Consider the following 576,716-nt stretch of genomic DNA (forward strand, 5'->3'; position numbering starts at 1 on the left):
ATAAGTGGCAATGCCTCGCAAAATAAAGCAGATCACTTCAATTTTTTCAAGATAAATTGCTGAAACAAGCTGAATTGCATTAACACAACCTCAACATAATAAAATAACATTTTAATGCTCAATATGGGATGAATCTACTTGTAAGATGTTTTCAGTGTAAAAAAAAAAAAAGACAGAAATCATAGCTTCTCAACAATCTTAAATTGTCATTGCACACTGCTTCGGCAACCTGAACAAAATCACTATCAGCTGGCTGTTGAGCAACCTGAGATATTCCTCGGAAAATAAACACACCTGCAGGTACCTGAAGTTGAGGCAGGTAGCCCAGCTTGATTAAACATTAAAGACTTAACCTGATAATTTGGAAAGCTGAGATTAATATTTTCTAAAGTGGACAAGGTGAGAAAGAAACCGATACCAAATCATGAAGTGTTGTGAGTTACACTGCAGCAACAGAAGCCTTCTCACTGACCTATTTCCTAACATAGCAATGCATCAACGGTGCCTCTGGGTGCACTGATCAAAATAAAGCCAGGTGGCGGAGCTATATGAAGTCTATATGAAACATGCAGTAGAAAAAATATGAATACATCAGTTGAAGCTATCACTCAAGCACAAGACTGTTACTGGCAATACATATCACAGCATATATAATTATCCACATGTTGCAGAGTAACACGGCTTTGACAATCTAACGGTCTTCTTGTCAGCTTTACAAGGCTAGGCAATTCTGGTGTTTTTTCTTAGTATTGCTTGCTTTGATCACTAGCGATGGGTCTTTTCACATTTTCACATTTATGGGCTGAATCCACTGAATCAGAAGCACTGCTATCATCCTGCCCCACCAATCCAGCAGGCCGGCCGACATGATAGCTTTAGGCACTTAACGTACATGAGGCTGGAAAGTCACACTGTTCGTTCAAACAAGACAAAGTAAAGGAGGTTTTATATGTTATAACTTAAGGTTTAGGCATTTCCACTTTCAACAGAAGCTCCTATACTCCATCCCATCAGCCCAACTCATCTGACAAGTTTTCATTGCCGGGACCTGCACCTCTCGGAGTATAATACCTGATCCAGGACCAATGAACAGGTCTCCTTTACCCACTCATTTATCATGATCTGACAGGCAGAAATCAATCCTCGACTGTCTCTCTGATTAATATCAACCCCCGACCCCACATCCTGTCCCTCTTCTCTCTCCTCCTGTCGCACATGAGGAAGGTCAGAAGTCCAGAGTGTCGTGCTGGTAGTGCAGCCGCGGGCTGTTGGCGCTGTAGAACTGACTGAACCAGCGCCGGTGCTTCTGGATGGCCGAATCCTCCTTCACAAGTAGAGGCTTGGAGATGTACTTCTTATTGTTCCAGATCATCACGTCCCGTTCAAACTGGACACAGACACCGGGGGGGGAAAGTTAGATACAGTTTAAGTTAAGCTAAGTAGTTTCCACACTAAGTATGTGCCATTCACATACAGTATTGCTTATTTTCATAGTCATTTGTCTTACCCTTAACCCTAAGGCAATGACAAAACACTGAGTGAATATGAATGAATATTTTAACAAACACAAATGCTTTTTTTTACTTGAGGTGTTGTGGGTTTAGGGCTGGGCGATAATTCAATATTATCGTTTATGGTCTTCCAGTGGAATCATATCGTGATGATATGAAGATATTTTAATATCGTGACACATATTTCTGCCGTCTAAATTGATGATGACAAGCAAATTTTACTTAACAACTCTCACAAAATGAGGTATGGTAGGAATATTATTTTCTGTTTTGTTTGACATCACACCTAACATTACTATTCGGTTCAATGAGATGAACATTAATTTGGTTATTTAACGTGATTTTGCATACATGAACCATATCGTGATATATATTGATATCGAGAAAAATCCTTATGATTAGCATGATATTGATTTCAACCATATCGCCCAGCACTATGTGGGTTTGTTTTATAATTAATTAATGTAATTAATAATTTATTTACATGCATTAACCCGCCCCCATACATTAAAAAACGGCTCCCAGAAGATATACTGCTGCCTCGACTAATGTAATACACTGAACAATATGTGTGTTGCAGTTTTTCTTAACATGACTTCATCATGGTTGCAGACAATGATTATATAATATGTTGTTGACTGTGCTATGATTGTCTTGTGATTGTCCTATTTGTCTTGTCTGCACATTGCACAAATGAAGTTCCTCATGGAAAATTAAGTGATTTGAATTTAATTGAATTGAATCATGCGGTTAATTATCAAGTTTAATGGGGACTATTTCCACTTTTTCCCATTACTGCGCACTGTTTCTTCTTCTGGTGGCAATGAAGAGGCAAAATGAAACTTAAGGTAGAGTGGAAGGCAAATACACACAATGATTTCTTCACATTCAATTCTGGCAGAATGTAACGACTTTTGATACGATTGCAACTAAAATGACTGTGGTGCCATAAAGTCATGTTTGGAAAAAATACAATAAATGTGTTGTTCAACATGATGTAAAATAAAAAATAGGAAAACAGAAAATAGGAAATGGAAGAGAAGGAAGAAGGATGGTTTTATATATTTATTTGTCTGCATACTTTTTATATAGTCTTATGTAAATTCTGCTTTTATTGAGTTTATTCAACTGTAAGCAAGAATATAATCAACTCAGCTCAACTCAACTCAACTCAACTCAAGTACATTGTTAGTCAATGCAGCAGTATGTCTCGGTTAGCTGTTTTTGAAATGTATTTTTGAAAGCAATGGGAGCCTATGACTCCCAGGAGGAAGGGCAAACCTGCAGTAGAACAGACAGCAGCTTCTGACTGGCAAATACATCAGTGTGTTTAGACTTTTTATGAACATTAATGGTGACAGGAAAAAACTAAAATTACACCGGTGTTATCTTCAAAGTCAAACATTCGCTTCAGCATGACACAGCAGGCCATTATGTATTAAGATATAAACTAGATACTAAACAAATTTCATTTTCTGTTTTTCATTTGTTCAGTTGTTTTTCATTTTTAATTTCACGCAGCTATGATGATAAGGCAGGTAGAGTTAAGCTTAATCGCTCAAAGCAGCATGTGGTTCTATCATGTCAGGACAAGTAATTCATGTTGTTGAAATTAACTGAACAGTTCTACACTTAAAATACTGTCATCTTTATCACAGAAATTGGGTTGTTTTCAAGACTTTTCAACACTTGCTGCCCTAACTGTGTCAGTTTACCTTTGGGGCTTAATATACTGTGAACATCAACATTCAGGGTAGTTTTGAGATATTTAACATAAATAAGAATAGACCAAAATAAAAGCCTATTCAATTTACATTTTCACCCACTTAAAAGCATACTTGTTAAGTGTTAAGTGTTAAATGTTAAGTAGAGCTGCTTAGTAGAGCTAGATTATATGAATGCCCCCCTGCCACCTGAGCCACAGCCCTGTTTCCCATTTCTGCCTCAGCTGTTACTTGTTTTGAAGTAAAAACAAACAAACAAACAACAACAACAAAAACCTTTCTATCTTCTCTCCTCAGCTCTCATTTCCCTACATGAGGGTCATATGTATGTTTTATTACATCTATTGCCCCGAATGCTGTGGCTCTGAATCATACACTCCTTTGTATAAGCATCAGCTAAATTCCTAAAATATACAAATAACTCCTTTTTCAATTAAATATATTATGAAAGTTAAATAATTCCATGGTTACTTTACAGTAAGCAGAGAGGGTAAGGGGTACTGTACCTGAATACACTCTGCTTTGAGGATGAATTTGGGCACCAGTGGTGGGATGTTGGACTGGTAGAAGATGGTATGGGAGACACACTGCAGCAGAGGCTCCACTGGGGTCACACATTGCGTGATCACACCCCGACCCAGGAAGCTGTGGTCAAACAGCAGAAACACCACTCCTGGGCCAACCTAAGATCAACACAAAAGACATTTATGGTAAACATAAACCACATATTCTTGGATGTAGTACAGAATGGATACAGAACTTTGAATGCAAATATTTAGAGCAAAGTGCATAATCTACAGTCCATAGTATGTCTTTCACTTTCTCCTTGCACTACATACAAATACTGTTGTTAATGTACCATTTGTACTGTGAAACACTCTGCACCAATGTCACCAGTGGCGTGCACAGACTGTCACAAGGCCAGGTGCTGCCAAGCTATAAATATGGCTCTTCAGACAAAACGTGATAAATTGATTGATTGATTGATTGAATTTATTATGGATAAAAAAAAATAGGCAGTAGAAGCAACAAAAGCCTGTTCTTCTGCTTCTTCCAATATGACTTGAACGCGGCAGAAGACCAGCAGCAAGCAAAGTAAATGGAATTGGAAGTGTGGAAGTATGGAAGTGTGTGAGCAACACTAAAGTATGGACGTGTGTGAGCAATGCTAACCAAGACTATTATTACTGAAATGTTGTAATAATTGTTCAATAAGAGCTATTTAAACAGATGTGCAACTACAGTGCGAGTTAGTTGTGTTGAAACAATGTGTTTTAATTGCTTTCTGGGTTCGGCTGTTGGAGTTTAAGGGGGGAAATAACCACAAATCAAAAGAGCACTTGAAAGTGATTCTGATCATCCAGTTCAAACTGGAGGAAGCTTTCAATATGCATAGAGTTCAATAGAGTAGTTAACACCATTTGCTACATTTACTGGATCTGCTAGCAAAATGAAGAACATGAACCGGTGGTGATTTTCTATGGGACTGGTGGTATCTGTCCTCAAAACCTCAGGATGTTTTGCAAAATGGGAATATTTAGTTGACTGTTGACTGTTATAAAACCTCTAACAAGCAATTTATTTCTCGGCTCTCCCAGGATCAGTGGGTATGGTGGAGGACTCTCTGATGTCCTCCAAAATATTTAAAATGTAGCTCATTACATTAAATATAATCAAAATATATGCTGATCCTGTTCTATGTGTGGTTATCTTCCTGTCAGGACTCTTTTGGGCTGAGCCATGACCAAGCGTCATTGTAGGTGATTTCAACTTTCATACAGATGTATTCTAAAGTGGTTTTGACAATGAATTATTTAATATTAAAATACTGCTTTTAATTCAGTACATCAGGTGCCTGGTTCAACCTACAACCCTCAATTCAATTCTGACCAATGGTTGGAATTTGCTGTTGCTATGGAGATCAATTTTGACTCTGATCATCATTGTATTATTTTTTACACTCTCTTAAAGGTGACCATTGATTATCATAAGTATATTGTGTGTTATTTAATAATCTGCTTCAAAATTGTCCTCCCTTTTCCATTGCAATTCTCATAAACCAATTGTTTTTTATTTAGTTCCATTGGCTGCCTTGTGAAACCTGCCACTGTTGGTGTTATTGCTTCTTTTATTGCTGACTGTGAGAAGTTTTTTCATTGTCTGTTGAGAAAATAGATGGTATCAGATCTGCCGTTTCTCTTCCTGATACACTCTGCCCCAGTCTAGATTTGTTAAGCCGCTGTTTTGCCAGTTTCAGTGCAGGACCTTATGAATACTGCATGACATATGAGACCGTCCTCTAGTCCCCTATTGTTTCCTCTGAATTCTCCAAAGAGATCATGGGGCTTTAGGCCTTTGCTTACTCTCTGTTGTGAACAACTCTCTCCATTGGTTGCAGTCTTGAATATACAAATTAGACTCTCCTGAAAAAAACAAAACAAAAAAAGAAAACTCTGCCTTGACCCCAGTCCTTAACTTATTTGATTAATTATTTATTATAACAGATAGAATGATGTTGGTATATCCAGCGCTGCCCAGAACTGGTTCTCATCTTACATTTACATTTTACACTTTATAAGCATTTTAGGCTTATCATTTTCGACACACTGGCTGCTGTTAAAGGGATTGAACCTGTGACCTTTTCAGCTGGTCACTCTAACCACTAGCTCCTATTTTATCTTCCAGTCTCGATTATGTTTCTTCTGCTTCAGCTGTATTTCTCAGTTAAACTGTGGTCATGGTATCAGATGACTGAAAAACGGGAAGTCCCAAAACCTCCTTCAAGTGAATTTGAAAAAAAAAAAAAAAAAAAAAAAAAAAAGGTCTTTGTTATTGGCCCTGAACATATCTCTAGGAATTCAGCTGTCTCTTGGTCTGTTAACTCTCTACATCAAACCTGTATCTAAGAATGTAATGTTAGGCCTATCTCTGATCCACATTTAAACCTACAGCAATATATCAAAAAAGCTGTTTCAGATATGTTTTTACCAACTTAGGAGATTTTTTTTTTTTAAATTAGATTGGTTTGTTGTTTAATGACTTTGGCGTCCGGCAAGCTTTTACATATTTGTTTTTATTTTGTTCTTTTTTTTTCTTATGTATTGCTAAAGTATTGTTAAACACTGTTTTAAAGTTAGAGTTATATAAATAAAGCTTATAATGATATTACTTTTATTATTATTCATTCAACATGCTTCTGTGGGCACCTAACTGTTGATGTGAGATGTCAGATGCTGTGCTGGTTTGTCCACAGCTCCATACCATGATGCAACCTACTAAACGGAGGAGTTGTGGGTCATTTCTCAACATGCCAAAGAGTTTGTTCAGCACCACCATAGTGGCTGAGGCAGCTATTTTGAAAGACTTTGAAAGAAAAAAACAAAAGGTAACAAAGCTGTGTGACAAGCCATTCCTATGGGAGGGTGATGTATTTCTGTTGACTGCAGAGTGGCTGTAACCGACACCTGGCTTGTCACTCGGTAGCCTTGGTCGTCATCTGCTAGGCTTTTATGACTTGACTCAGTTTTATTAAAGGGCCTCATATTTTGTTGTTCTCTGAAAAATCTTTTGGCATTTATTAAATCTGTTGAGGCATGTTTAGTGTATCTACAACACTGTCTATGTCTGTATCCCTACTCTCTCAGACAAGGTACCAGTATACACCTAAAAGGGTACAAATGCTTGTCGCTGGGGTTGTACCCTATTAGGGTACTAATACTGTAGCCTTAGGCCTGGTCCATATTTGTACCCTGGACAGTTATCACCCCAAGGGACAAAAATGTGCTTTGATGCTTTGGTACAAAAATGTACGGTTTGAAAAGTTACAGATATAAAACTCAAAGAAAATGTACACAAATATGTACCTTTTGCAGACAAAAATGTCTGTGTACCTTTTAAACACAACACAGATGTATAATTAGTACCTTAAGGACCACTAGTGCACCTTTGAGGCTACATTTGTGACAACTGTACCTTTGGGTACAGAAATGGACTTGTACTGTACCCTTATTTCTGACAGTATATGTTAAGGGTTAGATGATAAGTCTGACTTTCTCAAGTGCCTTCTCTTGATTGGATGCTGAAGAGAAAGACAGGAATTAAGAGAGAGACAAATATCATCTTAACATAGGCAGAGATTTTAAACTTCCCAGAAGGGAAAGGAAGGGTCAAATCAGTTAAGGTGACCAGTCAATACAAAGGAGTGGACAGTGTATGTACATTAAACCAATCTTTATCCCCAGGCATTTGTATGCTACGTCTATGCCGAACACTATGCAAAAGCAATGTCTGTTGGTAATTGTGCACATTATGGCCTTGGCCTCCCTCTTCTGGTAGCCCCGATTTTGGTGTTTGCTGTCTTATCACTGTGCTACTCAACAGCCAGTGTGTATCCATCAACGTCCATGTGTCCCGTCAAAGTGTTGAACAGCAAGACACCTGCTTATTGAAGTCACTGCTTATCAAGTCACTTTCGATAAGAGCATCATCAGCTAATCCCTAAAATGTAAGATAATGCCACCAGCTTGAGAGAGAGAGAGAGAGAGAGAGAGACAGACAGACAGACAGACACAGACTGTCTGACTGACTGTGTTTTTGCTATCTTGTGAACTGTTAATGATACACAGGCACATTTTTAGTGCAATTTTGGGGCAAATTTTACTCGCAAAATATTTTCTCACTGACAGCAATGCACCCAAGCTTTTTGGAGAGCAAGGTTTGCTGGCAAGGTTTCAACATCAACCAATCAGAGACAAGAAAATAGGTCAGGTGACCGGTCCTCAGCCCAAAATATTTTCAAAATGGTCCAACTGCTACTAAATAGTAGTAATAACACACCTAGGAAACACTAGCAGTGTTTTTTTTTATAACACTTAGTCTAGCAAGCTACCTAGCTGTTGGATGCCAGTAGAATAGACATTTTTTTCTGTGAAAAAAAACAGACTCATACATAAGCCTAATACATGTTTTGAAATTGCAGTGGATAACCTTGATAAAATGATTAAATTATTGCATTTTCAGTAGAAAAGATGCAGCCTTTCACTCCTGTCAAATTTGTCAGTTACCATTGCCCATTGCCCTCTTTGCCTATTGCCCAGTCTCTCATACTCATTGCCCATTGCTGGCAAATTTTACCCCAAATCTTAACGTAGCTGAAAGATCGGTCTTTGAGCTGTACCTGTCTGGCCACGACATCAACATCCAGCAGAGGCCAGTGGCGTCCAAATACAGTGAGAGCATGCTTCACCAACATCTGGGAACAGTGCTTGTTGGGCTCCGACTCTGGCTCCCATTGAACCTTGAATACACACACACACACACACACACACACACACACACATACACATGCACATGCACACACACACACTTTTACTTTGGGTTGGCATTCATTTCCCCTCAGTCATATTATCTGCAAATATAATGAGTCTTTCCATTGTTATGCAGACGACACCCAGCCACAGAATACCTCCAATTAAAATCCAATGACCCCAATTGTCTTGACAGTCTGCAAGAGATAATTAAGTGCTAGATCTCCAAGAATTTCCTACAATTAAATGACAACAAATCTGAAATTGTGTTTGATCTTCCTGACTCTTTGAATATCATCCACAGTGAACTGGGGAAGTTATCTACAAAGAGGAAACCTGTAGCTAAAAACCTAGCGGTGTTCTTTGATTTCAATTTTGATGAGCATGTTAAAAGGGATGTGCAATCATGCCTCCTGCAGCTGAGAATTTTTGTGAAAATTTAGCCCCTCCTATCCTCAGCTGACTTAGAGAAGGTAAATCATTCAGGTCATTTATGTTGTTTTGATTGGGCTATTGCAATTTCCTTTACACATGCCTCATTCAAAAGTCCATCTCATGCCTGCAGCTTATCCAAAGTGGTTCCACAAGGATTCGGTGTAGAGATCATATCACCCCAATTTATCCAGAAATTTGCTCCAAAATAATCAGTTCATCTACTCTATAGGGGGCAACTGTGGTGTACACAGTGCACACACACAGATGTCACCATGACAACATAATGTCCCACATACCATGTACCACAGTGGCAGACATAAAGCTCTACTTCAGTAGAGTATCTGTATTTAGCTACTTTCTACCTCTGGACTTCACACTTTCTATCATGAGAGCTCCTTACCTTCCAGTCATGTCGCACAAACTCCCATGTTTTGCTGTTGGTGTAGCGCAGATCCACTCCGCTGACGATGCCCGGTGTGTGCAGGTGAGCCAGGTGGGCGATATCTGCTGCATTCTCAGGAATCTCCTGTAGGGAGGAGAAGTCACCATGACAACCGCTGGTGACGGCGCTCTAAGCTTGGCTACAAAATTCTCCAGTTCTCCTTGGGGAGCTTGATGCTGAATTATATTACAGAGCACAATGAATGAAACATTACAGGGGTTACTTTTTCATATATAAAAAATATTTCTTTATTGATTGTAATTACTTGCAAACTGATTAAGACAAAGTTTTTCATAATGTATTCAAATAAAAATTATTGTAGGTTATAGATTTTATAAGCTTATCTATTTAAACTGTTATAGTAAAGTTAATGTAGTTATTTATTCATGAGAAATATTTAATCGAGCCACTACTTATAGTGGCATGCTTCTATGTGTTGGGTGTGGTGTAGGTCGTCCTTTTTTGGGGACAAAGTTGTCCAGCATCACGACTGGCTGTCAATCGACCAATCTAGATCGGGATTGGCCAGCATCGCGAATGGTGGTCAAATTCTCGAGCTCACGTGAACGTCCAACACATAGCTGACACATCCAAAGAAGAAACCCTTGAGAAAATGTGCGACAAAATGAATGCACTGAAGCTACAACTGCCATATTTCGGTCCGCTTACCATCTTTCCATCAAAGACTGACCCTTCTCTGACCATTTTGACATTCTTGAACTGCAAAAGCTAAGCGGTGTGGATGCGACTTGGCCTCCATTCTAGATACAGTGCCACTTGATCATGTTGCAGGTGAGATGCGCAAAACTATTTTCAGCCATACAAAGGGAATATCTCCATATAATTACAAGTCCTCAACTCTGAGTGCCAAAACGACGCTGATTGTTTACTTGAAATGTGAGACTAACAAAGGCATCGACCCGCAGTATGTATTTTTAGACCTGATCGAGCTCCCAGACTAAAAGGCAGAGACAACTGTAAATAGTCTCTAGAGTATAGAGTGTTTGAATGGGCATGGTTTTGATAACCATTACCTACAAAAATACCTGATTGTATCTAAGTGTAATGCTTGGTAGAAAGTCGATTGTTGCAAGTGTCAGAAGTTGGTGGGATTAATTTCTTTCACTCATTCATGGGCAAATTATACAGTTTATACAGCCGATCTCCACAGGACAAGAGACAACTAGCTGAGTGAGCACAAGAGCTGCATCAGCAAGTAACCAAAATAGGATGCGTTCTTGATATACGGTGTGTGGCGAGCTCATTTCGCACAGTGGCAGCAGTATGGGGCAATTATGAAGCACTCTGTTCTCATTTTGCAAAGGCCACGGTAGATGACACACAAACGACAGCAGAGAGGAAACAATATGAAGGTATGCTCAAAAGGTTGTCCTCAAAACAGCTCATAATTGACTTGGGCCTTATATACAGTATGATGAACTGAATGAGCTGACCCTTCTTTGTGAGTGTCTACAGAAGCGCACAGCGTCTACTGTTTATGTGGACAAGTTGATCAAACACAGCATCCGTTGCATTGAAGGTCTGAAAGAGAAACCCGACGTCAAAACACTTGCTGAAATCGCTGCATCAAAGAGCATGCTCAGGTCCGTTTCTCTGATAGACAATGCTAAAATTCAACAGCAAAAAAATCAACAGCAATTTTTAACCAGCCTGATTATGGAATGGCGTATTCCATATTATATATTTAGAGGCCTCAGCTCAGTTCAGCAAGCCCAGTCTCAGTCTGACTACAAAGACTGACTGGAGCATACAAGAGTTCTGGAGGCAGACAGCTGACCAGAGCCTCTCTCTACCCACTGGATATGAGATATGAGGAAAAGGGCATTGGGATTCTATGTGACAAGCAGCTTCAAAATGGATGGATAGATGGATAGAGGTTCAGCCTTCTGTGTGCCTCCGTGGTCAGTGCCTTCAAGGACTTCATTGACTGTAGCAGGAAAAAAGTTCCACCTGGACTTAAACTCCTTAACAGCTGTACTGTACTCTGCTCATCCCATGCAGCTCGGCTGAATACAGGTGCATGAATCTAATTATAACTCCACTCTGATCACCTATTCATGTATCTGCTCTGATGTTTATCAAACAACATGAACCTCCTCTAAGGCCCTGGAGTCCTGAGCCCACCGTTAAGACTTGGACCCAGACCCACTTTGGCAGTTTTAATAAACCTGGCAGTTTTTTTTTATTGTCACTAATGCTTTTAAAGTATTGCTATCGTTAATTAGACAGTTTTGGTAAGCTGTGCATTAATGTAAATTGTCCAAATAATTCATTTTTACTGTGAAAGACAGCAACATACAGTATTATTTGTTGTAGCCTATTGTAGCCAAGGTGTATATTATAATAGTGTTATAATACAGTCTTTTTTTTTCTTGCACTACAACACTGATAGTAAATATTACTTTTATCAGTGATAACATAATAGAAAAACATTCAATAACAATTCAATTTAAATTAGTTCAAATCAGATTAATTAAACTGCTCCACTGCTTTGATTCTAATATACAAGTACGATGAACCAGGTGAGTCCAGAACCTGCAGGCTCTTCTCTCTGTAACCTGTTCTGTTTTGTAGTTGAACTTCAATAAGCAGCCCCAGACTTCACTGCCGTAAAGAAAAATCTATTTCATAGTCGATTTAAATATTGTTGTATTTCTTTTCAACATCACCTCTTATCTGTTTTGGGTTTTGTGTGTGTGTGTGCATGTGCGGCAGCCAAATTGGTACTATGGGTATTTTTTACGGTCTATACACACACAAACTGACTGCAGCTGTGGCTGTGAACCCACTCCGCCTGCCCCGCAGAGGTGTCCTCTTTTTGGGGTCATGCTGGTGGCCAACCTATGCACAGGTGGCCGCTGAAACCAATGTGGCGAGCTTGAAACTAGCATTAAGCTTGTTTTCTCTTGTTTGCTGCATCACTTGGGGGGCGCTAGTGGTCACTTTCCCTCCCTGCAGACGGCAGCCATAGTGGCTACAGGGACAAACAGTCAGGGAAAGGGGAAACGTTGGTATGTATTTCTTTATACAAAACAACTGCATGGATGATTTATGAAAACACAATCACAGACAGAATAAACCACCTAACAAATTAATCTTTTCCCTCACACACAGATGCACACACAAAATCCCATGCACACACACACATGCACCTACCTCTATGTGGGCGTTGATAAAATGTTCAGTTCTTCCCCGATAGACCCACACGCTCTTTGTAATCTCCTCCTGTTCTGGGATGGTCCACTGAGGATCTTCTCCATCACAGTGAAACCAAACCAGAATCTGGCCGTTGACCTCACAGCTCGGCCAGCAGCGAACCTTAGCAAACTCTGGCACTGAAGGACAAATGGAATCTGAATCAGTCATTTTAGTCTGCAAACACAGTAAAGGTGCAGGAATTTGTCTTGGTGACATTGATGCAAAGACAGCTAACAGAATTACACAGTGCATTCTGAGAGGGAAGGGATTAATCAAGGAATTAGCCATCTCCTGACCTTATAAAATGTCAACATTTACAAGGGTGTAACAATTACTATTTTTTACAAATTGAGTTTTGTTTCTAAAACTGATTTATGAGTCATCGTAATACCTGTATAAACTGTATGAATTGAGGTGTGCATGCCACATACTTGTATGCAGAATGAAGTGATCATTCCTCTGAAATCACATTCAGTTCATACCTTTTTCTGCATAGGGGATCCTCACACACTTGCCATCCTCACCCCGAAACTGCCATCCATGAAATGGGCACTCTATGCAGCCCCCCACCACCCGTCCTCCGACAGCCAGGTTGGCACCCAGGTGAGGGCAGTAGGCATCCACCACATACGCCTTCCCATCCTGGCCCCGAAACACTGCCACCTGCTCACCTGGGGGAATTAATTACAGTTGGGACAGGCATTTAAGACACGCTCTTAGGCGAGGCCTTCACTTTTGTATGACATGGGAAAAGTAATACTCAATGTAGGAAATTAAAATAAGATTTGAGAATAAAAGTATAACAAAAGTATAAACAAAAACAGCTCAACGTATTTCATTGAATTATCTAATCCACATACTCCAATCAACATCAGTGAACCTATACAACTTTATTGATTCAGTCATGATATGGCTTCATTTCTCTTCACCTCCACTGGGTATCTTCAATGACAAATCTAATTTTCTTTATGGTGGAACCCGCTACCAGAGCTCTTATTTTGAGCAAATCAGTACATCTTGAAGTCGAACTTTGACAAATAGTCTCCACTTGCTAATTTGCATCAGTAGTCACTGTAGTGTGGTAATTCATGCTTTCAAAACCAACTCGCCCGAAATAACCTCTATATGTTTAGTCCACTAGTCCTAAATTATTTGTAAAAAATACTATCATGACCTGTATCTATAAATTCAACTTGCACCTGGATATGGATATTAGGACACTTACTGTAAATCATGCAACTTAAACTATTCTTTTGCATTTTGCTGCCATCATCCCACAACCTGACTGTCCCATGCTAGTGCCAACTATTGGGTTGTAATCCATAGTTCAAAAACATGCCTTGGATGTTTGGTTACACTTGGTATGGGCTCAACAGGTTCCAGGTATAGATTACACATACATCTTGTAAACCACCCCCTCGCTGTATGGTGCATGTTCAGACTGAGTCTGTATGGATGAAGGGAGTAGAAGGTGTGCCCGGGCAGAGGCGGGTACCTACTCTGTATCTACTGTATTTGGCTCGACCTTCGGGTGACCTACAGTACAGTGCTCAGATTACTCCCAGATTAGTGCAGACTGGGTGACCAAGAGCAACCGATCAGCCAGTTCTAGCAGAGTCAAGTCAAGACACTTCTGATTAAATCCTGAGAAATCCAAAATAAGATGAAGAAAATTCTCACTAAGCAACTCCCAAAGACGGACTGCAACATTGTTTCTTTTAAAACAGCTCTCTTTATTTTTAACAATAACGTTTGTTTAAACCTGCAAAATATTTTATGAGAAACAATGTTGCAGTCTGCCTTTGGGTGTTGCTGTCCTCACTGAGAGAGAATTTTCTTTATGTTACTGAGACTTTTTGACAAGCACCCATACACCCCTATCCCAAGAAAAAAACATCTACTGGGTGAAGGCATACTAAGCAGAATTGAATATATGATATGAATCTAGGACTGGACAGAAAAGTTATGAGCGAGGCACTGCGGTTGTTCACAGTAGGACGCAGAACTAAAGGAACAGAGCAGAACAAGCCCAATTTTGATTTGGGTCAACAGAATCTGGGACAGTAAAATGTCGGAGACTGGCGGGAGAATTGGCACTGAAAACTGGGGAGGGAGTGTGGGAGGAAGGAGAGCAGGGGGAAAATATTGACAAAAATGGGATTTTGTTTTCTTTGGGGAAGATAATCATCTGAACTTAATCATTCATTTTCCAAGATACAGTGGACCCAATCTGTCAGGATGTCATCATGTCAAACAAAAACTTGAGTTACCTACAATTTTTTCAAATATATTTTCATTTTATGCACTGAATCATTTTGTAAGAGCAGGTGTCCCTTTTTTAAAATGGTGAGTATCTTGGTTAGATGTTAAACTGTTCATAGGGTGTTTTTTTGTTGTTGTTTGTTTTTGGCAGATGTGAGAGAAACATCAAAGCTCCATGCTCTTTGGACCCTTTTGAACTCAAGCTCAACACACTCAAAGAAACACTGTGAAGAGATCAAACAGTCCCGTTATATTTGAACATGAGAATGACAAATTTAAACCCTCAAACACCTGACCGTTGTGTATCAAGTGCCATGATGAAAATGTTCTGAGATAAATGACATCGACATGAGACAATGACAAATCTAAGCTTTCAAACACAGCTATTTGTGTTTAGTGAAAAAAGCATTGATCAAACACCCTTATGACATATCAACCTGAGATTATGACATATTAAACAATTTTAAGCTTTCAATGAAAAGATTGTTATGTAAATTACAATGAGAGAGAGGTGATGCAGGATGGTTTAGTTGTCAGGTTATCATAAACACGTTGAAGAGTCTGTCTCAATCATCTTAGATCAGCACTGCTGCCACAAGAAACTTTATAATATAGAAGAGAAATGTTTCAATGTTTTAAAGTGACATGCTGTTACATTATACAGGCTTAAGCCTTTGATCTTCCACTAATGCCTGGTAAAGGTTGGACGATGTAGATTTTAAGATTTGCCCCCTGTTATGGCTGGCACCAAAGCTACAACATACTAAAGGACGCAACACAAATTTAGGATAAAAAAAGAAAAGAATTTATTTCCAAAAATGAAGAAAATGCAAAAACAGCAGAATGCAACAAAAGCACTGCTGCGGTAGGGAGAGAGAGACTGTGGAAATAGGTTGGCTCTTAGGCCCAATAACCTCGTCAGCCTGGAGCTGAACCTATAGGCAAAAAAGTAACCAAAAAAAAAAGTAACAAAAAAGTAATATGTATGAAGCTGAGCCACCTAATGCTTGCATAGCATGGACGTCATAACGACCTACAGATATTAGTAACAAAACGCAATCTAAGTGAAGAACTGCTGGGCAGAGGAAGTTCACACATCATGTTTCTCTGCATACATAATTCACCCTTCACATTATTTTTCATATCTGTTTCATTATTTTGTTACAACTGATTTCAAAGAAATCATAATCAGGTCTCCTTACAGTGTCAACACTGTGTAAGTCCTTAACCTTTTTTTCCATTACAATTTCATGGTGCCGAAGTCATTGTAACCCAAACTTCCCTGTCTTTCTGGGAACATCTTTTGTTCTGCGATAAAACTCACAGATAGGAACACACTGTTAATGATAGGGGGCTTGACAAAATAGCAATGTACGACAACAGCTAATTTGCAGGTCCATGCATTTTCCCAAAATAACTACTGGCTAAAAACTGATACACCTGTAGCCTACTGTGTACCTACTGAAGTGTGCTGTACACTTCAGCTGCCTGCCATGTCACAACTTCAGTCAGCAAAGTAGCTGTCACGCTGAGCGATGTGTTTCAGGTTGCACATAGGTGTATTAAATTCAAGGGTAATATTTTTTAATTTTGAAAACATTTTTTTTAGTTCCAACAAATTTATGTGAGGATTTCAATTGGGCACTTCAAGCACAATATATCTGGGCTTTAAGTTATTTTCACATAGGCTATGGTAGTAGAAATCACAAAATAAAGCTTGCTTTTGGTTTCATAAACCATCGTCACTGCAATTATCGAATACCACAATAAAGGTTTGTGACCATGACATCTGCCTCCAAGACGCCTTCCAAACAAACATGTATTGTTTAAGGATTATGTGACATGGAACAATGAGGGTTCTGCATTTGCAGATAAAACGTTTCCAAGCACCCAAACCTGCAAACTGTTCTCATGGCCCTCCAAGAAAGACAGGAAGACATCATGTTGAAAGTATTACCACAAATGCCAAGCACGATTGCAACATGATCTTGTCCCTCCTGTCGTGGCAACTTGGCCACATCACACAACTAACTCTGACGGGACAACAAAGACCAGGCAGACTGACAAACATCAGCTGGAAGGCCAGCAGTGGCAAAACCTGGTGGCTAAATGATTAAAATCTGAGGCACTGAAAACTTCTCTTTGTTTAATTAACTTTGACATGGACGTTAAAAGAATATTCAGAGGTGAATTATCTTTAGTACCTGTTATAATACAGGTACTGACATAATAGTTCTTTCAGATTCAGGATGATTTAGAAAAAAATAACTGAGTTAGGTGCAAATTAATGTAATGCCTCCTGAAAATAGTTTGGAGCACTTGTTTAATTTAGGTAAAAAAACATTTCTTCAGTGCACCTGAGAATAGCAATGGCTATTCTTGATTATGTCAGACGTTGTTGTAATTTACTAGGCTATGTGAGCTTTGGGTCATTTGGGTAGCTGATTTGTGTGACATTTTACATTTACATGTTTACATTTTAGGCGCTTAGTTTACACTCTTATTTATCCAGAGCAATTTACAATGAATGACCAGGGGTTTACTGTCTTGCTCAAGGACACTGACATGACACAAGGATGTTGATGGACACACACTGGCTGTTGCTACAATCAAACATGTGATCAGTCCCTCTAACCGCTAGTGGACCTAAACTGAAGAAGATGCAAAAGAGTGTAGACAGTAGCGGGTCTGGCAGGGGGGCAGGAGGGGTGAACGCCCCAGGGCCTAAGCTCACCAGGGGCCCAATAAAGGGGCACCCTAATTAGGTTCTTGTTAGGTTCTTGTTAGGGCTGAACGATGCATCGTATTTTTATCGTTATCGCGATATGAATTTCCGCGATAAACACATTGCAAAGGGCTGCGATAACTGGAGACTTTTATGCAGGCTATAGTCGCCCGCAAGTCTACAGTGACGCGAGTTGTGTGTGCCCGGTAACACAGGACATGCAGAGAGGCAGAGAGCGATAGAGCTTGCACCGGCCAGCAAACAGTAGCCTACAAAAACAAGCAAATAGTAAACATGTTGTCCCCCACCAGTGATGTAGTTCCACCCTTGGGTCAGTCAGTGATTGCTGAGTGTACTTGAAATATGAGTGAAATTGTATAAGAATTTTCGTATGGGACACTGAAAGGACAGATTGACCATATATTTCTGTTGCCTACTCTCCTCAGAATTAGGCTTACAAGTTATATCTTGAAATGTAGTAACTGTAATTGTCCTGTTTTTACTCAACAGTACAAAATATAAGAACTACAATACGCAATAAATACAATCCGTACATTACACAATGTACACTACAATACAATTTATAATACAATATACAATGTAACATACAAATATTCAAGAATTATTCAAGAGACAAGCCCTGCAGAAAGCCCATGCCATCCTTCTTGGTGTTGACCACCCACTACACTCAGAGTTCCAGACTCTCCCCTCAGGTTCCCGTCTCAAGGTACCGAGGATTAAAACAAACAGACACAAGCACTCATTTTTTCCAACAGCTATTAGCTTGTTAAATAGATAGGCACTTGCACTTTGCTGTAGTAATACGTTACTGTAATGCACTTTACTTTACCCTAGACTACAACCCACTGCGATGTGTTTGATTATGTCTTTTTTTAACTGTATTGTTCTTTGTGTTGTCTATTGCTGTGTTGCTTTTGGCCTGCGAAACAATTATCATTACCATATCAGGTAATGGTAATATGATATAAGTAGTCAACACTGACAGCACAGTGGTAGTGCAGTGATGAGTGCAATAACAGTACAACAGTCCAACAACTTTACAATAACTATAGTGTCTTGTGGTTAGAGGTTTGCCCAAAAATTCTCCACTGACTCTCACTTCAACACATCAACCCAGTCTGATGTCTAAAAAAGTAGGCCTTCTTGTGTGTGTCTTGTGGTTAGAGGTTTGCCCAAAAATTCTCCATTGACTCTCACTTCAACACAACAACCCAGTCTGATGTCTCCAAGTCCAAGTCCAAGTGTCCTTGGCTTGCCGTAATCGCCACGTTTAATACAACTCCACACCAACGTACAACCTCCATTACGTTACTTCTTTGTGTTTAGTCTAGTTTGTTAGCAGTAGCATTTTCCATTAGCTGCAGCTCGTAGCATCAGAATAGTAAATGTTGGATAGGCTATGTTCACAACGAAAGCAATCCCCCAAACATCTGTTAACTTGAATTCTCACAATAGCTAACTACTCCATAGTACAATGCTGTTATTAGGGATAATACAGCAACTAATGCTTGAGCCACAGTTATCTGCAGCAGTGTTTTGTTTACATATATGAAAACGTTATTTAAAACATGGCAAAACGGATGTTTTATGATTTCATAGAGTATTTGAATCGGTATGAGCAAAGGTTACTTCTTTGGCATGGATAGCTGTATCCATACCTTGGATACAGCTGAGAGATTGACTACTTGCACCTTCAAAAGATTCAGGGCTAGTACACAGTTTATAATTCACTGTGAGGAACAGTGACCTCATTATACAGGTGTAAAGCATTATGAGACATGTTCTAGTTAACCAACACTAGACTAGGCTATTGTTTGCTGGCTTTACTGCAAAAAGTTGTAGGCTATGTCTACTACATGCTATCATTATTTTTGGCTATAACGTTAACCTAATTCAGCCTATTTATGTAGGCAATTTATTAAGGATGGATGGGTGGGGGCCTAAAAAGACTTGCGTCAGTGTCCCTGACCCGCCCCTGGGAGTAGATATGCTTTTCCACCCTAGCAACGTAAAATACAGATAAGATCCTACATACTGTCACTGAGCTAACTTCTAGCAAGGGAAATAAAACAAAGGAAATTAAACTTACTCCTGAACACCCTCGAGGTCTTCTGGTGGTCCCCGGACCCCACTTTGGAAACCACTGATCTGCATCACATTTCTAGCTTTGGGGTTTTAAATATGATACTACACTGACGCTTGCAGCAGGTCAGGTAAACACTGGCAGGTGCACTGTCAGCATCTTTACTACCTGTCCCAGGCACTGCTGAGCCGAGCCAATATGACAGTTTATACCCACTTTCAGGGAATAAAGTCCCCCCCTCCCGTTTCTTTTGGGCTGACATAAATCTTTAGGCGTATAATATATTATTTATATTTATACAGATATATTTATAGTAGGCTGTACATCTTAGTAAGCACTAATTAATTCGCTATTGGTAAACTAAGTAAGGAGGTAGGAGGATAGGGGCCTTTGGAAGAGAAAGCATTTATTAATATTTTAGGCCTATCGGTGCTAAATTGCCTTAATATTATGGTCATAGACTCCCCAGCTTTATTTACCACCATATCACTGGATATGATAATAATCAATTCAGTTCAGGGCTGACAGCCAAAAATAAATGTAGGCTAAATAGTGTAAAGCCAGCGTCATACGCTATAATAAGATGGCACATGCGCTTTGGTCATTCATACCTAGAACAGAAACATTTTTGACATCCCCCCGCTCCAGCATGTATGAATCCAGCACTCGGTACCAGCCGTTTGGATAGACGGGAGGCAGCTCGCCAGTTTTTCTCCTGCGACGGACCTCGTTCGCAGCCTGGGCCCGGGAGCGACCATCCTCGGCGATGTATCCCACATCATCGGGGGCTCTGAGCAGCTCCAGCGGACAGAACAGTAACCTGTACAGCCAGCCCATGGCGAGGAGAGAAACCCCGGCGATAATGCAAACCACAGCCCGCGCTGGAGCACCAATCAGTCCCGTTTTCCTCCATATCGGGTATCCATTACCTATCGAGTCCAGCGGGTCCCCCCCGTGTATGATGAGCATTGCACCAATACCTAACCCAATAATGGCAGCCACCTTCCCAGTGGACATGCTATGACTATCCATCCTCTCTCCGGTGTTTCCCCCGGGGATTGTCCGGTGCAGCAGTGCGGCTCTGTCTTGTCACTCTCTCCGCTTTCGTCGCACTGTCCAGAGTGACAGCGCGCGCCACTGACTTGGTCCCTTGCACAAAATTTACGGGTTGGTTTACCGAACGCATCTGTCAATTTTGTCATATTTGTCATCGGGGAGTGGCACGCACTGACACGGGCGTCTTGGAAACAAGATGCGCAACTTGGTTGAAGCCACACCCATGGTGCAGACAGGTGAAAGGTATGGGGCAGACCGAGTGGTAAATGAATTAGAGTGCCTGGTGATTATCATGAGGCAAATAACCACCAATATTGGGAAATGATTAGGCTAATCAGTTATATTTTCTGAAAAGTAATTATTTATTTTCCTATAACAAGACCCTATCTTCATATAATTTTAATACGTTTGATAATATTTACTTTCATAGCTACTATGAATTTAGGTCATCAAGATTTATGTCAGCCTACAAAGCTGGGTAAACTTTATTCCACAAATAAAAAGGTTGGAAAGGTTGTTTTTATTTCACTGCCCAACCAACATTTCCATGACGGCCCATTTGTGTTGTAGAAGGCCTGATAAATGGGCCCCAAAATCTGTCCACAGGTTAAATGGAGGACCCATTTGTGTTTTTACCCCTATACAGGCTGCCACCCCCAGGCTCCATAAGTGGGTTCTGACTGTGTGAAGAAAGGGGCCCAAGTGGGTAATCTGCACTGGGGCCACACAACCCCCTTTAACTTTAGCCCACATGGCTAGTATTTGGGTTTGTCCACAGGTTCCACAGGTTCCACAGGTTCCACAGGTTCCACAGGTTCCACAGGTTCCACAGGTTCCACCTGTGTGGGTTTTGACTGGGCCCAACAGAAAAACCTGAACTAATCCCACATGGCTTCCAAAACTACAAAATAAAAACGAAGAAATACATCAATACTTCATTTAGATAATGTATTACTCGTAATCATCATCATTTCTTTTCATTGCTAGGTATGATACCCAAATCTATGTCCCATAACTTCTTCCAATTAAATGAAAACAGTTTAGTCCTCCTCCATCAGACTGCCTCCGGGTTATTTGATAATCTGCTATGTAAAGCCTGCTGCTAGAAATCTGGCTGTAATATTTGATTCTGACTTCTGTTTCAGTGTTAAGAGGATGGTTCAGTCCTGCTTCCACCAATTGAAAAATATTTCCCAAATTTGCCTTTTTCATCTTTTGCAGAGCTTAAGAAGGATACCCACACCCTTATTTCTTCTCATCTAGATTACTGGAATTCCCTCTACTGCCTGCAAATAGTGCAAAATCCAGCCGCTAGACTTTTACCCAAATCCAAGAGTAGATATCATATTACACCCTTTTTAGCCTGCCTCCCTATGGTTTTCAGTTTGTTTTAGAATAGTTTAGGCTTTCCACTTTCATTTTTATTGTTTTATCTTGTATTCTGTTATACTTTCTTGCACCTGTGTTGTGTATTTTGCTCTCATTTTCTTGTTTAAATGTTTCTCTTGATTTTATTTTTTCTAATGGCGTACAGCACTTTATAACATTTGTTTCAAAAAGTGCTCAAGATTTTCATCATTATTATTACTGCCGCTGTTTCATTCATTCATTAATTTCAAACATTAAAATATTCTTTCCATTCATGTAGTATATCTTGAATGGCATCAGAGAGAGTTATGTTGATTTAAGCTAGGTACACATCAACTTGGGCAATGGGGAAGAGAAACAGCTGCAGTGGCCTCTATCCCTCTCTCCATCTTCTGCCCTGGTGAGTCAATAGCAAACAGATATAACATCAGACAGAACCCACTGTTTGAATAACACAAACTACACTCCATTTTATATTAACATGTCAAAAACATTGACACAACAAGAATGCGAAAGATGATGTCATAAAGCCGCCATCTATGAACCGTAAGATTGAATATGATGTGCATACGAAGTTCAGAGCACGATATCTTTATGCCCTGAGTTTTGACCAGTTGATTTCAAAAATATGAAAGCTTTCAGTCCCATCAGCGGGGTAAATCAGTGCAAAGTGTATGTGATGAATGAGAGCTTAATTCACACAGACTGCTGCAGCGTTAGTTATGACACTCCAGAGCAAGAGGAAGAGAAAGATCAGTGCAGCTGCATTGGCTTCCATTCCTCTCTCCGTCTTTTGCCCTGATCTTTTGCCCAGGTTATTCACGGATGAAAAGGCCTATGTTAGCCAAAGGCTTGGCTAACATAGGCCTTTTCATCCGTGAATAACCCATTAAACTATGGTACTCTCGAATCCATTAACTTTACTAATTAGGATTGTATTACAAGGCATGTTACATCTTGAGTGACATTTCTTCTATGTATTATTGTGTTTGTGGTAAAATAGTTAAATTACTTTTATTAGAAAGACAGACACTCCAAACAATAGCATATTACTATTTGCAAAACAATCAGTAGCCTATGTGTCCATCCTTGTTTGCACATGCTGCTACATCTGCCACTAGGGATGGGTCATGATTTTCGAATTTTCGAATAGTCATTAAATTATAAAAAATCGAATAGTTTATGTGACTATCGTCTTGTCTTAAAGTTCCCAGTGAATATCGAATAGTATTTTTGCTTGAAATGCCCATTCCTATCTGCCACTCCACATTGTCCTTCCCTGTTGTAGTCAGGACATATCCTTAAACAAAGATGAGAAGGCAAAAACTATTTGAGTTTTCACCATTTATTTTTAAAATAACAGATCAAATCTCACGTTATACAAACACACGTTCAACAGTTAGTGCCACGTGCTTAAATAACATTTGTTTTGGAGCATCTGAACCCAAGTAGAGACAGAGTTCAAAAGGTTTCTGTAGCCGTGCAATGAGGTGCAGCGCCTAAATGCTAACTGTTGACTAACTAACCAGATGCTAGGCTAGTGTCAATAAATACGTTTTGTGCTTGTTTTATAAACTCAACCTCGCCACATGGGGAGATGTGGAGCACATACAGAAAGTATCAGAAATTTTGATTCATATTTTTCCCTTAGAACATTCATACAAAGCAATGATTTTTGTTTTAAATATATTTAATGCTGCTACCAAAATAATTTGGTACTGTTTTACATTACTGTTGCAAAGACAACTCGGCACTTGCTCTTTAGGTAGTCAAGTTGTTTGTGAACTGTCCAATAAGCAATTTGGCCAGGTCATTAAAATTAGTATTCACTAACTGGAGTCGAAATTGCAGTAAACCGACTCCAGGACTCCAGAGGAAGACACACTGTGATCTGACCTCATTTGGATCTAAGTCACACATAAAGCCACTGACAACTTTTCAGTTTCAGTTTTTATTTTTATTTTTTACTCAGGATGCATCACTGTCTTGCAGTGCCACCAACAGATGGGAGGCTGGGGAGGGTGCTGGTCCAGAATCGCACAAAGCGTAGCCTCATCTTCTGCCCAGTGTAGCTCTCATTCATCTTGGCATTGATCTCCAGGAACTGCTGTCTAGTGGTGGTGAATGTAGGCCAGGTCACAGGCACCTTCAGTTTTCCTTTGTTGGGGTCTCTGTGAAAATAGGAAGAGAAATGACACTTGTATGAGAGCGTCCATTACAGTATAGTTTTGTAGTGGCATGAAACAAAGCAGGGCACTGATCTGAGTTAACCTTTCACAAGAAGTTGACAGTGACTATGGACAGCAACAATCCGACTATTGGCCTTATTCTAAATAAGACAATATTCTGATTAAGTTGATTAAACAGTTGTTGTTCTTCTTCTTTGCGGCATAGTAGCTGCTTTATCTTCCATCAGTTGCAAACTTGTTCAGACAAACGCACATAACCCTGTCCTTTCATTCAGTCAGCAACCCTTTTGATATCATGATTTGCATTTCTCTCAAAATCCTCAGCCTCACCCCACAAATTTTGGGACTTCTTTTTTCTGGTGTCAGTCATCTTTTTCCCCTGTAAACAAGTTTGCAACCGCTGGAAGGCAGAGCAAGCGTCAACAAGCAGTTGGATTGCTGCTTGTGTCGCAAAAAGCTGTGAATAGTTCGATTAAGGTGTATACATGTTTAAAATGCCCTTCAATAATGCAACTAAAATGGGAATACTCCACATGTCACATTATGCTTACTCTGACTGTGACCTCACTTGGGTTAAGGTAATCAGAAAATGCTGTTTACATATTGTCTTAATCGTGTTAATATCAGATTATTGCTGTCTATGTAAATGTAGTGAATTCTGTGATAAACTTTACCCAAATTATTTGAAAACAATCACATCAGAGTGTTAAAACTCTGATTTGTGTCCACTGTGTTTTACCCAGTCCTAGCGAAGTTAGTCCAGTAGGCGATCATATAGCCGGACAGGTCTCGTTGACTGTCCCCATAAGCCTTTGGTGTGGTGAAGGGCTTGCCGAACACATACTGCAGGTCATCAGCATGGTCAGCTCCCACCCAGTGGGGATAGGGTCTGCCTGGTCCGGCCATCAAGCTGGGCTCAGACAGCAGGTAGGAGTAGGTACGGCCAGACCTGGTAAACAAAATCACAGAGTTTGATACTACAGTCGTAGCCATTGAAAAACATTACGTGTATTTATCCTATATCTATCCTGCATTAGCATTTCAGATGACTGTTATACAGTAAAAGCAAATTAGTAGATCTCAAAACAAAACTCCAAGTTACCAGACTATGGCTTTAACTTCCAAAGGCAAAAAAGAGAGCCAATCTTTATTTTTCCAAACAATTTGTCTTGGGTATGGAGCAAAATGCAGCAGTAATGCAGCAAGCATGCATTCATGGGACTCTGACAATGACTTTGACAACATCTCTATGTGATATCTGTGCCCTCTGGGAGTGTGCAGTGAACAGTATCCCCCATTGCTACAGATGAAACCAAGTTTGTCTGTACACCTCACCTCCCCTAACCTGTGATGTCACAAAGCTTTATTCTGAATCAATAAGAAAACGTAGAAATGATGACTATTACAGAAAGAGCATTTCCTGGAGGTGGTGTGCATATGTGGTTTCAGAACTATTAGAACTTGAATTTAAAAATGATGTAATGTGGTATTTTTATTGATTGATTTTATTGATTTATTGGTAGGGAAATTCTCTTTTCAGTCGCCCACCTCCAGTTATGTCAGAGTGCTGGGTCAGCTACAGGATAGTGCCTTTGGAGCTGGCAGGGTTTTAGTGTCTCTGCAGAGCAGATATGTCATGCGGTTGTTCCGGCTTTACCAACCAAGTGATGTTTAAAAAAAGAAAAAAAAAAATATGTTTGAGGTTGGCTGGTCCGCGGTTTCCTGCCCATTTGGTTTTGGAGTATAGGCCTACTGGGCGGTTTTTCAGTGGCTCTTGCGCTGGAAACTTTAGCTTGACCTGATAACCCTGTCCTGTTCCTCAAGACTGTCCCTGCTGATTCATTTGCTGTCTTTTGGACAGCATCCATTACGAAAAGGATGAAAGATAATGGCTATGGTAGTCAGTGAGTCGTACTACTTATCTCCTGAAATGAACGTTTTTTCTTCAACAGGCTCAGGGTGAGTCAGTCTGTAAGGTGGACTTGGAACTCTTAAAAATGGAAAGACCAGTGGAATTGATAATATGGTAATAATGGTTGAGAAACTCCAGGTTGCTATAGTTAAACTGTTCAACCCAGTTTTAAGAAGTGGAAATGTCCCTGTGAGCTGGAACAGAGATATTATCACACCCTCTGTTTGTAATTTATTTCCATTTTTAAATGTGGGTGTGATCTGGAACAGAGGTATTATCACACCCATATTTAAAAAAAATATGGGTATCACACCCATATTTAAAAATGGCATTGGTGGCAATGGCATATGATTTACAACAAAACCTGACACTGCTGGAGAACTACTGTAAAAACTGGGCAATATCCATCAACCTGGATAAAACAAAGATTATGGTGTTCAAAAAAAAAAAAAAAATCCAGATCACAAGCAGCCAAATAGCACTTTACTTTGACACAGTGCCTGAAACACACAAGTGTCTTTGTAGTTTGAGTACTTTGTAGAGATCAGCAGCTTTCTTTAATTAGTTGACTTTTTCTCTGAATGCCATGTACTATGAATATCTTTGGATTGGACCATGGATTTTTGTATGTTGATGATTTAACATCTAAAATCCAAGTTCTTAAGATTTAAGATTAATTGCAAATGAGAGTCTCCTAAAATACATGGCTAATGTCTCAGACCAGTCCTTTTGTGTATCAATATAATGAATGGTAGTTCACCAGTGTGTGTGTGTTTGTTTGTGTGTATGTAGCCTATATTTTATTGGAAGGACTGAGCAAATCCCGATGTTGGGACCTGTCACGCTGAATTTGCACTCATGATTGAGTGGAGTGTGAGATTAAGCATGAAGACTAGTAAGGATTTTGCCACATACAAGTTTATCAAAAACACCACAGTGCTGTTGTGTCTTTATATCCAGAATCAAATGTTTTTTGTTTATCACAGAAATAGATAAGTTGTCAAACTCATGCTTTGCGTCTTGACCCATTTCTTTCATGTCACCAAGTTAAGAAGCTACTGAAAATTGTTTTTAGGCAAGAGAAACAGGGAGTTGGCCTCACTTGGCATTAGCAGCGTGGAGGTGGATGGCAGCCTGTATAGGAGCCAGGAAGATGTAGTCGGTTCCAATGTCCACAGCGGTGGTCTTGATGGCCTGCTGGCTGGGCGTTGATCCCCAGTTGGTGGAGTATTCGGCAAAAGCAAGATCCAAACCAGCTTGCCCCTTCTCTTTGGTATAAGCACCTAGGAGCCTCTTTACATCCTCTCTGCAGTGAGAGTTAATAAGGGAGAGAGCTCTGTTTTAAAATTAGATTAGACTAGATTAGATTCAACTTTATTGTCATTGCACAGAGTACAAGTACTAAGACAGCGAAATGCAGTTTAGCATCTAACCAGAAGTGCAAAAGAAGCGGTAAAAGTGCAGTGCAATGTGCATATGTACAATATATAAATAGAATAAGCTGTAAGGGTAGTATGAATGTCACTTTCATTACAGTTAGTGAAATGACTCTGCAGCGCTAGTGTGTTGTGCACTTAAATACCTCTTCTAGTGCTGTTAGTAAAACTGCCAGGTCTATTGTGTGTGTACTTCACAGCCAATTAAACCTAGGCATTGGTTTAATAGTTTGCTTTGTGGGAATACTGGAAGGGCCAATAAAACAAAATTGCTTTCTCTCTGATGGCCTCCCAGCCTTACACAGGGGTCTCCTCCTTTCCAGAAAGGGAAGGAATGTCCGCTGACGTGAAGAGGTGTCCGTCCATGTTATTGACCCCCGCAAGGTAATCAATTTCAGCAGCGTTGTGGAATAAGTTGCCAGGGTGATCAGGAAGGAAGTCTCCATCAACAACAGGAGACAAAATCAGGTAGGTCACACCAGGTTCTGAAAAAGATGGACACACTGTTAACTGGCATCTTATAGTGTGTTGTATATGGATTGCAATTATTTTTTATTTTTTGTTTATCTTACTGGATTTGTATATGTTTGTTGATTGATTGATTGACTGATTGATTGATTGATTGATTGATTGATTGATTGATTGATTGATTGATTGATTGCTTGATTGATTGTTTCATTCATTCATTCATTCATTCATCCATTTAAAAAGGACATCTTCAATATACCTGTCTCTGTATCAATTCAATTCAATTCAATTCAAGGTGCTTTATTGGCATGACAGTTCACAAACAAACAATATTGCCAAAGCATGTATCTCGAAAGCTCATTTCCATTGTGGTCCTTCAAATGTTATTGTTGTATTGTCTGCAAAGCACTTTGTAGCTCTGTTTTGAAAATTATTATAATATTTTACTGAATATTTTACTTAAATTTGTGTCGTTCGTTTATCTCTTTTTGATGAATTGTAGGAATATGACCAAAACATCTTACAACGGACTACCAAGGAATCACTTTAGTTAACAATTGCTCAATCTTTAGATGTGACACATAAAATACTGTTTTCAGATTTTGATGACACTGACCATTTCCTTTGTATAGCCTCCTTTGTGAATGATTGCCTGACAAAGGCCTTGTCAGCTGAAACATTCAAATAAATTAGTTTGATCTTATGTGCAATGTGCATCGTTCCGTTAACAGAAAATACTCCTCACTGTCTGGGGAGCCTTGGGGGACGCGGGGAGCAGCCATAGTGAGATTCACAGCGTTAGTCGATTTCAAACAGGCCACCATCGAGCCGTCAGTGGGGCAGCCGACCTTCTCAGCAACCTGAGGAGACAGTCGGTAATAAAGTGGTGCTTTTTAAGTAGGCTATGTACCAGAACTGTATTTAAAGGGATACTCCACTGAAATTTACTTTTAGGTTATTCTGTAAAAATAGCCATTTTCCTAAAATTCCCCAGGATTTTTTTCCAGGTTAATTTGTTTTCAATATGGTCTAATGACGTTGTCAAACTGCATTGCTTAAGATTCTTGAAAGAAAAAGGTATATTCTCACACCAATATTAAACATCTATAATTATGAAAAAAATAGGTTGATGTTTAATACACAAACATAAACAATCTGGCATGGAAATCCTACAATGTCATACTATAGGACTGAATTTAACTCATTGAAAAAAAGGGAAAGTAGTGTCAAAACCCTAAGTGTTTGCATTATATTTAGTGTAAACTTCACCAATCTCCAACAAAACCTGTCAGATTTAGTCACATATGATTTAAGATTACTTACCATTTGGCTTTAGAGGTGCTACAAGTTCACATTTTCTCACTTTTGAGATTATGCTAGTCACCCACTATCACTCAACATAGTGTAGGCCAAAATACTCGCATGGAGTGCCAGACCCAACAATCCAAAGGGGACACATGGATGATTTTGGTGTCGATGTTCTTATCACTTAACAACCAAGTTAAGTTTTCCATCTCTGTGATATCTGACAATGACACACAGCATACTTACCTCCTCTGCCACTTTACGTGGATTGTTGCTGAATGCCCAGGGGCAGAAGGCGACTCCACTCTGAGAGATGGCTCGCTTGACCAATCCTTTGTTGTGGGGAGAGAGAGTCTGTGTAGGAATGCACACATAAAATATTACAGTTGAGATTATAGTTTAGAATTTATTTGTGCATGTAAAATATAAAACAGAGAGAGGAAAAAATACAGATTGTCCAGTGGAGATTAAAAAACGGGGGTTTAAAAGAACATTTCACCATTGCACCTATCTCATATTTTTAGATTTAGATTTTCATTTTTCATATCCATATCACTTTTTATAACAGAAGTAGTTTTCAACGTTTCAAGTACTCAAATCAATAAAATTATCTTGGTAATCCATGGTTCTTTACACAACCTAATCTCTGTTCAGAAGAAGCAATGCCTCTACTGCTCCTCCTCTGGAGCTGTAGAGCCATAAAACATCTATGCACAACTGACTTTAAAATTTTTGACATCTGATTGAAATATTGTCAAGATATTGTCAAGAAGATATTGTCAAGAATAATAATAATAATAATAATAATACATATCAGCACTGTGAACAATGAAAGGATCATCACATGCAGCTTTCCAAGTGCCATGGTCAGTGATATAACTGGACTTTTCTCCCAGGTACTGTCTAACCACCCAGGAATCAAACAAGTTATTTTACATGTGGGAGCCGTTGACTCCAGCAAAGGGGAATCAGAACTGCTAAAACAAGATTTCTCTAAACTTTTTAACAGACTTGATGAGCTAGAAATGCAATCATTTATCAGTGGGCCTCTTCCAACTATCGACAGAAAGATAAATAAATTCAGCCACCTACTTGCACTGAATACGTGGCTCTCTAATGCCTGTGAGTCTCAAGGGATAAATTTCATTGATAACTTCTCTCTTCAAAGGAAAGGGCCCCCACCTAAAGGGACGTGGACTTAGACGGCTGACAGACAATTTTCTGTCAGACTGTCTGAGGCACCAACCAACTTCCTGCCCTACTCTCCACCAGCGAAAGGCTCCCCCGCAGAAAGAGTGCCAGCTCCAGGGTGACAACAGTGACACTGCTCTACCTGCCCTCTATGTGGAGCCCCCTTCCACACTCCCCCCACCTCTGCCCTGGACTCCCCCACCTCTATCCCCACTCCCCATGACTCTCCAGCATCCACTCCCTCCCCTGTCTCTCCTCTTAGGTTCACAAGCCAGATGGAGGACTTGGTGAAGTCTGGGATCAGAATGATCCCACTCACCCCTAGCTTGGCCAGGTCACGGGTTCTGCCATCACCTATACTCTGCCCACCAACGCCCCCCCCCCCCCCGGTGCACCTGCATCTTGATGCTACTGTACTGGGTAACTATCGACCTATATCAAACTTACCGTTTTTAGGTAAAGTTATTGAAAAAGTTGTTCACCAACAACTTAGTAACTTTTTAACGCTGAACAATTGCTTCGATAACTTTCAATCAGGATTTCGGCCCCATCACAGCACTGAGACTGCACTCATAAAGGTACTAAATGACATTCGCCTGAACAATGACTCTGTTTTAGTACTGTTGGATCTTAGTGCTGCCTTTGACACTGTGGACCATACAATTCTATTACAAAGATTAGAAAACTGGGTGGGACTCTCTGGAACTGTCCTTAAGTGGTTCAAGTCATATCTTCATGACAGAAAGTACTTTGTCTCCATTGGAAACTGTGTGTCCGAGCAGATGGCCATGACCTGCGGGGTTCCACAGGGGTCCATTTTGGGACCTCTCCTGTTCAATCTCTATATGCTTCCTTTAGGCCAAATCCTACAAAATAATAAAGTAGCCTACCATAATTATGCAGATGACACGCAAATCTACATATCACTTACACCAGGTGACTATGGACCTGCTGAAACTCTGTGTCACTGCATCTAACAAATCAATGACTGGATGCGGCAAAATTTTCTCCAACTAAACAGAGATAAGACCGAGATAATTGTCTTTGGAGCACAGAAAGAAAGACAGAATGTCTGCTCTCACCTCGACTCCCTGCCTCTCATAACTAAGAGTCAAGCCAGAAATCTTGGCGTTATCCTGGACTCAGATTTAAATTTCAATAGCCACATCAAATCGGTAACTTCGTTAGCTTACTACCATCTAAAAAATACTGCAAGAGTCAGAGGAATAATGTCCAAACAAGACCTAGTAAGGCTTACCCACGTCTTTATTTCCAGTAGATTGGATTACTGCAATGGTCTGTTCACAGGGCTTTCAAAAAAAGCTCTTCGGCAACTCCAACTTATTTAGAACGCCGCTGCCAGGGTCCTGATAAAAACTAAGAAATACGACCACATTACACCAGTTCTAAAATCCTTACACTGGCTACCAGTCACTCAGAGAATTGATTTCAAAATCTTGCTGCTTGTCTACAATTCACTCTGTGGCTCTGGGCCCAAATACATCTCTGACATGCTTGTGCCATATGAACCTTCTAGGACCCTTAGGTCATCTGGGGCTGGCCTACTGGCTGTCCAAAGAGTTAGAACAAAACACAGTGAAGCAGCGTTTTGTTATCAAGCAACACAGACCTGGAATAACCTCCCAGATTAGACAAGCCCCAACTCTGACCACTTTTAAGTCAAAGCTAAAAACGTTCTTATTTTACACTGCCTACTCTACCCTGTAATGGCTAAAAACTTATCTTTTCAGCTTAGCTTTTAAATAACCTTAATATTAACTGTTTCTGTTCAGGATCCCGACACGGGCAAGTACGAATTTTCATTCGTCTTGTCCGGGTAATGCTTACTTGCGCATGAGTGAACACTATATGTGGGGGGGACAGAGCTTTACCCTGTATGATTCTCATCCATCTCTGGATGGTGAGGTTTTTGACCAAGAGGAGAATCTATGATTCTCGTCTGCCTTAGGCAGTGAGATCTGACGTAAATATCAGAAGAGTAGAATCAGGAAGGACAGGGGAAAAGAAAATTACAGAAAAACATACAGGTTCACTCACAATGTGCATCCTAAAGTGGGAGTATTTGTTGTGTTCTTTTATCTTTCTATTTCACTTGATTTGAACTGCACTAGTTTACTTTTTAAGTCTTTTATCTTTTGTATCTCTTGTCTGTATTTTTGCACTTTTTAATTGTAAATCTTTTACCTTTACTGTATTATTATCACTCTGTAAAGCACTTTGAATTGCCCCAGTGTATGAAATGTGCTATACAAATAAAGCTGCCTTGCCTTGTCTTGCCTACATTTTATTTGTATAGCGCTTTTCAAGATTCTCAAAGACACTATACATTAAATTGTATTTGCATTATGCAAATATAAAAACTATATAAAACAAACAAAAACAAGGGATAGGTCAGTGAAGCAAGGCACAAAAATGACATGGCACAAACAGTAGCAGTTGGACAGTGGCAGTAGTGGTCAATAGGGAAGAAGCAAAGTCAATGAAACAAAAGGGGAACAGATAGAAACATGAGGAGGAAGAAAGAAAGTCAGACATTAAAGCAATTTTGAATTTTGGGTTTTGAGGGATAAAATATGTATGAATGGCTGTGTATTCGTCTTGATGTACGCACTGTATTAACTATCAGTCAGACTAAGAAGAAGAAAACCTCTGACCTGGAAGCTGACACTAGCTCCACCAGCAGACTCTCCAAAGATGGTGATGTTTTCAGGGTCTCCTCCAAAAGAACGAATGTTCCTGTGCACCCAGGCAATGGCAGCATGCTGGTCCCACAGACCATAGTTACCTGTCATGAATCGTGATATTAGCAACATTTTATTCTGCTGTAGTAATCACAAATGAGACGGCTTGCCCATCACAATTTCACAAGCTCCATCCAAATTATATTATTTACACTTTGTAATGACATTTTTAAATTGTTGTTTACATTCTAGCAAGCCAACGCCATTGCTAGAAAGATTAGAAATAAACATAATTCTGCACAGTCAGACTTTGTTGTTATTGAACTTTTATTTATTACATCGCATCGTGGTTGTATCGTATCGTGAACCCCATATCATGCATTGAATCGTATCGTGAGATAAGCATATCATCCCATCCCTAATATATACTGCATTATATACTGCATTTGAAGACATTCAGGTAATCTAGCATAAGGTAATACGGTAACACTTTATAATAACCATCATTAATAAATGGTAAATTGATTGTTAATTAAACTTTAGTTAATAGTTATTTTACTGTTAACAAACAATGAAATGATCATTAATAATGTTTACTAATTATTAGTAATGCTATAATTTGTTATTTTATCATTCGTTTGTGTAATATTAAATAATTTGTTTATAAATTATATATTGTATCATAGCTTTTTACCCTTTTTACTGTCTCTTATCAGCTATGATACAATATATAATTTATAAACAAATGATTTTACAAATTAATGATAAAATAACATAAATTATAGCATTACTAATAATTAGTAAACATTATTAATGATCATTTCATTGTTTGTTAACAGTAAAATAACTATTAATTAAAGTTTAATTAACTATCAATTTACCATTTATTAATGATGGTTATTATAAAGTGTTACTGGTAATACTACAGTTAATCTGTAAAACAATTGCCACATGCACAGGATTGCCTCCTTCCCTTCCATTACATATTGACAACCGTTGCTTGGACCTACCAGGTATCCTGGAGTCCCCAGTGCTGAGGAAGCCCAGGGTTCCCACACGATATCCCACTGACGCCACAATCACATCTCCCCTGTCTGCAATCTCCTGTCCGCTGTATAGATAGTTGTCCAGGAAGTTGGCTCCCATCGAGCCTCCAACCAAGAAGCCTCCGCCGTAAAACCAAATCATCACTGGAAGATTTGATGACACTTTATGGAGAAAAAGAAAAGTATTGTTTTTCACTTCACCAAATTTATGAAAGGTTCTATCATACAAACACTATATAATTATTATTATTTTTTTTTTGTATTGTTGGAAGCACAGGGAAGCTACCGTATCGGCCTTGAGGAACCCAGATGTTGAGGTAGAGACAGTCCTCATTACCAAAGGATGAAGTCTGCAGCAGGCTCACCTGGAGACACCTCTTGGCAAACTTTGTAGCTTTCAGAACGCCTGTGGGGGGAATGAGAATTTTGTTCCACCGTTTGAAAGCCTACCTTACAACATGAATTTGAAATCCAAACATTTCCATTATGGCTGTAAATGATGTTGCCGCCTACCATAAACTGATGGAAAGCCGGTGGAACCAAGATGAGAATTAATGTGAGTCTTTCGGTGTGTTTTATGTCACATGATCTGTTTGATCTGCAGTAATTTACAGTTATTCTTTAAGTATTAATCATTTTGTTTGTTTATGATTATTCTATTGTTTCCATTATTTATGTAAGCTTTTGCAACATAAGAATTACTTGTCATGTCAATAAAGCTGATTGAAATTGAAACTGATAACACAAAATAAAAAAATAAAAAAATATGTATGTAACTTAAGCCCTTGATTCACAAAATGATAATGCTTATGCTTTGGAACAATTGCATGACAGACTTCAGTTAACGATTTTTGGCTGAATGGATATACAGTATGTAATTGTGGAAATGAGCTCTTCAGAAACTGAGATATACAGCACAATTATGATGAGAACTGCAATCTTCTAATAATTAAATGGACAAACACAATCAAAGCCACATCTTAAGTCCTCTATCATGCATCTTTATCCTGCATTAGTACAGCCAAGGCCACTGCAACCTCAACCTATACTTTTTCCAATGTTGTAAAGTAGATCTAAGTAGATTTATTATATATTATATTATATATTCCTTATCTTATTTAGTACAAGAACCGGCTGCAAGTCCTTTTGTTTCACCTTCTGATGGCTCTCCTCTCATTAATGGAGCAATAGTGCAGCAATATTGTACTGTATATGCAGCTGAAGTGAGATTTCTCAGAAGGTTACGTCTTTGGCTGCTATTCAGTATTATTGTGTACAAATGACAGATTCAAATGTCAGATTGAGTTTGAACCCACCCGTCCAGCCAGGGTGACGTTTGGGTTTCTCAAATATTCCCGGCTTGGCGGCGAAGGGAATTCCTTTGAAGACGTCCATGGAGCGGAAAAGCCCAAGGCGAATGTTTTTTCCCTGAACACTGCCACCTTCTGTCCTCACCACACCCAGCTGGAGACAGTCAGAAGGGAGGAGTTTTGCTCTCAAATGGGATATCATTTTGTAACAGTGATATGTACTCATACAAAATAATCAATGGCACAGAATTAAACAAATTATTATATTTTTAAAGGATAGTACTTTATAGACTGAATGAAATGAAACCATCTGTAGGTAGATGTAAAAGGTGATATTATTTTTCATTATTATTTATTTATTTTATTTATGTTTTATAAGGGTTCAGGTTAGAGTTTATGATCCTTACCTATTTCTTTCTTTCTTTCTAATGTCATGTTATGAGTTGATAATGTCATTTTACTTGACAAATTATGTATTTTTTTTCCTGATATAGTGTTTCAAGTGTAGATATTCACTATCAAGAAGGTAACACCAACCTTTTGAGAAACTGTATGTCTTAGTGAATTACTGAGAATTGTTTCTTTGTGCTCAAATTAAACCATATGTTTGTATATTCAGCCATATGTTAAATTTCCAGCTGATAATTTGCAAACCCATAAGGTTGTGAGGGATAACGTATACTAGTCTATTGCAAACGCTCTCTGTTAGACGTATTGAATACTGTGAATTAATTTCACAGCACAACACAGTAATACCTGTACCAACATGCATGTGTATGGGTAGGTGCACTTACTCTACTCCAAAGATTGAGTGAGATGCACCCCTTGATGTCTTGACTGTTTCCAAAGTATGTTTTTGAGAAAAAGGGCCTCAAAGTTTAAAGTCAATTAATTAAGGGTTAAAAAGTAGTCTGATATTATATCAGTCCATTGCGCGATATTTAATAACTCTCTCTCTCTCTCTCTCTCTCACACACACACACCATAGTAAGGGGAGAGAGGGACGGGGAGAAGTGTTGCCAGGTTCGTATGATCAATGAAACTAGTCCAAAATAACAAACCAATAACAAAACTCCACAATACAACCCTGACAAACTTTATAAACAGCGTTTTAAGTCCTACAGCATTTAGAACATTTCCAAGTATTTCAAACTAAACTCATCTAAGCAGAGGTCTACAACAGAAAGAGCTTCTCTCCGCAGACGCTAATGGGTGGAGCCTAGTGTTTATACATTCTCCATGAGCTGCTACGTTCACATGTACACCAATAATTGTCCAGACTTACAGACACTGCTGAGGCTGTTCCCAGGAACAGGGCAGCAGCTAACAAAATCCTCAGCGCCTCCATGGCTGTCCAGAAACAAGTGAACCTGTAAAGTTGGCCGATTGGCTGAGGCACAAAAACTGAGGCAAAACCCAGTTCTGCAGTCCAGGTGTATTTATTTACACGTGAATACCGACAATCCCGTGCAGCAATATGTACAGTGCAGGCCTGGCGAACAAAAAATAACTAAATAAGAAAATAAGAAACAAACAAAACAAAAATAAGAAAAAATAACTAAATGCAAAAACTGTGTAAACAAAGAATAAGCTCAGCTCTGCACCAGGCAATGCCCATTTAAATCATGGACCCTCGCAGCTCTCCACACTGGCTTGGCTCTGTTTGACGTCTGACCATCAACTGCACTCCCCAGGAACTCCAGCCTCCTCCTTATATCAGCTGGGTCCTACTAAGAGACATTGATTAGTGATTGATAATCAATTCTCCTACAGGAGATTAACACCTGGTCCACAAATGTCCAAACATTTTACAATTGAATTACAAAACACACTAAAACACATTTATAAGCCAGTACTTAGTCAAAAGGCAATTTAAATAGCATTTACTCATTAACAAAGAAAACACCCCTCCAACTCTAGCACACTTGGCGCCTTCCCCCGGGAACTTTAAAAGCCAATGGTACCCTCCAGTACGGCTTTGGCAGTTCCGGGTCTAAACAGAGGAGCGCAAGTACATCAGAGGAGAAACAGGTGACAAACAATTGGTTTTCCTGGCAAAACATTTTTAACAATAAATAGAAATGTTCCATACCAATACTAGCCCTTGTGTCTTATTTAAAAATACATTCTGTGTGCTTTGTTACACCATGACAAGTAATGATGACGATGTAAAATCATGCTGAAATCATGCTACGCTAACACTTCCACCTAGACACCTCCAAGCCGGCTTGATTTAATTATTAATGGAAGTGGCTATGCCGTGTGTGTGCGTGCGAGTGTGCATCTTACTTTATAGGGCACGGGCTAACCCCGTGACAGAACCCTTTTCCACGTGTCTTATATGCACAAGACCCCTCCCACAAGAGGGTGAATATAGCTGCTCTGTCATATTACACATGTTTGGTCCAAACAAAATATTGTAGATCATTTTTATGTGTTGAGTGCCACACTCATTTCAGGCAACTTTCTAATTACTTAAGCCAAGCATGCTGTATATATTTCAAAACAAAGGGCATCAATTTAAGGTACAGTATATTCTCACACTGATTTGGGTTTAAATTTGTATTTTTTCAGATTCTTGTCAATTTGTCATAAAAGTTGTTGGCACCTCTGCATGCTTGCTGAGAAGTTGCTGCCCCACAGAAAAACAAAGCAGGAAAACAGACCTGCATTTTCAGCTCTGCAAAACTTATCAGACATGCCCTCCCCTTCAAAATACTACATCAGCATGCCAAGATAAACAGTGTGTGCCAGAAATAGGCCAGGTTCCTTGCAGAAAATGATTGCAAACAAAGTCATAACTACTTAGTTTTGCCAATATCAAGGCATAGCAAAGAGTATAGAGGTTATACTGCATGGTGAGCATATTGCCATATTGAGTACTTCCAGCAGTGACCAATAACAGAAGTCTGTGGTCATACTGGGCAGCTACTAGGTGCCAATGTGTGTAATCATATCGATTTGAAGCAAATAATTGCTCAAAAACAGCATGTGTGCTCAGCAAAACCTTTCCCTCGATACCTAAAAATAAAAAAAAGCTATGCTGAACTATCTTCTGGAGCAGGAACAGTGTGTGCAGTCATACCATGCAATCGTACCTTTGCATGGTAAAAACATTTTGAATGGAGGGGATACAGAGACAAGCAATGAGGGATGTCAAAGATGAAAAATGTATAGTCCCCAAACTGAAATACTCCTATTCTTACTCCTATTATCCTAAGTAAATTTATTCAAGCAACCAATGACATTTTAAACTCATCTTCAAAATGTTTATAATCTGTTGCCTGTCCCTATTCTAAATGATCACAGATTTAATGTTCAGAAGCATCCAGCTTCCCTTTTTATTCTTCTGATTTCCATGGGATTCTTCCATCTTTCTACCATTTAAAGTATTGAAAGTTTGATGGCGCATTTAACTTGTCATGGTCTTTTTTAATTCAATAAAAGATTAAGAAAAAACATTTAAACACGGAAGTTACAAATGTATAGCTATCACCTGACGATCGCACAGTGTGTGCACTGAACAAAAAAGCAAACTTTCAAAGAAGTAAACATTTTACAGTGCAATAATAAGTTCTTTGAAGAGAGAGGTATTTCACATCAGCTATTAGGTTGTCTTTGTATCCATATAAAGACACTGAAAGCCAATTGAGCCATTCCAAGCCTCCCACCACACACAAACATATATAACAGTATGTTTCCCTTCACTTGCTGCATCAGACTGCTTTACACCTTCCTGTCAATATTGTGGATGAAACCAAGCTGGTTCATGAGCCTTGACTCATGAGAACAGGTGGAGTGATTCTCAAACAGATGAGCAAATAACATGTGGTTTGAGATAAGATAAAACCCCATAAATAACTGGCATTATGTTTTTTTGGGGGGTTTTTTTTACTTAAAGGAGGTTTCCACTGTTATTGACATCAGGACCCTTTGTCGCCATAACATTCAATGCGGTTGATACTTATTACACTTCAATATATCTAGCTATTTCTGCTTTTGAATTCCAATATCCACTGCCAAGTCCATTTGTGCAGAAAATATGCCCAACCAACCTTAGTGATACCATCACTGTAGATTATTACTTTCAAAAAAACGCGCAACAAAACAGGCCTATATCAACACCCACATTTTTCAGTGTCTGTAATGTGTAATATGTTTATTTTGCGTTATTGATTGTTTATTTTCACAGGTGCCATACATACATAAAATTTAGCACTCCATATTATTATTATTATTAGTAGTAGTAGTAGTAGCCTAGTAGTAGTAGTGTGTTCCATTTTCATATAGATATAATTTACTGATATAGTGAGTATTGTGAGTCATACAATATAAAAAAAAAAGGAGGAAATATCATTATGTAGTATTCATCAATTTATTTTTCCAGTGAACCAATTCTGACAAATGTCTTTGATGCACAGTTTAGGTCTACAGTGTTTATGCACAAGGCACAAGCTCTTTATTTTCAGATGATAGTGGGGAGGCTGGGCAGGATGCTGGACCAGAAATGGACATAGCGCATCCTCATCTTCTGTCCCACATAGCTCTTGTCCATCTTGGAGTTGATCTCCAGGAACTGGTGTCCAGTACTGGTGAATTTAGGCCAGGTAGCAGGCACTTTCAGCTCTCCTTTGTTGGGGTCTCTGTGGAAATAGACACAGAAAAGAGCAATTGAATTAAAGCATTTATTGTTTGGGTCTTGAATAAAGAAAAGTAAGCTCTTTCAAACCTGCCACTGTGTTCAGATCTGAATATCTATTACCGAAACTGCAGTGACCACAATAATGATCATCTTACAGTTTCATAGCATATATTGATTCACATTGCACAGGGACAACTGGACTGCACATTCAGTGCATAGGGACATACTAGAAAAAAAATGTCAATCTATCAATGTTAAGACAAATTCCTGTATTTGTTGTACTTGAGATAAAAGTGAGTCTGATTCAGATCTTGATTCAGATTTAAAAGGTTCAGTTAAAGGTCCCATATTCTACACTTTCCAGTTTTATTTTATGTATTGAGGTCCATTAAAAGCTGTTTGTGTGGTGTCATGTACCAAAAATACTTTCAATCCATTTTTACATGTTCATTTTCCAGCATCTCTCTGAGCCTTACCAAGTTTCTGTTGCTGTGCCTTTAAGGCTCATTAATATTAACAACCCTCTGTTCTGATTGGCTAACTGTTTCAAGAGTGAAACGTGAGCTATCACAGAGCCGGCAGCTGCAGACAGCGAAAGGCAGGGAAAACTCTCTGGTAATAAACAATGACGATCGCTCAACCGCTTTGAAAAAAACACTTTGTTAGTCTATTATTTCTTACAAAAATGATAATGAGTGAACCTTTGTGATGTCACAAAGTTATGGAAGTCCAAACGGCTCGTTTAGAGGCTTGGTTTTCTAATATGGATTGTGTGGATTTAGTTGGCTACTGTGCGTTTTGATACTTTCACAATGTTTAGATAGCACATCCAACTCCTTTATAATCAAAGAGGCAAGGGAAATCCAGTTTTACACAATATGGGACCTTTAAAGTTTGCTGTGTCTGCAGCATTATACCCAGTTCTGGCGAAGTTGGTCCAATAGGCAATCATGTAGCTGGAGACGTCGCGGTGCCTTGGCCAGTATGCCAGAGGAGTGGTGAAAGGCTTTCCAAACACGTACTGCAGGTCATCAGCGTGGTCAGCTCCCATCCAGCTGGGGTAGGGCCTGGCCAGGCCTCCCATACGGTTCGGCTCAGAGAAGAGATAGGAGTAGGTACTGCCAGATCTTTGGCAGGACAGGGAGAGAACAGAGATGTGGTCGTGACCTCATCAAAGACTGGACCTCACTGAAAAAGACTTTTGCATCTGTTTATTAAACTTTTAGCTCCTTTACACCTCATCTTAAGGTCACTTCTATGCTATAGATACACAGATACAGTCTCTGAACATATGTGAGGATAGAGTTATTAATCTTTACCATTTTACAGTCTATTGACAGTGAAATCACTAGCCTGATATTCAGACTGAATGGCCATTTCATTACCACTCCATGATTCAGTCTGACATTGCCTCCTTGTTAGCCGTTTTCTGTGGGTGGTCTTGATTTTCCCCGAACCAATCACTAGTGACTGATTTATCCGGCCGCTCTGACGTTATTTTCAGTGACACTGATTCTGGACGTATTTACCACTACTTTACCAAGAATGTCTGTCGTTTTTGACAAAAATATCTTGTCTTTGCAAAGACAATATATTGGTTAAGGAATGATATCAACAAATATTATTCTGCCCAAACGGCAATGAAAAACCGGTGCGGTTCAAACTTTAGTCCCGCCCACAAAGATTGGCCCGATCGAGAAACCGCCTTTGAATAGAGCAACACCAGAGTCTGAATCGCTCAACCAAATCTGAAGAGTGGGCAAGTCATGTTTCAGGAGTCTGGAACCAGGCTATGAAACCACCAAATGTATAAAAGTTGGAATGACTATCATAACAGGCGAAACAATTAAAACAAAATAGATGTTTAGTTTTGGTTAGAGATGATCAAAAACTACATTTTAGAAGGAGATCTATGATCAAGAGATGAGCATGTGCCCTGATGGCATGTTTTTCCACTTAATCCTGCTTCTCTGTTTATCTATAAGGTGATTTGTCGGCCATTTTATGAAACATTTAGGTAAAAACTGAGAATCCACACATGCATACATCTAGATTGTTATTATATCAGTAGTATCAGTAATGTTGTTCTCACGTGACATTGGCATGAAGGTAGAGGGCAGCCTGTGTAGGAACCAGAAAGATGTAGTCTGTTCCAATCTCCACAATGGTTTTCTTAATGGTCTCCTGGCTGGGATTTGTGCCCCAGGTTGAGGTGTATGTGGAGAAACCGTTGTCCAAACCAGCCTTGCCCTTCTCCTTGGTATACGAACCCAGGAGCCTTTTCACATCGTTACTGTAATAAGGAACAGGTGGCTTGAAAATGTTTGTCGCACCACAGTTCTCTCAAATGTATGTTGTTCTGGGAAAATCCTTTGCATAATTGTCAGTTATGGTTTGCACTGTGAGCTAATGGCATTACTCACACAGGGGTGTCAGTCAGGGGTGCGTTGATAGAGGGGACGTCCAAACCTGTGAAGAGGTGTCCATCCATGTCGTTAACACCAGCGATGTAGTCAATGTCAGCGGCATTGTGGAACAGGTTGCTAGGCTCATCAGGAAGGAAGTCCCCGTCAATCACAGGAGACAGGGCCAGGTTGTATACAAGGGGCTCTGATAGGGGCAGATACAGTCACACACTTTTATTTTATTTGTAGCCTAACTTTCTGCAATATACAGTACATGCTGTATATGTGCATAGCATTACAATTTTGAGTAGCTGGGTCCATTTGAGGACTATTTAATGCTGTTTTTTGTTTCGTTTTTTTGTTTGGTTCTTTCATTACTTTTACATGTACAAATAACTAAACTCCAAATTTGGAAGACATAGATGCATTCATCAAGCTGCGTGAATCCACTGCTATTCTGTAGCTCATGGTCAGCATAGTACGGTTACCAAATGCCAATTATCATCCAATCCTATAACATGAACCAATAATACAGTCACACCCTGTCACATTGTAGGCATAAAGCTCATCTCTAAAAAACACATCTAACTTCCTTGAAGTAAAAAACAAGACTAAGAGTCTAGCAGCCCTGCAACATTGAATTTCGTGCAAGTGTCCCTGCTGGGAATGAAACACTGCTATCCCGATTGGGAGTCTGCAATCTAACTCCCTGCCGGACACTTGCACCCACGTGACCAAAAGTGGTGAGCAGAGCAAGCAACCCAACTGACCGACCGACATTGCAATCCTTACAACCCCTGCTGTGGCAGGGCGAAAGATTTCTGCTACCAATCTATTATGGTATACAATCTCTTGTTTCTCCCATGTCTTTTCCTAGCACTTCTTGCTCACATGATCATTCTAAGGTCAAAGCAATATTGTCAGGGTAATGTGTCTCTGATCCTTGCACTCCTTACTATTGATTGAAGTTAAAGTTTATTCTACTGTTGTTGAGTTGCTCTAGTAGAGAATGTCTAATAAATGCCCAAAATATAAATGTTTACAAGGCTACAGGTGGATTACTTACTATCGGCTGAGCTGGACACACTGAGGGGACCGGCCATGGTAAGCAGCACAGGATCAGTCATCTTCAAACAGGCAGCCATATTGTCATCTATGGGGCAGTTGACCTTCAGGGCAACCTGCAGGGAGAAGGCAAGGGTCATGGATCATGGCTAATTGTTTCCCTGCCCTCAAGTTAGAAGTAGGCCTTTAAATTGCAGCTCCTTTTATCAAAAAAGGAGTGTTAAAAGAATTACAAAATCACACAGACTAGTTACACAAATCAGGGGATTCGTTATATACCTCCTCTGCGAACCGACGGGGGTTCTTGTTGATGCCCCAGGGACAGAGGGCGACCCCGCTCTGGGAGATGGCTTTCTTGAACAGTCCTTTGTTGTGGGGAGTGAGAGTCTTGTTTCGGAACAGAACAAGAAGCAAAGTCAATAAAACAAAAGGGGAACAGATAACAACATGAGGCAGGAGGAAGAGAGAAAGTCAGACATTAAAAGCAATTTTGAACAGGTGAGTTGTGAGGGATAAAATTAGTATGAATTGAGTTAGTAGTGTGCAGGCTTTACTCTTTTCTGCTGTGACTTATCCAGCCATGTACGTCATCTTGATGTATGCACTGTATTAACTATCAGTCAAACTAAGATCAAGACTTAATAATGAAAATCTCTGACCTGGAAGCTGACACTAGCTCCACCAGCAGACTCTCCAAAGATGGTGATGTTTTCAGGGTCTCCTCCAAAAGAACGGATGTTCCTGTGCACCCAGGCAATGGCAGCCTGCTGGTCCCACAGACCATAGTTTCCTGTCAAGCAACAAGTAGCTGAACTCAAAAAAGCTGTCACATCTAGAAAATAAACTGACTGAATTCAGATGGCCATCACCCTCCAGTTGCTGTTGTAAAGACATAAATAAATTGGCACCTACCAGGTAAGCTAGCATCTCCAGTGCTGAGGAAGCCCAGGGTTCCCACTCGGTATCCCAGAGTCACCACAATAACATTTCCCCTGTCTGCAATCTCCTGTCCGCTGTACAGATAGTTGTCCAGGAAGTTGGCTCCCATCGAGCCTCCAGCCAGGAAGCCGCCTCCATAGATCCAGACCATGACTGGAAGATTAGTGGACACTAGGTAACAAAGAGAATGATAGCAAATTGAAGTAGCTTTAGAGTATATGAACAAAAGAACACAAAGAACACATAAAACAACATATAGTAAAGACATCACATAACTCAAGTGGGAATGAGCCTAGAATACTGTTTTCCACCATCGAGCAACTGCTGAATCCTGCCCCGGGCATTTTAAGCCAAGTCTCTGGTGTAAAATGTGAGGACGTTTTTTTAAAAAACAAAATCATAATTGTCAGGGCTAATATTGCTTCAGCTGCTGGTAATTTCAATAGTCAAAATTGCTACTGAAGAAATCATATTTGGACTGTGGGGTCCTAACAGGCCCATATCAAACCTTAATTTTTTAAGTAAGTTACTTGAAGTAGTTTCTAACCAAATTAACAACTTTTTAAATGTAAACAACATTCTGTTTAAGTCAAGTTTCAGAACCAACCACAGCACAGAAACTGCTGTCACCAAAATAGTCAATGATTTGAGACATTGACCACAATATTCTCATAGATCGTCTCGAGGTTGGTCTCTCTGAATGTGAAACTGGTTCCAAACGTACATTACAGGGAGGAATTTTGTCATCTGGAGATCATGTATCAGAGAAACATGATGTAACTTCTGGTGTTGCACAAGGAAGCTGTCTTGGTCCCCTGCCTTTTTCACTATACATGCTTCCATTAGGTGATATCATCAGAGAACATAATGTTGAATTCCGATGATATGATGATGATGTAGAGCCAAATCATGCAGATGCCTTAAGCTCCCTCACTACTTGTCTATTTGCCATTAATGATTGGATGAGAACAAATATCTTAAAACTAAATGAAGATAAGACAGAAATCGTTTTGGTTGGCCCCAAAGCCAAAAGGGAGGAACTCTCCACAAGACTTGGAACCCAAATCCCTGGATCAAATCAGAAGTAACAAGCCTAGGTATTATTTTAGATTCCAATTTAAGTTTCAATTCCCATATAAACAAGGTGACCAGAACAGCATTTTTTCATGTTAGAGTTATTGCCAAAGTATGGCCCTCCCTAACCCAGAAAGATGCCAAAAAGCTAACTCATGTGTTTATTCCAAGTAGATTGGACCGCTGTAATGCCCTTTTTACCAACATCCCTAAAAAGTCTATTGAGAGACTTCAACTTATCCAGAATTCTACAGCTGCCGCTGTTCCCACCTGGATGCTGAATTACGACTGCTGCCCTCGTTTCACTGAATTTTTAGCGCTGACCTCAGCCCCCTCTCATCGCCACATGCCGCCTCTCCTTTTTGTCTCTCTCTGTTTTCTCCTGTCATTATTGTTGCCCATGACTCAATGTTTCAATGTTTTGCCTGTCCCGGGGGGGATCCCTATTTGCCTCAGCCCGCCCAAGGTTTTTTTCCAAGTTTTCCTACTAAGTTTTTTCTTGGGAGTTTTTCCTTGTGTGCATTAGGGTCTAAGGCTGGGGGTGCCAGGTAGGTTAGGTTGTAGAATAGGTAGATTGTTTGTCTTGCTAAGCTCTTGCCTACCTTGTGTTTTTCGCTATGCTTGTCCTATATAATTTTGTTCACCATTGATTGTGTTTAGTTAGATCTAGCTAGACACATTCTCTGTAAAGTCCTCTGAGACATGCTTGTGATAAAGGGCTATATAAATAAACTTGACTTGACTTGACTTGACTTTTAACAGCATAACACTCCGGTTTTAGCTACATTGCACTGGCTCCCAGTATCCTTTAGAATCGATTTTAAAGTCCTTTTACTTTTATACAAAGCTACAGAACAGAATCCCTGCTGTTCTATATTCCTTCAAGAACCCTCAGGTCTTCTATTGCTGGTTTGTTAGAAGTACAAAACCCCACTCAAAAGAAGATTGGGCATGCTACCTTTTTTAACTATGCTCCTAAATTGTGGAACTCAATACCAAAGAATATAAGAGAGGCAGGCCCTGTCAGCATTTTCAAGTGACTGCTAAAAACGTTATCTTTTCAGCTTAGCTTTTAATTAGCCTTCATTTTAACCATTTAATTTGATTGTGTTGTTTTAATGCAATTCATTTAGTCAGTTTTCCTTTATTTGCATATTCTTATCTTTCTATTTTACTTGATTTTATTATTTTAATGTAATGCATTTTGCTTGTTCTTTTACATATTTTTTTTATTTGTTTGCCTTCTATTGATCTAAAGCACATTGAGTTGCATGTTGTGTATAAAAGCTGCTATACAAATAAAGGTTATTATTATTATTAAATAAAAGACATTGAAACCATCAAATACCTCAGATAAACAACAGATCAAGGCCAAAATAGAGTCACCGCTACCATACTTAAGTATTAAAAGCATATGAGTAAGTCCAAATCCAAGTTAAGTGCTACAATATACAGTGCCAAGTGTCAAGGAGAACCAGTTCACATTACATTAAAAGATTTAGTCTGTGTACGGCCACTGGGACGAAAGAGTCTCAGGCACACCGTGTTTTCATTTTGAGCACCCTGAAACAGCAGCCTGAAGGAAGGAGCTCAAACTCCTTGTGGAGTGGATGATCAGGGCAGTCCAGGGTTGGCATGGTGATGAGCAAACACCTGCTGCTGGCTGCTTATCTCAGTCTTTACCTGAACGGCCATGAGGAACCCAGATGTTAAGGTACAGACAGTCCTCACTGCCACGGGTGGAAGTCATGATGAGGTTCACCTGAAGGCATCTCTTCCTGTATTCATTGGCCTTCAGAATGCCTGAAGAGAGACACACAGACTGTCAGAAGTGTGTGATAAGCACTAATACGACTAGCAATGCAATAGGACTGTCAAAATCACGTGAGCTATGGAATTTATATGACACATTACATCATACAATTTAGACCTTTAGCTGACACTAGGGCCCATTCATATCTAGAACGACAACTATAAAGATAACTATAAACTATAACAATACATTGTTGATCAGGCGTTCACACTAGAACAGTATCTGTGATCAGTTCCTCAGCAAACAAAGCCCTTTTTTCTTAGGACTTTAATTTGATTGGTTGAAAATGTTTTGTCATTGTCTCGCTCTGAGATCGAACCAAAAATATAGTTATAGTTATCGTTTTGGATGTTTTTAGTAGTTATCGTTATAGTGGGAATACAGACATTCTATTTATGTAGAACGATTTTAATCTTATTATTTATAGTTATTGTTCTAGATGTGAAAGGGCCTTAAATCTGTTGCTCTGGTCAGTGAGAAGTTGAATGAGTCTACCCACCATCCCAGCCGGGGTGACGCTTTGGTTTCTCAAACCTTCCAGGAATGTCAGCAAAGGGAATTCCCCTGAAGATGTCCATGTGGTGGCGATACCCAAGGCGAATGTTCTTCCCCTCCACCATGCCTCCCTCCGTTTTCACCACTCCCAGCTACAATCGAAAGCATTGTGACTTATTGATCAGAATCAGAATTAGATGTACTTTATTTGCCAAGCACATAAAAAGTACAGTTGGTGTGGTATACCAACAAATTTGCATGGAACTAATTTTCAATTACATAGGACCTGTGCCTCTAAAATTTGGCAGACATTTAATTTATTTAATAGGTTCAATTAATCACTAATGTTTTCCAACATTTTACACATATGGAAAAATTGATAGATTATGCACAGTGTCGTAACTCATTGGAGGGGCTCTACAATGAATATATGTTTAAAACTCCTGTTTAGACTGAAGAGATTAGTAAAACTTTTTCACTCTTTGCTAACATGATGCAAAATGTTTGGGTTTTTTTGTGCATTGCACCATATTACCTTGAGTTTATTTTTAGTGAAAGAAACCAATAAAGGTCAAAGTAGGTGCTAATCGACTGCTAGTAAACATATTAAATACTATTTCTGATATATTTCAGAAGATATCTATAATCACTAAGTTATGCTTGGCATCTTTTGGGGAAAAAACAGAATATGAGATTTTGAATCAATCATATAGCACAGCAATTCAAAGGATAGACAACTTTCAAAACATCAAGAAAAGGTTAGAAAAATGTTGTAGCTACATACTCCAACAGACGTTGGAGTAAGACATTTTGTTCCAAAATGAGATATCCACCACTTGAAAAAAGTGACACTTATTTTTACAAAATGATTGATGACTCAAAATAAGAACAAATTATGTAGCAACTAACTTGTAGTGAGCCCTTTGTTGAAAAAAAGTAGCTCTTTTACATACTGAATCCTCTATATTGAACTTGAACAGATGATGGTTGTTTTCCAGATTGCATGCATAGCTTTTCAGAAATTAACTCTTCGTATGACTCTGTAAAAATGACACACTTACAGACGTCGCAGAGACAGTCTCCAGAAACAGGGCAACAGCAACCAAAATTCCCAGTTTCTCCATCATGGTCAAATGTGGAAGCTAGGTTGAATTACTACCAGGCTTTTATACAGGAGACCCCTCCCATATACTGCAGCATCTGACCAGCGCAATCTCTGGGCCTGCTGTTCTCATCATTACGTAATACATAATATTTAACCACCTTGTTTTCCCACTTAACCTTCATCCTAACAACATAAGATACAAAAAGACACAAAAAAGTTACAAAAAAAGAAGTTAGAATTAAGTTATTTTATTCAGTGTTCCAATGAAACAAAACCTTTATACAGTGGGTCAATTTTATCCAAGGCTGTTGCTTGCCAGCTAATGTTGTACTCACTGGCATTTTCTTTTCATAACTGCTGCTACCTCATATCACTGTTGTCATGTGAAGAATGTCTAACTCCAATTTTGGTGATTTTTGTGTTCTTACTTCAGTTGGAGGATTACATGTGCCTCTGGTTTGAGAAAATATTCATGAATCCCTTTCAAAACCCATTGGATAAACTCAAAACATACTGTACATGGTGGCCAGCTAAGGTCAAGGCCATTTTTCTTGGTTCCTGAAAAGTTGTGATTTTTGAGATACATTTCAGTCATCCAGGTAGTAAGATGTCCAAAAAATAAATTAAAAAAACAATAAATGAATAAATAATAAATAAATAAATAAATAAATAAATAAATGATAAATGAAGAGTTGAAGACATTACACATCTTCAACATCTTCATCCTCTGACTCTGAGCTGCTAAGTGGGTTGATTCAACCCTATGTCAGTGTAGTGTTAGTGTCGGTCTTATCAGAGCTGAGACTGGGAATAGAAAGTGGTGTTCCTGGGATGCCAGAAGTCATTGTCAAATTTTCCGGAGGTGTACTGGGCCAAATTCCACCAAACATCTGTGATGGGAGGGGCCCACCTGATAAACCAATGACCCAACCCCCTTTTCCTCTCACATACCTTCTGTGAAGGCAGTCGCACTACTCACCACTGAACCTGTCAACAACTTCACTTATTTTACCTTGTAAAGAATTATATTTTTAATTGCTCATAAATATAATATATAAAAGGTGAAATATAAAAGGTAAAATGGTGAAATATGAAATAATTTCACCTTCGTCAAAAATATGACAACTGGCAAATAATCGTCCTAAAAACTATGGAAATGTGAATAACCTTATCTGGCAACTCACTAATTAAGACAACATGAGATAGGGTTGAAATAATATATTTATATTATTTTTACCGTGTGACTAAATGGAACAATTATGATAAATGACTGTTGTCACTAAATGGAACAAGTGTGACAAATGACTCAGCAGATCATGATAATAACGAGGTAAACAGGTCTTTTTTTTTTTGCATTGGTTTATTGTCTCAGTGATGGAATGCAGTGAATTATTTTAGTCTTAAACTCTGATATGATGATGAGGATGGTTTTGATGAAAGGGGTTAGATGGTAACAGCTGTCTCCTCTGTAGCCGGAACTGAGGCAAGGCTGGGTAAAACACTGGTCCAAAAATGCACATATCGCAGCCTCATCTTCTGTTTCACATAGTTTTTGTCCATCTTGGCGTTGATCTCCAGGAACTGGTGTCCAGTACTGGTGAATTTAGGCCAGGTAGTGGGCACTTTCAGCCCTCCTTTGTTGGGGTCTCTGTGGAGATAGACACAGAGAAACACCATCACGAGAAAAGTGGGAGTGATGACAGTAATCATGAATCAGTCTCTGAGAGTATCATAAAATTAATTATGCTGAAATTCAAATGAATTCTAGCTTCCATAAATTCAAATCAAACTCAAATTCTGCTTCCTATGGAAATATTTAATTTGAAAATCATTCTGTGCAAATGCCTCTTAGCCATATCTGCCTTGGGAGCATCCATGTAACAAAAACTGGAATGAACAAAATATAATAACAGGACACAATGTCCATTTACCCTGTCTTGGCAAAGTTGGTCCAGTAGGCAATCATGTAGCCGGAGACATCGCGGTGACTTGGCCAGTATGCCAGAGGAGTGGTGAAAGGCTTCCCAAACACGTACTGCAGGTCATCGGCGTGGTCAGCTCCCATCCAGCTGGGGTAGGGCCTACCGAGGCCGGCCATACGGTTCGGCTCAGAGAAGAGGTAGGAATAGGTGCGGCCAGACCTACAGAGAAGAAGGAGAGGTTAAAAGGGTTATGATGAATAGTCTTGTTGCTAAGCCTGCATCTAATGTGCTTACCGCATCCCTTTATGAAGCCATGCACATAAGCCTGATTAATAGAATCAATAAAAAAAAATGTTATTCTCACTTGGCATTCGCAGCATGGAGGTAGAGAGCAGCCTGGGTAGGAACCAGGAAGATGTAGTCAGTTCCAATTTCCACTATAGTTCTCTTGATTTTCTCCTTGCTAGGTTTCGATCCTCCCCAGCTGGACGAATACTGGTTGAAAGCGCTGTCCAGAGCAGCCTGGCCCTTGCCTTTGGTGTAAGCACCCAGGAGCGCCTTCAGATCATCCCTGAAACGTGACATAGAACTTAAAAGGACTTTGAAAAGGCTAATTGTGTGCCCAGAGATACTGTAGTAAATCATGTACCCCTGCTTTTCTAGGATCCCATCCAACCAGCACCTTTCCTCCCATTTTCCCTGCTCTGTGTCCATACTCTGTGCAACAGCTATTTAAATAAAGGAAGCAACACTGTGGGTATGAGGGTTAGGGTTAGGTTTAAGGTTAGGGTTAGACTGCCCACTCTCTGTGTATACAGGAATAAACGGTTCTAATGAAAGTTTCTGCAAACATCTTTACATCATGATGCCCCACACATATGCTTTGTATGCACACCTAGGATAGAGGCCTCACTTATCCTTCTATTATCCTATTAATACACTGACACTCACACAGGGGTGTCAACCAAGGGCCTGTTGATGGAGGGGACGTCCAAACCGGTGAAGAGGTGTCCATCCATGTCGTTAATACCAGCGATGTAGTCAATGTCAGCGGCATTGTGGAACAGGTTGCCAGGCTCATCAGGAAGGAAGTCCCCGTCGATCACAGGAGACAGGGCCAGGTTGTGCACTATGGGGTCTGGGGGAAGTTGACACAGGGATTCACAGGTATTTCACAGTATGTTGCACAAATATAGAAAAGCCACAATAAAATAAAATATGGTGAGCAGTGTTACCCAAAAAGCCTAAGTGTATTAAAACAAAGAATAGAGTGAACGTCTTGTCCGTTTCAAATTCAAAGAGACAGATGCACTCTTAAGGCAAATCAGAGTTATTGCGACCAAAAGGTTGACATTTCCGCTATAGCTTATGCCATCCTGAGAGCCTCCCTGAGTGAAAACTTCTTTTTTGTATTTCCCTGTGCAATGTCAATATGATATATATATAGAAGGAAAAGAAAAGGGTCCAAGGCAGGCTGAAAGCAAAATGACAAGGACTGAAGAAAGTGGAGAGTTGAATCTTATTAAGTTTAAAGACATAGCAAGCAAGCCCCGTAACCCACTTGAACCGACAGATGCTTTTCGGGAAGAGCTTGGGAACAATTTACACGGCAATGTGCCAGCCAACGGCAATATATTGATTTATTGCAGGACTGAAGCCATAGCAAACTAAAGCCATAAAAATCCAGTACTTGGCGTGTAGTTGAGTGCTACATTTCGGGTTGCAGTCAAGGCTTACAGGGAGTAATTTATGGGGTGGACAGTGATATGGATGTAGTTATGGACAGTGATATTTCTGAGTCCTGCCTGTTAAACACCTTGACAGGGGCAAGGATTGATGCTGTCAGTGGGGTTAAGACCTTGCAAGGGGAATAAAAAAGACTAGCACAGCTGTACTGATCACATTTAGAGAGGATGCACTGAGACATGGTTAGTCTGGGGTATTTAACTCACCAAGTCAAGGCTTATGCGCATCCTCCACTGCACTGTTGCCAGAGATTTGGGCATGTAGCAGCTGCATGTAGAGGATCAAGGAAATGTGTAAAGTGTGGAGGGGACCATGAGCTTCCAGATTGTAGGGGCAGAGCCCAAATGCTGTAATTGTCGGGGCAATTATATTTCAAAGCTGTGAGTACTAAGTTGGAGCTGAGCGGAAAATGTCTCCTATGCTGAAGCAGTCTGAAGAGTTTTAGAAAGTAAGTGTCAGCTGTAGTAAGTGCTGGAGAAGTCCTGTTACCACCTGTACAACTGATCCCAGCAAATGTATTCATAGTTGATCAGACAGCATTTCTGGCTTTCTTGGTTAAGGTATTTTGGGCAGGTAAAAATTAAAAGACATCCTCAAATATTAAACAGAGAGGCAGAAAGATTTCTGGGGTGAAAGTCCAGCCAGCCATCCAACATTAGTCATGTGCGTTCTGAAGGGAGAGAAATAATTCAAGAGGGACTTGGAAGTGAGAGTCAGGATGAAGAATTTATGGATTAATGTTCCATATCTTGCAGTCAATTTAACTGCTAATGGCCAGGAATTAAAAAGATTTGTGGACACATTCAGAGATAAGCCTGAGATCAAATGTATTCAAAAGACATGGGTTGAACTTCGATCTTGTTATACCAGTGTAATTAGTCCAGCTTTACAACATTATGGTGAATGACATCTTTGAGGTAAGACCTGGTATATAAAATGAAACAGGGCGCTTGCATGGGCTGAAAAATGTGGGTTTAGAAGATCTGTGGATCAGCAGGAGGTGTGTGAAATTTGGAAACAAAACAAAAACAGCAAATCATGGTTTGAACTTGTAAGTGAAGCCACCTGAGATGGTGTTCAAGCTTTTGGGGGGTACATTTTGATGAAAGAGACAACCTGAAAGAGACACAGATAAGGTGGTGGAAAAGTGTAACAAGGTGACTACTGTTTTGAAATGTCTAGCAGGGAGTTCATGGGGAACTGGAAAAGGAACTCTGTTAATGATGTTGACTGGTACTAAAAAGCGCAAGCACATCACCCCTGTCCTAGCCTCTCTTCATTGGCTCCCTGTGCATTTTAGAATTCAATTTAAGACCTTGCTGATTGCTTTCAAAGCTCTTAAAGGTCAGGGCCCATCTTATATCACAGACCTTATTCATTGGCACTCAGCTCATAGGTCTCTTAGATCTGACAACAAATTTCTCTTGTATGTCCCACGGTCACGACTAAAACTAAAAGGTGACAGAGCCTTTGCAATTACTGCTCCACGATTGTGGAACCAGTTGCTGTTAGATATTAGATGTGCTCCCTCCATCTCTGTTTTTAAATCTAGGCTGAAGACACATTTTTATTCTCTGGCCTTTTCAGCCCACTAATCTTTTAATCTGTTGTCATGTCTATAACTCTGTATTTTGTCCCTTGTTGTTGCTTATTGTTGTGGTTGGTATGTTTTTCCTTGTGTTTTATTTTTACTTTGTATTTTAATGTTCTTTTGTACAGCACTTTAGTACGGTACGGTTCACCCTGCAAAGCACATGACTGAGGAATCATGGGACTGGGGATGGGAGAAGAGGAAGATTGAGGAGGGATTATTAAGTGCTTTGGAGATTTTGGGGCAACCAGACAACTGCCATCCTGTGGCTTTCATCAGCCAGAAGCTGTTCCCCAGGCAGGTCTGCTGTTCCACAGTAGAAAAGGAGTGCGGTGTCGAGTTCACCAGACCACAACAGACCACAAGGCACTTAAGTGGCTAGAGCGGATGAAGAACGCCAATGGGAAGATCACTGGTGCAAGTGGGGAACTTAACTGAAGAACTTCTTCACAATAGATTCATTAGAAGGTCTTTTTAGATGATAGAGATCACCGCTCAATCCCCTGATGTGATATTTGTTGACATGAGTACTCACTCTCAGGAGATCCCTTCACGTTGAGGTCACCAGCCAAGGTGAGGACAGCAGGGTCCGTCATTTTAAGACAGGCAGTCATTTTGTCATCAATAGGGCAGTTGACCTTCTGAGCAACCTGGAGAAAGAAGATGGAGGTACAAATTAGCACGAGACCGCACATTTTTTCCACACATAAGTTAAAAGGTCATTCGAATCCATACCCGCTCTGCAAACTTGCGGGGATTCTTGTTGACGCCCCAGGGGCAGAGGGCGACCCCACTCTGCGAGATGGCTCTCTTGAACAGTCCTTTGTTGTGGGGAGTGAGAGTCTAGTTTGGGAACATACACACACACACACACACACACACACATGAATACAAATTACCAACCACATATAGAATATTACTCTATTGCTTTAATAACCATATCTGGCCTTTCCAGAGATCCCTCACCTGGAAGCTGACACTAGCTCCACCAGCGGACTCTCCAAAGATGGTGATGTTGTCAGGGTCTCCTCCAAAAGAACGGATGTTCCTGTGCACCCAGGCAATGGCAGCATGCTGGTCCCACAGACCATAGTTTCCTGTCAACCAACAAATAGCATTTTAAGCCAATGCGTTTTTTCAAACATACACAACACTTGTCTGTGATGAGGAATATTAGTTTAGACAAAAAAGCAATAAAACAACTAGACTTACGAAAGTGATTTACAGATAATATTTCAAAATTAACTAATTGACTAATAAACTTATATTAGACTGCCATCACATATACAACCAGCAGTGCCCAAGCTAACACCTACCAGGTAAGCTAGCATCTCCAGTGCTGAGGAAGCCCAGGGTTCCCACTCGGTATCCCAGAGTCACCACAATAACATCTCCTCTGTCTGCAATCTCCTGTCCGCTGTACAGATAGTTGTCCAGGAAGTTGGCTCCCATCGAGCCTCCAGTCAGGAAGCCTCCTCCATAGATCCAGACCATGACCGGGAGATCAGTGGACACTAGGTAACAAAAGAAAGATGCAACATATGAAAAATACAGCTTCAGGGAACACTAGAAGAGTATAGAGTACACAGTATGGTATTTCACCACTGACTGTGAAGCCAAATGGATAGATCAGGATTGGTGCGGGTGTAGGATTACCTTGTCGGCCATGAGGAACCCAGATGTTAAGGTAAAGACAGTCCTCACTACCACGAGTGTCAGTCTGAATTAGGTTCACCTGAAGGCATCTCTTCCTGTATTCAGTGGCCTTCAGGACGCCTAAAGACAGACACACAGACAATTACTTAGCTGAGATATGTAATGAGATAAGTGATGACAAATCCTTAAGTCTCAGAGCTTTTCCGGATCTTGCACATTGTAGACAAATTAATGGCAAACACCTCATGAAAAAGGAGTTTAACTTTAAAGTAACTAAAGCACAACTACAAAGGAAGCTACACAGGCGAGTCATATTCAGTTGAATGCCAAATATGTGTCAGCTTTAGTCAAGTCAAATCAAGCTTACCTCTATAGCCTTTCATCACAAAGCATGTCTCAAAGGACTTTACAGAGAATGAGCCTACCTAGATCTAACTAATCAACAATCAGTCACAGAACAAAATTATGCAAAAGTAAAACAGTAAAAAAAGGTAAACTTTAAAACTGGTCTGACAATCAGCATTTTTTATGTGAGTTTCAAAGCAACATGAGGCCACTACCAGAGTTCCAAAGATGCAAAATAGTCAGTGCCTGAATTGCAGGTGCATCAGTCAAAAACACTGCAAAATTATTTAATGTGGAGGAGAACAGTCATGAGAAATCATGACAACGTATGACAAAATTTAGACAAACTGCCAAGAGGAACAGTGGTCACAAGTCGCAGTTCACCAACAGGGGTAGACAGATACTTAACAGCACAAAATTACTGCAGATGATAATCGATACATCTGTGACAGTTTCAACAGAAAGCTTCATAAAGCTGGTATTTACGGCAGGACTCAGTATCTTGGGCAATGTGGAATGCAAACCAATGTTGGAGAGGAGCAGGCTGACAAATCAAAAAGAAGAGGATTAAGCAGCTATGCTCTTCATCAGGTATTTATGGCAGGGCCCCCATTTGGAAACGGTTTGTATCCAAAGCCAACGCACAAAGACACATAATCTGGTGTAAGAAAAACAGTAATATGGTCTGATGAGTCGTCTTTCACCCTTTTTCGTACATCCAGACAGTTTTATGTTTAAAGAAATCCAAGTTGTCTTCAACCCACAATGTTGCTAACTGTTAAACATGATGGTGGATCTGTAATGGTATGGGCAGCCATCTACTGAGAGTCGTTAGGTCTACTCTGTTGGTCATATACCCACCAAGGAATATGAGGCCATTTTATAGGACCAATTTCACCCATTTGGTGCAAACACTGTTCCCTCATGATGTTCCCATATTCCAGGATGGTAATGCCGCCATGCCCACTGATAACGAATTTAAGAGTGGTTTCATGAAGACCAGGATGAAGTCAAACACTTCCCCCGGCCTCTCTAATCACCATATCTAAACATCACTGAACCTTTACGCAGAGTCCAGTATCCCACTACACACACAGTTGAGGACAGGAGAGTGTGACAGCACTCCAAGCAGGACTGAAGCTGAAGGGTGGCCATACTGCTTATTAGGTAGTTGATATTCATATATGGTTAAGGTGTTATTTTTCCCTCCCCCTTTGAATATATGCATATAGATGTAGTCTACCCACCATCCCAGCCGGGGTGACGCTTTGGTTTCTCAAACCTTCCGGGAATGTCAGCAAAGGGAATTCCCCTGAAGACGTCCATGTGGCGGCGAAAGCCAAGGCGAATGTTCTCCCCCTGCACCATGCCTCCCTCCGTGTACACCACCCCCAGCTACAATCGGAGTCAATGAAATACAATATAGCTCAGTTTTCCAATCACAGAATAGGTTAGGCGTCTTTTTAATCTGAAAAAAAATACAAATTTAACTTCTCAGAGATATTTTGAATTTGTGCCTGAATGAACTGATTTACTTCACTAAAATTCAGCTGACCCAGTCCATCAAGTGCTTATCATTTAAGATCTCTTCCAAACATAATTGCAAATTCAGTCTGCATTTCATCCATTTTATGTCTTAATTTAGAGCCAGTCACCTGAAATATGCATAACCTTTATTCATGAAATATTGAAATTCAAACTTGGCTAGATTCAGTTATTCATGAAATATTGAAATTCAGAGTTGGCTTGATTCATTATGTCCATTTTAAAGCATGCCTGAGAAGTGATTTCAGTTTTCCAGCTTTTCAGTTGTGTATACATGGTATCTTAAAGCAGAAAGCCAACCTCTGCTTAAGTTTACACAGCTGTCCAACTGGACTCAAAATCGCACACTACTGTGGCCAATCAAAATATTCATCCTTGTTTGATATAACCCTTTTTGAGAGCTGGACTGCAAATATGAATGTCTTAATCAGAACCCACATAGATAAACAGCTATAGTAAACAAAAGTGGAAAATAAGCTACTTTAAGCATGTATGCAAATTTTGAACAATCCATCTCATGTTATATTAATAATCTGCCCAATGGCCCACAAAATCAGCTTTGGATAAGAAAAACTAATTTGAAAATGTAGGTTTCTAGGAATAACACTCAAAAACAGTGATTTAGGTTATTAGTCTACTATGTATATATAAACATACACTGTATATGTTTAGTGTAAGTTTAGTATATAAATTCATTAAAGTGTACTGTAGACTTACAGATGTCGCTGAGGCTGTCCCCAGGAACAGGGCAACAGCAATCAAAATCCCTAGCGTCTTCATCATGGCCATCCAAAAACTCCTTCCCAGAACCTGGCTGTCTTTCCATAGTCTTATATACAAGTTACCCCACCCATATGTTCAGCTGGTGGTCAGAGACCATGCATATGGATGTTACTATCATTACGTCACGACCCTCCCATAGCCTACATATGGAAATTACTATCAATCTATGTGCTACAGACCATGTTGTGTAACGTTCAGGCTGTCACCTTATCTTCCAATACTACAGAGACTGTTGAGTGAGTAATATATACAAACTACTGGGACGAATTTCTGTATATTTACTGTACTTAGTGATAAAAGTGGTTCTGATTTTCCCACATCCCCATAGAGAAGAACAGCAGACATTGACCTGGAAGAGCATCCTTTGGGCCGAAAGGAAGATCAGCATAAGGGAATAAATAGGGATTCTGTCCTTCAGTATGAAAATATATATGTATTTGTGAACCCCTTGACTCTCTTACTCTACAAAATAATTTAAATTGATTTAAATGTTTTTACACTTTCTTCTCTAATTTTACCATGGAAGTCAAAGGAGAAACTGGACAGGACAAACCTAGTTAAAAAGGTGCAACCTATGTATTTTTACATACTCAAATGGCAGTGATTCGACTCCAATGCCATCCCGGAGTGAACCCTACATTTACATATACATACATACAGTATATGTACATATCACATGTACATTCAACTCTAGACTCACGTTTGCTGAATTAGAGACCATCCTACACACTAAAATCCTACTGAAATGTATTTAAGAGAAATATGGTTGTTTTCATGATGCTATCTTAGCCATGACTCTCTTAGAAAAAAGGAGATTCTTTATCTCCATGGGGCGACCTGGTTAAATATATATTAGAACATTATATTGTTTCATTCTGCGAAACATCTTTTGCTCAGACAGCTTTTTCTGTGAAAGGAGCAAAGTCCTGGAACTCCCTACTGATCACTTGAAATCTGCTGCAAACTTCACCACTTTTAAGAGTTACCAAATCCTGGTTAATTCACCAACAAACTTGTACTCATGTCTAGTTTTCTGCAGTTATGTTACTACTAAATGTGCATTTTATAGTATCTTGTACTGAGTTTACCTTTTTTTTTTCTTTCTCCTTCCTCCTTTCTTTCCTTTTTTTTTTTACCTTGTGCTCTATTGTATCTTGCTGTACTCGGTTTACCTTCTTTTTACCTTACTGTTTTAATCTCTTATTCTCACAAAAGCCCTTCTAGGGACGGGTGTTGCAAATTAGCATCCGCTATAAACACTATGACACTTGCATCGGATAGCCGTTCTTAGTTTGTCTATGTATATTGCATCTGTCCCTATCAAATAAACCATAAATAAATAATAAATATGTGACCTATAAAGATGATTTCCAAGATTTTTTGCTATGACCATGTTGTGCTGAAATGGTTTGTGGGTCTCAAAGATTCTGAATGTCAACAAATAACAGTAAACGGCTTCTTTAGGTTGCCAGTGCATAACCAAACAGAGATGAGATATTTCTTATTCCACTGAGTAGAGAAACTACCATTTTTTTTTTATTTACACCGGTAAAAGTCAAAACATAGCACATTTTACAGAAAAGAGTCGCTAACTTCAAAATATTATACTCTTGATACATTTCACTAAAGTACTTAAATGTCCATTTTCAAATGTAATCCAACATTTCTGTCTCCATCTCATTTTCACTCCCCTCCGACGGGTGAAATTCATCCTCCTCATCCTCCTCTTCATCCTCCTCATTGTTGTCCCCCTCTTCCACCGGTTCAGCGACTTTCGCTCGGGGTCTTATACTCAGGCCAGCTCGTCTGCGCTTCACAGGGAATTCTGGCAAACCTGGGGAACACACGTAACATTAATTGGCAAAATAATAAACCTACAAGTTCACACAATTTACAGAGCGGAGTTGTTGGTCCTTACAAAACTACCTTCACTTCTCACAGAGCACACTTTTGGTCATGTTTTGTCTAGGGTAAGAGGAAAGGGCTTTATCAGTGTGACTGACTGGCCTGGTTGAGTAGTTAATGTGACCGCACACCTGGGGATCACAAAGAGGACACAGTATTCATGAAATACACATGTAGAGAAAGCCTGAGGAGGAAAAGCTTGTGGAGTCAATTCCCTTTCATGTGGGAAGAAAATAGTTTTGTTTTTGTTAATGTTTTTTTGTCATGTTTAAAAAAAAAAAGTTTGCTAAAAAAAAGAAGGTTTCGCAGTTTGTGTAATCTCTAGTTAAAGAATAAACGCTCTATCTATCATGTACAATTTCACTCTGCCAATTGATTCAATGGACCGTGACCCTGGATGAGGGCAGGAGGCTGGCGGACGCTTCCTTACTTGGCCTCTGGGCCCGGATGACCTTCTTGATCATGGCCGATATGATGTCCCTCAGGTCGTCGGTGGTGCCGAGCAGACACCAGCCGTCCCTCTCGTCACATTCCTTCTCTTTCCCGTCGTTCCGCTGAATCACTTCCCGTATACTGGAGACAGACACACAGGCGCATTAACACCCAAACCACAGTAAGAGTGATAGATGGCTGTTTTCATCAGAGTCCGAATTATAACAAAATCAGAGGAAACAGGCCATGATACCTGGCTCTTGTTTATTTACCTATCACTTCTCTGTTGTATATAGATATTGAAGGGACAATATTTTTAATATTACTGGTTGCTTGTGATGTTAGAAATCTAGGAATTAAAGATTACAAAACTGCTGCACTCAATGTAAATTGCTCTGGGTTACAGTTTTATCTACATGCCAAAAATGTAAAATGTAATCTACAATGTAATGATTTGAGTATCATTAAATGAGGGGATACCAATACCATTATCATTACTGCATATTCAACACTTTAGATAGAGAGATTAGTAAACATATTGGCGGTCTCTGCTGGAAAGGACTAATGCTTGTTCAGCACTGTATCGTACCTTTCCACGTCCAAATCACACAGCTGGTAAAACATCTGTCTGTGAGGAGGCAGCATGCCCTCTTTGAAGATGTAGGACGACTCCTGGAGAGGGGAAAGAAAGGTTACTGTCAAATGCTAATCCAGTATAGGGTTCCTACACATTCTGGCTGACAACATTTCCATAACCATTCCATATAATGCAGTTTGATCAATCTCTTGACCTTCCATTTAATGACTTTCTCAGTACACTTCATGAAGATGGGACATCAAAGTAGATAGTAAAGTCTGCACACTATCTAATGTTCCCACTGTGTATTTATTAACACCTACACAAGCTCTTTTCTCCCTGATGACGGGACATTTCTTCTCTCCAACAGCACTTTAACCTTTAAGCTGAAGTTCAGTTCAACTATTTGATTCATATCCTCTTTCAGTCTCACCTTTCTGCATCCAAAGTTACCCACAAGTGAAATGGTTTTTTTTTAGCATAACATATGTTATTTGTTGGACTCTTTTATCACAAGTGCCTTATAGCAGTGATTCTCAACCCTTTTTCATATCAAGGACCCCAAATTTGGTGAGATTTTGTCTCTCGGGCCGAAATTTGAGAATATTTTTATTGTTAGATAGGATTTTTTCCAGAATTCAGTCTGTATTGTAGCTATCTGTATTGTAGGTAGAGACAGTGAAATTATGATCAAAATAGTCAATCTTCTACATTCTCTAATTGTGTTAACGTCTTGTAAATGAAATAATGGTGAAGTTTAACAATTCATAAATTTTCTGTGGACCCCCTGGAACCTCCTCAAGGACCCCTGGTGGTCCACGGTCCCCACGTTGAGAACCGCTGCCTTATAGTACCATGAGTATCAGCAGTGTTAGTGCCATTGAGCTACGGGGGATTGAAGCCCCTGACTCTGACAGTGTTGGTGCCATGCTCCAACACCTATACAGGACCACAGGTAAGTTATTATTCCTTCAAAGTTCGCTATATCCATCAGCAGCGAGGCGTGACATTAAACATCATTTCAACCAATCTAGAGTACCTTTTAGACATGTATCACTTTAATGGACTAGAAGAGTTACTGACCTTTAGTTGGTACTTGACTGGGATCGGCTGCCGACTGGTGCTGGGACCTTCCTGAGCTGGAAGCTCCATCACACTAGCTGGCTGCGGAGCTGGAAAACAAAACATACAGCAGTGTTTTCCACAGTTTGTCAGTTCACTTCAGCGGCAGCGGGGGGGTGGAGGGAGGTAGTTATTGATGATTTGTTATTGAAGTTTTATTCAGCGAGCCCAGTAACTCATATTTTTTCCAGGCACTAAAGTCTCTCAGTGTGGTATAAGCTGAGGCATTGAAACATTAGCTGGCTATTACACTTCCATCTGATTATTGAGACTATGCTTCATGCTGTCTCTCCATTCAGTTTGTGTTGTGCACATAGGCGCTATGAATTATGGTTATTGTAGTTCACATGCTTCGGAGGCATGGCAGCATTAAATCTTAGTTTAATGCTTGGTTGATGGTTGGTTTGTCCCAACTACATTGATCATCCAATCAAGTTTGTCGGACAGAATCCGCCCGAAATAACTGCCGGTGGATAGGCTTGCATCCAGACCTCTATGAATCGGCATGCAAATTCAAAAACTGCTTAACACTGCAATTCATAGAGGCTGGACACCAGCCAAATCCAATGAGGTTTACTAAAGGGCATTGGCCTGCCCTGTTCACTGACGGCCATTTTTATCTACAAGGCCATTACAACAGCGAGACTTGACAGTTTCATGCATGTATTATTCATGCATCATGGCACCCAAAATGGTGCCATGATGGTTGGTTTGTCCCAATTACACTGATCATCCAATCAAGTTTGTCGGACAGAATCCCTCCGAAATAACTGCCGGTGGATAGGCTTGCATCCAGACCTCTATGAATCGGCATGCAAATTCAAAAACTGCTTAACACTGCAATTCATGGGGGCTGGACACCAGCCAAATCCAGTGAGGTTTACTACAGGGCATTGGCCTGCCCTGTTCGGCCATTTTTATCTACAAGGTCATTCTGCGATTGCCTCGTTTCATTTGTGCACTTGTACCTCAGAAGACCTTGGGTGGAAATGACTGTTTACAACCACAGGAAAAGTTTTTGTTATCTATCTCTATTCAGTTCTGTAAGGTCAGAACTGATTTAGGCAAAAGTTATTTAATGTATTCTGCTATATTTTCATGGAACTCACTGCAAAATGATTTAAAGCTATAGGAGATGGTTTCTCTTGGTGAGCTTAACCTGATAATGAAAGATAGAGTCAGTAAAGAACTGTAAAGGCTTTATTTAGTCCTGATTTAAATAGGTTTGGCCCTTGAGTGAGATGATTTGCTATTGGCCTCCTGCCTTTGTGAGGAAATTTACAGCAAAAATTGCATTTGCTCTTATCTTTTTATGTGCTTTTGTTTACACTTTGCTTTATACACTGGCGCATGCTTGTCTGCAACTTCTATGTTTGTCTTGACGCCGGTCTCTTGGCCTGGTGTCCCTTTTAATATCAACTGGACTACATTGATAAATAAATTAATACATTTAAATGAATTGTAGGTTCTCACCTGCTTTGTTGAATGTGATAGGCAGGGTGTAGTCAAGGGAGCTCCTCTTGGCTTTCACTGGCATGTCACTTACTGAATACCCTACAGGGAGCAAAAAGAGGGACAAGGAGTATCAGGCAAAGAAGGGGAATTCCACTAACATTTACATTTTGATTGTTCTTCCACAAACGTAGATCTTTCATGAAATCTAACAATGTTTCCATTGTTTTGAACTTGAGTTCACATCATCAAGGAAAATTTAATTCTACTGTATCACTGAATTGCACTGCCTAAGAAGATTTTATGGAAAAATGCAGATGTTTACAGGGCAGACGGACTAGATGAAATTTACTTACAACCATTTTCATGCAATTCAATTCAATGATGTCACAGTACTGCATTTTACATAATCTTGAGAACTCACAAATCAAAATGCATAACAAATCTGAATAAAATTAAGTGATAAATACATTTTAGATGTACCAATTAGATGTACCCAATTCCTTATTAATAACGCCTCCCCCACCCCACCCCACCCCACCCCCCGTCTCTCACCATGCTTGGTGCTGCAGCGGATCCTGAAGTCCAGCATCTGGTATTTCTTGGAGTCGGGGGACTTTCGGGGGTCATAGCCCAGCCTCACCCACAGACTTCTCCAGGGTCCTGTCACCTACAAAAAAAACCTCAGCTATTTAAATTTGGGCAAAAAAAATGAGTGGATTGTAACCTGCCACTTCATTTAATTTCTTCTGTAATTTCCAATGGATTCCATTATTCCATTACAACAGACAGCAAACTATTCATAACACTTTACAAATATATATCTGAAATAGGGAGGGAATATTGAATATAGCTACACAGAGTGATACATAGTCTACTGTATATCATATGTCTGTCCCTTTGCACAGTATGTGAGGTCTTTCTGTTGTGGGCAATTATACATTTTGGAGCAGGGTCTGTTTTGTTTATGTGTAGTGTATGTGAGTTTAGGTCTGATCAATAAATTGCCCATAGGCATGAGTGTGTTTGTGTCTAGTATGGTATATGACATGTACATGATACTATGTAAAGCCCTTTGAAACATGCTTGAGATAATGGGATATATACATAAACAAGACTAGACTAGACTAGACATTCCCGCCCCCTTTTTCCTCAAACATCTAAGCCAGGTTTCTATTGTAAGCACTCACCCTAGTTCAAATAACACAAGGGCTTGTATATTTACTATAAATGGCAAATAAAGTGATTAATTTTATGCCCATTTTATGTCTAAAACATGCTTTTGTTCAGCTATTGCAGATAAATACCTCACTGACGCTAGTGCAAGTATTCCTAGCACTCATTTTTCATTAAAAGCTTCATTATTTATAAGTTTAAATCAGGGAAAATGTGATGGAGGAGAGCAGTCATTTATTTCTTTGACCTGACACCTCGTCTGTCCCCTCAGCTCACCATGTAGTAGGCAAAGACAGGCAGCAGCAGCTTCAGCTTCTCAGGATGAACGTCGATGTTAGCCTTGACCGCGTTCCGGGACCAGATGGGTCGGCTCTCAAACATCTAGCCCCAAAAAAAGTTTGGTTTGAGATAAGATAAGAGCCCAGGAAAGAACGATCAGTCATTTGTCCATTACATTATATAACATTATTTTCCAACTTCAAGCAGGCTGCAACTCTCTCTCTCTAACAACTGTTTATTATGATGTTTTGGGCAAGATTGGTGATCGAAAATGAATTAAAGTGGAGACAGGTGGGACAGCCGTACATGGCAGTCACTACATGACAAAAATGCCCCAAAAAATGGCCAAAACACAGCCTTCACTGATGGAGGCATATCAGAATCAAAAGCACCGCCTTGTAGATAGGCAGTTCAAATATTATCTTTAGTTTCTCAAAAAAAAAACACAACTCAAGCAACATTGTTTTTTACTGCATTTTCTTATTCTATTAGTCTATAACAAAAGAAGAAAATGGTTTTAAGATAAATTTGAGTGGATTTGGCATAGTTACTTCAGTTTCACTTGGGTCACCAGGAAAACAATCTCATGATAGAGGCTGACGGTTTTATTTTTACCTGAGTTTAGACTGATTATTGAAAATTAACCCAAAATAAAATTGTCTCGAACTGAATGTGAATAATAATAATAATCATAATAATAATAATAACTTTATTTGTATAGCACCTTTTAACAAGACTGTTTACAAAGTGCTTCACAGAATAGAAAGGCATAAAAACAAAGAAATAAAAGTAGTAAAACAATAAAAACAATAGTAAAAAGGACAACAAAGGATAAAATTTAAATACACAGAAGTAAAAGAAAAAAAAAACACTAAATACATGTAAACCAATTTACCACCACCTAATTAAAAGCAATGGTAAAAAGATGTGTTTTAAGATTGTTCTTTAAAGTGCTGAGTGTGTCAGTGGCTTATCTGGGAGGGAGTTCCACAGTGTAGGTCCAAGGTAGCTAAATGCTGACTCACCACTCTTAAGCCTAATTTTAGGGATGGTCAGCATACTGCTATTGGATGATCTAAGTGATCTACATGGTACATATCTCACTATCATATCGCTAAGGTAGGGTGGGGCGAGACCATGAAGACATTTGAAAACTAATTAGATGATCTTTAAAATCAATTCTGGAAGATACAGGTAGCCAATGAACGGGTGTAATGTGGTCTCTCAGTCTAGTGCATGCTATTATTCTGGCAGCGGCATTCTGAACTCTTTGAAGAGTAGTAATTGAGTTCTTGGGTAATCCAGATAGGAGGGAATTACAGTAGTCTAGCCTGGTTGTCACAAAAGCATGCACAGGTTTTTCAGTCATCAGTGGAAAGTAGGGCTGGGCAATATGGTTGAAATCAATATCATGATAATCATAAGGATTTTTCTCTATGTTAATATATATCACGATATGGTTCATGTATGCAAAATCATGTTAAATAATCAAATTAATGTTCATCTCATTGAACCGAATGGTAATGTTAAGTGTGGTGTCAAACAAAACAGAAATATTCAAATAATATTCCTAAGTAAAATTTGCTTGTCATCATCAATTTAGACAGCAGAAATGTGTGTCACGATATTAAAATATCTTCATATCATCACAATATGATTCCACTGAAAGACAATAAACGATAATATTGAATTATTGTCCAGCCCTAGTGGAAAGCATGTCACGGACCTTAGAAATATTACGTAAATGAAGACCGTTTTGCACATGTTACTTTTGCACACATATACTTCTACAAGTATAATCTGTGATTAGATTGTACTCCTACATGTGTGTGCAGTCAGTAAGTCAGACTGGCCAGTGCCTGCACACTCAAACTGCCTCTTAAAAAGGAAACAGTCTCATGAATAGCAAAATTCAAATGTTTTTGTGGTGATCTAGTGAGCAAATACCAGCGAGGGCAAAAATGAGTGACTCATGGCACTGGCTTGATTTTATGGGGATGCAGATTATTAAACTGCGGTTTAATAAACCATGGTAGGTAAATAGACTGGAATTTTTTTACCTCGGTGGCTTGGGGGAAATAAATATCTGATATGGTGGTTCAAAGTGGAATAAATTTCAGCAACATGCTCAGGCAAAAATTGCAGTTGCCCTCAGGTGATCAGGCCCTAAGAAATCTGTTTATTTCCCAAATTCCAGGCCCTACACTAAGCTGCCATCCTCCATGCAGAATTTATTATAGCATTCAATAGGAAAAAATAAGCATCACACTCAACCAGGACTCCTTTTCTTCGACTTACTAGGGTGTGTGTGAACTGCAAAATACAAGTAGTCTGCACAACCAGACAAGAAACGTCTGAAAAACTAAAAGAATTCTTCAAAAAGTCTCTTCTTTTTATTGAGAACAGCACAGAGGAGGGAAAAGAATGGCACAAACACGTCGGCCTAAGCCTTCATCTGTGTTCATTGCAACTTTGTGTGCCTGGAGGCTGGAGAGGCTTATAGGCAGCCCGTCTGTATTTCTGGACAGACTTGATTGACACTGCATGATATTGTTCCTTGGTATAAGCTCACTCTAAGCTGAAGTAACCCCAATTTTACCACCCAAAATGGATCCTTTCCAAGTGGCAGATTAAGACAGTGAACATTCATCTGCTGTGGGCATGTGACCCTGGTGAGCAGAGGATATGTTGTTCGAGTCTGACTGACAGCAAGTTCTGCATAAAAAGTGCTTTCCAGTGGCCAGACACCATGAGCTACACAGACACACTTACCTTCCTCAGGTGTTCCTCAGCCTGTCTGTCACACTCCTTGATGCAGACTCTTTCCCAGTTGACCTTGGCAGCCTCCAGGCACTCGGAGGGCACCGTGGGGTCCAGGAAGCTGATGAAGATGGTGTTGTGGGGCCGGCGGGCACGATTCAAACCAATAAAATTCTCCTTGGTAATGGGTACTTGGCTATGAACACACACACAGAAAAAAGGCAAATGTTACAAAGATCTTTCTTGATTTCTACATCTGTATCACAGTGACATTTAAAAGATATCTCAGTAAAAAGAAGCTTGCGTAATCCATTTACAAATACACATGATCAGACATAACTATCCCTTGTGCCGTTTTGGTTAGGCACCTACGTAGAAACCTGAATATTAAATATTAGAGGGGAGTGCGATGAATGAGTGCGGGTATGTGAGTGAGTTGTCAAATGGACACCTTCACCTTCCTAGAAGATATTCTATTAAATTAGGCCCATGACACCACCAGAAAGCCAATCAATAAATTCTGGGATCCCAGAACCACACACCTCTATACTACTTTTCAGCACTGATCGGCCCTATACTCACCTATAATACCCTGCCATTGCACTTGCACTTTAAATCTCAATCATAAGAAGGTAAACTGATGACACTTATGAACATTCCTGCAAGAATACAGGAATTATCTCAGTTAGACCAGTTACTGTGTGGGATAAATACGCTGATGAGTAATTATGACTACTGTTGAAAAGTAACAACTATTCTCAGAAAAAGAGCCCACAGAGCAATTTTACATTGATTAGCCATTTAAAAGACATCTAAAAAATTAGGCTACATAGGGTTTAAAATAGAGCTGCAACGATTAATCGATTAGTTGTCAACTATTAAATTAATTGCCAACTATTTTGATAATCGATGAATCGGTTTGAGTAATTTTTTAAGAAAAATAAGTCAAAATTCTCTGATTCCAGCTTCTTAAATGTGAATATTTTCTGGTTTCTTTACTCCTCTGTGACAGTAAACTGAATATCTTTGGGTTGTGGACAAAACAAGACATTAGAGGACGTCATCTTGGGCTTTGGGAAACACTGATCGACGTTTTTCGTAAATTTCTGACATTTTATAGACCAAACAACTAATCGTTTAATCGAGAAAATAATCAGCAGATTAATCGACAATGAAAATAATCGTTAGTTGCAGCCCTAGTTTAAAAGTGAAAGTTTAGTAGACATCTGCGTCTTAGACTACTTCTTCTGGGGTAAATGACAAAAATAAAGTATTTTCTTGTACTTCTCTGGTGCATACTTTTGATATTCACAGCTGTTTATGTATTGTTTAAATATGTAATAATGGATTTACCACTTGGTCTAAAACTGGGCTGTACATTGACAAAAGGATTCTGGGCTATTTAACCACAGACACAAGGTTGAAATGACGTCTAGTGCTCAGTGACAGATGGAACATCCGAGACCGACAGCTTGCTGATAAATGAAATTCTGCATAGATCCAAGTGTGCAGATGTTCCGTCTCCGTTTCTGAGGATTTTGTCAGACTCCGGCACCGGAGCCGAGCCTTCAGCCTTCAGGGTGAGCGGTGGCTGTTCTACATTCTGACACCTAACAACTATTCAACAAGGAATTAGCAGAAAGCTCTCAGGTTGACTAAGCGAGCGACGCTTTCCCGGCTTTTCCCCACAGAGCCTTTACTAACTTGTGATGGATGTCCGGGCGGTAGAAATAATCCACGGGACTGTCGAGGCGGGAGAAGATGGGCGGGGGGAGGAAGAAAGGCATGGGCTGCTCAAAGTACTCCTGATTCTCCGACTTGCGGAGGATGATTTTGTCGTATAAGGATGTGTGTTTTCCATCTTCTGAATGCACGGCGAGGCACTGAAAGTCCGCCATCCCTAGAATAAATAAACACAACCTGTGAGATTCGTTTATCAAAACCTCCTTTGACTTTGAGCCACCAGAGGATTTCATATATGTGACGCCCCAAGGATGTGTCGCTACCTTGGAATTTGTATGTTGTTCCTATGACGCCAAGTATCTCCATGTGGACCTGAACGTCCTCGGGGTCCTTTTTTCGCACCCGCCGCCGCACTCTGAGCAGGAGGTTGCTGGACGGGAAGCGGTTGCCGCACAGAGAGTGGCAGAACGGGTCCTGGGGTCGGAAACGCAGCTCCAGCCGCCTGTTGGGGTGAGCGTAGGTCTGCGGGACACACAGGAAATACACAGGCATTAGACAAAGGCAGTTTAACTGTAGCCAGAGGTGAGGACTCAAGTCACATGACTTGGACTTGAGTCAGACCCGAGTCACAATTTTGATTGCTTGAGACTTGAAATCTTCCTCTGGTGACTTGGGACTTGATTTTTTTTTTTGCCTCAGCCCGCCCAAGGTTTCTTCCAAGTTTCCCTACTAAGGTTTTTCTTGGGAGTTTTTCCTTGTGTGCATTTAGGGTCTAAGGCTGGGGTGCCGGGTAGGTTAGGCTATGTAGAATAGGTATTGGATTGTTTGTCTTGCTAAATCTGCTCTTGCCTACCTGTGTTTTTTCTTTTGCTATGTTTGTCTTACATAACTTTGTTCACCATTGATTGTGTTTAGTTAGACCTAGCTAGACACACTCTCTGTAAAGTCCTCTGAGACATGCTTGTGACAAAGGGCTATATAAATGAACTTGACTTGACTTGATTTTGACTTGTACTTTGGTGACTTGAAAATGTTTCTAAAATCTTGACAAAAGATCTTGTGTTTGTGTAAATGACTTAGATTGAAAGTGATGAGATTTGTTCCAGCAGACGACTGAATTTAAATTCTGAAATTGTATGGAATGATTGAATTTATTGAAGCTGAAGCTGATTATAGAAATGAAACTCATGATGCTCTTACCAAGTTCTATCCTATTGCATCGAAACGTTCTGTTTTCTTTAAGATATTAAATTGATACTGGACTCTTGATTTGTTCTGTGTTCTACATTTAGACTTGGGGCTTGACTTGAGACTTGTGCCTCAAGACTTGAGACTTGACTTGGGACTCCAGCAAAGTTGGCTTGGTCACACCTCAGACTGTAACTGTAATGACAGTTTTGCCTGTGATATGTGAGACAGCAGACTATACACTAAACGACCTATAGGGTGGTGGGTGGCATCCTACTTTTGGAAAAACATATTGTCTGTTGTTACTATTGTTTTCTATATTCCTGCATTACTCTTCCTTAGTGTTTCAATTTACAGGCTGTGACATTTTTTTCTTATCTATCTATCAATCAATCTATCTATCCATTGTGGATGTTATGAGACAGAATCTCTTAGAATTACTAGCCTTTTCATGTTATATGGCTTGAAAATTACATGACTTTTTCCTCTTCCTCCCTCGTATTGGGGGTAGCAAACTTATTCAGTGTCTGCTTCATAAAGTTTCATAAAGTTAAATGTAGTAGTTTTTAAAGCATTTTTAGGGTCAAACAGAAGGAAATATAAATCCGATATTTTGACTGTGTCTGCGTGATTGTTGCTGATTTCGGAAAGAAAACATCGACCACAGAAACCAGATTGATTATAAAATTTGTAAAGATTTCTAAGACATCTCAAAGTGATTTTTCGACTTGAAATCGAATAACTAATTGCTTTCAAGCCCGTTTTAAAGGTCATTGAGTTTAGATAATACATTTTGAGACATTTCAAGACATTTTCTAACACCTGCATCATGTTATTGCACTCTGGCCCAGTTGCTGTCTGTTTGACTCACCTTGGACAATCCCTGTTCACCCCCAACAGTTTCCAGCATCTTGTCCACACTGGAGACAACCGCTGGATATTCAACACACACCAGTTTATTATCCAGGAGCTCCACGGAGGAAGAGCTGCCGGGCACACCGCCGTCATCTGAAGGGCTGCTGATGGTCAGCTCTTTCAGGGTGAAATTTAGCTTAATCTCCCTGGCATCTGACATTTTTGCTTTACAAATCCTCATACATATATATTTACGTAAACATATTGCAATTTTCAGGCAAGTTCAACACGCCCCGACCCTCCTTAGCTCTTCGGCGGCCAGATTACAGCAGCATGTGTGTGTGCCCAAGTGCAAAATAACGCCGGGTGGAAACGCTCGTTTGTACTTTTCGTTCCGCGTGATTTTATTCACCCAATAGGTTTTCGATACCGACTTGCGTGAACCTAACCACTCAAACAAATAAATTACATATCACCACATATCACCATATACATGAAAATATGAATTAAAAATAATTCATATTAATAATTTAAGTTCAATACTTTATTGCCGTCTCAACATGGTTGATTGGGATTTGCTTTGGTAAGCTCACTTAAAACAGACAGAGAGGGACAAAGAATGATTAAAATGAACCACAAGACGTAAAACACTTAAACACACAGAAAACAAGGTAAGACACAAGATAGAAGCAAATAAAATACCATAAAATGAAATAAAATACCACAAATGAAATACCATAAACTAAGACATATGAACCCTAAGGATAAAAACAGTATTAAAAACACACTCAACAAATATTGCACATTCACTTAGATCTGACAAATAGTATGTACTAATGTTATGAACTCAATGGGTTTACTGTAGTCTATGGTCTCGCCTTGTTGCTGTGTTACTCTGCAGTGCAGCGTCGGGCCACACGATGGCAGTGGAAAGCCAAACAAGATTCAAAGAATAAAGTTTTTTTGGGTTTTTTTTTTGCCCGTTTAAGGAATAGTCTGCAGCCTCCATGATTCCAGATGGCTTGTCAACTCTATGGTAGCCTAAATGTTTGGGGTTGCTCCCATATCAAAGTTAAATTACACAATAAAGTCTCATATACTCCAAACTCGAGCTTCCTCCCTATTTTTGAAGATGATAATATATATTTAAATGCTCCTTATTGCTCCCAAAGGCCCGCAGCAAGCATCTTCGTATTGGCAGAGGGAGTGAATCCACTGTTGTTGAATTATATGAGCTCAGTGAAGAGGATTTGTGTGCTGCTGTCCCTCCCAGACACTGTAAACAGACCGTTGTCCCCTTAGAGAAGAGAGGATATTCAGAAGAAATAGGTGTGCAAGTGTGTGTGTGTGTTTACCCAGATAAGTGCTATTAGGCAATTAAAGTCTGATATGGGGGTTTGTGTTTACTTTTATTCTAGTTTGTCCTCTTTACATATGCCTTTAAGGCAGTGCAAGACTTAACACTGGCTGTTAAAAGTTATATAACTCCTTGTCCACTTTTTCAGTCACTTTCCTTGGATGTTTGGGTGTTTTTTTGTTTTTGTTTTTGTTTTTTGGGTGTCAAACTTGACAAGTATAGGTCACATATGTAAACCACCCCCCATACACACACAAGCACACACACATATGTAGCCATTACAAGAAAAAGCTATAGGCCTATAAAATAACTTTACCAGTAATGATCACTTGAGATCATTACCATATGATATATTACCATATGCTTTACAAAAAAAGAAAAAAGGAGAGCCAGATAACATTTTTTAGTACTTCCGGTAAGGAGTTATGAAGTTCTGTGCTTTGTGGGAGGGAGATAGGGAAGAGGATAGAGGTTATGCATTGACTGACAATCTGTTGTGTGCTGTGGTGAAGTGAGGATGTCAAAGATCTCTCCCTCTCTCTCTCTTTGTCTTTCTTTTTCTCTCTCTGTCACTCTCTCTCTCTCTAGCCCTGGTCGCTCGGATTAGGCCGGTGCTTGGTGCTATCTGGGTCGAGGGCCTGTCCACTCCTCCCTGCCGCTGTGGTGGCGTGTTCCAACCGTTACAATGTGGGGCGGCCATGATAAGGCTATCACACTCCCTCCACCGCCTGGCGCACTCCGGAAAGCCTGCTGGCCCCAGATTTCACCCCCTTTTTTTCTCTCGCACTGTCTCTCAAGCCGCCTCACGCCCCGTGCTACACATCCCCTCTCCTGTCATCCCCTCTTTGACTCTCTCGTCTCTCGGTCTCTGCAGCCACCAAACCCCCCCACCCGGGTCCTGCAGCTGATTATGTGTCAGTTGGGAAGACATGTCCATATTTGGATGACAGGCAGCCAATGGGAGGGCAGGATGCCGCCTCTGTCATCCTGAACCACAACACTGTTACTGCTGTGTCACTGGCAATCAAGCTGGTATCACCGACATGACAGTCACGGATGTGATCATAGAACCGTTTCCTGTGTCCAGTCACAAAGAGGAAAGCTGCTGACAGTTTAGTTTTGTTTGTTTTTTTATTTGGACTATCCTGTCTGCTTCAGCAACATACAGTAGATTAGTGATGGATCATTGGCATGTTATTCAAAATGCCTCTGCAAAAACACAATTGCTTTCTTGTGTTTAGAATTATTTACTTTTCATTGATACTTGACGTGTCTATGCTTATTTTTAAATATATAACTTGTACTTTCTGGATCACTCCCGACAACATCGCTCAAAAATGTTTCAAAGTTTTCTGTCTGTATGTTTAGTGATGCTCCTCGCACCTCATAAATTTGTCAAAGAAAACCTTTAATCCTTTATAAATTCTCTGTTTCATCCTGGACTTTGTTGTTCCCCACTTTATTTCTCACCGATGAGTAATCGACTCCCTAAATTCAAATTATTATTCTCCCATTGTGTTGTATGGTTACTTTGCATAGTTTTGGACCTAACAAACTGATTTTGGTCTTGGTCTTTTTTCATTTTTGGCCTGATTTGATTAAAAACAGACATTGAGAACTGTTTCACAGCATACATAGAAATGTATAACATGCAGTACTGTGAAATACAATCTGGGGAGAAGAAAGTTTGCATCACATGTTGGGCAACAAGCAAGACATTTGAATGTAAAATACGTGGATTAGCTGACGTAATCAGATTAAAAAGTAGAAATAAAAAATAGGAATACAGACTGTGAATCTGAGTCTTACAACAGCACAGGTTATTTTTTGGGTCTAAAAGGAGTGTGTGGGTCCAAAATAGAGCCTGTTGGACATACAGGGTGTCACAAATACTGAGTCACAGGTATCTAATAACAGTAAGTAATAACACAGTTTCCCATGTCATTTCCTTGATCTTACTGGGAGACAGTCCCTCCTAGGGGATCCCCCCGCCAAATCTTCCGTGAATCTCCCATCAGCGCCTCAGGCCAGCACGCTCATTCACCCCTCAACCCTAGAGCACTTCCAGAGTACAGGCCAAGAGCAATTTGCATAGAACTAATTTGCAAGACAAATTCGGCTCTGTGCCCCGTCTCTCTTTGCCTGGTGTGTGTGTGTGTATGTGGGTGTGTGGGTCTGTGAGAGAGAGAGAAAGAGAGAGAGAGTGGTGCATTTGGATTGGTGTGTGTTGATTTTGAGAGACTGTGCAGATGTTTGAGTCTTGATTTTCTAATGTGTTGTGTGGTCTTGGCTGGATGGAACAGATTTGACTGATTTTTCTTGTTTTCTGTTGCTGTGGTTGTCGGGGTTGAGACTGTTTACGGTATCTGATCCTGACTGAGCCGTAACTTCACTGGTCAGGCAGCGGCTTGCAGGACGGCCCTCAGATTTCTGTCACACTGTAAACAAAACTGTTAAATATATTCAAATATGTCCCTGTTGTTGACACATGACACTGTTTTTCATATTAAATATCAGTCCTCATATGAAAACTGTGTTTGTTTCCTTTAATGGAGGCAACGCTCATGACTGTAGCCGAGCCTAACCGTGTCCTCAGTAACAGCTGAACAGTTACAGGGAAGAAAATCAGGTGAATTTGCAATTTTTAGGATACCACAACACCCCAGGCAAAATAGATATGCAAATGAAGGAGGAGTGGATAACCACATAAACATAACATTTCCAGCGCAGTCCTCAGCAGCCAGAACTGCTATTTTCAGTCACCTATCAGCTGCATGGATATCAAATTCTCCTACTACAAACAAGCTTCTCAAACTCAAACACCTGTACACTGATGAAACAATGTTTCAGGTGTGTGCGTGTAGACCTGGTTTCCTAATTTCCCCAGTTTTCCCCCGGGCGAGCCAAAGCACCACCCCTCCTTTTCAGGACCCATGTCCTGTTTGTTTAGTCCCGCCCAAGATGATCCTCTCTCCACCATTGGTTACCTGTGCAGGATTTTGATTTGCCCTGTCTCCTCACACCAGGATGCAGCAGGCCTAACTGTTCCAGAGGATCACAACGGACCCTGTTGCCCAGGTAATATCAACACAATTTGCATAGAGACCTCAGATTTGTTTACCAACTGAACGAGACAGTAAGCCTCATGCCTCTTCTATTCCCTATACAGACACTGATTTCTGCAGTAATGACTCCTCTGTGCACAAAATAAGTGAATGTACTTTTCACAGTTGTGCAGAAATCATGCTCCAATCCTTTCCTTTGTGTTTTCATATTCAGGAGCCGAAAGAACCCGACCAATCAGGATCCACTATACTGAGGAAAGGTCTTGCTGTTGTCACTGTGACGTTACACCAGGAGACGGTCAAGCTCGCCTTACAAAATCATGTCTGCAACACTGACGACTAGACACAGCACACGTCAGATTTAACTAGGCCAAGTGATGATCTGATTTGCCTGGAGCAGCTTAATGTCCTAACAGGTTTGGTGTTTGAGGAAGGTGGTGAGTCTTCGTGAGAGCCGCCATGTGTTTGTTGAAGTAAATCCAACAGAATGGCTGGGTGTGGTGATGGCAGTTTGACTAAGTAATCAATACTCTTTTCCCAACCTCTTATTGCTTATAGTTAATCCCAGTATCCCATCGGAGACAATACGCTTTAGCAGCCAAGCAGCTAAACGGGATGTATCCAAGGGGCGTGTGGTCAAAATTCATCACAGTCTGCCTGACACTTGGAGGAGGGCTTAGGCAGTTTGTGCAATTCTGATTTTACTGAGATTATAGAGTTGATTTTGCTATTACAGTAGGCCTAATGGTAACGTAACTATATTAAAGGGACTAAAATATCTAGTTTGTCAGTTGCCATTTATATAATTTGTAAAATAACCCTCTCTCTGAACATCTCCCTCTTACTTTCCTTGACAAACCATTCACCTGGTTTAGAGATGAGTTTCAGCATCGAATAGCTCTTTGGCCCGGTATTTGCATGGCGTTCCAGGTATATATTTGAATGCAGGATTACCCCAGTACACACTATCTCTGGTCCCACAAGAGATTTTCACCTGGGGCTACAGAGTCAGTTAGTTATTCCACATCCTGCTCTGACGGGAAACTGACACAGAAAAACACACAGAAAGAACCGAACGGAGAGAAAAGCATGTTTACAGTGTTCGTCATCTCATCTCACTAAACAAACAGCAAGTATATCACCTTGTAGTTTAAAGACCGAGAGCTACACTGTGTCACTGAAGTCACTGAAGCACTCTAAAACCAATGGGATCAGCAGAATAACCACAAAGATTTTGTTTCTGTTTTCAACCTTTATTTAATAAGCATTTATCAACTCACACATACTCCAGCCAAGTTATTTTACATTGCTCAACCATATCATATTTTAAATAAATTATACGAAACAAAAGACGCATTTTCTTGCGTGTAATATCAAACCCCCCTGTTGTTATATAGAACACATTTTGAATCCGCATGATGACAACACATCTCCCACTCATCCACATGTAAACACATCTCATGAGATGAAACATTAACTTAATATACAGGTTGAAGTAACTACATCTGAATCAACTATCAAGAGCAAATGTTAATTGCTTCTTTATACATATTAGCTTTTCGCTGGAGTTAAATTGCCTTCTCTCAAAATTTGATGTCACAGTTTGCTGTACCTTTGTACTTTATCTATAATGGCCATCCAAAAGACATCAATACCAGCTAATCGCTTTAGCAAAGTGCCGCTCTCCTCATCATCATCACCACACCATCCTCCTTTGAGATTGTTTTCTTGTAGGTGTCCTTTCTTCCTCACTTCAAGCCATGCTGGCTCTCGTGGTGCCGGCGGAGATCCACCTTGCGTTGGAAGCCCTTGGCACAAATCTCACAGCCAAAGGGTTTGAAACCTGTATGTTTCCTGCTGTGGGTAATGAGGTTGGAGCTTTGGCTGAAGGCTTTACCACACACTTGGCACTTGTGGGGCTTTTCACCTACGAAATAAAACACACAGAAAAACACCCCAATGAAGAATCCCCGTGTTCAGTGTATGGTTACATCAAATCTAGTATCAGTTTCAAATGATTTCTCTGCTTCTGTAAAATCTTCCAACACGTCACCTGTACCAGAAATGGTGCAGAGCGCCTGTACCATAAAGATAAAGTTTGTATTGATGTCCAGGGGCAAAGAATCAAGCCATTGTTCAGATTTGTCAAACATTCATTGCAACAAATGCCGACTGCATAGAGTTCCTTTCACAGAGGACTCCGCAAAGCAGGAAAACCAGATATGCAAATCCACAGGACATTTGTTTAAGTTTCTTTTTCTGATTTATCAGCAGTTATATTACTCTTGGAAGCAATTCCTGTTCGGTGCACCTGGAAAGCCGACGAGTACAGAAGCTGAACAGAAGTAAACAGTTTTAGGTGTCTTGTATTCTTTGTGTTAGTTGGTTACTGATAGAGCTGTGGCCGCCGCTGCACACTGATAATATGGCAGTCCGCTCTCAAATCATAATACACCGGATTTGTGTAAGGACACTGTATGTACTGTGACTTACCAGTGTGAATGTATGTGTGTTTCTTCATGTCAGATTTCTGGTGGAACCTCTTGCCGCAGTACTGGCAGGGGTACGGCCTCGTGTCCGAGTGGATGAGCAGGTGGGTGGAGAGAGTGGAAGAGCGCTTGAACGTTTTCCCACACATCTTGCACTCGAAACTTTTTTCCTGGTCAAAGACAAGTGCACCACCAGCATCACTCACACATTCAGCTTAACATTAAGGTGTCAGAGAAGCTGGTTGTATTCGTCGTTATTCGCTGACGTACCTGGGAGTGGACGTTCATGTGTTGTTCCAGACTGACGGCGTGGCCGAAGGTTTTCCGACAGATGCTGCAGCCGAAGGGTCTTGTTCCGCTGTGGGACCGCCTGACGTGCACCTCCAGCCCGTGAGGCGTGGAGAACACCTGCAACACAGTCAGAGCCAAGTCAATCAATGGAGTTTTTTTTGAAGATGTTTTTTTGGGGCTTTTTTGCCTTTAATATTACAGTTTACAGTAGAGATAGACAGGAGGATAGACAAGATTAAGAGAGAGAGAGAGAGAGAGAGAGAGCAGGATAACATGCGACAAAGGTCCCGGGACGGATCCAAACCCAGGACATCACGGTTACATGGCACAAGCCCTAGACCACTGAGCCACCAGGACCCCCCCAAAATATTGTTTTGATTATGCAACAGCTGACGAATCACATAACCTGTTGTCGCTGTCCCATGACAACCTTGTAAAGTGCCAACTTCAGTCGGGAACTAAGAAAACCAGCCTTGTTTTCAGCTTGACCACCATGTAGTTTTGAGTTTATCCAATGGTGTTTTGAAAGGGTTTCGTAAAAACCAAGGGGTTGAAGAATTCCCTCGAACTATAGAGGAGCATGTAACCCTTCAACAATAAAAAATGAAATTAACAAAGCTGTGTGTTAGATGCTTTTACTGAAAGCACTTTAAAGTAACATGAATGCCTATTTATCATCGGTGGCATGAGAATGGGAACTGGGAAAGTCCTATCAGAATCAGAATCCAATTAATCGCTGGATAATTTTATATATTACTAGGAATTTGGCTTGATGAGTTGGATATATATGAGAGAGAGGTAGAGAGAGAGAGAAAGGAGAATAAACAGACGTGTGCAGATAAATAAAGGTGGATGGTAGGAGAAGAGACACACAACACACAAATACACACAAGGCCACAAAACCCAGGCTGAATTCACACAGATATTCTACCATGAGGTGGGAAGTGTGGAGGAAGAACGGTGTACAGGTGTGCAGAGAAAGGCGTGTAGCCGTACCTTGTCACAGGTGATGCAGTGGTAGGTGTTGGATGTGGGGGAATAGTGCGTGCTGCAGTCCAGGGGCTGCTGGGGCTGCGGGCCATGGCTGATGTGAGCGCCATACAGGCTGCTGGTGTGCTGCAGGACAGTCGGGCTGAAACTCATCTGACGGAGCTCGTAGGAGGAAGGCACCGGATCCCATGCGTACGTGGGCTTGTAGTAAGGAGGGAACTCTGCCATGTGAGGTTCTGTCGACACACACAAACACACATAAGATACGCATTTTTAGATGTTTTACCTGTGGAAAAAGATGAAGAGGTAGGTAGGTTACATACAGTGAAGCATACTGTATGTATCGGCTGCTCACCAGATAGGTAGAACGGCTGTGTCGGGGCCACGGGGGGGTGGGTGGGCTCCAGGTGAACGGGTAAGGGGCATTCGAGGTCCTCCTCCTCCTTGTCAAAGGAAAAGCGGTCTGGGTGGGACGGCTGGCCCACTGACTGAGGGCTTTCTGGAGAGTCGACGCTCTGACCCTCTGATGGGACTTCTGCAAAGTCACAACAACAAACACAAGTTTGATTGAGTCATGCAAATGGCTTCTCTCTGTGTTGTTAGAATGCAAAGAAATGTATTTTTTCTTTTTTAAATGACCTGCCAGTTCCCCTTGGAAGACATTTTGTTTTCTAAATAAGAATTGCCTCAGCAGAAATAAACCTTGAAAGACTGGACTGAGACAGCTGTATTTGTTTTTGAGTTAATTCCTTTTGAATTAATGGCACATGCAATTTACCCTAAAGCCTAAATATAAATATCATATTTATATTTCTACATCTATCTACATGCATACATTTCTACATCAATCTATACATATTTAAAATATATGTAGATTATTAAACATTACAGGCTGTTATTATTATATAATGCACTAAAAGTGATGTATTTGGATACCAACTAATTTATTTGGTCTAACCATGGATGACTTTTACTTAAATTTTGAGGTTATATAGTCTTTTTTTGTCTTACCTGTATGTGTCGGGGCCTTTGGTTCGTCATCATATGATCGATGCACATTGTAAGATGTGCACCGTTTGTTTTTCACCAAAAAAGACCGTGGCATATTAAGGCTATCAGAAAAAAAAGGAAATTTTAGTTAGGCAGGTAACTATGGTAACGCTCAAAAGTTATTACGAATTATGTCAACAAGTCGCTGGTTTAGTTAGTTTTAGTAAGAAGACAAGAAGACAGGACTTAATTGAAACTCCCTAGCTACTGGGGGAAAAAAACTCATACTCAAAGTTCATAACTCTTTTACTAACTAATCTACTTGAAGCATTTATATTCCTTCAGTCTTTACTCGCAGGTAACTCTGTTATTATTTAATTTATAGCACGCTCCAATCCACATATTCTAGAAACTCATAGGTCGAACTGTGTATGCCTCGCTCAAAATTAAAATTCACACGGTTTAAATATTTCAGCAGTTTAAATAGCCTGCTATAATTTCTCCAACACTCAATTTGACACAAGTTTCACCCTCGCTGAGTTAGGACTTTATCATAGGAAACGACAGCCAACATCACCATACAAGCTACTCACCGTTAATTTGACAAATTGCAGTCCTTATTAAACGGGTAATAATTTCCCCAAGTCTGCTGTTAGGAGGAAAATGTGTCCTAAAATCCTTTCCCAAAAGTCAGAAAACCAAACCACTGTAAACCATCACACTTGTTGCTCTTTCTTTTTCTCCCCTCCCAGATTTTCAATCAGATAATTTCTCGTTGGAATCTGACTGTGGTTGCAACCAATGAGAAGGCCAACTAGCAGGTGGAAATTTGCGTAGAAAAACACAGGGCCTTTGCTGGCCCTGGAACAGTTACAAAGAGTCTAATCCTCTGAAAAAAAAAAAGTGTAATGTTAAAGGATACATTTGAGTTAATTAACGCTTTAAAGTAGAATAGCGCATAATTAGCCTATGTGTCATGCTAGGCAAAAGAAAGGACAATTTATTTTTACTCTTAGCAATAGCTGCGCTTTCAATAAGCCGTGGAAAATATGATTTAAAACTAATAAAAAATAAAAACTATGAAAATTTAAAGGAGCATCAACTCAAATCCAAAAAGTTACAAGTTACAATGTTTGATTTACAGGATTTACAGTTGCCCAAGTAAGGCTGTGTGAAAGATTGTGTTGTGTGCAAGATTTAAATAAGCAAAAGAAAATAAAAACTGCAGCACCTCCATAGATACACACACCGAACCAGTCTGCGAGATTAACCATGTTGACTCACTGTGTTTAAAGCGGGTCATTAATATTCATTAGTTCCCGACAGATTTCTTGACAGGATGGTTTACTGCCTTGCTAGTTCCTACTGGAGATGAAACATACAGGTCCGCTGCAGAGAGTCGCGCTATGTGACTGACTGAATTGACTAAATGGCTAAATTAATAGACTAACTTTAAAGTTTAGCGTAAAACAATCCTTTATATGCAAGATGAAGTTTCTCAACCTGTCAAATCCTGTCAAAGGAAATCCAGGCGAAGGACTGCAGTCGGGTCACATGAGAGAAGAGATACATGTGCGACATCTTGTGGCCGCTTGTAGAAACTGCAGGGGCGACGAGTCTCCTGACCAGAGGAGGGCAGACTACCAGAGAGAGGATGAACTCTGTCAAACCAAATGAGCGGAAACATTTGCTGGATATGATATGCTCCATTGACAGTGAATGGGAGACTGACTTTGTGGGCCCTGATAGTGACCTGCACGGGTTTTCTGTGCCACAGCAATGAGCAGATTAGGTTCTTGATATCAAGGTCCACTTTCCAAATGAATGAATAAATGAATGAATGAATGAATGAATGAATCAATCAATCAATCAATCAATCAATGAACGAATGAATAAGTAGACAGACAGATAGATAGATAGATAGATAGATAGATAGATAGATAGATAGATAGATAGATAGATAGATAGATAGATAGATAGATAGAAAGAAAGAAAGAAAGAATAGGTGGAAGGTGGATTCTCTGCTTACCTCCCTACTCCAAAATAACTATAGATGGGACTAGACTAGACTAGAATAGAATAGAATAGAATAGAAGGTGGATTCTCTGCTTACCTCCCTACTCCAAAATAACTATAGACTAGACTAGACTAGACTAGATTAGAATAGAATAGAATAGAATAGAATAGAACAGGTGGAAGGTGGATTGTCTGCTTACCTCCCTATTCCAAAATAACTATAGACTGTACTAGACTAGACTAGAATAGACTAGACTAGACTAGACTAGAATAGAATAGAATAGAATATTGCTCCCAGGGCATACACACAGAAACTAAAAGCAATGGAATTATCAAGTGTGACAGAAAGAAGCAAGTTACCATAGAGTTGTTATGTGAGTAGCCGTTTGTAAGGTAAATAGTCTCTGCAGTTCTGGAGGAGATGTATCTATATGTTATGGATGAAACTATAAGGGGAAGTGATGTGAAAGACTTTAAGGGTTATGGGGGAGAGACAAGGTAGATTATCTTGTGTTGTCTTGTTGGAGTTCCATGGAAAAGCTGCCTGAAATAGATACTTTGATTCATGAGCTACAATGTGAGAGCGTACGATCCACCTCTTCTGAGATGGTAGACATGTCAGATGTGTGGACATGTTTCTGCTGTTTGTCATGGGAAGCAGACATGTGCAAAGTGAGGAGGAGAACTTAGAGTACTAAGTTTTCAAATAATGTCAAGTAATGCAAATATTATTATATTAATAATAATAGTAATAGTAATATGCAGCCTAATGACAGGTAACAACATGAAAGAAATGTTCACATACTGAAATTATTACTGTATCTTTTTTTGTACTTCCATTCATATAGACTCATGCAGACTAACTGCATTGAGAAACAACTTATTTGAAACAAAGAAACAAATTACGGCCTGGAAACACACTTTTAAACCCAGACCTACATCTATTTCACTTCTCAGTTGAGCGTCGACTCTCACTGATAGAACAGTGCAAGTCGTGGATCGAAGTGGAAATTCCAGTTAATTAATACAAACATCATTTTGTAGCTAAGAAAAAAATAATGTTTCTAAGAAAGCACTCCATGTATTTTGTGACATAATCACAAAATACATGGAGTGCTTTCTTAGAAACATTATTTTTTTCTTAGCTTTGGGAAAATGGGAAATTGAAATGAAAACTTACTAAATCAAGAAACTACTTTGGTGGGGGTTCAATTTGATAATGCAATGTTGTTCAATTTCATGTTGCATTTCAGTTTATTCCTGTAATTCTTTGGATTGGATTATTTATTATTCTCAGTGAGAGGTCAGAAATGCAATTATATTGCATTTCTCCCTTGAAAGTGTATGTACATGCCAAACAAAACTCACCAGAAATGACTTTTTAAAGGGAGATTTTCAAAAATGTCTCAAAAATTGGAGCATCATGGCCCAGGACCCCTGTAGCATTTCGGGGGAAATGTCATTTTAAATATTAGTTTCATGGTATTTCTGCTTTATTAGACCGTTCACAGTGTAAGATGGGAGAGAGGGACAAGCAACAAAGATTTCAAACCCGAGACGTTGGCGCCTGAGCCAACTGAGCCACCAAGACAGACCAGGAGTTCCCCTTTTTTGAAAATTTAGCCCCAGCCCCTGTCAGAGTCACTGCCACCAGGGAAGAGTCATCTTCAGGAGCCAGACAGCGGCTCGGCTAGTGTGGCAGGCATAAGCCTCCAGCCTCCTCTCCACTGAGTCTGTCACAAGGCCTGGATATGTAGTTCTGAGGACGCATATCCAGGCCTTTAGAGACCCTGAAGACCGGCTGCCTGCCTCGCTCTGCACCGGCCCGTCCGCACCTTTTCAGCGGCCTCATTAGGGGCAAACTACACACACACACACACACACACACACAAACACATGGTTGCCACTGTGGTGAGATAGTTTCACTTGTTGCTGATGCAAATCAAATTGCTTCAATAATTTTCTTGAAACAAGTCTCATTTTCTCGATTGATGTATCCATTCTGCCTTGTTTCAAGATATTGACCCGTTCGTAGAAAATACCCAAAACAATAAAAAAACATGATAAAAAAAATGTAATAAAAAAAAAAAAAGAAAATACCCGAAACAAGTGCAATTGCACTAAGACATATTAAGTAGAAATTAAATGGAGAAAAATAGAGTGTCCAAAAACTTCAGCAGTAAAATAAGTTGCAGCAGAACTTAACTGAGACAGACAGACAATGTGAAATTATGAAAATTATTCTGATAAGGTGGTTTCACTGCTTGGGCTTAGTAATGATATGCTGACTTGCTCTTGTTAGCTCAAGAAATCTACACAACAAAGCTCAGGTGTCCCACATACTGTATTTTTGGCCCTATTCAACTTTTCCTTTCCATTTTCTGACTATATGCGGTGCTGCAATGACCCATTTTCCCCCACAGGGAGTGCTAAACTTTCATATTATGCTACAAGAGGTCACATTCTTAACTCCATGTTCAGCTTGGTCACGTTAGCACTAAAAGGGCTAAAGAACCACAAGACAATTAGCAGGCCTACTGTTCATTTGCCACATTTAACTGCAGTTATCAACATGTCATATCAGGCAATAACCCTCTAAACAACTATAAAAAGGATTACATGAATGAATTGCGACATCTTGTGGTGGGTTGCAGATCTTGCAGGAGCAACGAGTCACAAGATGTAAATGTTGGAGAAATTGTCTGGAGCTGCTCTGCTGAAAATGACTTGGAGACCGACTGTGTGGACAGTGGAAGGACTCTGGGTGATTCCCTTTGCTTTATGGTCACATTTCTGGTTCAGTACTATTAAAATTACCAAGAAATAAGGCTTGATAAGGTGTACCAGTTCAAACAAACAAAACAAACCAAAACATATCTTGAAATAAGCTGTTCATTGTAGTAGATTAGTATCATTGGAATTGTGTGAGAATTGTGTGACTTCTTTAAGTAATGTATTTTTCCCCAAAATGCCAAAGAGAAGAGAAGAGAAGAGAAGAGAAGAGAAGAGAAGAGAAAAGAAGAGAATAAAGCTATTGGTCAAAAAGTATAAGGTCATACAAGACTGAACAAATAGATGATTATAGTTTTAGCACTTGAGTTGGAGATGAAGATGTGTAATAAGAGTTGACCACCTTCTTCTAGAAGACAACAAGTTATTATTTTGTCAAGGCCACGTGGTCAAGGTTATCTATGAGATTTGGGCATTTGCACATTCCAAGCTCACACTTCTGTGAGAAACACACAAGATGTTACTTTAGAGTTTCACTAGCAAGGACCACACCATCAACAAGATGCGTTTAAATGATTTATTGAAGAAAGAGATTGATGAGCGTAGTTTCTGCTTGCTGAATGCGTTGTGGGGAGGCTTCGTAGGGAATCCGCTGCAGCGCCCGGGCAACGATGGACCCCCTCAGGACCCTACGAGGGGGAGGAAGGAGAGGAAGAACAGGAGGAAAGAATAGGGTGGGGGGGGGAGGGGTGTAGAATACGAGAGCGAAAGGGGAAGAGAGGGTTATGTTGGTATTTAAAGGATGCTGGAAGAGGCGCGGTTGTCGGTTACGGTGTGGTCCTGCTCCTGAAACTCGCTAGATAAGCTTCAATTAATCTTATAATGGTGAAGCAGATTTTAGGTACTTAAGGTGTAAATATGGGTCAAAGGTTACACACCATAGGGTTCAACCCCCTAAGGGCATGTAATCCCATCACAGTCAAGAACATTATAGCATGTTAAAACATCTAAAGGAAATCTTTAAAATGAAATTCTTCAACCATTCTATTTGGGTAAAGGCTTTTAAAATGTGTGTATGTAGGACAGCTTGTAGGTGTAGAGTGGTGCAGGTGGTGAAGGGTGCTGGTGATGGAGGGTGGTTCCTGTTCAGAAGACACTTGTGGTTTTCCTTGGTGCACGAACCGATGCACTGGATCCGTCTTTCACAGGATATTACGAGAAACATTGGTCATTATGGTTTATGCTCACAGGATGTTCTGCAGATGTTTTGCAGAACCTCATGTTTGAACATGATGTTTGAACTGAGCTGGGTAAAAAAGCCTCAGCTCCCTCTACACGCACTACAGAATGATTTAAAACTGACTGATATGTTTTCCTTTGGTGAATTTTGTATTATGAAGGTTCTAGAAAGTTACTATATTGGACAATGTTTCTGCACTGTTTAAATTATGCACTTGATTGATTCTATTAATCTTGATTGTATTTATTTGTGCTACATCACCTTTCTTGTTGTTCTCGTTAGCTTTTATGTACATTTTGTCCTGCATGCTGCCCTCTAGGACAGGTCTCTATTGCAAAATAGATTTTTAATTTCAACGAGATTTACCTGGTTAAATAAAGGTTAAATAAATACAAATAAAAAAGCTAAACAAACTTGTGTTAATGAAGTGCTTCAAGAGGCTGGTCACAGCCGTCATCATGCCCTCCACCTAGCCTTGACCCCTTTTGGAAAAAAAGATGATGTATGGAACAATGGTGTTTATCAACTACAGCTCTAGCCTGGTATCTAGCCCCTATGAATCGCAGTTTTCAGCACTCTTCGAATTTGCATGGCTTTGAGTTTGGCAGAAGACTGGGGGGGGGGGGGGGGGGGGGGGGAGTTGGGGCAACTGAAGGTACTAATATTAAATGCATTTCCTGCAGGAGAGGTCACAAGCACAACAATTTACTTTCCTGATTTATACTCTAGTTGTCCATACACTTCCTTCCTTTTGGGGGAGTCATCTTTCCTTCCTTAGGCAGAGGTTTCGGGGAGGGAGACAGGGCATGAGAGAGGTCTTACAAGAGAGCACAGCAGGCAAGTTGTCTTCTGGTCTCACAGCTCTCCAGTCAGCTCTGAAACACAGCTTATATATATATATACACCCTCAACACTAAATACTCATGCATTTCAGCTGTGCCACTACAATCTTCACCACCCTTCTTGGTGCATTCAGGTACACTGCAAACAGTTTGTGCAGAGAATCCACTCTATTGAAATTTCACACGTTTCACCAAATAGGCTGTTTCATGCAGCCCAGACTCCCTTTCTGTCCAGAATGCCAGGATTACATGAGTACATTCTACCCCCTTTGGTCTTATGAAACACTTTCAAAACCCTTTGGATAAACTCAGAAATACATGGTGGTCAAGCAAGTTTTCTTAGTTCCTGAAAAGTTGACATTTTGGAGATTCTGAGATTTTCACTAGACAGCGACAATATGTTACAACATGACCCACCCAACCCTAACCATGGATTGTTTGCTCCCTTGCCTTCTAGTTTACTGTACTGCAGTATTCATTTTGTCTCCATCTTTGTGCTCCACTTTATTAAACAGTCTCATTCTTAAATCATGGTAATGTGGGCAATACAAAACAAAATTAATCTCATTTTCAATCAGTTGTTCAATGTTGTTCAATTCAGGTTGTTTGTGATACAGGACATTCACTATCAAAACCACACGTCATCAATCACCAAGCATGCCAGTCATATCCCAACCTCATCCCAAACTGGACTCTGCCTTGTGTTTGATACCTCAAGTAGACTAGTCATAATGTAATTAGAGATATCTTAAATTAGCATTTTGACTAGTCATAATGTAAAAAAAGATATCTTAAATTAGCATTTTCACTAGTAATAATGTAATTAGAGATATCTTGAAGTAGCATTTTGGTTGGTCATAATGTAATGAGAGATATCCTAAATGCTAATTTACAATATCGCTCATTACATTATGACTAGCCAAAATGCTACTTTAAAATATTTCAGATATCTGTAATGAGAACTACTGGAATGACCACTGCTAGGCCTATACTGCTGCAGCAGCTGTAGTAGTAGCAGCAGCAGCAGCAGTGTTGTTACTTGCTACTACTGACTAATACCACGCGGCTTAAAAGTGGTGGGTACCGCTGCTGCTGCTGCTGCTGCTGCAGCGGTACCCACCGCATTCCCTGGAGCCCCTGGTAAAGCTCTTACTGTGGACTTTGACAAGGGCCTACAACTCTATAAGATTAGATAAGATAAGATAAGATAGCATTAAACGAAGCGCCACCTCTAACCGCCAGACCATTTCTTTAGAGCAGCTGGCAGGTGCAGCGGGACATGAACCGCACCTCGATCGCGACCATCAGACCATCTTTTGCAGGCTTCTGGCTGGCAGGCTAGCTTCAGCAGGAGGCGAACCGCGTCTGTTCGTACCAACCACCACCTCTTCAACGGACCGCCATCGCTAACCGCCAGACCGCACCTTTGGAGCGGCTGGCAGGTTGGCTCCAGCGGGATGCGAGCGGCCTCTTCGTACCAACCACCAGCTCTTCAACGAACCGCGCTTGCTAGCCGCCACGCCACCCGATCCATCCTAGTTAATTTTGATAGTTTGGACTGGGTAGTTTGGACTTTTTTCTAGTTAATTTTGATAGTTTGGACTGGGTGGCGAGTTTGCATCTCTTTGTACCAACCACCAGCTCTTCAACGAACCGCCATCGCTAACCGCCAGACCACTTCTTTAGAGTGACTGGCAGGTTGGCTTCAGCAGGGTGCGAACCGCTCCTCGATCGCGACCGTCAGACCACCTTTTGTAGGCTGCTGGCTGGCAGGCTAGCTTCAGCGGGAGGCGAACTGCGTCTGTTTGTACCAACCACCACCTCTTCAACGAACCGCCATCGCTAACCGCCAGACCGCACCTTTGGAGCGGCTGGCAGGTTGGCTTCAGCGGGACGCAAACGGCGCCTCTTCGTACCAACCACCAGCTCTTCAATGAACCGCGTTCACTAGCCGCCACGCCACCTGGTCCAAACTATCAAAATTAGCTACTGGTCTGAAATTAGGGCCGTGTAAAAAGGTTCGCAAAGAGAGCCTCTTGCCGTGGTCCAAGCATCAGCTTTACCAGCGCCCAGGGGAGGATACCTTACCGAGGTAAGGTATGAAGCTCAAGACCTCGAGCGTGGCCTTTTATCCCCTGGGCTGCTGCGACCAAACACCAGAATTCTGATTGTGATGTCATCAGTGCAGCTGAGACAGGCTCTGATTGGTAGAGCACAGTCCAGCTCCAATGATGTCATAATCGGTCAGAATGGAAGCATGCCGAAGCGAAGCCGTGTTGTGATTGGTTCTTATTGAATGCCCAAAATGAGTTTGGATTATTGTGTGATTGCTGAGTCAGCAATCACAGGTATAATCTTCTCGCTCTTTATTATTTTTCTTCCGTACGTTTTTTGGCACCTATCTACTCCTTCATACTTTAAGCTAGAAACTCTATTCAAACTTCTAAATGTTCAGCTTGTTTAGGACATGCGGGCTTGTATTCAACTTTTTGATATCTATTCTACTTTTTAAGATATTCTACTTTTTTCCACTTTTGTTTTATAATGGAAGTCAATGGACGGACTGTTCAAAGTCAGCACTTTTTGAACTCTAACTACTCGTTCATACTTTCAGCTAGAAACTTCATTCAAACATTAAACTGTTCAGCTTGTTGAGGACATTATTACATGTAACATAAACTTTTTTATATCTTTTATACTTTTTGAACTATTCAACTTTTTAGTACCTGTTTTTACAATGCAAGTCTATGGGAGGACAGTTCAAACCATGCCCTCTTTGAACTCTAACTACTCTTTCATACTTTAAGCTAGACACTCAATTCAAACTTTACACGGGTCACCACTTTTAGTACTTTATTACTCTTCTTCAGCTTTTTGATACCTTTTGTACTTTTTGAGAAATCGCAGTTTAAGTTTTATACTTTTTTCAACCTTTATAATGGGATCCTATGGAGCCAGCCTAGAGTGCGTGATGTCATAACACACTCTAGCAGACTGTACAAGCTGTACTTTTTACTAAATTCACACATTTTAAAACTGTGACAGTTCGCACAACTTTAACACTACATACACATATTATACATCAAACCCTTCAGCTACTTGTGCTCTCACTCACAATGTCAATATATAAGCGATACGATGTATAGTTTTTGAGATATTAACGTTTGTTCAACACTAGTGTTTCACTCTATTTCACAGTAGTTTCTGCTGCACTGCTGCTCTCTTACACATGCAGCTCTTCTGCTTAATTCACTCTTCTCCATTAAAACATGTCTTTTACATATTTTCATACCTATTTACTTCTTAGTATTATTACATTTTAGTACATTTTTAACATTAGTACTTGTCACTTTCTTACTTTGTTTTTTTTCTACTGAATATATACCTACTCTTCATACTCCTTGTACCCTTCACCTCTACCCTCTACCCTTCACAAAATAGCCTTCCTACTTCATACCTCTCATACTCCTTCCAACTTTTACACATAAGCCTTCCTACATATTTTCTTACTTTTGTACTTGTTTCTATTATGAAATTTTAGTACGTTTTTAACATTATTACTTATCATTTTGACACTGAATACAGCTCCTTCACAGAAGTGTTTTAAACTGCCACATTTCTCACAGTTTACATACACATATCATACTTTGCTTCAGCCGTTTCAGTTTGAACAGACGATCCACAGTCATGTTCAAAAACACGCACACACACACACACAGCTGCTGGTGCGTCTATAGTACCAGTATGTGTACCAGTATGTGTGTAAGTACCAGTACTTGTATAGTCTGCCACACACACTACACACCAGTACACATCCACCTGCACGCACACACACAGACACACACACAGACACACACAGACACACAGACAGTTACTGGTACCAGTATGTGCGAGTGCCAGTGCGTGTAGTCTGCCACATGCATTACACATCAGTACACATACACCCGCATACACACACACACACAAACACACAACACACACACACACACACACAGCCACTGGTACATATATAGGACCAGTATCAGCACCAGTATGTAGATGCAGTCAGTTGATGTTACCTATCCCTGTTTTACCAAGAGAGTGAGACAGCAGCTGAAGAACAGGGAGAGAGTGAAGCAGATGAGACAGAGACAACAAGTGGAGACAGACATAAATATGTGACATAAATACAGCCATAGGATACGAAAGAGGGAAAGAGGAGAGTGATAGACCAGTCACAGACAGCCAACAGAAAGGGTGAGCTGTACCCACACTAAACTGCACCAGTGTTTTTTACTGACAAGCCACAGTTTGCACTCTCAGCAATCACACGCATTTCCTCCAGAAAATGCACCCTTCTAGTTACCCAATACTGTTATTCTGTTAGCTTTGAATTGCTGCTTGAAAAACTTGAATTACGTGCACTTACTACTACTGTTAATTTAAGCACCAATTTTATTTTATTGTTCATTTTTTAAAGTTTTATTTCTTTGCTACAGCTTTGACAGAGAGGACCTTAGCATTTCCTCACTGATATACTGTCATTAACACTGCCTCACCTCACCCCCTTACCGCTCCACAATCAAGCCACTATATATATTTGTCTGTGTCTCTGTCTGACTTAGACTAACTGTCCCAGGGCTTTGAAAAATGTCAAATTTGATTTACCCTGGGTTGGAATGATGTGACTGAAGTGAAAGATTCTGCCTCAAAACCTGAACTCTGCTGTTGGCTCTGTCATTGTGTCAAGTGTCTTCAAACACAACTGAAGAAAAAGAAGAATAGTGAGTGTGGGAGTGTTCTGCTTGTTTCCTGACCGCACTCGGCTCTCGTTCATTTCACAGGCGAGCAGGAAATCATCTCACACCTGTCAAAGAGACCTTGATAGCTAGACTACTTTCTTGATGGCCGGGTCGGCACTCCACAAGATGACCTTGTCCGAGCTTGTGCGTGTGAGCCGGCGCATGCAGTTACCCCAGAATAACCCATTCAGGGGCTTATATACGTTTAGGCAGCAGCCCATAGATGTCTTCTGTGTCGATGAACGCTTCACTGACGGCGCGACTTTCCTGATTCACTGTGCCGAGATCATAACGGAACAGGACACTGACACAGCCATCCACTGCCTGCGTGCCGTGTTGAGCTTTGGGTCTGCAAAGCCTGAACGTCTTCACACGGTCGTTGCCAAGGAGGGGAGGTTTGCAATAAATCTCCGTGTGCTCGGGTATGATGGAAACAACTTTACGACCAAAGACGGGACCCCGCTCCCAGCAGACGTCACTCAGTGGCAGGCCAGTCTTGATCGACACCGCATTCACCGACGCCAGGGTAAGACCGCAGCGTTCACAGCTATGCCTGGCCCCGCACAGCCTGCCCACAGCACCGGGAAAGTGCTGGATGCGCTGATGGCTGCAATTTACGCCGTTGCTTCCAAGGCGGTCTCCGCACCTTCTGCGCAGACTGCCGGCAAGCGGCTGAAAAAGTGGAGAGATACCAGAGGCGGGATCTCTGACATCCCAGATGACCTGATGCCATCGTCCGCATTCATTGATGCGTTGATTGCCTTGATAATCAGGGATCGCTACTCCCGGTTCCTGTTGGTTTTTGTCTACATCACGTGTCTTGCCGATCATAAGGATGACTGGGCGGAGACCGTTGCCACCCTGGGAAAGTTTGTTGAGGGAGCTGGGATAGCCACCTTCACACAGATCCGGGACTACCTTATAATACCGAAGGTGCTCGGCATTGCCCTTATGGTATTTACCGGCGACCTAGAGACCTACCGTGATGCTGTTGAGGTTGCAGAGAGTCTGGGACCTCTGGCGCCCTTCGTCGGCTTCCTGAATCTGTCTGAGAAACGTTACTTTCAGACCGGCAAGTTCCCAATGCTCAGCCAGTTCTTGAAGGGCTTCTTGTCGATAACTGACCCCGTTGCTGCGGCCCGGTCCATGTCAGCCTCTTACAGTAACACGCCCCTTTATCTCCTAGGGGTGAAACACGGTAGGTTTGCCGTAAGATAGGATAATAAACACATTTGCACCACACAACGTTGCACACACGACTGTTAACCACTTGTTCACATTACAGACAAAATAGCCGTGGGCCTCACGGTATTACTTGGTTGGAGCCCACTTTACAACCTAGAGATTTTTAGGGTTAGCCTACTTTACATTCCTGTTTGGTTAGAGCCTTATAGAGAACCTGCCATTGACATTTATTGCACTTTGATTCCCATTTGGTTGGTGCCTAAAGGGCGACCTGCCTCGGATAATATGTTGTATTTAGATTACTGTTTAGTACAAAAGGGCCACATGTGAAAAATGTATTTGAGTTATGAGTTTAAAGTCAGAATTCTATGTAAGCTAACGCTAATAAATTAGCTAACTGTATGTGTCTCTCTCACTCTCTTTCAGGACAGAGATCAAATCAGTAAGTACACCCTTTTTTAAATTAATCTGCATTTTTAGGGCCAATATATTTAATATAGGCTCTAGATATGTTGTTTTATCATAAGGTTTGTATTAGATACCATTACATGACCAATGGATGAACTACTGAATTTTTATTATTTTCAATCATTTACCAGTGGTAAATGATTGAAAATAATCAAAAACATTACCACGACACCAAACCCCTTAATTTTATCCATGAAATGTCCTTAAGTTATCTATTACAAGCATGAATTATCCATTAAAAATAACATAGCTTTAAAAAAGTAATGTTAGTAGGCTATCATGGATTTTTAAGGGATATATGGGTCGATTCATGGATACACTAGTAAGTAAGGGATTTGTTATGCCTTTTGTGCACAGTTTACAGGGTTATTAATTAGTTATTATAGAAAGTTCCTGTTTCCCTGAATTTTTATTTTATTTTTATTTTATTATATTAGAAAGTCCAAAAGTCCAAAAAGGGGGTGCTTAAGGGGGGTGATGGGGTGTCTTCCATTAATAACTCCCTTAATTAATTTTAAGGTGATTTTGCATGAATTAAGGGGTGAATTAATGTAACTTAAATGTAAGGTTATTTTAAGGGATTAGTGGTTCCTACAGCTGTCGATTATAGAACTATTAGATTTTTCTCATGCCAACTCTCAGAAGAGAACAGTGTATACAACAACCACAATCTTAACCACAATCTTAATAGATTCCTTGATGGACGTCCATCAAGGAATCTATTAAGATTTAAAGATTTGCTTTCTACCTTTTCTTTAAAGATATAGTACACCCTCTGTTTTGAAGTTAAAAGGGAATGCATGCCTGATAAAGTCCATTTTCTCACCTCATCATGTTAGCCTGTTAGCTTATATAAATGCCTGCTGTTCACCATTTCAGCAGGTTTATTTGTCAGTTTTTGTAACTTCAGTGTTTTCCTTTTAGGGTTTGGAGAATGATGCGCAGGTTGTGTTATAATAAAGTTCTTTGGTTTTGGTGATTTAGGCTCTGTACGGAGGGCTCGAGCCCCCAGTGTGCCACAGGAATTAGGCTATTATTGGCCTGTACAGTGATCAGTTGTTATTAATTAATTTAAAGACAAATGAAAGCCCTATTAGAGTCCTGTTGTTATTTGTGAACCTTTTAATTACAGCTTGCAGTATTCACATAATATAACCTCTACAGTAGGTGGCAGTATGAGCCTGCCTGTAATAAGTTTGCTAAAGTTAAAGCTTTTTTTTAAAAAAATCTGGTCCGGACCATACTTACCACACCACTGGTTGCTAACTTTTATTTTCTTTTTGTATTGAATAACTGTAAATGTATAAAATCAAAAGGCAGTCATGCACAATATAAACAGTTAAACATCAACAATGCATGCTGATCACCATATACAATAAATTTTATAAATAATACATTTTTCATTAGAGCAAGGGATTTACTGTAGCCTATAGTTTGCAGGTTAAATGTATAATATTTCTGCTTTACTGAAGCATAATATGACTAAATATGAGCAGAGGTTGCTAAATGGTAGTGAGTGAAACAAAGTGAACAGCCACGGTGCACTGCTGAGATTTCTGCATTCAAAACCACAGGAGCGGGCAGAGGCTGATGGTTTTGAAAAAAATCTGTCAATTTGTTTCTGATTTGCATATTGGCAAAAATCTAACTTGAGACTTTATTACTAACCAGTAGGGTGTTCTGGTCAATTCGGCAGTTAAATAGTCCTGCCTGTGCAGCTTTTAGATTATCACATAGGCTAACGTAGGCTAATAAAAACATAGCACAGCTGAAGTAAATGTCAAAGGTAACTGGTACAGGGCATTTTAAGGTTGGCACAACCTAACAATAACATAGCGAGTATAGATTTGGCAACTCATTTAATGTTCTCTATTGGTAGTATGTGTGTTGTGTAGGCTAAACAGTGGTGGAAAGAGTAGCCTACTAGAATGTACTCAAGTAGAAGTACTGTTACTTTGCTGATATTTTACTTAAGTAGAAGTAAAAGTAGCCTGGTGTAAACATCTACTTAAGTTGTTTTCTAAAAAGTTACTTTTTAGAAAACAAAACGTTAGATGTTATCTTTTCCATGTGACGAGAGGACAGAGTTCAAACTAGATTACAAAATAAAGTGCACAAAGTAAAGCCAGGTTACTCTTCTCTTCTTTGCTGACTGACCGTTCACTGTGAATCGCTCCACAATTTGCCAATTTATGATGGTTCAGTTTCTGTTGCTTACGGAGAGCCACTAAATCTGTAGCCTATCTGTAAGGGATGTGATTTAAAATGCAGTACAATACTTCTGTAAAAATATACTTAAGTTGCACTTAAAAGCTACTCAATTACAGTAGCATAAGTTAATGTAGGCTAATTAGTTACTTCCAGCCTTGTGTTTAGATAACGTTGTGTAACGTAAACGCTGCAAACCTATCTGAAACCTAACTGTTGTGTGGGGAAAGAGACCAAGTGTTGAAGAATTTAGTATAAACTGATTAATAATCAATAATTTAGGGAGAGGTCTTTCCAAAAAGGTTTATTATACGCGCACAGAGAGAAGGAATATACAAGCTGGTGGCAAGTTCTTTGTTCTCTGAACAGTGAAGCAAAAAGAGTGATATAAGTATGGATTTCAGCACAAAGACGAGTGCATAGGGAAGAGTTGAAACAAAGTGTAGCAATTGGGGTACTATGTGTGAGTTTTACATGTCCTTGACTGTCTGATAAAGACAGGAACAGAACACAAAGATCTGGTAAACAAGTTGCATGAAGCAGTCAGTACAGATACACAAGAAAGAATGATACACTTAATGTATGTAAATGATTAAAGCTTAGTTCAGAGGAGGGAGAGCAGTTTGGGCTCAGGGGTGATAATATAGTTTTTTTATTATAATTTTTGTTCATTGTTCAATTATAGTTTTGTTTTATTTCTTATAGCCTACATTTATTATTTTTTCCACCCTTTTTATGTTTCCCTCCTTAACAACAACGTTTGGTAATGCCTTACAGTGTTGACAACTTTATGTATAAATGATTGTGCATAATTTTCGCACTTTTGCAATAAAAACAACAACGACAAGAAAAACGCGGTCGAGCACTTGCAGGGTATAATATTCAGATTCAGATTCAGAAATAGCTTTATTGGCATGAATCAGGCAGTATTGAGTGTTGCCAAAACATATTACAATAGTAGTACAGGATGAAATAAGATACAGTACAGATGAATATGGTACAATAAAGGATATAGGCAAATTCAGTAATTGCAGGATTATATGCAAATGCATCCTCGACAATCAAGTCACTGTATTATCACCCCTGAGACTACAACACAATGAAACATATCTGGCAGCAACTAACTGTTTTCTCCTCTTCCCCAAGAAACCACAGGGAGTTTGAATGAATTTAGGAGCAAATTTATTGTATACTTTTCATATTTTGGACATTCATCTCAACACCACAGGCGTGTATCTTCTCTGAGTGAAGCGGAAGTGCATTTGAATAGTCCTTTAGTTGAAATCTAATGTCTCTGTTTAGGTAATAAGGTTTGTTTTTGCAGCCTTTGCCACTAGATGGCTGCATGACCCTTCCTGATTTCTCAACAAGGGTTTTATCAAGTGGACCTTTTTTTTTTTTTTATTGAAAGACATACAGTGCAAATACAAATAGACATACAACACAAATACACAACATTAATTACAACAACAATACACAAGAACAAGAGAATTCAATCTAACAGCAGTGAAGTGTGGGGGTATTACTTTTTGTTCTCTTTGCTTTGTGGTTGTTACATTTTTCAATTGTATTAAAATATGCTTTCAGTTCAGTTTTAAAGATATTAAAAATAAGGTTTGCTTGCTGACCATTTTGTTTTATGAATCAGGTATCTTCCCAATAAAATAAGGAGATTGATTATAAGAGATTTAATGTTGTCCTTATGAAAATAAAATGTATGTCCTTTTTTTGTGAGATTGACATTCAGAGTTCAGAATTCAGAATTGTCTATAAGAAGTCCTCAAGTCCACTTTTTCTCAAGTGTGTGTCGCAGGATATTGGCACAAAATGTTTGTCGCGTGATGATGACGGCTGAGTGTGGCGGAAGCGTGTAGTTTAATACATCCGTCCATGGCGCTCAACAGCGGTTCAGTTAACGTTAGTTGTCCTGGAAACTTGCTATGTAGGGAGACTTTGAAGCACTTTATTGAGGGAAGATCGGTTTATATTCCCGTCTTTATGGGCTCGGGGAAACTCGGCATTTGAAGTGTTAGCGAGATAGCTAACAAGCTAGCTAGCCGCGCACGAGAAAGAGAAAGTTGTGAATGAATATCTTTGAATCAAACGGAGTCTGAAAACCGGTTGAAATCAGAGCCGACATGACCCAGCAAGGTGCTGCACTTCAGACCTACAACAATGAACTTGTCAAGTGTAAGTGATCTGTTTACTGTCGATAATCGCCGGCTAATGTGTTTTGACATTGAAAAGTGTTGTAGCTGGTGAGTTGTACGTTAGGTGGCATGTCAACTCGGTGTGAAGTGAATTGTCAGTTCAGCGACAACATCGTTTGGCGCGCAGTTAACAGTGAAATCTGCTTTTCTGTGTGTATGTGCTTTATTATTCCAGCCTTTGACCTCTCAGGCACGATGACACTGCACAATCTGATTAACCTGCAGAGATTATGCAGACAGTTAACTGTTCCCTACTTGGAGAGCAGTCCCTGTTCAGACAGCACTAGTATTAGAGCTGCGACAGGGAGGCTGGTGGTTGTCACCTTGGAGGACCTACATCAGTTTTGTCCTCTCTGAAATAACTGCCTTGACAAATAAACAACCAAAATGACCTGTTTTTTTGTAAGAAATCTACAGGGTTTTCCCCCCAATCCTCTTAGATTAAGAGCAGAGTTTACTCCAAATAGACTATAAGGGATTTGGAAGTGGAATACAGGTTTTACACAGACTTTATGCTACCTAGATTGTGGCATAGGTTTTGTAGTTCTGTGTGGCCAGCATCATGCTGTTGACGAACCCGGATGAAGCTCTCATCCTGAGGTGGGTAGGGTTTTCTCCTCAGGTTTTCTCCTTTTACCCCTTGTCTGTAAATTCTCTATTCATTATTCTTCTCTCATACTCCTCTTGGCATAGCATTACTAATCCCTTCCTACTTCATGTCAAGAGCAGTGAGTACATTGTTGACATCCTTCCCTCTTCGGGAAATAAGATAAATAAGATAAAACTTTATTGCTCCAACAATCCTCAACACATAAAAAATCTGACATCTGACATAAAAAGACATCTGACATAAAAAGAACATCTGTTGTCATGCACACACATACATATACCTGTACACACATCCTATGATCACAGTCCTTGTGTGTGTGGGTGGTTGCATAGTCCATGTGAGAATGAGTGGGTGTATGATCACAGATGGTAAGGGTCTCAGGTGTTACTGTTGCTGTACAGGGGGTTTAAGTTCAGGAAGACTTTCCACTGCAGATGTCTGGCCCGCAGCTTGAGGAACCACTATTGGTCATGATGATTAATTTGCTAACTGTGGTGTCTGTTGAAATTTCCTCATGTCACTGGCAATAGATTCTCAGTTTTAGGGGTAAACTAAAAAGCCTACCATGTTCCTTTTGGCCCGGTCCATGCAGTATTTAGTGCACATAAGCTCAGACTGTTCAGCATCAGACTGTCATCCAAGCACCCAGGCTCTGGGAAAATATGGTGGGATCCCTAGACAGCTCGTAACTCATTGGGTCTTGATCCATAGTGAAATCTATAATTGACTGTGGTGCAGCTAAGCCATTAGCCATCTACTCCTACCAATGATGCTTGGTAAACTAGTAACAGCCAGTGAAAAATGATTAAAAAAAGCATGATCAAGTAGAGAAAGAGAGAGAGAAACAATGCGCAAAGAAAGAAACCCTAGGCTCTCCCATTACTGAGCATATAGTGCTCTAGATGCTCAAATACTTTTTATATAGACAGTTTGGCTGCTGTAAGCTTAGCTGTAAATCAGTTTAATCAATGTAACTGTTCGGCTGCTATCGGCCCAAATCAGTTTTTATCAGTGAAACAACAGAAGTAACAATATAAGACTACCCTCTGAACCACCAGTGTAATTAATGTGCCCCCTCTCTCAGGCATGGAGGACATGTGCTCCAAGCAAGAGGAGCTGAACCGTCAGATTCAGCAGGAGGAAGAGGAGAAAGTTCGTCTGCAGCACGACATCCGCGTCCTCACAGAGAAACTGAGCCGCGTGAACGAGAGCCTCGCCAAGAGACTCGCCGCCCGCGCCACTCTAGACCGCACAATCGCTGAGACAGAGGCTGCCTACATGAAGGTTTGCATCTTGACTGTCTTGGGTGCTATTTATGCTTTTTATATTCACTAATAATTAAAAAAAAAAATTAAAAGAACAATCTAATTACTAGTTCGGACCATCTTATTCCACTGGTTGTACGCACCAAAATGTTTGTATAAACTGGAAGTTTATAATGTTTATTACTTCTGAGACAACTCTTCAAACATTTTAGTGTTTGTGTGTTTGTCATGTGTCTGGATGTAGTGGAGGGTAAATCCAACAAAACACATTTTAACCCCCTTTTATATAATTTACATTTATATACATTAGTACAGTGGTTCTCTACCTTTTTGGCCCGTGACCCCTTAAAATGAACCAGTGCCATCACAGGCTGCATATGCAGAGTGGTGAACAGTTCAACCAAAGAATGATTTTCCCTTTTCAGGTCTTTTAATTTGATTAATTATCAGAGGAGGCCTGGAGGCTGAAAACTATTTTATAAGAAAAAAATAGAGAAACATCTGAAAAAACTAGACATGATAATAAATTTGTATAGTAGAAATGTTTTCTCCCTATCCAATAAATCAACTCCCGACCCCCGGGTTGAACCACTGCATTTGTGTCAGACTGGAGTTTATGAAAATTTCTAATTATTTTCTGTGTGTATCGGTGGTTGTCCTCCATGTGGTCGTAATCTACAAATTTTATAGTTAATACACCTTTTATATACCGTCATTTTCCATCAGTGGTTTGTACCCTAGAAGATGATGCACCATGTTGTCTGACTGCAGAAAGTCCATCTCACACACAGGCACATCCCACTTGTTGACATTGAACTCCCACTGACCGCCTAATCACTGCAAACAAACACCCCAAAGCTTCGCTTATTAAAAACAACAAAGTAGCCAGCAGTGCCGAGACCCTTTTTAAAATTACTCTACGCCATATTGTCAGGTAGAGGCGGGAGTGTATGTCTTCTAGGGCTGGGACGACATGCTTATCTCACAATAACGATTCCATACGTAATATGGGCTTCACGATTCAATAAAAGTTCATAAAAAGTTTGATAAAAAGTTCAATGACAACAAAGTGACTGCAGAATTATGACTATTTTATGAGACACAAATCTTTCTAGCGATGGCATTGGCTTGCTAGAATGTAAACAATTTAAAAACGTCACATTACAAAGTGCAAATAATATTAATTTGGATGGACAGCTTGTGAAGTTGTGATGGACAAACCGTCTCATTTGTGATCACTCCAGCAGAATAAAATGTAGCTAATATCGTGAAGCATTTTTCTGCCCCACAATACGTATTGTCATATTTTTGTATTGCGATATATTGAATTCCGATATATCGTCCCATTCCTTATGTCTTCTGGCTAATGCTTTTATTTCATCTGATTTTTATGGATCGCACTGTTGGTGCGGTGTGTATGTATTTCCCTTCAGGGGTTAGCAAAGTGTCTGATCTGTCTGTCTTTCTCCTCTCCCATAGATTCTGGAGAGTTCACAAACCCTTTTGAGCGTCCTAAAGAAGGAGGCAGGGAACCTCAGTAAAGCCACAGAGCCCAGAGGGAAGGACCATTAATGGCAAAATGCTGCTGAACTCTCCGTTTGACCAACAACCACAACAGCGTTGGCTCTCTGCACTCGTAACGCAATTTATCTTTCACTCTGGGCTATTTGATATATTTGATTGTTTTGTGTTTGATATACATTTTATTGTTTTGTGTTTTACTGTTTTGTAGTTCTGATTTTATAATCTTCTAATAAAGGTTGCTTTGGCTGGAGGTTGCTTTGGCTCTTGTTTTGTTTGAATGACAAAATAGGCAGAATGACAAATGAAATGAAAATGAAATTAGTATGTACACTACAATATCATTTACTAGGTTGCAGCAATGCGTATTTCTGCTGGTTTAAGACATGGTCTCCTGGACCAAGCCATTTTAATGCAGTCTTCTTTGATATGTAAATTGTGAGGAAATGTAGGACAATACAGGTTTAGGTGGAAGCAGCAGAGGCAAATTCTCTGTATAAACAAAGGCTTCTGTCTAGGAGATTGGAGATTTCCAAAGCCTTTAATTCACCATTTTCAAGTGAGGATGAATTTTTCTATTGCTCATTCAGTAACTGGTTTGAGACTCCTTTGGTATCAAATCTCATAGAAAACGGTAAGAGACGTCGATGTCAGCCAAAGTGTACTTGGATGGAAATTAACACATGCATAGTATTCACGCATATTCAAGTCTTCTATTTATTGAGCTTTCATTTGTACAAGTGTGACATCACTTTTTTGCCCAAATCATTGACAATAACTTTACAGTAAGCACATCTTTTTTTTTTTTTGCGATGTAGATTTACAGACGAGGAAGAAAAAGAGTACAAGGTGGAGCTTCTACCACAGTTGCTACAGTATGACAGAACACAAACTGCTTACTTTTCAACAGGAATAGACAGATAGGAAAGTACTGCGGTCCAAGGCAGAGAGCGGGCGGCCTGTGTGACCTCCCTGTGTACACTTCAGAAGTCACGTGTGCGTCTCTACGTCCGAACAACGGCCATCATTAAAGTTCTTGCTGGTGTCATGTTATACGATCACTGGAACATCCCGACATTAAACTCTTGCCTCTTTGGTCCTTTGCTTCACTGAAAGACCGAGACCATCAAAAAAAAAAAAAAAAAAAGCAAAAGATTTCCACCAAGAGCTAATGACTTCCTCGGGGATTTGGTCGTACAAGGCAGCAGTTATCACAGATGGGTGTGGCTGGCACGAGCTCTGCGGGATCGATCCGTCGGCTCGCCATGAGCCTGTGATCAATAGCCACGTATCCACAGCAGGTCCAAGTGGGGCTTGTTTGGGGCCAAATTCAACTTAAAATTTAAATTATATCCTAGGTCAGTGATTCTCAACCTTTTTTATATCAAGGACCACTAATTTTGTGCACTTTAGGGCCATGGACCCGCATTTGATGAGATTTTTTCTCTCGGACCCAAATCTGAGCATATTTTTATTGTTAGATATGGTTTTGTCCACAATTCACTGTCTGTATTGTCGATAGAGATAACAGTGAAATAGTCATTCTTCTGCATTCTCTAATTGTGTTAACTAATGAAATAATACTTGAAATAATGCTTAAGTTTAACATTTCATCAATTTGCTGGGGACCCCCTGGAACCCCCTCAAGGACCCCTGGTGGTCCCTGGACCCCACGTTGAGAACCACTGTCCTAGGTGACAAATCATCTCAATTGGCAAAAAACAGAGGTGTGACCACGTCAACTTTGCTCGAGTCCAAAGTCAGTCTCACGTCTTGAGCCACAAGTCTCAAGTCAAGGCCCAAGTCTAAATCTAGATTTCCATGTCATTAATGCCAAGTCAGGTCTCTAACTCTACCAATTTAATATCTTAAAACAAAATATCTAGGACTTTTCAATACAATATAGTTTTAATAGGATAAAAACTTGTTAAGAACATCATGAGTTTGATTTCTATAATCAGTTTCAACTTCAATAAATTCAATCATTCCATACAAATTCAGAAAACAGAATTTAAATTCAGTCGTCTGGTGGAACAAATCTCACAACTTTCAAGTCATTTACACAAACACAAGAGACTCAAGACTTTAGAAACATTTTAAAATCATTAAAGTACAAGTCAAAGTCAAGTTGCAAGTCTAAAGTATTCTCTTCATGCATCAAGTGAAGTCTCCAGTCCAAGTGTCCGAGTCCAAGTCATGTGACTCAAGTCCACACCTCTGGCAAAAAGATTCACAGAAATATTTTGGGGGTAATTTCAGGACAAAGATGATGGTAAAGCAACAACTTGGACCTGTGTTAAAAACTACAGTGGGCTTCTGTTGTGGTCATGGCAACAAGGCCAACAATCGTAAGATTTTCAATGCAAGGCTGTGGCAAAAAACGTAGAAAATGGACATGGCATTCATCGGCAGTGCATTCATCATGTACAGTTGAAGAATTATATTCCAAAATGATATTCACTCATTTTAAATAAAAAAACCCAAAAAACAATACCTTAATTTCATCATTCAGTATTTCTCCAGTCTGAGTATGCAGTCTATAAAAGTGTTATTTTAACTAAGGACTTAAGTTACCTCTTTTCCTACCTTATTGTGTACAAGCAATCGTATAATAAAGGGAGTCACGCTTTTATGATACCGGATGTATTATTTTGCAACAAAACTCTTCAACATGACTTCTTGTTCTTTCAAGTGCACATCTCCTCAATCACATATTCTATTCCTTCTCTTGAGGTGCAAAACAAAGTTAAAACAATGACAGTGCAAGTGAAAATAAACAGAAATTTGACATTGAGACTCCAGACGAAACCAATATTTCTAATTCCGTCTGATATAGACAGAATCTCCTAACAGCACAATCCTATCTCCACGACGCAACCTAAACCAATTTCATTTGATTGGAGAAAATAAAAATAAAATGATAGATGTTAAGTAATAAATAATTCTCATGAAAATATCACGGTGGGATATTGAAACTGTACATCAATACTGGCCAAAGAGTATATCTGGGAGTGGTAAGAATGAACGTGAGCAGTGGCCATAGTAGCAACACTTTAATTAATTGGCATTATGAGTAAAAAAAAATCTTTTGGAAACTTGGTGCAGTCTTGTATATAAAAACGTCTTTAAAAAAAAATGTTTTTGATTACATAATCTTAAATCTTTCAAACACACACAATTTTGCATTCACTCACACAAACATGCCATATTATGAATGATCATAATCAATGTTGCCTTCATTACTTCAATGGACCGGTTTTCTCTGTGGAATGTGAAAGTACATGAGGTCCGACTGGAAAAAGGTCAGGGGCCGTTACGTCTGAGAGCGCCCGGGCCGGTTCCTTCCATACCAGCAATTTACCCATACAAAAAAGTTTTTTACATGAGCTGGTCTCAGACATGCAAACTTCAACTTCAAGCAGGAATGAGCACGATAACCTTTCGTAAGAAGCCAGAGAAAGGTGTCAGGAGGCCTAATAGCTTTTGTGAAATAGCCAAATAATGTGATACGGATACCTTGATTGTTAACAAGGGGAATAACAAGGATTATACAGAAACATTCCACAGTATGCATTGGATATTTTGCATGTATGCATTATTTTGTTATCAGTAATATTGACATACAGACATTATTGGCCAAGGTCACTTTTCAAGCATTTAATCAGAAATCGTCCTTTGCTAATGATTTACATAAATCCTTCCCAAGTCCTTTGTTTTTTCTCCTCCCATCACAAGGGAACTGTGTTGAAGTTTGCTTGCCATTAGACTCTGAATTTTTCTATCTTCTAACAAAGTCCAGCAGCTTGAATACAGCATAGTTTGCCAGAAAAACATACAAAAACTAAAAGGCATACAGAAGCATTACAGTAAAAGAGAACCAACTGAGTTGTCGGCTGAAATCAGAACATGCAGGTACAAAAACAAGACAAAGAACTACAATTGTGGCACCCTTTCACCATCGAGTCTTTTTTGTGTACGAGTCTGCCATCTACTTTAGCGGACGGGTCCTCCGGGGCCTACACTTGGAGAACGTCCGAATGACATGTTTCCATGCTAACACTGAACTCTGTCACCATGGCGTTACCTACAGATGGGCACTGGTGGCTTCCTGTTCTTTAAGGAATTTGGTCACTCACTTTCACGAGTCGGTCTCCGCCGCTCAGCGTCTCCCGAACCTGAAGCGGGCGCGGAGATGCGGACTTGAAGAGGGAGGAGACACACAGAAAGACATCGAGAGAGAGAGACGAGACTGTCTGAAGCCAGAGAACTTCCTCTGGGGATCCTTAAGCCTGGAGAGGTTCACGATGCGGGTGTGGATTTGACAATCAATTTGATTCTGTCAGATGTCTTATTAAGACTTGTTAAGACTATGAGCAAGTCAGTGAATGGGATGAGGAAGTAGGGAGACTGACAGATCAACTGCCCAGGATAGTGCGGGGAAAGACAGTCCTGCTGCTTTTTGGATTGGTAATCGTTGGATTTGTAACCGCTGATTGATGTCTGGAGTGTCAGGAGCAGGGTGGCAAATTAACACCAGCCACCAGCCAAATGCTGGGATATTTTTAACTGCAGCTGATAGGTGCCATGCAGCGATACTGTGGCAGGTAATCAGCCATCATTCAGAGATGTCCTTTCTATTTAAAAAAAAATGCATCAGACTGGTAAAACAGTGAGAATGGCTGGTGAATTTTGGAATCCATCCGCTAATGTGACTGGTAGATTAAGTAATCGTGTTTCCTGCCAGATCAGGAAGGTGTGCTTAGAGCCGGTCGCAGCGTCGAGTCGGAGTACTGTAGGCCCAGTTCTGTCAGATCTCACTGGGCTCTGACGGCAGTCTGGTCCCGTAGGTGCGGTACTGGCTGGGTCTACTGTACAGTGGTTTGGTCCGGACAGATCAGAAGTAAAGAGCAGGCTCGCTGCTGAAGTCAGAGAGGGAGGAGCTGTCTGCTGGTGTGAGCTGGGAGAGAGAGACGAAGTTTAAATACTGAGGCAAAAGGAAGAAACACATTTCCTCACTTAATGCAAATAAAATATATTATACAGTATGTTCCATTGTGTTGTACCAGTTCTGCTTCTACTGTGTCATTCATTCATTTTCACAGTCACAATTTATTTTGACAGTCCAGTGTTGATTCATATGTTCAACTTCATTCAAGTGACTATGATGTGTCACTAAAAAGCTGACTGAGTTTCAGGTGATTCTCATAATAGTGTGAAAAGTACACTATTGATAATCAATGTCTGGGTTAGAGTTAATCTTAGAAATAAATTCAGGTTAGGGTTGGGTTTAGGTTTAAAAATGAGGTTAGTGTTTGGGTTATCCAGTCTGTAGAGAAGCAGCAAATAGGTAAATGACACTATGTTGAACATCTAGTTTTTGTCACCTGACAGCCGAGTATCAACATTGGACTGTCCAAATGAAGTGTTACCATTTTCACTACCCGCTTAATCCTTTTTCAGGGTCACTGGAATGCACTGGGGGGAAGGCAGGGAAACACCCTGGACAGGTTGCTAGTCCAACACAGGGCAAGCACAGATAGACAATCACTCAATCCCACATCCATACTTATGGGCAATTTGGAGTCTCCAATCCACCTGACTTGCATGTCTTTGAAATGTGGGAGGAAACAAGAGGAAACCCACACAAACACAGGGAGAAACATGCAAACAGCACACAGAAAGGACTGGGAATCGAAACCAGGACCTTCTAGTTGTGAGGAGACAGTGCAAAACACCCTGTGAAACTGTGTACATTGTGAATATATGAACAAATGTCATCAAACCAAATTCCTGTACATATATTGTATTTGATAACTTAAAGCTGCAGGAGGTAACTTTTAGGGAATAACATTTATTTCTATGTATCTCTATCTAAGGATCTCTTTCCCCCTGAGCTTAAAGTAGCTACAGCAGCTTTAAGTGATTCTTATTTTAGAGTTAGAGTTTTCTCTCACCATGACTTCCTCTGACATCTGTGTTTGTTGGGAATTGGCGTCGCTCTGGTAAACTGGGTCATCGAGTTTGTGTTCCTGCCAGGCATTAAAATCCACCGAGTGCTTGGGAATGTAATTGGATAGGTCTAAAGAAAAAAAAAAAAGAAAAAAAATAACATGTCACATACATGCTAATGGGACATAACATTCATTTTTCCTCACAAGAATGTGTAAGAGCATGCATATCTGGTAATGAATATTAGATAGAAGCTTTATTGTCTAAAAAAGCTGTGTGGCTTCATCTCTTCCCGGTTGGTGCACATATTATGAGTGAAAAACTGCATAGTGCACTGGACCTTTCAGTCCCACATACATTTTCTTAATTGTAGTTCACAATTTGACCAGTAGGTGTCTCCCCAGATTACCAATAGGTCAGACTGAACCTATTTACATACCTTTTCTGCCCTGCCTGGTTTGACTGATAGACATCAGGGTGAGATGCTGGACTGGGTCACAGCATGAGAGGATGAAGCCTGCTCTCCTGGAGCTCCATTCATGGAAGTTTTACTAACAATGTCTTGATCTCATGTGGATTTTCATTTTCAGGTGCTGGGCACTAAATACAATTGTTTATCTAACCCCGTTACCACGAGAAAAGAGTTTATTTTGCCTGTTCAATTAATTTCCCTCCATCTCTTTGATCTTGTTTTCTCTCCTTCAAATCCATCCTGTCTCTCTTCCTCTCATTTTGACCATTTTCTGCACAACTTTGTGTACTTCAGACCTTATACATGACACTTTTCAGTCTCTGGAATCATTCACAGATTTATGTAATGTATCTCAGCCTGTTGAGTAATTCTTTAGTATAAATTTCTTGTGGTAGGATGGACCAATCTACTGTCAGACACTTGCTATATTTCCCACTACATCCTGTTGCGAACATCTATAAAATGTTTTAAGTGTATATATAGGGGGTGGCCAAAATAATCCAAACACCACACAGTTTAACTTCAAAGTAACCAAATCACAATCAATTACAAAGGCAGCTACACATGCGAGTCATGTTAGCTGTAAGTGTCAGCTTTAAAAAAAAAAAAAAAAAGGGCTGAAAATGGCCGCTTCTATAAGTGTGTTTTCAAAGCAACATGTGGCAATTAACAGAGTTCCAAAGAAGCCAAACAGTCAGTGCCCAAATTGCATGCGCATGAGTCACACAAACTGCGAACTTCATGTGGCAAGGGGAACTCTAAAATCGCGAAAATCATGGCAACATATGCCAAGCTGCTCTGGCAAAGAGGAACAGTGCACCGACGCAGACTGACACGTAACAGCGAGTTGCCAAACATCCACAAAATGACGGCCTGCAATATTACCACAGAATTGAGTCAACACTTCAGTGACACAGTCTCAACATAAATGGTACGTTCTGAGCTTCACAAAGCTGGTAATTTTTGGCTGGGGTGTCAACTGGAAAGCGCTTGTGTCCATGGCCAACGCTCTAAGATGCAAAACCTGCTGAAAGGAGTGCAAAACCTGGAACCCGAGCAGTTGAAAATAAATAATATGGTCTGATGAGTCGTCCTCTACACTTTTCTAAATCCGGACAGGTTTAAGTTTGAAGAAAGCCAAAGAATGCCTTCAAGCCACACTGTCTCTTGGGCCAACTTTTAAACATGGTGGTGGATCTGTAATGGTATGGGCAAACATTTACTCTGTTGGTCAAATACCCACCAAGGAATATGAGGCCATTTTATAGGACGGGGTGCACCCTATGATGATTATCATTACAAACGCATATTGCGCAGCCAAGCTTTGTTCAAACCCACAGAACTTTATTTTAAATTCTAGTCAAGATCCCAAGGTTTCCAAAGATACCAAATATGTCATGCTGAATTACAGGGAAATGTGTATAAAATGATGCACAAGACATCTAGATTTTTCTATTGAAAAAATCTACAGTCCAGCCATAAAAAAAAATGGCATCTTAGGTTTGAATATTTCACTCAGTATAAGCAGCTATAGCTTCAATGAAGTGTTAGAATGAGCAGATACAGAATATATAACATTGTTGTACAGTGTGGAAATGTATTTTTTTTATAACTTTGAAGCTACTTAAGGGGAAATTTAAAAAGGGAAACTCAGGGTTCAAGGGGTTAAGGATTCAAATGATTAAGATTCTGAGCCTGCCACCCCTCCATCATCACTCGTTTGTTTGTGTTCATCTCACCAGTGCTGTTGGTGGTGTGAGTGGGGGAACTGGTGAAACTGGGTCGAGGGATGTGGATCCGCCCCACCATACTGGGCTGTTCGTCCGCCACCTTCCCGTCTCGCTTCCCGCTCTCCTCCTCGTCCTCCTCCCCGCTGTCCCACACGCTGCTCTCTGACGGATACTCGTACGTGCTCTGGAGGCTCGACTCATTAAACGAGATCTTGAGCTGAAAAAGAGAGGGATTGTTTTGAGGAAAATTAGCAGCCTGATCAGTTATCTATATTGCTTTAATGTGTTATTAAACCGCTTTGCTTTGGCGGCATTCGTTCATTTGTTTTGCTACCATTCCAGTAAATCTTTCAAGTGAACTGGAAAAAAATGACACAGACCGAGAGAGAAAGAGAAAATGAACAAAACAATTACAACCAGAGGGTAAATGACATAACCTGTTCCCTTCATGTAAAATGCATGGTGAAGCCAACTCGCTTAGGATTTCCCCTGGCTCCGTATTTTATTTTAATGTGTTTGGTCTGCATCCACTCGACTGGCACCAGGGTGGGAAAAATAACGCCAGCCACCAGCCAAATGCTGGTAAATCTTGGCTGCAGTCGATAAGTTTGGCAGATAGCCATCCACAATTTGGAGCGTTTATTTGATTCTAAAAATCGAGCTGGCTGGTAAAACAGAAAAGTTGCTGAATTTTGAGATGCTGCAGTCCCTGTGGCCAGAAGAGAAAAAAAGTTTTTTCCTATCTTCACGAAATTAACTATCAAGCAACGGCCACAGTTCACACCTCAAAAACCCACCAGCCATTTTCACTATTTTACAAGCCAAGTTAATTTTGTTTACTAAAGAAAATAACCTCCAACTGATGAATGTTTGCTTGCCAAAGTCGCTGAGAAAGTATCCAAACTCATCAGCCACAGACAAAATTTACAAACAGGTTTTATGAATTTTATAACCATGGCAAACATTAACACTGACTATTGCTTCCTTATTGCTCTGAAAACAGAATGCAGTCTATACCTTATCTATACCCTTTGCTCACACTGCTGTTACACCACTTTAGCCCGGCACTAACCCCCTGCCTCATAACTTCATCTCAGCTTTTAACTGGGATTCTTTGTTGAAAGCCAACTGCAGTTTACTCAGCCTGTGACTGCTTGTTCTTTGTATGTAGCTTTGCAAAAAAAAGAGGGGTGCAGGTGGCGTCCTCGCAGGAGAGCTTCTGGCAATGTGATTGATCGTCTCAGAGCTTGCTGTCCATTTGGCAACGCTTCAGTGGTCCGCGAACATGGATCCATGGGGTGAGACAAGCCCTGCCACTTTGTTGCACCATGTAATCCAGCATGACTGGCAACTCTGCAACCAGAGACCTCTGTGATTTTGACCGTGAGTGAGCACATTAACCTGACAACTGAAGAGATTCGCTCTAAAAGGAGACATCCACCGTTTGAAAAAAACATGACACCTACTGTGACACAGTGATTTCCACAATAAAGTTCATGGGATATCATTTAAGTTTTTAGCTATCTCAGGTTCCTTGCGGACAAAATAGTGACATTTGAGAGACTCTAATCACCTGCATGGTTGAAACTGAGCAATCAAAGTCAGGTAATGATTTTTTCCCAAAACTGATACATAGCATTTTGTTGAAGGGCCAATAAATCATGTTGGAGTCCAAGCAATGCCTCTGACAAAACTTAAAAAAAGCCCTAACTCCATGGCTATTCACAATACAAGTAATGAAATACAAAAAACACCAGTGTTTTGACCATATGGAGTTCCAACAACACAACATGAAAGTCAATATCAGTCAAGAAGTTTTACATTTTCTTGTGAGTTTCAGTGCAGGTGACAAGCGGTACACACACACACACACATGAACTACGACACACACATGTCTCTGTCTTCCCAGAGGCGGCCAGTCAGCTGACGGCGGGATCGGGGCTCTTATGTACCTGGCTCCATCTCCACTCTGTAGGCTCTGCACTAAATCTGCCCTAATCTCCATCACAAGGCCACAAGCCAGCCACTGCAGCTCCGTCTCAACACTCAGGGTTTGCACTTAATTCCCGTTTCTAAATTCCACACTTGTTCCAGACCTTAATGACTGGAAATGAAGATCTTCCTCTGTGATTAACGGGATGTAGACTGATAGTGGCAGGGCAACAAAGACATAACCCTTTATAGCTGAACATTATCTTTCAAAACATCACGATATGCGAAACGACAGTGAGTCTACAATGTCTAAAATGTGTGGTCATGTGTTTCAGGACAGAGCCACGGGTTCTGCATACTTTTCCACACTTGTTGTCAAATTCCTTAACTTTTAAAGACCTGGGAACTTATCTAAACTATTTTCCTCACTTTTCCAGACTCCCCAGGAACCTTTGTACAGGACCTGAGTCCCAAACGCACTCCCATCACCTTTCCAACCCTAAGATCTACATCCAGATATCCAAGCGATTTTTGGGACTAGTATCAATTTTAACCACCAAAGTTCTGAGCACCAGAGTGTGTTGAAAGGTTTCAAAAGGCTTCAAGGCTATCATTTTCAGTCGGAAGTCGCAGCGGCTCATTTGTGAGTAAAAATAAAGTCTTAGCTTTTCATTCTGTGTCAAGATTATTGTGAAATTCAAACGCTAAATATAGTTTTGAAGATCATACATGTATGGTGACAAGCCAGCCCAGAGGGAAGAGGAACTAACGTTTTAGAGGAAATAAACTGAACCTGGTCTGATTCAGTCCTAGAGGAGCATATGGTACACAAATTATTCTATCACACATTAAAATGTACTTTAATTTAACCAAGTAAGGTATTGGGGAAAGGTAGTGTTTTGAACTGGTGTCAAATTTGAATCATCCGAACTGGTTTTTCAATGCCCAGCCCCTCCCATCCCAGACGGCCGCCACAGCCTCTACCCTATATCCTTTCCCGCCCCACCCCCCATATAGTCTGACTGGCCAAAGCCTCGGAGGCTGCTCAGGACAAGGGTCTATAGGCCACCACCACCAGAGGAATAGACATTAACACACAGACACAGCATTGTGTCAGCTCAGTCACACATTTCCCTTCTTAAGCCAGCTGGAACAGGCCAGCGTTCGAGGCTGTTCTCATGTGGTGTGACAGATCAGGTTAGAAAGTGGACAGTATTTCAGGAGGAAAATCAAAAACCTGTATGCCACTACTTCACTTGTCTCTATTCAATCTTTATAAGCGTCTAGATGCCATTTAATAGTCGCTAATATCTGATTTGTGTTGATAACGGTCAATAAAAGAATTACACCTAATCAGGTAATTACAGGTCATTTAGAGGGCTGCTTCATTTTGTTGTCACTTTGGGTGCCATTTTTATGTCATTAGCATTCAAAACGTGCATGTGTAGAGAAGGAGGAGGAGGTTCACAGACTGATTCATTAGCTTAAGCACAAAATTCACAAAGATGCTTCATAAACGTAGCATTTAAACCAATTACTCAATCACTTCATGTTAAGTAGTTCAGTCTTTGTTTTTAGTTTAATCAAATTATTCATGTCCAGTTACATCAAATATCTTAAGTTTCTACTATAAGTGTCTCAATAATCTTAAATGGTACTTTATGCAACACAAAAGGACAATATTATAAGATAAAGCTGGTAGAAAAGGGATTTTGTACAGCTCAGTCAAGGGTAAGGAGACGATTAAGGAAAGGTTTAGGGATCAAGTTTAAGGTTCTTTTACACAACCTGGCAGCAGCTTTTTCCTTTGAGAAGAGAATAGCATTACACCTTGATATTCACTCGAATTCACTTGAAAATGTTCAAAGATGATCCCAAGTAACACCCACGGCTTTCCAACATCAGTGACCAAATTGAGCAAGCGACGATGATGCTATTTCAAGACAAATCTAGATTTTTCTTTAGATTCTTAGATTTTCAACAAAACATCTGCATCTCACTCACTTCCCTTTTTTCCCCTTACATCCAACTAAGTTTCTACATAAGCATCCAGTCAAGTTTAATAGCACAATAGCATAATACATCAAATCCTCTGTATTGATAGATGCCGTATCACTGTTTCCCAGACACCAAAAAGGCTTTCAGTTTCAGGCGTCGTCTATTTTTAGCACCGAAACCTCCTCTTTTTGGTTCCTGTGCTAAACTTTATACCCACAAAGCATTTCCCCGCTAAGTCGGCATCCTGTCTTAGAGGAAGCCACTCGGTGTGCCAAATGAGAGTTTATCAATAAATCAGACTAGCCGCTGGGCTCGCTTCCTCTTTTGGCTGTCTTTCGCTTTCCTTTTGTCTGGCTGAGGCCTCCAGCATGAGACTCCGGGCCGAAGTCATCCCCCTCGCCCTTCTCCCTCTGCTTTTACACTTTAGGCATTCAGCTGACGTGCTTATCCGACTTACAGTGAATGAATAGGTAAGGGCGCAGCGTCTTGCTCAAGGACAGAAGTATTGATGGATGTGTTTGCTGCTGGGGTGATGGGACTGTGATCTTTACACTGCAGGACGCTCTGTATCCACTAGTCCCGCCTGCTGCTGGTATTTAGGCTTATACTCCGGGGTTTCCCCCTCTCTCACCCCTCATCTCCCCTCGCTGGCTGGTGGCTGGTAGCTGTGATAAAAGCCTGCATTACTGAGGCAGAAGTGATTCCTCTCCTGTCCTCAGGCTGTGGGACGGCCCGACAGGCGGCTGGGGATTTTCTCCTTCACAACAGGGCGCTCAGACAGCACACTGTGACACACAAGTGACAAATAATTGTTTCTTTTTTTTTTTACTGAATATGTATCGCAGTACGTGTGTGTATGGGTGAGCAGGAAGGGAGGGGTGCTAATGCTCCATGTCACCACAGTTTGAAATAAAATGATGTGAGATGTGAAATATTTTCTCTGGCACGCAACTTGATTTGTATCAGACAGTACAGCCGGAGAATATCCTGTTTACAAGGCCATCTCCAAAACCTTTAGGAAAACATTGCAATGCCTTGCAGTTTGAAAACAGAAGTAATCAATACTGCTTTGTCAGTATATTTTCTCATTTATTTTGTTGACTGTGCAGCCCTACTACAGTACAAAAATATTCATGTTAGCAGGTCATTTGATGTTGTATTCAGTCTTAAAAGGCGACTTAAAATTTTCCTTTTCTAAAGCCTTTGAGCCACTTCTGTTGCTGTTGTTTTTTTTCAATGCATGAATGTATATATGTGTATTTCTACAACTTGTACTGTTTCAAATTTGGCTTTATGTGAAGCACATTGAGTTTCCCTGTGTAGGAAATGTGCTATATAAATAAACTTCTACTCAGAATATTACTATGTTAAAGCAGGTGTACAGGTGTGCACATGGGTTTATGTAGTTTCACTTCTTTATAGATATCTATAGCAGAATACCCGTTGATTCAGTTAAATGTCACATGTGCAAAAGAAAATCGTTGCAACAAGTTGAGATATTCTGAAAGCAAGTGAAATCATCTAGCCTCACTGTCAGATTTTACACTTGCTTTGAAAAAAAAAAAAGGTTTTGAGGCTGAATACCAAATGAAATGACTTGTTGAGATGGATCTGCAGTGCTGGAGTCAGCACCAGCTGAAGACAGGGGTGACAAGGGGCTGAGTAAATATTATTTCTGCTCAAATTTATTCTACGAGTGTCTTTCACCAAGTTTCATCAGTTCTCCTTTTTTTGGAAGGATTATGTGGAGATAAGCAGAATGAGAAATGGAGAAGACAGAGAAAAGAAATGAGAAGAGAGAGAGCGAGAGAGAGAGCGAGAGCGAGAGAGAGAGAGAGAGAGAGAGATTATGTCTTCATGAATGTGCCTCGGCCAATAGGAAAGAGATGGGAGCTGTGCCAGGAATTTTTTCCAGGCCACCCAGTATGGTGTGTCCTCGTTTGGTGAGAAGTGGTTCCTATTGAACAGACACACACACACACACACACACACACAACACACAATACACAACACACACACAGAGGGCGGTTTTCCTGGCAGTGTTGATCGGGTTGAACTTGAAAGTTGGTGTGTTACAGTGGAACTACAATACAATAACGCAAGGCTTTTAACAACTGTGGGTGCAGCATGTGAGCGTGCGAGTAGGTGTGTCTGGGTGTGCATCTCTTCAAATGCGTTTCTATATTTACTCCAATAGTGGCAGGTGGCATGGGGAGCGGTGTGTGCACATACATAGGTGTGGGTGTGCACCTACACATATATGAGTGTGTGTGTGTTTCAGAAGAGCCTATGACCCCTCTGGTGAAATAGAGGCAAAAAAACAAATTCCTGCTAAATTTCTGTGAGTAATTTACTGTATCTTCAAGTACTCTTAATCAAAAAAAAGTTCTCTCTCACTGAGGTGCGTGGTGGCTTGGAGGAGGCTCACCAGGTGCCTGATTAGAGCTAATCTCCGGCCAGGTAGATAATATTAGAACACACTGAACTTACCAAGGAGTTTAACTATAGCTGCATTAGCACCTGGGGAGAAGGGATAATAAAGCATGCCGGCTTCAGGTTTACCCTGATGTGCCTCTCCATTGTGCCATTAAACTAGCATAACTGGGTAAACTGGAGTACCTGTGTAGAAACCTCACTTAAGAGGAAAAAGGGGTGAGTGTCGGTATTTAACTTGGATCTAGGAGACTCTTTCCATCGCATTAAAAACCCTCGTTCCATTTTATAGATATTTACAATGTAAGAATTTAGCGGACACTCCTCTCCAGAAAGACTTGGCACAGTTGCACCAGTATAATAGGTTTAAATTCCTGTATCACCAGTATCAACATTACAAGCAAACATCATCAATAAAACACACAACCTAAATAAGAGTGAGGTTCTTCCAACAGAAATGGAGTCAAGCTTTTATTAGCATTAGCTTATGTTGCTATAGCAATAATACCTGAGAGGGCATTCTTTACAGCGACTATGGATATTGTGATAATGTCAGTGGTCCTCAGCTGCAGATGCATCAACAAATAACAACAATAAGGCACACCTAACTAGCGACTGCCTGAAAACGTCACACAAAGCTTAACACATAAGAGTTTGGTCTGGGGATTCAATCCTGCAACGTCCAGTTACAAACCCAGCTAGCAAACCTCCAGGCCATCCATGACCCAAACAATTTAGCAAAATGTCAAAGGACACATGAGCTCAAAAACCGAGGCAAACCAACCCCCGAGCTCAAACCGAGGCATATCATACCTGCTGGAAACCCCTGCTGCTCTCATCTAGTTGTAGTCAACTTCTAAAAAAAAAGTTCTCACCATTAACACACGAGGTCGAATCGTCTCTTTGATCTAAGAGAGAGCTCCTCTGAGAAGTGGAAATGTTTGAAGTGCTAACACTATTAACGATCAAGTGTTACCACACTGAGTAACTGTGAGGAAAACAAACACAGTCACACATGTAGGTGGTTGGCTTTTGCTTGCAGTTACGGTCGGCTGTGTGGGTAAGCAATGCAAAATGTGAAATCTGTATTTACACTACGTGCCTCAAGACTGTGTGAGTCACTGCTCTAGTAGTATGCCCTTTGTGGCTGTGTGTACATGTGCGCGTGTGTGTGCGTGTGTGTGTAAAAGAATAAAGTCTCTCCACGCTATCAGGGTGGGATTATATGAGTGATATGAAACTGATGAGAGAAGGAGGGAGGGGGAGAGAGAGCGAAGAGATACATTAAGGAAACAATGCACTTTTTCCCCTCATCTATCTCTTACAAATAGCCAAACAATGAGTAATACCCTGTTACACCTTCAACCCCATCCTAATTAACACATTACAACAGGCTAATTAAAATCTATACCTCAGAGTAAGTTGATTTCTATACAAATTTAAAAAATAAGCTTTCAAGAAAAGCAAAACAACAAATAAGCTAAGAATAAGAGACAAGGGAACGATTAAAAGTAGAGATTTTTGGGGACTTTTTGGGGATTTTTTGGGGACATCAGAGGGCCTGTGAGAAACAAGACATGTTGGGTCCCCACCCACAGAAACACTGGCTTAGGCAATTACTGAAACTACACACTAGAAGCTTCATTCATACATCTCCACTAGACGTTTCGATCTTACATGGATCTTTGGCTCTACTCTCTTTATCTATCTGTTGCTGAAATATCCCAGCACCTATTCGATGTGTGTGTATAGACCGTAAAAAATAATGGACACATATACGTACAGTGTAACTACCACTTATCCATCAATTACAGAAAGTATATCAACACTGACATAAGAATGTGTGTGTGTGTGTATGTCCCTCTTCCTTATCCTGGAATCCTAATGACAGGATAGAATGGCCGTGGCTTGTGTTGCCCTGGCGACAGGCGCCATGGATATGTGACAGAGAGAAACGGGAGAGTGGAGGTGGAGTGACAGAGAGAGCGAGAGAGAGAGAGACAGACAGAGAGAGGGAGAGAGACAGAGAGAGAGAGAGAGAGAGAGAGAGAGAGAGAGAGAGAGAGAAAGAAAGAGAGAGAGAGAGAGAGAGAGAGAGAGAGAGACAGACAGACAGAGGGAGAGACAGACAGACAGAGGGAGAGAAACAGACATGGCGGAAAGACAGTAAACAGGGAAACAAATTATTAAGGAGATCAATGATTCACAGGAGAACAAACTGTACACACGCACAGTGCAACCCACAACACTATAATAAACAAAAAATACATTTACATAGGCTCCATCTCTCAGGCCTAGATGACTTGTTGAGTGCAAATACATTCATGAACCACGCAGGTTTTGACTGCACGCCTGTTTCCATACACTGGTTCCATGAAGAGTATTTGAATATCGTTTGCATTGCGTACGAAAGCGTAAAAAAAACAACAACAAAGCCCCCATTTCTCACCCTGTCAACTGTAATCAGACAAGAGAGCTGGGTGTTTCAGTCTGGATGGGTTTTCAAAATTTAACTGATTTAGAAAAAGACCCTTCAGACAATGTTTATCTATCAAAGCAGTTGGTAGAAAAGAAGAATTTATCAGCGTTTGGCTGGTGACTACTAGTGTTAATTTTCCGAGAGAAAGACACTGCTGGTATTAACAGTCAGTGGCTCCTACCTGCTCTCTCCACTCGCCCACTCTGTTCTTTTTATAAACTTTTGAAAACCCCCTCCCTCCCTCTCTCTCTCTCTCTCTCTCTCTCAACATTCCCTCCATCATCCTCTGCTCTTAGATAGACTCGTATCTCTTCATCTGCTTGTCTTTCTTTCTTGCACTTTAAAAGACACAAGCACACACACACACACACACACACACACACACACACACACACACTGAATTAAACATGACTATGATAGTGGGGCTTTGCTGGCTGAATTCTAATTACATTGACTTTGCAGGGTTGCACATGTGCCTTGGGCTGTGTGGGAAACCTACATGTGTGTATTTGTGCGCATGTGTATGTGGAAATTTGGCATGCTGTGTGTGTGTGTGTGTGTGTGTGTGTGTGTGTCTACGTCCACTAGTCTGTTTTGCACAGACCCCTGCAGCCACAGAGAGCCACTTGGTGGAAATAAGAAAGAAAGCAAGTTGCTGAAGCTTTGGCCCTTATCAACAACTTATTTTACACTGCCACTAACACCAATAAACGCAGAACAAGCCCTTTTCTTGCATGACAACTTGTGACCATGTGCCAAAGTCATGGTGAATGTTCAAAGTTGATGGTGAGATTGTGACGCAAGTACACCTTCAAAACGGAAAGCTTGTGCATACAATCAAGACCAAGTTAAAGTTTAAGACTTTATTGTCTCTAATGGGAAACTTTGTTTGCACTGAGTCATATAACATTATTCACAATCACAATAAACATGACATGGGAAAACAGAAGACACAATAAAGTCCAACAGTGGAATGAGCTGTAATTGAGCAGCAGACTGAATGACATGCACCTTAGGTATGTAAATTACGACTTCACTCGTGAATGCCAATTAAAATACAGTAACTGACTAGCCCAAAAAAGTAGACAGCAGTCATAAACAGATGTAATTGGCAGCTTTTATTATTGTATATGCCAAAGGTTTTGCCATAGGAGGAAAGCAAGGAAAGCCGGCTGAGGACAGGACCAAAGAAGGACAAAAGAAGTGAGATATATGAGGAAGAGAAGGTTTGGTCAGAGTCGGGGGAGTTGGTTAAGATCCGTTCCTCTAAAGCCATATCGCTGCTGTCGTGTGAAAACCTTGCGGTGACGGTCGTGTTGAGCAAGTCGTGTTTTCACTTCTCTGGAGGGATTACATGCTTCTCCACAGGGCCGAGAAAACTCTACGACCTCTTGGCCTTGCAAAACCCTTTGGAAACCAATTAGGTAAACAGAAAAAATGCATCGTCAGCAAGCTACAGACAAGGTTGTTTTTACTTAGTTCCTGAAAAGTCGACATCTGGGAGACATGAGGATTCATCGGACTATATGTGTCTATGCTATCCAAACCAGAAGCGTTTCTCCTGTCGCTCCCTCTCAGCCTTCCTACTGTCTCAATAAAGGAAAAAAAAAAATACTAAGAGCAGTGGACGGCCCGCTATTCTTTTAAAAAGAAAACAGAGAGAAGGGGGGATGGGGGTGTGGTAGGTTGCAGGAAGTGTAAGGGAGGAGAGATGGGGAATGGCTGCTGGGTGGTAAATAATTAAACACAATGGACTTTCACACCTGTAGCCCAGGCGCACAATGTAAACGTAGGAGTGTGCCCTTTCCTTGGCCTTCCTGCATTAGAGAAAGCTCTTAACCGTTCACGTATCGGTATTTTTAACCTGCCCTATGCGTGGCGTGACATTTTAGGCCTGCCGCAAATATAAAAAAAAAGAAACAGGGGTACTCAAAACATCGCTGGAGCAAATGTCCTTCACTTCCATACACAGAGCTACAGGAATGTGCACACTGCTGTAGAACATGATTCTGGCTGTGACTAGAATGAGGAGAGAAGTCATACCAAGCCAGATTTATTTATAAAGTACTTCACACACCACAAACTTCCTTTACAGAGCACCAGGGGCCATAAATACAGATAAAACCAAAGACAAAACAAACACATCACTGCAGCAGATTCACATATCCTACCTGCTAGTTCTATTTATAAGACGATCTCAGTTAACAGACAGCAGAAACGTGTGTGTAGGCACGTGCACACACACAACAAACAGCCGACGTGAACCTGCTGACACAACCCGCAGTAAGCCTCGCTCATCCTCATCAGCACATGTGACGAGGCACTAAGCATTACAAAGACCCTTACCATTTTACAGTCTGTTGACAACAGTCATATCCAAGTATGTTATAGCTGACATAGCTATATAATATAAGATAATATAAACACATGAACAGATAGGAAGTGCCTTGAATGCAAAAAGTTTATCAATGCAGAAATATGTGTGTATGTATGCACATGCACACACAACAGTCAATGTGAACCTGCTGACATAACCCTCAGTAAGCCTTTCTCATCCTCATCAGCACCTGTGACGAGGCACTCAGCTAATCAATAACTATAACCTGGTCTGGAGGAACATACAGTAAACACAGACCACAGATGCACAAGGACCTTCTGAGTGCTACCAGTCTCTCTCCATATGTCTTACGAAGCATCACAAAGACTCCAACCATTTTACAGTCTGATGACAAAAAGTGATATCTAAGCATGTTATAGTTGACATGGCTGAAGGTAAAATAAACAAATAAGCAGATAGGAAGAACCTTGAATGCAAAAAGTAAGTTTATTAATGCTTCATATTAGTGCACAAATTACCAAAATTGCATAAGTGAGCAAGGGACGAACACAAAAAAGGCTTATGCTGACATCATGACATAACATCATGGGCGATAACTGGGAGACAAGTGTGTAGCGTACTACTGTAGCATCCCATCTCTCCCCCCCCCCCTCTCTCTCTCTCTCACACACCCACACACACTCCATGCTGAGAGACAAATGATAGGTCAACTGATTCTCTGCAAGCAAGGGTATGCATTAGGGAAGTGAGTGACTAGTTGATTAATTGCTGGGTGATGTGCTAGGCAACAATAGAAATGTCAGTCTAATAAACAAAATACAGAGTTGCAAGAAAGCAGCGAAGGAACAGTAAGTTTTGATGGCCCTAACAAATAAAAAGTGCATTTTTTTAGTTTATTTTTTTAGTAGACTACTTGACTGTAATACAGTTCTGTACCTATTTAGGGTTAATGGGAACTAAGCAGATTGACGTATCAACCCCCACTCCATTAGAATTACAGTCATACATCTGACTTGTTATCACTTTGAGTATGGAAGACATGATTCCCGTCACTAAACCCAATCATTAGCCAAACAGAACAGTCATAATTACACAACAGTTTGCTGTAGCAATTAAGAAATTAGTCAGCTGAGTGGGATCTAGGCTCCCTTACGCGAATACACAGAAACAACAAACAAGGGAAAAAAAAAAGGCAGGGAGCGCCACAAAAGCTGTTTCTCCCTCTCGTTCTCTTTCTGTCTCTGGATGTTCTGCTCACAAAACACATGGGTCCGTCTCCCTTTTCCCATAATAACCGGTCACAGAGAGGAGAGAGACTTCAAAAACAAACCACTCCACCCCCTCCCATGTCTCACTGCCAGCTGCATCTCCACTCAACAAAGAGCGGAGTCGTCGTCTACCACAGGAGAAAATATGCCAATTCCGCCTGCTCCAAATCAAGAAGAGCCCAATCCAATCAAAAGTACAAATGGAAACTGAGTCGAGCCTAGCCTATATATTTCACTGGAAAATGCCCGACTAGATTTTATGCAAATGCGAGAGTGATGCGGTAGAAGAAGCTGCACTTGACCTACATAGCACTTCTACAATTCCTTCCCCAATAGAGAGGAGGAGATCACAGGGAGAAGCGGGAAGCAGGGGGACAGGCCTTATTAACCACCACAACACAGGAATAAAGTAGTGCGCTGCGGGAAGAAGAAGAAGAAGGAGGAGAAGAAGAAAAAGGAGGGGTGCTTGTGGAATGATAAAGAGGAGAGTACAGGAGACAGTGAACTGGAAATGGTCCAACATTCAACACAGTCTCCTACGCACATACAAGGTTGAAGTCTACAACTTTCACACAGCTCAAAATAAGAGTTTGCTGCAACAGAATGGAGGGGGAGAGAGAGAAATATTTTTGGAAATGTAACATGCAAAAAAAAAAGAAACATCTAGGCTAGGAGTAGGAGGGTGATGATGATCCACTACGGCCAAGTTCTCAAGTTCTGCTCTCCCGATGTGCGTAAGAAAACCGTGCATCCGGAACATTCTTCTCCAGCCTAGTTCCTCGTAAAAAAAAAAAATGGTTTGGGGTGGAAAAAGAGCGCTCACAAACCACCCAAACCAAAACGCTGAGCGGAGGCCATTCTGGGCTCCTGCTCTCACACAGAAGCGGCACTGAACAAAATTCCACACAAATTATACAGGCCAGGCCAAGCCTTGATGCCTTTGTAATTGCTTGCACAGCCCTGCCCAGAAAAAAAAAAACCTTGGCCCATGTCAAGCCTTGATGATGACCAAGAAGAGAGGCACACACACACACACACACACACACACACACAGACAAAAGGAGAAGGTATTTGGTTAAGGCCAAACATAGCGCAGATGATGAAGTACAGACAATGAGGACAAAAACAATGAATGTTTTTTTGGTTTTTTTTTTAAACGGCCTTGTCCTTGTTCATGTCTCACGGCCACTCTCATTTGTGTTCTGTGGGCACAAGTACACACACACACACACACACACACACACAGGCTGGGATATATTCACACCAATCACCAGCCTAATACAGGTACATTTGGACTGTGGCTGGTTTGTCTTTGACACTTAACCACCCAACCGTCACATGTGGGTCCTATGCGACTGAAAATCTAGGTGGCTGGAGAGTTCTGTTACTTCCTAGTCACTGTTGCCAGAAGATAAAATCATTAGCGAGTTTCCTGCCCTGGAAGTGAGAGACAGTAGCATTATGCCTGTAGAGCAGAGGATTATGGCGGGCCGGGCCAGAGAAGCAGGACTGCAGGCCAAAGTCTGGGAGGCTGAGACACTGGCCTAGATTGAAGGGCTGCCAACAGGCGCAACATGCACAGCATCAGAACAGGTGCGGTCCTGTACGGCTCAACGGGGAGAGCATGGCGTTTAAAACTAGCCATGGGAAAGAGTACAGCAGAGAGAGAGAGAGAGAGAGAGAGACAGAGAGAGAGAGGAAAGATCTGGAGGGAGAGAGAAGGATGACATGCAACAAAGGTCCCAGAACAGATTCAAAACCAGGATGTTGCGGTTACATGGTACGTGCCTTCTGAGCCACCAGGAAATGTATCATGTTAGGTAAAATTCACAGTCAAGTCTGTCACAGGCTGAAATCGATGGTTGTCTCTTGATTAACAACTTGCAACAGAAAGGTGCAACTGATACCAGAGCAATACAGACAACACCATGCTGAGAATAATGCTAGACATGTGGGACGATTCATGGCATCCTGCAGTAGCTCTGAGAAGGCTCCTCAAGATTAATATGAAAGATCTTCTGATTTTTAATTAATCCTTTACGACAGATTTTGGAACAAGATCTTAACCAAACACTGGCTATAAGGTCATAAGACAACTGCGATGCCCAAACACACACCTTGCCAGCCTATACTTATGATTTAGGACTAGGAATATCTTTGACCTAAAACAGAAACGAGAACTGATCTCCTCTTCATCTGCCACAGGACAAGTGTCTGGGACGGCCCGGCCAAATCCTGAGAACTGAATACAGGCTTGATGAGATTGTTCAGTCAATAGGCTTGGAGGGCCACCTAACCCAATAAAGCGCTCTGCGAGAAATAACATGCTTTTGTGGGACCGCGATCCACACGAAAGCGCTGCATGTCGTCCAAGCGGTTGTGTAAACACAGGCTTTAATCCACTTAGGCATCGTGGCCTAAGAGCAGGTCAAGTGATGGGACCTGCAGATTTAAAGCAGCAGGCCCACTCACACCAACACACATTAAAATAACAGAGGACATCGGATTAGTTAAAAGTACAGTTTAGCCATAGATGTGTGCACTGTTAACGCACAGACATGAAAAAATATTGCTGTCTGACTCTAACTTCTCAGCATCACACTTGTCTGTGCCTAATTTCCCTGGGGTAATTCGGCACATGTTATGCGTTAGAGTCTAGGGACGCAGTGATATTGCTTACATCTGTCGTCTGGGTGCTGTGGCTCTGACGTGGCTATGTTCACTGAACGATGACAACAGAGGAATTCAATTTGTCCTACGGCTGGACTCATTATGAGTTGCTGTTTTGTGTGTCAAGTATGAATGTAAAATGTCATCAGGGTTCCCACACACACACTTGGGATATCAAATTCAAGCACTTTTCAATGTCTTGTTTGGTCTCAAAGGACTCAAAAGTGGCATGTTTTGGGGAAAGACATGACAATCAAAATTAGACACCATAGAGGCCTCTTTTTTTCCACTTATGATCTTTTCAAGTGAAGAAATCCTGAAATCATTCATTTTAAACCTGCGGCTATATCAACACAAATCTCCATCACAGGGTTTTCCTCAAAAAGAGAGGTTGACAGACATATTGATGAGTCTGAGTGCTATATTCTAATTTTTAAAAACCTTTAAAAGCTTAAATTTATTTTTCTCAGTTCACACACACTCTTAAGGATATTCAATGCCCGTGGGAACCCTGTGTCATAACCTCTACAGTCAGGTTAGTCATCGCGTCTCACCTTCTTGCCCGTGGAGCCCGTCTTGGAGAGGCAGGACTTTCCGAGGGACAGGTACCCACCGATGACCTCGATCTCCTCCACAGCAGGGTAGCGTTTCTTCAGCAGAGAGCCCAGCTGGGCGTACGGGGCCTGCGGGGGCGTCGAGCCGGGCTGGGCCTCGCTGGAGGTGTCCTGCGGGGGCTCAGGTGAGTCGGGCTTCACTGTGGTGCGTTTAGGCACCACAGTGAAGGTGTTCCCCTTCCTCCTCTGGACCACAGGGCTTGGAACTGGGACAGAGTGGGGGGGCTCCACCTCAATGTCGTCTATGTTGGTTACTGGCAGCTGTTCCGCAGCAGGTTGCTCTGGAGTGGGAGACGGGGATGGGGAAGATGGGACAGGAGAGGTTGAGGGGACGGGAGACGGGGCAGGAGAAGTCGAGGGGACGGGAGACGGGGCGCGCGGAGAGGAGGGGGCTGGGGTCAGAACAGGAGAGGGGGGTGAAGGTGTGGGGGCGGGAGGAGGCGTGGGAGCCGTGGTAACAGGAGGAGACGGGTCAGGCTTGGACGGCCTCGCTGCCCTCTCCGCCTCCTCCTTCAGAAGTTTCTCCCTGTTCCTCTTTGAGGAGGTTGGGGCGTGCGTACGGGTGGGGGAGGTTGGCACTCCTGGCGTGGGCACCTCTGCCGCTCTGTGGGAGGGGGGAGACTTGACAGGGGCGGAGGGGGCTGGGCTGGCCGGCGTAGACGGGGCGGCGAGATGGCGTTTGGGGATGACAGTGAAGGAGTTGCGGGACTGCAGGCGCAGGTTAGCGAGGGCCCGGGCCTGGGCGTCCCCATCTGGAATCAGAGAGAGGTCTGGCTTGGGGGAGGGGCGGATCTCAAACTCAGACGAGGAGTGCGACGCCTTGAATGAGACGGGGCTTGTGGGGGACTCGGCACGGGCACGGCGGGTCTCTGGAGAGCATGGCACCTTGGGTTTGGGGGGCACCTCAGTGCTGTCCCAGTCTCTCTCTCTGGTGGGCTTGGGCTGCCCCCTGTCCGCCTCGTCACTGGGATCGACAGCTACGCCACGGCCCCCGCTCCCCTCGAAACGCTGGCGGTAGGAAGACACTGACTGGGGAGGCCCGGCGGAGCGGTGGGGGCCGTCTGTCTCAGAGACAGTGGGCTGTGGCTTTGGTTTGGAAGACGGGGGACTCTGGAAGACGGGTGATGACGGCTGGGTGCTGGGCGCCAGGTCGCAGACCAGTGAGCCTGGCTGAGGGTGCAACGTGTGCTTTGGCACCAGATCTGGCTGTGGCTTGGGCCGGAGTCTTGGCCTGCTGCTGGAGCTGCACTCCAGGTCCAGGAGGTTCTCGGTGCTGTGGGACTTCTTCTGCAGCTTCCCGTAGTTGCTGTCAAACTTCTGCAGCATCCGACTCACCCTGCCTGGACCCTCACCTGTCTCATAGGACCGGCCGTCATGGTCTTGGCGACCCAGAGTGCTCAAGTTCTCCTCGCTCTTACTTAATGTGGTGTCATAAATTACCACTTCCTTGGCTCTTATCTCGGTCACTGCGCTCCCTCTCCGGTCCAAGAGGTCGTTAAGAGAGCTATAAGTACTGACACCATTTTGCTGCGATCTAGACCCGGCTTTTATCCCGCTGGCTTCCGGGAAATAGTCCGGATCCGACTCTATGATAATAATATTCTCCGCGCGGATAGTCCGTATCCCGGGGACGCTGCCGTACAGCTCCAGGATGTGCTGGACCGGACGAGCGGCGTTTTCTCGGTCCTGCCGCCTCTTCCGTTCCTTCTCCAGTTTGATGAACGGGTTTTCCTGCAGCGGGCCTAAACTGTCGTGCAGCACCAGGCTCTCCGGCCCGTCGCCCTCCGTCCTCTCCGCCGCGTCGTGAGGGTCGGCGGCGGCCGTCCAGGGCTCTTTGTTCGCCCGCACCGGCGACAGATCCGGGGAGGCGAGGCTGCCGCGCGTGCCTGCGAAGTGCTGGTTGGCCGTGGTGATGGTGTAGTTCCGACTGGACCCGCCGCCCGTCCCGTTGTCCCTTTTGAGGCCGCTGCCGTTCCCCGTTACCTCGCCGTTAACCCGCTGTGCGCCCGCGCCGGGGCAAGCCTCCGCGGCACCTGCTGCCGCTCCAGACCCGCCGCCCTTCGCTTTCCTCCTCTCGAGGATCTCTCTCTTCCAGGCCGGCATCCTCGGGCTCTCCTGCCCAGCCTCCTGGCGGAGGACACGGACCTCTCCGCCAGACATCGCGGGGGGAGAGAGGCTGTCTCCGGGGGGCTTGGGAGGTGGTCTTCCCGCGGACTGGGTCGGCTAGGAAAGCTATATCCGGCTCTAACTGTACCTGCAGCGCCGATTATTGCACACACACACACATCCCCGCCGTCTTTTTTTCCTCTCTCTCTCTCTCTCTCTGCTTTCTTGCTATCTTCCTCCCTCTCTCCTTGCAGCCTTAACCCCGCCCCGCCCTCAGCAGCACCACCCGCACCTGTAAACCTTCAGCGTCATCCTCCAGCCTTAAGACGAAGCGGCCCAAGAAGCTTCCTCATTCGGCCGTATGGGTTAAAAACACGCCCCCTCTTCCATGGCAGGGCGCCGCCCGTCGTCACAAGCCACGCCCATTTCTATTGTTGACTAGGCCAAGAGGATCTGTCAATCAAACATGCTGCGTTTATGTTCATCCCCCCTTTTGACCATATTTAACCCTTTCAGTGAAAGTATCTTGTCTTCTGTGATTCATTGTGCCATAAGCCTGATTGATTTTTCAAACGATTTACACGTACACGTAGTTTTCATTTTATTATTTGTTAATATTATAATTATTTAATTTCAGGCTTACAAGAAGACTACAAGCTCTTCATCTGCACCCATTGAAAAATCTATATTATTATTATATATATTATTGCGACTTATAGTGTGTCTGCGGTACTCAATAGTGACCTTTTCTTACTTAATGTTGTTTGTTTTTTTGTGTTTTAATCTCCTATGGCATCACATAATATTCCAATAGGACTTCAAAGATGATAGGTTTACAAGAAGACAACAAATTCTTCATCTGATCCAATGAATAATCACTACATTATCTTAATCCTATAGGGATTTATAGTGTGTCAGCTTTACTCATTAGTTACCTTTTGGTACTTAATGGTATTGTTTTTAATCTCCCATAATATTCCAATGAAATCTTATAGTTTAGTTGTGATACGTTTCCTTCTAAAATGTGTTATAGTGTTACTATATATATATATAAAAATATCTCCAGTGCCGAAGGGAGTCTATATTCATTCATCATAAAGGCCGATGATGCCACCTGTCGATAATCCGGTTGAAGTAAACACATTAAGAAGTAAATGAATCGGCATTAAGAGGGCTATTCTTGGGTACTAAGAGATTACTGTACCTCATCAAACATTTATCAGCACGCCGTCACTGAGAACAGGGAGGCCCAAAGAGCACAGGACAGGAAAAAGAAGCTAAATTGAGACTCTGTCCCAGTTAGACAAGTCCTGTAATAAAACAGAACCAAGAGAGAAAGAGACAGACCAAGTTGAGTAAAGTCCAACACTAATAAAACAAGGAGGAAGGCAGTTTGTCTCCAGAATGGTTTTGACCATCCTGATCGCTCCTCTATTTTTTTTTATTGTTTATATTGATAGAGGAAAACACACGCAAATGCATCCAACCAATCTGATTTAGCTATGGTTATTACTTTTTAATATATATTACTCTCTGGTCAAATCTGCCTTTTTCCTTCTCTAAAAAAATCAGCTTCAAAGCTGGAAATTAAATTACGGTTTACCACGCCCATATGTAATGTAAACAGCGCCTCCCTGTGGCGAAATGTTCTCATCACCACAGAAGCCTATATTTCATCTGGCATTGATTTTACACTTTAGGCCACAGACAAATGACCCAGTAACTGACTGAACATCCCTAACTATGTCTAAAACCAGACTGAAGTTTTCATAAGTGCACATGGGATAAATGTCGATGGTTTATTTACACACATATATACAAATGACAGTATGGGTACCAATGAAAGAAGATAAGAAAATAAGAACATAAATAAGGTTCGGTGCATTTCCTTCCAGAATCAAATATATTACACACGGTTTCACATTAGGAATTACCTTTAAAATGAGGCCTTAAATACATGCGGTACATACATATGGTAGGATCATGACAGATCAAATACATTACATACTGTACAAATAAACAGCAGTGCTCAGGGGAGACTTGTGCACACACTTGACTGCTCAAGGAAAACACATTCAGTTGAGTCCTTCTGTGTTAGGATGAGATTATAAGATGACAAACAGCATCAGGAGCGACATCTTGTTGTCCAGACGACCCCGACTGCAATTTTTGGGCAATTATTTGAGCAATGCTCCCAGCAACAGGCGAGAAAGTGAGACACAAGATCATGAATCTAAACAAATTCTCCTGGCAACAATGTGTGCCTATGTGAACAAAGCAACAATGCCGAGGCAGGGCAGGGCTGAGGCAACTCCTTGGGCACTGTTGCCCATCAAGAATTGCCCAAAAAGTTGACTTGTGCATTACCGCCTCAAGGCTTTACCAGTTCATGAATTTCCATTCAGTGTGTGCATGTCTGCGGGTGTGTGGTGTGCACATGCACACTTAAAGCATAACACCAGTATAATTTTGCCCATGGCTCACTGTCCACATTGGGTCACACCATTAGTGAAGCACTGCTAAGTTCCACATACACACTTACATTTAAACCTCCCATATCACCTGTGACTCAGGCCTAGACATCTGTATTCCTAAAAGCAACAAAACAAATTGTAGTTGGACTGTTTGCAAGAGAGGCATAATCCATCCTGACAAAAAAGGGCTGAAAAGAAATGAGGCAAAACTATTTTTCCAAGGTTGCCCACTGTCTCAAGTTTCATTCAGCCACCAGAATTAAGTGCACTGCTGAACATGAAACATATTTATATTAACATTATAAAGCAACGCACATAGATTGTCTGTTTCTTTTTTGCAACGATGGATTGCGACTCATGTAAGCAGTAAGCCTCTTTAAATTGATTGACCTTAGAAATACAAATGTAGGAAACTGGAGACCGGGGTGACTGAAATGCGCTGAATGTGTGTGTGAAAAAGTCTCCAGTGTTACTTCACTAGTGTTGGCAATGAGCCAAAAGCAAAATTATACCAGTGTTATGCTCTAAATCTCTAATGGCTGATGAAGAGTGCTTTCTGCTTCTATGTTGTTGGTGATGTGAATGGACTATCATTAGCCGCCTGTCCTCAGTTGACACGACACGCTCGTATCATCAGCAGCTGCAGCAGGATGAAAAGAGGTGAGACGATGAGGCCGAACCAGAGCTCTCTGGCCTGCTCCTGCTCCGCCAGCTTCTGGCACAGCAGCACCTCACACACCAGCTTCAGGCTGAGCACCGTCAACACCCACAGAAGCCGCAGCACTGCCAGCCGCTTCTCGTTCTCCTGGTACAGCCGGATGGACACGATGGCTGTGAAGTAGGTGCTGAGGCCGTCCGCAGCAAACAGCGGGACGAACACCAGCCACCAGCTCAGCGTGGGGGTGAACATGTCGGCCCGCAGCGCGACCAGCATACTGAAGACCAGCAGAGCCGCCAGGTGGAGGAACAGCTCGAAGGTGGCGAAGCCCAGCCATTGGACCAGCTCCCTCAGGGAGAACAGCATGGCCGAGGAGGGCGGAGAGGGAGAGGCTGCGGGCGGGGTCTTCAACCAGGGACGGACTGACTGAGGCCGAGTCACGCACTCGCCCTGGTTAGGAGGGGTGGAGCTCCAGGTTCAGGGGTGGGGAGGGCGGAGGTGAGGAGTCGCTGACGATGCCTGGGCAGGAATGCGCTGACGGCAGCGGCGAAGTGCTATACAGAGACGGCCGGGGTTGCCCTTGGTAACATCTTTGAATTCACCATGTGAGGGCTGGAAGCAGAGGAGGCGAAAAGTAGAGAGCGCAGCCAGTCTGACCCTCTGCTTTTTGGACGAGAGAAGAAACACAACATTCAAAACAGGATAGAAATCAAGTCAACACTGATATGAAACACAAAGGCACCTAAGACACAACGTTACACTCACACACCGTCTGTAACTTAGAGAAGATAGGGCCTACATCTCACTGAATTAGGAATACTAGTGAGGTCAGTTATTCTAGTTTTCACAATCAATTCATTTCACTGTCACAGTTTCATCAATCAGCCTGATCAGCCTCAGTTTGATCGCAAGTGATCTGGTTGTTTCAATTCATGATTAATAGTGTGATACAGATCTACTCGACCTACATCATATGCCGATGATATCGAGCTACAATATGCAAGTTAACGCTAGCCGAACCTCGTAGCCATCATTGTAAGCTAACGTTAGACAGTGAGCGATGATACAGTAACAATCAGCCTCACAAGTAACGGATACAACACAGATACACATGATTTTGTATTTTACTGTGACATTAAATATCTTTACCTTATCAACAGTCGGACGCTTGCTGCTCCATGTTACTTACCTGGTTGCGAAAGTGTCAGCACAACGCTAGCAAGTCGCAAGTTAGCTCTGTTGCTTTATTTTTTTTTTCTCGCTGTCTGAAAAGTGTCGCGAGAAGAGCGCTCAGTCGTTCTACGGTAGCCGAAAGAACCAGTTTCCTGTAGTGCAAACCTTTATTTACAGTCTATTAAAGGATAGGGACGAACATTACAAGTTCCTGTCAATCAAGTACACTGAAAGAAGTAGTAGTTCATAAAGTCTACCTTGTAAAAATTTGCTATGTACACATATTTTTGCCTTGTCATTGTGTTTCAATGTGCGTTTTTTTAATGTCACACATCCTTTTACAGCCTATGGTCACATCACATTGAGACGTAGTTTATGTTGGGAATGACTATGTTATTTTTTTTTAGGTGTGCAACGTCTTACGGATTGAATATCATCTGGACATTTTGCAAAAAAGGACATACTATTTTATTTCAAACCATCAACAGGACAATAATGCTTTCTTTGGTGTTAAAGTAGCCTATTATTTTATTTGGAAGATATTCAAGTCGACGGGAAGTAGGCCTTCGTTTAATTTGTTTATTATAATAATAAACAATACCTGGACCTTTTTTCCCAAATGTAAAAACAAAAAAGCAGTGCTCACTGTTAATATAGGCTACTCGATAAATTTCCTTCAGTTAGCCTAAATATCCCTCTCTAGGCTAGCCTATGTAGTGAGGTTTATGTGCTCTTGATATTATATGTGTTTTGTTCTCTTGTATTCTTTGCAATAAAAAAGTAGGAATCACGCAAGGCAAAAAAAAAAAGTTATAGCTTATATAGGCTATTTCAGGAAGATGTAAGGAGATGTCAGGACATGGAGACAGTGGAACAAGTATTAATCCATTATGCTTAATATGAGAGGGAAAGACTGAAAGTGTGCTTGTGGTAATTTAAAAAAAAAAAAAAAGATCAGCATTCAAATCCTGCGAGCCTGATGTGACAGCTGTATAGTAAATGATCAATTTTATGAAGCAAAACACAGACACATCAGTAGTAAACAATATGCTCATAACAGCAGATAACAAACAAAAGAACACGAAAGAAAAGCCAGGGGTGGAGAATCATACAAACACTTTGGAAAAAAAAGAGAGAAAAGAGGTTTCCTTCAGCTTCAGGGGGTTGACAGATGGTTGTCTCTCCAGGTCAGCAGGTGGCGGCAATGCATCCTGAACGCTGGCTGCCAAACGCCGATATAAACCAAAGAAGAAGAAGGAGGAGGACCAGCGTTCACACTGACTGACGTGAAGAAGCCGCGGACACACATCTCCAAGGGTAGGCACACCGTCTTTATTGATTCATGTGTGTTGGCGGGTAGTAATAACGCAAATGTATGAAATTACTTGCTCGGGCGTTTGTCATAGTTGCATCTTGTACAGGGAACAATTCAACACTATTTCCGCCAAAGTGACAGATGAAATGTTTTAACTGCAACTCGTTAGCTTGCTGCAGGAACAGCACGCGAGTTGACTGGCAGGACAAAATGCCAAAACTGTACATGTGCATTAAAAAAAAAGGTTTTTTAAAGCGGTTATGACCTTATGACTGTGTTATGGCTTCACCAAATCAATGACGCTCACTTCCTGGTCACGCTACCATTTTTAAAGTTTGGTATTTCCTCTAGCCTTTTTCAGTTCATATACAAGAGGCATGCCTGTCTTGCAGAAAAAGTGAGAAAAAAAAGTGAGATCAGACTATGCGAGACTATGTGTGAGTTTGAAGAAAGTCTGGCTATCACAGCATTGCAGATAATGTGTATTCGTAATGCAGGAACATTATTATGTTATTCAGCTGTGTGAAACTAGAAGAATGACTCAGTGTTGTTGCAGGTGAATGGAAAAAGTTCAGATGAAGTAGTAAAAAAAAGAAAAAGTCAAAGAGTGTTCTGCACCCTTCCAAAGTTCAACAATCTAGCCAAAATAATGCATTTATTATCACAAATGCATAGTGACAAACTTAAAGCTGCTGGTGCATCAACCAAAAAAAAAAAAAAGGAGCAGTAATTTCAGCTCATTTTTTTAATTGAATTGAATAACTGTGTAAAAACCTGCAGCCTGTTAACTGCAGTGAGGCAGCAGAGCCAAGCAGTTGTTAGTAGAAGCAGCTTCACGCATGCCTGGTCAGTTTGAACGGTGATTAAGTTTGGTGAAGCAGAAGTAGGCTATGTGAGAAAAGTGTTTTTGCTGTGTTTGTATGCCAAAGACATGTTAGTGCCTGATTTGTTCCCTCTCTCACTTTCTGTGTTCTCTCTCTCTCTCTCGCTCTCTCTCTCTCTCTCTCAGGGAAAAAGATGCAGACGCCAGCCGACTCGCTCCTCCACAGTGGATATTTCCACCCAACGCTCCGACACTGGCAGAGCTGCGCCACGGACCTAAGACCTGACAACCTCATCTACCCAATCTTCATCACGTAAACATTTCTCTGTTCTACTGCTAAAAAGAAAATGAAGTGATCAGAGTTGGAATTAGGGCCGGGTATCGCCACTGATTTCCCGAATCGATTCGATTCCGATTCACAAGGTCCCGATTCAATTCGATTTCCGATTTGATTCGATTCAATATCGATTCGGTTAGGGATATTTCAGGTACAATACCAATTTTGCTTGGATATGAAAGAGATCTAAGAGAGAGAACTAATGCTGTAAATTGTACAAGGAACCCTCTAACCTGGTGCTTTATTAAAATATTAATGTTTACATTTATAATTGACCCCATAGCAGTTATATTAATGTACTTTTTATTTAACATGACCAACACACTACAGCAGTCAACACAATACAGTGCAAGTTGTGCAACTCTGCAGACTCTACAGTCAGTGAGAGTGACCAGATAAGTGCTTTCTTTAGTGCAGTGTAGCTTCAAGCTTCAAGCATCCACGGGAAAAGGCATATATTAAAAGATCGATCTCAGGATTTTATGAATCGATATCGGATCATTCAAATGAAGATCGATTTAAATCGGAAAATTGATTTTTTTAAAACCCAGCCCTAGTTGGAATCACTAAAATCACCAAGTAAATGTAAAAAAAAAGTGTATGGGAATTTGTTTTGTTGTCATTGGTGTTTCACACTACATACTGATACACATGGTACAAGATACGGCTGGGAGATATGGTTGAAATCAATACCATGATAACTATGAGTTGTTGTTTTTTTTTCATATATGTCACGATACGGCTCACATTTGCAAAATCACACGTAAAAATAATCAAATTAGTAATGTTCATCCCATTGAACCAAATGGTAGTTAGGTGTGATGTCAAACAAAATTTTCGAATCATATTCCTACCATATCTAATTTTGTCAGAGTTTTTAAATAAAATTTGCTTCTCGTCATCAATTCAGACAGCAGAATTGTGTGTCACGAATCACCAAAAATCACCATATCATGACAATATGATTCCACCGAAAGACGATAAACGATAATATTGAATTATCGCCCAGTCCTAAGTACAGGGACAACCAGGACTTCACTTTGTGGCTGCAGCTGTCAGGGGGGAAATCAAGCGAATGACCGACACTGCAGTGGTCCAGTGTGACATGAGGAAGATACACTGAATAGTATGAGATGCACAAAACTCAGGGGAAAATATAAGGATTATGTGACAGAAGTCGAAGGGTTCATATGTGTGATAAATCTGCATTGTTTGTTGTAGTTTGTTGTAGTATACAATGTACTGCATATGTATGATGTATATGATGTAGTATATAGTGATGTATGTATATGATGGTATATAAAGCCCTTTCAGACATGATAAAGGGCTATCTAAATAAACATAACTCGACTAGTCACAGGGTCAACAGTTGATCTTGGTTCATATTTGTGATAAATCTGCATTGTTTGTCATTCTTCCCTACAGAGACAGTGCAGATGCAGTGGAGCCCATCGGCAGCCTGCCGGGACAGGCCAGGTAAGAGTCACAACTACCACTGATACCACCATGCTGCTCATTTTAGATGCCTGATGGTTAGAGAGACCGTCCCGTAAACAGAAAAGTCACAGGTTTGATTTTCACAAGAACAAACGCATCTGTTCCTGACTGTTGTAGTGTCTTTGAGCGAGATACTGAACCCCCACCTGCTGCTAAGGTGCCTCCTGACTGAGTGTGTTTACATGCACACTAATAATCCGGTAACTGGGAATAGTCAGGTTTAGGGCAGTGATTTGATTGATGCATTCACATGCGCTCTAGTAATGTGATAACAGGGAAAAGCCCGGTTTACGTGAATCAGTCATAGTTGGATTTCTCTCCTTAAGGAAGTGATGTAAAACTCAAACTTCCCGCTGGTTGTTTTGGATTTTGAACATGGTGCCGCACGCATCTTATTTTCATGCAGTCAGGTTTCTGTGTCTCATTACGTTGCACTACTTATAGTTTAAAAAAACAAACACTTTAACAAACGCTCTCCTGCTGTTACTTCCGGGGTTGTTCTCTATCTGGTTACATTTGAGCAGATGTGCAGATGTAAAAAATCTTCAGTAGATAACAGATGGTTCCCACTCAAAAAGAAGTGGGTTAAACCATCTGTTTTCTACTCTAAACAAAGCAAGGGTGAGCGCGGTGATTCCTTCTACAGATGTAAAAGAACGAAATAAATCAGACTAAGGCTATACATGCTCTGAATAATTCAAAAGATTGGGCAAAAACCTAGCTGTGTTAATTGGGTTTCTAATGATGTGATAACAGCCTTTATATGATTAAGGAAATTGCACTATGCTGTTTACATGACTACCTGAATAATCAGGGAATTGCTTATGATCGGTTTATTAGTATGCATGTAAACTCGCTCACTGACGCCCCCCTGCACTCTGACCCCTGGAATGTGTACATGTACATGAGGGATATGCAAATAAATTCCTAATTGCACTGTGCATAATGGGGTGACTGAAGTGTTATAAAAATAAAAATCACACAACATACGGTGAGAATTGACCCGGTTGTTTTATTTTGGAGTGCAGGCATGAGCCACGAGGGTTTGGGTGTTTCCTTCAGATAAAATCAGCCAGGCAGGGCGGAGCCAGAGCCAAACACTGGGCCTGGACCAAGATAAGAAGAGAATCCGTTAGTCCTTTTATTCCTCACAAAAACCAGCCTCTCTCTCCACATGTCCTTTTGTAATTGTGATTCGGTCTCCACAGAAAAATTTGAGCACAGGAAAATCACGGGGGCTGAGCTTCGCGCCGGGCTTGAAATTCCTTTTTGAGATGTGAAATTATCGTGTCAATATTTGAATCGCAGAGCAAGATTTTTCATCTTGTGTTTTTTTTTCTTGAATGAAACTGGGATAGTTCTTGGCAAGGAGGATCATATTCACTGCTAATGTACAACAGTTAGTTCCGGTCGAGTGATTTGATTGGACAGGAGACATTCATACAGACAGGAGTGCTGACCAAGGTTATTATAGTTTTGCATTTTTCATTATTTTTTATTTTTATTTCGTTTTGACTTTTTGTTTTCAATTTCAGTTTAGTTTTAATTAGTTTTTAAAGCGGGTTTGCTAGTTTAGTTTTTATTTTTTCAAAATGCTTAGTTTTAGTTTAGTTTCAGTCTTTTTTTTGTAATATGGGGTATTTGTCAGGGGTGAGATTCAAAAATTTAAAATACTAGGCTTATGTATGAAATAAATTGACAAAGACGAAAACTAAAGACGTTTTCTCTATAATTTTAGTTTGTTTTAGTTTTGTAAACACACAATACAGTTTCAGTTAGTTATCTTTTTTTGTAAAGCCTCATTTTTATTTTTATTTCAGTTAACGAAAATGTTTTTTCACACCTAGTTTTCGTTATTTCGTTATTTCGTTAGTTTTCGTTAACGATAATAACCTTGCTGCTGACATACAGTACAACAGCGCTGGGACGTTTTACTATTATGTATCACTCCGCTTTACTGGTGTTCTAATAGAAACAGTTATGTGTTGCTTGGCAACACTTGGTAGTGGAATCCTGGGAGAACTGTTTTTTGTTGGTGGAGACGAATAAAAAATAAAAAAAATAATCTGATGTCTCAAATGACTTGCCTACCTTTTTTTTCTTCTTTCTTTTTTTTCTTTTCCTTTTTTTTTTCTTTTTTCCATATATATATATATATAAATAGCTTTGTTTATAGAACTGTTGTATAAAAGCAATATCACACTCGAGTCCCTGCTGTGTATCAGCACTCCCTGTCGTGCGATATTGCTGAACTATTCCAAGCGTTCCAGCATAATCTTGATAATTGTATTGTCTTTATGTTACAATTGTATGATATTTCTATTTTTTTACTTCTCCATAGATATGGGGTGAACAAGATTGAGGGGATGCTGCGCCCGCTTGTGGAGAATGGCTTAAAATGTGTGCTGATTTTTGGCGTGCCTGCAAAAGTAGCAAAGGTATGTAAACTGCAAAATGGCTGCTTTAGGGAGATTCATACTCCAGGAAGGGGGGAAGAAATGTTTACTTCCACTGTTTGGTCAGTTTGATGTGTCATACTGTATTGATGGTGCTGTGCAGTACTTTACTCTACCTTGTTTGCCTTCCTTCTCTATTCATGTCAAGTATTTGTTAGCAATGGTTTGAGGGAACAAACCATTCATTCTATTCTTGACCTATGGCCAATTGCCATTTCTGTTATAAACAAATGTAATAACCCAATTCACACATCTTATAGACCACAGTCCCTGCATATTCAGCTCACAAAACCAGTATAAACAGTTGAAGAGTGTAAAATTATTCTCCTTCTTCTGAGTAATGAGTTTGAATTTGAATGAGTAATGAATTTACAGTGTGAAGCTAGACTAGCCATGTACTTTTTTTCAAATACACATATGGGCTATGGAAACAAATCTCAGTGGCAGTAAACCTGTTGCTTTACACACACACACACACACACACACACACATCCTTAACCTAATCCTAATTCTAACCTTAACTGTCAAAACCAGGTCTTAACCCTAAAACAACCCCTTTGAAGAACCGGACAAAATGACCTCACCTCGCAAAAATGTCCTCAGTCTGAAGATTTAAAACTCAGATTGGTTCTCACAAAGATAGAAGTACAGGAACACACACACACACACACACACACACACACACGTTCATCTCTCCTCCTCCTGCCTCAGGATGAGAGGGGTTCTGGCGCGGACATAGGCGACACACCAGCAGTTCTGGCGGTGAAGAAGATCAGATCTCTGTTCCCCGGCCTGCTGGTGGCGTGCGACGTGTGCTTGTGTCCGTACACGTCGCACGGACACTGCGGTCAGTATCTCCCTCTTCTCATTATGCGTACACAGCATCAGACATGACAGTAAACAAATGAAGCTGCATCATAATGGTTTTTTTAATTAATTTCCCCAATTGTATTGCAGGTATCCTGGAGGAGGACGGCACTCTGAACAACGACGCCAGCTGCCTGCGCCTGGCAGAAGTGGCGTTGGCGTACGCTCAGGCCGGTTAGTCTTCTGTTCTCTTTTGTTAACATTTATTCTATTTTTGGAGCTGGACAATTATGAAACGCCACTCTGGCTTCTGGCTTCTTTTTGGTTTTAATGATCTATTAAAATGTTCCCAATTATTATAAAGATACTCTGTTGGAGCATCCTGGTGTTTCGGTGGTCTATGGCAGTGGTTCTCAAACTGGCGGGCAGGAGATTATTTTGCGGGGGTCGCGAGATGATTTATGGGACAGGAAAGAAACATTTCTACTGTACAAATGTATTATCCTGTGTAATTTTTTTTCTTGAATTTTTGCTTTTTTCTTCTGAAATACTGAATAGTTTTCAGCCTCTAGGATTCCTCTGATAATCAAATGAAATGACCTGATAAGGGAAAATAATTTTTTGGGTGAACTGTTCACCCAACTGAACTGTTCATCACTGCATATGCAGCCTATGTTGGGGGTCGTGAGTAGACATCGCTTCATTTTAAGGGATCACAAGTAGAAAAGGTTGAGAACCACTGGTCTAAGGCGCTGACCATGTAACTGTGACATCCGGGGTTCGAAGCTGGCTCGGGACCTTTAGTCGCATGTCATCCCCCTCTCATTCGTGCTTCTCTTCACCATAGACTATCAAATAAAGGCAAAAATGCCACAAAAAAGTGATAATATTAAAAAGATTCTCTGTTGACTTGATCTTCTGGTCCCTCCTCCAGGTTGTCACATCATTGCTCCCTCTGATATGATGGATGGGCGAGTGAGAGCCATAAAACAAGCTCTGATATCCAATGGCTTGGGCAACAAGGTAAATCAGTGAAAGACTCTGCAGTTTTAAGAGAGATTCATATGTGTACAGAAAAATTACAAACTGTAAAATCACTCAGAATCATCTCAAGGAAGCGATCATACTCTTCAACTCCACTATTTTTGACACTCAAAATGTTTTTTTTTTAAAAACTAGTTTGCCTGCATTTTTTTTCTCTAGGTTTCAGTGTTGAGCTATAGTGCAAAGTTTGCCTCCTGTTATTACGGTCCCTTCAGGTGAGTTTATGTACTTCAAGATCAGTTGTTACACATACTGTAAGTGAGATAGAGCTTTGAAATGATAATCGACTGAACCTCCCTGCTGTGTTTGTGTGTAGAGATGCTGCACAGTCCAAACCTGCTTTTGGGGACAGACGCTGCTATCAGCTGCCACCTGGTGCAAGGGGACTAGCCATCCGAGCTGTGGTAAGCTTGTGTGTGTGTGTGTGTGTGTGGATCACAGGTATTGTGTTGAAGCAACCATATGAGACATTGCTGTTGTTCTGTGCTTCAGGAGCGAGATGTGAGAGAAGGAGCTGACATGTTGATGGTGAAACCCGGACTGCCGTACCTGGACATTGTGAGAGAAGTCAAGGACAAGGTCTGTAGCTACTTCAGTTTTCTATTTAAATCCCTATGAAGTGAAATTAAATTAACTCCCATTACTTTTACTTCCTGGAAAACAGAGTATCTGTAATGGTGACCTGATGCTGCACCAGTAGGCGTCAATAAAAATGCCAACCAATAAAACCATCACAGATTTTTTTAATTAATTCGGCCCCTCTGCTCTCTCATCAAATAAAACTCTTCTGTCTCTCCCTTATAGATCTCCAATTGGTTTAGGCTTTTGAATGATCCCTCCCCAAATTATGTCCACATTATATTGGGGCAAAATATAGAAGTCAAGATGCCATTTCATGGGGTCTTTAACCAATTAAATTTTAAACCCAACTAAATTATTAACAATACTACATGGTTTTCCCTGTCTCCTATACTGACGGTTACTTGACTCGCTCCTCCTTTCTGACTGCAGTGAATGTGGTATTAAACTTTTTAAATATCACTGTGGATATCAGACGGAGTATCCAATTTGTTTTTAATCTTCTCTTTTCTCCCACTTGACTCTCTTCAGCACCCCCATCACCCCCTCGCGGTGTACAATGTGTCAGGGGAGTTCGCGATGATGTGGCACGGAGCGCAGGCCGGAGCATTCGACCTGCGGGCCGCCGTGATGGAGGCCATGACGGCTTTCCGCCGGGCGGGTGAGAGGAGAGGGAGGGGAGGCTAGAGTCAATAATTGATAGTAAATTCATCATTTTAATCCGTCATTATTTTTGACATTTTATAGAATAATTAATCTAAAAACTTATCAATAGATTAATTGATAATGAAAATAATGGTTACTTAGTTGCAGCCCTAATCACTAGGAATGCATGCCACAGGACTACAAAACACTTCAGTCAGTACTGGAGAGAGGGATGGATGACTGGATAAATAAATATATATTGGATAAATAAATAGACACATAGATACAGCATTTCCTTACTTTGTGTTTTCAGCAGCATAATAAAAAAACAAAGTGGCAAGAAGGGGGGAAAGATGGGAGAGAGGACAGAGGTAGTTGGACCATAATTGTTTATATATATGCCAACTGCAAAATAAAGTATTCCAAAATGTTTAGCATGTTTTGTTCTAAAAATCATACAGTAAGCATTTAAACATATATATATATATATATATATATATATGCTGTTTTTAAATAAGTTTTGTCCAAACGTGTTGGCACACTTTAACATCCTGGACAACTAGAAATGGCTGTAAGTGTTGATGAATGATTGTTTTTTTAGGCTCTATATTGGGTGAGGAAAGTGAATGAGTGAATGAACACTCTCAACACAACATCCACCACTGCCGTTCAGTTGCCCTTGAGCAAGGCAATTAACCACCAGACTGCTCCAGTAAACCTGTTCTGTAGAAGACAAATAAATGTGATGTGATTTGACCCCAATTGTAAAAAAAAGCTGATCATTCTCCCCCGCTCTCTACTCCAGGTGCTGACATCATCATCACCTACTACGCACCTCAGCTGCTCACCTGGCTGAAGGAGTAGAGAACAAAGATGGAGCTGGAGGACGGATGGACAGAAAGAAGGACCAAGGGACAGACGCCTTTTATTTACAGTACAAACCTGTCATTGAATCACGTTAACAAATGGAGCTAATGAAAATCGAATGTATGCAAACTGTTAATCTAGTATGCATTTTCACAGTATTTTCTTTCTCTCTTTGGTGTCGGTATGACAATTTGTATAGAACACATTAAAATCTGAGTTACGTCCGGATGATTTGCAGCAGAGATTTTGAAAAAGGGAGTCATGTATCCAATTTATAATGAAGGGCTAATAATTAGTTGCACACTGAGAATGTAAAATATAACTGTCGATGATCTTGTCAGTGTATTTCCAATCTGTTCAGCTGCTGCATGTAATGTGGATCATAAACAAAGTCAGTCATCTTTCCCTCTGTAATGTTATTATGGGATGTATGTATGTATATTTGGGGGCCTTGCAGATGTCTGATTATCTGTGATTGCTGCCCCGCTATGGCACTGTCATCCCTGTCAAACTCTTATTGACCAGACTAAATAAATAACTATGGGGTGTGTGCCTCGTTTAAAGCTACAAGTGAGTGTTGTGTGTTATTGAATGAGTTGTTTCATAGTGTTGAATGAGCCATCAGTGACCTCCCGACGTACAACAGAAATCACAACTTTCCCATCTAATGTGAGGATGACATTGACCGTATTAAAAACCTTTTAGCAGCAGCACATCTGTCCATCGGTTACGCAACATGACAAAGTGCCCGCGGAGCCTCGGCCGTCTCTAAATGGACTGATAACTCCTGCAGAGCTTTAAGACCGACATAAATATCTTTGCTGCTTGCTCCCGTGAATTTATCCACAGAGCCCAATAAGAACATGATAGTCTGAAGAGTAGAGAAGCGCCACTTGGGACTGGAGGGTTGGATAGATGATTGAATCCTCAGACCAGCCGGGGGGATTCTGGGTAGGAAAATTAAATGAATAATCCCCTCTCGCACTTAATTTCTAAGACTGTGCGGCTGCCCCAAAGGATTCTGTCAAAAGTACCGGTGTTATCTTTTATTCAGACCTTAGAAGTATTTCCAGGATGAGGAGTTTACTCTGCTCTACTGACCAAGAAACACTTCTCTATGCTTTTTCTGTTCACACACCATCAACTACTGCAACCCACAACTCTACCCTAACCCTAACCCCAACTTCACACTTACAAATATGCAACTTATTCAAAACTCTGCAGCCCGATTGCTCTTACGAACCAGAAAGCATGAATACATTTCCCCAGTCGTACTGTCTTTTCTGTGGCTCCCTGTAAATGCACATATTGATGATAATACTAATAAACTTTAATAATATTTGTTTTTATATAGCACTTTTGAGTGCTGAGAGTTTACAAAGTGCTTTGACAGTCAAACTAAAAGCAGAAAACTCAAAATGAATAAAAAAAAAAAAGCAATGGAACAGTGTGAAACAGGAATTAAACTAAGAGGACAAAGGTGGAAAAGAGCAAGATTCAAGGAAAAACTAGGATAACTGTAGACTACGATAAAACCCAAAATAAATTGTAAGGATAAAATAAATTAGGAATTCCTACTTCTAACTTACAAAGCATGATGTGACCTTATGACTTTTTTCTTTTCTATTTGTGTCCTTTGTCAGTTTTTTTTCTTAAGGACAAATTGTTTTGTTCAGAGGTTTTCATATATAAATTTGACATCACTTGTCCCTCGACTCCTCTTGTGCCCCTGACTCACTGCTCAGTGGGCTGAATACTGAAGTTTGACCTCGCAGCTCCCAGGTGTGCAAACCTGAAAAGATTGAAGGAGGGAGAGAGCAGCAGCTGGTCGCCTCTGCAGGACTCAACAGACTGCCAAAGTTCAACTGAGGACAAATTACAGAAGTCTGATGTATAAGGTTTACTCTAAAATGATTTGCTTCCTGGAAAAGAGGCAGTTCCACCAGAGGTTAAGTTTTCAATGCATAACACTTTGCCAAATCTATAGATTTCATGTTACAAACCTCTGTGAGACACAATCTTGACTCCTAAAGGTTGACAGAAGTGGACAAATTGTTTGACTGGTTTCTATTACATTTTGAGTTATGCCATCACAGCGGCCAATATCTTAGATTTTGCTGCAATTTGTGAGTCCAAAGTGAATGTTGCGCTTTGATTTGACATCTGGTCTTGATTTAAATGACTGATACTGATACTGATAGGTTTTAATAAAGTCTTTGTATGCCTATATCATCAATTATCTTTCTGGCAACACTATACAACTTTATAAAAATAGATTATGTTCATGATGTTATAACTCTGCCATCATTATTTAAGAAAAAATGATATTTGAAGTTGATTCCTACAGAATAAAGAGACACTGGGGGAAGTTTGGTTGAAATTAAAATGAATAGTTTGTCTCTCCTGGCCTCTAGTGGATGATTATGGGATGAATCTCTCACCACGATCAATTCAAACGTCTCACTTTTCAGCTTCACAGGAGTGTTCCGTTCTGGCAAATGTAAGAACAAAGACGCGTTTTTGGTGCATATTTGTATAACTAATACAATGTTTAGCTCCAGCTTATTCTGTAGAGTCGTGGATCCTCCTCTGTTACTGTGCGCTGCGCTGGCGCAGCTTGTGCGTAAAGACTGTGGCACAATGAAGAAATATCCCTCCTTTAGTCCTTTAGTGCGGTATTCAGTTTTAAACTCTCATGTTAATTAAAACAACTGCAAAAATCTGCCAACTGAGTGGGATAAATTCACTTTTTTCCAAAGCAAATACATTTATTTCAAGAATTTTCTCGAATAAGTGTAATTTTTTTGATACTAGTAGAGTGATTCAGCTTTGCTTCAAACTGCACTGGAAACAAGTGGAGTTACCTCGGTCTTCTGGCAAAATTTTTCAGTTTTTATTTTTAACGAAAACACGATGTTAAGACTCAGGACTGAACTAAATTATTTGTTGAGATAGATATTTTCGCAGTATGCAAGGCCCTTGACCGCTGGCATTCGGTTCATTTTTGAGAGCCTGTAAAATTATTCATAATGAAAAACCTAATTCAAGGTCTTGTTGAGTGGGTGTGGGCAATTAATCCTAAACAAAACAAAAAAAAATCTAAATTGCCTATCAATTATGCACTGGAGACAGCAGTAAGGCAGGGGGCGCCTGAAGCCCGTTTAGAGGGGAGCTGGTCAAACACTGCAAGAAGTGTCCACTTTTAACAAATCATTCAGTCCCATATACAGTTTTATAATCTTATTTTTCCATAAAAGTAAGAGTTCAGCATCACCAGTTTGGCTCCATTTGAACGCCAGTTCCACTTGTTTCCAATGCAGTTTCACTTGTTTCAGAAATCTTCTAGAGACAAGTGACAATATCTTGAAACGAGGCAGAATCAGTCCGATCTCTCCATTAATATCAACAAAATGACATTTGATTCAAGAGGATTCTTGTAAAGTTGACTTGCATTGGAAACACGTAAACTGGCAAGTTTTTATTATTTGTTATAAGAGAAATACGACTTTTAAGGCTCCATACTGAGTTAGATGATTTGTCGAGGTGGATATTTTTTTGCAGTGTGTGACGTGTGGGGGCTGAGCAGGAGGTTTGCTCTGATTTAAGTTGCAGTCATCTGGATGGATGGTATCACTCTCGGAGAGACTTCAGCAACATCAGTGTGAGGACTGCGCCGCCGTGAAAACCCGCTCTGGGAAGCGTAAGAACTTCATTATAACGCAGAATTACTTACTGAGACAAATGGCACAGATGGGTTGGCACAGCGCGCCGCTACTTATCGACTTTGTTTGACTTTTAAGAGACAGAAAGAGAGAGAGAAAGACATATGGTTTGGTCTCAGGGTAGCACAGCCGTCTTTCCACTCCAGAAGGTGAGCTCGCGGTGGCCGTACTTTCCTCACGCGGACTTCCTAGCGCCTGGGAAACGAACCGGGAGAAATGGGATGCCAAAGCGCACTGGGATGCTGTCTGTTCGCGGCGCTCTCCTGCTGCCTCGTCTCCCGGTGCGGAGGCAACATAACCGTGGCGGTGATGCTCCCCGACAACCACCTCAAGTACCCGTGGGCTCTGCCGCGGGTTTTCCCGGCCATCCTCATGGCGCACGAGGACCTCAGCCGCAAGTACGGGCTGCTGGTCGGCCGCTCCATGAACATTTTGAACTTCAGCACCGAGGACCCGGCCGCCGGCTCCTGCGCCGAAAGCAAAGCCCAGGTCGTCGCCGTGGATGCCAAACTTTACATCAGGCCGGACGCTTTCTTCGGACCCGGGTGCGTGTACCCGCTGGCCTCGGTGGCGAGGTTTGCATCCCACTGGAAACTCCCGCTGATAACGGCAGGAGGACCCGCGTACGGGTTTGACAAGAGGGAGGAGTACAGGACGATTGTGCGCACCGGGCCGTCCACCACCAAACTGGGGGACTTTGTGAATGTCCTGCACACGCACTTTAACTGGACCTCCAGAGCCGTGGTGATCTTCCACGACCTGAGGCAGGACGACCGGCCTCACTATTTCCTGTCCGAGGGGATTTACCTGAACTTGAAGCTGGAGATGAACATGACGGTGGAGGCCCTGCCGTATGAGGACGACTATAAAGACTACAAGGATCTCATCACTTTCATGAAGGAGCACGGGAGAAGTAAGTTCATCTCACTGCAAAAGAAATAAATACATTTTAAAAGTCCATTTGATAAAGTCCATCTTAAGTCTGGTGTTGAGGTTGAAAATCTTGGTTTCTTTAAAGAGAAGAAAAACAGAAGTCTAATTAGCAATTTAATTAGTAACAGTCATTTTGCTGGTTTCTAATGCAATTACGCCTGTTTTGAGAATTATCTTTGAAACAGTAAGTGAGTGTCTTGAAATAAAGCAGATCACTCCACCAGTATCAAGATAATGTCACTTGTTTCTAGGAAATTCTTCTAAAAAGTTGATTTTCGTTGGAAACAAGTGAAATTAGATCAGATTTTATTTTCACTTGTCTGAAGAAAAAATAAATTATAAGACTTAATGCTAGACTAAATGACTTGTTCAGCTGAATAATTTTGGTATAGTGCATCATCCTGTGCAACACCTGAGCTGCACGAGAGGAAACCATTCTCAGGTAAAACGTTTTGGAGCACTTTGGAAAAATTGAGGCTGGCTATTTTGTTATATTGAGATATTTCATCAACTCATGGTAAAACAGGCTACAACAAAACGAAAATCAGTTTTTGTAGAATTTGGGTTATACCGCATTTTCCCCAGATATACACAGGAGCGGACGGGAATAGGTGCAGGGAATGGCCTGTTTATTTCAGAGTTATTACACAGGAATGTTTAGGCTGTGGCCAGTCTGCTGGTTTATTGCTGGTGGAGGACCACCTGCGTTTAGAGAGAGAGCGAGAGAGAGAGAGAGTGAGAGAGAGCACGCATGAGTTTGTATTCATATGGGGGGAGTTTGTCAATACACGTGCCTCCAAACATGCCTGACGTGTTCGTTTGCAAGGACGCACTTTAACATGAAGGCTACTTACAATGTTGAAACTGATCGGAAAAAAGGCGGTAATAAAATATCTGTGAAGAAATGTATTTTCAAGTTGCAGTTATAGGAATGGAAAAACAAAACATTCAGTTGGCTTTTGACAAATTGACATAACAGACAGTTTGCACTATACAGTGATGAAGACCCGTGCCGTAAATCACAGCCAGCAGTTATTAAATCAATCGTCACTATTCCCGTTTTAATTGCACTTAATTAGAACGATTATGAGGTTGATTGAATCATTTGTATTATTGTTAAAGTTAAGTGCGAGACTATGAAAGTCTGGGGGTTCGGATTTGTGTGTGTGTGTGTGTGTGTGTGTGTCGGCACGCGTGTTTGTGCGCGAGTGCAATCGTACGCGCAGCTGCATGTGTTCGTTTGTATCTATGTGCATTTGGAGAGAGAGAGAGAAGCAGGGTGAGCGCCTTAAAAAAATGTGAGGAAAACATTTCATCAAACAGACATCAACCAAGAAGATGAGCTCTAACTTGCAAGTGCAGAAGTTGTCAAAATTGCAGAAATCATGAGCAAAATTGTTAAGTTCACAAACTGATAGCCTATATTCCTATGTTCTCTGGAATAGAAATGTGTTGGACAGATATCAGCTGACACAATACAAGATTTAGGCAATATTTTCAGAAAATTGAATCCTGGTTTTCCTCAGATTCATATTAGGAAATGAAAAGCTGATCCAGTTACTAATCTATAGTTTGTGGATATGTTACAAAATATTTTTTTCCCTGTATTCCTGGTTCCAAAACTGCCATCCTTGAGAATTTTTTTCTGTGCCATTGCATTGCTGTGTATTGTAGATCCAGCTCAATATCTCAAAGCAACAGAGATGCAGAAGATGCAGCAAGCCCCTAACCCAGGAAAGTAAGCATTGATGTTTCCCATTTGGACTGAGCCATTTATGGCCAAGAGGCATCTCCAGAATGTGGATTCAGTGTAAACAAAAACAACTGTTTTTTGAGGTATAACCTTTGAATGTGTAGCGTGCTGCTCTCCCCTCTAATCACCAAATCTGAGCATTATGGTTTTCCAGCTTTGCAAAACAAACCGAGTTACATACGCTTTAAACATCCCGTGCTGTCGTTACAGTAACAACATCAACAAACAATGGCACAAACACAGCGCAGGTAATTAACGGGTGTTACAGCAGGAAAAAGAGGCATGGTGTTAGCCGCTAAACGTCTTCCCTATAAGCCCCTTGAGTTGAGTTATGGAGCTGCCACAGTGAGCTCGGGGTCACAGGAGCTAATGGTTTTGTCAGGGCTTGTCCCGGCTCGCACATTCCAGTCACTTTTATCCCGGCAGATAACCTCCAGGCTATCAGCTCTTACGTCACCCGCTGGCAATGTTCAAATGGTTAAATTGGTGTCTGTAAGAATGAGTCGAGGTAGACGAGAAAAGAGTGTTTTTTAATGTGGGGTTACACATCCTTAGATCTTTGACAGCTGCTGACCGAATGATCGTGCGCTGCTGCAGAATTACCCCCCAAAATTCCTCTTATTAACAACCTGGAAAAATATGAGAGCCAGTATAGCATAAATACTGTGAATATCAGTATGTATTCCAGCTCCCATCACGTTGCCCAGTGACACTCCAGCCTTGATACTTTTCAGTCCATTAATAGTGCGCAGGAGGGAAAATATCAAGTGGCTGAATGGAAGAATACATCCAGCTGCTGTTGCTGTTTTTTTGAGCACATATGTCAGTGTTTGCGGCCAACTCAAAAATCTCCCAGTGAGTGCTGAAGAGTATCTACACAATGGAGCCCAGGTAGTGCCTCGGCATAATTACAGAGACCCTATTTCTCTGTGAAAACGCTCCCAGGATGCATCAGTATAAGGAGGGTAGATGTGTGTCCGTTTGACTGTTTCCATCTTGTATGAAAATGGTGTTATTGTAAGTTTTCTGCACACAGAGGAATGTATACAGAAGAAAACCTACAAGTCTCCTTTCTTTTTTTACAAGAGTCGTAAAAGCCCCCCCAGACAGATTAGAGCATGAAAACTCAAAGGTGCTGCAGGATAATCTTCTCTGGAAGAGAATCAGCTATAAAACAAACATGACACAGAGTATACATGTTATGAAACCCAGCATAATCCCATTGGGGGTAAAAAAAAACAAAAAAAAGACATGGTGAGCACAGTAATTGGCTTACTTTCCACTGGTGCACTTGCATGTGATTATCCACGGAGCCACCCTAAGCAGTGTGTCTTGTAAACTAACCCTAGTGTAATTAAGAATCAAAATCATTTTAATCACCAAGAACACTAGAAATGTAGACGAATTTGACTTCATTGGTGCAGGGAGTTTCACAGTATGTACTGATGTGCAAGTACAAGGACTGGAGGCCTTCACAGAGTGCAGAGGGACAGCTCAAGACACACTGGAGATGGTAGACTATACATTCAACATTTTATAGGCAATATAATCCAGCCTTGCACTGTGTAAACTCGGGCTAGAGAGAAGAGCGAGAGAAGGGTCGATTGCCGTCCTGAAGGCCGAGAGGTGGAACAAACTGTACCAAACAATTTCATGTGCTCGTGTATGAAGCTGAGCCTCGGCAGATCCATATGATTGCTGCAAACACAGGAGGAGCTTTTCCCCGGCTGTTTTCGTGCATTTACTTTGGGCGCGGTCCAGGAGACAGCAGGACGACTTGGCGTGGCTCGAGGTGAACTATGTTGGAAGAGATGAGAGTCGGAGGTCTAAGTCGGCGGTTGTTGCCGACTTTGGTCTAACACATGAGGAAATGTCTGCTAGCCGGGAGGACTGCCTCGGAGCTGGCAGCCGCCACACTGACATAAACTGCAAATGGGAATAATAATGCTAAGTCCTATATTCATGAGTCAACGTGCAGCAGGGTGCAACTGGCGGGGCGACCTAGTGGTTAGAGCGCCCGCCTCATAACAGAAAGGTCTCAGGAAGGTTTGATTCCTGCAAGTCCTGTTGGAGTGTCTTTGAGCAAGACGCCGAACCCCTACATGCTCACTCATTTTAAATTGATCTGGAGAAAAGCATCAGATAAATGTATTGGATTGTGGAGGAAGGTGTAGGCGAACCAAATGTGATGACTGAGACACACATATACTTGAGTGTCTCCTGACATGTACATTACAGAATTAATGATGACTGTTGATGATGGTTAAATAAGATATGAAGTGTTCATTTCCTAATTGCTATATATTCATTTTGGAGAAAAAAAATCCTTATTCTATGCTCTTCATTCTCAAAACTAAAGATCCAATCTGTAGACGTGTTTTCATTTTGCCCACAAACGACTTAAGCTGTCTACTATCCTTTAGTAAGTGCTGTAATTTGTTTAAATTTGTGATATCAGTTTTTAAGAGTGGGTGTCACTTTTTTCAAACGGCGGTTATCTTGTTTGGAAAGAAACTCTTCATATATCTAATGATGGATGCTAATGACGGATGTGCTCATTTATAACCAATCTCATATGGTCATACTCTGCTCCAAAACAAATTGATGTGATACGCATACTGCAAATTATGTCCATCTTAAAAAGTAATTTAATCTTATACTCAGTTAAAATCTACCGTAATACAAGTGAAAAAATCTTCCCATGGGGTGAAAAAAAAACCTTATTCCAAAACAGTTTCAGCTGTTTTAAAAATACTTTCATGAATCAAGTGGCTTTATCTTCGACAAGAAAGATCACTCCACTCGAGTCAAGATGTCGCTCGATTCAGGAAAGTTCTTAAAACAAATTAAGCTGTATCAGGAGCAAGAGAAAAGATTTAAAGCCTGAGCGTGAGAGCAAGCGAGCAATTAACACGGCCTTTGTGTTTTTTCTTTCTCCCTGTTGTTCTCTCTGTAGTTGTGTACATCTGCGGCCCGCTGGAGACGTTCATGAGCATCATGAAGCTGTTTCAGAGCGAGATCCCCGACCCGGAGAACTACGCCATCTTCTATCTGGACGTGTTCGCCGAGAGCCTGACGGAGCGCAAACCCTGGCAGAACGCTGAGTCCGAACTGGTCGATCCCATCAAGGTCTTCAAGGTACACTGAACACACACACACACACACACACCCAGATAGGGGCAGAGACATCCAGCCTGATATAATCAAGCTATCCATCCACTTTGATCATCACTTTGGCTTTAATGCAGAGGACATTTTGAGCGATGGTGTTCAGATGCTTTGTAGATTTATTGGTTGTGGACTGTCAGTGTTTTCCCCCGCTTTGTAATTGGAAGCAGGCAGAGGTACGGGACTGAAACCACCATTTGGCGTGAGAAATGGATGTGTGTCCGACTCGATTCACAGTCTCTCTTCATCGTGTGCACACACTAAGTCCTCCAACCTTGCCACTGTCAGAATCAAGCTCTCTGCTTATTGAGTTACACAGAACCACTGTCTTTCACCGAGTCCTAACATATTATTTTTATTAAAACAAGTGGAAAACCGTCAATGGGGTCAAATATGATCACTTGTCTTCGATGAAGGTTCACTTGTTTCAAGAATGCTCTTGAAACAAGTGATAGTATCATGAAATTAAGCTCTGTTAGCATCAAGATTGTCTTTTGATTCTTGATGCTTCAAACATTTATCTGCATTTCCCTGGACTTGTAAGCAAAAGAAGTTTTCAAGATTTGATATTATATTAAATGACTTGTCAAAATGGCTGTTTTTCTTGCTCTATGGATGTCTTTAGGGATGTTAGCCAGGTTTCTTTGCTGAAAATGAGCATCATCCATTCGGCTTGTGACTGTTTTTGTCGCTCTCTGAACCCTAAACCATACAGGCCAGGCAATTTGATCCAAGGTTACCCAGTGAAATGCATCCAGCGCTCCTCATCTAATCTAAACATTACCCCCGAGTCAACCATGCTTCAAGTTAAGTGTCCTTTGAGGATGATAACAATAATAAGCTCAACCATGGATTGGCAAAGTACAAGCGGATAAAGCTTTTATGGTAATCACAACCATGTATAAGAAAAGCGTGTGTGCCTCTACAGAAACAACATCGTTTTTTGCCACTGGGTGGGCAAGAATCTCCCAAGAGGATGTTTTCCCCTCTTTCTGCCACTCTGAGGAGTTAAATTCTTGCATGACATTAATGAATGAGAGGATGCATTTTCACAGGAAGCCATTTAGCCCGACAAATTAGTGTGTTGAGAAATAAGAGAGTGAGCACAGATGTGCTGCTCGTCTAATTTATCTTCCTGAATGTCACTGGCTTCACAACACTCAGTTACTTATTCGGTATTCACAAAATTCTTGAAGGAGAATGGCTTTCTCTATGTAAATGTACAAAGTATTGAATTGATTATGCTGATTTGTGTCATAATGGGCATAATGTATATTGGCCAAAGTTATCATAAAAGATCTTCTGCAGTCCTTTTAAGACTTGAGGCTGATTTTGCATATACCTTTTATCTCCTTTATCTGCACCCTTAGTCTTAACATTTGTTCTTTTGAAATGTTTCATTAATAAATTAAGTGGCAAAAGCAGAATTTCACTGCTAACAAATCTTTTAAGTCATCTAATCTTGTATTCAGTCTCCTTAATTCTCTTAAAGCAAGTGAAAACGATGATTGGAGTTGGAGAGTTTCACCTGTTTTAAATGCAGCCAAAGTTGCCTCAAGAGTTTTCTTGGATCAAGTGACATTACCTTGAAGTGGAGTGAGCTCCCCAGGGTGATCTGATTTCAAGGTGTTGTCATTGGTGCCATGATAAGTTTGGAAACAAATGAAACTGTGTTAGAAGTGAAATTACCTAACCCTGCTTTGCAAGTGTTTACATTTTAAGATTGAATACAAGATCAAACAGGAAACCATGCCATTTCCCATTAAACACCTTCATCTACAAGCCATAACATGTTTTATTATGGCAATATGCTTCCTTCAGAGCAATGATTGCATGTGGAAGTTTGTGGTGGGCTTCAATATAACTGTTGTCACTTGAAAAACTTGTATCTCCAAAAAGCCAGCGTTTCAAGAATGGGGAAAATAAACTAGCTGATTTTCCCATAGACATCCGTGCTAAAACTGGAGTTTTTTGTGACAGCTGCAATTCACTCTGTTGCCAAGATGGTAGAAAATATCAACAGAATCAAAGCTCAGTGGAAGTAAAGATTACTGTGGATTGAAATTTCTGGCTGAAACTGTATTTTTCCATCCAAACAGCTAATCAAACATTAAGCCTCTAAGTCACTACTCACACGGTGTCACACCAATTTGTAGCCATGTGTTACAAATCGAAAATCATGAAAAACTTAATCAGACGTACACATCTCCTTCTATCACTCTGTGCCTCTCCTCTTTAGTGTCAGCAGTGCATTTTGTCATTTTGTCAACACATAACTGACTTTTCAGTGATATAATAAGGTTATGTGAAAGTTTGATTGAATTCCTTCTCATTTGAATCTTACTGTTGTTACTTAAATCTCAAAATAAATCCTCATTACAGATGTTTTAGCCCTTTTGGAAGTCATTAAACAACTAATGTCATGTCCAGAAATGTACAGCGCTATACAGCACTTCAACCACCATATTACATACAGTCTAATTAGGAATTTGTTTTGTTTGCCTATCTTTCTCAGAGATGTGCATAGTATGCAAACAAAACACAGTTTTGTTTTTAGCTTGACTGCCATGACTCTGATGAGTAGGGTTTGAAAGAGTTTCATAAGACCAAGGGGTCGTAGAGTTTTCTTAACCCATAGAAGAGAATATAATCCTTAAATTGAAGTTAAGTGATGTTGAACTTTGGTAGTACCTTGGGTTGTGTAGCTTCTTGGACATGACATAACCCCAAAATCTGCCATTCTCTGTTATCTGTTGCTCTGAAAATAAATCACACTTCTAGCACATAAACAAATGCAAACAAAGCAGATTCTGACAATATATAAAAACAACTAGTCATAGGGCTGGGCAATATGGTTGAAATCAATATCACGATAATCATAAGGATTTTTCTCGATATCAATATATATCACGATATGGTTCATGTATGCAAAATCATGTTAAATAATCAAATGAATGTTCATCTCATTGAACCGAATGGTAATGTTAGGTGTGGTGTCAAACAAAACAGAAATATTCAAATAATATTCCTACCATACCTAATTTTATGAGAGTTTTTAAGTAAAATTTGCTTGTCATCATCAATTCAGACAGCAGAAATGTGTGTCACAATATCAAAATATCTTCATATCATCACGATATGATTCCACTGAAAGACGATAAACGATAATATGGAATTATCGCCCAGCCCTAACTAGTCATGTTGCTGAATTGTGGCTAAGTGAATCGCTTTCTTTATGTCTATTAAACCTTCCAGTTTGAACAAGTGTAACACTGAAATCCAGTCAGAGGAAACTTATGCAGATGGAACAAAGAAAATAGCATGTTTATCAATAATTCTAAATAGGTGAAAAAAGGAGGGAGACAGGACTTTGACAAAGCAGATTCTGCCAATATATACAAAAAACAACCTTCTCTCACTTTTTTGGGAGTTGCAAGGTTTTCACATGCCGGCAGCGATATTCACCACAGGAGTCAGATTGCAGAGGATTGGAGAAGGACGGGGGTTCAGTGTCTTGCTCAAGGACACTTTGACGAGGATGGACACTTTCGCTCCTCCATCCCCGTATCGTGCTTCAGTTTCTGACTGTTTTCTCTCCTCCCTGTGTTTCCTGTGTCTCCTCCAGTCTGTGTTCGTCATCACCTACCGGCCGCCTGATAATCCAGAGTACAAAGACTTTCAGAGGAAACTCCACGCCAGAGCTCAGCGGGAATTCGGTGTGAATTTGGAGCCGTCGCTTGTAAGTTGCTATGAAAAGTTGCTGCGTTTTGCTCTCAGCAGCATCACATCCTCGGTGCTTGTGCCCTGGAAGTCTTTACATCTTTAATGGGACATTCTGTGAAAAACAGTACAAAACCCCCACTGTGTTTTGGAATTGTCTATCATACTAATATCAACGATTAATGATGAATGATGTTGACATTAATGTTAGTGATTAATACTTAATACTACTCTTTTATTGCTGTTTTTATCTCATCCATTAAGCATGTCGTATACTGTATATTTATAAGATTTATCATTTAGCTGTGCTTGTTGGTATTTGGCGCTGTCATTGGCCAAAGTCATATCTTTAAATAGAAGCAGGCTCTTGAACCATGCATGCTGGGAATAAACACTCTGAGGTTTAGGCATTCCCATCCTAGAAATTATGTAAACAATAACCATTTGAGATTCGTGTCAAAGGATAGTTCATCTATTGTTCAGTAAGTTATCATTCCATTCCTCCATGTCTCTCCTTGCAGGTGGACTACATCGCTGGCAGCTTCTACGATGGCTTTGTGCTGTACGCCATGGCCCTGGAGGAGACTCTGGCCGAGGGCGGCGCCCAGAACGACGGCATCAACATCACCATGAGGACGCAGAACCGCCGATTCTGGGGTGAGCAAACGTCCGAAACTTTGTACGCTGTATGTATTGTTTTTCCTGTATGAAGAGCCACGAACAATGAAAAAAAACCCACTGCAAAAAACGTCCATCTTAACAAGTCATTTAGTCTCGTATTCAGCCTTCAAATGTTATTTTTCTTAAACCAAGAGAAAAATTCTGCCAGTGCTGTGAGATAACTCCACTTGTTTCCAATGCAGTTTCACTTGTTTCAGGAATTTTCTAGAAATGAGTGTCAGTATCTTGAAACAAGTCAGAACAAGGCAGATCACTCTCTCTACTATCAAGAAAATGACACTTGATTCTACAAAATTCTTGAAACAAGTTGATTTGCATTGGAAACAACTGAAATGATCTAACCCCAATGGCAGATTTTTTTTACTTGTTTTAAAAAAAATAGGATTTTTAGGACTCAATAATAGACTAAATGACTTGTTAAGAAGAGTCCAGTGTTGTGCAGGGCAGGTGATTGCTGTCAACCTTTCAGTCTGCAGACCTTTCTCAAGACAATCAGGATGAACGCCAGACTGTCAATCAAATCTATTTTTTGTTGTCTTATGCAAGTCATAAAATCTGCTCACTGTTTAGTGCTGCTCTGTGTCTCTGCTACTTTGCTTTTCTGAGTAAAATCTGAGACAGTTTTGAGCTTTGTAAACAGTAAATTTACTGAGTATTTGTGTTGTTAGTGCTGCTGCATTAATGTTGTATAACACACACACACACACACACACACACACACAGAGGGCCCGACTCAGACCTTGACTTAAATGCCACGCAGTTGTTTATTTACTTGTACACCACACTGTGCCGACTCCATACCTGGAGTTACATCTGGATATGTGGCTTCATGCAAGAAGGACTGAGGTGATGAATATGTAAATCAAGGCATCTCCACCTTTACACGACAATATGCAGATTATAAGACTCTGACTTAAATCCATTGGCACGCTCTTTTCCTTATGCACACAAAACCCTGCAGTATGTCTAGCACTTCGGATGTAGAACAATATATTTGCATACTAAAGACATCAAATGTGATATGAATTGTTGAGTTGCAAAATTTCTAGTAATAATAAGTATCATTAAAATGATCAAAACGGTGTCAGTCCACTAAAGTCTTTATTGAACACTTGGAATGCGTTTTTACATACAGACTGTCTCCACTCTCACCTCACTCCCACACTCATCACAGATTCATCTCTCACACAAATCGGGTAAATTAAAGGATAATTCCAGTTATTTTCAATCTGGCCCTAATTTTCCTTGATTTTTCCATTACATGCATCAACTCTGATTTAGATTTCACCAGTTACTTCACTGATGGGATCATCAGAAGCGATGGCACTACCAAGGTGCATGAACGGTTACTCCAGGTAACATGCACACTTTCCATCCGTTGCCTCAGACAGTCAAGGTGTCCAGAGATGTTGAATATTGTGGGAAGATCTCAGGTCTCTGTCTGCTACTGCTGGGTTCAGTTCTTAATGGTAGTAAGCAGACACACCAAAGAATATTTACATTCTGGGTATCCCATTAGGCAACTTTTCAATTCAATCTTATCTTATCTTATGCGCAGTTCTCCTAAACAAAACTGAATTAAAGGCACACAATATTTAAGGCAGTAAGACAAGAAAAGGAAAATAATCCATGGCCTGATTTCCACCATGCTGATGGGAAGGACAAAGAAGCCAAGGTGAACAAGCGAAGGCACAGACAAATTCCTCAGTGTGCAAGTCTGAATAGTCCAAGTTTGAACAGGAACAGCTCAAATGTGCATATCTCCATCTAGACCCATGTAACTGAATCAGACCCATAATATGGATGTTGTCTGTGTTTTTAGGAGTCACAGGTCTTGTTACCACAGACCACAAAAATGCCAGAGATATAGATGTCAATGTGTGGGCGATGACCAACCAGGAGACAGGAGAGTATGGGGTAGGTGAAGTTTTTTTGTTGTTTAAATTGTTCTTTCCACTTTCCTCTTCACAGAAACCTCTCACTCTTTACTATTCGTTGGTTGTAATGCGTATTGGCAACCTACGAATTTAAACCACTCTGGATAAGAGCAGCAGCTACAGGCCTGAAGTGTCGATGTGAATCCCAGATTGTTTCTGCAGTAATACCACATGTGCCTCAGCATTAAATGTTTTTGTAGCTGTGAGCTCTCACAGTAAAACATAACTTGCTATTTTGTTCTCTGAGCTTTGGCCTTTGGCAAACCAACACTCAATCATTAGACCATGATCACTGTAATTACTCCAATTGGACCAATAATTTATGAATGCTACACAATATAATAGTTCCTGTTACTCCCAGCATTGAAATTAAATGAAATGATTGGCTAACGAGATACTAGATGGTGGTGTAGTAGCCGTTGGTGGTCACTGGTCACCACTACGCACACTGCACTGAAAGATGAGGGAACAGTTCAGCCAAAAATGAAATTTCGGTCATTATCTACTCAGTCAAAATCTAGTCAGTCAAAACTCCACTGAAGTTCGTACGACCACCAAACACACAGTGAGTTTGGCCCATCTCAGATCCATCTCAGCTTTCTCCCAAACAATTGAACTGATTGATTAGAAAAGGGCATAACATGTCCAACAAATTCCTCTAAACAACTTGTGCAGCATAATCCAAGTGTTTTGTTGTCATGCGATGGCACTGTGAGCAAAAAGGCTTTGATATACCTCATTATGTAGCATTATTCTGTGTTTACAACTTTGTGCCCCTGACCTTCTCTATTGGCTGGCGAGTTGGAAACAGGATCAGCACATTTTCTTGTTTCAGTTGCCATGCTACTCAAAAAGACTTTACCCTTTCTATAATAATACTAAGGTGAACATAGCCATTTGGACTCACAATACAATTGTCTGGCTACAAAACACTTAACATTATGCTGCACAAACTGTTTTGAGAAATTTGTCATTTTATATCCTCCACTTAAATTGTCTTGGAGAAAACTGAGATAGAACTATGGAGGCTAACTCGCTGTGTGTTTGGTGGTTGTACAAACTTAAATTTTTCGACTGACATGGGGGTGAATAGATAATGACCGAATTTTCATCTTGAGGCAAACTTTTCCTTTAAACGATCCTCAGTTTTCTTTGGTGGAGGATTTGCCAGGTGTGGTATCTGTCACTGACAGCTGTAAGAGATTGTTAGCTGAATTGCTTGGCATGCAGGAGTTTCGTTTTGTTGGTAACAGACCGGGTTAATAAGCAAATGAGGAGGAATGAATCAGTAGATCCAAAGTGTTCCTAATGCTACAGCAGGGTTTCTCAACCTTTTTGGCTTGCGACCCCTAAAACAAAGCGATGCCTTCTCACGACCCCCCATCACAGGCTGCATGCAGAGTGATGAACACTTCAAACAAAGAATATTTTTCCCTTTTCAGGTTGTTTCATTTGATTAATTATCAGATGAGGCCTTGAGGCTGAAAGACTATTCAGTATTTCATAAGAAAAAAAAAGAAGCAAAAAATTTGAGAAAAATCAGAAAGACATAATAAATGTGTGTAGTAGAAATTATTTTTTTTTCTTATCCCATAAATCATTCCCAAGATTATCTCGCGGCCCCCTGGGGGGGTCCTGAACCCCAGGTTGAGAACCACTGTGCTACAGTGTTTTGAAGTCTGGTATGTAAGGGTTAAGTGAAGCGCATCATTAGAGTTAATAACGTTTTCCTGTGAAAATGTTTTGCTTTTGCTCATGTTTATTCTGTAAGTGTCCCACAGAGAGATACAATGACAATGATGAGAGATACAAGCATCGAAATCTCCACAATCTTCATAATCATTACATTAAAACAGTTTATGATTGTCAACATAATCATAAAAAAATACTGTATGTCTCCACTTCGATGCTAGAAGCAGTCTTTGTTGTCAGCTATCCTATTTACCAGCTTAATGCAAAACATTTTCATGGTTCATTTTTAGTCTCAATGTGTAAACTCAGTGACACAAAATAATAATAATAATAATGACTGAGAGCCGCGCTTTCCAAGCAGCAGGCTAATTCTCCCCATATGTCTTAGTTGCTGTAATTACTGTAACAGGAATTTTCTCTAAATTCCTCTCAGCATAGTGAGTTATGTGCAGTTTGAAACCCCCGATGCTTTGCTTGTGTGTACGGCCATTGATGCAATTAAAAGCAAATGTTCAACATCATGCAGGGGAAAGGGGATATTACTATTTGGGAGATATTCTGGGGTCCTGACTTCTCTAATGATAAGATGCATAAAACCTCAAATTTCCCTCACAGTCAGATGAAAATATTTGTGTGTCTTGCGCTCTGCAAACACTCCTGTGAACCGCTGCAGTGTTTTCCTCTAAGGGCAGAAGAAGTGGGTTAGCTACATTTGACTTCAGTTAGAATTTCATAGCGGTCCTCGGAGACCGCCAGCGTGACTTCCTGGTCTCATTTCTCCTTGGCTTTTAATTGGTCGATTCATTTAGCTGATTGACCGGAGTATCCAGTGGCCTCGTTGAAAAACATCTTAGGTCAGTGTCAGCGTCAATTAAGAATCTCAATGTCAGACTGCTGTATATGTTTTGTCTGTATTATAGTTAACGATAGAAGAGTTTACTTCCAAAACAAGATATGCAGTAGTTTGAAAAAAATGGCATCTACTCTTAGGAAATGATTAACAGCACAAAGTAATATTGATATTTGATATTCCCCCCCAAGAATGGATGTATAGCATTTTGGAAATGAACTCTTGGCTGGGATATCCTACATCAGCACTTTTGCTGTAACACAGTAACACAGGACCTGGACCAAAATACAGCAGCCATTTTAGAAAGGGTTTCATCTGCATTCAGTCTCATATTCAGCCTTCAAATCTTATTTTTCTTAAAACAAGATACAATTCTGCCAGTGGGGTGAGATAACTCCACTTGTTTCCAATGCAGTTTCACTTGTTTCAGAATAAGGCAGATCACTGCACTACTATCAAGAAAATGACACTTGATTCTACAAAATTCTTGAAACCAGTTGATTTGCAGTGGAAACAAATGAAATTATCGAACCCCACTGGCAGATGTTATTCACTTTTTTTTTAAGAAAAAAATACAATTTCTGGACTCAATAATAGAATAAATAACTTCAGGCCAGAATTCAGTCTACAAATCTTATTTTTGTGAAGAAAAGGGAGTAAAAATCCACCAGTGGTGAGTTAATTTCACTCGTTTCCAGTATAGTTGCACTCGTTCCAAGATACTATCACAACAAGTTTAGTAGCAATTAGAAGGTAAATTACTGTATCTGTCCGCACTGGCAGATTTTAAGGTACTTGAGGTTTTAAGAGTGAACACAAGATTAAATAAATTGCTGAACAAGATGGATATGTTTTTTTGCACGCAGTAAACACAGGCCCTGATCCTAAATACTGCAGCTATTTTAGACAGCGTTCGCTCTGCCCCTCCTGCCCCTCGGCCGGTTACATCCTGCATTGTTTTGATGACCCTCTGTATGGGGCGACTGGCCTTCAAGGTTTTTAGCAGAGAGGACCCGGCGTGTCTGTGTGGTCCTCCAGGAGGGAGCGAGGGTAAAAAATACTCCACTGGCCAGTTAGAGACACAGGAGTCGTGTTTCACAGCAGGACAACAGGCGCTCTGCACAAAGCCAGCAGATGCCACGCTATCAAAATAGGAAAGCTCGCACTCACAAACCTTACACCAGGTCTTCAAAGAGATGCAGAGGTTATGTCTGGCCTGGCATAGACACTGCAGTAAGTTCTGCTCATCAAGTACCTGCTAATCATTTCCCCGAAATGTTTTCCTGATTGGCTTGAATGCTTGAATCACACAAAAAGTGTCGGATACTTTTCTGTGCAGCAGCATAAATCCATTATTTTGAATAAATCCGAATCACATTAGTATAATACTGTACAGCGTCCTGTGGTTTTAACGCTTGCTTGATTTCTTATTGTTGCATATACAATGTTATCTATGTTGTCCTTTCCAGTAAACAGAAAGTTGTGTAAAAGAAATTACAAATTACTGCAAGAAATTGTTAAATGAGCTTACAATATGCACTCACTATACATATATTTTTTCATTAGGGATGGGACGATATATCGCAATGCAAAAATGTGACAGTATGTATCATGGGGCAGAAAAATGAATCGTGATATTAGCTACATTTTATTCTGCTGTAGTAATCACAAATGAGACGGTTTGACCATCACAATTCACAAGCTCTCCATCTAAATTACATCATTTGCACTTTGTAATGACATTGTTTGTACATTCTAGCAAGCCAATGCCATCGCTAGAGAGATTTGTGACTCAGAAGTAAACATACTGTAATTCTGCACAGTCAGACTTTGTTGTCACTGAACTTTTATTTATCACATTGTATCGTGGTTGTATCGAATCGTGAACCCCACACCGTGTATCAAATCGTATCGTGTTTCGTATTTTTCATCCTTTTGAATTTGCATACAGTATCCATATCAGACTGAATTTAACATATTACTTCTTCTGTGTCTCCAGCTTGTTGCCTACTACAATGGAACGAACAAAGAGATCATATGGTCCCAGACAGAGAAGATCCACTGGCCCACTGGGGGCCCGCCGCTCGACAACCCACCGTGTGTCTTCTCCACCGACGACCCGTCCTGCAACGATGGTATGACCTGCGAAAGAGTTACAGCTCCGCCCAAAATAAAACATCTTAACAAGCCGTTTAGTCTCGTATTCGGTGTTAAATCTGCCAGAATGGTGAGATGATTACACTTGATTCCCATGTGAATTTTCTAGAATCAAATGGTACAAGCTTGGCAAGCGGAGGGGCTGATTTCAGGATTTTCCAGGAAAGTGAAATTATCCCACGCTATTGGCAGATTTTTTTCACTTGACTCGATGCAAGATCAAATTGCTTGTCAAGATGGATGTTGCCGTGGGCTAGCATTTGTGTATGGTGTCACTATCATTTCAACAGGGTCAGCAATATCTTCATTTTGACTTAGTGATGAAAATATGCTGTTTTCCACACGTATGATTGATCCCAGTTTCGTCGACACAGTGCAAGGACAAACATACAGTGTAATATTTGCATGTAGTATGAAAAATATGAGCTGGAAATGATCTTTCGCTGTATGACCAAAGTAACATTTTCAGAAGGAAATGTCACAGATGATCAACTGATATAGTTGCTAACCAAGAATAGCCTGGTTAGGAACACCACTGCAATTATGTGCTTCGGTATGAAGGGGATAACGAGCGGAGGAGCGATAAATCTGATTCTCTCCCATAATCTGAGGCCATCCGCAAAATTATCTCCTGAGTTGAGAGCCTGGATGTCGCCTGGCCTTCCGCGGAGTCGGTGTCAGAATCGCCAAGGACAATAACGTGTACAGGAATTTGTGTTTGTGACTTTGGTGCGGTTGAGTTTCACAGTACGGACCGACACACAGAGCAAGGACAGCAAGACCTCGTTTACAGTGTAAAGGGACGGTACAAGACATGCTGTGACAGTAAACACACCGCTCTTACACTGTAAACTACAGTACATCTGTGTACATTCGAGCAGCAAGCTCAGCAGCATGGTTGCAGCTTTGACTCATTGATCCGTGAGCTGCACTGATTAGGATGAGACGCATGAAATCAATTATGCGCTGGAGAATCTAAATTCTTGTGGCTCAAACGTCTCATATGCCAAGTCTGAAATGCACTGGGTTGTGTGCAGTCAGTTCAGTTCGGAAACATGGGCAAAAACACTGTAATAATAAAGAATAAATAATGTGGTAATAAACAGTGAAAGTAGTTGAGTTTACAAACAGAAATATTGGATGGCGAGGAGCGGTCTGAAAATCGTGGAGGTTTGCAGTGGGGATTCGTTAATGAGGTTAGAAATAAAATTAAATGGATTCCGCCTATAGTGCTTAGCTTGAATTCATGGTAGCAACGCCAAAGTTGGGGTCAGTGTTCTTTCAGTTCAGTTACAGGCAATGACTTTTTTTTTTGCCAATTAAGAAATTCAAAAAAGCAAAACTTCTTGCACACTTCCCACACATTTCCATTTTTTGCATGTTTTTAATCTAACTTTCTAGCACCAGAGTTACCTCATTTGGACGATTAACACGGTGACAATCAAAATAATTCCAGTGTTTTATCTATTGACAAATGAACGCTTAAAATGAATCTTCTTATTTTTTCAGGGTTGGATTGTTTCAATTTGCCGTTTTATGAATTTCATGAATTAAAAACTCTAATGAGGTGTGTTAAAATTCCCTCATGATGCCACAACTATGGGCTTTGTTTAACATCTAACAGTAGGCAGTATAATAAATCTTCGTTAATGTTTTTTTTATATATATATCAGGAATGTCAGAACTGAGGAATGGTTACCAGTGTTTGTGGTGGACAGATTGCTAGAGCAGCGCAGCTCTATATTTCAAGAAACCCCAGCTGTGTTTTTGGTAGCACTCTGTTTTTTTTTTTTCAGGGATATTAATGCGGACATCTGTTGAACATATGAGAGACAATTGACTGTGGAATCCTGTTTCCCTGTTTCCAGGTCATCTGCCAGTTCTGGGTATTGTAGCTGTGGGATCCGGCCTAGCGCTCATCATTTTCGGGATCTCCAGTTTCCTCATTTACAGGTGAGTCGTTTGGATCACGCTAAAGGACTGTGCTGCTTTTGCTCTTACAGCAGAACCGGTGAGAGACGAGCTTCTTTTATCTCAGAAAGACAGAGAGAAAGAGAGACTGCGGAGAGAGAGAAAGACTGCAGAGAGAGAGAGAGAGAGAGAGAGAGAGAGAGAGAGAGAGAGAGAGAGAGAGAGAGAGAGAGAGAGAGAGAGAGATGATGTGTTTCAAATAGGATTCATGGGTTGTGCAACTATAGGTGCCAGTGTGGAATTTACGTGATTGTTGCCAGGGCAACGGCTCAGCAGGTGACGGGTTTTAAAGCGGTGGAGAAGTGTGTGAGTTGCCAAGTGAACTCAGATGCTGGCCCGAACAATTGAACGACCTTGTGGTTGTTTCTCGCTCAATGATCATTAGCGTGTTATTTTTCTCTCTGTATTGAAGGGGATTTTAAGAATTCACATCATCATCGCTGTTATATCACGTGAAAACCTCCTAACTCCAGCCTTGGTGATTTTCATGTTTTTAAGTCAGTTAAAGGATTACGTGGTTCTCTGTGGATTGAGAAATTTCTACAACCCCTGTGCTTATGAAACCCTTTCAAAACCCATTGGATTAAAGCAAAAATACATGGTGGCCGAGCTGAAAACAAGGCTGTTTTTCTTAGCTCCTGAAAAGTTGACATTTTGGAGATGGAGGACAAGGTTTTCAGCGTTACAGCGATGATATTTTATTTCTGTGCTGCAGGGCAGTTAAGTCAGTGTTTGAGAAGTTGCACCATTCTTTAAAGCCAGAAATCGGAGAGAAAAGCCTTGAATTTGTGATGTGACAGGGATGTAAAACCTGCAGGAGCTGCTCCATTGACAATGAATGAGGAGCTGACATTGGGGAGCCATCAGATGCTAAGAAGAGTTGTCACACCAAAACAAAGTTCATATTCTAGCATTGCTAACAGGTCTGAGCTCAAATTTAAACATCATTTGGGTGCAAGAACTCACACAGAAACCTTATGGGTCAACAAAGTCGTCACCCCATTGATTGTCTGTGGAGCAGCGCCTGATTTCACATCCCAGTGACATCACAAAATCATCTGTTTTCGCTTTGATTTCTATCTTGAGGAAAGAGTGGTGCAACATCAAGGGTTAGCTCTCCAGCCTGTAGCTTTAGAACAGAGTGGTGCATGCTCACAAGTTTTGACTGAGCTGTCCTGGGAAACAGGGATGACATATGTGAATTGTTAAAATGAGTGGTGTTCCCCTTTAAGTTCAAAATCTTTAATTTAAATCTATATCTGAACTTTGAAATAAGCTGTCCTTTTCAATATGCCATTGGGTGTTTAATTAGTGTGCGTGTTTAATTGCTGTGCCCCCGTGTACTTGTGTATCTTTTAGATAAAATAACTGCTTGTAACATTTCTAATGATTATAACTTTCAGGCTGTAGCACAGACTGTGCTTAGCGTTCAGCTGTAAAAGCAAATTCATTTGAAATTATGATCGTGCCCCAGAGTATCAGATCGGGCCTCATTTAATTATGCAAATAGTTAATCATGTACGCCCCAAGCAATTACTAAGCTACTGGAAGGATTGCTAAATTCTGGTTAATGTCATGGATAAATCTGCATGTAATAAGATAAAATTGATGTTTCTATTTTTCCTCTTTCATCGGTCTTGAAGGCAGCACATTAGCCTCATGTATGACGGCTGGGTTCACACAGAGCTACTGTAAACACAACACTAACAACATGAGTCATCGCTTGAAATGTGTCTAAACCTAGCTCTGTAACAGTGTGCATTACCAATGAAAACATACTGATTTTGAAGCAAAGAGGAGCTGTTTTATACAGCGTTACACGCAGCTCTCACTAACAAATCATACCAGTAATCTTGATTAATTTTTCTAATACTGACTATTAACACAAAAAAGTGTTAATCACCAGCCAATCAGAGTGGATTTTGATCAGAGGAATAATTGAAGAAAGACGGAGGAGCAGCTGTCCACCCGAGGTAAAATCACTAAACCTGAATTCAGTTGATCATGTTCAATATCAAAATAAGTAAAAGCTAAATAGATGCAGAGTGTGCGCTTCATTCTGAAACCTCTTAACGTCTTCTGTTCTGTTCTGCAGGTCTCGCTTCATGAAGCACAGCGGGGACAGACCTGTTTACTGACTAGCTAGCTAGTTCTCCTGAAGTCTTGGTTGGTAAGTTTTGTGAAATGTATTCTTCTTTTCTTAGAGCTCTCTTGAACCCTTTTCACCTCATTAAAACAAGCATCTGTTTCTGTTATGGGAACCCAACAGACAAATCTCTGTGACACATTTTGGGTCCTGACTCTTACTTTTGCAAACTCTGCTCTAGTCTGATGCTTGTCTCAATGGTATATTTTTAGATTCACCATTTAGACAAATGAGAGTTTTAAATATTGAAAGTTATTTTTCACATTTTATCTTCAAAAAGTCAGATTTTCAGGAATTTAGAGGAACAGATTTGCAGATTGTTGAACATGCATTTTTTTTTTATTATTGTAATTTTTTTGTCTTTTTGTCTTCTGACCTGTTCAAGTGAAAGCATGAAATACACCAACACTGGAAGTTTGATTTTTTTTCTGTTTTTCTTTTCTGCCTGATACCAACACCTAATAAATATCCTTCCTGTCTTACCAGAAACAAATGGAGAATTGCTGATGGACAACAGCGGACAGCAGATCTATACCAGCCGTCATAAAGATCTCCAAACTGTTGAGAAGCCTCCATGTTTAGTACTAGATCTACAAAGAGATAACTGAAACGCCACTGAACATGAACATTTTGGACTTTTGCCACTGTCGATAGTTATTCTCAGCAGATCAGCCGACTCTTGTATAGCAAAATGAATCAATCTGTGATGGACTGAGGTAGGCCTTTACTGCATAATTTGTATTGGTATATTTTTTTATAAGAAATGTGAGGATAGTTGGATAATTTGGTAACAGGTTGCATTTGAGACTTGGCATGATATGAAGAGCAACTGCTGCTTATGTAAAATGTAATGAAATAGTCAAATTTGGTGAGATAGTAAATCATTAAAAAGCAGTCTATGTGTTGAAATGTCTGTTTCTTTGTTTTGCGTTGTGGGCAAACATGTAACCCTGATTGTGCTGACACAGAATAACACTTACTGGTTTTCACATTTCAAAGAGCGGCTTTCTTTCATATCTTCCCGCAGCACTCAATTGATTTAACCTCTTGGACGGTCGGCCTTTCTCAGTTGGTTTTGGAGTCTGGTCTGCAGCAGTGAGAGGGGATGTTGAGCAGAGCAGTGGCTCTGTTGTTTTAATGGAGGGGTTGGTCCAGCAGAGGTATTCACATATGGGATTTATGAAACAATAGACCCAGTGTGGAGCCCCACACTTTACTCCTCTGGCTGCCAGAGGTCTCTAAACGAGGGTCTTTAAATAGAAAAATACCTTTTTTTTTTTTTTTTTTTAGGATGGGGGGGTTGGAGGGCACCGGTGGTTTAATGGTGTTTCCTGCCCTCAAAATGGTTGTGCAGCGCTCACCAGCCATGATGTGACATTTCCATGCTTGCACACAGGCTCGGTCCGGAGTATTTGTAGACACAAACAAGTATTAAGATCCTGCAGAAGTTGTGGGACTGTCAGGCTACACAATCTGTCCTGGCGAAGGAAAAAAAATGTGCCACTTTTGGGGCCAACTAGGGTGGTTCGGCGAAAGGGTAAAACACGGTAATATGCAAACGCTGCAATAATTTCCTGCAGCCATCTGGAAGTGTTTTACACCTTTTAGATTGGGTTGGAATGTGTGGGCTCTGCTCTTTTTTCACTTTAAAAGTGTTTCAGACTAAAAATGAATTTCCTCTCAGAAAACTTGTTCAAGTGTTCAAAAACTCTGTACTGTGCTTTAGGAAAATCATTTTATTTTTAAAAGCCTTTTTTCTTTGCTGTAAATCAGTGAATGTTAAAAAAAACAGCAGTTCCTCTGAGATCTGCACCAGATGTGTTGATTCACTGGAATGCTTCTTCCCCCTTGGCTCACTGTTTGCCAGTTTGACTGCCGTTTAAAAATAACACTCAAAACATGTCAAAAATATCACTGACATGAAAATTGCTAGATAGATTTATTAATTTGGTCACGCTGTGTAGACATTTGGGGGTTGCAGCTACGGGGCGGTCTCCATACGTTCATTTGTTTGTTCATCTGTCCGTCACACGCGATATCACAGACGCCGCAGACCGGATTTTGGCAAAACTTTCGGGGAACGATGCATCTCACTGCAGTGTTACGGCGTTTTCAAAATGATGCTGACTTGGCCAAGCGGGGCGCTAGAATTAAAGGCCAAAACAAGGTGACATATTTGTTACTAATTGGCTCACAGGGGGGAACAACATGTTGACTGTTGTCTTGCTTATATTAGGATTTAATTGAAAGAACCTTTTCATCAGTATTATATAAATATTCACCTACAAAATTGGTTTACCATTTCACCACAGTTCAGTTAAGGAACATGGACACTTGAAGTAAACATCTGATAAATCACACATACACACACACACACACACACATGCAAGCACACACATGCGTGTGCAAAGGCTGAACGCAAAGCATTCTATAATCAGATTTGAGAGGAGTATCTCAGGAAATACCACTGGGAAAGATGACGATCTAAAATAATTGTGCGTGAATGGAACAATTAGCTATTTTATGCAATTGGTCAGATCAAATCTGTATTGTTTTCAAATCAGACCTCATACACCTATCGTTCAAAACAAAACGTTACGTCTCATGCGTATCTGATAACCATACTCTGTGTGTATTATTCAGAGGTGAGTGGACGGTTCACCGCAGCTCTCAAGGATTTTTATTTGCCTTAGTTTTTGCAGTTACAGATAAGAGCAATATGAGAAAGAAACCACTGCACATCATAAATTGGTGTTCAAACTCACTGCGATCACAAGTATGTGGGAAACACATTAGCTGACTATACCATCAGGACCCTCCCCTCCTCCCATCCCCCTGCTTCCCCAGACCCATACATTTTATAAGACTCTTTTTTCTCTCTGTTCTTTTTTCTGTTATCCTTATTGATTTCACCACCTGGTTTTCCTTTTGAAGGAAACTGAAGCTGGAGAAGGAGCTGGCTGGAATGCTGTGGAGGATACGGTGGGAGGACCTTCAGTTCGAGAGCCCCAACAAATACCACAAACGAGCCGGCAGCCGGCTCACCCTCTCACAGGTACAGCTTTCTGAAATTCTCCTGTGAAGTTTAGCACTGCAAAAAATCAGTCATTTATATCATAATTTTCTTAAAACAAGTGAAAAAATCTGACAGTGGGATTAGATCATTTAAATTGTTTCCAATGCAAATCCAACTTGTTTCAAAACGTTTGTAGAATCAAGTGTCATTTTCTTCATAGTAGTGCAGTGATCTGCCTTAATCTGATTTAATTCAAGATATTGACACTCATTTCTAGAAAACTCCTCAAACAAGTTGGATTTGCACTGTAAACAAGTGAAATTATCTAATCCCATTGTCAGATTTTTTCACTTGTTTTAAGAAAATTACGATTCTAGGACTCAATAATAGACTAAATGACTTCTTAAGATGTAGATTTTTAGCAGTGAGTGTTCAAGTACTTGCACAATGATGATACACAGAAAGAAGACAAACGGCAATACAGATTGTGCAGGTGAAACAAACAAATCCCAAGGAGCTTTTGAGAGTTTAAAAAAGAAAAAAACAAACTGTTACACCTACATTTATTGGTGGTTCAGGATGATCTCATATTCTGCTGGCAGCCCCCCAACGTTTCTTCATAATTCTGAGCTTTATATCGTCTTTTATTCCGTCAGTAGTGCTGGCGCGGCCTTGAGTGTGTGATTAAGAAGTTGTTGTTTTTCTGGCAGGTTACAGTGGCATCTTTGCCAATGGGAAAGACTCAACACAGGGTCTACAGTACCATGGCTTTCATTCATGCTCCAGCACTAGGAGCGATTATCAGTCTCTCTGGTGCCGCTCGTGACGTCATCGCTGTAAAACGGCACCCACCAGGAATCAAAATCTCTAATTTTAAATGTTCAGAGTTCGGAGTTACACCCTGATGTCTGCGTACTGCTGAGCTGCGTGTTTAAAATGCAGTACATGCTTTTTCACAGAAACGGCAAAGATGAAGAAGCAATGAAGGAAGGAAAGAGAGAGAGAGAGAGAGAGAGAGAGAAAGAGAGAGAGAGAGTATGTCCAAATCCTTTGTTAGTTTACACATTCCTGAAAGCCTTCCCAGTGGTTTATTGAAGGTGGCTGGGCTTGCGGTGGCAGACACATATTAAATGATTGTTAAAATAAGCCCCAGTCTGGCCCGGCTCCCTACATATATAATACCTCATCACGTTCTCCAAGTATCAGGTTCTGTTGTCTGAGGACTAATGCGTCTCCTTTTGGGTTGTATTTCAACGCACATACGCACATACACACTCACACACACACGTGCAAGCGTTCATGCAAGCATTCATGCAAGCTACACACACGTGCAAGCATTCACCAGAGCACATGCACACACACCTTTTTCATTACTGGTTTTCAGCCCAATTCCAGGGATAATACTGTGGAAAACACAGTAATTTTCCAGACCAATGTATTTTCCAGTGTGCCATGTGTTGCCAATATTTGCATTCTATACAAATGTGTAGTCACTCGCTGCTGACTGTCTGTATGCAGAGCGCCCACTTGATTTTTATTCACTTTGTGTGCACTGCAGACATTTGCCCAAGGACTCTATTTGGTATTATGAAAACATTTTCTCAAACATGGGTGAAAGGCAAATCCGCGGCACACAGACAAAGCTGCTAATGGATAAATTGCATGGAAAACGTCAATGAATGAAGCTTTTGCAACTGTGTGTTTAAAAGAAAGAGTGTGTCCTGTGTGTCGCGGCGAGGTGAAATGAACAAAGTGAAATGACTGCCTGAACTGACCAAGACTTAATCCCCTCTGCTCATCTCTCTTAGCTCTCATCCACTCGTAGCTGTTACTGGCATTATTCTTACTACTCCTTGCACCTTTTCCAGAGAGGTTCCAGCTACGGCTCCTTGATAACTGCCCATGGAAAATATCAGCTATTTGCAAAAACTGGCTATTTTAAGGTAAGGCTTAGTGAGTTCTGACATTTTCAACTCCTGCGCACTCCTTTTCCACCCACACATGTGCACACTCGCAGAGAAAGCCGAGGAGCTGGAGAGGAGAGAGAGAGGGAGAGAGGGAGGGAGAGAGAGAGGGAGAGAGAGCGTGTGGGCGAATTTAGCTAGTTGGTTTTAATGTGAGCCGCAGAGTGCGTCACTTTTCTTTTTTTTTTTTTTTTTAAACACTCCCCCACCACCCAGTCTGGACATGACCATCAACTTGTTGCTGTTGTTAATTTATCTCCTTAATAAGATGGAGGAGGTGTGAGGAAATGTGACAAAAGACGCTCCTGGATAATGAGATACCTCTCATGTCTTTGTGTTGTTAGCGGCACGATGCACTTTTTTTATATAAATGCTGATGTCACGCTACAGTTTGCATGCCTCATGGAGCATCTGAGGTATCGCACAAACTGCCTTTTGCCTTCTTGAATTCAGTACAGGCTACAGGTGCTCAAATCAAAAACCGAAGTACGTCAGAGTGAGATGCAAGGGCCTTGAAAAATTGTAAAAAAAAAAAAACAAAACAGAAAAATAGCCCAACATTCTCCTACATTTAGTGAACTTCATTCAAAATGATGCTGACTTCATTCAGCAGTTGCAATGTAGATATTTCTGCCTTCATCGGCTGCTAACGAAGGCTGTGAATCATAAATAAAGATAAAGTTCCCACACACATGAAGTTGCGTCGAGTTGCACGAGTTTTTACAGTTGCTACCAGTAACGTACTGTACCAATCAGTCTTTCATGTCTGCGGCTCTGTGGAATTCACCTCCCTTCTCTCTCTCCTCTGTGTGGATTTACCGATCCTCGCATATCAAAGTGACAGATACGATTCTTCATCTGCAAATAGGCCCCATATGTACCTGCAGGCTATACTGCAAGCTGCTTCATTTGAACCCTCTTGTTTCTGCCTTCATTTCCACGGCCTTTGACTGTGCTTTGATGAAATATGACTCACATGAGTCAATATGTTTTTAGACTTTATTTACATTTAGTCTCTAGGCGTCCATGTTATGCTCTCATGTTCTTCTTCCCGTATAATGAAAAGCCCTGTATGAACTGAACTCCAGATCGGAGCTGTCACTCACACTCATCTCTCTCTCTCACAGGGAAACCTGGTGGCCATCAAGCATGTCAACAAGAAGAGGATAGAGCTGACCAGACAAGTTTTGTTTGAACTCAAACATGTAAGTGTTCATTAATACCCTTATATTTTACTGTTTTGAAGGTTTGGTTTAATTAATTTATGTTTCAGTTCAATCCTACATCCCCTATTTTCTGAGTCGGTCCAATCTATTTTCTTAATTTCTCCTCTTTTTCTTTTGAATCTTAATCAGAATCAGTGTCACTTTATTTGCCAAAGACAATACATGTTGTGTGAATTTGTCTTGTTGGCAGTGATGCACATCATGCATAACAACAACACACACACACACACACAATTCACATGGTGCTTACTGACAAGTAGTCAGTAAGCACAGCAGGGCTTCACATACTGTGCAAAAGAACAGTTCAAGACAGAGGTGGGGACTCGAGTCACATGACTTGGACTTCAGTCAGACTTGAGTCACAATTGTAATTGCTTGAGACTTGACTTGATGCACGAAGAGAAGACTTGAGACTTGACTTGGGTTCTGCTGACTTGGGACTTGACTTTGACTTGTAGTTTGACAACTTGAAAAAGTACAGTATGAAGAGTATGAACTTTGTGACCGGGATTCATCCGACCACATATTCCCTATAGGTTAAAGGATAATACTGGTGTTTTTTTTATAAGTTTGTGACCAATCTTCCAGGTTTCCCCTCTACTTTCCATTATTCCTGGTGTGTCTGCACACAGTCAGCATAGTTGGAGATATCAGGGCATTTTGCTGCCATTCATTCTTGTACAGTATAAAAAACAACTTCCGCAGACTTGAAAATTGCCAGAGTCAGATAATCCATCACAGTAAACATTAATTTGGTTGTGTCAGAGTTTCTGTTTTATTTCATTTCATAGTTGAGTGTTTTTATATCAGTGTGCGCATTACGTTCCGCCCTACTTATTGTTTTTTTAAAGGTTTTATTTTGGCATTTTTTGCCTTTATTAGACAGCTGAAAGTGGAGAGAAATGGGAAAGACTGGGGCAGAGAGAGAGGGGGATGACATGGGACAAAGGCCCTGGGCTGGATTCAAACCCGGGACGTTGCGGCCACATGGTGCGCGCCTTAGACCACTGAGCCACCATGACACCTTCACACTCTGCTTACTGTCAATCAAGAATGAAGAAGAAGAAATGGAAGTCTCTACCAGGAAATAATCCCTCAAAAATCCCTCAAGGTCCAGTCTAATTTCAAGCTAGGTTTGACACTGTAAAGGTTGTATTTTAAAAACAACGAAAAACAAGTAAATGTTAAAAAAAAAAATCTAATTACTTACAGCGTGCATTGAAAAATGATTGGGGGAAGTCTAAATAGATGCACATGGGCTGTAACTCAAACCTGCTTTCTCCTTTAAATCAGGGGTGGAGGGGTTAAAACACATATTTACAAACATATTTACACATATTTTAAATTTACAGATTTTCACAATACACAGCAGATACAGCAGGTAAAGCAGATACAGAAATACATGCAACATCCTACAGCTGTGTGCATTCATGTTGACTGGATACCTGCTGTGCCTCCAGTTCTCGATTTTTTTCACAAGAAGGAACCAAAAATAGACAGCTGCAGTTGGCCATGGACCCCCATCTGAGAAAACTGTGGCTAGTTGCTTGTTTCAAGCCAAGAGACACTGAAGGCCTTGGGGGTGAATTGGAAAAAACACTCCATCCTTAACACGTTGTATTCATTAAATCATGTATATTGACTCTTAAAATCTTCAAAAACAAGGGGAAAATTGCCAAAGTGTTCACATAATTTCACTTGTTTCCAGAGCAGCTCAACTTCAAGATTTTTCTTCAAACAGGTGAGAGACTTTCAAATAAGGCCCATCACTCTATTAAGAAAGAAGAAGGCTCTTAAGAAAATTCTTCAAAGAAGTTGAGTTGCAGTGGAAAAAGGAAAAAAGGGAAATTATCTCATCCCAAATACATTGTTTCACTTACTTAAAAAAAAAGTCAGTTTTTCTCTGACTGAATAGAAAAGTAAATGACTTTTTAAAGCGGGCCTTACTTGCCGGATGTGGGAACTGGCTCATTATCAGCATGTTCAAAGGCGGGCCGCTAACCGCTGCCACTGCAGGATATCGCTGATTACCTCAAACATGTGCTCGCAGCAAAGAGTTAACTTCCTCACAGAGCCTCTTCAACATTAGCAACAACAGCTGTTGATGAAAAGGTTCCTTCTTCAGTCGGGGAAATTGGCATTCACGAGAGAGTGATAAGGAAGAAGGAGGAAAAGCATCCGCACAATTTATGTGGCTTAGTGATGGAAACAGAGGGAAACCCAGAAACTCAGGAATTACATCAGCGCTCATGGACAAGATGGACGCTCATGGAGAAGATGTTTGGCCATTCTTTAGGCCTTTCTTTACTTCGCTCCCTCAGTATCTCTCTTGTATTCTATCTCTCCATCTCCTTCTCTCTTTCTCACACACAAACTCTCCCTCTCTCTCTCTCTCTGGTTTGCTCCCTTCGTGTGAGTTGCGGCCCGTTGCGGCGGAGGGGAGCAGTGTGGGCCTAGATGCCTCTGTGGCCTCTCGGTCGGTCGGTCGGTCGGTCGGCAGGCACACACAGGAGAGAGAGAGAGAGAGAGAGAGAGAGAGAGAGAGAGAGACAGCCGTCTGAGCTGCCAGCTTCTCAGACGCCCCGGGGGCCTGATCGGCTGTCAGGCCACAGCTCATGAAAAAGCCAACCAGATGGGGAAGAGATGGGCCTGCCAATGGAAACTTAACCACTTGTCTTCCAGCAGCCTCTCCTCCTCCTCCTCCTCCTCATCCCCCGCTTGCCCCTTCCCCTTTCTCGTCCTCTCCTCCTCCCCCCTCTGTGCTCCTCCCTTCCTCACCAGCGTTCAGCAGGGGAAATTATATAGGCCAAAGGGTAGGCTAACTTCTCCTGAGCTGTGAAACAGGAGCGAGTAGCTCCCTGGTTCTGGTGTGAGAGCAGCTGTCACTCACCTCCGCTCTTCTGTGAAATGAAAACAAAACAGGACTGTTGAAATTATGAACACTGTTTTTGGAAGTTTCACGCTGGCTACAGAGAGATTTTTTTATTTTGCGTTGCCTCCTGTCAGTCCTCATATGCATTGGTAAATGTGTGTGGAAGGGATCCATATAACCTGTTTCTGTAAGAGAAAATAGTATTTCTTTTTTTGTGCATTTTCATCAAACGGAGCCCGTCAATAAACAAACTCAGCCATGTTGTCTCTCCATAACAAGCGCGAGCATCTCTTTTTTTATTCGACACGATTCATTTTTTTGGAAGACGTCTAGGGTCGTAAAAACAGAGCGAGGAATTAGTGATCGTTTTCCATGTAGTGAATTTTTACACGTTTCGCCCCGCTCCCGCTCTGATATTACTGCTAGTACATCCTCTCAACACCTCAAGGTTTTTTTCACCCACTGTAGCTCCTCAGTACACTGGCTCATTCATAACCTCCAAGGGCAATTTATTCACATGCACATGTTTCAACTAGGTGCCCTATGCAGGAATGCTTCTCAACACGTAGAAAAGACACTGTGCCAGCTAGCCTACTGTAAATAGACTATTCTGATGAACTGCTGGCAGCATATTTTAAAACTTTTTATATAAATGAACCATCAGTCCTCTCCTTCTTCTGGTTCCATGGGGGTTTTTTTGGGGGGAGGGGGGATGTAATGTTGGAAAGATTTACACTCACGGCGGCGATGTGTTTGTGTGGTTATTTTCAGATGAGAGACGTTCAGTTCAACCATCTCACCAGGTTCATTGGGGCCTGCATTGATCCTCCGAACATCTGCATTGTAACAGAATATTGTCCCAGAGGCAGTCTTCAGGTAACGCATGGACATACATGTATACTTCCTTAGTGTATGCATTGACTTGTTGTTGTTGTTGTTGTTGTTGTTTCGCCAAAGATAGTTTTTTTAATCATTGAATAAAAAATGCCTAACATATGCTGTTTGATGGACACTTTTGATCCAAAAAGCACTGCACTGCCATGAGAGTGAACAGTTTTAGCATGGATGGCCCCAGTGGGAATCAAACCGCTATTCCTGGAACTATGCTGAGATAAACACGCACCAGCTGAAATCCCTTTATTTAGTCCACAAGAAACACTGCAAAAAACCTCCATCTTACAAGTCATTTAGTCTCATATTCAACCTTCAAATCTTATTTTTCTTAAGGAAAATTCTGCCAGTGAGGTGAGATAACTCCAATTGTTTCCAATGCAGTTTCACTTGTTTCAGGAATTTTCTAGAAATATATCTTAGTCAGAATAAGGCAGATCACTGCATTACTATCAAGAAAATGACACTTGATTCTACAAAAAATTCTCTAAACAATTGAATTTGCATTGGAAACAAATGAAATTATCGAACCCCACTGGCAGATCTTTTCACTGGTTTTAAGAAAATTACGATTCAAAAACAGACTAAATTACTTCTTAAAGTGGAGATTTTTTGCAACTTTCTGCATGTGAGGACCTAAGATATTTTAGTTTTTGTCTGAAGTACTAGGACCGCTTGACGTGCGACCTTTCCGATTTGGCATTTCCCGAACGCACTGAGAAATACATGATGCATTGAGAAAACTTGTTCTGGGCCCGTCCCGCGCGCTCCCGACATGCCAGCAGCTCCTTAATTGCCAAAAAAGGAAGAGCTGGAAAACTCAGGGAAACTCAGTCATGGAGTTTATCACTCACACTTGCAGAAAAGTATTTCTGCGTAAATGACAGATAGTGGTACTTGATGCGATGTAGCTGGACGACAGCCGGGATTCAGGTTCCAGTAAGTGGCTCGCCGCAGGCCTTTTTGGGTCATTAGTTTCTGTCCTTGATGTTAGCCTGCAGGGTCGAGTTACAGGGGCACATATAACCCCGAGGATGATAAAGAATATATGATATGTGGCCTGAAGGTGCTAATTAGTCTAAAAAATGTTAAGGGAGAATACTTTATCTGTGGGCTTTCTTTGCTGAGAATCCCCTAGAAGTTAAAATTATATTTCAGAAATGGTTATGCAATTTTTTAATATCTCTAAAAAGAGTTTGGTCCTCTGTGTTTGAGTTGTTTCGTGTTTGTTTTTCCAGGACATTTTGGAGAATGAGAGCATCAACCTGGACTGGATGTTCCGCTACTCGCTGATCAATGATATAGTGAAGGTATGTGGGGGTCGGATCGAAGGGGTCATAAACAAAGACTGATGGTCAAAGGCAGGACGTTACTGCGTCTGTGGAAGGGAAACAGTTATCGATCTGCATGATGTAAAAAGAAAAGGTCACATCTCAACCTTAAATTAGATGCTTTCACATAAACTTCAAACTGTATTTAGGTTGTTATTGGTTCACATGGACAGTTTGTGAGAGAGTGTGTGTGCCAGAGAAAGAGAGCGAGAAGGACCACCATGCATAGTTTTGGCATAGTATATTGTATAAAACTACATATTGGCATCATAAAGTGTAAAGTATGGCCTAAATGTAGGACAGAAACATAATCATAAACTTACAAGAAATTTCCTTCCACTTAATCAAAACTAATCATGGATGTATTTTAGAAAATTATTTTTAATCCCCCCCTAACAAAGGGGCTTTTTGTCAGCAGATCAGAGTCTTGGACAGATGCTATATTTAACTACATGCATGACAAAGCCCTCCTACTAAATTGCTCTTTGACTCACCGTTTCCACAAAATATTGAACATGAGTGCATTCAGTACCCAGTGTTCCCCAAAGGAATTAAAAATAATTTCACAGGAATTCCCCCGTGAAAGCGCCGTCCTTGAAACTCGGCCCCTTTCAAAACCGCTCAGCATACATCCATTTGTCAAACCGTATTATTTCCATATGGCCGGATTTGTGTATTTTCATGTATGATTTGCCATAGGAAAAAACGAACACCCCTTAATGCTTCATTTGACGCTCCTCTCCACCAGGGAATGAACTATCTCCACAACAGCTACATTGGCTGCCATGGAAATCTGAAGTCATCTAATTGCGTGGTGGACAGTCGATTTGTTTTGAAAATCACGGATTATGGCTTGGCCAGCTTCCGCTCGTCCTGCGAAAACGATGACTCGCACGCACTCTATGCAAGTAAGTCACGTTCATCCTGTTGGTGTGGCGATCGTCCGGTCGCAGCACTAAGTCTCCTCTCTAGTAGACGTTCAGACCAAGGAGGACATGTTGTCAGTGTGTCTGTAACTGTCTGTCTGTCTGTCTGACTGCGGCTCATTTGCAGAGAAGCTTTGGACGGCTCCAGAGCAGCTGATATACGACCGCCATCCCCCTCAAGGGACGCAGAAGGGAGATGTGTACAGTTTTGGCATAATACTCCAGGAAATAGCCTTGAGGAATGGACCTTTCTATGTGGACGGCATGGACCTGAGCCCCAAAGGTAAACACTACTGTCTTTTATGGGCCTCAGGAAGCCCAGATGACTGCTAATGTGGATCCTTTAAATTACCAAACAAACAGCAAACCCTTGATATAAAAAACATGCATTTGTGCAGACAAAAGCCTATGAAATCAAGCAATATAAACAATGGACTCATCAATGTAGACAGGTGAAAAGACACAATTAGTGCTTATTCACTGATTCACAAACAAAACCCATATTTCTATCATGTTTATCTAGTAAAAAATGATCTTATTTGGGGTGTAAGTTCGATATTATTAGGCCTCTTTATTGAGCAAGTTATTTCTGAGGAACGAGTGAAAAGTTCCATTTCATCGTTTTTTCACAGAGGTAGAAAAGAGTATAGCCCACATACTAGGACCTTCATTCATACCATTTGTATTCATAACATTTCGAAGTAGATCTACATTGTGGCCCTGCACCCATCTATACATGTGTAAAACACGTGTCCCCCAGATGTCGAAGCTAGTTGGAGTCAGACGTCTGACAAAATCAACATATCTGACATCCGGGCTTCGACAAACCACAAGGGCATAAACATCTCATAGCTATGAAGAGTTACAGGGTCCAAACAAAGCGTAGGAAAGCAAAATGATAAAGAATACAATGTAAAAGGTTAGCCATTCAATATGCATGTGTTCTTATATGACCACTTAATCCAAGAAAAAAATGTATCTTAAATGGCCAAGGTAAAGCTTTATTAGCTGAAGATGCTGCAAGTAGATTTTTACTTATTATTTTGAAGAAAGATTCAATAGTTCCCAATGTAAAAAGCAGGCCCAGTGAAGTGTTTCAGACTTTTATGTGCTCCACTCTGATGGTCCTTGGGCCCAATTCCTTCTGATTTGTAAGTTATGCTTCAAAAGCAGCAACAAGAGACAATGACATATAAGACATATACAGTATATCTTATATAGCATCATATATCATATATATAAGACATGGTTGGTATCTTGTTAGTTTTGCAATGGACTAAACCAATGGTTCTCAATGTGGGGCCTGGGGACCATCAGGGGTCCTGGAGAGGGTTCCAGGGGGTCCACAGCAAATTGATGGATTGTTAAACCATTCATTTGTTTACAACAAGTTAACACAATTAGAAAATGTAGAGAATCACTATTTTGATCATAGTTTCACTGTTATCTCTCCACATACAATACAGGCAGTCATGGGAGTCAAAATCATATCTAACAATAAAAATATTCTTAGATGTGGGTCAGAGAGACAAAATCTCATTAAATGGGGGTCTGTGGCCCTAATGTATACGAAATTAGGGGTCCTTGATATGAAAAAGGTTCAGAATCACTGAACTAAACAATGGAAATTCCTGAAGTTGTGTCTCCACTGACACTTTGGACTGTTTACTACTAAGACTTACTGACCATTGTGATTTTACCACTTCCTTCGCCCTGACGATTTCCCCTTTACCGCTGCCACTCCAACTAAGAGACAGCAAGACAATCAAGCGAAGCAATTTAGCATCAGGAGTTCAGAGTTACAGCCCTAAAAAGCGGATGGATAAAAACCTCCTGGGGTGCAGCTCTGTTTGCCACTACTGCTGGGCGCGATGACTTTCATTAGCCCTTTATTCACAGTCACACTACACACTGATTGTACAAGTGGCTGCCGCTTATCGACAGCCACTCTCGTTCCGAGTCGAGTGAAAGCCCGCACCTGTTTTGCTGCGTCCTAATTAGTGTGAGAATCAGGGCTGTGATTATGATTTTCTGGTTCAAGATAAAGTTAGCGTCCTCTAACTTCTTGCTTTTAGGGACATTTTAATAAAAGAAAAGAAGAAGAAGAAGAATTTTTGGAAAGGACTCACAAACTTATAGTGCTGTGATAAATTGATCAAAAAGGAACAATCAGCAACACCAAAAGGCTTGCTCTGCTGACTGCATTCATTAATTAATTATTCCAGTAGAAATAGCACAAGACTGTGCAACAGTAATAATGGTAAAAGAATACCAATAAACACACAAATAATACTGTAGATTTGAAAGTCAACAGTTCAGCGATCAAAAAGCATTAAGCAGAAACCATCCTGGAGTCTCAACAGAGAAATGAGCAGTGCTACGTTAGCATAATGAGAGCAATAACAAGTTATTAGTCAAATACAAGTTCAATTAAATGATTTTTTCAGCCGTGTAAGATGTGTAAATGTAGGCTAGCGATGAAGTGCACATTCACCGGCCCAGTTCAAGGGAAATTCGTTGTCTACAACCGGACTTCACATATACAAAGCGAAAAACAGCGTGCTCAATTCCCAGAAAAGAATTCAGTCAGTGCCCGGTTCAAAACATCAGGGGAAACCATCAAGGAAAACAACAGGAAATCCTGCACTCTGACTAATCTTTTTAACAATTTGCTTATAAAGCTTTCATCGGCGGCACGTCAGCCGAAAAAGTCCGTTGACATACTGCCCAAATAACTTGTTAGCGATTAGTCAGCGAGAATGCTGGTTGGACTGGAGACTATTTATAGGCGTTCATGTCCAAGCAGAGTGGCAGACAGTATGGCTGCAGCTGTATTGGAAAGCTCAGTGAGTGACAGTGCATCGCAATGGTCCAGAGTATCATGAGGGAGTTGCGTGCTGAACAGAATGAGATGCATGAACCACTTCTGACACACACACACACACACACACACTTAAACTCCATTTCCCACTCCACACACTCTCACTCACTCTCGACCACACTCTCTCTGCTTCTCTCTCTCTCTCTCTCTCTCTCTCTCTCTCCTCTCCACCGCAGAGATCGTGCAGAAGGTGCGTAACGGGCAGCGGCCGTACTTTCGCCCCACGACGGACAACAGCTGCCACTGCGAGGAGCTGACCTTCCTGATGGAGGGCTGCTGGGCGGAGGATCCCGCCGAGAGGCCCGACTTCGGACACATCAAGATCTACATCACCAAACTCAACAAGTGAGCTCCGCCTAGAACCCGTTTCACGTCACTGTACTTCATTATTCAGTCTGAAAATGTCATCATTCCGTAAACGATTTTTTTAGTAGGCGCTGGACACTCAGTACAGCAGCTGTGTTTTCTAATATCAATTAACTTAACAATTGAGCACCTTTAATTCCTCATTAATTAACATTTTTCTGCACTTTAGTGTTTACTCTGAACACAGCATCCCCGAGGCCATCGAACTGAGTTCAATAGAGACTGCTTCTTCCACAACTATTAGTATTTTCATCACCACACTCAACCAGTGAACACTGTGTAACCCCGTTGTTCCTATGACTGCCATGAAGTTGATGAGTTTAGGGGATTCAAAAAGGGAAACAGGAAGAGAAGCATGTTCTGGAAATCACTAAGACAATTTTAGATAAAAGGCTGTTTGTAATTCCTGACAGGCAGCTCTTGACAGGAAGTGTTCTTTGCTGTGTGTGTGCATGCATGTGTGTGTGAGAGAGAGCGAGCGAGAGAGAGAGAGGGGAGGAGGGGAGTGTGAGTCCATGTTTCTGGTATTGTTTTCAATAAACCCATGAATCATTCATATGCATATTTTTGTTCTGAGTTTTTTGTCTATGCAGGAAGGCAGGCTGCATGTTTTCCCCAGAGTAGGGCCGCTCTGTCAGAAAGAGTTACTGTATGTGGCAACCCTGCTGATGTGAAATGACAGTCACACACACACACACACACACACACACACACACACACACACACACACACACACACACACACACACACACACAAACACACATAAACAATTTATAGCACCAAAAAAATAGAGCTGTTTGGCAGACTATAGAATCTGGTATAAGTGTGTTTGTACTTGTATAATTCTGTTGGTCAGGTGCAGCAAAAACAGGACATACAGATAATACAGCAATCTTTCACACACACACACACACACACACACACACACATACAGGCTCATGCTCATGCTCATGCTCATACATGATGACCATTCCATGTCCATCCCACTTTTTGCCCAACATCTAACTTCTAGATGCATTCAGAAGAGTTTCCCTTTAGACATCAGGCTGATGCATGTTCCAGTTTCCAGAAGTTGTTTTGTTCTGTTGGCCGGTTGCAGTTGAGGTTTCTGTCCCAAGAGTTGTGACATGAAGATCAAAACAGAGGTTGTGGTTCATTATGCTGAATGGCAACTTGGAGCGCTGTCGATGCTCCCAGTCTCTCTTTATGCCTGGTGGAACTACAGAATGGGGCTGGACGATAATTCAGTATTATCATTTATCATATTTCAGTGGAATCATATCGTGATGATATGATGATATTGTGATATCGTGACACACAATTCTGCTGTCTAAATTGATATTGATGAGAACAAGTACATTTTATTTAAAAACTCTGACAAAATACTTTTGTCAAGTGATTCAGAGAGTCTGGTGTTGCTCTAGTCAACAGCTTGTTCTCGCTCTGAGAAACAATCGAGCCAATCAGCGCCTTTGTGGGCGGGACTAAAGTTTGAGCCATTCGTGCAGTGGTCTTTCATTGGCGTTTCAGCAGAATAATATTTGTTGAAATCACCCCCTTCACCAACATATGGTCTTTGCAAAGACGATATTTTTGTCAAAAAACGACCGACATTCTTGGTAAAGTTAGTAAATACGGCCAGCATCAGTGTAACTGAAAATCACATCAGAGCAGCGGGATACGTCAGTCATTGGTGATTGGTTCGGGGAAAATCAACACCACACACACAGAAAACGGCTAACGAGGCGGAAATCTCAGACTGAATAATAGAGTGGGAACCAAATGGCCTTTCAGTCTGAATATCAGTCTAAATCATGATATACATCGATAGCAGAAAAAATCCTTATCATTATCATGATATTGATTTCCACCATATCGCCCAGTACTACTACAGAGTTATTAATTCTTACCAACTTCTTCTTGACAGCCAGATATCTAAAAAGACTGAATTACTATTACAGGCTAAGAAAAATACAATATAGATGTGTTAATTTGGTTCACTAGCAATCTAAAAACAGGTGGTTTGGACGGGAATCCACAAACAGAAAACAAGCGTTTGCTCCACTAACGTGTTTTCTCCTGCCAGCTTGATCTCTCCTCCTGTGTCTCTGTTAGCAGAAGCAAAGTCAATTCAGGATGAGCCCAGTGATGTATAGCTTTCCATTTGCAGAGGCTGGAAGTGGAGAGCGCTCTGTATGATTGATATCCTCAGATGCACTCAAGGATGCTCTGACACCCGGCACGCAAAGTTCCTCCTCTCGCGTACGAAGCCCTTCACCTCAGAAGGCGCCGTGTTAATGCACTCTTTGCCCGTTGTTTTCATTAGGCAAATGTATGTTGTTGACATGACATGACGGATGGGCTGTTATTTTTGGTGTGTGTGTGTGTGTGTGAGCCGGGCTGAAGGGCGGCGGTAACAAGGGGGGTCTTCAGCAGCAAACGGTTCGGTTTAAACCCGCATGCGGAGCTGACACCTCGCTCCACCGTGAATAGCTGACCTCTCACCGCGCAGATGAAGCCGCTCACAGTTTCCCATCACACTTAGGCTACACTGCAGAAAATACTCCTCCGAACAAGGCGTTTAATTTTGTATGCAGCCTTGAAATGTTTCTTTGTGTACAAATCTGTTACATGAGTTTGATTGCTGAATATCTGATTAAGTGCCAGGTCTCTGACTACAACAATTGCTTGGGACTTTGTAAGGTTTGTTTACTTTAAAGTATTTGAAAAAAAGCTTGATAAAAGACTATATGGACAATTCTACATTAACATTATTATGTTTCCAAAACCAGTTTTTCAATGCATTTTCACTTGCTTTTAAAGAATCCTGATATAAGGCACACCACTCCACTTATTGGAGGATAACGTCTCTTGATTCAAGAAAATTCTTGGAGCAAGTTGAGCTGCTTTGAAAACCAACGAGTTATCTAATCCCTCTGGTAGGTTTTTTTTTTTCATTTGCTGTAAGAGAAAGAAGGTTTTAAGACTGAATACGAGATTAAATCACTTGTTGAGATGAGTGTGGAGCCTCTGGCCTTTTCTCATCACCCAGAACTTTCTCAGTTTGTGCGATTACGTTGGGTTGGATGAATGGTGGGAAAACACGGACGTCTGTAGTGTAGTGTGTTACGTTCAGTGCAGAGATACTCATCATTCTCTTTCATGTCTCCCTCTAATGTTTCGTTCTTTTAACTTAAACAACATGTGGGTGTATGTAGGATCTGTGACCCAGAAGAAATATGGCAAAATGCCGAGCATTGATGCTTTTAACCGCCACGGTGGTGGATGACTCACCTTCTTGCTCCATCGGTGTATGTGTGCGTGTGCATGCATGTGTGTGTGTGTTTGTGTGTGCGCATGTGCACACTCGCAGAGTATGAAAATGGAAATCTCCAGAGACACACACATTATACAATATATTATAAAATATATTTGAATTGCTGGGATTGAACCAGTAGGGACTATATTTACCTCCGTCAAGGAGGTTATGTTTTCCGTGCCGTTTGTTTGTTTGTCTGTTTGTTTGTCTGTTAGCAGGATTATGGAAAAAATACTGGCCCGATTTTCATGAAACTTCATGGAAGGGTGTAGCATGGCCCATTAAATTTTGGAGCGGATCCGGATCCGACTCACGAACAAGCAATAATAGCACGAACCTTGGCGGAGGTCTGCGCTCTCCGAGTGCCCTTCTAGTTAGAATTAGAATGATCATATTTTGACATCTGTCATGAACAATACTGCAGAAATGATTTCAAGCTGAAAGAGCTCATCTCTCTTGGTGAGGTTGAATTGTCAGGCTCAGTTTGGAGCCATCTTTGCTTTTTGTCAAGATTTTTGACCCGTTGACAGCTGGTTTGCTATTGGACTTTGGCCTCTTGGAGCGCTGATATACAAAAATGTGACTTTGCACCTACATTTTATTTGACTTTAAATATTTGACTTTGATAAGGTCGTTTTTTGATCGGCAACTTTTATGTTTGTTCTAATGCTGCTTTTTTGACCAAGGTCTTCCGTACAAAAGAGATTTTTAATCCCAACTGAACTTCCTGTTAAATAAGGGGTGGGGGGGTGTGGGACGGTTGTAAAGAAAAAAAAGAACTATAAAATGGATCGTTCCGGCCCTCAACTGAGTCACACGGCCTTTATAAGAAACACACACCTATGACAGATAACAGATAACCTAAATGTCATCTGATAGCCTACTGATACTTGAATTATATTGCTTGATGGAAGAATAACATTTGATTATTATTATTTAATTATTGTTAATTAAAAATGAAAGATTTAAAATCAGTGTAAAGCTTGGCTGCTTGTGGCTTATTGCTTAATTGTACTGTATGTGTGTGTATGTATGTGTGTGTGTGTGTGTGTGTGTGTGTGTTTTCCACAGGGAGGGCAGCACTAGTATTCTCAACAACCTGCTGTCCAGGATGGAGCAGTATGCCAATAACCTGGAGAACCTGGTGGAGGAGCGAACACAAGCCTACCTGGAAGAGAAAAGGAAAGCCGAAAACCTCCTCTACCAAATTTTGCCACAGTAAGACGAATTATAATCATGTTTTTCTTCCACTCTCACTTTTTTTGCACTTCCGCCGAAAGCTTCAAACTCCGATTATCAAACCAGGCAATTAGAGGCGAATGTCACCGGCACGGCTCAATTACACTTTGTCAATTATGTTAAGTTCCTGTGTTAATGAAAGACTCAAAAATCCCTCCTCATATCACGCTTCTTAACAGATACACGTTTCCCCCCTGTGCTATCTCAATGTAGATGAAAGGGAAAAGATAGAGAGGGAGAACAGACAGGCAAACTTCTCATTAAGGAGCCAGGAGAACAGGCAAGATAGCGGTTTTAAGCATTTTGATAACACCACAGTTTGCAAGGGCTCCCTTGACTTCCTAAGCTTTCTCTTTCTCACCAATTTATCCCTCTTTTTTTCTGCTGAAACATCCTCCCTCCCTCCCTCGCTCACAGCCTTCCTGACAGACAGGAGACGGCCTGAGAGAACGGACAGATGTCGATGTGAATTAAGCTAGCTAGCTTCCGTCGCAAAATATTTGCCTTTGGTATTTTTAATTAACAGAAAATTAATGTGGGCATAATTTGTAATGATAAACTCTTACATCTCATTAATTGAACCTGCTAGGCATACTATAATTGTGTTTTTTGAAAGACAAAATTTCAAGCGTTTTAAGGTAGACTTAAGGATGTAACATCATAACCAATGCAAACAGGCAAATATCTTTCAGGGTTAATTCAAAACTTCTGCAATAAAAAAATTAAACTTCTATAAGGAGCGCATTCAGATTCACAATATCGTATGAGGGCCTGCAGATGCTTGTTTGATCTTGTTTTTATTTTATTTTTTTTTTATCATTTGGAGCATATCTTCCTTTGTTTTATGGCTGAAAGATATTGACAAAAAATGTAATTGCAGTTATCTCACAGAATATTGCCATTGCGATTTAAACTGTGATTCATATCATCACAAGTTTTTTTTAGAACTTTTAGAACCCAAATTATTTAAAGAAAAGTGATTTTGTTAAAAAAAAAAAAATAGATGTTAGTGTGCAGAATTTACAGGGTTTGAGTATGATGAAAGGTTTTCACCAGTATTGTACTTGGTTAATGGACCAAAGATTACCTGCAGCTCTAAAACACCTTGTTCAGAAATCCATTTTGGGCGCCTCTCTCTCTTAAGCAATTAATTGCAGCTCTTTGGAAATTGCAGAAGTTCATAGGCCTATTGCATTTTTTTTGGATTAATTGTTCAGCTCTACTTTGTTTCTTGACATGATTTTTTCTGAATGTACCTTAATGGATTCACAGTTTAAGCACATCTCCCTGAACGTCTCCTTGACCGAACCTGTCTCTCTCTGCTCGCAGCTCAGTAGCAGAGCAGCTAAAGCGAGGAGAGACGGTGCAGGCGGAGGCTTTCGACAGCGTCACCATTTACTTCAGCGACATCGTGGGCTTCACGTCCATGTCTGCCGAGAGCACGCCGCTACAGGTACGCATCCTGCAGTCCACTGGGTGATTCACACTCTGCAACTCACTCTGTTTGTCTTGTGGGTATCGCAACTTTTTTTTTCCGTTAATGGGTGAAATGCACCTAAAAGGTTTTGAAGTGAACTTGAAGTAACAGGTTCTCCATTTCATGAAAACCTCCCTCTCCATTATAAGCCGTTTTCCTCGACATATACCAGGATAATGTAATGAGGAGGAAAGCTCTTAAATCATTGGTCGTGTTGCTCATTCTTGCAACAAAAGGGAACACAGCCGCAGTGAATTCACTCACTCTATTCATGCAGAAAAGTATTCACCAGTTTCAAGTCTCTACCTACGGTGTGTCTCATAGTTCCCACAGTAAGTGTTCCCACACACAGGCTACAACTCAAAATAGTACAGTTGTTCGAGGGAGAGTGTGTTGACGCAGAGTTGAGTCACGTAATGCCGTGGCGTTATCTTTATTCTCGATCCCATTGGGAGATTTTAGGGCAATGTGATATGATGAGGATGCCGTGTCACATGTGAAGTGACGGCGAGCGGTCTAACACCTTTAGATGGAAGAGACCGACTCCAAGAATGGTCATTTTCTCTCTCTCCTCGCAGATTCATTCCTACTCTGTTGGAAGTTGTGAGGAGGAACCAAGTGTGCTTCTTAACGAGTCCTGCGGCAGAAATTCACACACTGCAAAAAAATATCCATTGTAATATCTTTCAATCTAGCACAGAGTTTTAAAATCTTATCTTCCTCAAAACTAGCCTGATATTCAGACTGAATGGTCATTTGGTTTCCACTCCATGATTCAGTTTTCGTTTTCGTTTTCTGTGTGGGGGGGGTGTTGAAACCAATCACTAGTGACTGACGTATCCGGCTGCTCCAACGTTATTTTCAGTTACATTGATGCTGGGCGTATTTACTAACTTTACCAAAAATGTCGGTTGTTTTTGACAAAGGTATCGTCTTTGCAAAGACAATATATTGGTTATGGAACGATTTCAACAAATATTAATCTGCCGAAACGCCACGAACGGCTCAAAATTTAGTCCCGCCCACAAAGGCGCTGATTGGCCCGATCGTTTTTCCACCTTTGAATAGAGCAACACCAGACACTGAATCGCTCGACCAAATCTGAAGAGTGGGCGGGTCGCGATTCAGGAGTCTGGAACCAGGCTACATCAAAACTAGTGAAACAAGGCAAATGTAAACATGTCATTCCCCATGTGAGTGATGCAGTCAATCTCACAGCCAATCAGTAACAAATATGTCGCCAAACAAACACACTCTTGTTCAATTACTTACATTTCATTCACTGTAAATGAAGAGTTGACTGTTAAAGAAATGATCATACTGTAACAATTTAAATGTTCTCATTTCCTTAGCAATGTTCATTCTACTTACGTATATCTACATTTCATGCACTGACTGATTAAATAGGGGGGAATTTAGATGATGATTTGTCTTTTACATGAACATCAAAGACTTGATACCTCCTTTGAACAAATGGCAGACCTCTTACATAACCGTTACTCCACGCCATTTCATAAATTTAGTGCATATGGTGTGTCAAATGTGTTTGCAGTATTCCATCTGTTGCTTTGACTTATGATCATGCAAATATTTTTGTCAGTAAGCCACGGTGGGCATCGGTCCAGCCAGAGACAAACACAGATATGTTAGTCTTGACTGTGAAAGACAGACAGAGAGTTTTTGCAGACACACACTGGCCATCCAATCCGTCTCAGTCCTGGAACAAACAACACAAGTGTAAAATGTCAGATTAGCAGACTCTGAGGAATTTGTTCTTGCATTTTCATTACAGTTGCTGTGGTCAAATTTGAAAGCCATAATGCTTTCAGTTCAAAATTTCAGTCTTTTATCTCTTTTTTGCAGCACTGTTGCTTCACTTGAGAAATTTGATCACAACACTTCTGTCTCTCTCTGCAGGTTGTGACATTGCTAAATGATCTATACACCTGTTTTGATGCCATCATTGATAACTTCGATGTATACAAGGTATGTCAATTATTGATTATTGTCACCGCATCTTGTTCAGTAATTAGAATGATCCATTTTAACCGAAGACATTGTGTATTTGTTTACAATCTTAAGAGTTGTAATAGAAAAGACTTTTTTCTTACTTTCATACTAAAATATGCGACTTTGATCCAAAGGGCTTTACAGTACTGTATGGATTTTTAGCATGGAGGGCCCCAGTAGGAAACAAACCTCCAGCACAGGACAGTGTTAGTGCCAGGATCTACCCATCGATCCATACAGGAATACAATAGCAATGCAAGGCATACACACAACTCCAGTTTTTGGTGCAAACTAATAATGTAATAGTATTTCTCATAATAATTCTAATAATCGTAATTCTGCACAAGCTACACTACCATCCTACAACTCAAAATTGTGTGTGGGATTACTTTTTGCATTGTTCTTTCTCTCTTCTACTTTCTCTAACCTTTTAGCTTTTACCGTGTTTCCACCAGGTGGAGACCATCGGCGATGCGTACATGGTGGTGTCCGGACTCCCGGTGCGGAACGGGAAACTCCACGCCAGAGAGATCGCTGGCATGTCACTGGCCTTGTTAGAGCAGGTCAAAACATTCAAGATCCGGCACAGACCCAACGACCAGCTGCGACTCAGGATAGGGATACACACAGGTACGTCTGTCCTCCCAGCTTCACTGGGACCTGCAGGAGGCTGGGTGATGTGCTGATTAGAGAGACCATCATGTAACCAGAGGGTCGCAGATTTAATCCCCCATAATCCCTAACATCCGCCCTGTTGAGGTGTCCTTGAGCAAAGCACAGAGCACCAACATCCTGGGTGCCTCTGCAGTCCGCAATCCGCCAAGCAACCAATTCCACCTCCACTCCACGAGAGGGTAGCAATTCGCTTGAAATCTAGGTTGAAATTCAGATTCAACTTTATGCAAATGCCTGCATTGTTCGCCATGTGAGAGCCAATCCATTTGGCCAAGAAGATGACGTTGATTACGTGTTGCTTCTACCGGCTTTCGTCCAACATTCTCATTACCAGGAAGCTGTCCAAGCAAAAGTCTTTTCTGGACAAATAAATTATTGTGGTGTCGGGATTTCCCAAGTTGACAGGAGAAACGCTGCCTGGAAGACGGAGGCAGATGTTGTCGGTGACTTAGATGGGTCGACACAGGCTGCTAAGATGAATTTAGCAGTGAATTAAGCAATTGTTAGCGATATTTTTTCTGCAATTGTTTGGGATTCATTAAAACGTATTTCTCCAACTCCATGTCCTGGATATTAAAAGTTTACACAGCTATCTAAACCCTTTGGATATCAAAATATTTGGGTCGGACAAAGTTGGCTAACTCCCACTTGCTGCCACTAGTTGACATGCCCAGAAGCGACCAGTTTGAGGGGGCGGCCGCGGCTCCATGCTAACACGCTGCTTTCGGTGTTTCAGAAGGATGTGTGAAGAAGCAAATTCATAATTGCAGTGTGTGTAATGTGACAACTGAGGAGCTATAAAATCACGAATGAAGTGCTCTAAAAAACAAAATGTGAGCTAAAAAGTTTCAGCTGCTTTTGATCCAATGAAATTAATCAGCGTTGTCAGGCTCTCTTTACTCCTTGGACTTCATATCTCTTATTCACAACAAAATCCTATAATCAGTCATAGCAATGTCACAATTTTATTACTGAGTAAACGTTTGTGGATCGCCATGACAAATAGCTTCATGATCATTTATTGTGTGATAAATAATTGGCGAGTCAGGCAGCCTCTATGTGATAAACTATGTACTTATGTATCCAGTGCAAGGGATTATTTCCTAGTGATTATTATAAACTGTTGTGAACATGGTTGATGACACTCAGTTCATCCCAATCATCACAGAGAAAGGGGGAAAGACAACAGAAACAATTTTGCTCAAGAAGATTTACTGCTCCTTCAGTTACCCAATAATCTAGAAAATGACTCACATGAAGGACTGGCCCATTAAAGAAGTACTCAACTACTAATACTTTAAAACAAAAATATGATGCTTTTGGGCATGAACCAAACAGTTTTTTGTTTTTTTTTGTCAAAAATGTACTGACTGGAAATCCTTGCAAACAATTTTCACCTCAAGGTTTAGGATAAATTATTAGAGGTACAAGTCCTAAATAACTGTGTTTATCTTTAAGACCAGAAGTAGGCTACAACTAGGAGTAAATACTTCAACTCGGGTCAAATATTTCCTAAAGTGGTAATAAAAATAGACTAAACTACAATAAACTACTCAAAAAAGAAGCATTATTAAAAAAAAAAAAAAAAAAAGGTTATGTACAACTACAAGTTACGTTCCACTTCTGGGTACCAACGGTGGAACGTTTAGTCTGGACACACAAATACAGGATGTTTTGCCTTGCTCTGTCTGAAACATTTACTCTAAAATAATTTATGAGAGGCTTTTCCCATAGTATTTAGACTGTATCGGCTCATGGCGGCAGTGTTTATATTCTTATTCAAACACTTGACATGCAGCAGAGATGGACCTTTGAGTAGCGTGCGTAGGTTGGCACTTAGCGTTGTCGGTGTAAGCAAAGCGCTGTGAGCGTGGTTTCACTCCAATCATGCCTTTGATTTCCTATTTAAAAACCACTTTTACTGAGATTTTCGTATGATAATGATGACACTTGTGTTCTTAGCATGTGTTACTGTTTAATTATGTCCCCCCACAAGTATATTTTAACTATATTTAGCTTCTGTTTTATAGGTCCTGTCTGTGCTGGGGTGGTTGGTTTGAAAATGCCCAGATACTGTTTATTTGGAGATACTGTCAACACGGCATCTCGGATGGAGTCGAATGGAGAGGGTGAGTGTCATTTTTTCAGACTCTGTATCTCTTTGGTGCCTGTCAGCTTTTATATCACATGTTGCCGCTTAAACCCGAATGTCACAATCTGGCATTCAACAGGGAAAAACATGTTTTCCACGAATTCGAGCGGCGGCGGTAACAATGTGCTCATTATTCGCTGCTATTTGGTATTTGCAAGTACTTCGAGTTTTCTTAGTGCGCTTTTTCGAGCATGTCATTGTTCTTCTCTGTTAATGTCAAGTATAATGTGAAAGATTTTGTTATTCACTCCCATTATCCTTCTTCTTGACTGAAATCTTACACTTGACGTTCATCCAATTATGTTGAAGTTGCTTGAGCTCCCTGCCCATATTTCACAGCAAGGACCAAAGGATAGACAAATTGCATAATAGTACATAACAACTATAATGTGAGGCATTTCTCACTCGGTGACAAAAGGACAATAGGACTCATCTGAACAGCAACGAGACAGCATTCAAGATATAATGAAATCTTGAATGCTGTCTCGTTTCTCGCATGCTGTCTTGTTGCACAATGGTAAGATGATCAAACAGCTTATTTTCCAAAAAGTCTGCATATTCCTTTAGTGACTACGCTGAAAAAACAAAATGATTTAATCTCCTATTTGAGTGCAAATCTTTGTTATGTTTGTTAAAACAACTGTAAACAAGCATCTGCCACTATAGGGATGGATAATTTCACCTGTCTCAAGAACTTAGTTGAAATAAGTGACGATCTGCTGAGATTTCCTTAAGTAAAAATATGGTTTCAAAGCTGAATATGAGATGCATTGACCTGCTGAGACCAATGATTTTTGCACTGACATTATAGTTCTTAACTGGCAGTGACAGGAACTAGTGTTATGATATGGCGGTTGGATATTTTGCGAGCGGATCATCACATGTATTGATTAACTACTGAGTCGCTTCCTGTATTGTGCCTCCACTGGTAAATAATTGATAGCACTTACAGCTCGGGGCCCTCACCCTGCGATAAACCGTGCAGCATGAAGCATCAAAGGCAGGATTCACGTCTCTCACATCTCTCACATTGTGCGCATTGATTGGACACAACAATAAAGATTTTCACCGCTATTAGCATCTCAGCGCTGACGTCTGTCGGCCTTGAACGCATCGCCAGCGTCTCACTTCTGATTTTTCCTCATGTATTGTAGCTTCTAGAGGCCTGTGATGAAAGGGGAGGGCAGTGGAGCTTCAAGTATTTTGAGGAGCGACACTTGTTATTCACAGCGTTACACACTCAGTCTTGCCTGTTGTCCTCTGCCTTGCAGCCTTGAAGATCCATCTATCCTCAGCCACCAAAGAAGTGCTAGATGAGTTTGGCTACTTTGATCTACAGTTACGAGGAGATGTAGAAATGAAGGTAAGGACACAAAAAATGCATGGAGATTGTTTTATTCATCTGGGTTTACTAGAAACTTTAAAGCTCAACTCGAAAATCATAGATCAGTGGTTTTCAGTCCCGGAGCCCTGCTGGTTTTCCGTCTAGCTAGCTAATCAGGACCTGATTTAGACCTGGGACTCCAAGTGGATGAAATTAACTGCAATTAACTAGCAGGTAGGAAAAGCCAGCAGTATTCTGGGGAGCAGGATTGATAACTACTGATCTACGTAGATGGACAGAGTTGCAGTGCCAGAAAAACAGGCAGCATGATGCTGATGGAGGCGGTGCAGCTGAAATGTGTTCATGGCGGCTGCTGAGTAAAGACACAGCTCGTTTGTTTTTGCAAGATTGTTTGCTATTTCCAGGTTTTTATCTGTGAACTTTGAATAACCGTAACATTACATCATGCTAAGTCCAGTTTCTCTGTCTAGTCTTTCTAGTTAGGAGTGAAACACAGATTTGAAATGATGACTATGGCATGGTTGTTTTTGTTCTGATTATGCACAGCGCTTCATTTAAGGAGAAAGGTGGTGTAAGGTGAGCTGAAGGGCAGCCTTTTAGAGGACATCGCCCCCAACTCCCCCCACCCCCTCCCATTTCATCTCCATTGATGAACCTATTGATTTCTGTGTTTTTCCAGGGCAAAGGCAAAATGAGAACCTATTGGCTTCTTGGGGAGAAGACTGATGTGTATGTTATCTGAGAGGCCTGCTGATAATGTGGCAGCGGCAGCAGCAGCGCGGTGGAGACAACAACAGAGGCTCCGGTGGCCAAGCCACTACTTTATTTGTTCTAGAATAAGTCCATATTGGTGATTCCCTGCAGAGGAAAGTGAACAACACTATACTTTAAGACAGAAATAGAGGGAATTCCAGGTATATTTATTACCTGCATACTGTAACTGCAAAAAATTGTAAAAGTTGTTTTTTGTATGAAGAACCTTTCTGTCCTGAGAGTGAGTACTTTTCACTGATAAATTCTTATTTTTTGTGCTTTCTATATTAAGATTTGTATAATGTGTTTGGGAGTCAATGATGTATTAATATTTCCTTGAAGCATTCATTGAAGACGGGAGGCACAGTGTCATGATCGATGTCAATGCAGAGGTCAACGTTCAACAGCGGTGTTATACAGTACAAGATAATATGTATATATGTATATCCAAGATACTGTAAGATATTTTGTTCAATAAACTGAGTAAAACACTTGCTTTTTTTTTTCAATTTATCGACCAGGCACTATTTTGATGTGGGTGTGTGGCTAGTTATTGACATTTCCCTCTACAGAGCTATAGTGTGTAATGTGAGAGAGGCAGTGACCAAGTGAGAGAGGCTTTATACGGCCGTTCTTTAGGAGTTATGCTTTACTTGATGCTTTGCCGTGCACAAGGCTGACATTTACTGTGCTCATGTGAACTCTCAGAACATATCTGGGCCACATCCCGCTGATAACACTTACCCAAAATGTTTTCATCTAAATTTAACCCAGAAAGAATTTATAATCGCCCTTGTGCTGCCCCCCGAAATATTTGACGTCCCGGGAGAATCACATATTAAAATGTCTGGAAGTGAATACAGAGCTAATGCAAGTGTACCAGTCAATTCAGCAGAGGGGCAGCCTACCTAGTGCAACCTTTTGGGAGCGTAGCTTGAAGATTTTACTATTTTTATCATCTATTTTTATAATCTATTAACTATTAGCGCTATGCTTTTCTCCTTGCAAGTCATTTTAGTTGAGGCGTATCCAGCTGGAGCCGCCATCGAGCATAACACTCAATACAGTACTGCCAGGCTTAAGTGTTTTCTTTTTTAATCTAATCAGCGGTGTGCTGTTGAAAACTGAACATCAAGCATCTGTAATTAACTATGCAGGTGTGGATAGACAGGGGAAGCACACGGAGATAAAGAGAGATAAAGTGATAGAGAGAAAGAGAGAGAGGAAGACTGTATATGAGAACGGTATCAGGCAGCTGTGTGTTGCTGCAATGACATCACGTCTCATTAGACACCCATTATCAGTTGTGAAACGGGGGCATGGGCTCTGTCTGTGCGTGTGTGTGTGTGTGTGTGTGTGTGTGTGTGTGTCTTCATCTCTGCAGGAGAACATCTTTCCATAACTGTAATTACCGCCCACTCGCTCACGCTGACACACCACCGGTGGCTGTGTGAGCCACACTGTGGAGAGTGAATGTTGGTGAGTCCACAGACCGATGCTGAGCGCTTCCTGCCACACAATGACCTATTAACTTATCAGAGCCGACCGGGCCCTCGATCACACTGCCTTCCTAGGGGTGAGGGGGTGAGGAATGTATTGTGCAGAGAAATTCCCTGAAATTTGTTTCTTCACTTCCACAGAATGGACTGCTGTGAGTGCAGAGTCACACAAAGGATAACAAATAAATGCCTCAACGCATACCACAAAAAAAAAAAAAAGCATTCAACAAGGGGAATGAATAATTTTCAAAACCACTTGACGCACAAGTCTGTAAAAATCTTAAATTGTGGTATGGTTTTCTTGTTTTTTTTATTCTGAAACATGCTTTGAGCCACTGCTAACTTGCGTGGTGAAGAAAATGAATAGTCGGGTCATCTGAGGGTTTTGATCGGGGGAACGCACTCCACACATGAGACAGATTTCCTTTGACCGTGGAATTTTGTTTTATTGATTGATTTTTATTCAAATTATGGCTAAAATGAGAATAAATCATAAGAAACATATGACAGAGAGACACAACTGTAAGCAAATGTGGGAAATAAAAATGAAAATTGCTTTATCACACTTCAATTCAAATATTAAGAATAAATCTGATCCAAGGTCCTGTGTTTCAGAGGCAAATTGTTTTTCCTGTATCATCCTATGAGATAATGAAATGTTTGGTGAGAAAAACTGCATAAATATGACCAAAAATTACTTGTCGCCATAGCTACCTCCGGCTAATCCTGCTGAAAGCTCAGAAAGGATCAGCAGCAGCAGAATTGTCCTGTGATTGACAGAACACATATCTGAATCTGTGCCATGCACTGTGTGATGTGGCTAACCTGCATCCCCAACAATACATTTCACTTGTTTATGGTGGGGGCTTGTGAACACAGTCCTTTGTAAAGGTGGAGAAACACTTTCCCTCCTATTCTCCGAGTCCTGATAGGTTTCTTTGTCATTTGTCCAAGGACAATAGCAAGATATTTACCCAGTGTAGGAGGAAAATGTGGCTTTTTGTTGTTCAACACCGTTCAGTTGCAATAATTAGAGGTTGCACAAGGCAACAGTGAAATGATAGAAAAAGATGCAGGGAGCCTGCAAACAAAACCAGCTCTCTGCCCAAGCAGCATGAAAAAAACAGGACAAACACACTGTAATACACAGAAAATACTAAATTTGCAGTCACCTTTAAAGAAAAATACATGGTGGAACATTTACAAAGTTAAAAACAAATTTCTAAAGTTTACGTTTGCAATACTCATAGATGCAGCAGTGGGATGTTCATACTAACTTTCTGTTCTCCTTTGCTAGTAAGACCAAATTGTTTGCACATAAAAAAAAAATCCTACATAATTGCTACCGAAGTTAGATTAGATATACCTGGCAGATTACAGCTGACACATGTAACACTTTGAACATGGTGTGATGTTGATACACGAGTGTGCCTGTTATAGTTACAAGTGACATTGCTTAACAAAGTATGGTGGAAACCACACTCAAAACAATGACTATCTAAGTTTCGCAGGTTTAATGATCGCTCAGTTAGCAGGTTAAAAGTACTAACGTAGGTCTGTTGCTAATGTTACTGTAAGCAGTCACTGTCTTTTGTCGGTTAAGTATTTGCTTGTGACTATCCATTGCAATAGGTATGGAGTAATAATGTTACTAAACATTTAGTACATTGTTTTGAAAAACATGTTTGATATATTTACAGTATATAGTGTTGATATTTTACTGTCTCTGTACACATGGTCGCTCTATGATCGCTCTGGCTAAAATTCTGTCATTCCGTTATTTGTGGTGGCTTCACCAGTCTCAGTAGAACAGCACATGCTTGTTTATTTGTTTGTTTGTGAGCTGCTGTCAGTCCAGTGACGTCAAAGTAATGGCAACACTGTTGTGAAGTGATCGCTGGGAAATGCAGTGCAAAACACCAAGGAAAGGAATAACCACTTATCACCAAAGGTGTCGCCAAAATCGAGAAAAACAAGAATCTTGCGGCTTTTCACTTTAATATAATGCATCCATAAAGCTGTAATAAACCGACAGACTGACATACTATCTCAGTTCTCAGGTGGGAGCACAAGTTGATCCAGCTGCTCAGTAACAGGTGTGCTGAACATGGATGTCTTTTTGAAAGGAGTGTCCGAGGTCCGTACAGCACTCACACCCTGTGACACAAAACACACAACATGGCAGGGAGAGAAGAATAACGTTCAAGTTGGTTATACTTTTGCTCAGCTTGGTTTTCTTCTGCTGCTCAGAAAAAAAAATTGTGTAAAAAACAAAAAAATCAGTGAAAAACACTAACAGTGATCAATCACTTGTTAAAGCTTGCATGGTATGTGTCCAATAAGTCAGTTCATGGCATGAAGAATGAAAAAGCAGAATTATACAAGATAATGAATGAAGACATTTTGCACAAGGCAGACACTAAGAATGACTGAATAGAAGCTTTGAACACAAAGTCTATAATCTTCTGAGTTGTCCTGACCTTGCTGGATAAACGCAACGCTTTTGAGAGCTGCTGCTTTTGTTGCATTCTCCTCTGACATTTTATTGAAGTCTGACTATGTGAGATTTGGTGCTATTAGTGATTATGTTTAGTATTTAAAAGGAAGAGGGAAGGAACAGCAAAGTTGCACATAAGCACATGCAAGCCCAAATTTTCACCATTGGAGATGAAATATAATCTATTATACATAATTTATTCCTTTTGGTCCATAAATGAAACAATTTAAAATAGAATTGACATAATTGAATGCAGTTACAGTGTTAATCCACTCCAAATCCCTCTCCCCAAATACATATATAATGAAACAATGAAAATATAACACTCAGTTCTATCCATTATCCATTAGTAGTGATTTTAATAAAGAAATATGGAAAAATCTGACTGACCTGTACCCGCTGGTGATTCTCACTCCAAAATGTAACAGCCTGATCAGTTTTGTAATCATAAACCTGACCAATGAGAGAAGGAGAATACACTGTGAACGGCGTTACACTGAAAATACATTGCACTGTGTTCTGTTTACATCAAAACAATTTATCTGACGCTGGTTTTCTTCATTCTGCTCATACTGTTGAAGCAATGTTTTATTTTCGCACATTTTCACTGTTAGCACACATATTTTATATTTAAAGTCAGTCACCTACATCTACTTCTTCAAGAAAATTCTTGAAACAAATTGGTTTGGATTGGAAACAAGTGAAATTATCTCACCCCATTGGCAGATTTTTTCACTTAAGAAAAATACGATTTTAAGACTCAATACTAGATTAAATGACTTGTTAAGATGGATATATTTAGCAGGTGTTGGCTATGGTTCCCCAGTGGGTCTGATGTCAACAGTTGACTGTTCATGAACACATAATGGAAGTATGTTAAGTAAAATGTGACACTTTTATATATAGGCTATACATTTACATACGTTTGTTGGTTCAGGGTCAAGAGGCACAAATCCCTCGACAATGAAATCCTTCTGGGTGGTGGAGCGGAAGTCTGTCTTGGGAGGCGCTGGGCTGAATTCTGCATGTACCTTCTCACTGTGAAATAATGGGTGTAAGCAATATCAGCATCTACCAATATTCTGTCTGAGAACCTATTGAGTTTTTCCACTGCACATACTTTACAGTATATATTGGGCCTACTATAGGTATGGTACTCTATCAGCAGCACTGAGCAGACTGTCCTGTCTGGCTATGAGTAGTCAGCACTGTTTGAAGGCGGTCCAGTTTGAATTTTGTTTGGGCAACTTACCAGCACGCTTCTAGCATAACCGCACTGAAATAAACTGCACCCAAAACATGAAAACCATGTTTGAAAACACTGAAAACCATACCACACAGTGACAGTATAGGGATGACATGGAATACTTATGCAGTGGTAAAAACAACATATGGCATAGCTGTTTTGCAACATTTTCCTATAATTAAGAAATCAATATCAGGAAGTCTATGTGCTGCATACACTTAAGCTCATTTAAACATATAAAATGATTAGGCAGATAAACATGTAATACTATAGAATGTATATATATCAGTTAAAGACTAGTTGTGTAGGAATTTAAACATCCTTCCACGTGTCCTTTCATATCATTCTGTAAATCTACAGTAATCAAATACATTTAAGTAACATTTCCAAGCTGTGTCGAAAGAGATTGGTGTGATATTTAAGCAGACGTAGGCAATTTTCAAGGCATGTGACGGCCATGAAAAACAAAACCCTTACACTCTCCAAACCGCTAGTCTGGCCCGCACATTTGAAGGTGGTAATGCTATTTGTTCAAAAGGCTGTTCTTTTTAACATAACAACAGATAGAAAAACCTAGAAAAACCCTCTGAGCTCTTCCTCGGTCAGGAAACTGGAACGAATCAAGCGGCTTTGGTGTGTAGCCTGCTTATAAAGTCCAGGAAATGTTGTGTATGGCACAAGACTGAGTGATGAGACACCGTCTACTGCAGGACAAACAATTTTCACTGAAGACTTGACACTTTGTATTCTTCATGTGCAGTTAACTTGCGGGGGATTTTAATAACCACATCTGTGGGGATACACTCTATTAACCACATTACGATGAGTAACCTAAATGTAAAATCGCATCATAAAATCTGATTAAAAAGGTGTAAAACCACCCCAGACTTGTAAATATTACATCACTCTCCACCCACAGGTTCCCTTCAAGACATGGTCAAAGAAGTATTATCCGTTTGCATAAACAAACCACTTCCAACATTGACTTATGTAGGATCAAAAGACTGATTTCACAGCTGATTTACCTTATCTTCTGGGTGATATGTTTTTCCAAAAGCTCGCCTCTGATGCCTGAGCCATGGAAATGTCAAAAAACAAGAGAGAAAAAAGTGAGAGTGCGTAAAGAATCTTCTGAAAAGCATTTATTAAAAGGTAAAATAAGAACAGAAAGCCAATAAAAAAGGTCACACAGTAGCTTTCAGTGTGTAATGTGAATGCTGTAATGTGGTGTTCTTTGAAACACCACCTGAAAAAAAAAACATCTTTTCAGCTCTGCTCAAGTGCAGACCTGCTGTACATGCATGGGTTATAATGATGTGAGATAAAACACTCCTTACTGTGGATGGTGAGAGACAATGACACATACCCCGCTCCCTCACCCCTGGACCCCTGGGGGGGATGTAGGATGCTCTCTCTGTGCTGACACCTTCTATTTTTGATGCCAGGTCCACCGTGAGAATACCTCGGTGTCCGTGTTTCTGGATTTGTACTCTGGACCCGTCAGTGTCAAGAACTGCAGCAGCCCTCTGAATAAATACACACACACACAACATATCAATCCATAATGTATTGTGGTGTGTGTGTGTGTGTGTGTGTGAGTGTTGGACATATATAACCTATCATACACAATATATCAATCTATAATGTATTGTGGTGTGTGACTGTGTGTGTGTGTTTGTGTGTGTTGGACATAACCTATCCATAATGCATTGTGGTGTGTGTGTGTGTGTGTGTGTGTGTGTCACAGGATTATAATGATGCTCAGTAGCAACAATAAAATAGGAAACACTGTTAGTAAGCCTAGTATGGGGTCACACACACACACACACACACACACACACACACACACACACACACACACATAAACACAAGCACACATGGCAGTGTTAATGACAATTAGCTAACAATACATTGGGTACAACCAAGGATGTTTTATATTAACAACCAGAGATACATTAATTATTCATTGGCTGACTACAGTTTAATAAGTGTTAGCGTTAGCTGCTAGCTAACTTAGCACCACTCACCTCTTCGACCCAGTTGTCCAACAGACATTTTCCAACTCTCTTTTCCGCAGAGGCAGTTTGAGAAGTCATGGCGATTTAATGAGCATCAAGATAATTTAGAAGTAACTAAACTGGCTTAGCGAGTCGGCGAACTGCAAATTATATGTCATCTAAAAACATTAAAAGGCTCGTCTGCTCGCACCTTGCCAACTTGCCCAGAGCAACCAGGATTCTGTTGACGGAAGTGTCGCCATGGCAACAACACTGACTGCCGCGGTCTGGGTTCAGTTTTTGGATCAAGACAAGTGAGCCTGGCTTCTACGTACAAAATAGGCGTATACGTTTTATAAATATGTAAAAATATAGTCCACATAATTTTATATATTAGATATAATAGGATTATAGTCGTGTCTCATTGAAATAGGTAAGTTCCAGTTCAATATGACAGTTTAACAAAGGTGCATCAGATTCCAATTCTGCATAGCAGGCTGTTTTTTATGTTCTTCAAAGGTGAACCATCATGAGTCAAGTTTAGATTTCACTTTAACAAAAAATAGACCCATATAGACCCATATGTGCCACTAAACAATATGTATTTTCTAGTAGTCTAGATAATAGACTAGATAGTCTATTATAGATAATACAATTATTAGATTATTAGTAGATAATTCAAGATAATCTATTAGATAGTTAGATATTATATAGTCTAGATAGTCCAATCTACTTTTGTCAGAACAGGAGAAAATGGAGATGACAATAGGCCTAATGAAGTAATTTTTATCTGTTCCATTCTGTCATGGTCTTATGCAGTTACTGCCCTTTAGTTTAGGATTTTCGCCTTCCCTACCCTAATCCCTTTTACATCACTCACAGTTTATTTGTGTCCACACACCCTTATTTGAAATATCACACATGCTCTAACAGGGTGGATTGATTTGTCCTCAGATGCACCTGATGGTTCTACCAAAGCATCCTGTGATGTTTTTTTTCCCCAAAGAACCTCAGTACTTTGACTGGGATGAAATAGTCTCTCATTTCTAACAACTGGACAGAAAATGAGACAAATGCTTAATGTGTGTGAGTATGTATAGTATAGGCTATAGTTTAGAATTATTTCATCTTTCTTTAAAAATAGAATTAAATAGGCTCTAAATAAATAATTCATCAAAAATAAAACAGTGGCAAATATTTAGTGTGTGTGTACGTGTGTGTGTGCATGTGTGTGTCTACCAGTGTCTGTGTGTGTGGGGGGGGAATGGATGAGAGGAGCTCTCCCCTCTCTCTCAACAATTATCGTAAGGCTCTTAACCCCAAACTGCTCCAGTGGAGCTGCTCAGTGGCCAGCAGTAAAACACTGTGGTTGTACTGGGTACCTCAGCTGTGTATCCAGCAGTAACAAACCAACTGTCAACACAGTATGAAAGCTTAAAAACAAATCATCAAATCATACACATAAACCCACAATACTCGTTACATGGACTGGAATAAACATGGCCTAAAGTAGTCACTGTAATACCTAGAGGTAGCAAACATAAGGGCTGCCATACTGTTACTGAGGGTGTAGTGTGTGTGCGTGTGTGTGTGTGTGTGTGTGTGAGGGGTTGTGGGGTGTCAAAGTCCAGTATCATGTATTACATTTATAACATTATATTTTGCAACAATGTTCAGCATGCAACTGTCACTATGATCTATTCTTTCACAACTGGTTAGTTTTCAATATGTAGAACTGAATAGGCATACTATTAAATGAAATCAGTATCACTTAAATAGCAATGCACAATCAATATTACAGGAATTTATCTTGGTAATATTGGTACACAGACATGGAAACAGTAATACACACAGTGAAAGGACGGCAAGACCTCACATCCTACTCAGATTAATGTCAATGTTGGCTACATTAATAAAATCAAAACAGACGTAAATGGTTCTTTGTCTGAAAGCTTGTGAATGGTAGATTCCTGGTGAATGGTAGATTTCTTAATAGGGATGAAGGATGAAGGAATTAATCATCTCTCTGTGGTTCTATCAGGTGAACACAGAAGCATATCGCTTGGTCTCCAGGAGACAGCTGTTGGTGAGAATAATGTCCCCTGAGGTGCAATTACAGTGAAAAGAGATCACCCTCTTTCTTGTCATCTGCAGACACTGTGAAAATGTCTTACCACCCATCCATCTTTTCATCCATCCATTTTCTTGCCGCTATAATCCGGGTCAGGGTGGCGGCGGTGAGCAGGGCGAACAGAGCAGCCCAGACGTCCTTTTCCCCAGCAACTTCCTCATGTTCCTCCTGGGGGGGGGGGATCACAGGCGCTCTCAGGCATGCTGGGAGATGTAGTCCCTCCAGTGTGTTCTATCTAGCGTGTGTGTGTGTGAGAGAAAGCTTGTGACCATAAATGAGGACCTAACCGGTGGTCAATCTCCTGATCCCTTTTACCCTCAAATAAGAGAGAGAGAGAGATATCTGAACTCTTGGGGCAGCTGCTCCCACCTCACCTGAATGAGACAGGCCATCTTTTTTTCTGGGACAAAATCATAGTCTAAGATTTGGATGCGCTGATCCGCATCTTGACCACGTCACACTCGGCAGGAAACCGCTCCAACGCACCTCGGAGTTCACAATCTGATGAAGCCAAAAGGACGGTATCGTCTGCAAACAACAGAGATGCTAAACAACAGAGATGCTGCAAACAACTGGACGCTCTACATACTTCGGCTGTGCCTTGATATCCTGTCTGTTGATATCACAAACACGCAGGTGACACGGTGCATCCTTGTTGGAATCGGATGCCAACTTTGAACAAGCTTGATTTAATGCCAGTAACGTAAACACAGCTCTCACTTTGAATGTATAAGGACCGCATGGCTTGCATTTTCCACAGGATCCATCAGGCAACACGGCCTTCTCCAAAGCCACAAAACACATGTAGAGGAGATTAGCAAACTCCCACGAGCCCTTGCTTATCTGTGAGAGGATAAAAAGCTGGCATAGGTTTCCCAGGGAGGTTGAGCAGTGTGTTCACACACCCTCCAGTACCTTTTTTTTCAAAAATGGGGACCTCCATCCCTGCCTGCCAGTCCAATGGCACTGTTCCCAAAATCCACATATTGATATGTGTCACTCACACAGACCTCAACGATATCCAGAGTCTTCAGACTTTCAGGAGACAGTGGTGGAGGGTGAAAATGTGGATTTGAGTGCCTGACACTCAACCAAATTTTCAATGTGAGTCAAGCGTTTTGCATTATATTACATCATTTAGCAGACACTTTTGTCCAAAGCGACTTACAATAAGTGCATTTTGTCAACAGTCGTCAAACCAACTGTATCACAGTCTTCATAAGCTATCTTTTGCGTGCTGCTTTTGTGTTGCTATGCACCTTGTGTTTTTCCACTCGAGGCGCCTTGTGTTTTTTGGAAGAGCACCTTGAGTGCCCCAAGTTGAACAAATCTGCTTCAAACAAATCTTCAACTTAAAGCAGAAGGGCACCCACTTCTGTGGTGGCTCTTGTAAACAATAAACAGAAAACAGCAGGCCTGGAGGCAGATTAGTGCTGCACTCTAAATTTCTGATAACATTTTATCATCAATTTATATTGTTTATAACAATTGTATAATTAACTAAATCACGTTAACCTTACTGTAGCTAGCACAATCAACAACAGCTGGTTGAGTGACCGACAGCTGATCGTCAGCTGATTCTGTTGTTGCCTAAATTAAAAATTTTGAATGGCAGTGCAGCGCGTCTCTTTGTGTTCAGTGTTGTGCAGCCTGTTCTTAATTCTGCTGCCACTGCATCAGACCAAAACAGAGATAAAAGAAAAAAAATCAACACAGAAAAAAATATAATTAACATCATAATACACAGGTCCTCAGTTCTGATTCACTGAGTCACGTGCAAAACCGTTGAAGTACCTGATAAATACACATCTATGACTGCACAACTATCAATTTAAATAGTATTGCATTAAAAAAAAATCACCTTTCACACCACGTTGTTAAGCCCATTGTTCAAGAAATATATTGCTCGATAGAGGCATAATATTTAAATATCATTAATTTATATTTGAGAGATCTTGTTGTAATAATGTAAAATGTTCCTTTGCTAGTCTTCCTTGATAATTTCATTTTGTTGGTTTGTCCTCTCTTTAAGCTGGATTGTTGTTGTTTTCCTTTTTCGACTACTCCTTTAGCACCCAACCACATACCTACCATCCGCAATGTCTAAGCAGAACCTCATGGTCCTTATTTCCACCACACAAGCTATATATAGCTGCATTCACCATGGTGTCAGGCAAAACAAAAGTCTATGCTGCAGCGCACTTTTATCATCCCCCGAAGGTGAACATCATTTTCTGCAAAACCAAGGATCACCGAACGCTCTCATGGAGTGTGCATCTCTTCGGGAAAAATTGCTATTTGAACATTTTATTACTTTGCTCTGCAACCATGTCGGTCCAGTTACATGTTCATTGAGAATCGCATACCATTTATTTATATTGATGCAAAGCCTGCTAAATTTAACATTCAGCGCTTGTTACCGTGGATATGAGACATAGACACAAACCACCGAGTCTGTTGCTGAGAAACAGCAGAGGAGTTCCACTGTCAGACAGCCAATATGTCTGGAATAGTCTACCTCCACAGCATGAAGCACAGTCAGAAATCTAATCAATGTTTTATAGATGCTAGACTGTCAAACTGTGCTTTGTCATGCCACACAAGCAAATAGGTGTCCACCCATTAGTTTATAGTGATCTGTGATGATTTAGGTTTTGCCACAGTTGGCTGTAAAATGCCACATGTAGTAAGCAGTGTAAGAATAGATAAGAAGTTCATGGTAATATCGACGTTATGTCAATGAAGGGGTCAGGTATTCTTCAAGAGTACATGCTTTTCTGGAACAAAAACAATACAATCTAGCTCTTTAATCACAAGCAATGCCCTTATAGCAATGGTATCATATAGTATCAACACATAGGACAAGCCCATCGCTATTTATAGGCCAAAAATAGCATAAGTTTTAGTCCCAGAGCAAATGTGTGAGGAGCTTTTCAAGCAAAGCATTTCTAATGCTCCAACTCCTGAGGCTTGGAACAACATTCCCCCGCCCAGTATTAACGTTGTGGCTTATGTGCGGTCACTGAGGCGAGTATGATTTGGAAGGGGATCAGATTCTCCCAAGCATGTCCATATAATTAATTCTTCCGTCCCTTCATCAAAAAACATGTCGCTCCGAGAACTTCTTCACAGGGTTTCCTCTCTCCTCCTAACGAACACACAGGGCACTGATGTTGCTATTTCTGTAGCGCATTGTGATTACATGTTGACTGACCATCTCCATGACTACCAGCATCTCTGCAGATCTATTGATGAGATATGAATGTGGTGGGCTTTTTTTTTTTTTTTTTCTTCCTTTTCAGAAGCACTCAGAGCTGAAACCCTGGCTTTGCTTGCAAAGCATTCGTGTCTCACAGCTTAGACGGGCACCAATTTGGAGATATGGCCTCTGTGGGAATTCTGCGCACTCTTTGAACCAAATCACCCAATCGGGAAGATGTGGCACCAGATCTATGACATGGCTTTCATCCATTTACTTTCATCTCCCCGTATAGTCACATCCTAATCTCAGACCAACCTGTACCTCTACCATTGTGAAGGTCAGGCTCTAATATCTTAAAGCACTGATCTGAGCTTTCATCTTCAGGCTCTTCAAGGTGTTTGGGGTTGTGTTGGCTGCCATCAATATTATCTTCAAGATACAGATACAAAAGATATGGCCATTTTATCATTACATGCAAAATAAATCCATAGAGAATTACAGGAATTATGGTTTCAGCTTTTTTTTCAGTGATGGAGAGGAATTTGCATTTCCATTCCTGTAAATGCAGCCCTCTGTTGCTGCTTCTTTGAGATCATCCCTCAAAGTGCGTCCAAGATGTCCTGCCTCTGAAACGGACGTCCTTTGTGCATGTCCCGCTGCAGAAATCCTTAAGCCGTCTGTAAGCGGAAGAAAGCTGAGATTTCAATCACTCAGACCTCAAGACCTGGCTGGCAGAATGCACTGTGTTGGAATTTCAACAACATAATTCAATTTGTGCCTGTTAATACGCGCCATTCATCACTGTTAGATCTGCACGCTGTATTTACCTAGCTGGAATAACACTTGAGCCTGCGCGGTGTGGCCTGCCCCTTGGTGTCGTAATAAAGAGGTGCGCTGCTGTGTGCAGAAGGGGCCAGCGTTATGTGAGAGCCACTGTCTCCCCTCAGTACGCGGCTGGGGTCTTTTTCCCCCTTCAAACCCCTGAGCTGAGGCCTCGTGTTTTGGTTGGCGCCCATCAGTGTAGTCAGCTGGTCTGCACATCTTGGCCTCTCACTTTGAGAAGGCCTTTTTTTTCTCTTCTTCTTCGTCGTCTTCTTCTTCTTTTCAGCGAGGTGTAGCACTGTTGCAGTTAATAGACGATTCTCTGTGACACACAAACACCTCCAGCGGGTTTCGGCTGCTGCCCTCGCGCCCGAGGGCAAACATGGAAAGTGTTCCCTGTCTCCGCTTTTCTGCTTGTCTGTTTTCCAGGAAAGCAAGGAAAATGATTGGATTATTACATTAAATTTATGGAACGAGGTGTCTAAGAAGATGCAGTGTTTCACGTCGTGTTTCATCAGGTATCTATGGAAGGATCCACTAGATTGGCGTGGCGAATGCTGGATAGGAATGCAAAAATACAAGCCTCTCACGTATGTTATAGAGACAGGTTTGTTATGGACATATGGCATGCAGCTGTAGTCCAACAACCACACAAATCAACCAAGAAAACACCTGGCCACAGAGAGGATCAGACTCCAACAGATAAATATATACTCTGTTATAGCTACTGTATCCACAACACTACTGGACACAAACACAGGTCAACAGTGTTTCTTCATACGGTAAATGGGGAAATGTAGGGGGTCAAACTGTTCTTGTGTAGTTTATGGGAAGGGGAATGAATGAAAACAATCTGAATATTTTTGTTAACGGTTTATATGATCTTTTTATTAGTCCTGTTACTGGTAGGCCTATCATGTGGATTTTTAGAGGTGTTGGCAGAAAATTATAGTGTAATCCTAAACTGTTAAGCTTCAGTGGAGTATAAAATATATAGGCAGGAGTCCTGGCTATGAAAATCACTATGATGAATGAATATAACATCTAGGCAATAGCTATAATGAGTACAGTAAGTATGGTGAACAGTCCTAAATCAGAGTGAAAGTTTCTTCATATTCCAGTGATGTCTTCAGCCACTCCAAAGCTTGTTTTCCATAAATTAAAATGATGTAGTTTGGTGGCATCCTGGTGGCTCTACTTGGCTGAGGTGCATTTTATGTACTGTAACAGCAATATACTGGGTTTGAATCCTTGCTGCATCATCCCCGCTCTCTCTTTCTCTCTGTAATGCAGAAAAATACACTTTTTTTTTAGAGAAAATTATGCATTCTGTCTCCTTGATCGCTCACTCTAGCTTGTCTTGTTTCCGGTCACTCTGTCTGGATGTACAGGCAGTTAGAATGATTGTTTTTCCCATCAGCAAACTAAAGGAGATTTATGGTCAAGATGTCCTGTTTTAGTCATAATGAGAGAGAGCTTAAAGAGGGGAAGTTCAAACCGTGACCCTTCTCCTATCATAAAGACTTCTTCATTGCTGTATTTATGTGTCGAGCGAGTTTCATGTTCCTTTGGCCCTTGAAACCTGTTAAAAACCCATTGGATAATTAAAAATAAATACATAAGCATCAGTGAGAAAATAATCATTATGTTCATCATTCCTGAAAAACCTATATTTTACAGATGGTTTTTCGTCCAAAAACAGCGACACGCTCCCATGGACCTAACACCTAACTGTAAAGGAAGAGCTCCACCCATCCCGTCAACGATACATACGAAGATCTGACATTTAGGAATGAAAGATAAGATTAAAACAAAACCATCTGTCTCCAGTCAACCACACAAGGCCATTCAGACAGAAACAAAAACAGGGTGTAAAGGATTGTCAGATGCCAGGCTTTTTAGTAGCCGCAAGTCTGCCAACAACTGTCCATGCAGAACGCAGACATGGTTTTCAATAAGAAATGGTCCATGGCACTTCCCATCTGAACTGTCCAGCTGCACATTACCAATACTAAAATAACCTTAACAATTTCATAACACAAAATTATATGTCTAGCCATCAAAGTTTTGTAATGTGCTGCAAACCATACCAGTAAAATCCCCTATCATTTGAACTAGTCTTGTTGCTAACTGTACACGTGTGGACAAAAACAGAAAAGTGTGATTTGAAGCAAAACATGTGCTTGCAAGTATTCATAAGCTGTCAAGAGATGCAAGAGATGTGGCATTCACAGAGAAACATCAACCTGTGCTTGAGAGGTCTTGGTCGGACGACATAACTACCTATTTCAAAGTTTCCTGGAACAGCAGTTGACATGAAAATATCTGCATAAATTTTGTATTTTGTTCACAAGTTGAATACATCTCTAATTCAAATCTCACATGCATGCATTATATTAACTTATTTCATCTGCATGTTATGCAAGCACAGGTGTACAGAGTTCCCATCTGGCAAGCATAATTAGGCAAGGTTGTAATTATGCTTCGTTCCAGCAAGTGATTAAATAAGCTTTCATTTCAGGGCCCAGGGAACAGATCTGATGCATATTCTCTCAAAAGAAGCATTTCGTATCTTCACTTCAGCCTTGATCAGTGGAACTGCTAAATTTCCCTTGACACGTCGACAAAGACCTGCCACAAACACACAAACACTTCAGGAATCATTTGTTTGCTTTGTCTTGCTGTAATCCCGCGTTAAATCCCTTATTGAACGTTGCTGCAACAATGCCATGAGAGGACAGTGTATATCTTGGAGTATCTTCAACCACAAAGCACTTCACAGGTGGGTAATCCATCCTTGTTGTTTTAAAGGGCATGATTTTTGGATTAATGTCTTTCTTTGTGTCACCTATTCAAAGAAGTCCCACTGTTTCATCGTCACAGTCTAGAGATCGAACCCCATGTTGGTGATAATTTTAATTAACTTTCAGCCAAACAACACACTTGAACGCCGCAAGAGTTCCAAACAACTTCCTTTTACTGCTTTTGGCTAATATCCTGAACACAACAGGAGAAGCCGTGATGAAACAACTAAACGTCCAGCGTGGCTAATCCCGTATGTCCGAAATCGTATAAAAGAGCGCGATGCAATCTCAGTGTCAGTACAGCAAAGCAAGCGCTTGAGGAAGCAATTCATCCGCCAACGCAGCACCAACTGAACTTCTCGGAAGATCTTTACCATGAGGCAGTCGGTCATGTCCATCATCTTCGCTGCAGCACTGTTGTTTGAGTGCTACGCCTTGACGGTGGCGATACCCATGATCAAGACCGAAGATAGCTCGTTGGAGGAGGATACTTTTGGCTCCCTACTGAGCAAGGAGGCGGCAGAAAACAGCCTTGGCGGCACAGATCCGGCCGTTGTGAGCAACGGGCCCAAGGTGATCGTCCTTGCCGATGCGAGCCTGTGGAAGGACCTGCGGGCGCTGTACAAGGGACTGTCCCTCCACAAGCAGAGAGCTGGTGAGAACGGCCTGATCCTGGACCGCAGAGACGTGGGCCCGGACCAGAGCGTCGCCATCATCAGAAGAGACACCATGAGGTGCATGGTGGGACGGGTGTATCGGCCATGCTGGGAAGTCTAGAACATTTTGTTCCCTCCACCGAGGCCTTCCCCATCACATTTGTCTAAAAGACCATCCGCTGACCAGATGACTCCACCACATCCTATCCTGCCTCATGATGAGTTGTAACATAGTCCATCAATGTATGTATCTATATCTGAATTAATGCAGACCTGCAAATAAAAGTCATTGAATTGTATCTTATGTCTTGTGCTGATTTTGGTATCTGTCTGTCTTACTAAATGTTAAAAGATAAGTCTAGTTTCATCCGATAGGGATTAGAATTGCACTTTAAGATATGTTCATCTGTAATGGTGGCATGCTTCACAAACTCTATTCTCAATCTTCTTTTTTAAATTTATATATAGGTATTATGAGGGAACATTCACGCCAATAGTCAGTTTCCCCTGTATACATTCATCAGTATATATAATTTAGCTAAATTCTCCTTTAAAACACAAAGAAATATAGTCCTCAATGGTTTCTGATTAAATGTTTTTATCATGATTGATTATCCAAATGATGTATTTAGCACTGGATAGAGAACCTGCCTTTTAATTTTAACCAAAGCTGGGACAGACGTGGAAACAAAACTAAAATTATCCCCAAAGCACCACTGCATAAAATCACTGAGAAATCACAGAGGTCTGAAATAACCCATAATTTTGTATTCCCACCATCTTTTACATTCATTGTTCTGTTATTCTGGTGACAGTATTTTCTTTTCTTCTTTTAAGGAGAAACTACACACAAGACTCACATTACTCACGCTACTAATTTATCACTAAGTGTAGTGTTGGTAGAAAAATGGTTTGGAAAGAAAGAGAGCGAGACAGAGTGAATTATTACCATTATTTACTATCCCTCATTTTTTAAATCCAACTGTAGTCATTTACTTTCAGAAACATGCCTCTGCATGTGTATGGCTAAATGTCAACATTAATTATTTCTTCACAAAGTAATTTCTTGAGTTGACAGTGATTGCTCAGTGCCCTTTTATCTGCAATTATTTAGTGGATAACTAATATTTGAAGTTTTTTCTGTGCATTACGGTGGAGGAGTGCATGCATGCAAAGTGACTGTCTATCATGTGCAGCGTAAAAAGAAAGCCATTTCTGGATGAAAGGAAGACATGAACACAGAACATTGTCCTCAGTATGTTTCAACCACAGTGGGTTTCAATCAAAGAGGATGTTCAACATGCATTACCTAGTTTCCATTGTATTTTCTGAAAAGGACCTTCTCTGAAGGGTGAAAACCTTTACAGGTGGAGGGTCTGGAGGTTGGAGAGACTGAAGGGTCAGTGAAGGAGAGAAGGTGAAAAACTATGCTGGTTAAAGGCAGTGATTTAAACAAATCTATTCTGCCGAAATGGCAATGAAAAACTGTTGCACGAACGGTTTACGCCCACAAAGGCGTTGATTGGCTTGATTGTTTGTCCGAGCGAGAACAATCCGTTAACTAGAGGAACACCAGATTCTCTGAATTGCTCAAGACAAAATCTGAAAAGTGGCCGGGACACGATTCAGGAGTCTGGAACCAGGCTAGTATTTTAAAGCAATATCAGAGCAATGTTGTCCTATTATGTTATCTAACATATTCTCTGTAATAGGAGCAGTATCAGTTTTGTGTAGGTTTAGTTTTGTGAAGGTTTGGTGTATGTTGAGTGGGTATAATGGAGGTTTAGTTTTGCTCCTCAGGCCTAATCCAGCAAAAACATCTGTGATGGGAGGAGTCCACTTGATAACCCCAATGACACGCCCACTTTCACTCAGCTCCCCTTTCTCTGAAAAATCAAAGACAGAATTCCACGTCAGCACTCGTTTAATAGCATGAGAATTTGTTACATCATATCCTGTGTACAGGTAAATGATTACTACTGTATGTGTAATGATGAACACTGTATGTGCAATGATGGTTGGTTCCAGTGTGACGGAAAACGTTTTGCCTGACGACCAAAGCAATTGAGAAAGCATGTCCAATGGTACAACCGTCCACCCATAACCCATGAGAATTAAGGTCTGTGTTTTAATTATTTCAAAGCATTAGGCCGGATGATTTCCTGATCTCTGCAGTATGAGTCTCAGCACCTGAGTGCCGCCTGTCGCACATCTGCCTTCAACTAGCAGAGGCACAACTTAATTGAGAATGGCCTTTATGGTTTAAAAATCAATCGAGATTGGAATTAACCTTCCTGATGTTCTATAATCATTAATTAGATGCCATGAGTTGTCCAAATGGGCTCGTTATATCTGCTGTGGCATGATGTGCACACCCAGCTAGGCACAGCTGTTAATGAAGGTCTGCAGATTAAAATGGAGATTCGTTCTCGGATCTGTGACCGGAGTAGCTTATCAGCAATGATGGTTTAAGAAACTGCTCATGTTATTATTTAATTTGTGGATCTTTGGACTGACATGTGTGTTAGATGTTTGAATAACAGGCTTTAAAATTTAGAAATGTTACTTATGTAATTGCATTTGCAACTACACCAAAGTGTTTGGTGGAGCGGCTACTCTGCCACCTCTACAAACAGAATGAATCATAAATAATTAATGCTGTAGTGTAATTACAGAAAGGGGTCCGTGTGTGTATGTGTGCGTGCATGTGCATGTGCATGTGTGTGCACTCATTCATATGTGTTGTCATGTGTGTGTGTGTGTGTGTGTGTGGGGGGGGGGGGTGTGTTTGTGTGTGCGTGTGTGTGTGTGGTCTCGTTGTGATTTGAGGATACTTACAGCTCTTTTCCTGATGGTAATCACTGGTTATAAAATCCGATCTGGTGCCTTACAGCCAGCAGAAAGGTTCTGTTGCTCGATTGCTGCCGGTCTGTCAAAGCCGTTCAGCCAACAATCGCAGAACTTGGGTGAAATGAGCATTCCTCACAAAATACAGAGCGAACAGAGCAATGAGTCAGCAGAAAGGAGGAAAGGAGGATATTTTTCTGGGAATGTCTGTGCACCTTTCCGGTATTTGAGAGGCAGCATCTGGATGGAAAAAAAAAAAAATAATTGAAGACTTCGGTTCCAAAATTACATATTCACCATTTGAAAAAAGTGACACCTACTCTGGAAAAATAACTGATTTAAGGATAATACTATTTAAGTCTTTGTTTGACAAAATAAAACCACTTTTACAAAGTAAATCCTCTAGTTTTTAGAGATATTCAAAGATTAATTTCAGGCAATTGTTTTCCCCAAAATGGATGTACATATTTTGGAAATCTTCAGCTGTCTTCAGTAAAGCGTATGATTTAAGATATTGTGGTTAAGGATACAGGCTTTCCCAACACTGATGTGGGTCTCTGAGGAAGGTAATTAATGAGTCACCATAATGTCAGGGAGGTAAAGTCATATCTCTGTTAAAGATTCACTGATGTCGTTTTGTCCAATGTGTGTGAACACTACTTGCATGGATGAAGCCTGTGCACCACAAACAATTTGCCATAATGGTGGTGCTTTTACTTTAATTGCAAAAGACTTGCTATTTTAAAATAATGGCAAATTACCAAGACAGCCTTTTGACATTTACATACCGTAAGAATACGCACTACTGATAAGCATTTTATGGGAAGGTGTTTTTTTATAGATAAGTTTAGCCAGGGAGTCACATCTGGAAGCTGTTGAACAAGAGACTGTACAAGTTGCTCTCAGCAGCTGGTTATATATATATATTTTAAATTACCTTGGATGTTATCGGTCTAACAAATATCTAGTTAAAATCTGAAATGTTTGTCTTGAGTTTTTTATATGATTGATTAGCATACTTTACTAACCCCTAACTCTAAAATGAATTACAAATTAATTTGGCTGACTCCAAGCGACCCATGTTTAACCGTTGAAGGACCTCAAGAATAAAACACTCTTAAATTGAATTAATAGTGGGCAAAGTTGGACAAAAGCAGAATATCCATTTGTATTCACAAGTATTGCGGTAACATCCCCCTCTCCTACTTTGCACCATCTTGTTCCTGCATTGAAAAAACCTGTTTCCCTGCCTTCTGCCCAATGCATGCTGGGATAGGCTCTCACACACCTGTGACCCTGAATAGGAATAAGCAGAGAGAGAGAGAATAAATGAGAACTCTTTTATGAAAACACAAAATGGGTTTCCTATAGCTGACGTATGAGAGACAACACTGTCATACTCAGCAGTGGCAGCTTTGAAAAAAAAAAAAATCCTGACTACATTTTGGCCAGTTGCAATCTCATAACTTGAATGGATAGAACGGTCATTCCCATTCAAATCAACGTTCCTGGATGTTCGAAGCGGCGGCCATTTTGATGTAAACCGTTGGGCTAGCTTCTGTATACATCGCTTTATACAGCAAGTCGCTGAGGTGGGAGGTTTTACAGCAAGAACCAAAAGAGCTTCTCTGTCTCCTTGCTGCCATGCTAATGTTAACTAGATGAGCTAGAGGGAGAAGTACAGTCTTTGATAATGCTACGTTAGCCTCATTGCTAACGTTAGCTTTCAGTTGAGTTTTGACAGTTTGCTAACAGATTAAGCAAGTGTGACAGACTTTACAGCCTTAATGCCCAGACTTAAGACCAAGACCAAGTGGAAGGACCGTTCTATTCATTCAAGTTCTGTGTTTGAAATGCTATGATTTAACTTGCCAGAGAACTTGTAAAATGGCTCTGTTGACTTTTCCCTGATCACACTAGCTTCTATCTGTCCTGGGCAACGTTGGATGATGTGTTTACGCGACAGAAGACGTCACTTGTTGGCAGAAAAATGGCAGATGAGGAGTTACTGTGGCCGGGTGTCAGGTTTCTCCTATTAATGTATAACACATTTTCACGATAAGTGATGTTGCGTAATGTGCTCGATTCACAAGGACACATTCCAGACATTGTGATTGGTTCGCTGGCTCTATGTGAAAGCGTATTACGGAAGACTCTCGGAACGCTTGTGTGCTTGGTGCAGGAAACGTACCGCTTTTGTTCATACTAGCCTCGCAAAGGAAGATTCCCAGGAATTTCACTCGGTCTTGAGGAGGGAAATTGCCGGATCAACTTTTCCAGAAAATCGACTCTGGCTCCTGTCACACAAGACCCCGGCACGAAAAAGATTTCTGGTTTAATCTGCATGTGTGAAAGGGTCTGCTATCTCTCTCATTCTGGACATACTTTTCACTGATGCTGATTCATTCACTGATTCATAGTCGAAGACAAACCAGTGGATAAATATTTATGTTTATACAGCGAGAATATGTTCGATGTTCTTTTAAATGTAACCCAAAGGCAATCCAGTCGCAGATCTGTGTTTTATTTCTCATTTGTTACCTTTAAATCACCACAGAAAAAAACCCCAAAACAGCCTAGTACCACAAGCATTTCAGACGTGTGCAGTTCAACAAGGACCGTTGAAAATCCTACAGTCTCTTAGCAACATCAGCACATGCAGCTTCTGCCAAGCATAAAAAAAATCTATCTCTTGTTTATTTACCTTGCACTTCTGTTATGTGAATATACTAGGAACATAGTAACATTTTATTCCACCTTTTGGTTATCCTGGTATTACCTTCTGTTTCATTGCTTGTAATGTTGCTGATGTAGGAATTTAAGCTCATTTGACTGTTGCACTGATTTTAAGTTGTTCTGGATAATAGTATCAACTAAAAGCCTAAAAACGTGAATGGAAACTTGACATTCAGCCTCGAACAGTTACATAACGATGGCAAAAGCCTTGTTCAAGGCCGTTACTTATTGGTGATTTCCCATTAAGATTTGCATTAGGCTTCATAATAAACGCTCGGCCCACTACTGCTACAGTTAATCGAGGGATTAAAAGGCACTTTGTATCCTCTGCAGGGAGGCATTGTAAGGCTTGCTTGCTTTGCCTGTCGTTTCTTCCGGAAGAATAGCGCTATTAATAGCCGAGGAACAGCAGGGGAAAGGTTAGCTATCCAATGAAATTGTCTTAACGACTTCATTATCAAGGGGTGTCAAGCACCGGCACAGCTCTGCTGTCTACTTGGTGCTATATGCTGTCGAGTCCCTTTGCCCCTGAACAATCCCATTCTGTACGATAAGGCTCTTAGAAACCTCTGGATAGTTGAACTCAGTGAAAAGGGGATTGGTTGGTGTGATGCGATACTTCTGGACCAGGGATTTAAACAGAATTAGAATCAGAATAATTTAATGGCAGAATACAATACATGTACAGAAACTTGACTCTGGGACAATGCAGAGATTGATGTATTGTCAATTTACAATTTCACAGTACAAACTGACACAAGGATTAAAGGACATCAATCACAGTGCAAGGTACAGAGTCGGTACCTGATTCAAAGAAGTTTATGTAATTTGTCCTGTAATGGATGCAAGAAAATCATAATTATTGTAAAAATAGAGGCAATTTGAGAAATGTAGAAAATTCACATCTATGCCACGACACTATAATATTCAGTATCACAAGGGACTGGCACAAGCACTGACAAATTAACAGGCGATCAATCATAAGGTGGCACCATAAACCACTCAACCCAAGTGTTGAGTTGATGAAACCCAGAACATTTTCCATGGCTTGCCATAACAGCAACCTGAATGCAAAATGAATGTTGTCGACTGTCTCTCTGGCTGATTCATGATGCCATTAATCTCACTAACACTTGTTTTGAAACCTGAACAGCTGCAACATTGTTTTTGTGAACAGGTTCGCTTTAAAAGTCACAAGGAAACGACATTTCAATGGTGTCTTGCTTTGGTAATTTGACATATTTCCAGTTGAAACAGGATGTCGGGTGGGATATAATGTGGGACTGGTCAAAAGTTCAAAATGTTTTGACATAATTTTGAGCTGTCCCAAATTTTGGATTCTTCAAAATGAATAAATTCCAGCTATGGTGTCTTAGGGAAAGGAAACTGGGGTGAACACCAAAAAATGTACTGCTGTATCATGTTCCCAATTATCATGTTCCCTCACTATCATGTTGATCACTTTGAAAGTTGTGAAGACGGTTTTGGGAGAGGCGGAGGTCCATCTGTGACCGTATTATTGGTTGAAATGTTTATGTACGTACGTCATGAAGTAACCACTAAAAACAGGAGGCAAAAGTTAAAAGTAATGGAATTTTCATATGCATTTATTGTTAAATAGGTGTACATTAATAAGGAGAATTAGGTAACAAGGTGAAGTCATTTTTCACTTCACTATGACTTTAATAGGAAGTTTGAAGGTTTTTAGAAGCCTATCCTCCTGATCAGTAATATGCCTCCTCTTTGGACATTCAAACTGTTTTCATGCCGGAGTGTTTTTTTTTCGTAGCTGAGAAATTGACATCAGCATCCTTCCAACATTTACTAGCGATGCTGATTCAAGTTAAGCTAAATCACCATTGCCCATCATTGCGTCAGCTATGGAAGTATAGTATATTCCACAAGCATTGCAGGAGGCTGGTGCAAATGTATCACCCAAGTGAAGGGAAGGGATCAATAGGATATAGGCTTCTAAATATCCTGAATCTTATGTATAAATGGAAAATAAACTGATATAATGAATCCAAATTGTTCACACATGAACAATTTGCAGATAGAAAAATGTGGTTTTGTTTAAGATCTTAGCATTTATACACAGCTACCTTTGAAGTGCATCTTTTGAAGAATATTATTTGTGAATAACTGGTTGTAGAAAAAGCTGTTACAAGAATGAATGATAAACAGTACGAGCAAAACTGTACATTTGATTGTAGTTGCTGCTACATAATCACTGGAAGCCAAACAGACAAATTGAATCATTAAGACGTCTTGCCAGATATGCAGCACCTTTCAAATTTTGATTGCTTCCTGTTGTGCACTCTGATGTACAAAGCAGAGCTCGTCGTATTTTTGCCATCATAGAGGACAGAAGGATTTGGGTTCAACTTGTCAACATTTTGTATAGAGCCAGGCTTTTCAAGCTGTGGCAGCGAGGGCCGGGAATTGTCTGAAATGCTTGAAACAGCTGACAAAGTGAAAAGAGGTGAACACATGAAGTCTAATTATAGCAGGGAAGGAGTCTTGTTTGTTTAACAGTGCTCGTTTTGCACAGTTTACAACAAATGGTTTTCACCCTCAATGGGGTACCTTGGAAAAAAAACAAAAAAACTAAACAAAACAAACAAAAAAAACAGAACATCTGGAAACCATTTTTGGCAAAGTGATTATTCTGTCTGGGCAAATCCCAGATAAAAATCAGTGCATTGTTTAACCAAATTCCAACTACAGTATTTTTTACATCATATGTATCTTTCTCGCAAGTGAAATTGATTAATGTTGTCTGCCAAATCTCATACTGAATTATGGACTTTACCTTGTCAAAAACTCTTATGGAATAACTTCCAGTGGGTAATATTTTAATCCAGTTAAGAAGTGAATCTTGATCACTTTAATTAAAAACAGGATGAGTTTTATTAACTTGAAATGGATGAGGAAAAAACAAGGGGATTTCTGGATGACAATGTCACCCTTTAAACTAGGACTCCTACTGGTTTGCTTAGAATGAACCTTAAAAAAAAAATCGTTTTTTGAGTTCCTATGTGATGTTTCTAACCACATACTGCAATGAGATGGTTGACCTACAGGCAGAAAAACAAGCTCAGGGCTTGTTTCCATGGTGATGTGTATACAAAGTTCAGCTATTAATCTTTACGACAGATTATCATGCTGATGATTAAAAAAAAAAGGCAAATAGATTCCAGTAACTTCTGTCATATTACAATCACATTTCATCCCTGCTTCTTTGTTTTTCATATACTCAAATACTCAATACTTGTCCATGCTTTCTTTGATCTGAACTCCATTCCATTTTGTGGGGTGCTTAAATTATATTCAGAATTTCAGTTGGATATTATTAACCAAATTGTCTCAAAATGGTTTGTTAGCCACATCAGCAAGTCTCTCATAAAACACATAAAACACATAAATCACATAAATTGCTGTTAGATAAGATATAATAGTATAGCAGAATTACTGATAGCTCAAGATCCAAAGTCCTGTAAGGAAATTCATCTAAAATTGAATAAGCAGCACAGAATTGGTTTGCCTTTTTAGGTGAATGCAATTACATTAATTTCAAGCTTAATCCATATTCCATTCAGTCAATTTAGAAACTCTGAATAAAGCTGGCAGCGATGTTCTATACTTAAACATGAAATTTGTTTATTTCTATTTGCTACTGATCATGTTCATTTGACTGAAGCTATATCAGATGAGATGAATGCACTATCACCAGGAATCTTCTGCAGGGCAAGCTTTATTGTGGCCTTTGATGCCTTTGTAATGCATTTGTGATTCAGCTGAGCAGCCCACAGTGTATTTTTATCTACAAATGTATGGAGTGGTTAAACATCCGTGATGCTCAGAGGCATCCAACTCTTTCAAATTCAGTGTCATTGTAACAATCCCCACTTTGTTGCTTCAATCCCACAATTTTGTCTGTTTTTTCCCCCTCCGGGTTGGGATTATGATTTCTTTCAGATTTCTGTGACTAATTAAGCACACCATGAAGCTTATTTACTGAAGATTTTGTATGATTGCTTAATTGGGACTTAATCTTGACAAAGATATTTAACCCCAGACAAATTCAGTGGATTGCAGTGGAAAACTCATGCCACATTAGTGTTTTCCTCTGCCGTACTTTATTGATCCCTGAGGGGGAAATATACTTCCTTCCCTCAGAGGAGGGCAAGAGCAGCTCAGTCGCAGCACAGCGCCCCCTGGAGTTGGAAGCGGTTCAGTGATTTTACCCAAGGACAGCTGTGCAGGAGGCACTTCAGGTCAGGAGGAATTGTCTCACAGATCCTCTGGTTGCAGGACGGCCTCTCTAATCACTTGGTACACCCTGGTAACTCAAATTTGCAGTCGTAGTTTGCACACTGACTGGCTGGCACAGCAGTATTGTAGTTAAGTAGAACATTTGCAAGATACCAGATAATAATTGATAATAATGCCTAGTACACAGATTAATATACCCAGCAGAGTGAGGAATGTAGATTTGGTCAAGTGTTTGGCTCAGTATCAAGTTATTAACAGGTAAAGTAACTTAACCATAACCACCATAACCATAATCCTGTTGCCACCATGTTAATATTAGGCCATTTATTCATTATTTTGATGATTATTATCACTTCTCATTCACTTTCTTCATTTATATCCCTGTTACATCATATCATATTACCTATTATATTGTAATATATATTTTATGTATAATATCATTTTAGAATATACAATATAGATAATATACAATCTAGATTAATAAATGACTATACTATTTTGGAAGTAATAATGGCTTCAATAATATTCCACAGTGAGTTGAACTTTTATTTATTTATTTAATCATGCACATCTTATTTTGGACTGAAACTCTCCAAATGTTTATACTGGCAGTATCCGCTCTGCCATCTTGTGCCACAAACATTGTTTTTCATCCTTAGAAGTATTGCATTATGTGCAATGACAGTGACTGGCTCTTTGTGAATGAAACCTGATATGTAAATCTAATAGTTTGGTTCATCTCAGTTCTTTGCTCCCATAATATGATTAGGCCTAATAGTGTGGTCAACCGGTTACATGGCATCTGGCGCCACAGGGCTCTCCGATGTCCTGCGCTAATTGAATTCCTCTCAGTCAGTTTAAATAATCAGTGTAACAGCTCAACATGTTGTAGCTTGACTAGCTGTTAGTCACCAGAGACTGAGGGCATCAGATGAATGTCGTGAGCGAACTTGCAATTCTGACAGTTTTAGAGAATTACAGAATAGGCCCATTGATGCTGTTGGATCAAATAGCTGTGTGTTCACAAAGTCAACTACATTTTAAGATTGATATTCATGCAAATTTATGAAATTTTATTGGGGCTATGGTATGCCAAGTAAAGCTTTCAGTTAAAACCATGAAAATCACCAAAATTCTCTGTAATTCAACTGTATCTATCATGCGATCTCAAGCTGTTAAACCAGCAAACCCTATGTTTCTTTTCCATCCTTCTTTATTGAGCTCCCTCGTTTATTGAGGGGTGGCACAACATCACAAATCCCTCCTTATTGGCTGCTTGTCCCGGCCAAAAAGTGAACACATCAGATCAAACCATGAGGCTGAAGTGCATTGCCTAAATATCCCAAAGACATCAGAGAAATTACATACTAGAAGCTATAGCTTGTGCCAGTGAACTGAAGACCTTTCCAGGCCTCCTGAAGCCCTTTGCCCAGAGAGAGAGAGAGAGAGGAGAGATAACTCACAAGAGAAAGCTAACTCTTGGCAAGTTAGTTGGCAAGTTAGTTTCTTCTCTCTTGGCTTTGTTGCTGACTGTGTTGATTTTCCACAGTGTTTTGCTGTGTATACTTTGAGCAGGGCTTCCCAGAAATGAGAGAGAAGCGGACCAGCAGGAGAGCGGAAATGCCTCACACACTATGTTGAAAACACGCATGGCTTGTTTCATGTGCTTTTGAATTTCGATTAAAAGGCCGGGTATCGTCTGTGTTCTCGAAAGTTCACAAAGTTCATGATGAAACAAGTGGGAATACTGTGTGAATGCATTTGAACGCATGTGGCACATCAGAATCAAATGGAGACTGTTATAAAGAAGTAGCTCATCAGTACAGGTTATCAATACATGTCAATTGCTGTCATTTTCCTGGGAAGCCAAGCCAGGTCTCTCTCTCTCTCTCTCGCTCTCTCTCTCTCTCTCAAGGTAGCTGTGATGTATATTTGCTTGTATATGATAGAAAACTCTCTGGTAAGGGAATTCAATCAGCCTCTCCTCCACTTCAGCATCTCTCACGTGTTACAGAGTGCCGTTTGCTTTCAGGAGCCTGTCAGTGTGTGTGAGCGACACATAAGGAACAGCTGCATTTTATGGGTAATCGCTTTGATCTGAACTGCCGCTGTGCTCGTGCGCTCCGTCGATCTCGGGCTGATGGAAAAAAAAAAACACCGATTATGAGGAGGTTGTTAGATATCTTCTTGCAATCTCCCTCAAAGGCCCACATCTATCAAAACATTTTCGATTTACTGGACACACGTGTAGATTTTCCTTGAAACTATTTATTGATTCATTGCATCTGATTGAGCCTTACTATTCTCTTGTCAAATATTTCTATCCGTTATTCAATTTTTCAGCGTCTTTGCCACTTTCCCGTGGCAGTGATGAGACTCTATGAATCGTGGTTACATAAGCTTCTATTCACAGACACACACACACACACACACACACACACACACACACACACACACAATTCACACTATTCCATCCTGACCACCAGGGTCTGTTGGTGAAATGACCTGTGGAGACAGAGCCCTCGTCTCCTCAGACAGACTGTTCCAGCAGAACTGCCGTCCGCGGCCTCCACAGCTGACTCCATCATTCAGTCCCAGGTGCCCTTGTCTGGCTCCATAGGACTGGGTGACATCATCGTCACCCCCCTCCCGCCCCCACCTTCCCCTTTCCTCCTCCCCTGCTGACTCTAATGGAGGCCCGGAGCTGGTGAAGGGGCCTTGTGAATAATTTAGGAGCTCTGGTGCACTTTATAACCTGGCCTGCAAGGCTAGCCGGGACATTCACCCTAAGTGCATTAGTATAATAGTCGGGGAGGAAACTAGCCTTTATTGACTAATATAATCAATAACTGCGCTTCTGTTCGCAGAGTCCCTGGAGGTGCTGTGTGTGTGTGGGATGATGGACTAACTACGAGAGAACGCTCGTGTGAGTGACAAAAAATAAAAATAAATAAAATAATAATTATGCTGCGAGAGAAACTGGTTTGTCCCCATTCTTTGCAAAACAATGCGCAGATGTTGTCGGGAAACAAACAGCTGATGAATAATTGGAGTAATTTTGTTCATTCATGTCACTCATGCTGAGTGAGGAGCCATCTGTGATGATCCAAAACATGATATCCCCAAGGCAAGAGGATGAAACTCCATCCAGACAGCGCAAAAATGTGTCTGTGGCGACCAATTTTCATAAAGAGGGCTGTGTAATCAAGAAAATTCAGTGTAATTTTTGAGAGAGGAGGAGTGATGTGACAAATGGGAAAATTATCCAAGGCTTTATCTTCTCGAGTAAATTGACGGCCCTCTTGAAAATATTCATTTAGAGGAGGAGCCCATACCTTCGTGAGGTGAAAGCTGAAGAAAAAAATGAGCCCATTCTAATTTACCAAAGTGCTTACTCAGCAGGGTACGTGGAAAACCCTTTTGCAAGCCCCCTGGTAGAAATCAACAACACGAAAAAAAGAGCACTCTCACAATTAGGCTGCTTCTGGTTAACATGTCGTGGGAAAGATTCAGCAACAGGAGATCCGTCAATTCAAACAGGTTTGGTAGCATAACAGGTAGCATTATTATGCATTATTTGGGTCAGCTGAAAGTGTCCGGGTGAGTTGTGATGATGCTCAGGTTCAACAGTGTGTTGAAGAATTCAGGTTGGTGGAGAGGTGTGTGTAGGGAGCAGCAGTGGTGCCAAGATGCAGTGGCCTTCTCCGTTAATCCCCCGTCGCATGCAGTCAACAAAGGAGATGGCCAAGTGACCCCAGAGGTAGATTTACAATGTGTCAGCAGGACAGCAGTGCCCTCCCCCCCCTCCTCCTCCTCCCTCCTCCCTCCTCCTTCTCCCTCTTATACCCCGAGGATATATCACAGCACAGAAGCAGTATTTGCCAGGCAGCCTGACTCACCAAACAGGTCAAATTACAACACAGACACCACTGCATATCATAAAAGACCAGTCACGTAGGATATTTGCATTGCTTTTAACTTTTAATTATTTCCTTTTGTAAAGCACCTTGTTTCGAAAACTGCTATATAAATAAAGTCTTACTTAGTAAATTGTTATGTTTTCTTGCTACTTTATAGTTATGTGGAAAATGAATAAATTCAACACATGCTAAAAGATCTTATGCTAAGGTTTTTTTGTTTTGTTTTGTTTTTTCCTGCACTTAAGTATGAGATCGTAAGAATGTCAGTGTGCAGGGGTGATTTTTTTTAAAGCATTTTATTATGTAATTTTACTCTGGGAATCTAGAACAAAATTTGAGCAAGCCTTTGAAATACAGCGTTACGTGATGGCTCATAAACCCACTTATAGTAGCCTACTTGTGTCTGTACAATGTACTTATGTGCTCATGTGTTTTGACATCACACACTGATTTAATTGCCCTGCATCAGTTTGCTATACAAGGCCTCCTATCATCGTACAAGGCAGCGGTTCCAGGAACAATGTAGCAACAAAGAACATGGCATTTAAACTCTAAGCAGCGCACTAAGTACATGATTCATGGGCAGTCTTGCTCTCATTATTTCTCATATCGTAAAAAATCAAAACAAAAACACACGTACGGTTCCCCTAGGTATAACAGCATGATTTAACTTCTGATAGTTATGGTGCATAACAACATTAAGTTAATAGCCATTTAGTCATTATTATTATGGCACATAATGATGTTAACCTACAATACAGGGAACCGTTTCAAATCAAGAAAGCACAAATTATTGGTGATTCAATGCCTTGCAAAGCACACATCAACACATACCTGGCCATAGTAAGCGGCGTTGCTGCTGCCAGATCAGTAGATCTCAAATCCAAACTGGAATCTCAAGAGCAGCTAGTCAAAAGCAAGAGAGGACACGTAGCCTAAAATCGTTATCATACATGTAGGAACAAACAGAGGTGTGACCAAGACAACTTTGCTATCAACTTCCAAGTTCATGTCATTAAAGTCCCAAGTCTAAATGTAGAACACTAAGTCAAGTAAGAGCAAATCAAGAGTCCAGTATCAATTTAGATTGAATTGAATATTTAGGACTTTTCAATGTAATATTGATTTAATAGGATACAAACCTGGTGCATCATGAGTTTGATTTCTATAATCTTTCAATCTAAGTAATTTACACATACACAAGATCTTTTGTCAAGACTTTAAAAACCTTTTCAAGTCATCAAGTACAAGTCCCAATAACCCAAGTCTAGTCTCAAATATTCTCTTCATGCATCAAGTCAAGTCTCAAGCAGTTAGTGTTAGTTAGTTAGTGCTACAAAATATATTGTTGTTGTTATCAATATTAGGTGATAGAGGTTCAGTTTATGAAATCTTGCTTAAGATGCTTTTACAATGTACTATAATGGGAAGAAGATATGAACGACAGCACTCCTGCTGCTCCTGTCTGCAGTGATTCAGCAAATGTTTTCAGTATAACCTGGATTGTTTGAGGAGAAGATGACTTCCTGCTTGCCACTCAAACCTTTCATGGAGAAGTTAGGTGGTCTGGAGAAAATCCCGCTAAGTGAATTGGAACGAACCGAGGAGCAGTGCCTATTCACACCTGGCTGAAACACTCCACTGTTCAGGCCACAATAGGAGCCTTTCTTTCCCTCATGTGACATTGAGCGTCAAAGGTCAGTAAAGTTCAGGAAGCACATGATTTTTATTTGAAAGTCTATAAATTGTGAAAATGAATGCCCCTGTGTTTATTTGTGCTTCACTCCATTCTCAAGCCCAGAGGCCTCCTTCTACTTGCCAGCTGCCGACCTATTAGCACCCCACAGAAACCCTAACGCTGCCGCCGTGGCCCGGCTGTTTGTTTGACTTTGTCATTATTGAATTGAGACACGCAGACTTAGTGGATGGGAGGTGAGAACGGGCATTGACTCATTTTGAAGGGTGCACTTGTTAAATCTCTGGCCATCTTGGATGATGTTTAGACTGAGGAGGAGTTCCAAACTCTTGACTCTGGTCTTGGACAATCCACTTTTGGGTGAGTTCTGTATCGCTGAAATACTATGAGGTCTGAAGCCAAGCTTTGCATTCTTTCTGGACCTCAGTGCTGACTCGTGAATTCACTTAATGGGGAGAACTTGAATAAACATAGAAAAGGACAGACGCATTTGTGCTTTGGGGCAACTGAAATGTGTCTGAGTAAGGTTTGGCCTATAAACATCTTTAATCTGTTAAATGTCATTCGGGATCTTCTATAATGTGAACTGTACAGGTCAGCAAGTCAGTATGATATTATTCAACACTATTTTGATTTATATATTCTCACAAGTAGGGTACTGGCAAATGTGGTCTTTCAATAAACAATGGCTAAACATCTTGAGCTATATTGCCACTACGCTTGATTTTCCACCATAACAAATGTCACACAACTGAAACTTTGTCAAAGAGTAAAAAAGGCCAAATAGTGTTCCAGGCAGCTGCAAGTGTATGGTTTGGAGCTCCACACAGGAGGAATCTGTCTTGTAAACCGATATGGCTGCCCAGTCATGACCTCAGCCTCCAAGCATGAATTCTCAGTATGATCTGTGGGTTTAAAAGCCTCGCTTTCCAGGGTAACTGAGACTAATTATCATGTGTCTCTGTGGAAAACAACAGAGGGTATGGAGCTGGAAGGATGAAGCAATATGCTCTTAAAAGGTACCCAGCACACCTTCTGTCTACATGTCATCTCTGTCAGGAAGCAGATGGATCCGCACCGCTTAGTCACGACACCAAATCTCAGGTCAGTCTTTCTGCATACAAATTTATTCTACAGTGCTTCTGAAACTCCCAGAGCATGGTTTGGCTGTGTTTCTACATCAAAAGACATACGCAACTGCTGCCATGTGCAAAAAGCAGGGCTGATCTTTATATGCAAAATTTACTTCTCATATTTCACTGTATGAACTGTGCGCATGAACTACAATAAACCCAAATTCCCAATGTGCCAAATGTTTTTTACCCCCCTCTTTCGATTTTTCTGATCTCAGCTTATACAGCAACAGATGTAGTCAAGCTGTTATCCAGCAGGCTTTTGTGAGTGATGGCCTATGATACTGATGATGAATGCAGCGACTAACATCATAGAGATGGCAGGTGGTCCTGTAGAGCCGAGCTCTCTGGGCATCCCCTCGGGGGGGCTTGGTGCACAAGGTTCCCCCAGGCCCTCAGCTGTGGATGGGTTAAAGTGATAACAGCTCCCACTCTGCTTTGTCCATTAGCCTTAAATACTTGCGGCTTGATGTGATCAATTGTAATTGAGGTTGTGCTGCATCGTGGCTTATGAGTAGCCTTAGCATCTGCTGCTTACGTGAGATATGCATGTGCCTCATGAGTATTGTATTGTCAAGACCAATACTGTATCCCCTTGAACAGAGCCAGAGTTATGACTACACAGATGTAGCATGGCTCAACTAAAAAGAACAAAAAACATTCTAATCTGAAATGTAAGATTCTCAGCGGTACGGCTGTTTGGAAATCAGAAAACTCACTGAACATGTTGATACTAGAACGAGTGATTACGCAAAAATATTTTGAAATCCTTCAGTTCATTCAGTCAAATGGGTTTTAAAGTGTGTATATGAACATTGAATCCATCATGCCACTTGAGTCACTAAAACCTGGAGGAGTCTGTGCAGATTGCATAACTAAAACCATCTTGTACAGTCACTGAGACTAGAAGTTCCAGAGCCAGTGTCACAACATTGAGTTCACTTTAAAATGTTGCCACATTGTGACAACTGGATTTTTAAGTTTACTGGGTCAAGCTAAACATGGTACAACACATGCTTTTTATTCTGTGGAACAATGTTTTTCCAGAATTTTCTTGGATCAATAAGTTCAAGAAAGCCTCTGGAATCCAACACCCACAGCCAAATGGGTTGGCTGCCTTTCCCCATCTGAAGAGGCCAGATGATTTGACCCATGACCTGAATGTCTTTGCAGATGCTAAAACTGACCAGTATTGACAAGCACATGATTGGGCACACAGGCAGCAGCCAGCAGCCAACTTCAAGTGTGCAGTCTTATAGCAACCTCTAGTGGTTTAAAAGAACCAGCAAAATTCAGGTTGAAGGCAACTTTATTAACAGTTAAAATCATGACATGTATTGCTGTATACATTTGACACATTCAATGCCACATACAAGTTACAGATAAGGCATTCATTAAAAGTCACATAAAAAAAAAAATGCCAAGAGTCTCAACCTGCTGGGATTTTGATCCATCCAAGTCCCATAAAAATATAAAAGTCAAATAAAAGTAAAGTCAACATAAGTTACATCTGTACAATCAGCACATGGTGCTAAAAATCAGGAATCTCACTGGGTGAGTTGCATTGCAAGATCCTTGAGCAGTGATGACTTGAGCTGTGAAATTGTGGCAATCCTCATCTGCTTAGAAGTGGAGTATTTGCTTTTGACGGCCTGGAAGACAAAAATAGTTTCAGAAAATATTCTGATGTTCCTTGGTTCTACTAGTTTAAGAGCTTGCTTTAATACAGTTTGTCTTTCCCTATGTAGCTAGAGTGTATGCTAACCAACTACAATTAAATATGCCAGCTGCACCAATAACTCCACTGGAACTTTAAGATAAGTAACACTTCTGTGAGGACAAATATGGAGATAAGGTTAAATGAATACATGCTATGAGACAGCACCATGTCTGTATGGAGACTGGCTGTGGGACTTCCCAAAAGTAGACAGACATGGTGCAGTCTCAAAGCATGCATTAGTGAGGACCAATATATGGAGATAAGGTTTAAAACAATAAGTTCAATGCTTATTGTATACATAATGCAGGTTTAAAGTTGTAAACTTACCACATGCTTGGTCTGCCCCTCATTGACCTTTACAACGTTCTTGGCGATGTGCCTCATCACAGGAACCAGGCTCTCTGCTGTGTAGTCCATGTAGTGCTGCAGTGTCGCATTCTGAGAAGAGAACAGATGAGTCACATTGGAGTTAACCAGGTGGAAATACATAGTGGTATGAGGGGTGCAAGTAGAGGCAACATTAGCTGAAAACCAAGGCGGGACATTGAAAGAAAAATGGCTGATAAACATCTTTTGAAGTCCTGCTCCAAAAGAGACTTGTGAAGTGCCAGGGCATTGATGTTTGGAATCAAGCCACTATGGACAACAGAACAAATTTCCTGCCTGGCTAACAGCACTGTAAATGGTAGCACCGACTTACCCATTCGCCAGCGTCCAACACCTTGAGTGTAAGGGCCAAAGCGGCACTTGCCACCTGGGAGGGTGGGAAGTGGACCATCTCATAATCCACCATGGTGAGCTCCAAAAAGTACTTAGCCAGGGTGTGTTGCTCAGCAGTTACCTGAGGGGGACACAAGTCATTTTTCCTTTTTAAAAACAGGCTGTGTGGCTGTAAGTTTAATGAGACAACAAACATGGCTGCAACTTTCCAAAAGACAGCTCTAAAAATTGTTGAATCCATTTTCCCCTACTAGACTAGGTATAGATGCAAAGACAAACCTCGTAAACCTTTGAGGCCCTTCTGAGGAACTGGAGGGGGAGAGGGCGGCCCAAGCCGAAGTTGAGCACCTTTAGGATTTTTGTCTCCATGTCTCTAATTTGGGCTGTGGTGTAAGCCCTGTCAGTCACATAGGCAAAGTCTGAAATCTCTGGCGGGTACATCTCCTCATACTTGGAGGCAATGAACATGGCGGTCACACCGACTAGCTGCAGCTGCTTCTTTGGAACTGGTTGGTCCTGTTGGAGATGGAAGCAAATGCAAGTTTCAGCAACTGGGAATTCCTCATGCCAATAGAGGGCCAGGGCAAAGCTTATGCTAATGTGCCAGGATCATTTTACCATCTTACAAATAAGGCAGTACGCAATACCATATGAAGGATAGAGCAGACTTTAACTACTTTATACCAGACAGAAGTTGTTTTATACAGAGATGATACGAATTGGTTGTGAACAGGCCAAGCTTTGATGCAGCCAATTACCTGAAGGAAGCGATCGATGATGGCCACCGTCATGTACATGGTTTCTTGAAGGAGACTGTACTTCATGTTCACTTGCACTAGCCAGTCAATGAGAATAGCCCGCATGTTACCAGTCACCTCCCGTCCCTGCAGATATTGACTTCTGACACCCTGATCGACCTTAGGGAGACAAGGAGGAGCAACAGTGTTAGACCGAATGCCTAACGTACAGCATATTCCTGACCAGACTAGTTTAACATAGAAACATAAAATCCATTTGAGTAATTAAGGTTGGCCTGCCTCAAGCTGCCGCAGGTACTTGTAGATATCTTTCACATATTCACTGCAGAGCATGGGGTTGTCGTAGTCGTCGGCATCCACATCCTTGATGGCGGTGTGAAGTAGGACATCGGAAAACGCCTGGCAGAGGTCAGCAGGCGCACAGCCAGAGGTCTCCATTGGAGTGGGAGACATAGGCACAGGCAAAACCTGACAATGGAAAACAAATATGAGTTGGCAAAAAAACAAAATAGGTGTTCTTAAGAGCCATTTAGCAATAGGAAAATATGAGAATTAAAAACTTGATTTACCTCCACTTCAGGCTTAATATTTTCAACATTTTTGGGGTGTTTAATCGAAGGGGCTTTTTCAACTTTAGTGGTGAGTTTGGTCTCCTTCGTGGCTTCTGTCTTGGCATCCTGACAACATAGAAAAGGCAAGGTTAGTGTTAACCACAGATGTTGGATAAAACTCCGTGAGCTTTCATGTTTTAAGTTACCATCTTACCTTTTTAAGTCCCTGTTTGTAAACTGCAATATTGTTTCCGATTTCCCCCAACGCCGCTCGCGGCCTCAGTGTGGGTTTGTTGGCTGGACCTGTCTTGCCAGCAAGATCAGTTTTAGGAGCCAAGCGGTTCTGCAAACGACAAAAAAAATAAAATGCATAATGTGTATTGTAAATTTAAGGCAAGTTGTTTTTCTTTAGAATTCCTATTTTGCTTTGTAGCACGAGAACACACCCCGAAGAGACGCACGAGGCCATTTAACATTCGAGGCGTTTAAAAAGCCCAAAAATACACAAAACAAACACGAAAAATCTTCCCTACATAAATTACAGTCAAACGCCATAATAAAATGCATGCATCTCTCAGACTAAAACTACTTACTCGAGTCACACGGAGAGCCATTTCGGAAGATGTGTTTGCTTCGGCAGAAATAGAGAAACTAGTGAAGGCGATACAAAAGCTTTAGTAGCTTCTTGGTTTAAATCCTCGCACGCTCGAATCTGATTCGCTGCATTGTAAACTCCCCGGCAGCTGATTGGATTGAGCGCAACCACTTCGAATGCGTTCCCATGACGACCAGTAAGCACGTGATTGGGCTCGGCAGCTTTGCTTCGTTTTTTTCTTCACTTCCTCTTCCTGCCTTGAGGTATCAGACAGCACCAGTCATACAAATTAAACAGTTTAATTTGCAGTTTAACAACAATACAACAATACCAGTTTAGTTTACTGTCTAATCTGGCACCAGTATACATGCTTCGCTTGTATAGGCTACTGTGTGGCCGTATTTCACACGTAGGCTAATCAGAAGCAAAAAACATTCATGACAGAATTAAGAAACAGTGACAGATAAGGGATATATAAGGAATAAGGATACAAAAGGAAGACATTTGTAACAAATACAAGGTCGATAGGAAGAAGCCGTAAAGAAGAGTGCATAATTAGCAGAATCGTGAGATTAGGTCATACAAAATAAAACTCTTCACTACAAATACTTAGCCTATAGGAAACCCCCAACTGGAGAATGTGACTATGGGAAACAGACAGCAGCCTATAACATGTAATATTTGACTGTAGCCTATACAATATTCTCGTGAGAGACAAGAAATTTGACTTAATTTCGATTTTTACTTACTGTGATTTACAGCAGTTTATTCCCATTTTTACCAAAGTTTGACTAGTTGAAAGGATGTAGATCAATTTCACTTGTCTTCAGTTGGTGGCGGTAATGCTCCGCATTTGGCTGCAATCCGCCAATAATATAGAAGAAGAAGTCGACTATTTCACATACCCTGGCCTGTCTTTCTTTTGATCTAATCGTGTTTATTATCTCATGGACGTGTGCGACGAACTTTGTGTTTTTTATTACTTTAATTGCTTTTCCAAACAGCCGTTACAAAGTGCTCCACAAAACAAAAGAGATACGCTACTAGATGAATAGCCTAGAGTAGCCTAGATAAAAATGGAAACAGACAAATGAGAATAAAAATGAAATAGAAAAAGGGGCTTAAAATGAACACGATAAGGCTTTGCTATGCTGTGTGCTTTAATTAATAAGTGGTATAAATCAAAAGCTATTAGAAAAAATACCTTACCAATGCCCATGAATGTGTTTTGTTGTGTGTGTTTTGAATCAGTGTGATTTTTGTTGTAGCCTATATATCCTAGATACATGTAATAGCTGTGCAGTGTTGTGCAGATTCAAAAAAGACACCGTACTACAGTAAAGAAGCATAAACTATGTTAAAAATCTGATACAAAAAGTTAACATAATATTTAAGTGTCTTCTATTATGTTTCCATGCTTACTGTCTTGTCTCAAATGGTCATAATGAAGAGAAACCTAAGGTATCATTAACTTTCAATCAATCACATTTAAAAAAAAACACAAAAACAAAACATTATGGATTACAAAATACTTTTTCACAGTGAGAGGCCATCTTATATAGGGAGTGGCTGCCCACAGATACCCAATCAGATTAACTACTACTGAGTACTACTCAGTCAGATAGGATAGCCTACAGGATTACTTCAAAAAAGTACAAATAACATAAATTCACATACAGCATCAACTAGTTCATCATGCATCCTATACATATATTTAGTAATAATTCATCATGCATCCTATACATATATTTAGTAATAATTCCGTAAGTAAAGTAATAATCCACAATATTTTCATAGAAAACTAATGTCCGTTTTGCTACTCCCCATCTTTTTTATTTGTTTGCAGATTAAGTTGGTAGCAGCCATACTTACAGCCTGCACAAAGGGGGCTTCTGATTAATCATTTGACTTAGATAAACATTGAGGGTGACTGGAAGCTGCCAGACAAGCCAGCAGGGCCAGTCAGAGCAGATACAATGTGGATATGCAGACTGATGAGTCGGTCTGGTATCTGCTCTCTGCTTGAGTGTAGGATGTAACATTAATCGTGTGTGACTTGGTAGGGTTTAGATGTAGTGTGTAACTTAATGTTCTGAATAGAAAGGGATATTGATGGTATTGTAATGTAATGTTGTTGATAACAAGGTGCAGGTGACAGCGACAGTAGTGTAGTGGACTATTGGGTCTGCTGAATCTGGGCAAAGAGGGGGGTGTTTCTGGGACGCTGGAATACACTGTTGAGCCTTCTTGAGGTGTTGTGGGCCTAATTCAGTGAAACATCGGTGAAGGAGGGTGCCCACTTGATAACCCCAATGTTTTGCCTACACTCACTCACCCTGAAGCTAGACTAGGTAGCTGGTGAATGTCTGTCTTATGGTGCTGTAGATTTATGACGGTGTAGCCTGATGTTTTCTATGGTACTCATTTGCATGGTCTAGTGTATCATTCTGTTATACTCTGAATTGGGCCTCCATAGGAATGCTCTTGACTAAATAATAAACCAGCTAAGACAAATCGGTCTATTTTTGTGTGTGGCAAACCTGCTGGTATGGACGATGCTTCTCCTGTATTTTGCCAGAAGGCGCACAAGCTTTCTTCAACCTATACCCAGTTCATGGAAGTGTTTACATTTGCTCTTCTAAACACCTGATTGATTTTGTGATCGATGATCCATGATTTCTGGCAAAATACTGAAAAACTGGGCCCAGATTATTACATCTTCCATCACACAAAATGTAAATGAGGGTATAATCAGAATGTCAGACTGTCAAGTGAAAAGCAATTTTGTCAATATCTCTGGCACTTTTTGTCCCAGCCAACAGAGAGAAGGTAGCTATCAGATATGGGGACTCAAGTCACATGACTTGGACTCGAGGCAGACTCAAGTCACAATTTAGATTTTGTGACTTGGAAAGGTTTCTAAAGTCTTGACAAAAGATCTTGTGTTTGTGTGAATGACTTAGATTGAAAGTTATGGGATTTGTTCCACTAGACAACTGAATTTAAATTCTGTATTCTGAATTTGTATGGAATAGTTGAACATATTGAAGTTAAAACTGATTATAGAAACCAAACTCATGATGCTCTTACAAAGTTTTTATCATTGAAAAGTCCTAAATATTCAACTGAATCTAAATTGATACTGGACTCTTGATTTGCTCTTACTTGACTTGTGCTCGACATTTAGACTTGGGACTTGACTTGAGACTTGTGCCTCAATACTTGAGAATGACTTGGGACTCTCCCCTTCCTGATTGGACGAATACAGTTTTATTTTTAAATGAGATAAACCAATACGAGGACATAGCTTTCATCTGGTCAGTCTGTTTTGTGGAAGAAGCCTTCTCGCAGAAGCAGGTGTTATCGTTTTGTAAATAAATCTGAAGTGGCTCGGGGCCCAAACCTCCTTTCTTCCAATCAGAGGATCAGTATTTCCGTGACGTCAGCTGACGTTTCTGTTAAAACCAAAGACGTCTGTTGCGGTCCCGATGAAGAGAGGGCACAAACACACCACGCAAAACAGCGACAGAGGACGTCAACGAAATTAGTCAGCACTCCCTGACGGACTGGAGTCCACCGTCAACGTGAAAAAGAAACGAAAAAAGAAGGGGGCAGACGACGTTTTATCTAGACAGACCTAGGTAGTTCCGAGCTGAACTTAGTTGTTCCGTCAGCCATCAAAGTTTCTCCTAAAGCCAGCTAACAAGTCTCTGATACAGACGGTAAGTGAGTATTTGGTAGCAAGCTGGGGATGGGATTTGGCTTAAGTCTACTGACTGAAATAAACCACTGAATATTAAAAAAATTAGAAACAACACTTAAGCAGTGACTCTTGACAACAGCCTAACGTTGGCTAGCTAGCTAACGTTCTGTTTCGTTAACACGTGTCGACAAGAACTATTTCTCTCTAACGTTACCATCGTAAGGTTACCGTTAAATAACTAGTTACACTTGCCATGTGTTTTAACTTTAGCCAGCGTAACTTTAACCATAATGTTTGTGTTTTTGCGTTAACTTGTCTCTAAATGTTAGCCAAGTTATGTAGCCTGCTAGCGGCACCACCAGTCTTTGTAGCCGGGGTTGACTTACTCAAGTTAACGGCTTCTTCATCAAAATTTCAGGTAGTACTTGATATTATTGTTTCAGTGTGAAGATGCACGTATAGATTTTAATAACAGTTATCAAGGCATTTCGTTTTTAGTTATAGTTAGGCTAAGTAGTTCGTCGGTGATGGGAACAAAAACAATGAGAATAGACAAAGCGAATGCAATAAGCTTGCTATCAAATCTAGCTGGCATGCTAACATTAGCAAGCTAATGTAAACCTGCTCACAAAGCCTCACTCACAAGGTACTTGTGGTTAGCATGCGAGGAGGATCAATTATAACTTAAGATTTGTTCACTAATTCGAGGATTTGCCCATATTATTCATGTGCTGTTCTTGTTTTCCGTTGTCAGTCAGGTAGTGTTTGGGATTGAGATGCTAACGCAGTAAGCTAGCCCGTTAGCAGTAAAGTTAGCTCGCTAGCATGACTCAGTGGATTTATAGTAGTGAGATATCTGTGGCCCAGTTGTTTGTCAGGAAGCATCCGTGGACTGCAGCTTGGTTGGGGGAGGAAGACTGCTACAGCCACCTCTATTTAGCTTAAGTAGATCGGGGGCATGACTGTTAGTGATAACTATGGCCCGGGGCTAATGGTAGCCAGCTATAGTTACCAAGTGGTGTGTGTTAGCATGCTGCAAGCGCTGCAACAATTTAGGATTAGGAGTCATTTTGGCTTGTGTCGCAACGGCAAACGTGCCTCGGCGTACGATCCGGCTCTGTTTGCAGTTTCTGTGATGTAGCCAAGCCTTACCGGGTCTCCCAAGGTTGCCTATAAATAGTCGGCACTGTACTGTGCTGTGCTAGCTGGCGAGCTTGTGTGCCTTTGAGATCAGCGTGTCACATTGCACTCTTGTGACAGAGGAAAGCCAATACACTCGTCCATGTGAGGCTGGGGCAGCACAGAACACCGCAGTCAGCAGGCTGACACGTGAAGGTGCAGATTGCAGTAGTGTGGTGACTTTATGGGAGGGGAAACCTCTGACGCACTTCACCAGAGAGCGTGTTGTCCTGAACTGTTTGGTGTGAATTTTCCCCTAGATGTTCCTGCTGTTTCGTAGAACTGAGACAGCTTCTACTCCATCAAGAGATATCTTGAAGCCTTTCCTGAAAAGATAAGACTAACTGATGCAAGTTGATTTTTACCCAGAGTAACTTGTCATGGCCGTATCATGGGTTATCCTTAATGCTTCTGCCATATAATCAACTAAACCAGAAGCCGTAGTTTCAAACATCAGTTTCCTTGTTTTCTTCCAGGTTACCATAGGGATAGCTGACAGGGAGAAATTGGCTCTTGTCTCTGGTGATCAATGATTCTCAGCTGTTTTCACAATGCCAGCAACTGTTTTTAAGACACCTGTGTCGCTTGACGACCTTGTGTAGATGAGGACAATGCAGTTGTGTTGATTACATGACAAGATCATCAGCTGATGAAGCTAAAATGATAGGTGGGCATGTGTTAATGCCTGTGAGTGATGTTGAGCTGTCGCTGCACCTATAAATAATTGCTGCCTCATGATGCACAGTGTAGGGTGAGTGTGTTCAGTTGATTTAGCGAGACTTCATGGCCAAAGGCAACAGCCATGCCAAGACTCCCCGAAGAGATTAGACCATCTTGGCCTGTGAATTACCAAAGACTCATGCTGTTAGGGCCAGAGTCTCAATGCCATGCAAAGTATCTATAATTGTCCTGCATTGTTTTTGAACAACAAAATGCAACTCCTTATTCTGTCTGTCATTGGCTGTTGAATGGCCATCTAAGGATGTTTTCACTTGGTGCAGGGTGATTTGCCCAGGTCGCCCTCTGGAGGTTTATTTGTCATTTCTTTTGGCCTGATTTATTCTTTCCCTTTGTTGATTTTATCCACACACTTGTCACTTAAAGGTGCTTCTTTGTTTGGCTCTCCAGGTCAGCTCACCAGGCAGCAGACATCATTATGGCCCAGGAGACCAATCAGAGCCCAGTTCCTATGCTCTGTGCCACTGGCTGTGGTTTCTATGGCAACCCCAGGACCAATGGCATGTGCTCGGTCTGCCACAAGGAGCACCTGTCAAGACAGAACAATGGAGGAGTCAGTTCCTTGAGTGCAGTGGGTAGGACCTACTGTGTCTGTTATATCTTTTCATTGTTTATAGAGTAAAAATGTCAACCTCTTTAGAATATCTCTGCACCTGCGTTGCCTCCCCTCAAAAGTCTGACCATAGTTTTTGTTGAAATTGTCTCCCTCAGGTGGCAGCAGTGTGTCCAGTGGCCCCACAGCTGAGGCTTCCGCCATCCAGAGGTTAGAGGCCACCTTGAACAATGCTGCAGCTGCTGCAGTTGCTGCTGCGGAGGTGGCTGCGGAGGCGGCGGCCACTGCGGAGGCTGTTGCCACTGAAGCTCTCAGGTGAGGGGGCAGTCAGTTTCATGTTACCCTGCAGCAGATGTGTTCATATACACAGGTGTATTGTCTGCCAAATATTCACATCCCTTGTAATCTCTCACTGGTGCTTTATTACCATATAAAGACGGTCACATAGGTCATGAATTTCATTTACCCTTCTGTAATGTGCTATTTTTTGTTTTGTTTTCTTAAAATTCCTTATGCCTGATAGTGGGGTTTCAGCGGCCCTTTCTGTAACCCAACAGATGACAGAGATGAGCCTCTCTTGTGAAGAGAAAGGAGCATCGGGGAGCAAAGTGGAGCTCACAGAGCCTGGTGGGTATCAGAAATGTACCTTTGTTTTGGAGAGTGTAGGATCGCATCTAAGGAAGTGGGGGTGGGGGGAGTCAAGTGGTGCAGTGATTATTGAAGTGTGTTTTCTTTGCCTTCAGTGGTGACTCAGCCTACAGCCTCAACTACCCAACCCGGCACTGCTGGCAGTGATGAGTCCAAAGCCCCTGAGCCCCCTAAACCCAAGAAGAACCGCTGCTTTATGTGCCGCAAGAAGGTTGGCCTTACAGGTGAGCATTGCTTGTGCCTGTGACCATTATCCCTTTGTGGCATTTGGTGCTTTCAATATATTGATGTACCGTGCAGGGGCATCTAGGGTTAATGATGTTTTGCCTATTGGTGTGACTCAGTCTGCCTCTTTCTGTGGTGTTTCAGGTTTTGACTGCCGCTGTGGGAATCTATTCTGTGGACTTCACCGTTACTCGGATAAGCACAACTGCCCATATGACTACAAAGCCGAGGCTGCTGCCAAAATTCGCAAAGAGAACCCTGTGGTCGTTGCCGACAAGATCCAGAGAATATGAAAGCTGGACTCTCACTTTGACGTTGAATACTGGGGAGTGATTCGCTTTAAAAAATGGACTTGAGCCCAACCTGCATTCTGAAGGACTTTTTTTCTTTTCTTTTACAGATTTGTTTTTTTCCAGTGCATGAAAGATCTTGTTTATCTTCAGCTTTCATTTTTGTTTCTGTCTGAACTTTCACCATTTAGAGGGTTGGCAGGTGTAATGAACAAACAGAATGTGTATGGGTGAGGGAATCGTCGCGGGGGGAGGGGGGTTGCTGGTGGGGAAGGAAAAATCATTTTTCCTGTTCAGAAATGTGGTTAATCGTTGTCCAACTAGGCAATCTGACGTTCGTGTGATTGTCCTGAGATTACTTTGACACACTTTCTCCCTCTCTCTCTCTCTCTCTCTGGTTGAGAAGAGCTTGGACACTTTAGCCTCTCAGACTGTTACTGCCTCTGGCTGGCAGCACTAACCCAGCAGTGGTTGCACTCTGCTGGCTTGAGTAGCAAAATGGATGACTTTGTTTTTCCCTCCCCCTCAACTGACACGGTGGAGTTTACGGTTCTGTTTAACCCTCCTGACCTGTCAGACTGTGTTGTCCTGGTCTGCTCATGGAGTCTGTATGTGCTACCACCCTGAAATGTGTCTCGGAGCCATTGGGATCTTGTCCGCTCGCCTCAAACGCACACGGCTCGGTCAATGTGATGAAGTGACTTTGAAAAAGAGACTTTGATACTAGCCTTTTGTTGCTGGCTCGTTCTTCCTTTCTTCCTGCTGCGTGTACGGCAGTAGAAACATGGCGTAGGTTGACTGTTTGTTTGTTTTTTTGTTTTGTTCCCCCCCCCCCCATGGATCTAGGGCTGAATGCTGTGATACGCTTTGTACCCAGGAGTCTGGATGGCAGGAGCGAGGCTGTTGACGTCCTGTTACTTGGGTCAAATGACCTTTCAACCATCCACTGAAGTCAAATGACAGTCCATGCCATATGACAATTTTGAGGACACTCTGTTTGTTTGTTATTTGTTTTTCTTTATTTTTTCGTACTTTGTTTTCCAGAAGATGGTGAGGATGTTATGGGTTGTATGACAAGTAGCCTAAACTTGTATTAATTTTTGCCTTTTGGAAGGGTTAGCTCCACTAATATTTTCATCTTTTACTTCCTTATTGAATGTTTGCATTTTCTTCTAATTTTTAACGTGTGAGCTGACAAATTTATGATGTTGGAGTGTGTTACGTACCCTGTATCAAAGACAAGTGTCTGCTTTTCTGGATGGACAGTGAGTATCGTTTGAGGCTAAGTGGTCCTGTGCCGCAGTGACTTAGTGAGACCTGTGGTGGTCGTAGATGTATTAATTATTTTCTGTTAACGTTCATTTTGGTCTGGCTGCTTAATCTGTGCGTTTTTGTTTTTTATCCCTTAGTTATGCAAGTTTGTACAAACCATCTTTATTTATATACTGCAGTGCGCTATTACCAATAAAACAGAATAACTTGTATGATGTAAATAAATTATGTTCAGAGATATAGAATTAAGATTCCTTTCTCTTTTTTTTGTGATTCCCATTTTCCCAACATTATCTTCCAGTTCTAAAATGGCAATTGAAGTCTTGGCCCCTGCTTTTATTACCAATCTTTTAACTCCCTGTGTTTGGAAGCGTAGCCTCGGATCTGCAGAAAGCCGTTTTGCTACAAAGTCTACAGACAAAAGGTGACAGACTGTTTACTTTCAACTGTGGACTTTGGAGCAACTAACCACAAGAAATGTGATTGGCCACCTCTGTTGCTGTTTAAGGCACAATTAAACGCTTAATTTGCTTTTGACCAATACCTTTACTGGCCAGTATGCTATGCTTTACTTAAATTAGTTTGCTTGTGGTCCAGTATGTGTCTGAATCTTGCAGAGTTGGTCTTAAAGAGGTGTTTACCTCTGAATGAAGCCAACAGTGTATTATTTATAAAAATAAATATAAAAAATCCTTTTTATTTTTACAACAGTTTGGTAATATTGCTATACAACTGCTTCATATCTTGGGCAATCTCGGATGCAATATACAATATCCAGCTGAAGTTCATGCTATTTTTCATAAACGCTGCCGCTGCTCTGCTTTATCTCCACGGGACTCGTGTCTCAACAGTTTGGGAAACGATCAGTTGCAGCAAGTGTGGCCTTGGATCACGTTATGACACACTCTCCTGCCTCACTATGGGGCCTGTATGTTTAGATACTGACACACACACACGTGCAGGACGGACTCATTCATCAGCACAAGCAACACGTGTCTCGTACAATACCACTTCAGGACCCCATCCCCCTCGAGGATTACTAAAAATGGTGTCCCAAATAATCTTCTGGCTGCCCACTGTGTAAGGGGAGAAGTCAGCAGTGGAGGAGCTAATAGGATGCTGTTAGCCATCTACCGCTTTTATCTTTTCAGTTGGCACATACACACACTCAGAAAAAATCTGTTCTAACTGCTCAGCGTTTATTTATTTTCGCAGCATTTGTCTGACATGACTGTTCTGTGTTCATAGGAGGTCTGACCTTCACACTCCTTACTGGTTTTTGCTTGTAATCTTGCCAATCTATGATTTTAAGCTTATTGTAATTTGCTGTGGGTAAGGATTCCAATTAAATGCCTAACATGTGTAGCATAACATAGCTTGTACTGTAACTAAGTGTAGGTTATTTAATATCATACGTGGAAAGCGTTTAACATGTCAGGCCCAGTTGTATTAATGGATTACACTGCAGGCAACAAGTGTTTCTTTGTTCCCGCTCATTATCCCAGTTGACTGGCAGCTGACAGTCTGACTGGAGACTGGACCGACTGTGTCCTTTATTTTTGCCTGGTTTTCCTGTGCCACACAACAATGGCTGCACGTGGATTGTCTAAAAAGGTGAACCTTTTTTCTTTGCATGCAACTTCATCATACCATTGAATTTAATAGAGTTTCAGTTTTTCCCCGATAACCAATATTGTCCTTGGTCAAATTAAATTTTTGCAAAACGTGCGTAGCAAGAAAATTTACACCCAGGAACTAAAAACAGGATTGTTGAAGGCTTTAATTTCAGAACATTCAATTTCACAACTTCTCTACATAAAGTACTCGGGTCTTTAGACAGAAACCATGTGGAATACCTCAGTGTATACAGTTATTACTGTCTGTTATTGATAGAAACCATAGAGAAAACTTTGCCTCAGCCAAAATCTGTGTTGTCACACAAATCAATGTGACCTGCTAATACATATATACATGTATAGTAATACAGTAATACACAGTACTTATGGATTGGTGTACATCAGGGTAACTTTGGGAGAGGAGGGCACTTTCTTCACTTGTTTATTAAATAACCACTAGGTGGCATAATACAGACATATTGCATATAACACACATAAACATCTTAAATATACAGTTTGGCCAGTCGTGGTCTAACATTATTGAAGAAAAAGACAAAAATACATTTTAATTCCATAAATGAACATCCTAAAACGTGACACTAACTTTATAATTTAGAGATAGACAACTTAATAAATTATAGTCCTGCAGTCAGCACCGTTCGCAAACTCTGACATGGCTGAAACAGGCAATAGAAGTAACACATTACACATTTTAAAATGTTATATGCACTGAAATCAATCAGTAATTGTGGAGTTGAACATCACAGTTTTCTTTTCAGTCCCAGTGTGATGCATGCACCTTTCTTGTCCTACCACACATGAAGTTATATTACAGCACTCTCTAGTCCAGACGCATTAACTTTTAATCACTGGCCCATATTTCATGGTGATCATGCAATTAAATATTGATTGAGAAACATCTGAGAGTTTCTGAGTCATGAAGGTGTTTAGAAATTGGTGTTGGCACCAGAGATGTGGCCGGATTCAAAGGTAAGAACACGCTGAAAGAGAATATAATGTATTCCTACCATTTTGGGCAGTTCAATCAATATATATACACTATAAATTAGCAGAGGTGTGACCAAGTCAACTTTGCTCAAGTCCAAAGTCTAAATGTAGAACACCAAGTCAAGTCAGAACAAATCAAGAGTCCAGTATCAATTTAATATCTTAAAGAAAACTAAATATCTTGGACTTTTCAAGGCAATATGGTTTTAATAGATAGGATAAAAACTTGGTAAGAGCATCATGAGTTTGATTTCTATAATCAGTTTCAACTTCAATAAATTCAATCATTCCATACAAATTCAGAAAACAGAATTTAAATTCAGTCGTCTGCTGGAACAAACCTCATCACTTTCAATCTAAGTCATTTACACAAACACAAGATCTTTTGTCAAGACTTTAGAAACCTTTTCAAGTCATCAAAGTACAAGTCAAAGTCAAGTCCCAAGTCAACAGAACCCAAGTCAAGTCTCAAGTCTTCTCTTCATGCATCAAGTCGAGTCTCAAGCAATTCAAGTTCTGACTCAAGTCCAAGTCAGTGACTCGAGTCACCACCTCTGCAAATTAGACATCAGGCAGATTACTGTTCAGGTAACATTTGTTAAATAAGCAGGGTCAATTTAATCAGTTGTTTTAATGGAGAGTCAACAGTAACTCTCTCTCAAACGTTTATCCACACTGAAACAACCAATTCCAGTTCACCCACTTTAATTCCTTATTCATCATTTTCCATTTGACTGACTTGAATGAAACCTGGTGTTATAATCCAATGTGTCGTTTCAATACTGTCAACCCTATTGTCCTGTAGTGTGTCCTGTAGTGTTCAGAATAACAGATAACATTAATTACCTGTGTCCCAATCCTCTTTACGGGAAGGCAGGGCTACAACAAATGTGTGAACTCCACACTGCCAACACACGTCTGACAGGGTGTGATCGATGCACTGCTCGGTGGAGCTAATGGCTGTGTAATGGAAGAAATTTGGATGTGAAAAATGAGCTCTACTCTATTATTTAATGGGGCTGTGAGGTGTTTGCCTCTTTGCCTCTCTCTGCCCGGTTTCTAACAAACAACACGCTGGCAGCTGGTTTTCAGCCTCTCTGCATCATGTTTGGTGACTCTTATCTGCAGTATTTTAATGTAAGACATCACAATATTGCAGGTGCAAAAGTCTGTACAAAGTATTTGCTGTTTGCCTAATGGGTCTTGCACAAAGAAACCTAAGCCTTCATTAAATGTTTAGGGCGTCTCGTCTTGTGGTGTGTGTGTGTGGCTGTGTGGTCTCCAATAACCAGACGAGTGAGAGTGTCTCTAGCCGTTTAATTGTTGTGGTCCCTTGGTTATTTGGAAAAACCAAGCAGAACACAGTATTTCAGTTCTGGCTGATTAGATCCACGTTGTATTCATTGGACTCTGTTACATCAACACACGGCCATTTTGGTAGGAAAATAACAGGTGATTATAATAAATTCACAGCTGATTATAGTCAAATAACAGCCACAGCCAATGAGCCGTGTATATAAAGCACCATATTGCTAGGGAATGCATGTGATATCATGGGAATACTATGAATACTGTGCGGCTTGTGATCATCCCTCTTTCGGTCATGATGTTTTTCAGGGAGCCACACCTGTGTGTCAGGACCTGTTTCATCTAAAACAGAAACTCACATCCTCGCTCCAGGAGAGTCTGGACTGTCTGTTTCATTTACTGAGCGGGAATAAAAAATAATGCCCTTTTTCTGTTTCTAGAGTTTGCAGCAGCTGTGGAGAGCAGGTCACATGCAGCCAGTTGTCATGGTGACGGGACTGTTAGATACCTGAGTTGGGTGTCTGGCGGGACGCCGAGGCAGAGCTGAGCCAACCCGGGCTGGACCGGCCACTGCTGCTGAACAGGGTTAAACAGCGAGGACAGCAGGCAGAGCAAAGGCTGTAAAACTTAATTTTCCATCATGCCTAGAAAACGTGACATGGCTGAAATGGAGGATGGTGAGTTGAAAAGCCCACAGGGGAATTAGTGTTTAATTTATTATGATTTTACATATGATATTGTGTCATTTGTTTATTTTTTGAAATGGAAAAATGTTTTAGTGCTAGCAATGGACTCATAGTATTTAATAATTGATAGTATACAACAGAATTATGATTTGTGGCCTTGAGATTCAAGTGTTCATCGTCTGTTAAACTGGTTGAGTATTTGATGAGTGTGTTGTCTTGTTTGTGTGCTCTTCTTCAGTTGGGATAGAGATAGACGGGGAAGTGAGTGACAGTGATGGTAAGTGGATATTGAAACAACCAGACACTGACAACGTTTGATGTAATTTATTTGAAACAGCTGAGAGTTTGTGAGTCGTGAATTTGAGAGTTTGTACAGATCTGTAACTTTCAGAACACCAAATATTGTGTGTATCTGTGTGTGCCTGTGGGTGCATGCTTGCATATGTTTGTGTGTGTGTGTGTGCCTGTGGGTGTCTGTGTGTGTATGCATTGATGTGTGTGTGTGTGTGTGTGTGTGTGTTTGTTCTGCATACAGATGGCGCCAGTCGGAGGAGAGCGAACAGGAGACCAGCTGGAAGAGGCGCAAAGGGCAAAGGCAAGGGCAAAAAACCAGCCAGTGAGGACGAGGAGGACGAGGATGAGGAGGAAGAGGAGGAAGAGGAGGAAGCCCCTCGGGGACGCAAGGGAGCGAATAAGAAGAAGAAGGCCAAGCCACGTGACGACGACGACGACGAGGATGAGAGTGGGGACGATGCTCCCAAGAGGAAGCGCGGAGCAGCCGCTAAGAAGAAGAAGAAAGGAGGCAAGGCTCAGGACAGCGACGAGGACAGCGACGAGAGCGAGAAAGGAAAAAAGGGAAAGAAGAAAGGCGGAAAAAAACAAAAAGAGGAGGAGGAAGACAGCAAGGGAAAGAAAGGAAATGCCAAGGGGAAAGGCAAGGATGATGAGAAGGACAAGAAGAAGAAGAAGAAGAAGAAGGGCGACAGGTATGCTAGACAAAGTGAAATTACCTATAATATCACCTCTAGGGAGACTGTAGATAGTTGTGTTTCCAATCAGCTATAAACTCATTTCTGATTACTTTGCATCTTCAAACCAGAATCAGAATGAATTTTATCTCCAATTTAATTGCCAATAAATGTACAATATGTGTCTCCCAGTGACACCGCTGCAAAGCCATATTGATAATTTCCACATTAACACTGTACATACTAACACACACAAGGAAAAGGGACAGTGCAAGACGCACGACTGCGTGGCCACATCACTGTAAACAGATCCAGGCAGATTTATTACATGACCCCGATCCTGGCCTCACTACACTCAGGCTTCCCGTGAAATTTAGAATAGATTTTAAAACCTCACTGAACACCTTCAAGCCACTCGCTGGATTATATCTCACACCGGGGGTTTCCTGGTCGTTCCACAGTCCGAACTAAAGCGACTTTAGTGCCTTCTCACTTAGAGAACCTGTACTGTGGAACAGTCTGCCTGAGGATGTCAGACCTGCTACCTCAGTGTCCTCTTTCAAAGCACTTTTTTTTTTCTTATTATGTTCTCATCCTCTTCCCCCGACCTCTCTCTCTCTGTCTGTCTCTCTGCTCTCTCTCTCTCTCTCTCTCTCTCTCTCTCTCTCTCACTCTGCTGTCTCTCCCTGTTTCTCTTTTTCTGTCCCTCTCATCTCTGCTCTCTCTCCCTCTCTCTCTCTTTCTCTCTCTCTCTCTCACTCTGCTGTCTCTCCCTGTTTCTCTTTTTCTGTCCCTCTCATCTCTGCTCTCTCTCTCTCTCACTCTGCTGTCTCTCCCTGTTTCTCTTTTTCTGTCCCTCTCATCTCTGCTCTCTCTCTCTCTCATTATGTTCTCATCCTCTTCCCCCGACCTCTCTCTCTGTGGCTCTCTCTACTGTCTCTTTCTCTCTATCTCTCTGTCTCTCTCTCTCTCTCTCTGGTGTCTCTCTGTTTCTCTTTCTCTCCCTCTCCTCTCTGCTCTCTCTCTCTCCCTCTCCCTCTCTCTCTCTCTCATTATGTTCTCAATTCCCTTGACCTCTCTGTCTCTCTCTCTGGTCTCTCTCTCTCTCTCTCTCTTTCTGCTGTCTCTCTGTTTCTCTCTTTCTCTCCCTCTCTTCTCTGGTCTCTCTCTCTCTCTCTCTCTCTCCCTCCCTCCTCCAGTTCATCTGACTCCAACTCAGACTCCGATAAGGAGGGAGAAGAGGAGGATGAGTCCATGTCAGAGGGAGAGATGGCCCGGCTGATGGAGGAGGTGGAGGAGAAGAAGAAGCTGATTGCCACCGTGAGGAACAAGCCATGGAGGATGAAAAGGAGGCTCACACACCTCAAGTAATCTTTTGCTGGCTTAGGACATAAATTGTTTATCTCAACCCAGGTCCACATTTGAATCCTTTAGACAAAGAACCAAATGCAATGTACAAGTAAACAGTCTGTTTGTCTATATGGACAAACAGACTGTTTGTCCATATAACAGTCCATATATTTGCAGCTGTAAAGTCCAAACAAATCATTTGGAGTGTGAATTATACATATACATATAATTATACATATTACTTGAAAGTTCACAACTTTTTACCATCTTGACCTATGAATGTGCACACCCTATAAACTTACAGTCATTAAATTTTAAGACTTGAAAATGCCACTCATCTGAAAACAATATGGACTTAATTTTTGTAGTGGACTAATAAAATTGACTTAATTTGGTTCTTTAAAGGTTTCAATATCAAGAGTTGTGGTTGATAACAATCCCATTGTGACCTGAGAAGCAAATATGAACCTAGATCTGCATTGCTGCTTTGAGTCAGATCATGAATGTGGGTGCGGCATAAATCCATCCCATTTAAAAGTGGAGAGGTGTTCCTGTCTCACATGCGACCCTCATCTCTTCTCAGGGAGGCGCAACAATTTGTGGATAAGTTTGAAGGAGCTTTGGGCAAAGGAAAAGGCAGGAAGTGGTACGCCTACAAAGTGATGATGACAAAGGTTAGGATCAAAGGACACGGCATATCCTTTCTCTGCTTTTTGCTTGTGTTATTTTTTTTTTGTCTTCAATTTTGGACCTCTTTTTAATCTCAGAAATGGATCAAGTTCCAAAGGGATTTTGAGAATTTCAGAACAGCCTGTATCCCATGGGAACGGAAGATAAAAGAGGTGGAAAGTAAGTTGTGTTTATAAATGACTAACAGCTGAGCAGTGCCACCTAGTGGACATGTGCTGCATCTCATATCTCGTTAACATCCTCAGGTCACTTTGGGTCGTCTGTGGCATCTTACTTCATCTTTCTGCGCTGGATGTACGGCATGAACCTCGTCCTGTTTGGATTCACCTTTGGACTTGTTGTCATCCCAGAGGTGAACTGATCTTGTTCTCTTTTGACTTGAAAAGCTGTTCCTCTCAAAACACAACACATTATGATTAGCTACAAAAGTTGTGTTAAATTAAATGGGATTAAATTTTAATGATTCCGTTTGGGAAAGGTTACCTGGAATGTGACATTTTCCTTTATTAAATCTACCAAGGCAAGTGTATGTATATAGATTAAAATGCATTTATTATTACTGTCATTATTATTTATGTATTAGGTTTTTTTGTATTTTTTAATTTAATTTAATTGTATTTTATTTTATTGTCCAGGTTCTGATGGGCCTTCCCTATGGGTCCATTCCCAGGAAGACTGTACCCAGAGCGGAGCACGACACCGCTCAGGACTACTCCGTCCTCATGGACTTCAACGTGGGTCAAATATTAGTGGCATGCAGCCTACAGTTTCCTATGTATGGAAGACCATTTTCACCACCTGTTAAAAAAAATCTGGCACATAACATTTTTTTTTCATCATCAACTGAGATTGTGACTTAATATCTCTTAATTATGAGATACAAAGTCATAATTTTGAGGGGTTTTTTTTTTAACTAACTTTGTAACTTAGTAACTAACTTGGTAAACTCACTTAGTATATCTAAGTCATATTGATGAGAAAGTTTATTAAAATTATGACTTTGTGTCTTATAATTATGAGAAAGTGCAGTATTTTTTTTTAACAGATGGCTTCCATAGTATCCCTCTACAAATATGTCTGATTTAAATATTAAAACACAATAATGTTGTCTCTTCTTGTCTCAGGGATACTGCAAATATTCGGTCCTTTTCTATGGTTATTACAACAGCCAGAGGACTATTGGCCTGCTGAAGTTCAGGCTGCCACTGTCTTACCTCATGGTGGGGATCGGCACCTTCGGCTACAGCCTGATGGTTGTGATTCGCACGTGAGTCTGCAGCAGCATCGTCCTGCTCTGTGATTCTCAGGGACTCAGGGAGATTTACACTGGTGGACATTTACTGTCACGCAAGTTAATTAAAATACCCATGAGTGATGCCAACATCTAGCTATGGCCTATGTTGATGTTGTCAGGTAAAACTCATGAGACCCCACTTTTGATTATTTTCATTTTTTCATTAGAACTTAAGAATTGTGTTGGGAAATGGGAAATGTCCCTTGAGCTTATGAATCATTTTCCAAACCCTTTGCTTAATAAAAAAAAATGGATGGTCAATCTAAACATAGGGTTTTATTTTATTCCTGATGTTCCAGAGTAGATATTTTGGAGTAATAAGGTTTTCACCAGATTTTCCAAAATCTGCCCCCTATTGTGACAAACCAGCACAAACAATCATTTCATGCAGGATAACAATATACAAAAAATATACATATCCCTATTAAAAGAGACATGAGCCAGAATTTGTGAATTTGCCGTTTAATCATGCAGATATCAAGATTAATTTCTGTGTCCAGCATTGTCGTGTTGTGTGTGCGTCCGTATTGATGTCTAGTTAGTCTGTTTTTGTTGTTTTGTTTAGCATGGCTAAGAATGCCGATGTTGGCGGGGGAGACGGAGAGGAGGGGGAGTTCACCTTCGCCTGGAAGATGTTCACCAGCTGGGATTACCTCATCGGCAACTCAGAGACCGCTGACAACAAGTACGCCTCCATCACCACCAGCTTCAAGGTAACCATGGAAACCATAAAGGCCGTCTCAACGACAATTTAGTTAAGGTAGTTCTCCTCTGCAGCTTATAATTACAGGCTTCCAATCAACTGCTTTGTAGTTTATTTGGGGGAATGGCAAAGGGCAATGTAGTGTTCTGCAGTTTGACAAGAGATCATCTATTATTGCTGTGCTTTTCAGACTGATACTAACTTTGTGTCCTGTTTATCCATGTTTTAACTGCTGGTTATATTTGGCCCGACTGCTGATGCAATCTATGATAGATAAAGTTCTCCTTTTTTTTAATTCTGTACCTGTTTTGACAAGAACAGGAGTCCATTGTGGATGAGCAGGAGAACCAGAAGGATGAGAACATCCACCTGAGGAGGTTCCTGCGAGTCCTGGCCAACGTCATGATCCTGTGCAGCCTGGGAGGGAGCGGATACCTCATCTACTTTGTGGTGAAGAGATCTCAGGACTTTTCCACCAGGGACGACCTCAGCTGGTACGAGAAGAACGAGGTAATGATGCTGATGAGGTAATGTAGTAACGTAATATTGATTTGCATGTTTGTAAATCTTTTCTGTGAATTCAAATTTAGGACACCGGCTGCTGCTACTACTACTAATAATAACTTTGGTAACACTTTATAATAACCATCATTAATAAATGGTAAATTGATAGTTAATTAAACTTTAGTTAATAGTTATTTTACTGTTAACAAACAATGAAATGATCATTAATAATGTTTACTAATTATTAGTAATGCTATAATTTATGTTATTTTATCATTAGTTTGTGTAATATAAAATCATTTGTTTATAAATTATATATTGTATCATAGCTGATAAGAGACGGTAAAAAGGGTAAAAAGCTATGAAACATTATTAATGATCATTTCATTTTTTGTTAACAGTAAAATAACTATTAACTAAGGTTTAATTAACTATCAATTTACCATTTATTAATGATGGTTATTATAAAGTGTTACCATAACTTTATACAGCTCTAAACAAAGGTTACAATGTACTGTAACATGCAAAAAAAGAGTCAAAAGCCTCTAAAATATGAGCTTAAAACTTCAAACTTAAAAGAAGACAGTGAGTCTGTCAGCCTTTCAGCCTTGGGCAAATCAGGCTGTCATCAACTATATTGACGGTTTTCTTAAGCCACACAATGCTGTCAAATAAAATAGACAAAACAAACACAACAAAGGGAAGACTTGTTCTGATGTCTCCATTAATTGCTGCTCAGAACAATAGTAAGACTATGTAACTGTAACAATAGAGAGAGAGAGAGAGAGAGGGAGAGAGAGAGAGAGAGAGAAAGACAGAAAGAAACACAGACAAATAAAATAGATAATGTGTTGTCAGTTGTAATAAAATGGTTTTATTTGTTGTGATGTGAAGATGTTGTTTGTCATTTTTAACCTGCATAGCTGGAGATCATTATGTCTCTGCTGGGTCTGGTGTGTCCCCCTCTGTTTGAGACCATCGCTGAGCTGGAGGACTACCATCCTCGAATCGCCCTCAAGTGGCAGCTGGGCCGCATCTTTGCCCTCTTCCTGGGAAACCTCTACACCTTTCTCTTCGCCTTGTTCGATGAGGTCAACACCAAGGTATGGTGGGAGTGTGTGTGTGTGTGTGTGTGTGTGTGTGTGTCTTTGCTGAAACCGGTCAGGCAATTGTAGCAGTAGGGCTGGTTCAATATTATTGTTTATCATCTTTCAGTGGAATCATTATAGTCATGATATGGTGATTTTGGGATATCGTGACACACAGTTCTGCTGTCTGAATTGATGACGGCAAGCACATTTTATTTAAAAATTATTTCAAAATGAATTATGGTGGGAATATTATTTGAAAATTTCATTTTTGTTTGACATCACACCCTAAAATTACCATTCGGTTCAATGGGATGAACATTGATTTGATTTTTTATCATGGGATTTTGCATACGTGATCCATATCATGATATATATCGATATAAAAAAAATTGTTATGATTAGTATGATATTGATTTCAAACATATCACCCAGCCCTAGGTAGTAGTAAAGGTTGTTTAGCTTTTGCACACAAAAAAGCCTTGGCTTTATTTTCTTTAAAACAGATTCTGACTTTAAAAGACTTTAAAATAGACCCTTGATTCCAATGAGATCTTGTTTTTGCGGGTGATTTTTAAAATAGTTACCGGGGCGCACAGTAAGGATGAACTCTGGTATCTTCTCTCAACATAAGGATTTTGCTATGTTTCATGAAATGTTGGATGACAAGGTAAAGCAACGCTCAGGTCCACTTGAAGCATTCTGTGTTTTGTTTTGTGGTTCTGTCTGGAGCGGTTGTGATGTTAGCTTGGTGGTTGATCCAACACACACATTTAGAAAAGCGCTACTTGGCCAATAAGCATGTAGTTTCAGTACATGGTAATTAACAATATAAACAGGAATGCTTATCATCGGTAACCTCACTCCTTGCTGTGTGCCTCTCAGTTGGAGGAAGAGGAGTCCATCAAGAACGCCTCTATCTGGGCCATGAAGGAGTACTACGCTAACTTCTCCATGTCCTCCAATGACACTGATGCCACCCCACCCCCCATGCACCCCTCTGATGTCATCAGAGGACCCTGCTGGGAGACTGCCGTCGGCATAGTAATGAAAATATATTGATTTACACTTCTACATCTGGTGTCTGTCTATCTATCCATCTATCTATCTATCTATCTATCAATCTATCTAGCTATCTATCTGTGTCTGTCTATCTGTTTACCAGGTGAAATTGGAATGCATGGTTTGCTTCTCTAGTTATTTTGACAAAAACAGCAAACTTAGCCACTTAAATGAGAATCACGACATAATTCTCTGCCAAATCACATAAGTTAACATCAACACTGTTATGCTACATTTGGATATTTGTGGAGCAATTACCAGAGAGGCAAACCACGCATTCCAGTTTCACCACTCTCAGGCCAAAGAACCATCTCATTTTCTAATTAATAAACTAGGTAGGTATTCAGAGAGCAGAGACCTCCCAATGCAGAACAATTCTCCAAATTGCTGTTACCACCAAAAACATCATTCCTTTCCTTTTAGATTGATTTATTGGACCTGCAAACATACCCTTAGGATTTGGAATCAACTATCTCTGTTAGTTTCATAGCTAAAAACGATAATTTTCTAATGGCAGAAATCCCAGATGTGTATCACCACATTCCCTCTCATCAATGTGTGCTGTTCATGTTCCAGGAGTTTGTGAAGCTGACAGTGTCAGACATCCAGGTCTCGTACCTGACCATCCTGATTGGTGACTTTGCCAGGGCCGTCATCGTCCGCTTCCTCAACTACTGCTGGTGCTGGGACCTTGAGGCTGGATTTGTAAGTCAATTACTTTCATTTGCATAATTTTTGGCTCCCAGCTGTATTAAAAGGGATGTTTACTTAGACAGGGAAATACACTCTGAACCATTAAGTGAAATAAGTTTATATTGCTAGAGCAAAATTTTATCATTAGTAAGGGTTTGTGTGAGAATATCAGATATTGCTGTGACCTGACTGAACTTGAAACCATTGTCTGTGTACCTTATAGCCTTCATATGGAGAGTTTGATATCAGTGGCAATGTCCTTGGGTTGGTCTTCAATCAAGGAATGATCTGGTAGGAAACTCCTTGCATTAAGCTATGTTACATTATGCTACGTTACATTAAGCTATGTTACATTAAGCTATGTTACATTAAGCTACGTTACATTAAGCTACATTACATTAAGCTATGTTACATTAAGTTACGTTATGTCATGTTATGTTACACCACATCATGCTATGCCACATTATGTTATGTCGTGTTACAAATAATAGTGGCGATGATGGGGCAAAAAGGCCACACTTACAAAGTGCGGTACAGCGAAACCCTACTCAATTTCTATGAGCAAAACAGTAAATCGGCATTTTCTGTGGTTGCTTTTTCTGTGTTCTAATAATTGTAACTGTGTTATGTGTAAATAATTTGTCGTTACCTTTTCATGGCTGTCAAACAACAGCATGATCATTAAAATGTTTTTTCTTGAAGTCTCAAAATGCTAGCATGACTCCTCTCTTGAACGGAAGTTTGCATGGAAGTTTGCTAGCTTGCTAGCATTTTGTGACATCCAGAAAAAAACATTTTAATGATAATGATAACTGTGAAAAGGTAACGACAAATTATTCACACCATATACATTTCACTTAATCATCCCCACTCAATAAATGATCAGAACACAGCAAAAGCAACCACATAAAATGCTGATTTTTTGTTTTGCCCATAGAATTAGAGCAGGGCATATCACTTGTACTGCACTTTGTGGGCGTGGCCCATTTGAAACGTCACACCATTCTTATCTATGTCACATGACACAACACGCCATACCATGTTGCATCATGTCATGTGTTTGTGTTTCAGGATGGGGGCGTTCTATGCCCCTGGGCTGGTTGGCATCAATGTGCTTCGCCTGCTGTCCTCCATGTATTATCAGTGCTGGGCTGTGATGTGCACTAACGTTCCCCATGAAAGAGTCTTCAAGGCCTCCAAGTCCAACAACTTTTACATGGGTCTACTCCTCCTCATCCTCTTCCTCAGCCTCCTACCTGTCGTCTACACCATCATGACCCTGCCCCCTTCATTTGACTGTGGACCCTTCAGGTAATTATAGGAATAAAAGGAAGAAGAACATTAAGAAAATAAAAATAAAAATAAACAAAAAAATATACATCATATCATCAAAAGAGGTAAGAAAGTGCAACAAATAAAATAAAAAGTAATACAAATACCAGACAGGAAGTAAAAGTATGATTTAAGAAGATAAAATATAAAAATATAAAAGTGATTTAAAAAATTACACTGATTAGGAACTATGGGCATACTTAGAAATGAGCACACTCGCAAATACGCATCATGCACGCGCAATCACGACACACACACACACACACACACACACACACATGCACACACACACACACACACACACACATTTAATTGTATTTGATGTCTGCAGTGGGAAGTCGAAGATGTTTGATGTGGTCATGGAAACTATTGATCTGGACCTGCCAGCCTTCATGGGAACGCTCTTCAGCTACGCAGCCAACCCCGGCCTCATCATACCAGCTGTGCTGCTCATGGTGTGAGTACACATGTGACACACAGGCTCACATGCACACATGTATGACTGCACATGCATGCAGACATGAGCCATTGAACCTGAGTTCAACCTTTGTTCTAATTTAAATAAATCTTTCTAGCCATTCTAGCCTACTTCTTACTTAATTTTTCTCAATTGGTTGAATTTTTAATGTTTTTAATATTTCATACAAATTCGCTTTTTTCACTGAAATTTTAATTGTGATTTCCATGGATTTCAGACTTGTATTCGCTCAAAAGTGAAAAATCCCTCACTCCTTATTTGTAAACAGTTTATTAAAGATACTCACAACATTTTGGTCATTAGACCTTCATCAGGTAGGCTTTAAATTTGTGTGCAGGAATTTTTCACTTTTTAGTCTTCCTGCCTTAGTGTTCTGCCATTAAGACAGTTTAGGTGTGCAAAAGCTTTTTGGACCCATAGACTTGTATTCACTGCATATATGGTGACAAATAAAATTTAAACTTACATTTGAATGGATACACATACATTTGCACATGCACATCTATACATTTATGGACATATACATGCACACATACATAAACACACACACACATGCACACACACACACACACACACATACTGTACATAATAACACAGACGTCTTTGCTGTTCCTAAACATTCTCAATACTAGTTTCCTGCCTATAGTGAGTCTAGTGAGTCTCTTTGTCCCTTTGTACTATATGTGAGATTCTGTTGATCCATGTGTGTCGGTAAAGTCTGCAAAACTCTGTAGGTTATAGATACATGTGGCAAGACAAATTCCTGTGCATATATTGGATTTGGTGAATAAATAACGTGCATCTGATTCTGGTATCTCTCCTCACAGACTGGCCATCTACTATCTGAACTCGGTGTCTGAGGCCTACCAGAACTCCAACATGGAGCTGAAGAAGAAGATGCAGATGGTGAGTAGAGAGTGTGGGATACACTTCACACACTTCCATTAGACTATTCTACAATTCTACTGTGCAGTTTCCTCTGTGTATATTTAGCAGAGGTGTGCCAATCCTGTGGGATTGGTGTTTCGGGGTGAACACACATTTTGGGCCACTCCCTTCCTCCCTTGATCTTTCCACACTAATCTAACGAACCTGTTTGAATTATCCCCCCTGTCTCTTTCTCTCTCTCTCTCTCTCTATCTCTCTCTCTCTCTCTTCGCTTCCCAACTCTTTGTCCATCTCCCTCCATCTCTCTCTCCCCGTCTCTCTGTCTAGGCTCGGGATGAAGAGAAGAACCGGAGGAACAACACCGACAGCACCAATCAGGTCATGAAGGACCTGGAGGACCTGCTCCCTAACCGCTCCCTCGCCCCTCCAGCCCCAGAGCCCGGTCAGTAGAAAGATCCCGCAGAGCTGATCGTCCTCTGCAGCTCAATGAGTAGAACATGACTTAGTAACGACATGATTAGGGGTTTGACTCTTACTGGATACTCCATAATAAACATGTATTCACTCATGGTACTTTAAAAGTGTTTAAATTTAAGTTATACTGAGAAGAATGAGATGCATTCTGTTGCTGATTTCAAGATGTTGCCCGTGTACCATAGCCTATAAAGACCAGTCAAATCTCATATTAAAATCCATAGTTATAGTTATGAAAAGAATTGCACCCTAATTTTGAATGGAAAGGTGAAAATTAAGGGTGTGGAGTTTGGGGTGGTGGATTGGCAGATACAATGGCGGTTCATTTCCTTCCTCAATTACTTACCGCCGTTGTCGGGTGAAAAAACTTTGTGTCGCCAGAATGTATCTTCAACTTTTTAAGAACTAAGAAAAACAGCCTTGTTTTTAGCTCGGGCACCATACATTTTTCAGTTGGGGTTTTAAAAGTGTTTCATAAACACAGGGGTTGTAAAATTTTCTCAACCCATAGAGGAGCATGCAGTCCTTCACTTGAAGTTAAAACAGCTGTGAGTGAATTTTTAAAATTTTCAGCGAAAGTGTTTCTTATTAAACCTTGACCAAAACCTAAAAAACTCTAACCTTAATCAAATCGTTTTAGTTATCTAAACCATAACCAAAGTTACTTACCACTTAACCAAAGATATCAAATGAACAATTGTATGAGAACACATTAAAAAACACTTAGATAACTGACTCAAAAAAGGCTGCCAAAGGTCATGAAGTTCTTGAAGCCTTTGAATTCCCCCTGTAGATTGATCACTAATGTTATGTTAGTCTTGGGTTTGCGTTAAACAGCAGCACAGCTGGCCTTATGTGTCTACATGTTTATGCAGCTTGTGGATTCAAAACTAATGTGAGCATGGAGGATGTGACTGTTGCTGTTGAGTCAGTGAACATCAGTCGACATCAGTTCATTATGTTCTTTCTCTAAACAGAACCAGAGCAGGATGAGAAGCCAACCAAGACGAAGCCTGGGTCAGCTGGTAAGGGTGTGAACCTGCAGAAAGACGTAGCTCTGGCATCGCCCAATCCCAACGCTCGAGGGCCAGTGAGCCGGCCGCCGGGCCCGCGGGGACAGGGGCCGTTGCCTGGCAACGTGCAACAGCGTCCGCCAGGTGGAGGTCGTGGGAGAGGAGGGCCGCCTCCAAGATAATGGTGTGAGAAAGTGACAACTAGCATCCTGCAGGTTGTGTTCATTCCTGAGAAAATCTCCATTCATTTTAGAGACATAAATATTAACAGGCACTTAAGTCTCTCATTAAAAAAACTGTTTCTTTTAATGAGGTTTTAAAAATGTGGCGTTTCAGTCACAAGGACTTTCATCAGTCCTTCATGAGATATTCAGACATTTCACCACTGACATCAACAACAGCATGAACTGAAGTAATTTTTTTTAAAAGATAAGGTTATAAACCATAACCTACAATATTGTTTTGCAACACAGTGTTGAAAAAACTAAATTTACTAGAATGTTCTACTCAAGTAGAAGTATTGTTACTTTGCTGATATTTTACTTAAATAGAAGTAAAAGCACTAGTGTAAAAATCTACTGAAGTAAAAGTAAAAAAGTAGCTCATTAAAAATGTACTCAGAGTAAAAGTTACTGAGTTACTTTTTAGAAAAGAGAACGTTGTTAGCTGTGATCTTACCCATGTGATTCTAAAAGGATGAGAGGACAGAGTTCAAACTAGATTCTTTTAATTGAAAAAATTGGAAAATAAAGCACACAAACAAAGTAAATCCAGATTACTGTTCTCACTGTGAGTAGCTGCTACTGGCCAGTTTATGATGGTCCAGGTTTTGATGCTCATGCAGAGCCACAAAATGTAAATTACGATACTTCAGCAAAAATGTACTTAAGTAAAAGTAAAATTACTGAGTTTAAAAAATACTCCAAAAAGTAAAAGTACAAAAAAACTACTTAATTACAGCAACGTGAATACATGTAATTATTTACTTCCACCGTTGGTAAATAGAATCCATGAAGGAAGATTGTTTTTATGTGGAAGTAGAATTACTGACATTTGACTCAGATATTAGATACAGAAGATTTCTGATGGAGAAAAATGTTTCTCACTGAGTTTGAACACAACTTCCACCGGGTGACATGATGACCTCACTTACAGCTCCTCCTTATCTCATGTGTAAAAACACACTGTAAATGCTACCAACAAGATAAGTGGAAGAGTGCAAATTAGATATCTCTAATTTAAATGGAGCTGTGATATTATACAATATACGATGTAAAGTAAACATATTTTCATGTTGTAACAATCATTTTAATTTAATCTTAATGATTTTTAAGATATTGGCCTTATTATCACATCCAAGAATGATCCAACTACCCTTTGAGTTTGCTCGTGTGTTGCAGGTATAATTGATCTGTGATAATGTCTGATGCCTCTTTTATTGACTTTGGACACACATCTATAGCTCAGGCCCTTTGTTTTCCCCTTACATTTACATTGACATTGTAATTGATGGTATGATTTTGACTTTGCAATAAAGTTTAAAATGTTTTACTAACATCTTTGTAGTGCTAATGCTCTGTATCTCTATTCTAAGTTCATCCTGCCTCAGTGTCTTCCACACTAATATTTAGTTTAGTTCAGTTTAGTTTAGTTCAGTTTAGTTAAGGGCTTTAAAAAATACCTTACCTCAAAGGAAAGAAAGAAAAAAATATACATACAATACAATGGAATTCGTCACCAATGGTTCCTCACATTTCTGCCCTTTCTTGCCTTTCTTGTATGTTAGTATGTTTGCCTGCTGTTTGTTTAACAGAAAAATGCAGAATGTCAGGTTCAGCCATGCAATTATGCAAAAGCAACAGTGTGTTTTCCCAGTCTTGGTCTTTAGGCGTCAGACCGAGGCAGCTACAGTATGTTCACTGCAAATTCAGAGAACAGGTGGCATGTGAGTGGTGCGATTCAAAATCACCTTGCCATGTGAACAGTTCAATATGAACTAATGTACGTATGCCACATTTTTTGATTAGAGTATAAAGCAAGTAAAACTTTGCAACACAAGTGTAAACGTACAATAGTCGCCCAACCAGTCAGAGGCACAGGACTGTCACCTTGAAGGAATGTTGGTCATGAAAGGATGGGACAGGATTGGCCAAGTTTCTGAACGACACCCGCTGAACAATGTGAAAATAAACCGCCCCGAAAACCATCTGGGCAGAGAATGGGTGGAGTCACTGCAAAGTCTGCTAAACACTGCTGAAAATCTACAGACCAAGTGGTTGAAGACTGTCTCTAGAGAAGCAGGTGAGATTTTCTGATGTTTGGATATGAAGGAAAATAGTTATAGAGCTTTGAATTCTTTTGAGGGGTTGTATCATGTTTGCTATTGTAAGAGTTTGATGTTTCTGAATGTGAGTGTGACTTGAAATACCTCCAACTCCACTCCTGTCATGCTGATAGACTGTAATCTCTTTAAACTGCAGCTTGTGTCTTTTGTTCAGCTGTGCGTTTTACATTTCTAGCAAAGCAAAGATGTCATTCTTCAAGAGATTCTTCAAAAACGTTATCCATAACAGGGACCCAGATGAGGACACCATCACAGTGAGTATCAGCTCACCCGGCCAGTTAATCAGCAGGGAGTACGCCCCTGTTGTTGACTAAAACTCTTGTAATTTTTTTTTCTGTTTTTCTTGCATGAATGTACGATTGTTTATGTGTTGACTTGAGTGAGTTTGTCACATCATCATCCTCCCCATCTTTCCTGTCACTCTGCCCTGTAAACCCCCTGATGAAAGACAGGAATGCCTTAAAAATTAATCATTAAAACAGAAAACTACCTGTGGCATTGGATTCTTCTGGATTTGTGAAAACAGTTTGTAAAGGACTGTTATTTCTGACTGTTGCTGCAGGTGAAGGGTAAACCAAAACCAAAGTATTATGGGACAATCGCTCCGTATCCACACTTCAGTGCCAGCAGTGATGCTTCGGTTCTTGAGCAAGCCATTGAAGCCAAAGGTATGAAGAACTTTGCTGTGTGGTCTAAACCCACACTTTATCTATCCGAACTGAAAAAGACCTCATGCACACAAGGTTGGGACATCCCAACCTTTTTTTTCATGTACCGTCATATTGAAGTTGAAAAATTCCCATCACAATGTTGATGTTTATTGTATGACAGACTGCAAAAACTTTTAATTCTTCCACTCTTGTGAGCTTGGCAGTGGTTGGTCTGATTTTTCATTATTTTAATTTACAAAATTTTAATCAAGAAATCAAGAAACTCCACAACATCTGATGCATCAATATACAATATTTCCCCCTCACAGGAGTAGATGAGGATGTGATCATTTCAGTCCTGGCGAATAGAAGCAATGAGCAGAGGCAGCAGATCAAAGCAGTTTATGAGGCGTCGACTGGGGAGGTGAGTTATTAGGTGGTGCAGTTGGACAAAAACACATTTTATGTAGTTGTAAACGCAATGCCATTTCACATATTGTGACATTTTTGTATTCAGAGGGATATGGCCCTAACTGACCGTTACAACACTCCGCTACAATCAGCACACATCATATTGAACATAAACCAAAACGGTTAAATCCAGTTCAGAAATTAAGGTCTGAGAAAAGTGGCATATTGAAGTGTAAAGTGTCTAGCAACCCTCCTCTCTGATCTCACTATGTAAAATGCTTTGAGCACTTTCACAAATTTGCAACACAAATGAGGCCAAATGTTGTTACAGCAGCAAAAAGTGATTCAGCTCTCATGCTGCACTTCATTTCATGGTCAGGAATAAAATGTACAATGACATTTCAACATGTTTTTTTTTTTTTTTAAGTTAAAGCTGCTATTGCAATCCCAGTTTTCTCAGGTTCCATTAACATTTTAACAGACAGGTTTATATATAATTTGTTTACCTCTTTTACTTGCATATTACCTTGTTTTAGTCTTCTGCAACCCTGTTTTTAATTGGTACTTATAGGATTTTTATATATTTGCCATATTGGATTTGACATATTATCGCTTTATTGTCTGCAAACCTTAGTGACTCTGATTTGAAATGAAGTGCATCATGATTATAGTATTGTGAACAGTGCCTCAGGATGCCTCGTGGCGTCATGATGGCTGCAGAACGTCTCCTCAGTGTTTGCTGTATGTGTTTCAGGCGCTGGCCGACGCCCTGAAGTCGGCGCTGCGGTCGGACCTGGAGGACGTCGCTCTGGCTCTCATCATGACTCCCGCTCAGTTTGATGCTCACCAACTCAGAAAAGCCACAAAGGTAAATATCAAATGGTGTTTATGCTTTATGTTATGGGGGAGTTCATTTTGAAAATAATATATAGAGTGTTTTGGGAGGAAAAATTCATCATTTAACATCCCTCACATTCAGAGGATCCAGTATGTGAGTGTGAGCCAAAGTTTTTATTTGTATTAATTTTGTGCAATCAAACATTTTGTGACAGTAGGTGCTACTTTTTTTAAATGGTGGATATCTCATTTTAGACTTTTTTTTTTATGCATTTCAACGTATTTATGTATATATATTTTAAAGTTTGACCTAATTCTGTGTTTGGCATTGTCCTTATTGGTTTCAATTTATAATATTTCAAATGTCTGTATAGCGCTTTGCAATTCTGTTTTAAAGACAGCTATGCAAATAAACTTTATCCTTCATTATTATTATTATTTTAGATTCTGTTACTACTAGTACTGGTCTGTCCAACAGGGTCTAGGCACGCATGAAGACATCCTGGTGGAGATTCTTGCATCAAGAACAAACCAGCAGATTCGTGAAATCCAGAGGGTCTTTCAAGAAGGTACGGCCTGTGGACACTAATTAAGTGCAGCTCTTTCATATTTCCTGGTCTACATGTTGGACTGGGTCTCCCAAAAATACATCTTCACATTTTACATTAGGCTTTAGGCATTTAGCTGACACTTTTGAGTGTCTACGATGAGTGCAACAACAGAATAACACTGAATTCCTAGATTGCAACATTGCAACTAACCAATAGTAAGGATTGCAAGAGTCAAAATGATGGATATAACAAAAATAAAATCTTAAAATCATCTTTCTTCCTCCCTCAGAGTACCAGGAGGAGCTGGAGGAGGTCATCAAGGACGACACCAGTGGCGACTTCACTTCGGCCCTTCTGGCCATGCTGAAAGCCAACAAGGACGAGGACAACAAAGTGGACCTGGATCTAGCCAAACAGGATGCCGCGGTAACACATTTCCCCTCTTTATTCTCAACATTTAGTGTGATACTTATATAGAAACGCAGTAACAAAGAGCACAGTGTTAACTTGTAATGGAGTGTTGTTGCATTGCCCTGCAGGCTCTGTTTGAGGCGGGCGAGAACACCAAAGGAATCGACATCTCCGTCTTCATCAACATCCTCACAACCAGGAACGGCCGACAGCTCTCTAAAAGTGAGGCTGCTTTAAACTTGTTTGAATGTATCAGCTGCACTAAGCAGACCTGTTAAGTCTGAATCACTGTATTAACACCACATTAATCCACATTAAACCACATGAACATTTTAACACACAAAACCTGCATTTGAAGTGAACGGACACACCCAGACAAACAGGTGTAACCACACTCAGTCAGGTAACAGGTAGGAACACACCCAGCGACAGTACTGAGATAATAAATTTGGCCTCATTTTTAAATAAAGTTCATCATGAGTCCATCATACTGTACGATCATTTCAAAGAATATGACAAAAAAACAATTGAAAATGATATGTTTCACATTTGTATCCTGGGTGAGGTAAGAAAAAGAAATAAGCTTTTGATTTTTTTTTATATCTTTATTTATCTAGTGGAGGTTTGCTAAGCAGACATTCTTTATTTTTATTTTTCCAACTAGTGATGTTCCAGTCACAAGGTCGTTTCTTACTTTAAGTTATGTCCTTATATGACATGAAATTGGATTATTCAAAATAACTTTTTCAGGAATCACAAATTTGGTTGGACTTCATCATAAATACAAAATTTGCATCTAAGAAACCTCTGTAAATGAGGCCCAGTGTCTGTTTCATGCCCTGTCTCTGTGTTGTCTATGCTGCTCTGCTGTTGTGTAAACTCCTTGTAACTGTAATTTTGGTGTTTTTATTAGATGAACTGAATGTTTACATGGTTTACAAGGACATTTATTTTATTGACTGAGTTTCATGCCAATGGAGTCTTTGAAACCTGTTAAAACCCTTTATATAATTCCAGAAATGGTTGGTATGTCAGTGAGAAAATACTTCTCTTAATTCCTGAAAAACCTTTGTTTTGTTTTTTTAGATGCATGATGCATGGTTTCTGTCTGACAACGGTAATAACATATTTGCCCTAAATACCTTTTGTGTTTGTGTTTACCTCGTAGCATTCCAGAAATACTCCGGCATCAGTGATGTTAACTTGCCTAAAGCCCTGGACATGGAGCTGAAGGGAGACATTGAAGACTGCCTCATTGACATTGGTGAGGACGATATCACCATTACTTTCCTGACATCATCAGATTCAGCATCACTTTAATCACAACAAACAATAAAAGTAAAGGAATCATCTTGGTAACACTGGAGCAGAGACATGACAGTTGACAACTTACTGAGTTTTGCAGAACATACACAGCAAATTCTTCAAGTGTTGATTTTTCAGTGACAATTATTTGGAGTGTTTGTTCATTCATAGAGCGATATGGCTTTGGGGCAGCTGTTCAAAACTATCTAAAAATGTTAAATCAACTCTAATGGGCATTGGACTTCTAGTTCAACACTTTATTGCCATCTCAACATGGTTGATTGGGATTTGATTTGGCAAGCTCACGTAAAACAGATAGAGAGGGACAAAGAATGTTTAAAATGAACCGCAAGATGTAAAACACTTAAAACACATAGGAGACAAGGTAAGACATAAGATAGAAGCAAATAAAATACCATAAAACAAAATAAAATAACTGTAATAATAACTGTTTCTTAGTTTACATTTGTGTTATACAAATGTAAACAAAGAAACTGAGCTCTTGCTTCATGATGTTTTCAGTTATTGTGATTAATATGTTTCTTTGGTGTGTAGTGAAGTGTGCCTGGAGCACACCTGCTTTCTTTGCTGAGAAACTCCACCTGGCTATGAAGGTAAAGTCAACCACTGTACTGTATGTCACTCTCTCTCTCTCTCTCTCTCTCTCTCTCTCTCTCTCTCTCTCGATATATGTGTCAGTGTGTGTGTGTGTGTGTGTTAGTGGATTGAGAGGGTAATGGAACAAATAAGAGACAAGGAAAGAGACAGAAAGAAGGAAAACGAATGGGAGCAAGCCAGATAAATCAAACATTTATTATGTATTTAATCAAGCTGTTCTCGTATCAAATTTGTACATATAGTTACAAAAGCAGCGCACTCTAATGTTGCATGATATTCTATGAATCGAGTGAAACTGAAGGCTGAAACAGGCAGCAGTTTGACACTGAAATGGATTTAGATACTCGCCCTCAACTCCAATGTTCTGGGTTCAATTCCCGACTTGTGCAAAGAAATTCTCTGCTGTGAGTGAAGTTTTCATTTTCAGCATGAGTTTTTTCCATGACCCAAGCCTTACCCTGACCGTGGTTAAGGTCAGTAATCATCTTAACCCGCAAGTTCCCCCTTAAATTTCCCCTTAAGTAGCTTCAAAGTTAGACATTTTTTTCCATACTATATGACAATGTCACACAATATTCTGTATCAACTCGTTCTAACACTTCATTGAAGGTCTAGCTGCTTATATTGATTGAATTTTTATTCAAACCCAAGGCGCCATTTTTTATGGTTGCACCATTACATTAAATGGAAAAACTCTAGATGATTGTGCCTCATTTTATACACATTTCCCTGGAATTCAGCCTGACATAATTTGATATCTTTGGAAACCTCGGGATCTTGACTAGAATTTAATATAAAGTTCTGTGGGTTTGAACAAAGCTTGGCTGTGAAACACGTGCTTGTAATGATTGTCCCACATGCATCATATATACAGACATTGTATGATATCTAGAGTGAAGAGTTTTGCATGTATTCATACTTGCTGCCTATTTATTTGCCGTGGGTGTGTTGCCTCTCCGCAGGGCTACGGCACATGTGAAGACACGCTGATCCGGGTGTTGGTGAGCCGGTCTGAGGTCGACCTGAAGAAGATCTTGGACGAGTACAAGGCCATGTACAAAACCACGCTGCAGGAGGACATAATGGTAAAGCTACACCAAAGCTTTATGTGTGTGGGGAATTCTGATTTTCCAGGATGGCCTCCTGTATCTGCTGCCCGTCACCTACAGACTTGTTTTGTAATACAGTTTCTAATGTTTAGTGGTGGAAAATGTACTGGAGTGTCCTACTCAAGTAGAAGTATTGTTACTTTGCTGATATTTTACTCAGATGGAAGTACTAGCATAAAAAGTAAATAGCAGTTCATTTAAAGTTTTCATCTCTCATTTAAAGAATTAAAAAAGTTACTTTTTAGAAAAGAGAATGTTGCTAGCTGTGATCTTTTCCATGTGATTCTAAAAGGAGAGAGGACAGAGTTCAAACTAGATTCCTTTAATTGGAGATTACAAAATAAAGTGCACAAACAAAGTAAAGCCAGATTACTCTTCTGTTCTTTGCTGACTGGCCAACCGTTCACTGTGAACGGCTCCACAATTTGTCAATTTATGATGGTTCAGTTTCTGCTGCTTATGGAGAGCCACAAAATCTGTGCTCTGTAATGGATCTGATTTAAAATGTAATTACAGTACAGTACTTTTGTAAAAACGTACTAAAGAAAAAGTGAAATTACTGACTTAAAAAAATACTTAAAAAAGCACAAATAAAAAGCTACTCAATTACAGTAACAGGAGTAAATGTAATTAGTTTCTTCTACCCTTGCTACTCTTGCAGTGAAATTTCCATGACAGTATTTTAACTGTTTGCGCCTGTTGCCTCTGTTTCACAGGCGGACACTAAGGGACACTATGAGAAGATCCTGCTCGCCCTGTGCGGACCTCACTGAAGGCTGCTGTGATCAGAAACCAGCCGGCCACTAGCTGTCGCTGAAGTCTCATATTTTATCCAGAATATTAGGAATAATGTAACCAAACATACTAGCTCTGTCTTATTGAATTGATGTTCCAATAAAGTTGTTATACTAGCAACATAAGTGGCTTCATTTGTCCAAAAAACTTTCCTAGTAATAATTATTTTTCTGTTAGGAGCAAATTGTTGTTGCATCATTTAACATGGTATAAAATGTTGTTATTTTGTTAGTATTATTTATTTTAACTCCCTATATATTGTAAAAAAAAATAAAAATACAAAAAAATACAAAAAATAAATAAAAAACTTCCCTTATAGGCTGTCAGAAAAAATAATACACATCATAGATAAATCCTCAGGCATGCTATAATTACTTGAAAATAATTTTGACTGTTGTACTTCTTTCTCTTTCTATTGTTGTTTGTCTTTTCTTTGTTATTGCTTTTTTATTTTCCTTTCTTGTCATCGAATTCCCTTGGACTTAAGTTCTTGTGAATAAGTTGTATTGACGTGTTACTGTAATACTGTAGCCTAAATCCAAAAAGGAGGAGGAGAAAGAGGGAGAAGGTTTGCGCAGCTCGTGAACTGCGCAGGAGGAACGTTCACGAACACACGCTCGTGACGTGGAATGTTTACCGTGTCCGGAAGTGTGGCCCAGTCGCCAGCTGGGATGTTGTTCTTTCATTTCGGGACTGTGATATCATGTAGAATTCAACCTAAAAGAGGCCGATAAAACCCATAATGTAATTTTTTTCTTGCTTTAACTAAGTGACAACATGTATGAGTTTGACCTGCGACGTTCACAGAGCGCGTGCTGCGGCTAGAAACTTTGGTTAAATTTCTTTGGCATGCCAGATGGCTAGCTAGCTAAGAAGCTACTAAGGCTCCTAACTGTTACTTTATGCTTGTATAGTGTTTTTTCAAGGTAATTATTGTTTTCCTAAGTTATTTTACTTTTTGTTATCGGAACAAGAGGAAATGGGACCTTTTCAGACTCTTCGCTGGTAAATTGGTTCCCATCTGATTACACCGGGTATGGTTGAGGATACTCAGGACATCAGATTGCACTGTGACTGGACTTAAAGTTGACGAGTTTTGGAGCTTTCAGTCCTGAGTCCCGGGAAAATGGATGAGAAATACAGCAGCAACGTACTTTCTAGTGGGAAACTGGGCATGGTGGAGGTGCCCAATTCCAGGTAAAATACCGTCTGTCGGCTGTAACGTTGACTAACCTAATCCAGACCGGGTTACTTTGACATTTGTCAGTTGTAGTGGGCTCGGATCAACAACAGCCAACATTAAGATCTGATGTAGAATCAGTTCTAGGAACTTTTATGGTCAAACAGCACATCACAACATCTACATTCTGAAATTGAATATGATATATATACATTATGATATACATTATCAGTAAGCTGTAAAACTTACTTTATAGAAGTCAAGTTTATTTTACACTGAACAGAAATATAAACGCAACATTTTCAAAGACAAAATCATTCCACTGAAAGAAATTCTTGGCAAACAAGAAATGCTCACTAACAGGGATGTAAACAAATCTGTGCACAAGATTTGAGAGAAATAAGCTTTTCGTGGATGGGATATTTTATTTTAGCTAATGAGACATGAGACCAAAACTTTACATGTTGCATTTATATTTTTGTTCAGTGTATTTATATAGGCCTTTATTACATGCAGGTCCCAGAGGACTTTACAGAGAATGAGCCTGACTAGAGCTAATGTCACAGAGTTAGTTGGAAGGATTAATCTCAGTAAACACTTAAAAAACTCTCCAACACCACATCTCAGAATGTGGGTTGATGCAACGGCAGTGCTCTGGCTCTCTATTTTAAAATATTTGTGCACAATTTATGTCTTTTTGCACCCTTTGTATGCAACTCAAGCACAAACATCTTTTAGCACACAGTACCATGTCATGCACATGAGTTAATACTTCAACCTATGAAATACACCCCTCCTGTCATATCTGCTCCAATACTAAGATATGTTTTTGTCTTTCTCCTTTCCAGCTTAACCAAGTATTTAGTTTTACTGCTCGTCTCCAAGGTCCTCAAGGCTCTTGGGATCTTTGAATCGTATGATATTCTCAAAGTTGTTCACATTGTCCAGTTCATCTTCATACTAAAATTAGGGTAAGTATATATAGGCCTAAGCTCATTATTTGTTGATGTTTGTTTCATTCCTTTTATTATACAGCACTTTGTAACTTAAAGAAAAGTGCTACATTATTGTTTTTGTTGTTATTGTTATTATCATTATTAAAAAAGACAGATATATTCAGCACCGGTGAAATAGGTGTAATGTATTATGTAGCTACTATATGAAATAGTATTACGTATATGAATTCATGTATCTGTAATGACAACATGCTGACAGTGATCCTCCTTCTTTGGCAGGAGTGCTGTTATTTTGCTTTTCTTTCAAAAGCCTTTCTCTTCTGGGAAAGTCATTTCAAAAAGACAGGTTTGTTGAATTTCTTCCTCTTCCACTTGTGCCTGAATATGCTCCTGTCTTATCTGAGAAAAATTATCTTTCCCACCTTTTATCCTTGGCTCTTATGTCTGTAGCGAGCACTTTTCTGCCATTCATGATCATTTTAGGGACACACAAATATTTATTTAATCTGTTGCCTGAGTGCTGCTGAGGCACTGACCTTTCCATGCCTTTGTGTTGTCTGAATGCAATATTGATCTAGAATTTTTAAGGTTAATCTACTGTTGCATTTATTAGAAGTTGCTCTGGATAGAAGTGTTGGATAAATGCCGAAAATGAAGCTGTTTTTCATTTAATGTTTTAATGAAATACGCTGTGTCCTTGCACCATTATGTCATCGGGTCAACCTGCCTTATAATCAGTCTTTTTTTTTTCTGTGTTTTTTCACTTTAGTGGATAAAGTTACTAAAGCATTCTGTGATCAGCTGCGTCATATCCCTCTTGGGTTTCTTCGGTCTCACGCTCTGTGGACCTTTAAGGTAAAATGTCTCAACGTCACCTTGAATGTTTGTTTGAGTGTGTTTATTCACGTAGCAATTAAATACCACAATAGTTAGGAGAGATTGTAAGCATATGTGCATGTTTTTAACTGTGCGTGTTTATGTCTGTGTGTGTGTGCACATGCATCACACGCTGTTGTCTTGACGATGTGAGTAAAGCCTAGCTCGTGTCTTTCACAGGACGTTGTTGCTGTTTGAGCACAGCGATGTGGTCGTCATCGCTCTCCTCAGTGTGTTGTTCACCAGCTCAGGAGGCGGGCCCTCCAAGGTAAGAGGCCACACATTCACACACCTTGCACTTCTTTGAAATTAACTTTTTTGTCTCTCACATGGCAAGGGCTGGTGAACTAAAAATATGTATCTGCCAAGAATACTACATTCAGAGAAATCTGTCACCCTACATGATTTAATACTATTTCATGTATAGAATCAGGTGCTGTGTGTGTTCATTTAAAACTCATTCACTTATACAAGTTTGTAATTAATCATGAAATTCAACAGAATTCAAAATACCAGACTGCATTTTGAAGCAATTTGATTGGTTCATGGTCAGAGAGATGGTGTACGTTGGTCAGCAGGGACAAAGTTTGAGAACGGGCAAAGACCAAATACTGTAAATAACTGAGCCAGTCAAATATATAATCTCAGAAAGTTACTGTCCGGTGTGGCAGGTGACCCTCATTGATTTTTCTGTCAAAGACTAATTTTCCCAGCATTTGCCGCTTGGTGGGTGGTTAATTTCTGACCCTGTTGGAAACTTCTTCTTTGAATGTGAATTAGGGCTGAACGATTTTGAAAAAAATATCTAATTGCGATTATTTTGACTGATGTTGCAATTGCGATATGATTTTCCATATTAGAGGGAATGATAATTTTTACATCATTATTCTCATTTTCATTGAAAAACGTATTAAAATGATTATGGTGTGATTTTTGTGGGGATCTGTACCAAACAAAGATGTTTTCTTAAGTCTGTAGAATATGATGTGTAGGCCAGGACATCTCTGCAGCACGACAATATTTAATTGCGCCTCCTGCGATTTGAAAATTGCAGTAGGCCATATTGCGATTTCGATAAAATTTCGATTAATTGTTCAGCCCTAATGTGAATACTGTCTCAGTTGAAATAAATGTGAAATTGATTTTTGCCACTGTGGTGGAACTTGCTAAGCTTAGTTTAATATCTGTTAATGTTGTCATGTCAGGTAAAGTGTGTGTGTGTGTTTGAACCTTCAGACCAGAGGTGCTGCCTTCTTCATCATCGCTGTGATCTGTCTCCTCCTCTTCGACAACGATGATCTCATGGCAAAGATGGCAGAGCACCGTATCCTTTGCCTCTTATGAAGGGCAACAGTCAGAGCTGCTGGCACTGTTTACTGGCAGAGTCTGTTTGTTATCATATTCTTCCTCTATATTGTGTTTGCCTTGACTGTTCATGTAACTAGCCGAGGGACATCATGACAGCGCCCTCACTCATTTCCTTTACACTGCCATCGCATTTTTAGGGGTTGCAGATCACAAGGTAAGCAACTGACACATTTAAGTATTTATTTTATTTTCTACATTTAGTACATAGTTAAGCATAATAAAGTGCTTAATTTACTCTCCAGCTGGATTTTTGTGGTCTTATTCAATGAGTCGAGGTCTGAACGACACAAATGTTGCATCTCCCTTTTCCTCCTTTCTTGCCTTTCTCTTACCTGTTACTGTTTCCACTGCCTTATTTTTTTGCTCTGTCTCCCCATCAGGGTGGGGTTGTGTTGCTAGTCGTCTCCCTGTGCCTGAAGGTTGGTTTCCACACCGCTTCTAGGAAATTATCAGTGGAAATCGGGGGAGCCAAGCGCCTCTACGCCCTCGACAACCTGGTCTCTGTGATGGTGCTGCTGCCCTGGGTCATCGTGCTCTCAGCTACCACAGAAGTAAGTGGACAGAGCGTTTGTGACAAAAAGAGAAATATATACAGTAGTTCAGTGGTTCTCAACGTGGGGTCCGGGGACCACCAGAGGTCCTTGAGGGGGTTCCAGAGGGCCCCCAGCAAATTGATAAATTGTTAAACTTCACCATTATTTCATATACAAGAAGTTAACACAATTAGAGAATGTAGAAGGATGACTGTTTTGATCATAGTTTCACTGTTATCTCTCTACCTACAATACAGATGGTTGTGGAATCCTGGACAAAATAATATCTAACAATAAAAATATTTTCAGATTTGCGTCCGAGAGACAAAATCTCATCAAATGGGGGTCTGTGGCCCTAATGCGTACTAAATTAGGGGTCCGTGATATGAAAAAGGTTGAGAATCACTGCAGTAGATGTGGGAACTTGTTGGGAACTGGCTAGCAGTCTTTTGAAAGTGGAGACAGCCACAGATACAAGAGGTGATATATCTAATTTAACAAGCTCTCATAAATGATATGGTTTCGATGGGAATCTGTGAGCAGGGGATAAACCTTTTTCACAAATATGGCTATGGGCCATAATTTTTCAGCAAAAAATGGGCTTTGTCATTCAAATGATTTATTTAATCTCTTTACTGACTGGGTTTCACTCTGTCTGTCTCTACCCCAGAGCAAGGTGGACTCATGGTCGTCCCTCATCCTGCCTTTCGGGATGATTATCTTCTCGGTGATGATCCTAGAGTTTTACGTCGAGTCCATCTGCAGTGCGAAGATGGAGACGCCGAGGTGCGCCCGCTACGGCACCATCGCTCTCTTCCTGAGCGCCCTGCTGCTGGCCAACTTCTGGACACACCCGCTGACCGACCAGCTGCGCTCCATGAGCAAACCGCCCCAGCAGGACAGCACCGAGCACGTGCTGTCCGGAGGAGTGCTAGTCAGCGCCATCTTCTTCATCATGTGTAAGTGACAGCAGTGGGACTCAGTGGCGGGACTCTTCTGATGATGGAACCGAATCGAGATTGTAATCTTCATCTTAAAGGAAAAATCCACACTGTTAAATATCATCAATCTGTGATGTTCAGTGGGTTCAAGGAGTTATTTTGTGATCAAGTGTTGTAATTTACCCACTTTTTCTCAAACTACTCAACCTCACATACTGCTGCTTTGGTTAGTGATTTCCTACATTACCCAGGATGCCTGTTGACAACCCCCAGAGAACATGCGTGGACTTGTTATATTCAGCTGGCTTTTACATGTCAGTGGGGAGAACTATGGCAATAAATATGGCAATAATAAGAGCAAGAATAAACATTGAAATATTAGTTGTGCTTACTCAAAACGTACTCAATGTCTTGCGGCTGCTTTGCATTCTGGTATATTGAGTCTACAGTTGATGGAGAAATGATCTCTTCCTCTTCTACGATGGATTTCTCCCTGTGTGATTGTTGAATGTTGATGCAAAATAGTCTAGAAAGAACATTGCTCTGATTCTGAGGGACTGACACCAAAATGTTATGATTGCCGTTGATGTTTTACATCATTGAACATTTTTCTCCTATTCAACTGCATGGTAGCTGCGATGGTAATATTTAGACGTGATGTCACTTTGTCTTTGTTTGGCCACTGATCCCCAGGAATATGAAAAATGCACAACCAAACAACAAAATGCACCCAGAAATTCAAAGTACATGGTGGTTTTGGGTGGATTTTTCCTTTTAATTGTTGAATGACAGATTGATTTTTTTCTTACCCAATGTAACACTATAAGATGAGACTCATTCTAAACATTTCAGACCAATAAATTCTCCTTTCTTTCCTCCGTCTCCTTCTGCAGCTTCCAGTATTCTCTCCTCTCCATCCAGGAAAGGTCAGAAGGGCACCTTGGTGGGCTACTCACCTGAAGGGACGCCTCTGTACAACTTCATGGGAGACGCCCTGCAGCACACATCCCAGTCCCTCCCACGATTCATCAAAGATTCGCTCAAACAGATCCTGGAGGAGTACGACTCCAGGCAGATCTTCTACTTCCTCTGTCTCAACCTGGTAAGCACGACCACAGGCAGGAGAGCCCAGATACATCACTGACTGTCAGGTGAAAGGTCATGGATATCTTAGTGGGTCAAGTAGTGTATTTTGTTTTTTAACCCTAACCGTTATGGACGCATCCCTGCTGGTTTTGTTGGAAGGTCATAAAGCTTAATAGTTTCTACTACATCATCAAACATTTGTTTTGCCTTTATCATGTGGAAGGAGATTTGTGGGGGAAAAAAATCAGAGCCATGTTAATATTATGATAAAAAAAGAACAGAAATGACTGAATGAATGATTATTAGAGGTTTATATGCATGATTTTTTTTTTTGTGTGTAAATTGACCAGTTTTAACGTTGAACTATGATTGTTTTACTCTTTCTCTGAAGCACCTTGAGATTTAATTGTATTTTAAAGTGTGCTATATAAATAAAATTCATTGTTATTATTATTTATACAGTCTGTTACTCCCATAAACTGTGGCAGTAACAGAACAATCCTCATAAGTCTGTAGTTTATTCCAAATATTGGAGGCATGAAACTTAAAAGTAGATAAACTAGCAGCTTTTGCGATCCTACTTTTTTTTTTTTAGCCTTTTTTCTACAGTATAGTCTAATGGCTTTTCAGTTTGTAAATTAAGTGTAACCTTTGTCTTAAAAAACTTGAATTCAGTCATTAATTCAGTAATTTTCTTGAGTGGTGTGATGTTCTCAGTTTGCTCCGTAGAAGTGAGTGTTACCTTGCATACTCTAGCCTGTACAGTATCGGGGAAAAATGATCAATGACATGTTTTGCTCTCCTTGTCTCAGGCTTTTACGTTTGTGGAGCTGTTCTACGGCGTGTGGACCAACAGCCTGGGCCTGATCTCTGACGGCTTTCACATGCTGTTCGACTGCTCTGCTTTAGTCCTGGGCCTTTTCGCCGCACTCATGACCCGCTGGAAAGCTACCAGGATCTTCTCCTATGGGTAAAGTCCATCGAGAAGATGTGAAAGGGCTTTGGTGGGAGATAAAGGAATATTTTAGGGTGATGTTAAACATTTACTCATTCATTGTCCTTTTTGTTTTGCAGGTATGGTCGTGTTGAAATTCTTTCCGGTTTCATCAACGGCCTGTTCCTGATGGTCATAGCTTTCTTTGTCTTCATGGAGTCCGTCACACGATTGGTGGATCCTCCTAACATAAACACAGACATGCTGACCGTAAGTAAACTGCTTCTGCAGCTTCTTGTAAAGGCTTGTGAATAGATGATAGAAAGTACATTTGCCCCATCTTGTGAATGCTTGCTAGTAATATTTGACAACACTTACTATTAGGGATGGGAAGGTATATCGAAATTCAATATATTGCAGTACAAGAATGTGACAATACATATCGTGGGGAAGAAAAATGGATTGTGATATTAGCTCCATTTTATTCTGCTGTAGTAATCACAAATGAGACGGCTTGCCCATCACAATTTCACATATTCTCCATCTAAATTATATTATTTGCACTTTATAATGACATTTTTAAATTGTAGTTTATATTCTAGCAAGCCAGTGCCATTGCTAGACAGATTTCTGGCACAGAAATAAACAAAATTCTGCACAGTCATACTTTGTTGGCATTGAACTTTTATTTATTACGTTGTATTGTTGTTGTATCAAATCGTGAATCCCGTATCGTGTATCAAATCGTATCGTGAGATAAGCATATCATCCCACCCCTACTTACTATATTTCGCTTCGGGGTTTAATTGTCTCATGGCATCTCACTAGACATCAACTGTCTTAACTCGGCGTCCATTTTTGTCTCCTGCAGCCGGTGTCGGTCGGAGGCTTGCTGGTCAACCTGGTGGGTATCTGTGCTTTCAGCCACGCCCACGCCCACGCCCACGGAGGCAAAAGCTGTTCGTCACATGACCACGGACACTCGCACCACGGGCACAGCCACGGCGAGCACAGCCACGGAGGGCACGGACATTCACACGGGGGGCATGGGCACGGCGGGCACGGACACTCCCACAGCTCAGGGGGCGGAGGCATGAACGCCAACATGAGAGGTGAGTAGTTGTTTTCTTTCTTTCTTTTAGGGAAAACACCAGATGAGATCAAAAAGAGGGACCTGTATTTGTTTTTGGTAATAAGAGTGTCCATACTACAAATAACAAGGAATTGGCCTAAAGTTGATGAACTAATTAACTGTAAATGGAAAGATCTGGTAAATTAAATTCACGCAATGGAAAAAAAATAACCATGAGAATCAGAAATCAAGTTCATGTTTTTTGAGGAAGATGGGAAAAATGGGAGAAGTATAGAACAAGTACAATTTGATATTCAGTTTTTCTCAAATAGAAACACTGTACCGTTTACCTATGTAAATAGGTATGATAATATGATCTATATTCTGACTTGACATACTCTACTCATTTAGTAATGTATCTTATTATCTGTTATTATAACTATTGTTACAGTCTAGTGTTATTCTTTGTATAGGCTATTCAATTTATTTTATTATCATCTATTTTATTTATTTCCTTTTTTTTGGTCTTATTCAGTTATTATGTTCTATTACTCCTTCCTTATTACCTGTACATATAATTTTTCAAAAACACAAAAAAAAAGTAGTGATTTTCTTCATGTTTTGGTCGCTGCACAGACAAAAACATTTGGATTTGAAAAGCTCATGTTTTTTTTTCTGTCTGTCTTTGTCCCAAATTCCAGGAGTTTTCCTCCATGTCCTGGCTGACACTTTGGGCAGCGTTGGTGTCATCATCTCCACCATCCTCATCCGGCAGTTTGGCTGGTTGATTGCCGACCCTATTTGCTCGCTCTTCATTGCCACGCTCATCTTCCTCAGCGTCATCCCTCTGCTGAAGGACGCATGTGAGGTTCTTCTCCTACGAACTCCTCCAGAACATGAAAAGGATCTAAACAGTGCGCTGGAGAAGGTGAGATGCCACATGTTTTTAGGAACCAATTATTTATATTAAAGGTATACACAACCATTTTGGCAAATCTGCTTTCTAATTCACTAATCGTTGTGAGATGAGAAGAATGGTGGCAGTTTCACCTTTGTGTCGGGCATTTGTTTAATGATTACACTGCAAAATTGTCCTTCGTAACAAGTGATTTAGTCTTGTACTGGGTCTGAAATTCGTACTTTTCTTTAAACAAGATAAATTCCCCAAGAAATTTCTTGAAACAAATGGTAATATCTTGAAATAAGGTAGATTACACCACTAGCATCAAGATTATGTCACATGATTCAAGAAAAGTCTTGAAACATTATCAGTTGAATTGGCAGCAGTAGAAATTATGTGAACCAAATTAGCAGATTTTCTTGCTAGAAAAATATTATTTTAAGACTCCCTTAAGACTTCATTAAATGACTCGTTAAGATATTTGTTTTGCATTGTATTCATAATGTTGATTTTCCTGACTGTTCTTTCAGATTGAAAAAATTGAAGGAGTGCTGTCGTACCGAGACTCCCACTTCTGGAGGCATTCAGCCAGTGTGATTGCAGGAACAATTCACCTCCAGATTATGTCAGATGTCGTGGAGCAGAGGATCGTACAACAGGTGGGTAGAAATAAGAGAATCCAGAGTACTACTAGGGATTCATACCAGAGTTTCACTGCAGGTTACAAATAATTTTTTTCATGATTCTGATCTATTAGTTTTACTGAACAGTATAGATTAAGACCATTATTTTGGGGTTGTTAGAGAAGAATGATTCATATATAATTCATTTTTCTAGCTAGAATACTTAAATGTGACGTGTCACATGTGGCTCTCTGTGTTTGATTTCACAATTGAAGAAATTCTCTTACACCAACAATACCCTGTTTCACCACTGACCTGATATCTGATACCAGTGTCATATCAGAGCATCCCTGCATGCTGCACAGGATGCTATACATTCAACCAATTTACCATTCACCATGTTATGCCGATGTAGACCTGCCAACCTGTACGCATTTCGCACAGGAACTCTGTATTTTGACATCAAAGTACGTGGTACAAGTCGTTACTCTAAAATACACCAAAACAATGTTATTGATAGCATGGCTGTTAGTTTGGCAACTTACTTATTCAGTTATTTATTTTTTCCGGGACATGTGGTCAGAATTTTGGTGTCAGTGACTAATAAATATCATGTATTATTTATTTATTTTAAATAAGATCCATTCTTTTCTGAATGACTATACTCATCCCTTATGGCAGAAATTAAAAATGAGTCAGAGAGGCAGAATGCTGCAGCGCAAAATTAAAACAACCAGGTTCAAGCAGTCCTTTATTCCTGCTGCCATTAATGTATTCAACAGTCAGTGCTGAATTTTGTTTTACAATCTCATAAGCTTTGCATTGTGGAAATAATTTTTATTGCTACCAACCCATTTATTTATTTTAGACTATGACTACTTTAGACTTGTAAAATGTATTCTCAGAACTGCTGTCGTTTGCTTCTTGTCGATGTTGTTGTTTTTTATAGTTACAGTTCATGTATGTTTTTGCTCTATGGACCAGATAAATTTCCTAAATGGATACATAAAGTTAAACTTGAAACTTATCCAAAATGTATTGTATGCGTTGGGGATTCATTTTTGGAGCAAAAAAAAACAGGAAATACTGAAACTATGTGAATGCACAAACAGATATGATTGGTCTGTAACGGTGCGGTTTCCCCTCATTTGTAGGTGACTGCCATTTTGAAAGATGCCGGGGTGAATAATCTCTCAGTCCAAGTGGAGAAGGAGGCCTATTTCCAGCACATGTCTGGACTCAGCACAGGATTTCAAGAAGTTCTGGCGATGACGCAGCAAATGGAGTCCATGAAATACCTAAAAGATGGAACGTGTATCATGTAACTTCCGTCTGTGGGACCAAATGAAACTTTATATAACTTTCCTCCCTCTCTCGCTCTTTTTCAATGAAATGTATATGTGTATGTGGTTCATGTAAAATAAATCTGAATATATTGATTTTACCTTGGTGTGAGCTGCATTTGTTTTAAGTTTCCTTTCTCTGAACATTCAATGTGTCCCTTTTATTGTTTGCATTTCTTAAATTTTTGCCTTCAAGAGTATAGCTGTAATCGCGAGAATGGCCTGCCCTCTCTCTCTCTCTCTCTCTCTCTCTCTCTCTCTCTCTGCTTGACAGGAAATCAGAGGACATGAGAATATACTGCTTGGATTGTGTGGAACTCACTGAAGACTTTATTCACTCAAAGTTATTCTCACCTCTCTCATGGAGAAACCACCAAAAAGCTGTCACTTTCAGCAGAGTCTTTCAGTTTGTGTGACTAGGAGTGGAGGAGATTCCAACATTTTTCTAACGTTTTTCGGCTGTAGTGAAGATTTGCTCTAAATAATGGTGTCAATATCGGTATTTTCTGCTCACTTTCTGATCTTTTTCTGCTCTTTTCTGAACTCTAAAGATCGGTCCCTAACGACTTCAGTTGTTTTGGAGAAAGCTGCTACAAAGTCGTGCTGCAAAGCGCCTGGATTGTTTTATGGACTAACAACCTTCACAAGAGTTTAAACTTGCATGGGGGGTTCATAGTATTCCCATGATGTCACATGCATTTCCTATCAATATGGCGCTTGATAATACACACAGCTCAGTGTTTGTCATTTGATTGTTATCATCTGTTAATTTTACAATCACCTGTTATTTTTCTACCAAGATGGCGGTGTGGTGATGTAACAGAATACTATGAATAGGTAATGACCATATAGAGATAATGACAGAATTTTTTTATTTTTTTTTGGGTGAACTATTCCTTTAAAGTGATTCTTTTACATGCAAGGAAGTCCTGTCCCTGTTTCCCCTTTTCTTGTTTGCTCTGCTATGTTTGGGCCCATATTCTTTTCAAACCATCTTTGAGTCTCTATGATGCGTCCAACTTGAGGGCAATGTTACCTGAGAGTGTCTTCACTCAGAGAACAGCGGTTTCAGTGTAACCATCTGCTTTCCCAGTGTATCTGACAATTTAAAAACCATGCTTAATGTGACTATCATCATCATCTATCATCATTTTAGTGGGAATATCACTATTGTCCTCCTGGCTACACCTTTTTAATAGCTAATCTTTATTTTTTAATTTGACTAGCTGGCTGAAGTGCTAACCTGTATGCCCACTAGGTGTCAGTAAAGTCAAATATTGCCTATATCTGACTAAAGTAGAACATACTGTTACAAAAAAAAAATCAAAATCATGTTGAATAACCATCTCCCTTTATTTGAGCAATGAGCATTAATCTAATGCATATAAATGTGAAGAAAAACACAGTTTAACACCCCCTGTGTTGTTACAATGCAGAGAGAAATGCAGACTATGACTACAACACTTTGTGCACTAAGAGCAAAGTCTGCCCCATGATGTGTTGCTCCATGAAACAGTGCTAAAATGCTTATATGAATGGTTTTGTTTTACCCCAAAAGCCCTACATGTTCAGCGTGACATGCAGAGAGCTACGTTGTACAGTCAGTATCAAGGACATTGAGTTGTCCATAATGTGCAAAAAAACTGTATTTGGTTCATGCATCCTACACAGCGTTCCCTCTCCCTCCTACTCAATCTCATTGGAGGTTCCCCAGGCGGCTTGGATCTCTGTTTCTGTAGAGGAGAGAGAAAGAAATTAGGAAGAAACTACAGGCAGCAAAACAATTCTCTGGGTCATTTCTTTGTAGGAGGTTTAATCCTTTACTGTAGGTACGACAAATAGCCTATCATCTATTTGTTTACCTGGGCAAGGTCCGCTCTCGAAGATGATGTCATCGATGGCTATGTCACTCCTTACTGATGAACCTCTGGTGGCTTCAAACACAATCTGGGACAGTGAGAGAAGGAAAATATTGTGGGGTTTTTTAAGTGTCATACCAATAAAGCACATTGAATTGAAAATTTAATTGTGAGAAAAATCACTTCAAAAAGACTTTCAGGGTCACTATAGACTGAAACAGTGGTTCTCAACCTGGGGGTCATGAAATGATGTGTGGGATAGGAAAAATCATATTTCTACTCTACAAATTTCTTTTCATGTCAATTATTTCAGATTTTTCTCTATTTTTTGCGGTTTTTATAGTGAAATACTGAACAGTTTTCAGCCTCTTGGCCTCTGATAATTAATTAAATCAAACAACCTGAAATGGTTGCTTAATTTGGTTGAACTGTTCACCACTCTGCATGTGCCGCCTGTGATGGGGGTCATGAGAAGGCATCTCTTCCTTTTAAGGGTGACGAGCCAAAAAGGTTGAGAACATAGAATTTGAATTGACAGAACCTTCATTCCCATTCAAATCTGGTCCTTTGGCTGGTACACTTACAATGGCTGCCATAGAATGTTTCATAATATTTCCGTGGAAATCTGCCGATTTAGTGCATGAGACAGATGGCTGATGTTACCATGGCAACAGCATCATTTCCGGCATCCAGTGCCAGTTGTGATGAACGTTCTAACTTTCTGAGTCACATGTTCTATCCGCACATGGAAAAAGGTTCATTTAGATAAGAAAACATTATCCAGTTCAGTGGAAGCCATGTTAGGTGTGGATGGAGATAACCGATACTGCTGCCCTCACTGTCATCTTGGCTGCCTCTTTCCTACTGAAAATGTAATAATTTAATAATTTAATCAAGGTTATCCACTCCAATTTGTGGCTTATGTATGTATGGTTCTGTTTTGTTCACACAAATGTATAATCCATTCTTCTGGCATCCAACAGCTAGCTAGCTTGCTAGATGATAAATGTTAACACTGTAAGAATCACAGCTATTATTGCCTATTGTTACTATTTAATAGCAGTTGTTGTCCTGTACCTCACACTGTCCGTCATTATTTCGGAAATATTTTGGGCTGAGGACAGGTCACCGGACCAACTTTCTTGTCTCTGATTGGTTGATGTTGAAACCTTGACTCTGGAAAGCTTTCTCTCCAATCAAACTTGGCTGATGCAGTGTTTTCAGTTTCAGTTTTTCATTTTGCCTGTGTATCATCAGCTGTACCAAAGGAAATGACCATGATACACTGGGAAATGTCCTTTCTATCCATTCAAGTTCTGTGGTTGAGAACTACTGCACTAATGTTGTCCATGTGTCCTCCTGTACTGTGCGCCCTTGTTAAGCCCAGACCCCATTCTGTCTCATATTTGACCGTCAACAGAACAGGCGAGGCACAAAAAAAGGCAAAAACAAAGCTACATTTTTGCAGCTTTGCGGTTTGGAGCTTTTTCACTCCGCTCTTGCCTGATGCTGGAGGTCACACTGGTACTCGACAGAGGCCCTCAGCCAGGCGATGCTCTGCTCCCCGCTCCGTTGCCATAGCAACACGTCCCCGCCGTCCTTGTCCAGGTGGACGCTGAGCTGGCCGGTGCCCGAGCCGTACATGTGGTAGTAGAAGCGCAGACACTGAGGACCCCTGGACCCCCTCAGCGGGCGGGACAGCAGCCGAGCGTTCTGGCCAGGCAGCATGGGGGACGCCTCGATGTGCATGTAGTATCCTGTCAATCAAAGTGTAGCGGCATCTGTTTAGAGCTCTGGAACAGATGCTGAACGAAAATGATGCACCGCTGCAGAGATAATGTTCAGTCATGCTGTCTGTCTGAGCACCCCAGGCTCTTCTTTTATATTTTTGTGCTACAAAACAATTTCAAATGCACTTGGGATCTTTTTTCTATGTGATCTTGGTGCAGTGGTGCAGAAATCCTTTGAACACGATTGTGTAGGCCTACTGCACATATATTTAAAACGTGCATGCAGAGTATTATGTAGTCTTAAAGGTTAAGTTTGGTGATTTTGGACCTATGTATAATTTGTCTCTTACATACCTGTAGCACTTGGACCCGCAGACAATATTGGCTGTCAGTTGAAATGGTGACGCCTCTTGCTGCTAACAATGAGTCCAAACAGGATTTGTCAAAATATCTCCAAAAAAGTCTGTGAAAACCATATGGCGACCAACAGACATATTTATACGCACAGCCCGGAAAGCAGCAGCACCGCACCATTTCCATTTTCTTCTACCAAACTCTACTGTTTACAGTCTGACCTGACCATCCAAAACTAGATCACACCACCACAGTAACTCACTTTCACCCCACAGCAGTTTGTGCTGCGGCTGAGAAAAGTAGTTGCATGATTTCCTCATTAGTCATAGTGTGTGTAATGGTGGAATTGTGTCATGAAATCAGCGCTAATTTTCATTTATTTGCTTTGCAACTTTTGTGGAGCCTGCAAATGGCTTTTTTTTTGACTCATTGTCAGCAGCAAGACGCCTAGCAACAGAGCTCGCTGTTTCAAACGATAGCCGACTTGGGAGTCAATATTCTCTGTGGGTTGTACAGGTATGTAAGAGACAAATTATATACTCCAGGTCCAAAATCACCATACTTATCCTTTAATGTTTGCCGATGACTGTTGAAGTGGAGGCGGCCCTCACCCAGTCCTGTGGTGTGATCCCCTCGTGGCCCGGTGTAGGAGGTCGGGGTCGGTCCTCTCCTCCACACCCAGTCATCAGTGTCGCCCTGCTTGTCCTGAGTGTAGCCACAGTGTCCCGCTTCAAAGTCACAGTGCCCCGGGACGGACAGCAGCAACCCTGCAGAAGGAAAACAATATATATGCTGTATAGGTAACACTTTATTAGGATAGTCCAATGTAGATACTCAACTGCAAGTGACAAAAGGTAGATGTTCAACAAAGTGTCACTTGTTTATTTGCTGTTTCTCTACAGACTATGTAAATCAGACCGTAGCCTAACCCTAACCTGGTCCTATTTATAACCCCAACCCTAAGATTAACCCAAAGCCAGACTTTACATATCAATAGACAACTTTTCACAGTTGTGACAGTCACAAGAAACTCAGTAGGCTTTTTAGTAAGTTGAGCATCAACATTGGACTGTCCAAATAATGTGGGACCATACACTAGTACACAGTAGAATCACACAAAATCTGTGTCAAAAATAGCACCCAGTATTCAGATAATGGTACAAATCACATGCTCTATAAACTGTTCATTTAGCTTGTGTTTTGCTATTTTTAGGAACAAATACCAGGAATTGCAAACTAACAGATGGTGGTGCAGCATCAGTAGCCAAAATTTTAGAGAAGCAGGCTGATGACGGTCTGAATCCTCAGACTTACTGGTAAAATATGTGTGGGTTAGTTCAAAAAGTATTGGTCTCTCTCAATAATTACTGTTAAAGTGCTTTAGAGGACTGTGGTTGTACTGGTGTGTGTAGCTGTTGTGAGTTTGTCACAGGACGTGGCTTAAAAAAAGACATCTGGGTAAATAAAGATATAAAAACAGTGCAGTAAACAGTCAGAGGGAGTTTTGTTTTACCTGCTGTCAGCTCACAGTCTCCGAGGCTCACGCTGATGTCGTCCAGAGCCACGGACCCACAGTCCCAGAAGTTTCTGCATGTGCTGACAAACACCAGCTAGACAGGAGAGGTGATAGTGTTGGCATCATCAAAAAGCTGGCCATCTCAAGGCAACGTACCATTTGTAAGACTGGGCCTTTTGCTTTAAATCAGTTCCAGATAGTTCAGCCAGTCAGATTAGTGCCGCATAATTCATCAAACCCCAAGCACTGTGTTTCTGTCGTGCTGTTGTTGCTTGACAATTGTGCAAGACAAATTTCTCACAAGTACCAATAAATCATCAATCAAATACTGTGATTTGAAACAACTGAAAATGTAAAATAATGCTAAACGTGTTACCTAAAGGAAAAAAAGAACCAGTGCTGGAAAGGGCTTCAAGCACTTTGGCATTTTGGATGAGTTCATTTTATGCAAAACACATGAAGCTGCGTACTCTAACAGCTGCTATTTAATAAGCTAGAGCAAACCAAGAGGGTGCCATCAGGATGGAGAGTGCAGAAGATGAGGCCTGTTAGAAATCAGGGCTCGTAACTTCAAAGGCACAAATACAAGAATAGATGCAGATGAATCATGACATAAAACTCTCGTGGGCTCAGGAGTGACGATAGATGGAGGAAGCTGGACTTGCTATATCCCAATTTGTGATTTTCTTCTTACTTAATTCTTTATTTCCATCTGTGTATCCTTCATGTCCTTCCTTCCTTCCTTGTAATATTGGCTGTGTTTTTGTAATATGTGATTATGCTTCTTTGATGTTTGTTGATGTGTTGCAACTGCTTGCTGTGAACCGAATTGCCCCATTGGGGACAATAAAGATTTTTACTCTCTTACTCTTTTCCTTCCTCCCTCCCTCCCTCCCTCCCTCCCGTCCTTCCTTCCTTCCTTCCTTCCTTCCTATCTGTCTGTCTGTCTGTGTATCTGCCTGCCTGCTGTCTATTTGTTTGTGTGCGTTTTGAAAATACAACCTTTTCCTCTTGACAGGAGCGATATATACAGTAACTCCACACATTTCACCTTGGAGGGCTTCGACGTCTGCAAGGTGACATCCGTTGCGACCCAGACGCCTCTGGACTTTTCCCCCTGAGTCCAGATCTTCTCCTGGGTGCTGGTCTGGTGCTGCAGATAGATGGCGAGGGCTTGGTCCGTCTGGTTGAAACCTGTGGTTGTCACAGTTATTATTATTGGTTTGGCACAGCCACGCCTCTCTGAGGCAGTAAACATGAGTCACAGTGTAGAATTGACTCATCTTTTGAATATCTATCTATCTATCTATCTATCTATCTATCTATCTATCTATCTATCTATCTATCTATATCTATCTATCTACACTGAACAAAAATATAAACGCAACACTTTTGTTTTTGCTCCCATTTTTCATGAGTTGAAATAAAAGATCTAAGACTTTTTCTATGCACACAAAAGACTTATTTCTCTCAAATTTTGTTCACAAATTTGTTTAAATCCGTGTTAGTGAGCACTTCTCCTTTGTCAAGATAATCCACCCACCTGACAGGTGTGGCATATCAAGATGCTGATTAAACAGCATGAGTATTGCACAGGTGTGCCTTGGGCTGGTCACAATATTTTTGTTCAGTATATCTATCTATCTATCTATCTATCTATCTATCTATCTATCTATCTATCCTATACATACTGAAAACCAAAAGAAGCAAGCATGACATTCTATATAATTCTCAGTTAAATCACATAAGTTAACAATCAACAATGTTATGCAACATTAAGATGATCTGCAAAAAAAGAAAAGAAAAATGCTGCTGTTGCCCTCATCACTCCCGTCTCTGTCTGTCTTGTCTTATCTATCTATATATCTATCTCTGGCTCTCTGTTAAGGTTCAGTAGCCCTGTTTTCTGTGTTTTCTGGGCATGGAGGGTTTCGGGTGCCACTCACCCCTCAGAAAGAAGTAAAACCTCAGACAGTACTTCATGTTTCCAGGGAGAATTGGCCCGGTCAGGCGGCTAACGTAGCCAGAGCGCGGATTCAGCCGGGAGTGGGCCAAGAGGAAGGATCCTGTAGAGAGAAGATAGCCTTCATTTTCTTGCAAAACTCCGACTTCCTCTGAATCTGCCTGCCACGGAATGTACTCCCTCCGCCACACCTGGCATTGATCTGGATTTAATCTCCAAAGCCTCTCTTGATTTACTCTGTCTGCATCCAAAGTTTGTGAGACACTTGTTTTTTTTTTATGTTACAAATGATATCAATATCCATATATGTTGCTTTAGCCCCCACCTGCGCCTGTGGTGTGGTCTCCGTTCCTAAATATGTTGGGCTTGACGGACACTCTCCTCCACGGCGACCCCATCACGTTGTCCTGGGTGTAGTGGCAGAAACCGGACTCGAAATCACAGTTGGCAACGGAGGGGTCAAAGGTTGGCTCTGTGGGACAGAAGTGTCAAGTCAGGGTGCTGTAGTATATTCTGAATGAACGCAATGTGATACAAATGTAGAGTACAGCATATTGTTTTTGTCGGGTGAAGACCTCTGTTTTTCTCATGTCAGTGTCATTAGCTGTGTTTACATGGAGCCTTTAATTCCACTAATAATCATAATAGTGGCCCAGTCAGAATAAACCGGCCCACCCTGAATGAAATTTCATTCTGTTTGGGAGAGGTGGTATAACCATTTCATAATTCGGTCACTGGATAAAATGTCGTCATGTAAACGCTCATTGTAATCACTTTCTTTGGTTGGCATATCTATACTCTTTCTGCACACGCTCACCCATTTGAGATAAGTGACGTCATCACTGCAGGTGCAAAACAAAACATCTGTTGCTGACACTTTTGTAGTCGTATGTTCTTGCTAAAATCTTCTATTGTGTGTCTTGGCCCTCCTGAAGTCTGTCCTTTATCATTCTGTTCTGTGGTTGATTGCTGATCAGTTAGATCTAGTTAGGCTCATTCTCTGTTAAGTCCTTTTGAGATGTGCATGTGATAAAGGGCGATAGAAATAAACAAACTTGAAGTTGAACTTGTAATGTGTCCAATTTTAGTGATTTTCATGTTTTACTTGAAAAGATTAAATGCTCCTCTATGGGTTGACAATATTTACGACCCGTGGGATTATGAAAACCTTTCAAAACCCAGCTGGATAAATTGAAAAATACATGGTAGTCAAGCTGAAAACAACCTTGTTTTTCTTAGTTCCTGAAAAGTTTACAATTTGGAGAGACAAGGTTTTCACTAGACAACAGTGTAATACGTAATAAGTAAAGTAGTTCTTGCTCTCTAATTTACTCCAGTGAGAGCTAAATGAGCGATGGTGACGGCAGCCCACCTGTGTCCGCACTACAAAACTCAGAGGAAAAGGAGATGTCATCAACTGCAACACGGCCGCCTCTCGGACTGTTAAACGCCACTTCAAAGACCACCTGAGGGGACGCAGACATGCAGGGGAGACAGACAGACAGACACTCATAAACAACTAGTGTGGCAGCGTGTGCATACTTTTGCGGCTGCACACACACACACACACACACTCACACACACACACAAAACAACTCAATCGATCATTCTTCTGTCCCTCTTTGTGGTCTCAGTCCCTCTGACCAGACCTGTCTCCTTACTCTACAGCACTTTTCACACACTGCTTAAAGAGTAACTCCACACTAAAACACTTTTTTTAGGTTGTAAACTGGTATTTAGTACTATATAGTCGTGAAATACAACGATGCTGGTCATACTGTCATATTTATCTCACTAAACCTGGCTCAGTTTGCCCTAAATGAGCAGCCAGAGGTCATTTGGAGATGCACCCATTATTCAAGGAAAATTCACATGCACATGCCCACGAACACTCCACCATGTTCCTTTTCTCACCAATCCAGCCCAACTCCAAACCCCTGTCCTGCCCCCCTGCTCTTCCCACCCACTTCCTTGTATTTTTTGAAATCATGCAGTAGGTGCAGAGAAGCTCAATGGGTGCATTTGCCTTAATGGGTTAAATTCCCAACTCATACCAAGAAGAGTTCGGTAACAATTTATTTTACAGCCCGCTAATTACAGTGTAACTGGTTTGTAATTTTGGGGTAGTAATAAAATAACAATGAGTGATATTTTAAAAGCAAAATGGACTCTCAGTGAAAACAACAGCCACTAAATAAATATTAGTTGTATTGTTAGTAATAGAGGTACAGAAAATGTTAATGGCCAACATTACTAATTCCATTACACTTTCACTGCTTTAGGCTACAGGTTACCCATAACTGCAGGAATAAAGGTGTGTTTTGAAGAAATGCACAAATACACTTTAACAGTAGTGTGCAAATAAATGTATTCAAATAAAATGATTCAGTTGTTCACTTCTGTAAAGTGGATAGGAAGATGACAGGAGTTCAGAAGTGGCCTGCAGGTGAAAGGGCAGTCAAGCAGGGTTTTGGCTCATTGTGTCATTTGGAGTGGCGTCTCTGCTGTTGCAGCCATGTTGTCAGCAGATTTCTTGTTCTTCCCCCGGAATATGCGGGATAGCCAAGAAAAGAAGCCACGCTTCTTCTTCTTCTTTGGTTTTTTCGACAGGCTGTCTTTGGCACTGGAACTCTGAGGTCCTGTAGGTTCGACCAGTTGAACAGGTGGAAGTGTCTTTTCCAGGGTCAGACAGGACAGATCCTTGGTGTCCTTTACAGTTTCAACCTCAAGGCTTGGTGGAGCTTTGACCTCAACCTGGATGGCTGGAGCCTGGGACTCCTGCAGCAGATTGGTTGATCCTTCCTTAAGCAGGTGAATCAGGGTGTATTCAGCAGGAGAGACAGGGAGAGCCTCCTCTGAGGTGGAGTTATTGTCAGGTCCAGCAGAGAGGACAGTGACTTCTGTTCCCTCACAACATTCAGGTTGATGCAGGACGGTGACAGAGCTTTCAGCAGCGGCCTCAATCTGTGTACAGGAGTTGACCGTTTCCCTCTTGATGATAAAATGACATTGTTCGTCCTCCTCCTCCAAGTCCTGGAGGAACAGCATCAGTTTAGAATCAGCTTTGACGATTGGCTCCCACTCATCAAGATGATCTTGAGTAGGGGCATGGCAGGCAGCCATAAATGTAGAACTCACTGATGAGGAATCATAGATGTGCTTTTCACCAAGTTCCTCCTCCTCCAGGAGGACTGAGAGGAACTGCATCAGGTGAGAATCAGTGCTGACAACAGGTTCCCATTTGTCAAGCTGGTCTAGAGTTGGCCCATATTGTGGGGAGCAGTCAACTACAAATCTAGAGAGATGTGATGAAGCGTAGAAGAGCTCCTCACCAAATCCCTCCTCCTCCAAGTCAAAGTGGGATTTGAACAGTGGCTCCCACTCATCCAGGCAGCCCAGAGTAGACCCACAGGGTGAGCAGCAGTCAGCCACAAATCCAGATGTGTCACATGGAGGGGCATAGAGGTATCTCTTTCCAACTGCCTCCATGTGGTAGTCATCGTCAAAACCATTGGGTGAGTTCTGAAGCAGCCTCAATCTCTGAGCTGGGTGGATGGATGCTCGAGCATTACCAAACTCTGTGTCTTCGGTCATGAGAGGAGACTCTTTGGCTCTGTTCGAAACCGTTCCCTATTACAGAAATAGTGCACTATATAGTGTATCCGCCATTTTCTACTAGTGTCCGAATTCTCAACGGTTAATTTGATTCACTAAATAGTCCACTATAAGATACCCACAATGCACTACAAATTGTAGTGAACAGACAGTGTACCCTACAATTTCTCCTGTATACCACAATGCAATGTGATCGTGTCTTACCGAAGAAGAAGAAACAGCTAGCTAACATGTTAGCTAATAGAAACTGGTCTATTTACCGGTTGACAGCGTTAGCAAATCAACAAAAGACGTATCAGACTCCTCAGTCGAGTTTCCTCCGTTTTGAACCAAGAGCAGCAAAACTGCAGGAATCATCGTTACAGGTCAGCTGACTACTTTATCCACCAATACAGGACAGGAGGTGATATGAAAGCTTCTGCTAGTCGTTAGCTCACAAGCTTGTTTACCAAACCAAAACAGCTTGCTGCCATTAGCAGACAGCACCAAAGTTGACAAAACCACACTTGCACATGATTAGAATTTCAACAATTTATTTGTAATTTAATGTTGAAAACTTGTCAAAATCAATACGACCTGAGTCCATTTCAACCTGCTGTCATGATGCTTGGTTTATTTACGTGATGCTGGGCGCATCCCGGTGCGTCACACGAATATCCAGCGCATTTTTTTGACGCAATTATATTTACTGTAGTGTCCGAAATTTCGTTTGGTCGTTGCCCATATAGTTCACTATATGATAAACACTACATGGGGAATAGTGAGTGAGGGAATGAGTGAACCATTCCGAACGCAGCCTTTCTCTGTGGGAGGAAGGTCTCCTTTGTCCAAATCCAAGAGAGGTTTGCATGCTGATGAAGCTGCACTGGCTATTGGTTCCCATATATTGAGGCTCTCAAATCCAAAAGCAGGTTTGGAGCCGAGACCAACAGCAGACTGAGGTGAAAGGTCACAGTCGGGCTCAGCAGGAACTCCAGAGAAACTAGAGGCTTCAGCATAAAGGTATTGCTCCTTATTCAGGACTTTCACAAACATGCAGTTGATGTTTTCATGGTGATCGTCATTAAGGGCATTGAGTTGAGCGACCATTTGCATGGATGCTCAAAGAAATGCAATGGCAACATCTTAATAATCAAATAACCATGAGGCCACCTGATGTAGCTTCATTCAAGGTCAACATGCTTCATCATAGCTTCATCTTATGCCTTTCATCATAGTTTTGTTTCAACAGCAAATCGAACTGTGAATTTACAATGTAAATCAAATTAAGGAAGAACTGGACACAAATCCTTCAACACAAACAAGTCGTCTGTCCTGACTGGCTGTCTCTTGTTTGTCTGTTCAGCAAAATCCTCTGTACTAATCTTTTTCTGTTAAATAACAAAATTATACATACATGTGGCTTACCAAGATGGAAATCACTCTCCATGTTTTCCTTTCTAAAAGGTAGATATTGTTGTTGTTTCTCCAAATGAATGCAACGTGAGTTTTCTTTCTCAATGTGCAGGTGAACACCGATCAGAGATGAAACTGAGTCTGTGTTTGTGTTCAGATCAATCGCTCCTTTATGACACTGACATTCTAAATTCTATGAACTCTGCTGCATTCTGTCCAGCTGCATTATGACTCATCAGATGAAGCTCAGGCCCCAGTAAATGGCAGAGATGTCCCACTTCGTACATGGTTTATAAACTACACATGATTAAAAAACACATTACTGAATATTTGGAATTTGAATTAAGATACCGTATTTTTTATGCGGAAAACATCTATTTAATTCCTAATTCCTATTGCACTTTCACTGTTTTAAGCCACAAGTTAGCTCACTCTAATCTTACTACTACCTACTACTATTACTACTATATATTACTGTTACCTATTTCTACCTACTATCATATCTGAGGGGATACTTTAGGAAAATAAAGAGAAAAGTTATTCATCTTCAATTCAGCTTTTCAGGTGTAGAATTTATTTTTTTCCAGAACAACCTGTGCATCAACCCATGTAGTTAACAGAAACATGGGCAGCACTTTACAGTGGTCTTTTTCCAGTGCATGAACCTTTAAGCACTGATAACATTTGTTTTGTCCCCCCCAATTACGTTATTGCACCCTGTAATTATTTTTTAAGTATGCAGTAATTACAAAAACAGTTACACCATAACTACCTTATAAATCTCTCATAATTACAAAATTGTTACCCCTTGATTCCTGGACTTCTTGTTTTGTTACCCTGTAACTACAGCATTGTTATTTTATTAGTACCCCATAATTACAAACACACTGTAATTAGCGGACTGTAAAATAAAGCGTTACCAAGATTTCTACTGAATGAAGTTTTAATTCTTAGCTGAAGTTTTTCTTATTAAACCATGACAAAAGCCTTTCCCAAACCTTAACCAAAGTTGTTTTAGTTGACTAAACCTAACCCAAACCATAACCCCCCCCCCCTCCCCGAGCCCTAACCCCAACCCCTTACCTGTAGAGCGTACGGGGCCTTGAGGTCGACCTGCACAGGGATCCACTCCCCGGGAGTCACGGTCCAGTCGCTCTGGTTCTCCGCTCCGGCTCTCCACAGCTCCTGGTACTGGCCCACTTGGTCCCGGGTGAAAACAGAGAACAGGTTCCCTTTCCCCTCACCGCGCTGGTACTGAAAACTCAGACAGCCAGACATCGGCACTGTTGTCATGGGAGACACCAGTTTGGCCACTTCTTTGAAAGTCTTGGCGTAGACGGAGTCCACATACATGAAGTGGCCTGAAGGGGAGTTTGTGAGTTTAGTTTTATGTATAATATGATACAAACAGAACACAGAAAACTGAGAAAGTAGAGAAGGAGAAAATGCAGTTTATGTAGGGGAGATAATATTTCTCAAAAGTTTTACATGGTATAAAAAGAAACAAAAACGTAAGTAAGAACAGCAAAGAAGAACAAATAGCAACAGAAATAAAACAAAAAAGAACAAACTCAACAAACAAACAACAAACTCTGGTGCCCAAGAAAAAATAAGAGTTAAAAGCAAGTTTGTAAAAATGTTTTCAGTTGTGACTTGAAAGAAGATGCAATCTGCCATTGGTGTTTTGACTGGTAAGTTGTTTAAGGGCCCAAACTGCAAATGATTCATCATCGTTGTTGCTTTTGTTCACATGGAGATAGAAAGGATAAGACATAAAAACAAATAGACATTTAAAACCCGTAAAAGAAACAAATGAAAATGAACAAGAAGAGATGTATTTGTCTGTGGATGTCACATTACATTTTTGTTCCTGGGGAAATAGAAGGGACAACACACAACAACAACAAAATCAAGACACACACACACACACACAGAGGATGTCCAGGTGATTGGTCGACTGTAGGGGAAAAATAAACTTCACCCTGTGGGTCAAATTGAATGAGCAAAGGTTCAAGAGTCTTCCGTGGATTCTTTATTCGGCTTATGAAAAAGAATTCACAGAAACTCACCACTTGCTATTTAAAACAGATGGACGACCCACTGAACGCCGCCCTCGCTGGTGTCAGGCGGGATCCAGACCTCCCTTTTTATGGTGCGGATTATACCCTGAGTCTCCTGGAGACTCCTGCCGGGAGTTTGACCCTCAACTCAGTCTCAGACGGCGCTCAGTGCTGTGTCCCATCCCATCCTCATCGCAAAAATGTAGGGGAAAAATAAACTTCACCCTGTGGGTCAAACTGAATGAGCAAAGGTTCAAGAGTCTTCCGTGGATTCTTTATTCAGACATGCATGGTTCAGTTCAGTGTTCCAGACAAGAAGTGACAAAGAAAGGAGTGGAGAAGGTCCACTTATATAGACCTGAGTAAACAACAACATAAATCTCGGCATAAAGCCAAACCCACAGTTCAGATTTCTTGACTCAAAGCCAAAAACCTCACCTAATATGGGACACACAGAAACACATGTATGAATAGCATAAACTATTATTCACCTATAAGAACACTCAAAATCATTTCATAACCACATATAGCACACGTGCACGCATACATGCACTGATTTCCTCACCATGATATGTAGAGAAAAAAAAGACACTCTACTCTGAGAACAAAGAACAAAAGAACAGAGTGTGTTATTCATATAAAAAAAAAAAACAGTATTCATTGTATTTCTTACACGACGCTGTATTACTTTTTGGCAACAGCTGCTGCTTTCATATCAGGACTGTATTCAATTTTACTGTGGCCTTCTGCCAGTATGCACATGCGGTTTAAATCAGCTTTGTATCCATAAAGGAGGAGGTAATCCCGCTCACCTGTCCTGTTGTTGTATGTGTGGTCGTTGGGCATGTTGCTCCGCGACAGCTGGGCCGTACCTCCTCCCACATACCAGTTCACATTGGTGTTCCACTGGTTGCTGTATCCACACAGGTGAGACTCCTCAAAGTCACACTCTGGACACAGGGAGGAATGAGAAATCAGCAACAGGCCGACCATTTATGGCTATGCGTGCTATTACGCTTGCATGGTGATGTAATCGTACGTGACTTTGCAATGTACGTATGTGTATTTGACAGAGACAGATGGTATGTATCCAGACGTGAATGAGTGAATGAGTTTTGTTTCTTTGTTTCTCTGCATGATGGATGAGTGAAGTCACTGACCCAGGCAGTATCCGGGGCTGATGTGTATCTCAAAGACGGCCACGCTGCTCCCCACGCTCTGTCCAGGTTTACCCTCAATGACGACCTAATGAACAACACATGCTCGGTAAAAAAAAAACAACAAAAAAAAAACCTCCAATCAGCGATGCGGAGAGACATAAGGAATATAACATGACGGAGGGTCAGACAGAGGGCGAGCATGAAGCTGCACAGGAATTTGATCCGTTTTACTTCTCAAGTCTAATTTACTTTGAAAGCTCTTATGACCTGCAGGTTTGTTACAAAATGATTTACAGAGCAGTGAATGACGTATACATTTAAACTGAAACATTACATTGTTTATTGCTATTTTTTTGCTATGTTTTATTTTTGATTGTTTTTTTTATTATGTTTTTATAAGCTTTTATTTATTGATATGATAATAGTGGAGTGTTCCTGTTTTTATTGATCTGCAGGTTTCTTTTTCCGTGTTTCTGTTTTTTTTTTACTTTTTTGATATTGTCATATTCATTGATTTTATGATGTTTTACTTTTGATTGTTATTTTATTATTTTGTATATTATTGCGTCTGTATTCTATCAGGGCGTCATTGTAAAAGCACCTGCTCTCAATTGACCACCTTGAATAAATAAAGCTTAAAAAAAACAATATGAGGTCAGGGCGTGTGTTTGTGTGTGTGTGTGTGTGTGTGTGTAAATGGCAGGCCGTTTTAGCAGTCAGTACATGTGGTTTAAAGGACACATTTCGTTATGACACACTGATTTTCACCCAAGTCGGTACTGGTGTGTGTTTACACTATGAGAGGCCGCACACAGCACAGACACGGCTTCCCATCATCTAGGTCTTGACCTTGTCAGTGTCGTTACTGGCTCCGCATAGTACTATAAACAGGAGCTTTACATTTCCCACAGTTTGGACAATGTGTGTGTGTCTGTGTGTGTGGTGTGTGTGTGTGTGTGTGGTGTGTGTGTGCTTCTCCACCCACTTCATTTTTGACCTAATTTTGGTTTGTATGTGTAATATCAACCTATATCTGTCTCCTAGCATGGTGAAATATTGTTCTTCCTCTACATCAGTTGTGTTGAAATGAAAGAACTGAAGTGAACTGTAATAAACTTTAGGCGGGCCGCGCCTTGTTTAGATCTATATAGTTCTGCTCTGAGATCCTGCGCTGTTGGACAAATGGCTTTGGTCCACTCTAAATTTTGTGCTTCATTGTTTTTGTTCACGGACATTGAATGTTTCTCTGCAGCTTTTACTGTTAGCCATGCTGATTTCTTGGCCTGGCCTCCAAAAAAAAAGTTGTAATTTGAACCTTGTCACCATGTTAAACCAAGCTTCAACAAAAGCAGTGATCAACTCATGACCATTTGTTGTTTTCTCTTCTTTCTTTTCTTTTTTCTTGTTTTTCTTTTCCATACTTTTTATCTAATTGTATTTAACTGAATTACTTCACCTTTTTCACTGTCGCGTTTCATTGTATTGAATTTATTGCAACTCAATACAATTTGTTGTTGTCTCCTCTTTCTTTTTTCTTGTTTTCCATACTTTTTTGTATCTAATTCTTACTTGATTTAATTGAGGTACTTTTACCTCACCGTCTCTTTGTGTATTATTGTACCTGAAGCACTTTGTAAACATTGTTTTTAGCACAGTGAGTCAGTGTGTATTTGTAAAGTAAAGTGTGTTTTACCCTGTAGGGCTCAGTAGTGTTCTGCAGGTCCATGCTGGCGATCACCCAGCTGTCTGAGGGCATCTGGCTGCTCCACAGCGGCCTGTCGAAGCTCTTGCCCTCCGTGCGCTGCTGGACCTCCAGGCTCCCGGACCCGGTGATCTGGTAGACGAGCCTCAGGCAGCCCCAGTCCTCCTGGTCCAGGACGGGACTCAGCAGGATCCCTCTGTTTTCCCTCTGAGGTCTGGCATCTGGCCTTAGATCATCCTCCTCGTAATCGTCCAAGACTGCGTCCACAGAGACGAAACGGCCTGAGCAGAAACAAAAGGGTGTGGGGGATTTAGAATGGATCTGATTTTCAAAACTGTCAACAATTAAAACCATTATCTGAGGGACTACATGGTCCTCTATGGGCGGAGAAAGTTATAAGACTCTTGGGCCTGTGAAGCTCCATTCAAAAACATTACATAATTTAAAAAATGCATGGTCGTAACCAGTGGTGGAAAGGGAAAAAGTACTCAAAGTACTCAATAAAAGTGCTCATTCTTTCAGAGTGTTAAATTATTGATGCATTAAACTGTAAGAAGTATTTTAATGTTGTAGGTCGAGCTGCTCCATATACTGTTGTGTAGTTTAAACTCTAACAATGCAGCGTATTTTATGAGCTTATTGTATGTTTTGCATGTAAAACCTTATTCTGCAAAGTAACTAGTAACTACAGCTGTCAGATAAATGTAGTGGAGTAAAAAGTACAATATTTCCCTCTGAAATGTAATGGAGTAAAAGTATAAAGTCTCACAAAATGGAAATACTCAAGTAAAGTGCCAGAACCTCAAAATTGTACTTAACTAAAGTTCTTGAGTAAATGTACTTAGTTAGTTTCCACCTCTGTTCGTCACCATAAATCTTGACAGGTTTTCATCTGACAGCAGTGATACGCTCTTTGTCTGGATTCAGTACAAGACAAGATGCACAGCACTCTTCATATAGCGGTAGCCATTGTGAAATCTGTGCAGTACCACCCAACATTTATTCTGCATTAGCGCTGAAGCATTTTCCAAACAGTTCCTCTTGAGGGTGGATCAGCAGTGCAGCAAACATGTAAAAACTGGATTCCTTCAACTGACATGAGGGTGGGTGAGTAGTCAATTCACATTGTTGTTTTTGATTGACAGCACACTGAAATGGTCAAAAAAGGTTGCTGCCAAGCTACTCAAGAAGCATCCAGCTGTTCAAAATGCTTAATGATCGATAGGAGGAATCGTTAGTGCGGTTGCTTAGCGATTCCGGTGAATTAGGCAGATTGGAACCGGTTCTTGATACCCAGCCATACCCACAGTGGAACTTTTTTTGGAATAAGATACCTGCCAAAAACAGGGAATCAAGACATTGCAACAGGATTTAAGTCCAAAATCAAGATCCATTTAATATTACAACATACAATCTCTCTAAACTTCGACCCGAACAGCCATTCCTTTCCTCCCTAGCTTTCTTTTCTTGCTTCAGGGGCCTTTGAGCTCCCCTTGCTAGTCTGCCATTTATTATTTGTCCCTGTGGAATGCCCTGGTGCCCTGGGGGCGCTTATATACTGCGCGCACACACACACACACACACACACACACACGTCTCGTTTTTATTATGCCCTCTCTTGTTCCATAAAGCTTTGTGATGAACGTGCATTTGTAAAATTTAATAAATAAAAAAGTGCTTTATAAATACATTTGACCTGACTTCACTCCTGTTACAGCTTCACCTGTTTTGCAACAGTGCACAGAGAAGAGGGAAGAGTGAGAGAGGAAAAGAAATGTGCGATTAACCCACTAACTACGCTGACCTTTTTTTAACAAGCCTGTGGCAACTGCAACAAGGATGGAAACAGGAAAAGAGAAAGTTGACGTATTCCAGAGGGAAGAGGGACAGCACCACTGACTGGACAAGTTTCAGACAAGTAGGAACAAGGACTGTGATGGAAAAAAAGGCTAAACAAGAACTTTTTCGGGCAATACTGGGCATTTTTTTCTTCACACGAAAGCATAAGTGTTTTTTAAAGGTGTAAAACTAAACTTGAGAATGCAGAGACAGCAACAGAGACTGTTAGACTGTTAGACAAGCAGTTTATATTGTTTTTACAACATGCTCTCAGTAAAAATCTAATATGGATTCATCTGTTTGCTTTGATCGCTCTACATAAGTGTTGACTGACTTGACTTAGATATGGGTGTGTGTACAGCAGTCGTCAGTATCAACCCCAGTACCAACACAGATAGGCAGCGGGCGAATGCCTAAATGTGTTATTTCACTGTCTCCAGATGTTTGTGGATGCTGGCAGCAATGCAGTCCAGATGGAGTTTTTTGGTTTTTTTCACTCGTCTAGTTCAGTGGTCGAGACAACATCAGCTAATACAACAAGGACAACAGCAGAAGGTTAACCTGTCACTGTACTAAAACTGCCACTGTACCATCTACAGTAGAGATCTCCAAAACAGATGCTACATCAGACGTATTTTTCCGTTGAGAGGATTAAAGCTGCAGGGTTAGTCACTTGTCATTAAAGAGAGAGAGAGAGAGAGGGAAAGAAGGGGAGGGGATTGGCATCTTTAAAGTCTCCCAGTACCATCTTCGTTAAGGGTCCAGCTCGTGAAGTCTGCATCTGACGTGTATCCGCAGGTGTTGGACTCAAAGTTGCAGGAGCCTGACAGAAGCTGGTTGTGGGCTTGGACGGTGGCTTTGAGCACACAGAGAGAGAGAGAGAGAGAGAGAGAGAGAGAGAGGGAGGGAGAGAGAACGGTAAGTATGAATCATACCAAGCGCCATATAAACATGCCATCATGCAAAAAGCACTGGCACAACTTTTAAAATGTATACTCACCGGCTAAAGTCAAGAGGTAGAATGGAAGCATTGCAGTTTTGAGTGGTAATAACTTGACAAAACCTGGAGATCCTCAGAATATAACAAGAAGAGTGTGTGTTTCTGTCCACAGTCCAACAGTACAAAAAAAAAAAAGTTGGTCACAAAGTTTGTTGTTGTAAGAGTCTGTCTGCGTCTCCGAGTGTCTCTCCAGCTCACAGACTGGCAGCACACTGCAGACTCTCAGATGGGAAATCTCTGTCTGGCCAAGAGAGCGGGGAGGAGGAGAGAGGGAGAGCAGTAAGGAGGAGAGAGGGAAAGGAATCAGGGAAGGAGGGAGGGAGACAGGGAAGGAAGGAGAGGGGCAACAGAGGGAGGGTGAAGGAGGGAAAGAGTGAGGGAAGGAGGGAGAGCACTAAAGAGGAGGGGGCAAAGCAGGAGGTGAGAGAGGGAAGGATGGAAGGAGGGAGTGATAGGAGAAAGACAGAAAACGAAGGGGTCAGACAGGAAAGGAGGGAGGGAGAGGGAAGGAAGCAGGAGAAGGAGGGTGAAGGAGGGAGAGAGTGAGGGAAGGAGGGAGAGCACTTAAGATAAGAAGGGGGAGCAGGAGGTGAGGGAGGGAGGGATGGAAGGAGGGAGTGATAGGACAAGGAGAGAGGAAAGGAAGGAGTCAGACAGGGAAGGGGCGAAAGATGAGGGAGGGAGAGAGGGAAGGAAGGAGGAGAGGGGCAGCAGAAGGAGGGTAAAGGAGGGAACGAGTGAGGGAAGGAGGGAGAGTGCTAAAGAGGAGGGGGTGAAGCAGGAGGTGATTGAGGGAAGGACAGAAGATATGAGAAGGAGAGAGGAAAGGAGGAAGGTAGGAAGGAAAAGAGGATGGAGGGAAAGAGAGAAAGGAGAGAGAGTGGTGAGAGGGTGAGGCAAAGAGGGAGAGAGGTAAAGAGAGGGGAAAGCAGTAAGGAGAAGAGAGGGAGAGAGGGAAAGAAGGAGGGGAGTGAAGTATAGGGAACAAAGGAGGGAGCGAGGGAGAGGAGAGAGTGGGCGAGGAGGGAAGGGAGAGAAGGTGGGATGGAGGGATGGGAAGAGCAAGAGCAGGAGGGAGTGGGAGAGGGAGGAAGGGAAGAGAAGGAAGGATGGCGGGAGGAATGGGGAGGAGAGAAGGAGGGAAGATGGAGAGAGGTGGTAAGGGAGGGAAAGAGACATCAGGAGGGAAGGAGAGAGGAAAGGAAGACACCTCACTCCCATCAGTATTTCTGAAACACATAAATGCTCTAAACTGAGATTTGATAAAACTACACAAAGTTGTCACTAGACTAGATCGCTCTAAGATATCTAAAACCAGAAAGTATTTCACAATCTCCTGTAATATTTGTCCTGGCTCTTCCCTTCAACAGCTTGCAGGCATATTTGTGAATGCTATTTGCTGAAATCTTACATGTGCGCTAAGCAAGTTTACAAAGGCCCGACATTCCACAACCAAACAGAATCTACAGACATTCACACGCAGAACCGGCTTCCTCTCTAAATGGTAATGTGCTATTTGGAAAATTTGAATGCCATCACGACGAGGATCCTCAATAAGGACTAACTGAACTGACAGAAAGCAAAACAAGAGAGTCAATCAATCAATTTAAAACATTAAAACATGGGAATTGGCTTTTGGGTATGTGGATGAAAAAGCATACTCACTGTAGACAATTTCCATCATAAATATTATTATTTTTTGGGACAAAAGTGAGTTCCTGTGTGTGTGTGTGTGTGGCCATATGTGAATGTTTACATATGCGTACATGCCTATGTGTGTAAGCACATGTGTAAGCACATGTGTGTACCTGTCTTATTCTTTGGAATTCAGAGGTAGAAGAGAGAAAAGAATGTAGAGGATTACAGACTTCACTGTAACATATTTCACAGAGAGCTTTCTCATCCACATTTGTCATCCATCTGTAAGACCTGCTCTCGCTCTCTCCCTCCCTCTCTCTCTCTCTCTCTCTGTCTCTCTAACTTGTTCTCTCTGTCTCTGTCTCTCTCTCTGTGTCTCTCTCTCTCTTTAACTCTCTAACTCGTTCTCTCTCTCTCTCTGTCTCTCTTTAACTCTCTAACTCGTTCTCTCTCTCTCTCTCTCTGTCTCTCTTTAACTCTTTCTCTCTGTCTCTCTCTCTCTCTCTCACTCTCTGTCTAACTCTTTCTCTAACTCTTTCTCTGTCTCTCAATTCAATTTAATTGGCAGGACATACACGTGTACATATTGCCAAAGCATACAACAATTAAACAACAAATACAACAAATGTAGGACATAATTATATAGGAAAAATAGTGTAAATTATACAACAGATTTTATAGTTATTTTTAATCTAACCTAAAAGTGTGTTCCTTTCCTTTCCTTTCCTTGCCTTGTCATTCCTTTCCTTTCCTTTCCTTCTCAGCATTTTAACAAGGTGTCATGAACACTTTCAGAGCGGAGACCAGATGCGGAGGTGGATTCTCTCTTGATCAGGTCCAGAAGGCTTGACTGCAGCAATACTAATACAATAGGAAATACTAATGAATGGGGTCATTTCCAGTTCGAAACTCTGTAACATATGATTTTGGGAAGGAAATGACTCATACAATAATCATTTTCAAATGTTTAGAGTTTATGTATAAAGGAATTGCAAATAAAAAACAAATACAGATTGTTCACTCAAGTACAGTGAACAAAAGGGAACCTTGAAGATTGTCTTCTGTCTTCTGCACATTATTGGCAGGTGGGGGATGTGCTGAAGGGATCGTTTCCAGGGATCACTGTATTTATTCAGTTCTAAAGACTGAGCACAGACTTTTGTATACATTTCAGCTGTTCAAAATTTCCAGAACCACAAAGTTTGAGGCTAAATCCCCTATGAAATGCCCTGCTGACACATCTAGAACCACATATTTCATCCGTACAATTTCCTAGTCGCTATCCAAGAGTGAAGTATACATTTACTCTTGTTACTGCTTTTTTGTATTGGAGTATTTTTGTAAAGTCAGCAATTTTTTGTACATTTATTGTTATTTATTTATTATCTCTTTTACTCTGAGTACATTTTAAATTAACTATATTTTACTTTAACTTCAGCAGATTTGTACACCAGTAGTTTACTAGTCTACTTGAGTAAATGAGTCGGATGTGTCACTGCTCTTTCCACCCCTGCCTCTGTCCATGTAAACAATATGACCGCATTTCAATAAATAACAAAAGGGTGCCAGAACATGACATCTGCAGCACATGCAAAGTGTTTGTTTGTAAGGCGATACGGTGACGTGTTCTCCGCAGAATGTGATGTGCTGCCAGACGGCTCAGTGGGTCATTTTCCCACCCCACCCCCCTTCCCCCCCCAGGCCCCACCCTTCCCTCCCCAGGGCCACCCCAGACCACCCCAGACCAGAGTCCACCCCTTCAGCCTCCGTACCCACAGATCTCAAGCCAGCAACTCAGAAGAGCTATTATGTGATGATGTTTTTTTTATTTATTTTTTTTTATTTAAGGCTTGATCATGAAATACTGGAATTGCTCTTTTCTCAAGGGTGGAAATGACCTTTGCTGTAAGCAATTTCAGCAAGTGTAATTCATCATTGTCATATTGTTGCCGCTGAGTATATCTAAAGGGAAATAAAGTGAATAGAAATCTCTTTTTTGCAGGACAAACTTGTATCAGACAGAGAGCTTGTACACCGTCTGCTAGGATATTTGAAGAGGGAAATTCAAACTGTATGCAAACACCATCCTGACATACAAATCCCACTCGGTGTGTACAGGCCTGCAGCTGTTGAACGGCGCCACCTGCAGACCGGCTCAAACCAGAGACAGCGGTCAGGTGAACTCAGATCTCTCGCTCTCTCAGTCGGGAACATACTGGGACTCGAATCGAGGCCGTGGGTATTTGGCGTGACGGGAGAAAACCGTGTAACGGGCCGCGATATGAAACATTCATGAGCGTTAATTCCAGCGGTGGATTCGATCCGTGCTCGCTGCGTTTTTTTGCCATATTACTGAATAAGTTAAGACAGAACACATATACCTTCATCCATGTATGCAGAGAGAGGGGCCAGAAATTATTGATGCCTTCTCTCGAAATAGAACCGCAGAGTGAATGGGACCGGGGGAGAATGAAATATAGGCTATGTGACATGAGTAAAGCAGGCAGCAGAATGATTAACTTACTTTAGACTCGCTCTGATGACCCCGATTCTCTGTGTTGTACTCTACATTTGTGTACTTTTCTGTAGGCCCGCTCACTCACATCAGGTGAAGGCCTCGAAAAAGCGATGTGGGTCACGGCTCACGCACTCACACAAAGTTCACAATCTCTTATTTCTCCTATACAGTAGCCTAAGTGGCGGGGTGTGTGTGTGTGTGTCTGGGACAGAGATGCGTGGCTGAGATGGCGGTTAACAGATCAGGCACCATGGTTACCGCTCCCATCGCCGCTCTCAGTCGCATGTTGTTGTCACGGTAACGGCTGCCCTGGCAAAGGCAGCACGTGATGTAGGTGAGAATGCGAAAGAGGGGCTCAAAACGTGTCGACAGCCACTATTGATCAGCTCTACCGGCCCTTCAGTGATACAGAGAGACACCCGGATTGTGCTCCCAGGGGCCCCGGGGCAAGTCTGATGGATGGGACCTCATTTACTATTCTAGGTTCTATCCGACCTTTTCTGTCCCGCCACCATCGTCCATATTGTAGTTGTGGGGTAAAAAACCTTGTCACTCCAATTTTGGTGATTTTCATGTTTCGACTTGAAGGATCACATGCTCCTCTGTGGGTTGAGGGAAGTCTCCGAGCCCTTGGGTGAACAAAACCTTTTCAGAACCAATTATATGGAGTCAAAAAATGCATGGCCGTCAAGCTAAAAACAAGGCTGTTTTTATTAGTTCCTAGTTGACAATTTGGAGATATGAGACAACAGTGATATATATGTGTGTGTGTGTGTGTGTGTGTGTGTGTGTGTGTGTGTGTGTGTGTGTCTGTCTGTGTGTCAACGTATTCTTGTGAACACAATAACTCAACAACAACAAATGATAGAAACTTCATACTGACACCACAGGTTCTCCCTATGGAGCAGATGAGCTGAGTAGATTTTGGAGCAACTTGCTGCATATTAATGGAAAAACTCATTTTCTTGAAACTACTGAAACTCCTTAATGTTTGAAGATACGCTGTTCATATTAATATCGCCCATGTGTTATTTGAAGTGTGTTGGCATAGAAATATTTGGTAATTAATGCGTTAATTAGCTTAATTAATTACCTCATTAGCACAACTGGTGATTAAAGTGGAGCAGCTCAAGTGCCTCGTTTATGAAAATTGAGTTATCCACATATTCATGATCCTTGAATGTTACTTTATGCTTGTGTGACCTTCTTTAAAGGTTACATAACAGTTTTGCCAGACTCTTACAAAAAGGTCACATATGAAAACCTTCAAAAAATACTGTAGCCTACATGTTTTTTGGACATGTTGGATTTCATGTGAACATGTGACATTTCCCATTTACAATGTCAGAGGACAAAGTGAAAACAATGTCCAAAAAGCACATGTGCTTTGAATTCACATGTGGGTTTTCACATGTGACTTTCTTTTGTGCTCAATATCTCAAAACTGCACTAACTCCAATCACATAAACTATTGAAGATGTAGGCTATAGTATGCAAATAGCCTATGAGAAGGCAAATTTACAGCTAAATTACAAAGGTAATCCATGCTTGCACAAACAGGAGGCAACGGACACTAAATGTCTCTGGCACTGTTGCCCATTTAGCTCGTACAGGTGTTTTGGAAACCCAGGAGCATTTCAGTCAAGAGGATTTAACAGCGACACCACCGTCAGTCCGCGTAAAAATAAAAAAGTGGTGCAGAGCCACAACACTTTACAGGCTGGAGTGGCTGCTCGGTGGGAAGAGGGTGCACGCTACACACGCGGCCGTTAATGTATGTTGCAGCCGGCCTACAGCACAGCAGCCCGTGTTTTTTAAAGGCGCTTTGTGCATCAGTAATCCGCTCTGATGTCACGATGCAGAAGGAGGGGCTGACCGCTCGGGTTTAATCCGTGCAAGTTGTCTGGAGGGACAGGCAGGAGAGAGAGAGAGAGATACACAGAGAGAGAGATGGAGATGTGGATTGCAGCAGCAGCGCGACCCACCCCTCTCCACTGACAGGCAGGTAAGGAGAAATGTCATCTCTGTCACCCCTGGATGTCGGGAAGGCGCGTCGGTGTGGGATAGGACCGGGAATTAAAACACCAGGAAACCGTTGTGTGTAGCTGTCGGTCGTGTTACTACACTGGCGGGTTGATGGCGGATTCTAGGCTACACCTGCGGAGATTTAATCCCGAGCAGGCAGGGGGGGGAGGCGAGCCGGGCGATCCCGTCCGTTTAGACAGGTGACAGCCGGCTGCGACACCTTTCCGACAGTCTTTATGTTATAAAATACATCTGCTGGCCTACGTTTGGTCCGCTTTAGGGTGGCGTGGGCTACACTGTCCCGCGCTGGAATAGAGTGGCACCTATATATTACAAGGCGATGTGCGCATATAGTGAGTTACATGATAATGATTTGGAAACTGCACCTTGGCCTCACGAGTCATTATCATAAGCACATTTTAAAAGGGGGGGACGTAGTGGGTTGGTCGCTAATTGATTTTGAGCACCGTCCCACAAGGAACAGCCTCATTTTGTAGTTTTTTAATTATCTATAGCGTAGACGTAGAGGCCAGGGCGGATATTTTAAAAAAAATATCCTCCTCTAAGCCACTGGACCTTCAGAATAAAAGCATCTGCCAGTTTGACACTTGTTCTCGGTTTAATCGTGTCTCTCTGGAATGTGGTGTAAGATAAACATGTAAACACAATGTAACCAGTAAGCCTATTGATGCGTGTGTGTGTGTGTGTGTGTGTGTGTGTGTGTGTGTGTGTGTGTGTGTGTGTGTGTGTGTGTGTGTGTGTGTGTGTTCATGTATTTCCACACCTATGAGGACCAAATGTTCTCTCAAGAATAGAAAGATGAGGACAATCTTCCAGTATAGGGACATTTTGGCTGGTCCTCAGTTTAAGATTAGGACTGGGGTGTATGGTTAAAATTGGAGTGAGGATTAAATTTAGGTTAGGGTAAGGGTGGAGATTATGATTAATTTAGGATTAAGGTTTGGGGTTAGGGTTAGATAGATAGATAGATAGATAGATAGATAGATAGATAGATAGATAGATTTATTTATTTCTTCTCTTTATTTCCTTCCTCCTATCTATCTATCTATCTATCTATCTATCAATCAATCAATCTATGTGTCTATCTATGTGTCTATCTATGTGTCTATCTATCTATCTGTCTATCTATCTATCTATCTATCTATCTATCTATCTATCTATCTATCTATCTATCTATCCTTGTGGATAGACAGGCATGTAATGCAGAGGGTTAAGGTTAGGGTTAAGGTCTAGGGAATAGTCAAGGCCCCCACAAGTACACTAGCACAAATTGCATGGGAGTGTTTGTGTGTGTTCTTCAGTGTGTGTGTGTGTGTGTGTGTGTGTGTGTGTGTGTGTGGCTCAGTGTGTGTCTGTCTGTCAGCGTAAGATCAGGGAGTTAATGGGCTAGTAAATCCTCCGGCCTGTGGCTTTCACTGCAACTTGACAGATGGAGGTGCAGCACTCAGCTCACAGCTCTGCAGGCCGGTCCGCCTCTGCCACTCTGCCAGGCCATCTGTGACCCGGGCAACCCCCCCCCACCACCCCCACCACCCCGCCCCACCCCTCCCCTCCACCCCACCCCACCCTTCCCCGAGGCACCCAACCGCTGCCATCCAGTCTGTAGCCACAGGCAGAGCGGGCCACTTTCAGTCTGTCCCGTGTTGTGCTCAGGTTACTGGTTCAACTTGGGAGGGAACATTAACCTCTGCTCTCAGTGTCTCCTCTATCTCTATCCTATTTGATTTTAAAGTCTAGAATTTATTTATCTGCACACAGGCCTATAAGATGATAAAACAAAGAAAGACGAGGAAAAAATGACAGATTGTGCAGATGAATAAACACCAAGGGGTTTATTAGAACATTTTATGAGCATTTTATTGTAAAACAAACAAACAAAACAAAGAAAAATCGAGCTCTGTGCACCTTCTACTGCCTCTCATTTCAACATCAAACACATGTTGGATCAAGAGTAGATGCACTGAGCCATATGGTTATGGTTTATGGCTTATTGCAGCTTACAAAGGTAAACAGAGGTCAGCTCACATTGAACATGTAGCAGCAGAAAGCTGAATTGCAAGTACAATGAATAAAATAATCTACAAACTTAACTTTAAATAAAATAAAGCTCAAAACAAAAATCAGGCATGAGTATGGGACAAGGAGCCTGGGGATAGGGGATATTGTTCAGTTCTACAGTAGACCAGCTCACATATCTTTGAATTCTTTTCATTATTAAGGTCAGACAAATAACTTTCCCTGATGAACACAGCTTTAACGAAACATGCAGGGGAGCCATACCAAAAAGCTTTTGTACATAAACAAGCTTTAGCTTGACTTTTTCTAAAAAAAAACCAGACTCTACACTTTTCTCCACTGTGCACATTTTCTGCAAACAATATTGAAAAGTCACATCTAGCAAGAACACATTCTAGTGTCCTTTCTCAACATATTTGGTCTCACTAAAGTCTGGAATAGGCTACAACTGATGGATTCCCAGATAGTGTAGTCATACTAAATAAAGATCAAAACTGTGCTTATGACTCAGAGGGCATTTAGTATTCAGACTGCTGCCCTATCCATCTCTCTCTGTCAGGTCTTATCAGATATCAGAGCTTGGTCCCTCCCTTTCCTTCTGCGCCACCTCTCCCTGCTCCTCGTCCTCCTCCTCCTCTCCCTCAGTTCTCTTTCTCCTCCTATCCGGTGCCATCTGCCAGCTGCTGGAGGATGCTGGTGGAGGGTGAATGTGCTGCAGATTAAAGTGCACTGCATGCCCAGATGAATCCCAGCGGATTTAGGTTTTGCTATTAGCAGTATAGAGATGTATAGTCCCGGGCCTGACGCTCTACTTATCTACAGTATATCTATCACTCTGTATGAGGGCTGCCAACTCATTGCTGTAACACTCCTTTGTGTGTGTGTGTGTGTGTGTGTGCACATGCATGGGGAATTTAACAAGCCACAGTAGCTCGTAAATTTTCAATGCAAAGTTGATGAAGCAATAAAACTTAAGTAACCACATTATCATAAATGCAGCCTTGTTGAAATTTATGTTACTGCTGCCAGTGGACCACCAAGCCCGCAAGGTGGATTTATCAAGATAGTATTAATATCTGATGTTCACGTTTGAAGTTTAGTGTAATTTGAAAACTTCAGAACCCACCGGATTCCCTCTAATAAGTTTTATTATTGGTCCAAAGCCTCCCAAATTACACGTAAAACTGTGGAGGCACTGGGCTGATTTGTGCATCACTTGGCAAAATGTTGGCTTAACGTTGTTAACTAATAAATGTTTTGTAATTTGCCCATGTTTTTCTGTGCCAGCCTTGAAAAATAAAGTCCCCTCAGGCATCATACAATATCATATCAATATCATCACAAAATAAAAAAATGACATAAATGTTTTCCTCCAGTGGATAACTGATTATGGTGCCACCTGCCATGCTTGATCCTATTGAATTACAAGCGGTTACTTTTCTTTTATTCCTGTGAAGCACTTTGTAACTCTGTTTTGAAAAGTGCTATATAAATAAAGTTATCATTGTTATTATTACTATTATTATTATTATTGTTAATAATGATAAACCCTCATAAGTCCTCTGTTTCACCTTGTACCCCTTTAGTTTGCCATCTGCCTGTGTGATTTGACTCTTTTCTGTTTGCATCCTTCCCCGTCTCTCCCAGGTGCTATGAGTGGGGTTTCCTTGGTGAAACGAGGAGTATGTTCTGAGAATCGGAGTCCGGTCGCGCCCCAGCCATGAGCCACAAGTATCAGGGAGAGGGGTCGGGGGCTGAAGGGGAGGAGCACAAGGCGGGCGCTGCGCCTCCCCGCAGCCGGCAGCCCAACGGGACTCCAGCGGGAGAACCCCCTGTCAGGCGCTCCTGGAGGCCCTGCCAGATGCTCAACCAGGATGGAGAACTGAATCCCCATCATCATCATCATTCCCACCATCATCATCATCACCCCCCTCCTCACCACCACCACCCTCCCGCAGCTCGCGGACCCCCGCGGCATCGCAGGCGCCGTCCGGCAGGACAGGAGCCGGGCCAAAGTCAGGGTCAGGGTCCCGCGCCAGTCCCTGTCCCGTCCAGGCAGGAGCAGGGAGACAGTCTGGACGCGGAACCTCGCCCCGTCCAGCAGCCCCGTCCCGGTGTGGCCCGCTACCGCCGCCAGGGTGACCCCAACCCCCGGGTCAGAGTTCACAGGCAGAGGCAGCCAGTCAGAGAGATACAGGATCCTTCGTTGCCACGGCGACAGTCACCTGGTGCAGACGAGAGACAAGGTCCAGCAGAGGTGCAGCAGCAGCAGCGTTCATCACATGCTCCTGTGACGGACCAATCGCAGGACAGGGGGTCTCCTGATAAGGCGCCCGTTGTTGCTGTTGCCCCCCCGCAGCTCACACCCAATCCCCAAACCCCCGACCTGCAGCTTCAGCACCAACACACTCCCTCTCCTCAGGTGGAGGAGAGTAAAGTGGAGGATGAAGAGGAAGAGGAGGGGCAGGAGGAGGAGAAAGAGCAGCAGGAGGAAGACGGAGAGTGTCACTCAGCCGCAGGTCACTCTGATTGTAGTCATGACAACATACAGACGGTCGATGACGGAGGGGAGGAGCATGCGGAGAGAGTGGAGGAGATGGAGGAGGAGCAGGAAGGAGTAACAGATGAGGCGGTAGAGGAGAATGTGACCCAGGGAGCTGAAATCAGCGATCTGTGTTCTGACACAGAGAGCGCTGCCTCGCTCAGTATGGACGGACCTCTCCACAGCCCGCCGCCCCTCCAGTCACCGACCCCCCCTTCGTCCCCAGAGACACCCCCGTTCCCCCGGCTGGACCAGTACGGCGAGGACCCCAGCGAGAGCCCTCCCCCTGACGACGACCCGCTGCCTGAAGAAGACGAGGGCTGCTCTGACTCCTGTTCGCTGTCCCACTCCACATCCTACACCGACTCCTATCCGAAAACCTATGCAGACTTTTATACAGAGTCCCACCAGAAGTCTTACCCCGAACCTCTCTGTGAGTCGTACTCTGAACCCTACGCAAAATCCTACCCTAGCTCCTTTCCCGAGCCTCTTAAGGTGTCCTACCCAGAGTTACACAGAGAGCCTCGCAGACGATCAGGCAGGAGGTCTGAGCCTAGCGAGGCGCATCAGGAGCCCAGCCAGGAGCCCTATTCCAGCCATAGACAGGAGAATGTACAAAAAGAGGCTCCGACCTCCCCCGCCAAGCGAGCCCCTCCCGCCCCCAGGCAGGCCCGAGACCGCGGCTCGCATCCGACCCCAGCCTGCCAAGGCCGCTCCGTCGGCAGCAGACTGCACCACTACGACGGCCAGTCGGACGGAGAGGGCGACAGCGGCGACGGAAGCCCCCCTCCCAAAAGCCTCGGGCCGGCGCCCAGGCATGCACACGCAGACGCCCAGGTGAAGAGCCCTTCATCGGGGCAGAGCAGCTCAGGCGAAGCCCAGGATGAGCAGGCCAGGCTGGGTCTCTCAGGGGAGGAAGCGGTCAAGGGCTCAGGAGATGCCATCAGTCTGGCTATTAAAGACATCAAGGAGGCGATTGAGGAAGTGAAGACGAAGACGGTGCGCTCACCCTACACACCTGACCAGCCTGTGGAGCCCATCTGGGTGATGAGGCAGGAGGTCAGCCCCACTGAGGACGGATACCCACAGCAGACCGCCGTCTGCCATGTTAGTATGAGTTCAATTCATTGCTGCTTTTTGTTTTGTGAAGGTAATGATGCACAAGGCACAAGAATCAGGGCAGTGCTGATGTGGGCAACATTGCCCAAGGAGTTGCATCAGCATTGTTGCATTGATTAAATCAAATTTTATTGTTTCCAGGAAGCATTCAAACAGATTTATAACTCTGGCTCTCATTTCTGTCACTGGGATTATTGCCCAAAACCTGCCTCATGTATCGCCAGTGGTGGAAAGAGTTATAGAAGATCCTGCTCAGCTAGAGTAGAAGTAAAAGTACTGGTGTAAAAATTTACTTTAGTAAAAGTAAAAAGCAGCTCATTTAAAATGTACTTGGAGTAAAAGTTACAGAGTTACATTTTAGAAAAGAGAACATTTTTAGATGTGATCTTTCCCATGCAATTCTAAAAGGACGAGAGGACAGAGTTCAAACTAGATTCTTTTAATTGCGAAAAACTGGAAATTACAAAATAAAGTGCACAAACAAAGTAAAGCCAGATTACTCTTCTCTTCTTTTCTCTCTGACCGTTCACTGTGAATGGCTCCACAATTTGTCAATTTACACGTCCAGTGTCCAGTTTCTGTTGCTTATGGAGAGCCACAAAATGTACTCTGTAATGGATGTGATTTAAAATGTAGGGAAGTACAATACTTCAGTACAAACGTACTTAAGAAAAAGTGAAATTACTGACTTTAAAAAGCACTTAAAAAAGTACAAATACACAAAAAGCTACTCAATTACACTAACTGTGAGTGAGTATATGTGACTGAGTTGCTGTGTATGTATAGCACATTTTCAAAGGAATGATATTTATACTAGCCTGTTTTTCTCCTTTCTCCCTCTCTCTCTCTCTCTCTCTCCATCGCTCTCAGTCTGTCCCTCAGTCCCCCTCTCAGTCGGTGTCTGAGTCTCCATCCCACTACACCTCAGCTCCGGTCCGGGAGCCTGTCAGTCCGGTGAGGGCGGAGTCATCCAGGGCGCATCACCAACATTATCACCAACAGCACCAACACAACCAACTCCACCAAGGCCACCAGGCTCCGCAGAGGGACTCCGCAAGGCCGCCGCAACCATATGCACAACCGCAACCACAACCGTACCCACACATGCTGCCTAATCAGCATCAGCATCAACATCAACATCAACATCAACAGCGTCAGCATCCACATCCACATCCACATCAACATCAACATCAACATCAACATCAGCATCAGCATCAACATCCACCGCCTCAGCAGCCACGGCCACAGCCACCAGTCCAGCCACAGTCACCTCCAACTCCACAGCAACCATCTGTCCAAGAGGTGAGTGCAGTTTACTTTAGAGAACATAGTGTGCTCTCAAGTTGGCTTCGGGGTGTGATATTTGGGGGTAAATCGCTGGTCTCAAAGGAAAAACCTCTCCATAACTAACCCTAACCCAATTTTTTGTGAATTTAATTTCAGTTTTTGCTTGAACCAAAGCTTTACATGTTTCCTTAGTAGAGCAAGATTCTGACCTGCAGGCGTATGAAACCCATTCAGAAGTCAAGATAAAATTTCAAAAATGAAAGGTTGTCAATCTAAACTCCTGAAAAGTGAACCTTTTACAAAGTTTTCATCTGTCAGCAGCTAAATGGTTGACAGCAAATAAACTAATGGAGACATGAGTAAGGGGGGAGACATGCGGCTGTAAATATATACATGGTAATATACTTTGTCTTTTATTTTCCTTTCCAGATACGCAGATCTCTGCCCCAGTTTCCCACATATGTGGAAGGTGAGTGGCACTCATATTACATTCATACCTTCATATACCTTCATCCTCATCTTCATCTTCATACTATTCATCTAGTGAAACTTAGTATTTTTAACTTCTAACTCAGATGCATACTGGTACCTTGTAGTGTGTCACTGCCAGTTACCATATAACATTTTACAATCTGTGTGTGTGTGTGTGTGTGTGTGTGTGTGTGTGTATTGTGTATGTGAGTGTGTGCACACATGTTCTTTTCTCATATCAAAAGCACACCTTGCTATCTGCTAAAAGTTAAATAGAATTTTAGGGTGTAGTACTTGGGTTATTAGGTCATTGCCACCGCTTTTGCATTTTTCAAATTATGTGTGTGTGTGAATCTGCTAGCATGTACTATATGTATGCACACACATTTTCCTAACACATATGTGTGTTTGATCTGTGCAGTCCCAGGACCATGCGACCCTGAAGACCTGATTGACGGCATCATCTTTGCAGCGAGCTACCTTGGCTCCACCCACCTGCTGTCGGAGAGGACACCCACAAAGAGCGCCCGCATGCAGCAGGCGCAGGAGGCCATGAGCCGAGTCAGGGTGAGAGTAAATTACAACTTTGGTTTGGTTTAATGCCACGTTCACTTCATATTGTCTCTCTTACATTTACTTACATTTTAGACATTTAGCTGATGCTGTTATCCAGAGCGAGTTATAATAAGTGCAACAATAGAATAAGCTTTTTTCCTAGATCACCAACATTACAGGTATCCTACAGTAAGGAGTGCAAGGATCACTGTTTGTGCCTCTATGAGACAGTTTAGAGTTGAGAGAGACAGGAAAGACTGGGGGAGAGAGAGGGGGGGATGACATGTGACAAAGGTGCTGGGCATGTTGCATTTACATGGTATTTGTCTTAGCCCACTGAGCCACCAGGAGGAGTAGGCCAGCCAACGCAATGCTATGTACCAGCTAGTATCATTTTAAAGTGTGGTATGGTACTGGTTATTCTGCATGAGATACTGAGAGAGTTGATAGAGGCAGCATTGTTCACAAGCTTAGGAAAAAAAAGAATATCTATCTGAGGTTTTTGTCGTCTTATGGGTCAAGGGCAGATTTCTTGAGAAGAGGAGTAACTGAGTGACTTGAAGGCAGGTGGTGCGCAGTGAGATGTCAAGTAGTTTGACACAGATGGCGTGAATGGGGGAAAGGTAGGTTACATTCAAATGATGAAATAGACAAGTGTGAGAGAGGAGGAATAAGACATTTCCACTTTCACGAAATTCAGAGAGTGTGGGCTGACACAAACCCAGCTGTCTGGATGGCTGACTGACAGCTCCAGGACACAATGATGGTCTGAGTGCAATGAAACATAAAGGGGACAGATGAGGTTAGAAACAGTATGATGATGAGGTGGATAGCCATGTCACCAGAAATTATGAGAAGAGAACAGAAACAGAAATAAAGCACATAATGTGGAGAAGTGTTAGGAAGAGAACAGGAAAGTGCGAAGACAAAAGAGACAGTAACAAATGGGCCGTGTGTCGAGGCCTTCCTTGATGGACTATACAGATAGACTCCCTCATTTTCAAGTAGCAAGGCTGAGTACAATGCTACTTCTGCCACTGTAGAGACACAAAGCCAAGACACCTCACTGCAATCAAGTACAATCACTAAAAGGTGTGCTGGCTGATGTCCCTAATTGTCTAGTGTGGACCTTTTGACGACTGAAAGACAAAAAAATCGGTGAAATCTGTCTTTATGTGTGCAGAGTCCCACATTTTCAAAATCAGTTAGGATTTTAAGACATTTTAAAACATTTAAAACAAGCTGAGTAGTTTCCTGGATAGACACTGTGTTGTTCAGGAGACAGTCAATGATCTTGTTCATGGCTTCTGACTGGTTTCTCTGTGATGGGAGGAATTGGTAACCAGGAATTGGAGCTCCTTGTCAACAAAATGTGTCAGTAAATAAAGAAAGCTTTTGGACACCTGAGAGGCAGTCTTAGTGAGAAGTGCTTAGAAGAACCACAGAAGTAGAGAAAACACCTGTATACTATCTGCACATCAAAAAATAATAACATTTACAAGGAGGCAACGTTTTAGTCAAGCATCTTCATGTGCAAATGCAGACAGTGTGCAGCAGGTGTTTTCTCTGCTTTTGTGGACTATTGTTCTTCTACACACCTGTCACCAAGACTGCCTCTCAGGTGTGCAAAAGCTTTATTTATTTATTGACACATTTTGTTGACAAGGACAACCTCCTGACAACCTTTCGTATCGGTTGTTACCTGCAGATCTGTCTGGCTGAGGAGTGAAATGAGGCGTGAAACTAACTTTTCCATCATCCAGACCCAGTGTCTTCTGGATGCATTATTTCACCAGCCAGCTTCATTTCTTAGCTGTCAAGTGGTTCTATTCTTAGAGTAGAAACGACTGATAGGAGGCTGACTGGCTAACTGGCTGGGAGGGTTGACAGACTTCCCAGTCCCAGGCAGCATGTTGGTGGTGGGCAGTGTTAATTTTAAACCCTGAATTCTGCACTGGACAGAGAATAGGGAGAAACGTTGCACAGATCATCGGTAAACTGAGAGCAGAGTCAAGGGCAGATTCAACTTTGCGTTGATAATGTAGCTAATCCTTGCATTTCAATATTTCCAATACTTTTGAACAGAATTCCAGCAGTTCAGTAGTGAACGTCAATATGGGACCACAGGCATAATTAGGATGAGACGCCACCAGGGAGATTCATCTTCCTTCTCTCCTCAAACTTCACTCATCTGAAAGCAGAGGATAGATCAGTTATAGTACAGTTAGTTCATAATGTTATTGTGATATACAGTATTGCATGCATTTTGTATCAAATCATTTTTGCTTTTGTTGTTTTTAACTTTATTAAGCACTTTTCAAAACAGTTACAAAGTGCTTTACAGACAATAAAACGAGAAAAAGGCCAAAAAGATAAATTGTGAGCTTGGAATTATAAGGTTCTATCTGACTTTTAGGTCAAAATTGAGTTACCCACATATTCATGATCTTTGAATTTTACTTGTGTGGCATTATTATTATATATATATTTTTAGAAACCTTTTTGGGTTAAATATTTAAAAAGATAGACAGCCCATTACAGTTTTGCCAGATGGGATGTCAAATCTTTGATGCTCAGTATCTCAGAACTGCACTCTGCCCAGATAGAAACTTATGACTCCAAGCTCACAAAATAATAAAAAATAAAAACAGGATTACAGAGTAAATAAACAGGCAGATACAACAAGTCAGTAAAAGTAGGTTTTATGAAAGATGACACTGACTTTACCAAAATTAAATGACCACGAAGGCGCTGCTTGAGCATCTCAATCCTTTAAGGCAGAGTGAATGCAGCTGTTCGCTGATCATAAATACCGGTTGTCTGGCAACTAAAGAAATGGAAATGGAATACAAAAAAAATAGATAAAACTGAGGACGACATCACACTTAATAAAAGGAGCGTGATGATGATGGCATCCAGCACAGGTCAGGAGTCAGACTTGACCTCCTGACGATGCGGCGGCACGTTACGCCCCTCACGCCCACGGATGAAACGGGACACTATGAATAGACAGACGTGTTTGCTGCGGGCCCAGAAAGCCATGAGACGTGTCAGGGTGCGTCTGCAGACCGCCGTTTCCCCCAGAACAATTTCCTCGACCGTGGTGAAACGGTCTCCGAAGCAACATGAGACCCATGTGACGCTTCTCCATTCAACACACTATAAATGAAATGTGTTTAGGCAGAGTGACATCTGGGGAGACATTGCTTCAGACTGAACAGATATATTATTACTACCATATCTCCTTCGATACTCTACGGTTTCTAAAAATCTCAAAGGTGAGGATAAGTGAAAATAAAGTATCCTGATGTTGTGAAAATAAAGTATAATAAGTAAAAGAAGTAAAACAAAAGTCAATAAATATCAGCAAAATGGAAATGAAAATACAATAAAGTGAAAATAAAGCTTGCATAAATCAGCACACCTTAGATCCCATGAGTAGATTCATGGTGCAACTGTATACTCATTGGACAAATGAATTTGCCCAATTGCAAAAAACAGAATTCTGATGTTTATTTTTGGTGCGTCAGTTAATATGAATACATTCTTGAAATAAATAAAGATAGCCCACACTCTGTTTCTTCTTATTTTATTTTTCTTTCTTTTTTGGCACAAGCATTTTGGCTGTTTTGCACATGAAGACAGCCAAAACGTCAGTGCCCAAAGAAGAAAGAAAAATAAAATAAGAAGAAACCGAGTGCGGGCTATCTTTGTTTATTTCAAGATTATCCATACAAAGAAAGAAGGTTCCTTGATACACATTTCAAAGTCTTTTGACTGAAACATTTAGCACACAGTAAAAGATGTTGAGATGGCAATGCGTCTGTGTGGGAACCTTCATTCTTTATATGCATGGCAATAACAGTGTATGGTAATTAGAGCTGCAACGATTAATTGATTAGTTGTCAAGTATTAAATTAATCACCAACTATTTTGATAATCGATGAATCGGTTTGAGTATTTTTTTAAGAAAAATAAGTCAAAATTCTCTGATTCCAGCTTCTTAAATGTGAATATTTTCTGGTTTCTTTACTCCTCTATGACAGTAAACTGAATATCTTTGGGTTGTGGACAAAACAAGACATTTGAGGACGTCATCTTGGGCTTTGGGAAACACTGATCGACATTTTTCACCATTTTCTGACATTTTATAGACCAAACAACTAATCGATTAATCGAGAAAATAATCGACAGATTAATCAACAATGAAAATAATTGTTAGTTGCAGCCCTAATGGTAATGCCAGAGTTAGGTCTTCAGTTCCCACTGGTGCTGCTGCCCATGCTGAAAAAGTACGAAGTCATCATACTGTAAGATGTTTTGGATGAAAGAGTCCAGTAGAAGGCAAAATTGTTTTGTTTCCAGAAACAAATAAGAGGCGCCGTTCAAAGAAGTGACCTAAATACATAGTGATGGCATGTTTGTTTAGTTACCATAAATAGCATACACTAAGTGTACAAAATATTAGGGGCAACTCTGTTTAAATTAAATAAACTGTTGTGGGAATCCAGGTAAAAGCTATGATCCGTTTTGGATTTTACAGATTAAATCCACTTTAATCATATCAGTGCAGATGAAGGTGAGCAGGCAGGTTAAAGTGATTTTTTAAGCCTTGAGACAACAGAGACATAGAGCGAAAAAAACGGCACAGCCAAAATACCAGGAAGGTGTTCTTCTGTCTTCACAGCAAGCTCGAATACTGAGCTGTGGTGCGACAACCGCCAGTAACACACACAGTCTGCTTGTTTCCTCAGGGAAACTTGTGTCACATTGATGAAGAGGAAACTTTTGATAATGTTTGCTTCATCAGCCTCTGGCAGGATGCTTTTGTCAGATGTGATAGACAGTGAAACATCACTGACCTCCCGCACACACACACACACACACACACACACACAAACACACAAGCACGCATTTACGCACACACATATACGCACGTACACACACACACGCACCTTTAAGGTCCTTTGTCCCTCAACATGGCATTTGGAATAGAGACTGTCCACAGTGAGAGAGCCAATCGTGTTTCTCCTGCCGCCCAAAAGCCAGTTTCCCTGTTCTGTTCTCTAACTGTTTCCCTGGCTGCTCTCTTTCTGAGTCTCTTCTTTGCTTTCTGATCACTGCAGGCGGCTCAAAAGCAGGCAAAGAACAGGAAAAAGGTACGTTAATTTTGGCTGTTCTATCTATAGTCTTGAGTGTAATGCGTCACGTGTTTATGCGAAAGATGACTTGTCTTGTATACAGAAATGTATATTTATTTAATGGCTAACATTAGATATGGAGGCTGTTAGTGCACGAGTCTGCAGATTCTTTGTGAAATTAATTCTTGCACATAAACATCAGTTATTCCTTTCTGAACTTTGCCAGCCTGCTACATGTGTGGCTTTGTTATGAAGCTAATTTATGTTTGTGTATGTGATGATTTAAGTGATTCTTATTCTGATTAAAGATATTGTTTCTCAAATCCAATAAGGTAGCAGCACCTCTGTGAAACACTTTTACTTTAGGTTGATGGATTTTTGTGGTGGAAACCAATACTGTTTTTTAGGAGAGAATACCTAATCATTACTGTTCTTAATACAATTATAGGCTCATGACACTGAATTAAATGTAAAACATACTCATTTGCAATTTATTAGAAAATATTGTAATATTTTGGTGTGAATGTTTGATAAATTTGGTCATTAGTGATATAGTGCAGTGATATATTTTAACTACTCTGTCATTATTCTGAATTAACATAATTCCAGATTTTTGCAAAATGTTTTGTAAACCCACAAAATGCCAGGTCAGCCTTGTATTTCCATCCTGGTGAATCTCGGTTGTCATAATAGTTAATGAGCATTTGTTAAGCTAAATAACAGCAAGAGGTGCTAAATGTTTTCAAATCAAATCAATTAAGGTTTGAGGTTTAGAGAAGGTCTAATGCTGATTTAAATAAACTTCTAGTCATAGTTTGGACCTGGAGCACTGAAAATCTTTCACAAACCTATTGGATAAATTGAAAAATGCATGTTGTCAAGTTAAAAACAAGGCTGTCCTCCTGAAACGCCATTTTGGAAATACAAGGATTTTGTCAGACAACTGTGATAGGCTCATGACCCCTTTTGGATTTGATGCTTTTTGACTGAGTATTCCTTTTCTAAGACAGTTGTGGTGAAGCCTGCTCCCTTCTTCCATTACTGTTCCTCACTTTTGATTATTTTCTTCTTGTTTCTCTCTGTTTCTCTGCAGAGTCCAGACGGTGAGGCTCCATCCACCGCTGAGGTGGATCTGTTCATGTCCACACAGAGGATCAAAGTCCTCAATGCAGACACTCAGGTATAATAATGTGGACATGTTACTGATGCATACCTTACCTTAGCTTACCTTACCTTATAGTGTAATATAGAACACATTTTCAAAATTGGAGGAAGAGCAGAATTGTGCCAAGAGATATTCCCATAAAAGAAAGTTCACAGGTTCGATCCTCATATTTCTTGCTGTGAAAGAGTCCTTGAGCAAGATCCTCACATCCGCTACCTGCTCCTTATGCTTGTGCTCTGCCCCATTAAGTGAAATCAAACATTTAGGCCTCAAACCATGCACCTGTAGGCCTACATGTGTCTCATATAAGATATCTTCAACCCTGCTGGTCCCACCGGTGGGTCCTTCATTACAAACACATGTTTCTCAGCCAAGCTTTGTTCAAACCCGCAGAACTTCATTTTAAATTCTAGTCAAGATCCCAAGGTTTACAAAGATACCAAATATGTCATGCTGAATTACAGGGAAATTGATGTAATGGTGCAGCCATAAAAATGGCACCTTGGGTTTGAATATTTCACTCAATATTAAACAGCTATAGCTTCAATGCGTTGGAATGAGCAGATACAGAATATGGATGTGACACAGTCGTACAGTATGGGAAAAAAATCTAACTTTGAAGCTACTTAAGTGGAAATTTAAGGGGAAAATCAGAATTCAAGGGGTTAAAAAGCTTTCTTATGGTAGAAGGCATTTCCAAACACTTCTTGAGGACCATTTACTGTATATATAGCAGATGTGGCATGTATTACTGGTTTAAAAACTTTCGCTAAAACTTCCTATATAACCTCAGGAGAGAAAAGAAGATGGCAGCTCAGTGAGTTCCCTCTGGGATTAATAAAGAGTACCTCATGTCTTTTTGTGCCAACAGGAGTCTATAATGGACCTGCCCCTGAGGACAATCTCTTACATAGCAGACATAGGCAACATGGTGGTGCTGATGGCCAGGGGGAAGATGGTTCGGTCCAGGAGCGCCCAGGACCAGCTGGACCGAAGCGCCGAGCACGCCACCATGACCCACGACGACCGGCGGCTGTACAGGATGATCTGCCACGTCTTCGAGTCAGAGGATGTAAGTCTGCCCGGGCTTCGCTTAAAGCTGCTGCAGGTTCTGTGAGTTAAGGAGGAAAGAAATCGAATGACGCGCCTCCCACTGCTCTTAGTCAGTGACAGGAGGAGTGATTGACAGGCCGGAGTCCCGCCTTCTGACTCAGACGTCTCCTCATTGGTCGGATGGGTTTCCACACATTTCACTTTGATATGAGAATAGCAGAGGAACGGGGCTACCGCTGTTTCTGAGATTCAGACATATTATCCTGCTCGTCTTTGGCGATTTATTTATATTACTTCTAAATAAATGTTATTCCATAAAAGTTATCTACCTACTGTAGCTTTAAGTTATTCGATATCTTGAGCTATTTGCATATAAAATATTAAAATGTTTTTAATTGGTTGTCTTAGAAATATTGAGCAACCTGTTTTTCAACATTTTTTCCCAGAATGGATAGTGTTTTAGAATTGAAATGTGTATGTGTGTGTGTGTGTGTGTCTCTGTCTGTATTAGTAGTACACAGTAGTAGTAATAGTAGTTGTAGTAGTAAAGGTCCACCTCAGTTACCTTAGAATAAAGGAGGAACGTAGTTCAGTGATAATAGTCTGCGTGGGTGTATGCCTGTTTGTGTGTGTGTGTGTGTTTGTGTGCATGTGTGTCTTAATGGGATTTGAGTAAGCCTTTTAACCATGATGTTTGTGCTCGGTCTGTGCAGGACAAATTCCCTTAGAGAATGAAAGTTGCATTCGTTCATGTGTTGTGAAACATTCATATCGTATTCATCCATGTGGTTTAACTCCTCTCATTCTCTGTCTGTCTGTCTGTCTGTCTGTCTGTCTGTCTGTGTGTCTCTGTCTCTTTCTCTCTCTCCCTCTCTCTCTCTCTCTCTCTCTTTCTCTCTCTTCCCCCCCCCCCCCCCCAGGCCCAGCTGATAGCCCAGTCTATAGGCCAGTCTTTCAGCGTGGCCTACCAGGAGTTCCTCCGGGCGAACGGTATCGACCCGGAGGATCTGAGCCAGAGGGAGTACAGCGACCTGCTCAACACTCAGGACATGTACAACGACGACCTCATCCACTTCTCCAAGTCGGAGAACTGCAGAGATGTAAGTGCACCAGCAGAGGGCAGCAAAGCAACATGGGAATAAATTTCTGATGCTAGAACTGAGGATAGGATCATGTTTTCCATCTGCTGTCAGGTGAAAACGCTGTATCTTCAAACAGTAAACTTGTGGAACTTAGATAAAACGTGTATTCATGAGTTTCATGGGCTCTAGGACCATGATGCTGGTTCTACCTGTAAAGAACGACATAATCCTTCAGTTCAGGTAAAAACAATAAAGTTGGAACATGAATCGGAAAATTGAAGTTACAAGGTTTATCCATGATGGCAACGTTATTCAGCACTGAAGGATATTGCTGCGCACACAAGATCCGATGCAGATTACTTTATTTATGTCAGATCAACGTTTTAAGGGTAAAAGTGTATATGCATTCCGGTTCCTTTCATACAGGTCATGCCTGGTGTTGACAGTTATCATGACTGCAAAAGATATTCAGCATAGGAATACAATATGGAAAACCATTATAGAAAAATACAAAATTCAAGTAGGCAAAGCAGACTATTGAAATTCATAAAATACAACATATAGCTCTAAAAAAAACTCATTTTTTCAATACATAAAGAGAAATCACAGAAAGGGTCTGAGGTCGTATTCTACACTGATGTTTACCCTGATGAAGACAAGTGTTGTCGAAACATTGGTCTGATATAAATAAAGTAATCTGCATAAGAGCTTGAGTGTGCGACAATATACTTCAATGCTGTTTCAGTTCTCAATTGTCTGCACCTCATCAGTGTGTGTTTTCACACTTTTTTGAACGTTATTCAAATTCAAGTTAAAGTATTTAAAGTGCATTATCACAAGTCCCAACACACTTTACAAAAGAGAAATTTAAAAGAACAATAAAAACAGTTCATATCACATAGAATATAATAGAATATCATATAAGATAGTATAGAACAAGGATGAAACAATACAAAGGAAATAGCACATAAATAAGTGGAATGTTACATGATGTTGGACCAGATAGACTATATAAGGTACACCATAGAATTTAGAGAATAAAATATGTTTTAAGTTTTGCCTGAAAAACATCAAGCTTTGCCTCTCTAATTGGGGTGGGCAGAGCATTTCACAGGTAATGGGCGTGAAAAGAGAAAGCTCTGTTCAAGGCATTAATATATGAAATGATGCTTGATTGACTTCCTTACTCAACTAGGAGAGGTTTTAATAATTTAAAGACGCTGATATGTTTCCATACTCTATCCGGCACCATGGAAGAGGAAGACCCTGTTCAAAATGACATCTGCGCTCTTCTGTATTACAGGTTTACATAGAGAAGCAGAAAGGCGAGATCCTAGGTGTGGTGATAGTGGAGTCGGGGTGGGGTTCAATCCTCCCCACCGTCATCATCGCTAGCATGATGCATGCTGGGCCGGCAGAAAAGTCTGGTCGACTCAACATCGGAGACCAGATCATGACCATCAACGGGACCAGCCTGGTGGGTTTGCCTCTCAACACCTGCCAGAGCATCATCAAGGTACGCTGCTCTTTTCTGAGTTTGGCCTCCGTTTTTTAATCTGTGCCGTCACATGCCTGGAGTCGGAATTGGAATTAGAATGTCACCGAGCTCTATGGAAACAGAATTGGAATTGAATTGGAATGACAATTGAATTCCATTAAATTCCATGAAAGTCCACTTCAAAGAGAGATTGTTGCTAAACATTATAATTCAAACATTATGAATCAAATAAAAGACAGTTCAACAAATCGAATACATTCAATCATAATGTATGTATTACGATTACATGTTCTCCATCAAATCCCACCTGAAAGGCACCTTTAACATTTTATGATATTCAGTATTGATGATATATAAGACTATGAGTAATCTGAGGTATGTGGTAAGAAAAAACAAAAAACATGGAATTTAACAGAATTTCATTGAATCAAATTTAACTTCCAATTCAATTCCAATTCTTGAGTTGAATTGGAATTGATTCGATGAGTTCATTCATGAATTGGACCCAACCCTGGTAGACATGTTGTCTGATGTTGTTTTGTTTCCTTGTGTTTTATTTTGTTGCATACTGTATTGCATCATTTTGTTCTGCGACTCATTGTTGATTAGTTAGATCTAGGTAGGATGAATGTGATGAAGGATTATAGAAATAAACTTGACTTGATTTGAAAATTAATGAAGGACTCCATGGTTGAAATACTGTGTTTTTAATAATGTGTGAATGACAAATTAAAGGTAATGATGTTTTTCCAAAACGGATACATGGCTCTTTTGAAATGCTTTTTTATATGTTTTAGTCCATAGCTAACGTGGCTCTGTCTTCCCTCAGGGTCTGAAGTCTCAGTCCAGGATCAAGATGAATATTGTCAGGTGTCCGCCCGTTACCATGGTGCTCATCCGCAGGCCAGACCTCAGATACCAGCTGGGCTTCAGCGTACAGAACGGCATTGTGAGTGTCAGGGCAGTAGATCGCTACTGTAATGCCACCAGAGATAGAATAAATGGAAATTAATAGAACGGATTTGGCCAAATTGTACTTTGGGTGAAATATTGTTTTCCTTTCATTAAATAAAAAAAAATATATGAGCTGCAAACATAACAACACCCTCCATGCATCTCCACCCTGAGACTCTCGCCCCTCTACAGATGGGATACAGTTTCTTAGCAACAGACATGGAGCAGCATTGTGAAATGCTGAAATGACCACTCATTCATCTTTCAGATGAATGATTATTTCAGTCTCACTGTCTTGAGACTGTAAGTTGAAGTGTCACGTATATATCTATGGTAGACTGTAGAGTGAATGCGTGAGATTTACACTCCATCAGTCATCTGGATTGGCTGTACGACTGCATGTATTGTATACTGGTCGCTCAAAACATTTTAAAACTGTTATGGTTCTTTATCTGAGAGTTTAATTCACCTAAAAGGGAAAACATATCCAATACCAACATTTCATCTTCAGCTACACGTATCAGAATCAGGTTCACTTTAATTCTCCAGTACAGTGGATGAACAGGAATTTGTTTTCATGATTAAACTGAAGCACTACTTGGATCTTTTTTGTAGAATCAATATCTGCAGGTGCTCTTTGTAAAAATCAGGTAATATCAGCCTCAATTCAACGCCACTCTGTTTCTTTCAAATGAGATTTATCATTGTTTTGATGATGTTTGCCACCTGAATTTCCCCAAGGGGATCAATAAAGTGCAATCTTCTCCTCTCTTCTCTTCTCTTCTCTTCTCTTCTCTTCTCTTGGTACAGAGACACAACTAACCCAGTTATACTGAGAGCTAGATATGTTTTCCATCTCTGTCATTTATCTGTTTATCTGTTTATTGATCTATGTTTATCTCACTGTGTGCCTGCAGATCTGCAGCCTGATGAGGGGAGGCATCGCTGAGAGGGGCGGCGTCCGCGTCGGTCACCGCATCATAGAGATCAACAGCCAGAGCGTCGTGGCTACGCCTCATGAGAAGATCGTTCAGATCCTGTCTAATGCTATGGGAGAGGTAGGAGACTGCATTAACTCCTACACATACACCAGAATAGAGGACTGGTGTCTCTCTGGTCATGAAACTACACTAAATGAAGAGTCTATCTTCGAAATGCAACCATGCAATCAACCATCTGAAAAAAACAAAAACATAAGAACACTATTTTGTCAAAATTATTGAAAAAATGATGAAAGTTTGCCACATTTGCTTACAAAACAGTTATGGTTTTAAATATAGAATCACCTATTGTTTTTGAAATATTAATAGAATTTCAGATAACATATTTTTCTAAAAGAAATATATGGTGTTTTGCACCTCAAATAATCAATAACATATTTAAGGAAACACTATTCCTTGTCACTGTCACTCACTATCCCTTCTGCTTTTAAATTAAGGTTAGGGTTAAAATGTCACAGGAAAGGAGGGTGGCCATTGAGTTTATCAGGTGGGAACCTCCCATCATATAGGTTTTTCCGAATTATGTCATTGACTCATCCCGAAGGCTTAAATGTGAGCTCTGGCATCCCAGAAACACCGCACCTCTACACCCGTTATCTGAACTGATCATCCTGCTCACCTGCACAACACTGACGCTGCACTTCATCGTTCACTCAGCCAACTCAGTCTCCAATCCAATAACTTCCAGCCTCCATGGAAAATATCCCAATAGTGTTTTGGGTTTTTTTTTTAGCTGCAGCCAGCATCTGGTATAAGTCACTCTGTCCATCCAAAAATTTAAAAAAACCCCACTGTGCATATAGAACCACAGGATACAGCAACAACACCTATAAGTTTCTCAGGCCGCCACACTGCAGACTTTCATGTTGGTTTGATAGAGTTTGACTCTTGAACCCAGAAAACACCAAGATGCTAATAAAAAAGCTAAATTAATGTTTTAGTTTTATAACATTGATTGATGTTGCACACAATCACAAATAGGCCTAAGTAACAGATCATTGACTAGGCCGATTCATAAACATCCTTATTAGTGACTGCACAAAGTATCAATCAATCAATCAATCAAAACTTTATTGCCCCCGAGAGGAAATTTGTTAGATAAAATAAATAAAAATAGCAGATAAAAACACTAAAAGAAACCACTGAGGGCTCGCATAGGCCGACTTTAGGCTACAACCTGCACCAATCCGGTCGCAGTTTATCATTAATTACCTGCTTGTTTAAGTTATGGAAACATTTTAATTTGCTTTTTGAGGAAACATGTCTTTAAGGAGCCCCCGTCTCCTTTAAAGCTGCTGCGTTTGAATCTCCTCACTGCGTTTGTTTCTGCTCCAGATCCACATGAAGACGATGCCTGCAGCCATGTACCGTCTGCTGACTGCACAGGAGCAACCCGTCTACATCTGACCACACCATCACCCTTCTCACAGCCCGTCTGAATAGAAACACACATTTTATTATATTTATTAGTCGTTTGTCCATATTTGATTTGTTTAAATACCTTTCCCCTCTCTGTAACTTGTTTGATATCACAAGTATTTTGATCTCATCAGCACTGACTTGCCTTAATCTGTACAGAATCTGTCATCTAAACATGTAGATCTACAGTATGACAGCAGGACACAGATTATTTCACTAGGCGGAGTGTTAATGTGACTTGTTTTATGTATAACCAAAGATGATTGTGACTTTATTTGTGCATATCTAGGTGGCAAATAGAGTTAAGAACACCTTTGGTTTAAATAGTTATAATAATTGAATGTACTTTCATGATGATGGACCTACAAATTGTCTCTCTTGGGAGCGGGGCGACCCAAGCGATGAAGTCTTAATTGGACTAAAGCGGTCTAGCTATAGGGGAATGCATGTAAGAATCTACTGAATAAACTCTACAGGCTTTGGGCCAAATGCATTTTATTGCTATTAATTCAGAAAGTGAATGGACTCCCAATTCAACTATGGGCCTAACTCGACAATAAAAGAATATTTCCTGTATTGATGTATGCAAGAAATGTATTTGCAAAACATTTTCTATGTTCAGCGCCTGGTGAACCATGTTCTGGGCTGAATTAGATCGACTGGCCGACTCCTGCCACCTGCAGATATGTTCCTGAGCTTTCACACCATTTCCACATCCCAAGGTTTTGATACTCTGCACTCAAAGTAGCTTTGCAATGTCAATAATGTTAATTTAATTACCCTTTCTGTTAATATTGTTGTCTTAAATGTGAAAATTTTAACAGCCAATCTCTCACAGCTGCTCGGAAAGAAAAAGCTGGAACCTGATAACTCCAAGCACACACAATGTAAAAAACAAATTAAAGATTATTTATTTGAATTTCAGATTTCAGATGGATAAACACTCCTAAGAGTCACAAGAGTTTGTTTTTTTTACCGTCAGGGAGATCACAAAAAAAAAAAGAGAATCATATACTAACAGACATTTAGAACAAAGCAACTGACATGATTGTCATCACCACGGTTCCCGATACTCCCGCTTGTACAAAAAGACTGGACTGAGTTTACTGTGTATGCCATAAAAAATATATATGCAATATAAACGTGATTGTCTCTGGTTGCAAGCAGCTAATAAAGAGAAGTTACAGAGTACAAAATATTAGGAACATCTTAAAATTGAGTTTCACTCAACGTGTCAAATGTCTTAAGCCTTAAAAATTCTTTAACTTGTCTCTTCACTGTCATTTATACGTCCCATTCATGATCATTTTTTAATAAGTGAAATCAATAAGACAAACCCACATTTACTTGGTCCGTTCATTCCAGGTGACTTAAATAATAAATCACAGCGCTTTACAGGCAGCCTGCACAACCTCGCAAAAAGGGCCAATGAAAAATGGAAAAAAAATAAAAAACAAATAATAAAAACAGTAGGGAGGCTTAGCCAACAGCTGATTCAATCTACAACTTCTTCTTCTGCAGAACGTTTTTGTGTGTCTTGAGAAAAGTCTACCAGTCAAAAAGTTGACCGATAAAGATACAATAAACTGCACTCTAAACCTCCTGACTTTTTTATTTTCCCTCCATTGTTCATCAGCCTATTTCATGGAGCGAGCCGGTGTTCCCAATATTTTGCACACTAAACAGTTTTTTTGTTACCCATCGCCTCTTTTAGAGCCTCGTGCCGTCAAGTTCTTACTGTGAGCTGAAATCAGAGCTGCAAGGCACTTGAAGATGTGCTGCTTCCCACACACACACACACACACACACACACACATATATACAGACATCCAATTAGGAATGCAGAGGCATACAATAAATCAGAGATGATTTGACATGAAGGTGAATAGAAAAGGAAGGTTATTCCCACCAAACAAACTATCTGGCAACAAAGCAGCTGCAGACAGAAACAGTTTGTATCGTTCTTTTATGCTTTTTCTATTTCATGCTGCTATATACCATGCTGGGCTCATACTGGCACAGTATGGCATGTGTTTTCCATTATACTTAGCACAGTCAGGTTTGGTATGGGTATGCCAGAAGCATATCAATGTACACAAAATTTGATACAGGCCGTATTCCAAAAGGTACTAGTGGAGGCCGTAATTACATTGGTGGCACACAAGTGATCTCAGTACTCAGTAATCCAATGGAAAACCACATGGTACCCACGGTGGGTCCAGTATGGGTTCAGCATGGTGTTTGCGTAATGAAAAAAAACAAAACTATGTCCTAATGTAACAAAAACCTTTTTAAACACACATGTATGAAGAATATATACAGTGAAATATCAGAAATCAACCGTTTTGTTCAGGACAGGTGGAAAGGTAAACTTGCTAAAATATACTCTTAAAAAGGAATGTGCCATGTTCAACTCATTTGTGTGCGTCGTGTGGCTCAACACACGTTTGTGCTACTTTTCAATAAAAAAATTATGTTAAGTACATTTATCGAGACAACAATGAAAAGTAAAACAAATATGCGCCGTCCTAAACTTGGCACGCAGATCAAATGCTGAAAATGACATCTTTTTGAAGAATATAACTACCTACAAACTATTAAAATGTTTTAAGGGTTAACATCAAGGTGAAGACACACTTAACTTGACAAGTAATATCTGCTTGCTGTGTCAATGTGGGAGGAATCGAGTGGGACTGAACAACGCAATGCCCCGTCAAGAGAAGTTTGGGTGTTGTTCCAGCGTCATTTCCTGGTTGGGGAACACACAGCTGACCCGACCTACAGCTCAGTGTCTTTGTATTTCTGCGGGTTGTAGTAGCCTCGCTTGTTTTGGTCGGCCAGCTGTCGGCGGTACTCCTCTTCGTCGTCTTCGGCGCCAAAGTGGCCCTTCGTCTCTGTGTACGGCGGTCTGGATGGGGTCTGGGGCTCTGGGTTGGAGCTTGAGCTGAACACACACACACACACACACACACACACACACAAATAACAGCGATAGGATATTCAGTATCAGTTTTCAGAAAGCAGCGTGACAATTTACGAATTAGGTATTTAGCAGATGCTCTTATCCAGATGCTTTTTCTATGGCTGATTTGAGCAAGTGTTATGGTTTTTGTTCATCAGGTCACCGTCTTCAAAATCTGAATAACAATGGCTGATTTAATGTCAGTCGGTTAATAAATCATTGGGTGAGGACAGATAAAACGTGCACTACTCGTTTACTTAGATCTCTTCAAATCTTTACGGCTGCTACCAGCTAGAGATGAACAATTAATCGAAAAAAACCCAAAACAAAATCGCAATATGAAGAGGTTGCAATTAATTGCTTTAGAGAGAGAGAGAGAGAGATGTCCAAAATGGATTTCTAAACGAGGTGTTTTAGAGCTCCAGGTAATCTTTGGTCCATGAATCAAGTACAATATTGGTGAAAACCTTTCATCATACTTAAACACAGTAAATCCTGCACACTGATGTCTAGACAATTAAACAAAGTTCTAAAAAATTTAGGACAAGAAAAACTTGTGATGATATGAATCACAGTTTAAAACGCAATAGCAATATTCTGTCAAATAATCATAATTCGATTTTTTTTTTGTCAATATCTTTCAGCCCTACTACCAGCCACAAATAAGATACTATCAGACAATAAATATGCAGGGTAAGCACACGCAGTTCTCTTCTTACAATTATATTTTTTATAATTATTTTTGAAGCATGCCTGTTCAGGAAGGCATCACCTGAAACATCTGTGTGTTTTCAAAAATTATAATAAAAATATAACTGTAAGAAGAGAACTGTGAGTGCTCGCCCTACATATTTACTATCTAATAAATCATTGGCAGCTGATTTGCAGTTGTGCGGACTCTACTCTTTTCATTGTTTGTTTGTTTCTGTCCTGCACCTGTATTGACTGTTTTTTAGATGTGTGTCTTCTACCTTTCTTAATTTGATTAGCATAGAGTCACAGAAAAGGCCCTTACCCTATCGGCTGTGGACGGTTGTGGTTCGGCTTTGGCAGTTTCATTGGGATAGCGTAGATGTCTGGATGCTTCTGGGCGATTTCCAACTGTGCAGAGAGAAGGGCAAAGGGCCCAGTTATGTCAAAACTAATACAAAGAAATACAAGACAACAACATGTCGACTGAAACACACAGCAGAGTGTTTAGCAAGGGATACAACTCTACATGATATTACTCCAAGTAGACAGGAGCATTCGCAGAATATTTTCTCCAGCATTCTCCAGCCGTTTTTACTTGCTGAAGTTTCATTAGAATCATGCAAACCTGACTGAAATGACTTTTATGAGAACTCTGAGACACAAATCTTTCTAGCGATGGCATTGGCTTACTAGAATGTAAACAACAATTTTAAAATGTCATTACAAAGTGTAAATAATATAATATGGATGGAGAGCCTGTGGAATTGTGATGGACAAGCCGTCTCATTTGTGAATATTCAGAAGAATACAATGTAGCTTATAACTCGATTCATTTTTCTGTCCATTGATACGTATTGTTACATTTTTGTATCACAACCATATTGAGTTTTGATATATAGTCCCATCCCTAATAGTAATAGAAATAGAAATAGTAATAGTAATAGTACTGACCCGAGCATGTTCAGCCTCTTGCAGCTCCAGCATCCTCTGGGCTCTGGCCAGGTGGTCCATCTGCTCAAAGGCCTTAACCTTAGTAAGAATAAATAAATGTTAGTTATCAATACATTTTTGTTGATTAATAATAAATACATCCATATCAATCCATATGGCATGGTTCATATGAAGAAGTCACAAGAAGGACTGCCGAATTAAACAAAAAGATGATCGTGATATAATGAAATGAAAACAGTATAAAGTCATTACAATGGATGAGCAATTACAAATGGTTATGGTGTTTAAAACGTGGACAAAGACAATACACTGTCTTGTACACAAATAGATACATATTCAATTACCTGTTCACCCAATTTCTATTTTAGAAACAGACGCAAGCAAGTAGAAAAAAAGACAAATGAAATAAAACATTTTATTTACCATCAGTGAAAGAAAAAATTTGTCAAAGCTCATCTCTAATCATATCAAGGGCAAAACAGTTGAAAGAGCAAAAGGGATTTGAGGTGCTGGATGACAAAGTAAAATATGAGGATCTGTCTTAAGTCTTAACCTCCCAAACCATATTGATACTTTTATTTTTTTGTTTTTCACATTCTGGAGGCATTTTTTAAATTGCACTTCAGCCAAAACTCTGCTGTTTAGTTCCGCTTTAAAAAGAAAACTGAGGTAGAGCAGGTTGGGGGAGAGGAATCTGTTGCAGAAGTAAGCTAATTTCACCGGTCAAAAAATGCAAGTGGAAACAAAAGCCCCACACGTTTCGGTACTGACCTTGCCCAGGAAGGAGCGGCTGGCAGGGTCGTCGCCCCCCTGGCCCTGGTCCTCCGATGACTGGCTGAGGCGCGGGGCAAAGACGGGCTTCAGGGCCACGGGGGGCGGAGCGGGTTTGTTCCCCCCGGGCGCGTCGCTGCTGATGGTGCTGCTGGAGTGCGAGTCGTAACCCCGAGATGAGTCATGGCGAGTCTGAGCCCGCACCTGCCCGAGGAAAGGATAATTTAGTACGTTATGGTCCGTTTTTTAACCTTTATTCAGCTAGGGAAGGGTTTTGGTGAGCCTGTATCTCCTCTTCATCACCGTGCTGCTTCACATTCATGCTCAAATTCAGACCTTGGAGTTGCTGCTTGATAGATAGATTGATAGATTGATAGTTGAGAGGGAGGGGAAAGTGTTATTGATTTACTTTTCCTCACTCTTCCAAACCAGGGATTCAAACTGGCAACGTTACTGCCTTTCTTTGATGTGTGTTTGAGATCTATAGATGTATTAGGGGTGCAACTAATGAATATTTTCACTATTGATTAATCTTCATTATCAAAATTTGAATCAATTAATTTTCTGTTGATCGACTAATCAATTAACTGACTAATCATTTCAGCACTAATATGTATATACTTTTCATATTTTTAACTCTCCAGCTGGAATAAGTTGAGTGTTACACGTGTTTTGAATATCCTTTTTAGTATATGCAAACACATTCTGTTTTTGATAAAAGAAGAAGAGTGTCTTGGTTTTCTATCAACATGATTTTGAGTTTGGCAATCTATAGCACCTTGTAATGATTATTTTACTGTTTTTCGACTCAGGCAGTGGTTCAGACATTTGTCATTCTGACAAAATGTTCAGTTATTTTTACAATCTTGCTGAGAAATAGTCGGGTGTGTCAATACCAGCCCAGATAATTATCAACCACAGCTGCTTAAGTATTGAACAACAAAAAACATCAGAAGAAGAAAGGCTCCTGCACACTGTTGAAAAAAAAGGGGAAAGTCCACACAGAACCTTTTAGTTATTAAAACTCTGCATATGCACATTTGAAACTAAACAACATCTTTCCATCCATTCCAGACCTGTGTAGGAATATAACTAGAACAGATGAATTTGACGAGCCGTTTTCGGGGAGGAGGGGCAGGATCTCACCTTTGGGGGTTCAGGGACAAAGGCAGGGGGCGGGCTGGGGTCTCTGTTCAGCATCTCTCTGCTGCCTGACCTCCTCATACGAGCCCGGGGTTCAGGGTGAGGCTTCTACACACAGGAGGGGGAGGGGGAAAACACACAGGAATGACGACAAACTTACACTATGCAAACACACAGGCACACATGTTTTTTAAAACAACGATGAGTGAAAGGTGTCAAGAGTGACTGAGACATAAAGGGTCACAGGTCACAGGTTACACGGGCGACTAAATGTGTGCACACCCTGCCAGTAACTTGAGAAACCATTCACTGCAAGTAGGGCTGAGTAATAAGGTTGAACTCAATATCATGGTAATCATAAGGATTTTTTTATATCAATATATATATTGATATTGATATGATATGGGTCAAGTATGCAAAATCACATTAAATAATCAAATTAAAGTATGGTAATGTTAGGTGTGATGTCAAACAAACATTCAAGTAGTATTCCTTAAAATGTTTCATACCTCATTTTGTCAGTTTTTAAATAAAATGTGTTTGTTATGGTCAGTTTGAACAGCAGAATTGAGTGTCACAATATCCCCAAATCACCATATCATCATGATATGATTCCACTGAAAGACGATAAACGATCATACTGAATTATCGCCCTGGCCCTAGCTGCAAGTCCATTCGTTTTCCACAATAACAGTCGTCTCTATTCCTTGAATGGATACGAGGCGACTGTTATGGAAGCATGGAAAACGTAGCTGCAGCTGAACTTTTGAGTGAAATCTTCCAACATCAGCCAATCATATACTAGCGTTACTATATATCCCGCCTGTCACTGCAACATATTGGGTTTACATGGCAGTAAAAGGCAGGTGACGGTGACTGGCCACGCCTACCTCCTCCGGCAGCACAGGCTCTGAAGACCGGCTGATGGCCGACACGGGCTGCGGCTCGTCCATCGTCTCGTCCAGCTCGTTGTCGGTGTAAGCCCCGCCCTCGTCCGCTGTGTCTTCATAGTCACTGGTCAGCCGGCTGTCCATGCTCAGGTAATCGGCGCTCATTGCCGACAGGTAGGACATACGGTCGTCATGGAGATCCAGGTCCTCCTCCGAACCGTCCAACTGACGGTTGGAAAAGACAGAGATCAAGACAGAGAGATAGAGAGAGAAAATGAGAGTTTATGTGAACACAAACCCAATACTGACTCAACTCACTCTTTCATACTCACACACTTTGCTAACAAGTTTATATTATTACTGTATCAGAAAATCCTTGCGGCCAATGAAACCCATTCGAAAACTCGTGTTAAAATTTCAAAAATGCATGTTCATCAGGCAGAAAATTATTCTCCAAATTCTTGAAAAGTGGACTCATTAAAAAACACAAGTTTTTATTCTGACAGCAGCACTATGAATCCATTCAAGCTCACCTTGCCCTCACACACCCACACAGCTCTTTCCTGCTGTTGCCGGATGGAGTCTTTCACACTGCCGTACCATGCGTCATTGGCCGAGTTCAGGTCAATGGTCGCTAAATGTGCACAAACAAAAGAAGTTAGGGGGCAAGTTAGGGACATGGATCTTCTTAATCGGTCCCAAACACACAACACAAATGATTGTATCCTGAAAACACAACAGCAAAATGTGTATAGAATAAAAAAGAGAAGAAGAGATGAGCAGAGAGAAGAGAAGAAGACAAAGGGTGCGACCTACAGGTGAAAAGGTGTGAGCACGTCTTCCTCAGCTTGACGGCCTGCTCGTAGAGTTTGCGCGCGCTGCGGTTGGAGCCGGGCACCAGGCGGCTCCTCATGGTCTTGACTCCTTGCTTGCTGTCCGGGTTCAGGAAGACCACGATGGGATACCACTGGGTGTAGTTCAGGGTGTCCACCGCCTTCGGAGTCACGTCCAGCAGAGCGTGGAGGTCCTGAGGAAACATCGGAGGGAGAAAAGGCGAGTGTGAGCGCTGCATGGTGTATCGGTACTGAAGAAGTACCTTAATAGTACCCGATTTGAGAAACAATTCTTGGTAGGAGTTTTTCCAGAATCGGTACTCTTCTCGTACTCATTTTGCCGTATTTCTATCCAATATTTACTATTGCCAGCTTGCATGAAAACAGTGAAGGAGAAAAGATTCTGTCAGAGCAAATTGTAATGAATCAGTAAGAGTGTTGTCGTTGTTGTGTGGTCGTTGCTGGAAAAAAGCAATAAATTACACATTACTCCTTACTTTTCTTAAAAGTCATGAATTACTTTACTTATTACTCACCGAGAAAAGTAATTATTTAAACTACTCGTTACATTACTTTTGCGTTACAACCTAAAACGATTGTGCAACTTGCGTTCATTGGGCCAGTGAATATTGTAGACCGAAGACCACATTACCAGCAGTAGTATCTAAATAATGAGACACAAAATCTTTCTTTTAAGGTTTTAAATAAAGAAATAAAGAGTCTACAGCATTAAATTCCGACTTTCTGAGTCATAATGATCGCTTTCTTGGCTTGTTCATGTGCTCTCTACTAGTAATTTTGATATTATGGTTAGAGGTGAAAAAGGCTAAAGAGTGTAATGCAGGTAACGACCCATCTGTTAGATCAGTAGCTGTAATGTGATTGAAATTGGAACAGTAATATCTTACTTTACTCAGTTACAGGAAAAAGTACTGTGATTAGACTAACGCATTACTTTGTAACATGTTAGAAAGTAAAGTTACTTTGTAACGTGTTACAAAGTAATAGGGAGTCAGCTGTGGCAAAGATTCATTTAGTAGAAGTGTTACAAAGTCAACTGTGGGAAAGAGTCAGACGTAATAAGAGGAAGACGGCATGGTGGGATATTTTGGGACTGAGGCTGGTGGTGAATGGTGATGCAAGAGGTAGAGAGGAGCAATATAACTTGAGTCATTATGGTGTGTGATGAAAATAACTAACGGGGGTACAGTGAGAGAGGACAAACAAAGGTGAGTAACAGCAGAGCATGGGATGAGAAAGATAGTTTTGGTAACGTAGCAAAGCATGGGAAAGTAATATTCAGTCTAATGGTAAGTGGTAATGAGAATAGGGTAGGAAACAGTCACATAACCTGGCATCAAGGGTTAAGATGAGATGAGTAAGACTTTTAAGTTGCTAAGATGACTTAAAATCAGTTTTAATGGAATTCCCCGTTAAGGCAGAGGATAGAAAATATGAAGAAGTAAGGACAATGAAGGTCGTTCACTATACCTGCTCAATGATTTGTCGGATGGTGTTAAGTCTCACCACTCCTGAAGATTTCTCAGTCCCTGCATCCTTGGGCTCAGTTTCTGAGAGAAGACAATAAAATCAGAATCAATTAATTCACAAAACACAACATATATATATACTGTTTATGTATATGCAGGAATCTGTTTTGGTGGCACCGGTACAGAGACACATCCACAACTGACACAGTAATATTGTACAGTCTCTGAATATTGAATGTATTTTTGTAGAGTGACAATCGTATTCATATATGCTATAAAACATTGCAAAATAAAGTATGATTTAATACACCATTTCAATGAACTGGCAGTATACCAAGTACTTACTGGCGATGACAAACTCGTTAGGCAGATCGTTGGCCAGTTTTTCATTGACTGCATCAGAAATGGGCCCAAATATTACCACAGGTCTCCTGAAACCAGCTGAACACACAACAGGATACAAGTTTAGTCAGAGGCATTGAGGAAAACACAACAACAATAAAACCTCTTGTGAAACTGCATAATGTAACACAATGTCATGTCATTTGGGAATACTTTTATCCAAAGCACCTTGCAGTACCACAAGTGCATACGTTTTTAATATGGTGGTACCACTGGAAATCAAACCCTGTCATTACTAGTAAAACCTCGCTCTACACTAGGGATCAGACAATAACCGGTATTACTATATACTGTGGTAAAAAACAGTAACGGTTATGACACCGCCTCTAATTTTTATTAACTGCGCCTTTCGCCCGTCATCACTGATTTTTTACTTTCCCCAAAACAGGGAGCGCTCTAATAAATTGTTTTATTCATGTTGCTGACTGAGTCCAGTAGCACTGGTCTGCATCCACACTCGTTTCACTTTTTTATTTGTGTTGTTTAAAACTGTCCTGTTTCTAAAAGCTTAACCAGCATTTTATATACATAGAGAGAGAGATTTTTTTTTTTTTTAAAGAAAAAAGTAAAATGTCTTGTGATTGATATGATAAATTAGTTTTTAAGTACAATTATAATTGTATTTTAGTACTGTTTTTAATGATTTCATATTTTTAATAATTATCGAGGTAATATCGTATATCGAGGTAATTTTGGTCAAGATAATCGTACTATGAACTTTCCATATCTGCACCAGCCCGCTCTACACACTGTGCTACAGTATTCTGTACAAGACCACAAACTACAATACTGCTTTTTATATCAAATGTCTTTCTCAGTAATAAACATGGCGGCACCACAGTAAACAGGATCTTCAGGTTACCTTCACGCAGCACCACCCTCTCGTAGGCAGGGAACCGCGTGGTGACTGGAGTGGCAGTCAGGTCCTCTCGGCTCTTGCGGAGATCTTTCTTCTTCGCCGCCCTTTGACCTCTCAGCCTCCAGAAGTCTCCTCTGTCGTTGCCCGACGCGGCTCGCTGAGCGTTCTGGACGTTCGCCATCTGCTCTGCTCTGTGGTGCGAAACAACAGGAAGGCTGAAGTCAGCGTCACGCCTGCTATAATCCTCATATATTCCCATTCTAATTCATGGGATAATGGGTTTCTAAATGTTTCAGAAATGGCCTAATATGGTTTGATTTGTTAATGAAGCAGAATCTAGTGGTTTTGGATTTAGAAGACCCTGTATGATAGAAATCTGTCCTAGCGGGGCCAACACTAACATTACAGATGTGGCTACTGGGTGAGACTTCAGCTTTAGTTCCCTAGAATATCGCTGTTGTCATGTGAAAACCTTCCATGTTTTAATTTGAATTTAAGGATTACATGCTCCTCTATGGTTTGAGAAAATTCTCCGACCCTCAGGCTTCTGAAACCTTTGTCAAACCCCACTGGATAAACTCAAAAATACATGGTGGGTCAAGCGAAAAACAAGGCTGTTTTTCTTAGTTACTGAAAAGTTGAAGTTTTTGAAATACAAAGTTTTCACCCAACAGCATATGAAGTTTATAATAAGGAAGAACCTTGTTAACAAGTCTCTCTTACCTTCAGTTGTTCCCCCTCTATTTCTCTTATAAATGCACACACATCATTCCCACCTCTTTGACAAACCCACAACCATCTGTACACGACCCACCACACACACACACACACACGCATACCTGCTCTTGTTAGGGATGATCCCCTTCTCCAGCAGCTGGTTGTCTTTGTCACTACGGATTGCCAGCCAGTTGCCCAGCTTGCCATCGTAAAGCGTGTCCGTCACTTTGAAGATCTGTCCTCTGGAGAAAGGAAGACTCTGAGGAGCTTCCTTCTCGAACTCAAAGTGGGTCCTGATGAAGAAGGAGTCGCCTCTTCCAGACTCTAAAATATCCCTGTACACTGGAACATAAAGTAAACAAAGAAACCTGCTGTCATTCTGGGCCTCTCCAAACTCAAGAAATATCTTTAAATCCAGACTTAAAACCTATTTATTTATCATTTGGGAGTGACTCAGACTCTCCATAGAGTACGGTTAGACTAGCTAGTTAGCACTAGTTCAGGTTCCTGCCTATGGGAATTTAGTTTGTGTGTCCTGTTTTCCCGGTCTGTGTGCACCTGTTCATTCATGTTGGTGTGTCTGTTTGTTTGGGAGGGAGTGAGTGAATGAGTTTGTCCGCTGTGTGTGTGTGTATGGGCACGTCTGGATGATCTGGATGTTCACCCCAGCGCTTTTACTCTGTTTTTTCTGTGTATTTTTGTTTTGTTTATGTATGCGTTGTGCTGTTATCAACATTTAAACTTGGTTTGCCCACTCTCAGCACCCATTGCACACACAACTTTCCTCTTTGCAAGGTTTATTTCATTTTTCTTTGTCCTAATGAGGTTTTCGTGGGAGTTTTTCCTTGTTCTCATTGAGGGTCTATGGTTTCATTTACTGTTTCAAAATGAGGGCATTGTGAAACCTTTTGAGACTGAGTAACTGTGACTAACGGCTATACAAATAAACTTGACGCCAGATGCACAGAACAGGACACAGGATACAGTTCAAGATACAGACTTCACAACACAGGACACACTCATACTTTAAAATGCAAATTCCACTAAAGCTACCTATATATTAACATTTGTTTGTGAAGCTATATTCCATTCAAACAGTATGATTTCTACAACATACACTTTTCAAGGTGTATTCTGCTAAAACACATGTACTATTCAAGGTGTATTCGGCTAAAACACATGTACTACTACTACTGTCAGGGTTAGGGTATTAGCAGCATTAGTATTATAAGTAGCATTATTTATACACAGTCTGGTGACTTGAGTCTGGTACCTTCAGGTTTGCTTTGAGCAAGAATGGTGACATCTTCTCCTTTGGGAATCTCCAGGAGGTAAAGGACGGCGTCCTCTCGCACCATGCCTCTGAAGTCCATGTTGTTCACCTGCGACACACAAAACACCAAAAACCAAAAGCATTAGAAATAGAAGATATAGTAACCTACTGAACCTGTAAGTCATGATAAAGAGGGAAAAAAATATCTCCAGAAAAATGTCACCTCTTGTCCACTGTTAGACATACAAAAGGGCCAGAATGCTGACAGTACAGTAAATATAGTGGTGATCAATTCTTGGTCTAGCACATCTTCAACTTAAAACCCAGGGATACAGCATGCCAAGAGTCAGTTTATGTTGTTGTTTTTATTGTTACATTATTTCTTACTTTATTAACTTTTTTGCCTTTTCTTTTTCCACCTTTTGTCTTCACGGCATGTTTAAACTACTACTGTTTAAACTACCCCAAGTAATTTTGTAATTTTCTGTGTCCCCTGCTAACGGGGAGGCTAATAAACAGGTATCTTGTGCAATTGAGTTGTCTGAATCATTGGTATCTCCCTGTTTTTTTTTTTGTTTTTTTTAAAGAAACCGTACCTTCATGATCTGATCCCCTGTGCGGAGACCCTCCTGTTCAGCTGCGCTGTCCTCCTGAACGCCAGCGATGAAGATGCCGACATCGTTGCCTCCTGCCAGCCTCAGTCCCACGCTGTCGCCCTTCTGGAAACGCACCATCACTGTGTTTGGCCTTGAAAAAACACAAGAGACAAGATTTCATCATGCAGGGAAGCAAAAAGAAAGGAAAGAAGGATGGAAGTTTTTCTATTCTACAAAGTATCTTTAGCTAAGAGAGATGAACAAAACAAACAGATGTGTGGTTGAGTCAGTAGAAAAAAATATACAATGTCACCCAGAATAACTGAGTTATGTAATAAATATACAAACCCATATATTCCCTGGTCCTCTATGCTTGGCTTTAGTGGCACCTTTGGAGGAGCGTAAACCTTTGGGGCCACAGCGACGGCTGGTACTGTAGAAACAGAAAACATGATGGATATAAAATGTAATGTTTACAAGTCACAGCATTCATGTTTCTGTGTGGGGTGATATACATTTTTTTTTTTTTGTTTTAAGATATTGTCATTTCATGTAAGAAAATTGGGAAACAACACTGGAAACAAGTGAAATCATCTCAATTTATTGGCCAATTTTTATGCTTAATTAAACAAAAATAGGATCTTAAGACTTAATACACAATTAAATGCTGTGGAGCAATGCCTCATTAAAGTCTATGGAGCAAAATTGACTTGCCCCCTCCAGCTGCAAACAGAGTTTTCTTGCAAAATGAGATATCCAGTGTTTGCAAAATGTGACACCTACTCTTAAAAACAAAAAGATTGCTGGCATGAAAGTAAAACTAAATATGGAGAATTATGAAAGCTATTTGTTAACTTAACACCTTTTCTAAAATATATATATATTTATATATATATTTTTATATATATAAAATATTTTCAATTATATCAAAATAGATACATATGGTAGATATGTAGTTTTAGGAATGAAACTCCACAAACAGAACACATAATATAATTGAAACACAATATGTTTTGCACGGTCTTTACAGAAGCAGTCATGTTTACCTGGAGGTGTTTCCGGTCGTGGCTCCTCCCTCTCCGCCTGCAGAGGGGGCGAGTCCTCTGCAGCTCGGTCCGGAGCTCTGAACGGTGTTGGCATGGCGCCCATTTTTGCCAGCCTGTTGGGTGGGTCCTCCCTAGTGACATCACACATTCTGGTATTACAAATCTTTATTGACTAACCCTAACCCTCTGGACATCAGTGTCCAAGATTAGAAAACTTTCTTGAAAAATCAAGTTAATAATGCAATCGTATCACGAAGACACAGTGATATTTGATGTAATGGATTGGCTGAGTGTCATCAAGCTGATTTGATCTATCTGACAACACACATAAATAAAATCACTGAGGATGTCACAGTAAAGTCAGATTCTCATTATGTGAGAATGGTGTTGACATGATCAGGAAAATACATCATGCAGCAGTAGCAATAACCTAAGAATTTACATTTAAACAAGTATATCCACAATATATGATCAGAATTTACATGACGCCAATGAAGAGTTTTCACAAGGACACACTATTCAGAAGCAGCTTTTAACAATTATTTTAAAATTAACCTTGTGAGGGATTAACTTTCTGTGACTCCAGAGCACAGTAAAGCACACTTTTTGTCTGTGTTTTACTTGTGTGCCTGTCTCAGATATTGGGGAAATAGTGTGGCCTATATTTGGCCTGTGACTGAAGCTTGATTGACAGCTCACCTGGGCTTCTCTCTGAGCCTCTCATTGGAGGAGTGGGAGGACAGATCTGAGTGGTGGCCCCGCCTGTCGTCCTGCGGCGAGTAGGAGCGGTATGACTCGATCTCTGAGATATCTGCAACACACAACCACCGACAGGTCAGGACTCATCGAGACGTTGCCTACGGTGTCTTTTGATTCCTTAACAATGTCTTTGTGTACAGGTAATAAAGACAGATTGCATTTCACAAAAACGACAATCTGCAAAATAAACAAATGCTCATTTTCTCCTTGATGCCCTTGTATTTTTTGTTTAATTACATAATATGCCTTTAACAGGATTCCACAGCCCAAAGGTCATGAAACTCAACACATAACTGAACATTTATAAACTTTCAAGTAAGCATAACCCCTAAAGTGCCGTTCCGTGTTTTTTTACGTGGCGGCAGTGGTAGGAATATAGGAATACCATAACAGAGAACAAATTTGGGCAGACACACTTCAGGTGATTTAAACTGGGCCGAGCTGAGCTGACAATCTGAAAATCCTCACGGTCACACAGCCAATCCCCATTGTTCTGAACGCCCTTCCCACCAAGCGACTCTTAGATGGCGGAAGCCAGACGGCTGCTACGGTGCGGACCATAACATAATGAAATTCTGTCATATCCAATGGCTGGATTATGATGGTGGATTAAGATCACCCTGCCAAAGGCCAGTGAGCACTCTCACACATGCATGCACGCGCACACACACACACACACACACACACACACACACACACACACACACAGTCCCTAAACCGGACAAAGTGGGTCACAAGTCTCCGGGGCATGTAACAACGCCCCCCTGCCGAGGGGTTTGGTCTGCGAACATTGTACCATCCTATCTAGATCGGTCCCGGCCAATCACAGCCTGCTATCTGGTCATGTGACATAAAAAATTAAAAATGTAAAAAAGAGTGCGTAGTGATGGAGGCAGAGGGATCATTTTGTACTGTGTTGCATAGACAGAGCAACGTTTAAATATATTTCTTTTTATCTGAATATTAATGCTGATGGAGTGTGCCAAATCTCTTTAAAGCACTTATTTGGTTAGTACATAGTGCTAATTCCAGCTTTGTGAAATATTTGTAAACATAGCAGGCTTTATGCAGGGTTGAGTACAGAAAAACTGAAGTGTGAGTAAAATGGATAACTTTTATTTTATGAAGGGAAAAACAGGTCTTGGGGACAAGTTGTACAAATACAAAACAGAGAGGCAACAACAGCAACAACAGCAGTACAACAAAAGATGAACATTTCCACAATTAATTTCTTTGGTGCATACAAAGTTCTTATGCAGTGGGTTTTACATGAGAAGGTGGGCACTCGACAGATTTCCCCCATTAACCTGGGTAGGACCTGCTGCCTTTGAGTTTGGACAGTCTCTCACCATCGAGCTCGGAGTCGCTGTCGGCCATCGGCGGGACTCGGATCAGCACCTGCCTTCTGTCTCTCTGCACCACCAGCTGCAGCTTCCCTCGCGACTTCTCGATCAGCTTTCCCGCGTCACTGAGAGACAGGTTCTCCGTCACTGTGCCATTAATCTGAGAGACAGAGAGATTAGGGGGAAGGAGGAGGAAAGATAAGACGCAAGAAATGAGGAGACGTTCAGTGTTTGGCGTGATGGAAGCAATACGAGGAAAAAGGAGGGAGGGGAAGTCATCATGTCATACTTAAAGCTCAGTGAGAGAGGTATGACTTCTCCAAAAGGAATGGAATATAAATATTGTATTATACAAAACAGTGAGTGAGACATGACATCTTCCTTTATTGATTGTTGATGATGGAGCTGAGTCTTTACAAGGTGTGATTACAATGAAGTTTTATAACCTCCTCTATTCAAAAATGGCTGTTCTGGTAAAGTTGCTTTCAACAAATTATTTTGTATTTGTGCATGGAAAAATATATAGGGTTTTTGTCAGGGGTGAAGGCAACCAGTAGCAACTTTCCCTCGCCCATGACCTTCATTATGATTTCTGACATAAAACTGGTTCAAGATCTGCACTTCTTCTCCAAGATATGTTGAGTACATGCCTAGAAGGCTTCAGCCTACCTTCAGGATAATGTCTCCTTCCTGCAGGTTCCCATCTCTGCTGGCGAGACCTGTGCTGGTCATCTCCTTGATGAAGAGCTGACTGCCCAGACGAAGGCCGTACTCTGAAAACGAGACAAAAATTCATCATTATAGTATCAACGCAAAAACATACTGGTGCAATCATATATCAAACCTGGCCCTTGACTGATGAGGAAGGTTAGGGATCCTTTTTCCGTTTTGGAAATCCCTCTTCCAAGACATCTAAAATATAGACATTCTAGCCTGTAAAAGTATTAGCATTTTGTCAACTAACATTTTACAAAAGTAGCATAATTTGTATAAATTGTGTGCTCTGAATTGTTTTATAAAAGAGGGTGTCACTTATTTCAAAATGGTGGAAGTAGGTGTGGAAGAAAACTTTTAAAAGTGTTAAATGCTGGTTCCCAGATGCAGAGAAAAGAAAATCCTAGGCTGGCTTGGCTGTTGGAAGAGCGACTCCACTGGGAGTAGGACATTCAAATCATTCTTCATGCCTCACCTTACTAGATTTGATTCATCATTTCATTGTCTGTAAAGCATTTTGTAACTGGTTTGAAAAGCTGACTGTTGATTGAAAGGGTTGGAAAGATGTTTTTTGGGTCTTCTAATCACAGCCGAGGTGTGAACCGGCCTGTGGGGTGTGTTGGTTTTGTTTCTCACCTTCATTGGGCCGGTTCTTCAGCAGCAGCACGCTCATCGGCTTCTCAAGCGGCTCCTGTTCCCGAGGAGGGCGGGGCAGAGGGATGGGCATGGCGGCGGGTGAAGGCGACCGGTCCAGACGGTCCCTGCTCCCACTCCGCTTCACCGGTTCTTCGTACTTCCTGTGGTCCCGGTCGCTTGGGATGCGTTCACGGCCCCTGTCGAAGCTGTGGTCACGACCGTGGCCGCGGCCTGGGCTGTGGCTACCGCCACCGCCGCCGCCCCTGTAGCGCAGGTCCGGGCTGTTGGTGCGGTCCAGCGTTCGGTCACTGCGGTAGCGCCGGTCTGGGCTGTGTTCCCGGTCGAGGGCTCGCTCGCTGCGGTAGCGTCGATCTGGGCTGCGGTCTCGGTCTAAAGCACGCTCGCTGCGGTACCTTCTGTCCGGGCTGTAGTCGCGGTCCAGCAAGTGGTCGCTCCTGTAGCGGCGGTCCGGGCTTCGTTCTCTGTCCAAAGTTCGACCTTTGCTGCCGTCTCTCCTGTACTGCCTGTCGGGGCTGAGGTCTCGCTCCATACTCCTGCCACGCTCCTCCCGGTCGTAATCCCTGTCATAGTCGCGCTCACGTGTTTGGTAGCCGGAATCCATGTAGCCGCCGCCTCCTCGCTCCCTCTCCAGGCTGTGGTCCCGTCCACCTCCGCTTCGGCCGCTGTACACACTGCGGCGGTCCTGGTCGTAGTTGTAATCGTCATTGAAGTCATTGTTGAAGACTCGGTCGTCCGGTGACGGGGGACGGTTCATCAGGTTGACTGGAACCTTCCTGGGTCTCTTGACTGTCTGTTAAAAAGACAGACGACATGTTTCAGCAAAAACAAAAAGGCCAAACTCTAAGAGGTCCAATTAAACGACTACACAGATTTTTTGGGTGGCTCGAAACTGGCTCGTTGGTCAATTTACCTTTTACGCATTACGACAGGGATGCCACCAAAATCATCTTATGTCTCTGGCAGATACGGTCTTATTTATGTTCAAGTTGCTAAGTTTCATCAGCGACAAGGTTATCTATATGTACTTTGAAGGAGCATTTGTCATTGATCCAGATAGCCGAATATTTGTAATGAAGGACTCTCAACAGGAGTACAATCTAATGTGCAAATCTAGGGATTGGAGTAATCAGTGTTTTGAGCTTTGGAGAACAGTTGGTATTTAGTCACAAATGTTTTTGTAGGGCACTGAAGGCATTTTGCATTTTCAAAAACCATTTGTACGGAATTTTGTAACAATATAAAACTGTGTCGTCTGCATAAAGATGAACGTTACCATTGGTTATTGTCTTAAGAAGATAGAGTTGGTGGGGCTTTTTCTGCCAATCCTCTCGTCACATAAAGGGTAAGTTGACCAACGGGACAGTTGCCCAAAAAGCTGGTGTAGTATTTTACCAAACTTTCCACACATCTTCACTGTTTACTAAGAAACAAAAAACCAATACGATTCAAACAAAAAACCAAATGCTTTACTTACAATTTTTGCTACTTTGCCACACTTCCTGAGGGTTTGGACGGCGAAGGAGTGCACCACTCCATCCATGGGGATGGCATTCACCTGCACCACTCGGTCACTCTCACTAAACACAACCACAAGCTAATATTAGATAAACACAGTAACAACCAAGTAAGGGACTTAATTAGTTATGTTAGGTATTCTCAGTACTCCAAGTGTAAAGTTTCATTCAAAAATATATACACTATCAGTCAAAAGTTGGGACACACCACATTTTTCTATATTTTTACTATTTTCCGCATTTTAGAATAATAGTAAAGACATCAAAACTATGAAATAAAACAAATGGAATTATGCAGTGGCCAAAAAAGTGTTAAACAAATCAAAACTATCTTATATTTTAGATTCTTTAAAGTAGCCACCATTTGCCTTGATGGAAAGGCAAAGGCTTTGGAAAGAAATTCGTACATAGGCATCAACCTCACTATTTATATTTGTCTAAGAAACAAATTTAAAACATTTAAGCGTAAGCATTTAGATCAAAATGGCTTAAAGATAATGGAAAAAATAGTACATTCAATCAGGTGTGTCCAAACTTTTGACTGGTAGTGTAAATACACTGAGAAAGGTGCTACATATTATGACAGAATAGTGGTGCTGTGGTTTTGATTAACAACACTACACTGCTTTACTATCAACACTAACCTGCTTCACAGCGTGCATGTGTTTTGTGTTTTTGTGTTGTGTGTGGCAACACAGAAGCAAACCGTTTGGCTTCAGTTAAACTGTGTGGATTTCACTGATTTATATTCTGTTAAAAACACAACAGTACGCACAACAACAAGCCGTCGGCAGGCCCTCCTTGTAGAACATCAGACACCACGATGGACGTCTCCCCACTTTCCTCGTTTGGGTTGTCCCGCCCCCCTGACACCGCAATGCCGAAGCCCATCTTCGGATCCTGTGGCGGAGAGGAAAACACACATCATGCAGAGTCTCCTGTGTATTGTGTGTCCGTCAGTGTCCTGACGCAATGTGTGTGTGAGGTCCGGTAATCCCTGTGTCGTGTGTGTCAGTATGTTCTGTATTACAATGCCTGTATTTTATTGTACATGGCGATTAAAGGGATTCTGAGTCTGCTTCTGATTAAAGTTGTGTTTACTGGAGCCATGTCTCAGTATGCAGCGGTCCATGTACAGTATGTGTGAAAGCTTTAGAGTTCAGCGCCTATGTGTAGATCTTCTGTCACTTCATTGCGTGTATCAGTGTGCGATTAACTCTGTGATGTTAATCCTTAGCTTGATAACCGTCTCGAGCATGTGTGTGTGTGTGTTTGTGTGTGTGTGTGTGTGTGTGTGCGCGTTTGTGTATATGAGATTATACTTTTTCCATGGTGTTTTTTATTCAAGGTTTAAAGAACAGAGAGTTTTAAGGATTTTTTCCACTTGTGAATGGGTTTTGCCTCTAAATTATTATACCTGACACTGCTCCACTTTGCCTAGATGAGATCAGACTAGAGATTTGATGACCCCCTCTTTATCCCCTCCCTCCCTCTCTTCCATCTGTACTACAAAAAAAAAAAAAAATCACCATTTCCCTTTCTGTCTCTACCAGATGGCGGGGGAGAGGGGGGGAGAAAGCGGTGTTAGAAAAAGAGACACACAAAGATGGGACATCAGAATAACAGATACGCAACAAAGACATGCATATTGATCTGTTAGTAGTCAGATTTCTCTCTGTCAGTCTCTTTCTCTCTCTCTCATATACAGTATGTATATAAAATGAAAAAAGAGAGAAAGAGAGACGACCTATTTGCACTGTTAAAATATCAAATTGAATAATAGAATCAAATTATTGACAGACCAATAGTTGAAATTACTGGGAGAACATCATTTTAATCAGTCTCAAGCCTGCAAAGTCAGCTGCCACACTATCCTATTGTTAAGACCAGTAGCAAGGCTAGACGTAATATTGTGAATTAGATGTAAACATAGTGTAGATATAGAAGTAGTTTCTGGGATGCCAGGACTTACTGTTGAGCCTTTTGGAGGTGTTGTAGGCTTAATTTATTGAGATGTGTGTCATGGGTCACTGCCCACGTGATAACTCAGTGACATACCTGCCCTCACCCGTTCCCATTTACTTTTATGACCAAAGAATGTTTCCACATGCACGTACTCACCCAAAATTGCACAAGGACAGTTACATCAGATCCTGTGTACTGGTAGTAAGTTATCTGAGACCTGCTTTAAGCTGCCCAAAAGATGTGTATTTCGTGCGTGTCTTGAATTTTATGGTTGAATTAAGAATTTTATGCACTACATCGCGATAAGCTACACTCACAACCTAGAAGATGATCTGTGTCGCAGATTGTCTGCATGCCGTCTCTGGGAATGTCTGAGCAAACAAGTGAAAATCCATCATTTTTATTAAAGAATTAAATTAAAATGGACTTGCTTTTTAAACCATTATTTATCCAGGGAAGGTTTGCTGAGAATCTTGTTCGGCACCACTCTGCTTTACATTCAGACAGTTTAACACATTCAGACCTGAGATTTGCCCAGCACAAGGTCTTACTTCACTGGAACAATTGATTATTGATCAAGGGAACCTTCAAGTTAGGTCTAAGGAGGAGAGCAGAGCATTATGCATTGACTTTTCCTGACTGTCCCTTTCCCTAAGTAAGGCGGGTGAGAGGCGTTGTGGGGAGGCGGGGGACAGAGGCAGGATGGTACTAAGTGAAATGTATTTAGAGAACTCTGATTAAAAAAAAAACAAGAGAAAGAGGAAAAAAAAAAAGATATATGAAGTGTAAAGCAGAGCATGACAGCTGGCTGTGGTGGGGCTGAAAGTTTGAGTCAGACCTGCAGCATCACAGGACCTTTTAGCGCTAAAGCTGCTTATCACTTTAACTTCTGGCTTCACTGAACTACAGCACGAGACAATGAGCTCATCATCATGATGATTGCCTAAGCTCAACTAGATGCGTAGCTCGCACAGCTATACATGTGTTTAACATGAACAGTGTGTAGTGCCCTTCTCTTGACTGGAGGCATGTAATCTGGTGCGAGTAAAAAGCAACCAAATTGTTGTGAAGTTGCGTGGATGTGGATGCGATACCGCTATACATTAAATTCATGTGGTGTAACTGGCCAAAGTAGCAGTTTAATTTGTTTCAGATATTTGAAAAAAGCAAAGACAACTTGATTTAGTTTATCTTGCTAATTGAACTTCCACCGTCCAGGGAGCTAAAAAGCTCAACTCAGAAGAAGCAATTAATTATAAAGCTGCAACTGAAACGGATACAATACTGATTTTTTTTTTTTTACCTTTTGCCGTGTCTCTTATAGCTTTACCTTGTACCTCTGTATAATCTCTCTATCAGGGAGCACAGGAATATCTGTTAGATCTATAGTCTGTGATCCTTGCACTCTCTCCTATTGGCTGCTTGTAATGTGGCGATCTAATAATTTAAATGCACTCACTACTGGGGGTCAGTCTGGATAACAGCATGAGCTTTATGCCTGAAACGTAAATAATGTAAATGTAATGAGGCGGATGTGTTTCAGCCGCAGGACGGCTGGACTCACCCTCTGCAGGGTGACGGTGTACTGCTCCCACACCGTCTCCTCCATCACCGGGTTCTGTTGAGAGAAAGGAAAGCCATGGGTGGTTACATTTCACTGGACAGATTAATAATGTACTACATGATGTAACAATGAAGCCCGTTCGTTACACTGTCATAACACAACCTAAAGTGTCCAGAATGTAGAACAATGACAAGTTTGAGTACGCAACTTCTTCTTCTTATTATTAATTAATATTGATAAGCAAACGTGTGAACATCCATCAGCTTTCATTCCAAATATTTCAAATAAACCTGGGGTGTAAGCTCCTGCTCTGACAAACTGTTGCAAGAAATCAACCAATATATAAACATTCACGCACAACCTGCTAAATCGAGCTTCACCAATTATCAACACAAACAACCAACAAACAGAAAGCTCAACCAAGTCCAAACTAACTTTTCCCCCAAATATAGTCCATCACATTAAAACCAACTGAGAAGTTAATTTCCAAAATCCTATTTCATTACCTGAATGTCTGAATAATACAGAGCATCCAGTTGGTATAAGTGTAATAATTTTGTCAACAAACTACTTCTACCCTTTAAAAACACCATAATTTGTTTTAATTCCACGCTACCAATCGTTCTGTAAGAGTTTCTGCCATGTTTCTCAACCTAATTTTAGAACCAAACTCTCCAAACTCTCCGGTCAAATCTGAGCCAATGGAAGTGGAATCTCACTCACGAGTCCCTGGAGGATGCGGATCGTCTTGACCGCGTGGGCCCATTTCCTGTGCAGGCTGAGTACGGTCTTCATCCCTTGGCGTTGTGTGTGTGTGAGCGTGTATCTTTCCCTATTTGCGTCTCTCTCCCTCTTTACCGCCGGTGTTGCTCTGGCGAACTGAGATGCGCCACAGCCTCCTCCATGGCCACAGCAGCAGAACCACCACCAACTCTCCCTGCATCTGTCTGCCTGCCTGCCTGCCTTTGACGTAAGAGGGATTCTGCTGGCCTACATTCAGCGCAAATCCCACCGTCTGCAGACAGTGTAAACATACAGACGCACTAACTCCTGCACAGGCGCGCGCACACGTTGATTAAATACCCAAGTGTTCATGCGGCAACATCCACAAACACAACAACAAAGGGCACACGTTTGAGGACAAAACACTTTTTGTGCTAGATACACTGATGCATTCATGCGCACTGCAATGAATGACACACTTTCCCCAAGTTTTACAGATTGTTTACACATCTGCAGAACACACAGTGCAGGTTTGAGCGTGGGTGGGTTACTGACAGCGGCACACTGGTTGGGGTTTTAACTTTAAAATTATTTTGGTAACTAAAGTGGAAAGTGAAATCTCTGTGCCGCTGTCATCTCAGGCCCAGGCTTAGTGAAACGGGGGCACGACTCGGGCAGCAAACCCATCGTAACCCACTTTTTTGGTCTTCTGGCCTGTGAGGGAAACCAGATGACCAGCGGTGGCAGAGAGAATGGAAAGAGCCGATACGCAGCCAGGCTGTGAAAATTAAAATTGGACAAAAGGAAACTACACAGTGCAAAGAGCATGGAGGGGGTTTCTGATGAGGCTCTGTGGCCGGCATCTTTGATCTTGTATTTTCGTCTTAAAACCCAATTTTCTAAATGGCAAAAAAAAAAAATCTTGAAACGGGGAATGATTTGCCTTAGTTCACTATAGTGCCATATGTTTGAAGATTGGTGAAATGACACTATTTGATCAAGCTAAATTATTTACAACCGTTTAACAAAAAAGGTCTTAACATACAAGATTAAATGACTTGTTCAGATGAATACTGTCTTCTGCAGTGTTGGGTCTACCATCATGTGCCTGGAGCTGCTTCCTGAACAAAATCATAAAAAAATAATGCCCTTGCGGTGTCTGGAGCATACGGCTAATACATTATTACATTATAATTTATAACCTTGGGATAAACAGTTTGCATAAATGTACTGATACGACTAGGTGCAATGCAGAAAGGGAGAAGAGACTAAGCATAAGCAAAAAGCAATTTTTTGCTCAAAACTGGTCAGAACCGGTACTGAAAACCAGCATTGAAAACTGCGAACAATGCCGGGCCCCAGCGGTGACCCGGTCTGTGTTCGCCTTCACTTGGGATTAAGGAGGGAGGATATTAAAGCTACACTATACAAGAGTTTTATGTAATACATAAATACACTGTCTTATCAAGTAAATCACAAAGTGGGGCTGCAACAGAGAAGAGTGTCCCATCTCTTCTAATTGATACCAATGTAAATTTGCCCCATACCCAAATTAAATGCTGGTGTTGGGTATGGACACGTCTCCGCCCATGGGAAGTGACAAATCAACTCTTAAGATTAAATATAAAGTTTCGCCTAACAGCAGTGAGCTGTTAATGACTCTGACTTGGACTCATCTGATTTCTCGAAGCATTCAGACAGACATATAAGACAAAAACACACAGTCACACTCACCCACACACACAAATCCATACACTGCAATGGTAACCATTGAAGAACTGCCATTAGATGATGCAATATGAACTCCCACTGTAGTGCACTGTCAGCTCTTAGGAACAGAAAATCCAATGAAGACTGGTTTCTGAAAATGGATCATGGGGTTTTAGGGCAGGACGATACAGCTGATTCAGTCAGTTTTTCCCCCGATCCAGCATCCAATGTGTCTCAACGGGTGAAGCGTGGAAATAACACTGCCTGGGTTGGGGGTTCAATTCCCTCTGGGGGCACCCATACAGAGAGATGTACACTCATGACACTGCGGGGTGCTTTGGCTAAAAGCGCCCACTATATTGCATATATAAAATGTAATATGTATAGGACTATACCCAAGGGCGTAGGTTTAATTTCAGCTTTGGAAGGAGGGGACACTCTGCAAATCACACTGACATACTATGGGTGTAGTAGTAGCCTAAATACAACTCCATTTTCCCTCATTTCATCAGCAAGATTGAAACTTACATAAACTTACATGAGAAAAATCTGCAGGTGAGAGAGTGAGAATTGTTGGTCAAAGTGAAACAGAATAAGACATCGCTAAATTGAACCACTGATCTGAAGGGCAAACATGAATGAAAATATTGAACGCGGCAGTCTAATTTGTTGTCAAAATGCTTTTAAAGGCATTAAAAGGAGATTCAAATGACAAAGGGAACTGCTTAATTTTCTTGTGACTGAAGCCAATCACAAAATGTGGTTCAGTAAAACTCTGAGATATGTATAGTTATGATTAGTTCTTGGTTGATACGCGTGATCGCTGTTTTTATTATGTAGCCACTATAATAAAGGCCTTTTACATTTTTGTACCTGCAGACAGAGTGCCGTGGGTTTTTTGGGGGAATCCATCCTTTTACTCCCTCATATATGAAGTCTCTAGTCTTTTTTAGGTATTGTTGTATCCGCCAACCACAGAGCACCTGTTTTTGCTTTCCTCTACTACCTCAGATCCAGGAAGCGCTTCTTTCTTATTTCTTATTCTGTTTTCAACTCTGAGATATGCTTCTGAGAGCAAGTAAAACTACAGTATGTGTCTAAGGCAAAAAAGTTTAGGGAGACAATTCATCCCTTGCCTAATATTAAGTGGGACATTTCTCCCTGTCTCCAAATCCAAACCTATGACCTTACCGCTAAATAAAAGGCACAACACTTCATTAACCATCCTTTTCTTTCTTTCTTTTTTTTTAAGACTCCACCAGGCTTCTAGTGACTGTGTGGGACATTTCAGCTTCCTTCTGTTCCGTCCCAATTCCTATCAGAAAGGCTTCAGGCGAAGTCAGACCAGTTAATCAGACGGTCTTATTGTACAATGTGATGTGATTGTAGTGGTTGCTCGCTGGCAGCCTGCTGGCTAAGTCCTGGTCTCCTGAGTGTGGGCTATTACATAACGAAACACAAACACAGTTTCCACTGATGAGAATGGAAGTTGAAATTCTGGGTCATCCTCACAGGATATGGCTTAGAAAACTAATTATTTAAAAGAAGCAGACCGCTAAAGTTAAGAAATCTAATATGTTATTCCTTTGGTCTAGGACAGTCTGCTTACTTTTTATGAAAATTAGCAACTCTTTCCAAAGCCAGAAACCTAAAATATATGGGTGCATTTTGTTTTTTCTTAAAGGTCGGAAATTAGAATAAAGCTTCTCATGGGCATGAAAAACCCAATCAGTCTCTTTATTTGTTGTCTATGTCAGTGGTTCTCAACCTGAGGGTTGGGGACCCCCGGGTGTTGTTTGCAAGATAATTTTGGGGGGCTGTGAGATGAAAAACACAAATTTCTATTTCTATTTCTAAAAGTCTATTTTTCCTGATTTTTCTATCATTTTTTGCTTTGTTCTTGTAAAATACTGACTAGTTTTCAGCCTTTATGCCTCCTCTGTTAATCAAATTAAACAACCTGGAAAAAAAAGGGAAAATCATTCTTTGGTTGAACTGTTCACCACTCTGCATATTACACAGCCTGACCGCATCGCTTCGTTTTAAGGAGTAACGAGCCAAAGAGGTTGAGAAGCACTCGTCTATGTAACAGCTGCTGACTTTATGCCTGATGGGATCTCTTGTTTGGGTTTTAGTTCTCTGGTTTCTGGCTTTGGAAGAGAATTGTTCCTGTTCACAAATATTGATTAGGCTGTCCTAGATGATGGTAAGAGCATATAACAACTGTTCAATTTCACAGCCTGTTCCTCTTTACTCTCAAAAATCAAAACCTTGTTCACTAAAAACAGTGGAACATGCAGCACATGACAGATAGTAGAACCGTTCCTGACGGCAACAAACAATCTTTGACTGCTTCCTGAAGTAGTCTGGGGAGGTTTAGGACACAAAACTTCATTACAGCTCACAACTTAAGACATACACATACTGTAAACATATCAGTTCAACATGAAACCGTACACAATGTTAAACTGCAGTGTGCTGAACAGCGCTGCTCAAAGTGGGGTCACTAGAAGGGAACCCAGAAAAGTCACTTAGTTTCACTTTTTCACAATTCACAATTTCAGACCAATGCTGATACTGTCCCTGTAACCAGAAGGTCAAAGGTTCAATCCCCCAAATTAATATCACAATAAGCATAAGCAACTATTTTGATATTGATATACAGTATAATGATAATTGCTAACATATAAAAACTCAATTGATGCTCATCATAATGAACAGCAAGCTTTTCAAATAATATTCCCCAATTTGTTTCAGATCTCATTTTGCGAGAGATTTGAATCAGTATTTGCTTTCTATCAGTAATTTTCGCAACAGAATCGTGTATCATAACAACTCAACATCACAATATGATTCTATTGAAACATGATAAACAATAATATTGAATCAATGCCCAGCTCTATTCATGCCACGTGTCTCTCCACTCTGCCAAAGGGTCAACAGCAGGACAAATCTCTACCAGCAGCAGCAGCAGTGCTGTTTTGTTTGTGCAACTAGACACATTTCCACCGCAGCATCAACTGATCACACACAAAAAAAGACACTAGGAAACTGCAATGGAGGAATTTATGGTTTGAATACCTGCGAGTTTCACCATTATTCCCCATCCCCAGACAGTAATAAAGCCTGCCTTTCTCTTATAATATAAAACAAATCTAAAAGTCAACTTGTTCCTGTGATGAGGATCCCTTTCTACAATTCTCTACATTTTCAGGGGGTCTGTTCTTCTGTTTTGGATCCAGAGTGAGGGAAAAAATACTAACTCCCTTTACCAAGGAAAATACAGCTGATATAAAAAAAATTTAGATTGTGTTTTCATCTCAAAACTAGTATCCCAGAATCCTTCACAAGGGGTTTGAATGTGTGTTGATATTGTTGCTGCCTGCAGAGGAAAAGGCTGTACTAGTCTGCCCCCTATTGGCGAACAGGCCACATTACACCATAAGGCACACGAAATGTAACTGCACACACCAGTTTAAATAAAGAAAACACAACAACACAATAACACATTTAACACAATAACAGACTTTGTGGGCTACAGCACCTTAACTTGTTGATACATGAGAAAAAAACAGAGACTTTTAACTAAGTGAGCTTCGGCAGTCTGGTTAAAAGACAGACAATAATGTTGTTTTGTTGCAGTTACAGGCCAATACGAAGGCCAACATAAGCCCAAATCGATCAAATGTCCGGATAATCCATGTATTCGTAATAGTTACAAAATAAAAACAACCAAGAGCAAGTAAATAAACTCTGAATATATTTCTATAGCAGCAGGTGCAGGATGCAACAGGCAGGGATTCATGAGGAACTCGTGATGTGAACAAAGTATGATTTTTTTCTCTCCTAGAAATAAACTCCCCACACACACAGAAAACACCTACAACTACATCAGATCTATACTTGGATCGATCGATTTTTGGCAGTTATCGATATTTCCTAGTATCCCGGCTCATATAGCATATATACTTACATGAAAATACTGAGTCGCATATCTGCTGAGAGAGAGCAGCCCCCCTCCGTTGACTGGCATCATGCACTTTGAACTGGACTTGAACTAAAGATTAAAAAAAAAACTATCAAATGTTTCCCAATCAGATGGAACTCTTAAGACAGAAAAAAATCGATATATTAAAAGGCTAAAAAAAAAAGTCTACATCGCGTAATATTTCACACTTTACTGACAAAAACATTAAGATTAGGTTACTACAGCAAAAATTAGCGCCGAGTTGCCCCTGGGTTTAGATTATACCAAATCAAAGCGGGGGTCTCATTAAACTTTATTGTAATTTTGATAAATATTCCCAACTAAACCAACACTTTATGAGTAACAAAACTGATGGACTCACTAAAAAAAAAGAGTTAGTTGCACACCGATATTAAAAATCCCAGAATTACAGTGTTTTTTAAAGCATGTGTGGATCGTGTCCGCTCGTCTAATATCGTTGAGATGGATCCGTCCAAATTCGCATTGATTTTTAAGGAGCCTGCTGTGAGGCTCCCAGACAGCACATACTGCAAAAACACACATCTGCCTTGAGCATATATTTTAGAGATAAGGTTTAAAAATGTATTTGTATGTGCAGATGGCATTCATTCAAAATGTGTTTTGGACAAAATATACTTTGGATACTTACAGAGTCAAACAGCAGTAGCCTAACTACTTTTTGTCTGTTTTTAAACACTCAAGGTCCTGACTATATTATCCTCTGATGTAATAATACTTTAGTCAGGACAAGATATAAACTTTGATTTGTCTTATTTTTCAGTTTCACAGCCATGCAGCTTGGCCTACTGCTCTTTGTCTGTGTAGGGCAGCATAACAAAGAAAATGTATATCCAGTGTCCCAAACATATTTCGAATGAATGCCATCTGCATGTACAAAACACTTTTTTTTTGCATATTTTGAAATATATCTTTAAACATATTCAGAAGTTGCCTACATGTGAAACATAGCCTATTTTTTTTTTTTTTTTCTTTACAGTATGGGGGGAAGAGTTTGAAAAGCCAGCTGAAGCAAAGGTCCGGAAAAACTAGACTAGGATGTGCTGCTGTCCCACAATAACCTATTGTTTGTTTTTGTGTGTGTGTGTATGTGTGTGTGTGTGTGTATGTTGTGTATGTGTGGATCTGTGTGTGTAGGCTATATGTCTGTCTGCAATGTTCTCCATTCAAGCCAAGGTTCCTATCTGGTATTTTATCAAAAGCTGTAAAACTGCAAAACCCTGACAGCATGTAGACCTGCAACTAACATTGACACCAATATCCAACATTTACAAAATGATCTGACTCTTTCACCAAAAAACTGGCTGCTGGTATAAAGGAACACATTGAGGATGAATGAATTTTCAGGAGGCAATTTTCTTTTCCCAAAATGAATGTATAATGTTTCTGAACCCCTTCCAAGTTCACTCACGTCTCTTAACAATGTCACGGCCATTCTGATGCAAAGCAGCCTCACTGGCCTGAATAAGTTGTGCGACCAAGTGGTAAAAACAATGACGCCTCCTTTAGCGGCGTGACGTTTCTCTCTGGTTAATAATACTGGATGCAGGAGGGGTCAGGGCAAGAGTGGGTCAGCAAAGCGTAGTAGTATTCAAATAAGGCAAAGAGGACAAGAGCCTGGGACACACAGCGTCGCTATGGAAACCTTGTATCTCCAAAATGTCAACTTGACAAGCAGCCTTGTTTTCAGATTGACCACTGTGTAGTTTTGAGTTTATCCATAAGAGGGACATTTTCTCAACCCATAGAGAACCATGTAATCCTTCAATGAAAATTTACCAAAACTGACAACAGCAATAGGCATTTCTAGAGGCAAACATGAACAGATAGTGTGGAAATGTAACAAGAAATTACAGGTTTTAAGCATTTTAACAGCCTCACAGTAGGTTACTGTAGTGAATAATTCAGAATACTATATGTGTGTATTAAATAATCTTTTCACTGTCCCTTTCTGAGGGGTTTGGATCAGAATCAGAATCAGTTGTTGAGTACAATAAATACACAGGAATTTGTCTTGTGAAATCAGTGCAGACATGTTAATACCAAACTACTAATTCACAAATGAGAGAAGGTAAATTATATTTTACCTACCCTAAAGGTCATGTGGATCATCTAACTAGCACCACTTGAATTTCAGTTCAACTACATCCAAGCAACAAGGTGAAAAATTCTCATATTTGGGTCTCAAATGTTGTGTTTAAGGAAAAGACTGGTTTTACAGCAGCCAACATACTGAAACTCACGCTAAAAAGGACAACATGAACCCAACATACAGTGCAAAGAGCGAGTGGCGAGACATAATGTGGACTTCATATCACTCTACACCCACAGAGTCAACATTCAACGCAGTGTAAACTACATACCATCATGATAGCAGAGTAGCTGCGTGAAGAGAGACGGCGAAGACACAAGTACTGGGCTTCTCTCGTCCAGCAGAACTTGTCCCAGGAGCGACTGGACTTCAACAGGTCAGTGCTGGACTGGTCAGTGCCAGGCTGGTCCCTACGAAGAGAAAGGAAACACTTTTAACTACGAACTATGAAGTGAGATACACACAATGATAAAATAGAGTCAATAAGATAATGCCAGACGTGACATAACAAACAGTGTTACAGAATGATACAAGGATAAGACAAGTGCATACAACAAAGAATTAGGGATGGGACGATATTCTTTTCTCACAGGGTTCAGGATTCAATGTAATAAATAAAAGTTCAGTGACAACAAAGTGTCAGAATTATGTTTATTTCTGAGCCACAAATGTTTCTAGCAATGGCATTGGCTTGCAAGAATGTAAACAACAATTTTAAAATGTCATTACCAAGTGAAAATACTATTTTTTTTTTTTAGTCTTTAGCCTTGACTTCAGGAAGGCCAGAAGAGCCCGGACTGAAGATCTCAGACTGCTATCCTTTGACTCACCAACTCATTGTGAACACATCTAGCCCTCAAACGATTAGTCGATCAATCAATTAGTCGATCAACAGAAAATGAATCGATAATAATTTTCATAATCAATCATTTTAGCCATTTATCAAGTAAAAATGGTTGGTTACAGCTTCACAAATGCTTCACAAAAAGTAAAAAGATTTCCTGCTTTTCTCTGTTTCATTTTCAAGAAATTTTAAGAATCACTTTGGGTTCTTGGAACTGCCATTTGTCATTACTTTTGACATTTTATAGACTAAATGAATAATCGAAAAAATAATAGATAGATTCATCGATAATGGCAATAATCATTAGTTGTAGCCCTAAACACATCTGACAACCTTCTTATCAACTGTACACTTAATACATTTTAAATTCATTCATGGCTTCTATATAGTGAATAGCATTAATTGCCTCCTTTTTCTGCATTACAGTTTTTGCAGAGAGCAACAGAGAGAGATGATGCAGCAAGGATTGTGGGACGGATTTCAACATTTTTCGAATGAATCATGCATCCGCTTCAAAAGGGCAGAAAAATGTTGTTACACTTCTCTCTATGGGCCACACCTCTGTCAGTGTAGTTAAGGCAGGTATTTCGCCTTTGGCAGCGTCAAATGCTTTGCAATCAGAAAATTATTACCACCCCCAAGTAAAAATGGGTGATCCGTTATCACAGGAGTAGGAAAAGGCCCATCCCAGTGTTGAGTGCCAGACAGTGTTGATGCCAGAAAACTAGAGGTGAAATAGAGGCAGTGCTAGGGTTGCAAAATTCTGGGAATTTTCAAAGTTGGAAACTTTCCATGGGAATTAACGGGAATTTATGGGAATTAATGGGAATTTATGGGAATAAACGGGAATAAACCAGGAATTTACAAAATTGAAGGTATGCTCTTAATAGGGAATTTAAATATAGTTGGGGAAAATATATTTTAGCATAATCCTGACTAAAACAACCAGATATCATGCAAGTACAGTTGAATATCTATGCTATTCCTCAATCACATGCACACGTAGCACACTGCTTACTGCAGGGCTATTGAGACCACGCCCCCTACATGCACTGTGCATTCCTGTGCATTTTTATTAATTTTTGAATGGGTTGGGTCGGGGGGATGAGTAATATTTAACTCAACATTCATGTTTTTGTTCTTCAATGAAATAATTGATTGTTCAATAAAATATTTAACACTTGATAAAGTTCTACTTACAAATAAATCTGTTTTAATTGTATTATTTTGGATGGATGTCTGCTTATAACAAAACAAATATTTATGCTTGGATATGATACCTTTCCATTAAATTACCCTCAATTCCCAGTTAATTCCCATAAATTCCCATTAATTCCCATTAATTCCCATAAATTCCCATAAATTCCCATAATTCCCATGGAAAGTTTCCAATTTGGAATATTTCCAAAATTCCCCAGCTTAACTTCCCATGGAAATTAACCGGAAACTTTCTGGAAATTTACCGGAAATTTTCCACCCCTTTGCAACCCTAGGCAGTGCTCCCTCATGTGTATTTATTACCAACTAGTTATGTTTCGAGCTCCCATGCTCTTCATCAGACAGGAACATCTTTGTTTTTTCATCTGTTATCACACACACACACACCTATTCGCTCTCGACCCCACTTTTTCACATCTTTTCAAAATTGTATACTAGGTGGAGAGTGGCTGAAAACTGTTTACACACTCTTTTAAGACCAAGAGAGAGCTGTGTGACAAATTGACATGAATATATAGGTGTGTGCAGAGTAGTTTTGAGATATTGTGCATAGATACATGTAGATATAACCTTTCCAATTTGCATCTTTTACCCACTTAAGCATTTAAAAAAAAATCTAACTTAAGCCACATCTAAAGGCCTATTTACAGAGCTACATTGTAGTAAGGATTCATTTTTGACCAAAATGTCAGATGGAACCTAAAATTCCTACATAATGAGCAGTAAACAAAAGAGGGAAACTGTGTGTGAAAACAGTCAAAGTTCAAGCAGAGTGTTTGTGTTTCAGTGATTCAGTGCATGCTGGAAAACACAAAACAGTGTCTGGCCTGCTGCTCGCCCCCATTAAACACACTCGCAACACCCAACGCCAACAAACAAACACACATTATCCTGCACATGTGCTCCATCAGAGACAGTGCAAAAACATTAAGGGCTTTATTCCAAAACTCTTACCATTTGGGAAAAAGTTACCCAATGTCAGTATTTCAAAAATGTGTGCGTGTGTACTAGCCTGCTCCAAGAAAGAGGTAATGGAAACTTGGTAGTGTTAGCTAAAAAGACTGTGATAGATACAAAGGGCTGTTGTTGCTATAGTAACATGCTCTTGTGGTTGTATCTGTCCAAGTAAAAATAAACCATTTATACAAATATGAGAACATGAGGTCTGAAGCTGACAGAAACTGAAAGACAGTTTGTGTTTTGTTTTGCATTGGTATCTTTGAGCATTACTCGACAGCTAAATAACTGTTGGACAATATGATGCACATGACATCGTCTTTGAAGAAAAATAAGTGTTAGTTTTGAACTGTGTCATCATGGCTTATGAATGCTGTGACTTTTGTGCCCCCAACTATTGGCAAAATCACAAAGAAGCATTTTTCTATCTATGAATGACTCGAGGGTCTGGGATAGTTGGTTACCATAGCAACGCAATAAACAAAAGCTGGTCCTGCACTGATCAGCTAATAAAAAATACTTTATGTTATTTTGAATTTCGGAAATTGAGGTTTTGTAGTAGACACTGAGCGAACTCATGAAACATTACTGAATAAATTCCCTTACCCAAAAAAAAAAAAAAAAAAAAAAAAGTCACATGTGAAAACCCACATGTGAATTCAAAGCTGCTTTCTGGACACATGTTGGTTTTCATAATGTGAACAAGTGAAATTTCCTATTTTCCCATGTAAATTTAATTCCACCTATAAACTGTCTCTTTACATGTGAAGTTTTCACCTACAGTCTATGGTTCTCACATGTGAAACAAATATCGTCATATGTAACGGTATAGGTGAGAACATGAAAAAATGTTCACATGTAGAATAAAAACACTTTTCACCTATGAATTGAAATTTTCACTTCTGAAGTAAAGACTCACATTATGTCAGAATATAACATGAATAAAAAACAAAAAACATTCACATATGAAAACCAACCTGTGTCCAAAAAACACATGTGCTTTGAATTCACATGTGGGTTTTCACATGTGAGTTTTTTGTAAGGGTATTCACACAGACTTAGGAAGCATCAATCCAGGGTGTGGATGTCTGCACACTATGGTCAGGATAATGGATGTGCATACACCAAGTTGTTGGTGGTTCAGAACTGTAAAGGGATATAATGAAATAAATAGTCCACAAAGTTTCCTGAACACATCACACATTAGACTCTTTGTCCTGCAGAGAGGTCTTCACAAAAATGTTTACCAGTGAATTGCTCAAGATCACACAAGTAACATAGCATTGCTGTCAGGTAAAAACCTGGTAACTCCAATCTGATTTTCATGTTTCAACTTTAATTGAAGGGTTACAAGCTCCTCTATGGGTTGAGAGAATTCTACCTCCCTTGGGTTTATGAATCCTGTTCAAAATCAGTTAAATAAACTGAAAAATGCACGGCAGTCAAGCTAAAAACAACGACAACAGCGACAGAGAGCACAAGTGCTGCTTTAGGGTGTATTTTTGCTTTAAGTTCATATATGTTTGAGAACCGGTACAGAAGTGCATATCCGTCCCATCTCTTTCACAGAGCAATTACAGATTACAAACCATCTCCCTTAATGGGGAGGGGGGGGGAAGTCAGAATGACAACCAAAGCCCTGGTCACTGATGGAATATAAACCAAACGTTTCCAAGAATTAAGCTTCCAGTGCATTGCCTAACTCTGCATAATGCAAGGTCTGGGTCAGATGAGGAAAGTAGGGCCAAACTGCCGATTATAAATGGCACATAAAATAAGCCAAGTGTTTTAAAGAATTAAGCCACCAGTATATAGCTCTGAATGATACCGGGTCACCCAAGGAAATCAGGCTCACACTGATACTACCTACTATAATACTATAATCTGCAGTCTCACTCAAAGTGCAGCATCTCTGACCTGATCGCTAACAACATGTTTGAACATGTGGTGTTCTCTGCGGAGCTAAAACATCTTTTTTCTCAACATCATGGCAATGATTCAGAAATGAGGTTTTGGTACATTCAAATCATCCGACTGGATACACACACTGGGGCTTTGTGCCGGGAGTAAAGAAAGGAGATTTCCTGTGCATGATTAGACATGCTGGCTTTCACGTATTACACACGGATGCATATGGGAAGTGTGAGAGAAACTGGTCTGAAATATGTTACTGATTTGCATGTGTCTGACGTGTGTTAGGGAGACACTGACAGTCAGTGATAAAATTTGGAAGGAACATGCAGGAGAAGGCTGAAAATGCTCCTGGGACTTGACAAGTGGTGGTGCCGAGCAGCAACTGAAGCAATCGCCAATTACATTGCAAGACATAAAAGAAAAGATCAAGACTAGACCTCTAATCACCAGGCTGTGACCACATATGCAAATTAAAATTATATTTTACCAACACTACAAGATCACATTGTCAGATTTAAGTGAGTGTGAAATATAGCATGTATAGTGGTTGCTTTTAATACTGTTTTTATCCCTATGGTACATATGTTTTATTTGCTTCTATCCTATGTCCCACCTTGTGTTTTAAGTGTTTTAAGTGTTTTACATCTTGCAGTTCATTTTATCCGTTCCTTTGTCCCTCTCTGTCTGTTCTAAGTTTTAAGTTCTGATTTAGTTTATTTACCCAACACCACTTGAATGCAAGTTCAACTGCATGCCAGCTACAAGGTGAAAAATTATCATATCTGATTCTCAAATGTCATGCAGGCACAATGCCACCATGTATCAGATATCATTGTGCACTGTAACTAACCATACGTGGGAGGTTCGGCCTGAATGGCTCTGAAACGGCCCCAGCTCAACGTGAAAGTGACCGAGACTGACTGAAAACGAAGGGGAACACAAGTGTCCGTTTTTTAAAAGCCCTCATGAATGAATGGGGGCAATGACTTACACAAAAGTAGAATACTAGCCTAAAAGTTGAGCGGAGAATATAGGACAAAAATGAGAGATGTGAAATGAGAAATGTAGAGATGTAGAGAAGGGAGAATTATGAGGTTATCTTCTGAGCTATACATAGAGTCACAGATTTCATTCCACTGATTATAAATACAGATGTTACAGTTAAAAATACATTTTAAACCACTGACATACTGTTACTTTTTGTAACCTCGCAAGAAGTTTAAGGAAACCTTTGTAGTGACTTCATCAAACCATATGTCTACTTTAAAAAAACAACCTTGTTTTCAATTAAGTCAAACTAAAACTTAACTATTGCAAAATGTAGTTAAACTGGTGATTAAGTACTGCTAACACTGAATGTCAGATACCGTGTCAGTGCTTATAAATGATCCAAATGCAAACATGTTACAGCATGTCACATATTCAGTTTTGTATCCTTTAGAACTTCAGAAAGAAAAATACACCTTGTTAACTCCCTAAACTACACACCTAATTACTGAAAACACTAGTCAGATTTAATATAGTTTAATTAAAACCAAACAACTGCTGATGTTGTTCAACTACTTTAACTAGTAGTTGAACAACATCACTACTGCCCAACATGCTATACAGGCTGGCATTAATGTATTTGTATGAGCTTTAGTTCATGTCAGGCTAATGCCTATTGTCCAAACACACAAAGACTGACAAACAGGAACAAAATACTCCTCAAGCCAAGCTGTCCAGATATCATTTGCACAGATAATGGGGGCAACTCGAAAACACTTTGCACCACTTAAACACTTCTGCACTTTGCTCTGTTAGATGATAAATAGATAAATAAATAGATAAATAGATAAACAGCCTATTTTTGCATGAGGACAGCTCGGCTTGAGGAGTTTTTTCTTGCCGTTTGTGAGTCTTATCTGTCTAGACTTCGGGCACTTTTTTTTGGGGGGGGGGGGGGGGGGGCACGCACCCTCGCTGTCTTATGTCCAGCCAGTGAGAAAGCCACAGATTCACTCTTCTTAGTCTTTACAATTGTACAAACACACACACACACACTCATCTAACTCACCCTGGAGGCCTCCACAGTTTCCTGCCGGGTGGGAGAAGCTCCCGTTTGTTCAGGGGTACGACCCCCATAGCCGCCTGCATGATAGTGATGAACTTCTTAAACTTCATCTTCTTCTTCAAGACCACTTCCGCTAGTTTTCCTCTCACAACAGCATTACACAGACTCCACCCCACTAACCACTGCTATCAGCACTCTCTCCCCATCTTGAAGCGCATCACCGAGACTAACAGACAAACCTCCAGGTCGCTCGAGTCAGGCTCCACACACACCCTCTTCCCACTGCTACGCCTTCATCGCCCAGTTCCCATCTCATTCTGCATCAACCAGACTAAGAAACTAGTCCCTCAGACCGGCTTACTCTGCCACCTCACTGCTCTCTGGCGTCACGCCGCTCCACCCAACAAAGCTGCAGCTCCGGCGCCCACTAGGTAGTACGCCGCAGTTCCCCCTGTGGCGCGGCACTACAAGCCCCGTCCCCGACCGCTGCCGACTCTGACAGATGTCCTTTTGGCTTTCTGAGGGAGGGAGGAAAAGGAAAACAACGGCCACGTTACCGCCAGGCAGTGGGCGGGCCTTGAGGGGATGACAGCACGTCACTCTTACATAATTCTGGAGATTCTCTGGACATTACACTAATGAAAACGCTGCCTCTGCCACCACTGCTGCTGCTGCAGCCACTGGGATAATTGTGGTACTAAGCCCTGACAGATCATGTATGCTCCCCGCCCCCTTCTCCTATAATCCCCCATCCAGGCTTAGTCTTCTCGCCATTTACACCCAGACCGACCCATCTTCTTCACCCTCACCCTCACACACACACACCTCCACCAGAGCCAACCCACCCCCAACGGCGTCCCCAGGCGGCGAGCACACTACTCTACTCACAAACACTCGTACGACCCCCGCACACTGATTAAATGTCTGTATCTTGTCGTCCCGAGTGACCAGCTGACAGCACGCTGCCATGTCCCGTGAGGAGCAAAATAAATAAATAATCTCTGTGGTCCCTTGATGAGCTGCCAACCAATGCAAACTCCGGACAGGAATTATATTCCAGCAGCTTGGACGTCTGGATTACGGCTCTGGATGGTTGTGCCATGAGAGCTGCAGATTTCACTGCCAGAGAGCAGGGCAGCAGAAATCCCTCAGCACTTCCAAGGGACCAAAAAACCAGAAGCACAGCAGGCAAGACACACACATAACAAACTCTATTTATAAAATGTTAGGTAACAACAACACAGGAGGAGAAGAGAGGCTCTGTAACTTCGCCTTGTCTGTCGTCTTTGTCGCAGAGAGCAGAGGAGCCGAGATTAGGAGCCTCGGATGGGTTGAAAGCACTGAGGAAACCGAACCGCTAAGCTTGCATCATTCACCCAGCAGCATGACATTCACAGGCGGTTTTATCACAATCCAACACCTTATAATATTCTTTCAAAACACACTCATCCATCCAATCCTCAGCCATCCAGTGGAGGTTGTGTATATGGATGGAAACAAGCACACACACAGACGCCCACAGGCTCGTGCACACACACACAAAAAGGTACACAAGAACACCTTGATGCTAGATGAGTGTGGGTGTCCGCAACACATGAAGCGGTCGGCCTGTAACTGTTTTTGTCTCCCTAAACCAGACCAGGACTACATAATATGAACGATATACCATACAGCATTTCTTTTGATCGTGATTGAACATAGCTACACCATCATTTTAAATGTCTGGTTTAAAAGTATATTTCCTTTCAATATAGTTTCAAATACTTTCAATACACTTCACTGCTATACTACTGTAATGTAACCACATGTTATTATGCCATTCGATTAAGCAGTGATGACAAATTTCCTTGTGTCATTTAGTATTTCTCTTCTTAGGTGACTAAACAAACACACTCAATCTCACTGTTTCACTCACTGATTGCATGTATTGTATAAATACTAAATCCACATATTGCAGTCAAACAAATGGCAATTATAATACAACTGTTCAATTAAAATATTTTAAAAAATCAAAATATAAAGACCCAAATAACCACAAGTAGAAATAAAACCAAGAGTAGTAAAATGTCTGAGAGCAACCACTTGTTCTGGCGCTAAAATCACCCCCGCCTCCCTCGGATACCAAACATTTTTGTACCTGCATGTGTCTCCCATTGTGTAATAACATAGTTTTACACAAAATAAGCCTATAAAGAGGATTCAGAAGAAACCAGTAATGAAAATACCACTATGTTTTATGTCAAAATATTACTTCAATCACATTTTCAAGTTATCAGCTATGTATTATATCCTAGTTTCCACAGCAAACCCAAAAATGGTAAAACGTGATGGCTAATAATAGGGCAGGAATACTTATTAGCCTACATATTGATATTATGTTCACACCGAAGTGCATCAGCTCTCCATCTTACAACTCTTGTTCAAATCATTGGTTGCCTGCAACGAAGTCTGTTCGGCTCAGTCAAACAAACACTTGCATGCTATCTGAATTTACAAGTCTGAATTGCATAAAACTTGCCTAGGGCTTTCACTTTTTTTTTTTTTGTTACAAACAGTGAGGCTTAGATTTTATATTATCATGTGGGACGCAGAGTATTGGCAGGAAAATGAAAGGAAAATGAAGAAGAAACAAATAACAGTCTTCCAGCTAATTCCTTTGTCACTGTGGCGTTTTCACAAAATAACGAACTAGAGTGAGCGACTGCAGGAGTTGTTGTCCCTTGTTTGGTCGTCTTAATGCGTTTACATAAGCAGTTTGTTTCTCTGCTCCTTGTCACTTTCCCCCACGTGTCGCACTACCGTAGTAGAGCTGCATTACTTTCTGCTTAAGGACATTATGCAATGTCCATATGCAATGCATGTGCTACCCAGATGGAGGGACACATGCCACTCACAAATCTGCGTTGTGTGTGCTGATGTGTGTAAGTGAGAGCAAGAGAGTAATGGGAAGACAGGGAGAGAGAGAGAGAGAGAGAGAGAGAGAGAGAGAGAGAGAGAGAGAGAATCGCCTTCCATACATATAGTCTGGATCGTCAAGCAATATATTGTGATCTGGAAAAGTCACAATAAAATAAGAATTAGTTATTGCCATAATTTGATGTGTGATGACTACAATTGGATAAACGAAACCCACAAAGCACTACTAAATTTCACAAAGCCCTATTAAAATGTAATATGAAACAAAAGGTTGTGCTCCATCCTGCTGTTTTTCAGGAGATGCAACAGTAAAAACGGGCCAGCTCAGGATTCAGCCAATCACAGACAGCAGACCTCTGCTCAACTTTCCCACTGAACGCCGGTCTGTCCCTCCCAGCTAAATCCCAACCACATGATTATGAGTATGATTCATACTGATGCCAGAACATGGTTAATTAAAAATAAAAAAAAACATTTAATTCATGTTCTTTTGGAACATAGTTTTTTGGTTAAGCTCTCAGGAACATCAGAGGATTAGGCCTACATTATCTTTATATTTTCTATCTATATTTGGCTATATTTGAGTGTTTCTCTGATGTTTTTTGGCTTATACATCATATAGGCAAGTTTGTTTTAATTTTATCTTCACTTCTTATTTCTTCAGTATCACATTATCAGAACCCAGCATTGCATATCAAACTGCACTATGAGCTTAGCATATCATATAAACTAACAATTTATCCATTTTCTTTAGCAAGTATTCCTGGGATAGTGCACCAATAAACTTAGCATACAATTTAATATTGCGTCACTTATTTACCATAGACATAGACTACACCAGACCTACATTAAAACAGATTTTGTGTGTAGTGTAACATGAAAGTGTTCAGAATGCATCATGCCTTAACATATACTTAATATAAATCACCTCAACCAATATTACTGGCATTTTCGAGTCAAATTTAATTGAAATCTTCCAGGAAGATGTTTATATTTGATATATAATGAGCACTTATGTATACACCGGATATGATGCGACAATCCCTTGTGCTATTAAACTAGAATGAGAGCCAACCCAGAAACCTGGTTTGGATGTTTGATGAAATGAGGATAGATGAGAGGAAGTGCATGATTGGGGTAATCTGGTGAGCACTTCTCATCACCTATGTTTCTTGAATTAGGCCCAAAAACACTCCCAGGACTGCCCCCCCCCCCCTTCATACTGATAATCATTAATTTTACTTCCCAGTTATATTGGACCCATGAATCCTTTAATGGTTTGACCCTGATTGGAAATCCTATTATTCCACTCTGCCCACTGCTCTGTCAAGTCAACACACCATTTCCAAATTGCATGCAGGCTGTTTTGTAAATAAATATGGATTAACTGTGACGGAAGAATAACATGCCCTAACCTCTGTTTTTTGGAAAAGGTGATCAATTGATTGACAGCATTAATTTAAAACGACAGATATGGCATTTCTTAAAGGTCACCAGGCAAATATGGAGTGCTTTAAGGCTGACAAAATGACATTTACACACTTGATCCTCCATATTTTAGAGATAGTTTATGATGAACTTAAGCATTTTTTGGGGAAATTAATCTTCAAATGTAATCTGTGCCTACTTGCTGATATAATAGTCTAGTATTAGATTAGTAGGCTAAGTGAAGCACCTGTTGGCTTTTACATTTAATTTCAGTAATGGCTGAACAACTTTCATAATATCTTAGTCACTGATGATCTGACAGTGCTCCAACCATATATATTGTTTAAGATAGGTTGCCTGTTTAAGTGGTAACTACGTAAAACACAACAGCTAGTACATAAAAGCACCAAGCATGCACAAACAGAGACCCAGCAACAGAAACACTGAGGCCTGAACTGAATGTAGGTCACGTTTAGCGTTTGGTTAACAAGTAAAAACCAGCAGATAAAAGCACAGACAGGCTATTTTTCTTGTGTACACCCGCCTTTACAGACAAGGGGAATATGGTGCTTGTTTTATGGACTGTTTTAATTCAAGCCACCAAACAAAGCAGACGTCTGTAGCCAACGGTGAATGTCCTTATATGGCATCGCGTGCTACAAACTGAAAAGTGTCGACATTTTTGACAGACGGTAGCAACTTACCAGGTGAAACCTCTGGGTGTTTCCTTCTTTTTATGTCAGCTGTGTGTATCCCAATAATAAACTCGACGTGAATATGAATGAGGCTAGAGGACGCGAGCTTTACAGGGCGAAATATTGGCTACTTTTGCGTCAGGTCAAAAAAAAAAATCTGATTTCCTGGTTCTCGCAGGTATGGGCGTGGCTTCGAAACTGCAGGTGTGTCTGAGGGTTACGCGCAGGGCCATAGTTGCACATGTGACACCTTTGGGCGCGGGTGGGGGAGTGTGTACGTTGAGTCACCCATCATGACAAAATGACACAATGACTCAGTTGTCTGCCTCATATTTATGCTACTTTAATACAATCCCACAACTTTTTTTTTTCAGTTTGCAATGATGGAAAATCCATTCCAATCTCACACAACACAGAGAATGTAGCATTATACTTTATGCTTTGGTTGTATTAGGCTATAAATAAAATTCAGTCCTGTCTTTTTTTCTTTGTTGTCTCATATGTCTCATCCCCCTTTCAAATCACTCTGAATGCCAATGCCATTACTCATTACTGATAAGCCTATTATTATGAAACAAAGGGTACCCCCTCCCACCTAAAACAATTTCATTTCCAATTTGTATGATTCTGGGAGCCTCAGAGGAAACATTTTATCCGAAACAGGTCTCCAAGTTGCTTCCTTGACCCCCTTCTCTTTTTCCCATATCACCAACAGTTGAGTATGATTTTGGTGCTTGTCAGACCGGTTCAGCCTGTTCCAGGAATAAGACCCTCTGGCATGTCTGATGCTGGAAACAAGAGAGGCCTATTAAAGGCTGTTACACTCTGCGGCTGTTTGTGCCCAGCAGGAAACCTGACTCAGTGTTAAGAGCCGGATATAAAAACCCTGCTGGTTAAAGAGACAATCCCAAAACTGACAGGCCGCTGCTTTGATCCCCACACCAGCCAGTTTCCCTGATAAAGACGCTGAACTCCAGCCTCCTTCTGGGTGCTGCTGTACTTTCATCCCTCTGATGAAATGTGAGCATGCACAGTTGTGGGATATGTGAAGAAACAAAATACTGTGTGTATTAAATTCCTAAAAATATGGTCAGTGATGTTTGTATGACATTGTCCCAGCTTGTAAGTTATGGTGAGAAATTCTGGTTTGATATCAACTGTTTTCAAAGCCTTTTGTGCCATAAAACACCTTTAACATTCTCCTGAACCAAGATGATCAATGAAGTCAATGTTTCCAACCACAGTCAAGTCTTAAGGTTAACATTATCATATGCCATTTAGCACATACTTTCACCCAAACGGCCTTACAGTGCCAGATTAGCCCCCCTAAACCTGTAACCCTGCAGCTTTGGGTCCATGCTCTACTCAATGAGCCACACTGTTTATTATTGAAGCTCTATGGCCATAACCCATCTGTGGGTGAAGACAGAAACTGTATTTTACCGTACAACAAAATTAAATTGAATGTAACCAGTCTGATAGATCCAAATTTAATTTGAATTCACAAAATGCATTTATTGTAATCAGACTGTGGCTCGATGGTATTATCTAGACACAGATGCAATCTCTGTTTAAACTCAATTAAATAAATAGATGCATTTCATCATCCTCTGTAGGTTTTGACAGAACACACACACTCACATCCACGGTCACACACACTGACACACACACACACACCCCTAAATAAAGTAAGGGAAGAGAAAAATCTTTACTATAGCTTCTTTCCATGCTGCGCCCCCTTGTGACTAAATAGAATTATGACAATGGATGCTATTGGATCTGTAGCATGTTTAAGAAAAAGAAGAGAAAAAAGAAAACATTTATGTAACTACATAAAATATTCATTTATTTTACAAATAAAGTTTTGCTATAATACAGTAGTATACATCACATAAAAGCATTGATTTTGAAATTCTCATAAGCCCTGTGGACAAAAATGGAAGACATTTAATAAAACATACAACATGCTCACTTTTACTATCAGGATTCCTAACAATTTACAACAGGTATTATTTTTTATTAAATCCCAATGAAGATCAAAGATGCATCTTGATTCTGTATATGTAAGGCACAGAGCGACATAAAAGGAAAAAGGTAAATACACTCGAGAAAGACTGAAAACTATTTCTCCTAATTCATTTATGGGAGTAGTTTAGACATATCAGATTACAGCCATTATTACATTATGTTACATTATGTCATTTAGCAGACGCTTTGTCCAAAGTGATTTACAATAAGCACATTTACATCTACATTTCTTTTTACATATATAAATAAAAATAGAAAACAAGAGAAAGAAGAGAGAATGTATGAATGAATGTATCAGATACATTTTGTATGTGCATTGGGATTTTAATACCAGGTTACCTGGTGCAATACGTCTTAAAATGGATTGGTGTGGCTGGTATATGGACTCAACACCGAACAGTATGGCACTTCAGGACAGGCTAATACATGTGACTGCATCAACATATAAATTGGTATTTCTCTTCATTCAGTTCTGTGAAACCAGAAAGATCTCAGAACATGTCTCTATAAATATACAATTTGAAAAAAACGACAACAACAAAATGTCTCTTCTATAGTTAATCAAGTAAGTAGGCTAGAATTAGTCTTTCAGGGATCCAGCCTCTGAGAGATATGAACATTTCACAGAAGATCAGGAAATCAATAGCAAGGATGCACTTTAAAGCAAAAAGCCAAGAGGAGTGAATGGATGAACTCAAATTTCCGAGGCACACATTTTCCTGAGCAAAGTCACTGTTATTAAATTAGCAGCAAAGTGTACAATAACCAGGAGAAGAAGCAACTCCATAGTGTTATGTATTAATACAGTGGTACAGTGATCTTATCTTACACAAACAGAACCTACATCCCAATCTGTTATTGATGGGATTTCTACAGAAGAATGATGTATTTACTAATCAATCTGAATTGGCAGGTTTTGTTTGACTCAAAATCAGAGTTTACAATGCTGCAGATGGTGATGCACACAGTGGAGACTGACATGTAGTCTACTGCCTGTAGTATGTCTTTGCAGTTTTACTATGTTGATTTAGGGCTGGGCGATAATTCAATACTTTAGTTTGTTGTCTTTCAGTGGAATCATATGGTGATGATATGGTGATTTTTGATATCGTGACACACAATTCTGCTGTCTAAATTGATGATAACAAGCAAATTTTATCAAAAAACCCCCCCCAAAAAACTGGCAAAATTAGGTATGGTAGGAATATTATTTGAAAATTTCAGTTTTGTTTGACATCACACCCTTACATTACCATTCAGCTCAGTGGGATGAAGATAAGTGAGCCATATCATGATGTATATTGGTATCGGAAAAAATTCTTATGATTATCATGATTTCAACTGTATCGCCCAGCCCTGTGTTGGCTGTTGTTACGTCTCTGCACCAATACAACCAAGATAAACCCCCACATATCTATTGTACTTGATGAATTAAGAGATTGCATTTTCACTTAGCCAAGATTGCAGCAGCGGAATAGATGTATTTTGGGATTTGTTGTGCAGCTGACGGCTGGGACGTTAAAGGCCTTTATCTTGTAGAGGTACAGCTGGATGGAGCGGCACCGTGGGACATTTTTCCTCACTAGAAAAAAAAAAGAGAAAGGATTTTTTCTTTGTCATTCAGGTAACAGAACACAAGAGTGGATGTAAAAGCCATCCTACTATAAAATTAGGAAAACTCTGTCCTTCTGTCTGTCTGTCTGCATCCATTTTGCTCCTCAATGGGTTGGCCAATCAATCTGAAACTGCACATGGGCATTGAGCATTGGCATAGGCAGGGACTGACGAAGCTGATTTTTCCATTTTCCCAAAATTACGCTGTTTATGCGCATTTTTGGCAAGTCTGCGTTGAGTTGTGGCACGCACATCCCTGGGTATGGACTAGTTTATATAGAAACTTAATTTAGATTTAGACCTTATTATGTAGACAATTCTGTATTTCTTTTATTTTATAACTTGTATTAGGTTGGTCTAGCCTATAGTCACAAAATGCTTCATGTGTAATCTTAATTGCCTTAAATAAATGCTTCTCACTCATTGGTTCATAGTGCTTTATTGTGTTTTATCTTTGCATAATTAAATATATAGTAAGGAGGAGTAAACATGTAGTCATGTGTTAAAAGCAGCTTGAACACACAGAGGAAACTGCAGAACAGTGGGAGTCACGACTGAAGCCAAATGAAGACAAATGACAAATGAACACTGCTAGATAAGTTCAAGGCCTCAATTTACCTTCCGTGGATCCTGTGGCCGCTACTACTTTATGAATCCCACTGTCTAACTGTCAAGGGCTTTGCGATTAGATTAACCACAACGTCTGCAGGCTTACCACAAAGCCTCAGTGGCATTACTTTATAAGGGCTGAGGAACAGCTTCAGAGGCCTGAATGAGGATTTTGTGGTTATGTAAGAGAAGTGCCATAGTGAAAGGAAATCCAGCAGGGACTGTAAGGTTTCTCTGGCTGACACAGAAGTAAGAACTGGGATGGAAGTGGAGAGTGCAGGATGCAGCTGAGTCGGGGGGGGGGGGCAAATACCAACACCGAGCAGTCCAAGGGGCAAGTGCCAACAAGGCACTGCATGCTGGGATAGTGGGGATAGATAAACAGCATGGAAAGATGTAAGCAAGTAATGGATCGTTAAATCTTTTGGTCAAACCTCTGGCAGGCCAAGCCTCAGTGTATCGAGTTCATGATTCACTCCAGGGTCAGGGTCAATTCATGAATTAACTCATCAATTCAATTCAACTGAAGTATTGGAACTGGAATTTGAAAAAACCTACAGGAAACAGAATTGGAATTGAATTGGAATTTCAGGAAGCTGAATTTAATTCAATGAAATTCTGTGAAATTCCATGTTTTTTTTGTTTTTTATTCTTACCACATATCTGAGATTACACCTACATTACATTACATTACATCATTTAGCAGACGCTTTTGTCCAAAGCAACTTACAATAAGTACATTTTGTCAACACCTAGTGTTATATGTTATCAATGCTGAATATTATAAACTGTTAAAGGTATTGGTATTTGATGCATAACATTTAATCGTAATACATACATTATGATTGAATGTATTTGATTTGTTTAACTCAGCTATCATAATGTTTGATAATGTTTAGCGAGTCAGGACAAACTCTCTTAGAAGTGGAATTTAATGGAATTCAATTCTGTTTCCTGTCATTCCAATTCAATTCCAATTCTGTTTCCTTAGAGCTGGGTGACATTCACATTACAACTCCAATTATATCTCCAGGAACTGAATTGGAATTTATCATGCATTCTCAATTCACTTCATGAATGGCCCCAACACTGACTTCACTCCCCAGGCCATCCAACCTCATCTGAGTCATCGTAATGATGAAGCATACAAACAGCTCCTATCCCAAGAAACTTAGCAGTGGGACACTTTCATGGGTGATGCAACCAGGTGGTGAAAGCTGTACAAACACCATCTGCAGAAGCATCACCTTTGATGAGCTGCTTCACCCAGAAAGACAGGCCATTGCTTTTGTCAAAGTGCCTTAGCCAAGAGTGCCAGTTGAGCTGAACAGCAAAAGACTGGAAGCTGAAGATTGAAGTAGTTCAAATACCCAGAAACCATCACAGCGACCACAGTGCTGCTCTCTCTCTAACACATGAAGACAGGTGGTCAGAAGAAGGAAGGAGACAAGAGGAAGGAGACAAGCGTCTGCAGAACAGTCTCTCTGCAGGGCCTGCATTTTGCTTGTGGTGCACAGCAGTGCACCACAAGCGAGCATACAAAATTGTCCATCAAAACCACCACAAAGTTTGCACAGAAGGCCTCAAGAAAGCTGACGAACAAGAGGAACGATCTACGAACGTCGCTTGCTGCTCGGACACAAGCCGAGGACTGATCAACTCCAGCTGGGTCGCCTGGGTGAGACTGTCTGATGCTGAAAATGCAGAGACACCCAGTGACTCCAGGTTGCATCGATAATGATAATGCATCGTCTCCAAATACATCAGATGATGTACTGTGTGTGTAATCCAAGTTCGTTCACCAAGTGTGTTGAGTCCAATTAAAGCGATGTCAAAGTCATCATATTGTTTAAGGCGTTGTTATAATAATAACGTTATGGTTTCATAATAATGACAATATCATTTCACTTGACTGAATTATCAGTGACATCAGAAAAGTGTCTGTGTTGTCGTGAAAACATGCTGAATCACAAGTTCACTGGAAATGCGACTAAAGTCTAACGTTTTGCACCTGTGCAATGCTGTCCTATATAATTACTATTCAAATTTCAAGTTTCAGCAGCTATAATACTAATAAAAACATAATAATTAATAAATAATAGCATAACAGAGCAGCACAGTTCTGCTCAGTTCATTAACTTCTGGCAGAAAAAGCTCTGGGTACTTATTATATGAAGTGATTCATACCAAGTAGACGTCCAGTTCTGAGTCTGACTGGCTCCTGCTGAGGGAGGGCAGGGAGTCGTCCAGCGCTATGGTGGAACTGGAGGCGCGCCGGTCTTCACTGCGGAGAAACAGGGTAGTCATGGTAACCGGCAATTAGCAATACTGTAATAAAGGCAACCGGCAGGCGATCTGTGTATTAAGAACTTGTTCGAGGAATGTAGTTCCTTAAGTTGACAAACTCGTTTGTAAAGGAGTAGGATGCAAACGCACACACCAACAATGATGTCAACAAAAGCAGTGTATTGCTGCTTTTGCTGAAAAACCTTGTAGCTCCAATTTGTATGATATTCATGTTTTTAGTTGTACTGGAGACTGACATGTTCATTCATAAGTTTCACAACCCCATAGGGCTTATTCAAATCCTGTGGCAAAACTTCATATGCATTAGCCTCAATTTAAAAAATAAGGTTGTTTTTTCTAAATTCCTGAAAAACTGACAAGGCTTTGATCCGACAGCAGCGCACACACTTACCTGTTTTCAAGGTCCTCTTCATCTTTTTCGGTGGACTCAAAAGAAACAGAACGGTTCAGTCCAGCAGATCTTGGGACGAGGTCTGGGTGCTTGGAGGAGCTGAACACTGTTGCAAAAAAACAGATCCTGAATGAATGGATGAATGAACCATAAAATGAAGCAAAGAATAATATTTTGAAGTTATATGTAGAGCTCATAGATGTAAACCTGACTTGAACCGCAACCTACCACTTTGCAGGTCTCCTTTGAAAAGTAACTAAATCTCAAGAGAAAAACCCAGGCAGCTAACCAAAAACTTCCACCTAAAATTATATTTAGTGCACATCATTGTATGGCAACACTTAAGCACACTGTATATTTTAGTGGAGGCTAGAAGCTATCTTGGAATCTTAAAAAGAGGCAGCATTTGCATCCTGGTGCACAGAGATGAAATGTGCTGCTAATCTTCATATCACATAAGTTGATCAAAGGGCTTTTTTTTTTCCAAAAACTCTGCGTACTTTACCTTTTCTACCTGTTTCTTAATAGTTTACCTGGCACTTTCAGGAACATGGGTTACATTTTATTGCCAAAGTGCAGTGGATTTGACACTTTTACTCCCATAATTTTACCGTTTTACTATTTGTAAGTTGCTCTGGATAAGAGCATCTGCTAAATGCCTAAAATGTAATGTCATGTTATGTAAATGTTTTCCTTTAAACTTACGAGTTCCATCCAGGTTGTCCATGCTCTGGGCCTTCTTCTCCTCCCTCTGCTCCTCCTTGAGTGGAGACAGAAACTCCTGAGAGGCTGACTTCAGTACGTAGAGGGAACTCCTCTTCCTCCTAGAGGACGCTCCTCTCAAAGCTGAGAGAGAGAGAGAGAGAGAGAGAGAGAGAGAGAGAGAGAGAGAGAGAGAGAGAGAATCACTCAGCAGATCTGACCACATATTAGTGCTATGTACAGAATACAGGAGTTATGTTGGAGGAGCAACTTACGATGAATCTTTTTGAATACAGTTGAGCCCATGAATTTCATAAATCTGTCTGCATAAAAATTAGGCCTGTGAACTGACACCGTGTCCTAAAAAACAGAGAAAAAAAGTCACAATACACACACACACACACTCATGCACACACACACACATGCATATAGTTAGATATGTCAGATCTATGAAAGCCAAGGTAAGGAGTTGCATACCCCATCATGCACAAGTGCTTTCCAGGAGTGTTCCATCTTCTTGATGAACCTGAGGAAACAACATACCATGATAAATTATAGATAGTACACATGTCTCTTCACCCCTTTAATTAAGTACACACAGTATATATACTAAAGGACTGGCTGCCCAGGCGCTCCGACCATTCGGGTGAAATGCATACATGTCTGTGCTCTAAAATTCCTACAAAAAAACAATGTCATACATGTCTTACCTGTAGGACTGCAGGATATCAATGATTCCTAAAAAGATGAGCAACTTCTCATCTTTATGTTTGGCAGGGATCCCACCCATTCTGAAAAAGATGAGGAAGGTACACTTTACAAGTAACAGTGACTACAATGCTTTCTTGTCTTGTATTGATCAGTGGGCTGAGAATGTGCAGATTGAGTTACATGTGTGTGTGGGAGAGTAAGAGAGAGAGTTAGAGAGAAAGAGAGAGAAACAAAGACTGGCTTTGTATGAACTTGCACTTTAAAATGCTTTGAGAATTGTTTTGGTGCCTTAATGCTGTCACATCCACACTTTCAGAGATAACAAACATATTTTACTTTGAAACACCTTGAATTTGTTTGGAAACCATTTGAAAACCATTCAAGGGTTTTAGCTGCAGGTGTGTAAAGTCATCAAAACTTTATTGCCTCTACATTATGTATGCTTGTGCAACATGTATGCTTGGCAAGCTGTAAAAATGCTAAACTGAAACATTTCCAATCTTAAAATAAACCAAACCATGAAATATTTGTTAAGAACTGTGTATTTTTCCGTTGTTGCATGTCCTACAAAGCCAGAGAGGCAGAGACAGTGTGTTTACAAAGTAAGAGAGAGGACGTTTTCTCACGTGTCATCGTCAGCCACTGGTTCGGGGGCCTTGACGTTCCCCTGGATGGACTCCAGGGCCGTGGAGTAGAGGACCTTCTGTCCTCTTCTACTGTCGCCCCGGTTCCCCCTGCCCAGCGTCTTCTGGTCCAAGACGTGGATCCCCAGCAGGAGACTGTAGTCCATGATCTTGAAGCTCTCCAGCACCTGACAGAGACATACACATGACTAAATCAACCTATAGGCATGAAGCAATTACATTAGGGAGACTGTCCTTCAACCAGAGGCGTTGGGGGTAAAAGCCTCCATGTCGGCAAGCATCTGCCCCACTGAAGTGTCTTTGAGCAGGCAACAAAGTTTCACATTATCATTATTGTGCTACATTTACTTATTTTAGACTTTAACTATCTTTAGCTATCATTTGCTTCTTGTTGATGTTTTATTTTTACTGTGTATGCATGCTTGTGCTCTATGGACCAGATGGATTTCATAAATGGATAAATAAAGTTAAACTTGAACCTGAACTTGAAACTTGTATTACAGTACCTTTTAGTTATTTATCCAACTCTTAGATCAATTTAACAATGGGCATCTAACTAAAGTAGTAAAACAGAAACTGGCCATGACATAAAAATAAAACATAAATATGCTGTTTGTTTTTTACCGCCCACTTATTAAACATTTCAAAAACAAGCTCTGAATTGACCTCTCAACCTTTGGCAGACACCCAAGCAAGTCCCAGTTAAAGGGGCTAAACCTGGATCTGCAAACCAAACATACTGTACAACACGAGCCTCAATCCCTCTGACCAAATGCTGATGTCATGCAGTAACTCCTGTAAACAAAGAGGCCTTTACATTCGACTGAGTTACCTAATACACAAACTCAGAGCGCACAGCGGCCCGATAACAGCACGTTACGCCTAGACTGGCTGTTGTCCTGCTCCTGGGTCCAGTTCCTAAGCCTGGTAATATGAGTCAGGTGCTTTGCTCTGCTGGAGGTAATCCTGGATGAGGAGGCCGCTGTTATTTCCCACTAATCAAAGAATAGGCGGGCAACTTAACAAGGTCATCCATAAGGGCTTGGGGGGGAGAGAGAGTGGGGTGGAGGGAAGGGGGCCTGGCTGACGGAGCATGCTTACTTAATAAACATAATACAGGGTTCCTACACAGTTTCAATTTCAAAATCTCATACTTTTTTCAGACTTTATTTTCTTGATTTGAAGATTTTGGGTCTTCATTAGATTCTTCTTCATAGCAACAAATATCAGAATATTTGAGATGACAGGGGTCTAAACAACAGAAAATATGTAGTCGCATGTACATCGGGACATTCTAACAATACTTTCCCACAATTTTTCAACCTCTTTTGTGCGATTTCCAAACTTTTTCATCACTTTTGAAAATACCCAGTTCTTTTCCCATACTTTTCCAGACTTTCCAGATCTGTGCAGGAACCCTGACAATATTATCGGAGGGCAGTTCAGGCTGTGTCAAAGAAAGGTTTAAGCCTAATGTGATGCCTGCGTGGTTTTATTCCAAATAACTTATTGTGGAGCTATGTAGACATTATGGACTAAGTTGCAGTCTGCTACAACCAAATCGAAGACCTCACTGTGGTCTGCAAACTCAGTACGTTACCTGCAGATTTTTAAACACATTCTAAAATCCTAAATCCACACATGAGATTGCCTCCTAGTTAGCCATTTTCTGTGTGTGGGGGCCTGTATCCGGCCGCTCTGACGTTACTTCAGTGACTGGAGCAACACCAGACTCTCTGAATCGCTCGACAAAATCTGAAGAGTGGGCGGGACGAGATTCAGGAGTCTGGAACCAGGCTACAGACACCCTGTTACCACTGGAGACTTTCTGATGTTCTGTTATACAACCGTCTAAACTGTTAAAATATCATATCTAATATTATCTTGTTTGTAAACGACATAAGGGATAACAGAAACGATGAGAGAACATAATTTTGCTTTTCTGATCACATTGGAGAGCTAAGTTCAGTTACAAAGTTCCTTATAGAACAATGACGACGTCTTCAGCAATGACAATCACATACAACATGCCCATGGCCTAGCACAGTGATTCTCAACCTTTTTCATATCAAGGACCCCTAATTTAGTCCACATTAGGGCCACGGACCCCCATTTGATGAGATTTTGTCTTTCAGACCCAAATCTGACGATATCTTTTATTGCTAGATATGATTTTGTCCAGAATCCCATGACTATCTGTATTGTAGGTAGAGAGATAACAGTGAAACTATGATCAAAACAGTCATTCTTCTACATTCTCTAATTGTGTTAACTTCTTGTAAGTGAAATAATGGTGAAGTTTAACAATTCATCAATTTGCTGGGGACCCCCTGGAACCTCCTCAAGGACCCCTGGTGGTCCCCGGACCCCTCGTTGAGAACCACTGGCCTAGCAGATCCATCATCTAACCCCTACGTGAACGCACCCGGCAGTCCCTCTGCAGGGTTTTCATCAGGGCGTTGTAGGTGTCGGCGTCGAAGTGCAGGCCCTCGTGCATCTCCTGGAAGTCCAGGTCTTTGAACGTGGGCGAGGACTTGCCGCGCTCTTTGCGTGAGGCGCGGCGTTTGTACGTGGATCCCTTCAGGTCGTATTTGTAGTGCATCTTCATGGCGCGCGGCAGCACGTTGTTCATCACCACCAAGCGGATGTTGACGCCGCCGCACTGGATGCAGTAAAGGCCGTAGAACTTGGGCAGCAGCGTCCTCGGGTTCTGATTCAGGTTCTGATAAGAAATATTTTATGGTTATACAGATGTGATAGATAAGAGACTAATGGTTGTTTTCTTTAGAGCATTATTATGTCAGCGAATCTTGCCCTGTCTCTTTGCAAGATATGTAAGGTCCTGTTGTCCTTAAGCAATACTTTAAAAATATTTCTCTGCACCTTGGTCACCAAGACAAATTCTAGTATTCTGATTTTGATTCTTGAAGGGTAATCTCCTCAAGACTTTCCCACTGTGATTCAAAATACAGTACATCTCCTATTGACTGCAAATGTACTAAAACAAATGTGTCCAAATCACCTACAGCTACAAAACACTTTCAACACAAATTCATGTAACTGGTGTGAAAATGACAACAACATTGGAACCGTATTCGTATTTCTGATCGAGATTTGGGATTTTCTTTGGTATACATCACTGTTGGCAGATTAACTCTCTTTAACTCCGGTTTTGGTAAATATCATATTTTTATCAGAATTGAAAGATTAGCTGTTCTTCTATGGGTTGAGAAAATATTTGTCTAACTTAACTAATAGTTAAGTGTCTGAAACCCTTTCAAATCATGTATAATTTTAAAAATGTATAGTCATAATCGAAAAAGCAGCCTGTTTTTCTGAAGTTGACATTTTTGACATACAAGGTTTTCCCCCTGTCAGCAGCAATATGCATAAAATCCCTAAGCTGAGTTGAGTTAAGTTGAGTGTTTGACCATAACTTTGCATATAGCTCTATAGCTGCTACTGACATGTAAATCCTCACGTGCGTTGGCACTGACCAGAAGTCAACACTGTGTTTGCATTGGCGGGCGAGGCTCACCATGTAGTAACCAGGAAGCAGTTTCTGCAGGAACTCGGCCTCTTTGTGCTGCACAGTCTTAATGATGAACTCGTCATCGCTGGTAAGGTAGAACCAGGAACTGCTGGCCCCGGGGTTGGACAGCTCGATCAAAGGCTCATTACAGATGGAGTACTGCAAGTCAGACAGCGGTAACAGCCCTCGTATGACAACGTGTTGCAATAAAATCAACAGAAATACTCATAAAATCGCACTGAATCAGAATGATGATCATTACTGCGTGTGTGCCTCTGGGTGTGTGTGTGTGTGTATTTCTGTTTGTGTGCGTCAGTAGTGTCTTTGAGAGACGCTCCCCACACTAACCAGATAGTCATCTGGTTTGATGCCAAACAACTCCCTGAAGTAGCGAAAGGCTAGAGGCGCGTAGGTTTTCAGACGGAAATCTGGGAAATGGTGGGCTGGAGTCAGGTTGCTTCCCTCACTGGTGACCAAAGGAAAACAAAAATATATTTAAGCCAGTATGAGAAAAGCAACATTATACAACAAGACCATGGTGTCTGCTTCTCTACACAGGGGGGGGGCAAAACATAGGAAAACAATGTCCATAAAAACTGTAGGTTTGCCGCACACTTACATAATCACTCATAGACATTACATGGCAGGATGTGCCATGTAATGAGGACAATCTAGGAATTTCAGTTTGTTGGTGGTGCAGTCTGAAAATCACTCTGAACATGTGCATCAGCTAAATGCCAAAAATGCAAATGTGTGTAAATCAGTGTGTACCTGGGTAGGAAGACACTCTCTACCATGGAGAAGTCCTGCATGAGCACATCCCTGTCTGGTTTGGAGCTGAGGTTGCCCACAGCATAACCAATGCCCAGCTGGATGGCACCTTTCAGGGCAGCTGCTGTGGGCTACAACCACAAAACCAAAAAAACCCCAAAAAAACAAGAACTGAGATGTGAATCTATTTAAGCTGCATACAGAAATCTGACACTTCTGGGGATAAAAGCTTCTTTATTTCTGAAGTACTGAAATTCAGGCAACTTTTTCTAAAAAGCGATACATATTTTTGGAGTGAAACCCTTCATATAGAAAGGGACACTTGCAATTTGGCCATTCCCAGTGCAAACCTTGTGGTTGGTACATTGTATAATTAAGTGAGAAAGCTAAACTAGTCTCTTGTTTATGAAGTCTGGAACCAGAGAGACAGAGATACTGGATCAGCACTGTCACATCATTCCTCACAGAAATGGACCAAATAAAGCTCCTTTCAATGCAGCAGTGATTTCTCACGACTCATTCTCACATTCTGAGCAGTGTTGTTCTTGGTTGTTCGCATAAAAATCGCATACGTCACTATGCAAATCACAACAGTCACACCATCATGCCTGAAATGTGAGCCTGTCTAGTGTGAGGCAGTTTGAGGTGTATCAGACTTTCTGGGGCATTTAAGACATTTTGGCCTCAAGACAGTATTGGAAGGCGTCGCTGGATGAATACGAGAATGTGTGGCGTTGTTTGGCAACTTGAGTGAAGATCTCTCTTCTGCTGACATTTTTTAAATTCCACTATGCAGGTTTTGGGATGAAAATGATGGTTTTTCAAGATAATTTATAGAAATAATCATCATAAATGCAAAGAATAACATTTTGAAGCAAACCGAATTGATAGTAAGCCTAGAACAGACGTCTTTGAACTGTAAGATACCATGGCAAAAAAAGTACTTAAATACTAAAGATGTAGTCATTTGACTAGAGTTGCCAGTTTCCTTAGTGCAGCCTTAATATAAAAAAAACAACAACTCTTAATTAAAAAAAACCCTCTACTAATTAAATTGACCTGTCTGGGAATTGTAAGTCTGGGAATTTTCCTCAGTTAAACTGAACTGCAGTGAAATCTCTCTGTAAGCCAGACGCTGAAGCTGATCTACCTAATCGCATTGTTCGCCGCTCTGCTCCCTCCATCACCAAATAGCACTGTTACATAACACTGCAGCAAACAAGAAACATGTAGTGCCATTTATGGTGTTTCTCTATTTCTCATCTGAATTTAGTTTCTTACATTTATCTTTTGAGGGAATTTCATTTCATGACCCTTGGACCCTTGAAACCTTTTAAACCCCCACAGAATAATATCAAAAATACATGGGAATCGGTGAGAAAATAAGCGTTCTTTCTTCATTCCTGAAATCACACATTTTTCAAATATGTGTTTTTCATCTAAAAGCATTGATTGAAATATCTCAGGGAGGGAAAAGCATGTAAAAGCCCCATGGTATCACACTAAATAACCAGTATCAAGCTCAGTTTGACCATCTAATGTACAAATGTACAAAAGTAAAAAAGTTGCCTGAATATCACTACTCAATATTTTAAGAAGTAAGCGAGATAATTCCATTCTCATTAATTGTAGTATTTTGTTTACAACAGTCTTACACTAGAATATATTTACATCAGCAAACATTTTGTAATAGTAGGTGTAACTCTTTTTTCCCAAATGGTGGACATCTTATGCTTAATTTTTCATACAAAAAAAAAAAAAAGAGTAATAATGATGAGGAACAACATCTTACCTTTTTGTGGTCCTTTGACCCTTTAGAGGTTTTGGTTCCCCTTCCTACACTGTCAGCGGTTGTGGTTGACATCTTTTGGACAGAGAGAAGCTGATTAGGGGGAAGTTTAGAGGTCGTTCCTAAAACTGTGAGGCAGGCAGGTGAACCGCTGGTGAAGTTCCTTTTCCCCAATGATGAACAGTAAACACAATGATTTACCTTGAATAGATTTTACTGAAACCGCATATCCCAGTCACACAGCTGCTATAGAGAATATGGAGAGAAGTGGAGTCAGACAGTGTGTAATTTGCATGAATAACAATGGAAAGCACATGAAAACTCAAATGCACAACTACAATAAATAGCTCAGACATGTATTAACATCTCATCTTCACAATCAGAGAGTGTAAAATAATCCCCTCCACTCTCAGAAGCCCAACAAGTCCACTTTTAACACTTTGTCCATCTATTTTACATTTCTTCTGCAGTGGCATTTTCCCACTCCATGTGTGTCCTGTATAGCAGTCTTCAGTCATCAGGCTTCAAAACATGCATACCTTTCTGGCCGGGGCTCTGCTGTGGTCTGAGGGCCCTTAGGTGGCTGTGTGAGTCTTTAACTCCACACTTTTCTGACAAGATCCCTCGCTGCAACCCTTGATCCCAATTAAGAGGGATTGGGAAAACCATTACATACCAAATCTCCCCCGTTCAGAACATTCCTCAAGGAGGACTCAATGTTTTCTCACTCGCATTTGCAATATAAGCTCCCCAAAAATCAGAAAGAGGCAACAAAAACAACAACAACAACAAACACTTAGTTAAGGAGCCTGTTGAGAACTTGTGTTGCTAAGTGATGAGACATTCATTCATTCATTCATTAAATGGAAAAACATTCACTCAAGTAATATTGTAATAATATGCAGCTGAGTTGATTAAATGTCACTTACTTTGAAACACATGGAATTACTTGCTCCACACTAATATATCCAACATTGAATTTAAATTCCTGTGTCTTGAGGGAAACTATAAAAGCCTGCATTGCTCTTGATTGTTATGATTATTACTGTCCTGTACTGGAAATCTGAATTTGGAAGCAGGAAATTTTCTGTCACAAATATTCTTCCATCCAAGTTCATAACTGTCCCTCTGCTCTGTATGTGAGGCTCTGTTGTCCTTGTGCCATGTCATTTTACTCTAAGTCAATATGTCTCAATATCACTGTACAATTACTGTACTTGCTGATCAAAGTGATTCTGATCCTATATGACTACTGAGCATGTGCAGTTCATTCAGCACGATGCTATCTCAGGATGTGGTCTGGTCTGACGAACAGGCACAGCAGAGGAACAAAACTGTTTCATAAGGGTCAAGAGAAACCTGGTGGTTGTTACCATAATGGACCAGAGGCCCAAGCTGCTCAAAGATCTTCATTATTCCTTTTCATAAAATGGGGTTAATTATATGGTCGGTCTGCCTACATGACCACCGAGTGACATAACACTCCGGCTGCAGACCAACGTGGGTAAAAAAACGTGTTGGGTTTAACGGTCACAAGTGCATTAGTTTGCCTTCTGCTTAGTTGAGGAGATTAAATGGAACGGCTTCCCAATCAAAACAAAGACGCAAAATAAGTTCTTAGTCAGCCTGATTGCTGATTAGATGACATAAAGAAAACAGTGGGGGAAGATCTTCCAAGGTAGCCCAAAGATAAATAAACAAAATAAACAGATAGGAAGTAGCCTACCTTGAATGCAAAAAGTAAGTTTATTAATGCTTCATGTAACATGCTGCCAGAGGAAAAACAGGTTGAAATGTGTTGCATAGCTGCATATACAGTATATAAGCCTTTTTTGTGTTCATCCCTTGCTTACTTGTGCGCTTTTGTTCATTTGTGCGCTGATACGGAACATTAATAAACTTACTTTTGCATTCCAGCTACTTCCTATCTGTTTATTTGTTTCTTTTTTTTAAGAATAAATGCAACCAAATGCAAAAAGCAGTGGATTGTGTATGGGAAGGTTGTAGTCATGTAGACCATGTAGATCTAACACTGCTGTGGGTTGGTGGTGTATGTTATGATATCTTCAGACATGGATTTGATACGGGGTGAAAACCTGGACGCACACAGAAGGGTGTGTGTGTGTGTGTGTGTGTGCGCGCGCGCGAGCGAGCGAGAAGGCTTCATCCACTTCATTAAAACCCAATGGGCTACAGAGTTGAGACTGCAGTAAAGCAGAGAGGTTTGTGTTTACATTTGCAGTGGATGAGGGAGAGAGGAGAGGAAAAATGATGCAAATGAAGGCCTGGATCACCAGCGCAAACAAGACACATGGAGGATTGTGGGAAAGGTAGCCAAGGCTCTGGGGAGGAAGCTAAACAAATATCAAGGAAGGCAGACTAAAGAAACAGTCAGTCACTTTAGTTATATCTTAAAATCTTTTTGAATGACCTGACAGAAAAAGTGATGTGCATTTTTCTGTAATAGGTTATAACTTGCCTGTGTCCTCTTTTAAATCTAAAAAAACAACACTTTTTCAGGATTGCTTCTAATGAATTTTATTGTTTTGAATCTACTTATGAGGACTGTCTTGTGCTTCTGTTGTGTTAAACCTTTTATTTTTATTCTTAGCTGTATAGATTTTATGTTTTGTAAAGCATTGTAAAGCATTTTGTAACCTTGTTTTGAAAAGTGCTCTACAAGTGAAGTTACTATTATTATCATGACTTGTTCTTGTATTTGGAATTATAAAGCAGGCCTACTGTAACACAGAAGCTGGCAAAAGTTAAGTAGATTTGTTTTTAGAGTTCACTCAATGTGGAAACTGTGGATAGCCTCCTTTGTCTGGTCTGTATGTGGGTCAGTACTTAAGATAATAATAAGATAAGATAATATTATAAAATATGCTTTTGTATTAATTAAATTCAATCCATATGGGAACGTCTCGGGTGCAGTCACTGTATAGTTAATCATTTACAGACAAACACAACAGAAACCGTGAAAACCGTTTACATCCTCTTCCATTTCGTTACCGTAACGCTTTCTCTGACTGAGAGGGGAAGTCGTGCTGATTTCCTCTTGTGATATAAACCATCAAGTCATCTTCCTGACCTGCACGGCTCTGCCTACGTGTCATAAATCGATGATAAACAAATTATGCTTCGGCAGCTAGGCTACGTCTGAGTTTCAAACACAGAGATGTAAAACTTAAATAAATATCATCCCGAGTCTTAAACGCGTTTTTGTCGTCGGCGTTTCTATTGGAGGAGGATGAGACGGCAGGTGGCGCTGTCATCCAGGACAGACAGAGACAGGTGGAGACGAGAATAGAAGAAAGTTCAAAGGGGCTCACGCGCTGTTAAGTAGAAAATGTGGAGTCTTACCTCTAACCGGACATCGTTGTCGGCGAATCGAGGTCAGTGACAGGTGGATAAACCAAGCTTCAGTAATATAAACTGTCTGGTTGTGTGGTGAGTGAAGCAAAAATGATCTAGCGACTCAGCATCCTCACCACTTCCCCTCTCTCTCTCTCTCCTCTCTCTCTCTCTCTCTCTCTCTCTCTCTCTCTCTCTCTCTCTCTCTCTCCGCCTACCTGTGGGCTGTTTGGTTGGATCGTGCCTACATTGCATTACATTTAGTTGCACTTTGAGTTCCCAACATGAGTTGTTGTTGCCGTTTTTTTGTGACAGGGTTGTCTATCACAACAAAAACAATATTAACTATTTGTGTTAATTGCCTCACATCAAAGTAAACAGGAGATGATGATCCCCCTAAATAATATTTTACATTATTTACAAATTAGTGTCCAAAAGAAAGGGAAGTTTAAAATTGTTTTTAGTGGGTAAAGATTACACTCAGCAATTGTTCATCCTCCTCCTCCTCCTCATCTCTCACTATCCTCTCTCTCTCTCTCTCTCTCTCTCTCTCTCTCTCATACATAGCCTACTGAGCCTGTTTACAGCAATTCTTTCTCTTGTTCTCTCTCTCTCTCTCTCTCTCTCTCCCTTTCTCTTGCTCTATCAAATTCAAATACAAAATGAGCTTTATTGGCATGAATCAAATAGAAATGAGTGTTGTTAAAGCATATAATGAAAAATACATAAATAGATACAATGCTAAAATACATCACATTTGCAAAGTTCCAATACAGTAATGAAGGCTGTAGGTATAGAACCTCATTGGATACACACATACACACACACACACACACACACACACACACACACCCCTTCCCCTAAGTGGGCCAGAGTTCGAGCTGTCGGAGGTTTGTTTGGGAACACCAGAGGGGACAGACTGCCGGCATGGCGGCCGCCAAGACGCTGACTTGAGGCCATCAGATAGCACCTCGGTTCTCACAGAACCAACACATAACCTTTGCCACATTTGGCTGGAAGACAGCTGCGAGGATGCAGACCCGCTGATTTGGGTTTGAGGAGGACATATCTTCTTCAGTGGCTAAATTATCAGACCGGCACTCCTGGGACTAAGGTTTCTATTCTCTGTATAGATCAGGAAGGCACCAACACTGTTGGGGTTTGGGGTTTGATTCCCACTGAGGCCCCTCCATTATAAAAATGTTGGCACTCATGATAATCTAAGGCAGTGGCTCAGAGTGGTGAACAGTTCAACCAAAGAATGATTTTCCCTTTTCAGTTTGTTACATTTGATTATCAGAGGAGACCTAGAGGCTGAAAATTATTCAAACTATTTCACAAGAAAAAAAACAAAACTATGAGGAAAAACTGGAAAAATAGACACAATAATACATTTGAACAGTATAGTAAATATGTTTTTTTCCTATTCCATTAATCATCTCTGCCCAAAATCATCTTGTGACCCCACTGGGGGTCCTGACCCTCAGGTTGAGAACCATTGATCTATGGACATTTGTATAAAGATGCCCACCAAATGGCATGTGTTATGTTATGTTATGTTATGTTATGTTATGTTATGTTATGTTATGTTATGTTAAGTTATATAGACTTGAGGAGTGCCAACTAAGATTTTTGTTATATACTACTTTGTTTTATACACATACTTATATACTACTTTATTAAAGAGACACATTTCTCCAAATTGCTACATCAAAATGTTTTATATACTACTTTTTCATGATGTTGTTTTAATTGTCCAATAAAATTAATTCTGATTCTGATAATGCTTTATGTATTATTCATGTTTGAGGATAATCCTTCAAAGAATATAAGTCCATTTTTAGTTTCCAAATGAGAGATGATTTCATAGAAAGGCTAAGTTGTAGTAACAGTGTAAATTCCTAATAAATATAGTTGTGTATTTTCAGGTGATGTATCACACTCACTGTAGTCTGAAGGTTTATTTGACAGGAAGATCAATTTGTCCAGCTATTAAGAAGCAGCTTGTCTTCAGCGTGTGTCTGTGTGTTTATTTGGGTGTGTAAGAGGAATTTCTTCACAAGGCTTTTCAACATCATCAACCACAACATTGTCAGAGACAGAGCCACAACACAGGCAGATGACTCACATCAGTCTCGCAAATATTAGGCTGTAAGATGAACAACAGAAAACATTTTAAGATTTTTATTTTCATGTCCCTTTTAATACATGTGCATCGCGTTAAGGACAGCACACACTCATGTTATTTATCAACACAGCTTGTGTTAATAACAACACAGATTCAATTACAAAATACATTGTTATTGACACGTTGTGTTGAAAACTAACATAAATGTGTATTCTTCTAAACTACATTCACATTTGTTGAATATGACACATCCGTTTATGAGTGTGAGAGTAACATCAGGTTTGTCACATGACTCTGTCAACATTACAAATTCACTGCAGCTACAGGTGGATTTGTTTTGAGTCCAGATTATTGATACAGCTGCACTCTTCACAGACAGCGGAGTCAGAATCTGCCCTCAGCCCCGGTGGGAGGCTTTCCCCCTCCGATACGAGACACCTGAAACACACACACACACACACACACACACACACACACACACACACACACACACACACACACACACACACACACACACACACACACACACACAGACTGGTTGGAAAAAATCCCCAAAGTTGCTCCAAAAATTTAAATGCATTGCGGTTTTACCATAGAAAACCATACATACGGCTAATGTACAAGTCTTGATAATATAATATTGTTAAAATAGACCCAATACACATAATGGAATATGGTTTGAATAATGTATTGTGTATTTAATAGTCATTACACAATTTTAATGGGAGTGTAAGACAGGCCCTGTTATTAAATAAGCTCAAATCTACAATAGGCCAAATAAGTTCCTGTTACTGTGAAAGAGAACATAAAATAAGGTAAGATGAAACTGTAATGACACCCATGGGGAAATTGAACTGTTGCAACAGCAGTAACAGCATACAACAACAGAAATGGAATATAACTAAGAGGAACTTCAGAATATGAATGTGTTGTTGTGTGTTCATGTGTAAATGCATGCACGTCTGCATTTGGATCTGTGAAGGAACGCCCATTTGTGTGAATGAATGTGCATTTGTGTGTGTGTGTGTGTGTGTGTGCATGTATTAATGTGTAAGTGTGTGCTTGCATCTAACTCATTCATTCATTCATTTACAAGTTGGCACTGTGATACAAGGCCAAAAAACAAATTAATATAAATAACATTAAAAATACCAAATTGTTGAATAAAATGAAGGACATCATAAGTAAAAACAAAGAAAAAAAGTTTGTTATTATTTCATCCAATTGTTGCATAACAGCTGTAAAACTTAATACAAATATTTGAATATAATATAATAACTTCAGTTCATTTTGATAGTTTCACTTTCATGCCAGCAATCATTTTAATACTACTACCCATAACAATTATCCTTGTAAGGAAATGTTCTCTTGTTTCTCTTCAGGGAGGTCAGAGGTCAGGGTTAGCTATGAAACGGCGCCCTGGTAGGGATTTAGGCTCTAACCACCAGGTGACCTGCTGCCCCCAGGAGGTGTGACATTTTACAAAACTCTTCAATTATAGATCTATAATCAGAGAATAACATGTGAGCATGGAACCTGAAAACACCATACCTGTTTTTCCAGGTGTTCAATGTGCTGCAGCCGTCTGTCGATCATTCTGTCTCGGGCTGAAACCTCTGAAGCCAAGTTGGCCAGCCGCCTAGCCTGCTTGTCCACAATAACCTGTCAAAGATACCAAAGAACAGAAACTTTAATACATATCTGCATACGACTACATGAGATACACAAAAAATACATTGCTAATTTTAATTTGATTGTTTTATTTCATAATTTGAAATAAAGTTATTCACCAAGAGAATTTTAAGTTTGACCTTTGTTCATTTTAGCTAGTTAGCTAATAGCCAGTGTTAGATATTGTTTCACCTTGTATATGTGGTTAGGGTTAGGGAGCAAATGTTGAAAAGTTGTTTTTCACTGTCTCACTCTATAAGACACTTCAACTGTACAGAAAACGATCAGAAGCTTACAAACAAACTACATATTGTGCCAGGACAACAAAATAATAACAGACGATCACAAAAAGAAAGAAATTAAACCAAATCTTCATCACTCTATTGGCTAATTGTCAGAACAAGTCTACATAAGCAATGGGTTAGCAATATAATGTGCTTCTCAGTGTAAAGTCCATGTGTAGCACTGTTAGAAAAAAAAAAGTAGTAAAGTAACTTTTTCAGAAATGCTGTTTTTCTCATTGACCCCAATGTATTTTTAAAATTGTACAATGGGGGATTTAACAAGCTTCAAAGACTCATGTGTCATGAAACACATACAGTAAATGACAATCTCAACTTTCTGTTCAAGTAAGAAAAAGAAAATGACTATCAAAATCACAGGGTTGTGTCTTAAAAACAAAAAAGTGGGCCAATTTAGTCCCAACAAGTTACAAAATAGAACACTTCAAAAGTAAACTATTTAAAATATACTTTAAATGATAAGTTAACTAGTTTTTTGTAAGGCTATGTACTGTGAAATCTTGTAAGTTGTCAAAATGTCTCTCTGCCAAAGTCACCAAGACAAAGGCCTGCATTTATTGTACTTGCTGATCAGTGACTCTGATTCTGATACTGTACTGTCAAGTGAAAGAAAATATGACACAAATGAGCTATATATAGTCTATCTCTATTTTTGCTCACCTTCATCAGACTCATGTTGAGCTGAGTCTGACCCGCTGACACCGGCTCTGTCACCCTGCTCACCCTCTGGAGGATCTGGCTCATCCGGAGGTCCAGGACTCCCTGCTCGGTCACCAGATCCCCCAGCCCCCTCTGCAGATCCTGGACCACCCTCTGCAGCCTGTCCCCCTTGGCACTCAGCAGCTGCAGGTCCTTCCTCACCTGGAGAACATCACATTACTGAGAATGCATGGTAAATTCCACTTCAATTCCTGGATCTGGACTTGCACCCATTAAATTCCATGATATTCCACTTCTAAGAGAGGCTGTTTTGACTTGCTAAACATTATAAATCAAACATTATAAATCAAATAAAAGACAAATCAAATCAAACAAATCAAATACAGTCAATAATAATGTATGTATTACGATTACATGTTATGCATCAAATACCACCTGAAAGGTACCTTTAACATTTTATGATATTCAGCATTGATACACTCCGTATAATCTCAGATATGTGGTAAGAAACAAACAAACAAACAAACAAACATGGAATTTCAAGAATTTCATTGAATTAAATTCAACTCCCTGAAATTCCAATTCCTCAATTGAGTTGGAATTCATGAGTTCATTCATTAATTGACTCCAATCCTCATATTTAAAGCTACTAACAATGTTGTGTCAGGGTAATTTTACCAAGTGCCAAAAATCGAAAGTAGGTTGAATGAAATGCTGTAGGCTTGTGGGTTAGATGAGTAAAAACAGGGCAAATTTTGCATCATGAGATTTCTCATTAGTGCAAAAAAGCATCTTTCTCCTTAGTCAATCATGGGTCCTCAGAAAAAAAGTTTGCAAAACAATTACGAGTCTGAAAGATCCTTTCTCACCTGCCTGTGCGTCCTGCCTGCTTGTAAACCCTGCTTACGCAGACTCTCCAGACTCTTGGAGGCCCCCTCCACCTCTGCTGCCACCTGCTCTCCCTGCCTGCCCAGACGCCCAGCGTGCTCCTCCACCCCCTGCAGCAGGTGAACCAGCCCCAGCGACAGCATCTTCAGGTGGGACACGGGAACCTGACCCTCCTCCTGCGTGGAGGAGGGCTTGCCAGGTGGTGTGGTACTGTGGGCCAGGCAGAGGCCCACCAGTAAAACGGACAGTTGTAGCACTTGGCTCACCCTCATAGCCCTGCTACGCTGGGATCCTCCTCGATTCGCCTTTGATGGACCAAGACTCAAAGTCCCTTTCTGATGTGTGATCCAGCAAGCTGCTCAGAAAGGTCTAGATCTTAAAACTCAAGAACCCACAACCAGATCTGTAGCTTCAGACGGCGGCTGGTCAGGTTCAGGAGTCCCATGCCATGTGTAGTTAAATCCACGTCTGCTGGGCCTCCGGTGTCCTGGATGTGCTTCATAAATGCCCAGAGGAGGTGTGAAGCTCAGAGTGGTGAAGGATAGAAAGATGAGGAGAGGGAGGAGAGCTGGACAGACACATGGGGGGAGTTCCCAGACTGACGCCTGCCTTGCATAAACTAAAAAAATAGGATAAATTCACCACCACTTTGAAAATTTTATTAACATTTACAATGTGAGGAGTGTCATTTCTACACTTAAAACTTATTTGTTTATTTTGATTGTGCCCAACTGCACATGTACACACATAATAATATAACATGAAGATGAAAGGATTTATGAAAATAGGATTAACAAAAGGTACGATTCGAGAGATAAGGCAAGGTCTTTTGCTAATATAATAATTGAATAAGTTTAAATAAAAGCTGTGAGGTTTACAGAAATTAAGGCTCTGCTGAACTTTGGGCATTTTTCTCCATAGTCAAATAAGCTATTAGTTTTATACATGAAAAGTAAAGCAAGACAGGCATCTGCTGGCCATCTGAGGGGTTGCACTCTTCTCTCTCCTTTTTTCCTCTACAGTATATCTTCCTGTATTCCTCTCTAGCCTGCAGCATTACTGTGAGATAAAGTGATACATTCTTTTAACTTCTATTCACTCAGGAAAGGTTTGTTAGACATGCATGCTCTGTCTTTCACCAACACCTGGTTCACATTCATGCAGTTTCGCAGATTTCGGCCGCTGATCGGTAACACTGAAGCAACTGCGGGTTAAGTGCCTTGCTCAAGGGCATCTCAGTAGTAGTTAGTTGTAGCCTTGCTCATCTGATTTCCCCATCTGGATTTTCCCAGCCGGTCTGGAGATTTGAATCAGCTGCTTCCCTCACCTCCAGCCAACCATGGCTGCCAATTACAGCTACTTATTATCAGCTCCATTGAGAAATAATCAGGTTCGAGGAGCCTTTCAGTGCACAACTTGAATAAAAACATGTTCCACAGCCTTAGATTTGACAAAGAAAGACTAAAGGAGAGAGAGAGAGAGAGAGAGAGAGAGAGAGAGAGAGACAGAGAGACAGAGAGAGAGAAGGAGGTACAAAACATGACTTCCTACTCACAGAGCCAAGCTGAATGGGCTGCTTTGTGTCAGTGGGAGACAGACCAACAAACTGTTCTTTGAATTGTTTTGGAGTTAGGAGTAATGCACAAACGACACTATGTCAACTCATAAAGCCTGATTTATAAAGGAGTGAAAGGCGTCAGTCTCGGCCCACTCCTTCCTCCTGCATGTGGCATTCTGGTCCCAAAAGAAGGCAGCCAGCGAGCAGTGTGTCAGTGTGATGCATGGATGAAGGGACGACATGAAGAGACCACCAGCGTTTCACCAGCGCACACAGTGATGATGGTAAGTCATGTTTAGCTTCATTTAATTTTAAAGCTCTTCAGTTACCAGAAATTTCAGACAATGTAATAAGGTAATAAGTTTGTTTCTTTGCATATTCCTCTGAGACACATCTAGGATAATGCTGTTGTTGCCTGTGAAAACCGCGTATCTCCAAAATGTCAACTTTTCAGAGACTAAGAAACAGCTTTGTTTTCAGCTTTTTTTTTAGTTTTACCATGCTTTTTTTTTTGGGTCGTAGAACTTTCTCAACCCATAGAGGAGCATGTAATCCTTCAATTTAAGTAAAAACATGGACCAAACATGCACCAAAATTGGAGTCATGAGGTTTTCACTTGACAATGGCAATATGTAATGTGTCATATTGGGTCAGAGGGCCTGCAAAGGATTCACTGTCTTTGATTGACTTTGGCTGTTGCGAGGATCACGCTTATGGGACATCCAGTTATGGGACATTCTCTTTAACCTCCAGGTCTCCCAGCCAGTAAGAGGGCATTTTCATCTCTTTTGCTGCAACATAACAAATGGCACTCGAGAAAAACAATACAGTCAAATAGCCTGAAACAATTGCAGCAGTTACTGACTGATCTCCATGATTATTGGCAAGTTCATTAGATACGTGCAGCCAGAATGTAAAATTCCTGTCTCAGGCTGTCTCTGTACACGTCACACCTCAAAAGTGAAACCAGGCCCCATGTGGGAGAGAGAGAGAAGGAGAGAGAGAGAGAGAAAGAGAGAGAGAGGTATATGAAGAAAGGCCAGAGGAGGCTTCAGACTTCAGATGGGACGGGAGAACTCCTCAATGAGCCAGTATGGAGCAAAGCATGAGAGAGAACAGGAGACGGTGACAGGTGCTTTGTGGTAAGTAAGAACGACTTCTGATTTGTCTGCTGGTCTGAGGTTATTCACACTTTCTTTGTTTTTGTTTTTCTTTACGTCTGCGCCTTCTCACCTTTCTTTCTCACTACCATTGCACTCTTTGTTTTTCTTTTTCTTTATGTCTGCGCCTTTTTACCTTTCTTTCTCACTACCATTCCACCTATCCCCCCAAGAGAAACAACTTGGGGGGAAAAAATGCATGTCTTCATCATATGGATTCATGTCCAAAGGTTATGATTGGGTGAACTTTAGAAAGGTGTGTTAGGGTCTGTTTTTTTATCAATCTACTAAAAATGGCTTAATTGATGACTCAATAACTTAGTCTTCTATTTTAAACAATTTTTTCTAGATTATTTTAAGGCATTTCTGTTTTATTAGAAAAATCCTGGAGAGCGACAGGAATGATGGGACAAACCCTAACCACACCACAGATAGGATTTGTGCTTTAACCTGCCGGGACAGCAGGACACCTGACTAGAGCTGCTGTTTGGCGGCTGGTTTGTCACAGATGTTTCAGAGTCATCGAGTGAGTCAGCCACACAGGAAGTGAAGTCTCATTTGTGCTTTTTTACAAAAGTCAGTGGCTCAGCACAGGGTGAAAGAGGCCAGGACACACACACACACACACACAAACACACACACACACACACAAAGGCTTCTGCAGTACAGCCAAAACTTCATCAGGACATGAATGTCTTGTGTGTTCATGTATAAAGGCTCGCATGCATGTGAGTGTATCCGGATGTGTGTCCGGATGTGAATGTATGCCCAATTGTGTGTATGTATGTCCAGTTGTTTGTGTGGGTATGTGTGTGTGTGTGTGTGTGTGTGCCTTAGATCAGACGCATTGCTGTGTGTTGAACATTTGCAAGGAGAGAGAGAGAGAGCACACAGCATTGGAGCCGGCATGTACGTGCTGATCAAAGCACTTTCACATGATCCCATGCCGCCCACAGGGCCGACTGATGAGTGCGGTGCTGCGGGTGTCATGCGTTCAGGTTGGGCAGCGCTCAGTCTTGGGGGAAGGGGAAACGAAGGAAGAGGTCTGTGCTGTGTTCAGATTGTAGTGTTTGTTCCCAAAATCCTATCCAACCATTAACAAAAAAAACTCAATTTAAATTCATATTCAGTATGTCTAAAATTTAAGTGTCAGTAAAAGTTATATAATTTTGTTAACCAATAACTTTTAGCTGACAAGTCTGAAATGTCTAAAATACATCGGCATCACAATAATATTTAGTTTAAAAGGCACACATTATGAGATAAAAAAGAAAAAATAATAAATCGACACATAATATAGAAGCTCATATTAAAGTACAAAAGGATACAAAGTTACCAGACTAGGAAACTAACAAACTGATAGGCAGCCATCAGCGCCACGTCACTTGCGAACTTACTTTGCTGTAATTTTGTGCCAAGATTCAATTTGTAAGAGTAAATGTCCTTTTCTTACAAATGGGGAATGTCACATTTTTTTTAACAAAACTCTTCAACTGTATTAAACCCGTTTCCACATTCCTTGCAGCTATCTGCAAGAGAGCTCGAGACTGTGAGTGTGATAATAAAGAAGTTTTTCTAAGTGATCTGATCATGCTGCCCTTTATGTTGCTTCATACTATCATATTTAATCATTCTAATCACTGAGCACAAGACGTGGTTTCAACATCACGCCTATGCTTTAGCTCTCATATAGCCCAGCATATTTTTGGCTATGTATAGCCCGAGCAGTAAATATGTTATTACGTAGTTAAAAATGCATTAACAGCTGTAAATATAAAAAATACGCACCAGAGAAGTCCATATGTACTAAGCTAAGACGTAGGTGTCTAAACTAAACTACTAAACTTTCACTTTTAAACCTTATGTAGCCTCATTTTAGCCTAGACACCTATAAACGTCTTTTAAACAGCTAATTGATGCAACCTTTGCTCAGTTGGTAGGGTCACAGGAATATCTGTTATCCAGTAAAAGAGCATAGTAGCTTGCAATGTTGGCAATGTTGAATTTAAACTTCTTCCACCACAGCAATCATTGTAAGTTCGCCTAATGCTTAAAACACGATGCTCCGGTCATTGAGTCTCCCACCATTCATAGAGGCCGCGTACCTCAACCCACCAAATCAAGCATGACTTTCTCTCCCAGGGGTTCGGAGGGCAGAGGGGGGGGGGGCTGAACAGCTGGTGGGGGTCACATGCCAAGATCACGCTAGGTATGTCAAGTTACGCCATGCCTCTCTGGATCAAACATGTTAAAAGTGAAACCCTGGCAAGCAGAATCCAGGGTGTTATTGTAGTGTGATTCCCATTAAGCGAGCTCAAGCAGTCACACGCACTGGTAACCGTACGGGTCACATTATACTTCAGCGTATAAGCCCGAGCATGTTGTGTTAACTTTTAGCTGCTTGAGTGTGTTCAAACTGGGAACATGAATTCTCACAGGGATTGACTAAGAATTGGGAATTTATCGCCGAAATCATTTATGTGACACGAGGAGCTGGGATGAGTAATAGGTTTAATTGGCAGCTGTGGAGTGCTGTCACAAACCATAAATCATTACCGATTGGCTGATGAGATAATTTATGCACTGTTGGCACCAATGATTGTTGCTCATGGGCTGTTTATTTCTTCACTAATTTTCAGATGCATCAGTTGAGAATGATTCCTTGCTTAATATGTGAACACTGTTGTCACACGCACAGCATTGCATACTGTATTTTCACTAACAAAGAGTCTGCAGAGTCAATTATTTAAGAGTCGATTATTTAAAATGCATGGTAATTTGTTTCAGGCCCGGACAAATAATGACATGATTACAACCAGAAAGATCACTATCAACCCTGCAGGGTCATGACTTCACTCAAATCCTGCTCTTGTCAACACCATGTGCATGTGTTTCTGTTTCTACATCAGTGCCTATGTGTGTTTGTGCACACAAGTTTAATCTGAGATTATTTGAACGTTTTAGGGTGTGTGTGTATCCGTCACCGCTCAACTTTCAATGTGCCTGCAGTACCAAATGGGTGGGGTATACTGCAGCTGGACAATTTACATGTCAGGTGAGTTGTCAGTCAAAAAGAGGTACATAACTACTTTCCTGTAATTGTCTTAACTTCTTGGCATTTTGTATTGTCCTGTGTGGCCGACCCAACCCACCTGGCACCAAAACAGGCCAAAACAATTAAAAATAATAAGGAATTGTTGCTGTTGTGGAAAATAAATAATGGTGATTTTAATGTCTTTAACTGAATTGAAGGATTAGATGGTTTCTCTATGGCCTGTAAAACCTATTCAAAACCCATAATAAAATTTCAAAGCACATCATCAATTTAAAAGATGACTTTTTGAAGACTTTTTTTTAAGGCGACAACTGTAAATTATTATATGACCCGGATTTGCCAATTTGCCATGAATTGCGCTCAGAGTTAGAGACTGTCCTTTATTCTGCTCTTAATCATCTTCTCCTTCTTCCTCATCTTCTTCTTTCTCATCTTCTTCTTCTTCTTCCCCTAACCTCCTGCTGGGGACATGTGTTGCCACGAGGGAACTTTATGCTTCTCATTAAGCGGTGTAGGTGGTGCTCCCATGCACCGCGAGTCCCCCGTCAGGACCAATAAAAGAGCATGATGAGAGCCAGGGCCTCTGCACGGAGCACCGCTGACAGGTCACACCGCCTCTCTTCTCACGCGGGAATGCAGGGGCGAGGCAGACCAGGCACAGCTGGGTTTGGTTGCATGCAACCCTGGAAGTATTGCTGGTATGTGGCAGTAGCATTATCTTGCAAAACAATGCACCTTGCTCCGTGTGTTGCCAGCTGAACAGCCCTTGGCCTCAAAACTGGCCTACTTGAGAGCTTTTTTTTATGAATAACATGTAACTCAGTATCTATACCATGTGGAGGCCAGAACCAAAAATTCTGGGCCAACTTCCCTACTTCTAAAATCTCCTTTCTCTGATGGCATCATTAGTTTCTTTGACCTACTATGCTTTCTGTGACATAGGAGAACATATTGAAGCTGTTGTGCTGATCCCTATCACTATTTTACACTAAAATTTACTGTATATTTTAGACATTTAGCTGACACTCTTATCCAGGGTGACTCACTGTACAATGAGTGAAACACTAGATCAAGCTTATATCTCTCAATCTCCAGCATAAATAGTAAGAAGGGCAACAGTCAAGGCTGCAGCGCTGAGACAATAGAGCCAGGCAGAAAAGTTTTGTATTTCATGAGTGACTTTCTGAGCTTGCGTCCCTGAATGCCCTCACACCCGCTACGACATATGCGTACCAAGTGAAAAGAAGGGCAATTACCATTAATAATAATTATCAGAGGAGCATGTTATCATCTTATTTCAGACCCAAACTTCCTCAGCCCTCTCCAGAGTTCCTGATATAGGCGTAGCAGTTAATGAGGGAAATACCCAAAGTTAAACCGAGCATGGGAGACTGAAAAGGGGAGGAGGGGGGGAGGGAGGGAGGAACGAAGAGAATGGAACGTGAGAGAAAGGAGAGGAGAAAGGAGAGTATCGACTGTATACAGCGAAGGAGAAAGAGTTGCAGAGTTTTCCCGGAGAAGCGAGTCTCCTCCTTGCCGTGGCTGTGCGGGTCTCTGGCATGCTGATTTGGGACAGAAGATGAAAATCACATTGCCAGGGATTACCACACTGCTATGGTCCGAGCCACTGCTTCTGGAAACTTATCTGAGAGAGGACTGACAGACAGACAGATATTTTTGATCCTGAGAGAGTGTCACACCTCCTGCTAATCTACTATGTTTTATCATTTTCTTTTCAAGATGTTATAGAGCACGGATCAGCCCTTGCACATCGGCAAACTCATCTGAGGCAAGAACGCTGGAGCAGTGTGTATTATATGTGTGTATCTTATGTGTGTTTGCCTGAGTGCGGGTGTGTTGCCGTGTGTGTGTATCTGCTGTTTCTGATCAGGTGCAGAGCTTGGTTGACTGCTGAACAGGGAGTCTCAGCATTTTGTTCACAGTGGCTAAGTTCTTCACTTGTACAGAGATGATGGGGAAGTGCGAAAGGTCATGAATTTGGATACAAAATACTGCAGTCACTTGATTTGGTTCACTGATCAGACATCTGGTGTCCTGGGAACTAAAAATAACTTCTGAGGTCAGTTTCCCAGAAATATCAGTAAATGCATTTATTTTGGGTTGTTGTTGGGTCTTGGCTAAGATCAAACAAATGAATCACAGATAGCATATACAGTATATCAAAAATGTTATTAAAATGATTTACATAAAAAAACTGAATGAAATCAAAGGACTTTGTACAAAAACTGGAAAAAGTGAGAATTTCAAGAATGAAATTGAATTCAATTATGAAAATTCTTCACCCGCCTTCTGGCTCAAAGAAACCCTCAACCAATTTGTGTTTAAACTCTTTGGGCTCTATTGGTGTTAAGTGGTCATCGCTGCCATAGCACACTCCACTGACCAACAACTTTAATCTTTAAGTTAAACCTGATGAGCCTCCACTTAGTCCTGGAGTAACTCTAATCTTATTTTATACAATCTGGTTAACTTGATGTAGATCAAGGTTGTACAGTAGGTTCATTCTAAGACTATTTTAAGCTTTTATGTCTGTGAAAGCTGATATAAGTTAGTCCATCTTAAAGTTAAGCATATAGATGTATTCTAAAATTATACTGAACTCATGTTTAAGGACATGGCCCAATCTGTGTATAGCTATTCTTTTAGAGTGAATCAAAGGGTCTGTAGTGAGGAGAAAACTGTTTATAGATGTTGTGTTTTAAAAGGTTCAACAAAGCACTCCTGTTATTTATCAGTTGTCTGGCCTTATATACAGTATATATGCAAGTTACTGCACAGCATTAACTAAATTACCAAAATGTGAATGTTTTTCAATAGATGAGAGCAACTTGAGTGCGTCAGTAGAAGCAACCAAAACAATATGTGACAAAAGGATGGATATCTGTGTACCACATGCTGATTTTTATTTTTTTAAGAATAATCCCAGGAAGACTAAAGCCTTTGTGGATACACTTTGGGATTGTCATTATCATCTAACAAGACCCCCATCCTATAGCCATGAAAAAGGAGCGGTCCTGTCTAAACGTTTTGGCTTGACTCTCTCTGCCATAATTAAAATCAGGAACTTTTCCTCAGCAGTAATTTTAATAGATAATGTCATAAACTATCATGTAAAATAAAGTTAATAGGGGAAAAAGACACTGCAAGAACTCAATTTCATCTTTAGCAGCCTGCAAGTAATTAGACTCATTAAAGAATTATGTTTTACATGGAAATTAAATCCATGTTTAATTGAATGTACTCTGTAATTTTACATAAAATTCTGTATGGAAAGTGAAGCCTTTCTCAGCGAGCCTTGAGGAAAGTTGTACATCTGGCCTCCCTCTTGTGCCTCCTGAACTGACAGCAGTTCGATCAACACACTGGCTCAGTTCAGCAGGAACAGGAGTCTAGTCAACACTCCAACGTTTTGCCATTAATACCATGCAAATAATCTGTGGAGACATCTTGAGGTAGAAAGGCAATGCTGAATATGCTGTAGTCTATACAAGGCTTTCAATAGAGAACAAAGCCTATAAGGTTGCATAAAATGATATAATTGGAAATCCTGATCGGTCAACAGTTAGGCCTATATTAATTAATAAAGGGTTGACATTATGTTACAGTCAAATCTGTGACAGTCACATCTAAAGCTCTAAATGTTTTGTATGTTTATATATTACTTGTACATAATGAAGGATGCAAAAAAGCTTAACTTTGATTATTATTGAAGTACTATTGATTGATTACTATTGAAGTATACTGTTATGTAAGATGCTATCCATATAAGTATGGATAGTAAGGGCATGTCTTTCTGACTTTATACAGTGGTGGCAGATGAACTCAAATCTTTTTCTCTAGTAAAAGCAAAAATCTTTTGATAGACTGGTCTTCTGCAGAAAGTCCTCCACTCAGAATTCTACTTTAACTGAAGTATTTATAGTTTGCGTGAAATGAAAAGTACAATATTCAATATAAAGTGTCATCCAGTTACTGAATATTGAATATTGAGTGGTATTGATTATACTATGACCACCATCCTTTTGTCTATATTCCATAATCCACAGTATCTTCTATGAAATATTGTCTATATTATTCTGCAGCAGTGCCACCAAGAATATTCCTGTACATTGTTTTCATCCTCTGCTGCCCCCCCCAGTCTTTGGACTCCTACTGTCAGTATTTATTACCCTGCTATTTATGATTACCCAAGTGGCTTTTATTCAAATTAATATAAACCCATCATGTTCATATTTCATTTCATGCTCATCATTCTATCCAACAACTTCTTCATGGTACACTGGGCCAATTCTGCATTAGCAATACACTATTGGTCATTATTGGTTATCTAGGGCAATTAAAGTGATTCTGATTTATTTTCCTCAAGAAAATGGGAATTCTTGCCTTCATTGAGCCCACTATGAACACAAAGGAGGTAGAAAGAGAGTCTGATTAATGCAGACAGGGAACTTTTAGATATTAAAGATGTGATAAGGCTTGATCTAGGGGCCTACAGGAAATACTGAGAGGGATATTTTGAAGGAAAGAATCTGAATGAAAATGCTTGTTTGAATGGATGGGGATGATTCTTTTATCAATAATAACAATAATAAAAATAACAGTAATAATAATAAATTCATCAATAAATCTGTAGGGGATTTGACTAAAATGGATTGTTACTTGAGCAAGAAACTAACTACTTTACTTTAATAGGCTACTGGCCACTGTGGTGGATCAATCAATCAATCAATCAATCAATCAATCAATCAAAATACTTTATTCATCCCTCAAGGGGCAATTCAAGGCAAGCGAGTTCATAAACAACAAGAGACCACAATACAACAATCACTCATACACATAAAGACAAGAAGAAAACAACATATAAAAGATATAAAATAAATTATAAATATAAAAATTAAAAAACAATGGCTAGGCCACAATATAATAGATAGGCTACTATGCAATTCTGTCCAGTCCAGAAGAAAGTGCGAGTGCATTTATGCTGTGAGAAAGGATCATGATGATCAAGATCAAGATAATTCAATACAAGTCTTATGGCTTCTGGAATAAAACCAAACTTTCTTCTGTTTGGATCCCAAAATTCAGCAGCCGCTTTTACTATTTTACCAGCCAAAATGCTTTTTACATTACAAAAGTAATGGGAGTAGGCAAATTTAGGAGCAACAGCCAAATTACCAACACTTGGCTGATAGCTTATGGTCAATATTATCAAAAAAGTTTGCACTCTTGACTCAAGGCTTACCAAGGAGTGGGCCAGGTGCGAGAGGCCAGCATAACAGTCCAATATAAATCAGAAAAAGCCTGCACACTGACAAAAACTAATACACACAAAAACTGATAGCTGATGGTAAAATATCCACTCTGATTATTATATTTTTTTTACCCTGTAAAGACGATACCGCTAGTTTCCTGTCGAGGGCAGCAACACTCGTGAGACGCGACCAGTCTCCCTTAAAATCTCACACGAAGAAGAGGAATAAGGAACAACAACATTCAACGGCTGACAGTTTGACACAACTTACCCAAAGCAGTCGGAATTATGTCCTTTCGGCAGTATTAGCTAGAAAACTAACGTAAGATGCGTAAATGAAGCGGTTTGCCAGATTGTTGTGAACGTTAAAACACTTCTATAAAAGATGTTTAGTCACGAGACTTTCCAGACGCAAATGTCCGCTGTCATGGAGGCGTTGGTAGAAGCAGCAGTCACGGAGATCAGGAGACTTCTTGACGAGTGCTCGGCCATGGCCATGCAGCGCTGTTCGGCTCTCACTTCACACGTAACGTTTGTGAAGAACGAGGAAGAGGAGAGCGAAATGACGCTGCTGGAGGGAACTCAGCAGTTTAACAAAGCCATGACGGTAGGGTTAAAGGCTCGCACACGTACACACACACAGAAACACGGTTACCTGGTTCCTGGTTCCGCTTGAGAATGGGCACTTACGGGGCTATTCTGCTGCTAGGCAACACAAGGCCATTCGTCTCAGTGACAGATTCCAAGCTGTGGTCTGAGCTAACTGGAGCTAACGGTATTATGTTGCCTGGCTATGATCGAAAAAAAAAATAAAAATGCTATGTTAAAACCTATGAATGTGAATTAATGAATGCGTATTCATGCTGAAAACTATGCCATAGCACCACAGGTGGGGACTCGTGTCACATGACTTGGATTTCAGTCAGACTCAAGTCACAATTTTAATTTCTTGAGACTTGACTTGATGCATGAAGGGAATAATTGAAACTTGACTTGGATTCTGGTGACTTGGGACTTGACTTTGACTTGTAGGCTAGACTTGAAAAGGTTTGTAAAGTCTTGACAAAAGATCTTTGTGTATTGTTTATGTCTAAATTACATAGATTTAAAGTTAGGAGATTTGTTTCACCAGAAAACTGAATTTAAATTTTGTTTTCTGAATTTGTATGGAATGATTGAATTTATTGAAGCAGAAACTGCTTGTAGAAATCAAACTCATGATGTTCTTATCAAGTTTTTATCCTATTAAAACCATATTGCATTGAAATTAAAACGTTCTGTTTTCTTTAAGATATTAAATTGATACTGGATGCTTGATTTGCTCTGACTTGACTTGGTGTTCTACATTTAGACTTGAGACTTGACATTAATAACATGGACTTGACTTGGTAATCTACACTCAGACTTGGGACTTGAACTTGAACACAAATGCTTGTGGTGCTCAGTTGTTCCCCTCCCAGCTCTGACAAATTATAACTAACCAGGACGAAGAACTCCTCACTCTGGTTGGTTATTATTATTCGCTCTTATGCGCGGTTTTTACCAATAATTTTCCAGAGCCAATTCACGTCCCTCATGGAAACATGGAGCAAAGCCGCAGTGGAGAAAATGTCAGTGATGTTGAAAGTGTCCATGGGTGAAGCTGAACCTGCTTCTGCTGCAAAGAAGAGGACCAGGCTGAATGACAAGACCACACGGAAGAGGGTCAAGCCAAAGGCAGGACGGGTGGATGGGCCCAAAAAGCGTAAGTGGGCTGGCTACCCAAGTGGCTGTAAGGTGGCAAGTGGTTATAAGTTCATACACTGTCTTTGTGTTGTGAGTTTCAGTGGGTTTACCTTAAGCTACACCATGCCCCCCAAGAATATTTACATTTTTTGTGTATAAAATACGGTCATATTCCCTTGTGGTTTAATTACAGAATCACCTGTCAGAGCCTCTTCCCGGAAGAGAAGGAAAACTGAGGGAGGATTAGCACCAGCAAGAAGGAAAAGAAATGTCAACCAAGGTACGTTACCACTTAGGCTATATCATATGAAATTAACTTTCCTTAAACAGCTTTGAATTGTGTGGAACACTTAACACTTCCAATGTACTTGACAGACACCCTAGCAGTGCAGAGGAGACAAGAGATTAAAATGCCTAAAGACACTCATTTTACTTGCAACCTACCAAAACTCACAATCCCACTTTGCAGCTCTATACTCAAGGCAACACATCCTTCCCCCAACTTATATACCGTTGTTAATGTCTCCTTTCTAAAATAATATCTCCATAAAACTAAAATGTTCAACTATTATGAATGTTAAATAATATGATAATTTTCATATTGTGTGACTATGGGCTTCATTGTTCTAAAAATAAAAAACCTTACCCATAGCTTTGTATTTGGCACGTTGTTTCAAGTCGCCAAACAAACGCTTTCATTTGTTGCAGCTAATGTTGCCTCACAAGAGGAAGAAAACGGTGGTTTGCAGCCTTTACCGGACAAACAAAACCCCCACGCCACGTACACAGAGCCAGTCTCAGAGCTAAGTGAGGAGGATGCTGTCCAGGACACTGACTCCACTTCAACCGCAACCACAATCACAGCCAAGATCAAAAAGAAGAAGGCTAGTATATCGCCAATCAAGTGTCCGTCTTGTGAAAAAACATTTGCTCAGAAATGTTGGTTCGACAGGCACTTTCTGAGTCACTCTAAACCCCATCTGTGTTCCCAGTGCGGCAAGCGTTTTGCCAGGCCAGAGGGGCTTGTCGCACACGCGAGACGTCACACTGGAGAGAAACTCTTCAAATGCTCAGAATGTGGGACGGAGTTTGCCTACAAGAGTACTTTCAATAGACACATGCGTCAGCACAACGTTAAGAAAATGTGCACTCATACATGCACGTTTTGCGAGGGTCAGTTTCCAGGGGCGTTGGCGCTTCAAAGGCACAAATGCTCTGCCTTGGAAAAGACTTTCATCTGCTCACTTTGCCCCAAGACCTTCGAGTGCAGACAAAGTTTGGCCGATCATGAGAATCTGCATTCAGGAGATAGAGATTTTGTCTGTGAGATATGTGGGGAGCGTTTCTTTTCATCCTCGTCCTTGTCCACTCACAGGGTGACTCATATGCAGAAGGATAATTGCTGTGATGAGCTTGGCCTTGGATGCAGCAATCTAAGTGTTCTCCAAAACCATTTAAGTAGGCACACTGGAGAAAAACTTTTTACCTGTGATGTTTGTGGCAAAGGTTGCAGTCACCTAAGCGCTCTCAAGCACCACATGCTCACCCATACAGGAGAGAGACCGTATGTTTGTGAGACCTGTGGAAAACGTTGCGGTCATGCAAGTGCACTTCAAAACCACATGAGAATCCACACTGGACAGAAGCCAGGGCAGCGGCCAGTTTGTGATGTGTGTGGCAAATATCTCAGCAGTATGGTCAAACTCAAATATCACATGAGCGTACACACAGGGGAAAAACCTTACACCTGCGATCAGTGTGGTAAAAAGTTCCGTAACCCAAGCAATCTCAGAAAACACAACATCACGCACACAGGGGAGAAAATGTACGGTTGTACCATATGTGGTAGGAGGTTTACTCAGTCCAGCAGCCTCAAGTTACACAGACTAATCCACACGGGCGAACGGCCTTATCGTTGTGCGATTTGTGGTAAAGTGTACACCCAGCGCGCTGAGTTCAAGAAACATCAGATGGTTCACATGCTACAACAGTCAGTGGATGCACAGTCTTGAAGAAACTGAAGTCAAAATGTGTGTCTGTCTTGTCAGGCTGACATATAATACATTTGAGACTTGAAAATAAAAGCTGCCTTTGGGTAAGTGTCTTGCATAAAAAAGGTACAAGTTTTGGTTTTGTTTAGATAGATTACGTTGTTGTGGGTTTCTGACAAGACAACATTTGGCCAACAGGAAAAACTCTCAATCTCAAATCTCAAGTGATTATGTAACAGGAAATTCCTTAAACAAAGTCTATATGATGTGTATTTTGCTGATTAACTGTTCATTTAAGGTGATTGTTTACAAATAATTAAATAAGTAAAAAAGTAAATGCCCACATGTTTATTTACAAAAAAAAATGTACTTACAGGGGTAAACTACATTTGAAATGTGTTCTCTCAGCCATTTGTGGAGCAACACCGCCACCAACTGGCGAAAAATGGATGTCATCTAGATCCTTTCAGTTCATTCATGCTCTTGTAGTAATACTACTATGCTATCAAACACCACACTTCTTGATCAATGAATAAAAATTGATTTAAAGCCCAATTTTTTATTCCCTTGCGTTTAAACTCCATGTTTCATCTCTCACATGAATATTGTTTGCAGTAAAAAAAGAGCATTTAGGCTACTGTCTCTCATGACAATAGTCACAGTCCGGTTAATTCGGATGTTTAGGCCCATTTTATAACTGTAAAGAGGAATTTCATTTTGTATTACCTAATTTCAATCTAGTACTAACAAGCCTACATTATCTTCTTTCCAGCTTCTTTCTACAGACCTGCCAACTGTTGAATTTGATACAGATGTCTGGTGGCTTATTCCATATTTACTGCCACTGTTTCCTAACTCAATGCCAGATGAATGTTTCTGTTTATTCTTTGCTAATAGGAATTGCTAAATTAACATTATACTGACAAGAGAAACAGGACGGTGCAGAGAGAGGGGATGACATGCAGCAAAGGGCATGGGCATGTGCCGCGGCCTTAATTGTACGTGTTCTACCGGTTGAGCTACTGGGACATCCCGCACTTGTTTTTTTTATGGTTGAGCGCTGATGGAGCATGAACTAAATTAATATGTCCATAGCAACCACTGTTGTTCCATCTAAAGGGTTTCTACAGGTGCTGGAATTCCTTGAAAACACTTTTACCAAAACACCAATTTTAATGTGGTGTTTTCAAGGTTTGAAAAGTGCTTGGATTTTGAATAAAGTGCTTGAAACTGCTTGAAATTGTAATGCTAATTGCATTACTTTCATAATAAATCACTATCTGACTGAATCAATTTTTAGATAAAGAAATAAAATAAGTCGGAGACAGAGAGCCTAATTGCTTTTGCCTTTTGTAAGCTACCCAGCAGTATATAAAGTAGTGGAAATCAGCTCCACCTTTTCCAGCTGCAACATTAAAGTGATGCTTACACATTAATGCATCAATAATTATAATTCTATAATACATACTGTATTATTCTCAGTGGACGTGAAGATAGGATGATGAGGCATATAGTAACATAATGTATATGCTTATATCGCTCATTTATGGTCATAAAACATGCAAGGTGACACTAACAAATTTTAAATGGTCTTGTTCTAATGATTTAGTTATTTTGATTGAGTGCATCAACCACAAAATTGTTGCAGTCTAACTTTCGACCACAAGTGGCAGCAGCAGCGAACGTATTGCTCAGAAGCACAGTACCAACCTTAGAAATGCAGACTCAGGAATGATTTGAACCAACTGCCATGCATTTAAACAGCCCCATTATCAGGCAGACTGTTTACAACATGCCGTGAAACTCTTGGAAACATGGGCCCAGTTTGCACAATGGCACTGCACATGTGGTGCATCCAAATGTTGTCTCTACTCCCTGCCCACTCTTTGCCCTACGTCCACTTCCCCTACAAGCAACACACCCTCTCTTGTTTCCAATTAATTTCACGAGAGAGTGACCTGGCTTCAGATTTCTCATAATGACCTGATGCACAGCTAAATCTGCCATACCCTTTACCCCCGGCTTCCTCCCACTTTAGCCATCACACAGGGCGTGAATAAGCACCAGCCTGAAGGCCTTGGGGAGAAAGGTTTCAAATTACTGGGTAAAGTCCTCTGCAGGTTCACCCACACAATGTAAGCATTAATGATGGTGATGTTTAGCATCCCCCAAAAACACATATACTTCCACCACTTCTTGCCGGTGCAATCTGCATCATAATATCTCCTAAGCTGGTCCAGATGGTCAATTCCCCCTATCTTGGCATTGTACTCAGATTTAGGCACAGTAATCAAGTCATCCTGCCTAAACCCATTTGCTGGTTTCAAAACATCAGCCACTGATGAGTTTGTGGTTACAAGAAATGCATATTTCCCACTGACCATTTGACACCTTCGCCTCTCATTAGAGCATATTTGTGTTTCAGATACTTTGTTTTCTTCATTATGGTGAATTTTTTAATATGAAAATAACAAAAGAATAAGCTAAACACTTTTAATTTAAAAGGCAAGCTTCAATAAACACTCCAACATAAGTATGTCTATTCAAACTTTACCTTTATCTTAATACCCATTTACATATTATAAATTAGAAAAGTCTGTATTTACAAATGAAAATCAAATGCAGAGAAACCAATCTGTGGCCATCTACAAATGTTGATTGTATTGAAAGTGCAACCTGCAGTGACACCCTTGTGTGGGCCGGACCTGTGAAATTCAGTTTGCAGGAAAGAGTAGAGTTGTCCATCCTCATTCTATTCTCTTGTCACTATCTTTCTGACCATGCCGAACATCCTCTCTGATGATGCATTGCTGTGACTAACCCGAACTTCTAGTAAGTTGTAGTTCCGCTTGTTGCCTGATTTACATTTCCACTGGATGAAGTGAAATGGAGTACACCAAATTCCATCACTAAAACCAATACAGCGTCTTTGTTGTTGATGGTTGAAAGACAAAAGAGAAAGTGTCTAATCAAGATCAATAAAGATCAATAAACATCTATGTGCAGTATCCAACTAGCTTTGCTGGCCACCAATTGATTTTATGTAATACTGAGCACCAAAGTACATTATGAAAAGGATTTACAATGTGATGCTGTCTTCCTGGGCTGACTTTTGCCTCTTGCAATTGGACAAACTCACTAAGTACAAGATTGGGTCCAACCTGAGCTGTGGCAGTCTTTTCCCTAACTCTGTCACTGCAAATAAAAATGAACAAATTCAGCACAACTGAGCTGGATATTATGTTTTCTCTGTAACTTCAGTAACCAATTAATTAAAAAACTAATAATGAGATTAAAAAAAACGTTTCATTACTGCACCTGAGCTTGGGGGAAACTGATGCCGTGTCTCAGTGTCCAACCCAATTTTGGAGGGTGATGATGTCCAGCGGAAATGCTGTCATCATCTTTGTTGTCACAGCTACAAAGACGCCTCTCACTGCCCTATGACACATTACCAGATGCACAATTACAGCCACTGCATGATGGGATTCCAGATATGATTTGATTTGCATTACACAATAAAGCTTACTCAAACATGGTTGGGACTGAGGAAGAAAGGTCATCTGTGTTGTTCGCCAATAATCTTCGAGTATCCTCTCTAAGAAAGAGGTATTCATCAGGCAACTGTAGGCTGGTGTCCTTGAATTTGATGTCCTTCAGTGGGACATCAGCTATACGGCAGGCAGGGAGAAATCTTCCCAGGAATCTTCTTACCAGGCTGATCGTCTCCTTGTGCAGCCGATGTATCATCACCCCTTCAGCCTAGTGACACATGATGGATTTGTCAGATATGAAAAAACACAGAAATATACAGTATATCCTATACACTAGAGGCAAGGGGCCATCAAACTAGGGAAGAATAGGGATGGGGTGAGAATTGGCCCAAACCTGTAGGGCGGCAACAGAATGAAGGGCCGTTTTAGTTTGACACTACATTTCGGTTTGGATCTGGCACATAAGCTCAACTGAACTACAGACAGATCAGAAAGTTTTCAAGCGGATGCGGCCCAAAGACTTTTTTTTTGTATGGATATCGCAGGGAAGGCATCATCAAATAGGGATGGAAGAGCATAGCCTACTTCTTGACTGTGATGTCAATGCATTGGTTTGAGATGCAAGGAAAACCAGCCAAGCACCTCTGAATCACATCAAATGTCAATATTAGACAAGGGCAAGCGGTTTCATCTCAAATAATCCACTTGAGAACTTCACAGAGAGGTATACTAGAGCTGGTCTGAAATACATAAACCCCTTAAAAATGCACTTTTTTAGAGTGAATTGGTGCAATGAACTGAGCAGTGGAAAAAAGCCATATGGTCAGTAATCCTTCACTCTGTTTTCAACAAGCTGACCAGTTCACTGGGGCATACACCAAAAGAAGTCTACAGGCCAAAGTGCTTGTTTCCCTCAGTGAATGGTTCTGGGAGCTCTTTTATGGTGTCGGGTAAATTCTTCCTGGCACTGTTTAGGTCGACTGAACCGCTGAGAGGGCAAGGTAAATGCCACTAAATACCAAGCCATTCTGAGTGATCACGTTTATCCTGTGGTGAAGCAATTATATACCGATGGGAGTCAAATCTTCCAGGAAAATAATGCCTCGTTCCACAGGGCATGAGTGGTCGTCGAAAGGTCTTATGAACATGAAAATAAAGTAAGCCGTATACTACCGCTGACCCAGTCTCCAGATCTCAATCCAAGTGAACGCTTTTTCTAGATTCTAGAGACATGCATTTCCCACCACCATCATAAAAACACCAAATGATGAAATTTATTGTGGAAGAATGAGTCCCAGAAATCTGCAGAATCTATGTGAAGGAATATTGAAGCTGTTCTGGTGGCTTGTGGTGGCCAAAAGCCCTATTAAGACTCTTTATGTTGGTGTTTCCTTTACTTTGGCAGTTCCCTGTACTCTTCCAACAGCCATAAAACTTGACAGCACTATAAATGAACAAAGAGGCCTACCAACCGTACATGCAAGTACATGCATTTACATTGGAAAATGTACTTTGTTCAGTTGTTATTATTACCGTTATCACCCTATCACATTTAATATCTTAGTTTATGGGTATAAGAGACATCCTTTGTATTTCTGTATTATAATGCAATTTTGGCAATCAGAAATTGATAAAACAGCACAGAACTATCTTACTGTGCTATGTCAAGTCAGCCACTAGATGGTGGTAGAGGACCTCATACTTGGAAAAATGAAACATCAACATTATCAGTCACCTCAACCCCCTGTTGTGTTTGCAACAGGGTGACACCTCAGAAATAAACAAGACCATAAACAAACAAATAATGACAGTTGTCCTGCCAACATAAAACATCTTGTGAGAAATGGATTGTACTTATTCTGGTGCATCGGTTATTTTGTCAAGAGTATGTGACTTTTTATTGTGTGAGTTCTGCTGTTCAACTGTATGCAACTATATGTATGGAGAAGGTTTTGTCGGTTACAGGTCCCTCTGAATATTAGGAGGTGGGTTAATTTTCCTCCTTTAATTATTCCTGCCTACTTGAACTTAGAGTTTTACTATTTTTTGAAGAATCTTTGAAATTGGACAATTGTGATCGATAATGTCACCCCCCCCTCTCCCTCTTTGAAAAAATGAAGAAATTTGAATGTGGTTAAAAACAAGGCAGTCACAACAAGCAGCAGTGACAGGAGTGTGTCCTCTTGAAAGCTTATATGAAATGTGATCCCTGAAGAGCTTAGTGTCGCTTCTGGCCAGTCACTGCCCCGGCCCCAACTGCTTCCCTCCACGACACAATCCCATGCTACGCTAAGCAGGTCAGTCACTTCCTAATACCAGTTTATTGCATTTAGTGTAACCTTTAGTCCAGGGGGTGTTAATGCTCCAAAGAATTCAGTGTTTTTACGGGGATTAAAATCCCACTGACACCAAGTTTAAATTCTCTTTGCAAGGAGTGTGTTATTAGCAAATCTACACAAGGTAATTAATCCTTTCTTATATTCTATGCATTCCTACCAAACGGTTTCAGAGAAGAATCACAGCAATGGGGGGGATCAGAGCCTTGGCAGTGCTGGTGGGTAAAATAGCTGATGTAATACAGATCAAGTTGCCAGCTCACCACCAACACACACACCTGTGATTAGACTACAAATATTTACCATAAAGTTATATGGAACAAAAAGATGGAAACGTTATTTTGTATTCATGTAGACGCCCACCTTTGATCCACTTAATGGATCAATAAGTGTAAATTTAAATACAGGCAGCAGCAATTTATGGTTAGTCGTCAGCCTTGATGCCTCTAGGCCCGGCCTTGCTGACCTCCAGCAACTTTCATCTGGGTCTTACTTGTCCGGTGGCTCCCTGTATGGCATGTAACTCTAACTTTGATTAATGGAGCGCAGTTTCAGGGATCACTACCCCGACGGTCAGGTGGAGCCCTGCGGTGACAGAGCGTCAATGGGTGCCTGTGACTACAGAGTGATGGACTGGGGGACGGAGAACGGCCAATCACCATGCCGAAGAAGCTGCAGCTAATGGCACAGGGGATAGATAGATAGATGGATGGCTGCTGCATCTGGTGTGTCGGTGCGGGCTGCTGCCTCAGAATCGAATCAGTGTGTGCCGTCTGATCAGCATGTGACTGTGTGTGTGTGTGTGTGACTGTGTGTGTGTGTGTGAGAGGGAGAGACGTGATCAATCAATGCTCGGGCCACAGTACACTGACACGATGACTCTGACCTTGGATAGACACCATTAATTAAAACTCTGTAGAGCTCTTTATCACACACTACCCCCTCACATGTGGACTGGACTCATCAATCAGCAGCTCTAGTTGGCCGTCAGCAGCGCATGAGATAATGTGAGTGTTAAGTGTGCTTATGTCACTGCATTATGCGATATTAATGATATGGTATGAGGTGAATGGCTTAGTGGTACCAAGCACTGACAATATGTGTGTCGTATTGTGAATACTAGGCTGCATCAGCTCTGAGCTGGTGTCAGTGATATTATATGTGTGTACATATCACAGTTACCCCTCCCCTCCCCCATAAATCATTGCTTAGGCTGCAGGATATGAGGAAAACCAACCCAATGTCATGCTGCACATTTGCCTCTCACACTCATACTGGATTTCTATGCATTGTAGTAAAATCAATGATTTGGTCATAACAGAATGCTGGTGATGAAGCTATCGAGAATCAATGGTTTTGGAGCAAATGTGCCGGGCCTGAATGATGTATTAATTTTTCCTGTGGGCCGTTTGATGAAAGGAGGGTTCATTTTATTGACTGACAGGGAAAGGTCAGAGTGGGAATGCCACCCTCGGGGTTTTAAAGATGGAGTGATATTTCATGTGAAGAAATCAAAACAAGGCCTCTAAATGGACCCTATGGGGAATGGAGACCGAGCTGCACTATTGACAGGAGAAGGGGGAAAATGAAGGAGCTCTGTCAGGGAAGAGAGGCTAAGACGGCTCGCGCCTGACATTCTTACCGTCATTTAGTGGATTCCCCCGGCGGCTTATATTTCTGAAATCTCTAAAATCTGTGAAAGACATTTCATTTATTATGCAAGCAAATACAAAAAAACATTATTAATGATTGGAAAAAGGAGTTACTTTATAGATACAATTTTTGCTGTTGGGTTTATTAAACTTGTATCATCAAAATGTTTTTTCAGGAATTAAGAAAGACAGTTTAATTAATTCATGCATTTTTTTTTTAATAAATAAATTCCAGTGAATAAAGGAATTCCAATGAAAGCATGGAAATTGGTGTTACCTTGTTTTTACCCAACAACAGCATTATATTTCAGCTAATATAAAGCCAGCTGCCTGAAACTCACTGTTGGAGTGATTTTTGGTGCTGACCTAACTGTTGATATTCAGGTAAAGAGAGTTGTGCAGTCCTGTTTCATTCAGGTAAAAAACATCTCATAAGCCGTTCTTATTCTTTAGCAATCTGGACAAAGTCATTTATTTCCTCTCACCTAGAGTACAGTGACTCTCTGTATTCCTCTCTGAGAGACTCTCCAACACCTCCAGCTTGTACAGAAAGCAGCAGCTAGGATTTTAGCTGATGCTAACAAGAAGAAATCACATCACTTCACTGATCACTTTGTGATTATGCTCATCACTCTAAAGCATGGATAGATTTGACCCCCACTTATATCTCTGACCTTTCAAGTCCCTATGAGCCTGAATGCAACGTTAGATCCCTCCCCGCTCAGCACGTCGCTGTGAGTGACGTTAGAATGACTTAAAATGGGCGATTTCAGGTTGGTTGGTCCTGGTTGGTCCAGGCCCACATTTTGCCACAATAAAGACCAAAAACTTCACTCGGCTAAAATTGGACTGGGCTAAATTCCAGCCAGCCATGTTGTGTCAATGTTTATGTCTATGTGTTTTCATAGTCGTCTTTTCAACGACCCCAAAAATACAACTTTTGAGCTGTCACTTTTGCCCAAAACCGGATGTGGACAGAACGTCAGCTAAAACGTCTTTTCAATGACTTTTGTGTGTGTGTGTGTGTGTGTGTGGGGGGGGGGCTTCTGGTCATTCCTAGACTGAAGACTAAAGCAGACCGGGCATTCAACATCAGTGAACCTAATCTTGGAAACCCCTCCCTGAGGAGCACAGGCTAGCAGAATTATTGTCGCCTTTTAAATTACTTTTTTAGACCTATTTCCGCAGACGTGCTTTTATTGTAATGATGTTTCTTTTTCTGCTGTTGCTAATGAAGTTCATCTTCTTCTTCTGCTTCTTATTATTTGCTTCCTCTGTCGTTTATGGTGTTATTGTTTGGTTATCATGAACTCAGTTAATACAAAAGCATTGCTCATGAAAATCATTGCATTAAATATGCGGGTAAACTTGTCAGGTCCAATTATTTTACCATATAAATTAGGGGGGAAGAACACATGAATAATTTCTGGCACATTCTTAGCCTGCATAGTAACTACCCACTCTGAACCTGCATGGCACTGTGCACAGGCTGAGTATCTTGTGGGCTTCCTCTTGTACCTGATGAGTTGAGACTTTCTTTTCTTTTACTTTTAGAGCCCTGACTACATTTAGGGAATGTGCACGTAACTTTGTGTGTATGCGTGCGTGCATGCATGTGCGACTTATCTTCCTGCTCTAATGGTACCATTAGAGTTTTTTTTATTAGGCTCAAATAGGCTGAAGTCTGCTCATAATGGAGCCCATGCAGCCCTAAACCAAGAGCATAGTCCAGTGGCTGGAGAAGGACATTTCACTCTGGCAATAATAAGGCATAATAAGATCTGCAAAGTGTTCAAATGGTAAAATCAATAGTAAACTGAAATGTTGCCATGGACACATAGAAGCAGGTGGATGAGAGTGGATAGGCACTGATGATCTCTCGCTGCAATATGGAAATTTGGTATGGCACATTGTTTATCAGCAATGATGGAACAAGAAAATGACTGCCATAAATACATAAAAAATATAATAGGCCTTACCATAAGAAAAAGTCATACCATAAGTACTAGAAATCTGAATCGTGAACATTCTGTCTTCTATGAAAGTGTGACGCCATATTTTCAAACCTTTTGAGGTGCAGTACTCCTCAAAGCCTTAAATGCCTAGCCTTGAGTTTAATGCTGTAATAAGAGTATTCACACTACAACCAGCTGGAGGATTCAGTTGCCAGGAAACTATGTATTTTGTATGACTAGAGAAACTTCAGCAGATGTTAACCACAGATGCTTTGTTTTTCTTCTCACATTTCCAGCAGCCTGACATGTAGCAGCATTGCTGTAATGTCCTGCCTATCACAGCTGACAATTAGCCAGCTCAAACTGTCTCTTTATCAAAGTGGTTGCTTGTGGTGGCAACAGATAGTTACTGTATATATAGAGGTACTTTATGGCTGATTTGTGTACTCTGCAATGAATGAACTTGTACATCTAAACAGCTCTCACAGCTAATCAAGATCTGTATTATGTAGATTAACACTGCTGAGTCACTGAATGAGCAGAGAATTACCACAGGAAGAAGAAGCTGTTTCACTCTGTCAGTCTGAGTGTGTTGACCAATTTTAGAGGCGAATGGTGCTGCAAGAGAGAGAGTGTGTGTGCCAGCCTGGAGAGTTTTTTTTTTTTTTTTTTTTTCTCTACTTAGAATGTCAGGTAGTCTATTAATGAGAAAAGCGTGGAACGCAGAGCCTGAACCGTGAGCTCACGGGCAGTTTCAGCCCGTCTCCAAGGAAACAATTAAGACTCCCTCTTCATGGACCACCATAACCCTTACTTTCAGCAGAGAGGAAAAATCTCTCTCTCTCTCTCTCTCTCTCTCTCTCTCTCTCTCTATCTATCTATCTATATACAGTATATATATTTACCCACTCCACCACACACACTATCAGGGACGATTTAGCCTTGTTGGCCTTGTGTAAGCATGTTTGTGAGCGTTTCTTTGTTTCTGTTTTTTTTCTTTTTTGTCAACCCGTTGTGTGTTTTTTTCTTTCCTGCGCTCCTGAGTAAGAGCCTCCTCTCCTCTAATTCATTAGTGTCTGTAGGTTTCTCCATAGTCAGAATCGACCAGCTGTTCTATAAAGAACTCTTTGTAGCCTGGAGAGGAGTTGGGACAGGTGGGAGGGTGCTCTCTCTCTCTCTCTCTCTCTGTCTCTCTCTTTCTCTTCTCTCCCCGCCTGTGTCTTCTCCCCCCCCCCCCAAGTCTCTTTCTCACTCTCTCACTTTCCTGCTCCATCCACTCTGCTGCTCCATTGTGGGATGTGTCTCAAGGTTATCCCTTACTGCAGGTGTGTGTGTGTGATCCTCAAAGAACCTGTTGTATTGATTTAGACTGGAGGGCTGAAGCTGTCAGCAACCTTGAGTCCTGAGGAACAGCACAGGGACCCACGGGTAAAGGAAATGGATTTCTGAGTTTGCACTGTTATCCAATGGTTACTTGAGGGGTTTTCCTCTTTGGGATGATACTTTTCAGCCACACGGATATAGGCCCTCTAACGCTTATAATTTATTTCAGGCATGTCGTTCTATTCAGTTTAATTTCCTCATATTACACCGGACCACTGAGCACTTACTGCACTTCCAGCTACAGCTGTAACCACAGTTACCCACACTGCTTGGATTCACATAACTGCAGAATGTTGTAATGCTCTGGATGAGCATTTTGATGACTCGCGACTCGACTTGGACTTGAATTTTGATGACTCAGACTTGGAGAGACTTGAATATTGCTCAGACTTGGACTTGGACTTGAATATTGATGACTCGTGACTTGACTTAAACTTGAATATTGATGACTCGTGACTTGACTTAGACTTGAATCTTGATGACTCAGACTTGGACTTGGACTTGAATATTGATGGCTCAGACTTGGACTCGGACTCGGACTTGAATATTGATGGCTCAGACTTGAATATTGATGACTCGGACTTGGACTTGAATATCGATGCCTCAGACTTGGACTCGGACTTAAATACTGATGACTCGGACTTGAATATTGATGACTCAGACTTGAACTTGGACTTGAATATTGATGACTCGGACTCGGACTTGGACTTGAATATTGATAACTCGGACTTGGACTTGAATATCGATGCCTCAGACTTGGACTCGGACTTAAATACTGATGACTCGGACTTGAATATTGATGACTCAGACTTGAACTCGGACTTGAATATTGATGACTCGGACTCGGACTTGGACTTGAATATTGATAACTCAGACTTGGACTCGGACTTGAATATCGATGACTTGTGACTCGACTCGGACTTGAATATTGATGACTTGTGACTCGACTCGGACTTGAATACTGGTGACTCAGACTTGGACTCATACTTGACCGATCACCTTAGACACAGGCTACACATCTTTTTTTTTTTTTTCGTTATCTTTTCAACCCTAAATTGTTCCCTGATCAGGTTGGCCTGCATGTAGACAGAGGCTATGAAAGTTTATCTTACAACAGAACTGCTGATGGGATGATGTAACGTATCGGTGAGCGAGTGGGCCGTGGAGAGAGAACTGCTCATTGGTCTGCTGATTGGTTCATTGGTCTATTTCGAAACACAAATCGAAAAAAAATGATAAGACTGAAATCCACAACTTAGCGTCACCATTCTGACTAATAAACTCCTAATAAGCTGCTGTTGTCTTACCACGTGTCTCAGTACAATGTAATTAACCATACCACACATACTCTCCCAATAGTGCCAGTATTGAACTTTCTTTTGAGAAATCTGAAGAATATGAAGCTTATTTTGTGAACAAAATTGCCAATATTAGAATCACCCCAACCGTGCAAGACACAGCCATCACCGCACAGATTGCTGCCTCACTAGATTCATTTGATGTCGTCTCTGCTGATTCATAGTGAAGGTGAACCCCTCTACCTGTGCCTTTGATATTCTGCTCCATAAATTTCTTATGAAGTCTTGAAATTGGCATGTCTGTATATTTTAACCATCATAAAACAGAAATTAATTTTATTCATTGCAGTTGTGTTTTCTACAACTCAGGAGGCTTTCCAAATTTAGACCTTTTCTGTCCTTTAATCAGCTAGAGACTGATCCCTGCCTTTATTTTGTCACGCCTTGACTACTGTCACCTTACCCAGTCAAGTGTGTCCAGATTACAATTAGTCCAAAATGCTGCAGCCAGACTCCTGACGGGAACTAGGGAGAGACAGCACATCACCTCCATTTCAAATTCACTTCATTTGCTACCAGTGCAATTTAGGGTTGATTTTAAAATTGTATTGACCACATGTAAGCATAGGGGATGGTAGGGGAAGATTTCAAGGCCCCTCCAACAGACACGTGCACTCCAAGATGGCATGATGATTTACTAATCTAATGTCGACTAATAAACTATGCTTGCTTTACTCTATCATGCTTGTATATGAATCATTTGCCAGGCTTGGCAGTCAGCACGCCCAATGTCTCCTTTGATGAATCTAGGTTTTATAAACTTTTTGCCCAGACGTTTTTGGTCACAAATACCTTGTTTCTGTTCTAAGTGCTAGGTGGGGGGAGAAATCTACAGGCACCTGGAGCTGATTGGTTTTCAGTTTACCTCGTCAGGTGAATTTCTCAATCACGTTGAAAAATTTCAAATTCTGCGAACACCTCTTCACCTCAGTTTGCAACTACTAAAGTTAAGTTGTGTCCATCTCACCATCCATCTCACCATCTCACCCTCATTTCATTGACTTTAGCCATAGAGCAGGGGCTCTATGGATCGCATTGTCATTCGGTTGGTCGCTCTGTTCACCCCGTTTTGTCATGTGGGTGAAATTGTGCCGCAGGGAGTTAGATTGCAGATTCTCAATCGGGAGACCCGTGTTTGATTCCCAGCAGGGATGCTTCCACAAAATGCAATGTCACAGGGCTGTTAGACTCTTAGTCTCCAATAGGGCCCCTAAGCTCTGGATCAACCTGTCTGTTGAGCTCGGGTTGCCCAACTCAGTGTCCTTTAAACTATTTTACAAACAGACTGTTTAGCCTTGCTTTTACTTGAACTGTAGTCTGTGTTTGTTTTATTGTTGTTTGAGCAGGCTAGTCCTGTGCATTTGCCCTTCTGTAATTAACATTTTAAATACAGTTTTGCAGTAGGTTGTAGTGTAATCTTATTAACCGTCCCCAAACCAGGGTCCATATCCTAACCAGGGTTTTCAGTGGCCAAACGTACACTCAGGGCATCCAGTGGAGTGTCAAACTGATGCAATGCTCCGAACTTCTTGGGAGCGTCAAAAGAGGACCCGTTTATGTGGTTTCTGGAGCCACAGTGCAAAAGGAAAACGGTAAGGTAGTTTGTAAATTTTATATAATAGAGAGACCAGGTTGTATAATTTATGTCACAAGAAAATATATTACCGATCATGGAGGTGGCGAGCAAATTCCAGTGCCTTCCAGTGCCTTAGTGTTGACGTTTCAAATCTCCCGCCTGCAGTGCATCATAGAAGCATAACGAGGTGCGTCAAATGAAGTACATCAAAAGTTGCATCCAGAGCATTTGGGCCTTTACCCTAACCTTTATGTCTCTATTTATCTGTTCATTTTTTTTTTTTTTTTTTTTTTTATGTATTGCTTTCATTTCATTGTGTTAGGTGTTAGGTATTATTATTGTGAAACTCTTTAAAGTGTGAAACTAGGTAACTTAAATACTTGACTGACAAAATAATATTTGTACAGAGTGAATCCTTTACATTTTGTTGGCAGATTTTTTTCACACGCTTTAACAAAGGTCAATGTCTACGAATAAATACCACATTAACTGATTTTTAAGATGCACATTTTTTTGCAGTGTGCAGATATATAAGGATATTTTTTCTTATCACTGGTTATGCTGACTGTCAGGGTGGTTTGTGCTGATTCATATATCACAGTGGGGCACAATGGCTGCCAGCATCAGGAGTGGGAAAGACAGTCTCCCACTGTTGCTGGAATGAGAGATGCAAAGTGATGTCTCAAAATTGAAAGACAAATTGTTGGCCCCTTAGCAGGAGCTAGATAAGCCTGTTAAGCAAAACAACACCGGCACCATACGTCCCCGATGATAGCCATATGGATAACAACTGGGGGAATAGACATAATGTCTATCAAGGACGGTGTCATAACTGGGGAGTTTGCCAAAAACACGTGATTTGGATGGTGTGTGTGTGTGTGACTATGTGTGTATTTGTGTGTGTTCGTGTGGGTTTGTGAACTTATTTGCATATGTGTGTCTGTTCGTGTCTGTCTCTGTGTGTGTGTGTGTGTGAGGAGACTGTCACAGGATTTCCAGGGAGAAGGCAGGCCTGCAGTTAATTATTGGTAATTAATTTTAATTACCAGGCAGACAGGCGTACTACAGATAGCAGATGGAGAAGTCTGGTGGTTCGACGTGGTGCGATCCACTCCGGTGACCCGTCTGACTCCTCCACTTCCTCCCTCAACAGCACCTCCTCCTCTCCCCCATCAACCTGCCGGGTCACAGGGTGAGGCCAGGCCCCATCCTTCAGCCTCAGCCCCAGGAGAGGAGACAGCATGAAACATAAGACGATGCCGCTCTCTCTCTCTCTCCCTCTCTCTCTCCCTCTGTGATTTGAAGATGCAATCAACCCCTGACAGCCCCTCAGTAAAAGACAAACAGTAGGTTCTTAAATCTTCATTAGTCAATGGTAAATGAGGTTTGTTTTACACTGCTACACACCCAGGAACGCACACAGTCGAGAAAACACACACACACACACAAACACACACGTGCGCATGTATGCCCACACCACACACACAAACACATACACACACACATATACACTCAGTGAAACACACAGTGTGCATATCCATTACATCTCAACTGAGAACCATGGTAATGGTGTCTATTGATTTTTTTTCTCCCCTAGACTAGTCAAGCATGTAGAGTTTGGATGCTCAGTAATGAAATTACCTTCACTCTGGAGGATGTCAGGAAGATGTTACATCTGGAGAGAGGCCCCTCGGTGTGTGTGTGTGTGTGTTGTGTGTGTGTGTGTGTGTGTGTGTGTGTGTGTGTGTGGTAAACATAGCACCTGTTTGCGCCGCCTTAATTCACAACCAACAGTAAAGCTTCCGATCTCAATCAACTTTTTTTTTTTTTTCATCCAGGCAGTAATTCATTTATTATTCATCTCATCAGTAGCGCTAAATGATGCAAATGACCTTCTCTGAACTGTATGGGAGTCCATTTGGACACTGTCAGACACCATTAGACGTTCTCTGCCCCGCTGCTCGAGAGGGTCAACTCTCCCAGCCAACAATGACAGATATGCGCGACTGTGCTTTGCGCTCCTGAATGGAGTGGGGGCCCATGGGCAGGTAGTGCTGTGTGTGTGTGTGTGTGTGTGTGTGTGTGTGCATGTGTGTGTGCATGCGTGTGTGTGTGGCATACTTGCCAACCCTCCTGATTTTCCAGGGTGACTCCTGATTTCCATGGCTATTTCTCCTGATTCGCTCCCATATTTTGATTAAAAATTTCAAAATCTGCCCATTCACTACACCTTTTCAAAACAGTCACACAAAAAACTCAGCATTATACGATCATTGCTTTTTCCAACCGGTGAACAAACTACGTTACACCAAAAATGCAGTCTCCATGGTTACATTATTAGCAGTTCTCACTTCCGACTACTTCCGTTTCCACTGAAAACCCCGTTGGGCAGACTAGATTGCTTCTGTTTCGGCTGGAAGTAAATGAGAGAATCTCACATTCAGACCAATATCGTTTTATCTGTAAGAAGCATATTTGATTTAAGCAAAACAGTGTAATGTCTAAGGTCTTGGTAAGCAACAGATATCGGTGTAAGATCCAGCCGTGTCTTTAAATTAGTAAAAAACAACTTTGCACATGCGTAATATGGTAATATTGTAATTTTAGACAGCTTTTGTTCTCCATTATCATTGTTATTAGTTCATTGGAGGTTGGAGCCAAATAAATGTATACAACATAACAAGTATGGCAAGTATGGTATGCAGGTATGTTTGTCTGTATGTTTTAAGCATTATTAAGGCATTTCTGCTCTGTTTGCATTGTAGAGTGGAACGAAGGGAGAGAGAAGGAATGACGAATACTGAGTCAGAATTGAACCCATGACATACAAGTACATGGTATGTGCCTTTGCCCCCTGAGTCACCAGGATGTGTGTGTGTGTGTGTGTTGGTCTATCTGTGTTTGTTCCCCTCCTCTCTGTTTCCACGAGCCCTCCGCTCTGAGTCAGTAAACACAATGCCGCCTTTAATTAGCTCTGCGGCTCTAATTGATTAAAATTCCCTGCGGCGCAATTATGCGATTTCATAGACATGCTTTCTTTCTTTCTTTCTTTCTTTCTTTCTTTCTTAATTCTTTCTGCTTTTCCCTTTCTTTCTCTCTCTCTCCCCGTGATTCCTGCATTATTTATATTGAGACAGATTGGATTGTCAGGGAAGAAGCACTGTTACTCCTTCTCTGCTGGTCACAGTCCTAGTGCTTCACCAGCATAACAAAGGTTAATAGTCATCTGTCTGTCTCTCTGTCTGTCTATCTGTCTGTCTATCTGCCTGTTTCTCTGCCTGTTTCTCTGTCTGAGCCTGATCTGAGACCTTTCTCATCGAGACACAAACCTGCTTCCTCACCACATGGAACAGCAAGAGAGTACAGCGAGGTTTGGCTGATAGCTATTTGCACAACAAGGTGTATAGCGCTGGGCCGGGCCGGGCGAGTCACGGCAGAAAATCCCCGACAATGAATCCGCATCCGATCGATAAATGTTGTCAATAAAAGTTGCATGAATGGAGTTTCAAGTGTGTAGTGTTTTCTGCTTTCTATAGCGGCTGCAGGCCTCCAGCACAGATACAGCACATCAACAAGGCACTCAGCACTAATCTATGAATCTTCCTCTGTGTTGTGCCAGCTTGCCTGAACCCTGTGTGTGTGTATGGGTGTGTGTGTGTGTGTGTGTGTGCGCAATCATCTGTGTTAAACGGCCACCTCATCATGATTCTGTGAGGGATACACGTGCCCAGCAGTGGCACAGTAGCTCGCAGGCCGGCATTATTGGGAGGGAAAAGGCCCATGATGAGAAGCCATTCCACTCCATTGAAATAACACTCAGGCAAATTACTCTTTGAACTTGACTACAGGCTACGCAGCCTCATCACAGAATCATTCCAGCCAGAATGGGAGAGTAGCAATAAAGCATCTTCACACACACACACGCACACACACACACACACACACACACACACACACACGCACACACACACACAAGACACCTCATGAATAACAATGAGGAGCAGGACACAATCATGATGACAGTGCTGAGTCTTAAACAATGAGGAAGAGGGCCTTTGTGCGATTCCTTCATTTCTTCTTTTCTTTTCCTCTCACACACACGTACGCACAGTCGATCGACAAAGTCATTAGACGGTGGTTGAGCATAAAGGTCAAGAGGTCAAGTTTTGTGATGCACCTGGTCTTAGAGGGTTAAAAGGCCTTAGATTAGATAATGAGTATCACTCACACTGTCACAGCTGTGACATATCATCAAGCGTCTCATTCCTTCATTGACGTGTTTTGATTTGTGTGCTTATAATAAAATGAGAAGCTTTATTTTCATACCACTTTCCAAATCAGACTCACAAAATGCTGTACAAATGATAAAACAGTAAGATAAACAATAAAAAAATCCAGATATTAATTACAAATGGGGCTACAGGAGCATAAAACATACAAATATAACAAGGATAATAAAGGAAAAATAAATTATACAAAAGTCTGTCAATAAAAAAAGTATTTTAATAAGTGATGACATTGATTTTGACAGCCCAAGCCTCTTAGCATGGGTGTTCCCAAGCCTAGGAACTTGGATGGAAAAGGTCCAAAGCTACTTCAGACGAAATCTTAGTATCAAGATTGTCCCATTTATTTGAAACAAATTACAGGGATTAGTGTGAAATAACCCGGGACTCTGACCGAAACCCTCTGATGTGATGCAAATACTTTGATGGTTAATGTGATGTAATTGAGTGACAGGCATAAGCAACTCTACACAATTATCTAAGTATGTGTCAGAGGAAATTAAAGCGGACATTGCGGGAAATACTTCAAAAAACAGGATTCTTTCCGCACACAAAGGCAGCATGCTCGGAAACATTTGTTGGGTTTCTTTTGATTTTCTACTCTAAATATTGTTTTTGTCAGCACCCATTCCAAGCAGAGTTATTCTTTACATAGCTTCTGTTGTGGAGCAAGAAGGATCTTTGAGTTTTCTGTTTGGAATCGGTGAGGGATGTTGTGAGCGTGTCTGCTGGTGAGAGGAGATGCAGGTTAGATAGATAGATAGATAGATAGATAGATAGATAGATAATGATTGGAGGTTTGTGTATATGCCCTGGATGACCTTGTTTAAGGTCAGAAGTAGGGGGTGGTTAATCTCTTTATCAATCTGCAGGCAGAAACACAGCTGGGCCAGCGCTATCCCAGCATGCTTCAGTTCACATCTTTCTGGCCAAAACCAACTGATTCTGCACGTAGTCAGGAATAACTCAGGCACAGCTTGACATTTGGCATAGGGAGAAAAGATATTGGATTTATAATTGAATTAGTGCGAGGAGAAAAAAAAAAAACTCTTTCAGGGAACTATTTTGCTGAAACATAATGACTTAGTGCACTTTCTTCCTTTTCCATTTGAGATTAAAAAAAAAAAAATCACCACTGTTATTAAGCTTTGGCTGCGGACGGCTGCCTGCTTTCACATGATTGAAATCAGGCTTTATCACAAATAACAGTCACAGATCAGATTATGGCCAGCTATGAGAATTAGCTTACCCAAGAACAAAAAGCCTATACATATACATATATATATATATATATATATATATATATATATATATATATATACTTGGCATATTTTCTCCCCCTTATTAAAGAAAAATTCAGAGGGAAAAAGGTGAAACGGAGCGGAATGTCCAACTTTTGTTGAAAGATATAATAGTAATTGTACTTTTTCCTGTCTTGGTATTTCTTGTGTCAGCAGATGATGGGTCCTGCGGGGGAGCGGTGTGTGTTGGTGGACGACCTGTAGCATTCCCTAACAGCTTCATTTAGTTCCAGGCATGGTGTCTGGCTGAGTTCCTTAACCTGGCTGGGCCCTTTAGGCTGCCAAGCACCACAGCACCAGTCTTATTATTCCCCTCTTGCTCTGACTGTGTAATTTGATCAAGTTATTCATAACATTTCAGCTGACGCCTCTCCCCAGAGTTAGCGTGACATTGCTATTTGCAGAGGATAAATGCATTATAGGATGGCCCACTGCTAGGAAATTGAGCATTAATATTTGCTCTTGATGTGATGTATATAAACAGACAGATTTGCAGGCTCTTGGCTCCTCTATTGACAACCCACGGGGAGAAGGTGGTTGAATATTGGGACCGAGCCGAGAGACGGGAGATAGGATAATAATAATAACAATTCATATTTGTGTTTTTATCTGCTAGGAAGGAAGCCCGCTGGTTCCTGTCTCGGCAGTTTGCAGAGGTGAGGCGGTTGGCAGCTATCAGCGGGGTCCCAGTGGCACATCAGTCGTCACATTGAGCTAATTTCACTCAGAAAGCATGCAGATGCAGCCGGAGAGGGAAAATGCAGATGAAAGCGGGAGTAGAAGGACAGAGCAGTGGGACCGTCCCTGGAATTCAGCTGGGCCCGGTTAAATCGATGCAGCCATTTCCCTCAGAACACCAAAACCTGCGAGGGGCTGAAAGCGTTTTTTTTCTGAGGGGAGAATCCCACTTTCAAGGCTTCCAATCTCTCTGTGAATCCATTCAAATACACAATAAAAGCCAAAATACGTTCCCCATACATAACAGCCCTCCCACAGGCTTATGAGGAATAGAAATCGTTCAGTCCTTAGGGCCTACACACCAGTGGCGCTCGCTGCGATCTGCATTTTCCATTTAACATTGCCTCCTACAATGCATTCCCTCAAAGATAGCACAGCATTAGGTTGGCCTTGCAGTACAAATACAGCTTTTTTGTGACTGAGGTCTATGCTGGAGGGATGCCGTTTAAAATATAACTGCACAATAGCTTTAAGGCTATAGCCACTGTTGGAACTGGCCTTCCATCTCTCCATGTGGAGAGCATTTATCTTAATGAATGGAAGGCATGGTAATGGTCGGTGGTATTGTTGTTGAGGTAGCTTGGTGCATCGGGAAAAGCTCTGAATGTACTGCTGCTCTGGAAAATCGATGTAACTGCAATTTTGGTGTTTTTCTTGAATGTTTACGTGGTTATTTATATGTTGAGCCAGTTTCATGGCTCTTCGGCCCTTAAAAACCCCACTGTATATGTTCAATATTTTTCATTTGTAGGCATCAGTGTAAAGATCAACATTCTTTTGATCATTCCTGTATAAAACTTCAAAAATCTTTTTGAACATGCACACACGGACACATAGACACACACACACACACACACACACACACTGTCCACTAACAGAGGTAGTCAGCTTCATATCCTGTGCAGCTCCTCCCCTGCTGTGCTGACATTCATATATGTTCATATGTCTCTCTGCTGGTGGCCTTGGTATGACCCTCTGTTTATTTCTTTAAAACTACCCGAAGATGTGCGTAATATGTGCTCAGATGCGTGCCATGAGAAACGATTTCTTCAATCCGGCCATGTGTGCCCGCTGTCTTCCCCAACGCGGTCTCATTCAATTTAGTGCAATGAGCACAAACTCTGAAACGCCGATTGTGTGTTGTGGAGATTATGTTCCTCCACCATGAATTGGATTACAGTACAGCTAATGTAATATTCGAGTTTAACGAGGCAGATAATGTAATATTCAAGTTTAACGAGGCAGATCATGCTCAAAAATCATATACATGCATAAGAAAACACAAGTTTGTGTGAATATTTATTATGAACTACTGCCTGTTTCTAGTTATGTCTTTTTAGTTATGTCTTTTTCTTCTAGATATCCATTTGCATTTTAAGACATTGCATTAATTATACAAAATTTCGGGAGGCCATGGCTCCTTATTCCATACTTTGTACCAGAAGGGTGGGTAAATGGTCACTGGGTGTCAAAGAGAACAGAAAAGACTGCTGCAGGGAGAAACATGGAGAGAGGAAAGGAGGCTGAAGCGGTTACATGATGATTAAGCCTCCTTTTGTCTTTCTGTGGTGAATAACATCAATTAGGCCCTAACAAGTGGAAGTGCATTCTGGCTGGTGATACCTGGTGTTTGTGCCCACCATGACCTCTTTAACACACTCTGGCATATGACACAGTTGGCACACACAGCATGGTGCAGCTGACAAACATGTTATGTGTGTGTGAGTGTTTGTGAGTGACAGCGGCTTCTGTTTCCTGGAGAATGTTTTATTCTGAATTAATTCCTCGCAGCTGGAGATTCTAAATAAACTGTTTACATGAACCCTAAATAATTTAATCTTACAAGGCGTGTGTTTACATGCGTTAAAGTTTGTAATCTTTTTTGACATACATAGTTGAATAATGCATCATGTTCAGTCATTCATTTTCTTAACCTTCTTATTAACCTGCTTATAGCAAATTTACGACATATAAACATAGGCAGCGTTGATTTTAACACTTTTACAGTTAAATTAACATTGCGATTTTGGTGTATTCAGGGTCGCCACTCAATCACAGGGCTTACACAGACAGAGAGACACACACATTCACACCTTATGGGCAATTTAGAGTCTCTGATCCACCTGACTTGCATGTATTTGGACTGTATTTTTGGACTGTGGCAGGAAACTGAAGCCGGAGACCCACAGGGAGAACTGTATGGCTGCAGCGCGAACCACTGAGCCATTGTGCCACTGTGCGTTATGTGCTGCGCATAGTATTTGTATTTCTGCTTTTTTTTTTTTCAATTAACAAGCAATCTCAGTAAAATATACACATCCTGCATTCGTAACACAGTATTTATCAATTATGCATGTCAAAAAAGTAAGTATGTAACTGCAGCCTTTGTTTTGAGAATTTTGACTATCAAGGCATTCAACAAGAAATTTGTATCACCTGTGTACCAGATGTTTTGCACCCACTGTGTTTTAAACTTCTTGACCTCACAAAAAAAAAACATGCGCAGAAAGATTATAATGTATCCCGACCAAAGAGGGTAGTCACTTTAAAAGTTTACATGGTTTAACATTGACGCTAATATGCTCTTATTGAACAAATTATCAAATGTTTATACCACTCAATTCATACTGAAGAAAATTTCAATCAGAATGGACTATTCTATTCTACTGAGATGGTTAGGCGTTTTCACTCTGATTGGGTTATTATTCTGAATGGAACATTGGGTTCCACATGAACCCAACTGTGAGAGTGTATGTGTGTGTGTGTGTGTGTGTGTGTGTGTGTGTGAGAGAGACAGAGAGAGAGAGAGAGAGAGAGAGAGAGAGAGAGAGAGAGTATGTATGTGCACATGCGTGTGCCACCATGGCCCCCCAGAGCCTAAGTGCTTCCTCTGATCACAGGCCGTACCCTAAGTGGTGACGAACAAGAGCCCCACTGACAGAGTGGACAGTGTAATTACAGTCTATCAGCAGGGGAGGGAGAGGAGAACAGGAGGAACAGGTCAGGAGAAGAATGAATGAAGTGATCAAAGGCAAGAAAGCAGAAAGGTGGAGAAACTGATATTGAATGTATAAGAGAGAATGTAAAGGAGGATGTAAGGATGCTGGGATCATGTGTGAGGAGAAAAAGAGGCAAGAGTAGGACAACAGGATGAAAAGAGGAATACAAGTGGGGAAGAGGGAAGGCAAGGGGTGAGCAGACACATTGAGGGAGAAATTACAGAGATGGAGGGACGGAAGGCAGAACAGGAAGAGTCAAGCAGAGGGCATAATTTGCAAGACAGAAATGGACCGAGGGACACTGGGGAGCTTAATTCCCGCATTTTATGTCACAGTGAGCTCTCACAGGTGTACAGTCGGTATCCAATAAGGGACAGACAAGGGAAGTTGATCGAAAAAAAACAAGCAAAAGTCAAAGAAAGTGAATTGCATGACGAGTTGCCTGTCAAACTGCGTGGATAGAGACTGTAATCTAGAGCGGTCCAATAGTAGTTCCCTTTCCCTGATTGTCCCCACAGGCTGCAAAATTACCTCAAATCACAGTGAGCTGACCAGCAGGCCTTGAAGTAATTGGGGTATAACAATGCTTTCAACAACCCTTCTTTTATAAAATCAAACGCTAATGTAGCATTACATTGGCTTTGTCCATTAGGCCAGTGATGCTAGACCGCTGTTCCCCATCACCACTAATGTTTCTGTTGCTCATCGGATTGACTGATCTGCTCATAAATGCAATGTGAGGTCTGAGTTGGCTGCTGCTCTCATTACGTTGCCCAGGTCTTCAGAGCTGCGTGGGAGCTAATGGGGTGAAGTGGAGTGCTGTTATCTCCCATCAGATGCCAGCTGCATCTCAAACAATCCCCTTAATACGTCCCCCTTGCCTTCTCACCTTGTTGTTTGGTTCAATTGCCGTAAACAAGCAGTAGTGAAGTTGGGGAGATAAAGGCTGCCGGCGTTGTTACCCTCCTGGCAGGGGAGACGTGTTGGTCGTTAAAGGACGTTCAGCTCGGCCTTTGCGCTGCGGCTTTGCTGACCCCCGGGAATCCATGTTGTAGAAAACTTGACGGCAGAATTTGTGGAAGTGATGAACTGTGTTTAAAGGTCCCATATCGTGTAAAACAGGATTTCCCTTGCCTCTTTGATTATAAAGGAGTTGGATGTGCTATTTAAACATTATGAAAGTATAAGAACGCACGGCAGCCAACTAAATCCACACAATCCATATTAGAAAACTGAGCCTCTAAACGAGCCGTTTGGACTTCCGGAACATCATAAAGGTCGGTCATTATCATTTTTGTAAGAAATAATAGACCAACAAAGTGTTTTTTTCAAAGCGGTTGAGCGGTTGTCATTGGGTATTTAGTGGAGAGTTTTCCCTACCTGTAGATGCCGGGCTGTGGTGTCTCATGTTTCACTCTTGAAACAGTTAGCCAATCAGAACAGAGAGGTCGTTAATATTAATCAGCCTTAAAGACACAGCAGTTTTTAATGGACCTCAAGACATAAAATAAAACACTGGAAAGAGTAGAATATGGGACCTTTAAGGCCATCCTGATCCTGGAATGTCACAGGTTTGATCCCCACAACGGATAAAATATTCATCCATGTCAAAGTTTGCTAATAATACACTCTGGGTTCCCACAAGCTTTGAAAATCCTTGAATGTTTGGGGATTTGAGAAAACAAACAATAAAACAAGGGCTTAAAAGTTTTTGAAAATTAATAGATGGCCTTGAAAGTAGGGTAGTTGATTGAAAACCCTATGATGGATATTTGCGTTGTTAGCAGCAGTTTTAAATTGATGATGATTTCACCATGGTTTCTTGAGATCACAAGTAAAACAAAATGATGCCTCTTCTATGTCATAGGTGAAGAAACACATCAAAACAAGTCATACTGTGTGTATAATGGTGACTGAAGCTCCTCAGAAAAAATTTGAAAAAATTGAGCTGATGCTGCTCGATCTACTTGATGACGTCAATCAAGTGCTAAAGGTTGAGTTGAATAATCAATATATTTATGTAGTCATATTTTTTACATTAAATCCATAATATTTCATACTAAATTCATGTTGTTTCATATTGATTATATTCTTCTCAGTCTTTTCCTGATTGAAGTGGCAGGAATTATTACTTGTCCAATTTCCCAGTGGGGATCATTAAAGTTGAATCCAGTCTAATTAGAAGACTATTGATTTCAAAGGCGGGCGTCATGAAAATAAAACAAAAGCACAAGGTAAAAGGCCTTGTGCTAAAACATTTTTTCTTGTTTCCTTCGTGTTTCATCTCTGGGATCCTCTGACTTTCCCGATTGCATTCGGATTCCACTTGATCTCAGTCTAGTTTGCCCAAGGTGCAGCAGAACAACAGCTGCAACTAGCCGGGGAGGGCAACGATTGATCAGCGGCCAGAAGTTAAAGACATCCATGTGTCATACTGGACAGTCTGTAACTGGGCACCGACTGTATTCAGCCGTGAATGAATGAGTAGATTCGTTTGCCTCGTTGGACCCAAGGTATGACAGGCAATTTAGGTACCAAAGGTTTTGATTGATAGGGGTCCATCTCCCCTTTGGCACATTATCAATCTTATATCAAACTAAATTGCTCTCCTCTCAATCTCCATTGAACCATGTGTGTCTATCAGCGACTCTATCTCGACCACATGTTGACCACCACTTTGATCTGCGCAGGCATCACACAACATTTATCTGGGGTAAAGAGAAAAAGATGTTTCTGTTTTGTATAAACGAAGAGAACGTGTCGGTGTGAGAGAGGAAGAGAGCAGCTAATTAAACACAAAGCCTGCTGCTGTCCTTGGAGGAGCAGCTTGACAGTGGAGCTCGGCTGTTTCTCCACACACTGCAAAAATAAAAATGTTATCAGCCATTTAATCTTACATTCAGGCTTAAACTAAAACATTTCGTAGTGAAATCGTGAAATAATCTGGTTGTGAGATAATGTCATGTTTATTCAACAAATAAATCTCTCTACTTTTTTCACGATGATGTTACTTGATTCAAGACAACACTTCAAACAAGATGAGTTGCAGCTCATCCCATTGGTAAATCGTTTCACTTGCTGTAAGTAAAATGAGATCTTGAGCTCTGTGAAGTCTCAGGACTTTGATGTTTTCTTCCTGGATTACTTCTTCATGGTCACCTGGTGTTACAGTCTCGGTGTGTGTGTTTGTAATTGCAGTGTCAAATTTGTACATTTTCTGGCAAAAGTAACAAAACATATTAGCAAACAGGCTGCAATGTTTTGATACTGAGTACCGTAGCAATATAATAGAGTGGTTATGTGTGATTGTCCTGATTATTCCAGGACTGTAGTAACTAAAACTACACAACAGTTGATGCTGCACACCTAGCTAGCTGCTTTGGGACTGGACAGCATCTGGACTTGTCTGTGTATTTGTTTCCGTATGAACAAATAGAGTTATTTTCATGGCGATGGTCTCGTTTTTCTACAGCCATTATACTATGCTTTACAAATTAGTTTGAGAGTGATATATTGAGGTAAATATTCTACATGTAGGGTCTTTAAAGTATTGATTATGTTAGGTAAATTGATTAATCCAGGAGGTTATGTCACTATTAGACAACAATTACAATCATAATCTGTAACCGATAACATTTTGAAAACAACCGACAAACCCTTTCATTTGGGTTGCTCTGTGGCTGACTCCAGCTCTCTCTTTAGAGATATTTGGAGGTTATTTTGGAAGACACTGAAGTTCTGCTCCTTTTGGATGGTTCACACACTCCATCGCCTCCTCTGCCTTCACACAGTCCAGGGGCTAGGTTACATTTTTGTTGGGTAAAATTCACATATCTGCAAAAGTATTTTTTTTTCAGGGTTGAAGAAAAGAAAAATGCTTATTTTCTCACTGAAGGTTGTGCTTTTGTTGTTTTGACACCTAAGGGTCGTGAAACGCACTTGACACACAAATGACCATGCGGCTTTCAATTCAAGTAAGAGAAAGAAAAACAGCAAAGTTGAGGTTACTTGGTTTTCACCCACATTGAGAGAATGGACACTGCAGTGGTTTCACCAGCAGTGATTTCCCCTGTGTTTTCAGACTCACAGGAAATGATAGGACTTGACAGCTGCGTCCCGCTGTTTGATTTAATCAACTCAGTTTCTCCGTTTCATATTGATTCATATATCTGACCCATAAAGGTTAATAAAAGAACTCTGATCCCATCATTTGATACTGATGTTGGAGAAAAACATTCTCAAGGCCACACTTTCGGAGACATTATTGTACAGTAGGTGTCACTGACCTTAAAGGAAAATGATAGCTGTCTTACTTTAAACATAGCATGTAACGTCCCCACTGACCTGCTCCTATTTCTCCATAACTGGAAATTCAGCAAAACTACTGAAAAAAAAAAGCTAGCAGCAAAGTCATCTATAATCCTAACCACACATGACCGAAAGATTTTCACAAATTATAACTAAGCAAGTGTCAAACCAAGCAAACATTACGCTGCATGTGATGCATTTAATTTCAAAATAAAATATCTGCCATTTGAACAATGTGATACCTTCTCAGACCGAAGGAATTGCTGACATTAAAGTAAAACTCAGCATGGAAAATCATTCAATTTATTAGCTTTTTAAAGACTTATTTTTCCCACGAAATAATGACATTTCTTTCTTTCAAATGTCTTTTTGTTCAATGCCAGCATTAAACGAAATTTACAAAAGCATTTTTTCACCCTAACCCACAGCCTTTGACTAATTACATTGTCTTTGCTCTCTCTCTCTCTCTCTCTCTCTCTCTCTCACACACACACACACACACACACACCCCAAAACAAAATAGTGAAATTGTGCAGTCAACTGTACTTGTACAGTAATTTGCTAAATTGTTATGTTTTAAACTTACCACAAACATCTCTTATTTTGGTAAAAAAATATGGAAAAATCAATGATAAATTAGACCTTTTGCACCTGGCAGTGTAACGCATCCAATTAAATTAATTGGCTGTTTGTTTCACACCTTTTATGCATTCTCTCATTTTCACAAGATATAAGGTGGTTGGGTGTCACAGACTGTTACCTCTAAACGTGCTTAGTTTTGTATTTGTCTAATTGGATCCTCCTGGGGACCTTTGAATACATTTCAGACATGTTATTCGACTTCGTCTGGTATAACTGTCTCTCACAATAGCTATTATCATAAAAACAGCTTCTCTCTCTCTGGCTCTCTCTCCTTCTCTCTCCTTGTTTCTTACTCTCGCTCTATATCTCTACTTTTTTTTTTTATAAGTTGATAAGGATAACCAATTAGTGCAATGGGTTTGCGTGGCATATGCTGAAGGATTTGATTGTTGCCTAAGTGGCTGTTTTTCGACGTTAAATGGAGTCTAGAAATTGTAAAACAGAACGTCTCCTTTGATTTATTTCTTCGATGATTGCTGTCAAAAGTTGACAATGGTTTTCTTATTCCTATGTTTTATTCAAAGTCTAAACCCCTAAAGTATTGACTTTTGTGCAGTTTGAAATCCTCCTTTTGTTCTGCTATGTTTTCGTTTAGCACACTAAAGTGTATTCCACTGGAGCATTTATGCAATCATAAATGTCATAGCTTGGATACAAACATCAGGATTTATATCTGACAGTTTTTGAGTTGTGCTCAACACTCTCACAGTCGAATGACAACCTTCTTTGTCCTAAAATGTCATTATAGAGCAACAGGACAATTTCAGGGAATTTATTAGGCATGAAACATCTATATATCTGTGTCATTACGTGTCACTGTGGCATATGAGACGCCTGTTGACAGAAGACCTTTCCTTGCTGGCAGATGCTTATAGGATGGAAAGTGATGCAGAGGGCAGGGAAATTACCTAAACAGGGTTTTAGGAAAAAAAAAAAAAAAAGTCCACCTCATGCACCTCCAGGGATCATTTCAGCTTGATCATGAAATGCCAGCGAGGTGGAAAAGAAAAGCTAATGTCACGTATGTATGCCCCCAAATCCAAAACCAAGACCGCTTGCAACCGCAAACCCGCCGAGGGTCGCTGACAAACCGATGACATCCAGTCAGAGGTTTAGCTCCACCATGCTGACGAAGGAGGGGAAGTGAGCGGTGGATGACTTCATGAGCAGAAACCTGTTGTCCCCGTCCAGCAACACCTCATGAACCCAGCTCCACATCCTGCTGGTCTTGGCTGGTCCTGCCGTCTACTGAGACCCTCTCAGACCCGATTCCCAGCTCCTGCTCTAGCCCACAGAGTCTGCTCCATTTCCGTCAGCCATCTCCAGCAGATTACATGACTAATGTCAAGGAGTTGCTGTATCCCTCATAACGGTGCATTAGAGTTAGAAAGAGAGAGAGAGAGAGAGAGAGAGAAAGAGAGAGAGGGTCGGAAATTACTTGAGTCTCTTATTACTCACATAAAAGAATGGGAAGTAGAGTTGCAATTACGGACTTGTACCTCAGGATAGGTTTAAGCAGAACAGACAGGCCTGGTGTTGTAATGGTTATGATTGCTTGAGGTGGTGGAATATATTTGAATGGGTTGATGACATACTGTATGAAATGCTTGCGGAAGAAAGGAGAGGAACTGTGTTTTTTTATTTTTTTAAACAAATGCAACTTTCCCCTTTTCTCATTTCAGTGAAACAATTCACAGGCGGTCTGTATTAGTGCACGAGGAGACAGAATGTGAGTTTACCTCATCTGAGAGCTACCAGCGAACTGGAAACAGCAGCATGGCTATTTCATATGCAATTCATCATCATGTCAAATACAATGTACGTGCACTTCTTTTATGGAAATGAATGTTTGCCTATTGTTCATATTCCATGTGTGAACACATGACCTGAGTCCTCCTCGGCTTTGACAGTCTAATGAAAATAAAACAGCGTTGTCAAACACACACCCCGGCCTCAACAGCCAGGTCCCTGGACCTGAGAGCCGAGGGGATCGTAAATCACCAGGGGAGAGGAGAAGAAACGTGTTTTTATCTTTCGGCGTTAGCCATGCACTTGGCCACGGATGTTACTTTATAATTCCATTCAGCACAGCCATGGTGAATTCATTCCATTATGTTGCTGTGTGCTCATGTTTGTGTGTGTGCGTACGCCTGTGTTTTTCTCTTTTTTTTTTCTGTGTGTGTGTGGATCTGTGTGCACGTGCATGCTTCTGTGTATGTGCTTTAAGGTCTGGGCTTATCAGCATTGCTGCCTGAGTTTCTCCCAGACCGGAGATAAAGCTCGGGGCCTCCAGGCTCAAAGCCTCCGTCTCACTGAAGCACGCAAGCCGGTTGTCAGTCTGGGACTTGAGGAAAAAATGAGGCGGGGTAAGATTGATAATGAGAAATGGATGGTAGGTAAGTGATGGGAAATTGCGTGTGTATGTGTATTTATGTGTCAGCATTTACTTGTGAGTCTGTGTTTGTGTGTGATTCAATGGTGATAGATTATCGTTGTTTAAGGAAAGGCTCAGGAGATTAGACAGGAGAGAAAAGAGAGGGTTTTCCAGGTATTTTAGGGATTTGCACACGGCAGCTTTGCCCAGCGTTTCTCTCATTCTTCATTCACTGTTGCTCTCCAGGCCAATGAATGTCATTCTATTCTTAAAGCCTGCTCCACAGTCATATAATCAAGGATAATTTCACCTTTCAAAGTCCTTGTGCGGCACTTGTTACTCGGGCCGGTGCATTTTCACTTACAATAGCTGATGTCCTTATCCAGAGCACTTCTGTCCACACTGTCCATATAAATGGCTGATATGAGCACAATTATTCAGGTTCAGTCAGTGTTCAAATTTTTTTAACCTTTACTTAACCAGGGAAGGTTGACTGGGCATGCATGCTTTTTTTTTCCAGGGCTGTTCTGCTTCACATTCATACACACATTCAGGTGTGAGAGCTACCTAATTCAACCTCAGTCTTTCACTTTTGTCCACTAAGCAGCTCCAATGAGAAGCTGTCGGCAGTTAAGTGCCTTGCTCAAGGCCACCTCAACCGTCATCGCTGAAAGAAGAAGAGTATTTTGTTTTCACTTTTCCCACCAATGCTCTGGGATTTCTGTGTGTGTGTGTGTGTGTGTGTGTGTGTGTGCACTGCCATACATTAGCGACCATCTCCCCAGCCCTTCTCGGCAGAAATCTGGTGCCCTAGGGTCAGGTTATAATAAGGTGACACTGTGCTTCTCTCTGCCTCTTACCCTTGTGTAATTCTCTCTGATGTTGCCTCAGCGCTTCCCCTCATTGCCGCTATTCCTCCGTCTTGCCTGGAGAACCGGGGGCTTAGACCTCCGTCTCGGAATGTCAACGAAGGACCCGTGTGTCGCTCTCAGCTGCAGGGGGGCTCTCCAGTCGAATGACGATGAGAGAAGAGGTGAGGGGAAAGATAGAGACCCGGAGAGAGCCGGAGAAAGTGCTTTCTTATGACAATGCGGCTCACTTTCGGTCACAGCTGCAGCACTAAGACGGAGACTGCCACTCCATTTCTGGCTGTCCGTGGACAAGAGACGACAGGAGAGAGGGATACAGTAGCTCTGAGTGCAGTATTTGAATAACTCTTTATGCTTTTAAACTTTAAATGTATTCGCCAAAAGCTGGACTTTTGCCACAGGCTATTTCTCTAAAAGAAAAAAAAAAATCTGAATACTGCATGCGTGGCTTTCATTTGAAATAACTCACCATGATTTCCTAGTTTATTTTCCTTATTTAAAGATTACTTTGAGGCAGTGACACAAAAGATACTGACATGTGACAAGAGTAATTAGCTGGATGTGAACGTACAATGCTGGAAGCACACAGATTGTGCCTCGGCTCGCCAAGCTACAAAGACGCTCATGTTTATCATAATACTTTCAAAGTTGCTGCCACAAAGTCTAGAAAGGCGCTGTCCTTATTCTGTTGAAAACTGTTGATAATGTTTGTGAGAATAATGACTGTTTTGGTAAGTATAAAAAATTTGATTTCACTTGAATTTCAACCTGACTTTTTTTTGTTCAATTACTCTTCATGTCTATTTAATGTTAGTTATATTGACAGAAATTACCATTTGGAGTGACTTTAATTATCTAATGACAGTACTCAAAACAGTGCTGACAAACACTTTATTACTAGCTCAAGACATACTCTGTTTTAACTCAATAGGTGTTACTCTCTGTACGTTTTTCTCATTCTTTTTCTCTCTGTCACACACACACACACACACACACACTCCCTATCTCTGTCTCTCTCTCTCACAGCAACAGAGGTTATCTAAGTTCAGCACACGGCTTTCATTAGCAACCTGAATCTCAGCCAAAATTCCCCAACGCTGTGATCAACGCCAGATTTTCAAACAGACACAGCTTTTCGTCTGTTAGATGTAACATGTCAGAATCATTTTGGGAAGGTGAGAAACCTCTGATCGTGTCCCGTCGCGAGGAAATTACGACCCCCCTCGAGAGATAGATAGATGCCCCGTATCTTAATATCATTATAGAACAATGCAAATCAAAGGTGGTTTGCGAGTTCACGTCTTCTGGGTTGCGATGCTGCAGCCTTAATGAATCCCTGGCTCTCCCTGGTGATGTCACAAAGGGGATTGTTCCTTTTGTTCCATTCATGAAGGTTCCACACGTGTGCCTGGAGAACAGAGGGGATTTTTTTCTATACGGAGGTTGGGCTGGGTTTTTATTTTTAAATCTTTCATCAGTCATATGTGACGTGACCTCTCCTCCCGCGGTCTGTCTTCCTCACCTCCGGAGCTCCTCCCCAGGGGTCGGCCCGCTCCCTCTGATGGAGATACAAAGCGCAGACCGGATAGCTCACCTCATCTGTAGTCTCTCTTTGAGGACAGTCTGCCTCTGAAAAGATACAGCGGTGAAAATCAATTTCCCATTGACCCCCTCCCCTCTCGGCTGTGTTCTGCTGAGGCCCGTCCGCCCGGCCTGGATGATGAGAAGATTGGTTTAAAAGAACCGGTGTTGTTCTCTGTCTTTCTGGCTACTGCGGTTCAGAGAGACAGACTCTGTGGCAAGGTTGGGAAGTTTTTTGATCCCTAGGCTATAGCTCCTCTCAGGTGCTGTCGTCTTTTCGGGGCTTTTGGATTATATCCGGATCCATTTATTCCTGTTTGTCAATCATTCTGTTCTTAAAATAGGTAAAATAAGCTTAATATCATTCCTTGTGCATTAGTCTGCCTAAAAAAGCGAACAGGAAAAGGCAAAAATGTAGTCAGAATCACCCTTTATGCAAGTATACTAATAATTTGCACTTCTAATCAATGTTTTTTTTTTTTTTTATATATTTTTTATATATTGTTAATTGTAAGTCTATCTTCTGGTTCAGTCTCCTTTTCTTCTCTCTTGAGCTAAACTTCCATTGGCTGTTGCCCTGGATCGCTCTCAGATTTCTGTCTTGGCGAGTCTTGTGCCAAACTATACTACAGGAGCCCACTCAGACTGGGCCCGATGAAATCGAAAGCATCTTGAAAAAACTTGTCTGGCTCTAACTGGTCTGGAGTTGTCGGGAGGTCGGAGGTGTCGAGTCTCGGACCCTTTCACAAAACAAGATAATCTGTGCTGACCGCTGGCAGCTCATGTTCCAAGTCTGCCTCTTGGATCATCAACTCCACTACGTTCAGCATACAGTGCAAAACATAATATAAACACATCTGTATCAACTCTATTGCTAGACAAAGTCATTTATTTTATTTTACCTTTATTTTACCAGGTTGTCTCATTGAGATGCAATCTCTTTTTCAAGAGAGGCCTTTCATGGATGCTCTTATCCAAACCTCCTTACAGTACCATCAGTGCATACATTTTTAGCATGGGTGGCCCCGGAGGGAGCTGACATTGTTGGTGTTATGCTCTACTGATCCCCCCATATGCCAGGACCTTAATCTGCTCCCCCACTTCCTTCCACAGATCCATGTGTAATTGCTCCAGCTGCAGAGAATGATAATTGACGTGCAGAACATGAATGCTACCAGGTATGGCAGCTTGACCTTTCCAAGCTACAGACGGAATATTTTTCACATATACATGTGTGGCATCGGGCTAGTAACCATAACAACCATAGACTCAAAAGAAACAAGCACCTCTTAGCACCTTTGAGGGTTCTTCAGCTACTGCCTGTAAAAACTGTGTGTGTATGTGTGTGTGTCTTCACCGTAACGTTTGTGTGTGTTTGTGTGTGTGTCTTCACTGTAACGTTAGTGTGGTTGCTACATTCTTAGCTAGCCAAAAGCCAGCTAAATTTGTGCATTATAGGCTGTATTTATATCGGTGTTTTAGTGTATCACACATTTCTCATTCCAAAGTTATTTAGCTAATCCGGAGGGGGAAACATCCTTGCGGGTGTCATCGCACCGCAGTCTCAGCCGCAGCTGCTCAAGCACTTCTTACCCCAATAACACAACATTAGCACAGCCAGAGAGGAGGGCAGACTGCTGCTGGGTGGTGGTCAAAATCTCAAGAAAATAGTTCTTACATTTGCTGATAAAAACATAGTCAGGAAGTTATTGATATATTCTTCTAACTTCAAATTTCTGTTCATTCAAAACTTTAGGTTCCAGTTTCCATTTAAGATTAGCTTAATGCTATTGTGAAATAATTGGACGTTAATGAAGATGTCCTCCTAAGAGAAAAGTTTGGGGCAGTTTCAATACAAAGAGATAAAACAGGGAAGATGTGAACAGGGAATGAGACATTTAGTTGACTATATGGGTATGACATGCTATTTTATTTACAATTTGTTTCAGCCCTTCCAGTCATAGCAGTCTGGAGCCGGGCCTGGTCTAATGTCTAATCCCTACTGGCACTGAATGATTAAAATTTATTATTCAAAATATTAACTTTATGCACAGCCCTCGACTTGATACAGGATATTAAAATGCACTTAGAAAATGCAGTACATGGAATTTTTAGTAGATGCACTTATATATGCTTTTGATGAATTGATAAGCAGCACACTTTCATATAAAGTTTTTGAATAACTTAGGGGTTAACATCACTAACATCATTAACAACACTCGTCGTATGACCAAAAAATGTAACAACCAAATTCAAATTTGAATGTGGTTTGAAACTTTATACATGTTTAAAAAAAGTAAAGTAGTATTTGTGTATTTTTAAGAGTCCATCTTAGAAATGTGAAGACCTTACTTTCCATCTGCGGGTCCTTCCCTACCAGAATCTATCCATCTATGTGTAATGAGGCTCTGTAGGATAATAAAACAGCTAAATAAAAATAAAATGAGAAATGAAATGAGAAGGCATTGCTTTTTACTCATGCAATTAATCTTTCTGTGTATGAGGATTTAAGAAGGGAAGAACGGGGGAAAAAGTTGCTTGTACAAATTTATATCCCCAAGAACCGCAGAAGAAATATATTTTCCCTAAAAGGCTCTTCAGATACAACAAAGTACTAAGCAGAAGCATTAACACTTACCAAAGAACCCCCTTGAACCCTTATTTTTCAGTGCATGGTGACGGCTGCGGCATCTCGTTGTGCAGACAGACAGAAAAGACAGACTGACTCACGGACCACCTGATAATGGGCCATACCCGTGCATAATTAGATTGACATTTCTCGCTAATAGCCCAAACCTCTGTAATTGCTCGTTGTAGTTAATTCTAATATTCAGGGTGAGATCATTTAAATGACCGTGCTGCCGGGTCTGCATATGGCATCGTATTTATCCGCCCCGAGAACATTAAGTGCCGATGTCTATTTAATGTGTTATTGACTGCATCTATCGCAAATTTTTCATGTTCCTCTCAACTGCATTAGGGTCCCCGGCTTAAGAGGCCAGACATGAGCGGAGAGATTCCAAGGTAGTTACTCAGAGCCGCTGAGAGACATTAGCATAAGACAGCAACAGCATTGGCAGCGCGCTCCCAGTGTCTGTCTGAGCAACATGGGGCCATTAGAAATAGTCATCATCTCCTTTCCTCTAATGGGATTTGTGGGCTCCTTTTTTTTTCCCCCTCTGTCTTTTCTTGATGCTCTCTCCTCTCTTCATCAGCCAATTTTTCTCCTTTTCACGACCTCCTCCCCCACCTCCCTGCAACTCTTACAAATCATCCTCTTCAGATTTAATTAATCACGCTGCACAAAAAAATCTTGAGAAGTCATTTATGTGTTTAAATCTCATTGTGAAAAAATCTTGCTGATAGTGTGAAAAACGTTTCAGCTTACTCCAGTGCAACTAAACTTTTTTTCGAGAACTTTTTGGCATCAAGTGACGTTTGCCTTCTTTAGTCCTGGCATTAACATGTGTCTCATATCCCGATTGTGTCTTCATCTGATGTGGAAGGATTATATTTACACCTGGCATTAAAATGCGGTATACACATTCAAATCCGATTTCTCTTTCTCTCGCCAAGAATGCAGATTGTCAGCATGTCACTATATACTGTAGATCCTTTAAAATCGACAGTAAACAGCTCGTCTTGCTCGTTCCCCATCCTCCAGTCTCCTGACAAGCCATTTCTGACAAGTATGTTACTATCTGAGCTGCCTGCCACCTGTTTGATTTGTGTTTGCTTTCCCGGTTGGTTCCATCGGGTAAAGTTTATTTTTGTTTACGTCCTATATGTGGATTGAAGACGCATTACATTTACACTTTGTCGTTAATGTGGCCCAAATGCGTCTCTGACCAACTCTGGAGGTGATTTGGATGATCAGATCTTCAATGCATCTTGGGACAGTTTACACCTTTATGCGTTTTTGTGCTATCTGATCACAGTCTGATAACCCAGAATGCATGTTAAGGCTATATTCCACTTAGTTTTAACATGGGGGTTATTTGGCACTTGACTGCCATGAAAACCAGAATATAAACTACTCACTATGATCAGATGCAGCTGGACGAGTTTGTAGCTTTCAGATTTTTACTTCCCATTAATTTGAATGAGGCCACAAAAATAGCCTGAAAACATGTTTGTGAACATCAACAACAGATCCCACTGCTGTGATTTTCAACTGACTGTGGGTCCAAGGTTTTAGAACACAATTTCGCCAAAATAGCATTTTTATTGATAGAAGAAAACATAGCGGATTTTTAAATACTAATTTTAGTGTAAACCAAGAATAGAGATGCAAAATGACGACGGACCTATGACTGCTTTATTGTCTTAAAAGCGGGTTATGTTGTTGAATCTGTTCACGAACGTGTTAAATGTCAGTTTTCAGGCAATTTTTTTTTCCTCGTTCAAATGCTACAAACGCTACAAACTCGTCCCAGCTGCATCCACTCTTGGTGATTAGTTTATATTATGGTTTTCATAGCGGTCAAGTGCCAAATAGCCTAACCCCCGTGTTTAAACTGATTGGAATATTGCTTAAATGCCAGGTGTAAAGGGGGTCATTATCTTGCAGTAATCCACCTCAAGTTATTCTCACTCTTTAACTAAGTGAATTCATCAAATTAATCCATGAACCAAGGGAAATTACTCTGAAGTAAAGACATATTATCTCACTACGTTGGCTTATGTAGCCATACCCAATTTCTACAATTCCATGACTGTTTAGGTACCACAGTGTGCAGAAATAGGGAAAGAAAAAAAGGTGAGAATAACATCTTTTCATTTCATGCAGAACGCTGTGTCTTCAGGACCCTGGAGCTCATATACCCTATGTAGCTGACATTATGTCAGACATGGCTGTAAAGCTAAGACTCTTGCGGTTCTAATGAGCCCAATTTCATTCAGATATCTTGATGTGAGAGGTCAAGGGACCCGTTTGAAAATAGTCATGCCCATTTACCTTTGGCAAAAACTTTGGAGCTATGTTACGCCCGCTTCCCAGTGAGCTAGTGTAACATGGCACCTACGTATTCGTCTGGATGTCTAGTTTCCGCTAATACCGGAAGCTCCACTCTAGCTTAAAAACTGACTCGCGAGAGCTTGTCAAACACGGACTGCGCCGTGGACCCGGTACCGGCGGGTCCGTCGGGCTTAATTAGCCTATTATTATTTTTTAGGGGTGCTGAGATGAAATTTAGGTGTGCTTGAGCACCCATAAAAAGACTCTAAAATCACCAATGTGTATTCACATGTTTCAACAAAAATACCATTTTAAAACTGAATGCAAAATATAATAGGACTTGTTAAGAAGGACTTTTGCAGCGCGGTTCCTCAAGGGCAGTGGAGTGTGCGGAGAAGGGCGCAAGGAGAGCAGAGGAGAGGTAGGGAGAGAGAGAGAGCGGGTATGAGAAGAGACTGGGAATGGAGAGGGGGAAAAAGAGAGGAGGGGTGCACTTCTGGTGTCAGCAGGGGAAGTCTTTTATTCATATGTATTCCCTCGTGCTGCTTGCCCGAGTGTGAAATGACGGGTCATTCCCACACTACATGCATTCGGAGGTAGGCTCACAGATCATCACCTCCGCATGACTGGGCTCAATGAATGAGGGAGAGAAAGGATGCAATAGGTGGAGGGGCAGAGGGAGAAGGGAAGGGTTGATGGAGGGAAAGACAGGAGAGAAAGTTGAAATAGGTAGATTTTATGATGACAGTCATGAAAGAGGGGAAAAGGAGCAGAGGCAAGCTAAGGACAAAATAGACACGACTAGAGTTCTCAAAGGCTTGCTCCCTCTGGTTTCAGTTTTCTCTGCTCTTTTGGCCTGTTGCGATATTGATTGAGTCAAAGGCTTATGTATGTAATGTAATATTTATTTCCAGACAATCAAGAGTAATCAACCAAATTCTGCTGTCTCTCTCTTGCTCTGGTAAAAAACACATATGCCCTTCTTGGCTGCATGCCCGCCCCACACACCTGTCCTACTAAATACCTGTAGAGCTCTCTACTGCCACTAGTGTTAACACAACAAGTGCATAAAACATAGATTTAAATAAATCAAATATTCAAAATAAACAAATAGCTCCTACAGTGACAATCAATTGCAACACGAAAACCTCTTTTAAAACAGATTCAAACCCTAAAAACAGATGGTAGCTACCTTAATACATGTAGCTGTTTTATCATAAACTGCAGGTTTCTACGCTGCAGTAAAATTAATTGTTGCCAGAGGCTGAGAGCACAGAGTTAATATTTCTTGAACGTAAGGGGGCGGACACATCTGAGCAGAGCGACAAGGAGAACGGCGGCGAGAGCAGAAGAGGGCGAGGAGGGAGAATTGTTCACGCTGAGAGTGACCGTGCAATTTCTCTCTATCCCCGGTTGCGCTTCAGTAGTGTAGTTCGCAAACATAATGCACTGCAGGCCCAGAAACCCACAGCGCTCTGGGCGATGATGCTACGATTCTTGACTGAGTCACGCACACAACATCTCCTATGCACCTTCCTGACCGTGGCTGTCTCTAACGCGTGTGTTGCAGAGGCCACACAAGTCACACACACACACACGCACACACTCTCTTTCAACAGACACAACACACGCCGCTCACAAGCCCCGTCGCTACACACACCCGCATTTCAGCTTGTCATCACACACACACACACACACACCGTCATCCGCCACGCTGTGTGTCCTGCTGAGGCCTCTGTCAGCCGTGACTGACAATATGACAGAGGGACTTGGTTATGAGTCATGCCTGGGCTGGTGGCCTCACAGCTGGGTACCTCCAGCACCACACCTGGGTACCCCGGCTGCCAACCACGCCAGCGAGGCCGAGCTCCGAGGAGAGAGAGAGGGAGGGGGAGAGAGAGAGAGAGAGAGAGAGAGGGAGAGGGAGAGAGGCATCAGTCACTCAGTTGTTTGGATGAGATTCAAAAAGAGAGGTGCGATTATTCAAGAAAGAAGGGGAACATTGAATATATGGATGTGTGACAGACAGTAAGAGCTTAAGTAGCTTGTAAGGTGAAACCTGCGTAATAAGGAGCGATTTGTAGTCGGCGTGCGTGCGGCACCTTTTGAAATTAAATCTGCTGACAAACGAAAGACAGAAAAAGGACACAGCAGGAAAGTTTGTTTGAGGAGGGATTTTGGTCAGATACTGTGGAGCTGTTGGTGGAGTAGTATTCAAATTGAGGTGCAGAATGTGGGATTAGAGAAATGTTCAGTAAATCTTGTCTGTGATGAGAAGGCAACCCGTGAGGACGGCGAATGCAGCCAACTCTACTGCGACTGCTTTCAACAGTCAACAACTGACCGGTAACGGGTGATGTTTACCTTATGTTCAGGGTGTTTAAAGGCTCATTGATTCAATTGTCATGTGGAAACTGATTCAAGTTGAACTGTACACACACACACACACACACACACACAGACGTATACAGTATATACACACAATCACAATACAGTACAATACAAATGCAGAAACATGCTCATTTTTAGCATAAAGAAAAACAGCATTCAAACTATGGGAAGTGCAAATGCAGGGTGCAGATAAAGATGATAAAGATGAACAGGACATTTTCTCTATGTGTGAGTTCAGTCCCGCTCTGCTGCTCCGTGGCCGTGAACATCGCAGCTCTCTCTGTAAGTCTCTGCCTCTGTCTCAAACCCAAGGAATCTTCCAATTTAGGTAGCATTTCTGTAGGAAGTAGTAGTACGGAGTAGAATGCTGAAAAACAACAGAACAGGACACCCATAAATTATCTACCTTCCATACATAACACAATTAGAGAATGTAGAAGAATGACTGTTTTGATCATAGTTTCACTGTTACCTCTCAACCTACAATACAGGTAGTCATGGAATTCTGGACAAAATCACATCTAATAATAAAAATATTCTCAGATTTGGGTTCGAGAGACAAAATCTCATCAAATAGGGGCCTGTGGATCTAATGTGGACTAAATTAGTGTCCTTGATATGAAAAAGGGTGACAAGCACAGTTTTAAGGTACCTTGTTTTGATTTTGAAGGAAGCATACAGTGGCTCCTTAGGTGGAGTAGGACATCCCACAACACCTTGCAACGTCAGCAAAGATTAAGAAGAACGAAACTTCCCCAACATTCGCTAAATTAATGGTGGGCGGAAGTCCCCGCTTCTTACGACTGTAAAAAATAACACACATCTAACATTTTGTATTCATTCTCTGAGAATAATGTGTCAATAGAGAATTATACTACTTCATTTTAGTACAGTCAGTTGTTTCTGAATTGCTGCTGAAATTACTTCAGACAGAGTGTCCTGGTGTAGTTTAGCTAGCGATAACGTCACTACTGCAGCACGGCCTATTTAAGGCTTAGTTTTATGGTTGATACATTAACTGGTAGCACAGTTTCTACTATATCTATCTATAAAAAACAACATGGCTTATTTTTCATAGCCAACAAGTAGGCACAAAGCAAACCCGCATATTTTTTTATCATTTCTTTTCATCCGTTTTGAAAAAGCAGTATAATCACACTGGCTGTTGGCGGAGTGTAATGTTTACAGTCAAATGAAGTCTCATGAAGTCGCTTAGGAAGGCTGCCTCAAACTCTGCTGCCTACAGTCAGACAAGGAACCTTATTAGGAAGGTTCCTAGATAGGTATCAGGGAAGTAGGAAGCTTCCTTCAGAATGAGACAGAGCCTCTTTCTTCTCCATATTGTGAATCGATGTGATCCGTGCTTGACATCTCAGATCTGTATTTTAAAGTTGTGAACATTGATCTGTTAAAACCAGGCTTGAATTAGCCTGATCATAGCTAACAGTTGGCTTTCAGGCTCCACCGCCCAGCGAACCACCCAGCCTTACTGTATGTACAAATCACCAGTTCATAACCAGCAACCAAGAAACCCCCGGCTGCAACCCTGTTAATTTTCCATGAGCAGTGAGACAAGTTGGCAAATGATTAACAGGGTCACCTTGTTTTGTTGTTTGTTGTTTGTGAAAAAGTTAGCTGCAGCTTGAGTTTTGGGTGACTTCGCCCATCAGCAGCTAATCACATAGCAGCTGAATGTATAGTGAGAGACAAGCCCTGACCCGCAGACACACACCCAGCTAAGCATCCAGGCCTCAGATGCTGCTAATCTAATCACCTCATCCACATGGCACTTCACCTCACCTCACCTCTCCAGACACATACACGCACCCACACACACCCACACACACACACACTCCAAAACTTGTGCCCCAGCTGGGAGTGGAGCCACCCAGACACCCAGACACAGCTCACTGGAGCAGGGACCAAACCAGCACCTGCTGCCTGGCTGGGAGAATCACCTCTCTCTCTCTCTCTCTCTCTCTCTCTCTCTCTCTCACCCATGCACACATGTTCTCTCTTTCTCTCTCTCTCTCTCATCTCATGTTTGTAACTATATTTTGTCTCCCAGTCTTTGTTTTAAAGTGAATTTCCTGGCCTTCTCTTGTGAAATGACCTTCACTCGGTTATTTGTTCCCTTCGCTTCTCCTTTCCCTCTATTCCATCTTTCCTTTATTCCCACAGTTTGTCTTGTGTCTCTTTTCTCAGCTGTGTCCTCTTTCTCATTTCCTCTGTCTGTTTTCTCACTCTTCATCACACTCCCCAGTAAAAAAAATAAAAGCCTTTTCTGACCTACTCCTATTTCTTTAGCCGACGTATAACCTTTTTCCGACAATCTCTATTATACATGGATATTCTTGGGATATAGGAATATTTGTTACATCTGGCAATTTTGTATTTGAAACCTATTCTTCTGTTGCACTCATTGTAAATCACTGTGGATGAGCATCAGCTAAATCAGTGGTTCTCAACGTGGGGTCCGTGGACCACCAGGGGTCCTTGAGGGGGTCCCCCAGCAAATTGCTAGATTGTTAAACTTCACCATTATAAGAAGTTAACACAATTAGAGAATGTAGAAGAATGACTGTTTTGATCATAGTTTCACTTTTATCTCTCTACCTACAATACAGATAGTCATGGGATTCTGGACAAAATCATATCTAACAATAAAAATATTCTCAGATTTGAGTCAGAGAGACAAAATCTCATCAAAGGCGGGTCCGTGGCTCTAATGTGTGATAAATTAGGGGTCCTTGATATGAAAAAGGTTGAGAATCACTGTGCTAAATGATGCCCCGCACCAGATCCGGACATTACACCCAAGCATTCTTACTGTGTTTATTCTGTGTATCTTGTTTATGTTCCATTTTGTTATCAACATTCAATCTTTGTTTGCCCACTCTCAGCACCCATTGTACGTCTGACCATCTGAGGACCCCGCTCTGAGTAGCCCTACCCAAGGTTTCTCCCATTTATTTTATAATGAGATTTTCATGGGAGGTTTCCCTTGTCCTCAGTTGAGGCTCCAAGTTTGGTGGGTGTCATTTTCATTTATTGTTTTCATAATGTGGGCATTGTGAAGCCATTTGAGACAGTAACAGTGATTAGGGGCGATGGATATAAACTTGACTGTAAATGTAAACACAAATCCGTTACCACTTGCTATTCAGGGAAACTTGAATGCCACAGTGCTTCTGTGGCATTCAAGCCTTGTAATTTTGATTTTCAGTTGAAGAGTAGGCTGCTCTCACCAAAACAATAGAAAATGATAAATCATGTTACTTTCAAAGATTACTTGATAATTTAAAGTTCTTATTGAAAAAGTGATAGCGCTTAATGAACTCTTCATTTCTTGTCTTCATTTTTATTTGATTTTAAATTTAGAGTTGCCTCTGGGTCCATGAAACTCATTTTAAACCCATTGTATTATTTCAAAATCCATGGTCTCAATCTGAGAAATGGTTGATTTTTTTTTTTATTTCCTTATGCAATGATTTTTTTGGAGGTACAGGGTTTTCCTCTGACAGCAGCTGTTTTGTAGTCTTCTTGTTTTTTGATTGATGGGTAGCTATCCAACAATGCTAACAGTCATGACAATAACTGACTGGATTTGAATTGGAGATTGAGCTGGAACCATGGAGCATGGTGGCACCACATCTGGTGTGTCCTTTGTGTTCCCATTTAGCTCATTACGGGGCTGAAGATTTCCCAACCACTGTGATAGTCACAGTCTGCGGTCCGAGGAAAAGGCTGAAGATGCCCTGCTGAGCACAATCACAGCACTCAACACACACCTCCACTGAGCGTCACGCACTGACACTGACACTACTGCAGACCGCACGGGAAAAATCACCTAAATACAATAAAAACATGAGCGTATAGCCTGCTGAAAGTGATGACAAAGTGTTACAGGAATGGAATATGGAAACAACATGCACAAGGGTCCATAAACAGGCATGACCACGTTAAAGGAGCAAATAACATACTGCGCCAAAGGAGCTTCTGCTTGTAATCATCGCAGTTTTACATGAACAAACCGCTCAATAAAACCCTCCAGACAACTCATGTGATCATGTCCGCTAGTAGAGCGTGTCTAAGAGTTCTCACACAGCCACCTAAGACACTAAAAGGATGCTCAGTCTTGTATCAGATATCAGTCGCATAGATGGAGCACTAGTGGCTTGGCAGGTCCATCAGAAATCTCCTGGCAACCACAGCTAGCACCATTTTGGAGGACTCATTGTAGAAATAGCCAGTGGTGGAAAGAGTACTAGAGTGTCCTACTCAAGTAGAAGTATTGATAATACTGAAGTAGAAGTAAAAGTACGAGTGTAAAAACCTACTTAAGTAAATGTAAAAAGTACCTAATTTAAAATGTACTCAGACTAAAAGTTACCAAGTTACTTTTTAGAAAAGACAGCGTTGTTAGCTGTGATCTTTCCATTATTCTAAAAGGATGAGAGGACAGAGTTCCAACTAGATTCTTTTAATTTGAAAATTTGAATTTTACAAAATAAAGTGCACAAAGTAAAACCAGATTACTCTTCACTGTGAATGGCTCCACAGTTTGTAAATTTACGTAAATTAAAACTTAAATTGCTGACTTTAAAAAATACTCAAAAAAGCTACTCAATTACAGTAACATGAGTGAATGTAATTAGTTACTATCACTCTGGAAGTAGTATATCCTCCTGGTCATTTACTAATAGTTTAAAGTTTAAATATATTACAACTCTCTCTGGGTTCATAGGCTGAGAGGAGATATTAGGGAATGGCTTTGAAGAGGCATTACTGCCAGTTAGATGCACTGCAAAACCTGCGAAACCGTGTGATTATTGAACAACAGGGCTAATGGAACCTTAAGGGGGCACTATTGATCAGTGAGCCGACACTCTTTTAGGCTGATGTGATCAATAATTCAGCCATAGCTGGAAAAAAAGAAACCCAACACATTTTTCATAATAGTACCAGTGGCGTGGCACTTACTCCTCTGACTCCTTTTGAGAGAAATGTGAGATGCACACCTTCCTACAAAACATTTCCATTTGTGAGACTGCAGTGAAAGCAGCGTGCTAGGGAGATGCTATTAATACCATGTATTCATGGGAGAGAGCACTTTTCTGTGAAAGGCAGGCTTTTCGTCTCAGGGTGGAGGCAGCAAGCCGCTTCTGCATGGTAAAATGGTTTTGATAATGGGATAGGGGGAATGCAACTGAACTCTGGAGAGGAGCTAGAGGAGGTAAAAGGGAAGCATGGAGAGAGCGAGGAGGAGAGGACAAAAGGAGGCGGGTTAAAGTGTGAATCAGTAACAATATGGCAAAAAGTATGAAGTTGTTGAAAGTGGTTTTGATAAGTAGCAGAGGGGAGAGAAAGTAAGGGGAAGGGAGAAACTTGAACCTTTGAAGGTTCAAGCCCATGATGGGCAAGGTTTCACTGCTGGAGCCATGGAGCGGAATAAATGGCCACTTGACATTAAAAATATCGAGACTCCATTAATTTTTTAGGGTAAAGTTAAAAGAGGGATCGCTGCAGCATCCGCTTATAAGAGATGGGCTCAGGGAACCCATCTGTTTTGGCCTTTATTCTTATTAATTATTTTAAATGAGAGGTATTCTGGTGGGTCAGTTGACCAATTAAGGCACATACCATCGCAAGGTTTGAATCTGTGGCCTTTGTTGCATGTCATCCATTTTTCAGCACTTATGCAATCTTGCTTTTGATGACTGTCATTTTTTACAAAGGGCAAAAGTAACAACAAGGACTTCAACAGAAGCAAGTCCACAACTTTTGTGTGCCATTCTTGATGTTTATTCCTCACACCCATGCATATGTGTTTGGCCAAATTTGCCAAATTAGTCCAGGGACATGCCGCTCGGACCATGATGATGAGCTCACTGATAGACTGACCAGGTCTTTGAAGCTCATTGGGCAGAACCAAATGGCATGATTACAGGTTTTAGTCCCACTCAGGTCATGTTTAAAATGCATACACTCATGGTACTATGGTGCTTTGCATACAAGTGTACATCAACTCACTGACAAAAAGATACATCAACTCACTGACAAAAAGAGAGTGAGAGAAGAAGTGGCTGAAAGGGAGTTTTAGGAAGATGTAGCTCTCCTTGTGCGCCTCCACATTTATTGAGGTTGTGTGCATGAAATGTATTACATCACATGTCTGAACCTGTTCTCTTACCCCTGGCTATAAGGAGATTAGATTAGGATCATATCCTATCAGGGATAAAAATAATAGTCACATTCATCCTGCACTGTTTTGTCATTTCACTGTGGCGTGTGAAAGGGATCAGACAGTGTAAGTCATGATCAGTCTGCCTGTTTTTCTCTTGGTCTGTCTGTCTGCATGTCTGTCTGTTTTTCTGTCTGTCACATTTATGCTATGCTGTTTTCTCACTCCTCACTATTATTACTATTACATGTCTAAGGGATCAGACAATGTCATGTTCTGCATGTCTCTCTGTTAACTTGATTTGATTTATTTGAGGATGTTAAAACACATTAAGTATATACAACATCATTCAGGATGTCACAAACAAGTATAAGACTTATTTCACTTGTGGTTATCATGAAGTGAAGATGGCATGGCAGGTAAGGCAAAATACATTAAAAAAAAAATGTCCATCTGCCTGTTTGTGTTTTGACTGTCCAGCTGGCCAATGACAGTCAAACCCTGCCTGCCACACCACCCAGTGACACAGATTCTCCTCAGCCAGTCATTATCTGGGCAGATTTGACCTATGTGAGGCTAACTGCTCTTTTTTTCTTCCCCCCCCCTCTCTCTCTCTCTCCCTCAATCTTTGACTTCCTTTGTGTCTCTCTCCTCCTCTTTCTTTCCACCTTTTCTCTCTCCCCTTTACTTTTGCTAACAAAAGTACATAGATAAAAGTAAACAAGAGGGTGCTTGTGCACACACAGGCAAACAAGCCAGCACAGCGCATATCCAATACCTCATGTACCTACTTCAGAACAAAAAAAGCCTCTCAGAGTAGGTTTGATCAAGGCTGCTTTTGACATTATAACCCTCATGGGGGCTGTTACTTTCCTCGGCTCCGTATACCTCCTCTCCAAACTGCATGCTCCTGAAAGAATTAGCAACCTGCAATAACAGAGGCCTGGCTAAAGCTATGGTCTGCTACACAGCATCAGCTCTAGACCACAGTTAAACTGAGACACTTATAAATCTCCCAATAAACATCTGGGCTTTCTATAAAAAGGGGGAAGGCTGATCATGTGCAGCGTACCTGACACCAGATACTCCCTTTGACACTAAGCCTTAAGGACACCGAGGAGCGGCTGCTCACTCTTCCATTGGTTCAGACGTCCCAGTGTTAACCCAGTTGTGAGTTTATGAGGGAAATATGCACCGTGTTTCCACACACCTTTGCCCCCGCTCCTGACCAAGATTATGATGTATATACGAGCAAAACTGAAAACGTATAAAGTCTGTACTCTTTATCAATTACGGTGTGTAATACAATATTTGTATGCTTCTGGGGATTCTGCAATATGCTGGCCTCACACTGAACCGGCGATCTGGTTGTTGCTGCAAAAATAGGACTTTCTCGAGGTCTGTCAAAAGTGAATGCCTTGAGTGTTTTCCCTTCTGTTAAGTGTAGGATTAAAAAACAGCGACTGACATATTAGCTGGTGACAGGATCCATGTTGGGGCTCCAGTTTATACTTCCAAGGCTGCTGATCCCTACGCCCGGCTGAAACTGGGTTTATAGGACCCAGGGACCTGCAAAGTTCCAACATGACACGCTAATGGCTTTATGTGTTTAAATGGTGTGCGCTGTACCATTTCATTGCATGAGCACTATCTGGAAGATCTGACAAGTTTATTCCTCAGAGGAGAGATAAGAGCCAATTTGTTAGCCCGGTAGGATTAACTACACCCCTACTCTGGATTTTGGCCTTCACTTTGGTAGTGATGGACAGAGCCCAGCTGTCACTTTCAGCCAGGGAATGTGTTGATGCAGTGGATTCAGCTGAGAATGCATCGCAGAAAATGATTTATGAGTCATTAATCACGCTTTGATTCCACTATAACTTTATTCCGCTATGAATCTGTATAGCCACTATATTCAGAAGGTCACAGGTTCGATCCCCACAACAGCCATCTCTGTCAAAGTTTCCTTGAACATAAACACTGAACCCCAACCTCCTCCAGGGATGCTGCTCCTGGCTCCTCTGCAGCCTGGCCAGTCTGGTGAAAAGTGCACAATGTATGTGTGGCTCAGAGGAATTCACACAGAAACACATTAATTATACTGTGCGTCATATGACAGTTGAAATGCTCTAAAATTCCCCCAAAATATACAAATAAGTAAAATAATTGCCAAACCAAGCAAGGTTCCATTGTTGCAGCCATGGAATGAATGGCCACTTGACAATAAAAATATCCAAAGTTTTTTTTTTTTTTAGGGTAAAGTTAAAGAGGGTTTGCTGAAAAACATCCCCTTATAAGAGACCAGTTTAGATCTGTTTTGGTCTTGTTCATTCTTGATGTTGATTGTACATTAAATTAATTATACTGTGTGTCATATGACGATGGAAAGGCTCTAAAATTCCCAAAAATAAATAAATAAATAAGTAAAATAATTACCTAGCCAACCCTTTCTTTTTCTTGTTCGGACTTATGTGGTACCAATGTCACCTAGACAAATTCTTGTCCATTTATTATACCTGGGACTTAAAGTAAATCCAATTCTGATTACTCTAAATCAAGAACAGAACATCTTTTTTTTTTCCATTTCTCATGCGCTGAAAAGTTACCATCTATTTTCTCTCCCTCATTTATCGATTTACCAGCTCTATTTTGATGTTGGCACTGCTGATCCCCTGCTCTCTGCCAATCTACTCAAATATTTACCTTTTCTTTTTGTCCAAGGACATTTGTGGTTTTTGTAATGGTGGGTAAGGGCTAGTATTGCCCCTCCACGCTCCTGATTTATGTGGTACGAGGGGTTTGGTGAATAAATATTAAAACACGGTCGCTCCATTGGCTGCCAGCAATAACAGGCTGACTGGTTTCCTGTGCAGGGTTAGATTGCCTTCCTTGCAGGGGCTTCTGGGACGGGAGGCCAACAGAGTCACAATGCGGGGGGGGGGGGGCACTGGGGAGAGAGAAAGAGAGTGTGAGAGAGAGAGAGAGAGGGAGAGAGGGAGAGAAAGACAGACAGAGAGAGAAAGACAGACAGAGAGAGAGAGAAAAAAGGGAATCAAGAATGGAGGGAACAGAGGGCCAGAGAGGACAAATAATCATCTGAAGGTCATTTCACAAGTGAAGGCAAACGAGAGTGGGAGACAAAGCACAGTTTCAAACACGGCTCACACCGAATATCAACAAGGACGTGACCATGGGGTCAAGAACACAGTGGAAGCAGTGAAGAATCGAGACATGCCTGAGAAAGATAACCCTAGTGCAGGAAAGACGGGCAGTAGGGTGCCCTGCTAGTTAGAGGGAACGTCCCTTAGCTGGAAAATCACAGTTTTGACTCCATCGTGGTCAGTGTCCTTGAGTAAAGCTGGGGACAGGGTACACATTTTTCAAGCCCGACTTGGCAATGATTTGAGAGCGGGCAGAGTCTACGGTAGTTTGGGGTACTCCAGGGCAGTCCAGGGTAGTTCAGGGTAGTTCAAGGTACTCCAGGGTAGTTCAGGGTATTCCAGGATAGTCCAGGGTAGTCCAGGATAGTTCAGGGTAGTTCAGGGCAGTCCAGGGTAGTTCAAGGAATTCCAGGGTAATTCAGGGTAGTCCAGGGTAGTTCTGGGTATTTCAGGGCAGTCCAGGGTAGTTCAGGGAATTCCAGGGTAATTCAGGGTAGTCCAGGGTAGTTCCGGGCATTTCAGGGCAGTCCAGGGTAGTTCAGGATAGTCCAGGGTAGTTCAGGGTAGTTCAGGGTGTTCCAGGGTAGTCCAGGGTAGTTCAGGGCAGTCCAGGGTAGTTCAGCGTAGTCCAGATTAGCCCGGGGTAGTTCAAGGTAGTTGTGCTGTATAGTCGCTGTAATCATTATGTGTGTGGGAATGAAAGACTCAAATCTCTCTCCTATAGAGACACTGCGGAGCGCGTCATACTTCGAAAGCCACGCCCACCGTGGGGGAAAACAATATCGCTAATAAACCGGCAAAAGCGGAGAATGCGGAGGAAATCTTTTCAGATATGGACAGCCTGACAAGGTTTTTGCTGTTTTCGAGTAGACAAGTATGTCAAAGAATTATTTTGGCACACTGCCTCCAACAGAGAGGGAAATGTACATTGAAAAAATGAACTTAATTGGCCTCCATCAATGTCCTTTTTCATTACTCCAATAAAGCTGGATAAATTATCCCACACAGTGACCTGAAGTGAAATACTTTGAGATTTACCACTACTTAATTTAATCAAAAGGTAAGATAATAAATTGACCTTGAATAATTTCACTTAATATTTAAAAATCTGAAATACAGTTATGCTTTTCAGACTATAAGTTTGAGCGATGCTGATGTGACATTGGTTGTTAAAGTGGATTGTAGCTAAGTTAACTATCTTATGTTAGCTAACAAGTCAGTGAGATTTCTCATTACTTTTGCACCCTGGACTGACAGTCAATACAGAGCAAAATATCCTGAGACCCACACATGAACTCAACTCATCTGTTTTATAGAGAGGAATTGGCTCAGTAATGTTAGTAGCTATTTTATGCACTGTCTCTATGATCGCAGTCGGCAACGTCACGATTAAATCATCACACATTTGATTTTATTGGGGCGCTGATGGGGATCGGACCACAGGACCACGGGGATCCTGTGGTGTGCGCTCTTCAAAGACTCAAATCTTAACAGGAATTTTCAATAGCCAATGAAAATTGAGTTTGCAACAGACCAAGGAAGAGGGGAATAATACGGAAGTTTTAAACACAAGATCCAACGTGAGCCGGAAAAGAAAAAGAAACCTGAATGTCTTCTCAATCTTTTTTCCATGCAAATCCCAGCACAAACCACAACTGCTGCAAGTCGTATGGGCTGCCTGTTTGTTTTGGTATCAAAATATTGCGGAAAAATACATTCTCGCTTATGCAGGTATACTACGAAAAATCACATTCTCGCGATAGAACTGTGTCCGCTTATTCTCAGTCTTTTGTTCTTTAGATTCGTGCTCCTCAACGACAGCCACCGTTATGTGTGTGCATCACAAGACCCTGAAAATCTGCAAATTTTGGTTGTTAAATATGCGCTGCCCAATCTTTTCATTGTCGCTTTTGATTAGAAAAATCTTTTAACGTGTCCCCAGGTTAAGACACTGAACCCGACGTGTTCCTGTGGCTTTGCAAAATAACTAATCCAACTTCTGAGCCCGCTGGTGTATCTCAAGCTAATGTGTGTTTTAAATAAATTCCTAAGCGCACTGTGTATGTTTTGACAGTCAGCGCTCCTAAAGATACAACCCTTGCGTGTTTGGAACCGATAATAAAACTGAAAGACCAAAAATGAAAGTTTAAATTCCCTTTGTTTTCCCTCAGGGAAAGTGATATAATCATAATCAGAATCACTTTAACCACCAATAAATGTACAAGAATTTGTATTGGCAGAGACCTATTGAAACCTTATAGGGTTTCACAGTAATGACATGCAAGGTACAAGAACAACAGGATCTCACAGTGCAAAGGGCCAGTGCAAGATATATTTATGAAAATCAGACTGTAGATATTACTCAAAATATACATTTAACATCCAGTAATGTATATCTATTTGTGTTTGAGCAGGGTAGCATACAGTACAGTTGCAACTGGGGAAGTGTGGTGAGTGCCCAATAGTGTATTAGTCCAGTGCACAATGAGGAAAAAGAAGATGCATTGAAATGAATTATGAGCATTTGAAACCTACATTCCTGAAGCTGAAATGTGGCTTAGTGTGCATAAGGGTGGGTGTACTATAGGGATTATAGGTGTAAACAGATCCAGCTTGGTTTACATGAGAGCTAGCCTGAGGATACTCTTAGGTACAAGACATGTGAGCAACATTAGAACAGACTTACAGCCCTTAACAAAGCCTGAGCCAAATCCCCACACACCTGCACACAGGCGCCTATGGAGAAACAGCAACATTATCAATAAGGAAAAAAGCGCTGACAGCCTTAAGGTAGAGGTCATTCATAAAACACACACACACACACACACACACACACACACACAATGCTACCTTTTCTGGAGGCAGGTGGGGAGGGTATATAGACTGCACCTGTAGCTTCTGCTCATGCTCATTAGTCTTACATGCGTGGCGATGACACATGCTTATGTACAAACACACGTGTGTGTTTGTACATACGCATGTGATATAGATATAGATCATTAAGTCACACCATAATGATGGTCTTTGCTTGTTAAGGCAGGAATGAAGCATATGTGAACACACAACAGTGTGCATGTGTGTGCAGTGCACACACACACACACACACACACACACACACACACACACACCTGCAAATGCACTCACCCTGTTACAATGATTCACATTCACAGTCAACATGCTTGTTAAGTTCAGCAAGAGACATCTGTCTCTGTCAGGTCTGAACATTTACAATCAACAACCTGCAGTATCATGGCTTAGATTTATTATTACTTTCCCTGTATATAGTTATAATGTGTTAGATATAGATTAAATTTGGGGACAGCAGGGTAGCATAGTGAGTGGGGAGACTTTCCTTCGATCAGAGGGTCTGGGTTCAAGCCCCTGTGTTGGCAAACATCCGCCCTGCTGAAGTGTCCTTGAGCAAGACACTGAATCCCTATCAGAGCTGCTGTTCTGTAGCTGAGCCTGACCTCTGACCTCCCTGTGGAGACAGACAAGGGAAAACAAGGTTTCTACTTTGGGAAAAAAAATAAAGTATTGCATTATTATGATTATCACATTGAGTATCACATTATCAAATTATTATCTAATATTGAAGTGATAATCTGCAAAATTATTGTTTTTCTTGATTTTGGCAACAAAATGGTCATTGCTTTGGTGTTTTGCACTGTACATCCCAGCAATCACTTACTCACAATATACATATGGCTCTACATTGTAAGCTATGGGTTCATTAAACTGAGCATGTACATCGGCAAGTTCTTCTTTCAAATTATCATGCATAAAGTGACAGGTATATGAGAGAAAGAAATAATCCTGTCTTGCATGTTGCGACGTTTCCTTCATAGGACCTTCATCAGGCAAACATGATCATCTTTATCATGCATAAAACAGACACAAAATGACTATAAAATGATTAACTAAAAACATTCTCACATTCTGATTATATAACACACACTCACACAATCTGTATTTCTGCTAGGCTACAGGTGGGTATAACTAGGGAATTCCCTGTTTGTATTAGCTAGGTTGAGCACCTGCGTGGTGCGGTCTATCACTTAACTCAAAGATTTATAAATTTACACTATCACAAATCCCACAAACATCTACACTGTCAATAGACAACTGTGTCACCACTTTTTTTTTTACACATGAGACAGCTTTGCTCACCTGCAAATCACAAACACACCGGCACATTAGCACTACATGGCTGTACAATGTAAGCTCTGGATCCACTAAGCTGAGCATGAGCTGCGTGTGCCTCATTAAAACCATCTATTATCTAACTTATTCATTACGGATCTACAAACATATAATATATTATGTACTCTAATTAATCAGAAACAGAATAGATCAAATACAATTATTAAAGCACAATATTTAAGGAGGATGGATGTCCATTGATATGCCCAGTATTGCTGTGAGTTCCACATTACACTGACAAAAGACAGCGACTTCTTACAATAACATTAACAATAGATCTATGTTAGTACATCCCAATAAATCTAATAAGCTGCAACTGTCAGCACTGGTCCAACTTAAAGGTACTCAGTGTAGACTGCGGCTAATAAATGATAGTGAGACCTACCAGTCTAAAAGAAACTGAGCCACATCTGCATCTCTCCTCAGTCTCTTCTCATCTTTGAGTTCTTTTCATTTTTAACTCTAGTTTTGGCTCGGAGACAGTCGCTTTCCTTTTAAGCACGCTTGCCTTCCTCTGAGCGATCAATCTGTTTCTTTTTCCTTTGATTTTCTGTTGATGAAGTTTGAGTTTGATTTGTTTGTTTGTTCAGCCATGGTAGCCATTGCTGTTCATGCTAACTACCCAATTCTTCTATTTATTCCCAAAAAATCCCCCACTGTTGCTGCTTCTGTAAATGTAAAACACATCACTTCTTGTGGGCCAGAGGATTTTTCCCCTGGAAACGGTTGCTGGAAACCGCTACCGCAGAACAGCAAATGTAAAAGCGCTCATGAACTACGTACAGGTTGAATCTCTTTTGTGTTACATCAAATAGTGACAGACATTTGTTTATATCAAAATGTCACAGATAATTACTTTAAGTCCTCTCTTATTTATATCTCATAGAATCTTGTGATCCTAGGCTTTCTTTTCTGATTATTGTGAAGTATTGTGCAGTATGTGGGATGATGTGGGGAGAGCAAAAACCCAGCTATCATGTAACCATTCTTATATGTAACAGTCTATGTACACAATTTTTTGCCAAAAAAAGTACTGCTCCAGTGACAAAACATATAACAGTGTAGCATTCTTTCTGGCAATGTATAGAAGAAATTGGCCTAAACTAAACTATTCTATTCTATTCTATTCTATTCCATATGGTGTCCTCCAGGTATTCCCAGACTTACAGGAGCTACCAGGGTAAACCATGCTAAAGCCTCAGGATGATTGTGAGATCCAGGGGCCTGGGAAGGGCTACAGTGGCCTAAACACACACACACACACACACATACACACACACACACACACACACACAATCATTTTCGGTTAATTATTTCAATTTCAGTTTAGTTTCAGTTAGTTTTCAGTGTGGATTTGATTGTTTTCACTTGGTTTTTATTCTTTAGAAATGTTTAGTTTTAGTTTTGTTTTTTATTTAGTTTCAGTTGTAGTTGTATGGTATTTTTGATGGGAGTGGAATTTTTTAAAGCTACAGTATAATGATAGAAGTTCAGGTCACTCTACTGGATAGGTGTCTACTGGATAGTGCCAGTTTGTGACGTAGTTAGAGTTCAGTAAAAAAAATTCTCCACCTAAAATTCATTCTCTTTCTTTACCTCTGGAAAGCCTCTAGAAAGTTGGCCTCAAATCGTAAAAATGTATACATGATATCAATTAATTTACATTTGAATCAAGTGAAATTTAAATATTTTTTTCACTTGATTTAGAAAAGTAAGATTGCATGACCCAATACTATGTTGAATGACTTGTTAAGACGGATATATTTGCAGTGTTGTTTTGTGCCCTTAGTGAGTCCCAAAGCCTTTGTTCTACTTCTGAAAGAATTCCTGAGCTCATGTGCTTTTTTGCTTTCCTCTGCACGGATATTTCCCCGTAGCACAGTTGTAATCAGTCATATGATGTTCCCTCTTCCTTTAAAGACCACATTAACATTATTTTGCATAAAGGGGTAGAGCTCCTTACAAAGAGTAGAAGAGGTGTTTTTATTGTGTTGCTTGATACAGTATAATTTTAGTCAATATAACACCACAGTGGGTAAATGAATGTTGTCATTGATCTCATATGCAAATACTTTCCTTATTTGGCCCTGTTGCACTTGTTTTCTTTTCCATTATTTTCTTTTGTTGTTGTTTTCCTGATGTGTGAATATTTGAAAAATGACAAATTTAAAATTCTTTATCAATCAATCAGTAATCAATTTACTTACAATGAGAAAAATCACATAAATGCTTTTATAATTATGAATAGGACAACAATTAACACACGTAAATGACATCAGCAAATGCATTTTATTGTATTTTATCTTTGCACCCTAATTCTTGACCTTTTCTGCCACTTCATAATGAAAAAAGTCCATTCTCGATTTCGTATCTTCACCTTTTGGCTTGAAAAAAGAAGATCCCGCACACTGCTCTTGCTCAGCATCACAATTTAATGATCGCACTTCAGTATCTTCACCTTTTCCCATGTATTTAGTACCTGTTACAAATTAATCTTTCTTATCACCTTGATATCACCAGTCCCATTTGTTTAACTGCAGTTGCCATCTCATTAATTAGAAATCATCTGATTCTATTATCTTGCTCATCTTGAAAACAGTTTGAGGCAAAAACAATTCCTGAAAAATAATATAATGGTATCTGATGCATACACATTAAATAGAACAAACAATATTTGTCACAATATTTAATGATTTTGCCACTTGCATTTGCAAAAATCATTAGTGTGTTATTTCCTGCTGTGCTGAGGTGTTAGCAAGCGCTGCTAATATCACCACGCTGTATGCAAAACCATGTTCTCTATCAGGCTTTGAACAGAGTGTTGTCTTTCTTCACGCCACCAACTGAGATGCACATCCACTGTCAGCATCAATTCTCCGTTTGATGAGGTCCCGCTCTGTGCCTGTACGTGTGTGTGGGTGTGAGAGAGAGAGAGAGAGAGAGAGAGGGAGAGAGCCTTTGTTTATCATTAGGCCTTGCTAGACCAGTCAATATGTTTGTTCCAGTTGACATCTTTTTTGATGCCCTGAGGTGACCATGTGATTTTGCTTTAAGTATTTGTGGACACAGATACAGTCTATTGATGTGTGTGGCAATAGATCATCACCTCTCTCTCTCTCCCTCTTTCTCTATCTATCTATCTATCTATCTATCTATCTATCTATCTATCTATCTATCTATCTCTCACTCTGTCACTCTACCTATCTCTTTCTCTTTTTCATCTGTCTTTTCCATTCTATTTCTTTCTTTCTCCTCTCTCATTTTTTACGCTGCCCTGTGTTGCTCTGTAAAGAACTTTGTGACAAACTCATTTTGTTAAAGGAGCACTATAATTAAATTTGACTTCAACTTGACTTTCGTCATTCTCTTTTCCTCTCCCTCTGAAAAAAAAAAAAACTGCTGAATATAATCTGCCATTTATTTGATCAAATCAGAGCAGAAACATTTACAAATTCCAAGGGAAGGTTTATTTTACAAAACCTCATGCCCCGCCGCTTGCTTGTTTTCAGTAACTCAATCTTTGCATTTACATTCTTTGTACTATTTGGACCTAAAGTTCTCTGTTCGTTCTGCTGTCTCCAGTATCCCATCAATTGATGCAGTTACACCCAAGGGCCTGGTGATGACATCATACCTGTAGAAAAATCCAACTAGTTCCAACTGAGTCCAGTGGGTTTGAAAACAACCACATCATCCAACGAATGCCCTCCCATAAGAGCAAAGATTTCACTCCAATAAGCATCATCATCGCCAATAAGCATCATCATCACAGATCCGCGTCCTCAGGAACGATACTTCACTGAAGCTGAAGGCGCATCAGTCTTTGTGAGAAAATGTTCACTTCAGGGTTAAGGGGTTGTGTCCCTCCTTGACAGTAGTCGTTGTGTGTGGGGTTAGGGTTAGCAATGTGTCAGCTTCTCTGAAGCGGCGGGGTTAGGCGTGGGGTCGCGTCCCTCTCTCTGAAAGCTCTGTGGCGCTAAACAGAGCTGAGTGTTAGGGTTGGGTAAACTCACAGGGAGCGGAGCTTCGGCAGAAAGGATCTTTTGAAACGGGGAGAGCCGTGGCTTTGGGTCTAATCACCAGGATATAAAATGTAGCCAATGTCCTCGCAACGAGCTAACGAGAGCCAGGCCGTGACCCGTGACCCCGTGGTGCTAAAGGTCGCTGCGCTCATGTGAAATTAAGAGCTATTAACAAGCAGGTCATTGCTAATGAGGACCCCTGTCTGGCCGGCCGGGGGAGCTCTGCCTGTGGAATGTGGACTTCTCATGCTCTGTGGGAGAAGTTAGCAGGACGAGCGTTCATGAGAACATCGGAACATGGAATCACGTGAAATTTACAACACGTTACATGTTAAACATTTAACTGACACTCTCATCCAGAGTGACTAGTAATGAATGCAATAGCAGACTGAGCTTACAAGTTGCCAGCAGTGAGGAGAGTGAGGGTCAAACCTATAATGACGAGACAAAAAATATGCAACAAATATTCCTTGAATTATCATGTATGTTTTTTCTAAAGAAGACAGAAGCATGCTCAGAGTTTTGGCAGGTGATGCAAAAATCATGAAAGCTGGCACATGTTGGTAACCAGCGCAGCAGAGGTACAGTCTGTTTGTGTGTGTGTGCTTGCATGTGTCTGCCTGTGCGCATGTTTGTTTTGTATGTGTGCATGTGTGTAAGGGAGTAACAATTTCATCTTCTCCATCTGTGTGTGTGTGTGTGTGGCTGCTGTTTGTGCTGATATGAAATAACTGGATCCCAAGTATCTCATTATGATTATGTTTATGGTTTAATATCCTGTGAACTCCCGCTGCTCTTTGCCACTTACATTCGAGCACCAGGAGGCGGTGCAGGTTCCACGGGGGCCTATGGGTTTCTATGGGGACTAGGATCGCAACGATGATGTCATCTCTCCTGAGCCGGTGGACCTTTGTCATTATCTGCCGGCACACACTCCTGGCTTAGAGGCAGATTATGAATACAAAAGTGGGAAGAATCCTGTTCAACACAATACAGTGTACATTGAAAATCCCTTCTTAAACTGCCTGGCGGTGTCATAATGTCACAACATTGCTTATGTCATTAGTCATTATGTCATCTTACAGAACCATGAGGCATGAATTTTTTGTATGGCCAACCCCTCTGGCAACCAATTTCTTTGACCTATCCCTGACGGTGGCAAGGCGGTGGTATACTTACAGCGAAATGGAACTTGCCTGAAATAGAAACACAGTTGAAAATGTCAACATATACAGATTTGTGTATAGGCTTTGTATTGTTCATTCACATACACTCCACTCCAGTGGGGGTACATGGAGATTAAAGAGGTAACCGTAAACTGGGAAAGCGTGAAAAAAAAGCTCAGAACAACAACAGCTTTGGCGAAGGAGCGACAAAGGCAGCGGAGGGAATCAAACTGTTTGATCGGTCATAAAGGTCATACAGATATCCTGTAACAAGCTCAGCAGTGATTGATGTAAAATAGAAAAAAAGATTTAAAAAAATGAATTGTGCAGGTGGGATAAAAGCGAACAGTCATATCTGAAGGGGCTTATGAAAGGACCTAACCTCAAAAAGAAACAAAGAAAGAAGTAAAAATAATACCAAAGATTCTAGTGTGGTTGTTCTCCTATAATTCCCTATGTCTGACTCAGATTCAGATTCTATTGTAGCACAGTTTGGAAATAAATAATTGGGTGCGTGGGACAAAATGAAGATCTTAATCCTCTCCATAGCCTTGAGAGAACCCGCTGATGGAAAGCACATTATGAGTGAGAAATGAATACCAACTTCTTCATTAATTTGTTGTAGAAAAAGGTAGCGAGTGTTTACTGAGCTCCTCTGATGACAGCGGGGACAAAAGTGTCAGACACGAGAGCCGGCATTCATTGCGAGAAAGCAAATCAACGCCCTTTAGCACTGAGATAAGTGTTTGTTTACATTATCCCCTTTTTCCAGGCAATGAGCGTTGATTAGCTCAAGTGTGTTAGCTTAGCTTATCTAAATTCACACTTTGAGCGCTCAGCAGAGACAGGCCCTCTGGATTTTACATAGAGGTAAGGAGGATCCTCCGCTGCTGGACACACTCACTGATTCTAGTTTGTACCCTAAGGCCTTTTGGGGCTTCACAGGACTGACTGCATTCAAATACACACAAGCACACACACACACAAGCGCACTTATTTGGACACACACATACAAACACATATCAAGCTAAAAACACTCTTTAACAGGACGTGTCATTTTCAACACATTTGTACATGTCTAGTTTCGGACACACAAATTAACACATATTTTTGCTACATTTCAACATCGCTTGTTTTAATAAAACCAATCAAAATGTGTTGCTATTATCACATATTTCATCGCACAAACTAAATACTTAGATGTCGACACGTTCTGTTAAAGAGTGTGTTTTGGGCTCTGTGTGTGTTTGCGTATGCGTCCAAATAAGTGTGTGTTTGCGCGTGCAGGTACTGTATGTATACGTGTGTGTGTGTGTGAACGTGTGACTGTGTGTGTGTGTGTGTGTGTTTTAATGCATTCAGCGCTGTGAGAAAACAACACATCTATCACATATCCTGTTTTTTCACAGCGCGCCACACATGAAGCAGTGGATCCGCTCCGTCCGGGCGACCGGCCGGTGTATCAGCAGTGTATTGGGCCGCGGCGGGAACCTGACAGTTGTGACATAATGGATAGTCGGGGCGGTAAAGTAAACAGGTTGGGGGTGTGAGCGGTGAGCAGGGGGAGGTCAGACATGCTGATTTATGGCCCGAGTGATGAATCGCCTCCTCTGTCAGGGAAGGGGTCACCATCAACTCAAAAACCTGACCGAGGCCTGCGGTAGTGTCTGTGGATTCAGCTGTGGCCTCCGTGACCCGCTGCCGATGGAGACCGGAGCGGGCTTAGTGCCAGCCTAGTACTCCTCCTCCTCCTTCCTGTCGCTTCCCTCTTCCTTCTCCCTGCACGCCTCCCTCCTCCTCCTCCTTTTCTTTTCTTCTTCCTTTATCTTCTCTTCCTCCTTCTTCTTCATTGTCTGCCTTCTGCTATTTCTCTCTTCTAACTTCTCCTTCCCTTCCTTGTCCTTCCTTCTCTTTCATCTCCTGATCCTGCTCCTTCTCCTCTTCCTCCTCTTCCTCCTCCGCCATCTCTGTCATCTCCTTTTCCTCCTCCATCTCTGTTGTCTCCCACTCCTTCTCCTCTTCCTTCTCTTTCCCTCCTACTTCTTCCCCATCACCCGCTTCTTACTCCTTCTCTTATTCCTCCTTCTTCTATTCCTATTTCCTTCCTACTTCTCCCCCCTCCTCATCTTCATCCTCTTTCTCTTCTTTCTCCTCTTCTTCTTCCTCCATCACTGTCATCCCCTGCTCCTTCTCCTCTTCCTCATTCTCCTCTTACTCCTCCTCTTCCTATTTCTTTCCTACTCCTTCCCCTTCCTCATCTTCCTCCTCATTCTCTTCTTTCTCCTCTTTCTCCTCCTCCATCACTGTCATCCCCTGCTCCTTCTCATCTTCCTCATTTTCCTTTTCCTTCTCCCTCTATTCCTATTTCCTTCCTACTCCTTCCCCTTCCTCATCTCCATCCTCTTTCTCTTCTTTCTCCTCTTCCTCCTCCTCCATCTGTTATCTCCTGCTCCTTCTCCTCTTCTTCCTCCTCCTCTTCCTATTTCCTTCCTACTCCTTCTGCCTCTCCCTCTTCCTCCTCTTCCTCCTCCTCCATCACTGTCATCTCCTGCTCCTTCTCCTCTTCCTCCTCCTTCTCTTCCTATTTCCTTCCTACTCCTTCTCCCTCTCCCTCTTCCTCCTCTTCCTCTTCCTACATCACTGTCATCTCCTGCTCCTTCTCCTCTTCCTCCTCCTTCTCTTCCTATTTCCTTCCTACTCCTTCTCCCTCTGCCTCTTCCTCCTCTTCCTCCTCCTCCATCACTGTCATCTCCTGCTCCTTCTCCTCTTCCTCCTCCTCCTCTTCCTATTTCCTTCCTACTCCTTCTGCCTCTCCCTCTTCCTCCTCTTCCTCCTCCTCCATCACTGTCATCTCCTGCTCCTTCTCCTCTTCCTCCTCCTTCTCTTCCTATTTCCTTCCTACTCCTTCTCCCTCTCCCTCTTCCTCCTCTTCCTCTTCCTACATCACTGTCATCTCCTGCTCCTTCTCCTCTTCCTCCTCCTTCTCTTCCTATTTCCTTCCTACTCCTTCTCCCTCTGCCTCTTCCTCCTCTTCCTCCTCCTCCATCACTGTCATCTCCTGCTCCTTCTCCTCTTCCTCCTCCTCCTCTTCCTATTTCCTTCCTACTCCTTCTCCCTCTCCCTCTTCCTCCTCCATCACTGTCATCTCCTGCTCCTTCTCCTCTCCCTCCTCTTCCTATTTCCTTCCTACTCCTCCCCCCTCGTCCTCCTCTTACACCCTCACCTCTTCCTCCTCCTTGTCCAAATTCCTCCTCCCCCTCTCTTTGTCACAAACATCAGCAGGCTGCAGGATACATCAACACCACCCCTCCACACACACAGTCAGTGTTACAGCCCCTCCACATAATGTGGCAATCAGCAGACAGACAATAACGCACACTCCATCAAAAAAAGATGTGTGCAGCTCGCTTGCGTACCTGTGTGTTTTTATGTGCTGCATAATGTGGGGCATAAAAGAGTTTGACTCCATTACAGATGAAGTAATAGAAGGGAATTTGAGTATTATTTGCAAAGCCTTTCAAGGCCACATACACTTTGTTTAAGCAGATTTTTTTTTCCCCAACACATTCTGCAAGTCTCAATACATTTTTTATGCATGAGATCATGCTCAAGGCCGCGTAAGCCTCAATTCAGTTTTCATTTGCAGTACTTTGAATGCGTATATTTCTTTTTTCAATGGGTGGCCCCAGTTGGTATGGACACTGGCCATATCATTAGTGCCATAATACTAGATATAGAGTCACTGACGCTCAACACCTTTATATCAAGGGTACTGCTGAAGCAGTTTGTAAACCCCATGCCCTATGCAGTCCCCGCTGGTCAGCCACTAATAGACCGAAGCTAGATAGCGATCAATGCCTCTCTGTCTCTTTCTCCCCTTTTCTCAATATCACATACACATATTCCAACAAACACACACACGGACACAGTGACAGGCATTATTCACCCAGGAGATATGTGTGTGTGTATGTGTGTGTGCGTGTGTAAGTGTGTGGGCATGCGCAAGAGATATCTGTCTGTGTCTGTTGGTATGTGTGCATATGATATTGTGAAAAGAGATAGAGATCCCCTACACCCTACTTGAGAAAAGGCAGGTATCACCAACTCCTCTTTGTGTGCGTGTGTGTGTCTGTGTGTGTGTGTGTGTGAGAGAGAGAATGTGTGTGTGTGTGTGTGTGTGTGTGTGTGTGCGTGCATGCGTGAGAGATATCTGTCTGTGTTTGCGTTTGTTGGTATGTGTGCAGGTGATACTGCGATATTGTGAAAAAAGACAGATTACCTACACCCTACTTGACAAAGGCCAGATATCACCTACTCCTGTGTGTGTGTGTGTGTGTGTGTGTGTAGTGCCCAGACATTTTTGTGGCTGGTTGTGTGTGCCAGCTTTGCCTCTAGTCACCGGACCCTGTCATTCGATTACAGGTCACACTAATCTAATAGTCCAGCGGTGAGCTCAGTGAGCAGCCATATGACAGGACTGAAGTCCCGGGGAACAGAGAGCTCAGTCTGTCGCCACATTACCTTCCTCAATGACAAGCTCTGTCTGGCCTGATTCTGATAGCCGCTGGCTATTTCCCATACTGATTACGGTGGGAGCGAGCGCCCTTACTTCAATTTAGACACATCACCTGCTCCCACATCTCAACGGTTAGACATGTAAGGGTAAACAACGGGTCATGTCTAGACCAACGCACTCCCAGACACACGCTGGCCTATCTCAGAACTGGAGGATGTCCAGGTGTGAGAGAGAGGACAGAGGAGTCTTGGTCATCCTCAGATAAGGCTGTTATCAGTATGACTTACAGGACGGGACAGGACAAGGGACTCAGCTCTAACCCTGAAATCATATTGACAGGAAATGTGTCGCCTGAGATGAACTCGGAGACGTTCGTCTGCAGATGCTGGTTTATCATTCTCGGGCCTGCTTGTGAGTGTTGGCAGCTGATACAGATTTTCTCAGGCTCAATCAGCCGAGCGGCTTGAGGTAAAAGAGATCAATACTTTTCATTTTTAACACTGAGGCAATATCGACCGTCTGAAACCGGCTCTTCACCGGGCATGGAGAGGCTTTCTGTCCCACGATAAGAGGCATATTATTTTAATCATCATCATCTTTCATCTGCTCTTCTCTTATCTCGCGCCTTTATACAGGAAGGTGGTTGAAGAGAAGGTGGCGAAAAAAGAAAAAAAAAAAACCTTCATAGAGTGCTCCTGAGTCACAACACCAAAAAGAAATTGTTGAGTTGTCTCTGAACCAAAGAGTTATTATTTTTCACACTCTTTGTTGAATTTAAACCATGGTTAATAAGATGACATGCTTATGCCCGTTTGTGAAAACATGCTGGCACACATGCATGCATACAAACAAGCACAATAATAATACTAATACTAACAATACTACTAATACTACTACCACCATCACCACTACTACTACCACTACTACTACTACCAATATAATAATAATAGCAGAAAAAATAATTTCCATTTGGGGATCAATAGAGTGTCACATCAGCATCACAGCATCACATCAATAATACACTGCTGCCTCAGTTAAGGACTATGTAATGGTAATTATCATAGGAAAATAATGTATACATGAAATAAACATTACCTGTATGCACAGACTCATGACCACATGCACACGCACTCGCACATACACCCACACACACACACACACACACACACACACACACACATACACGCACACACACAGCCTTCTATGATGAAGCCATAATGTCACAGAATATATCATGTGATCATGTGTATCATCACCCAGCCTGACATTAATTTGACTACTGGATGGAGGGACGATGGGAGATCAGAATAGTTGAGTTCCATCAAAGCTTGGCAAGACGGTGGGAAAACAAACAACAGTGTATTGTAATTTTATTCATTGACCAAATTGCCAAATGAAATTCAAGTCATATTCATAAAGTGGCAATAAGATGCAGAGGCAATACAATGCTAATGTTTCTGCTGCCACAGCAGTGCTTATTGCATCGCAGTAATAGACCCTCAAGGACAAACTAATGTTTAGAATTGGCTTTTATGTTTTCAGTAAATCTCATAACAATACATAATTATTCTGTCATATAAAATACTGTTAACTCCAGTTTGGGTGTTTTTCATTTTGCTTGAATTTAAAGTTTACATGGTGTTATACAATATGTACTAGATAGGTCAGGGCAATAAAACCCATTCAAACACTAATGTATAAATTATTGTATAACATATTTTTCACTTTCTGAAACATTGACTGTTTGGAGATGTGATCTTTTCATCTGCAGGCAGCGATAAGTTACACAATGTCAAGAACACTTATAAACCATATTATATATTGTATGTATATATAGCAATACTACTCAAGAGGCTATTCTTTACTGTGAAGATAAGCTAAGATAAGATCAACTTCAACTTTATTGTCATCCCATCAGTAAACAAAGGACAGTATACAGATGAAAGAAATGGCGTTCCTCCTGGCCCCCGGTGCAAAAGAATTACAACACAGTGCGACACGCAGACTACACAGTGCAACCAAGACAAGACACTAAACAACAGACAACACAGTGCAGTAAACAAGACAAGACATAGCGCAAAAACAGCAGCATATGGTATGAAACATGTGAAGAAAAGTAACTACACAATACAAGGAGCGGATGTATGTCCCTGAGAGTATGAGTATTGTCCAGAAGTGCAAATAGCAGTGCAAACAGCAGCATATGGATGAAATGTGTGTACAAATAAATACACAGTACACAATACAAGTGGCGGATGCATGTCCCTAAGAGTATGAGTATCCAGAAGGATGATCATCGCTCACTTGGTCCTTGGTTACCGCAAGAGTGACAATAGAAACCACTTCCTTTTTCGATGGAAATCATCAGCACCGTTGGAATGTGTCTTTGACCTCGTCCTTATTTATTTCTTTGTTATTATATTTGGGCGTTTTTGTATTTATTATAGTAGTTCAAAGTGGAGAGAGACAGGAAAGATTGGGAAAGAGAGAGGGGGATGATATGGCACAAATGTCCTGGACCGGATTCAAACCCAGGATGCCACGTTTACATGGTACCCCCCTTAGACCAGTAAGCCACCAGGATGCTCCAACCTTATTCTTATTGCTTGGTAGAAGAGCTTTTACGCTGGAAGCACAAAAAGTTGAAATAGCTGCTGCTCTGATCTATTCACATAATAAATACGCAGACGCACACACACACAGTCCCTTTGTAGATCTGATATATTGAGGATGTCTGTTCTGTTCTGTGTAACCCAGTTTAGTCCATTATGAGAATCTTTTTCTTTTCATGACAAGGTTACAATAGCCAGGCACCTCTATACCGTGAAGCACTCATTACCGTGAGCTATCACTGCCACCTCCCATTCACCCCTTCTATGAATCACTTCAGACATGTGTCCATTGTATGACACAAGCCAGGGATGGAGAGGAATTTACTCACTCTGTGTATTGTTTCTGTCGGGTAAATGTCAATGTTAAAATGTCAATTTTTCAAGAAATAAGAAAAACAGCATTGTTTCTAGATCGATGACCATGCATATTTGAAACACGCAATTGCTTCTGAAAGGGTCTCATAAGCCCAGGGGTGGTTACATTTTCTTAACCCACAGAAGGCCATGTAATCATTCGGTTCAAGTGTGAACGTGAAAATCACCAAGATTGGAGTCAGGGGATTTTCACTTTGACAACAGTGATGTCATAGTATGGGCTCTCCTCCCCATAAATGTGACCCCTGCATTCGCTCTAAGCAGCTCCTTGCAAATTTACCCTATAATCACCGACAATTCACCAGCAAGCGCTTTCGGGATTTTAACGGAGATTAACTAAACAAATACATCACCTTTGCAGGCTAAATCTGTGTTCAAGGAGACTTACAGACTCATGAGGGATGTGACTGTGTACAAAGAAATAAAGACAATGAATGAATGAATGAAAGAATGAAACCAAAATATCAGTTAGTGACAGCAGGGCAAGCTTGTAGGCGGAGCAAAGTTGGCCACAGCTGAACCGCAGTCATCCAATCAGATATCTGTGCTTCCTTGTTTCCCTACTGATGTGATTTTGTTCTATGAACAATAGTTCCACCTGGCAAGTGCAAAATGGACAAGAAATTGATTACAGCCATTCAAAGCTTCGCAGTTTTGAATGGCTGTAATTTTTTATTTGAAAGACTCCAGGAATAAACGTCTCAAAGACAATGCTTAGAGAATGGTTGCATCCATTGTTTGGGTTGATGGAAAGCTCTTAAGTCATTTTATTGAGTTTTTTTTATGTTCATTTTTGGTTAATGCCACCTAAGTAGCGCTTGCCAACTACCTATTTTAACTTGTTAAACATAATGCAACATAATGATAGTCAGTACCAGAGCAGCAAAAAGACATGATTTGCCTGTTAAAAACTTTGTTCTAGATCAGTGATTCTCAACCATTTTTATACACAGACCCCCATTTGTTGAGATTGGGATCCAAATCTGAGAATATTTTTACTGCTAGATATGATTTTGTCCAGAATTCCATGACTATCTGTATTGTAGGTAGAGAGATAACAGTGAAACTATGATCAAAACAGTCATGCTTCTACATTCTCTAATTGTGTTAACTTCTTGTAAATGAAATAATGGTGAAGTTTAACAATTCATCAATTTACTGGGGACCCCCTGGAACCCCCTCAAGGACCCCTGGTGGTCCGTGGACCCCACGTTGAGAACCACTGTACTAGATCACTAGAGAGATGCAACCAGCGCCTCTTGCACTACACAAAGTTGATCAGAATAGAGCGACCCATCAACCACCAGGTTAAGATGTAAGAACTTACATCTTAACATCTTGTATGGCATCTTAAAAGTGTTAAACCAACTGAAAAAAATATATTTTAAAATGAGGCAGATCACTCATATCAAGTTTATGTCACGTGATTCAAGTAAATTCTTGGAACAAGTTGATTTGTATAGGAAAAAAATTGTATGTATTATCTCACTGTATCGGCATTTTTTTTTCCACTTGTTTTGAGGAAAATAAGATGTTCACAGTGAGATGAAATGACTAGTTAAAATTGAGATGTTTTTTTTGCAGTGCACACTCTCCATGGAGGTCTGACTCTGCTGCTCAGTTGGTCTGGCACAGAAGCGTGTGATCCATCATTACCAGCCACAGCCGATGCACAGTCGCCTCAACCCTGCATTTCTCTGCAGGCTGTCTGTTAATTAGGAGAGGCAGAGAGTTGTGAAGTAGCAGTGGTGTAATCACGTCTACAAGTTCTGCATGTCCAACATGGAGCAGTGGTCTTTTAGATTCAGCTCAGTGAGATTACGTTCAAATCTGCTGTTGTATCCAGAGTTTTGTTCCAATATGGGACATCTGCCATTTGTAAAAAGTGACACCTGTACTCAAGAATATTTTACAGCACAAAATTAAAACAAATGTCAAAGTTTAGTACAGGAGGTAACTTGAGTTGACTGTTAAGAACGTGATGACACTTTTAAACACTGGATCCTCTCTTTGTAAAGATATTGAATGATGAACTTTGTTTACATTTTACCTTTTTTTTGGAATATAACATACATTTTCATATTTATGAAATGAATATTAACACTCACATGGAGTGGTGGTTTTGTACGATGTGGACACAAGCTGCATCTCAAGAAACCAGTTACCTGAAGTCCACTTATTTTCTACAAGCAGAGGAATGTAAATAATGTTGATCACTGGCTTCAGCTAAACTTTGCCTATATTACCAAAATTGCCTATAGCACCCATATACTGGTATTACCATATGTCCCACCTATCACTGAAATGCCAGGTAGCAGCTGGCTCATATTGGCTATGGCACAATAGCACAATGATGTGGTTGCTAGCAGTCTGAATACAGAGTGACGGTGGTGATGCACTGGACAACTTTCTGGGCAAAGGTTATGGGCCAACATTACTGAAGCAAATATCTCAGCACTCATTAATCTAATTGGCAACATATTGTTTCCCAGATAAATTTTATAGTATGTTTTGGCATGTGTCTCACCACAGTATCACTGCTATTAGATTCAGCTCACTTAGGTTCCATTCAAATCTAATGTCCTTAATATGAAAGTATCATATACTTAAATAAACACTCAATAACTGCAGAGTTTATTTATTTTGTTAACTGTTTTTGTATGGTCTATCCTTGAATCGCCAAGTCTCCAATTAGATTTTTCCATTTTGATTTTCAGCCCCTTCCACGGACTGACCGGAGCACGAGCCGTTTGTTTTCAAAACGTGTTTTAAAGGCCACCTTTGGTTCCTCGGCTTTATTGAAAAGTGTCTGTTTCATTCTCACACAGACCTTCCCAGAGGGGGATCGGATATCTGTCGGAAGTGGAGCCAGACATTCCTTTTCTGCGATGTATTCCCTCCTGCCCCACCCCCTCCCAGACCCCGTCAGGCCCGGATCACGACCCGCCGACGCGTGATCGCTCGCTTAATGCAGTGTACAGAGAGACATGAGCCGATGTGTCCTTCGAACATTGGCTTCAGATCAATTTGAAAGTGCTGGGAGCGATCTTGTTTTACCAATCCAATTCACAGCTCCCCAATGTCCTGTTATGATCAAGTACCCACTTCAACTTGAAACGCCTCAGATCAAAGGCCAATGAATAAAAGCTGGCTAAGCTAATTTCCAGACCTTTTCATTTGAATCATTTGAAGGAGTTTTAAAAGATGTGTTAAAGTGCTGGCTGTATAATTAATCAGTTTGATAGAGATTAACATAAAGAGCTACTTCAAAGGGTCATTTCTATCTTAGCCGATTTTCCCCTTTGTTTACCGGTCGCACATACAGTATGTTCCCTTTTTTTCAAGAGGGAGGGGGCTTGTAATGCCAAAGACCTGGGCACTGAGACCAAATACTACTTAATGTATGTAAATCTCTCAAGCAATTTTCCATTCCATCTTTATTCCTCCCCAAATCTAATCTTGACTCCTACGGTCTCAGAAATAAGCTAATTCCAGGCAGCCAAAATTGTGTTATGAGAATGGGGGTGAGTGAATTGATTGAAAGGGCAATAAGAGCAGATCAATGAGCAGATGACTGTTGGACCTTTAGCTGTACGATGTGGCTCCCCGGGGCAGATTTGGCTTCGATTCGAATGACACCCTGTCATTTAGTCTTTGGGGCGGTCACCCACAGCTGTGACTCTTCCTCCCCTTGATTCGGGGCTGCAGCACTCTGATCCTTGGCCCTGTACGCCTCCGTAGAAAATGTAAAAATGTAGAAATCTGGTGAGAACTTCCCCCACCGAAATAGCTAGCATTCCAATGTCAGCAGCTCTCAGTTTCTTTACAATGACTTTGAGCAGGGCCGTCTCCACGGGTCACGGGCATTACTTACCTATGTGCAGGGAAACATCACTTATGAAAACATGGATGGAGAAAGAGTTTTTTTCTGCATAAAAGAAATGTGAGGTGTGGGTGTGGAGTGTGGAGTGTGTGTGTGTGTCTTTGCGGCTGTCTGTGTGCGCACAAGCCTTCGTGTGCAAGTGTGAGTTTGTGTATTTGTGTTCGCAGAGGTCATGTATACAAAAGAGTTCACCCATGTGCCACACACACACACACACACACACACACACACACACACACACACACACACACACACACACAGACCTACAAATGCCTGTTTGACAGAAATAACTTGGACCTCCCACGTCTTTCTGAGTCTAAATCCACTTGTCACCCTGCATCTTCCTCACACCCCGCTCTCCCTCTCAACTCTTATTTCACCTCAGTTTATGTATTTTCTGCCACGGCCAATCTTTTATTAGGGGCTTTATTCTTCTTCTTCTGACCTCAGCGATCGTCTCCTATATGGGGCGGCATGCGAAGGCCAGCTGGAAAGGTTCACACTGGAGTTTTAGACAGAGCGACGGAGAAAGGAGAGACAGAGAAATAAACTGTTCCCTTGGGGGAGAGATAAACATTTACTTTTCCGTGAGGGGTTAGCGATAGCATTATGAGCAGTCAGAAAATGAGGGTGAGAAAGGGAAAGAAAAGAGGGGAGAAAGTATAGAGAGAGAGAGAGAGACAGATGGACAGTGACAGAGACACTGAGATACAATAGATAGAAGGGGAAGTACACCCACTCATCAGTCAGTATCTAATGTACAACATCAAGTCTCTTTCTAGTGCCAGTCCAGGTGTTAACTGAGCTAATTACATTAACGATGCCGAACCTGCATACAACCCTTTGAAAACTAGCAGAGTGGTGTTTGGGGAGTGTGTGAACCATAACCATAAACATTACTCTGCAGTAGATGGAGGTTATCAAACCATATTGAGGGCTTTCGAGAAAAGGCTTTGACTAAACTGGAAAAATAGCCAACACTCTCCAAAATGAACCAGCTGTGTTTTTGTTCGACAGCCTAACCCTAACCCTTACCCTAACCCCAAGAGCCAAAATGCACGTTCCATGCTCATTACCAACCACTTTCATTTTTAACATTTTTGTTGATTAATTCTGTTTTGGTTAAGATCTCTCCAAAGAGCGTTTTGTACCACATAAATCAAATGTTCCTTAAATATGATCTGTAGAACTAATTTTTGTCCAAAATACCACTCATGCCCCTCTGGTTCCAGTTGGGGAGTAACTGATTACATATAACAGAATTACAGTAGGCCTATGTAGATTAGGAAAAAAAAAATAATGTTACTGGTGATTAGATTGCAACTTTTTAAAAGCAAATATGTGAATAGATTAATCAGAAACATATTTGAAGGGGGGAAAAGCACACGATAAGATTACAGACAATAGCATATCATTAAATAATGCTTCTATTGGCTTCTATTGATATTGCCATGTGTTTCTATAAAAGCCTTGAAAGTTGCATTGAGTTGCGACCAGTTAAATGATCTAACCCCATCTACAGATATTGTCACTTGTTTTTCAAGAAGAACAAGATTTTAGTGCTCGATACAAGATTTAAATTTAAAATGGATCTTTTTTTTTTTTTTTTTTTTTTTTTACAGCATAGAATGTGATTACTTTCTGTTTATCTGCTGCTAATGGAAGAGGACTCCAGGGCTTTAATGTCTGTGTCGCAACATAAACACACACTGGCACTTGGATGACTGGTTTATTATGGAGTGCATTCATAAACCAGAGGAAAAGCCGACTGTAAAGAACAATATGCAGCACTGCCCCCCCCCCCATTCCCCCTCCAATTCCCCCCCCATTTCTGCCCTTTGCACACAATCACTCTCTCTCTCTCTCTCTCTCTCTCTCGCTCTGTTCATGGTGAATCAGAACCATCGTTTTGCACACTGCGATAGCCTATAGGAGCGTGTGATATGTTGTTCATATATGCAGCCAGATAGAGATCTCATTTCTTCATGTGTGTGACACTCGGCTCGGCATAAGGCCATGAGAAAAAGGCGCATTAGAATGCACTGCTGTGTATTGTGCTGGCACACACTGCAGCCCTACTGACCCTAATTTATAATGACTCCATTGTCTTGGGGAACATAGACGTGTATCATGCATAAATGAAGTAGGACAGGCACTTTAGCAGGCGAGATGAGGTGATTATAGCCCATGGATTAGTCTGCCTGGGTGAGGTGGATGATCACCCCGACGCGCGCACTCATACGCATGCACGCAGGCACACACACACACACACACACACACACACACACACACACACACGCACACACACACACCTAATGTGCATGGAGGGGCACACAAACACACAAGTGTACCAGTGCATGCGAGCTAACACGCACACACGAAACACACACACCTACAAGCTTATGGATACACATATACACATTCACACACACACACGCACACACACACACACACACGCACAATGGCCTGACCACGACACCCAAACAAACACAGTGTGAGCTAGATTTACTGTAAACAAAGCCCAGAGGAGGATCATAATGATGCTGTCCAGTTCGGGTTAAGCTCGCTCACCAGTGATTAAGGATTCAGGGATTCATGGCTTTGTAGGGCAAGTGTAAGTCTCACTGGAGGTGCGGCGTCAGTGTGGCGCGCTGTAAGTCTGGTTTAGGTGAGCGCAGGTATGATCGGTGCTGTGTGGGAACGGGTATATGAGGTGGTGACTTGGGGGGATGCCAGATTTTACTGTTTCACCGTCACTAATGCAATTAAACATCAGTGATGTGTGTCCAACTGATACATCATTCAAATAGCGACTTTCTGGCTAATAACATCTGGTCACAGGGACTACAGCTGAAAATTAGCCAGTTGGTTAACACTGGCACATTTACCCTTGGGTTGATTAGTGCACTGTACCTGTTTAAAAATAAGTAAATTAATGAAATGCAAGTAAATCTGGTGCAGGACAAAGATAATTCCCATGAAATTCAAAAGAGCATATTCCTGTGTGCGGACTTGTATTTTCTCTTCTATTTTACTGTCCAATTGATATACCCATTGACACCCACTCTTACCAAACTTGCTTTCCATGCCAGGTTTCTTTGTAAGCGCTCACCCCAGTTTAGCAGCTCAAAGGAGTCATATCAGAGATGTAAATTTTTAAATATTATCAGTAGAATGGCTTTCAGGAGAAGTATTTTTATTCATCTATTTGTTTCTTTATACTCTAAACATGCATATTTCTTTCATCCTCAAAAGGTGGATACCCACTTTGCGGTGTGTCAAAAGTGCTAGACAGGCAAAGAGGAACTCTGATCCAGGCAAAACAGAGGGCAGCAGGCCTGTTCAGGTGGAATAAATCAGGCTGTTTTGAAGAGATGATATACAGTTAGAGGAATGCTGACAGACTGTTTTCCGTGTCTTGCTAAAGGTTTACAATCCTCTTGTGGAGCTCAGCAGCCTTCGACGAGGTTCCACAGTGGTACTGTTGTTATAATGGGGATTAGTTCAACTAGCAGACCAACCTGTGTCTGTCTCTGCACTGCCTCACTAATGGACAATACTCCAAAATCCCACTGCTGATGTTTATATATTCCAAAGCTTGTTGAACACTTTTTTTTTTTTTTACTTCTAAATCCTTTATGCTGTACCTTTATGTCTTTCATGTGGGGAAAACACCTAAAATCCCCTGTCCTTATGGGTTTCTTAATGATTAAATTAGTGCAATAGAAACCCTATGGATCATTTCCCCTGGCCTCCACTATGTGGCGCAAGGAGTCATGTGCGTAAACCTGAGCCACAGCATTGGCCTTGAGCACTGAACCCAGTGAGGGAGAAGACAGCCGAAGTGCAGACATATTTGACATACAGTAGTATGTCTGTGTGACATTATACAAAATGCAGAAGAAGACGAGGAGGCCAACTATATGAAATGAAAGCAGTTCGGTATTATTATTCATCTATAACCAGCTGGCTTGTCTGGCACACAGGGTTAGACCTATAGGCTACTTGGAATTCATTCATCACTAAGCTACTGAGTCTTACAATTTTGGTTTCCCTAAAACAGGGGGAAATCTTCCAGTTGGTCGAGATAATTTCACAGTTTTCAATGCAATTTCGCCAGTTTTGAGAACTGTCTTGGCAGAATAGGCAGATCACTCCCCTAGTATGATGAGCTTCATGCAAAGAAATTCATAAAACGAGTTGATTTGCATTGGAAACAAGTCGAATTAGGCTTTTCCATATCATTTGCAGATTTTAAGAGAAATACGTAGAAAAATAAGTTAAGAAGTCGAAATAGGCCTAGAAATAAATAAATAAGTTAAAATGGAAATGCCCCTATAAATTACACATCCTAGTTTATAGGTTATATAAATGACTTGATGCAAGTTATGGCGTTTCAAGCATTTTAACTTCCTAAGTGTTAAAAGGTGATGCTTTTATAGATTGAGATTACGACTGTTCGGTGTGGAAAGAATTCGCTTTGCCGGTGAACGAGCTTGTTGTGCACCCGTGTTCATGAAATGAGTGAGTCCAGTCTGTCGCACTAAGAAGCACATATACCCCCCAGGAGGAGGGATGTTGTTTTTGTAAGCGAAACGCCCGTCATTCAAAATCCAAGCCAATGAGACTGTGCGCAACCATGAAACTGTACACTGCAAAAAATGTCTATCTGAACAAGTCATTTCATCCAGTGTTGGGTCTTAAAATCTTATTTGTAGAAGTAAAAACAACAACAACAAACAAACAAACAAACAAACAAACCTCTGCCCATATAGGCTAGTGAACTAATTTCTCGTTTCCTATACAAATCTATTGGTATTGATTGTGTCATGTTCTTGTTACAAATGGAATGATCTTTAGTCTGCCTTAATCAAGATTTTTATTGGCCCACTTGTTTCCAGAAAACCCCTGCAACAACTGAAAACGTTAAAAAGGCACAAAGTGGAAACAAAGCGCAATTATCTCACTCCATTGGCAAAAAAACACCAATTTGCTTTGAGAAAATGAGACACGGATGACTGAATATGAGACTAAATGCGAGTCAAGACGGACAATTTTTTACAGTGTTCCCTGACTGGCACAGTAGGAGGGAGGAAGGGAAGGATGGGGGGGTCCGGGAGAGCATGGCCGCAGGAGCAAGAGCGCTGACTTGGGTTGGTTTCTCCAGATTGATAACACCACTTTTCATGCGCTCTCGGTTATGCGGCGGGGCTGCTTGTCGGGGCACGGATAGGTCTGCGTTTACGCACGAGCGAGAGGTTTTATTTACTTGCGTTATTAGGCAGGACAGGAGCGCTTGGGCAGCTGCGCGGGTCCAGCCGGAGCTGCCGGTTTAATAAGTCCTATTCTTGCCTTGGCAATTTAAGCGACACCAAACAGAGGAGAGATCCCGAGTTTGAGAGAGGACAGCGACGAGAACGACGGTGCAGAGATTGCGTTTGTCCTCTCCGTATCCCTGCGTTGTAGAACATTTATTCCCTGTCTTTTTTTATATTTTCACAAGAGCTGCGTATAGACTACGTTTTCACCTCTTTGGGAAATTCAATGCGAGTTAGAGAAACTGTTTGGTGCGCGGAGTGGAGTTCAGTTGCAGGAAGCTTGTTCGTTTCCCCGACTGTGTTTATAGCATATTAGTCAGATCGCCTACATTTTGGATTTTTGTTCGTATTTTAAATAGCCCTGTTTTTTTTATTTCTCCATACGAGCGACTGAAGAGGACGCGTTTGATGCAATGAGTACGCGATCCGATTAATAGAGCACGGACTGAAACAGAAATCGCTATTTTAAAAAAAAAAAAGAAAAAGGACTGTGAATTCAGCTATACATTCGTCATAAACAGTGAAGAGGGAACTACATCTGTGACGGAATAAACCGGCGTGGAGCGACATTCAGATGTGATCAGCCCTCCTCATCCCCTCGCATCACAACATTTCACCACCGCATCCAGCAACGCCGAATCAGGAGGGACTTTGGCTCGGCCAAGTTTGAGAGCAATGCCGCAGGTGGAAATGATCCTGTTCGTGTTCCTCATCATCGGGATGTGCGTGTACGGCCAGGACCCGGCGTCCAAGGTGGTGTCCGACCGCTACGCCGTCTACTGGAACCGCACCAACATCAGGTGAGTGTCACACAACGCCCGCAGGACTCACCGGCACCCAGGGGTCCCTCAACCCCGCAGGATGGGTGAACTTCACCCTTGACATTGCCCGGTTAAAGCTCAGACTAGCCGGTGTGGTTTAATGGTGGCTGGATGTAGTGGTGGTAAATAAAGAGGAGGGTAAACTCTGACCTCCACTTAGTGACGAGGCATCACAACCACCAATATGACAGAAATCAAATATAGGCTACTTTCAGAAAAAAATCCCACATTATCTTATACTTTTCCCTTTAAAAGCCATAGCTTCCTATAACATCCATCAGTATGATAGTAAGCAGCAAAGGCTACTATGATACCTACTATGATTTTACGTCATTATGTCAGCCTAAAAAGGCGAGTAAACTCTCTATATTCTATTCTGCAAATAAAAAGGTGGGTAAACTGAGTTTAGGTGGGCTTACCCCCTCACTTGATTGTCTAACTGATAGACTGACGGGATGATTACAATTTAATTTTCATGCACATTTGAAACATCTTCGTAATCAACTGTGCACGCTGCTGCACATCATAAATCATACTTGACAATTTAACAATTAAGTTGTGTAGGCTACGGTAATAAGGATTTTCACATAGACTGTCTGCTGATGTGCTCAGTGTGGCCCACATGTCGATAATGAAAGCTACAACACGATGCGTTTTGCAAGCACTTTTTTAAGAGAAAAAAATATTCGGCTGAGCTCAGCCTGCTGTGTGGAAAATAATGCTGAGTTGCATCCACTTTGAGCGTCGGCGGTCGTCTGCCGGCGTCGATTAGCATTGACAGAATAGTTGTCATCCCATACTTAAGTTACTGGATATTTTATGTGAAGTTTCAATCGATGTGCTTTATTGTTATTTGTCAGTTTGTCAGCTTTTCCCAGTAACACACTGCTATGGTAATCACGTGTATTTAGCTGTGAATGGCTATAAAGATACTGTGAATAATTTCCTATAAATGATCCGCTGTAGGTTGCCACCTACCGTTTCTGTTTAGTTCTAATTATCAGAAGTTAACCCACTAACTTTAGATAACTGGATAGCACAGAGGAATTAATGATGTGAACCTTTTGATTTGTGGACTACCTTTGCTTGCTGATTTACAAATGGCACCTTGTTGGTTTTGTCACCGGTTTAAATGATTGTACGTTTCTCATCCTAAACAGCCTCCTCCCTGGTGACTCAGTGAGTCACTCTGAATGCTTGGCACTTCAGCACATAGTGATGTTATGAGTGTGCCACTTTGTTTCAGCTGAACTCGTATGTGTTCATTGTCAGGTCTGTGCTCGGGCATTGGCTGTGTGCTGGAAGCTACAGTTTCGCCATGAGTCAAAAAAGTATATTTGCTCTGTCTGGGATAAGGAACTGGTTTGTTGGGCTTCCTTTGCACAGAGACTAAACACGTAACTACATTGCTGTGAGTTTTGGAAATTAGAGGTACTTGCAGGATATTAACACACAAACACAAATCTTGTGATGGCATCAAAGGCAGCTGATCGTGTTCCTGCCCTACTAACACTTATCTGGGAGTGATAACATCTTTGGAACAGCCACACAGTCTGTCCCGCTCACAGCCTACAGTGTTTTATTTTTTTTGCCTACGAAGGTTCCCAGTTCCCAAGTCTCGCTCCTCGGTTGCCATGCCCCCCGTCCAAGTGTCCCTCCAACCTCCGCACCCCCCCCGGCCCACGCTGGGGCAGACAATGAGGGGTACACAGGGGTATTTCAGCAGTGGCCAAGGCCCAGCGTGGTGCATGCTCTTGTGAGAGATACACACATGCTGAGGTCACACACTCAGTAGTAACCAGGCAGGCTGTGGGTTAAGCATCAGGGAGCGGCACAGAGGGGACCGTTGTCAGGGTCAAAACCGGGGCAGTACCGCAGGCCATGGGGCCCAGTGACGGGCCATGCAAGGCACCCTGCCTGGGCTTTGTCTCAGCAGAAAGGGGCTCTTTGGCTAAATAAATGAGTAACTCTAAATGACTGTCTCCTTTTCTCATTCATGACTCTAATCTAAACCCGACCCGGGCTATATAATGTAACCGAGTGCCATGCTAAAGCTTGGGGCCCCTGACCCGCAGTAGAACCTAACAGTATTCCTTACCAGATCCTGGGCCCCGGCTCCCTGCTGGTTAATGTAACCATACTCAGCATTCGAACCCTGGGTCCCGCTGTGGTATAGTCCCAACTTCCAGATGAGCTTTTTTTTTTTCCCCCTCTTCTTCCCGCTCTGCATTTTTGACTAAAGTGGGGGGAAAAAATGGCACCCGGAGCAGCAGTCCATACTCAGCCATTCATGAAATCCCCTACAGGAGCTCGGGAATTGAAATGGGAAGTGAGTCGTGAAAAATGGAAATGCAATGACATTTTCTCATGTTTTTGTATTGTTTCAAACATATGTGCGTGGAAGGAGGCTTCTTGTAATTTCAATAAGCATGCGTCCATGTTTGCTACGGTTTCATCTCAGCAGAACATCTTGCTGTGCTGATGCTTGTCGTCGATTAGCCAAGGCGGATGGGACTCTAAGTGGAGCAGGGGTTTAACTCTGAGGATGGTTCAGCCATGCCCGGAGTTAGAAATGCCTCCACACGGTGACATCAAGTAGCTGTAGTCATATAAGCTACTTAATTTAAAGGAATGAAGCTGCAGTGTCAGAGAGCCTTGTTGGAGAAACTACTGAGGCACAATTGATATAATGACTCCTAGTTGTTTGTTAGACATATAATTCTGTCTTTTCAAAAGAAAAATGGCCTTGAATAAAATGTGCCATTTTGGTATTTATCAGTCATAATTAATTTGGTTGAAGGTGAGGCTGCTGCTACCGTGCAGAGTAAAATCTCTTGCATTGCTGAGTGAATGAAGAGAAAAGAGAGAGGGTCCGGCCATTTAGATTATTGTGAGTTAACATTCATGTGTGGATGTTATGGAGAATACTGTACACAGGGTTCCTATGCAGGTTTAGAAAGTCTGGCTACGTTTCTTAAACAGATTTGATATTTTTCATGTCATTAAAAGTGTAGGAAGTGTAGGAAAAAAAGCTGTTGTTTAGTCTTGATACACATATGAGTATTCCTTTTATTTAGGTGTTGACCCAATGTCGTTTTACACATTGTGATATTTGTTGTGAAGAATAATGCTCAACTACTATACTAATAGTCGTTGGCACTATTGGCATACATAATATTGAACTACTGGCAAAAAAAATCCCAATCCAGGCCAGAAATCAAAATCTGGAAAAAAGTGTTGAATTTTGTAATGGAAAAAGTGTAGCAACCCCGTGTGAATGTAAGAGAAATCCGTCACAGATGTTACTTCTCAGTCTTGCTGTCTGCGCCGTCAACCAAACGACGGAATAAAGTATACGAGTGCAGTATTTACTGCCGCACTAACAAGCGGCTATTAGAGAATTCCCTGCTCACCCTGTATTTAGCTGCTTCATTAAAACCCACCCGGGTCCATATGGTCCGCATGCAGGCGTTGCCGTGGCCCAAGGTGTTTATTTGTTGCTGATAGGTGGGATCAACGGAGAATCAGGGCTGAGTTCCGTCCCTAATCTCCCAAGCTGTTTGTGTCTCCGACGCCATGGAAACTGATACCCCTCGTCATCAAAGAACCTCATTGGGTGGGACTAACGACCTGACAGCTGGGGAGAGAGGGATTCCAGCATCGTACAAGAGCACTGTCACCCCAGGGGTTTCCTTTAATCCCTGATAATGCCCATCCAAAGCTTTCCACAACAGATGCAACATATTTCTCTCTTAGACAATCAAAGATCTTTTTTTAATGCCCTGTAAAAGAAGCCCCTGCTTTCAGGTTTTGGCGAGTGCGGTTACTAACTTGCTGTGTCCCTCCGATGATCAAAATTGTCATCTCCCCTTCGAAGGGAGTTCGTCGACATGCTTTATCTTATTGTTCAGCAGCCCTTGCGAGAATGGTTCAGATAATACCTCAGAAATGGGAGAAGGCCTTGCGGCTTCTCTCTCCACCTCATAACCTCCTCGCCTTGACACTCGCACACAGTTCTTCGTGCGGAATGACCTCCGCTGTTTGCTTTTTCTACACTGCTCGCTTTTTAATCTCCACTTAAGGAACAATACTCCATTTTTCAGTTTGTGGCGAGCTGATGTTGTGATAGTTTCCCAGTGGTATTGTAAGTTGCTCCATTTGCATTGTTCCCAGTGTTTACCCTCGTTTTTCCCTCTCAGCCTTTTCCCGGCTCCCTGCTGCTTGGTTCCGCTTGGATTAAAAACGGACACAAAAAGCAACCACGTCCAAATATTGACTGGGTCTCAGGACCGCAGCCCTCTCCCAGCCCCGGCCCAGACTGCCTGAAAGGCTGCTATTGTTCCTCTCTTACTCAGCGGCCCATAGCCGGCTTTTAACTATGCATGCTCTTAGAGAGACAGACAGAAAGAAGGAGGAGAGGGGAGTGAACGAGGGAGAGGTGGATATGGCGGGTTCCTCGGAGTGTGAATATGTTATAGGAGGTGGGGCAGAGGAAGGGGCACATAACGGGAGCGACAACACAGTCACAGGGGTGAGAGAAACTTCCGGATCAGGGGCCAGAGGGTAAGAGGGGGGAACAGTGGCCATGCCGCGGAGCCCCTGGGTGGGGTCAGAACCTGTATTTCCACCCCAAAGCCTCTGGCCGAGGATGTTTGAGACAGGCATGCGGCACAGTTGAGAGGCATCAAAGAGAGTTGATCGCCTGTGACTTTCTGTAAAGGGGGAGGGGGGAGGGGGGAGGGGGTAGTAAGTGGTAAGAAACTATCAATAAATTGAGGATGAGAAGTTTCTTATCCAAGATATATATTCCATTTTATTACAAAGTGAAAAAGGATTAAGTTTCATTGCTGCAAACACTTCAGTCAGGAAACTATTTCCAGTGCATGAAATGAAAGAGCCTTATATCTCAGATAAGAAATCTCTCATCCTCTGTTTCTCATATCAAGTCGGCTTCCTACCACTTAGTATACTTTAATCAGTTGTGACCTATGTACCTAAAAAGGCTGAGCCTTGATGTCAATTAAGCCGTGAGTTTCATACACTTAGTCTTCTGCAGAGGGGGAAACGGTCCTCCTGTGGAGAAGCCAGTCATTCCTAATGCTGTACGACCCTGCCTGCAGAGAAAAGGTCCGCTGGCCCTCCCATTATGTTCAAAGTAATAAGTCAAGGCCCTCAGGCTGCCAGGGCTTGACTGATAGGAACTGGAGACAAGAGTGTGGTAATAAGTTTGGCTGCTTTGTTTGTTTATATTCCATGAAAATTTCCTCATTACCTTGCAGTAACTCTCCCAGGTCCAGGCACCATAAGATTAATCATTGTGGCTCAGATAACTGTATTATGATTTGGTGCATTTTCTTATGCTTTCATAAGCTTGTTTTATTTTTTATTTATTTCAGTCTATTTCCAGATCACAGACGGTGTGAGTTTGGCATCCTCCGTTTGATATGCGCGGCAGTCAATGGATTAGGGGGGACTCTTTAGGCCTAATCTCACAGTCTCACTCCACTGCACAGAGGTTCACTTTTCTGCCGTTTTAATCTTGGTGGGGCTTTTTTGTGTATGCTGTTCAAATGTGAGTGGTGAAATGGCATCCCCTGTGTCTTTGTAGGCACCGGTGAGGGTATTAGCAAAGAGGCTCTAAGGGGCTTAAGAGGTCAGCCCTCCCTTTGTGTGGAGACACAAAACACTTCCTGTGGGACCCTTCACCCCTCTCTGTTCTTCTCTCAGAAAGCCAGGCCTTGCCTGACCATTCACATTAATCAGCCTTAGCTCCTAATGACTGCAGTAAAGCTTCTGAAAACTGCTTCTAAAAGGTCCTAAAGAGCCACTAAGCCTCCTAACAGACTAGGCAAGGCTGCTGCTGTATGCAGTGCATCTCTGGAACGCACACACAGTATCAAAGTTAGTAGAGTGCATGTGGCTATCTGGTCTTCCCTTTATATTCTGTACATTGGCTGAACAGCAAAAAATAATGAAACATGAATTTATACAGTTCGACAAGACGCACTGTATAATTTGGAATCCAAGAAGAAAGTGAAAGTTTTTCAGAAAACTCTACAGCTGCAAAGATATATTATGTGCTTTCTATTAAAGGAGCATTTTCTGAGGCAGAGTGGAACTAAAGGATGCATTTGAACTGCATTCTTCAAATGAGTAGAGTAAATGTAAAGGATGAGTCGACTCAACCGGATTGGGTGGAAGATGGAAAGAGGGTGAAAGCTGGAAGAGAATTGGAATGATCAGGAACGTGCTCTCTTGCATGTTCGTTTAATACTCGCTGGAGCAGGAATGTGTCTGAATTTGAATTGTTTATCTAGAAGTGGCTATCCCACTTACAGCGTTTTTGATACTTAATATTGGTCTGTAGGTTAGAGGGCTGTGGCCTTGAGTTGGTAGCTGCAACACAGCTTGTTTTATTGACTGACATGGATAGCCCGACGAGGGGAGGCATGGCTGTCTCTTTTGGTTTAAGACAAGTGGAAGTAATGAGGCAGTTGGCACAGCAATAAATTTGAATCGTATACTATTCCAACTGAAATGTAAATTGGCTAGAAAAGTATGCTTGATAGAAAACAAATGTGATCATGTCGATAGCAGGGCCAAACCTCCAAGTAATGTTTCTGAAACTGTATTTGGGTCACTGTGGCTTTGGAGGTATAACAAAAAGTATGTATACCTCTTCATCAGGCAATGTTTCCCCATTTGCAATGGTTGCTGACTTTTAGGTTTTTTGTATATCTTGGAAGAAATCAGACAAAAATTTGAGTGTGACTGTACTACTTTTCCAGTCAAGGTTTTGTGAATCATGTATGATTCACATAGTGTTTATGCGCACTGCAATCACTGTGCTGCACATAAGTGGACCAGTTTTATTTTGCCTTACAAGACTATCTAAATCATCTTTGATAAAGAAAATATGCTTTTGTGGCAGACACTGCTGCTGTCTAATTGCCTTGGTTTCTAGGGTTTAAATACAACCTTATCTGATGAAAACATGTGGGTATCGGGTTTTATCTGATGAAGGTTTGGCACAGTGTTTTGCAGCAGTGTTTTTCCTACCATGTGGAGGCTTGTATTGGTTATCAGTCTATGGAAGAAGGTTTAGCATACTTGGCATTTTTAGTCTCCTGTGGGCAAATAGGGAAAAGGGCAATTGACAATCAGGTTTTTTTGGTGAACATGGAAACAAACAAGTGGTATTTAGACGTGTGTAATGAACAGTTGTTTTTTTCATGAACTTGGTATGACTTTGTGGGACCTTTAGTGTGGCTTACTGGTCCATGGAGACAGAAAGTGTTTCCTCCTGTTGGATTTGAGCATGCTTGGTGCTTTGGGACCCATGAAATATTAAAAAGCTGTTTGTGATCTCACAGTACAGCCTGGACAGCAAACCTTCACACGCAACGAGGAGAAATCCAGGTCAGGATCGTCATGACTTTAATACAGGGGTCGACATGATGTCGTGCTTTTTTTTATAAATCCTTTCCTGGCCCGGGCTGCTTTCTTGATGAATGACGGTGATTAAATTGTTTTTGGTATTTGATTATCGCACAACTTGAGAATGTACAGGGCCATTAATTGAAATCTCAGACTGCCAAGAGTTGTACACTTTCCATAGACGTGGCTCATAGACTCTCCTCCTCTTCGCCTGTTCTCTGCGGTGTGTGGCGGAGCGGGGAACAGAGGCAGCCATTTCCAAATTCGACTCCATTTTGTTTCAAGGAATTTGAAAAGTAGGTTACGAATCTTGGGACTTTACTTGAGCGTTCTCCGATCTTTTTCTTAACCTTCAATGGGGGTAAAAATGCTCACTGAAAACGATTACCCTACATTTGTGGTCACTTGTATTACTTAAAAACCATTTATAATGTCACTCATCATAATCTTGGCACGCAATTTGATCAAGGCAGAATATTGGGGAGCGGAGTGGGGGGGCAGCAGGGGGTGGGGGTTAGGCTTGGGGGGGCACCCAAGCGAGGCAAAGAGCGGGTCTCTCTCCCTGCCAAACTTACCTACTAACACAGTGACCACTGTACTAGCTGTGTTGTGTTTGTGGCATAACCGTGTTGTGTTTATGCCCAGACCCATCAATATGTGTGACATCACTGCTGCCCTATATGAGTCGGTACTTTGGCACTCATATCATCGGTCGCAGCAACACAGTGGGAACACGCAGGCAGACGCTGCGAGTGCTCATGCTGATGATCCCCCTTTATGTCTTGGCTCCACCAGGGCCTTTAGTTATTCTAGTGCATAATTGATGGAGGAGTTAGAATAGCAGAAGTAATACGATGAGAGGGTGCAGCCAAGCGGAGTGAGGGATCGCGTGCGTGGGGCTGCAAACATTGCAGGGGACGAGAGGAGGGCATCTGGAGTAACAGGTCCCAGCGCAGAGTCGACACAGAGTGTCACCATGCAGCCAATCGCTGCTCCCCTCTCCCAGCCAATGAGATGCCTCCGCTTGAGCAGAATACTACGTTCTCATGAATCAGACAAGAGACTCTTCAGTCATTAGTGCCTCTCAAAACCGGTGCTTGGCTCCTGTCAGCTTTTATTCCTTCTTAGTTAAGGCAGAATATTTGTGGGATTCTGTGGTATTCCCTGTTTCATCTTGCATGTGATGTGTAATTGAAGTAATTTGCATTTTGCTGGTCATTCCAACTTGACTGGATAGGAGTGTTGTAAATGACCAAGGGGCATTCTTTCTTTCCCAATGTCTTTGTTCCTTTATCATGTAGTAGATTCTGAGGTTGGCTTTGCGGTATCAGCAGTGACAGGGTGTATATCACACCTAGACAAGCCCCTACAAAGAGAGGCTAATGGTCAGACAACCCGGCATTGTCTGTTAAACAAAGAGACGAGGTCGCAGATAACCTGTCCCGTCCCGCTTCAAAGTAACTATGACTAACTTCCATGGAAAAAAAAGTAATAAAAGCTGAAGGGTGAAGAGACGAGTTTCCCTTCAACCTCACCCACAATACCTGGAATCCCGTCTGTGGAGACGTGGGCAGAGCCTGAAACCACCCAGTTTCACAATGTTTGAAGTTATAACATGCAGTTGGAATTGGAGGAATGAGCCTGTCTTGGTTAGTTTACAGTTTAGATGACTCATGTTTATAATATTAAAAAAAAAATGTTATATGTTAAATGTTAAATTAATAAAAAACAACACAAATAATGTGTTTGAATATAATGCTGTTGAAACACTGATATAAATATGTTTTACAACAGTGAAAACTAAAAGAAAAACTAAGAAAAACAGTTTTATTCAAATAATCAATCATTGTAAAAAAGAAAAAAAAAAATCAAAAGATGTTCCTAAAATGAGCACACAGGGTCTGATAAGGTAAGTTTGCACTTTGTATTTAAAGAAATAAAAATATTCTTTATTTTATGCTTAATGTAACCATATTCATATGAAAGTAATATTTCTTTAGGAATTTTACATTAAATAAATATGTATAAATCTCATTTCATTATGGTAATTATTCGTAACTTTAAAATAGCGTTAATAATAATTTCTTAGAATATGCAACACAGTAGTCATTTTATTATACACTATATACTTGTGAAAATAATTGCTGAATAAATACTGAAAAAGGTTGTAAAACATGTCTCTATATTTTCTTCACTTTCAAGTGGAAACCTGTGATTGCTTCATATTGCAGTTGAATCTACATCAACAGCTAATGTGCATTTGCTGTAATTTCACGGGGAACAAAAGTGTTCCTATAAATATGCTCCAACCAACAAATGAAAACAGTAACTTATGTTGAAAAAGGCCATTGGCTGTCCTGCAGGCACTGCATGGTGTTTGGCCCTAAAACAGACTGTCCAGAGCAGCACTTAGAGGCCACTGGACCGGGACTTTGGCTATTAAGATCATAAAATCCCACTCATAAAGATGTTTTATTTGTTTCCTGAGTGTGCTGGCTGCTTAGGTTTCCATCGGAAGTCTTTATGGCACAGCGGTAATATTTCTGTCTCAGGATGGAGCTGGCCATTGAGTTATAGTGGAATATTGTAAGTGGCAAAAGCTTGGTCACGAGAAGTTCAGTAATTGATTTTTTTTTCCCTTTCCCCTTTGTGTAGTGTAATTTTTTAAAGAGGTATTATAAATTCTACATCGCAGGAAGCACAAATTCCAATGTGGGCCTAAAAGTAAAAAGTATTTTAATGTAAAGCAAAATTTCTATGAATGATGTTCAATAAATGTCAACTTCATATGCTTTTCATCAATATAATCAGAGTATCTACATCTACTGTATATCTATCTCGATAGGTAGATAGAAATTATTTCTATATAAATTATATTATATTCCATTATTATTTATAATATGTCTTACAGTCCTTAATATATGAAAATACTAAGTAGTCAAAATGTTTATTTTAAGTAGAATTAGATTTCAATTAGACTTACATTTGTGAATCATATTTATCATTGGCATAAAAATACACTACACTCAAAAATATAGGCTATATTTATCAGAAAATATAATGGATGCAAATACACATTTACAATGACATTTAATATTGTATATTTTTCTGTATATTTTCCACTATGTTATAATATTTTATGGCTACACCTATTTTATATCTACGGTGAATTAAAACATTAATATCCTGCAGCAATATACAAAATTGAGTCATGAAATTAAGCAGAAATTCTATTAAAATGGATTACAGTGAATTTATTGGTTTTACATCCTTCATTCTAATTTTAATTGGTTATTTCTAATAAAATAACTTTTGACTAGTTGTGACCAGTTTTGAAAATTAATCTGATACTGAGTCTTGTGACTGGTACTTCATGATTTGTTACTCAAATTCCTGAAAACCGCTATTATAAAAAGGTGAGCCGGCATTTCAAGGGTTGAACCGTCCTTTGATCCAACCATGTGCTGTTGGCGCTGGGCTCCACCTCTGTCAGCTTTCCTCAGTTTCACTTATTTGAGCGTTTCTGCTTATAGGATGAAAAAAAAGGGGGAAGAATTGATCGAAAAAAATAAAAAAGAAGCCCGGTGTGTAGACGCTGAAGTCCTGTGACTGCTCCTTTGGGTCACATGGTCCACCCAGAAGTAGTGCTAGTGAGGTCTAGACACGCGATACACAGGGGGGTTAGAGAAACACGGCGGCTAAGACATCACACACATTTACCATCCACCAAGCCACTCCTGTATGGCGGAGGCAGGCCCATTCTAAATTTTGCCCAGCAACCCAGCAGCGTAGTGGGAGATGTGGTGCTATGGTGAGCCAGCGTATAATACCACGGCATGACACGGTTTCACTTTGCCAGTCACAAAATCACATTTTCTCTTACTGTTTTAAAGTAAAGCGATGAGATGCAGCCCAGTGTGTGACTCTAAACTTTAATTGTAGATGATTAAAAACGGTTGTATTCATTATTTCAGTGTGGAGTTTGAGTTTTGAGGGAAGCGCCTCTGGAAGCTGTAGTAACGGCTGCTGGCCTAAGCCACAGTCGTCTCTTGCATTTGTGGTTTATACCATTATCTTTGTTATTTGGATCCCAAAGTGTCCAGAATGACAAATCCTCCACACACTACAGTGCAATGGATAAAAAGTATGCAAATTTGCTCCTAGCACAAAGAGAAACAGGGGTGTGTTCTGTCAGAAACTCACCAATCAGGATTAACCCATAACCTGCGGCAGCCAATGAGCCGTGGAGCAAGTGTGTTTTGATTGGCTGTTTAGCACAGATAACCAAAACTGTGCCAGATACACCAGGGTAGAAATAACCTAGTATTCTATATCTGCATCCATTGCCGGAAGGGAGCAGGGCTTTTAATGCACTGTTGAATTCATGCTGCATGGCAGCACCAGCTCGCTTTTTGGGGTTGTAAAATGTGAAAAGCCAACCGCCATCTAGTTGAATCAGTGTCTGTATTGTCTCCATACATTGTGGCAAGGGCATTGACAGACACGTACACACACACATGCACACACACACACACACAGACATATGAATACACACACACAGATACACACACATAGATGCAGCATCTGCCACAGTACAAATGTTAGAAGGTTACAGGGAGCCGTTCTCTTTTGCTCTTCCTCAGTTCCTCCTTATCTCTGTCACTGCCTCTCTGTCTTTCCCTTTCCTTCCCCTTTCTCCCAATCTTCCTCCCCTTCCTTCTCTCTCTCTCTCTCTCTCTCTCTCTCTCTTTCTCTCTCTCTCTCTCTCTCTCTCTCTCTCTCTCTCTCTCTCTTTCTCTCTCTCTCTCTCTCTCTCTCTCTCTCTCTCTCTCTCTCTCTCTCTCTCTCTCTCTCTCCCTGGTGTCCAGACTGCCTGTCATATACTGTAGCTGCTGACTCCCACTCCTCTCCTGATATCAGATATGGGAAGGGGCGAGTAAGGCTTCTCAGACTTCACAGCCTCCTTCTACCCCCCACCATCCCCATCTTCACTCCCCCACCGCTCAGCCGACTCCCCCCTCTCTGTGCCAGTTTGAGTTCCCTGCTGATGTCACTTCCTCCCGTGGCTGTGACCCACTATGCAACACACAGCCGCCGGACATCTGCGTCCTACCATATTCCCCTGTGCAAACCCGCATACTCTTTCCATTTTTCTCTAACCGATGACGGATGCGATTGTATGATCAGCATCCAGAGCGTTTCTAAAAAAGCCGATGTGCAATCATGGATTGCTGTGCCAGGGTGCGATATCCAGTGTTTGATCCTATCTATTGGCATTGTACTGTGAGGCCGTGAAGAATAGGTGCAGATGCTGTTCAGATGATTGTGAAGACGCTGGGTGATTTTAATTTGGAGCTGCTCTGGGAGCCCAGACAGACAGTCCCATTTAATCTGCTGTGGAAAATGAGTCTGCAGACTTTGAGGAGACAGTGAGATTGCACACACACACACACACACACACACACACACCCATGTAAGCTTTCACACTCACACACACACACACACACACACACACACACATAGACATAGACATGGACTTGTGGGCAGGATGTCATATGTTCATCGTGTAAATCAGCTGTTTGATCATAATTTGTGATTAATCAGCCATGAGAGCTTTGAATTAAGTACAGCTTTTCATGTCACAGTAACAGCAGTCTAATCCGTCTGGCCTCTCCCAAATGCATTGCAGAACAGAGACACAAGCTGTGGTGGCAGGGTGGTTGTTATTTAGAGAGACTGGTCCTAGGTTTTTGTCCCAGTCATGCCTTGAGCAAGACACTGAATTCCTACCTGCACTCTGATAAAATGTTCAACACCTGCCTTCACATTGATACCGTTACACATTTTCACACCCGGGACCTGCCCAGTACAACTGCAGTTTTCTACTGTCAGACAAGGTTGACAGTAGTAGTTAAGTGAATGAGTGAGTTTAAAGTGCTCTAAGGCACCTTGAAGGTATTTGTTGAGGGAGGGGAGAGGGAGGGGAGAGGGAGGGGAGAGCGTCACTCATTCACTTTATCCTCCATGTTTTCACAGTTGTAGCAAGGATTCAAACTGGCATACTTCCACTTATAAGCCTGCTTCTCTACGCTTTAAAGCACTGTGTTCCCCCAGATGTGCGGCAGCCATCTGATATTCCCTCACACAATCCAAAGACAGTAACTGGGGTGGCAGTTTGGGGTGGAGGTCAGAAGAGGCCGTCCTGTAAACATAAAGTGGCAGGTTCAGTCCGTCCAACAATCCCTGCCTCGAGCAAGACACTGAGCCCCTAACCTGCTTCTGCATAACTGCCAACAAACCAGTGATTCTCAATCCTGATCCTCAGGAGCCAGAACCCTGCTGGTTTTCTACTCTACCCAGTGGTAGATTACATTCACCTAGTGTAATCAGGGGCTGAATGAGACCTGGGTGAGACACCAGGTGAATGTGAACTAGCAGGTGGAGTAGAAAACCAGCAGGAATCTAGCTTCTGAGCACCAGGTTTTGAAAACCACTGTGGTAAACTCTGACCTCTCTGGTGAAATGTGTACGTTTATCTATATGTGTCCCAAAGGGATCAAGAAACAATTTCCCTAGAAACACTATATGTAAAAGGGCAATTGAAATGCCCTAAAATGCATAAAACTTGCCTTTCATGACATGCCCCCAGCCACGCCGTTCCCTCCCCACAAATGTTTCTCCTACTGCCCTTTTGTTCCACTCCAGAATGGAGTTGACGCGTGTGAAACCGAACGTGATACCAGGGGCCCGAGGGTTCATTATTTGCCGCTGTTCTCACGGGGTGAGTGAAAAATCACTCCTTTGTGCGTAGGAAGAAAGAGCCTTCCTCTGACCTCATGGTTGTGTGGTGTAATGTCAAAAGGCCCCGAGGTTTGTGCGGTGTAGCCACACCCACTCTGTTGTGGAGCCGTGGAACCAGACTAGGGTCCCCTGTCCCTAGACTGCTGGGGAGAGAGAGAGAAAGGGAGAGAGAGAGAGAGAGAGAGAGAGAGAAAGGGAGAGAGAGGGAGGGAGAGAGAGAGAGGGAGGGAGAAAGGGAGAAAGAGAGACAGAGAAAATGAGAGGAGAGAGACAGAGAAAGGGAGAGAAAGAGAAGGAGAGAAAAGGAGAAAGAGAGGCACACAGAGAGAGAGAGAGACAGAGAGAGAGAGAGAGAGAGACACTCAGTTGAGGAAGAATACAGCCTCTTGTAAACAAATGTTTGGATCCTGGATCGTATACCACACTAATTGGACCTTGGCTGCTTAAAGGATCTTTTTTTTCTTTTTTCTCAGAATCCAAATAGTGCATTTTCTGCATTCTCCATACACTGTGCAGTGCAGACCACACTCGCTCTCCAATTAGGCCCTTTTTTCTCGGACAGTAGACGTGGTAAAGAATTCTTCCGCGGCCCAATCTCTCTGATGCTGTGCTGTACAGCATCAGGCGAGGCCTTATAGGTTTCTTGATGTCAGCCCAGTTAAGGGTTCTCCCCTGCTTGTCACATTTCAAAGAGTTGACCAGCATCAAACACATTTCTGTGTTCATCAAAGCAGCTGCAGACAGTCATTTCTTATTGTACAGATCAGGCTCAGCGGTGGACGGTTGTGTGGATCTGAGGAGCCTCCCAGAAAGCTCCAATTTGAGAGCTAACAGATGACACAATAGCCCAGAGTAGGGTTAAAAAAAATAACAGTGGGCTGGAGTTGCTACACCGAAATGCTGAATTTATGTGGTCAAGATGACTAGACCTATACGTCTCCCGCTGACAGAAATGAAGTTGTTTACACACTAGTTCATGTATCTGGAGTCTTAATTACGTTCACAGAAGGGAAGCACTAAATCAACATATTGCAGAGCAAATAAGTTGCAATAGCTAAATTCAAGAAGTTTGATGACAAATTAACTCTTAATGGCTTCCACTTCCACAGTTACTTTACGTTACATTACGTTATGTTATGCTATGTTACGCTATGTTATGCTATGTTGCACTGTTATACACTGTAAATGGACAAACAGCTCTTAATTTGGTAGTTTTTTAGATAGATAAGGAGCAGAAATATTATGACGGTATTGAAATGAAATGGATACCATCATTATTTTTAAATACCTTGGGTTACTGTATTACAGTGAACCAGCCCAGCTGCTAATTGAAGCTTTGTGTGGTGTGTGTGCGTATATGTGTATATCTGTGTGTGTTTTTTGACAGAAATTAATCTGTAAACACACGGTCTGGCTGCTAAAGCCCTTGGTACATTCCTCCATTGCTGACAAGTCCAGAGTCAACCCATATCACATGCAGTAATGTCGTTTTTAGAGCAAATAATGGCAACTGTGTGATATCCGATAGCCACTTTAATCAGTTGTAATTATGACACCACTCAAACCAAACCCGTGCTCCCATGGGGTTGGTCTTGGATGCCGCTCCGACGTTCCTTCCAACTCCCCTCTTTCCTCCCTCTCCTCCACCTCCCCTCCCCAGATACGACGGCCCTGTCTTGTTAGCCAGGAATGTGGAAACAGCACTTTTCTAAACTAAACCTTCATGGGAAAAAGTTGCTTCTTCTGTGGAGGAAGAACTGTTAATGGATTAAGTGGCTGCTGTTTCCCACTCAGGGGCCAAGCCTCGTACCCGTTCATTCACACTGGACTCCCTCCATCTGTGTGGAGGCTAATAGGCATGGCTAGCGTAGCTCAGCTTTAGACCCTGTTCCTTCGCCATAAACTTGGCTTTCCTGCCCCTCTTCACCCCATTCATGTCAGCGGGCCTGGCATTCTTGTTGGGCTTTTTAAGTGTGTTCACTTTGGACGGCGATGAAAGGAGTCGGCGGAACACGGGATCTTAAATCACTTAATGAGGGGAGACAGGCAACGCTTTTGTCCAACTTGTTCTGGAGCTGCGTCCAGCCAAAGGCCTCTAACGGGCTCTGACACCTCGCTCTGCTGCTCTGCAGACCGTGTGTGTGTGTGTGTGTGTGTGTGTGTGTGTGTGTGTGTGTGTGTGTCAGTGCATCGCCAGCAATGCCACAGCCCGCCTGGCATCAGCATTCATACTTTTTTTTTTGTTACACATCTCAGCATTTATTTGGATTTCCTCAGCACGTCGGCATGTTTATTTGGTCGCGGCATATTTCAAGTCTTCGGAGTGGCAGTGGCCAGTGGGCAGCATATTTGTGTGTGTGGTGAGCAGGGGGAGGAGGGAGGAAGATGCCGCAGGATGTGTTAGGCAGCAGTGCTGAAGACAGGGTCACTCCCTGCGGACGTTTGGCCTTGGCCTGCAGTTAACAGCGGTGACCAAGCCAGGCCATGAAGGGCAGACCCACTGAAGAATAAAGGAGAATAAATAAACAAGTTACAACAGCGTTTATTATGGGTCTGTAGTACTTTTTAAGGAGCCTGTAAAGTACTGAGCCTGTTCTCATACTAAATTCATACTTATAGCTATGAAAAGTTATGTGCTGAAGACAGTAGTTTGACTTTGAAACAGTGTGGTGGAAACTAAAGGTGTGGAGTTCAGGGTGTTGGATGGGCAGATACACTTGACCCTCACCCCTCACCCTTAACCTTAACCAAATTTGTTTTAGTTGCCTACCCTTAATCCTAACCTTGGCCATGCATAGGCACAATACAAATCAAGGGTGTGTATCTTTTTTCATAAGATATCATACAAACGATGTAGCAGAACATACTGACTTAATACATTTCTGCCCAGGATGTTTAAGTTTTAGTTAAACCTTTATACAACATAGCCATGCAGTCTGATTCGACGTGTTGCAGCTGTGCTGATAACGGCATCACTGACAGCGTTTACATGCACAGAGTATCCTGGCTACTGGGCACACTCCGGTTAAGGTCTCATTCAAGCTGTTTACGTGAACCTTTGATACCCTGTGATTTATTTGTGTTGCCAGGACTGAACCAATTAGCAGAATATTAACAGATAGAACGGTCCGCAAGCAAAAAAGCATGACAAAAGTCCAGCTGCCAGCTACCTCCTCCCTATTTGACTGAGGTTACTCAGTTACAGGGGAAAGAAATTATGATCCCAGTAGTAATAGTAAATCAGTGCCATTTTTTTTTTTATATCAAGATGCACCCATAACACTGTGCAAGTCTTGAGTTTGCAGAGATGATGAAAACAAAAAGAGAAAGTAGTAAGATGTTTAAATCCCACAGTAATTTGTTTAATATGGGAATAAATCAAGCATCTTAATCTTAAGTGTTTTTGTATCGGATTAGGAACAGTTCTAACCGAGTTAAGATGTTTACATGCATTGTTCAAAAACCAGGTTACTGGAGCAACTGGGTTAAGAACGTAATTCTCCATCCATGTCATAGTCCACAGTCTAAATAATACCCTCTCAAGTGTTATTGCTTTGTATCTGTGGCCAGAGCGCTGCAGTATCAATTGATTAGGATCGAGAGTGGTCAGAGGTCAGCTTTGTAGTCCAGGCCTTCGCCCCTTGTGAGATTGCCAGCCAGTCATATACAGCCAGGAAATCCCCTCTCTCTCTCTCTCTCTCTCTCTCCCCACCGGCTTCCTCAAGCCTCACACCAGCCGTCGGCTCTCTCAACCTCTCTTCTCACCCTCTCAACCCCCCCCCGCTCTGCGCTTTGAGATGTACAGTTCTCCCTCTTCACCGCTCTCTCCTCGCTAGTTAAGTCACTTTCCTTCCCTCGCTCACTCACTCACTCTCTCTGCCTCTCTCTCTCTCTCTCTCTCATTCACTCTCCACCTCACTCGCTTTTCGCCCGTTCGCTGCTCCTTTCACTCTCCTGCATTCTCAAGCCTCAGCCTCACCCTTTCTTCCCCTTTCCACTGACATTTCTGCCAATGGTGCGTATTAGTGCTTGGACGGCTGTTCATATTTGACACTTGTGCTGCACTACATGTCTCTCTCTCTCTCTCTTTCTCTCTATCTATCTCTCTCTCTCTCTCTCTCTCTCTCTCTCACTGTCTACCACTATCTCTCACTTGCTCTCACTTCACCTCACCCCTCCTTCACGCACACACACACACAGATGAAGTGTAAATGTGCACATCTCATGGTGTGTAATTGGCAGGATACACTTCAGTTATAGGATACCCTTCCGTTTTTTGTTTTTTTTCAAGCTGTCTCTGTGCTCAATGAGTTTCGTGATGAGTTGGGGCTCGTCTTCGTCAGGACATTGGAGCCAGAGCGGCTTTTTTTTTTTAAGTCCAGTGTGGGGAGCAGGCACCAGGCGGATGGGCAAAGCTGGCATGGGATGACATGAACCATTAACATATCAGCTGTAAACAGTTGTTACTGCAAAGCTGCTGTGTGTGTGTGTGTATATCTGTGTGTGTGTGTGTGTGTGTGTGTGTGTGTGTGTGTTTGTGGATTGACATTGCCCTCTAAAAAGCCGAGTTTTACGCGGTGCTCTTAGTTTAGCTTCAACCCAGTCATAGCGTTCAGTAAATGCTGCTCTTGGCTGCTAGATTTCACTGCTCTGTTCAACTGGCTCAGGTCCTGCTCCATTTCACAGCACCCCAAAACGAGTTTAAGACCTGAGCCATGCAGTTCCCATGGTAAATCACATTTACATTTAGGACATTTAGCTGATGAGACAGTGAGCACTAATGTAGGCAAAGCTTAAATTCCTAGAGGAGGTTGGGCAATGGAAGTCAAATACTCGATTACCCAAAATGGAGGTTAAGTTAATATTTGACATCCAGATATCTTATTAGAATGGATCATGCACAATATCTGAAAGTAGTTATTAACTTGGGTCAAATCAAAAGCAAATTCCTGCCTAGAATGCAAAAATAAGTATAAATGGTCCCTTTTTTAAAATGGCTGATGATTTTGATTGGTGGTGTGTGTGGTGTGGTCAGTTTGGTAGAAACATATTTGTAAACAGAGTCACTGAACCAGAGTAGATGCCCATTGAGCCACTGGAAACTGGCATGAATGATGGAGGGCCCAATTTCAAGAGCACTGCAACACCATTTAGTACTACTGCACTAAATGAAACAGAACTTTACTTAAACAAGCCATACATCCACCCAACACAGTCCAACCCACTGATGGAAGACCAACAAAACACTTTCTGTCTTTGACAAACAGTACGTTGCCATTCCTGCCACATCTGTGCCTGCTGAAAGTGCTTTGTGCTACGATGGGGCAACCTGCCTCGCCCCAGAACATGTGGATATGCTTGTATTCCTTCACAGGAACTAGGCTCTAATACAGCTAAGCTTTTAATTCTGATCAAGCCTATGTAGTGGTGCTAATTCATTGATATTTTCTCAGGATATTTGTTCGCCAAGACCTGTATTCAGATTGGCATGTTATAGGGAACATATAATTTGCTTTATGAGACATTGGTGTGACTACATGTGAAATATACAACAATTTTGACTCTCCAGTTCACTATTTTAATTGAAAAAAGGTGAAAACGGCCATCCGCAATCGCCAACATTACAAGCAACCAGCACTAAGACGTGCATGAGTTAATGTCGCTGAGCTCAGATAAATATGGATTGTCTTTGTGCAGCCAGACTATGAATGAACATTGTGTAGTGTGGTTTGCGGCTGCTTTGCATGGGGCTTGAATGGATGGTTAGATGGCCCAGTAAACCATGAGAAACCCTCAACATGAAAGCCGTCGTCTTTACACCAAGGAAATTCTCGTGACACCTAATCACAAAAAGAGAGGAGAGAAAAAAATTCACCCCGAGTGCACAGCAATCTCCACGGGTTATCTTGAGGGAGCGTAACCTTTGTGACATTGATAGGATTGTGCACAAAAGGGGTGCTTTGCTTGTGCACACACACACACACAAACACACATACAGTTATGCACACACACACACACACACACACACACACACACACTACACACTCTCACAAACTTTCTTTCATTAGCTGGCTCTGGGATGTGCATGTGTGGTGCCAGGCTTTGAAGCAGAGAGGGTGATGGATGCCGGGTTGCCCTCTGTCTCCGTTCTACTCAGCTCGCCCTAATGGACCTTTTAGAGACTAGAGAGAAATTGATGGGAAAACTAACTCCAAAAATAAAACTAAGGCTGCTGCTCTTTACTCAGGCTCACCGAACCACACTGGGCCTTATCAACACCCAATATTTTACACACAATAAAACTCCCTGTAAAAATCTGTTTCTCTTTACCTCGCGCATTCACAAGCCGGTCAGAGCCGACGGAGCCGCGAAGTCAAACTCGGCCTGGCGAGCATTTGGCCTGGAAGGGAACCAGTGAAACCAGTCAATCCTCCTCTCCCACACTCGTTCCCCAGTGTCTCTCTGTCTTTCTCCCTCTCACTCCTTCTCCTCATCTGACAGACCTTTCTCATGTCAGGCCAAACATGTGATTTCCCTTAACCGTTGGCCTGGCGCAGCTGATAACCCAGAAATCTTTGCGCTGGGCAGGCAGGCAGTGTTTGAGGCAGACAGATATTTTCCATGGACAGTAAATAAAATAAACAGTTGTGACTCTATTTTTGGGGGAGGTGTAAGGCCAGATGGATGAGGTGTTTGAATCAGGGAGGGCTCCGGGGCTGAAGGCTGAGCATAGGGATCTGTGACGAGTCGATCTGGGACTTGGTCTGTACCCCTGATGGACTGGTTTTAACTTTTTTCCTCAAGGGATAATGGGTGAGAGACTGGTGAGAGAGATCAGGAGAAGTGAAAGAAGAAGATGGCGAGAATAAGAAGGAGATGGATGAAGAAAGGAAAGGGGAAAGGAAGGAGGAGTGGAGAGGGTGAGGAAAATGTTTAGAGCAGTTGAGGAAGAGAAAGAGTGGAGATGGAGAGCGACACCTGGAGAGAGCAGAGGAGCAGTAATGCAATGCGCCAATCCACCCAAATCTCAATAAACGCCTTCTTTCCTATCTCTTTCTTAACCTCATCTCTTTGTCTCAAACTGTGTCTGCGTTCTGACTGGAGCACACTGAGTCACTCTCAGCGGAAAGAGTCTGGGTCCCTGCCATGTGTACCAAATCAGGACGCAATCTTGTGTCTGTCTGCCACTTCACCCATGCTGCTCAGTTTGTGTGTGTGTTTGTGCGTGTGTGTGCGAGAGATAATCGGAATCTGATGTGTGTTTGTTGATATCAGCTGCGGTCCTTAGTCACCGCCTGTTGCGAATAATTTTCGACATAACAAAATTGGCCTGATTTTAGTTACCTGCCTGTGCGCTTGTGCTTTTTTTGTGCGTCTGTTTGCATGTTTGCACATGTGCGTGCATGTGTTTGCAATGAGACAGTGTGTGTTTATCACAATCATCAGCCTCTGGTTAAGAGATAGAGGACAAACAGCCGGCAGGGTATCACTCAACACTCACAGCCGGGGATTGTCTCTTCTGCACAGATGAGCATTAACCTCTCAGTGTGAATGAACGACGCCATGAGTGTTTGTGTGTTTATGCACACCTGTAATTCACATGCTGACGTTTTGTTTGACCGTTAGTGCGTTTGTATGTTTGCTCGTGTGCGTAATCTGCTCTATATCAGGAAATCTTAACAAAAGTGTAGCGCATTTCAAACTTTAGGGATCTAGCTATTGCTCAAGTGATTTACAATGAGTGCAACAGTAGAATAAGTTTTAATCAAAGACAGAATAGACTGCAGTGATCTTTTCAAGTCCTGCTCCTTTCACAGTTGCCCAAACAAGTTAAAGTCCTTAGCTAGAATCCCACGCAGTTCCCAACATAAATCACTGTGCAGTCCAATAAATCACTGTGCAGTCCAATAGTGGAATAAGCTTAATTTTCTAGATCACCAACATTACAGGCAACCGATAGTAAGGCGTGCAAGAGTCAGAGCGACAATGGCAGGACAATAGATGTCTCAAATATGGCTGTGTCACTTTAATGTTGAGGTTTAATCGAGAAACACAAGAGCCAGGCAAACTCTTTCATTTCTTTCGTTTTTCATTACTTTCTTTATTCTCTCTATATCTGATGGTGCGCCTTGATGTCAGCGGAGGTCACTAGGTCTTGACCTGCTGACCCTCGACTCTGTGCGGCTCCCTAAAGGGCTCGGACGTCACTCATACGATCGCCTCCGACAACACGGCACCCCTCTGACCCTCCCCACTCCCCGCCCATTGTCTAAATGTCATCTGGCAAACAAAAAACGCCTGTTCATACCGCGCCTGTCAAACCCGGAACAAAACACAGCATCCTCCATTCACACTGGGACTGTCAAACGCTCAAACAAACCCTGCCACCTTCTCTCTGTCTCTCATTTTCTCCTCTCCAGACCCCTCTCTGTGTTCTCGTTTTTTAGGGGGCAGAGAACTGCTCACCCTAGATCAAAGAGGGTATCATAGCAAACATGGCAGAGATCCCAACCCTGATACCCGTCCTCTGTGTGTTATGTGTGTGTGTGTGTGATGCGTGTGTATGCAGGCTATGAAAAGCCCATTGTGGTTTTGCCAGTGTGGCTAATTAGCGCGTACACAACTATGTCAGCCCTCGTGTGATCTCCTCTTGTTCATCTGTTTGTGGGGCTCTATTGTGAGCTGAGTGGGAACGCAGAGGGATATGCGGAGATCTGTATGTGTGTGTGTGTGTGTGAGTGTGTGCGCCTGTCCGTCCTTTGTGTGTGTGTGTGTGTTATCAGAGACACACATCAGCGTTCCTGTCTGTCTGGTTGCGGTCTCGTCTTCGTCTCACCGCCAGGCTCAGCGTCTCAGATGCCTCTTGATTTACAGCAGCGAGGCCCCGCGGCTCCAGGATCAGGTGGCGCTGCCCGGTGTGCCAGGCAAGGCTGAGGAGTCAAGTTCACCCATGTTGTTTACTTTATGCCCTTTAATAACTTAACTTTATGCCCTCATCAGCTGGTGTGGTGCCAGTTTTTTTTTTTTTGTTTTCATCATGCAGCTCAGGGTCTGCAGCCCTCCCAAAGGTATTGTAATATGTCTTATTTTTTAATCGATGAGGAAAACAAAATCTGTTGCAAGCTTGCAGCGCTCCCAAAGTGCTTGAGTTACCCTGATGAAGGCTATATTACCCAAGATGTGTAAGCTTTACTTTAAAATGTGTTGTTCAATGAGTGGTTTCCTATAGACATTGTACTGTTAAAAGAGGTAAAGATAATCTAAAATAATCTAATCTCTCATTTCAGACTGGAACAGGCAGAGGTGATATGAGAGAAATTTGTCAAAACAAGTTTGAGGAAAGACAGGAGACGTTCAGGTTAAGGCTACCTATCATCAGATAAGTAGCCTTCAGACATTTGCTTTACAAGTGTAAACCTGATAGCCTGCCAGAACCAGAACAGGAATTTGTTTTATCATTGGCACAGAAACTTATAGAAAACTGTAGAAAACTTAATTTAGGACTGTAGGGCCACACATACTGTGCAAAGGGACAGTGCGGTATGAGGAGATTTTGCAGACACTATACATACACTGCACAAATATAACTTCCCCAAAAATAAACATCACAAAAAATTCTTGAAATTCTTTGTACTCTTCCGATTATGGTGGTTTTGCGTGGATTAAATAAAATCTCTGGCGGGCCACAGTGTGACATGGCTAGACAAGTTGAAATTGTTGGAAGATTAACTTGGACTGATCAGGTGTTTTCTGTTCCCACCGCCTCCCTGTTTGCTCAGATGAAAGAGCTGGCTGAATGGGCTTTGTACTCAATGACAGATAAGACTACTGTCTACTCACGGACAGAGATCATATCAAAATACCCTGTCATTTTCATTGTACCTTGTTACTATTCCAGTAGCTAACGTGCCAAACATATGTTACTCAGGGCTTACTCACTGTCTGTCAGTGGATTTACAACAAAACAAAATTTATAAGATGTATTTATTATTTCAGCTGTAGATTTCAATTTGAAGTTTAGTTTACAATTTAGGGAACAAAAATCATTAAGTTAAATATTTCCAAGAGGGTTCAGGCTGCAAAAGGTGTTATTTTGCCAACCAAGGAGTTAAGTTCATCCTCTAAAAAGTACCACACTGTCTTTAATTTTGTGCTATCAATATCAGCTATCGGTCGGCTTCTGCTTTTTTTTTTTTATCTTGAATGATGAATATCTCATTTGGGAGAAAAAACTTTTCATTTGAATAAAGAGCGCGTTTGATCCGGTATAAACACTTTGAGGTGGGTTCACACCGGTGAAGCCACACACAGCGCCGCTTTGGAAAAGTGTCCGTCGCGTTGTAGCTGGGGACAAAACCACAGGAAGATAAAGCTGAGGCGTACTATCAGTCTTTGATGCCTTGGTATGGCTGTTTGAGTGTGTGTGAGTGTGTGTACTCCTTTATCAGCACACAGAGATGTAAGGGGCCTGACCTTATCACGGTGTCTCTGCCTCCTCATGGATCCCCTACTCCCCTACTCCTCTTGAGATCGTCAATACACACACACACTCACACACACACTCACACACACACACACACACACACAGACACTCAAACAGACCAGATCAGAGGAAACACTCCCCAAAACAGTTCAATACATCAGCCAGTGACGCTCTTTGAAAACACGGGATACCTGGCAGTGTGTGTGTGGGAAAGCGTCCAGACAGCTGATATCGATAAAAGCTGGACATCAATATGGTCGAAGGAGTGGAACGGTCCCATCATTGACCTGTGGCCACTTAGAGAGTCGATGTAGCGGTGGCGGTTCTGTGTGGTGGCGGAGTTAGAGTGCCGCGGTGGTTCTGTGCGGCTCGATATTGTGGCTCAAATCCAGGTTCCATACTAGTAGAAATGCCCTCATGGTACTTGTGTTCTGTCTATATTTACAGCCAAGTCCGAGACTCACAAACACACTTCATGGTGGATTCGAGAGTTAAACCGTCAACTTTCACTCTTTTACGAGCAAAAGAATATTTATAATGTAATTCTGATACAGTGGAAAAGCACCGCTGAACTGATACTTGAGTAGGCAAATTTACCGACCAACAGAGTCAAAATTTGCTGTTAAATTTCCCATTTCTGAGCAATGGGTGATGTAAACTCAGTAATTAGAGCTTCCTTCATTCACGTTACATCTGGTCAAAAGCTCATTTTTCTCTGGCAGCCTAAAATGAGCTTGTGACCAGAAGGTTGGAAGTTCGAATCCAAAGACAAACTGGGAAAAATCTGGATGAGGAAAGTGAATAATTTCTACTCTCTGTCCACTGTCAGCAAACCTTCCCTCAGTAAATATTGTACTGGAGTACATGTTGTACACTTTTCTCCACTGATTTCCCAGGAAACCCCTATAACGCCACTCCTTTTCTTTACAATTGATCAGCATTCATCTCTTGTCATCTTCCGTGAAATGCTGGTCATGAACTTGCAACTCATGTCTTTGGTATGAGTCTCTCTGCCATTACTTGAGGATTTTTGAGGTCTGGTTTCCCGGAGCGAGTCTGCAGCCTGCTAGAGTGGTGGATTTAAGACCATTATTTCCACTGAAACCCTCCAGACCAGAAGAGGAGGAGAAGGCCCTAATTTACGTCCTGTTTTTTACTGTGCGACTGTGTGGTCACAGTTCTCATCTGTTTTGGAGCATGGGAAGTCATTTTGTAACCCCTATGCACGTGTGACTCATTAGCTAACATGTACATTAGCCACAGTTAATTCCTCTCTTTCTCTGAAGGCCTACCGACAGACACATAAATATCCTCAACGGAAAACTAAAAGCAAGGACGCGTGACTCCAGTCGCTCCCTGACCACCAGCTGGCCAGCTAAGCACTTCTGGTCATCGCAAAGTCCTTGGCATACCTCAGGGCCGCTGACACCATGTCGCCGTGGCGAAAGGGACGTTCCCGGACGTCACTTCAGCTTGATCACCCTGAGATTTACTGTGACCTGACCTAGGGAAGGGCATCATGGGATGTCTGGAATTAGCCCAGGTTGATTCCTCAGGGGAACGACTGCTAGGGGTCAGGGTGAGGGAGGTGAATTTAGGGCCAGCGCTACATGCTGCACATGCTCTTTCTCCATTTAGCTAATGGACCTGCTGTCATAATAACTGCGCTTTCAGGGAGGAAGAATTATCGCTCCATTGTCTCCCTGCTAAAGTTGTTGCATGTTTTCTTCTTGGAAAGCAGTGTGAGGTGCAGGCTCGTGTGGTTCTATTAGGGATGTCAGGACAGCCTGGTGGTCAGAGAGACTGTCCTGTGACTGAAAAGTCACCGGTTTGATCCCTGCAACAGCCAGTTTGTCCATAGCTGGGGCGTCCTGGTGGCTCAGTGGTCTAAGGCGTGTACCATGTAGACGCACCGTCTTGGGTTTGAATCTGGCCCAGGACCGTTGTCACATCATCCCCCTCTCTCTCTCCCAGTCTTTCCTGTCTCTCTTTACCTTGAACTTTCCTATAAAGTCAAAAACGCCAAAAAAATAATCTTTTAAAAACAAAAATGCCCCAAAAATTATCTTTAAAAAACAAACAAACAACAAATAAAAAAATGCGTCCATCCCTGTCTAAGTGTCGTTGAGCAAGACACCGAACCCCTAACTGTTCTCCTAATTGGCTGTTTTCAACCCCCGTGGTTAAAATAATTGTCATGTGTTTTTGTCTCTCAGAGGGATATGCAAAAAACAAATAATACCACACGGTAAGCAGTATGACAATTGATGCACTCCTTCGTAAAAAGAAAAAAATCTGAATTCCTTATATGTGACTGAATCAATCATGTTGGTCACAGTCCGCAGCTCAGTTCGCTCCACAATAAATTAATTCAGGTGTGTAAATTCCAATCTGGAACAAAAAAGGATCCCTCAGAAATAAAATTGGGCTCTGCTTTTTCAGTCCATGTTGTTGTTAACACCAATAAATGTACAGTAATGTGTAATCGTAATATTGGTGTAGAAACGTATTGATAACAACATAATGACACAAGGACAAGGACAGTGCAAACGAACAGTGTATACTCACTCTACATGTAGACATTGAACATTTATAAAGCAGTGTGTGTTCGAGCAGCATGACACACACACTGCCCTCCCTGTTGTTAGTACCTTGACAAAGCACATCCAAGCCCAAAACACGTTCATTTGCACCGGGCCCGCAGCTTGGTCCATGCAGCTAACATCTGTGCCACATTCCTCTCCCATGTACACATGTGTTGCGTGGTGCTGTAAAGACGCCAGCGCGGTAGCCTCCAGCTAACCCTGAATGCTACGGATTAGCAATGCCACACTGGCTAAAGCACAATACAGAGTGTTGAGAGGAACTAACAGGCCTGTGCGCGGGGTGTGTGTGGAGCAGGTGTGCTGGAAACATTACAGACACACACACAGATATACACACAGATATAGACCTTCTCATATGCACCTTCATAGACGCATGCAAAGACACATATACACACACACACACACACACACCATATAGACAATGGTTTTTCAGTCTGCCAGATGGGTAGTTATAGATGGGCATGGGCCGTGTGCCGGCAAGCGGCACGGTCATTAGGGGAGAGGACGAAGAGAAAAGAAGAGAGAGGAACAGAAGGATATAAAGAAGAAAGACCGTGAGGAAAAAGTGAACCTCTTGGGAGCCATTCATCACATTGACCCTGTTTACCACACCAGCACCTAATCTAAGGAGAAGCAGAAAACTTTATATTGTCTTAGATGAGATTTTAACTTGCAATAGGGTTTTTTTCCCCCCAGAATTAATTTCGGCCTCTGGTAAAGCATTGAGAGGATGCACCGCTGAAAAATCTCTTATTTGGACCAATACAAATTAAATTCTTTTAGGCAGGATGACACCTCCTCTCTCCCTCGGCTCACACAGACTGTTAAATGCAATGGGGAACCAGTGTGAATGTGTTTGCTCGTGTTTATGGCATAGCTACGTCATCTGTAAGCATTCGGACGTGGGTGAATGAATACCCTGCATCAGTTTATTCTGTGTGTGTGTGTGTGTGTGTGTGAGTGTGTGCTTGTAGAGTGTTTGTTTAGGTAGTAAATCCCTAGCAGACAGGGCAGAGCCTGGCAATGTGGCTGTGTGTCAATACTCACACATCGGTGTTTGGGGAAGGGATTATGAGGGATGAGAGACCTACATCTACACAAAGCAGGATGAAGGGAACACAGGAGGGGAAAGAGAGGGAGAGAGAGAGAGAGTCCATTTACTAACAGCAGTGCAGCAGGGCTTGCTCTCTGCCTGTCTCTCCCTCTCCCTTTTGTTCCCCTATGGTACATGCCATTTAGTGAGCGCTTTCATTCAAAGTGCCTCACCGTACCATGAGTGCATACATTTATAGCAGTGGCGGCTCCGCTGGGAATGGGCCCACCTCGCCCCGGCGGCGTTGGTGCCACGCTGTACCAGTCGAGCTACAGCAGGGCCACACACGCACATACGCTTATTTCCCTCTCGTTATTCCTCCTCTCCTTTCTCTCTCTGATGATCTTGTGAGAAATTAGGAGAGAATAATGTTTTGCTTCTGGGACAGCTGCCTCAGTCATGGTTGCATCAAATGTCTTTGTGTGTGCACTGTATGTGGTGTGTGTGGGTGTGTGCGAGGGTGTTGCTGTTTGATGAAAACCTTGCATCTACACAGTCAGCTTTTCAGGTTTTTGGGAAGACCTACTTTCAGATTGAAAACAGTGTATTTTTGTGTATTTTTGTTCTTTTTAGAATTTGTTTAGTTGTTTTAATGGGTTTTCGTAGGCCGTAGTGGTCAGGAAACTTGCCGAACCTACAAGGGACCATCTTTAGTTCAACCCTTGAAAGGCCATCTTCATTTTCCATTCAGTTGGAAATTGTGCTGAAACGATTAGTCGATTAATCGATTAGTCGATCGACAGAAAATATCCGTTTTAGTCATTTATCAAGTAAAAATACCAAACATTTTCTGGTTACAGCTTCACAAATGCTAAGATTTGATGCTTTTCTCCGTTTCATAGTAAGCAATTTTAAGAATCACTTTGGACTCGTTGGTAACGTTATGATGGGCATTTGTCATTATTTTTGATATTGTATAGACTAAATGATTAATTGATTAATCCAAAAAATAAACAATAGATTAATTGACAATGAAAATAATCGTTGGTTGCAGCCCTAATTGGAAATCACGGAAATGCCAGGTACTATGTTTCTGTGTGACAGCCGCGATAACTTCCCAAGAGTAAGACAGGCATTCGGATGGACAGTATAACAGGGGCAGAGGGGGGTCCTGTGGGTGGGGGTGGGGGTGGGTATGGGTGTGGGAGTGGGGTGAGTGGGGGTGGGGGCTGGATCCTGGCCCTTCACCAAGGCTCTAATCCGCCTGGGCATTCCGCTCAGGAGAAGGTGTCCGCCTGGAGAGCGGGCCTGTCAGCACCCAGGGGCTCTGCCACCCTTCCCCTCCCTCCCTCCCTCCATCCCTCTCTCTTCCCCTTTTGCCATCCCTCTCTATCCCTGGCCAGGCTGCATTCCCACATTCCTCAGATAAAATGGTAGGTACAGAGAGAAGAGGGAGAGAAGGAAAAAGGGGGCCAGGGAGGGAGAGAGAGAGACAGAGAGAGGGGCCGGCTCTCGCTCGGGGCAGGGGAACAGCCGAGTGTGAGTGGAGGTGCGTCGGGTAAAGCCCACCACTAAAGCCCTGATAAGCGTATCTCCCTCCCTCATGTGTGCCAGACAAAACCCATTTGTTTCTCATCTGTTCCCCGGATTTGGGCCTGACAGTTCAGGGTGTGCAATGGAGAACCGACGAGAGAGCGATAGAGAGAAAGGGAAAAAAGAGACAGATAGATGAGAAAAAGGAAAGCACATAATCTCTTGTACTTGTTACTACCGGTTGTTTGTAATGTTGACAATCTAGGAATTCAGGCGTGTTCTTCAGTTGCACTTACCATAAGTCACTCTAGATAAGAACATCGGCAAGAATCCTAAAATGAAAACTTCTTTGTTTTAGTCTTCTTTGATGAAATTGGGGGGTTTGTTCATCCATCCGTCACATGCGATATCTCAGACACGACTGATAGGATTTTGACAAAACTGCATCTCAGAAAGGGGTCGCAGGTTTGTTACTGATTGGCCCAGAGCGGGAAAGCATCATTTGTGGGGGATGACATGTTTACTGTCACTTTGATCTTTTTTTTCTAGACTTCAAATTTGATACCGGTACTTAAACTATTCTTAAAAAATACTTTTTTTGTTGGATGGAAGCAGTTTTCATTATGCACTTGAGAAAATTGTTCTCTGTGTCTGTGCCATATACTTTCTAAGTGGAAACAGACGGTACCTCACTTACTTCCCCAGCATAAATTTCAATAAACCAGATGATATCAATTTAAGAATCGCAAAATTTGAGTTTTTTGATACTTTTCGATACCTCTCAATGTCTCAAAATCAATTCTGATAGCATTGGTATACAACGAATAGTCATTGATTTTCATTGCTAATCTGTAGCCTTTAAACCCATGCACTCCTTCGGTTCTTGTCCTTTTCACAGGCACATGTGTGGTCTCTCAACGCTGTCCACGGTGTCAAAGCGACCTTTGGATAAACAGTAACGCTCTGTACTAAGAAATCCACTCGGGGCCATTTAAAAACTCATTGACTGTAATATCATCCTATTGTGCGCTGTTCACTGTCAACACCATCCACTTAGCATGGCCGCAGCGCTTCCCTGTAGCCCACCAACACACACACACACATACATACACATAAATCCACACAGATCACACACACACACACAAATGCACAGACGCGCACATATCGGCCATTGCTGGCATCGAATCTGTGACATGTCATTTATGGGGGCGGTCCCTCTAACCGCAGAGGCCACCCCGATGCTCTCATCCATTTACGGCGAGGTAGTGAGTGCTTCAGTCATGACGAGAGGCCCAGAGGCAAAGTTGGCAGAGCCGAGGAGTATTTGTGAGAGTAGGTTAGTGAGTGATTGAAGTCAGCCCTCTGTAACGTGAGTGTTAGGAGCAAAGAATTGTGTCAAATATTGGCGATGTGCATGCTGACTGATTCTGTTGAAAGAACCTTCATTTGTGTATCTGTGTGTACGGATGGGTGGGTGCAGGAGTGTGTCTGTGTGTGTGTGTGTCTGTGTGTGTGTGTGTGTGTGTGTGTGGATGCAAATATCTCGAGATATATGTGTGCATGCCTTTGTATGCATGCGCCTGTGAACTTCACCGCTGTGTTAATGAGAAACGGAGCGAGCCTGGAGGTATGTGCGTACGTGTATGCGCTCTCATCTCCGGTGTCAGATCATCGCTGCAAAGAGAGGAAGCTGATGGTGGTGAAAGCAGAGAGGAGCGTATTTACTCCAAAACAGGGGGAAATTCCTCTTCTTCGTAAAGACTCTCTATACGGGATGATATGGTGCCGAGAGAATTACAGAATTTCAGACTGACACAGTTTTTTTAAGATGTGCTCATTTTTCTATTCATCATCTGGTTCTTGATCATCTTTTCCATCTTGTCTCTTTCTCTTTTTTTTTTTTTTTTATCTCTCTCTGCTGCTTCTGAGAACAATAAAATGCGTATCAGCCATGCAAAGCGTGCCTTTCATGATACTCAAGTCGCTTAATTGCCAAGTGCCATAAATGTACGGGAGAATTTGTCCTGGTGACACCTGTGTGGAGACATACTGAGGAAGAGTATATACTGAAACATATGGTAAAATGAAAACAGGACCTCACATGCAGTATGCAAGGACACTGCAAGACAAACTAAGCACAGTAGACTATACATTCACCTCTACATATAAATATTCAACATTCTATAGCTGCGTGTGATTTTATACTCGTTTCAGATTGTGTAAACATTTTCAAACAATGATGAGATGATGGACGGAAACACTGATTTGACAGTCGAACTGAACTGAGGACTGTGCCAAGCGTCTGTGGTCGTACAATTATTTTATAAGGCTATTGCATTTTTGCACTCTCAAAAAGTCAACCATCTCTTCTCCCTCCCTTATTATCTCCTCCTCGTTTTTTTCCCCCCTTCCACCCCCCCCCCTCTCCTTCCCCTAACCCTCCCTCTACCCTCTTCCTGAGTGATATTAAGCGGAGTGGACACAGCTGGTTTGTAACCCTGCAGTGGGGTCTCTGTCTCGTCCTGGAGTCCCCTAAACCCCTCTCCTTTCCTCCTCTATTTGTACCTAGCTCTGCTGGGAAAACAAGGCCGTCCTGAGAACGCAAACTCACACGCGTTCACGTACGCACACATGCGCGTACTCACTTGGTTTTGACTTCCATACCAATACTTAGTTTAGTATCTAAACACTTGATACTGCGAGAATACCACGGCAAACAAGAAAAACCATGAAAATCAGCTTTGCAGCTTTTGCACAGTGGTTTTAATGTCGATTGGGTGTCTTTGTTGGATCTGTTAGCGAAATAGCTCCAGCTTTTGCTCCTGGCACCAGTTTTCTTAGCCAGTTTAGACGGACCGGGACACAGTTGAAGACTTAGTGGACTGTTTGACGCCGTTGCCACGTTTTCAACTGTTTGACCCAGTTGAATTTTGCGTAGACTGCATCAGTCCACAGTCAAGACCCAGACTGCAGCTCCGTCTATTCCAGTTCCTCTTCTTCTTCCTTAAACTATATAATTTTAATCAGCATCTGCATGTATGCGCCCCCTGGTGGTGACGTTGAAACTGAATTTTATCTTGCAAAAAACATTTGGCCACGGTAATGAATGTTTATGAAATTCAATATTGAATTCAGTCTTTTGCAGCGGTATCAAAGTAGCATTTAAATTTCGGTTATTGTGAGTAGTGTGTTGCATACGACGCACACACACATTTTGCATTTGTTACGACATGCTTCTGTAAAAAATAAGTCACTGACTGATGTGTCGTCATCTGTGTGTCTAGTTTGGGACGATACACAGCATATTAATAACATCTCATATTATTGCCGTTTGTGTTATTAAAATGTTTTGGAAATGGGTGTGTTGACAATGACACAAGCTTTTGAAGATCAAACGCAAGGAAAAGGAAGAGAGCATAAAATGGAGCACAGAGCGAGGAAAAGTATAAAAAAAAAAAAAATGAACCACCGTGAAAAAGGAAAGGAGACCGAGATCCCAATCTGGTAGGTGAGAAAGGGCAGAAAGGTCATTTACATTCCCTTCATGTCCTGTCTGTCTGAAACCTGCTTCACATCTGCTGCCGAGCTGAAAAGAGCAGTGTTATTCTTTCCAATTAAGCCCCCCCACCACTACCACCGAGCGCTGTGTGTCCGTCTGTCTGGCTCTGGCTCTGTCCACCTCAGCCAGATGTCACTGTTTGTGTCTGTCTGTCTGTCTGTCTGTCTGTCTGTCTGCCTGTCTGCACACATTTTTATTATTTCTCTGTTAGTGTTAGTGCCCTTTGAGCCACACAGGACCACATCACAGGACACATTACGCACACACATCCTGATTCAGGACTTATCTGTTCCATTGCAGCCATTCTCACAGAATACATCCTCATTTTAATGCGTTATACTTTTTTTTTTCTCAAATCTGCTTTATTTATTTCTTCCCATTTTAGGAATTCTCAGGTTTATTTTTTCCAGAATCCAGGTTTTTCACATTTTTAAGCATTGTTTAACTAAAAAAAGTCTATAGGTTTTTAATAAAAGGTAGGTTTTTTTTTATTAAAAAGAAGTCTTACTCAGTATATTTATTCTTACAGTAGGCAACATTTTCTTATTGAGTAGAATTAATTTTGTTGAGCTGGCCATATTGTCTAGACAACTAAACCCCACAGATGATGTTAAATTTATTCTAACCTCATTGGAACGGGACCAACTGAAAAGATGGAAGCAGGCCTTAAAATGTTTTAGGTTTTTTTAAGACTTTGAATTTTCTTCTCCAATCTAAACCTAGATCAAATGATTTAGAGAGAGCAGCCTTGTAGAAAGCCTTTGTCTCAACTACAACAATATGTGCACAGCATTTGTATTTGAATGTGTGAACATACCTTTGTGCCTGTGTCTTGTATATGTATTTATAATGTGTGTGAATGACTTGAATGAATGATTCATTCCAAAATGAGACGAAGATGATTCAAAGCACAACATTAAAAATATATGAAAGGATAGTAGGTAACTTAAATCCTTGCCTGGCAACATAAAAACATTTTAAATACTGGACCTTGATATTGTATGTTGAATATTTAAGTGATATCACCCTCCCGCCCCCCCCTGCACCTCCCCAGGATGTTCATATAGCGTTTTGGTAATGAACTCTTCAGTGGCAGTGGCAGCCCCAGCCAGCACAGGGCCTCGCCTCCATTTGCGTCCTTCAGGCCGGCTCTGTCACCTGACACCCTCTGCATGCTAACAGGCCTGTGAGAGGCTCTTCAGGCCGGCCCGGCACACACTGGAGGGCCTGCACTGCCTGGTGACAAGTGTGGAGGGACAAGAGCCAGCAGGCACACAGGAATGCAGGCAACAGTGTGTGCCAGGCGCTGCTTGAGTGTGTGTGTGTGTGTGTGTGTCTGTGTGTGTGTATGTGTGTGTGTTTCTCTCGTTCCCTGTATGGGTTAAGAATGGAATTGCTCTGACTAGCTTGTTGAATGCAATTCTCGTTGTTTTCTTAGCTTGTTTGCCTCTGGCTAACCTGACTCCCCACGAGAATCTCAAGCAGAGTGTGAGTCCTGCTGCATAAACAGCCCTTCACTTCCCTTTTATGTCACATCAGTTTCTCCATTACCTATTCACGTTTAATTGTTTTAATTATTACTTATTATACAAATTAGCTGTCTAGCCCCATAAAAAGGTGTGTGTGCGTCTATGTGTATGTGCAGTGTCACTCCTGACCTGAGCTTAATCATTGAGGGATTATGGGGATTTGAGTCTTTACCTGCCGTGAGAAAAGGAAACCTAATCAGTCTGTCTGCCTGTGACAGCCCAACCGCAGTCCCGCCGTGTCGGGCCATCTAATGTTGTATGTGGCCTAACAGGTCTGGACATGTCACACACGCTGGAAGTATTACACACACACACACATAAGCATGCCCAAACGTACGCACACAAGCACACACACGCAGGCAGGCATGGACACTGTTTATCAAATGTGTTTTCTCTGACCTAATGCCACCCTACACCCACTCCCACCCCCCCAACACACACACACACACACACACACATATACACACTCACAACGGTCAGTAAATCCACCTGTGTGTATACTGGGTGGGCCGGAGGAGTTTGCTCTACCTGACTGATCATCGCTCAGGCTGTCAGAGGCGGAGAAAGGCTTTGTTGAGGTGGATTAGCGGCCTACAGGGCAGGGCTAGGGTTACTCCCAGGGTTAGGCTCGGCTAGCGCCTAATGACAGAGGAAAGGTGCACTCTCTGACCTGTAGGTGTTAAGCTGAGACCTCCTCCTGAAACCGCCGGGAAGAATGATGGGCTGGCTCTGCGATCGTACAGGTTAAATGTGTGGGAGAACGTCTTTATACGCTGCAAAAAACATCCATCTTAACAAGCCATTTAGTCTCATATTCAGCCTTCAAATCTTATTATTCTTAAACCAAAAGGAAAATTCTGCCAGTGGGCTGAGATAACTCCTGTTTCAGGAATTTTCTTTCAATATCTTGAAACAATTCAGAATAAGGCAGATCACTGCATTACTATCAAGAAAATGACACTTGATTCTACAAAATTATTGAAACAAGTTGATTTGCATCGGAAATAAGTGAAATTATCTAATCCCACTGGCAGATTTTTTCACTTATTGTAAGAAAATTACAATTTTAGGACTCAATAATAGACTAAATGACTGTAGTGCACACACTGTGCAAACAGGTGTGTCTTGTAAATGAGGTCAAATTATAGTAATAATAGCAAACTTTATTTAAACTTTACTTTTCAAAACAGTCCTTTACAGACAGCGCAACAATAATAGAAAAAGGCAGAGAAAAATGACAGATGTGAATTAAAATCAGGGCGTGTAAAAGCAATGTTTATGGAATGGAAGCCTGTGTGGGAAAATAGTTTTAACTATGTATTTATTTCTCCACTGAGTAAGAATATTTCGAAGTTCACTTTGATTTCTTGAATACCTTGACAGCAGTGACGGCATTGTGTATGAAATTTGTCCAAATGTTGTGTACCCGTGATTGTAATCGCAGTGATTATTGCGCGGTGTTAGCTGATGAAAGCCTCCCTGTCGATGTAATTGGCGGTTGTGCCAAGGGTAAACACTATCTGAGAAGTGTTGAGCTTGTGAAGTGTTCAGTGTGTGTGTTACTTGGCGAGTGCTGAGTGCAGTGTGTGTGTGTACTGTTAAACGCATGTGTGTTCATTGCAGGGTGTGTTGACTGATGCTTGTTCAAAGTGATTTTAAACTCTGCCCCCTTTTCCCAAACTGTCTCTTTCACACACACAAACACACACAAACAATTTCTTTCAGTGGCGGTCATCGACTTGGTGATATTTGGTAACCCGGCACGTCAGCCGCTCTGCCGCAATACTTAGCACGTCATGCCGGACCTTGTGGCTCCAGGATGGGGCCGTACTTATCGACACACTAATCGAGTCACGGCACTGAACAGAAACATAGATGAAATATATGCATTGAGAACAGTTTTCTTTTTAGAGGACTCAGTCACCATATCTTCGCAATGTAAATAGGAATTCTACTTGTTCCATCTGAAATAAATAGACATGTACACATTTTTACCTACAGGGTCGCAGCTGCGGTTGGACGATAGGGACAAAATTAAGATCACAATAATCACAAGAAATTACTTTGATTTTGATAGCTGCCGACATATGAAAAACATATTGCATTGAACCGCATAGCATTGTACAGTACAATAAAACTCTAATTAAAAGAAAAAAAAAAAAAAATCCCTATTTTGTTTCAAATCTCATTTTGTGAAGGATTTTAATCGGTATTTGTGTTTTATCATTAATTGTCACAACAAAATCGTGTATCACAGTGATTGAATATCACGATTTCATCACGATATGATTCTACTGAAACACGATAAACGATAATATTGAATTATTGCCCAGCCCTAGTCAGAGCACAGGGGCAGGTATGGATTCAGTGTCTTGCTCAAGAACAGTATTTGGCTAATCGGTGCAGAGATCGAACCTGTGGCCCTCCGGTAATGGGACAGTCTCTCTAACACACCAGGCCGTCCTGGCGCCCGAATCCCCGCTCCCTCTCACGGTTCAAACACTGAAGGACGGGATGTACATTAAAGGCCAAAGTACTCAAAGTGGTATCGTAAAAAAAGCGATGATACAGTCTGCCAACGCTGGCCGGCAGCTACAGCACACCGTTCCAAGCGGCGAGCCTTTAGTCCATTATTTGAAGACGCCCAGTGAGTGGCCATATATTTTTACAACATTCCTAATGGTTATGGATGAAAATGATGGCACACATGATGACGCCACTCTTCCCACAAGGCGATAATGGCAGTCACATGCCGTTTAGAGCTTCAGGAAGGGAGAATGAGGTCAGTAATGGCAGTGAAAGGGCAGAGAGAGAGAAAGAGAGAGAGAGAGAGAGAGAGAGAAGGGCAGAGAGAGAAAGAGAGATAGGGGTGTAAAAGTGAGTACATATGAAGGGTTACGATGGCAGGTCCGGCCCTGCTGTATAGGATGCTCTGCTTTAGGGTATGAGCGGAAGGTCAGTAATGCCAGTGGAAGAGCAGAGAGAGATAAAGAGAGATAAAGAGAGAGGGATAGCAGTGTAAAGTGAGTGGAGAGGAAGGGTTAAGATGGCAGGTCCAGCCCTGCTCCGCTCTCTCCCCGGGGGGTAGATGAGAGACGAAAATGCCTGTCATTCACTGGAGGGGAGTATATTTATCCAGTCCTCCGGGCCCCGAGCCCCGCTCTCACCACTCCAAGACTCCCGGACAGGCATTCATCCTGTCTTCCTCTCGCCATTTCTATCTTTTCCATTTCTGTTTGCGCCAGCTCTTCATCCTCGACGCTTTTCGCCGTTTAATCTTTCTCACTCAATTTCATTTTTTTTTTTTTTTTTTGCTATTTCATTCATATTCGCACTATATTTTTTTCCCCCTACTCCTCCATTTCCTCTTTCACATCTCCCTCTGTCTCCGTGCAACCCCCCCACCCCCCACCCCACACACACACACACAAATCCCCCACTCACTCGCCCATCTCTCTCTCTCTCTCCAAGCTCTTGGTTTAATCAATTGTCTCTTTGGACATTTTCACTGACTGTAGTTTGGGCCTCATTCATACATTTTTCGCTCTCACTGTTAGAGCTCTGTCTCCCCTGCCAACACTCGCACAATGCCTCTGTCTCTCTCTCTCTCTCTTTCTCTTTTTCTCTCTGTCTGTCTCTCTCTCTCTCTCTCTCTCTTTCTCTCTCTCTCTCCCCCACCCTTCTGACTCTCCCAAACACGCGGTGACTGTGTCGCCAGTCGTCAGAGTGAGAGAGAGGCGAGAAGTGGCGTGTTGCAGCCTGAACAGCAGGGTAGTATCTCCACTCCAATAACAATTACATCAAGTGGTGTGTTAAATGAGGTGGCCCATGGTTCAGTGGCTGGGGCTAATCAGTGCAGTCTGCTCCCTAAAACACACTGATAATGATAGGCAGAGGCGGATTCGGTTGCCCCCAAACGCTTAATTTAACACATACACATACATGAGCATGTATGCATGCAAACACACACACACACACACACAAAACCGATACATACACAGTGGATGAGAAGCAAAGGAACTAAATGAGGGTTCCTCTCTGTACTAAAGAGCTTCAAACTTAAACAGTATGGCAAATACACACACACACACACACACACACACACACACAGCCCACATGCAGACACGCCCCCACATTCACCACAGCATTCTACTTCAGCAGCCAGTATGGCAGTATACATTGGTAATATGACTTGAGTGTATACAAACACACATACACACATAAGGCTACTCGGCATCCCGCTCCAACACTGAGATTGTCAGAAAGAGAGATACAGATCTGTCTTATGTCTCTATCCCTTTGGCAGGGTCTCAAGACAAAGAGCTGTCTGCCTGTGTTTTCTGAGAGATGGAAACTGGCCTGCTGCGAGGCGATCTATCAACGGCGGCTCTATCTCTCCTTTATAGCCCCCTCCATCATCACACAGACGCAGTAAATCCCTCCGCAAACGGACGTGCAGCTGGTGACATGTGGTTCCTATCTAGCTATTTCACAACTGGCCCGATTCAGCCGGGGTGAGGTTCTCATAGCGATGAGCGCAAAGGCCGAGCCGGGTGATAGCTGATCTGGCGTCAGTCGTGAAAGGCAGCGAACGGGGAATAGCAGTTGGATATGTGTCAAGCGTTGCAAAACATTTGAGGAGCACTTGATTTTGGTTGTTTTGTGAGTTCATCTCAAGTTGTTCAAATATTTGAAACCTCTTGCAGGCATATTTTTGCAGGTAACTGGGCTCAGCAGTTGGTTTCATTTCAGCCTGATCAGCTGCTAGATAGCAGCTGGTAATGTTTTAGTCGGCCCATCCGTGCCGTCAGATTGTGTTGCTTTGGTCCGCAAGGTCCTGGAGATTTGTACTGGACCAGATCTCTGTTTTCCGCTGTGCTCTCTGGCCTTTAGCTCAGAATAATATGAGCTGTGTCTGCAAAGTGCGTGTGCGTGTGGGTGGATGGGTTTGTATATGTGTGTTTTTATTTAACTTTTATTTATCCAGGGAGGGTTTTTTGGGGAAACGCCCTGCTTCGTGCTCGCAAAGTTAGACACGTTTCCACCTTCTACTTCTACTCTTTTACTGTTGAGCAACTCCACTGGAGCAATTGCGGATTAATTGCCCCACTGAAAGGCATCTTGATTCAGATTCAGAAAGCTTTATTGTCTATCACAAGCATGAAAATTGTGTTTGACGTGCCTCATAAAAAAGACATAAAAAAAGACATACCACATTAAAACAAACAGACATAAAGATTAGAGGTAAAAAAGTAAAAGTACATGTGGCAGCATGCAAATGTCATATTGCCACATACTCTTTGGCACTAGTTGTTTAGGAAGAAAGAGTTTGTCATTCTCCTTCCAAGGCTCCATGTTGTCCTAAGCCAGTCAGGGATTCAAACCAGCAACCTTCCAGTCATAAGGCCGCCTCTCTAACCTCTTAGCTCCTGCTGCCTGTGTGTGTGAGTGTGTCTGCGCGCGCGTATGCACATGTGCTTTTCAAATCTCGGAGCACCTCATAGGCCCCATTTATGCGATTTAGCTGTGGGATACCATTTTATATGCATCGAAATGTGCCCATTGAAAGTCCCAAAAGAAGGGCTGTTAGCTCACACACTGTACTTGCGCGGCGATGCTGAATATGTGAATGAGGAATATGTCCTGCACTGGAGCTGACACCGGAATGTTACAGACGGTGTGAATATGAAATATTGCCTCTTAAGGTGGAGCAGCGTGTGAATCTGAGCCCAGGGACTTCTAAAGGCGGCGTGTGTGAATCCGAGCCGGGACGCTCTTAAGGTGGTATTTGCCGATCTGAGACGCTCTCTGGTTCTGATGGAAGAGGCTTTGACAGACATTCTGTATCAAGGGGACAGGGGAAGAGGGGTGGGCGGGGGGGCGGGGGGGGTTATGGGTGTTAGGGGCGAGGAGAGGGGCCCTGCAGGGTGAGATTGAGCGGACCAGGTGGTTCGGCTTGGCGCTGGCATGCCGGGCACTCGGAGGGCGCTCTATGTTTAGCCGCTACATGATGTTACATGTGCTGTTTTTTCTGGGCCTGCCGCGGGCCGTGAAGGGGACAGTCGTGCCTCCTAAGTGGCGCTCCCACCGCTCTCTCTCTCTTTCTCTCTCTCTCTGAGCCACTTGCGTTCAGACCCAAACACGCATACACACCCACCAACAGACACACAGACCGCCCAGTTCTTTTACAGGACCTATGGGAGATCTAAATCAAGGATGTGCTCTCTCTCTTTCTCTCTCTCTCCCGCTCCCCCTTTTGCCTCTTTCTCACCCCTCAATTTTTCTCGCATCTTTTTTGGCTACTTCTTTCACATTTTTCTCACTAATCCTCTTCCATTCCCGCTTTCACCCTGCCACTTTTCTGTCTCCCTCTCTCTCTCTCTCTCCTCTCCAAACCTTGAATACAATCCCCCTCTCTCTCTCTCTCTCTCTCTCCCCCCCCCCTCCTCTCTCTTCTCAGAACCTTGAACACAACAAATATTCCAAGCATGAGTTTTTAGTATTTTACCAGCTCCCCACAGAACGCCTATTACTCAACCACATCAATTCCAGCGCACTTTGATGTGTGTGAGACCTCACTGGTGGATAACTGCTGGTGTGTTTGGTGTGTGCATATGTGTATTGTGTGCATGTGTGTGTTTGTGTGTGTGTGTGTGTGTGCGGTGTGTGTGAGGGATCTGCTGGCTTGTCATGGGCGGGTGATTGAGTCCAGACGTTGTGGGTTCCTCTCTCACCACCATCCCCTCCCCCTGGTATTGGGTTCAGAGTGTGTTCGGCCCGGGGCAGGCCGGGCTGCTGCTCCCTGGGGTGCAGTAAAGTGATAGGGCAGCACGGGGGGTTCGGATCGCCCCTGGGGTGGGAGGTCAGGGGTCAGAGCCTCAGCCCTGCCGAGCGGGGATCAGGGCCATGTTAGTCAAACACGCTTCAGGTGGGCCCTTCCTGTAGAAGTCACTGCTGCTTGGCTAGTATGTGTCAGTGTTTGTGTGTCTGTGTTTATGTGTCTGTGTATCTGCGTCTGCCTGTGTTTGTGTGTGTGTGTGTTTGCCCATGTGTGTCCCATACATATATGTGTGTATATATGTTTACGCACTGTGTCTGTCTTTATTTCTACCTCAGTTTAAGGACCCTCTATTAACTTATTGACAAGGGAGGACGTAACTAATTACATTTACTCCCGTAACTGTAATCGAGTAGCTTGAGTAGAAAGTCAGTGATTTTACTTTTACTTAAGTATGTTTTTGCTGAAGTATTGTACTGCACCTCATTTTAAATCACATCCATTATAGAGTACAGATTTTTTAGCAACATAAGCAACACAAACTGGACAATAACAAATTAGCCAATTGTGGAGCCATTCACAGTGAACAGAAGAGTAATCTGGATTTACTTTGTGCACTTTATTGTGTAATTTCCACATTTTCAAATTAAAAGAATCTAGTTTGAACTCTCATCCTTTTAGAATTGCATGGAAAAGATCACATGTAACAATCTAAAAACTAACTTTTGTTACTTTCTACCGAGTTACTGTCTAAGTAACTCAGTAACTTTTACTCTGAATATATTTTAAAAGTGCTTTTACTTCTACTTACAATATCAGCAAAGCAACAATATTTCTGCTTGAGTAGGACATTCTGCTGACAGCTGACACTGATATACAGAGCAACTTGCTATGAGTGAAACAGTACAGAAAGCTTCCTAGATTTCAAACAAGCAACCAATGACAAGGAAAAGTGTGAGGCTGAAAAAATCACAGTGTCCAGTAAATGGATGTGAGCTAGGCCTGTATTCCTAGACTGATCAGGTGAAGAGCCAGCAAGGAATGGTAGTTTTTTTTTTTTTTTTAGAAACAAGGAGGTAAGGTGCAAGTAGAGCAGGAAGATGTGGAAAATGGGCATGCAATTCACAGGGGGAAAGGAAAAGGTAGTGGAGAGGGGAACATGAAGTATTTCTTAGGGAATTGGCTTTTTACTGGCTTTTTAAACTTCACCTTCCATCCCTCAGCAGCTCCTAAGATGGACGACCCCGGGGTCACTCCCGTCACCTGGCTCAGACACTGACCAAATACTGAGACTCATGCTGAATAATGGGCTGTCACTAGCCTCTGACCCCAGCTCAGAGTGTTAGGTGTCAGATCAATATCAGCCCAGCCTATTGGAGCAGCTAGTCTGACGGATGGCATCCAGGGATTTACAATCCCTGTAGAATTATTCACTTTTAGAGTTTGCACTGTCTGTTTGTTTTGCACAAGCTACTCTATAAAGCCACAGTCTCAAGGAACAATTTGATTGTTTTATTTTAAAGAACATGATTGGTAAAAATCACAATATTTTGAGTGGGCTGACTTTAGTAGTGAGTCAACAATCGTAAACCAGGTGATGGCACCTGAACGTCTTCTTTGGTCAGAATTATAGTATTTATTCAGTGTATTCTGGGTATCCATGATACACAAATTGGTATTGTTGAATGTGCCTTGAGTATTTTTTTCTGCAAAAAATATGTCATTTACTTAAATGAAGCTCATGTTCTTGGTGTCTAGATACAAGCACGCCATTACAACTAGCTGGATGTTACCAACATACAGCTCTCTGCTTTGGTTCCCTATTAACATTGTACTTATTCACTAATAGTTTTATGCAGTTACATGTATGGGTAGTGCACTGTAGGTGGATCCTGTGGATTGATTGGGCAGGACTGCACACTTGTCAGGCAGGTGCAGGTGCTGAGTGTGACATTTTTAGTGGGGTTATTTTAACAGGGCCAAGTCGGGGCCCCTTGGAGTTATGTGGCATTGGAGGTGGTAGAGGAGTGTGTATATGTGTGTGTTTGTGTGTTTGCCTGACATGCATATGCGTGCATGCATGTGTATACCGTGTAGTATGAACACTACGCATTTGTAAAAAGCAGAGATTCTGTGGTCGGAACATTGTGTTGTTGTAAACCAGCGCCATGGCAACCTGAACAACCCACTTTGGAACAGGGGGGTTTATGGCTTTGGTCTGTCAGCCCCGTGGGGTTTAACACTGACTGAATGACGGAACCCTGCTGTGTGCGTGTGTGTGTGTGTGTGTGTGTGTGTGTGTGTGTGTGTTGACTGACACTCACATCATGCTGCTGCTTTGACCCCCTGACACCAGAATAGCATTGTCAGTAATTAACCTGCAGTAGAGCCTCGTCTGAGTGTCACTCATATAATGGAGGGGAGAATCGCGTGTGTCACTCAGCTTGTACACTGACAAAATTATCCATTTCTAAGAATTGCCTTGAATCTATCAACGTTATTTTGGAAAGCTTAGGAATTTGCCTTGGTTACATCGGTGGAGACGAGACATGTTGACAACCACCAGTGTTGCACAGTACAGACTGGCACACAAGGTATAATGACAGCAGGACCTCACATGCAGTGCAAAGGAACAGTACAGTACATACTGTGGAGAGCAGATTATATGTATCACTTTACATGATACAGTTAACATTAAATATTCTATGGCTATGTGCATTCTTGCAGCGTGCCATACAGCATGGTTGCAGCTGTAGAGGCGTATTGAGTGACCGGTCGGTGTACCACAAGGAACCGTAGACAATTAGTCCATTTTCATTGTTCATGTCTCTCTGTCTCTCTTTCTCTCTCTACACTCAGGTCTCTTTTTTTTTTTGTATTTTTTAAGCGTCTGAGCTGAGGTAACTTCCCACAAACAGCAATGTGTTTTCAATCTGAGGCCAATTATTCACCTCCCCTCGTTTTGTTCCCAGCAAAATTCACAGGGAAAAAAAAAGAAACAGAGAACTGTCTATATTTTATGGCCTCCTTTTTCCCATCTCTTTTTGCTGTCAACGCCCAGTCTGACTGAACCCTTGGCAGACACATTATGTGTTTAAATATATTGTGTATGTGTGTGTGTGTGTGTGTGTGCGTGTGCGTACATGCACACAACCAATGCATGGATGTGTGTGAGCATGTGCGAGTGTGTGTGATTGCATGCATCTCTGTGTGTGTGTGTGTGTGTGTGTGTGTGTGTGCGTGTGTGTGTGTGTGTGTTCATGGACAGATGTGTGTATATAATTAGCCAACAAGGTAATAATGGCTTTAACTTGGCTGGATGTGCCACAGCTTCCCAGCGGCAGAGCTATGAATGATGGGACAGGTGGATGGTGATCGAGACCTCCCTGCCCCGAGGGCAGAGAAACAACGGGACGGATAGACCCCATCTGGTGACATCACCGCCCCAGGCCAAATGACCGGAGATGGATTACCCTTTGGCCCCATAAAGAGTTCCCCCTAGAGGACATTAAGAGGAACTGCACACATTTCAATAGTGTGTTGTGCAAAAAGTTGGATAAAGGAGGGATGGGAGTACACACCGATTTTTTTAGTGGAACAGTAAATTTGAGAGATCTGTGTTTTTTTGCGATGCCCTTGTCTTTTCAATGGAAACGCTGAGAGATACCGCAGTACAACGGTTGAGTGGAATCTTTTTTTTAATCTGAGGGTTGTTTTGTTGTTTCCATGTGTTTTTTTGTGTCAGCCCGTAAAGGACAGAAGAAGCTTCATGTGGTTCTGTGGAGTGAAAGTATCTCGTCTTTTCTGCCTTTTGTTCCGCAACCCTGGGAAGCTGCCCCAGGTCTGACCCAAACTTTATTCATGGGTTTGAGAAAACAACAGGACAGCTTTATCTTTTTCTTCTCTTCTCTTCTCATTCCTCTCTTTATATTTCTTTTTATCTTTCTACACACACACATCCAACATCACTAAACTCTCTCTTTTTCTTCCTCTCTTTACTGTCTTCCCCATACCCTACCTGTGCCAGGCCAAAAGAGAGAAACAGAGAACAGATGGGGATAAAGAAAGAAACGAGAGGGAGAGAGAGAGTGAAAAGAGGGATTATCCATAGTAGTGTGCTTTGTTAAGAGCTCCAGTTCCTGATTCATTGATAAGCCCCTCTAACTGGCTGTGAGTAATTTAGCCAATCAGGAGCCATTAATCCCAAAGACAAATAGATTTAGGATTTAGGTGCTGTTGTTTTCAATTTGTAACCTGACTGGCTCATTATGACACATGAATAACACATTGACCTGCTGAATGTTGTTGTCTTTTGCCAATGTCTGATCATTCTTTTTGCCCCCTGCTATAAAGTACTACACCCTCACCCAGTTTTCATTGCCTCTGTGTTTTACTGCTCAAAGCAACACAAGAAGAAAAACACAACTTGTTGAAATTGCCTTGATCAGCTTGGTGAAAGCTTAATGACTCACTAAATAGCCTATAACAACAAAGCCATTTAGAAAGAAAAAAAACAGATGAATAAATCTCGTTGGTAATGAAATGAAGAAACCCTGGTGCTGAAGACTGCCTTTAATGCCTAAGGTTTATAGCCCAGTGACTGAATGAAGGTTTTCTCAGTAGAGTAGGACAGATCAGCAGAAGAAAGTCTCTTGGCAGTTTACCCAAATAAGGCACTGGAGCACAGGGATAGTTCAAATTTTATTTAGTCGGTGCAAGCACTAAGGTTTCGACACGACTACGCTTTCATCAGAGTCAAGCCATCTGGTTATAACCCAGTCTCTATCAATGTTTTACTACTGACACCCAAAAACCTTCTTATAACTTCCATGTGGGAAACACAGAAGAGCATTTTTTTTCACACTTCCAGCAGGTATTTCATTGTCTTTCCTTTTGTATCAAGCACCTAGTCAAGACTTATATGTGTACACTGCCTCCTTGCTACATTTTCCCACTTGTGACACAAAGTTCACCACGTTGTCACTTTCACAAACTGTTTTCTACCTTTCTGCCGGAGGGGCATTCGTTAGAAACTCCTCTGCTTAATCCCTGTTAATCTTAGTAGTTAGTCCTGGGTCAGTTTTGATTGACAGCAGAAAACAGCCACTGACACTTGCAGGTTTGAAAGTAGCATTTACGGCTTAGCAGAGACATGGAAGGACAAAGCAGGCTATCCCACAGTGCTGCTGGCTGAGGAAATGATACTGTGGAGCCGGTTGACCCCTGTTAGTCATGGTATCAGTGATTGGCTCTGAAACTGAGGCTGAGGGAGGCCATGCTGTGGCCGCCTGGAGCCAAAGCACTCTGCTGGTGCTGGAGCATGAGAAAAAAAGGAGAGAAAACAAGGCCTTTGGTTTCACGTTTGACCAGTCTATAATTAGAGAGAGAAAAAGACGAGAATTTGGCTGACGATGACACAAGACACCCACACACCCTCTATCACACACAGACACACATACACACTTACACACTCATCTGTGGCCCCTGCAAACCCAGTAGGACGGCCACTAATCCTGCAGCACATTTACAATCTGTATAATGACAACCTGATACCCCCAGCAGGCCACAGCGAGCACACACCACCCTTTATGCTACTCACGCCTCCCAAAGCCCGAACATGTACGTGTCAGCGGCAACAGCTGCTCCGCTCTCCCACACAACCCCCCACTACCCCCCACCCCTCTCTCACCTGGCCTCAGATCAGCTCAGTATTACTCCAAGTTCCCCTGGCAAGGAGCGGGGCTAGGCATAATATCTGATCCGTGGCCAGCGGGTCCCGGTTCCTCAGGGTGAAGCCCCCCACGGCGCTCCGGTGAGTTCACCCGTATCAGATCATCAGCTTGCTGCATGCTCCAACACGGTCCCTGGCCTGTCTCCCCTGACGGCCCACACTGTGTCAATGAACAGAGGTGGAGTATTGAAGACATCCGCAGTATGTCAGTGATACTGAACCGCGGGCCATTAGCGGCTATAGAGACACGACCGGCCGGCCGTCCAAGCCTAATCTGTCTCCGCTAAAAGCTTCAGAAATGCAACCTTATATGGCGCCTATGGGAATATGTGTTTCCAATCACTCTCCCCAGGAATGAATACCTGGCATATCTCGCTGCTGTGCTTCTTTTTTTTTTTCCTCTCCTGTCCACTCGGTTTACAGTAAACACCAGGCGAAAAATCTTGGGGCTGTTTCAAGGGGAGGCTTGAGAACGGGCCTTATTTTCCCAGACTTAGAGATTCCACAAGGGGCTCCTACATCAGCTTGTCATATTGGACTAATGAAAATCTCATTCTTTGGAGGGATCCTCTTAAAGCTGCTAAAGGCACATGCTAACCAGGGGATTAGCCCTGTAGCGCTAGGGGACTTTAATTTCAGCACCAGCATAAGTCATCGCTGCCGAGCACTAACATTGATTGACTGACTGGCGAGTGTCATAAGGGATTTCTTTGGGGTGGGTGTGTTGCTTGGGGATTGAGTTGGGGAGTCTCACAAGACGACTGCGATGATTGAGAATGACATGATGAGATCCTGTAAACAAAACCAGAAGAGCAGTACCCTAGATGTGTCTTTCATAGACTCGCGGCATGCCTGTCTTCAGTGTCTCCTTGACAGTCAGAGCACATCTGGTAACTTTTCCTCTAGCCTCAAGTTTATGGCCCTGCTATGATACCCAAAGAATAATCCCTTGTCATCAGCTCTTGAAGTAATCATAAGTCTTAGGAGACGACTACATGAGGTGGCAGCAGCGTAAAGGTCACAGACTCCCCGAACAAGTGAATGAGTAACGCTCTTCCGTCTTAACAGCTACTGCTGAGGTGCCCTTGAGCAAAGCACTGCCTCAGAGGAGCTGCCAACATGTTGAATGTGAAAAAGTGAAAAACTGCTGAAGAAGCAAAATATTCCATTGGGTAAATAAATCTTAAAAAAGTCTGCATGGACTGCATTTCTGGGATATTAAGCATCAAGGATTTGACATCCCATCTGGCATGTAATGTGTTATGTACTCATTTTTTTCTTAGTTCTTTTCTGTTCTCTTTAATAAAATAACACCAGACAAGTATATACATTCAAAGATCATGCATATGTGGATAACTAAATTTGTAAAAAAAAAACCCTCCAAGTTAACGAAAGGTCTTGAAGTAATCAATCTTGTATGATTGAAAGCAGACAACATTGTGGGAATTATCCTTGCACCTAAACTGATACATTTCTATTCGATTCGATCATCTACCCAATACTAGATCAATCATCTGGGTAATTTTGCACACAAAGCAACTTTCCTCATTGTTGACAATGAAGATAATTGAATCTAAGTGTATGAGAACAAGTGGTCACGTTCTCCTTTGGTGCTCATTGTATTAAACCAAACATGGTTTTCATGGATTATGCAGATTATAGGTTTCACAACCCAAACGGCTCTGACTGAGTCCTCACAACGTTTCTGTTTTCTCTGTCTTTCTCAGGTTTTACCGGGGAGATTACCACATCGACGTATGCATAAACGACTACCTTGACGTCTACTGTCCGCACTACATGGACCCCGTCTCTGACGAGCGGGCCGAGCGCTACGTCCTCTACATGGTGAACTACGACGGCTACAGTTCCTGCGACCACACCGCCAAGGGCTTCAAGCGCTGGGAGTGCAACCGGCCGATTTCGCCAAATGGACCGCTGAAGTTCTCAGAGAAGTTCCAGCTCTTCACCCCCTTCTCCCTGGGCTTTGAGTTTCGCCCCGGCAGAGAGTACTACTATATCTGTGAGTGTGCACATACCTGTAGCTGCACCTTGTATCTACACACACAAAAATAAAGATGCAAACTGGCACCGAAAATGGTTCTGAGGAGTTCTGGTTCCACAAAGGACCTTTCAAGAACCTTCTAATATCCCAAAGAACCATACATAGTTCTTAATTCTTAGTTATTGGATGGTGGGTGATGGCATAAATGTGGAAAATAACCAAACTCCTCCATAGTATATATTGTGCAATTGCAAATGAGGCTATACAAGGACAGATAAACAAAAACACAATGCAGGTGTCTAAGCAAAGGAGTGCAGAAATGGTTCTTTAAAGAACCTTGGTCTGAAAGGTTCTTTGTGGATCCATAAATGGTTCTTCTATGACATCACTCCAGAGAACCATTTTCTTCACTTTTATTTTTTCTATGTGTACCCGCATCACTGCAGCACCCATAAACAGTAAAAGACGTCCTCTGGGGAATTATTACACAATGGTTGCTAATGTATAAGTACTGACTGAAAAGTTTTCTTCAAAGTAGCACGCATTTTGTAAAAAATAGTAAAAGGAGACGGCAGGGGAAAATGCTCCCTAGCTCCCTGGTTACCACAAGAGTTACTATGGTAATCAATTCCATTTTTCATAAAGCATGACAAGCTGTAATTATCAAACAATTTCACCAATCATATCGCTTTGCTGAAATTACCTGTTGTATAAGATTAAAACCACTACACTTTTACATTCATTAGTTGTATAAAGCTGTTGTAGGGCCATGTAATGTGAGTATAGGGGTTTTAGCATGAAAATGTCCAACACCAGCATAGAGTTGTACGGTTTGGGGAAAAGCACAACATACTTTGATGATTTAAGCCTATGATAATTTGAGGACAAATGTCTGATGCCAAGGTACGGGACCATGCAAAAAAACAACAGCAATGTAAGGACTTTGTTTTGCAAGTCCTGGCAATGAGGGCCAAGCCAAAACATGTGCCAGAGGGAGCAAAACATCTCTACTGTTGAGGTCTCTCCCCTCTGAAGTGTCTTTTGTTGCTGACTGGCTGAGCTCAGCTTTCTCCTGCTCGTGAGAAGGCTCTCGAAAAACAAGCATCTGGGAAGTCATGTTTTTATAAGTGAAGTCAGTGCCCTACAGGGGGAGAAGAGAGAGACTAAATAAGATACAGCATGCTCCGTGCTACATTTTAGGCATTTAGCTGACACTCTTGCTCCGAGAAACTTACAGAGTGCAACAGTAGAACAAGTTTTAATCTCTAGTTCACCAGTATTACAAGTAACCAATAGTAAGAAGTGCAAGGGTCAGCGCCACAGCGGCTTGACAATAGATGTAATAAAGTGCTGCGTAAAGAAATAAGAGCCAAGGAGAAGAGGTAGAACGTTTTTTTTCCCACACTCCCCCTACAGAGTTATCTCAACGTATGCAGCCTTGGGCCTCAGACCCACAGCAGGTGATTCAGAGAGCTGCCTGACAAGTCAGCAGTCATTAAAGAGTGCGGTTTGGTCGGCTCATCTGACCAATGTTTTTCTACTGAATTAGACTTTGGCATCTGTTAGTTGGTCATAGATTTAAAGCTGCAACAAGTAAGATCTTTACTGTCCCGTAGCACAAAGTGGCCGTATCTGTGGGGGATTGATAGGGTTGTTGATGAAATACCAATGAATCAATGATTATTTTGGCCGGTGCTGAGATTTCTGGCTTTTGAAACTCACTCTCCAGCTCATACTCCATTATGGATCAACCTCCACACCCATTGGAATTTCAAGACACTCTCAACCCCCGACACAGTCAGTCACTCACACACTCACACACACACATTTTCAACTGCTAAACGATGGAGGATGGTGCCACAAGTAAGTGAGTTGTTCTTGAGTTGTTCTCAAGCCAGAAAAGGAAATGACAAAGCTGTATTGTTAATACAGTATTTTGCATGGTGATATTTTGCCTCTTCACTAAAACGTTCCTGTTGGATCTCTGCTCTAATTAGCTAGCTTACTCATCTGTGTCATGAAAATGTGACTTTATTATCAGTGTAAATTAGTCCACCATTAGCTGTACCAAAGATCAATTCTTGTTGTAATTCTTTGGTTACTGATAAAGGTCGGTAAAAGTGATGGATTAATTAATGGCCCTTTAAATGTTCATTTAGTTGGCAGGCTCTTAGTGTGAAATTGAGTCAACATAATGCTTTCATAGGCTTTGATGATAGATTGTGAAGTATGCACTTTCAGTAGTGAACATGCAGCGAGAGAGAGGGATAAAGAGATGGAGAGAGGGGAAGAGAGATGGTCCATATGGCCTTGAGCAGTCCTAGGCCATATGGACTGTCTCTCCATGACTCAGAATCATGACTCATCCATTAGATCCTTGTTCACCAAAGACTCTTTTTTTGTAAGACCACAGGATCTGAGCACAGGATGAAATAACAAAAGGTGCCTTGGGCAACATGTAGCAAGACCTGTAGCAAGACCGATTAACATAATTTTAACTTTTGTCCTCATATCACTATGGTTTCTTTATCTTGTTTTAACTGAAAGCTTACATGGTCATTAATGTGATTCATTGTGACCCTTGAGCCCTTAAAACTCACATGATTGTCAGTGAGAAAATTAGCATTATTGTCTTTGTACCTGAATAAACACACTTTTTAGATAAATCTGTGTTTTTGCCCAACAGCAGTATCAAGATCCAGAGTTGCTAGTTGCATTGCAGTAAAACACGTTGTGTTATCAGCACTATCAGTGTCAAATTGCATGTTGACAATGTGTCTGATCCAACAAAAGGGCCACAATAGTTGATAGTTAATACCAGTGTCGTACATGCAATACGGCTGGGGAATGTGTTAACTGCCCATGTATAAGTGACATATTCGGGGGGGGTTGATGTCTGCCTGTCTCACTGGAGACAGACACTCCTTTGTCCTCCTCTGTGGTGATAGTCATTCCCCCCGGGCAAAGGGAAGAGGGGGCGGGTCCAAGTCAAATAGATGACACCTGCAGTTGGCTGCGGGCCTGTCCGTCTGGCAGGCAGACGCCTGCAGGAAGCCATCCTGGTGGGATCAGTGGTATGGCGGTCCTAGAAGGTCAAAGGTCACAGAGACGACGACTGGGTCTGAACTGTGGGCTTCTCGTGGCCTTAGAGGGCTGCATGTTTTTCTAATAGAGCTGTGAGTAGAGAGGGGGAAGCCTGATCCTAATCTCGGGGGATAGAAATCCAATTTTCTGAGGAGACAGTTGAGAGTCTGGCTCTCCCTGTGTGAGAGAGATGACTGTCTCCCTGTAAAGCCCTCCTGCTTCAAAAGCCCAGGTCCCGCGCCATACACTCGGCCCAGATCTACATTGATAATGACATGAACCCGGCCGGCACAGTGCCCCTACAGTTTCCCTTTAGCTTCTCGTGGCTGAGGTAAAGACGAAGGGCTTTGTTCCCAAAGATAAACTGATCATCACAAGGAAAACATCTGATCCCGTGGTATTTATATCGAGCTCTCTCTAATTCACCTCACAGTCACACCAAAGCCTTGGGTTACATGGCATCTGAGCCGGTTTGGTGATCTGTGATGTCTGCGCATGTATGTGTGTGTGTGTGTGTGTGTGTGTGTTAGTGCATTTGAGTGAGAGAGTATGTGTGTGTGTCTGTGTGTGCGTGTGCCTGTAGTTTGTGCATGTGTGTTTCTCCTCGTGAGACGCCAGCGCAGAATGTGCGATCACGATCACAGCGATCACAAGGCCTGTAACACATGACTGTATGTACGAGTGTGTACAGTGTGTGAGTGTGACTTGGAGGTTTACTACCCTGTCGTCACTCTGAGCTGAGAGTCTCCTTCAGCGCGCCGGCTGACCTGACTAATGCTGCATCTAATGTTGCAGGCGGCGCAGGGGTGAAGCGGCGTGTGGCTGCTGTTGCTCGGGGATAGAAAACCCAGACTTTGACCCCATTGGCAGAGTGGAGAAAGAGAGAGAGGGAGAGTTTGGTGATTGTGTGTGTGTGTTTGTATCTGTGTAAGTTTGTATACGGAGGCTCCTGTATCTGTAAGATATGGCAGGGGAGTGGGGGTGGTGAGTCGTATGGGGAGAAAGAGAGAGAGAGGGAGAGAGAGAGAGAAAGAGAGATGAGAGAGACAGAAATAAATATCTATATCAATGAATTAGCTAGAACTCTAGAGCAGTCAACGTTTCCTGGAGTAATGCTGCAGGGCAGAGAAATTAAATGTTTCCTGTATGCAGATGATCTGCTGATCCTGTCTCCATACCAACAAGGACTGCATCACAGCCTGACCACTGTAGGAACTGGGCTCTATCCATCAATCTGGAAAAAACTAAAGTCATGATCCTTCAGAAAAAATCACATTTTCAGGAAAATAAATACCAATTCAAACTGGGTGGAACAACTATCAATCATGTACCCAGCTACAATTATCTGGGCCTGACAATCACTTCATCTGGGAAGTTTGATTTAGCAATAAGAAACTTAGCAGACAAGGCACACAGAGCATATTATACAATAAGAAAATCACTGTATAGATTTAATCCTCCTATAAAAATCTGGTTGAAAATTTTTGATTCAGTTATTAAACCAATAGCACTATATGGTGGTGAAATCTGGGGCCCTCATTTCAAATGCAACTATGAAGCCTGGGACAAAAGCCCGGCTGATATTCTGCATTTGGAATTCTGCAAAAACATATTAGGTGTGCACAGAAAGAGTCCAAACTTGGCTTGTAGAGCAGAGCATCATGGGAGATTCCCCCTGCTAGTACATATAGAGAAAAGAGCAGCTAAGTTCTGGAGCCACCTGGCACACAGCGGCCCAGAGTCTCCCACACACTGGAGGAGACACCCAGAGAGAGACCCCTTGGAATACCTGACCAAAAAACACCAACTAAACCTAACCACACAACCACCATTGACAAAATTCAAACAAATAGAAAAAACAACACAAGAAGAATATTATCAGTTTGGCAAAAAGAAATCAAACTTCTAAATAGGGCTGTGCAAAAAAATGGATACAGCTGAGTATTGCAATATTTTTTTAGCCCCTCGTATCGATACATAAAAAAAAAATGGTTCATGTTTTAATCAGATTTAAAATGTCCTTAAATTTCCCTCAAATCCCTTTGAATTAAATAGTTTCAACTCAATTTGTCCGCTGAGTTATCAATATAATGTGATGTACATATTAGACTACCCAGGTGGTACACAGCAAGTTGTATTTTCAGCTCTATTTTTAAATGTTCAGTAAATTATGTAGAGTATTGCAATGTATCGCAATATGTATCGTATCGCAATGTATCGTGATACAATCGTATCGTGACCCATGTATCGTGATACAATCGTATCGTGACCCATGTAGCGTGATACGTATCGTATCGTGAGGCCCTTGCCAATACCCAGCCTTACTTCTAAACAAAACTAAATGCTTCCAAAACCTTAAAACAAATTACAATTTGGCCCAGTATCTGATCAGAATCAAACAGCCCAGACAGAGGAAGCTGCTGACGATGTACAGACTCAGTGACCACCAGCTAGCTGTAGAGACGGGCAGGAGAGACCAGCTAGCTGTAGAGGCAGGCAGGAGAGACCAGCTAGCTGTAGAGACGGGCAGGCACAGAAGAACCTGGCTGCCAAGAAAAGAAAGAGTGTGTGTACACTGTGACTCAGGAGAAATAGAAAGTGAAGAACACTTCCTTCTCTCCTGTACCAAGTGTGAACACATCAGGAACACATACTTTTCAAAAATCTCTGAAAGAATACAGAACTTTCAAAATCTCAGTATCAACGAAAAAATGTGTATCCTTCTTAGAGAAAATGTTGAAACAGTAGAACTCTGTGCTCAGTTTGTGATGTCATGCCATAATTTAAGAAACACATCAACTCTGTAAACTCTTCTTTAACTTGTCCAGAAATATTCTATGTGATGAATCTATATATTTAATATGCAGCTTATTTAATTTTATTTTACTTCTATCTCATTTATGTTTGAATCTGTGCTTTGGCAACATGTGCACATGTACGAATGACACATGGTAGAGAGAGATAGAGGGATGGGAGAGAAAGAAAGAGAGAGTGACACATGGTAGCGAGAGAGAGAAAGAGAGAGAGCTGGGAAAGAGAGTGACACATGGTAGAGAGAGAGAAAGAGAGGGATATGGGAAAGAGAGAGAGACAGAGTGACACATGGTAGAGAGAGAGAAAGAGAGGGAGATGGGAGAGAGAGAGAGACAGTGACAAGGTAGAGAAAAAGAGAGAGATGGGAAAGAGAGAGACAGAGTGACACATGGTAGAAAGAGAGGAAGAGAGAGATGGGACAGAGAAAGACAGATTGACACATGGTAGAGAGAGAGAAAGAGAGAGAGATGAGAAAGAGAGAGAGAGACAGAGTGACACGTAGAGAGAGAGACAGAGTGACACGTAGAGAGAGAGGGAGAGAGAGAGATGGGAGAGAGAGAGAAAGATAATGACATGGTAGAGAGAGAGATAAAGAAAGTGAGATACGAGAAAGAGACGTGGTAGAGACTGAGAGAGAGAGAAAGAGACTGGTTGATTGTTAATTGTTATATATATGATGTCATAATAATTGTATATTTAAGTTTGATTACTGTTGTTTGAATTTGAATTGGTTGACTTTGCTTTGGCAATGAGTACTTTTATATTTCATGCCAATAAAGCACCTTGAATTGAATTGAATTGAAAGAGTGACACATGGCAGAGAAAGAGAGAGATAAAGAGAGAGAGAAAGAGGGAGGGAGGGAGAGAGAGAGAGAGAGAGAGAGAGAGAGAGAGAGAGAGAGAGAGAGAGAGAGAGAGAGAGAGAGAGAGAGTTCTCCGTCTGTCTCCAGCCACTGTAGGAGTGTGAGGTAAGTTACTCGATACCCGCTGACACAGACAGAAGCGTTGTGATTGACACCTTTTCCCCCTCGTTTTATTTCCCCCTCTGACGCCTCGGCTCCAATATAACTCTCATCACGGAGTTCCAAAGACGATTTTTATCTTGCGTCGTAGCCACCTGGCATCTGATAAGTTGCCTTTTGAAATGAGAGCCTGGGTCGCCGTCGCTGTTGACAACGACGGCGGTGGAAAATACTGACAAGGCTCACTTTTATCAGGAATTTACCGCTGTGCCAGAATCAATCCGGCGGTGGAGTATCTGGGCAAAAGGATTTGGGAGCGTCCGTATACAAACTGACATGGATGCACAAACCTCAAACACACACACACACACACACACACACACACACATACACATACACACACAGGCACCCACACATACACGATCACCACATTTTCACAATCACCACATTTTCTCCCACTTACTCTATCCTACTCTCTCATAGACACACAGTCACATATACCCACACACACTCCTAAGGTTGTGTGTGCGTGTGTGTGTGTGTGTGTGTGTGTGTGTGTGTGTGTGTGTGGTCAGATTAAGAGCAGTTTGAGCGACTTGGCAGGCAACACGAAATGACAGAGGTCAGGGTATAGGGGCCCACAAGGAGAACTCTGGGAAAGAGAGGAAATCTATTGTGGGGTAGAAAAGACCCAGAGAGAAAAAAGAAAGTATTCCTGCAAAAAAAATAAAAAATGAATGCAAGCAAAAAAAAACTGGAGACATCCTCAGCGGTCTATTAGCAACTTTGTGACCAGCGCTACTTGAAAACTAATTGGTTTTGTTGGCTCTACAAAACAATCACAACAGAAATTAATGTTGTTGTTTTTTTTTAAATCTGTCTTTCACAATCAAGGAACCACGGGAAATGAGATTCATAGGTGAATATAATAGATTGCCACACGTCTCCAGAAATGACTGCCTGTCTCCAAATTAGAAACAGAAATAGAAACATGGGAGTGACACTGACTTTTGTTACATATAGATAAAGATACACTCATACACCAGGATGAGAGGAAAGTTCAGAAGATGAGCTAAACTCTCCAAACAGAATAGTGTTTTAAAGGAGATTAAAAAATGAGTGGAATCGGCCTTGTCAGATTGGTGGTTTCTAGTCAGGAGTTTACGTATGAATGAAGGCAGTTTATCGACCTGAGCCGGTGGATGTTCGGAAGTGATGGATTACATGTAATGGGATTGCAGAAATATGATTAGAAAAATTGGTAACTGTAGTCATTTATAACTATTATATAAATAGAATCTCAATCTCTAGATTCTGGATTACTGGGGACTGGCGATACTGGATTATTGCTGGATCACTACTCAGAGGGGAAACGTCTTTAGCCTATTTTAGCCTAAACACTGAAGTACTGTTTGACATGGTGGTGATGACAATGTTACTTAATGTTATTGAAGTTTCTGTAAAATGAAATAAATTGCTCATCTGCTTGAGGGAAAGTACCCACAAAGTAACCAAATAATTAGATGACACACTTGGTAAAAGCTGAGGTTTTCCAGTTGGTTATGATGCTGATTACAATTTCAACCACATAAACAGCAATCTGTAAAAGCGTACAGTTTTAATGTAGCCTAAACCTCACAACCCTAGTTTACCTGTCTGTAGTATTCAACCAATCAAAGTTTGAGTTGCAAATGTGGACTTGAATCCAGACCTGTGTCAAATAATATTTGCGAATGCTTTTCTTTGTTTTGCAGCATTTGTTTTCCCCTGCTCTAAGGGCCAGATGGGTGGAGTTTGTCACATGACTGATACTTAGCACCAGGCCAAATTCATCCAATCGAAGAATGTTGTCTGAAAGCTGCCAAAATACTGTTGCCTATCCAACAAGAATTGTACTAAAAGGTCAAACCCCACCCACCTGGCACTTCAGGTTGACTAAAACAAACTTTGAGATGTATTTCAAATAATGATTTGACCTATGTCTGATGGAATCCAATAGAAACTGTAGAGGCAGGTGATTGTTTTATTTGAAGCTAATGGAAACTTGAGTTGCATGTTTCTCTCACTCAGTAGCCAATATACATTTGTGTTTCTGGTGGGAATTTGCATTAGTAATTAATCCACACAGATGAATATTATACCAAGGCACAATGTGACGGGGTAGGAGGAACCAAGTAAATGGTTTTGTCACTGGATACAGTGTGAAAATATATGGATACAGTGTGAAAATCGGTTTTTACTTTCTAGCCAAGCCATCTCATTTATGCCTATCCCTAACTTAAAAATATATATGATTCAGTTTCAAATGTATAATGACTTCTGACTTTATAGCTTGGACAGAAAGTGAAAATTAGATAAATTAGAGCTACACAGAAGATTCCTGGTTCCAGTGTGTTTAGAATGAAATGGGGATCCTGCAAAAGTCTGTTAAAGTATTCAAAATGAATTCGATAATTCCCATGTGTTGAAAAGTTTGGGAATTGCGCAAAACATCTGGAGAAGTATGAAAATAATGTGATACGTGTATAACTGCATATTATCATATTGTTGACGTGAAGAATAATCTTCAGCTATTGAGTGATACGACCTATAATGCAGTCAAGAAATTAATGTGTGGATCGAGTGTGGGGGATTTTGAAGTGGAAAATGTGTACGTAACTTGTTGGAAGTGTTTTGTTCCTAATGCTATGCGATGTTTTCACAGCCTCCACCATCGATGACAGGGGGAAAAGAAGCTGCCTTCGACTGAAAGTGTTCGTCAGGCCTGCAAGTGAGTGCGGGGAATTTACTGTTCTGTCTATTCCTTTTATTCTCCTCCTTTCCATTCTAGTCTAAAACTAGCTTGTGATCACGCTTCACATCTTCACAATCATCACATCTTGTCTTTCTTCTTTTTTTTTTTGCAGACAATTGTGTGAAAAACTCTGGGAACGTGCAAGAAGGGGTTGATTTTGATGAGAGAATCCACAATTCCCTAGAACCTAGAGGTTTGTAGGACTGTACAGTACATAATGGGTGTGTGTGTGTGTGTGTGTGCGTGCTGCCAAGCTGCTTGTAGTGTGAGAGTGTTTGTATCTCTGTGTCTATATACAGTAGTTGTTTGTATCTTTGTAAGTTTTTGTTTTTATCTATTTGTGTGTGTGTGTGTGTGTGTGTGTGTGTGTGTGTGTGTGTGTGTGTGTGTGTGTATGTGTGTGTCTGTGTTCATTTATTTGTGCCTACAAGCATGCATGCGTGTGCCGGAGCCTAACAAACGATCCTCCTCACAGTGCCTGATTTCCTCATTGTTCTAACAGAATGGACCGTCACTCACAGAGAAAATTGATATAATGACAAAAACCACTACTCCATTTCATATATTAATGTTTCGGTTGTTGCGTGTGAATGATGATACTTCCACTCCTTTTGATTCCTATCATCATTTTTCTTTTCTTTCCTTCTCGTCCCACCAATCGCTCCGCGCAGATGACACCAGTCACGAGTCCGCCGAGCCCTCTCGAGGAGACGTGAACTCCGCGGGACGGTGCCAGACTTCCCTCCTTCTGCTCAGCTCTGCCCTCCCCCTCCTGGCGGCCATCTTGTCTTTATAGCGCCCGGTGCTGAGGAATTTCCAGGAATGGACTGTCCTGATTGGACCACTAGGCGCCCCAACCCTGCAACCCCACCTCCCCCAAAGGAGCACTTTTAAAAAACAATGACAATCTCTCTCGGGCGAAAGAGAGAGAGGGACTTCTGTGCGGGGAAGCCTTCTTTGTTTGTGACATTGGAAAGTGAAATGCCAATTAGTGTGATTCTTAACTTTCCAGTGGACGCTGATGGTCAGGGTGTCCCGCTGAGTTAGGCAGGGTGTCTTACCATACCTCTACGCCCCGCTACCATTCGCAGTGTGCAGATATTAAACATTTATTTCTGTCAAAGACATGCGCACATACATGCTCCTAAACACACACAGAACACACACACACACACCCACAATCAGTACAGTACTCGAACAGCAGAGAAGCACAGCAGGATCCCTCTAAAGTTTACACAGATTAAGTCTAAACAGATTCTGTGTTCAAGGCATCAGAAACATCACATGACCCTGACATGTAATATGATCCAGTCTTTACATTACAATGGAAGACTGTGAGAGTATGAAGAAGGGGCTGATGTGATCAGGCCTTAGCTATAACACACAAAAAAACCCATTAATGATGATGATTACACACGTACGGGCCCATGGGAAGGAAAAAGAAGGGCAATTGTTGCTAGGAGACCCTGTTGCCGAGGGGATGGGGCGGGCCTTTGATGAGTTAAACTTCCTCTCAGGTGAAAGGAGTTGGATTTGTTGTCTCAGAGACTTTGCATGGTGGACCCCTCTTGAAAGGAGAGAGAAAGAGAAAATTAAAAGAAGCACTCATCTTTTAGTACTTTGTGTCTGCATAGGGGAGATTTAATGATTGATTAATGTATTTTTTTTTTTTTTTAATGAATCACGTAATTCAAGTGTAGCAGCCAACACGGGTGTAAAATATTTGAGAGGAGTGTAGAAGTTGATATGGTATTTTGCCAGGCAAATGTATTTTCCTATTTATTGTGAAGTCCTTGTGCTTTTTCTGTTCTGGTTTAGTCTCTGTAACTTCAGTAGGAAGGCAATAAAAAAAAAACACACTTCACCACAGTTTTCCATTTAGTTAGCTCATATTACGCAGGGTTCATTTGATACAATCATACAGTACACTGAGTACAATATCTGTGTCTATATCGATTGAGCGCTGAATTAAGTGGATCGTTTTAATTGTTTTAACAGAGTCCAGGAAAACGTCTGATGTGCTATCAGGGTGTAGAAATCATAGAATATTTGTATTTGTGTTTTTCGAAATTGTCATAATGAATGACACACATTGTATAAGTCGGTCTGTGTTACTATCCACTATTGCTTTTGTGAATCACTGTCATAACACGATTACAATTGTTGTATATAGAGGCAAATTTCCTACAAAATTCAGGGATGTGTCCATGCCTAACGTTGAGTTGAAGCAATTTGATTTTAGTCATTTTGATCGGGGTGTCGTTCCCCAAATAAAGCAGCACAACTTTTCTGTGGCTAGCGATGATTCAGACACTGACCAAGTTAGCGAGCAGGTTTCCCCGTGGTAGTGGGGGTTTGGATGTGATTTCGTTTGCCCTCTTTGATGTTGTGTAAAGTGGCGTCAGTACAGACCATATACTGGGGGCAGCCTCATACTGGTTATTTCTGGAATGAAAGAATCGACCACCAACAGAGATGGAAAAAAGCAAGGGGAGAGAGAGAGAGAGGGAGAGAGAGCGAGAGAGAGAGGTGTCCTGTTCACCCGCGGCAAACTGAAACTCTACCACTAGTGGACCTGAGAGAGAGAAAGAGAAGGAGGGAGAGCTGTGAAGCTTTGTAGCACTCCTGCTGAGATCAATAGCAATGTTCTTTTCAAAAACGCAGGACCGTACGGTAAACGTATCCTTTCCACCCATCACTCTCGGCAACACCAGTACCTTAACATTCACTCACTGCCAAATGAAAGACAACCCTAATAGTGTTTCGCTGAAAAAACACCTTACTACCTGTAGTAGCTGCTCATTGGAGTTCTGCCTAACCACAACAGCAGACAGTAGAAATCCACTGTCACTGAAAATCATTGACTCCAGCCATGCCACAATGGGAAATACAAATCAGTTAGTTTTGTGGATACTGTGTATCCAACAATTAGTCTATGTAACATACAGTGTTAGATAGTTTTTTTTCACACCTCTTTTGAAGGGCGATTTAACTGAGACACATTATTAATGTTCTTAGCGAGAAAAAAGTCAATGTTTGATATAAAAAATGCTTTATTTCATTTTCTATGTCTTTTATATGAAAAAAAAACAAAAACAAAACAGGATCAACATTGCACCCTATCTGTAAATCCGAGATACTGTTTGTGCAGTGAAACATTTTTGTGCAAACTCGGCACATATCAAACATGCAGTTGGGGCTGGGTTACAATCAGGTGTGTGCGATTTAAAGGGCCTGAGGAAAGAAGTGATGTATTTCCATGCCCATCTCAAGAACCAGAAAAATAAACCTCCCATTTCCCTCCTCTTTTTACCAGTCTTGTACTTAGTATTGTATGCATCCAAAACGTCTTTTTAGGTGCGGAATGTTTTTGAGTCCTTGTACTTGGTTTGTTTTTGTTTGTGGTCTCCGCTAATCTTCACCTTCAACTGTTTTCAAGCCAAGCTACAAGTAGCAAGCACCGTAATGTTGTATGAGCTGAATTCAGGAGATGCAATGACTATTATTTGTATAGAAGCTTGATTGCAATGTGTTTGTTTGTGGCAGCAGAAGAAATTGGGGTAACTTGAGTCAATTTTTCCATGTTGAATATGATGTTCCATGTTGTTTTTTGAACAAGTAGTTGCTGCAAGGCGGGCAGGGAGTTTGTTATGAGGACACTTCTTCTTCTTCTGGTACCATGTAGCCCGAAGCTAACACCACTGCGTCCCTGGTTACCTATTTATCCTTGCCCAAGATGCTTGTTCCAAGTCCGCAGTGTCCATTCTACATCCTCTGTACACTCTTAAAAAGGATGTGTCCCTTTTCAACACGTCGATGCATCTAGCATTGGGACAGGTTTTTGTTACTTTTCAACACAACAAATGTTATTATTAGCAACAGTATGTGTCGCTAGTGACACGTCATGTGTGTAATGTGTTTGTATCGTCCCAAGCTAGACACACAGATGTGTCAAAAAGTGCACATAATTTTTAAGTGTAGCATTGTAGAAACTGTACCTTGTGCCTATATCAGTCCCATCTCCCATCTCCGTTCCTCTCCCATGCCCCAGGATACTCATCTATTCATTGTGTCTACCCTCCCTCCTTTCTCTAGGCTATTCTAATGCCCCTCTTTCATGCTCAATTCATCACTAGAATTTTCTACAAAAAGGCCATTGTTTGTAAATACACGTGTTGGAGCAGCTATGACTAACTAAAAAAAAAAAAAAAAAAAAGATTTAATAAATATTTCTTTGTCGTTGTAATCATTGTGTCTGATTTGTAATAATTATTGTGCAAACGAGTGACAGTTTGCGAAATGGAAAGCAAATCAAAAAAGGCATGAAGGCTTTGTCTTCCCATGACTTGAACTGAAGGAGAACAACTGTCAACAAGCGGTAGATATTGTATTGGCTGTCACTTGAACATGCATAATCACACAGCCTCACCAGAGAGAAGTGGGTGAACAGCTGTTTCTCTATAATCTGGAGGTAATTCACAAACTGAAAAAAGGGAAACAGCTTCGATTCATCTTGCGGCAATGTGCGATGCTTTTGGGATCCCGGCCAAAAAACTCTCTCGTATACACTATTTCGCTCTATCTGCTTTCTCTCTCCTCTTTCTGTTTAAATCTCTCAATATGTGTCTCTCTCTCTGTCTCAATCTCTCTCACTGTTTCTTTCCCTCCCTCCCTCCCTCTCTCCCTCTCTCTCTCTCTCTCTTCTCTCTCCCCCTCCCTCCCCTTCTCCAGTGACTTTGCCTTTTCACCAATCTGTTGCAGAAAGCTTCACAGCTCACTATGAGAGCAGTGAGATTGTGTCATTCCCTAGACGCTGGGAAACTGACAAGAAAAGGTCAAGAACAGACCGTTCCAAAACAACAACTGGCCAAATGTTTTATCAATAGTAATAAGATACAATTGAGCTAAAGTGTATTGCTGACGTTTGAGAGGAAATGCTGCTTTCTCTTGATGGAAAACTCAGATATCCAGCATGGATGGTACTGTTTTTGCTTTTTTAAGCCAGTCGCTCTACACAGATTTGCGTTGGTCTTGGCTCCCACTGTTGCTATGGACTACTGAAACCTGGAGTGCAGCACACTTCTGCTGAAAGGTGAAATATTTTTGAACTTCCTGCACTCACCTCTCAATGCTGTCAGGGACCATTGTGAACAATGAAGAAAAAAAAAAAAAAAAGCCAAGGCTGTAAAAAGAGGTTCCTGGTGAGCACGGCCTTAGATGTCAATGGTTTTCTATGACCTTCTCTCCTCTCCCATAACCACCGGTGACACCCAAGCCCACCGCCACCCTCCATCTTGGTCCTGAGGGGGCCTTCCACACGGCTATTCTCAGACAGCGCTGTGGTCTGGTATGCTAACTGAAGGACAGAACGCAACTCACTCTCAGTACGCCAGTATTTACGGAAGCAGAGCGGCCTGGCGGTTAGAGAGACTTTCCTGCAAGCAGAACGTCCCATTTTGATCTCCCGTGACCCCCAAGCGTCCGTCCTGCTGAAGTGTCCTTGAGCAAGACACTGAATCCCCATCAGCTGCAGTGGGGCAGCAGCACCAGAGCATCTTATATTCTCAGATTACCAACATTATAATACATATATATATATATAAGGAGTTCAAGGGTCAAAGTCACAGTGTCTGGACAAGAGATGCCTTGAACATTCAGGTGTCCACAGTGATCACATATGACAGAGAAGTGTAAGTAGGAGCCAGGGAAGGAAATGGAAGCAGGAAAGGAACAATGGTGGAAAGAATGCTAGAATGTCACACTCAAGCAAATCTATTGTTACTTTTTGAGTAGTACCAGAAGCAGTTCAACATTATAAAAGACAATAAAACAAAACAAAAACGATTAGATACATTATAAAAACAATAAAACGGTGAGTTAAAACGCATGACACATCTGACCCAGCAGAGAGACAGTCACAGAGACAAGGAGCAGTGAGGAAACAACCTATAAAAAGCAAGAACAGAGTCTGATTGACTTTTCTCTCTCACAAAGGAGAGAATGAAAAGAGAACATTGTCAGCTGTGATCTTTCCCATGCAGTTCTAAAAGGAGGAGAGGATAAATGTTCAAACTAGATTCTTTTAATTGGAAACATTTCTAAATTGCAAAATAAAGCACAAACAAAGTAAAGCCAGATTACTCTTACCTTCTTTGCTGACTGACCGTTCACTGTGAATGGTTCCTCAGTTTGTCAATTTACACTGGTCCAGTTTCTGTTGCGACATTTGAGAGAGCCACAAAATCTGTACTCAAATCTGCATGTGATTTAAAATGAAGTACAATATTTCAGCAAAATGTACTTCAGTAAAAGTGAAATTACTGACTTTAAAAAAAAAAGTACAAGGACACTAAAAAAGCTACTCAATTACAGTAACGTGAGTAAGTGTAGTTAGTTACTTCCACCCTTGGGAATGGGCTGCACCCATCCAGGCTTTGGGTGATGATGTAGTCGGGTATCTGTGTTTGTGTCCACAAAGTGTTAACTGCTAGCCAGCAGTGTCAACTGTACTTTGTATTTGTCCCATGTTGATTGATAGTAGATTGTGGGGCCGTATCTCATTAGACTTCCCACTGATAACCAATCTCCTGTTGTCTGGTATTTTTGGGTTTGGAGGAAATATGTCTACCAGACACTTCCCATTCTCTCTACTTCACTCACTACTGACTCACTGATTGTTTTACAAAAAAAAAGATTAAAAATGCCCATGTTGCAACCTTTGTGATAAAAATATTGTATTATTTTATATAACACAGTTTGAATTCAATATTCAGCATTGTACAATACACTCTAAAAGCAAATGTTCATAGCTTAAAACTAATGTTGTCTCGACCCTACATCTGACCTCACTTGACTTGGGTGACTCTCATCTCTGGTTATGTGAACTATGATTTTCAGTAGATGGATTGCATTTATATAGCGCTTTTATCCAAAGCGCTTTACAACATGCCTACATTCACCCATTCACACACCGATGGCGGCAAGCTACCATGCAGGGTGCTGGCGCAACCATCGGGTTCAGTATCTTGCCCAAGGACACTTCAACATGCGGACTGGAGGAGCCGGGGATCGAACCACCGACCTTCTGATTAGTGGACGACCTGCTCTACATCCTGAGCCACAGCCGCCCCAGTAGACCTGATCTAAATATGCAATTTACATTATCTCCTTCCCTCTGGAGAATATATTCAGTGAACAAAAATGAGGGATTCGTTTTACCTTTAAACTCTCTCTCACTTTAAGATTATGGCGGATAAATCCACTGACCTGTTCACAATGGCAGGATTAGCTAGAGAAAGACCCGCTCTGTGCGGCTTGCTGTTATGTAGATCAACTTAAGACAATGAAATCTGCTGATTATTATGAAGGATACGTTCCTTATACCTCATGGGAGTATTGTACACAATTCACCGCCGATCATCCATGTGTAATCCTGGATTACGATCAGTGTGTTATTATTAAACCACCTGAGAGAGTGAAGGAAGCGGGGTGGGTGGGAGTTGTAGAGGGCGAAGGAAACCTACTTGATAATTTTCTTTGAAACGGTAAGCCCAGAAGCTGTTTTCTGTCTGCTTCTCCATCTGTAGCAGGCCTCACACAGCAGATGCCTTAGCGGGAGGTACGAGGATGTCACATTCATTAACTCAGCTGTGAGGAAACCTGCCACCTTGAGAAAATGTCAGTGTCGGGGAAGTGGAGTCTGGTTGTTGCTGTTGTTTGGTCGGGGAGAATGGGAGATAACCATGGAGCTCCATAATACAGTTCCTCATAGGGCTGCAATGGGAGTCCTTCCTCAGAGGAAAGTCAGGTAGCTGTGTGAATTTTCAAGACAACTAGATCTAGTGCTCTCCAAAAAAACCCAAAATAAATAAACGCAGAACTGGAGGAATACATTGACTGGCATTCAGTATCCTGGGGTCAAAATGAGATGTGAGTCAGAGTGAAAAATTTCCACTCTATCCAACGTACTTAACAGATTGGTATGTTACCAATTTGACACCTTCTAATTCATAATCCTACATTTTGCTGATTAATATTCCTGTCGTCTTAGTCTTAAGAACATCTCATGTGGCTTGTTAATTTGATCTCACGGGCAAGGCTCCTATAAAATCTCCACTTTAATTCTCAACGCTTCCTCTTCAAACTTTATTCCTGTCCTCTTCAATTTAGCTGAAGGCTCAAACAGATGGAATTGGGCGACGGACCGGGGAAAATGAATCGTCAGGGAATGAGATGTAATATCAGCAGCCAAACAATTGTACCACCTCTTTAGAAGTTGTAACCTTTGCCTGTGTGGCAGCGTAGCCGCAAACCCTAAGGACAAACCTATTTCAGAAATCATCATGGAAAATCATGTCGGCGGTGTGTGTGGACGGGGAGGGACAGACTGTTTTACCGGACTCCCCGTATTCCCATAATAGAGACCACACAATGGCGCGATGGCCAATTCTCTGCCCTGCTGTTAAAATGAAGCCCTATTCAGTTTTATGTAGGCCATCTGTAAGTCTACTCAAACCTAAAAATAAAGATCGAGTGGAATAGAACATATTCATCCCTCTTCTCTCTCCATAGATGGTTCCGAGCTGAATGGGATTTCTGAAGAGAGAGAACTGAGCCAGAGAAAACACAGAATACGGTGCTGTGATTGACTTGAGGCCAGGGAAATGGGCTAAATCTATTATTCAGACACATGTACTGTACAGTAAGTCCATACTGTGGAAAAAAAATCAATAGCAGCAAAATTGCCTCTTTTACAGATGTACAATGTAGAGAATCATTGGTCTTCATTTATTCCCCCCTATATACAATGCATTTTATACAAAAGTTATTTAATAAATGCATGCAAACCCTCATTGCATGCATAAAATGTGTTGACATGTTTTCCATCACATGGGGAATAATGGCTGATATAAGCTTGAAATGTCAACCGTGTTCCCTTGTGCAATGTAACCGGGTTGCCATGTACACTGACAGGGTTGACATTTTGTTAGAAAACAGCCTGCAAAGCTATTTATTAAGTAAAATGTATGAAGTAAAAATGTATGAATAGATATTGTAGTTATTAGTATATTAGTATAAAATGCATATGAGTCAAACAGGTCAAGAGATATAAGCAAATATGATGAATCAGACAAAATGTGGCAGCCACACAGTTATAATTCACATTCTGTACTCATGAATGCAGCTTGAATTGTGAAATGAGTGAAGACAATAACTTTACTAATTTACCTGTGAAAATAAAAGAGCAATATACGTATCTGATTTACATGTGAAAAGAAAATGAGTAATATACTTACCTGATGTACCTGGGGCCACGTTTTTTAATCTACACTTTTAAGTATTACTGTAATGTGCTTTGTTTCTGTCTGTTTTGTTTTTATTGTTTACATTAGGTCACTTTTTTTCTTATTTCAAAAATGAATACTAATTCTTTAATACTAAAATAACCATAATTAATTAAATAATAACATTTATTTTAAGGTGTTCAAATCAAATCTAATGACTTTATTGAAGTAAAAATATATTTCATTAAATAACTATTATTTAACACATTGCTATGGTAGAATAAGTGACAATTAATTTGTAAGAAAATGTTAAAGGTTATATAAACATCCATTGAAATCACTTTCAAACAAGTCTGTGAGTGACGGTAACATTATGCTGTGGTTTGTGTGTCAAAAAATTGTGCAAAATCCACAGGATTTAGGCACCTGGGTTACAGTAGTATTGGTAGTACTAGTAGTGATTGCAGTAGCAGCAGTATAGCATTGACAGTAATGGTAGGAGAAGTGGTAGTAGTAGTAGTGGCTGTTGTCGTAGTAGTAGTAGTAGTGGTGGTGGCTAGTAGCAGTAGTTAGTAGTAATGGCTTTAGCAGTAGCAGTAGTAGTAGTAGTAGTTGCTTTTAATAGTCAAAGTAGTAGTAATGGCTTTGATATTAGTAGTAGTAGAAGTAATGCCTTTAGTAGTAGCAGTAGTACTATGGCTTTAGTAATAGCAGTAGTAGTAGTGGCTTTAGTAGTAGCAGTAAGTACCTTGTGGCTTTAGTAGGTTAGTAGCAGTAACAGTAGTAGTGGTAGTGGTTTTAGTAGTAGCAGTAGTAGTAGTAGTACCACCTAGTTGCTTTAGTAGTAGCGGTAGTAGGCTAGTGGTAGTAAATGGCTTTAGTAGTAGCAGTAGTAGTAGTGGTAGTAGTAAATTGCTTTAGTAGTAGCAGTAACAGTAGTAGTAGTAGCAGTAGTGGCTTTAGTAGTAGTAGTAGTAGTAGTAGTAGTAGTAGTACTGGTGGCTTTAGTAGCAGCTGCAGTAGTTGTAGCAGTAAATGGGTTTAGCAGTAGCAGTAGTTGTAGTAATAGTAGACAGACAGTAGGGTTGACTAGTGCTGGGTTTAGTCTACGAAGCTGATATGTCTGATCCTCCCATGCCTTGAGCAGTCGGGTTACAGTAACTCTACAAAACAACACAATAACAACATGATTTACGCAAGCCGAAACACATGGGATAGGACCGTCCTCCAGGCGGTACAGTGGCAGGTGTTTCTTCCAGTCTGGGGCCTCAGGGGGCCACTTGGTACACCGTGCACACACACACACACACACACACACACATGCACACACACACACACATGCACACACATACTTTCACACACAAATGCAACTGCATGACGTCCCAGGAGCCAGCTCACAGACAGGGCAGTTTCACAACACACACACACACACACACACACACACACAAACCAATCACTGAGGAAATGACCTCCGCCCAGGTAGAATTAGTACAAAGTAGTACAAAAGTTACTGGAACAGTCAGTAGTAGCCTACAGTGGCAGACAAGAGTTATGGGAATCAAATCTGGAGGGGCTGGCAAGCAAATTGTGTGTGACTGTATGTATTTCTGTATGTGTTTGTGAGAATGTGTGTACATATACGTACATATATGCATGTTATGTGTACAACTCAAGAAGCATTCATACAGAGGAGAGAGGTCCAAATGCAGAATAACAGAGTAAAACTGTAACAATACTGCGGCTAATGAAAAATAAGAGGAGACTAAAAATGCAATTCATTCCCACCCATTGGGCATGACGCAGACAGAGGAAGGAACACAGTGGACTGTTCTGTAAGAGGGTGAATAATCTGCAAATCAGTTTGACATGACAGAGGGTGCAATTAGAATACAGATCACAGAGACCGTTTGGTAGGGCTGGATATTGTCAAGCAACGTGACCTCTCCCTCATGCACAGGCACCTTGCACACACACACACACACACACACAGATGCACACACAGACACACAAACACAAACATAATGTATATAAGAACAGACACAAGCGTGCACAGTACACACACACACAAACATAATGTATACAAGAATAGACACAAGCGAGCACAGTACACACACACACACACACACACACACAGCACACACACACACAACTGGTGTTTGTTCTCCATAAGACCCGCATTCCTTCCTTTGTGAGCAGGAGTTTGAGTGGCCACCCTCTGTTTGACATTCCTTCCTTTTATATGCCTGTTCTTTGTTAATTAGGGTGAATGTTTTTATTGCTTGGTTAATTAGCATAGCTTTACAGTGTGGTGACACCTGGTTTAGCGATGGCAGGCAGACAGAGTTTCCCATGCTAGTTCCAAACCAGACTGGGGATCAGTAGGGTATCGCGGCATGCAGACACTTCCTACATGGTTTGATGGATGAGCAACTATGGTCCATTACTCATGCACTGCCACTCAAAGGCACCACTCCCAGGACTGAACAGAGCAGGTAGCTACAGCTGATAAACACAGTGAGTGTTTATCAAGTGAAAAATGAAGAGTTTATTTCCAAAACGCTATAGGTCCATTTTGGAAACATAGACATCATTACCTTATGTTAATCATAGTAGAGGATCCAGATAGAGGATCCAATCTGTAAACGTTATTGTTTTATCAACTAAGAATCTGACTTACCTGTTATCTTTTAAAAAGTACCATAGTTTGTTGAGTAATATAAAATATTACATGGACTTGCATTGCCTTACTATAATTATCAGATCTCATTGCACCATATATACCACAACACACTCTCTGAAAGCAAGACAATGCCTACCTATCTATCCCAGCAGTCAAAAAGGAATCTGCGGCTAGCAGAACTTTTTCCTGCTGTGCTCCCTTTCTTTGGAACAGTCTCCCTGCGATTAGAGTGGCAATGTCTTTAAATCCAGGTTTAAAACCTATTTATTTATCATTTGGCCAACCTTAGCATTGCACAATCACTGGGAGTGACTCAGTCTCTCCATTGAGTAAGGTTAGACTAGTTAGTTAGCACTAATTCAGGTTCCTGCTGATGGGAATTTAGTTTGTGTGTCCTGTTTTCCCGGTCTGTGTGCACCTGTTCATTCATGTTGGTGTGTGTCTGTTTGTGTGAGTGTGAGTAAGTGTATGAGTTCATCTGCTGTGTGTATGGGTGCGCCTCCTATCTCTTTTCTTTTCAGGTTGTGGCTGCAACTGGGCAGTATCTGTACTTTGTGGTCCTCAATGTCCATGGTAACCAAGACAATGCTGATGTCCTTGCACCGTGTGACCTGGATGAAGACAGTGACAATGGTGACCAAATTGGCACTGATGGCCTTCGCCAGATGAGGATGCTTCAGGCATTCTTATTCTGTGTATTTTGTTGATGTTCCATCCTGTTATCAGTATTCAATCTTTGTTTGCCCACTTTTGGCACCCATTGCACCCTTGAGCGTGGACAGAAGATCCTTCTTTGTTATACCCTTCCCAAGGTTTCTTCCATTTTTGTTTTCATAATGAGTTTTTTCCATGTCCCAGGTTGAGGTTGGGACATGTCGTTTCTATGTATTATTTCATTGCCCCAATACAACTCTGCATCATTCATTTGTGGCATGTTTACTGTTTAATTGTTGACTGAGTAAATACAACTACTATGTTATTTTGTTATATTATACTGTGCTTCCTACTCTCATACTCTCATAAATTACACAAAAACATATTATACTTTTGTTAAAAAATAGAAAACAAATCTCCCTTTGATTCCCCAATTCCTAGCATTCCCATGATGTCACCTGTTATTTTCCTACCAAGATGGCTGTATGTTGACGTAACAGAATATTATGGATAGACTGTAAAAAAAACAACAACCCAGAGCATTATATCTGTACACCCTTTACAAAAAACACAGATTCTTATTTCTTAAGGTCAAGAAGTTACATAAGGCAAGGCAAGGCACATTTATTTATATAGCACATTTCATACACAAAGGCAATCCAAAGTGCTTCACACAAGGTATATAAAGACATTAGATAAGAAATACAGGATAAGACAAATAAAAAAAAATAAAAATAAAATAGATAAAGAGAGAGAGAATAAATAAAGAAAGTATAAACCAGCACTGTTTTTTTGGAATAGGCCTACCTCCCAGCACTGAAATTAGTTGTGCAAGGTTAGCAGGACTGATCCAAAATCAAATTTGGCTCAATCTAGTGGTCATGAGTTGAATTATGGGGGTGGAGGGTGGGGTGCGGCATCTAGCTGTGTTTCCTTGGAAGAAGACGTGGGATAGATGCATGAGTTACTGCTGAGGTCTATTTACTGAGGGACTGACACAAAAAGAAAGATAAAAAAAAAACATTCCTCTCAGGCAATACAGATACAGTATTACACTCCACCACGCCTTGATTCTCAGAGTGCTGGAATGTACTGGAGATGTTTATAGTCTGTGTTTACACTGTATCTCACTCACTGAAGACATGGATGCGTTCCCATCTCTTACTTCCAATGAAGGTCTGAATGTCCGAAACGATATGGATTTTCTCAGATGAGTTTAGGCAGCCTGCACAAGGCATAATGTTCCACTCTGCTTTTTCCATATGCTGTCAAGACCCAGTCGATAATCTAAACTCACAGCGGAGAGTGAAAGTGAATATTTGTCTTGGCTTCCAATGTGTCAGGGAGAAAATTAGCCATGTGTTAGAATAACAGTGCATGTCAAAGTCCTGCAGTAATGTAAATGCCTGCTTCGCGAAAAGGAGAGTGAGGAGGTGTGTTTTAAGGGATGTTGGAAGCACACAGTGTGCTGTCAGCCGTCTGGCAGTTAGGTAGTGTGCAGTCAGGGTCAAAGGTCAAACACTTCCTTAAACCAATATTTCCCCCTACTGTACATAGACTCTGCCTCTCTTCCACCAACCACGACCCCGGAAAAGATTTAGATTTTCCATATAGGAATGATGACTAAGGCTACATTTAGTTTTCCATAATATTTCCTTCACTCTCTAACTCCTTGTTCCCCTGTGATTTGTTGCTTCCTTTCAAATCCACATTCCATAGAGTGGTAATAAAACAGTTTCGGTCTTGAATGAAAGCCCCAGAACTCAACGTGATCTATTTGTATTTGCTCGGGAAATAGTGGATTTGTAAATAATCAAACATATAATTCAATGAGCCAGGTTGAAATGAGCCTACTAATATCTTACCCCGGGTTTACACCCCTGCTGCTGCTGCTGCTGCCAGTGGACCGTGGCCACGGGGTAGGCAACGCTTTGTGAGCAAAATCCAGGAAAACGCAAATAAATGTTTCATAGCCAGTGAAATAGTCTATTCATCATCGTTTACGCTTCTTCCGCAGGTCGCCGTGTTCCCACACATGAGAGCTGGCAATGATCTGTGCGGTTATTGAGAGGCAAAATCTTGGAAAAGACACAATCTGTGTGTATAGGAAGTGGTGAGGAACTGAGGGGAGCTATCGCAAACCACACACTCCTGTGATGCTACACAGGGAACTCTATGGTTGCTTTGAAGTCAGTCACTGTTGGCTCGTGTGTTTTTTCCGCGCTGGATGTTGGCCTTTTTAGAGAGGAACATATCAGTGAGGTAGGGAAGACTTCCGCCCACCAGCATCAGAGAGTCACCATCAGATTCGGTGTCAGTGGAGTCTCGGGTTCCTTTTATCCGGCCGCGCTGAACAGAGGCAGCGTATAAAAGCCGGTTCCTAACGCTCCACTACCAGTATCAAAGATGCTGCTGGCGCTTTGTCAAGACAAAGATGTAATGAGATCTTTGCTGTTCTGAGCCGGCCCCTGTGAGAGTTCCCCCTGCCAAAATGTCTGAGGCCAGCCGCGGGTCAACCCTCTCTTTGTGATTTATGTTCTTCTTTATCAGATATAATGAGTGTTCTCACAATTAGCTTGAGCCACGCTATCAGAATCCAACTCCGTGTCAGCGCTGACCCACGCAAACACAGCTGCCTTTTAACGACGGCGGGGCGAACCCCGGGTTTCTGTTTAATGGGCGGAAATCGCAGCTACGGTCGCAGCCGCTGCTCGTTATGCCATCTCATGAGAACAGGTCTCACCTCGTCACCGCAAAGCACCGGCTCTGCTTTTCCGCCTGCATCCCGGAGACCTTTGAGGTTCGGTGTGTGTGCTAGTAAATCACCTCTCTTAGTACCTGCTCGCCGCCTGTAGGTGTCAATGACGGCGACAAAAAAGGGAGACGTGCCGCCGTGCATCGTATGTCGGCCTGAACGCAAGCTATCAGCACCGCGATCGTAAAACGGCAACAGAAACGGGTGCAAACCGGTGCGAAAGAAGTGTTATGAATCAGATGTAACCTCCATCTACCTCGTCATTTGAATTCACTAGACTTGCTGATTTGCTGCCGGAAAAAAAAGCAGCATCCATCTCTTGGGTGGGGGGTGTGATGGACAGAGCATGCTGTACCCTTCAATCAGAGGAACTCATGAATGTGGTAATTCATCATGAGGGACTGGGAGATATTACTTTGGCTGTTTATCCAGTCACTTTTTTTTTCTTTTTTTTTTTAAAGCCAGTTCAGACTGTAATTCAAATGCGCTCTCCGTATTCAGCAAGCAACCATTTACTAGAGTGTCAACAAGCAGATGTTATTCGCTGGCTACATGGGCTCAAGAGGAACAGGAACCAAGAGAATATTTATCAATTTCTCTTCTCAAAAGAAACAATTATTGATAGCATTGTTGCACAGTTCTTATTTTTATAACTTCCTTGTCCTTGATTAGAAACGGCTTGATAAACACTTTTACTACAGTCAAAATAAACAGTTGAGAATATTAGTTTTAACCAACCACATTTTTTATCTTGATGGAAATAATTTGATTTTCATAAATGATGTTACACATTCTCATTCAAAAATAATTCAATAATAATGCTACCCTTATACTCCAAATCAAATCAAATGAAATTATAATGTTACAAAGAATAGATCTAAAATTCTATCTCAGTAACATTAAAAAATGGTGATATGCTTAAAAAAACACCATTCACTGCACAATGAATTGCAATTATTTACTGCAAATCTGATGCTGTGGCACCAATCACTCTGCAATATGTTATAAAAAAATATTTCAAAACCTATTATGAATACTTCTACTCAGAACCATATCAAAACAGAATTGCCTTTTTAATACTTTGCAAACAAGACAGTTTATTTTGTCTGGGATCTCTTTCCAGAACAGTATTTCCTGCTTCATCTTGCAGTCTATGGATTCCATCATAAATGTAATATAAGCTTCTCATGCCAATTCTAAAAATTACATATGGCAGAGTTTAATGTTTTCCATCCCAGTAGATAAGAGTTCTACTTCAAGACACAGTATACTGGAGGATAGTTTGTTAGAAGATTTTCCTTTCATCTCTAAAATATAAATGATCCCACTGTTAGCGCAAGACTTAAGTTACCTAATATCCATTAAAATACATTATAATTACCTCAATTTCGTGCTATCAGTCATTTTACAAGAGTCGATCTCACATTTGAGATCTTCAAATCTCGTTTTAGCACAGTAGAACTAAATGAAAATGAGCCTTTTGAAAGCCTCTGTTGTGCTTACACTTTCTGTAAGTCAGCCAGTCAACTATTGTTTCCTCTGAGCTAATTTATATCTCCATGCCTCAGGCTCCCAGCATGCATCACTGCATGTTGCCCACAGAGCCAGACTTCCTGGCAAATTGGGACCACTTAGGGACACGCACACACACACACAAACACACATAAACAAATGTACACATTCATGCACACACAGGTATGCGCGCGCACACACACACACACACACACACGCTTATAGAGACACTGAAGACAGACATTTCCCTATATGAGTCCTCTGCAGGTCGGCCAGGAGCCAGGAACATCAAACACTGGGAGGAACGCTCTTAATATTTCACATACATTTCAGAAGTTGGGAGTTCAGATGCACCGTTTGTCGTGACACATAGCTCTTTTCTTCACTTGTCAACATGGATTTCTCTTAAAGAAACAATTCTCCTGAAAAAAAAAAAGATTATGAATTTTGACTTTGTTTTTGTTAGAATACTGAGCTATAATAAAAACGGCCACAGGAGGACCATGTCTATTTTTCCTCCTGATAAATATTACTTAATGTGCTCAGGGTGGACATTAGCAACATGAAATTAGATGGATATACAGTGTCTCCACTGGTTTTCATGTGGGGACATTCTGTGTCCTCCTGTGACTCATAGCCTCCTCTATCTCATATTTCCGCTGATTTCAAGCCTACATAAACCACAGCACAGAAACCGCTCTTTATGGAATGGCCGGAGCTATCAATTATATGAAAGTCAGACACAACCAATATTTGGTCATAACTCACTGAACTGGCCACGCAGCAACCTCCTCCTCCAGCATTTAGCCAGCTAATAATGATTTAATGGACGGGGTTTGACTTAGATAAACAGTAACCTCATTCTTGACAAGGGAGGCTACTAATTACATCAGACTGTACAGGCAGAGAGTCTGTTCCAACCTGAGCAGCAGGGTAAATAGCCGGGTGCATATGTCTTCCATATGGAGGACCTTGCCCTTGGGCTACTGCCCCTGGATGACGTGGGAAACCCGACAGTGGCGAGCCATGAGGACGGGAATGAGAACGTCCCGGGGAGACACGTTTGAGCTGACTTTGATCATTATGAGCAATGTGCTGGCTGATGATCAACAATCTCATCATGATGAGCTCTGATGTCCTTTATGATCATCAAAGGCCGCTCATCACAGCACACCCATTGTGCACATGACAATAAACACAATGTTACTGCAAAGACGCAAAGACAAAACATGCCAAGTTTCATTATTAAGAATCTGTCTTCACTCTTTTTTTTTTAATGAAGCATTTCAAATTCATAGCCATGGGAAATGCTTTGGCAATAAGTATAGACATTTGGACTCATTTTGCTCTTGAATGTCAGCTATTATACTTCTGGAATGATGACTTTTCATAAAAAAAAAATCATATTATGCAGTTGACATCTTTAGATAACTAATCTATTCCATCATTTGATGCCCTTGGTGAAAATCATCCAATTTGCGCATGATGCTGTGCAACCCAGTCGTTGAAGTGCCGTCTTAATCAGATGGCCCTCAGTCTCTGCTCTCATTCTTTTTGGTCCCTCTTAAAATGATGTAGGATGTAGGAGGGCTGCTAATAGAAACATCAAACTGACAGTGCTGTAGTGCAGGGTGACCCAGACTTTTATAAGAGTGAGAGATTTATATCAAAGTAGAAGTTTAATTATGTGAGAGGAGGCCTAATGTTCTCATCAGACTCTCCATTTCCTCAGAGATTTCCTGACTTAAACCTCCAGAGAGTTTCTTTGAGACAGAGGATTTCTTTTCTCCAAACACACGGTGCGCGTCCCGTCCCAGGTCGGTTGGGGAAGCCACCTAACAGTCTGAGAGGTTGCTGGTTCGATCCCCAGCACTAACAATGTCCAATGCTGCTGAAGAGCCGCTGAGCAAAAACACCTGAGAACTAAAGCGCTCGTGCATCAACTTCTTCCAAGCATGAACATCAAAAACCAGCTGATATTAGCTAAATACTTTGATACAACAGAAAGGCAATGTGCATGCTTTTGTGGTTATATATGGTCTTGTAAAAATAAAACTATACATATGCAAGTGTTCCCCCATCATTCAGTTAAGAAACCTTCAATTAAACTGGACAGAGAGCAGCACTAGACAGGCTTCCTGAAGCCCAGTGTGAAGACACTAACCTCTGTACTGTGGTCTGGAGCTCCACTTGGTCATTTTCTCTCCCATGTTTGTCTGGCCTGTAATGTTTTTGACATACCACCCATGCTGAGGTAATTTCCTGAGGAAGCAAGATAGCCTTGGCTGCATCCTATTGGTGAATGATTATTTTTTTGTTATGTATATTTTTGTACTATTGATGTTTTTATGCTGAATGTAACATGATTTTTTCTTCTTTTTTTTCCATTTTGAGAGTATTGCATTACTTTTGATGTTTTTTCATTTTGCATGTGCAACTAAACTAAACTAAACTAAACTAAACTAAACTAAACTAAACTAAACTAAACTGACCTTCGATGAATTTCACAACAAAGAGAAACCTCAAGAGCACACACACCTTTTACCCACACTCCCACCAATGCATCAGTTTCTCCAATTAGCCCCAAAAGAGAGTAATTCATTGTGTTTGACGTTTGTATTCATCGTTGCAAGCCAATGTGGTCAACAAATTGACTGGGCTTAATCATAATTACTCATTTTACGCAAGACAAAATAGCGAGTAGACCCGCGGTTCCTGCTGGCTCCTGCCTGCTCCTGTGTCTGTACTCACATTCCTGGTTAATCCCGTCATGTTGTAGTGTTTGCCTAACTAACACAATTTAGCCCATGTGCACTGGGCCAGAGACTCCACTCTCCGCTGCAGGAGCCTGAGCGGCATATTAAGTTATAAACAGACCAACACATGGAATTTGCCACTTAAATTATTTTTTTGTGCCCTTGTACTTCTCTGGAAGTCATCCCAGACAGTTACGTCTTTCACCAAGGACTAGAAACACTCTCAGTCCCGAAACAAGAGAGGGGGCCGGAGCAGGCGGATCCGACATACTATATTAGATAGGTGCAAAGGGTATTTATTACAGCTTATTCCAGCCAGCAGAGAAAAAGAAGAGACAGGGATGCAGGGGATAACGGTTTTTGAAATATTACTCTAAGTGGAATTAATTTTTGCCTGCTGAGCGCCTGGACATCCCAGGTGTTGCTGTGAAAATACCATCTGGCTCATTAATTGGAAGTTATTCCAGACGATTACTGATACCCCCAAGGACCACGGTCCACTCTCTCTGCACGCATATTGAATTTCATAAATAAGACACCAGCGCACCTCACCCCAGGGAAACAGCTCAACCAGGCTGTTTTTATGGACGAACATTGATTATCAACAGTTCAAGGTAGTTTATGCACATTGAGCGGAATTCACAGGTGTAGGGGAAAATGAAACCTCAAGTGTACATGAAAACAAAAAAAAATTAAAGCTTTTATTATTGTTTATCCAGACAATGCAATATGAAGGTATTTTTTTCTTGGCTATAGCGCCGCTAAGATTTAAATCTAAGCAGCTATTGGCTGAAGCAATGGGAGTTTATCCAATCAAAGTGACCCACTTAGGTTGCAAACATTAACAGATACAAACCATGAAATTAACTCCATATGAATAGATCACCATTCTTAGTTTTCTAGGAAACTCAATGAATGCAGTGAATTTGTTGTCCACCCTTGTGAGACCCGGACTTTGATTTTGTGTGAATTTTTAATTTATCTTTGCTATTTGGAAGTAGTAGCACCTGATAACTATGGAAACTAAGCAATGTCTTTGAAAAAGGAAATAGTTTGTGAAAAAAGGGTTAGGGTTAGGGTGATGTAACATTTTAAAATTACCTTTTACTGCATGGCACAAGAAAGTCACCAGAGTGTATCAAACTGTGTAAGAACCTTGCAGTGCAAAAACTTAAACAACCAATAAAAACAACACTGGCACAGTGTTACTTTCGACCCAGTTCTCCCCTACTTCTATCCACTCTGTGGATGAATTTCATGGGAATGTAGTCCCACTGTCCTGCGTGCTGTGTGATTAACGGTGTTCTGACTCATAACTATCACTAAAAAGTGTCAAATTAGCATGTTATACCAAACTACAAATGTTGTTGATTGCAAATAAACAAATTTTTACATTGATATTGATGCAGTTTCACGGTGATTGACGCCATCTTGTTTACAACCACTTCCGCAGATGGTGCTATTGATACCACACTACACTCTTAGAAATAGAAGGGCTAACCAGAACTATATAGGGTTCTTTGACTTGTCACCATTCATCTAGAAATCTTTCTAAATGGTTCTACTTAGAACTCACAGTAGGTGGTTACATCTGGAACCATCTAAGAAGGGTTCAGTAACGAACCCTGAGGTTTTAACAAGAACCATCCCTCATGGTTCATTACAGAACCCTGGGGTTATACCTAGAATCTATCCAGGTGGTTCTGCACAGAACCCCTACCTCAATCCATTTATTTTTTTACAGGTTCCTCTTTGAACCTTTATATGGGATTCTATCAAGATTCCTTTCATATTTTATATTTTTTAAATAATGTACACAGCAATTATACAGTCAAAATCACTTTTATTGAGACATCTGTTTACTATGAACTCTTAGAGATGACAAAGAAGGTGGAGAGATTCTCTGAAGATGATCCAACTGGATCAGAGTGGCTCTGTCGATCCTTTGGAAACTTCTGTCACTCCTCATTATATTGTGAATAAGCTCAGGAGCAGCTAAAGCAGCAAGATAACTGTCCACACAAGCTCTCCTCATCTGGGGACGTCACATTAAAATCTCCAGAGCACACCAGTTGAAGTTGGGTTAGGGTTAGGGTTAGAAAAAACAAAACAAAACAAAAAAACACAAGAAGCAAATTACAGTTTATATAAATAAATAGTTCTCTTTCAACACACAACATTTTTGCTAGACTCAAGCTTGAATTGGGATGTTAGATGGAGCTCACCTTGTTTCTTTGACTTCCTCTTTTTGAAGATAGGTGAATACAGGTGATCAAAATTTCCCTCTGATTGGTTACATGTCACACCTCCTTGGTGGAAGAGGAAATGTGTTGACCAAAATATTGCTCTTACATGCTTGAAAACATCCGACTGATAGTGTAGTGGTTAAAGCACATGTCCTCCAAACTATCATAAGCTGTGTATAAAAACTGTCCACATAAGTACAACAGGTCAGTCCAGAGAAATGATGTATAGGGCACAGCGAAGCCAAAATCAAATATCTGCACCACCTCCCTCATTCTTTGTCAGCATCTGCTATTTGATTAGGGCGAGTCCTGCCCTCGCCCCTTGTAACTGAGGCGAGGGCATCAATTCCCCTGCCACCTTTAACCCCACTACTTAGCTGTGACCCCAAGGCCAAGCAACGGGCTCATGATGTTATTAGTTTTTTTTTGCTTAGTTTACAAAATGTATACGTATCTTTTTCCTTAGTCTGGACTCTCCGTCTGACAAAAACGCTCCGAACAATTCTGTAATGATAGGTTTCCTTCCCACTATCTTCCACACAATGGTCTGGAGCCTATAGCTTCAGAATCAGTCAGAGGAAATTGTCAATAGAGCCTGGACATAGATAAAGTCTCATTTCCCCCCGCAGTTTAAGTTTAAGCTTTAAGTGTACCTTGGAACAGGATGTGGAGATCGGGGGCCTCGTTTGGGAGTGAGTGATGGTTACTGTTGGCCGGCCTGTCTCATGGATAATCAATGCGATCGCACCGCAAACAACCAATCAATCGCGCAGATCCCCGCATCATCTGCTCCATCCGCCACCGTGAGTGATGTGACACCTGTAATTGGATTCACTCTGTGAAACAAGGGAACAGAGGAATGGTCCGGAAAAAATGAGACAATTATATACAACGGTAATGCAGTGTGCAGCGGATTTAGACAAACTCATATTTATTCTGAGAGGGGAAGTGAAGCAGAAGGCTCGGTAGGCGCTCTTCAGAGGTGTTTTATTGAATTTGTCAGGCTGTTTCCTTTTCCCCAGCCCAATCCCTTCCTCTATCTGTTCTATCCATCACACACACACACACACACACACACAGACACACATATATACAAGCACACAAACAGACACACACATAGGTACACACGAAGACACACATGCACAGACACACAAGTGCGCACACACACGTTAAAATGATGGGTTTCTCCATACACCCCAGGGCTCAGTCGACCCCTGCACCAGATTAAATCTGACACTCATGACCGACTCTGTCAGGGAGAAAATAGTGGGGGATGGGTCGGGGTTAGGGGGGTGGGGGGTAAATTTGGAGTGACAGACTAATTAGGGCTTTCCTGCGTGAAGCTTTATTTTCATATTTACTCCCGAGCATCAAAGGCCAAACACCACTCTAACCATATCAGCATTGGATTACATAGTTTACACACAGATGCACATACACACACACACACATACACACACACACACACACACACACACACACACACACATGCACACATACAGAGTGAAACTTTAATATAGCAGTTAGACTTGCAGAATTGACAAAGGCTAGAAAAGACTGACACTTCTGTTAAAACCAAGAGGGGGTAGAGGGGGTAGCCTATCTGCCATCATCAAACTGGCAAAGAATGGCGCCCTCTATTGGCTGAGAGGAATAAGCATGACACATCACAGCATCAGGCATTGATGAGATGATATTGATATTATTGATGAGATTATTATAAAAACAGAACACAACAAAAATTAAAAAAAATTCTAGAATCACAATGAAATCCGACTTGGACTCGGAATCAGAGCCACTTTAAGAATCAGGATTAAAAAAACAAAATTAAAGGCCATTACTGCTACACCACCAGTCTGATTTTGATGATTTTGATGATGATGAAGATTTTGATTTCACATGGACATGCATGTGGCTACTTCTCTCAATCTATGTAGCATGTTGAAAATGGTAAAACATACTCCTGTAATAAAATGCACATCTGAAATCTCTAAAAATAAAAAATAAAAGAATCAGAATAACTTCAAGAATCTGAATTTCTTCAATCACAAAGATTTTTGTCATGGTGACATGGATGCAAAGACATACTGACAACATTTCACTGTACATGCTGACACACAGTACATGATACATGGTAAGGAAGAAATGTATCTCACATACGTTACAAAAGAACAGTCTGTATACTATAAGACAAGGTATACATGTTCCTCTGCAGACACTGTTTACATTTAACACTCTTCTCCTATGTATGTTTGTCATACAGTGCGGCTGCAGCTGTAGGGGAAGTTGTGGTGAATGACCAATAGTGCATCACGGTTCAGTGTACCATGAGAAGTTAGACCGAGTAGAACGACATGAGGTAATTTGAATAGTATATCACTAAAAAAAAAAAAAAGAAAAAAAAAAAAAGAGCTCTCTGAGGAAAAACATAAGTGGGCACAAGCACATTAAGGTTGTATCAATGTGAAATATTGAATGTACAACATGTTACTTTTCCATGAATCATGATACGTCCATTTCCTGTATTGTAGTTTGTGACTGATCTCTCCCCAAGGATAATTACAGCCTCTACAGTTTAGCTTTTCTCCAGTGATTTCCTGCCCCATGAAATTATGCCTCGCTAAGTCCATTTATCATTCCATTACCACAATCCTGTTCTCTAAATATAGGTCCAGGTCTGGAAAAGTGGAGAATGAGAGCAGCCTGCCAACAACAATACCGGCAATCACACAATCGGTCATCACTGCTTGATTATAGCATTTCAAATAACCCGCATGTTTGTGAAACAAGCTACATCAACATTTGTCTTTAGGTTGGATTTGATGGATCCTGCTGAGGTGAACACAGTAAACAAAAACAAACATCTTACCGGGCTATTTAATCTAGTATTGTGTCTAAAATCCTGTTTAAAGAACAAAACAAAACAAAAAAAAATGATGTGAGATAATTTCATTTCCCAAAGCAAATCAGCTTGTTTCATGAATTTTCTTGAGCTTCACTCATGTACTGTGCTCATGTACTCAAGTAAAATTCATAGTGATAACACTTTAAGACTCAAAACAAGATTAAATCACTGCTTAACATTTTTTACCCTTGGTGTGAGGTTTGGAATAACAGTCAGAACCACAGAATATGATCAAGCTCTTCCGATTTGGAAACATTCAATTAACTCTACATTGGTGTGGAGTGACCTGGTGGTGTGGAGAGACTGTTTCATAACCAGAGGGCCAGTCTAGGTTGTTTTATCCCCACAACGGTCCAAAATGCACATCCTTGTTGAAGTTCCCTTGAGCGTAACACTGAACCTCTCCCTCTTCCAGCTCCTGGCCGCCTCTACACTCTCTGACACCTCAAGTGAAATGCGTACATGAATATGTGCATGAAATGTGTCTCTGAGGAATATGTGAAGAAACACATCACAATAACACACAATACATGGCATTTGAGTCAGTGGCTCTCATGTGGATTGAACATGTATAATGCCACACAAAGGCAAGGCAAAGCAAGTTTATTTGTATAACACATTTCATACACAAACCCAATTCACAGTGCTTTCACGAGGTATATAAGACAGTTAGATAAGAAATACAGGATAAAATAAAAAACAAAATTAGACAAGAGATAATGCAGTACAGTGTATGTGAGAGAGAATAAATAAATTATAAACACACACATTTATAGGCCTACCTCCCAACACTGAAATGAGTTGTGTAAGTTTAGCAGGACTGTTACATCTACGAAATGAAGTGAGATGAATGATAAAGTGTATAAGAAGAGAGAATAAATAAAGAATCAAAATGCATTAAAAGAGAATAAAGATCAAATTGTATTGGCAGTGCAGAACAAAAACGTTTTGAGCCTAGTTTTAAAAGTTTGGGGCGCTTCTGAGATCATCTGGAAGTTTGTTCCAGCTCTGTGTAGCATCATAACAAACAAAACAACAACAGCCTATATGGTGAAAAAATCCCTTAATCTGACCCTGTAGCCAAGACATTTTGCATTTACAGTATAAGAACACGCATGATAGCATCTATAAGGACGACACTTTTGGTTATTTATTTTTTTTAAATATGGTACCACAGTTATGAATAATGTAAAAGGACAATAAATATTGGGCAGGAAAAAAAAGGTCCTTTGAGTCTACGTGATAAACTCTCTGAAAGAAGCACATTACTCACAGATGTGATGGGCTTAAATATACGTCTGGGGGGATGTTTTGTAAATCTCCTGAGCCTCTCTCTCTCTCTCTCTCTCTCTCTCTCTTTGCTTTATGGGTAAGGATGTGATTTCTCAGACATTTAAATTATACGACGCTTCATTAAAACAAGGGTTCTCATTCAGCCTTTCTTCCAGGAAATATTTTTCATGAGTGGTCATTAAAATGCAGTTAAACACATACACCGAACTCTCAGGGGAGGGACACGCTGGTAGCATAAAATATGACCATGGCATGTTTGACTTTTGTGGCCAACGCCGAGGAAATGAGGGAACAAGCGCTAACACTTAGTGTGATGTTTATTTGACAAGGTTGTCACTCTGAAGGCACCTCTGAAATGACCTATAAACACACTTCACCTGCAGTTCAAACAATGTCCGAGCTTTAGCACTTAATTTTTTATCTGAGAACGAGCTTTTTTTTTTTTTTGCCAAGATTTTCTTTTTATTTGCTGATCGTTAAATCAGCGTGGAAGCGTTTATTTTCCAAACGCCAAGCGGGAAAAGAAATTAGAAATGACTTTGACCTTTGACTTGTTGTTCGGTTTAGATTAAGTAAGGTGGCGGCGGTCATATCAGAACGGCCTCCGAGGCCATCAGGGTGGCATGGTGAGTGCGTCACATGTGGTGGGAAAATGTTGAGCAGGGAAGTGAGAAGTGATGAGGGTCACGGCAGGGTCCCGGCAGGAGTAGCTGGGCAGATTGAGGGAGAGCACCCCGGGGGCCTGCGCTCATATAGGAACGGTCTCGACCAAACAAAATATTTCATCCGAGCAAGCAGACTTCTGTTCCAAAACACACGCGTACATGCAATATATACACATTAAAAAAGTTTATCACTCATCATGTCTAAATGTAGATGTTCCAGTCTGTAAAAGCCATGTTGTCGACCATAGAGCCCGCTCTCCTGAAATTTTGTGAAATGAGTACGATGTCTTAAAATTCAAATGCCTGCTCTGTGCATGAAAAGTGAGAGAAAAACTTTTTCCCACCACGAAAGGATTATATGGAGGAGGCACGACTAGAAACAGGCAGGAGTCTGACACTGAACTAACGTGGTGGAAAATAAGGGTGGCAAGTGCCAAGAAGAAGTTTGTGAAGTGAATGAAGTATTCATTTTTAGCTAAAGTTTTTTTCATATTTAACCATGACCAAAACCCTACCCCAATCTTAACCACTTTTCATGTGACAAAAAGGTGAAAATTGTGTATCCAACTCTAATCTTTACATAACTCGTGTCCACAACATGTCATCTGTGTTTCGTGCTCATTTCACAAAAAATGTAAACCAAATTCTTATGTTACTTACAACTTAAAAATCACCACAATTTGTTTTGATTTTGCTGCCACCAATCATCTTGTTGGATATCTCACCTTGGATTGAGACTCTCTGATTTCTTATTTCATATATATATATATATCCTCCCCTTCTCGCTCTCTTTATATATAGACATAGAGAAAAAGGAGAATATAGTAGAATATTATAATGAATACTGAAATGAAAATATTAGGATATTGAAATTGTACCTGTAATATTTTACTGTACTATCTTGGGGTTAACTTGGGGTTATGTGTAGCCACGCTTGCTTTTCAGGTGCTCTTGTTTTATTTTTTATGTTTTTTTTTTCTGTTGTTCTAAAATTCCTTCTGTGCATGGTCCCTTTGCATAGTATGCAGGGTCTAGTTCTTGTGCTATGAAGTCTGTAAGTCGTCAATATTTCTCTGCACCAATGTCATAGCGACCACTTCCTGCATATTTTGAAGCAATCCGAATTTTCAGTCTGATTCCACTTCAAATACACACCCATTCCTCTGCCTTGATGTAAGCAGGGGCTTGACCAAACCTGGTATGATGTTCTCTTCCCCATAAATGTTATTACTGGTCTTATCATATTTCCTCGGCAGTATCTGTGTCCTCTCTTCCTGCCGAGAACTAACTCAAAACATGTTTCCTGTGATCCCGCGGACTGGGCCGGACCGTTATTTATTCATTAAACAGAGCCTTCGTTTTGGCTGGGAAGAAGATCACGGAGGTTCCTGGATGGGATCAGGTATCACACGGCCCCGGTCGTCCCAGGAACATGGAAGAGACTCTCCAGGTCGCCAGGAGGGGAGAATTCCAAAGGGAAAAATAATGTGTCCATGCGAATGCCAGTCAAGTGTGTCAGCTGATGAGAAAGCATGTTTTGAGTTAGGCCTAGACATAATAAACAATGATAAAAGGCCTATAAACAGTCTAACTTTGGTTAAAAAGAAATGAGAGAAAGATTATATACTTTATATGGTCTGGTGTGCTAGAGGGCGCAGACTTGCTTGACTTATTTTAAATTTGAATATGAGATAGAATAAAACTCTGCAGAAATATATGAAATTGACCCTGCAGTGAAACTATTGTAATGTGTTATAGCCATCGAGGACGGTGCATAACAGCTGGCAACCGAGGATATGAGTTTGATGACCTTTCCAGCTGGTTCTTTGTATTGCAAAAGAAACAAAATCATATTACTGTGACAGCTGACTTAATTGTGTATTAAGTCAGTTGTCACAGCAATCTTGTTTTTTCTGAAAACAAAGGAAAAAAACAGTTTGTGGGGATACATGATTTACATCTTTTTCTTGAAATGTAACAAATGTCACAATTTGTTTCACGATTAGAAACATTACTTCAAAATAAATTGAGTTGCATTGGAAGCAAATTAAATTATTTAATCACATCAATGTTTTGTTTTAAAAAAGATTTTAAAAGTGCTATGTGTAGCATTTTGTGTTTCCCAAAATTTACCCTGTTACTTATTGTCACAAAGATGAAGTTGATACTTAGAAGTATACAAGCCAATAACAGCGATGATGCGATCTGATGAAGCAAGCTAACAGAGTTAAAACTATGCAGGTGGAATAGTGGAACTTAAATAAAGCTGTGTATTACTTGCAAAGTAAAAATGTTGACTTAGAGGAAAAAAATAGCAAATCCAAAAATAAAAGTAGTATGGCAGAGTACTCATTATTTCATTTGAATTTACTGGCACACACACTATAATGCTGACTCTGCCATACTTTTATTTTTGGATGTGCTACTTTTTCCCTCTAAGTTCAGTGTGTTTGGTTAAAGGATAAGGCTGGTGTTTTTTAATGCATTGCTTACCGTCAACAAATCCTATGAAAATAACAAAATCAGCAATGATTTTGTTTTGCCAACAAGTCTCGTCCATGTAGCCGATGCCCAATGAAGCCATGTCCCAGCAGCCATAGAACTCCATTGTATTAAAAAAAAAAAGCTTAAAAACACGTCAAAGAGCCATGCTGTTGCTCTGGGAAACATATTTCATCATCACGATGCACCTGGCCAGCTGACTTTTTCCTCAAACAACTTAATAAGCCGGCTGTAAAAACATTTGCGATCTCAGGAAAGTAGTTCCGTAGCACCGAAAATAGTCCATAATGAAGAATTTGTTCCCGTTTGAATTTGATTTGGTAATAACTACAACAGCCTGACTTTTCATGGTAACAGTTAGCGATTTTTAAAATTGAACCTATGTCTTTGTGAGCTGTATTTCAAGGTTTTTAGCTTACAATTGTAGCCAATGACTTCCGGGTTGACGGCTAAAAACGGTACGTGGGAAGTCGGAAAGTAACGGGAATAGACCAAACGCATTGTTGATTTTGTTATTTTCATAGGATTTGTTGACGGTAAGCAATGCATTAAAAAACACCAGCCTTATCCTGTAAACACTCCAATCAAGTCTATTTTGGTTGATGCACACTTCTACCTAAAAATGTTTACTGTTTAGTGCTGTGAAGCAATCCTGCAGATTTCTTGCAAAATCAGACCTGGTGGCTCACAGTGTAAAGTGTAGAGACCGGTTGAGGCTGCCAATCTTCTAGACGTTGATGTTGTTTATGATAATGATACTAATGTGAACCAACACGATCTGTGTTTAGCGATAAGTTAAAACCTATTATCCTACTACTAACCTGCT

General features: G+C 41.2%; 24 protein-coding genes across 36 annotated transcripts; 11 read left to right on the top strand and 13 right to left on the bottom strand.

Moving 5' to 3' along the window:
* Nucleotides 1-1,225: 1,225 nt before the first annotated feature.
* LOC139656504 (cholesterol 7-desaturase nvd) lies at nt 1,226-20,745 on the bottom strand. The gene is made up of 7 exons (XM_071534109.1): nt 20,340-20,745; nt 13,120-13,308; nt 12,596-12,774; nt 9,377-9,502; nt 8,412-8,531; nt 3,742-3,918; nt 1,226-1,387 (listed from the first exon to the last, which is right to left on the bottom strand). The coding sequence occupies exons 1-7, from the start codon at nt 20,743-20,745 to the stop codon at nt 1,226-1,228; spliced, it is 1,359 nt and encodes a 452-aa protein (XP_071390210.1).
* Nucleotides 20,746-24,130: 3,385 nt separating this feature from the next.
* Nucleotides 24,131-37,082, bottom strand: LOC139656490 (bile salt-activated lipase-like). The gene is made up of 11 exons (XM_071534090.1): nt 36,997-37,082; nt 35,718-35,865; nt 34,688-34,807; nt 34,366-34,563; nt 33,329-33,459; nt 29,709-29,816; nt 28,903-29,017; nt 27,991-28,174; nt 27,356-27,559; nt 25,081-25,290; nt 24,131-24,323 (listed from the first exon to the last, which is right to left on the bottom strand). The coding sequence occupies exons 1-11, from the start codon at nt 37,057-37,059 to the stop codon at nt 24,131-24,133; spliced, it is 1,674 nt and encodes a 557-aa protein (XP_071390191.1). The 5' UTR covers nt 37,060-37,082.
* A 3,094-nt stretch (nt 37,083-40,176) lies between these two features.
* On the bottom strand, nt 40,177-49,271 carry LOC139656484 (bile salt-activated lipase-like). Its single transcript, XM_071534083.1, has 11 exons — nt 49,206-49,271; nt 48,149-48,296; nt 47,520-47,639; nt 44,736-44,933; nt 44,483-44,613; nt 44,103-44,210; nt 43,825-43,939; nt 42,777-42,963; nt 42,446-42,646; nt 41,271-41,480; nt 40,177-40,354 (listed from the first exon to the last, which is right to left on the bottom strand). The coding sequence occupies exons 1-11, from the start codon at nt 49,269-49,271 to the stop codon at nt 40,177-40,179; spliced, it is 1,662 nt and encodes a 553-aa protein (XP_071390184.1).
* A 1,421-nt stretch (nt 49,272-50,692) lies between these two features.
* Nucleotides 50,693-58,849, bottom strand: LOC139656492 (bile salt-activated lipase-like). The gene is made up of 11 exons (XM_071534091.1): nt 58,772-58,849; nt 57,757-57,904; nt 56,165-56,284; nt 55,825-56,022; nt 55,475-55,605; nt 55,244-55,351; nt 55,044-55,158; nt 52,123-52,309; nt 51,536-51,742; nt 51,181-51,390; nt 50,693-50,897 (listed from the first exon to the last, which is right to left on the bottom strand). The coding sequence occupies exons 1-11, from the start codon at nt 58,841-58,843 to the stop codon at nt 50,693-50,695; spliced, it is 1,701 nt and encodes a 566-aa protein (XP_071390192.1). The 5' UTR covers nt 58,844-58,849.
* A 1,485-nt stretch (nt 58,850-60,334) lies between these two features.
* On the bottom strand, nt 60,335-72,600 carry gtf3c5 (general transcription factor IIIC, polypeptide 5). The gene is made up of 11 exons (XM_071534071.1): nt 72,283-72,600; nt 70,547-70,745; nt 70,245-70,440; nt 68,553-68,736; nt 65,778-65,882; nt 64,881-64,995; nt 64,347-64,427; nt 62,835-62,923; nt 61,764-61,846; nt 61,173-61,315; nt 60,335-60,671 (listed from the first exon to the last, which is right to left on the bottom strand). The coding sequence occupies exons 1-11, from the start codon at nt 72,505-72,507 to the stop codon at nt 60,484-60,486; spliced, it is 1,608 nt and encodes a 535-aa protein (XP_071390172.1). The 5' UTR covers nt 72,508-72,600; the 3' UTR covers nt 60,335-60,483.
* A 5,342-nt stretch (nt 72,601-77,942) lies between these two features.
* On the bottom strand, nt 77,943-82,181 carry gfi1b (growth factor independent 1B transcription repressor). The gene is made up of 7 exons (XM_071534098.1): nt 82,042-82,181; nt 81,470-81,570; nt 80,814-80,993; nt 80,465-80,694; nt 79,448-79,585; nt 79,182-79,347; nt 77,943-78,615 (listed from the first exon to the last, which is right to left on the bottom strand). Exons 2-7 carry the CDS (start codon nt 81,561-81,563, stop codon nt 78,437-78,439), a joined length of 987 nt encoding a protein of 328 aa, XP_071390199.1. The 5' UTR covers nt 81,564-81,570; nt 82,042-82,181; the 3' UTR covers nt 77,943-78,436.
* Nucleotides 82,182-92,959: 10,778 nt separating this feature from the next.
* Nucleotides 92,960-102,778, top strand: ssna1 (Sjogren syndrome nuclear autoantigen 1). Of its 2 annotated transcripts, XM_071534107.1 has the most exons (4): nt 92,960-94,255; nt 94,669-94,684; nt 100,823-101,022; nt 102,483-102,778. In XM_071534107.1, exons 1-3 carry the CDS (start codon nt 93,160-93,162, stop codon nt 100,998-101,000), a joined length of 1,290 nt encoding a protein of 429 aa, XP_071390208.1. In that variant the 5' UTR covers nt 92,960-93,159; the 3' UTR covers nt 101,001-101,022; nt 102,483-102,778. The 2 variants fall into 2 exon arrangements, with proteins under 2 accessions (XP_071390208.1, XP_071390209.1); XM_071534108.1 differs by lacking the exons at nt 92,960-94,255; nt 94,669-94,684 and adding an exon at nt 98,769-99,108.
* Nucleotides 102,779-103,249: 471 nt separating this feature from the next.
* tprn (taperin) lies at nt 103,250-128,748 on the bottom strand. The gene is made up of 4 exons (XM_071534104.1): nt 126,348-128,748; nt 110,685-110,892; nt 108,479-108,603; nt 103,250-107,481 (listed from the first exon to the last, which is right to left on the bottom strand). Exons 1-4 carry the CDS (start codon nt 128,565-128,567, stop codon nt 107,419-107,421), a joined length of 2,616 nt encoding a protein of 871 aa, XP_071390205.1. The 5' UTR covers nt 128,568-128,748; the 3' UTR covers nt 103,250-107,418.
* A 1,302-nt stretch (nt 128,749-130,050) lies between these two features.
* On the bottom strand, nt 130,051-132,907 carry tmem203 (transmembrane protein 203). Of its 3 annotated transcripts, none has more exons than XM_071534099.1 (2): nt 132,795-132,907; nt 130,051-132,308 (listed from the first exon to the last, which is right to left on the bottom strand). In XM_071534099.1, the coding sequence occupies exon 2, from the start codon at nt 132,009-132,011 to the stop codon at nt 131,595-131,597; it is 417 nt and encodes a 138-aa protein (XP_071390200.1). In that variant the 5' UTR covers nt 132,012-132,308; nt 132,795-132,907; the 3' UTR covers nt 130,051-131,594. The 3 variants fall into 3 exon arrangements, with proteins under 3 accessions (XP_071390200.1, XP_071390202.1, XP_071390201.1); XM_071534101.1 differs by having other exon boundaries at nt 132,835-132,900; XM_071534100.1 differs by having other exon boundaries at nt 130,051-132,305; nt 132,795-132,882.
* Nucleotides 132,908-134,070: 1,163 nt separating this feature from the next.
* Nucleotides 134,071-143,748, top strand: alad (aminolevulinate dehydratase). The gene is made up of 12 exons (XM_071534087.1): nt 134,071-134,135; nt 135,143-135,269; nt 136,719-136,769; nt 139,132-139,228; nt 139,958-140,093; nt 140,204-140,287; nt 140,988-141,076; nt 141,257-141,312; nt 141,414-141,501; nt 141,590-141,676; nt 142,208-142,337; nt 143,127-143,748. The coding sequence occupies exons 2-12, from the start codon at nt 135,151-135,153 to the stop codon at nt 143,183-143,185; spliced, it is 996 nt and encodes a 331-aa protein (XP_071390188.1). The 5' UTR covers nt 134,071-134,135; nt 135,143-135,150; the 3' UTR covers nt 143,186-143,748.
* Nucleotides 143,749-146,883: 3,135 nt separating this feature from the next.
* On the top strand, nt 146,884-196,481 carry npr2 (natriuretic peptide receptor 2). 2 transcript variants are annotated; one of them, XM_071534072.1, is made up of 22 exons: nt 146,884-147,823; nt 152,553-152,734; nt 156,390-156,503; nt 157,006-157,141; nt 158,988-159,082; nt 163,644-163,779; nt 165,670-165,754; nt 170,853-170,973; nt 172,803-172,877; nt 174,026-174,103; nt 177,768-177,872; nt 179,126-179,197; nt 179,967-180,126; nt 180,272-180,427; nt 183,202-183,370; nt 187,782-187,928; nt 189,279-189,402; nt 191,344-191,412; nt 191,892-192,066; nt 194,142-194,240; nt 195,535-195,626; nt 196,288-196,481. In XM_071534072.1, exons 1-22 carry the CDS (start codon nt 147,127-147,129, stop codon nt 196,348-196,350), a joined length of 3,150 nt encoding a protein of 1,049 aa, XP_071390173.1. In that variant the 5' UTR covers nt 146,884-147,126; the 3' UTR covers nt 196,351-196,481. The 2 variants fall into 2 exon arrangements, with proteins under 2 accessions (XP_071390173.1, XP_071390175.1); XM_071534074.1 differs by lacking the exons at nt 191,344-191,412; nt 191,892-192,066; nt 194,142-194,240; nt 195,535-195,626; nt 196,288-196,481 and having other exon boundaries at nt 187,786-187,928; nt 189,279-189,404.
* A 3,428-nt stretch (nt 196,482-199,909) lies between these two features.
* Nucleotides 199,910-203,725, bottom strand: spag8 (sperm associated antigen 8). Its single transcript, XM_071534092.1, has 6 exons — nt 203,631-203,725; nt 202,970-203,129; nt 202,629-202,674; nt 201,281-201,395; nt 200,748-200,810; nt 199,910-200,017 (listed from the first exon to the last, which is right to left on the bottom strand). The coding sequence occupies exons 1-6, from the start codon at nt 203,697-203,699 to the stop codon at nt 199,910-199,912; spliced, it is 561 nt and encodes a 186-aa protein (XP_071390193.1). The 5' UTR covers nt 203,700-203,725.
* A 9,209-nt stretch (nt 203,726-212,934) lies between these two features.
* pmchl (pro-melanin-concentrating hormone, like) lies at nt 212,935-213,336 on the top strand. The gene has a single exon (XM_071534105.1). The coding sequence runs from the start codon at nt 212,935-212,937 to the stop codon at nt 213,334-213,336; it is 402 nt and encodes a 133-aa protein (XP_071390206.1).
* Nucleotides 213,337-231,113: 17,777 nt separating this feature from the next.
* ccnb1 (cyclin B1) lies at nt 231,114-234,243 on the bottom strand. Its single transcript, XM_071534081.1, has 9 exons — nt 234,165-234,243; nt 233,786-233,914; nt 233,590-233,697; nt 233,300-233,488; nt 233,021-233,179; nt 232,542-232,778; nt 232,243-232,383; nt 231,870-231,980; nt 231,114-231,474 (listed from the first exon to the last, which is right to left on the bottom strand). The coding sequence occupies exons 1-9, from the start codon at nt 234,183-234,185 to the stop codon at nt 231,370-231,372; spliced, it is 1,200 nt and encodes a 399-aa protein (XP_071390182.1). The 5' UTR covers nt 234,186-234,243; the 3' UTR covers nt 231,114-231,369.
* Nucleotides 234,244-237,658: 3,415 nt separating this feature from the next.
* On the top strand, nt 237,659-243,312 carry zfand5b (zinc finger, AN1-type domain 5b). The gene is made up of 6 exons (XM_071534088.1): nt 237,659-237,888; nt 240,177-240,361; nt 240,498-240,654; nt 240,863-240,966; nt 241,083-241,211; nt 241,357-243,312. The coding sequence occupies exons 2-6, from the start codon at nt 240,205-240,207 to the stop codon at nt 241,503-241,505; spliced, it is 696 nt and encodes a 231-aa protein (XP_071390189.1). The 5' UTR covers nt 237,659-237,888; nt 240,177-240,204; the 3' UTR covers nt 241,506-243,312.
* A 4,034-nt stretch (nt 243,313-247,346) lies between these two features.
* tmc2a (transmembrane channel-like 2a) lies at nt 247,347-260,325 on the top strand. Of its 2 annotated transcripts, XM_071534065.1 has the most exons (20): nt 247,347-247,383; nt 247,631-247,669; nt 247,949-248,378; nt 249,560-249,727; nt 250,294-250,384; nt 250,478-250,559; nt 250,646-250,752; nt 251,036-251,134; nt 251,525-251,667; nt 252,260-252,407; nt 252,719-252,907; nt 253,825-254,004; nt 254,875-255,033; nt 255,628-255,756; nt 255,968-256,035; nt 256,816-257,055; nt 257,408-257,533; nt 258,382-258,460; nt 258,770-258,884; nt 259,894-260,325. In XM_071534065.1, the coding sequence occupies exons 1-20, from the start codon at nt 247,347-247,349 to the stop codon at nt 260,109-260,111; spliced, it is 2,847 nt and encodes a 948-aa protein (XP_071390166.1). In that variant the 3' UTR covers nt 260,112-260,325. The 2 variants fall into 2 exon arrangements, with proteins under 2 accessions (XP_071390166.1, XP_071390167.1); XM_071534066.1 differs by lacking the exons at nt 247,347-247,383; nt 247,631-247,669 and adding an exon at nt 247,835-247,862 and having other exon boundaries at nt 247,928-248,378.
* Nucleotides 260,326-262,154: 1,829 nt separating this feature from the next.
* Nucleotides 262,155-269,075, top strand: LOC139656475 (annexin A1-like). Of its 4 annotated transcripts, none has more exons than XM_071534067.1 (12): nt 262,155-262,230; nt 262,449-262,527; nt 262,836-262,941; nt 263,253-263,347; nt 264,089-264,202; nt 264,650-264,740; nt 265,012-265,148; nt 265,262-265,355; nt 266,302-266,397; nt 266,994-267,052; nt 268,019-268,141; nt 268,882-269,075. In XM_071534067.1, exons 2-12 carry the CDS (start codon nt 262,459-262,461, stop codon nt 268,936-268,938), a joined length of 1,041 nt encoding a protein of 346 aa, XP_071390168.1. In that variant the 5' UTR covers nt 262,155-262,230; nt 262,449-262,458; the 3' UTR covers nt 268,939-269,075. The 4 variants fall into 4 exon arrangements, with proteins under 4 accessions (XP_071390168.1, XP_071390169.1, XP_071390171.1 ...); XM_071534068.1 differs by having other exon boundaries at nt 262,185-262,230; nt 262,428-262,527; XM_071534070.1 differs by having other exon boundaries at nt 262,193-262,230; nt 262,454-262,527.
* Nucleotides 269,076-269,619: 544 nt separating this feature from the next.
* On the top strand, nt 269,620-280,856 carry slc30a5 (solute carrier family 30 member 5). The gene is made up of 16 exons (XM_071534086.1): nt 269,620-270,157; nt 270,989-271,111; nt 271,376-271,442; nt 271,866-271,951; nt 272,153-272,240; nt 273,209-273,296; nt 273,418-273,494; nt 273,721-273,891; nt 274,544-274,832; nt 275,708-275,916; nt 276,713-276,870; nt 276,975-277,104; nt 277,706-277,946; nt 278,608-278,834; nt 279,338-279,466; nt 280,585-280,856. The coding sequence occupies exons 1-16, from the start codon at nt 270,087-270,089 to the stop codon at nt 280,753-280,755; spliced, it is 2,325 nt and encodes a 774-aa protein (XP_071390187.1). The 5' UTR covers nt 269,620-270,086; the 3' UTR covers nt 280,756-280,856.
* Nucleotides 280,857-282,127: 1,271 nt separating this feature from the next.
* Nucleotides 282,128-301,096, bottom strand: LOC139656498 (MAM domain-containing protein 2-like). Its single transcript, XM_071534102.1, has 15 exons — nt 300,967-301,096; nt 300,712-300,822; nt 298,119-298,408; nt 296,426-296,510; nt 296,078-296,215; nt 294,289-294,566; nt 289,568-289,661; nt 288,521-288,667; nt 288,179-288,298; nt 287,284-287,426; nt 286,230-286,326; nt 285,328-285,483; nt 284,136-284,389; nt 282,636-282,720; nt 282,128-282,506 (listed from the first exon to the last, which is right to left on the bottom strand). The coding sequence occupies exons 1-15, from the start codon at nt 300,995-300,997 to the stop codon at nt 282,460-282,462; spliced, it is 2,076 nt and encodes a 691-aa protein (XP_071390203.1). The 5' UTR covers nt 300,998-301,096; the 3' UTR covers nt 282,128-282,459.
* A 9,808-nt stretch (nt 301,097-310,904) lies between these two features.
* On the top strand, nt 310,905-328,575 carry LOC139656494 (amyloid-beta A4 precursor protein-binding family A member 1-like). Its single transcript, XM_071534093.1, is given in 14 exon segments — nt 310,905-312,855; nt 313,716-313,771; nt 313,773-313,833; nt 314,128-314,147; nt 314,562-314,601; nt 315,025-315,170; nt 320,285-320,317; nt 321,393-321,474; nt 322,328-322,536; nt 323,438-323,617; nt 324,903-325,115; nt 325,927-326,046; nt 326,969-327,109; nt 328,388-328,575. Coding segments are annotated over 14 exon segments (3,324 nt in total). The 3' UTR covers nt 328,460-328,575.
* A 784-nt stretch (nt 328,576-329,359) lies between these two features.
* tjp2a (tight junction protein 2a (zona occludens 2)) lies at nt 329,360-372,331 on the bottom strand. Of its 2 annotated transcripts, XM_071534078.1 has the most exons (25): nt 372,179-372,331; nt 360,416-360,554; nt 351,614-351,667; nt 348,860-348,984; nt 348,045-348,147; nt 346,550-347,360; nt 345,869-345,972; nt 345,206-345,359; nt 343,797-343,908; nt 343,098-343,228; nt 342,400-342,484; nt 342,052-342,202; nt 341,456-341,564; nt 340,305-340,524; nt 339,469-339,656; nt 338,550-338,645; nt 338,206-338,285; nt 336,698-336,908; nt 336,415-336,515; nt 335,882-336,106; nt 334,995-335,099; nt 333,849-334,052; nt 333,078-333,155; nt 332,449-332,534; nt 329,360-331,415 (listed from the first exon to the last, which is right to left on the bottom strand). In XM_071534078.1, the coding sequence occupies exons 2-25, from the start codon at nt 360,419-360,421 to the stop codon at nt 331,250-331,252; spliced, it is 3,705 nt and encodes a 1,234-aa protein (XP_071390179.1). In that variant the 5' UTR covers nt 360,422-360,554; nt 372,179-372,331; the 3' UTR covers nt 329,360-331,249. The 2 variants fall into 2 exon arrangements, with proteins under 2 accessions (XP_071390179.1, XP_071390178.1); XM_071534077.1 differs by lacking the exon at nt 372,179-372,331 and having other exon boundaries at nt 334,995-335,096.
* A 1,765-nt stretch (nt 372,332-374,096) lies between these two features.
* On the bottom strand, nt 374,097-387,342 carry pip5k1ba (phosphatidylinositol-4-phosphate 5-kinase, type I, beta a). Its single transcript, XM_071534076.1, has 13 exons — nt 387,271-387,342; nt 385,479-385,609; nt 385,056-385,173; nt 384,714-384,866; nt 383,601-383,897; nt 381,158-381,342; nt 380,531-380,611; nt 380,298-380,346; nt 380,096-380,180; nt 379,824-379,964; nt 379,119-379,224; nt 378,608-378,704; nt 374,097-375,779 (listed from the first exon to the last, which is right to left on the bottom strand). The coding sequence occupies exons 1-13, from the start codon at nt 387,340-387,342 to the stop codon at nt 375,777-375,779; spliced, it is 1,518 nt and encodes a 505-aa protein (XP_071390177.1). The 3' UTR covers nt 374,097-375,776.
* Nucleotides 387,343-402,565: 15,223 nt separating this feature from the next.
* LOC139656495 (oocyte zinc finger protein XlCOF6-like) lies at nt 402,566-411,713 on the top strand. Of its 3 annotated transcripts, none has more exons than XM_071534096.1 (4): nt 402,566-402,741; nt 408,873-409,059; nt 409,234-409,320; nt 409,749-411,713. In XM_071534096.1, exons 2-4 carry the CDS (start codon nt 408,891-408,893, stop codon nt 411,050-411,052), a joined length of 1,560 nt encoding a protein of 519 aa, XP_071390197.1. In that variant the 5' UTR covers nt 402,566-402,741; nt 408,873-408,890; the 3' UTR covers nt 411,053-411,713. The 3 variants fall into 3 exon arrangements, with proteins under 3 accessions (XP_071390197.1, XP_071390198.1, XP_071390196.1); XM_071534097.1 differs by lacking the exon at nt 402,566-402,741 and adding an exon at nt 403,754-404,123; XM_071534095.1 differs by lacking the exon at nt 402,566-402,741 and adding an exon at nt 407,490-407,922.
* A 74,863-nt stretch (nt 411,714-486,576) lies between these two features.
* LOC139656482 (ephrin-A5b-like) lies at nt 486,577-550,823 on the top strand. Of its 2 annotated transcripts, none has more exons than XM_071534080.1 (5): nt 486,577-487,471; nt 536,710-537,002; nt 546,549-546,614; nt 546,748-546,831; nt 547,310-550,823. In XM_071534080.1, exons 1-5 carry the CDS (start codon nt 487,347-487,349, stop codon nt 547,432-547,434), a joined length of 693 nt encoding a protein of 230 aa, XP_071390181.1. In that variant the 5' UTR covers nt 486,577-487,346; the 3' UTR covers nt 547,435-550,823. The 2 variants fall into 2 exon arrangements, with proteins under 2 accessions (XP_071390181.1, XP_071390180.1); XM_071534079.1 differs by having other exon boundaries at nt 546,751-546,831.
* Nucleotides 550,824-576,716: the final 25,893 nt, after the last annotated feature.

The sequence above is a fragment of the Centroberyx affinis genome, unplaced genomic scaffold (genome assembly GCF_046629955.1).
Source record: "Centroberyx affinis isolate AG114_WGS23_722 - 3 ecotype Tasmania unplaced genomic scaffold, CSIRO-AGI_Caff_v1 ptg002483l_1, whole genome shotgun sequence".
NCBI lineage: Eukaryota > Metazoa > Chordata > Actinopteri > Beryciformes > Berycidae > Centroberyx > Centroberyx affinis.

Coding starts and splice junctions, on each gene's coding strand:
- LOC139656504 (XM_071534109.1), bottom strand. CDS start 20,745: ATGTCCACTGGGAAGGTGGCTGCCATTATTGGGTTAGGTATTGGTGCA. Junction 12,775..13,119: donor GATCCCCTATGCAGAAAAAG/GTATGAACTGAA, acceptor TTTGTCCTTCAG/TGCCAGAGTTTGCTAAGGTT. Junction 1,388..3,741: donor TCAAAGCAGAGTGTATTCAG/GTACAGTACCCC, acceptor GTCTGTGTCCAG/TTTGAACGGGACGTGATGAT.
- LOC139656490 (XM_071534090.1), bottom strand. CDS start 37,059: ATGGAGGCGCTGAGGATTTTGTTAGCTGCTGCCCTGTTCCTGGGAACA. Junction 35,866..36,996: donor GAACAGCCTCAGCAGTGTCT/GTAAGTCTGGAC, acceptor GACTGTCTCCAG/CTGGGTGTGGTGAGGACAGA. Junction 29,817..33,328: donor GAGCTAGTGTCAGCTTCCAG/GTCAGAGGTTTT, acceptor ATTCCTACACAG/ACTCTCTCTCCCCACAACAA.
- LOC139656484 (XM_071534083.1), bottom strand. CDS start 49,271: ATGATGGAGAAACTGGGAATTTTGGTTGCTGTTGCCCTGTTTCTGGAG. Junction 48,297..49,205: donor AGACTGTCTCTGCGACGTCT/GTAAGTGTGTCA, acceptor TTTCGATTGTAG/CTGGGAGTGGTGAAAACGGA. Junction 44,934..47,519: donor GGTTCCTCATGGCCGTTCAG/GTAAAGACTGAG, acceptor TTTGTTACCTAG/TGTCCACTAATCTTCCAGTC.
- LOC139656492 (XM_071534091.1), bottom strand. CDS start 58,843: ATGGCCATGATGAAGACGCTAGGGATTTTGATTGCTGTTGCCCTGTTC. Junction 56,285..57,756: donor GCGTCACCCCGGCTGGGATG/GTGGGTAGACTA, acceptor GTCTGTCTTTAG/GCGTCCTGAAGGCCACTGAA. Junction 55,159..55,243: donor CCCGCAAGTTTGCAGAGCGG/GTATGGATTCGA, acceptor TTCTTTCTCCAG/GTTGCTCAGAAGGTCAACTG.
- gtf3c5 (XM_071534071.1), bottom strand. CDS start 72,507: ATGAGGATTTGTAAAGCAAAAATGTCAGATGCCAGGGAGATTAAGCTA. Junction 68,737..70,244: donor CGCCCGGACATCCATCACAA/GTTAGTAAAGGC, acceptor GTGTGTTCATAG/CCAAGTACCCATTACCAAGG. Junction 64,996..65,777: donor CTGTCTTTGCCTACTACATG/GTGAGCTGAGGG, acceptor TTTTTTTTGTAG/GTGACAGGACCCTGGAGAAG.
- gfi1b (XM_071534098.1), bottom strand. CDS start 81,563: ATGCCACGGTCTTTTTTGGTGAAAAACAAACGGTGCACATCTTACAAT. Junction 79,586..80,464: donor ACTGCATCACCTGTGACAAG/GTACGGCTACAC, acceptor ACTGTGTTGCAG/GTGTTCTCCACGCCTCACGG. Junction 78,616..79,181: donor ACACACATACATTCACACTG/GTAAGTCACAGT, acceptor TTTATTTCGTAG/GTGAAAAGCCCCACAAGTGC.
- ssna1 (XM_071534107.1), top strand. CDS start 93,160: ATGGCCGGGTCGGCACTCCACAAGATGACCTTGTCCGAGCTTGTGCGT.
- tprn (XM_071534104.1), bottom strand. CDS start 128,567: ATGTCTGGCGGAGAGGTCCGTGTCCTCCGCCAGGAGGCTGGGCAGGAG. Junction 110,893..126,347: donor CGGGCTCCACGGGCAAGAAG/GTGAGACGCGAT, acceptor TCTCTTTTTCAG/CTCAAGATCTCGTTTAATGA. Junction 108,604..110,684: donor TCACACCACCAACAGCACTG/GTGAGATGAACA, acceptor TTTTTTCTTTAG/ACCTATCCAATTACATTCCC.
- tmem203 (XM_071534099.1), bottom strand. CDS start 132,011: ATGCTGTTCTCCCTGAGGGAGCTGGTCCAATGGCTGGGCTTCGCCACC.
- alad (XM_071534087.1), top strand. CDS start 135,151: ATGCAGACGCCAGCCGACTCGCTCCTCCACAGTGGATATTTCCACCCA. Junction 140,094..140,203: donor CACGTCGCACGGACACTGCG/GTCAGTATCTCC, acceptor ATTGTATTGCAG/GTATCCTGGAGGAGGACGGC. Junction 141,077..141,256: donor CCAATGGCTTGGGCAACAAG/GTAAATCAGTGA, acceptor TTTTTTCTCTAG/GTTTCAGTGTTGAGCTATAG.
- npr2 (XM_071534072.1), top strand. CDS start 147,127: ATGGGATGCCAAAGCGCACTGGGATGCTGTCTGTTCGCGGCGCTCTCC. Junction 163,780..165,669: donor CGACCCGTCCTGCAACGATG/GTATGACCTGCG, acceptor CCCTGTTTCCAG/GTCATCTGCCAGTTCTGGGT. Junction 172,878..174,025: donor CAAAAACTGGCTATTTTAAG/GTAAGGCTTAGT, acceptor TCTCTCTCACAG/GGAAACCTGGTGGCCATCAA.
- spag8 (XM_071534092.1), bottom strand. CDS start 203,699: ATGACTTCTCAAACTGCCTCTGCGGAAAAGAGAGTTGGAAAATGTCTG. Junction 202,675..202,969: donor TCCAGGGGTGAGGGAGCGGG/GTATGTGTCATT, acceptor TCCATGGCTCAG/GCATCAGAGGCGAGCTTTTG. Junction 201,396..202,628: donor CATATCACCCAGAAGATAAG/GTAAATCAGCTG, acceptor ATTATTTCACAG/TGAGAAGGTACATGCAGAAT.
- pmchl (XM_071534105.1), top strand. CDS start 212,935: ATGAGGCAGTCGGTCATGTCCATCATCTTCGCTGCAGCACTGTTGTTT.
- ccnb1 (XM_071534081.1), bottom strand. CDS start 234,185: ATGGCTCTCCGTGTGACTCGA. Junction 233,698..233,785: donor ACAAACAGGGACTTAAAAAG/GTAAGATGGTAA, acceptor CTATGTTGTCAG/GATGCCAAGACAGAAGCCAC. Junction 233,489..233,589: donor ATATTAAGCCTGAAGTGGAG/GTAAATCAAGTT, acceptor TTCCATTGTCAG/GTTTTGCCTGTGCCTATGTC.
- zfand5b (XM_071534088.1), top strand. CDS start 240,205: ATGGCCCAGGAGACCAATCAGAGCCCAGTTCCTATGCTCTGTGCCACT. Junction 240,655..240,862: donor GTTGCCACTGAAGCTCTCAG/GTGAGGGGGCAG, acceptor TATGCCTGATAG/TGGGGTTTCAGCGGCCCTTT. Junction 241,212..241,356: donor CAAGAAGGTTGGCCTTACAG/GTGAGCATTGCT, acceptor GTGGTGTTTCAG/GTTTTGACTGCCGCTGTGGG.
- tmc2a (XM_071534065.1), top strand. CDS start 247,347: ATGCCTAGAAAACGTGACATGGCTGAAATGGAGGATG. Junction 252,908..253,824: donor GCTGGTACGAGAAGAACGAG/GTAATGATGCTG, acceptor TAACCTGCATAG/CTGGAGATCATTATGTCTCT. Junction 255,757..255,967: donor GGGACCTTGAGGCTGGATTT/GTAAGTCAATTA, acceptor TGTACCTTATAG/CCTTCATATGGAGAGTTTGA.
- LOC139656475 (XM_071534067.1), top strand. CDS start 262,459: ATGTCATTCTTCAAGAGATTCTTCAAAAACGTTATCCATAACAGGGAC. Junction 266,398..266,993: donor AGACTGCCTCATTGACATTG/GTGAGGACGATA, acceptor TTTGGTGTGTAG/TGAAGTGTGCCTGGAGCACA. Junction 268,142..268,881: donor CGCTGCAGGAGGACATAATG/GTAAAGCTACAC, acceptor TCTGTTTCACAG/GCGGACACTAAGGGACACTA.
- slc30a5 (XM_071534086.1), top strand. CDS start 270,087: ATGGATGAGAAATACAGCAGCAACGTACTTTCTAGTGGGAAACTGGGC. Junction 274,833..275,707: donor CGCCATCTTCTTCATCATGT/GTAAGTGACAGC, acceptor CTCCTTCTGCAG/CTTCCAGTATTCTCTCCTCT. Junction 278,835..279,337: donor TAAACAGTGCGCTGGAGAAG/GTGAGATGCCAC, acceptor CTGTTCTTTCAG/ATTGAAAAAATTGAAGGAGT.
- LOC139656498 (XM_071534102.1), bottom strand. CDS start 300,997: ATGCTTCCATTCTACCTCTTGACTTTAGCCG. Junction 298,409..300,711: donor CTGGACCCTTAACGAAGATG/GTACTGGGAGAC, acceptor GTTTCTGCTCAG/GCCGTTTCGTCTCTGTGGAC. Junction 288,299..288,520: donor AGACCACACCACAGGCGCAG/GTGGGGGCTAAA, acceptor TTCTCTCTACAG/GATCCTTCCTCTTGGCCCAC.
- tjp2a (XM_071534078.1), bottom strand. Junction 348,148..348,859: donor CCTGCCGACGGCTTGTTGTT/GTGCGTACTGTT, acceptor GGTTGTGTTTAG/TGAGAGTGACCGAGTGGTGC. Junction 336,107..336,414: donor TGTGGGTGTGTGAGGGCAAG/GTGAGCTTGAAT, acceptor TCCAACCGTCAG/TTGGACGGTTCGGAGGAGGA.
- pip5k1ba (XM_071534076.1), bottom strand. CDS start 387,342: ATGTCAACCACAACCGCTGACAGTGTAGGAAGGGGAACCAAAACCTCT. Junction 385,610..387,270: donor GGTCAAAGGACCACAAAAAG/GTAAGATGTTGT, acceptor TTGTGGTTGTAG/CCCACAGCAGCTGCCCTGAA. Junction 381,343..383,600: donor CCCTGCAGAGGGACTGCCGG/GTGCGTTCACGT, acceptor TGTCTCTGTCAG/GTGCTGGAGAGCTTCAAGAT.
- LOC139656495 (XM_071534095.1), top strand. CDS start 407,701: ATGTTTAGTCACGAGACTTTCCAGACGCAAATGTCCGCTGTCATGGAG. Junction 407,923..408,872: donor AGTTTAACAAAGCCATGACG/GTAGGGTTAAAG, acceptor ATAATTTTCCAG/AGCCAATTCACGTCCCTCAT. Junction 409,060..409,233: donor GGTGGATGGGCCCAAAAAGC/GTAAGTGGGCTG, acceptor GTTTAATTACAG/AATCACCTGTCAGAGCCTCT.
- LOC139656482 (XM_071534080.1), top strand. CDS start 487,347: ATGCCGCAGGTGGAAATGATCCTGTTCGTGTTCCTCATCATCGGGATG. Junction 487,472..536,709: donor TGGAACCGCACCAACATCAG/GTGAGTGTCACA, acceptor TGTCTTTCTCAG/GTTTTACCGGGGAGATTACC. Junction 546,832..547,309: donor CAATTCCCTAGAACCTAGAG/GTTTGTAGGACT, acceptor CGCTCCGCGCAG/ATGACACCAGTCACGAGTCC.